Source organism: Homo sapiens, chromosome Y (genome assembly GCF_000001405.40).
Source record: "Homo sapiens chromosome Y, GRCh38.p14 Primary Assembly".
NCBI classification, from domain to species: Eukaryota; Metazoa; Chordata; class Mammalia; order Primates; family Hominidae; genus Homo; species Homo sapiens.
The window spans coordinates 13,018,603-13,595,318 of NC_000024.10; the positions used below are offsets into that span (position 1 = coordinate 13,018,603).

Sequence of the window (576,716 nt, forward strand, 5' to 3'; positions counted from 1 at the left end):
CTCAAAGGTTTTGGTAAGTTGTCTCTATTTTCATTAATTTCATATAATTTTTTTCATTTCAGCCTTAATTTTATTGTTTACCTAAGAGTTATTTATGAACAACTTGTTTAAATTTTATGTTTCTGTATAGTTTATAAAAATATGCTTTTTATCAAATTACTGTAAATTATAGATAGATTAAAAGAAACGAATTCTTATATTGGGAAAACAAAGTATTTCAGCAAAGGATCAATAATGTTTCAAATAATAATAACACTATCTTCATCAATTATTTCATATCATGGAATATCATTACCTTTTGTTTGGCTTGATCTTAATAAGTAGTTTTATAAACCCACCAGTTTTTTAAAATTAAAATTCTATAAATTTTGTGTATTCATCTCAATTTCAATTTTAATTTTAGACTAAAGAGTATATTTGCAAGTTTGTTACATGGGTATATTGTGTGATATTGAGGTTTGGGGTTCAAATGATGCTGTCATCCAGATAATGACTAGAATACCCAAAAGGCAGACTGGCCCTTTTACTATTTTCTCTCTTCCCCTTGTACCAGTCCCCAGTGTCTTTTTACCCATCTTTATGTCCATGCATACTCAATGTGTACCTCCAATTTATCAGTGAGAACTTGTAGGACTTAGTTTTCTGTTCCTGTGTTAATTCACTTGGGATTATGGCCTCCAGCACCAACCATGTTGCTGAAAGGACAAGATTTCATTTGTTTTATGACTGTGTGGTATTCCCTGGTAGGAATGTAACACAGTTTATTTATTTATTTAATTTTCAAATTTACTCTTGATGGGCACCTGGGTAGATTTCATGTCTTTGCCATTGTGACTAGAGCAGCAAAGAAAATACTTATGTATGTGTCTTTTTGGTAGAATGCTTTATTTTCCTTACGGTATACACCTAATAATGGGATGGCTGGGTCACATGGTAGATCTGTTTTAAGTTCTTTGAGAGATCTTTAAACTGCTTTTCACTGTGACTGGAGTAACTTCATGTGTATTCCCACCAACAGTGTATAAGCATTCCCTTTTCTCCACATCCTCATCAGCATCTGTTGTTTATTATCTTAAACATTCTGACTGATGTGAGTTGGTATGTCATTGTGGTTTTGATTTGATTTGCATTTCATTCTTTCATATGTTTGGTGGCAACCGTATGTCTTCTCTCGAGATGTGTCTGTTCATATCCTTTGCCCATTTTTTAAATGGAGTTATTTGGTTTTTTGCTTGTTAATTTGTTTAAGATCCCTATAGATTCTAGACATTAGGTCCTTGTCAGATGCATAGTTTGTGAATATCTTCTTTCATTCTGCAGGTTTTTTGCTATGGTCTCCCTCCTTCCCTTCCTCCCTCCCTCCCTCCCTCCTTCTCCTCCACCTCTCTCTCTCTCTTTCCTTCTTTTTTTTGAGATGGAGATTGCCCAGGCTGGAGTGCAGTGATACAATCTCAACTCACTGCAACCTCCACCTCCCAGGTTCAGGCAATTCTCATGCCTCAGCCTCCCGAGCAGCTGAGATTACAGTTCTCAGTCACCATATCAGCACATTTTTTTTTTTTTTGTATTTTTAGCAGAGTTTTACCACTTTAGCCATGCTGGTCTTGAACTCCTGACCTCAGGTGATCCACCCCCTCCCTTGGCCTCCCAGAGTGCTGGGATTACAGGCATGAGCCACGGTGCCCAACCAATAGTTTCTTTTGGTGTGCAGAAGCTCTTTAGTTTAATTAGTTTTCACTTGCTTATTTTGGTTTCTGTTTCAATTTCTTTTGGGGATTTAACAAAAATTATTTGCCAAGGGTGATATTAAGAAGATTTCCTAGGTTGTCTTCCAGAATTTGTATAGTTCAAGTTCTTACACTTGAATCTTTTTCCATTTAGAGTTACTTTTCTATATGGTGAAAGGTAAGGATCCAGCTTCAATCTTCTGCATATGGCCAGCCAGTTACCCTGGCAATATTTATTGAATAGGGAATCTTTTCTCTCTTGTTTATTTTGATGGGCCTTATCAAACATCAGGTGGTTGTAGGTGTGCAACTTTGTTTCTGAGTTTTCTAATTTGTTCCCTTCATCTATGTGTACATTTTTGTAATACTACCAAGTTTTTTGGTTACTGTGGCTTTATAGTATAATTCAAAGTCAGGTAGTGTAATGTCTCTAGCTTTGTTCTTTTTGCTTAGGATTGCTTTGGCTATTTGGGCTCTTTTTTGCTTCCATATGAATTTTAGAATAGTTTTCTGTCATTCTATGAGGAATAACACTGGTAATTTATTTAAAAATAGCTTTGAATCTGTAAATTGCTTTGAGCAGTATGGTCATTTTTATGATATTGAGTCTTCCAATCCATGAGCATAAGATGTATTTTCCTATGTCTGTGTCATCTCTGATTTCTTTCAGTGATGTTTTACAGTTTCCTTGTAGCCATCTTTCACTTCCCTCATTAGCTGTATTTCTAGGTATTTCATTTTCTTTGTGGCTGTTGCAATGGGGATTCTGTTCTCAGTTTCATTCTAAGACTGGATATTGTTGGTGTTACAAATGGTATTGATTTTTTCACATTGACTTTGTATCCTGAAACTTTACTAAAATCATTTATAAGTTCTAGGAAGTCTTTGGCAGAGTCTTCAGGATTTCCGAGGTATATAATCATATTGCCCGTGAAGAGGGATAGTTTGACTTTGTTTCTTATTTGGATGTCTTTATTCTTTCTCTTGCCTGATTGCTCTGGCTAGGATTATCAGTACTTTGTTGAATAGGAGTTGTGAGAGACGGCATCCTTGTCTTGTGCCAGTTCTCAAGGGGAATGGTTCCGGCTTCTGTCCATTCAGTATGATGTTGGCTGTTTGCTTTTTATAAATGGCTCTTATAATTCTGAGGTATGTTCCTTTATTATTCCTTATAATATATATTATAATCAATAGTATAATATTATTTATTATTATTGTACTTTTGAGTGTTTGTATAAAGAATGGAGGTTGGATTTTACTGAAAGCTGTGTCTATTGTATGGTTTTTGTTTTTTATTCTGTTTATGTGGTAAATCACATTTATTGATTTGTATATGTTGAGCCACTCTTATATGCCAGAAAGCAAGCCTACTTGATTATGACAAATTAACATTTTGATGTGCTGCTAAATTTGATTTGCTAGTATTTTGTTGAGAATTTTTGGCACCTATGTTCTTCAGGGATATTGGCCTGAAATTTTCTTTCTTTGTCATGTCTCTGCTAGATTTTGGCTACCAGGGTGATGTTGGTTTCATAGAATGAGTTGGGTAGAGTCCTTTCTCCTTGAGTTTTTAGAATAGTTGGAGTAGGATTGGTACCAGTTCTTTATATATCTGGTAGAATTTGGCTGTGAATTCATGTGGTTTTACATTTACATTTTTTGTTTTACATTTTTTGGTTGGTAGGTTCTTTATTACAGATTCAACTTCAGGGTTCCTTTCTGTCTGATTCAATGTTGCGAGATTGTGTGTCTCCATAAATTTATCCATTTGCTCTAGATTTTCCAATTTGTGAAGCTTAGTTTGTCAGAATATGAAATTTTTTATTAGAGTTTCTTTTCTATAAGTACACTAAAAATAGACACCCCTCCCCCTCAATCTCTTTGGCTTACAGGGTTTCTGCTGAGAAGCCTGCATAGCATTTCCTCTGTAGGTGACCTACCCTTTCTCTCTAGCTGCCTTTAAGATTTTTTTCTTTTGTATTTACCCTGTGGAATCTGATGATGATGTGCCTTGGGGATGGAAGTCCTGTATTGTACTTGACTAGGGCTCTCTATATTTCTCGTATTTGCATGTCAACTTCTGATTAGGCAAATTTTTGTGGACTATATATGAGGAAATTTTGTGGAAAATATCAAGTATATTTTCCAAGTTGCTTATTTTCTCTTATTTCTCAGGAATGCTGATGAGTCACAGATTTTGTCTCTTTACATAATTTGATATTTCTGAGAGGTTTTGTTCATTTCTGTTAATTCCATTTTCTTTATTTTTGTCTGGCTGAGTTTATTCCAAGAACTTATCTCTGAGCTTTGAGATTCTTACCTCAGCTTGGCCTATTCTCTTGTAATACTTCCAATTGTATTATGAAATTCTTGTAGTGAATTTCAATAGGTTTTAGAATTTCAGTATGAAACTTTATTAAAATGGTTATTTTGTGTGTCAGTCCTTGAACGATTTTAGTGGATGGCTTGGCTTTCTTGAACTGAGTTTCAACTTTCTCCTTGATCTCATTGAGCTTCTTTGCCATCTAGACTCTGAATTCTGTGTTTGTCATTTCAGAAAATTCAGACTGATAAGGAACCATTACTGGGGACCTAGTGGATGTGTTTGCAAGTTAGGGGACTGTCTAGCTTTTTGAATTGCTAGACTTCTCATGCTGATTCTTTCTCATTTAAGAGGGACTGTAGTCCTTCAATTGTGGTATAATTTGAGAACAGTTAGTTGGGTTCATTTCTGGAAGTTTTCAGAGGGCTAACACTCTATACATGGTCCTTGCTTTGAATTCTTGCTTTTGGTTTCACTGAGGGGAAAATTAGTAGTGGTTTTTTGGTTGTTTGGGCTGAGATCATGTAGGAGATGATGCTTGAGAGCAGCAATGGGCAGTAGATGGGCTCTTGCTCAAGCACGTGGGTTCCATAGGTATCCTGATATTTGCAGCTGTGCAGCTCCCACTTCAGCCCACTAACCTGTGTGATGCAGTCCTCTCAGTTTTCTGAATGTGGGCTCCTCCCCTAGTCAAGGGGGAGAGAGGTGACTGCCTCACCACATCTGCTCATTTACCTTAGCAAAATGACCCTCAATCACTGTCCCTGTGCCCACAATTTTGTTTGTTGTTGTTGTTGTTAGGTCTTCCAGGCTGCAGTGCTCTCTTGAGGGGAGGTCTGGTAGGGAAATAGGCTACATGTTTAACGGACCAACCCTGTGGAGGGATGCATACCTAGGTCCCACTTCAGCCCATGAACCTGTGTGATGCAGCCCTCTCAGTTTGCTGAATGTGGTCTCCTCCCCTAATCAAGTGCCAAGCACAGATCCAAGCTCAACATTCCTAAGTCACAGGCAGCAGTCCCGGATGTGAGGTCTTGTGGGTGGCTCCCTCCTCTAGACACTCAAGATTTGGTTCTGGTTGTGGTGGGGGATCAGAAGAGCTCCCAGGCTGTGTAGTCAGGTGAAGCAAAGCGCCTAGGGTGGACACGGGAGGCTGCACTGTGTACATATTCTTATGGGGCAGCTAGGCAGGAACCCTGAGAGAGGCTAGAAGGCTGGAAGGCCTGCAGGACAGACATGCCCCAGTCCCATGGGGAAGCAGGCCCTGCTTTCTCCCCAGTGGTTAGTTGGGGCCAGAGCTTCTCAGAGTGAGATGGGCTGCCTTGGAGCAGGTGGCACCTGTGCATAGGCTTTGCTTGAGCTGATTCAAGCTCAAAGGTTCCTGGTTCTGGCCTGGCAGTGGCTCATGCCTATAATGCCTGCACTTTGGGAGGCCAAAGCAGGTGGATAAATTTGAGGTCAGGAGTTCAAGACCAGCCTGGTCAACATGGCAAAACCCTGTTTCTATAAAAATACAAAAATTAGCCAGGGGTGGTGGCAGGCACCTATAATCCCAGCTACTTGTGAGGCTGAGGCAGGAGAATTGCTTGAATCTGGGAGGGGGAGGTTGCAGTGAGCCAAGGTCACACCACTGCTCCCCAGCCTGCGCAACAGAGCAAGACTCCACCTCAAAAACAAAAAAAGTTCTTTTTTCTGTGTTTGCCGCAGCTCCATCTCTGTGTAATCTCCAGGGAGATCTCCCTGATAGCTCACACATCCATGGCGGTGTGAGATCCCCTACAGCTGGTATCCCAGGTGTCTGCATGAAGAGTGAGCTGTCCCTTTGTGCCCCAGTCACCCCTTTCCCAACCACCATTCAGGGTCAAAATCAGCCATAGCATTCAGATAGTTCATGCAGAGTCCCTAGCTTTCTTCATCTGCAGCCTAGGCATCTGCATTTTTCTTCATCTGCATTTGGTGTCTTCTCTCAGAAGCTGTGTTCAAATTATGCTGATGTAGTCAAAATCATGGTGTCACTCTGTGGAAGTGGTACTTGCTAGCTGCATCTAGTGAGCCATCTTGGAGATAAACCTCTGTTTGGGTCTTTAAATCTAAATTATTTTGTAGACAACACATACTTGCATTCCTGTTTTGTTATGTTTTGTCTTGTATTTTTAACCATTCATGAATTTCTGTGTTTTGATTAGATAATTTAATTCATTTACATTTAAAAAATCAATCATAAGGAAGAACTTATTTCTACCAATTTGCTACTTATATTTTTATGCTCTACACCTTTTTGTTCCTTCTTTTCTACATTACTGCCTTTGTGTTTAGGTGATTTTTGGTAATAAGCAGTTGCCATTTTTTTCTAATTTTCTTTTGTGTATATGTTATAACTATTTTGTTCGTAGTTGCCATAAGAATTATTTATAACACTATACTTTGAATTTATAGCAAGTTTGTTTTAATAGCATACAAAAATTCTGCTCCTATAACTATCATCAGTACCTAAATTCTATCCGGTATTGATGTCACAAAATTGCTTCCTACTGAATTGAGTGTCCAAAGTGGATGTTTTTGCATTAATGTTGAAATAATGTTGACAACAAAACAGGGAGTCAAAGACCAAAGTTAAATAGTACTATCTTTTACATTTCATTTACTTTGGCCATAAGGCTTCATTTTTTCTTTTACTTACTCTCTAGTGCTCTTTCATTTCAACCTGAAGTACTATTTTTAGTGGAAAGTAGAAAAAAGTCTAGTGGTAATAACTTCCATGGAAAGTCTAGTGGTAATAAACTCCCTCAGCTTTTATTTATCTGAGGATAGCTTGATAACTTAATTTCTTCCTTATTTAGAAGACAGTTTTGCTGGATTTAGAATTCAAAGTTGACAGATTGTTTTTCTTTCAATATTTTGATTATTAACCTATTTCCTTCTTGCCTCCAAGTTTTCTGATAAAATATCTGCTCGCATTCTTAATAAAGATGCTTTGTATGTGGCAAGTCATTTTTCTCTCTGACTTCAAACTCGCTTAGTCTTTGACAAGTTTGATTATAAAGTGTGTAGATGTAGGTTTCTTTGAGTTCATTCTACTTGGAAGTCATTGAACTTTTTGAATGTTTATATTCATGTATTTTCTCAAAATTTCAGTTTTCAGCCATTATTTCTTCAAATAATCCCCCCACTCCCTCCTTCCCTCTTTTCCTTCTTTCCTTCCTTCCTCTGGAACTCCAGAGTGTCTATGTTGGTCTGCCTGATGGGGTCCCATATGTGCCTTAGGCTCTATTTACTTTTCTTCAATATTTTTCTTTAATACATTTTTTTCCATCATCAACTTTTCTGATACTTTCTTCTGTGTGCTCAAATCTGCTTTTGAACCCCTCTAGTAAATTTTTTACCTCTGTAGTGAAAATACAGTTCAGTTCAGAATTTCTTTTTGGTTCCTTTCTATGTTTTTTTTTCTTTTTTTTTTTTTTTGTGAGACACAGTTTCACTCTTTCACCCAGGCTAGAGTGAAGTAGCATGATCTTGGCTCGCTGTAACCTATTCCACCCAGGTTCAAGTGATTCTCCTCCCTCAGTCTCCCCAGTAGCTGGGATTACAGGCACCTGCCACCATGCTCGGCTAATTTTTGTATTTTTAGTAGAGAATGGGTTTCACCATATTGGTCAGACTGGTCTCAAACTCCTGACCTCAGGTGATCCCCCAACCTTGGCCTCCCAAAGTGCTAGGATTTACAGGCATGAGCCACTGCGCCCAGCCTGTTTTCTATTTTTAATTTATATTTATATTTTGTTCACACATCATTTTCTTGAATTTGTCCATGTGTTTCTTTTACTCTTTAACCATCTTTTAAACAGTTGGTTTAATACCTTTGTCTAATAAGTCTGCCATCTGATCTTTCTCAGAGTTTTTTCTGTTTATATTTTCCTTTAAATGAGCCACACTTTTTTGTTTCTTGGTAGGCCTTATGTTGTTTGTTGAAAGCTGGATATTTGAATCTTAAAATGTACGTGCCCTGAAAATCAGATTGTTTGCCCATTGTATTTATTTTATTGTTGCAAGGTGTCTGTGTGTCAGGGATTGGCTTTCACAGAAGTATAAACACGAAGTCTTCTCATGTCTATTCTAAGTTGTGCCTTACCTTGGGCAGCAAAGCTGCTGACTTTCTAAATTCTTCTACATTTGTAGTAGCTAGATTTTGGGAGTTCTAGCCTTTCAATCCTAGTCTGAATGCTAACAGGATGAAAAGGAAAAGTAAGCAGACTAAAGATGGCTTTAGCTCTTACATCCCCTAGAATACTCTTCAGTCAGGGCATACTGCAAAAATGGTGAATTGACTTTGTGCCTTTACCTCTTTTATTAGACGCAGCAATCAGCCATTTCTGATATCTGGATAATAAGGTCCTTGTTTCCCTCCTTGACTTCTGCATGTCACATGCAAGCTGCTCCAGGAACATGGGTAGGGCTGCTTGTCATGGTAATTAGGGTTGGAGTTGAGTCATGTGGTCATGCTATATTCATCTAAGAGCTAAGAGCTGAATTACTGGAAATCAACTGAAATTTAACAATAAAGTTTGACCTTGGAAGTGACAAATTACCAGATAGACTCCAGAGTTCTGCGATAGTTACATCAAACAGGTTCTGCCAGTAGAATTGTTATTTTGGGGAGGAGATTGGTTTCTAGCACTTTCTACTGTGCTGTCTTCCCTTACCCCCCTCCCTCAATAAAGTTTTAAAACATTAAAATTTCCTGTTTCAATTTCTACTTAGGATAGAGTAAGCACATTTTATTCTCCCTTTGTCTGACTATGATAATATCCTGGACATTATGTAGCTACTAGAAAATTCAAAAAGGAGGGCAATAGTGGACAGGCTGGGGAGAAAATTAAAGTCTTTTGGGTTCTTGAAACATTTTGTTTTGTGTTGTCTTTAGGTACTATATATCTCATGTAATTTCTGGGGAGAACTGAAATCTGAAACCAAGGGAAGGCACAGACAGGGGAAACTTCTAGAAGAAACTTTGGAAACCAGAGACTGGAGGGAAGAGCTAAAAGAGTAAGTGATTTAACCTATATATAAAATTCTGAGCTGTATGTAATGTTCCTTTTTAGCCAGTGGACAGGCATAAAAGAAGAAAAAACAAGGCTGGGTCAAAAAAGAAATTTTTGGAAGTTTCCGTATCCTACACTAGTCCAAAGCCTAAAAAGCAAAATCTACCTACTGCCATCAGCTACTCTAATGGTTACTACAGGAGAAAGGTTGGTTACCTCTCTGTGAGCTATGCATTAGCAGCAACAGTGATTCCAGGGCAAATATCTGTGCTTCTCACCATCTACATTAGGCAACTGGCAACAGCTGGGCAAAACTCTTCTGCATCCCCATCAGCAGCATTTGTCCCAGTAAAGTAGAGATCTGTTGACCTTATATTGCAAACCAGGTGAGCCTCAGCAATTCAATTACAGCTTCTTTCTCCAAACTGGTAGTAGTAGGCACTGAGTTGGATATATGTTGAGTCTCTTCACTCTGGCAATTACTGGCAATCAGGTGACAACTCTCAGAGATCTGTTACATTTTCCCTCATCTTATTAGGCAAGTTCCACTAGTGAAGTGGTTGCTGTACCATCCTCAGATACACTGAAAATATCTAAAGACAGAAGATCTACAGACTCTTTCCACCCTATACCAATTACGTGACATTGGCACTTAGTTTGCCAGAACCCAAGAAAGGGAAACACTGAGAACCACAGACTGGAGGGAGGAGCTAAGAGGGTAAATGAATTTACCTGCATATTAAATTCTGAGCTGTACATATGTAACACCATATTAAGAGAAATAAACATTCCCATGAAGATTTTAATAAGACTAGAATCCCAAAACATATTTTAAATGTTCAAAATACAATCTAAAAATACACAATAAAAATTATGCAGAAAATGTCATAAAATCAACTCATGACAATCAAGAGTATTTTGAGCATTTCAGAGTAAATGACAACAACACCAGTATATTTGGTGGAAGAAGCTCCATGGTATAAGGAGATAACACAAAAAACCAATACATTTGAAAATAAGAATTGTCCAAACTGAACAACCAAAAAATTAGAAAAAAAAATAGGCACCAAGAAACATTTAGAATAATATAAATATATCATTTCTGTTTTTTTACATTTGCTGAGGAGGACTTTACTTCCAACTATGTGGTCAGTTTTGGAATAAGTGTGATGTGGTGCTGAGAAGAATGTATATTCTGTTGATTTGGGGTGGAGAGTTCTGTAGATGTCTATTAGGTCTGCTTGGTGCAGAGCTGAATTCAATTCCTGGATATCCTTGTTAACTTTCTTTTTTTTTTTCTTTTTTTTTTTGAGACGGAGTCTCGCTCTGTCGCCCAGGCTGGAGTGCAGTGGCGGGATCTCGGCTCACTGCAAGCTCCGCCTCCCGGGTTCATGCCATTCTCCTGCCTCAGCCTCCCAAGTAGCTGGGACTACAGGCGCCCGCCACTACGCCCGGCTAATTTTTTGTATTTTTTTTTAGTAGAGACGGGGTTTCACCGTTTTAGCCGGGATGGTCTCGATCTCCTGACCTCGTGATCCGCCCGCCTCGGCCTCCCAAAGTGCTGGGATTACAGGCGTGAGCCACCGCGCCCGGCCTCCTTGTTAACTTTCTGTCTCATGGATCTGTCTGATATTGACAGTGGGGTGTGAAAGTCTCCCATTATTATTGTGTGGGAGTCTAAGTGTCTTTGTAGGTCTTTAAGGACTTGCCTTATGAATCTTGCTGCTCCTGTATTGGGTGCATATATATTTAGGATAGTTAGCTCTTCTTGTTTAATTGATCCCTTTACCATTATGTAATGGCCTTCTTTGTTTCTTCTGATCTTTGTTGGTTTAAAGTCTGTTCTGTCAGAGACTAGGATTGCAATCCCTGCTTTTTTGTTTTGTTTTGTTTTCCATTTGCTTGGTAGATCTTCCTCCATCCCTTTATTTTGAGCCTATGTGTATCTCTGCACATGAGATGGGTCTCCTGAATAAAGCACACTGATGGGTCTTGACTGTTTACAATTTGCCAGTCTGTGTATTTTAATTGGATCACTTAGCCCACTTACATTTAATGTTAATATTTTTATGTATGAATTTGATCATGTCATTATTATGTTAGCTGGTTATTTTGCTTATTAGTTGATGCAGTTTCTTCTTAGCATTGATGGTCTTTACAATTTGGCATGTTTTTGCAGTGGCTGATACTGCTTGTTCCTTTCCATGTTTAGTGCTTCCTTCAGGAGCTCTTGTAAGGCAGATCTGATGGTGACAAAATCTCTTACCATTTGCTTCTCTGTAAATGATTTTATTTCTCCTTCACTTGTGAAGCTTAGTTTGGCTGGATATGAAATTCTGGGTTGAAAATTCTTTTCTTTAAGAATGTTGAATATTGGTCCCCATTCTCTTCTGGCTTGTAGAGTTTCTGCCGAGAGATCCACTGTTAGTCTGATGGGCTTCCATTTGTGGGTAACTTGACCTTTCTCTCTGTCTTCCCTTAGTATTTTTTCCTTCATTTCAACTTTGGTGAATCTGACAATTATGTGTCTTGGAGTTGCTCTTCTGAAGGAGTATCTTTGGATAGGAAGAATCAATATCATGAAAATGGCCATACTGCCCAAGGTAATTTATAGATTCAATGCCACTCCCATCAAGCTACCAATGACTTTCTTCACAGAATTGGAAAAAAACTACCTTAAAGTTCACATGGAACCAAAAAAGAGCCCACATTGCCAAGACTATCCCAATCCAAAAGAATAAAGTTGGAGGCATCACGCTACCTGACTTCAAACTATACTACAAAGCTACAGTAACCAAAACAGCATGGTACTGGTACCAAAACAGAGATATAGACCAATGGAACAGAACAGAGCCCTTAGAAATAACACCAAATGTCTACAGCCATCTGATCTTTGACAAACCTGACAAAAACAAGAAACGGGGAAAGGATTTCCTATTAGTAAATGGTGCTGGGAAAACTGGCTAGCCATATGTAGAAAGCTGAAACTGGATCCCTTCCTTACACCTTATACAAAAATTAATTCATGATGGATTAAAGACTTAAATGTTAGACCTAAAACCATAAAAACCCTAGAAGAAAACCTAGGCATTCCCATTCAGGACATAGGCATGGGCAAGGACTTCATGTCTAAAACACAAAAAGCAATGGCAACAAAAGCCAAAATTAGCAAATGGGATCTAATTAAACTAAAGAGCTTCTGCACAGCAAAAGAAACTACCATCAAAGTGAACAGGCAATGTACAGAATGAGAGAAAAATTTTGCAACCTACCCATTTGACAAAAGGCTAATATCCAGAATCTACAAAGAATTTAAACAAATTTACAAGAAAAAAATCAAACAACCCCATCAAAAAGTGGGCAAAGGATATGAACAGACACTTCTCAAAAGAAGACATTTATGCAGCCAATAGACACATGAAAAAATGCTTATCATCACTGGTCATCAGAGCAATGCAAATCAAAACCACAATGAGATACCATCTCATGCCAGTTAGAATGGTGATCATTAAAAAGTCAGGAAACAAAAGGTGCTGGAGAGGATGGGAAGAAATAGGAACACTTTTACAGTGTTGGTGGGATTGTAAACTAGTTCAACCATTGTGGAAGACAGTGTGGCTATTCCTCAAGGATCTAGAACTAGAAATATCATTTGACCCAGCCATCCCATTAATGGGTATATACCCAAAGGATTATAAATCATACTGCTATAAAGACACACGCACACGTATGTTTATTGCAGCACTATTCACAATAGCAAAGACTTGGAACCAACCCAAATGTCCATCAAGGATAGACTGGATTAAGATACTGTGGCACATATACATTGTGGAATTCTAAGCAGCCATAAAAAAGGATGAGTTCATGTCCTTTGTAGGGACATGGATGAAGCTGGAAACCATCATTTTCAGCAAACTATCTCAAGGACAGAAAACCAAACACCTCATGTTCTCACTCATAGGTGGGAATTGAACAATGAGAACACTTGGACACTGGGTGGGGAACACCACACACTGGGGCCTGTTGTGGGGTGGGGAGAGGGGGGAGGGATAGCATTAAAAGATATACCTAATGTAAATGATGAGTTGATGGGTGCAGCACACCAACATGGCACATGTATACATATGTAACAAACCTGCATGTTGTGCACATGTACCCTAGAACTTACAGTATAATAATAGAAAAAGAATAACATAAAAATATCTATCATCCATCCAAAATATCTAATATTCCAAAAAGAAAAATTGGTTTAGAATAATATCTTAGAAAATAATGGCTTAATATTTTGAAAACTTGAATGAAATACCAAACTTACATATTAAAAAACCTCAGCAAACACCAGACTAACTCCAAAACTCCCACATTTAGACATATTGTAATATAACTACATGAAACAAAAGATAAATAATATTTGAAAGGAAAAGAGAAAATTACATATAGAGTAACAAAGGTGGAAACAACTTTGACTCTTTCATCATAAATCAGCTGGAAGACACTTGAACAACATTTAAAAATTACCAAAAGAAAAAAATTACCAAGCACAGCTCTATCTTTATTGAACATACCTTTCAGTATCAAAGACGAAATAAAGACTTGGATACAGAAAAAAAGAGAATTCATAACCACAACATAGTTTTAAAAACATATATTTAGAGAAACAAGCAGCAAGGGTAGTGAAAATAAAGAGAAACCAGGAATGCCAGAAATAAAGAGGAGGAAAATAATTTAAAAATCTGTGTAAAATAGGCTACTTTTGTCTCTTAAGCTGATCTTACCTATTAAATTTTTGAAATGTGAAAAAAATGAAAAAATTATTATAATATTGTTAATAAGATTTCCTTGTTTGAAAATGTAACAATTAAGTGAGCACATACTAAAGGAATGTGGCAATAAAACATATAGGGTTGTGAGGTTTCTATATTTTAATTGAAATGGTAAGCATTATTTCTAAGTAAATTGTATAAAGTTTGTTATGTATGTTGTATACCCAGAGGATCCACCTTAAAAAGTGTAAATTTTAATGCATGTTAAAAGTATTATACACAATTACCAGTGATCTTGTTCCTGGAATGAAAGAATGTCAATGTACAAACATCAGTTGAATGTACCACATTACTCAAATGAAGATAAAATACCACATGGCCATTGAAGTTGGTGAAGAAAAAGCATTTGACAACCTGTAATACTCTTTCATCATAAAAACACTCAACAGACTAGAAACAGAAAAATTTTCCTCACACAATAAAGACTATATACAAAAACCCACAGCTGCTAGTAGTCAATACAGGAAAACTAAATACTTTTCCTCCAAGATCAGAAAGAGAACAAGGATGTCAAGTTCTAATACTTCCACACAGTACTGGAAGAACTCTTCAGAGCAATCAAGCAGGAAAAAGAAACTAAAAGCATCCAAATTGAAAAGAAAAAAGTAAAATAGGCCCAGGAATGGTGGCTCACTCCTATAATCCCAAAACACTGGGAAGCTGAGGAGGGAGTATTAGTTGAGGCCAGGAGTTTCAGACCAAGCTGGGCAATACAGTGAAACATCATCTCTACAACAATTTTTATTTTAAAAAGAAAATTAGCCAGATGTAATGGTGTATGCCTGTAGTCCAAGCAATATGGGAGGCTGAGGTGGGAGGATAGCTTAAGTCCAGCAGTTCAAGTTTGCAGTGGCCTATAGTCAAACTGCTATACTCCAGATTGGATGACAGAGCAAGAGGCTGTCTGTTAAAAAAAAAAAAAAATCTGTGTTTGCAGACAGGATGATCTTATATGTAGAAAGTCTGAAAAGTACACACACACACATACACACACACACACACACACACACATCCTCTTGAAATTAATAAAGTCAGAAAGTTGTATTATACAAAATCAAAGAAACACAAATCAGTTGCATTTTATGGACTATTATTTAACAAACTGAAAAAACTTAAGTAAACAATTCTACTTACAGTAGCACTAAAAAGATTAAACACTTGGTGATAAATGTAGCAAATAATATAAAACAATTGTATTATTAAAACTACAAAACATTGATGTCTGGCTGGGTGACATGGCTCATGCTTGTATTTCCAGCACTTTGGGAGGTCCAGGTGAGCAAATCATCTGAGGTTAGTAATTCCAGACTAGCCTGGCCAAACCTGGTGAAACCCCAACTCTACTAAAAATACAAAAATTAGCCAGGCTTGGTGGTGGGTGCCTGTACTCCCAGGTACTCAGAAGGTTGAGGCAGGAGAATCGCTTGAACCCAGGAGGCGAACATTGCGGTGAGCTGAGATTGAGCCACTGCACTCCAGCCTGGGTGACAGAGTGAGACTCTGTCTCAAACAACAACAAAACAACAACAACAACAACAAAAACCCCCATACTAAAATGTACAACGAGTCTTCAGGCAAAACAGTCTTACACAAGAAGAACAAAGTTAGCCATCTCACACTTCTTCATTTCAATTTTTATTACAAAGCAATCAAATAGAATTTCACTGATACGAGAACAGACAAATAGAACAATAAAATACAATAGAGAGACCAGGAATAAACCTTCACACTTGGTGCAATGAACTTTGCCAAAGTTGGGAGAAAGCAAAGTCTTCAACAGTGCTTAGAAACAATAGCTATTCAGGCTAACTAGAGTAAACAGTGTAGAGAAGACCTTAAATGACCTGATGGAGCTGAAAACCACAGCATGAGAACTTTGTGATGCATGCACAAGCTTCAATAGCCAATTCAATCAAGTGGAAAAAAGGATATCAGTGATTGAAGATCAAATTAATGAAATAAAGTGAGAAGACAAGATTAGAGAAAAAAGAGTAAAAAGAAATGAACAAGTCCTCCAAGAAATATGGGACTATGTGAAAAGACCAAATCTGCGTTTGATTGGTGTACTTGGAAGTGATGGGGAGAATGGAACTAAGTTGGAAAACACTCTTCAGGATATTATCCAGGAGAACTTCCCCAGCCTAGCAAGGCAGGCCAATATTCAAATTCAGGAAATGCAGAGAACACCATAAAAATATTCCGCAAGAAGAGCAACCCCAGGAAACATAATTGTTAGATTCACCAAGGTTGAAAGGAAGGAAAAAATGTTAAGGGCAGCCAGAGAGAAAGGCTGGGTTACCCACAAAGGGAAGCCCATCAGACTAACAGTGGCTTTCTTGGCAGAAACCCTGCAGACCAGAAGAGAGTGGGGACCAATGTTCAACATTCTTAAAGAAAAGAATTTTCAACCCAGAATTTCATATCCAGCCAAACTAAGCTTCACAAGTGAAGGAGAAATAAAATCATTTACAGACAAGCAAATGGTAAGAGATTTTGTCACCATCAGATCTGCCTTACAAGAGCTCCTGAAGGAAGCACTAAACATGGAAAGGAACAAGCGGTATCAGCCACTGCAAAAACATGCCAAATTGTAAAGACCATCAATGCTAGGTAGAAACTGCATCAACTAACAAGCAAAATAACCAGCTAACATAATAATGACATGATCACATTCATACATAACAATATTAATGTTAAATGTAAATGGGCTAAATGCTCCAATTAAAATACACAGACTGGCAAATTGGGTAAAGAGTCAAGTCCCATCAGTGTGCTGTATTCAGGAGACCCATCTCATGTGCAGAGATACACATAGGCTCAAAATAAAGGGATGGAGGAAGATCTACCAAACAAATGGACAACAAAACAAAACAAAAAAGCAGGGGTTGCAGTCCTAGTCTCTGACAGAACAGACTTTAAACCAACAAAGATGAAAAGAGACAAAGAAGGCCATTACATAATGGTAAAGGGATCAATTAAACAAAAAGAGCTAACTATCCTAAATATATATGCACCCAATACAGGAGCACCCAGATTCATAAGGCAAGTCCTTAGAGACCTACAAAGAGACTTAGACTCCCACACAATAATAATCGGAGATTTTAATATCCCACTGTCAATATTAGACAGATCAACGAGACAGAAGGTTAACAAGGATATTCAGGGCTTGAACTCAGCTCTGCACCAAGCCGACCTAATAGACATCTACAGAACTCTCCACCCCAAATCAACAGAATATACATTCTTCTCAGCACCACATCAGACTTATTCCAAAATTGACCACATAATTAGAAGTATAGCACTCCTCAGCAAATGTAAAAGAACAGAAATAACAAGAAACCGTTTCTCAGACCATGGTGCAATCAAACTAGAACTCAGGATGAAGAAACTCACTCAAAACTGCACAATTACATGGAAACTGAACAACCTGCTCCTGAATGACCACTGGGTACATAACAAAATGAAGGCAGAATAAAGATGTTCTTTAAAACCAGTGAGAACAAAGACACAACATATCAGAATCTCTGGGACACATTTAAAGCAGTGTGCAGTGGGAAATTTATACACTAAATTCCCACAAGAGAAAGCAGGAAAGATCTAAATTCAACACTCTAACATCACAATTAAAAGAATTAGAGAAGCAAGAGGAAACAAATTCAAAAGCTAGCAGAAGACAACAAATAACTAAGATCAGAGCAGAAGTGAAAGAGATAGAGACACAAAAAACTCTTAAAAAAATCATTGAATCCAGGAGCTGGTTTTTTGAAAAGATCAACAAAATAGACCACTAGCAAGATTAATAAAGAAGAAAAGAGAGAAGAATCAAATAGATGCAATATAAAATGATAAAGGGGATATCACCACTGATCCCACAGAAATACAAACTACAATCAGAGAATACTATAAACACATCTACACAAATAAACTAGAAAATCCAGAAGAAATGGATAAATTCCTTGACACATACACCTCCCAAGACTAAACCAGGAAGAAGTTGAATCCCTGAGTAGACCAATAACAGACTCTGAATTGAGGCAATAATTCATATCTACCAACCAAAAAAGTCCAGGACCAGATAGATTCACAGCCAAATTCTACCAGAAGTACAAAGAGGAGCTGGTACCATTCCTTCTGAAACTATTCCAATCAATAGAAAAAGAGGGAATCCTCCCTAACTCATTTTATGAGGCCAGCATCTTCCCGGTACCAAAGCCTGGCAGACACACAACAACAACAAAAAAAGAGAATTTTAGACCAATATCCTTGATGAACATCAATGTGAAAATCCTCAAGAAAATACTGGCAAACCAAATCCAGCAGCATCAAAAAGCTTATCCACCAAGATCAAATGGGCTTCATCCCTGGCATGCAAGGCTGGTTCAACATACACAAATCAATAAACGTAATCCATTACATAAACAGAATCAAAGACAAAAACCACATGATTATCTCAATAGATACAGAAAAGGCCTTTAACCAAATTCAACAGCCTTTATGATAAAAACTCTCAATAAACTAGGTATTGATGGAATGTATCTCAAAATAATAAGAGCTATTTATGACAAACCCATAGCCAATATCATAATGAATGGGCAAAAACTGGAAGCATTCCCTTTAAAACTGGCACAAGACAGGGATGCCCTCTCACTACTCCTATTCAACATAGTGTTGGAAGTTCTGGCCAGGGCAATCAGACAGGAAAAGAAATAAAGGCTATTCAATTAGGAAGAGAGGAAATCAAATTGTCCCTGTTTGCAGATGACATGATTGTATATTTAGAAAACCCCATCATCTCAGCCCAAAATCTCCTTAAGCTGAGAAGCAACTTCAGCAAAGTCTCAGGATACAATATCAATGTGCAAAAATCACAAGCATTTTTATACACCAATAATAGACAAACAGAGACTGAAAATCATTAGTGAACTCCCATTCACAATTGCTTCAAAGAGAATAAAATACCTAGGAATCCAACTTACAAGGGATGTGAAGGAACTCTTCAAGGAGAACTACAAACCACTGCTCAATGAAATAAAAGAGGACACAAACAAACGGAAGAACATTCCATGCTCACAGATAGGAAGAATCAATATCATGAAAATGACCATACTGCCCAAGGTAATTTACTTATTCAATGCCATCCCCATCAAGCTACCAACGACTTTCTTCATAGAATTGGAAAAAACTACCTTAAAGTTCATATGGAACCAAAAAAGAGCCCGCATAGCCAAGGCAATCCTAAGCAAAAAGAACAAAGCTGGAGGCATCACGCTACCTGACTTCACACTATACTACAAGGCTACAGTAACCAAAACAGCATGGTACTGGTACCAAAACAGAGATAGACCAATGGAACAGAACAGAGTCCTCAGAAATAATACCACACATCTATAACCATCTGATCTTTGACAAACCTGACAAAAACAAGCAAATGGGAAAGGACTCTCTAAATAATAATGTTGCTGGGAAAACCGGCTAGCCATATGTAGAAAGCTGAAACTAGATCCCTTCTTTACACCTTATGCAAAAATTAACTCAAGATTGGATTAAAGACTTATGTATAATACCTAAAACCATAAAAACCCCAGAAGAAAACTTGGGGAATACCATTCAGGACCATGGGCTAACACTTCATGACTAAAACACAAAAGGCAATGGCAACAAAAGCCAAAATTAACAAATGGGATCTGATTAAACTAAAGAGCTTCTGCACAGCAAAAGAAACTACCATCAGAGTGAACATGCAACATACAGAATGGGAGAAAATTTTTGCAATCTACCCATCTGACAAAGGGCTAATATCCAGAATCTACGAAAAACTTAAACAAATTTACAAGAAAAAAACAAACCCATCAAAAAGTGGGCAAAGGATACGAACAGACACTTCTCAAAAGAAGACATTTATGCAGCCAATAGACACATGAAAAAATGCTCATCATGCAAATCAAAACCACAATGAGATACCATCTCACGCCAGTTAGAATGGTGATCATTGAAAAGTCAGGAAACAATAGATGCTGGAGAGGATGTGGAGAAATAGGAATGCTTTTACACTGTTGGTGGGACTGTAAACTAGTTCAACCACTGTGGAAGGCAGTGTGGCGATTCTTCAGGGATCTAGAACTAGAAATATCATTTGACCCAGCGATCCCATTACTGGGTATATACCCAAAGGACTGTAAAATCATGCCTCTATAAAGACATGTGCACACGTATGTTTACTGTGGCACTATTCATGATAGCAAAGACTTGGAACCAACCCAAATGTCCATCAATGATCGACTGGATTAAGAAAATGTGGCACATATATACCATGGAATACTAAGCAGCCATAAAAAAGGATGAGTTCATGCACTTTGCAGGGACACAGATGAAGCTGGAAACCATCATTCTGAGCAAACTATCACAAGGACAGAAAACCAAACACCGCATGTTCTCACTTATAGGTGGGAATTGAACAATGAGAACACATGGACACAGGGCGGGGAACATCACACGCTGGGGTCTGTCGGGGATTGGGAGCTGGGGGAGGGAGAGCATTTGGAGAAATACCTAATGTAAATGACTAACTGATGGGTGCAGCAAACCAACATGGCATATGTATACCTATGTAACAAACCTGCACGTTGGGTACATGTACGCTAGAACTTAAAGTATAATTTAAAAACAAAAAAAAGAAACAATAGCTATTCAAAAGAATGATGTTGGGCCTTTGCCTTGTATAATACACAAAAGTTAACTGAAAGTGTATTCAGGAGCTAAGTGTAAAACATAAAACTATAAAACTTTTCCAAGAAAATACAGGAGAATAGTGGCTCATGCCTATCCCAGCACTTTGGGAGGTTGAGGCTGTCAGATAACGATGTCAGGAATTTGAGGTTAGCCTGACCAATATGGTGAAACCCCATCTCTACTAAAAATGCAAAAAATTAGCTGGGTGTGCTAATGCATGCCTGTAATACCAGCTACTTGGGAGGCTGAGGCAGGAGAATTGCTTGAACCTGGGAGGTGGAGGATGCAGTGAGCCAAGATCTCACCACTGCACTTCAGCCTAGGCTACAGAGTGAGACTCTGTCTCAAAAAAAAAAAAAAAAAAAAAAAGAAAACACAGGAGAAAATAAGTTATGACAGTTGATATGGCAATGAATTCTAGGATATAGGACCAAAGCATAGGCAACAACAAAATTAGATATGTTGAAATTTATCAAAATTAAAAACTAGTTTATTCAAAAAAACTATCAATTGGGTTAAAAAGACAACCCACAAATAAGATATTTGTAGATTTCATATCTGAAAATAGATTAGTATCAAATATACATGTAAAAAACTTCAACAACTCAAAAAAAGTTTTTAAGTGGCCAAAGGGTTTAATAGACATTTCTCCAAAAAGGCTATACCAATAGCCTATTCTATATCACAAACCATTAAATAAATGTAAATCAAATCCATAACGAAATACTACCTTTTGGGATAGCTGTTATCAAAAAACAAAAAAGAAAGACTGAAAGAAATGTAAGAAAAAAACAATATGGCAAATGTTAGTGAATGCAGAGAAATGTGAATCTTTGTGCATTGATGGTAAAATATAAGATGATGTAGCCACTGTGAAAAACAGTTTGGCAGTGCTTCAAAGAGGTATAGAATTACCATATAAACCAAAAAAATCCATTTCTAGGTATTTTCCCCTACAGAAGTAAATGCAATTCTTTAAACATTATATAGTCTATTTGTGTTGCTATAAAGGAATACCTGAGGCTAGGTAACTTATAAAGAAAACAGTTTTATTTGCCTCATGGTTCTACAGACTGTATAAGCATGGCCCCAGGATCTGCTTCTGGTGGAGAGTCTCAAGGAGCTTCCACTCACGGCAGAAGATGAAGGGGAGTCAGCACGTGCAGAGATCACATGACAGGAAGAAGCAAGAGGAAGTGAGAGGAGGTGCCAGTTTCTTCTAACAACCAACTCTTAAGAGAATTCTCATGGAAACTGGTAGAGCAATAACTCACTCATTACTCATACTAAGTCATTCATGAAGGATCCACCCCATGATCAAAACTCCTCCTATCAGGGCCTATCTCTAACTTTGGGGCTCAATTTCAACATGATAAATATCAGGGTCAAAAAATCACATCCAAATGATTGCACAGATACTTGTATACCAATGTTCAGAGCAGCACTCTTCAAAATAGTCAAAAGATTAAAACAACCCAAATGTTGTCAACAGAGGAACAAATAAACATGTGTTATATACATATGAATAGAATATTATTCGGCCTTAAAGGGAATTAAAATTTGGATACATGCTATGACATGGATAAACTGTGGGGGAAAACTATGTAAAGTGAAAGAAACCAAACACAAATGGGCAAACATTTGTGTAGTGGAGGCAAACCTCCACTCATATGAGTTACCTAGATGAACAGGCAAATTTATAGAGACAGAAATTAGAGGCTATGAATGCTGGGGCAGAGTAATGAAAATTGTTGTTTTGTAAGTACAGAGTTTCTGTTTGGGATGATTTTTTAATGTTCTGGAAATTCATAGTTGTAATGTTTGCACAATATTGTACCTGTTCTGATTGCCTATGAATTGGAGAATAAAAGTTGTTTAAATAAAAACAATTGCATTAGCACACTTCAAAATACATATTTTAAAACCATAGAATTATAGTTTCTGTTTGGGTATGTAAGATGCTTGAAAGTTGTTCCTTCATCCTAGCAAGTAAAAAGCAAAACAAACTAAAAAATCAATAGTTCTTCTTAGATCTATTGGAAAACCGAGGTCACAGAACAAATTAATGCTGCCCCAAAATTAGAAAGAGACAGGAGAATATAGAGAATCACTGTTTACGGGTTATACAAGAGCAGAAATCACCACAGGAATTAGTACTCCAAAAGGAAAACCTAAACTATTGTGGATTAATTGCTGGAAACTTAGTACGGACAAGTCTGAGAACTAAAAGCCCCAGGGACACATAGGGGAGACCCAGCAATAGGAGGACCACACAAATTGTATTTTACCTCCAGAAGCTCTGCTAGTTTCTCACAGCAAAATCAGAGAAAAATCTACATATACTCCTTGTAGTGGTAGGAGGGAGATGGGAATTTGGAAGAACATCAGAATATTCGGAAGGTTGTTTAAGATGGCTGATTAGAAGCAGCTAGTAACTGCCTGTCTGATGCAGAGGAACCAAAATAGCGAGTAAATAATAAGACTCCAACTTGATTATCTAAGAGAGCATGCTGGGATTTACCAGAGAAGCAATGCGACCCATGAAAAGTAGAGGAGAGCAGAGCCAGGCAGGGAGGCTCCCTAATGTGGTAAAGGGATAAGCAAGTGAGAGACCCCCAGGATTCCACACCTCCACCACAGACCTTTACAATCCTAGTCAAAGGAAAGCCTTATACATCCCCCTGAGCCTCCAGATTTAAAAACAATGCTACCTGGGGACTGTGCAGAGGCAACACTATAGCTGACATGAATCCCATGGGTTTTTGACCCATGAGCAGCCATTACACCACCAAGGAGGGAGGCAAGGCACTTTCACATATCTCAAGACACATCCTACAGCCATGGTATGCAGGAGCAGGAGAAATGCATGACAACTTCTCACCTCCACTGCTCTTACCAAATGTGTCTTGCCTGTTTCAGGCCTCCAGCACAAGTGACTTGTACCTGCCTAAATACTACAGCTATGGCTTTGTGTTTCTCTGAGAGTCCAACTCCTAAAGACTACAAATACATGCTTCACATTTGCTGCCTCCACCTCCTCTAACACTGTCATCCCCAGTATAGGGAGGGATTGGGGAGACTCAGCACTCTTGCATGCCCCCAACAGATTGAAGATTCAAAGGATCAGCAGGTAGACTGCACACTACCTAAATCCCTGCCTTTGCTGCTTTCTACCAAACAGGACTTGCCTAATTCAGTGACATGCCTCCAGCACAGCTGCCCCAACCCCACCTGAACACTGCAGCTGCAGCTTGGTCTTCCTCTGAGAGCTCAACTCCAAGAGGCCACTGATAACACTTTCATAATTATAGCTATTGCTGCATTTGTCCTTGCTGCCCCTGGAGCCAAGGAGAAAGTAGGGAGTCCTGGCACCTTCACTTGCTCCTAACAGCTAAATCAAACACTGCTTCTGCAGGAGGGAAGTGTGAATGTGCCATGCACCCCACAATTGCCAGTCTCCATTGCTCCACCTAAGGAGACCTCCCCTGCCGAGTGAAAGGGACACAGCACAGCCCTGCTCTTGCCTGAGAGAATAATTCAGGAAAATTTTCCTAATCGTGCTAGAGAAGTGTTAAATAAATATTCCAGATACAAGAAATTCAGAGACCACCTGTGACACAAGATGACTATTACCAGACTAGTCAAGGCAAATGCTAAAGAAAAAGTCTCAAAGGCAGCTAGAGAAAAAAGTTAAATCACCCATGAAGGAAAATTGATCAGATGAACAGTGGACTTCACAATAGAAAGCCTATAAAAGAGAACACATCGAGGGTCTAGAGTTAGATCCTTAAAGAAAAGTAGCCAACCAAAATTTCCTGCCAAACTGGGCTTCCTAAATGAAAGAGAAATAAAACATTTTCCAGATAAGCAAGTGTTAAGAGAATATGTCACCATTAGACTGGTCCTACAGGAAATGCTCAAAGGAGTTGAAAACATGGAAACAAAAGAATAGTAGTTGCCATCAGAAAAGGACATATAAGTACAAAACACACAGATTTTATAAGCAATTACACAACTAAAACTCCAAAACAACTAGCTAACAACACTATGAGAGGAACAAAACCTCATATATCAATATTAATTTTGAATATAAGTGGCTATATGCTCCACTTAAAAGATACTGAGTGGCAAATTGGCTAATAATGCACCTACTTGCTAAAGACACATGTGGACACATCATAAAAAAGATACATCACACATATGAAAAACAAAAGCAAGCAGAAGTAGCCATTCTCACATGAGATAAAACAGACTAAATAAATAGCAGTAAAAAAAAAGACAAAAAAAATTGATTGTACAATGATAGATGGTTCAGTACAAGAAGATTTACCCATCCTAAATGTATATGCATTCAATAGCAGAACAACCAGATTTATAAAACAAATACTACTAGACCTAGGAAAACAGATGGATAGCAATATAATAACTGTGGGGACTTAAACATCAAACTGATATTACTAGATAGATCAAGAAGGCAGAAAATCAACACAGAAACTCTGGACTTAAACTGGAATATAGACCAAATGGATTAGACAGACATTTATAGAACATTCTACCCTACAGCCACAGAATATACATTTTTCTTGTCTGCACATGAGACATTCTCAAAAACAATGATGTGCTTGGCTAAAACATATCTCAATACATTCAAAAAATTCAACATCTTATCAAGTATCATCTCAGACTGGTGGAATAAACATAGAAATTAATACCAAGAGGAAGTCTCACATTTACACAAGTTCATGAAAACTAAAAAGTTGCTCCTGAAAGAGTCTTCTATAAACAAGAAAATTAAGACAGATACTTTTAAAATTGTTTTAAAAAAGAAAGTAGATACCATACGAAAAGCTCTAGGATAAAGTAAAACCAATGCCAAGAGGAAAGTTTACAGCATTAAATTCCTACATAAAATAGTTTTAAAATTTCAAGTTAACAACCTAACATCATACCTGAAGGAAGTAGAAAAATAAGAACAAACCAAACCTAAAGCTACCAGAAGAAAACAAATAACAAGTATTAGAATAGAACTAAATGAAGTTGAGACCAAAAAGCCAATACAAAGGATCAATGAAATGTTTGTTTTTTGAAAGAATAAACATAATTGACAGACCAATAGCTAGACTAACCACAAAAAAGACAGATGATTAAAATAAGTACAATCTGAAGTGATAAAGATAACATTATAACTGGCACTACAGAAGTATGAAAGATAATCAGACACTATAATAAACACCACTATGTGCACAAATTAGAAAACCTAGAAGAAATGATAAATTCTTGGAACATACAACCTCCCAAGATTCAATCAGGAAAAAATAGAAACTCTGACTAGACCAATAATATGCAAAGAAATCAAATTAGTAATTTTAGAAAATATCCTAGCAAAAAAAGTTCAAAACCAGACAGATTTACAGCCAAATTTTACCACATATACAAAGAAGAGCTGGTACCAATGCTACTGAAGCTATTCCCAAAAACTAAAGGGAAGGTATTCTCTCTAATTAATTTTGTGAGTAAGTATTCCAAAGTTACCAAAATAGGTAAGGACAAAAAAAAACTGACAGGTCAAAACTCTGAAGCAAAAATCCTAGAAAAAATACTAGCAAATTGAATCCAACAGCACATCAATAAAATAATTTATCAAAATCAAGTAGGCTTTATTCCAGGGATTCAAGGATACTTCAACATTCACAAATCAATAAATGTATTCAAGGATAGTTCAACATTCACAAATTAATCAATGTGATTCATCATATAAATAAATCAAACATTATATGATCATCTCAATAGAAAAAGCTTTTGATAAAATCTAACATCCCTTCATGAATAAAAACTCTCAACAAACTAGGAATATAAGGAACATATCTCAAAATAATAAAAACCATATATGACAAACCCACAGCCAACTTCATAGTGAATGGAGAATAGTTAAAGTCATTCCCCATAGCAACTGGAAGTAGACAAAGATGTCTACTTTCACGACTCCTATTCAACACAGTACTGCAAGTCCCAGCGAGAGCAATCAGGCAATATAAAGAAATAAAAAGCATCCAAATTGGAAAACAGAAAGTTAGATTATCTCTGTTTACTGATGATATGGTTGTATACCTACAAAACTTTTAAAACTCCTCTGCAAGACTCTTAGACTTGCCAATAGACTTTAGAAAAGTTTCAGGATATAAAATCAATGTACAAATAGCAGTGGCATTTCGGTACAGCAATAATGTTCAAGTTGAGAACAAAATTAAAAACTCATACATTTACAATGGTCAGACAAAAAAATAAAATAGCTAGGAATATATTTAATGAAAAAGGTGAAAGATCTCTACAAGGAGAACTATAAAATACTGATGAAATAAATCATAGATGAGATAATTGGAAAACATCCCATGTTAATGGATTGAAAAAGTCAATGCTATGAAAATGACCACATTCCGTCTGTAATCCCAGCACTTTGGGAAGCCGAGGCGGGCGGATCACGAGCTCAGGAGATCGAGACCATCCTGGCTAACACGGTGAAACCCTGTTTCTACTAAAAATACAAAAAAATCAGCCGAGCATGGTGGCGGGCGCCTGTAGTCCCAGCTACTCGGGAGGCTGAGGTAGGAGAATGGCGTGAACCCGGGAGGCGGAGCTTTCAGTGAGCCGAGATCACGCCACTGCCACTGCACTCCAGCCTCGGCGACAGAGCGAGACTCCGTCTCAAAAAAAAAAAAAAAAAAAAGACCATATTCCCCAAAGCAATTTACATATTTAATGCAATTGCTATTAAGTTACCAATACCATTGTTCAAGCAATTAGAAAAAAAATCCTAAAGTACGTATGAAATTAACAAAAAACCCCAGCTCCAATAGCCAAAGCATTCCTAAGCAAAAATAACAAGTCAGAAGCATCACAATGACTGATTCAAAATTATATTACAAGGCCATAGTAAAAAAAGCCTGCATAATATTGCCGCAAAAATAGACATAAAGATTAAGGGAAGAGAATAGGGAAGCACAAATAGAACCACAAAGCTACAGTCAACTGATCTTTGATAAAGCTGACAAAAATAACAGGGAAAAGACAACCTATTCAATAAATGGTACTGAGAAAACTGGCTAGCTATGTGCATAAGAATAAAACTAGACTCTTACCACATGCAAAAATTAATTCAAAATGGATTGAAAATCTAAATGTAAAACCTTATACTACAAAAAACCTTGGAGAAAACCTAGGAAAACCTCTTCTGGACATCAGCCTAGGCAAAGAAATTTTGAAAGATCCCAGAAGCAAATGGCTCAAAAGCAAAAATACACAAATGGGACTTCTTTAAACTAATGTGCTCCTGCATGGCAACAGATACAACTAACAGAATAAACAGACAACTACAGAACAAGAGAAAATATTTCCAAATTATGCCTCTCCAACAAACAGCTAATATCCAGAATCTACAAGTAACTCAACTCAGCAAGAAAAAAAAAAAAAAACCTTGTTAATAAATGGGCAAAGGACATAAACAGACATTTCTCACTAGAAGAAATATAAGCAGCCAACAAACATATGAAAAAAATCTTCAATATTACTAATCATTACAAAAATTAAAACCACACTGAGATATCATCTTACACACCAGAATGGCTATTATTAATAGGTCAAAAAAAAAAAAGATACTGTTGGTGTAAATGTAGAAAAAAAGGATCAGATACATTTTTGATGGGAATAAAAATTAGTTCAATGTCTGTGGAAAATAATATGAAAATAGCTCAAAGGACTACAAATAGAACTACCATTTGACCCAGGAATTCCACTACTGGGTATCTACCCAAAGGAAAAGAAATAATTATATTAAAAAGACATCTGCCCTCCTATGTCTATTGCAGCACTATTCACAATAGCAAAGTCATGGAACACACCTAAGTGTCTACCAATGCTTCACTTGAAGAAAACATGGTATATATACATAGAATATATGCAACCATAAAAAAGAATAAAATCATGCTTTTTGCAGCAACATAGATGGAACTGGAAGCTAATGTTCTAGGTGAACTAAGAAGCCAAGTTAAATGTCACATGTTCTCACTCATAAGTGGGAGCTAAACAACAGGTCCACATTGACATGAAGATGGAGATAATGGACACTGGGGACTTCATAAGATGAAAAACTGGGAAGTGGCTGAAGGTTTGAAAATTACCTATTGAGTACAATGTTCACTTTTTGGGTGATGGATACACTAGAAGCTCAATCCCTACCATTATGCAGTAAATGTACAAAAAGTCCCATGAAACAAACAAGCATATTTATCCTCTGAATCTAAAATAAAAAAATTTAAAAGAACATTTGGATCTTATCCTCAAGAAAACTTGTTTCACTAAACCTTAACCTTTCAGATCTTATAAATGACCTGGGGAAAGGGAAATACACAATTCTAGTCCCCTTTAGGCATTTTTTTTCTTGGGGACTGAGAAGCACTAGCAAAAGTCACAGCCCGGGGGCACGGGGTACTAATTGTAAGATTATAGAATACTTACCATTTTTTACACCTTACCATTTCAGTAAAGACATATTTTACCCACTATTTCATGTCTGCCTTTCAGCAATAAATTAACATATTAAAAGGCAAAATAATAGTAATAATAATTTGAAAAGACAGAGAAAGCATGAGAATAAGACTCAAATATAACAGAGATGTTGGAATATAACATTAATCAGACTTGTTTACAAATTTAAAACAAGTCTGATTAATATGCTAATAGTTCTGATGGAAAAAGTAGACAATATGCAAGAATGGATAAACAAAGTAAATAGAGATGGAGATTCTAAGAATAAAAAAAATGCTAGGGACAAAAGAGACTAACAGAAATGCAAAATGCCTTTAATGGGCTCATTAGACTGAAAACAAGCTTGAGAGAAAAAATTCTAAGCCTGGATATATGTCAGTAGTGATTGCAAAAACAAGAAAATAAAGGAAAAAACACCTTAAAAATGAAATATTACACTCAACAATAATTTATTGTACACTTAAAAATAAGTTAAAAGGTGTAATTGAATTGTTTATAACACAAAGAAGGGATAATTGCTTGAAGTAATGAATACCCCATTTACCCTTATGTGACTATTCATCATATGCCTGTATCAAAATATCTCATACACCCAATAAATATATATTTATGCTCATATACACACATATTTACATAATCTACTATGGATCACAAAAGTTAAATATAAAATAAATTTTTAAAATAAAAATAAATTGTAAAAGTGAAACGTAATATCAATGAACTGAGACAACTATGAAAAATATAACACGTTTATATACTAGAATATACCATGATGGAAGGAAAAGAAAAAGAAACAAGAAAGTATGTGAAGCAATGAAACTGAGGATTTTCAAAAATTAATGTAGGATACCACACCACAGACCCAGGAGATCAGAGAAAATCAGAGAATAAATGCCAAAAACAAAACTAAACTATATCTCAACATATTATGTTCAGACTTCTAAAATTTTAATTTAATTTTTAAAATTTTTTAAGAAGATAAAATTCTTAAAGAAACTGGGGGCAGAGGAACACCTTTCCTGTGGAGAAGCAAAGTAAGAATTACGTGACTTCTCAGAAACCATGCAAGCAAGAAGAGTGGAGTAAATTATTTAAAGAGCTGAAGGGTCAACAAATCAGAATCCTATATTCTGCAAAAATTATCTTTCAAAGTAGAAGAGAAATAAAAACTATCTGAGACAAAGAATAACTAAGAATATTTTGTACCATAAACCTATAAGAAATATTAAAAGAAGTTCTTTGGAAAGAAGAATAACATGCATGAAAGTCTCACATAAAGAAAAGAAAAGCAGGAAAAGAAGAATAAAGAATAAGGACTGGTGCCATACTTTAAGAACATGGAATGCTGTGAGCTAAGGGCTTATTTTTTTAACATTTATTCACATATTTTTAGATATTGTACCCATGACTCTATAATTTTGTCCTCCCACTTCTCTGATATAAAAAATTTGTTAAACTGTCAATTAAACAAAAAGTTTTAGGTCCTACTAAGGCTTCTAGCTATTGCCCTTGAAATCAGCCTTAAGTGCTGCTATACATGTTCCTTGCCACCTCCCTGAGTTTTCTTGAAAAAGCTCCAGGTGCAGATGAACTGAAAAAAAAAAAAAAAAAAAAAAGTAGGTTAAACGGGAAAAATCAGCAAAAGAAACTACTTTGCATAACACTTATATTTCCTATATAATATTAAGATATGGTATAAAGGGCAACAATTATAATTCTTAAGTTCTTTTATTTTTAAAGAACAAAATATGCTTGTAATAATCAGAGTAAAACTAAACTAAAATATATGTAAAAAAAGAAATATTAAAAGAAGTTCTTTGGAAAGAAGAATAATGTACATGAAAGTCTCACATCTACATAAAGAAGAGCAGGAAGAGAAGAATAAATTCTTTTAAATTCTGTCTTTGTAAGTAGAAGTAGGCTTTCAACTGCCATCTGGAATGGACTTTGTTTTGTCTAAAGAAATGTCAGTGCCTGCTATAGTTTACATGTTTGACCCTCTGCAAACTCATATGGAAATTTGATCCCCAGGGTAGTGGTGCTGGGAAGTGAAGCCTAGTGGGAGGTACTTGGGTTCAGATCCTTCATATACAGATTAATACCCTCTCTGTGTGCAGGGGATGAAAGTCCTCCCTTCTCCATTGGTTCTTCAGATAGTTGTTAAAAAAAATAGCCTGACACCTCTCTCCACTCTTCTTTGCTTCCTCTTTCACTATATGACCTGTGTACACACCAGCTCCCATTTACCTTCTGCCATGAGTGGAAGCAGCCTGAAGCCCTCAGCAGAAGTAGATGCTTGTGCCATGATACCTATACAGAGTAGAAGAAATCTCTTTTTCCTTACAAATTTTCCAGCTTCAGGTATTTCTTTATAACAACACACAATGCACTAATACAATGTTCTTTTCTGAGGTCGTTGCCTTGCACGACAATGTTAATTCTCCTTAGAAACTACCTCCACCACCTTTCTTTACTTCAAGATCTATAACTGAAATCAAGGTCTAGCACAGTCCTAAAGGTGAGGTACACTACACTTCAAAAGAACTACTTGGGTTTAAGTTATGCAAACAAAATCCCAGAAAATATGTGTAAGAATGAATATTTAGGTTGGGAAATAATGATGGAAGGAATATAAAGTTAGATGAAACTAAAATTTTTCATTTGTACCAAATAAGAGGTGATACTTTATTCAATGTTATAAGTAGGAAGGGTTTTTTAAGTCTTTAAAAGTTTTTGTTGTCCAGCTAAAACATAGGCCACAAAGGTGGCCTACTATCAGCAACTTTGAAATGCTGCATTTGCCTTGGTTTAGTGTAAAGGGAGTGAAAGTATTAGTGACATTGAAATGTTAGAGAAAAATTGACATTTAATATTATTCACTCTGAATAGACATTTCTCCAAATAAAATATACAAATAACACAAATAATCATATGAAAAGTGCTCAACATTACTAATATAATAACATAACCAGGGAAATGTAAGTCAAAACTAAAATGAAATACTACTTGACACCCAGGAAGATGGTTACTATAACAACAACAAAACAAAAACAGAGTAACAAGTGTTCACAAGGATATGAAGAAACTGGGTTGCTTGAAATCTGTTGGTGGAAATGCAAAACAGTACAATCACTATCATACTGCAGAAAACAATATGAGAGTTCCTCAGAAAATTAAACAACAGAATTACCATTAGATCATGCAGTTCTATTTCTATTTCTGGATATATAGCCATAAGAATTGAAAGCAAGATCTAAAGGAGGTATTTATTTGTATACTCGTGTTTATAGCAGTATTATTTATAATTACTAAATGTAGAAGCAGCCCCATTGCCTACTGAGGGATGAATAAATAAGCAAAATATAATAAATACATACAATGGAATATTATCCATTCTTTAAAATGAAGGAAATGCTGACATATGCTATAACAGGGATAAACTCTTTGAGACATTGTGCTAAGTGAAATCAGCCAATCACAAAAATATAAATAGTTATGAGGTTATTAGCACAGTCAAAATCATTGATACAGAAAGCAAAATGATGATTGTCAGGGACTATGGTGAGGTAGGAAAGAGGAGTTAGTGTTTAATGTGTATATAATTTTTTTTTTTTTTTGAGACAGAGTCTGGCTCTGTTGCCCAGGCTGGAGTGCAGTGGAGTGATCTCGACTCACTGCAAGCTCCGCCTCCCGGGTTCACACCATTCTCCTGCCTCAGCCTCCCGAGTAGCTGGGACTACAGGCGCCCGCCACCACGCCCGGCTAATTTTTTTGGATTTTTAGTAAAGACGGAGTTTCACCGTGTTAGCCAGGATGGTCTCGATCTCCTGACCTCGTGATGCACCCGCCTCGGCTTCCCAAAGTGCTGGGATTACAGGCGTGAGCCACCGCGCCCAGCCTAATGTGTATATAATTTTAATTATACAAAATGAAAAAAATGGAGCTATACAGGGGTGATGACTGTACATTACAAAGGTATATAATACCAATGAATTGCACACTGAATATCTAAAATCGCCATTTTTAATGTATACTTTACCACAATAAAACAAAATTGGAAGGAAAACAATGTCTACCCTGTACTGGGAGCATCTAGAAGATGTAACTTTCATCACGATCAAAAAAATGTAAGTTTGTGAAGGAGCCATAGCATCTTTAAAACTTCTGTGATTCATTTTCTTTTTAAGCCAGAACTCGAAGTGGCAACTATTGCCAGTGAATTGGGAAAATTACACACAAAAGGAATAAGTAGATCTTCAGGTGGTAAGAACCATGTGGTGAACCTCAAACAGCAGAGGCAAGGTCAGTATCATTGCCGTAATAGACAGCAGAGTCAAAGCCGCAAGCAGAATATTCTTACTTGAGCAGACTTACGTCACTGCCTACTTAATCATGATATTCCTTGAAATGAAGTAGATAGAAAGACTACTAAATTATAGTTGCTCTGTATAAAAAGAAAATTTCAAATGAACAAACTTTAATCTGAACTTCAGAAACAGAGGTTCACAGCCTCTCAGTCAATTTCTAGATTGACAAAGTTTATGCAGCAAGAATGTAGAAGAGGCTGGGTCCTCATAATGAAGACCTTGGTACATGACAAAATTTCTACTTTTAATCTTTCTTCCAGACTTCCCCAAAGGAATCTATAGCATTTTACAGGATAAGCTGTGTGCATTGTAGAAAAGAAATAAACGGGGATTACCGAACTTTTAGGGATTACTGAACTTTTAGGAATTACTGAACATTGGCTCTGAAATGACGCTAATTCCAGGGGAACCAAAATCTCCCTAAGATTGACAAGTCAGAATAGAGGATTATAAAGTCCATACAATCAACAGATTTTAGGTCAGTTTTTTCTCAGTAGGTCCATGGATCCCTGAATTCATGTTGTGATTATTTCCCCAGTTCCAATATATATATATATATATATATATTATAATACACATACACAGAACAAACTAAGGCAGAACATTACTTTGGTTTCTTGACTGGTGTAGTGAGGACTATGATGGATAAAAAGGCCAAGTGGAAGCCACTAGAACTGCCTGTATCTGGAAAACTTGTAAACAAAAAGAAGCACTAAATTACTGGGGGAACTACAAAGATTGCCATCACTATGAATGACCTAAAGATGCAGGTATGATGATGGCATGGTGATTCCTACCACATCTCCATTGAGGTCTCATATTTGACTCTCCTATTTGGCCTTTGAAGAATAAAAGCAGACTTGGCTTCAGGTGGATATTGGAGAATGACAATGGATTATCATAAACTTAAGTACCGGGTTATTCCAGTTACAGCTGTTGTACCAGATACGGTTTGATTGTTTGAACAAATTAATACCTCCCCTGAAACCCAGTATGCAGCCATCAATCTGCATCTTTTTCTTTATCCTTGTTTATAGAGGCCACCAGAAGCAATTGTCTTTCAGCCTGCAAGGTCAATGATAACATCCCCACCGTCCTAACCAACCGTCCAGTCCTATGTCATAGTTTAGTCTGCAAATATCTTGGTTACGTTTTTCTTCCACTAGGTATCACATTGATTCATTACATGGATGACGTTATGCTAATTGGACCTAGAAGTAGCAACTACTCTAGACTTGCAAGAAATTTGTGTGTTAGCAGATGGGAAATAAATCTGTCAAAAATTCAAGGCTTTTCTATTTCATGTAAATTTCTAGGGTTCCAGTGGTATAAAAAGTTCCTTCTATGGTGAAGTTGTTAAGTTATTGAATCTTGCCCATCTCAAAACTAAAAGACAGCAAAAGGCCTAGTGGGCCTCTTTGAATTTTGAAGGCAACATACTCATCACTTGATTGAGCTACTATGGCTCTTCTACTGAGTGACCTGTAAAGTTGGCAGTTGACTAACATCCAGAAAAGTAAACATTTCTACAAGTCCAGGCTGCTATGCAAGCTGCTCTGACAAAATAGTAGCATAAATGCTTACTCATGGGCCACCAAGTTACCATGCAATCAGAGCTGCCTGTCATACACTTGGTGTTATTGACTAAACCAAACCATATATTTGGGCATACACAAAAGCACTCTATTATTAAGTGGAAGTGCTATACACAAATCTGGGACCAAGCAGGTTATAAAGGTACAAGTATATTACATGAAGAAGCTGCCCAAATTCTTATGATCCTCATTCCTACCACACTGCCTTCTCTCTCTCAGCATATATTTATGGCCCTATGGGGATTTCCTCATACTCAGCTGACAAAAGAAGAGAAGACTTGGGCTTGTTTTATAAGTGGCTCTCCCATTATGCAGGCACAACCTTAAAGTAGGCAACTGTGGTACTACTGGGACATCTCTGAAGGACAGTGGTGAAGGAAAATACTTTAAGTGGAAAAATCTTTGAGTGGTGCAACTGGATGTTCATTTTTCTTGGAAAGATAAATGGTGAGATGTAAAATTATATGCTTATTCATGGGCTGTGGCCAGTGGTTTGGCAACTTGGAATTAACATAACTGCAAAATTGGTAACAAGGGGTTCTCAGGAAGATACATGTGGACAGACCTCTCCAGATAGCAAAATATGTGAAGATATTTGGGTTCCATGTGAATACTCACCAAAGGCTAACCTCAAAACAGGAGGATTTTAATAATAAACTGGATAGGATAATCCATTCTGTGGATACTGGTCAGCCTCTTTCTTCAGACAGCACACCTATCATTGCCTAATTCATTCATGAAAAAAAAGTGGTCATGAATGAAAGGGTTGGAAGGGTTGAAGATTTTGCATGGTCTTCTGAATATGGACTTCAGCCTACAAGCCTGGCTACAGACACTGCTGGATGTCCAAATTAAAACAGCAAACGTGAACACTGAGTTGGTCTCATACAGTACATTTCTCCCACGTAATCAGCCAGATTCTTATGGGAAGGGGGCTGCTTCCATCATGAAAGGTGAAACATTTTTCTTTACTAGAATAAATACATACCGTGGATATAGATCCACCTCTGTTTACACAATGCTTCTGTCAAAATTACCATCTGTGGACTTACAAGATGCTTTGCAAATTTAGTGGTATTCCACACAGTATTGTTTCTGATTAAGGAACTCCTTTCACAGCAAATGAAGTTCAGTAACAGATCTAGGATCCTAGAATTTTCTGGTCTTACCTTGTATCTCATTACTCCAAAGCAGCTGGATTGACAAAATGAGAAATGGCTTTTTGAAGACGTATACAGTGACAGCTAAGTGGCAATACCTAGCAGAACTGGGACGTGGTTTTCCAGGAGGCTGTATATGCTCCAAATCAGCATCCAGTGTATGGTGCTATTGCTCACAGAGCTAGGACTCACGGACCCAGAAATCAAGGGGTGCAAATGGTAGTAACACGAGTTACTATTATCCTTATATGACCCATTAGGAAAATACATTCTCCCTGTACCTGAACATTATTCTTTTCTGGCTTTCAGGCCTCAGTTTTAAAATTAGAAATGCTGGTCAGCAAGATGTTAGAATAGAAGGTCCTCAAAGTGTGCCACCCCCAGAAATAAACATGAAGTGGCCACCCTTGGACAAAAGTATCTAATATAAGCCTACTGATCCACATAGTAGGATGCAAAATTCCTGTGGAGCCCAAGACCAAGGAGGGATGCTCCCTGATGTAGGTCCACCACCAATGGTTCTGGTTGTGAACAAGAAGCAGCCCTATTTCTTTGTGAACTCAGCCAAACGCCACCCATTTCTTGTCCTCTGCCAAGGGACCCAGGAGAAGTCAAATTGATCTGTGCCCCTGGTAACAGGACTACCAACCTCAGACCTGATTGCATTTCCTGAAGCATCTCTGTGACCCATTTCCTCCCTGCTCTGCCACAGTCTGCAGCCAGTACTTCTCACAAAGGGATCAGTAAGGAACCCAACAGGAATGTGCTCAGGGAAACAAAAAAGCCATATCCAACTCCTAAATGTGCTCTTGATAACAGTCTTGCCAACTGCAGATCTGACTGTGAACCCAACAACATACTTAAAAATGGCACCAGCCTCATTTGACCGTAATACCAGAGGCAATCCCGTCGGTCTTCAGTGCTAGCAAGAGAAGACCTTTATTTTTTTTTCTTTTTCAACTTTTAAGTATTGTGGTACACGTGGAGGCTGTGCAGGTTATGTAGGTAAATGTGTGCCATGGTGGTTTGCTGCACAGATCATCCCATCACACAGATATTAAACCCAATGTCCATTAGCTGTTCTTCCTGATTCTCTTCTTCCCCCTCAACTGTTGACAGGCCCCAGTGTGTGTTGTTCCTCCCCATGTATCCCTGTGTTCTCATCATTCAGCTCCTATTTATAATTGAGAACATGCAGTATTTGGTTTTCTCTCCCTGTGTTAGTTTGCTGAGGATAATGGCTTCCAGCTCCGTCCATGTCTCTGCAGATGACATGATCTCATTCTTTTCTATGACTGCATAGTATTCCATGGTGTATATGGAACACATTTTCTTTATCCAGTCTATCATTGATGGGCATTTAGGTTGATATCATGTCTTTGCTATTTTAAATAGTGCTGCAAATGAACATAACATGTGTATGGACCTTTATAATAGAATGATTTCTATTCCTTTGGGTATATACTCAGTAACGGGATTGTTGGGTCAAATGGTATCTGTGCCTCTAGGTCTTTGAGGAATTGAACACTGTCTTCCACAATGGTTGAACTAATGTACATTCCCACCAACAGTGTAAAAGTGTCCCTTCTCCTCAACCTCATGAGCATCTGTTATTTTTAAATTTTTAATTATAGCCATTCTGACTTGTGTGAGATGGCATCTCATTGTGGTTTTGATTTGCATTTCTCTAACAATCAGTGATGTTGAGCTTTTTTCCATGTTTGTTGGCCACATGTATGTCTTCTTTTGAGAAGTGTTTGTTCATATTCTTTTCCCACTTTTGATGGGATTTTTTTTGTTTTTTTTCTTGTAAATTTGGTTTCAGTTCCTTGTATACTCTGGATGTTACACCTTTGTCAGATAGATAGATTGCAAAAATTTTCTCCCATTTTGTAGGTTGTCAGTTTAGTCTGATATTTTCTTTTGCTATGCAGAAGCTCTTCAGTTTGATTAGATCCCATTTGACAATGTTTGCTTTTGTTGCAGTTACTTTTGGCATTTTTGTCATGAAATCTTTGCCCATGCCTATGTCCTGAATTATATTGCCTAGATTTTCTACTAAGGTTTTTATAGTTTTGGGGTTTACATTTAAGTCTTTAATCCATCTTGACTTAATTTTTGTATATGGTATAAAGAAGGGGACCGGGCGTGGTGGCTCATATGTCTGTGATTCCAGTACTTTGGGAGGCAGAGGTGGGTGGATCACGAGGTCAGCAGTTCGAGACCAGCCTGGCCAACATGATAAAACCCCGTCTCTACTAAAAATACAAAAATTAGCTGGGCATGGTGGTGGGTGACTGTAACCTGAGCTACTCGGGAGGCAGAGGCAGGAGAATCACTTGAAACCAGAAGGCAGAGGTTGCAGTAAGTGGAATGTGCCACTGCATTCGAACCTGGGCAGCAAGAGTGAAACTCCAGCTCACACACACAGACACACACGCACACACACACACACACACACATACATACACATACACACACAAAGAAGAAGGGGTCCAGTTTCAATTTTCTGCATATGAGTAGCCAGCATTCCTATTTTATTAAACAGGGAGTCCTTTCCCTATTGCTTGTTGTTGTCAAGATTGTTGAAGATCAGAAGATTGTTGGTATGCAGTCTTATTTTTCAGTTCCTGATTCTGTTTTGTTGGTCTATGTGTCTGTTCTTGTATCAGTACCATGCTGTTTTGGTTACCGTAGCCTCATAGTATAGTTTGAAGTCAGGTAGCATGATGCCTCCAGCTTTGTTCCTTTGCTTAGGATTGTCTTGGCTATTGAGGCTCTTTTTTGGTTCTATGTGAATTTTAAAATAGTATTTTCTTATTCTGTGAAGAATGTCTGTGGTAGTTTAATGGGAATAACATTGAATCTCTAAATTACTTGGGGCTATATGGTAATTTTTACAATATTGATCCTTCATATTCATGAACATGGAATGTTTCTCCATTTGTTTTTATCCTCTCTGATTTCTTTGAACAGTGGTTTATACTTCTCCTTGAAGAGGTCCTTCATTTCCCTTGTTAGCTGTATTCCTAGGTATTTTGTTCTTTTTGTAGCAATTGGGAATGGCAATTCATTCATGATTTGTCTCTGGGTTGCATGTTGTTGGTGTATAAGAATACTAGTGATTTTTGCAATTCATTTTGTATCCTGACACTTTGCTGAAGTTGCTACTGCACGTAAGAAGTTTTTGGGCTGAGACAGTGGGGTTTCCTAAATATAGAATTATGTCACTGGCAAACAAAGATAATTTGACTTCCTCTGCTCTTATTTGAATACCCTTTATTTCTTTCTCTTGCCTGATTGTGCCGACTTCCAATTCTATGTTGAATAGAGTGGTAAGAAAGGCCATCCTTGTCTTGTGCCTTGATTTGTGCCTTTTCAAGGGGAATGCTTCCAGCTTTTGCCCATTCAGCATGAAATTGGCTGTGGGCTTGCCATATATGAGTCTTATTATTTTGAGGTATGATCCTTCAATACCTAGTTTATTGAGTGTTTTTAAAATAAAGGTATGTTGAATATTATCAAAGGCCTTTTCTGCATCTATTGAGATAATCATGTGGTTTTTGGCTTTAGTTCTGTCTACATGATGAATTACATTTATTGTTTTGCATATGTTGAACCAACATTCTGGAAATGAAGCTAGTTTGACTGTGGTAGACAATCTTTTGATGTGCTGCTGGATTCAATTTGCCATTATTTTATTGAGATTTTTTGCACCAGTGTTCATCATGAATAATGGTCTGAAGTTTTCTTTTATCTCTGCCAGGTTTTGGTATCAGGATGATGCTGGCCTTATACAGTGAGTTAGGGAGGAGTCCCTCCTTTTTAAGTTTTTGGAATAGTTTCAGTAGAAATGACACCAGCTCTTCTTTATACATCTAATAAAATTCAGCTGTGAATCTATCTGGCCCTGTTTTTTATGTTGTTTATAAGCTATTTATTACTGCCTCAATTTCAGAACTTGTTATTATCTTTTCAGAGATTCAGTTTCTTCCTGGTTTAGTCTTGGGAAGGCTTAAGTTTCCAGGAATTTATTCTTTTCTTATAGATTTTTGTTTTTAGTTTATGTGCATAGAGGTGTTAATAGCATTCTCTGATGGTTGGTTTGTATTTCTGTGGGGTCAGTGGTGATATCCCTTTTTATCATATCTGATTGTGTTTATTTGATTATTCTCTCATGTTTACTAGTCTAGCTAGAAGTCTATCTATGTTATTAATTTTTTCAAAACACCAGCTCCTGGAATAATTTATTTTTTGAAGGGTTTTTTATGTCTCTATCTTCTTCAGTTCTGCTCTGATTTTGGTTATTTGTCTTCTAGCTTTGGGATGTGTTTGCTCTTGGTCCTCTATTTCTTTTAGTTTAGATGTTTGGTTGTTAACTTGAAATCCTTCTAGCTTTTCTTTTCTTTTTTTTTTTTTTTTTTTGAGAGAGAGTTTCATTCTTGTCGTCCAGGCTGGAGTGCAGTGGCACGATCTCAACTCACTGCAACCTCTGCCTCCCAGGTTCAAGCGATTCTCCTGCCTCACCTCCCAGGTAGCTGGTATTACAGGCCCCCACAACCACACTCAGCTAATTTTTGTATTTTTAGTAGAGATGGGGTTTCGCCTTGTTGGCTAGGCTGGTCTTGAACTCCTGACTTCAGGTGATCCACCTGCCTTGGCCTCCGAAAGTGCTGGGATTACAGGTGTGAGCCACTGCACCTGGCCCCTTCTAGCTTTTTGATGTGAGCATTTAGTGCTATAAAATTTTCTCAACACTGTTTTAGCTGCATCCCAGAGATTCTGGTATATTGTCTCTTTGTTCTCATTAGTTTCAAATAATTTATTGATTTCTGCTTTAATTTCATTGTTTACCCAACAGTCACTCAGGAACAGGTCATTCAGTTTCTATGTAGTTGTGTGGTTTTGAGTGAATTTCTCAATCTTGAATTCTACTTTGACTGCACTGCAGTCTGACAGACTGTTTGTTATAATTTCAGCTCTTTTGCATTTGCTGAGGAGTGTTTTACTTCAGATTATTTGATCAATTTTAGAGTAAATGCCATACAGCAATGAGAAGAATATATATTCTGTTGAATTTGGGTAGACAGTTCTGCAGATATCTGTCAGGTTTATTTGATCCAGAGCTGAGTTCAGATCCTGAATATCTGCAAATTATCTGTCTCAAGGATCTGTGTAATATTGTTAATGAGGTGTCAAAGTCTCCCATTATTATCGTGTGGGAGCCTAAGTCTCCTTGGATATCTCTAAGCACTTGCTTTATGACTCTGTGTGCTCTTGTATTGAGTGCACATATATTTAGGATACAGTTATCTCTTCTTGTTGAGTTGAACATTTTACCATTATGTAATGCCCTTCTTTGTCTTTTTTGGTCTTTGCTGGTTTAAAGTCTGTTTTGTCAGAAACTAGGATTGCAACTCTTGCTTCTTTCTGTTTTCCATTTGCTTGGTAAATTTTCCTCCATCCCTTTATTTTGAGCCTATGCATGTCTTTGCATGTGAAATGGGTCTCTTGAAGACAGCATACAGATGGGTCCTGGCTCTTTTTTCTGCTTGCCATTATCTTTTAATTGTGGCATTTGGCCTATGTAAACTTGAGGTTAGTATTGTTATGTGTGAATTTGATTCTGTCATCATTATGCTAGTTGGTTATTTTGCAGATTTGTTTATGTAGTTGCTTTATAGTGTCACTGGTGTGTGTAATTCGGTGTGTTTTTGTAGTGGCTGGTAGCAGTTTTTCCTTTTCATATTTAGTGCTTCTCCTATAGGAGCTCTTGCACATTAGGCCTGGTGTTGATGAATTCCCTTGGCATTTGCTTGTCTGAAAAGAATCTTATTAGAATCTCCTTCACTTATGAAGCTTAGTTAGGCCAGATATAAGATTTTCAGCTGGAAATTCTTTTTCCTAAGAATGTTGAATATTGGTTCCCTATCTCTTCTGGCTTATAGAGTATCTGCTGAGAGATCTGCTGTTGGTCTTATGGGTTTCCCTTTGTATGTGACCTGGACTTTCTCTCTGGCAAAACAAAAATTAAATGAAAAAGTTTCTGCACAGCAATAATAAATGAATAATATGCAGACAACTTTTAGCATGGGAGAAAATATTACCAAATTATGATCTGAGAGCAGACTAATATCCAGAATATACGGGGAACTCAAATAAGTCAACAATAACAAAACAAATAATCAGATTTAAAAGTGAGATAAAGACATGAAAAATATTTTTCAAAAGAAGATATACTAACTGCCCACAGACATGTGAAGAAATGCTCAATATCACTAATCAGAAATAAATGCAAATTAAGCCCATAATAAGGTATCATCTTACATTAGTCAGGATTACTATTATTAAAAATACAAAAAATAAAGGATGATCGTGTGGAGACAAGGGAACTGATACATTGATTGTGGGAAGGTGAATTACCATAACCTCTTTTTGGAAAATAATATGGAGATTTCTGAAAAAATAAAAATAGAATAACCATTTGATCCAGAAATGCCACTACTGTGTGGCCAAAGGAAAAGAAAACATTATATCAAAAAGATACCTGCACTCATATATTTATCACAACACTGTTAACAATAGCAAACATATGGTATCAACGTATTTGTCCATCAGTGGATGATTAAAATATGAAGATGTGGTATATGTGCACAATGGAATACTATGCAGTGATAAAAAAAAAAAGAGAAATCAGGCTGAGTGCAGTAATCCCAGCATTTGGGGAGGCCAAGGCAGGTGGATCACCTGAGGTCAGGAGTTTGTGACCAGCCTAACATTTTGAAACTCCGTCTCTACTAAATACAAAAAAATTAGCTGACTGTGGTGGCACGTGCCTGTAATCCGAGCTACTTGGGAGGCTGAGACAGGAGAATTGCTTGTACCCAGGAGGCAGAGGTTTTAGTAAGCCAACATTATGCCATTGCACTACAGCCCAGACAACAATAGTGAAATTCCATCTCAAAAAAAAAAAAACACACCCAAAAAACAAACAAATGAAATCATGTCTTTTCCAGCAAGCAACATGAATGAATCTGGAGATCATTTTCTGAAGTGAAACAAATATCTCTGGTATATGTGAGAGCTAACTAACATATACACATGAGTATAGAGAATAAAAAGATAGACAACAAAGACTCAGAAAAGTAAGGGGATGAAGAGAGAGCATGATGAAAAATTACCTAATAAGTACAATGTATATATTTAGATTATGAATACCATAGAAGCTCTGACTATCCATACAATCCATGTGTGTAATAAAATTGCATATCTAAGTCATGCAATTATAACTTGTATAAATTTATACAAAATTAAAAGATAATAAGTGTAAACATGCTTTCTTTTTTAAAACAAAAATTTCAGTTTCTCACTCTTAATAATGAATAAAATATCAAGGCAGGAAATCAGTAAGGAAGGAGCAGACTTGAATATTATGGAGCTGGCAGATATAGAACACTCCATCAAACAGCAGAGTTGAACATTAATAAACCTGGCAAATACAGAACGTTCCATCAAACAGCAGAGAACGCATAGACTTCTCTAGTTTGTACAAAACATTCTCAAGAACAGAGCATATTAGCGCACTAAACATGTCTTCACAATTTTAAGAAGACGGAGATCATATCAAGTCTCCTTTCAAATAACAATATTATGAAACTCTAACTCAGTATGAGATAACATAAGCTTAAACAAAAAAAGAATAAAAAATATTTAAAAGTAATAAAAAATGTAAAAAAAAATTGACACAAACAAAAATGGAAATACAACCTACCAAAACTGTGGGATTCAGCAAAGGCAGTTTCAGGAGGGAAATCTGAAATAAGAACTATCTAAATATTTTGAAAAATAACCTCCAAAAAAAAAGAAAAAACAACAGCCAACTTTCACTCAACTAACTAGAAAAAGAAGACCAAAGTTAGCATAAGGAAAGAGCAGAAAAAATTAAATAGGGAATAAGATTAATAGAAAAATTTGATAAAATACAGAATTAGTTTTTGAAAAGATAAACAAAATTGAGAACCTGTGGCTGAATTATGAATAAAGAGGGAAGACTCAGATAAAATCAGAAGTGAGAAAGGAGACATCACAACTGATACCACATAAATACAGAGGATTACAAAAGACTGCTATGAACAGTTACATACCAAGAAATTGGATAAACTTGAAGAGACAGATAAGTTCCCAGAAATATACAGCCTAGGAAAACTAAATCACGAAGAAACAGAAAATCTGTATAGAACAATAATTAGTAAAGAGGTCAGATCAGGACTCAAAAACTTTCCAATAGAAAAGAGGACTTAGTGGCTTTGGTGGTAAATTTTAGTAAAGATATAAATAATAATTAATGCAAATCCTCAAACTCTAGTTTTTCTCAATTCGTTTAAGTAGGCCTGCATTACCTGATACAAAAAGCAGGCAAGGACATCACAAGAAAAGAACATTGTAGGCCAATAACCCTGACAAACAGATGCAAAAACCTTTGACAACATTCTAGCAAAGTAAATTCAAAAGCAGAGTAAAAGGACTATACATAATAATGCTGTATAATTTAACCCTGAGATACAAGGATAGTTTTAATATGTGTAAATCAATAAATGTGATATACCATAGCAACAGAATGAAGGACAAAAACTGTGTAATCATCTCAACAGATATAGAAAAGCATTTGGTAAAATTCAACATCCTTTCATGCTAAAAACTCTGACTGAATTATGTATAGAAGAAATGTACCTCAATGTAATGAAGTAAAAAGGCCATAGATAAATTATATTCATGGTGAAAACATGAAAGCTTTTTCTTATAGATCAGAAAAAAACAAAGACATTTCTCTCACCAGTTCCATTCATCATAGTTTTAGAAGATATATTCAGAGCAATTAGGCAAGAAAAAAAAAGAACATTCAAATTAGAAAAGAAGTAAAATTACAGATGACATAATTATTTACATAGAAAACCCTAAAGACTTTGCCCAAAAATTGTTAGAACTAAAAAGTAAATTCAATAAAGTTAGAGGTTACAACATGAACAATAAAAATTAATTGTGTTTCTGTATATTATCAGCAAATTATCTAGAAGAGAAATTAAGAAAACAATCCCATTTAGAGGAACATGAAAAAGAATAAACTACTTAGAAATAAATTTATCAAAGAAAGTGAGAGATTTGTACAATGAAAACTAAAAATATTGATGAGTAAATTTTATAACAAATTTTAGGCCAGGTGCAATGACTGATGCCTGTATTCCCAACGCTTTGGGAGGCTGATGTGGCCAGATCACCTGAGGTCAAGAGTTCAAGACCAGCCTGGCCAATGTGGTGAAACTATGGCAGCACAGGTCTGTAATCCCAGCTACTCAGCAGGCTGAGGCAGGAGAATGGTGTGAACCCAGGAGGCAGAGTTTGCAGTGAGCCGAGATTGCGCCACTGCACTCCAACCTGGGCTACAGGGCAAGACTCCGTCTCAAAAAAAAAAAAAAAACATTCCAGTGAAAAATTCCAGGACCAGACAAATTCACACCTGAATTCTATCAGACACTCAAAGAAGTGGTACCAATCTTATTGACACTATTCTGCAAAACACAGAAAAAGGGAATCTTCTCTAAATCATTCTATGAAGCCAGTATCACCCTAAAACCAAAACCAGGGAAGGACTTAAACAGTTCCTGATGAACATAGACGCAAAAATCCTCAACAAAACTCAAGCAAACCAAATCCAACAACATATCAAAAAGATAACCCACCAGGATCAAATGGGTTTCATACAAGGGATGCAGGGATGGTTTAACATACATAAGTCAATAAATGTGATGCACCACATAAACAGATTTAAAAGCAAAAATCACATGATTGTCTCAATAGATGCAGAAAAAGCATTTGACAAAATCCAGCATCGCTTAATGGTTAAAATTCTCCACAAAGTCAGCATAGAAGGGACATATTTAAGGTAATAAAAGTTAACTACGAGAAACCCACAGCCATCATTATACTGAACAGGGAAAAGTTGAAATCATTCCCCCGGAGAACTGAAACCAGACAAAGATGGCCACTCTCACCACTTCTATTTAACACGTACTAGATGTTCTAAACAGTGCAATCAGAAAAGAGAAAGAAGTAAAGGGCATCCAAATTGGTAAACAGGAAGTCAAACTCTTGCTGTTTTCCTGATGATATGATCATATACCTAGAAAACCCTGAAGACACATCGAAAAAGCTCCTAGAACTGGTAATGAATTCACAAAAGTTTCACATTACAAAATTAATGTAAATAAATCAGTAGCTCTGCTATACACCAAGAGCAAGCAAGCCAAGAATCAAATCAAGACCTCAATCCCTTTTACTACAGCAGCAAAAAATAAAATAAAATACTTAAGAATATACCTAACCCAGGACATGAAACACCTCAGCAAGGAAAACTGCAAAACACTGCTTAAAAAAAAATTCATAGATGACACAAACAAGTGGGAACATATCTGATGTTTATGGATGAGTAGGGTCAATATTGTGAAAATTACCATACTGCCAAAGCAATCTACAAATCCAATGTAATTCCCATCAAAACATCACCATCATTCTCATGGAACTAGAAAAAATTCTAAAATTAATATGGAACCAAAAAAATAGCCTACATAGCTAAAGCAAAACTAAACAATAACAAATCTGAAGCATCACATTACTTTACTTCAACCAATACTGTAAGGCCATACTCACCAAAACAGCACGGTACTGGTATAAAAATAGGCACATAGACCAACAGAACAGGTTAGAGAACCCAGCAATAAAGCCAAATACTTATAGCCAACTGATATTTGACAAAGCCAAGAAAAACATAGAGTGGGGAAAGGACACCCTATTGAAAAAAGCTTGCGGGAATAGTTGGTAAGCCACATGTAGAAGAATGAAACTGGATTCTTATCTCTACCTTATACAAAAATCAACTTGTGATGAATCAAAGACTTAAATCTAAGTCCTAAAACCATAAAGACTCTGGAAGACAACATCGAACAACCTTCTAGACATTGGCTTAGGCAAAGACTTTATGACCAAGAACACAAAAGCAAATGAAATAACAACAAAAATGTAAATACATAGGGCTTAATTAAACTAAAAACATTCTGCACCACAAAAAGAATAATCAGCAGACAACCCACAGAATAGGAGAAAATTTTCATAACCTATGTATTCAACAATGGACTAATATATATAATCTACAAAGAACTCAAAGAAATCCCATGAAAAAGTGGGCTAAGACATGAACAGATAATTCTCAAAAGAAGATATACAGGTGGCCAAGAAGTATATGGGGAAATGCTCAAGCATTTTATCAATTTATATTGTCCCTGATATCAATTTATCAGGGAAATGCAAATCAAAACCACCATTCGATACCACCTCACTTCTGTAAGAATGGCCATAATCAAAAAATCAAAAAATAATAGATGTTAGTGTGGATGCGGTGAAAAGGAACACATTTACACTGTTGGTGGGAATGTAAACTAGCACAGCCACTACAGAAAACAGTGTGGAGATTCCTTAAAGAAGTAAAAGTAGATCTATTGTTTGATTCAGCAATCCCACTGCTAGCTGTCTACCCAGAGGAAAGGGTGTTATTACATAAAAAAGATACTTGCACATGCATGTTTATAGCAGCAAAATTTGCAATGTAAAAATATGGAACCAGCCCAAGTGCCTGTCAATCAATGAGCAGATAAGTAAAATGCAGTATATACACAGCATGGAATATGACTCAGCCATAAAAAGAAATGAAATAATGGTATTTGCAGCAACCTGGATAAAATTGGAGACTATTATTCTAAGTGAAGTAACTCAGGAATAGGAAACCAAGCATTTATGTTCTCACTTATATGTGGGAACTAAGTGATAAGGACACAAAGGCATAAGAATGAGACATTGGGCTAGCTGTCATAGTTCATGCCTGTAATCCCAGCAATTAGGGAGGATGAGGCAGGTGGATCATCTGAGGCCAAGAGTTCGAGGCCAGCTTGGCCATCATGGTGAAACTCTATCTCTACTAAAAAAATAAAAAAATAGCCAAGTGTGGTGGCAAGTGCCTATAATCCCAGCTGCTCAGGAGGCTGAGCCAAGAGTATCACTTGAGCCCAGGAGGTGGAGGTTGCAGTGAGCTGATATCGAGCCACTGCACTCCAGCCTGGGCAACAGAGTGAGACTCCATCTCAAAAAAAAAAAAAAAAAAAAAAAAAGGATCTTGTCATTGGCTTAAGGACCATCCTACTCCACAATGACATTATTCTGAGATCCTTGTCTTAATTGTATCTGTAAAGATCTTTATTCTAAATATAGTTACATTCTGTAATTTGAGCATTAAAATAAAAGCACAATGGGGTTCCCTTAAAGCACTAACCTGCTCTTTAACAAAAAATTATAAAGGGTTAAAAAGATCCTATAAAAATCTTACCTTATGCTCAAACATTAAAATTGGGTAAATGTGTCTACAAGATTTTATTAATAATTGAGTTTAACATTAATAGCACACTAATATAAAGGTAAAATTTGGCTTATTTGGTGTAAGGTCATACAGGAAGCATTGTCAAATATAAAATGGTGTTTGGCTTTCTTTGAGCTACATTTATATAAATACATTATTGATATGTGTCCCAAAGTTATGGGAGACTCCTGTAATTCTGATATATCTTAATGTTTGTTATCAGTAATAATTATAATGTATGTTAAAATTATTGTGTGCCACAGAGGTATCAGATTTCTTTGTCAGTTGTGACTTCAACTATGGCTGCCCTAAAATTTTTGTTTTAATTTAATTAATTAATTTATTTCTAAATGAATCCATGATACAGCACAGGATGATTTTATAGAATCTAGAATATTTTACCAAAAATTCTTAAAAGTGGTCTGGGCCAGGCGCGGTGGCTCAGGCCTGTAATCCCAGCACTTTGGGAGGCCAAGGTGGGTGGATCGCAAGTTCAGGAGATCTAGACCATCTTGGCTAACACAGTGAAACCCCGTCTCTACTAAAAATACAAAAAATTAGCCGGGCACAGTGGCGTGCACCTGTAGTCCCACCTACTCAGGAGGCTGAGGCAGGAGAATGGCATGAACCCAGGAGGTGGAGCTTGCAGTGAGCCGAGATAGTGCCACTGCAGTCCGGCCTGGGTGAAAGAGCGAGACTCCGTCTCAAAAAAAAAAAAAAAGTGGTCTCTATTGTTGTGAATATAATAAGTGAGCATGTATTTTATATTCTAGTACCTTTTATGAATATAAATAAAATTAGCTACTACTACTAATAATAATTGTTATTATTATTGCTATGTTAAAATTATTATATAACACAAAGGTAACAGATATCCTTGTCAATGTAACTTTATGGCTACCCTAAAATTTTTTGTCACCCACAAACAATTGTTGTCTTGTTTTTTGTCCTCTAGAGACTGAAGTAATCTTTTTGACTTTTTGAGTATTTTTAAGTTATGGCAATATAGTAACTGATCTGTGGTAAGTAAAGAATGTCATTTCTGACAGGCCAGGAACCCCAAGTTATCTTGAAACCTGAAGAGGAAAGCACACCCAGCTCATAGGTATTTAATGGTATAATTCCATGGCTGGACTCAGCTTTAAAAAGTCTTATTTCAGATTTCTTTCGTGGAACAAAGTTCCATCATTGCCAATTTAAAAGGCCTATGTAACAAATAATTTGTCTTGCTTTACACTGCATGCAAATAATTAAACCAAGTGTAATAAAGCAAACCAGTCCCACCATGATTTGTCTTTTAATAATGGTTACTAAGAGAAAATAACACATGGGCTTTTCCAAACATGTACCTCTGCCTCTCATTAGGCAAGGAATGTTGTTTCTATCTCAACCAATCAGGCCTAATAAGAAACACTGCTAAATAACTTAAAGAAAGGGCCAGAAAGCTAAGGAAATACCAAAATGACCAAATAGATTCTTGGTTTGGGAATGAAATCATAGCATCGGTCATCCCATTTCCGGGCCCTCTCCTGATGATATGCCTATGACTAATGTTCTTACCCTGCCTAATTAACCTTTTACAAAGATTTTTGATGAAGAGGATCATGTCCATTTCACAGACAACTACCCAAAACATCTACAGATGATGTTACTCCTACAGTCAACTGAGACCAGAAAACTCTCCGTGCCCTGTCAGCAGGAAGTAGCCAGAAAGAACATGTGGCTCCTCGTCCTTTTTATAACTATAAGGTTTAGATTGACAGAGCAGGAGCATAGCCATCTTGGACAAGCACCAACATTTTAAAGCTCCCCTTGATCAAAAACTGCCTAAATCCAACCCACAGGGCCTCAGCCTAATGGTTAACATAAGCATGACCATAAACCAATAATGGTATCTCTGACCAAAAACATTCCAACCCTAAGAAAACCACCCCCCAGCCAGAGACAGTCTGGCCCCAAGATAACATTTCCTCTGGCCACAGAGATGTCAGCCCCTAGATAACCTCTACTCTGACCAGAGACATTCCAAGCCCTCAATAAAGTTCTCCTCCACACAGAAACATTCCAAGCCTCTGATAAACTCTCTCACCCTAAAACCCTAAAATACTCTTAGCCTGTAAGAGGGAGTGCTCCTGATTGAAATTGGCCAGACGCCCCCCTCAGGTTTATTCTCCAAAATAAACCTGTCTTTGACTGTTGAGCCACTTTTAATGTTTCTTTCCTCTTTCTTTAATTCTTAAAATTACAGGCCATGTGCAGTGGCTCACACTTGTAATCCCAGCACTTTGGGAGGCCAAGGTGAGTGGATCACTAGGTCAGGAATTCGAGACCATCCTGGCTAACACAGTGAAACCTCGTCTCTACTAAAAATACAAAAAAATTAGCCGGGCATGGTGGCAGATGCCTCCATGTAGTAGTCGCAGCTACTCAGGAGGCTGAGGAAGGAGAATGGTGTGAACCTGGGAGGCAGAGCTTGCAGTGAGCCAAAATTGCACCACTGCACTCCAGCCTGGGTGACAGAGCAAGACTCTGTCTCAAAAAAAAAAAATTACAATATTTTTATCTGTAAGTTATGAAAAATAAGCTTTTTACATTTTTGAATAACACATTTCCATAGTCAAAAATTCAAAAACAAAAATAACATGTAATAAAAATTTTATGCCCACACTTCCCCAATGTCTGCCATGTTGCTGTATATGTTTTACATTTTCTTTTTGCAAAACCAGGAATATAGTAATATATATGTCATTTCTCCGTCCCCATTTTTACATAATATTGTATTCAACATTCTTGTCCTTAATTTTCCCTGTAACAATATATCTTGGATATCTCTTCATATCAATACATAGGCAACATTTTGATCTTTACTTATTGAATGCATTCTGTAATTTCCAAATATTTACAGATAAATGTATCAATTGATTTATTCTTCAATTGTGCTATAGTCAGAAATTATAATTAATATTTCTAAGTCTGTTGAGATTCACTCTGTATTAAAAATTACTTTGTAAAGTAGTATGTGATCAGTATCTGTAAATGTTTAATATGCACATAAAAACATATAATCTTATTTGTTTTATTTATATATATTCTCTAAAAGTTAGATACAGGAGATTTATATATATTTATAATACCATAATGATGTGTTTCAATCTTTTTACTATTTACCACTTTTTATTAATAGTTTCATTAATAAACTATTAATAATGGGATGGTAGTTATAAAATATGTACATTTTATTTTCTCTTGCAATTCTCTAAATTATTTTGTGTGTTTTGAGTTAGACGATTACTTGCATCTAGACTTAGAATGTTGTTTTTATCCTAGTAAATTGTTTATTGGTATATAAGAAACAGTATATTTTCCCAAGTAAATTCAACAAGTATTGATTGAGTATTTCATATATGCCAGACTTGCAGACCCTGGGATAAAGCAGTAAACAAGATAGAAAAGAAATGCTAGCTGGGTGTGGTGGCTTATGCCTATAATCCCAGCACTCTAGGAGGCTAAAGTGGAAGGATCACAAGGTCATGAGATCGAGACCATCCTGGCCAACTCTACTAAATATACAAAAATTAGCTGGGTGTGGTGGCACATGCCTGTAATTCAGCTACTCAGGAGGCTGAGGCAGGACAATCACTTGAACCAGGGAGGTGGAGGTTGCAGTGAGCCGAGATCATGCCACTGCACTCCAGCCTGGTGACAAAGTGAGACTCTATCTCAAACAACAAAACAAAACATAAAAAGAAAGAAAAGAAAGGTGCATTTACAAAGCTAAATTCTATCTGCTTATTGCTTTCAAGTGTATTCAGATAATATTAATTTACTGTCTAAATGTTAGATACAGGAAATTATATCTATATTTATAATATCAAAATGATGTTGTTTAATCCACTTTTTGATATTTGTAAGATATATCTTTATCTCAATATTTCAGCCTTCTTGTTTTAAATGTTACTCTTAGGAATAAAATATAACTCAACTTGATTTTAACCAACCAGAGAGTCTCTCTTTTAACCTATGAGCTTAGCCACTTACATTAATTACAATTCCTGGTATGCTTTAGAATTATTTCCAGCAGGTTGCTATGGCTGTTCAAATATTTTGTCAAGTTGTTTTATTATTATTTTTTGCCCTGCCTTTTAATTTATTGAACCAATCTTCTTTCTTTCTTTTTCCCTTGCTAGTGATTTGGAAGTTGTAAATTCTATTTCTAACAGTTAAATGGATATCCTTAAAAGTTTAGTAGCAACACAGGAGGTCCATTCCAAGATGGCCAAATAGGAACAGCTCAAGTCAGCAGCTCCTAGTGTGATTGATGCAGAAAATGGGTGATTTCTGCATTTCCAACTCGGGTACCTGGTTCATCTCACTGATACTAGTCAGAAAATGGGTGCAGCCCATGGAGGGTGAGATGAAGCAGGGTGGGGGCATCACCTCACCCAGGAAGTGCAAAGGATCATGGGATTTCCCTTTCCTAGCCAAGGGAAGCCATGACAGACTGTACCAGGAAAATCAGGACACTGCCACCCAAACACTGTGCTTTCCCAATGGTCTTAGCAAATGGCACACCAGGAGATTATATCCTGTACCTGGCTTAGTGAGTCCCATACCCACGAAGCCTTGCTCACTGCTAGCACTGCAGTCCGAGATCAAACTGCCATGTGGCCGCCTGGCTTGGGGAGGGGCGTCCACCATTGCTAAGGCTTGAGTAGGTAAACAAAGTGGCTGGGAAGCTCAAAGTGGGGGGAGCCCACAGCAGCTCACTGAGGCCTGACTGCCTGTATAGACTCCACCTCTCGGGGCAGGGCATAGCTGAACAAAAAGTAGCAGAAACTTCTGCGACTTAAACATCTCTGACAGCTCTGAAGAGAGCAGTGGTTCTCCTAGCATGGTATTTGAGCTCTGAGAACAGACAGGTTGCCTCCTCAAGTGGGTCACTGACCCCCATGTAGCCTAATTGGGAGAAAAAAGAGTAAAAAGAACAAAGCCTCCAAGAAATATGGGACTATGTGAAAAGCCCAAATCTATGCTTGACTGGTATACCTGAAAGTGATGGGGAGAATGGAACCTCCCAGTAGGGGCTGACAGACACCTCATAGAGGTGGGTGCCCCTCTAAGACAAAGCTTCCAGAGGAAGAATCAGGCAGCAATATTTGCTGTTCTGTAATATTTGCGTTCTGCACCTCTGCTGGTGATACCCAGGCAAACAGGCTCTGGAGTGGACCTCCAGCAAACTCCAACAGACCTGCAGCTGAGGGACCTGACTGTTAGAAGGAAAACTAACAAACAGAAAGGAATAGCATCAACATCAATAAAAAGGACATCCACACCAAAACCCCATCTGTAGGTCACTGTCATCAAAGACCAAAGGTAGATAAAACCACAAAGATGGGGAGAAACCAGAGTAGAAAAGCTGAAAATTCTAAAAACCAGAGCACCTCTTCTCCTCCAAAGGATCGCAGCTCCTTGCCAGCAATGGAACAAAGCTGAATGGAGAATAACTTTGACAAGTTGACAGAAGTAGGCTTCAGAAAGTCAGTAATAACAAACTTCTCTGAGCTAAAGGAGGATGTTTGAACCCATAGCAAAGAAGCCAAAGATGTTGAGAAAAGATTAGACTAATAGGTAACTAGAATAAACAGCATAGAGAAGACCTTAAATGACCTGAGTGAGCTGAAACCATGGCACGAGAACTACATGACCCATGCAGAAGCTTCAGTAGCTGGTTTGATCAAGTGGAAGAAAGGGTATCAGTGATTGAAGATCAAATGAATGAAATGAAGCAAGAAGAGAAGTTTAGAGAAAAAAGAGTAAAAAGAACAAAGCCTCCAAGAAATATGGGACTATTTGAAAAGCCCAAATCTATGCTTGACTGGTATACCTGAAAGTGATGGGGAGAATGGAACCAAGCTGGAAAACACTATTCAGTATATTATCCAGGAAAATTTCCCCAACCTAGCAAGACAGGCCAACATTCAAATTCAGGAAATAACAGAGAACATCACAAAGATATCCCTTGAGAAGGGCAAGCCCAAAACACATAATTGTCAGATTCACCAAGGTTGAAATGAAGGAAAAAATGTTAAGGGCAGCCAGAGAGAAAGGTCTGGTTACCCACAAAGGGAAGGCCTTCAGAATAACAGTGGATCTCTCAGCAGAAACTCTACAAGCCAGAAGAGAGTGCAGGCTAATATTCAACATTCTTAAAGAAAAGAATTTTCAACCCAGAATACCATATCCAGCCAAACTAAGCTTCATACATGAAGGAGAAATAAAATTGTTTACAGACAAGCATATGCTGACAGATTTTGTCACCACCAGGCCTGCCTTACAAGAGCTCCTGAAGGAAGCACTAAACATGGAAAGAAACAACTGGTAACTGCCAATGCAAAAACATGCCAAATTGTAAAGACCATCAATGCTAGGAAGAAACTTTATCAACTAATGGGCAAAATAACCAGCTAACATCATGACGACAGGATCAAATTCACACATAACAACATTAACCTTTAATGTAAATGGGCTAAATGCCCCAATTAAAAGACACAGACTGGCAAATTGGATAAAGAGTCAAGACCCATCAGTGTGCTGTATTCAGGAGACCCATCTCATGTGCAGAGATACACATAGGCTCAAAATAAAGAGATGCAGGAAGACCTACCAAGCAAATAGAAAGCCAAAAAGAAAAAAAAAAGCAGGGGTTATAATCCTAGTATCTGAAAAAACAGACTTTAAACCAACAAAGATCAAAAGAGACAAAGAAAGCCATTACATAATGGTAAAGGGATCAATTCAACAAGAAGAGATAACTATCCTAAATATATAAGCACCCAAAAAGAGAACCCAGATTCATAAGGCAAGTCCTTGGAGACCTACAGAGAGACTTAGACTCCCACACAATAATAATGGGAGACTTTAATACCCCACTGTTATTATGAGACAGATAAACGAGAAGAGAAGAAGAAGGTTAACAAGGATATCCAGGACTTGAACTCAGCTCTGCTCCAAGCAGACCTAATAGACATCTACATAACTCTCCACCCCAAATCAACAGATTATACATTCTTCTCAGCAACACATCACATTTATTTCAATACTGACCACATAGTTGGAAGTAAAGCACCCATCAGCGAATGTAAAAGAACAGAAATCACAACAAACTGTCTCTCAGACCACAGTGCAATCAAACTAGAACTCACGATTAAGAAACTCACTCAAAACCTCACAACTACATGGAAACTGAACAACCTGCTCCTGAATGACTACTGGGTACATAACAAAATGAAGACAGAAATAAAGAGGTTCTTCGAAACCAAAAAAAAAAAAAAGACACAACGTACCAGAATCTCTGCAATGCATCTAAAGCAGTGTGTAGAGGGAAATTTATACCACTAAATGCCCAAAAGAGAAAGCAGAAAAGATCTAAAATCAACACCCTAACGACACAATTAAAAGAACTAGAGAAGCAAGAGCAAATGAATTCAAAAGCTAACAGAAGGCGAGAAATAACTAAGATCAAAGCAGAGCTCAATGATACAGAGACACAAAAAACCTTCAAAAGATCGATGAATCCAGGAGCTGTTTTTTTTAAAAGATCAACAAAATAAATAGATTGCTAGCAAGAATAATAAAGAAGACAAGAGAGAAGAATCAAATAGATGCAATAAAAAATGATAAAGGGGATATCACCACTGATCCCATATCACCACTGATCCCACAGAAATACAAACTACCATCAGAGAATACTATAAACACATCTACGCAAATAAACTAGAAAATCTAGAAGAAATGGATAAATTCCTCGACACATACACCCTCCCAAGACTAAACCAGGAAGAAGTTGAATCCCTGAATAGACCAATAACAGGCTCTGAAATTGAAGCAATAATTAATAGCTGACCAACCAAAAAAAGTCCAGGACCAGATGGAATCACAGCTGAATTCAACCAGCAGTATAAAGAGGAGCTGATGTCATTACTTCTGAAACTATTCCAATCAATAGAAAGAGAGGGAATCCTCCCTAACTCATTTTATGAGGCCAGCATCATCCTGACACCAAAGTCTGGCAGAAACGCAACAAAAAAAGAGAATTTTGGACCAATGTCCCTGATGAACATTGATGCAAAAATCCTCAATAAAATACTGGCAAACCAAATCCAGCAGCACATCCAAAAGCTTATCCACCAAGATCAACTTGGCTTCATCCCTGGGATACAAGGCTGGTTCAACATACACAAATCAATAAACATAATCCATCATGTAAACAGAACCAAAGACAAAAACCACATGATTATCTCAATAGATGCAAAAAAGGCCTTCAACAAAGTTCAACAGCCATTTATACTAAAAAACTCTCAATAAACTAGATATTGATGGGACATATCTCAAAATAATAACTACTTATGACAAACCCATAGCCAATATCATACTGAATGATAAAACCTGGAAACATTCCCTTTGAAAAGTGGCACAAGACAGGGATGCCCTCTCACCACTCCTATTCAACGTAGTGTTGGAAGTTCTGGCCAGGGCAATCAGGCAAGAGAAAGAAATAAAAGGTATTCAGTTAGGAAAAGAAGTCAAATTGTTCCTGTTTGCAGGTGACATGATTGTATATTTAGAAAACCCCATTGTCTCAGCCCCAAATCTCCTTAAGCTGATAAGCAACTTCAGCAAAGTCTCAGGATACAAAATCAATGTACAAAAATCACAAGCATTCCTATACACCAACAACAGACAAACAGAGAGCCAAATCATGAGTGAACTCCCATTGACAATTGCTACAAGGAGAATAAAATACCTAGAAATCCAACTTACAAGGGACTTGAAGGCCCTCTTCTAGGAGAACTACAAACCACTGCTCAAGGAAATAAAAGAGGATACAAACAAATGGAAGAACATTCCATGCTCATGGGTAGGAAGAATCAATATTGTGAAAATGGCCATACTGCCCAAGGTAATTTATAGATTCAATGCCATCCTCATTAAGCTACCAATGACTTTCTTCACAGAATTGGAAAAAACTACCTTAAAGTTCATATGGAGCCAAAAAAGAGCCTGCATTGCCAACACAATCCTAAGCAAAAACAACAAAGCTGGAGGCATCACGCTACCTGACTTCAAACTGTACTACAAGGATATGGTAACCAAAATAGCATGGTACTGGTACCAAAACTGAGATATAGACCAATGGAACAGAACAGAGGATTCAGAAATACCACCACACATCTATAACCATCTGATCTTTGACAAACCTGACAAAAACAAGCAATGGGGAAAGGATTCCCTATTTAATAAATGGTGCTGGGAAAACTGGCTAGCCATATGTAGAAAGCTGAAACTGGATCCCGTCCTCATATCTTATAAAAAATTAATCCAAGATAGATTAAAGACTTAAATGTTAGACCTAAAACCATAAAAACTCTAGAAGAAAGCCTAGACAATACCGTTCAGGACATAGGCATGGGCAAGGACTTCATGACTAAAACACCAAAAGCAATGGCAACAAAAGCCAAAATAAGGCAAATGAGACCTAATTAAACTAAAGATCTTCTGCACAGCAAAGAAACTACCATCAGAGTGAACAGGCAACTTACAGAATGGGAGAAAATTTTTGCAATCTAACCATCTGACAAAGGGCTAATATCCAGAATCTACAAAGAATTTAAACAAATTTACAAGAAAAATCAAACAACCCCATCAAAAAGTGGGCAAAGGATATGAACACACACTTTTCAAAAGAAGACTGTTACGCAGCCAAGAGACACATGAAAAAATGCTCATCATCACTGGTCATCAGAGAATGCAAATCAAAACCACAATGAGATACCATCTCACACCAGTTAGAATGGCGATCATTAAAAAGTCAGGAAACAACAGGTGCTGGAGAGGATGTGGAGAAACAGGAACACTTTTACAGTGTTGGTGGGAGTGTAAACTAGTTCAACCATTATGGAAGACAGTGTGGCAATTCCTCAAGGACCTAGAACTAGAAATACCATTTGACCCAGCAGTCCCATTACTGGGTATATACTCAAATGATTATAAATCATGGTACTATAAAGACACATGCACACACATGTTTACTGCGGCCCTATTCACAATAGCAAAGACTTGGAACCAACCCAAATGTCCATCAATGGTAGACTGGATTAAGAAAATGTGGCACATATATACCATGGAATACTATGCAGCCCTAAAAAAGGATGAGTTCATGTCCTTTGCAGGGTCATGGATGAAGCTGGAAACCATAATTCTCAACAAACTACTCCAAGGACAGAAAACTAAACACCGCATGTTCTCTCACTCATAGGTAGGAATTGAACAATGAGAACATTTGGACACAGGGTGGGGAACATCACACACTGGGGCTTGTTGTGGGGTAGGGCGATGGGGGAGGGATAGCATTAGGAGAAATACCTAATGTAAATGATGAGTTAATGGGTGCAGCAAACCAACATGGCACATGTATATATATGCAGCAAACCTGCACATTGTGCACATGTACCCTAGAATGTAAAGTATAATAATAATAATAAAAAGTTTAGTAACAACACAAAACTTAGCAAAGTGTAAAACAAATAAATATCTCTACATTATAACCAAATTATGAGAGACTTAGGATGTTCTAACTTCAGTACCTTCTCTTACTTTTTATGTTGCTGTTACTTAATATTTTGTACACTTTACTTAATATGTTTCAACTTCATTATAACTATCAGTATACTTTTCTTTGTGAAACAAGTTTTTTATTGGTTTTAGTAATTTTTTTTTTTTTTTGAGACAGAGTCTCAGTCTTGTTGCCCAGGCTGGAGTGCGGTATCACAGTCTTGACTCACTGCAACCTCTGCCTCCCTGGTTCAAGGGGTTCTCCTGCCTCAGCCTCCCAAGAAGCTGTGATTACAGGCATGTGCCACCATGCCTGGCTAATTTTTATATTTTTAGTAGAGACAGGTTTTACCATTTTGGCCAGGCTGGTCTTGAACTCCTGACCTCAAGTGATCTGCCCATCTCAGCCTCCCAAACTGTTGGGATTACAGGTGTAAGCCACCATGCTCAGCCGATTTTGGTAATTGTTTATTATTGTAAATTATATATAACATAAATTTTTACCATTTTAACCATTTTTAAGTGTTAAATTCAGTGGCATTGTTTATACATGGTATAGTACAAACACTCCATTTTCTTGAACTTTTTCATCATCTCAAACTCTGTACCTATAAACCAGTAGCTCCTCATAACTCTGCCCAATCCCCTGGTAAACTCTATGCCTGTCACTCTGAATTTGCCTATTCTGTATACATATGTTACATACATAGAATCATACAATATTTTGTGTCTGGGTTACTTCTCTTAGCAAAATTTTTTCTAGGTTGACACACTTTGAAATATGTATCAGAATTTCATTTTTTAAGGTTGAATTATATCTTACTGCATGTATAGACCACATTTTGTTGTTTATCCATTCATCTGTTGTTGAACATTTTGATTGTCTTCACCTTCTATCTTGAATAATGCTGCTCAGTGTACAAGAATGTGTTTGAGTTCTTGCTTTTAATTATTTGGGGTTTATATCTACAAGTGTAAGAGCTGGATTATGTGGTCATTTTATGTTTAACTTATTGAAAAACCTTCAAACTGAACAAGTTGGTTCCTGCAGTCTTTTACGTTCCCATCAGCAATGTGTGTGATCCAATTATTCCACATTCTGGTCAACACTTGTTACTTCCTGTTTTGTTTAGTTTTTATTATAGTCATTTAAATATGTGATGATTGTGGCTTTGATTTGCATTTTCTTGATAAATGATGTTGAGCACATTTTCACATGCTTATTGGGCATTTATATGTCTTCTTTGAAAAAGTGTCTATTCAAGTTTTTTGCCCTTTTTAAAAATTGGATTGTTGTTTAATTGTAGCAGTTCTTTATATATGGTAGGTATTAATTTGTTACCAGATATAAAACTTGTAAATGTTTTCTTTCATTTACAGACTATCTTTTCACTCTCTTGATAGTGTTCTTTGTTGCAATATCAATTTTGATAAAGTCCAATTTAGCTATTCATTTTTGTTTGATGCCTCTCTTTTTGGTGTCATATCCAAGAAGGCACTGACAAATTGATGGTCATGAAGATTTTACCTGATGTTTTATTCTAAAAGTTTTTTAAAAATAGTTTTAATTCCTACATTTAAACTTTTGAAACATTTGAGTTAATTTATATTATTATGTTTTTACATAACAAAATTTATTTAGATTTGTATATACATTAATTTTGTCTTCTTACCTTTCCCTTTGCATCTCAAATGTTGCTGGGCTTAACTTTCTCCGTTATTAAGTATTTTACAAGTTCTCTCAGTAAATTTTGATTAGTGTTAAATTTTTTTCAAGCTATGAAGTATCTTTTTTTTTCCCAAAGCCTCAATTTAGAATGAAAGCTTAACAATATATAGACATATGCTCATTCCTTATTTTCTCTCAACTCCTTGAAGATATTTGAATATCTTCTACTTTTAAACGATTAATATTGAGAAATCTCTTGTTAAGTATAATGGTATTGCTTTGCGGATAAACTGACTTTTTTAACCCAGCTGGAGTTATCCCGTTTCTCTTTGCTGACTGCAATTTCAGTATAATAGGGGAATTGTGAAAAGCTTTTTTCCTAAATCTGAGAAAAATATTCTTTATTCATTCTGCCAAATTCTGAGAAATTATCCTTTCAAATGCAACCTCTCTCCAATTCTATTTTCCTTTTCTATTAAATATAACTACTGTTAATGTATATCATATTTTCTACCTTTCATTCTCTTACTATGCTTTCATAATTTCATTTTTTCTTTCTGAGCTGCATACTTGTAAATACTACATATGTATTATTTCTAAATTAACCTTTTATTTTAAAATAGTTTTAAATTTACAAATAAAGTTACAAAATAGTACTTTTTATTGAATATTTAGTCTCTTTAATTATTAACAATTATCATAATTTGTGATCCACTGTAGTCCCCAGCACCCATGACACACCTACTGAGGGCTCTTGTAACCTCTGACTGGGCCCCTAGCCATGCAGGCTACTGCCGGCCAAGAGAGCAGATACCCTTTGGAATAACATAATTTCCACATATCTCATGTCCCCACAAAACACTGAATCAAGTCAATGAGCCTGAATTAGCCAGACCTGTTTGTGAAATAAATAACAAATATTGTTAAATAAATAAATAAAAATAAAATATCATCATGAAACCTGAAGTTACATAGACCTCTTTCTATAATTTTCCATTTTAATTTTACATTAATAATTCTTGTGATTTATTTTTGCAAAAGGCATAGAGTCTACTATTATTCTCAAACTTATTTTTTAGTTAATTAACCTTTTCTTAATTCAAACCTTATTTATAATTTCTCCATATAATTTCTTAAATTTAATGACTATAATTTTCTTTTGGTAAAATTTTCATTAGTATAAAAAAACTCACTATTTTTAAAAGTCATACCTTATTTCTTTTCCATGTTTAAAATTTTTACATTGTATAAATGTTTTTACATTAAATCTACTTCTATTGGAATGTAGAAATGTTTCCAAATTTACTGCTGTGAAATTTTCTTCAGAAATTTCTATTATTTAAAATTCTAACAGGCACAATATTTGGAGTTTCAGCAGTGAGTAAGACAAAGAACAAGATAGGCGAGACAGTGAAGTAGGATTGAAACCTGAAAGTCACCAAGGACAAGAGAAAAAGGTTCTAGGCAAGAGGGTTGTGAGGTGGAAATATGCACAGATGACTGACTAAAGGCATTACAAGCATACATTATCCACTTAAGAGAACAAAAATCATGTGTAGATAATCAAACTTTAAATACATTATCCAAGACAGTATACATGAATTTAACAGAAAAACAATAGAAAAAACCAGAAACTAGGAAGGGGAGGAAAGAGGCAGCCTGCTTGGCTTGAACTGGCTGAGACCTGGGAGTGACTTCCTAATGTGGAGGGAGGGTGAGCTAGAACGGTGTTTTTGTTTGTTTTGAGACGAAGTCTCGCTCTTTTCCCCCAGGCTGTAGTGCTAGGCTCACTGCAACCTCCACCTCCCGGGTTCAAGCGATTCTCCTGCCTCAGCCTGGGATTACAGGCGCCTGCCACCATGCCCGGCTATTTTTTTTGTTTTTGAGACGGAGTCTCGCTCCCTCGCCCGGGCTGGAGTGCAGTGGTGTGATCTCGGCTCACTGCAAGCTCCGCCTCCCGGGTTCACGCCTTCACGCCATTCTTCTGCCTCAGACTCTGGAGTAGCTGGGACTACAGGCACCCGCCACCATATCCGGCTAATTTTTTGTATCTTTTTTCTTTCTTTTTCTTTTTTAGTAGAAACGGGGTTTCACCGTGTTACCGAGGATGGTCTCGATTTCCTGACTTCGTGATCCGCCCGCCTCGGCCTCTCGAATTGCTGGGATTACAGGTGAGCCACCGTGTCATGCCAGTTTTGTATTTTTAGTAGAGATGGGGTTTTGCCATGTTGGCCAGGCTAGTCTGGAACTCCTGACCTCAGGTGATCCGCCCGCCGCGGCCTGCCAGAGTGCTGGGTTTACAGGCGTGAGCCACCACGTTTTGTGGTTCATTTTACCACTGAGAAATTATACAATTCAGGCTACTGGAGAGCACCTTGACCCTCTCAAACCCTGAATATAATTTGGGGAGTGGCAAGAAGACTGTGAAAAGAAACTGTCCCGGGAAGGGAGCTCACCCTGGATCCCCCGACCCTTTCTGAGACCTAAGCAGCTACAGCAAGGTGCCATTTTTTATCTGTCATTTTAACAGACTGTGCATTGTACTATGCTGGACCTACACGTTAGGGAAACTCAGGTTGTTGCTTTTGGCACTTGATCATGGGGAGGGAGTTTTCTCCCACAACCAAGACTAGAAAGCGAGTGTGCTGTGGGCTACCAGTGACAGTACTGAGACACAGAATTGCCCCACATATGGGGTCCTGCCCCACATTCCCTGTGGCAGGACCTCAATAGTAAGGTGGCTGTCTCCCACACAAGCATTAAAACCTGCCCTACCCCTTCCATTCATGGCTACAGAGGCTTGGGGCTGGGCAGGAACTTCCATGGTTTGGGGCTGATGTAGGATAGGCTCAAATTGCCGAATCTGACCCTGATGGGTCAGTGAGGTCAGCTGTGACAGATGGGTCTGAGGGGTAAGACACTCTAGGACTGGAGGATTTGAATGATGTGAGTCCCTCCCCTGCTGGGCAAGGCTGTGGCCTCTGAGGCTGTCTCACATTCCCCGTAGCAGGACCTCAGTGGGGAGGTGGCTGCCTCCTACACAAGCATTACACCAGAGGCCTGCCCCACCCTTCCCATCATGGCTAGTAAATACACTCCACATTGGAGCACCTGAGCAAAAAACCCACTCACCCCAGCTCCACCAGGCTTTGCTGACTCCTCTCAGACAGAAGGCATTGTCCAGGGTCCTGGGTGTTGCACCCAGTCCACCAGCTGGGTCACCAAAGTACTCCTCCTAGAGGTCTGACTTTGGGCCTAAACACACTTCTATTATCACCTCAGCAGGCTCCTACCTGCAAGTGCCACCTACTGACCCACACAGCCCATTGCAACCACTGCCAACACAAATGCAGAGTGCTTAGGGCCCAGAAGAGCATCTAACCAGTGCTAGTCCTATTAACAATACCCTGCCAGCCACCCTAGGGGTCAATAGCCCATTCACTTGCCCTGTCCTCTGCTTCTGGCATCCACAGAAGCCACCCAGAGACCCAAGAATTGGTGCAGGCATACACCCTCCTGGGGCACAAGGTTAGAGATTAGCAAACCACTGAGACTACCAAAACCTAAATACAGTTTTTCTGGCATTCCAGTGCCCAGAAAAATATCACCACAGACTTAACTAATAACTGCACCTGACACATCACACAAACCACAGATTAAAATAATGCAATTTATAGTCAAAGAAACCATGCAAAGTGTGTGTACCCAGCACAAAGCCAAAGGACCCTACCCAACCAACATAATAGAAACATCTTTAGGGAAAATTCTCTATGCAAAAGAATAAATTCAAAAATTGGAAGTAGTGACTGTTACTCTTGATGCACACTTGTCAATATAAAAACATTAGAAACTTCAAAAAGCAAAGAAAGTCCAGGCATGGTGGCTTATACCTGTGATCTCAACACTTTGGGATACCAAGGCAGGGTAACTTGAGCTCAGGAGTTTGACAGCAGCCAGACTGAAAGTTTAAAATGAGAAAATTGTATGTCATGTAAACAAAAACCAAAAGCAAGCAGGAACAGCTGTACTTAGAACAAAGAGACACTGACCAGTGTCATTCACCAGTTTTTGTGAAGCAAAGTGACCTCCACATTCCCTGAGCATCTTCTTCACTTCTGCCTCAACAACTCCTTGACCACAGACATGTCGCTGTGTTTCCATACTCACAGTAGTGGCTGTGGTGGCTTCCATAAACACAGAGGAGATGGTGTCATGACAGCCTGAATGATTTCTGCTCCTTCTCATCCAGCATGGGTCTCAATTACAACTATAGCCTTACGGTTCCAGCTCAGGCTAGGACAGCTCCAAGCTTCCAATCTCACGACCACTTTGCATCAACAGTAGCAGCCACCACCACTGCAGAACTCTTCCAAGCCTGTTATTGTTCAGGGTCTGCTTCTAGAGTACTACCATGCTGTCAGCCTCTGGCTCACCTGCTAACCACTTCCCTGACCTCCAGGGATCCATCAGGGCCAGGGTAAGGCCCAACCCCAACCCTGCCAGCCACCATCACTTTAACCCCCCTAGGGCACTTTTACCTGCTTCATCAAGCAGCAGGGTCCCAACCAGTACCCTTTAGGCCAGAGGTCTACCTCCTCTGCTGGTAGGGGGCACAGTTGTGGGGCCTTGGCAGTGCCTGATGGTGCCAAAGGTGGCAAAACACCTGTCAGGCCAAAATCAGATGGTGGCCTGGGTCTAAGTGTTACTGGTGGAGGGTGTCCGAGTTCTTGGCATTTAGAACAAAGAACCGGTGAAAACACAAAAAGAAAGTACAGAAAGAATCGAGCAACAAAAGCAGATATTTATTGAAAACAAAAGTACAGTTCACAGGGTGAGAGTGGGCACAGGCATAGGGGCTCAAGAACCCCATTACAAAATTTTCTGTGGTTTAAGTACCCTCTACAGGTTTCTATTGCTTACTTGGTATACACCCTATGTAAATGAAAATGATGAAATAAAGTTACAAAGTCATCTACTCATTGTACGCCCTATGTAAATGGTAGAGTATATTTCCTGTGATAGCAAAAGTGTTTCCATTTGATTTAGTTCTAGGAAGTCAGTGTGAATTGGTTTGATGTTTCCTGCCTCTAGACCCTGTTTTTCTGCCTCATTTCTTCCTGAGAGATGTGATCCCCATAAATCATTACGGGAGGCAGTGAGACCAATGGTCTTTTTTTTTTTTTTTTGTAACTACTTCATGCTGGCTTGGGGTATAGTCCTTACCTACTGGGCATCATGGAACTCTTGCCCTGCTCTGTCTAGTGGAGGCAGGGTAGCTCCCTGATAGGCAGGGGTGTTGTCTTGACCTGGAACTGGCTGAAACCCTTGTTGCATGACCTTCTGAAGTTTAATGGTCTCCAGGTGAGAGGAAATGAACTTGGTTAAAAGATTTAATGGAAGCTTTAGGGGTGGATATCTGTACTATTAAAAATGGTTGTTATAGAGATTTGCAGGAGAAAAACAAAACCTGGTCTGTGGTTTGTCCTAGGATCTATGTGTTTCCTTAAAGCCTTAGCATGAGTGATTCCATTTTAGTTTTGTTTGGTCTGTTGAATTCTAGTGCATAAGTTCAATCCAAAACAATAGCTTTCCATAACTTTGTTTTTAAAAAATCCTCATTTGGTCAGGTTCTCACTTAGGTGAGAGTGTGGCCAAAACTCCACTCTCAGTTACCATCATTTTGGGTTACTGGTCTCAGCACATCATTCATAAGTTACATTATCCTCAGGGTTGCATATTTCTTTCAGCTCTTGTCATTCCACTTGAAAAGTGACCATTTGACATTCTAGAGATGGCTGCCAGAAAGCACTTAAAACCTTTGAGAGAATACAGCACACTAGGGATACTATTATTTTGACTATTGGGAGGATAATACCAAGAGTTTGGAGGATGCTCTTTACCCAGAGTCCTCATAAACCAAACCCCTAAAATTGAATAGATCAAAGAATGCACTGGATAGAGTCTATTTATTAACTAAGCAATCTCTTTATCAGTCCCCTACCACTGAATCTCTATAATCTTCATTTGGTGTATTTCTCCATAGGCCACAAGTGTCAGCAACTGCACAGATACTTCTCTGTTCAGCCAATTCTATCATAACTTTCACAAGAGAATTTAGTCTGTTGTGTATCTATAGTCTTTACAGTAAAATCTGCTATAGAGCCTATTATGAGGGATACATTCCTTTTTTTTTTAACTCTAAACTATGGAAAAAGGACTTACCAAATCATGCCCTTCTAGAAGAGTGAAGTCTTCCTTGCAATGTTTTTTTCTTTAACCCATGATGTGGTTTAAGATGAGTGAACCAATGTTCTGTTTCTGATTTTGAGGCAATGTATGTACCACTAAAGCTTTTCACTTACATTAGGCCTTCATATTTTATCGAAGTGTGTTATCCATATACAAGGCTGACTGCAAACTCCTTCACAAATGAAAGTATACCTTGTAAGTGCACATATCAGACCACTTTTCCACTTCTATTGTTCATGGAGGCATAAGCAAGAAAAAATATTAAAAGATAAGAGTCTCATGACAGTAGAAGTCTTAATCTGTGAACTTAGGAAAAGCTGTTCACATCAAGGATGCCATCTTCTTGGGAAAAACTTCCCTGGTTAGTTTTACCTTAACAGTTCATATGAGAGTACTGTTTCAAGAGTGTGGAGGGGTCCTTCTCTGTTGTGAGATGATGAATCCAAAGTTCAAGTTTCCAAAGCTTTACTGCAATGTGGATGGCAAGGACAATCTTTGTCTGATGTTCTCAGAAGATTCAATCTTAGGGTTCTGTGTTGTGAAAAGGTTGTCCTCAGTGAACCATAAAATGCTTTCTTCACCTGGTGAAAATACACTAAATAATAACTTAGTGTAATAATGTCAGCCCTTTTGCATGGGACAGCTTTTATACAACAAGAAAACATGCATTGAAAATAACATTTGAGGCTGGGTGTGATGGCTCATGCCTGTAATCCCAGCACTTTGGGAGGCCGAGGCAGATGAATCACTTTAGGTCAGGAGTTCGAGACTAGCCTGGCCAACATGGTGAAACACCATCTCTACTGAAAATACAAGAATTAACCAGCTATGGTGGCATGTGCCTACAATCCCAGCTATGTGGGAGGCCGAGGCAGAAGAATTGCTGGAACCCAGGAGACGGAGGTTTCAGTGAACTCAGATTGCACCATTGCACTCCAGCCTGGGTGAAAAGACTGAGACTCTGTCCCCTGCAAAAAAGAAAACATTTGAATTAAATCCCTTTATAAAATTTTTAAATGGCCCATCAGGTGACCAAATGTACCTGAAGCTTTGATTGTTTTCCAGGAATATGGAACCAAACATTGGTTATAAACTGTTTTAGTAATATAAAAGTCATCACATGAATATACTCAATTTGGATCATTTTATATTTTCCATCATGAGTCATGGTATACATATCTTTTAATAGTAAAAACTTTAAAAACTCAGGAAGGACAAAGTGGCCTCTCTGGTTCTCCATAAGTCCATGCTTACTTAACTTTAGACTTATATCCTCTTGAATACCAGCTGCTTCTTCAAATTAGGTGCATAGCATTGATAATTGGAGTTAGTATAGGTAATTTGACTTAGACCATGGAGTCCATTGAAATTGTACATCTAAACAATTTCAGTAGCAGCTGGCTTAACATGGAAACTTGATAAGATATTTTCTTGGTATTTAATTAATTGTTTTGTTCTACTTGGGTTAGAACAAGGAAATTTGGTTATTTCTTTTGTCTACAATAAGTTAACATAATAATCATAATTGTAATTGATAGCATATACTCAGACATATTAGAATTTTAGGAATCTCATATAATTTTGGAACATCTATTAATATTATTCACTATAATATAATCTAAAGCTGACTAATTTTTTTTTTATTTTGGCAATGCTTGCCATGTAACTAAACATGTCAAAGAATAAAAGACAATTTTAAAGCTGAAATTTTATTTTGGGAAGTCTATTAAATATGCTAAAGGTTTAAAAAATTTACATTCTCATGACTTCTTATAATCTTTTACCAAAAACACATTCTATTGTTCTTACATACCTTGCATGTAAAACTGTTTCTAGTAGTCTGAATTACATGTTATAAGGGTGACTTTTAGCAATTTTAATTTTAATGTCAACCCTCGTAAATTATATTGATTATGTCCTAGGTGCTAAGGCTATTTCTAGCGTAGCTGGGTGTGTGGCCAACTCCATATGACCCTAGGCCTTACCTAGCTGTACAGCAGGCAAGTTAAACAATTTTCAAAACAACATAATTTAGACTACATGTTTACATTTCGAAGACATTTATATTTTACCAGTAAACTTTAAAACTGTTTTTTATTTTCCAAGGATATCTCAAGTCACATGATCTAAATAAAAGGCATGTTACACTTAACAGAGCAGGAGCATCACCACCTTGGACAAGCTCCTAATTCTAAAGTTCACTTTAATAAAAAACCACCTAAATCCAAAGGGCATCAGTCTAATGGCTAAGGTCAGCATAACCATAAACCACAAATAATATCTCCAACCAGAAACATTCCAAACTCTTCTCTGACCAGAGACATGCTAGACCCAAGATAAGCCTCCTCCAGCTGGGAAGATGCCAGCCTCGATTTAACCCCCTCCGGGCCGGTAAGATGTCTGCCCCAAGATAACCTCCCCTCCTCCCAGAGAGATTCCAACCCTGCCATAAACTTCTCCACACACATAAACATTCCAAGCTTCTAAGTTCCCTCACCCTGAAACCAATATACACCCTTAGTCTGTAAGAGAAAGGGCTCCTGACTGAAATTGGCCAGGGGTGCGTCTCAGGTTTTAACTAAAGAAAACCTGTCTTTAACTGACAGACATGTTTCATGTTGCTTTCCTCTTTCTGTAGCTCTTACAACACTTTTTACTTTCTTGACAAAATATTTGATTTAAGCTTATTATTATTAAAACAATTAATTAAAGCTCCTTTATATTACACACACAACACATATAAACACACATACAGACAGAAGATAAAGGACTAATTCCCTAAGCAAGACCCTAAACCTGGGCCACCACTCTGAAAACAGAAAGCATGGCCACATGATTACAAGGTCAAGCTCCCAGGACATGACTGACCAGTCTGCTGGGCCATCTTGAATAGTGGACCTACAGGGTCCTAGGCACACATTTTATTCTAAGGTACCCCTTTTTATGATAGACCAATATGGAAAGACAGACACACAAAGCACATCAGATTCACTACAGCTTAAGACCAGCCTTGGGATTTTTTTGTATTAATTAAAACTTTACAGAGGAGATAAGCGGTGACTTTTAGTATTTATTTAACGAGTTTTCACAGAGAGAGAGGGCCAGAGTCTGACTGGTAAGAAATTCTTACCCTTTTCCCAGCATGCCACGTTTCTGGGTTATCTCCCTAACAGCCCTACCAACTCTGCTTAACTGTAAACACCTTGCCATGAATTAAGAATATTCACAAATAGTTTATAAATTTTGGAGAAATCAGGCAGAGAAAGAAATATGACTAAAATTCTACTTATGAGTGTATTCTTAACACACTTAAAGTATCAGGAAGCCTAAAATCCAAAAATGTTAGTTTAAAGTTGAAAAGCTTGTGTGCTCCATTAATTTCTGAGGGCCTGAAAAAAGTAGCCTAGGAATTCTAGATAAATGGAACAAATGATGACTTGCTAGAAATGCATAGGAAACAAAATAACCATTCACAAAACCAAATAAAAGCCTTCTACTAGAAACTTTTTTAAAAAATTATGGGTTTATATATGCATCCCCAAGCAAAGCCAGAGGAGAATAAACAGCGAACAAATGAAAATTAGAAGCTAAACAAATAAACAGGAAATCAACCCTAACTTTTTCTAACTCAATTTACCCTAAAGGATACAGTGTTACCCAGGGCCCCAAAAAACCCACATAATGAGTATTTTATTCCTGATTCACAATTCAATATCCTTAAGTTTACCAATATCATAATACATTCTGTGCAATCAAGAAGTTCACTTTGGGCCAGACGTGGTGGCTTGTGCCTGTAATCACTGGACTGTGGGAAGCTAGAGCAGGCAAATCCTTTGAGGTCAGGAGTTCAAGATCAGACTAGCCAACATGGTGAAAACCCATCTCTACTAAAAATACTACAGGTAGCCAGGCATGGTGGCACACACCTGCAATCCTGGCTACTCAGCAGGCTGAAGCAGGAGAATCACTTGAACCTGGGAGGCAGAGGTTGCAGTGAGCTGAGATCAAGCCACTGCACTCCAGCCTAGGCAACAGAGAAAGACTCCATTTCAAAACAAAAAAGTTTACTTTAGGCACATGACCAATAAGTATTCCAGTACCAGCACAACCCATGCAAAACAGTGAACAGTATGAAGCATTGCAAGCACAGATGTAAAATTTGGCTCCACACTAAATTTGGCTTCATGCTTAACTACATTAAAAAAAAGAATTGCCAAACTGTAGATATGATACTTCTTATTTTGCTTTAATCAGGATTGAGAGCTTTATGAAAATGTTATTAGCTAAATGTCTCCAATTCTGTATCAGGTCCTAAAGAATATTTTATTATCTAAACTTTTTCCATATCTTTCTCCTCTACTTAGTGGTTCCTTACTACATTGTTTCATAAATAACATTTTAAAATCTGTAATTTGAACTAATATTTAGATAACTTCTGAGTTAGACAAAATTATTATTTTTCTCACTAATAACATAATGCTTGTTGGCACATTTTGTATACAGAATTATGTGTTAACTAGAATTTTTTTTTTCTTTCCTTTTCTTTTTGAGACAGTTTTCCTCTTGTCACCCAGGCTGGAGTGCAGTGGTGCAATCTCAGCTCACTGCAACCTCTGCCTCCTAGTTTCAAGCAATTCTCTAGCCTCAGCCTCCTGAGTAGCTGGGATTACAAGTGCCTGCCACCACACCTGGCCAAATTTTGTATTTTTAGTAGAGATGGGGTTTTGCCATGTTGGCCAGGCTGGTCTCAAACTCCTGACCTCAGGTGATCCATCCACCTTGGCCTCCCAAAGTGCTGCGATTACAGGTGTGAGCCACCGTGCCCGGCTGTGTTAACTAGAATTCTTATCCTTACTAACCTAAAGCTTTAGTGAAACCTTAAAAAGCAAGAAATCCTGAACTATCAGATATGGACATTTATAGATCAGAATAATTCCACAATTTTTAGAAACATATTTCCCCCTATCATAACCTGTTCTTAGTCAGAAATTACCCAGATATTGAGTGAACATCAAAAATAATTTGAAGATTTTAATTTACACAAAAAGTTTACCTAAAACATTATCCTTCATTACACTCACTTCTTTCACTTTTAATGGTTTATCTAGATTACTCTGTAAACTGAGATATTAGTATCATTTAAAGTTAGTTATTTCCTTGTTAACCATATTTTTAGTAGTCTGTGAATATCAGGTGCTCACCTAAACCTAAATAAGAGCCTCAAAGTTAAAAACCTAGGTATTTTTGCCAATAACGCAAAAAGTTTAGCCAACATTTAATTGCTCAAAAAAGGGTGGGGACACACGCAAACAAAGATCATTTTATTTTGGCTGGCTTTACAGTTTTATAACCTTCTACAACAAACACTGACATCTCAAAATTATCTAGCAAAGACAAACATAAAATCCAGACAAAAATGTATGCAGCCAATTCTGAAGGCATTTGTGTTTTTATTTTACCAACAACTTTAAAGCCAGCTTGTTTAGGAAAGTTATATCGAGTCATGTGAACTTGAAAATTGCTTACACTTATTTACTTAATTTCTTGGCACTCTTTCACTTAGGCCAATTTGGTAGACACAACATATAACAATAAGTGTACATACAAATAAACACATCTAGATATGGATACACATACACAAATGAAGATCTAATTGCTTAAAATCCTAGCCATGAGATAACAGTATGTGGAATACAGTAAGAAATTCTTCTTCAAAGGTCCAGCTTGTTTAAGTTTCCTCATCCTTTGTTCCCTGCTTTCAAGGCCATACTTCTTTACTTTTTGTGTCCCCCCGCCCTGGTAAACAACTTTCCCACCAGTCCTTATCTATAGAGCCTACATTCCACATCTGCTACCCACTCTGTGAGTTAGCCCTCCCCATCAGGAAACGGCTACTCCCAGCCAAAACTGACTTTCCCACCTTCCCACCGGTATAACTGCATTCCTGCACTTTTCAAGTTAGCCAACCAGGTTCAGGTTAAATTGTGCAATCCAACTTCAGCCAATGGAAGCAGGACACAGTAAAAGGGACGAGCTGCGTTAGAGGTGATAAAACAACAACAACAACAACAACAACAACAACAACAACCCTGCTTTCCTTTTTGTGTGTGCTCTCCTGGCGACCAGACCTACGAGGGGCACCCTCCTGCAGGAGTAAATTTGCCTTGCTGTGCAAATTTATATTCAAGTGCTATTCTTTTTTATTTTGTGGCACCGAAAAATCTGCTTCTAACACAATACAAGGTCACCAGTTTGTTTGCCCCAATAGATAATCCAATGAACGCTGTGAAACAAATTATCAGGTAAAGCTGTTTTTATGGCTGTTTGATATTTAAAGGCCAAACTTCCCCAGACCTCAAAAACACTGGGCAAAACAGCATCAAAGGAGAGCCTCAGTTGTTAACCAGGCCCCCTGCTTAGAACAGCAGCACACAATCCTGGATACATGTAATGCCATCCCTTTTTCCCATTCAACAGTGAACTACAGATTCCAAAGAATATAGTGGCCAAACAGTATTGTAACTGCAAGAGAAAATTCTAAGGAGGGCTTTGTACTAGACCTCAGAACCTCTGCCAAGGGCTTCTCTTTGGGCGGGTTGAGGTCCAGAGGATGCCCAGGACATCTCCCTGTGGGGTCCAGTCTTAGATTATAAGACGTCTCTGACCTTAGGTGGGCAATAGTGCTGCTTTGCCTGCATTCACTTCAGAGGTGATGGTCTACTATGAGCTTTCCTTTGATACCTGGGTGTAATCCCCAACTTTTGGCATCTTTATAAGGTAACAGTCCAAGGAGTTCAGCTTGCCCACTGCCTAGACAGAGTCAATTTATCAAGTCAGGGGAAATTGCAGTGGAGAAAAAGTAATTTACTCAGAACTGGCTGTGCAGGAGACCAGAGTCTTATTATTCAAATCAGTGTCCTCAGACATTTGGGAATCAGTGTTTTTAAAGATACTTTGGCAGGTAAGAGCTTGGGAAGAGGGGACTGCTGATTGGTCAGGTTGAAGATTTCCATCTTCTAGAGGGACGAAGTGAGTTTTTCTTGCTGTCTTCTATTCCTGGGTGGAATGACAGAACTGGTTGGGCCAGATTACCAGTCTGGGTGGTGTCAGCTGATGCATTAAGTACAGGGTCTGCAAAATATCTCAAGCACTGATCTTAGGTTTTACAATAGTGATGTTATCCCCAGTAGCAATGTGGGGAGGTTCAAATTCTTAGAGCCCGAGGCTGCATGACCTCAAAGCTGTAATTTCTAATCTTGTAGCTATTTTTTTTCAGTCCTGCAAAAGCAAATTGGTTCCTAGAACAGGAAGAGGTTTTTTTGCAGGGGAAATGGGCAGTTATCAATTTCATTTCAGAGTTCAAGCATCAACTGAATTCCTTGCCAAAGTTAGTGCAGCCTATGCCCAGGAATAAACAAAGACAGCTTAAATGTTACAAGCAAGACGGAGTCAGTTAGGTCTGATTTTTTTTTGACTGTCATGATTTCCTCAGTTATAATTTTGCAAAGGCAGTTTCAATAATTTGATAAGACCACACTTTCCCATGCTTCTGGTTCCATTAGAGTGATAGCCATATAATAATAGAAATTGTATTAATAGAAATAATAGAAACTGTAACATAGAAAGTGGAGGCTGGGTAGGCTTCTTTTGTCCTTAGCCAGTTGAGTACGGAAGGGAAGAATTTAGCATTAGAAAAGGTTTAAATCACCTGAAACACATGCAAATTTGCTCTGAGCTGTGTCACATGTAGCAATCAGGCACCACAACCAGAAAAGATAGAAAATAGTCGTTTAGAGTGGCCTGAGCAGAAACCTGCAGTTGCCACGTCTTTAGCTGCTGCCCACCAAGGGTTCCAGTTGAAAAAAAAAAAGAGAGAGTGAGAGACAGATTCCCTTGTATTGACCACAAAGGAAAAGGAGAAAAATAAATGCCAAACTCTGGGCTTAACTTCTGGCTGGCTTGCCAAAATATGCTACGAATGGAGTGTGTCCAAGTTCTTGGCATTTTGAGCAAAGAAGTGGTGAAAATGCACAAATAAAGCAAGGAAAAGATCAACAAAAGCAGAGAGTTATTAAAAACAAAAGTACATGGCTGGGCATGGTGGCTCACACCTGTAGTCCCAGTACTTTGGGAGGCTGAGGTGGGTGGGCAACCTGAGGTCAGGAGTTCAGGACCAGCCTGGACAACATGGCGAAACTCCATCTCTACTAAAAAATACAAAAATTAGCCGGGCATGGTGGCAGGTGCCTGTAATCCCAGCTATTCGGGAGGCTGAGACAGGAGAATAACTTGAACCTGGGAGGTGGAGGTCACAGTGAGCTGAGATCATACCGCTCTACTCCAGCCTGGGCGAGAAGAGCAAAACTCCATCTTAAAAAAAAAAAAAAGTACACTTCACAGCGTGGGAGTGGACCCAAGCATAGGGGTTCAAGAGGCCAATTACAAAATTTTCTGGGGCTTAAATGCCCTCTTGAGGTTTCCATTGGTTACTTGGTGTATGCCCTATGGAAATGAACAGATGAGGTAAAGTTACGAAGTCATTTACTCAGTGTATACCCTATGTAAATGAAGAGGATATTTCCTGTGATAGCTGAACTGTTGCCATTTGATTAGTTATAGGAAGTCAGTGTGACTTGGTTTGATGTTTCCTGCCTCCAGACCCTATTCTCTTGCCTCACAAGCACTCCTGGTGGCCACCACAAGCCACCACATTAAAGTTGTGGGGAGCCCTTAGAAGCCACCAGCACCACCTGCCCTACCACCAGCAGTATGAGTAAAGGCCCCTGCCTGGCAGGCTCTGTGGCCACAATAAGACCTCAGTTTAGAAGAAGTTTAAAGCCAATTTCTATCTCCTAAAGCATGGAGAGAAAAGTTACATACAGTGCTTTTGGTTGTTTGTTAAACATTGGAGGTGGTCAACTTCAAGTCTGCTTAGCCACATATGTTGCTGTACTTTTTTGTTGTTGTTCACCATAAATATTATGTTTCCAAAGAACTATTGGAAGAAACTTTTAACCAGCTTGGTGCTATTGAAAGGACCATTTAATAATGGATGAACATGGAATATCTATAGGAAAAAGCATTGTTGAATTTATTCTAGATTAGTAGTAGCAAGAAAGGCATTTGAATGATGCAGTAAAGATGTTTTCTTACTGACAACTCCTCATCTAGTCATTGTGAAACCACTCGAACAACTAAATGGTGATGACAGTATTCTTGAAAAAATTTCACAGAAGGGTCCAGTGTATCAAAAGAGAGATAAATCGCTCCTCATTTTGCCCTATATGACATTTAATTCTGAATATTCTTAGTGATGGAAGTCCTTGGATGAAACAAAACAGCAAAGGAATCATGTTGAAAAAACATGAATCATGTAAAATACTAATTTGGAAAGTGAAATAGGAGATGCACTCAAGGAACATCAAGGAAATCTTTTGCACCAAGATCTGATAAGGCAGGAGGAAGAATTATGATGCATGCAAAAACTTCACAATCAAGGAATGCAGAAACATAAAGAAATGCAATTGAGGCAAGAGGAGAAACGACAGAGGAGGAAAAGATGATGATTCATTGATATGGGATGGAAGAACAGATGAGGCACCAAATTACAGGAAAATTACAGTCAGATGGGCTACATGGATCCAAGAGAAAGAGATATGAGAATGGGTGGCACAGGAGATCCCTATGGTTCAGGAGGCCAGAAATGTCCACCTCTAGATGATAATGATGGCATAGGTTATGACACTAATTTTAGAATTCCATTAGAAACCACGAGTGGATCCATGAAGGAAAGTGTCATGTGTATGGAGTGATTTGGGCAAGAAGACACAGGACTTGTGGGGGGAAGGGTCCTAGATGAATGGAGCCCAGAATTCCACAGGGATATTGTAGAGGGAGAGAAGAGTATAAAGTCTCAAAGAACACCAATTTGATATGTAATATCTAGAGTTTCATTCCAATTACTTACTGTCTTTTCTTGTTTAGATACCAATCATTTACATTATTGCATTTTAGTAAGAAAACTACCTTTTTATGGATGTTAGCAGGTTATTGATTTAATACTTTTAAATGTTTTGTGCAGATAAAATTATGTAATATAGTGTTAGAAATAAAATAAAGATTTTCCCTTTTTATTTCACCTCCTCATTTTTTTTCAACAGTATAATGCCCAAGTAATGTCAGTGTACCTCGTGGTACCATGTTTTTGTTGGTTTGTTTTGTTTTCCTGAAATGGAGTCTCACTCTGCTGCCCAGGCTGGAGTGCAATGGCATCATCTCTGGTCACTGCAACCTCTGCCTCCCAGAGGTTGCCTCAAGTAATTCTCCTGCCTTAGCCTACCAAGTAGCTGGGATTACAGGCACCCACCACCACACCTGGCTAATTTTTGTACTTTTAGTAGAGATGGTGTTTCACCATGTTTGCCTGGCTAGTTTTAAACTCCTGACCTTAAATGATCCCCCTGCCTCAGTCTCCTGAAGTGCTGGGATTACTGGTGTGAGCCACTGTGCCCAGCCTGTGCTACCATTTTTGTACTTTGCTTCAAATAAATACCTAAATAGTTATAATGTTGATCTTCAACTTTGCCATTCATGCATATATGTATATTAGACTAGGTATCCCACTTTGAAACATGAAAGTGTCAAGGCCTTTGAATGGCATTTGCCATTTCTGGAAAATGTATCTGGAGGCTAAATACTGCTTTCTACAAATAACTGCCCCCCTTGTTTTAGAAAGAAGGAATCAGCCGGGCGCAGTTGCTAACACCTGTAATCCCAGCACTTTGGGAGGCCGAGGTGTGCAGATCACGAGGTCAGGAGTTTGAGACCAGCCTGGCCAACATAGCAAAGCCGCATCTCTACTAAAAATACAAAAAATTAGCCAGGCATGGTGGGCGCCTGTAATCCCCACTACTCAGGAGACTGAGGCAGGAGAATCGTTTAAACCTGGGAGGCGGATGTTGCAGTGAGCCGAGATCACGCCACTGCTCTCCAGCCTGGGCCACACTAGCCCAGGAGATAGTATGAGACTCTGTCTCAAAAAAAAAAAAAAAAAAAAAAAGGGAAGAAGAAATGCAATTGAAGTAGATTTCCTTATTTATTTGGCATTATAGGAAACAAACCAGTGCTATGTATATTTAAATGGTCATGTAAGTGAAGCTGAAATGTAAATCTTGATTCAAGAAAATATATTAAGATTGTGTAATGGGTGTAGGACAATTGGTAGGGGGTGAAAATGGGTTTGGTTAATGTGAGGTCTCTGAGCCCAAGCTAAGCCATCATATCCCCTGTGACCTGCATGTACACATCCAGATGGCTGGTTCCTGCCTTAACTGATGACATTCCACCACAAAAGAAGTGAAAATGGCCTGTTCCTGCCTTAACTGATGATATTACCTTCTGAAATTCCTTCTCTGGGCTCATCCTGGCTCAAAAGCTTCCCAGCTGAGCACCGTGTGACCCCCACCCCTGCCAGCCAGAGAACAACCCCTGCTTTTCCTTTACCTACCCAAATCTTATAAAATGGCCCCACCCCTATCTCCTTCCACTGACTCTCTTTTCCGACTCAGCCCGCCTGTACCCAGGTGAAATAAACAGCCTTGTTGCTCACACAAAGACTGTTTGGTGGTCTCTTCACACAGACATGAGTGAAAGTTAAATGGATCTTTTATGGCCCTATGATCTACACTTTCCTTGGAAGCTTTTGAAAAGTGTAAAAAAAAATTTTTTTTTTTTTTTTGCATTTCCCCATTTAAAACAGCAAGAAATCCCAATCCCTTCTAATGGCTTGTATTGAACTTTTATATTTGAATTAAAGATTGTTAAACACCAAAAAAGCAGATGTTTTTTGTTAAAGACAGTAAGAAAAAGTTAAAGACAGTAAGAAAAGACAAAGAAAGTCATTATTTAATGATAAAGGGATCAACTTAGCAAGAGACTAAAACAATTCTAAATGTATAGGCACCCTACACTGATGCACCCAGATACATAAAATAAGTATTACTAAACAGAAAGAGAGATATATCCCAATACAATAATAGTGGGGATGTCAACACTCAACTCACAGCATTAAACAGATCATTTAGATTTTAAAAAATCAACTGTGAAAGGAAGATAAATCTTGGAGCCCCAAAATTACTAAGCTAAAGGGGAAAGTCAAACTGGAAACTGCTTAGGGCAAACCTGCCTCCCATTCTATTCAAAGTTATCGCTCTTCTCACTGAGATAGATGCATATCTGATTGCCTCCTTTGGAAAGGCTTATCAGAAACTCAAAAGAATGCAACCATTTGTCTTTCACCTACCTGTGACCTGGAAGCCCCCTCCCTGCTTGAGTTGTCCCACCTTTCTCAGTGGAAACAATGTGTATCTGACATATTGACAAGTCTTATGTCTCTATAAAGTGTACAAAATCAAGCTGTCCCCTGACCACCTTGGGCACATGTCAGGACCTCCTGGCACACATCCTTGACCTTGGCAAAATAAACTTTTTAAATTAACAGAGACCTAGTTCAGATATTTTGGGTTCACACAGTAAAGAAAGACTGGACTTAAATTAGACTTTACACGAAATGAACCTAAAAAGCATTTACAGTATATCTACCCAAGAACTGCAGGTAATTCATTTTGATACGGCTCCAATGAGTGGAGAAACACCAGGGTTCTTCATCTTGAGTAGAATTGGATAAAACTACACAAACACACATGGAATGGTTTTAAGGAGCAGAGAGTTTAATAGGCAAGGAAGAAGGAAGAAGCTCCCCCATACAGAGACAGAGGGAGAGGGATTCCAAGTCATGAGAGGAAACTGTGAGTGTGACAGAAACCAGCCACTTTTATGAGGAGGCTGGAGGAGGTAGTGTCTAATTTGCATAGGGGTGACGGGATTGGTTTGACCAGGCATGTCATTCACATAGCCCGTGAAAAATCTGGCCCTCTCACCCTAGCTTTTTAATTGCAAATGCAGGATGCCATGATGTTCTACACATGTGGGGATATGTTGGGGAGGCCATGTTGCCAGGCACATGTTAGGGCAAGGGCAAGAAGAAGGCAGTGGGAATCACCATGTTTGGGTGTGTAAGAGTTAAAGAAAGAGGAAAGAAACATGAAACACAGCTTGGCAGTCAAAGACAGGTTTTCTTTAGTTAAAACCTAAGAGGCGCCCCTGGCCAATTTCGGTCAGGAGCCCTTTCTCTTACAGACTAAGGGTATATATTGGTTTTAGGGTGGGGGGAGCTTAGAAGCTTGGAATGTTTATGTGTGTGGAGAAGTTTATGGTGGGGTTGGAATCTCTCTGGGAGGAGGGGAGGTTATCTTGGGGCAGACATCTTACCAGCCCAGAAGGGGTTATCTCGAGGCTGGCATCTTCCTGGATGGAGAAGGCTTATCTTGGGGCTAACATGTCTCTGGACAAGGAGGAGTCTGAAATGTTTCTCGTTGGAGATGTTATTTGTGGTTTATGGTCATGCCAACCTTAGCCATTAAGCTGATGCCCTTTGGATTTAGGTGGTTTTTATTAAAGTGAACTTTAGAATTAGGGGCTTGTCCAAGATGGCAGTGCTCCTGCTCTGTCAATCCAGACCTTATCATTGAAAAAAGGAGGAGAGATGGTGTTTTCATTCTGGTTACTTCCTGCTGACAAGGGGATGAACGGTTTTCTGGTCTTGGGTTGACTGCAGAAGCAATGCTGTCTGTAGATGGTTTTGGGTAGTTGTTTGTGAAAAGGCCATGATCCTGTGAGTTAAAAATCTTTGAAAAAGGTAAATTAGGTAGGGTAAGAACATTAGTCCCAAGCATATTGTTAGAAGAGGGGCCAGGAACATGCTACAATTTTGTTCCCAAACCAAGAATTTATTTGGTTGTTTTGATATTCTTTTAGCTTTTTAGCCCTTTCCTTAAGTTTTTCAGCAGTAATTTTTACTAGGCCTGATTGGTTGATACAGAAACAACATACCTTACCTAATGAGAGGCAGAGGTGTGTGTTTAGAAAGGCCTGTGTGTTATTTTCTGTTAGTAACCATTATTCCTGCTATAAGGATAATAATTAAGCAAAATGCTACGGTAATTGAGATTTTTTGTCTGATATGCCACCCTGAGGGTGCCACAATATATATTCTATGGCAAATAGTAAATTAAACATCTTTTCATAAGAAAAATCTTCAACAAACTAGGTATAGAAGAAATATCTCAAAATAATAGAGGCTATTTATATGACAAACCCACAGCAAACATCACACTAGATCTACAGAAGCTGAAAACATTACTTCTAAGAATTAGAAGTGGACAATATTATCCACCTTCACCACTCCTACTCAACATAGTATGGAAATTCCAGCCAGAACAATCAAGCAAGAGAAAGAGATAAAATGCTTCCAAGTTGGAAAAGAAGTCCTTTTCCTCTTTGCTCATTATATGATCTTATATCTAGAAATAACTACAGGTTCACCTAAAAAAAATCAGTAGCATTTCTTTAAATTAAAAATGATCTAGCTGAGAAGGAAATCAAGAGGGAAATCCCATATTCAATAGGAACAAAAAAAAACCCTAGGGAAATATATTTAACTAAGAAGATTAATTAATTAATTTTAACGAAGAAAAACTTAAAAAAAGATTGATAAAACAAATTGAGGATGACACAAATAAACTATCCAATGCTCATGGATAGAAAAAATTAATATTTTTAAAATAACCATACTGCCTGAAGCAATTTATAGGTTCAATGCAATTATATTAACATACAACTGTCATTTTTCACAGAATTAGCAAAAATAATTCTAAAATGTAGATGGAACAAAAAAGGAGCCAGAGTAGCTAAAAGAATCATGAGCAATAGAAACAAAGCTGGAAGCATCACATTACCTGATGTCAAAATATTATATTATAAGGATCAACAAAATTGATAGACCACTAACAAGACTAATAAAGAAAAAAAGAGAGAAGAATCAAATAGACACAATAAAAAATGATAAAGGGGATATCACCACCGATCCCACAGAAATACAAACTACCATCAGAGAATACTACAAACACCTCTATGCAAGTAAACTAGAAAACCTAGAAGAAATGGATAAATTCCTCGACACATACACTCTCCCAAGACTAAACCAGGAAGAAGTTGAATCTCTGAATAGACCAATAACAGGATCTGAAATTGTGGCAATAATCAATAGCTTACCAACCAAAAAGAGTCCAGAACCAGATGGATTCACAGCCAAATTCTACCAGAGGTACAAGGAGGAATTGGTACCATTCCTTCTGAAACTATTCCAATCAATAGAAAAACAGGGAATCCTCCCTAACTCATTTTATGAGGCCAGCATCATCCTGATACCAAAGCCTGGCAGAGACACAACCAAAAAAGAGAATTTTAGACCAATATCCTTGATGAACATTGATGCAAAAATCCTCAATAAAATACTGGCAAACCGAATACAGCAGCACATCATAAAGCTTATCTACCATGATCAAGTGGGCCTCATCCCTGGGATGCAAGGCTGGTTCAATATACACAAATCAATAAATGTAATCCAGCATATAAACAGAACCAAAGACAAAAACCACATGATTATCTCAATAGATGCAGAAAAGGCCTTTGACAAAATTCAACAGCCCTTCATGCTAAAAACTCTCAATAAATTAGGTATTGATGGGACGTATTTCAAAATAATAAGAGCTATCTATGACAAACCCACAGCCAATATCATACTGAATGGGAAAAAACTGGAAGCATTCCCTTTGAAAACTGGCACAAGATAGGGATGCCCTCTCTCACCACTCCTATTCAACATAGTGTTGGAAGTTCTGGCCAGGGCAATTAGGCAGGAGAAGGAAATAAAGGGTATTCGATTAGGAAAAGAGGAAGTCAAATTGTCCCTCTTTGCAGATGACATGATTGTATATCTAGAAAACCCCATTGTCTCAGCCCAAAATCTCCTTAAGCTGATAAGCAACTTCAGCAAAGTCTCAGGATACAAAATCAATGTATAAAAATCACTAGCATTCTTATACACCAACAACAGACAAACAGAGAGCCAAATCATGAGTGAACTCCCATTCACAAATTGCTTCAAAGAGAATAAAATACCTAGGAATCCAACTTACAAGGGATGTGAAGGACCTCCTCGAGGAGAACTACAAACCACTGCTCAAGGAAATAAAAGAGGATACAAACAAATGGAAGAACATTCCATGCTCATGGGTAGGAAGAATCAATATCATGAAAATGGCCGTAGTGCCCAAGGTAATTTACAGATTCAATGCCATCCCCATCAAGCTACCAATGACTTTCTTCACAGAATTGGAAAAAACTACTTTAAAGTTCATATGGAACCAAAAAAGAGCCCACATCGCCAAGTCCGTCCTAAGCCAAAAGAACAAAGCTGGAGGCATCACACTACCTGACTTCAAACTATACTACAAGGCTACAGTAACAAAAACAGCATGGTACTGGTACCAAAACAGAGATACAGATCAATGGAACAGAACAGAGCCCTCAGAAATAACACCACATATCTACAACAATCTGATCTTTGACAAACCTGAGAAAAACAAGCAATGGGGAAAGGATTCCCTATTTAATAAATGGTGCTGGGAAAACTGGCTAGCCATATGTAGAAAGCTGAAACTGGATCCATTCCTTACACCTTATACAAAAATCAATTCAAGATGGATTAAAGACTTAAATGTTAGACCTAAAACCATAAAAACCCTAGAAGAAAACCTAGGCATTACCATTCAGGACATAGGCATGGGCAAGGACTACATGTCTAAAACACCAAAAGCAATGGCAACAAAAGCCGAAATTGACAAATGGGATCTAATTAAACTAAAGAGCTTCTGCACAGCAAAAGAAGCTACCATCAGAGTGAACAGGCAACCTACAAAATGGGAGAAAATTTTCGCAACCTACTCCTCTGTCAAAAGGCTAATATCCAGAATCTACATTGAACTCAAATTTACAAGAAAAAAACAAACAACCCCATCAAAAAGTGGGCGAAGGACATGAACAGACACTTCTCAAAAGAAGACATTTTTGAAGCCAAAAAACACATGAAAAAATGCTCACCATCACTGGCCATCAGAGAAATGCAAATCAAAACCACAGTGAGATACCATCTCACACCAGTTAGAATGGCGAACATTAAAATGTCAGGAAACAACAGGTGCTGGAGAGGATGTGGAGAAATAGGAACACTTTTACACTGTTGGTGGGACTGTAAACTAGTTCAACCATTGTGGAAGTCAGTGTGGCGATTCCTCAGGGATCTAGAACTAGAAATACCATTTGACCCAGCCATCCCACTACTGGGTATATACGTAAAGGATTATAAATCATGCTGCTATAAAGACACATGCACACGTATGGTTATTGCGGCTCTATTCACAATAGCAAAGACTTGGAACCAACCCAAATGTCCAACAATGATAGACTGGATTAAGAAAATGTGGCACATATACATCATGGAATACTATGCAGCCATAAAAAATGATGAGTTCATGTCCTTTGTAGGGACACGGATGAAATTGGAAATCATCATTCTCAGTAAACTATCGCAAGAACAAAAAACCAAACACCGCATATTCTCACTCATAGGTGGGAATTGAACAATAAGAACACACGGACACAGGAAGGGGAACATCACACTCTGGGGACTGTTGTGGGGTGGGGGGAGGGGGGAGGGATAGCATTGGGAGATATACCTAATGCTAGATGATGAGTTAGTGGGTGCAGTGCACCAGCATGGCACATGTATACATATGTAACTAACCTGCACATTGTGCACATGTACCCTAAAACTTAAAGTATAATAATAATAAAAAAATTATATTATAATGTTATCATAACAAAAAGCATGGTAGTCACATAAAAATAGACATATAGATCAAAGAAGCAAAATACTGAACCCCAATGTAATGCCACAGATTTACTGCTGTAGGGGTGTGTTGCCCCTCCACACCTGTGGGTGTTTCTCGTAAGGTGGGACGAGAGACTTAGGAAAGAAAAAGACACAGAGACAAAGTACAGAGAAAGAAATAAGGGGACCCAGGGAACCAGCGTTCAGCATATGGAGGATCCCCCCAGCCTTTGAGTTCCCTTAGTATTTATTCATCATTCGTGGGTGTTTCTTGAAGAGGGGGATGTGTCAGGGTCACAAGACCATTGTGGGGAGAGGGTCAGCAGACAAACACGGGAACAAAGGTCTTTGCATCATAGACAATGTAAAGGATTAAGTGCTGTGCTTTTAGATATGCATACACATAAACATCTCAATGCTTTACAAAGCAGATTGCTGCCCGCATGTCCCACCTCCAGCCCTAAGGCGATTTTTCCCTATCTCAGTAGATGGAACATACAATCGGGTTTTATACCGAGACATTCCATTGCCCAGGGACGGGCAGGAGACAGATGCCTTCCTCTTGTCTCAACTGCAAGAGGCATGCCTTCCGCTTATACTAATCCTCCTCAGCACAGACCCTTTACGGGTGTCGGGCTGGGGGACGGTCAAGTCTTTCCCTTCCCACGAGGCCATATTTCAGACTATCACATGGGGAGAAACCTTGGACAATACCTGGCTTTCCTAGGCAGAGGTCCCTGCGGCCTTCCGCAGTTTTTGTGTCCCTGGGTACTTGAGATTAGGGAGTGGTGATGACTCTTAAGGAGCGTGCTGCCTTCAAGCATCTGTTTAACAAAGCACATCTTGCACCGCCCTTAATCCATTTAACTCTGAGTTGACACAGCACATGTTTCAGAGAGCACGGGGTTGGGGGTAACGTTATAGATTAACAGAATCTCAAGGCAGAAGAATTTTTCTTAGTACAGAACAAAATGGAGTCTCCTATGTCTACTTCTTTCTACACAGACACAGTAACAATCTGATCTCTCTTGCTTTTCTCCACAACTGCCTGCTGATATTTGACAAAAGTGGATAATAACACACATGAGCAGTGTAAGGTCAGCTGAGAGAAAGGAAAACTAGACCCAAAGTCAGGCTAGAGAGTTTTTATTGACCTGCCAGTTGCCCCTCTTAACAGTCAAGGAAAGCAGCCCCAAACTTACAGAATGAGGGGTTTATACTGGGGAGCGGAGTTTGAGGAAGTTCTTTGATATGGCCGCATCCCAGGGTTGTTTGCTGGTTAATTTTGCCACATATCACCTTGTGATATTTATTACAGGAGGGTATAGGTAAAGTTTGTTTATGCTTCCCATGACCTCCCCCTTTGTGGTCTGGATGTTTTGTAATTAGGGTTTGATTATCGCAGCAAGGTCTAATAAGTGAAGTCTGCTGGCTTCATTATGGTGCCCAGATAAGGGCTTAGAAATGTAAAGAGGCTTGGGGGAAGGGTGGGCAGCACAGAGAAGTGTTGCAGAGCATTAGTGGAGGGGTGGGCAGCACAGAAAGTTTTGTGAGGAGTGTTGGCAGTACCAAGAAGCTTTCTGGGGCAATTTGTCCTCAACAGGTAGAGGGCACCCTTTTCAATAAATGATGCTCAGAAAAGTGAATAGCCACATGCAGAAGAATGAAACTGGATCCATATCTCACACCATATGCAAAAATCGTACAAGACTAAAATAAAAGACCAAAGATAATAAAATAGTAGAAGAAAACTTATAAAAAACTCTTCTGGACATCAGTTGAGGTAAATAACACAGGATTAAATCTTCAAAAGTAGAAATAACAGAAACAAAATAGACAAATAAGATTTAATTAAAAGCTAAAAAGCTGCACAGCAAAATAATCAATAGAATGAAGAGACAGCCTATTGAATGGGACAAAATATTTGCAAACTATTCCTCTGACAGGGGACTAATATCTAGCACAAAAGAAACTGAAACATTTCAACAAGAACAAGCAGCAACAGAAAACAAATAATGACTTTAAAAAGTTGGCAAAGAACATGAATTGACTTTTCAAAAAAATCATAAAATGCTCAATGGGTATATAAAAATGTGCAACATAACTAATTATCAGGTAAATGAAAATCAAAACTAAAATGAGATATCATCTCATTTTAGTCATAAATATTAATATTAATAGAATGTGATTACTAAAAAGACAAAAAATAATAGATGCTGATGAAGATGTGCAGAAGAGGGAACTTTAATACACAGGAGGAAATATAAATTAGGATAGTCTCTATTGAAAGTGGAATGAAGGTTTTGTAAAGAACTAAAATTAGAACTGCCATTCAATGCAGCAGTTCCAAGACTGGATATCTCCATAAAGGAATGAAATTGATATATCAAAAAAGATACCTGCACTTGTAAATTTATTACAGCACTCATTATAGTAGCAAAACTATGGGATGAATCTGAGTGTTTATCAATGAATTAACGGATTTTTAAAAATTGGCATAGATACACAATAGAATAGTATTCAGCCATAGACAAGAACAAAATCACGTCTTTTTCAGCAACAAGGATAAAACTGGAGGTCATTGTTGTAGGTTAAGTGAAATAGGTCAGTCACAGAAAGACAAATATCTCATGTTCTCATTCACAAGTTATTCTTAGAGAAAGTTGTTCACATAGACATAAAGAGTAAAATGATACATTATGTAGACTCAGAAGTGTGAAGATATGAGATGAAAAGGATGATGATAAATTGGTTAATGTGTAAAATGTACATTATTTAGGCAATGGATACCCTAAAGGACTTAGAACCAACCCAAATGCCCATCAATGACAGACTGGATAAAGAAAATGTGGAATACTATGCAGCCATAAAAAAGAATGAGTTCATGACCTTTGCAGAGACATGCATGGAGCTGAAAACCATCATTCTTAGCAAACTAACACGGGAACAGAAAGGTAAACATCTTATGTTCTCACTAATAAGTGGGAGTTGAACAATGAGAACACAAGCACACAGGGAGGGGAGCATCACACACTGGGGCTTATTGGAGTATGGGGCAAAAGGGAAGGGAGAGCATTAGGACAAATGCCTAATGCATGCGGGGCTTAAAACCTAGATGATGCAGCTGGGCACGGTGGCTCACACCTGTAATCCCAGCAGTTTGGGAGGCCAAGGCAGACAGATGACCAGGTCAGGATATTGAGACCAGCCTGGCCAACATGTTGAAACCCTGTCTCTACTAAAAATACAAAAAAATTAGCTGGGCATGGTGGAGCACCCCTATAGTCCCAGCTGCTTGGGAGGCTGAGGCAGGAGAATCGCTTGAACCCGGGAGGCAGAGGTTGCAGTAAGCCGAGATCACGCCACTGCATTCCAGCCTGGGTGACAGAGCGAGACTCTGTCTCAAAACAAACAGACAAACAAAAACCTAGATGACAGGTTGATGGGTTCTGCAAACTACCATGGCACCTATGTAACAAACCTGCGTGTTCTGCACATGTATCCCAGAATTTAAAGTAAAATAAATTTTTTTAAAAGCCTCAACTTTAACATTCTGCAATCTATGCATGTAACAAAATTCCACATGTAGCCCATAAATAGTAAACAAAAATAAAACAAAATTCTACACCATTCCATTTAATTTTACTATTTGCTGGATTTCTTGAATTCTTTCCTTGTAAACAATAGACTTTTGCATTGTGAATTCATTTTCAGTGAAAATTTAACTCTAGGAAACCTGTGTGTATCTCACTGCAATATATCTTTAATTTTTTATAGTTATTCCACTCATCACATAGTTAAGAGTAAGTTTTGAATTTTTTAATTAGAAATTCAAATATTATGTAGGAAGAGTAAATAGAAAACCAAACCTTGTGATAACAAACTTAGGCAGCAACTTTTCATGGAAGAGAGATTTTTCCCATCCAAAATTGAAGTTGTAATAAAATTTCTTATCAGCTCCTTGTCTAAAGTCTTTCTTCTCTTCATTGTTATCTACTGAATATGTTTGCTAAGGACAGAACTTTTAAGGACCTAAATTATCCAGGAATTTTTGTTGCAGTTCTTCACCTTTTTTTTTCAATATCCTGATGTTGTCTATTATTAAAATATGAGCCTGCTTAGTCTTTCAGGTAACAACTCTCACTCTTTCTCTCTTTATGTAGCAGAGCCTAGTATGCAGTTAAATTATGATGTTCAATATCCTTCTTTTTTATTCACCAGAATTGCCCTCATATTATTGTGAGCCAAATCAACTGGGGAAAGGGACATTATAAAAGTTATATGCAGTATTTCTATTCTTTTTTTATAAATTAGTAGAAAAAAAAAGAAAATGAAAGCTGTAAAAAGCACTGATGGCCTTTAGTATCTTTTCTTAATAAAAAATATTTGCAAATGTCAGCAAATAAAATGTCTAATTTTATATTATTCAAGCTATTAAAGGCAGCTTTTAAAAATTGATATATAATATTTTTATATATTTATGTGGTACATATCATATTTTGTCATATGCATAGAAGGTGTAAGAATCCAGTCTCTATATCTGGGGTGTCTATCACCTCAAGGACTTGCATGTCAGAAATACCCCAAGTCCTCTCATCTAGTTATTTTGAAATATGCAGTTCTTTGTTTTTAACAAAGTTACATTACTCTGCCATTAAACATTAGAGCTTATTTCTCCTATCTTACTGTATATTTGTATCCATTAGCCAACGACCTTTTTATCCCTCCACATTTTACCCATCCTATATACAATGGAAATGTGTATATATACACACAATGATATATACATATATATAATTCAAGATCATATTTTCTTTTTTCATTCATACACCAGTAAACACTTAGGATGATTCCATATTTTGCTGTTTGAATAGTGCTGCAATAAACATGAGAGTGCATGTATCCCTTCAATATACTGAATTAGTTTACTTGGGGCATATACCCAAAGTAGGATTGTTCAATCATATGACAGTTCTATCTTTTGTTTTTTGTGATTTTTTTTTGAGAAATCACTATACTGTTTCCAATGTGGTTTGTAGTAATTTACATTTTCACCAGCAGTGTTTGAGTCCCCTTTTCTCAATATCCTTGCCAGTAATTGTTATTTTTCAACTTTTTAATAATAATCATTTTAACTGGGGTAAGATGATATCATATTTTTGTTTTGATTTTTATTTCTCTGATGATTAGTGATGTTGACAATTTGAAAAGTATACCTTTTGGCCATTTGCATGTCTTGAGACAATTCTGTTGACATACTATGCCCACTATTTTTTTGAGACAGGATCTTGCTGTATTGCTCAGGCTAGAGTGCAGTGATATTCTAGCTCACAGCAACCTCCACCTCCCAGGTCCAAGAGATTTTTGTGCCTCAGCCTCTTGAGTAGCTGGGATCACAGTCATGTGCCACTACAAACAGTTAATTTTTTTTTTTTTTTTTTGAGATGGAGTCTTGCTCTGTCGCCCAGGCTGGAGTGCAGTGGCACTATCTCACCTCACTGCAACCTCAGCCTCCTGGGTTCATGCCATTCTCCTACCTCGGCCTGCCAAGTAGCTGGGACTGTAAGCGCTTGCCACCATGCCCAGCTAATTTTTTTGTGTTTTTAGTAGAGACGGGGTTTCACCATGTTAGCCAGGATTGTCTTGATCTCTTGACCTCACGATCCACCTGCCTCAGACTCCCAAAGTGCTGGGATTACAGGCATGAGCCACCATGCCTGGCCAAGTTTTGTATTTTTAGTAGAGAAGGGGTTTTGTCATATTGGCCTGCCTGGTCTCAAACTTCTGGCCTCATGTGATCTGCCTGCCTTGGGCTCCCAAAGTGTGGGGATTACAAATGTGAGCCACTATACCTGGCATGTGTTCATTATTTAATGTAAAAAAATTTTTTTTTGAGACAGAGTCTTACTTTGTTGCCCAGGCTGGAGTGCAGTGGTGAGATCTTGGCTCACTGCAACCTCTGCCCTCCGGGTTCAAGCAATTCTTCCTGCCTCAGCCTCCTGGGTAGCTGGAATTACAGGTGACTGCTACTATGCCCAGCTAATTTTTTGTATTTTTTTTTAGTAGAGACACAGTTTCACCATGTTGACCAGGCTGGTCTCTAACTCCTGACGTTGTGATTTTCGTGCTTTGGACTCCCAAAGTGCTGGAATTACAAGCATGAGCCACCATGCCTGGCCAATATAAATCTTTTTAACTGCTGAATTGTTTGAGTTTCATATATATTCTGAATACTAGTCCCTTGTTGATGAACAGCTTACAAATATTTTCTTTCATTCAATAGATTGTTTCTTCACTCTGTTGTTTCCTTTCCTGTACAGAAGTTTTTTAGTTTAATACTATCCAATTTGTCTATTTTTGGTTTTGTTTCCCATGCTTTTTGATGTTTTAGCCATAAAATATTTGCCGAGGTCAATGTCCTGAAGTATTTTTCCTATGTTTTCTTTTAGTAGTTTTATAGTATGAGTCTTACATTTAAGTCTGTTATCTACCTTTAGTTGATTTTTGTACATGGTAAAGATAGCCATGCAGTTTTATTCTTCTTTATGTGGATATCCAGTTTTTCCAGCACCATTTATTGAAGAGGTGTTCTTTCTCCAATGCATGTTCTTGGATTCTTTGTTAAAAAACACTCTTGGCAGTAAATACACAGATCTACATTTGGGTTCTGAATTCTCTTTCATTGGTCTGTCTGTTTTTACACAATACAATTCCATTTAGGTCAATGTATCCTTGTAATACATTTTGAAGTCAGGTACTGTGATGCCGTTAGTTTTGTTTGTTTTGCTCAGAGTTGCTTTGGCTCTTTGGTCTCTATCAGTTTCATACAAATTTTAGTATTTTTTTTTCTATTTCTATTGAAAATAACATTGATATTTTGATACAGACTGCATTGAATCTGTAGATGGCTTCTAGTAGTATGGTCATTTTAATGATGTCAATTCTTTTGATCAATGACATGCAATGTTTTTCCCTTTGTGTCCTCTTCAATTTCTTTCATCAGTGTTTTATAAGTTTCTTTCTAGAGGTCATTCACTTCTAGACTTCTAGAGGCCCTGTCTTTAAGGTGGTCACCGAAGTTGGGGTTTGTTTCTTTTAGTAGCTACTGTAAATAGGATTTTCTTCTTAATGTTTTTCTCAGCTGGATCATTATTAGGATACAGAAATGCTACTGATTTCTCTCTGTTGACTTTGTATCCTGCAACTTTATTGAATTTATATATAAGATCTAAGAGTTTTTTGGTTAGGTATTTAGGTTTTAATAGTTACAAAAAAATCATCTGCATTGAAGGACAATATATTTCTATTGGAACAGGAATTAAAAGAAATTAAAGAATGCGTAAGCAAAAACTCAGTTGTATATAAGAAAACCCAATTTCCCCTGAGGAAGAGAAAGAGCTGGAGTCCTTTCAAATTAACTGCCTGTTTTTCTCTCTGTGGCTAGTGAGCCTTCTCTCTCCCTTTCCAGGCATTGTGAAGACCCTGCTTCTCTAGCTGAGCAGCTGCAAGGTCACTAGACAGATAATCTCAAGTCACAAAACATGTTTTTCCTTGAAAAGTAAGAAATGATGAATGCATGTCTTCACTGAGTAACTGTCTTTGTTTCTCGCTTTTGTAATATGATTCTTGCTGCACAGATCTCCTCCTGCCCCACAAAATGTTTAAAGGTAGCTTGACTCTTTGTTCAGGGCTCAGTCCTTTGGATGTTAATCTGACTGGGTCAGTGCACCTAAATAATTTAATAATTCCTCCTCAACCACTTGGTCTCTCTGATTCCTTAATCATCCAGCAGCATTTCTAGTGGCTCAGATGGGGATTGGAGATGACAGATTTACTGTCTCCTTTGCCTGCAGGACTAGAGCCCTGGGGCCAGGGTAGACCCAGCATCCACGGTGCACCACAGGGGAGCTTCATCTGGATGGAGACCAGCTCTCCCTGCATCCTGGTGCTCTGCCTGGCAGTGCAGTGGAACCAGGGATGGAGCTGCAGGATGATACCAGAACTTCAGGAACTGCGGTAAGGAGAAAGGGCCCAAGGCAGGAAAGCCCATCCCATAGGGACGAAGGGGAGCTTGATAACCTCCCAGGGACCGACCACTAATCCAACCCAGAGTGGCTGGGGGTGGCAGGAGTGGTCTGCCAATTTGGATGAACCTCATGTCCCCCTAACAAGTAAAAGTGGTTCACTGGTGGAGAAAATGGGCTGATAGAGCGGCAAGTCCAGTAAGGAAGAGCTTGCTGGCAGAGTGGCAAGAATGGCTTCATCCCAACTGAGAGTGTGTGGGTGTTTGTGGGTGTGTGTGGACCTACCCAGGACATGAGAGAGGATTGTTTTATCTGATGAGGAGTCCTGGGGTAGGACTGGTGTGTATGTGTGTGAATGTGGGAGCCTAACTAGACTACCCAGAACATGGGAGAGGCCTGTTTCATCTAATGAGAAGTCCTGGGGCAGAGAAAGTGTATGAAAGTGTGTGAAAGAGACAGTCTCAGGAGAGGCCAATGCAGGGAGTGATGTGTGGAGGCACAGATCGTTTAGCATGGGTTGTGTGCTCCGAGGTGAGTGTGGGGGAAATCAGACCTAGGACATTGCTTATGGCTGATAGGACCAGGTCCATGGCTGCAGCAGGCTGTGAGAGGGAAAGGCATGTTCCTGGCTAAGCAATGTCTGAAACTCCCATAATAAGACCCAGTCTGGTAGACCTGAGAGTGAAAGTGCATCACAAGGGAAGAAATGGGAGGAAAAGCATTGAAACCAACTCCTTTGGAGTGCATGATAAAGAATTTTAAAACAGGATTTAGAGGTCATTATGGGATGAAACTGTCCTTAACAGTATATCAAAAGTTAAGGACATACTGTGAGATAGATTGGCCTGCTTTTAATGTGGGGTGGTCCCCTGAAGGTACAATAGACTGGAAATTAATTGGCCATGCGTTTAAGGTGGTCGCTGGAGTTGGAGGACAACCAGAATAATCAGACCAGTTTCCCTATAAAGACTCTTGGCTCATTGTGTCACAACCTCACCCCAAGTGGCTACAGCCCTGCCTAGAGGGATACTGCAAGGTATTAGTGGCTTGGGCAGACCAACCAAAGGAAGCAGAGGAACCTAAAGCCCCTAGAGTCTCTCACAAAAAGGAATCCTCAAAGCCTCACCTGAAACCATTCTTCAGGCTCCATCTGAGGAAAGGGAATGTCCACCCCCTATATGTGCCCGTCTACCTGTCTTTGGCCAGAATAAGGCAGGAGGCAGAGTCAGGAGCATCCACAGAGTCAGGCTGAGAGGAAAGTGAGGCCCAGTCTCCCCTCACCCCAGAGGAACAAAAGCCTCCCTTAGAAAAAAACCAGGAAGATGGACAGAGCAAGGCAGCTGGGTGCCTCCGCTCAGGCTGACCACAGGCTTTGCAGATGCCACTTCGAGAGAACAGGACACAAGTTTATGATGACCAAGGGCAGATACAAGGAGGCTCTAGGCTTTATGTTTATCAGCCTTTCTCCACTACTGATCTCTTAAATTGGAAACAGCATGCCCCCTTGTATGCAGAAAAGCCTCAGGCTGTCATTGATTTGGTGAATTCTATTATTATAACACAAAACCCAACCTGGCCAGATTGTCAACTACTTTTGCTAACTTTAATACAGAGGAGCATAGGAGAGTTAATCAGGCAGCTCTCAGCTGGTTAGAAGGGGAAGCCCCAGAGGCCACCCGTAACCCATGCCAGTTCTCCGTGGAGCGATACCCAAATGAGGACCCTAACTGGGACCCAAATGAGGCTGGGGACATGGAACAGCTGCATTATATAGAAGGGCACTCCTGAACAGGATAAAAGCAGGAGGAAGGAAGGCATTGAATATCCATAACATATCAGAAGTGGGCCAAAAGCCTGATGAAAGCCGCAGTGCATTCTATGAAAGGCTTTGTGAGGCATAGAGGCTGTACACTCCAATTATTCCAGAGGCTCCTGAAAACCAAAATATGATAAATATGACCTTTGTCAGGCAAGCTCAGGGAGACATAATATGAAAGCTTCAGAAGTTGGAAGGCTTTTCAGGGAAAAATATTAGTAAACTCCTGGAAATAGCAAACAAAGTATTAAAAAACTGGGAAGAAGAGGCAGAGAAAAAGGAAGAAAGAAAAACGAGAAATAGAAACAAAGAGACAGCTCAATTTCTGCTGCACTAGCAGAAAGTAACCCTGGACTTGTTAGAGGGTGAGGCCGAGGCAGAGGCCAAGGAACAGGGCAGACAAGACCCAGAGATGAAAGCCAGTCCCAGTTGGACAGGAATCAATGTGAAAGGTGCAGGCAAATGGGCCACTGGAAAGATGAGTGCCCTGAAAAGGAAAAGGATGATGATGGTCAGTGGTCTAACACCCAAGTGCGGTGTTAGGTTGCTAGCAGTGGTACTTCCAAGGCAGATCCCGATCTGATCGGCTTGGCAGGGGCTGAGAATTTAGAGGACTCAGACAGACCAGGCTCCATCCTTTTAGGCCTTGTGGAGCCTATGGTCTCTATGGAAGTAGGGGGCCGATTAATGAATGGATTTTTTGGTCAATACTGGTGCTGATTTCTCTGTGGTAACTCACCCAATTAGCGCCCCCCTCAAAGAACTGTGCTACTATCGTAGGGGCCACAGAGGCCAAAGAAAAGAGACCTTTTCGCAATTCCAGGAGATACATTACTGGGGGAAAAGAAGTGCAGCATGAGTTTCTATATATGCCAAGTTGTCCAGTGCCCTTGTTAGGGAGAGACTTACTCCAGAAACTGCAGGCACAAATTTCCTTTACACCTGAAGGGAATACGACACCGGAATTTGGAAAGTCTAAGGCAATGGTATTGATTCTAACTGTCCCAGAGGCTGAGGAATGGCAGCTCTCTGAACTGTGTGCCAGAAAGATACCGGAGCTGGACCTACACAGTATGTAGGGAATGCTTTTCAAGGTTCCAGGTGTATGGGCTGAGGACAATCCTCCTGGACTTGCTGTAAACAGACACCCAGTGGTAATAGAGCTTAACACTCATGCTGCCCTGGTATGAGTCTGTCAATACCCACTACCCAAAGAGGTAATTGAAGGCATAACACAACATCTAAATCGGCTCTATGAACAAGGGATTACAGTAAAATGCAAGTCCTCTTGGAATACTCCTCTGCAGCCTGTGCACAAGCCAAATGGTGAATACAGGCCAGTGCAGGACTTCTGGTGGGCAAAGAAGGCTACTGTCACTATCTATGCCATAGTACCCAACCCATACACCATGTTAGGACAGATTCCTGCTGAGGCCATGTGGTTCATGTGTCTAGACTTAAAGGATGTTTTCTTTGCTTGAGACTTGCTCCCCAAAGTCAGCCTATATTTGCCTTCCAGTGGGGGCAATTGTAATATACCTGGACAAGACTGCCACAAGGATTTAAGAATTCTCCCATTATCTTTGAGGACGCTTTGGCTACCAACCTTGAAGCTTTTGCACCATTTAGTGACAATTCTGTGGTATTACAATACATTCATGATTTGCTATTCGCTGCCCCCAGGAGGGAGGAATATCTCCGAGGAATAGAGAGGCTTCTTCACCTGCTGGGTGAAGCTGGTTACAGTGTCCAAGGACAAGGCAAAATTCTGTTTTCTGGAGGTTGGATATCTAGGATTCATGGTATCCCAAAGCCTGCACAGGCTTGGAAGTGCATGCAAGGAGGCTTTATGTGCATTGCCCACCTCAGTTACAAGGCAGCAGGTCAGGGAATTTCTGGGTGCAGTGGGATTGTGCCGAATCTGGATTCCAAACTTCTCCCTTATAGCAAGGCCCTTATTTGAGGCTAGCAAAGGAAAGGAAAGAGAGCCCCTCCTATGGGAAAAAGAAGAGGAAAAGGCCTTCAAGGATATAAAGGAAGCTCTCATCCAGGCCCCAGCACTAGGGTTGCCAGATGTTAAAAAACCCTTCTTTTTGTAGGTGGATGAATGAAAGAGAATGGTATTTGGAGTCTTAACTCAGTTGTTAGGCTCTTGGCATCAGCCAGTAGCATACTTTTATCCAAGAGACTGGACTTGGTGGCCTTAGGTTGGCCCCATTGCCTCAGGGCACTGGCAGCTACCGCGATCCTTATAGAAGATGCCAACAAGCTAGCCCTAGGTCAGAAGATAATATTCTGGGTGCCACACACTGTAGTCACCTTAATGGAGCAAAGAGGACGCCATTGGCTCTCCCACTCTAGAATGCTAAAGTATCAAGGGCTTCTGTGTGAGAATCTGTGGGTAACACTACAGACTAAATACCTTGAACCCAGCTACCCTGCTGCCTGTGGAGGAACCTGATTGGAAGCATGGTGGGTTGCCTCAATGCTGGCAGGACCTTCCCCACTGTTGTATAAATATGGTGGATGAAGTGTTCTTGAGCTGGGAAGATCTCAGAGATACCCCCTTGGAAAGCCCAGATGTTGAATACTTCACTGATGGTAGCAGTTTCATAACAGATGGGGTGTGATATGCAGGGTATGCAGTAGTAACACAACACTCAGTAGTTGAGGCTCAAGCCTTACCTTCTGGGACTTCTGCTCCGAAGGCTGAATTAATAGCATTAACCAGAGCACTGTTATTGGCGAAGAGGAAGAAAGTAAATATATATACTGACTCAAGATATGCTTTTGCAACCCTGCATGCCCATGGGGCAATATAAAAAGACAGAGGACTATTGACTACTGAAGGAAAAGATATAAAAAATAAAGAAGAAATTTGGCAATTATTAGAAGACATATTGGCTCCAGAGAATGTGGCTGTCATTCATTGCAAAGAACACCAAACCGGGAAAAGCTATGAGGCACAGGGCAACAGAAAGGCAGACCGAGGGGCTCAGCAGGCAGCAATGAGCAAGGTTTTACCTGAAGAAAGAACTCCAGCAATGCCTCTCCTTATAGAGCCCCCTTTACTTGAGGTACCCAATTACTCTTTAAGTGAACAAGCTTGTTTTCATCAGGAAACAGGAAATATATATTAAAGATAGTTGGTGGCTGTTCTCTGACAGGAGGCTAGCCATCCCAGAAACAGTAGCCCCACGGTTTGTGAAGCAGATCCATCAAGGAACACACATTGGAAGGACAGCCCTACAGACTTTGATAGGTCAGCATTTCTATGTGCCATGGCTGTCTGCCATCACCCGTGCTGTTTGTGAACAATGTCTATCCTGTGTACGGAATAATCCAAAATAAGGACATACTCAACCCCAGGAATACAGGAAATGGGAGCTGTGCCTTGTGAGAACCTGCCTGTAGACTTTACTGAATTACCTCAAGCAGGAGGTTACTGGTATATGCTAGTGTTTGTTTGCACCTTCTCGGGGTGGGTTGAGGCCTTACCCACCAGGACTGAAAAGGCATGAGAGGTGACAAAGGTGCTACTGAAAGACATCATATTAAGATTTGGGTTGCCCTTAACCTTAGGATCAGACAATGGTCCTGCATTTGTGGCAGAAGTAGTACAACAGCTGACTCAGCTTTTAAAGACCAAATGGAAACTGGACACAGCCTATTGACCACAGAGTTCAGGGAAGATAGAACAGATGAACTGGACACTCAAACAGCTACTAAAAAAGTTTTGCCAGGAAACTCACTTACAATGGGATCAGGTCTTGCCCATGGTCCTCCTCCAGGTCAGGTGGACACCTACAAAACAAACTACCTAGTTTTGTAGTATTTGTCCCATGAAATATTGTTTGGAAGGGCACCCCCAATCATTAATCAAATTAGAGGGGATTTAAAGGAGTTAGGAGAGTTAACCCTTAAGAGACAGATGCAGGCTTTAGGAGTGGCAATGCAGGATGTGCAAAGCTGGGGAAGAGAAAGGATACCTATAAGTCTAACAGACCAAGTGCATCCACATAAGCCGGGGGACTCTGTGTTAAAAGGTGGAATCCAACAACCTTGGGGCCCTTAAGGGATGGGCCCCATGTTGTAATCATGTCTACTCCCACTGCTCTTAAAGTTGCAGGTGTCACACCTTGGATTCACCATAGCTGGCTGAAAGCAGCGGCAGCAGTGACTCCGATGACAACCAGTGGATTAGCCAACAAGACCCAGATCACCCCACCTGAATGGTCCTACAATGAAATCCAACCACTGGTAAGAAGGATGACTGCCCTACTCTGCCCACACCAGAGCTTGGTCAGTCTACACATGGCTGAAGCTTGAGGATCCTGCAAGCTCTGCTCTAGTCACATACCAGAAGCTGACTAGTCAATGCACAGCTGAAGCTAAGAGGACAATCTCAGGATGAATAAATGTGGATATAATTCATAACCCTAGTTATAATTCTGTTAATACTGATTGTTCTATTGTTATGTTACCACTGCAAATGCTGCTAATGTCTATGCCCAGAGGGAGTTTGCCATGCCCATGTGTAGTGTAAGCATGTTTCTATTACATACACTGATGTTACCATTTCTGCCTCTACTAAAAGGGGAGGAATCTCTAGAAAGATGCCCACACTGTGTACATACTACCTGGGTAAGGAATACCACAGTTAAAACTCTACTGTACCATACCTACAGTACAGGAACCAAGTTAGGAACCTGCGCATACAACCAGAACACCTCTTCAGTCTGTGACCCAGGAAATAATCAGCTATATGCATGTTATGACCTGAAGTGCTTACTGTATGAATTCTGGTTTGAGGTATATATTAAATCAGAGAGAGAAAAAGAAAAAGAGCTTACAACTTGAACCAAAGAAGCCCCTACCTCTTATAAAGGGCATTTTTCCTTGTACTTTGATGCCTGACATGCCACATATGTTCATAATCCTAAAAAACCAAAAGCAGTCTGCAATGGTTTAACACAAGAGAGGCTTAGCAGGAGCAGCCCTAAACATCTGTACTGAGAACCACAAATTGGATGCCCAGACTGTAACATTCCTTGGTCTATGCTACCACAGCTCCAACATTTATATTCAGGAAGGACTGCTCTGCTAAGTAGTATGTGAACCAAACCAAATTGTAAGACAAGGACATGCAATCCTTTAAATTTTACTACTTAAAGCCAGAGCTACCTTTTTGGTCTGCAGGACAGACAGCACTATTACGAGTTGATGGACAAGGAGCAGGACTTGGAGCTCCAGTACTAATTGTCAAAAAGAATAGAAGGACTCAAGTGTGTCCAACCCTGCAATTCCGGGTCCATAAGTCATTCTGTAAGCATTTTTTTTCCTTTTTTTTTTTTTATTATTACACTTTAAGTTTTAGAGTACATGTGCACAACGTGCAGGTTTGTTACATATGTATACATGTGCCATGTTGCTGTGCTGCACCCATTAACTCGTCGTTTAGCAGTAGGTATATCTCCTAATGCTATCCCTCCCCCCTCCCCCCTTCCCCCACCCCACAACAGTCCCTGGTGTGTGATGTTCCCCTTCCTGTGTCCATCTGTTCTCTTTGTTCAATTCCCACCTATGAGTGAGAGCATGCAGTGTTTGGTTTTTTGTCCTTGCAATAGACTGCTGAGAATGATGGTTTCCAGCTTCATCCATATCCCTACAAAGGACATGAACTCATCCTTTTTTATGGCTGCATAGTATTCCATGGTGTATATTTGCCACATTTTCTTAATCCAGTCTATCATTGTTGGACATTTGGGTTGGTTCCAAGTCTTTGCTATTGTGAATAGTGCTGCAATAAACATTCGTGTGCACATCTCTTTATAGCAGCATGATTTATAATCCTTTCGGTATATACCCAGTAATGGGATGGCTGGGTCAAATGGTATTTCCAGTTCTAGATCCCTGAGGACTCGCCACACTGACTTCCACAATGGTTGAACTAGTTTACAGTCCCACCAACAGTGTAAAAGTGTTCCTATTTCTCCACATCCTCTCCAGCACCTGTTGTTTCCGACATTTTATTGTTCGCGATTCTAACTGGTGTGAGATGGTATCTCATTGTGGTTTTGATTTGCATTTCTCTGATGGCCAGTGATGGTGAGCATTTTTTCATGTGTGTTTTGGCTGCATAAATGTCTTCTTTTGAGAAGTGTTTGTTCATATCCTTCACCCACTTTTTGTTGGAGTTGTTTGTTTTTTCTTGTAAATTTGTTTGAGTTCATTGTAGATTCTGGATATTAGCCCTTTGTCAGATAAGTAGGTTGCAAAAATTTTCTCCCATTCTGTAAGTTGCCTGTTCACTCTGATGGTGGCTTCTTTTGCTGTGCAGAAGCTCTTTAGTTTAATTAGATCTCATTTGTCAATTTTGGCTTTTGTTGCCATTGCTTTTGGTGTTTTTGACATGAAGTCCTTGCCCATGCCTATGTCCTGAATGGTATTGCCTAGGTTTTCTTCTAGAATTTCTTCACAGAATTGGAAAAAACTACTTTAAAGTTCATATGGGAGCAAAAAAGAGCCCACATTGCCAAGTCAATCCTAAGCCAAAAGAACAAAGCTGGAGGCATCACGCTACCTGACTTCAAACTATACTACAAGGCTACAGTAACAAAAACAGCATGGTACTGGTACCAACACAGAGATATAGACCAATGGAACAGAGCAGAGCCCTCAAAAATAATGCCGCATATCTACAACTATCTGATCTTTGACAAACCTGACAAAAACAAGCATTCCCTATTTAATAAATGGTGCTGGGAAAACTGGCTAGCCATATGTAGAAAGCTGAAACTGGATCCCTTCCTTACACCTTATACAAAAATTAATTTGAGATGGATTAAAGACTTACATGTTAGATCTGTAAGCATTTTGATCAGTCAGTGCCTGAGCTTCCCCTATCAACCAAAAACTTATTTGCTCAACTAGCTGAAAACATAGCTGGCAGCTTAGGAATTTCCTCATGCTATGTAAGTGAAGGAACTCATATGGGGGACCAGCGGCAATGGGAGGCAAAGGAATTAATGCCACAACATAAATTCACTTTGCCTAATCCTGCCAGTGAACCAACAGCCTCAGCTAGTGTTTGGTTGTTAAAAACCTCCATAATTGGAAAGTACTGTATCGCCTGTTGGGGAAAGGCTTTCACAGAGGCAATGGGAAAAACAATAAGCCTAGGGCAACAGTATTATGATGAGAGTAAAAACAAAACTCTACGGAGAAACTCCCAGAACGACTCCTAGTTACCAGATCCAAATGCTTTCTCTTGATTCTCTACCCTAAGCCACTCTTGGCATCAGCTAAAGACTCCAAATGCTTGGAAAGCACCCTCTGGCCTATATTGGGTCTGTGGAGCATGGGCATATCGGCAACTGCTGGCTAAATGGACAGGGGCATGTGTGTTAGAAACAATCAAGCCATCCCTCTTTTTAATTCCTCTAAAGCAAGGGGAACTCTTAGGGTATCCAGTTTATGATGAAAATAAAAGAACTAGAAAAAGCATAATGACAAAAATAGACACAAATGTCAAAAAGGATGCAGACATAGGAGACTGGAAGGATAATGAATGGCCTCCTGAAAGAATCATTAAATAGTATGGGCCCGCTATCTGAGCGCAAGTTGGGTCATGGGAATACCGCACCCCAATCTATATGCTCAACCGCATCATAAGGTTGCAGGCAGTCCTTGAAATAATAACCAATGAAATGTCAAGGAAACTAGATTTATTGATAACACAAGCAACACAAATGAGAAATGCTACATATCAGAATAGATTGGCTTTAGATTACCTCTTAGCCTCAGAAGGAGGAGTATGTGGAAAATTTAATTTAACCAGTTGTTGCCTAGAAATGGATGATAATGGCCAAGCTCTAATGGAAACCACAGCTAGAATGTCCAAGTTGGCCCATGTTCCAGTTCAGACTTGGTCTGGATGGTCCCTGGATTCCTTGTTTGGAGGATGGTTCTCAATGTTTGGGGGATTCAAAACCCTCATTGGTGGGTTTTTGTTTATTCTTGGCATCTGCCTCATCCTCCCTTGCCTTTTACCCCTGTATATTAGGAGTATTTGTCAACTATAGAGGCAGTAGTAACCCGAAACACTACCATGCTATTGACGGCATTAACCAAATATCAGCCACTGCCAATAAAAGAAACAGCTCAGCTCCGGGAAGAGATGGCAAATAGTGGTGCTTTCTATTAACATCTTTGTTTTAAAAAGCACCAAATGGGGGAAATGGAAGAGGAATTGAAAGAAATTAAAGAACGTGTAAGCAAAAACTCAGTCGTATATAAGAAAACCCAGTTCCCCCTGAGGAAGAGAAAGAGCTGGAGTCCTTTAAAATTAACTGCCTGTTTTTCTGTGGCTAGTGAGCCTTATCTCTCCCTTTCCCAGGTATTGTGAAGACCCTGTTTCTCTAGCTGTGCAGCTGCAAGGTCACTAGGCAGATAATCTCAAGTCGTAAAACATGTTGTTTCTTGAAAAGTAAGAACTGATGTAATGCATATCTCAATTGAATAACTGTCTTTGTTTCTCTCTTCTGTAATATGCTTCACCCTGCACAGATCTCCTCCAACCCCACAAAATGCCTAAAAGGTAGCTTGACTCTGTTCACAGCTCAGTTCTTTGGGTGTTAATCTGACTGGGTCGGTGCACCTAAATAATTAAATAATTCCTCCTCAACCCCTAGGTCTCTCTGATTCCTTAATTATCCTGCTGCATTTCCTCATCCAACATGGACATATTTCATTTCTATCTCTTGCCTGGTTGTTTTGATTAGGAGAACCAGTTCTGTGTTGAATAGGAGTGGTGAAAGTCAGCATTTTGTCTTGCTTCATTTCTTAAAAGAGAATTTCACTGTTCCCCATTCATTATACTGTTAGCAGGTTTATCTTTATGGTGTTTATTACATTTAGATATGACACATCCATGCCTAGTTTACTGAGTTTTATTATAAAGGCTGTTAAATTTATCAACTGCTTCTTATTGTACCTATTCAGATGATCATATAGGTCCATTCCTCTTTCTTTTTATGTTAAGTACCATATTATTAATTTGTATATGTTATACAATTCTTACATCTTTAGAGTAAATCCCACTTGATAGTGATGTATTATCTTTCTGGAGTGCAGTTGGAGTCAGTTACAAGTATTTTGTTGAGGAGTTTTGCATTTATGTTCCTCAGGGATATTGCCTATAGATGATTTTTTATTTTTTGTTGTCTTTTGTTGGTATTTGATGTTAGGATAATCATGGCCTCATAGAATGAGTTAGGAAGGGAGAATTTGCTCCCTTTCAATTATTAAAAATGGTTTGAGGAGAGTTCTTGTTACTTCTTCTTTGAATGTTTGGTAGCATGCAGTAGTGAAGCCAGGCCTGTCCTAGACTCTTTTTTGTTGGAATACTTTTATTCATGATTCAAAATCATTTGTTGTTATTTGTCTGTTTAGGTTTTCTATTTCTTCATAATTCAATCTTAGTAGATTGCATGAGTCTAGGAATTCATCTATTTCTTCCAGGTTTTCTAGTTTCTTAGTATGTGGTTGTCCATAAAAGTCTCTGATAATCTTTTGTATGTCTGCAGTGTCAGTTATAATGTTTGTTTGTTTTCATTTCTGATTTTGTTTTGATCTTCTGTCTTTTGTTGTTGTTAGTCTGGCTGGCAGTTTAGGAGAAATGGGGTTTTACCATGTTGGCCAGGCTGGTCTCAAACTCCTGATCTCAGGAGATCCTCTCGCCTCAGCATCCCCAAATGCTGGGATTACAGGTGGGAACCACCATGCCCAGTCCCTTTTTCTTTATTTTTCTTTTTTTTTTTTTAGATGGATTCTTGCTCTGCCACCCAGGCCGGAATGCAGTTGTGCAATCTTGGCTCACTGCAACCTCTGCCTCCCAGGTTCAAATGATTCCCCTGCCTCAGCCTCTCGAGTAGCTGGCATTACAGGCATGCACCACCACACCCAGCTAATTTTTTGTATTTTTTTTTTTTTCAGTAGAGATGGGGTTTCACCATGTTGGCCAGGCTGGTCTTGAACTCCTGACCTCAGGTGATCCACCTGCCTTGGCCTCCCAAAGTGTTGGGATTACAGTCATGAGCCACTGAACTCAGCCTCTTTTTCTTTATTTTTTAAAAATCAATTTCTTATTTAAATGAAACATTGTGTTATTCCTTTAGTCTCTATTTTGTTTAATTCTGCTCGATTTTCATGAATTATTTTCTTCTACCAATTTTGAGTTTGATTTCTTATTGCTTTTCTAGTGCTACTGGTGCAGTGTTATATAGATTATTTGAAGTCTCTCAAGTGTTTTGATATGAGTTTATTACTATAAACCTCCCTGTTAGCACTCTTTTTGCTATATACCTTAGGTTTGATTGTTTAGTTTAGATATTTTTGTATTTCAAGGAATTTTAAAGTTTCATCCATAATTTCTTCCTTGACCCAAGGTTCACTCCAGAGCATCTTGTTTAATATTTAAGTATTTGTACAGTTTCTAATATTTGTTTTTAAGTTTATTTCTAGTTTTATTCCATAGTAGTCTGAGAAGAAATTTGATAGTTTTGGTTTTTAAAAATCTGTTGAACTTTTTTTTTTTTGAGATGGAGTCTCACTCTGTTGCCAGGCTGGAGTGCAGTGGCACGATCTCGGCTCACTGCAACCTCCGCCTCCCAGGTTCAAGCGATTCTCTTGCCTCAGCCTCCCAAGTAGCTGGGACTACAGGCACATGCCACCATGCCCAGCTAATTTTTGTATTTTTAGTAGAGACAGGGTTTCACTGCATTTGCCAGGGTTGTCTCAATCTCTTGACCTTGTGATCCATCCACCTTGGCCTCCCAAAGTGCTGTGATACAGATGTGAGCCATGCCCAACCTTGTTGAATCATTTTTTGTGCCCTGGTAGATGGTCTATCCTGGCAAATAGTCCATGTGCTGATTAGAAGAACGTATATTCTGTGCCTGCTGGATGAAGTGTTTCGTAGGCATCTGTTAGGTCCATTTTGTAATGCATAGGAATTTTTTTTTTTTATGGAGTCTTTCTCAGTCACCCAGGATGGAGTGCAATGGCATGGTCTCTGCTCACTGCAATCTCTGCATCTCGGGTTCAAGTGATTCTCCTCCCTCAGCCTCCCAAGTAGCTGGGATTATGGTTAAGTAAAGCTCAGTTTAAATCCAATGTATCTTTGTTAATATTCTATCATCTAGATTATCTATCTAATGATGAGAGTGAGGGGTTGAAGTCTTCAATTACTATTGTATATGAGTCTCTCTTTTCCTTTAATAGTATTCACTTTATATTTCTGGCAGTTATAATGTTGGTCGCATATATATTTAGAATTGGCATATCCTCTTGCTGAATTGATCCCTTTATCATTATATAAAGACCTTATTGGACTCTTTTTACTTTTTTGAACGCATTTCTTTTATGTAAATATAGCTACTTTTATAGTAGCTACATTTACAATTGGTTAATAATACTTTTTGGCACCCTGCCACCATACCTCAGGGCTGGTTATTCTTGATTTCTGTTTGCCTGGAATATTTTTTTCCATCCATTTACTTTTACTCTGTATTTGTCCTAATGCATGATATGAGTTCTTGCAGGCACAGTGTAGTTCAGCCATTCATGAAAATCCATTTAGCCAGTATATATATTTCAAGTGGACAATTTAATCTATTTACATTCAAGGTTATTTGCTGAGATCAGCTCGATCATGGAGACCCCATCCCAGCCGCACTAGAGGAATTGAAGACACAGACACAGAAATAGAAGAATCAGGAGGCTAACAGCCTTCAGAGCTGAGAGCCACAAACGGAGTTTGACCCATATATTTATTGACAGCAAGACAATGGTAAGCATTGTTTCTACAGGTTATAGATTAGGTAAAAGCATTTCTTATGGGAAACAAAGCATTCTTAGCAAAGAGGAGAGAAACAGGCTCTGGCTGATTATCTGCAGCAAAAACATGTTAAGGCATAGGCCACTCCTGCTATTGTTTGAGGTTTGAGCAGTTTTCCATTCCAGGTGGGCCAAGTGTTCCTTGCCCTACTCCAGTTAGCCAGCAACTTCTAGCAGTGTGTGTTATAGCATCATGAGCATCTTGAACCTGGGAGGTGGAGGTTGCAGTGAGCCGAGATCGTGCCACTGCACTCCATGATGCTATAACATGTAGTCACATTGCTGCAGAAATCCTGTTTATGGCCAATTTCTTTAAGGCCCATTTATGACAAGCTTATGGCCTGTTCCCAGCAGTTATTAATATCTGAGGGCTAATTTCTATAATTTTATGAATTGAATTCTGGTGGTTTTGTTTAGCCCTTTGCTTTTCTTTCTCTTTGTTTATCATTGCAGTTTGGTGATTTTCTGTAGTAGTTACATTTGTAGTCATTCTCTTCATTATTTGTGTGTTTGCATTACCAGTGGGTTTTATAGTAGTGCGTGATTTCATCATGATAGACACTGTTGTTTCACTTCTAGATATATAATTCCCTTAAGCCTTTCTTATAGGGCAATTGGTGATAAATTTTTTCAGCTCTTGCTTATCTGGGAAATAATTTATTTCTCCTTCATTTATGAAGGATACCTTTACTGAACATATTATCCTTGAGTAGCAGTTTTTTTCTTTTAGCACTTTAAATATATCATCACATTCTCTCCTGGCCTGTAAAGTATCTACTGAAAAAAAATTCTTAGTCTGATGAGGATTTCTAAGTGGCCAGAAACTTTTCTTCTGCTGTTTCTAGAATTCTCTTTATTTTTAAATGTTGACAGTTTGAATACAATGTACCATGGAGAATACTTTTTGAACTGTGTGCACTTGGGGATCTCTTTCTGTATCTGGACATTTAAATTGCATGCTAGGCTAGAAAATTTTCCCCTAGTCTTTCATCATATAGGTTCCCTAACCATCCTCCCCCGTGTGTGCTGTTGCTGGAGAGGTGTTGTGATTACTTGGAGGAGAAGCAGCATTCTGGCTTTTGGAATTTTCAGCATTGTTGCACTGGTTTTTCCTCATCTTTGTGGATTTATGTACCTTTGACCAATGAGGCTGATGACCTTTGGATGGGGTTTTTGTCAGGGGGGAGTCTTTTTGTTGATGTTGTTGCTTTCTGTGTGTTAGTTTTTCTTCTAACACGCCCCTGTTTTGCAGGTTTGTTTCAGTATGCTGGGCGTCCACTCTAAACCCTGTTCTTCTATCACCAGTGGAAGATGCAGAACAGCAAAGACTGCTGCCTGTTCCTTTTTCAGGAAGCTTCATCCCAGGGGGGCACTGATTTGATACCACTGGGAGCTCTCCTGTATGAGGTACCTGTTGACCCCTGTTACATGGTCTCTCCCAGTCAGGAGGCATGGGGTTAGGAGCCCGCTTAAGGAGGCAGTCTGTCCCTTAGCAGAGCTAATGCTCTGTGCTGGGAGAAACCCCCTTATCAGCATCAGCCACTCTCTTCAGAGCTGGAAGGTGGGAGAGATTAAGTCTTCCAAACCTGAGACTGCTGCTGCCCCTCCCCTGACATGCTCTGTCCCAAGGATCTGAGAGTCTTCTCTGTAAGCCCCTGACTGGAGCTGCTGGATTTTCTGCAGAGATAGGCTGCCCAGTGAGGAGAAATCTAGAGAACCAGTCTGGCCGCAGCCACTTAGCTGCACTGTGGTGAATTCTGCCCACTTCCCTTAGCACTGTTACGGGAAAACCGCCTACTAAAGCCACAGTAATGGAGGTCACCTCTCCCCCCACCAAACTCAATCATCCCAGGCAGACTCCAGACTGCTGAGCTGGCAGTGAGAATTTCAAGCCAGGGTCCTGGTAGTGTAGGCTGACAAGGGAATCTCCTGATACGCAGATTGCAAAAACCCATGGGAAAAGCATAGTAGCCCAGGTGGGTAGCATAGTCCCTTACCACTTCCCTTGGCTGGGGGAGGGAGGTCCCCAGCTCCTTGCACTTCCCAGGTGAAGCACACCACACCCTGCTTCTTCTTGCTGTCTGTGCTGTACCCACTGCCTAGCCAGTCCCAGTGAGATGAACAGGGTACCTCAGCTGGAAATGTAGAAGTCACCTGCCTTCTGCATTGCTCTCACTGGGAGCTACAGACTGGGGCTGTTTCTATTCAGCCAACTTGAACCCTCCCCTTCATTGTGGTTTCTGATTTGCATTTCTCTAGTGATCAGTGATGTTGAGGGTTTTTTTCATATATTTGTTGGCTACATGTATGCCTTCTTTTGAAAAGTGTCTGTTCATGTCTTTTGCTCAATTGTTAATAGGATTACTTTTCCTTACACATATTTTGAGTTCCTTATAGACACTGGATATGGAAATTAGGCCTTTGTCAGATGCAGAGACTGCAAAAATTTTCTCCCATTCTATGGTTGTCTGTTTACTCTGTTGGTAGTTTATTTTGCTTTGCAGAAGCTCTTAAGTTTAATTAGATCCCACTTGTCAACTTTTGCTTTGGTTTTTTCATTTTCTGAAGGAGAAAAAAACTCAGTTTGCAGGTGGGAAAGTTATGTGATCCATGTCAAACTGAATGTGGGACAGGCACCCACTGAGAAAAAACACCTGTTATGGAAAAGTCCAAGGCAATAGAGCATATCATGGATATAACAATAAAAATATGTACTTTTCCACTTATGACTACAAGCATTAGTCATTAGGTGATACATTTCACTTTATTCTTAAACTAGTGGTAATATAATTGTTAATCAAGCCACTAAAATGGGTTTTTATATTAACTTCCAAGACAAAAAGTTTTTTCTTAGTCAGAATTCCACTTCTCCAGCCAATATAAAACTCCTTGGCTAGTGAGAAAATTCTATTCATTTTACCTATTAAAAGCATAAAAATTTAGTCCCAAATTTTGTCTTTCCATGTGCACTCAAGAAACAATCTCCCTCTTCACCATCCCTTGTCTCCCCACCTTGCAAAGTCTGCAGACTCTGACTCTATTTCACTGTCACAACTACTTATTTTTTTCCACATTCCCCAAATCCGTATTTCCTCTTCAGGCTTCTTTTCAGTGTGTGGTCACTTCAGGTTGCTAGTTCAAATTAGTATAGACTGTGTACCTTAAACAGCAGAAATTTTCTCATAGTTCTGGAGGCTGAAGTCTAAGATCAAAAGTGCCAGCAGACCCAATGTCCGGATATCAAATGACCAGGTGTCCAGAACCAAATGGTGAATGCCCATTTCTCAGTTTGCAGACAGCCCTCTTTTTACTGTATTCCTCTATGGCAGAGAAGACAAAAAAAAAAAAAAAGTAAGAAAGAAGAAGCTCTCAAATCTTTTATAATGGCACTAGTGTCATTCAGGAGGGATCTGTCTTTATTACCTAGTTAAATTCCCGAAGACCCCAGCTCCTAATTCCATTACATTGTGGTTTAGGATCTCAACATCTAAATTTGGGGAAACTAAAACATTTAGTGCATAGTACAAGATAAAGGCAGGATGGGGGATTTCTGCAAGAAGAGATGGGGCTTGGGAACAGTAAAACTTCCTCAGTGGACAAGTCTGTTTTACAACAAGAAAAGCTGGAAGAACTCCTGTTTTCAACCAAGAGACAAAAGTTTTTAGCTGCTGCTTCTCATCTCTCTGTTTCCCCTTCTCACCATAATATTTCCGTCTCATCTTATTTCTGAGAGTTGTCCAGTGACATAAATAATAACGGAAGGGAAAACCAACCTTTCTTTTCCACAATAATATCCTTTCTATTTAAACTCTTCAGCGTAGCCTCTTTAACCCTCTGCATTTCCCATCATATGGGATCCAAATCAGTTTCTTCCTCCTTAGTCCTGTGTTCCCCCATTTCCTAATAAGACAATTTCAAGAAATCTTTGGAATAACTTATGAATTGAAGAAACACAGGTATTTCTAGGCATGGTCAGTGCTCCAACACTTCTGTATGAAAAAAGAGCTGGTCAATACCTAAAGAGAAATCATGTTAAATACAGAGAGATTACAAGGGCATTTCTAATATATGTCTCTCTGTAAATAAGATCTAGCACTATTACAGCAGCAATAAAATTTTGAAGTAAACTGCTCTTACAAAATAAAGCAGAAACCAAAAACTGAAGTTAGCACTCCCTGAAGGCAATCCCTCCCCCAAAATACTAAAATGCTTGGCAAAAACTCTTAGAATCAGCCTTATCAGAACTCCAAAAATAGTCAAAAGTGTACCAAAACCAAAAACCTTAACAAAACCAAACCAAAACAAACCAAAAATCAAAAATCTTAGTAAATAAAAAAGCCACTACAGCACATTCGCGTTGCATTGTATTTTAACTTAACCTAGTTCCACCTCTTTCCCTAGCATGCCAGAAAACTTGAAGATGACAGCCCACATACATGGTGCATGTAGTCAGTTTCATAAGCAGCAAAATTAATCTTGCTCCAAGGAAATGAATGGTTTTTGTTTGACTTTAATGGAAATTATTTTATGGACTTTCACAAGGTATGTTCCTTTGCTTTACCTAGCTTGGAGTTCATGTGGTCCTCAAGAAAAGCCAAATGAATAAGCCACTATTGTTGGCAGTAAAACGGCAACAAGAAACTACAATGTTGAGGACCACAGTAGACACCATGATAGCCTAAAAGGACATAGAGTAAAATTTTAGGAGAAAATAGGGTCTTTGAAAGACTGCTACCTATCAGGGACACCTACAAAGCCACACACATGCTTGGGAAACAACTGTAAAGACAATAAGGCAAAAGCTTTAGTGTTTTTTGTGTCTTTACACTCAGGCAAAAAAGAAGGCTAAGACAATGTTGTAAATTGGTCATGCGAAGCGTTGAAGAAGTGTCTCAACATACAGTCAATCAACAAAGACATAGAGAAACATTTCCTTTTTCTCCTCTTCCTCTTTTCTTTCTTATTTGTACATGTAATAATGTTCAAAATATCCACTTTTCTTTTTTTTTTCTTTTTTTTCTTTTATTATTATACTTTAAGTTTTAGGGTACATGTGCAGATTGCACAGGTTAGTTACATAGGTATACATGTGCCATTCTGGTGCGCTGCACCCACTAACTCGTCATCTAGCATTAGGTATATCTCCCAGTGCTATCCCTCCCCGCTCCCCCCACCCCACAGCAGTCCCCAGATTGTGATGTTACCCTTCCTGTGTCCATGTGATCTCATTGTTCAATTCCCACCTATGAGTGAGAATATGCGGTGTTTGGTTTTTTGTTCTTGCAATAGGTTACTGAGAATGATGATTTCCAATTTCATCCATGTCCCTACAAGGGACATGAACTCATCATTTTTTATGGCTGCATAGTATTCCATGATGTATATGTGCCACATTTTCTTAATCCAGTCTATCATTGTTGGACATTTGGGTTGGTTCCAAGTCTTTGCTATTGTGGATAGTGCCGCAATAAACATACTTGTGCATGTGTCTTTATAGCAGCATGATTTATAGTCCTTTGGGTATATACCCAGTAATGGGATGGCTGGGTCAAATGGTATTTCTAGTTCTAGATCCCTGAGGAATCGCCACACTGACTTCCACAATGGTTGAACTAGTTTACAGTCCCACCAACAGTGTAAAAGTGTTCCTATTTCTCCACATCCTCTCCAGCACCTGTTGTTTCCTGACTTTTTAATGATTGCCATTCTAACTGGTGTGAGATGGTATCTCATTGTGGTTTTGATTTGCATTTCTCTGATGGCCAGTGATGATGAACATTTTTTCATGTGTTTTTTGTCTGCATAAATATCTTCTTTTGAGAAGTGTCTGTTCATGTCCTTTGCCCACTTTTTGATGGGGTTGTTTGTTTTTTTCTTGTAAATTTGTTTGAGTTCATTGTAGATTCTGGATATTAGCCCTTTGTCAGATGAGTAGGTTGCGAAAATTTTCTCCCATTTTGTAGGTTGCCTGTTCACTCTGATGGTAGTTTCTTTTGCTGTACAGAAGCTCTTTAGTTTAATTAGATCCCATTTGTCAATTTTGTCTTCTGTTGCCATTGCTTTTGGTGTTTTAGACATGAAGTCCTTGCCCATGCCTATGTCCTGAATGGTATTGCTTAGGTTTTCTTCTAGGGTTTTTATGATTTTAGGTCTAACGTTTAAGTCTTTAATCCATCTTGAATTGATTTTTGTATAAGGTGTAAGGAATGGATCCAGTTTCAGCTTTCTACATATGGCTAGCCAGTTTTCCCAGCACCATTTATTAAATAGGGAATCCTTTCCCCATTGCTTGTTTTTCTCAGGTTTGTCAAAGATCAGATAGTTGTAGGTATGTGGCGTTATTTCTGAGGGCTCTGTTGTGTTCCATTGATCTATATCTCTGTTTTGGTACCAGTACCATGCTCTTTTGGTTACTGTAGCCTTGTAGTATAGTTTGAAGTCAGGTAGTGTGATGCCTCCAGCTTTGTTCTTTTGGCTTAGGATTGACTTGGCGATGTGGGCTCTTTTTTGGTTCCATATGAACTTTAAAGTAGTTTTTTCCAATTCTGTGAAGAAAGTCATTGGTAGCTTGATGGGGATGGCATTGAATCTGTAAATTACCTTGGGCACTACGGCCATTTTCACGATATTGATTCTTCCTACCCATGAGCATGGAATGTTTTTCCATTTGTTTGTATCCTCTTTTATTTCCTTGAGCAGTGGTTTGTAGTTCTCCTTGAAGAGGTCCTTCACATCCCTTGTAAGTTGGATTCCTAGGTATTTTATTCTCTTTGAAGCAATTGTGAATGGGAGTTCACTCATGATTTGGCTCTCTGTCTGTTGTTGGTGTATAGGAATGCTTGTGATTTTTGTACATTGATTTTGTATCCTGAGACTTTGCTGAAGTTGCTTATCAGCTTAAGGAGATTTTGGGCTGAGACAATGGGGTTTTCTAGATATACAATCATGTCGTCTGCAAAGAGGGACAATTTGACTTCCTCTTTTCCTAATTGAATACCCTTTATTTCCTTCTCCTGCCTAATTGCCCTGGCCAGAACTTCCAACACTATGTTGAATAGGAGTGGTGAGAGAGGGCATCCCTATCTTGTGCCAGTTTTCAAAGGGAATGCTTCCAGTTTTTTCCCATTCAGTAATGCTATTGGCTGTGGGTTTGTCATAGATAGCTCTTATTATTTTGAAATATGTCCCACCAATACCTAATTTATTGAGAGTTTTTAGCATGAAGTGTTGTTGAATTTTGTCAAAGGCCTTTTCTGCATCTATTGAGATAATCATGTGGTTTTTGTCTTTGGCTCGGTTTATATGCTGGATTACATTTATTGATTTGTGTATATTGAACCAGCCTTGCATGCCAGGGATGAAGCCCACTTGATCATGGTGGGTAAGCTTTTTGATGTGCTGCTGGATTCATTTTGCCAGTATTTTATTGAGGATTTTTGCATCAATGTTCATCAAGGATATTGGTCTAAAATTCTCTTTTTTGGTTGTGTCTCTGCCAGGCTTTGGTATCAGGATGATGCTGGCCTCATAAAATGAGTTAGGGAGGATTCCCTGTTTTTCTATTGATTGGAATAGTTTCAGAAGGAATGGTACCAGTTCCTCCTTGTACCTCTGGTAGAATTCGGCTGTGAATCCATCTGGTCCTGGACTCTTTTTGGTTGGTAAGCTATTGATTATTGCCACAATTTCAGATCCTGTTATTGGTCTATTCAGAGATTCAACTTCTTCCTGTTTTAGTCTTGGGAGAGTGTATGTGTCGAGGAATTTATCCATTTCTTCTAGATTTCCTAGTTTATTTGCGTAGAGGTGTTTGTAGCATTCTCTGATGGTAGTTTGTGTTTCTGTGGGATCGGTGGTGATATCCCCTTTATCATTTTTTATTGCATCTATTTGATTCCTCTCTCTTTTTTCTTTATTAGTCTTGCTAGCAGTCTATCAATTTTGTTGATCCTTTCAATAAACCAGCTCCTGGATTCATTAATTTCTTGAAGGGTTTTTTGTGTCTCTATTTTCTTCAGTTCTGCTCTGATTTTAGTTATTTCTTGCCTTCTGCTAGCTTTTGAATGTGTTTGCTCTTGCTTTCTAGTTCTTTTAATTGTGATGTTAGGGTGTCAATTTTGGATCTTTCCTGCTTTCTCTTGTGGGCATTTAGTGCTATAAATTTCCCTCTACACACTACTTTGAATGCGTCCCAGAGATTCTTGTATGTTGTGTCTTTGTTCTCGTTGGTTTCAAAGAACATCTTTATTTCTGCCTTCATTTCGTTATGTACCCAGTAGTCATTCAGGAGCAGGTTGTTCAGTTTCCATGTAGTTGAGCGGTTTTGAGTGAGATTCTTAATCCTGAATTCTAGTTTGATTGCACTGTGGTCTGAGAGATAGTTTGTTATAATTTGTGTTCTTTTACATTTGCTGAGGAGAGCTTTACTTCCAACTATGTGGTCAATTTTGGAATAGGTGTGGTGTGGTGCTGAAAAAAATGTATATTCTGTTGATTTGGGGTGGGGAGTTCTGTAAATGTCTATTAGGTCTGCTTGGTGCAGAGCTGAGTTCAATTCCTGGGTATCCTTGTTGACTTTCTGTCTCGTTGATCTGTCTAATGTTGACAGTGGGGTGTTAAAGTCTCCCATTATTAATGTGTGGGAGTCTAAGTCTCTTTGTAGGTCACTCAGGACTTGCTTTATGAATCTGGGTGCTCCTATATTGGGTGCATATATATTTAGGATAGTTAGCTCTTCTTGTTGAATTGATCCCTTTACCATTATGTAATGGCCTTCTTTGTCTCTTTTGGTCTTTGTTGTTTTAAAGTCTGTTTTATCAGAGACTAGGATTGCAACCCCTGCCTTTTTTTGTTTTCCATTTGCTTGGTAGATCTTCCTCCATCCTTTTATTTTGAGCCTATGTGTGTCTCTGCACATGAGATGGGTTTCCTGAATACAGCACACTGATGGGTCTTGACTCTTTATCCAATTTGTCAGTCTGTGTCTTTTAATTGGAGCATTTAGTCCATTTACATTTAAAGTTAATATTGTTATGTGTGAATTTGATCCTGTCATTATGATGTTAGCTGGTTATTTTGCTCATTAGTTGATGCAGTTTCTTCCTAGTCTTGATGGTCTTTACATTTTGGCATGATTTTGCAGCGGCTGGTACTGGTTGTTCATTGCCATGTTTAGCGCTTCCTTCAGGAGCTCTTTTAGGACAAGCCTGGTGGTGACAAAATCTCTCAGCATTTGCTTGTCTGTAAAGTATTTTATTTCTCCTTCACTTATGAAGCTTAGTTTGGCTGGATATGAAATTCTGGGTTGAAAATACTTTTCTTTAAGAATGTTGAATATTGACCCCCACTCTCTTCTGGCTTGTAGGGTTTCTGCCGAGAGATCCGCTGTTAGTCTGATGGGCTTCCCTTTGAGGGTAACCCGACCTTTCTCTCTGGCTGCCCTTAACATTTTTTCCTTCATTTCAACTTTGGTGAATCTGACAATTATGTGTCTTGGAGTTGCTCTTCTCGTGGAGTATCTTTGTGGCGTTCTCTGTATTTCCTGAATCTGAACGTTGGCCTGCCTTGTTAGATTGGGGAAGTTCTCCTGGATAATATCCTGCAGAGTGTTTTCCAACTTGGTTCCATTCTCCCCATCACTTTCAGGTACACCAATCAGACGTAGATTTGGTCTTTTCACAGAGTCCCATATTTCTTGGAGGCTTTGCTCATTTCTTTTTATTCTTTTTTCTCTAAACTTCCCTTCTCTCTTCATTTCATTCATTTCATCTTCGATTGCTGATACCCTTTCTTCCAGTTGATCGCATCAGCTCCTGAGGCTTCTGCATTCTTCATGTAGTTCTCGAGTCTTGGTTTTCAGCTCCATCAGCTCCTTTAAGCACTTCTCTGTATTGGTTATTCTAGTTATACATTCTTCTAAATTTTTTTCAAAGTTTTCAGCTTCTTTGCCTTTGGTTTGAATGTCCTCCCGTAGCTCAGAGTAATTTGATCATCTGAAGCCTCCTTCTCTCAGCTCGTCAAAGTCGTTCTCCGTCCAGCTTTGTTTCATTGCCGGTGAGGAACTGCGTTCCTTTGGAAGAGGAGAGTCACTGCGTTTTAGAGTTTCCAGCTTTTCTGTTCTGTTTTTTCCCCATCTTTGTGGTTTTATCTACTTTTGGTCTTTGATGATGGTGATGTACAGATGGGTTTTTGGTGTGGATGTCCTTTCAGTTTGTTAGTTTTCCTTCTAACAGACAGGACCCTCAGCTGCAGGTCTGTTGGAGTACGCTGCCGTGTGAGGTGTCAGTGTGCCCCTGCTGGGGGGTGCCTCCCAGTTAGGCTGCTCGGGGGTCAGGGGTCAGGGACCCACTTGAGGAGGCAGTCTGCCCGTTCTCAGATCTCCAGCTGCGTACTGGGAGAACCACTGCTCTCTTCAAAGCTGTCTGACAGGGACATTTAAGTCTGCAGAGGTTACTGCTGTCTTTTTGTTTGTCTGTGCCCCGCCCCCAGAGGTGGAGCCTACAGAGGCACGCAAGCCTCCTTGAGCTGTGGTGGGCTCCACCCAGTTGGAGCTTCCCGGCTGCTTTGTTTACCTAATCAAGCCTGGGCAATGGCGGGCGCCCCTCCCCCAGCCTCGCTGCCGCCTTGCAGTTTGATCTCAGACTGCTGTGCTAGCAATCAGCGAGACTCCGTGGGCGTAGGACCCTCCGAGCCAGGTGCGGGTTATAATCTCGTGCTGCACCGTTTTTTAAGCCCATCGGAAAAGCGCAGTATTTGGGTGGGAGTGACCCGATTTTCCAGGTGCCATCCGTCACCCCTTTCTTTGACTAGGAAAGGGAACTCCCTGACCCCTTGTGCTTCCCAAGTGAGGCAATGCCTCGCCGTGCTTCGGCTGGTGCATGGTGCGCGCACCCACTGACCTGCGCCCACTCTCTGGCACTCCCTAGTGAGATGAACCTGGTACCTCAGATGGAAATGCAGAAATCACCCTCTTCTGCTTCGCTCACGCTGGGAGCTGTAGACCGGAGCTGTTCCTATTTGGCCATCTTGGCTTCTTCCAAAATATCCACTTTTCAACAAAACAGATGAAGAATGCAAAGAGACAAGAAAGCACACTCATTCACAGGAAAAAAAGTTAACAAAAACTATTTTTGGGGAACCAAAATGTTGGGTTTAGACAAACTTTAAATCAACTGTTCTATATGCTTAAACAACTAATAGAAATTGAAGACAAAGAACTAAAGATAATCAAGAAAAATATATAAGAATAGAAATGTAGGTAAGACGTAATTATTTTAAAAGATTACAAATAGTAATTTTAGAGTTGAAAATACATTATGTGAAATAAAAAATCCACTAGGGAGGTTCAGAAGCATATTGAAGCTAAGAAAAAAAAAAAAGAGTCTGGGCATGGTGGCTCATGCCGCTAATCCTAGCACTTTGGGAGGCTGAGAAAGGCACATCATGATGTCAAGAGTTTGAGACCATCCTGGCCAACATGGTGAAACCGTGTCTCTACTACAATACAAAAAATTCGCCAGTTGTGGTGGTGCACCCCTGTAGTCCCAGCTACTCAGTAGGCTGAGGCAGGGGAATTGCTTGAACCCAGGAGGTGGAGGTTGGAGTGAGCTGAGATCATGCCACTGCACTTCAGCCTGGCAACAGAGCAAGACTCTGCCTCAAGAAAAAAGAAAAAGAAAAAAAAATAAGAATAAGTGATCTTGCAGATAAGTACATTGTAATCCTCTAGTCTGAGTAGAAAAGAAAAAGATTAAAAAAAAAAAATCATACTCTTAGAGACTTGTGGGACATGACCAAATGACTACTATATGCCTTTTGTGAGTCCAAAGTTGGAAATAAGATGAAAAGACAGATAATATTTGAAGAAATAACAGGTAAAATCTCCCAAATTTGATAAAATACATGAATCTAAAAACTTAAGAAGATTCATGAACTCTAAGCAGAATCAACTAATAAAAGAGATTCACACTGAGACACAATATAATCAAACTGGAAAAAGACAAAAAACGGAGAACTTTGAAAGCAGCTAGAGAGAAGCAAAGTGTGAAAATGGGATCCTTGATAACATTAAAAGCCCATTAAACACCATAAATCCAGGCCTTAGAATGGCATATTCAAAGCACTAAAAGAAACCACATTAACCATGAATTTTATTGCAGCAACAATTCTCAATGAAAAATAAAGGTGAAACTAAGTCATTTCCAGACAAACAAATTGATTATTTTGCTATCTGCCCTATAGCAATAAAATAAAAAGGCACAGGACAGAAAATTGATACTACATGAAGAAATAAAAACACTGGCAAAGGCAAATATACAGCTAAATACAAAAGCCATTATTATTAAAATTTTGGTTGTGTAACTCCTTTTTCTATACAATTTTAAAGAAAAATGCATAAAACAATAGTTTTCAATCTATCTCAAGGGACACACAACTTACAAAGATATAATCTGTGACACTACAATATAAAGGTGGTGAGATGTGCCTGCAGCTTCCTAATCTAGAGTTTTTATATACTATTAAATTTAAATTGGTATTAATCCAATAGGTTTTGATAAAGTTAAAGGTTAAAATGATCATTTTAATCCCCAGGCTAACAGTTAAGAAAACGATTTTAAAAATACCGAATAGTAAATAAAAGGGAATTCAAAATGACATTACAGACAACCAGTTAAACAAAATAGAAGAGAGTTGTGGTAGAATTGAGGAACAAAGGAGATACGACACATAGAAACAAGTAGCAAAATGGCAGAAGTAACTCTTTCCTTATTTAAATTATGTTAAATGTAAATAGATTAAACTCACCAATTTGAAGACAGATTGGCAGAGTACGATCAGTAAAATAGAAGATTACGAAGCTACAGACCCAGCTTTTCTCAGAGAGTCACCCAGATAACAATACTATATGGACCAGAACATCTTTGTGAGAACGCTAAAGACATGCTGACAAAAAAACAGCCCCCAGGCCAACATAAAACCCAGATGGGATACTAGCAAGTAGTTAGAAAATTTGAAGCATTTTCATACCTGTCTATGTCCCTTCCCCTAGGAAAACCACAGTTGTTTTGCAGTGAGTAGGTATATGCGAATCTATGCCTAAAGGCCAATGGAGCTGAGAGGCCAAGGAAAGAGGCTGACAGGGTAAGTCATGGTGGCTCATACCTGTAATCCCAGCACTTTGGGAGGCAGAGGTTGGAGGATCACTTGACATCAAAAGTTCAAGCCCAGCCTGGCCCACATGGTGAAACCCCATCTCTGCTAAAAATACCAAAATTAGCTGGGCATGTTGGTACGTGCCTATAATCTCAGCTACTCAGGAGGCTGAGGCAGGAGAATCATTTGAATTTGGGAGATGGAATTTGCAGTGAGCTGAGATCACACCACTGTGGTTTTCCTAGGGGAAGGGACATAGTTGTCCACTGTACTCCAGCCTGGGCAACAGAGAGAAACTATCTCAAAATAAAAAAAAAAAAAAAGAAAGTAAGAGGCTGATAAATCGTTTCTCAGAAAAAAAAACTACCTAACAGAGACAAACAGAAGTGATATATCGGCAGCTGCAAGATGGTGAGTCCCTGCACCAACTCCCAGAAAGTGTTCTTTATAAAAGGAAGCATTTTGGGTGAAGATGTGCAAATAGGTGAAGATGTGCATCTGGTCATGCCTAAGACTTTCTTGGAAAACTTGTGGCCATTGGGGAGTTTATATAAGCATCTTTATGAGGGCTTAGCAATGCTACAGGGATTGTTTAAAGACCTTGCTGCAGGTGTAAAGTATTGATCATGATGTCAGTTTTGCTTCAAAATGACATTACTCTTGCCATATAACAAGTTGTTCTCCTGTAATAGCATATCCAGGAGAAAACCTCCCTAAACTAAGAATTGTTATTTGGCAGAGGAAACGGCATTTTGCATTCAGTGTTTTGATTTGTCTGAGATTTTCTGTGATACTAGTTTCACCTAAACACTATCAGGACTGGCAGCATAACTTGAAAGCTGATGAAAAACGTGGAGACTACAGCCATTTAGAGACACAGTCCTGCATGCAAAACCTAGAGGAATCAACATCTCAGGAAAAATCTGGGATGTTCCAAAGCCTCTGGGCTGATTGGTCAAGGTCTTCCTTTGATCTAAGCCAGTATGTTAAGACTAGAACAGATGTGTCCCTTTTTTTCCTTCAACAGTTCAAATTGCAGCAAAAGTTTACATACCATTGAAAGAAACAGATAATTGTGGCCAAATTATAGAAATTAAAATGAAATTCAAGTGACCAAACCTAAAGAAATGAAGATCTATAAGCAGTCAGACAAAAACTTAAAATAACTGCCATGAGAATTCCTGAAAACTAAACAAAATCAGGAAATAAAATATGAACAAAAAGATAAATTCAACAAAGTAGAAATCATTTAAAAAGCTACAACATCTAGGCTGGGCATGGTGGCTCACGCCTGTAATCCCAGCACTTTGGTAGGCTGAGGTGTGTGGATCACCTGAGGTAAGGAGTTTGAGACCAGCCTGACCAACATGGTGAAACCCTGTCTCTACTAAAAATATGAAAATTAGCCTGTCCTGGTAGCACATGCCTGTAATCCCAGCTACTTTGGAGGCTGAGGCAAAAGAATTGCTTGAACCCAGGGGGCGGAGTTTGCAGTGAGCCGAGATCATGCCATTGCACTCCAGACTGGGCAACAAGAGTGAAACTCCATCTCAGAAACAAAACAAAACCAAACAAAAACAAACCTACAACATCTAGACAGAATTTTTTTTAAACAGAAAAATTCTGTATATGGATTAAATAGCATTTGAAATAATCAAGTCAGAGATTCAAAAAGTAAAAAGAGTAAAGAAAAATAAAGAGGCCAAGGAATTTATCATATATTATCAAACAGAGCAATATAAGCATTATGGGAATCCCAAAAGAAAGCAAGAAAGAAACAGAAAACATATGTGAAGAAATAATATACCAACATTTCCTAATTCTGAGGAGAGAAAAAGATATACAAATTCAAGAAGCTCAAACATTTTTGAAAGAGAAAAAACTCAAGAGAACCACACCAAGATATATTATATCACATTGACTAAAGTCAGAAAAAATGTTGAAAGCAGAAAGACAAAAGTGACTCACTGGCCAGGCACAGTGGCTCAAGCCTGTAATCTCAGCACTTTGCGAGGCTGAGGCGAGTGGATCACCTGAGGTCAGGAGTTCAAGACCAGCCTGACTAACATGGAGAAACCCTGTCTCTACTAAAAATATAAAATTAGCTGGGCGTGGTGGCGCATGCCTGTAATCCCACCTACTCAGGAGCCTGAGGCAGGAGAATCACTTGAAACTGGGAAGTGGATGTTGAGGTGGGCTGAGATCACACCATTGTACTCCAGCCTGGACAACAAGAGCAAAAAACTCTGTCTCAAAAAAAAAAAAAAAAAAACTAAATAAAATAAAAAAACTAAAAAAAAAAGAAAGTGACTCATCACACACAAAGAAGCTTCAATAAGATTATGAAGGGATTTCTCAACAGAAACCTCACAAGGCAAAAAAAAGAGTGGGAGAAAATATGCAAAACACTGAAAGAAAAAACTGTCGGTGGTATCTGACAAAACTTTTCTTCAGAAATGAAGACTTTCCAAAATGAGTAAATGCTGAGGATGTACATTATCATCAGACCTACTGTATAAGAAATGCTAAAAGCAGTCTTTCACGTTGAAATGAAGACGGTGGACAGAAACATGATGTCATAGAGAAATATAAAATTATCCAGTAAAGATAAATACATGAACAAACATAGTAAACTGTATTATTTAATTTTGGTGCATAGAACATGAAGACAAAACTTAAAAAACACAAATCTATGTTAATAAGTAACAATATATAAACATGTAATGTATGACATAAATGAGGTGAAACTAAAAGAGTAGACTTTTACTAAGTTTAGAATGTATAATTTTAATACAGTTCATGTAATTACAATGATAATCACACAGAATGTATATATACACAAAAAGATATGAGCAGAAATTCAAAACGTGTTACTAAAAATGAAATGAAACAGAAAGACAAGACAAGACAGAGAAAAGTAAGAAATACTTGGGAACAGTGAGTGTTTCCCTATATTCTGAGTACTTTTGGAGGCCAAGGTGGGCAAATCACATGAGCCCAGAAGTTTGAGACCAGCCTGGATAATGTGACTTTTTTAAATTTACAAACTAAAAAGAAAAACAGAAAATAGTAATTAGCTGTGTGTGGTAGCACACACCTGTAGTCCCAGCTATTCCAGAGGTTGAGATGGGAGTATCACCTGAGCCAGGGAGGTTGATGCTGCAGTAAGCTGTGATCACACCACGGCGCTCCAGCCTGGGTATTAGAGTGAGACCCTATCTCAAAAAGAAAAGTAAATGAAATATACTTTTCAATCAAGAGATGTAGATTGCCTAAATGCATTAAAAAGTCCAAATAAATCCTGTCTACAATAAATTCACTTTAGATCTAAGGACATAGACTGAAAGTGACAGGACAGAAAAATGTATTCCATAATATGGAAAAATATATTCCAGTATAATAAAAACAGCACAGACATGGCTGTCATAATGAAAAAAAAATTGAGTTAAAAGCTGTTAGACAATGTTATTATATAAGAATAAAAAGGTTATTTTAGTAAAAATATAAAAAGAATATAATTATTTGCACTAACACCAACCTGTTCCTAAATATGTTCCTAACTGTTCCAGACAGTTCCTAAATATGTAAATCAAATATTGACAGGACTGAAGTGAAAAATAGACAGCAACACAATAATAGACGTGTTTGACATCTCAGTTTAAATAATAGAATGACATAGATGATCAACAGAAATATAGAGGAGTTGAACAACATTATAGACAAATTGGAACAAATAGACATAAATAGAATACTTTATCCAGAATACACATTCTTCTCAAGCTCCACAAAAACGATCTCGAGAATGGACCACATGTTAGGCCACAAAACCAGTCTTAACAAATATAAGATGAATGAAATCATACAAAGTGTCTTCTTCAATAACAATCAAATGAAAGAAAATCAACAGAAGGAAAAAAATCCATAAATATGTGAAAACCATACTGCATACTTTTAGACAATGAGTCAAGTAAGTCACAAGGGGTATTAAAAAACACTTGGAGATAAATTCAAGGAAAATATAACATACCAAAACTTATGGGATACAGCTAAAGCCATGCAGTGACAGAAATTTATGGATGTAAATACGCACATTCAAAAAGAAAAAAAAAGACTTAAATCAACAACCTAATTTCACACTGAAGGGAACTAGGAAAAAAACAGATGAAAGTGAAAGTTAGCAAAAGGAAGGGAAAAAGAAACAGATTAAAGCAGAGATAAATTAAATAGATAATTTTAAAAAACAATAGAAATGTCAGTGATACTACGAAATGGTTTTCTTAAAAAAAACCCAACAAAATTAACATACCTTTTGGTACATTTGCTATGAAAAGAGAAATGAATCAAATAATTAAAATCAGGAATGAAAGAGAAAATATCACAGAAATAAAATTGTAAAAATACTATAAATAACTGTATAAAAACAAACTGGGTAATAGATAAAAATGAAGGACTGGTTAAAAATTCCTAGAAACACACCACCTACCAAGACTCATTCACTAATAGAAAATCTTGACAGACCAGTAACTTATTAATAAGATGAAATTAATAATGAAAAACCTTCCAACAATGAAAAGCCCAGGACCAGTGGCTTCACACCAAAGCCAAAAATACCAGAAGCAAAGAAAATCACAGATTAATATTCTTGATGAATACTGGTGTGAAAATGATTAATAAAATACTAGAAAACTGACACACTGAAATAATTATACACCATGAACAAGTGGGATTTATTTCTGGGATACAAGAATAGTTCGACACATGAAAATTATTAGTGTAATATATCACTTTAGTACAATAAAAGTTAAAAATGCAATCATCTCAATCAATGCAGAACAGCATTTGACAAAATTTAACACTCTGTCATGATGAAAAACACTCAAAACTAGGAAACACAGGAAAACAACCTCAACATAATAAAAGCCATATATGAAAAGCAGACTAGGAAAACAGGAAACTATGAAACATAGGGAAACAACCTCAACATAATAAAAGCCATATATGAAAAGCAGACAGCTAGTGACATCTGCAAGTTGGTAGAATAATGAGTACCAGCCCTTGACTCCCACAGACACACCAGTTGGACAATATATGAATCAAAATACCTTTATAAGCAGTCCCTAATCAAGTGAACAATGTGCAGTACCCCAGAAAGACTCCTCTCCTAGTTCTGCACTGCCAAAAGAGATTCCACTGGCCCATGACTTCTCCTGTGTGGGTGGGTGTGTGTGTGTGTGTGTGTGTGTGTGTGTGTGTGTGTGTGTGTGTGACGGGAGAGGGGTTGAAGGGGAGTGCAGTATGTATCCTAAACCCTGACTTTTTAGTGCACTGCCCAAGGGATTTGTTTCTGCATCACCTCACCTGGAACACTGAGGAAAATGGCATAGTTCAGATGCCTAGGGGCAGATAAGAAAAAAGAAAATGGGTGGGCAGCTTTCAATAGTTGCACAGCTTGTTGAGATTGGGAAAAGGTGGCACACTATGTGAGACATTCCTCATCCCCCAGTAGGAAAAGAAGAGTGGAGTGTTCATTCAACATCTTGGTCTTTCGGTGCACCCAAAGGATTGGGTGGCTTTCTCTACCCAACATGGTTCTGCAAGATTGGGAGATGGTACATAATTCTGAGACTTCTTCAAGAACAAGGGACAAGTGTGGAATGTGAATCTAACATCCTGATCTTTTGTGCACTGTCCTAGGGATAAGTGGGGAAAGGTATTTCTCGCTTTTCACTGCAGACTATAGAGCACTGCATATTCACTGCAGACTATTGAGCAGTGTAAGTTTAAGAGAAGGCATAGAATTCTGATATCGCTCCCCAGGAATGAGGGAGAAAAACCAGCTGTGTACATACATAGAAACAATTTGAGAGGGTCCTAGAATCTTTAGCCAGTCTGATTGGTAAAGATGTTTCTCTGCCAAATTCATCTGTAAATACCGGGAAAGATAGTTTATTTTCTTCAAATGCACAAACACCAGTGCAAAACTACAAGAAATACAATGAATGAGGGATATATGGCACAAGCAAAGAAATAAAGTGATCTCCATTAACTGAAAGATCTATGAATGGCCTAACAAAAATTCAAAATAATCATCAATTATTGTAAATTCAAAAGTCAGTAAGCTTCAAGTGAATATGGCTGGGCAACTAAATGAAATAAGAAAAATGATGCATTAACAAAATCACAATGTCAACAAACAAATAGAAACCATAAAAAGAACAAGATATTTTTCAGCTGAAAAATACAATAACTCAACTATAAAACTGAACATAGAGATTCAACAGCAGAGGAGACCAAACAAAAAAATCAGCATACTTGAAGACAGATGTTTATAAATTATCCAGCCAGAGGAATAAAAAACAAAGAGTGAGGAAAGACTAAGGGACTGCAGGGACAACATCAAATGAATCAATATAGAAGTTCTAAGAGTTTTAGAAGAGAAAGAGAAGGGGACAGAAAGCTTAAAGAAATAATGGCAAAACTTTCCAGGAACTGGAGAGGTAAATAGAGATCCTGATTCATGAAGTGCAAGGGATCCCAAGGATGAGGAATCCAGAGAAGTCTATGCTGAGACACAGTACAATCAAACTGTCAAAGGACCAATAGAGAATGTTAAAAGTAGCAAGGAAAAGGGACATATTCTTTTTGTAAAGTCATGAACAGATTTCTTCAAACAAGTTTTGCAAGCCAGAAAGAAGCAGGATAATAAATGCAAAAAAAAAAAAAAGGATATAAATTGCCAACAAAACCCTATTCTGAGGAAAATTGTCCTTCAAAAATAAAAGAGAAAGATTTTCCAAAATAAACAAACACAGAAACAAAGACAAAAATAAAGGGAATTCATTACCACTAGATGTGCTTTACAAGAAATCCTACTACTAGTTTTTTTAAATTAAAATGAAAGGATGATCTAAACGGTAAAACAAACAAATAAAAAACCCCACAAAGACATGAATGTATAAAAGTAACTGCTAAGGTTGAAACATAAACAAATACAGAATAAATAATACTATAATGGTAGTATGTAAATCACTTTTAATTTTAAAGTTAAAGATGACATTTTTTAATTGTTAATTTTAATTTTTGTAGATACATGGTAGATGTATATATTATGGAGTACATGAAATATTTTGATACGGGCATGCAATGCATAATTATATCATGGAAAATGGGGTATGCGTTCCCTCAAACATTTATCCTTGGTGTTACAAACAATCCAGTTATATTCATTTAGTTATTCTTAAAGGCATAATTAGATTATTATTGACTATAATCACTCTGTTGTGTTATCAAATAATAGGTCTTGTTCATTCTTTCTATTTTTGTTTTCTTTTGTTTTGTTTGGGTACTCATTAACTATCCCCAGCTCTCTTCCACACCACTCCAAATTACCCTTTCCAGCCTCTGATAACCATTCTTTTACTCTCTAGCTCCATAAGCTGAGATAACAGTACCTTAAAATATAACTACAAAAATTTAATGGATATAATTGTGACAAAAATATTACCATGGAAGGAGAAATGTGTAGAATTTGGATGTGATTGATTGAAGTCAGCTTAAAATAGAATGTTATAAGATGCTACATGTCAACCCCATTTTTACTGCAAGAAAAAACCCTCTTTAAACATGAATGGACTAAACTTCCCAATCAAATGAGGTACAGTGGCTAAAACAAACAAAAAACTCAATTATTAGGTGTCTACAAGACACGCACTTTAGAGTAATAGACACACATAAAGTAATGGGATAAAGAAATAAATATATTTCATTCAAATGGTAAGAAAAAGAGAGTAGTACTTTCAAGCACTACTTGAAAGTTTATAGCAACAAAATATACTGTAAAAAGAAAAAAATGGCCAGGCACAGTGGCTCACACTTGTAATCCCATCATTTTGGGAGGCTAAGGTGGGTGGGTTACTTGAGGTCAGGAATTTGAGACCAGCCTGGCCGACATGGGAAACCCTGTCTTTACTAAAAATGCAAAAATTAGCAGGGCATGGTAACATAGTCCTGTAATCCCAGCCACTCAGGAAGCTGAGCCAGGAGAATTGCTTGACCCTGGGAGGCCAAGGTTGTAGACAGCAGAGACTGTATCACTGCACTCAAGTCTGGGTAACAGAGTGAGACTCTGTCTTAAAAAAATGGAAAGAAAAACTCTCCCTAACTTTATACTTGGACTATTAAGGGAGGCAAGGGGAGAGAAAACCATGTCCAAAGTTAGCAGAAGATGGAAATAATAAAAATTAGAGGAAATATAAATAGAAGTTAGAAAATAAAATAATACAGAAAGTACATGAAACTATGCTTTTTTAAAACAATATTGATAAATCTTAGCTAGACTAAGAAAAAAGAGAGAAGACTCAAATACAATTAGAGATAAAGGCAGATATTATAACTTCTCATGTCACTGATGCCACAAACATAAAATCGTAATAGATTACCTATGAAAAATAACTATTGGGTACCAGGCTTAATACCTGGATGACAAAATAATCTTTATAACAAACCCCCATGATACAAGTTTACCTCTGTAACAAACCTGCACATGTTCCCTTGAACTAAAAAGTTAAAAAAAAATTAACATTTTTAAAAACAGAAATAAGACAAGTGTGGTGGCTCACACCTGTAATCCCAACAATTTGGGAGGCTAAGGCGGGTAGATTGCTTGAGCCCAGAAGTTTAAGACCAGGCTGGGCAATATGGTGAATCCCTATCTCTTTAAAAAATCCAAAAAAAAAAAAAAATTACCTGGCATGGTAATACTGTAGTCTCAGCTACTCAGAAGGTTGAGACATGAGGATCTCTCAAACCTGGGGAGCAGATGTGGCAGTGAGCCAAGATTGTACCACTGCACTCCAGCCTGGGTGACAGAGAGAAACTCTGTCTCAAAAAACAAACAAACAAACAAAAAACAGAAAGAAAACAAAATCCTAAAATTCATATGGAACCATGAGAGACCACAGATGGCCAAAATGATGTTGAGTATAAAGAAAAAAACACTTGAAGAAGCACACTTGTATTTTCAAAATATATTACAAAACTACAGTAATTAAAATGGTATAATACTGGCACAAAGACAGATATATACCAATGGAATAAACTATAGGCCAGAAATAAATACACATATATACAGTCAACTAACATTTGAATATTGCTGCCCAAAATACTCAGTGGGGGAAAAATGACCTCCTCAAATAATGTTGGGAAACTGTATATCCATAGGGAAAATAATAAAACTGAACTCACACCACACACACACCATCAAACTCAAATGAGTTAAAGACTGCTTAAATGTAAGACCTAAAACTATAAAACTAGTAGAGAAAGCATAGGAGAAAAGCTTGATGGGCTTAGGCTTCGTAATTAGTTCTTTAGCACCAATAATAATACAGGAGTTATTAAGAAATTCTTTTTGAGATGGAGTCTTGCACTGTCACCCAGGCTGGAGTGTAGTGGCACGATCTCAGCTCACTGCAACCTCCACCTCCCAGGTTCAAGAGATTCTGCCGCCTCAGCCTCCTGAGTGCTGAGATTACAGGCAACCGCCACCACACCTGGCTAATTTTTTTGTATTTTTAGTAGAGACAGGGCTTTACTATGTTGGCCAGGCTGGTCTCAATCTCCTGACCTCATGATCTGCTCACCTTGGCCTCCCAAAGTGCTGGGATTACAGGCGTGAGCCACCGTGCCAGGCCAATAAATTCTTTTTAGACAGCTAGAAAGGATAAAAGAGTTATTGGTGAAATTTTCCTTTAATAAAAAGCAGCTTGATAGATATACAAACTAGAAAATTACATATTTAAATGCCAGGAGTTGTACCTGGAAGCCAGGTACATTCAATATGGCATTTTTCACTCTCTTTTCCTTGTCACCATGTGTACAAGTGTCATGACAGTCACCAGGTGGAAGATGCATTTACATAATAAAAGATTAGGGTGAGAGGCCAGTCTTTTCTCAGGCTGTGTAAATGGCACACCTGGTCAAACCAACCCCCTGGGTCCTATGTAAATCAATCACCACCTCCTCAAGTCTCTGTACAAAATTGATTGTGTTCTACCCCAAACTGGAGACCTTCTCTTGGGCCACCCGTTCTCTCAGCGTAAAGAAGCTTTTGCTCTGTTTCCTCTTTCTTGTCTTTTTTTTTTTTTTTTTTTTTTTTTGAGATGGAGTCTTGGTCTGTTGCCTAGGCTGGAGTGCAATGGCACAATCTCAGCTCACTGCAACCTCCATCTCCTGATTCAAGTGATTCTCCTGCCTCAGCCCCCCAAGTAGCCAGGACTATAAGCATGTGACACCACCCTGTCTAATTTTTTAATTTTTGGTAGAGACAAAGTTTTGCTTTGTTGGCAAGGATGGTCTCGAACTCCTGATCTCAAGTGATCCACCCACTTCAGCCTTCCAAATTTCTTGTATTACGGGCATGAGCCACCATGCCCAGCTCTTTTTTGTCTATTAAGTTATCCATTCCTAAACCACTCCTCTTGTGTGTCTGTCTCCTGAATTATTTCTCTGCATGAGACAAAGAAGCAGGGCACATACCCCAGAAAACAAAGCCATTTCATTTGGGGGCTTGATCCCAATCCAGGATTGGGATCAGAACAGAAAATAGAAACATTGGAGTGGTCAGTATAGAGTGAACTTTAAACTGTCCTTTAATCTCAAGGCTCTCTTCAAACTGGTTTCCTTTCACAGAGGTACTAATCATTGTGCAAGGCTGGGAGAAGTCTGGAGCCACTGATGATTTCTGAACAGGGCACACCCTGGCATTATTCAAAGGCTTCTGGACAAGCCAGCCTCTGACAGCCCATCCAGGTGTTGGTAATGGATCTCCAGCTATCCTGTCAAAAAATGTTCCTAAATTTTACTTCCTTTCTACCAGTGTTCACAATTTCTCCTATTCTGTCTGTGTGTGCAATGTGCGGGAAGTTTTACTTTCACTTTTCTTTGCATTTTAAAGTTCTCACTGAGAGTTTATAAAGATTTTTATTAAACTTGTTTCCAAGTGTTTATGTTTTTGTTGCTATTGTAATTTAAATTATCTTTTTCATTTGATTTTCTAATTGTTTGCTGTTATAATGGTAAATAAAAATGTAACTTTTCTAGAGTCAGTTTGCATCAGTTAAGTCTACTTATTACTTCCATTAGTTATCTTAAAGTTTCCTTAAGATTTTCTTTGCAAATAGTCACGTTATTTATGAATATATATGGCGTTATTTCTTCCTTTATTTTATGCATATTACTTCTTTCTTGTGAAGACTAGAATTTCCAGTACAATGTCAAATATATGTGGTTAGAGTTTCCTATTTGAAAGAGAAAGCATTCAATATTTCACCAATTAAGAATGATAGATTTCTGTAAGTTTCCCAAAGATGCCTTTCATGAGCTTGCAGAAATAACCCTAAAGAGCTTTTGTAATAAATAACTATTGAATTTTTTCAAGTGCTTTTTCTGTATCTACTTAAATTATCTTTTTTTTCTTATTTTGTTAGTATGGTAAATTACATTAATTGATGCCAAATGTTAAATCAACCTTGCATTCTTAAGATAAATCCCACTTTGTCCAAACCCATAGAGCATGCACAGCCAAGAGTGAACACTGATATAAACTATGGGCTTGAGTGATAATATTATATCAATATTGGCTCATCAACTGTATCAAGTTTACAACAAAAATGCAAGATGTTAATAATAGAAAAAAAACTGTGAGGGAAGGAGGTGGAGGTATGTGAGAACCCTCTGCATTCCACTCCCTTTTTTCTGTAAACCTAAAATTGCTCTTAATAAAAAAAAAATTAAAAAGCGAGGCTGGGTGAGGTGTCTCACACCTGTAATTACACTTTGCAAGGAGGATATCTTGAGCCTAGGAGGTGAAGACCGGCTTGGGCAATGTGGCAAGACCACATCTCCACAAAAAAAAAAAAAAAAAAAAAAAAAAAAAATTGCCATTTCACTCTAGTCTGGGCAACAGAGTCAGAACTTTGTCTCTAAAAAATGAATAAGTAAGAAAAAAATAAAAAACAGTATGTCTTGAGCTTGAAATACATGAAAAACAGTTTAACCAATATTCAAATAATTTAGGTCAGAGAAGCTACCTAAAATATGTACCCCAAATGGCAAAATAAGGAAGTCAGATGAGATATTAGAAACTTAAAATTATATAAGATTTCTCATAAATAAGCATTGTCTTCTATTCTTACATAATTACACAATAAATCTTGAACTGGTTAAAACAAAAGAGATAAAAATATAAAATATATATTTCAGATGAGGTCTGATGTATTTATTAATAAAAATTAATGGTCATTAACAAAATGGGATAGAAAAACTAAATCTAAATCAGTTATTCAATATAAAAATTAATTGAAATTAACTTAATATACTGAAATGCCTATTTAAACACTGGCAGATATAGAGCAGAAATATAGAGCAGATCTGATAGCTTTTACTATTGAATAACTCCTAGGTAACAACTGCCAAAAAATAATCCTCGTACCTTGGTTCAGTGACATTTACTCCGTTATGCTCACCTTTTTAAGTACATAGGGATTGTTTCAATGCTGACAATCTTGGTTCTTTTGTAGATTCAACTTCCCATTTATGTACATTCTTGAACATTCTATGTTTATAAATTCTAAATATTTTCATAAGCATTATCTTTTAGGATTATATAAATGTAGTCTATATAATACAGTTTTTCACATCTCATTAAAAACCCTCTGCAAATAATTTTAAGTGCTAACAATGTGGGTGCTCTTAACATTTAAAATTTGGGGAAATTTCATTATTGCCACATTAAAATCAATATGGTAAATTTAAATTTTTTTCTTAACAAGCTAATGAATATCTATCTCTACTAGAAATTTTCAAAGAATTCATAGTTATGATATTTCTGACATTTCACTACTCACCTTTTTTAGATGGGTTGGGTGGTACAACTGGGCCATGTTTTATGTTGTCATAAAAATTATTCATGGCTTTTGGATCAAAGTTGCCTATAAAAAAAGGAACTAGGAATTTATGATTCTTTCTCTCAAATTTCATTCTTTCACTATTATTTGATTTTTCAAGGAGTAACTATGAAAATTAAAATTGGAAGAAAGATAATCATTTTCTAGAATTTAAAATCTCATTATCATCTCTACATCACAAAACTGTCACATCAGTGTTTGTCTATAATTTATCATGTAATGGACTATTTCTCCAATTGCAAAGCTAGTCTCCCTCGGCAGGATTAAGCATGAGGGACATTTTAGAAAGCAAACGAAGAGGAGAAATGGAAGGATGACTGAACAATTTTCCTCTGTACTTGCCCATAAGAGCTATGACAAAAAAAGATATAAGTATAAAATAACTGCTTATGGATTCTTATGTTCAAGGAAAGAGAAGCTTAAATATTATATACAGATTTATCAATGACCAAAGAGAATATTGTGCTTATTTCACAACAATAAAACAATCCTAAGAACTTAATGTTGCCTCAAATATTTCACTTTTAAAAAAGTTCACTCCGGCCGGGTGTGGTGGCTCACACCCGTAATTCCAGCACTTTGGGAGGCTGGAGCAGGTGGATCATGAGGTCATATTGAGACCATCCTGAGCAACATGGAGAAAGCCATCTCTACTAAATGCAAAAATTAGCGGGATTTGGTGGTGCACGACTGTAATCCCAGCTACTCAGGAGGCTAAGGCGGGAGAATCTCTTGAACCTGGAAGGCGGAGGTTGCAGTGAGCCGAGATTGTGCTACTGCACTCTGTCAACAGAGCCAGACTCCTCAAACAAACAAACAAACGAACAAACAAAGTTCACTCCCAGAACAAGTGTCTATACTTCAGCTATATCTCTTGCCTTGGCTTCTCCAACATTAGTTTTGATTCAAGCAATGGTTTGGAGCCCATCTTCACTTCCGCAAACCAGCAGACTGTCCTGCACAATTCCAATTAAGATTTATAACTATGCCATAGTTATTTACAGATAATGATGTATGGTAGAGATAATTCAAGTATAGTAAATCTCTTAATTTGTAAATTTTTTTCCCAGAAAAAGTTTTCCTCCCTAAAATCAACAAAAAAATCTACTTTTTATCAAATCAAGCATTAATCTAATCTAAATGTCAAAGAAAAAGAGTATTCTTTTTCTAAATTAAATTATAGATTGGAAACTCATTATTAAAAGTTTTCCAGAGATTGGGGGGGGGGGGGAAGAAATTAGTTAATTCTGCTGTATTTAGATCTGTTATCAAGGGAATTAGAAATACTAAAATATAAAAAAAGGGCTTATTATAAGGATATTACTCAATGTAGACCAAAAACATCTCTTATTAAAATTAAATAGTGGTTTCTTTTGTGGGGACATTTGAACGTTTATTTTATTTTAAGATAGCTTTCTGAAAATAATTTATACATAGCTTTCCAAGTCTCTACTCGATCCAGGAAGTCCAGCTACCTTCACCTCTCACTGGGATTACAGGGATGAGCCACTGCACCTGGCCTGAACATCAGCTAAGTATATTTTCCAAATAAGTTGAACATTACTTAAACTGGTGATCAGTTAAGATCATCTGTACTATAGTGTACCTCCATAAAAAATTAAAAATACTTTACACAGGATGTAGTTAAATATTTTCACATCACATATTTGCCCATATTAAAAAATGACATAAGAATGATTTTAAAACTGAGACATCATAATTTTGGATCTCTACTCATAGATTTTTTTTTTTTTTGAGATGGAGTCTCACTCTGTCGCCCAGGCTGGAGTACAGTGGGGACATCTCGGCTCACTGCAACCTCTGCCTCCCAGGATAAAGCAATTTTTCTGCCTCAGCCTCCCGAGTAGCTGGGACCACAGGCATGTGCCACCATGCCTGGCTAATTTTTGTACTTTTAGTAGAGAGTTTCACCATATTGACCAGGCAGGTCTTGAACTCTTGACCTTGTAATCTGCCCACCCCAGCCTCCAAAGTGCTGGGATTACAGGCAAGAGTATTCATAGATATTTTTAAGAAGCACATAAACATGGTTTGGAATTAAAAGTCATCAACTTGTAAAATATTCACAACTGACCAAAAAAGGAAAAATGCAGAATAACAGTATAGAATAGCCTAAAAGAGCTTAACAGTGAAATTGTCAAACTAAAACTATTACTGATGCCTCAAATATGACCTATAACTATGGAGTAGAAATTTCTTTACTAGGACCATAACCTTTCTTATATAACATTTTTCTTAATCTCTGAAACCAAAGTAACAATTTAAATACCGAATTATTTCTTATGTTACCAAATAGTGAAGTCTATACTTCTAGACTGAAGGAGGTTAACTTCTTTCAGTGTGCAGTCAACATTTATCTAGAGCTGTCTGTTCATGCGTCTCAATCTTGTTATTTTCTCAGGCTAGTATTTGTGGGAAAGTCAGTATCAAGCCCAACATTTAAGAACTCCATTTTATGTTAATATTTATGACAGTTCATTATGAAATATATGGCCACAGTTGCTAAGAAACAACATGTATAATTCTACATGTGATTTATAAGGGGCAGTCAGGTAAAGTGGTGACACATATTTGCAGTAAACAATACTTAGAAAAAAAGAAGGAAAAAGGATGGCCACATATAAATATGCAACATATTCCTCGTGTAAAGCAGACACTGTTTTAACATTAAAAAATATTACTTCTTTAATCACACAGCACTGAGACTATTTCACTTAAATACTTATATGTCAAGGGAAATTATAGAAACCAACATTTTAAAGAGTCAAAGCCAATAATTTTAGGTTTGCCAATACTGGTGGAAATAATACAGCAGCTGTGGCAGGCAGTGGGTTTACCAGAATTCCTTTGTTTTCTCACAACACTCTTTCAAGGTAGGTACTGGTATCTCCTTCAACTTGAAGATGAGGAAACTGAGACACACAGTGATGAAATAATATTCCCAAAGTCATAAATCCAGTAATTGGTAGGGCCAGGATTTATATTGAAAACTACATATATTCTTTTTTGTCTTTATTTTCTAGATTTTTAAAAATAAGCTATTAATGTAGAACATATACTCCACTTTATTTTCTTCAGCCTTATCTTTCCACCCACTCTACTACTCATTAGGACTTTCAAGTATAAACATAGGGTAGTAAAATGTGAAGTAACTTTTTAGTTCACTTAAATGAAGTGAATGTGGTTTTTTTTCACATTCGTAATTTCTTTATGCATACAATTAAAAACTCAGAGATCTGAACCCAAAGGTATGGCTATTAAAGCTTTTAACAGAGCCCACTTTCATTAGACTGTCTGGAGTTACCTCAATTGTAAAGGAGATCTCAACTATATATACATTAAGTAACAATAATGCAGTAACTCAGGCTGTTGGGAAGTATTAGCAAATTTAGGGACTGCCCAATAAATCAGCAGATATCAAAACAACATAAGTGATATAAGAGACCAAATATAATAGCAAGGTAATACCCTAAAATTCTAAAGATAAATATCATTTAGAAATGTTTTCTTCTTTATTTATTACTCAAGGAAAACCCTAAGTAATTAACATATAAACATATATAGCCATTAACATATAAAATGTTTGAGTCTGGCTACCAGGTAATACAGAAAAAATTTGAAGCGTATACCTGCGCTTTAACAAAAGATATAAAGCACTTATATAGCTAATGTTCTCTTCCATGCAATATGCAAGAAAAAGTGTTCTTTTCTTTTTAGGATTATATCAGTAAAGTCGAGTAGCTGAAGAACCTGTTTCCTTAGAACTCATTAAATTAACTGTTTATAATATTATATATGTTTTCATAGCTTCTGGTTAAATAAAACTGCCTCTCAAAATAAACTACCCATTATCAAAAGTATTCATGGAGGAGGGGTTTCAAGATTTACTGTGTAATTTACGGTTACTTGGATTTCTCTCTTACAGCAGCTAATATAATGCTTGGTTTAGTGGTAGATTGAGACAGATGATGATTATTACACATCTTTCATGTAATTTTTAAAAAAGATTATTCACAGCTATGCTGTAAATTTCTGCAACCACATATATAGCTAGACACATACATATATTCCAAATAAATTAGGTAAATGTATTTGTAACCAACTTTTAAAATACTGCTTGTTAAGAAAGTAAGGTTTGAAAACTTAATACTCTATGATTAGCACAAAAAAGTCAGTTCTCTATTCTACAAGAACAAGATAAAGATCAGGCTACCCAGCATTTACTGAGAAATTACTTGATAAAAATATTACTATATGTGAGATATAAATTCTCTTGAAAAATGGAAAAAATAAACATAGGTAAATTGGACATAGTCAGTGAGTGCCAAAGCAATTTTAACTCCAAAACCTATGTAGGCATTCTTTCCACAGTATCATAGCAGCACTGGCAGGCATTGGATTTACCAGAATTATATGAACCAAAAGGGAATTCTGATTAAATGCTTTATTTCCTGATTAATTCCCTCATAATACATTCCTGTATTATTCCTGTATGTTCCTAAAGTTAAAAGGAAAACAAATTTAGATTTGCCTCAGATTCACATGGGTAAGATTTTTCCAGTATTTTGTAACCTGCACTTTTCCTGAATCTTTACAAAGTTAGGCATTGAGCTAAATGTCTTGTATGTTAGGTTACATAATACTAACAAAACTCTCATGAGATTAATACTGTACCATGCACATTTCATAGAATAAAACAAGTATAAAATTACCTTATTCAAGGACATGTCAGTGACATGTAAATTGTAGACGTAGGATTAAATTTTTCATCTGACTCTAAAACCCAGTATCTAAAACTGCCCCCAAGCTATGCACTCCCTATACCCCTTCACTTTACTTTGGGCCTGGAAGTGGAAAAACCTGGGAATCACATTCAAATCTCTCATATTCCAAATATTGTTATCCACATAAATTAACAAATTTTGAAGCTGAATGGTATGAGAGTTCATTATATTATCCTAGAAATTTTATGTATCTTTGAAATTCTCTGTAATAAAAAGTTAAAAATCAGTTAGTTGTGACGTGAATTTTAGCTCAATGAAATAAATAAATTATGGCTCAGCATGGTAGTGTCCTCAAAAAACTCTCATTTTCTTTTCTATTGTCTGAAGAAATCTCATAAGTAAAAGCTCTGATACAAATCCTATTTTCAGGCCACACATGCTGGCTCACACCTAAATAGTCCCAGAGCTTTTGGAGGATCATGTGAAGCCAGGAGTTGAAGACCAGCCAAAGTAACAGAATGACACCACATTTTTACAAAAATAGATAAATAAAAAATAAATAAAAATAAAAACATATGGTAGTCCTAGCTACTTAGGAGGCTGAGGTAGAAGGACTGCTTAAGCCTAGGAGTTCAAGGCTGCAGCATGATATGATTACACCACTATACTCTGGTCTGGTCAACAGAGAGAGATCCTATCTCTAAGACATATAAATAAAATATGAATATAAATATATATATAAAATATAAAAATATAAGTACTGTTTTCATAGTTTTGAAGCACTAACCCATTGTGCATCAGATAGCTTCCTACTACCAACAAAAAGTTCAGTAGGGTCATATTTGGCAGAAATTTTCATATAGTAAGTGCTTGCCATTAACAAAAAAATTTCATAGGATTATTTTAAAATAAGTGAGTTCTGGGCTAAGAAAATTCGTTTATACAGGTACATAATGGACTGAAAGTATTCAGTGTACACAGGTGGATTACCAAACTGGTTATATACTTCAATGTCTTCCCTAATGAAACAACTGAATTAAGATTTCAAATGGAGAAAAAAAGAAGAGTTGATTTACATTAACACTGCCTTTCATTTATATTTAAAGATGTCTTTCAGTCAGGTATGGTGGCTCAGGCCTGCAATCCCAGCACTTTGGGAGGCTGAGGCAAGCAGTTCACTTGAACCCAGGAGTTTGAGATCAGCCTCGCCAACATGGTGAAACCCCAACTCTACTAAAAATACAAAAATTTGCTGGGCATGGTGGCACATCCCTTCAATCCCAGCTACTCAGGTGGCTGAAGCACAAGAATCACTTCAACCTAGGAGGCTGAGGTTGCAGTGAGCTGAGATTGCACCACTTCACACTAGCCTGGGTGACAGAGAAAGGCTGTCTCAAAAACCAAACAAACAAAAAGATACCTTTCATTTGAAGACAGTTCTAATTTTACAACTGTTAATGATATCAACGTTTTAAATTTAGTTACTATTAGAAATGGTGTTTTTATATTGTTGAAGATGCCTGTACTCAAATCTGTTTCTAAAAAACTTCTGATTCTCTACTGGCAATACAATAAAGTCCTAAAACCTCAAATTAGGCATATTAATCTTTGTTAAGACATTGAAAAATCTTACTTTTGAGCCAGGGAATCATATTCACTGCTTTCTGAAATTCAGTATGTTTTGATTTCAAGTCACTAGCTCACACCTTTTTCCCTACCAAAAATGCCTTCGCCTTTTCTTCTTCCTATTGCAATACTGTCTACAGTTGAGGGCAGTGGTTCCTAACCTCTTCCTCTTGCCCAATGCCTTTCATTTAATAGCCTTAGGAAAATCAGATGAAAGTTACAAACCCATGTCACATTCAAACACAAAATTTTGCGTGTAATTTCACAGAATTCATAGGTCCCCTCTGAAGCCATGAATCTCAGTTCAAATTTTCTAAATGAAGACTTAACTGCATATTGCAGACATACCACAAAAGGCCTGATGTATATGCCCATTTCTCTAAAGTTATGAAGACCACGAGAGGAGAGAGATAAGGACAGAAATGGAGAGAGGGCATGTATAAGCAGACAGATTACTTTGAGGAAGGTCCCTGAAAAAAAGTAGAGGTTAAGGTGAGATGTGAAGAAAGAATAAACAGGATTTATACATGCAGGGATGTAGGCTTAGGGCATTATGCCAAGGGAATAATATAAGAGAGTGAAAAAATGATTGGATGATAAACATTCATCTAGCTGATATGATAGTTTATCAACATAAATGAGTATACATAGCTCTTACCATATTGTATTATAATTATCTGTTGATGCATCTATTTTTCCTACTAGCAGATATGCTATAAGCACTTAGCACAGTACCTCATTCAAAAACTGTATGCAAAAATCTTAGTTGAGTAAATGTTGAAAGGTGAAATAGTAGGTTCAATCACAGAAATCTTGTGATGTAAAGATTTTAAGAAGTATTTACAAAATTACGAGTTGCTTAAGAACTTAAACTTCGGCCAGGTGCAGTGGCTCATGCCTGTAATCTCAGCACTTTGGGAGGCTGAGGTGGGTGGATCATGAGGACAGGATATCGAGACCATCCTGGCTAACACAATGAAACCCCATCTCCACTAAAAAAAAAAAAATACAAAAAATTAGCCGGGCGTGGTGGTGGGCACCTGTAGTCCCACCTACTTGGGAGGCTGAGGCAGGAGAATGGCGTGAACCCAGGAGGTGGAGCTTGCAGTCAGCTGAGATCACGCCACTGCACTCCAGCCTGGGCAACAGAGCGAGACTCTGTTGAAAAAAAAAAAAAAAAAAACCTTAAAATTCATGAGTATCAACCAACACATAAAATATATATCCCCCTAATATTTTCATTAGACTAATTCCTCTTAGAAATCTTAACAATACTCTAAAATTCAGTTTTTAAAATTACTTACATTAAATAAAATTCAGAAGCATTAAAAATAGTTTATGGCTAATACATCTTTCAAATTCATACTGGTCTCTTTCTAACTCCAAGCTGGACGCTGTGGCTCATGCTTGTAATGTCAACACTTTGGGAACAGAGGCAGATAGATCACTTGAGGTCAGGAGTAGGAGAGCAGTCTGGTGAATATGGTTAAACTGTCTCTATTAAAAATAAAAATAATTAGTCAGGCATGGTGGAGCACCCCTGTAATCCCAGCTACTTCAGAGGCTGAGGTGAGAGAATCACTTGAACCCAGGAGGCAGAGGTTGCAGTGAGCTAAGATCATGCCACTGTACTCCAGCCTGGGCAACAGAGCAAGACCCCACCTCAAAAAAAAATTACCTAGAAGAAATAAATTCAAGGAGAAAAACAAATAACATCTCCAATCTCTATCTTGGTTTCAGTCTTCATTTTTATTTTGAATGAAAGAAATTTATAAAAATAATATGTTGTATTTTATTATATGTGTCAGTATATGAAGACACTAATGAGCCTAGAATCACTCTTTTGCAAAATAGGCCATTGAATTATTCTAACAAAAGGCATTGTTTTCAAACACTATGCAGGAAGTAAATACTAAAAAATGAAATTGCCTAGACAGTTAATATCCTCATGTCCCTTCTAATACATTCTGACAAATCACTTACCATTGGGATCACAGTAGTGCAGCTGACCCTTATTAGCCATCTGTGCATCACGTCATGTTCCATATCATTAACTTCAGCCTTTAATAGCTCTAGCTCCCCTTTCTCAAGTTGCAGCTGCTTTGCTAACCTCTCCATCCTTGCTCGTTGATGTAACAGCAAGGCTATATATATATATATATATATAAGCATTAAAGATAGGGCCATTGCAGAGAATAACACTGAAAAATCTACCTGGAAATTTATGTATAAAATAATCATAAGAAATCCTATCATCTAACTTTAATTGGCATTTCCTCACATTTCTTTCAAGTTTTATTCCACTTATATGGGATAGAACTAGACAGACCAAAATGTAACTGCTGCATCTATACATCCATGTAGTTATGTGATATTTTCAATCAGATTCTTTCAAACTGTAAGTGTGTGTGTTTTAAAAAGGCCCAATATCACACATAGTAGCATGTTCATTCTAATTCCAATTCTATGTTATAATTATCATTACCCCTTTCAGTACTTTTTCACTCCAAAGTTTAAATTCTTTCACTTTGATGAAGATTAGCATCCCTCTAAAAATCTATTTTCCCCTCTCTGAAGTCTGTACTTTTGACGATATACATTTTACTTATTGACATCTTTCTCTCATTATCCTCAGAAGTATTTTAGGTCTTCTCATGCCGGTTTTTCATAAGAAAAATGTACAGGACTTTGTATGTAAGTAAATTTGTAGATGACTCTGAAGGACTTGCCTTATCCTTATAAATTACATTGTTCAACATTTAATAAATATTAAACTTAATAGTGAATATAAATTACTTTATTTTGAATAAGAATTTAACTTTTCACCTCAAAGATTGAATTTCATAAAACAATTAAAATTCACCTTGTACATAGGCATAGTCATCTGATCCAGAACTAGAACGCTGATATTTATGACTTACCTTTTTTCCTCCAGGACCTGGAGTCACTAAAATTGGCTGAACGGGTTCTGGCGCTGCCAACTATTCATCTTGGTCCATGAAATTTAAAAGATTTTCAGTTGTTGCTCCACCTACAGTAATTTTTAAAACTGCAGATAGATGTGGTATTATCTGAGGAGACTGTGATAGGGCACATGAAGGTCCACTTCGTTGTGTATATGTAATATGCATGGGATTCACATTCATTGAAGGCTTTGATTGACTATACATTCCCCTTGAAGAACTTCAAGGTGTTACAGTGCCTGCATAGAGAGAACGCCAATTACATGGGGAAAGTTGATTACTGATGGGTGAAGGACAGCTATTAATTACTGTTCCAGGTCTTTGAGAAGGTTAAACCATAATTTCTGTCTTTTTCATGAATCCTCTGTGCAAGCTAGATGTTGTGTATTGGATATATGCTACTGAATGATTTCACTGTTTCTGACAGCCAGGAGGTCCTGATTAGGTGGCACAAAGATGTGACTACTTGGGTGGCCCAACTGGGAAGGCTGTACTTGATGATGAGGAAAGCTGAAGGGTGAAGAACATTGAGACCTAGGTGGTGACTGGTAAGCTGACTGAGAAATCTGCTGTTTGGGAGAATACTGAGATGTCTGGTAGTTCTGTTGATGTGGATAAACAGGTAAAGGATGCTGGCTATAATGAGGCAGTGGCCCTGTAGTGAGGACTACCATGGCATACTGTAACAGGTGTGCCTCACACAAATAGAAGCAGGAGAACCATTGTATTGCTTGGAATTTGTAAACCTCTTGGTACCGTCTGTTAAGAAGCAAGGTTTTGAGATACTGTAATGGTAACAGGATTTGTACTATACTGAGGAATGTGCACAAATGAAGGAGGAGGTGGTGATGGTAGTGCACACCCTTGCATAGCAGACAGATTCATTTCCATTTGCATGGAAAATGACTGTTGAGGTGGCTGTGAAGAAGGAATACCTGCATTGCTGTGCTGTTCAATCATAAAAATTAAATTATAGTTGCAAGTGGCAGTCACAACAGCTGGAAATGAGTGTGGTTCTTGAACTAAATATATAAGCTGTTTTACTTACTCTTTGGTGTAGATCAATATGCCCATCACTTGAGCTATGTACCAGCGTTTGTCCACTATTAAGTTGAGCTCCATCTCCTGGGTGATAACTACGAGAAGACTGAATACCCAAGTTAATACACAAATGGTGATTTCTATTCATCTTGTTATCTGGACTATGGTATTCCAAATATAAATATTTGTTACTCTCCTGGGAAAGGGCTTGGCAACAGGCATCAAGATTATTACTGGTCTGGGCGGGAAAAATGATGAAAGTTAACACTAAAAAAACTGAAAATAGTGAAAATCACTCTTTGACTGACAGAAAAATTCAGTCATCTTAGAGTAAATAAAAATACTGGTTTAATCATAAAAAACTTCAAACTCAGTTATCCTGTAAAAGATATCAAAGTATTCACACACTTTACAAACACTTAGCTTACATTAGTTTACTTGTATAGTAGATTTATATTACATTACACTACTGCTAGAGAAATGTTACAAACTCTGGAAAAACTGCTAATAAATAGTCACTCAACAACTTTTCTGATTCCAGGTGTAAGACTAATTTTATATTTGTTACATCTCTATAAACAGAAATACTGAAGTAATCTTAGATTCACCACAATTGCTACATTATATAAATAACATCCTTTATTAATATTTAAACTAATAAACATAAAAATTACCATGCTTTAGTTTTCAAAAACCCTAAAGGAAAAAAGATTACAATGAAATCCCAAGTAAAAACATTCAAAATTCTAAAGCAATCTTCACTTTTTAAAACTACATTTACCCCACTACCTAAATTCAGTTGTCTTCATATTTACAACAGATTTAAGCTAAGCAAAACAATCAACGACAAAAATAAAATCAATATTTTTGTCAACTCTGCCACAATTAGAGCAATTTAGCAGTAAAACTTATCTCTATTATTTTAACATAACTCATTCATCTGGAGTTTTGAATTTTTCTTTCCCATTGATAAATGGCTTGGTATTCTTTCAAAATCATTTACTAACTTGAATTGTTTTAGATTATCCATTTAGAACAATTCATCATGTTGGATATAAAAATGCTCTAGAAATAAATGCTTAGTGCGGCAAAGTGAAACCAGAACCCAGGCAAAAGTTTTCTCATCAAGGCAATTTACTTCTGCAGAAGGGTGCCACTCACATCAATCAAGATAGCAAGAGCACAGGGAACAAAGGAGAACGGGGTTTTTTTTTATCTCTGATGCATGGTCCTTACCTCTGTGTCACTTCCCCATGGCCTGGGGTCGGACTGCACAATCTGAGCTGACCCACTTTGACCCAATCTGACCAATCTGACCAAGCTGACCCAATCTGAGCTGCAAATATTTTTCTAAATATGGAAGGAAAGAGGGACATTGGGAACAATGGTGAAGAGTGTGAGATGTGCAGTTTTGGGGAAACAATGGATGCAGGTAACCAAGGGAACAAATGTGAGTTACTGATTAGAGCTGACAGGAAGTGGGTAGGCTTTTTAAAGTAACTAGGAGGCATGTAGAACACAAAAGTTAGGTTTGGGAACAAAGAAAAAGGCACTTAGCAGTCTAAACCTTTGAAGAGAAACTCAGAAATTCGTTGTATCTTACAATCATAGCAAGGCAAAATATTTCATGATTTGTGTGTGTGTTTCATGATTAAGGGAGTGGGTGTGAGGGCTCCCTCTGTTGCCCAAGCTAGAGTGCAATGGTACAACATAGCTCCCTGCAGGCTCAAACTCCTGGGCTCAAGTGATCCTCGTAACTGAGCCTTCTGAGTTGCTAGGATTACAGGTGTGGGCATTAGGCCTGGCTCCAAAATATTAGAAATTTTGTGCAACAAAAGTCACAAGGAAAACTTCTCCATTCAAGAATTTAAGAACTCTTATAAAATGTTTTCTACTAAAATGAGAAATCTGAACTATTTTATTAATCTTAGAATGTTTACTTCTCATCATTTATTTGCATGATTTTCAAATGACACAAGAGAAAACTATCATATTTCTTAAATTGCAACAACTACTTTTTTCTAGGATGAAACATTTTGATGCCCTAAGGGATCACCTACTCTATTTCACATTTACACATGCAGAAAGACATATGTAGAAATATACATAGTTTGGCTACAGGCACTTAATTAACTGGATAGTTTCCTGACTCCCAGTATCCTTTCCATTATAATACAGTAATTGTCAAAGACAATGTTAGGTCAAAAGTAAAGTACTATACTGGGGGAAGTAAAAGAAGGGTAAGTCATATAAACCTTTGCAAAATATATTCTCTGAAAGCTCAAGAGCTGATTTGGTGGCTGGGTGTAGTGGCTCATGTCTGTAATTCCAGAACTTTGGGAGGCTGAGGCGGGTGGATCCCGAGGTCAGGAGATTGAGACCATCCTGGCCAACATGGTGAAACCACATCTCTACTAAAAATATAAAAATTAGCTGGGCATAGTGCCACGTGCTGATGCATGCCTGTATTCCCAGCTACTCAAGAGGCTGAGGTAGGAGAATTGCTTGAACCTTGGTGTCACGTGCATCTGTATGAAGAGACCACTGAACAGACTTTGTGTGAGCAATAAAGCTTTTTAATCACTTGGGTGCAGGCAGACTGAGGCTAAAAAAGGAGTCAGCAAAGGGAGATGGGGTAGGGCAGTCTTATAGGGTAGGTAGTGGAAAATTACAGTCAAAGGGGTTTTTCCTCTTGCGGTCAGGGGCAGAGGCTACAAGGTGCTCATTGGGGAGCTTCTGATACTCATTGTCCAGGATAAGGTCAATTGATCAGTTAGAGTGGGGCAGGAACAAATCACAATGGTGGAATGTCATCAGTTAAGGCAGTAACTGGCCATTTTCACTTCTTTTGTGGTTCTTCAGTTCTTCAGGCCATCAGGATGTATACGCACAGGCTTGGGCTCAGAGGCCTGACAGTGGGAGGTGGAGGTTGCAGTGAGCTGAGATTGCACCACTGCACTCCAGCCCGGCAATAGAGTGAGATTCTGCCTCCCAGAAAAAAAAAAAAAAAAAAGAATTTGTCAGAACTTCAAAACAATATATATTTTTCCTATAATGCTTCTGTCACTGAGTACTTTTAAAATACTTTCTAAATAACAGGGAAAAGTATTAGTTGAAGTTTAAGAAGAATATAATCATAATTCAAAGATCTGTTTTTTTCTTAATCCTTTTGAAAACCATACTAATAAAAGAAGAAAAATTAGACATTAAAAAGAAAATTTAGCTTCAAAGGATTCAAGTTAATTCTCAACAAAAAATTGTCACTGTAAGAAATCCAAAGGAAAACACATCTAATTAGGAAACTACTAAAATATGAGTTTCATTTAAAACCTAAGTCAATTCTGGAAGCATTATTAAGTAATATACTTATTAATAAGCATGTATTTTAATTTTTGTCAATGAATTGATGATCTAAATAATAATATTGCAAAAAAGAGACAAAATTTACATCTGTCAGCCTATTCAATATGTATCTGTAAAGTAATAAATTATTTTTTCCCAGAAAGAAAATTTGAAAATATATTTTCAAGATATTTAAATACCATCTGTATGAAAGTGTTGTAAAAGAAAAACAAATCGCAGTAAATCCAGTAAGTCTACAATAAACTGCTAAACTTAAAAAGACTGCATCCTTTTTTTAAAATGGATAATCAATTTATTAAAAAAAGTAAAAAACAAAAAAATTATTTAGGTTGGTAAAGAGTTGAAGGTTATTATGAAAAATAACAGTCTTCAAAATAATTCTAGATTAGAAAACAAAAGCTCAGAAAGGCATTAAGACTTATATATTAAATGTAAGCTATTGAATCTTATATATTTTTTGGAAATAGAGAAACTTCCCCAAGCAAATAGGTGCTAAGTCTCCAAGTTAATACACTCTGTTAATCCCAGGGAGGGGAAAAGATTAACAACTTAGGACACTATTTGAATGCAATAAATTATCATGATATGTTTACAGAGTTATATTTAAAATCCCATTCCTTTAGTTTGGTTAAGTGAGATGAAAACTCTGGGCCGTGAAAAAGTTGTTGACCACAATGGTCTAAATAATAATAAAAACTCAAAAGTATTTCATGCCCTAGGACAGGAGGAAAGTGATTGCAAGGAGAGTAGGTTAAATGAGAAACCCCACTTATGCTTAGTTTCACTCCACCATGATCCTTTGTTCTTTCAGAGACCAAACCATGTACAAAGTAATGGCTGAGATTCAGATTGGGGATTTAAAAAAAGGCATATTAACACAAAAACTGTAAGTCCAAGGTCTAGACCTAGTATAAAGGCTTGCAAAATAGTGAAAGGTTTATGTTAGATCCTGAGTTGCTCATACTACAGTAAGGTTAAGTTTTAAGATGACAACTGTCTGTGTGTAAGGAAAATAAGTAGGTAAAAGTTCAAATCACAAGATTTTTTAAAAAAATCCTTGAAAAAGAGATTGTTGTCTCTTTTAGTGAGAGCACAAATTCTGTTCCACAGATTAACTATTTGAGTGAATGAAAATAAGCAAAGAGAAAGCAGGCTTAGGGTCATATATTAAAAAGTATTTATCTTTCCCATAACAGTGTGGAGGAATATATCTTGGGCCCCTTCAAGCTGGGAACCGCTCAGGGCAAATCTGCCTCCCATTCTATTCAAAGTTATCTCTCTGCTCAGAGAGACAGATGCATTTCTGATTGCCTCCTTTGGAAAGACTTAACAGAAACTCAAAAGATGTGTAGCCATCTATCTGTCTCACATCTACCTGTGACCTGCAAGCTCCCAATGGTGGGAGGGAGGGGAAGTACATGGAAGCGGGGGAAGGGGCAGGGGGCTTGCTTTGCGTTATCTCTGCCTTTCTGGACAGAACTAATGTTTATATTATATTATATTATATTATATTATATTATTTTATATTATATTATATTATATTATATTATATTATATTATATTATATTATATTATTTTATATTATATTATATTATATTATATTATATTATATTAATGCCTTATGTCTCCCTAAAATGTATAAAACCAAGCCATGCTGTGACCACCCTGGCACATGTCTTCAGGACTTCCTGAAGTTGTAGCACAGGCATGTCCTCAACCTCAGCAAAATAAAATTTCTAAATTAACTGAGACCTATCTCGAATTTTGGGGGTTCACATTTTTAGTACACAAAGGGATTGTGAGTGGAGATGCCCCTGATCTTTGACAAATCTCCTATTGGTGCTTGGAACCAGCTTGAGCTAACTTTATGGCTGAAACAAATAGGACAATTTGGTGAGGTCTGATTCCAGAGAGTCCCTGAGCTCCCAAAATCTGATGAAGATTTTGCTGTACAACTCCACTTTTGTTTTTTTTTTTTTGTTTTTTTTTGGAGTTTTACTTGCTTCCAACACAAGGAAGGTGTTTTTTTTCCTGCTTCTATGATGATGGAAGGCAGGTGATTCCTTTATGGAGTTTGAGCTCCATTCCAAAAAGAAAGATGAGTTTGGATTTTTTTCCTGCTTCTAGGATGGTAGAGAGCCGTCTACAGCCTGAGACCCATCACTAGGTAAAAAAACCAGTTTGGGATTCTGTCTTGCAAATTATTTTTAAGCAACTCAAGTTAGCATTATTAGATATGAGTTCTAAATTTCTTTTCAAAGTATAGCAGGACCAGTCACAGACAAAACCTCTCAGACACCAGTTTTATGAAGGAAGGGGCTTTAATCAGCTGGGAGCATCAGTAGACTCGCATCTCAAGGTCTGAGCTCTCTGAAGTAAAGATTCCTCTCTCATTTAAGGGCTTACATCCCTAAGGGGTCCACATGAAAGGGTCTGCAAGTAGGGGCTATGTGACTGAGGGCTACGTGCATCAGTGATGGGGGCTAGCAAAACAGAACAGAACAGAAAGTTTCACAATGCTTCCTCATACAATGTCTGGAATCTATAGATAACACAGTGGTTAGGTCAGGAGTTAATCTTTAACTACCATGCCTGGTTTTTGGTGCCAAGCCCTCTGTCTATTGATCCCACTTCTGCTTCTTTTTAACTTTTTGCTTCCTTTTTGAAACAGGAGACAATGGGACAGGTGGTCTCCTTCCTTATTTTCCCCCTTTGAGTATCTCACTTATTAGTGGGAATTCTGACTTTCATCTTCACTATCTAGGTCTTTCTGTGAGACAGATCAATAGTGATTCATGTAATACACTTGTGCTGAAGTATTTTGGTGAACTAAAATAGTGAAAAATCTTCTCATTATTTGAAGGAGCAAAGGCAGCAAGCAGGGGAGCAACAAGTAGGTTCCTATTATTAAAGCATCCATATGTCAGTATGTTTAATTCTTTGCCTTCTACTTTAAAACTTAACTTCCTCATAAAGCAACCTTTTTTGATTACCTGCTCCCCCCTGACTCATTTCAATCACCTCCTCCACACTGACTCATTTCGATTTACCTGCTCCACCCTGACTCATTCCAATTACCTACTCCACCCTGACTCATTCTGATTACATACTCCACCCTGACTTATCCTGATTACCTGCTGCATCCTGACTGCTTCTGATTACCTACTCCACCCTGACTCATTCTGATTACCTGTTCTGTCATAACCATTTTTCCTGCCAAACCACTCACCCTGTCACTTTCTTTAAATTAGCCAATTGGAATTAGTTTAGCCTGTGCTGTCTAATCCTAGCCAATAGGGGAACAACATAGCAGCAGGGCCACATGCATCAGGGATAAGAACCCCTTCCCTTCCCTTGTCCAAGTGTGCACTCACCACTGCTCCATCTGAAGGGTGCACCGTTCTATAGAAATAACTTGCCTTGCTGAGAATTTTTTAAAAAATTATATTCGAGTGCTATTTCTTTGCAGCATTGAAGCTTTATAAATAACAGCAATAATAACAAGCTGGTGTGAATTTCTCCTTACACTTAGAGCACTCAGAAGTCATATAATTTATCGATGGTTTAGCAGCATTTTGTCCTAGCTGAAATACGGTAATGAGAATTTAAAAGTTTTTGTTGTTGTTGTTGTTATTGTTGTTAAAGGAGCTCAGTGGTTAAAGGTTAGCTTAATTAAAAGGCTAACATGCAAATTCTGTTTGTGCATGTATGCCTGTGTGCAAGTTTGTATTTAAGAGGCCTTCAGTTTTTGGTTATTTCTGTTTTTCTCTCCTAAATCTTTGTCTTTTTTTTAGCAAAAATTTTTTTCTTCTCAATTGACTGAATTCTGTTTTTCACCTGATTTTTTCACTAAAATAGTATTGCAGCAAAGGCTACTCTTGGCTTTTTAAGAAATAATGTAATTTAGACACTCAGAAATGTCTTTGTTTAAAAAAAATTAAGTGCACTTTGAAAGTGTCTCCCTCTAAAACAACTTTTTCTGTGTACCTTATGATTTGAAATTTGCAACTTGATTTTCACCTGAGTTGTTTCTTTTAATATGCAAATTTAAAGCTATTCAGCTAACAACTGCCTAGAGTTGTTAAGACAGGTTATAAAGCATCTGAAAATCTAAGGTAAAAAAAAAAGTGGGTGTGGGGTCTTTATGAATCTCTAAAAGGTACTTCCACAAGCATGTCTAATATGTCTATTTATTCATATGGTATACATAATGTTTCACTACTAAAAATATATAAAAGAGCTCTAATTAATTAGCTTAAAGAAAAATAAAGGTGCTTAAATCAGATACTAAAAATGAAAAGGCTAGTCAAATGCTTTTCAATTTTATGTAACTAAGGTAAAATCTTTAATAACAAAGCTGGCCTTAAAATTCTTGGTAAAGTAATATTAGAAATTGCTGAGACCAGCTTGGAGACCCCAATACAGTGGTGCTAGAGGAATTAAAGACACACACACAGAAATATAGTGTGTGAAGTGGGAAATCAGGGGTCTCACAGCCTTCAGAGCTGAGAGCCCCAAACAGAGATTTACCCACATATTTATTGACAGCAAGCCAGTGATAAGCATTGTTTCTATAGGTTATAGATTAACTAAAAGTATTCCTCACAGGAAACAGAGGGATGGGCTGAAACAAAGGGATGGACTTCGGCTAGTTATCTGCAGTAGAAACATGTCCTTAAGGCACGGGTCGCTCATGCTATTGTTTGTGGCTTAGGAATGCCTTTAAGTGGTTTTCTGTCCCATTTGGGCCAGGCGTTCCTTGCCCTCATTCCAGAAAACCCACGACCTTCAGCGTGGGTGTTATGGCCATCATGAACATGTCACAGTGCTGAGAGATTTTGTTTATGGCCAGATTTAGGGCCAGTTTATAACCAGATTTGGGGGCCTATCCCCACCATGTCCCCCTTCTTGTTTTTTCAAAGTGACAAAAGCAAAGGCAGCTTTGTCATGGTGAGTTACTTCTTGCAAGAGTTGGGATCCGCATCTGCAGACCATACAAAGAACACAGATTAAAAACACAATCATCATTGAAACCACAGAGCTTCCAAGTGATTTTATCAATTTTAATGGGTTACTAGCTGTTAATCTGTCTGCAGCTCTAGTTCCTGGCATTAAGGTCAGGTGTGCCTGGGATGCCTTAAATATTTGTTCTTTTAATTTTGCCATATCCAAAGACAAGTTTGTACAGTGTCCTTCTGGATGGTTTTTTATTCTTTCCCAAATTTTTATCTTATTAAGAGTCATTAATAGTTTCCACAAATCCTTATGTTTAGCTCTTACTGTGGGCCACATCATTGAGATTGAGGTGCCACTATACTGCCATGCTTCCAGATAATAGAAACTCTTGCCATATTTCTTACTATTTCTACCATCTGACCATTTTGTTTAGACTAGCTGAACATAGTGTGGCCATGGCATGCAGACTGAGAGGTGCAATTCAAGCTAAACATCCCCTCAGTGGATCAATCAATGATGATTCCATAGGAATTGTTGTGCAGCACCTCTGCCTGTTCTGCAGTGCAATCTTCCTAAACAAGTATGTTCATTATTTCTGGCAAGATCCAATTGTGTTTACAAATAAGTTTTTGGGGGCAGTATGCCTCAATTATAGGAGCAGATTTATTATGGTAAATACTGAGATTAGAAAGCATGTGTAACTGTGTCAGAGTGATTACATCCAGGCATTATTGCCAGCCAAGATTGATAAATATGCCCAATAATATACTTGTTCTCTGTGTCAGCACTTGTTGAAGGGATACTCATGACAGTGGTGATCACCGCTATCATAGCTACCATTAAATTACTCATTGTGACTGGTTGTCCTGCTTTCCTCAGATTTTCTTCTGCCATCTGTGACAGCTTCTTGATCTGTCCCCAGGTAGGTGGCTGTGTTCGATGGGTGTTGCTCATGACAGTTGGGATCCTCCGCAATGTCAGTCTCAACATGGCTGCAACTGGAGGGTCCTTGGGATCCTCCTGGAATCTCTTCTTCAGCATCTGGCTCATGATAAGGTTTCAGGTGTCTTGATGGTACCATCAAAATCGGCTGTTGATTCAGTCCTGGAGAAGCACAAGCAGAAACTCTACCCCAACTTATTATTTTACCTATTTCGCAACTTTTTGTTATTGGATCTCTCCACCAAACGAGTTGTTCTGCTTCTGTCTTTGCAGCTGGTTTCTGTAGATACTGTTCAGCTGTTGATAGCATCTGGCCTTTAGGCAGGCTCAAACAATTTATGGTCAATAATGCTAGATTCAATTGCATATGCAGTGTCTCGTAGTATCTGTTTTCCTCCTTTTGCTTTTGAAACTGCTGTTTCAGGGGGAGATTCATTCTTTCTACTGTGGCTTGTCCTTGAGAATTATATGGGATGCCAGTAAAGTGGCTAATATTTCATACAGAGAAAAATGTAGCCAGAAGTTGGCTAGTATAGCCTGGGGCATTATCTGTTTTGATAGAAGCTGGAATGCCCATCACCACAAAACACTGCAAAAGGTGACATTTAACACTGGCAGAAGACTCTCCTGATTGGCATGTAGCCCAGACAAAGTGAGAAAAGGTATCCACACATACATGTACATAAGCTAGTCTCCCAAATGAGGGAAGATGTGTGACATCCCTTTGCCAAAGAGAGTTAGGTTCCAATACTTGATAATTAACTCCTCCCATAAAAGATAAGCAATGCACCATTTGGCAAGTTGGGCATTGCTGAATAATGGCTTCAGCTTCTTCCCAGGTAATGCTGTATCTGCATTTGAGACCAGAGGCAATAACATGGGTTAAACTGTGAAAGTGTCGGCATTAGATATTGCAGTAGCAACTAGGCGATCAAGCCATTTGATTCCTTGCAGTCAAAGGTCCTGGAAGAGGTGTTTGAGCCCTAATATGAGTGAGTAAAAAGGGTGCATTCTACTCCTAACTGCTTTAATTGGGTAGAAAATCACCAGTTGTTCATCTGTATGAAATCATAACTGAGCATTTTCAATTAATTGTGTGGAGTGAACCACATATGAAGAATCAGAAATCACATTAATAGGCATATAAAAAGCAGTCAATACCTCAACTACAGCTACAAGCTCTGCTTTTTGAACTGAGGTATAGGGTGTCTGAAAAACTTTTCCTTTTGAAGCAGAATAAGATTAGACCCATCTATAAAAACATTTTCAGCACCTTCAATTAGTTTAAATTTAGTTATTTTAGGGAGAATCCAATTAGTTAATATCAAAAATTGAAATAATTTTGTTTTAGGAAAATGATTATCGAGAACACCCACAAAGTCAGCTAAATGGGTTTGCCAAGTAAGACTATTTATGAAAGCTTACTGTATTTGTGCCTTCGTGAGAGGGATAATAATTTTTCCAGGATCATATCCATGTAATTTAACATTCTGAGTTCTCCTATTTCTTATCATAGTAGCAATTTGATCCAAATAAGGAGTTAGAGTCTGTGAATTAGTATGTGGAAGAAAAAGCCATTCTACAAAGTCCACTCTAGGACAATAACACCAGTAGGTGAATGCTGAGTTGGAAAAAATCAGCAAATCTAGAGTCTTCTCTGGATGTATTCATGTGAGCTTTATAGACTTGCTTTTGAATCAGCTGTAAGTCTGCCTCAGCCCCCTTTGTTAATTGCAGAGGGCTAGTTAGACTAGGATCTCCTCTAAGGGGAGAAAATAGATTACTCATGGCATAGATAGCAATGCCTAGAGCAGGATATATCCAATTAATGTCCCCTAGTAATTTTTGAAAGTCACTTAATGTTTTCAACTGATACCTACATATGGTTAATTTTTGTGGCACTATTGTAGTGTCATTTACTAAGGTCCCCAAGTAGGAGTAAGGAGTAGTAGTCTGCATTTTGTCAGCAGCTATAATTAAACCAGCACAATAAATCAAATTTTGCAAGTGCTTATAACATTGGAGTAATATTTCTCGAGTGGGGGCAGCACAAAGTATGTTGTCCATAAAATGAATAAATCTAACACTGAAAATTTTTATGAGTAGGTTCAATTGCTTGCCCTACATACATCTGGCAAATTGTTGGGGTGTTTAACATGCCTTGTGGCAACATTTTCTACTGAAAATGCTTAGCAGGCTGCAGGTTGTTTACCGCAGGAATTGTAAATGCCAACCGTTCACAGTCTTCAGTAAAGAAACAGTCTTTTAAATCCATGACTATTAAAGACCAAGTTTTTGGAATCATAGCAAGAGAAGGCAGTCCTAGCTGCAATGTACCCAAAGGTTGTATAGCTGAATTAATGGCTGTTAAGTCAGTGAACATTCTCCATTTACCTGATTTTTTCTCAATTACAAAAACTGGAGAATTCCAAGGGGGAAATGTTGGAGTTATGTGTCCTTTTTCTTATTGTTGATTAACAAAGTCCTCTAAAGCTTCCAGTTTCTCTTTACTTAGTGGCCATTGTTCTATCCAAATTGGCTTATATGTTAACCATTTTAAAAGTATAGATTTTGAAGGCTTAATAATGGATCCCATCAAAAATGATATCCTAAACCTCGGTGGGAGATTTGTCTTTTTGCTTGAAGCAGTTCCTTCAAACCTTGCAAGTTTTTCTCCTAGTCCCATACAAGGGACATACCGCATTTCATGCATCATATGTTGACTTTGAGGGCTATACATCTGCTCTGGAATTAGAACTTGTTCTCCCCATTGTTGTAATAAATCTCTTCCCCATAAATTTATAGGTACAGAAGTTACAGTTGGTTGCATAGTCCCACGTTGTCCACTGGACCCTTCACAGTGCAAAATATAACTACTTTGATATACTTCAGGGGTGTTACTCTCTCTAACTATGTTAAATTGAGTGCATTGAATTGGCCACGTGCATGGCCAGTGCTGTAGAGAATGATTGAAATGTCCACTCCTGTATCTACCAAATCTTTAAATTTCTTTTCCCTGAATAGCTATTTCACAGGTAGAACATTTATGAGTAATTCGATTCACCCAATAAGCTGCTTTGCATTGTTTATTTGTTCTTCCACATCCTCTCTTTCATTTAGTTTCACTTTCCCCCATTTCCATATATGGCACAATCAGGAACTGTGCTATACGCTCTCCTGGCTCTGCTTTCAAGGGAACAGAAATTGATATAACAATTTGATTTTCCCCATTGGAATCTGAATCAATGACTCCTGTTTGTACTTGCACTTCTTTTAAATTTAAACTAGACCTGCCTAGAACTAATCCTATTGTCCCTGCTGGCGAGGGTCCACAGACCCCTCTTGGAACTTTTTGCAGGTGTTCCCCAGGAAGAAGACTTACAGCTTTTGTGTAGCATAAATCTACTGTGGCACTACTGGCTGTGGCAGGAGACAGACATTGTACAGGAGTGAAGGAATGGCCTGAGCTGGAAATGCCCTGGTTTGGAATGGGACTGAGGACTAGCCCCTCATGGCATTTCTCCAACTTAAAAAGAAAATGCTCAAATGTAGCTATAATATTTCCCTGTTGATCTGGGGGATGTATTCTAACAGGGAACTATGAAGCCTCTAAATCATCCTTTCTTCTAGCTTGCTGAATTCCTGCCTGAATGGAACTGAGAGCAGTTGCTCAAGGTTCTGCTCAAATAGTCACTGGGGCAACAACTTTTTGCCCAGTGCCCTCCAGAAAGAAAGATCTGGAGGGTCAGGCCACTCTGTTTCTTCAAAATAATGAGGGAATGGAGAAGGGTAGGGATGAACCTCTCCTTCCTTTGCTGCTTTAGCTTTAGCTGGCAAACAAACCTGCTCTGTCACCTCTTCTGTTACTTTGTTATATAATCCTTCCTCCTCTTCATTAGTGTGAAAAGGTTCCAAGGTGGAATGAACCAGAGCCCACACTTGTCCCATTGTCACCCTGATGCTTCTGAGCTCCCCTTCTAACTCATCACGGGGATTGCTTAAGTGTACTTGCATGACCTCCAGCTTAGTTCCACATTCTCCAACCATTGCTCTGGTGACCCTTTGACCTGGGCTTGAGCCCCACATATGGGCGCCACTTGCCAAGACCAGCTCGGTCAGGGAGATCCTAACCCAAGGGTGCTAGAGGAATTAAAGACACACACAGAAATATAGTGTGTGGAGTGGGAAATCAGGGATCTCACAGCCTTCAGAGCTGAAAGCCCCAAACAGAGATTTACCCACATATTTATTGACAGCATGCCAGTGATAAGCATTGTTTCTATAGATTATAGATTAACTAAAAGCATTCCTCATGGGAAACAAAGGGATGGGCCAAAACAAAGGGATGGGCTCTAGCTAGTTATCTGCAGCAGGAATATGTCCTTAAGGCACAGATCACTCATGCTATTGTTTGTGGCTTAGGAACACCTTTAAGTGGTTTTCCACCCTGGGTGGGCCAAGTGTTCCTTGCTCTTATTGCAGTAAACCCACAATCTTCAGCATGGGTGTTATGGCCATCACAAACATTTCACAGTGCTGCAGAGATTTTGTTTATGGCCAGTTTTGGGGCCAGTTTATGGCCAGATTTGGGGGCTTGGTCCCAACAAGAAATGTCTTATGAATTGCCAACATACATTTTTGTTTGCATTTATTAATCAAGCAATTTCATATTTATCCCTGCTGAATAGTATAAGTTGTCAAAGTTTGGCATAGGGGTTACAAAACTATAAATGCAGCCCAAATCAGAATGATCTTTGGTTATGTAATTTAAAAAAAATTATGTATTCATTTATTTTTGAGACAGAGTCTTGCTCTGTTGCCCAGGCTGGAGTGCAGTGGCATGACCTAGGCTCACTGCAACCTTTGCCTCCTGGGTTCAAGCAATTCTCCTGCCTCAGCCTCCTGAATAGCTGGGATTACAGATGTGCACCACTACACTAAGCTAATTTTTGTATTTTTAGTAGAAAGGGGGGTTTCACCCTGTTGGCCAGGCTGGTCTTGAACTCCTGACCTCAAGCAATCTGCCCGCCTCGGCCTCCCAAAGTACTGGAATTACAAGTGGGAGCCACTGTGCCCAGCCTGCTTCTGTATTTTTTAGTACATAAGACATTGATATGGGTTTAATGAAAATAGCTGCATCTTGAATTTAGTAAGATTACCATAACTTCTAATCCTGCAGCTATAGACAGTCCAGTCCACAGACAATAAGGAGATTTGTTTTGCAAACAGACTGTTATCATATTTTTTTCTTCTCCCAAAGTTAGTTCAGCCTATGCCCAGGAATGAAAAGGACAGCTCAGAGGTAAAGAGCAAGATAGAGTCAATTAGGGCAAATCTTTTTTCACTGTTTCAGTTATAATTTTGCAATGGTGGTTTCATAACTTTAAATTCATGACTATCACAGTTTTCATAAATAATCTAGGTAAACAATTAAAATAGGTAAATGTAATGGGATAAATACTTGTAGACAAACTGGTCATAATTTAGACTATAAAATTAAATTAAATTAAATAATAAATATTTCATTATTTGGGTATTTTCCAATATATATTGTAGGAAGATATTCTTACTAAAAAAAAAAGTGAGAGAGAAGTATATTCTTTTTTTAAAAATTGGTGAAAATTTTTTGTCTAATTTGAACTTTATTTAAAGGTTATATATAAAACAAGGTAACAAAAAAGCCAGGAAATTTTAAAAGATGTAAAGAAAGTGATAAAGGCTGGTGCCTGTGAGCACTTTGGGAGGCCGAGGCAGGTGGATCACTTGAGGTCAGGAGTTCAAAACCAGCCTGGCCAACATGGTGAAACCCCATCTCTATAATAAAAATAATTTTAAAAAGTAGCTGGGCATGGTAGCTGGTGTCTATATTCCCAGCTACTCGGGAGGCTGAGGCAGGAGAATCACTTGAACCTTAGAGACAGAGGTTGTGGTGAGCTGAGGTTGTACCATTGCACTCCAGCCTGGGTGACAAGAATGAAACTGTGTCTCAAAAAAATACAAATACAAATACAAATAAAAAGTTATAAAAATAAGGAGGGGTTTTTTTTAGGTTAAAAGGTTACAGAAAAATATAAGAAAAAATATTGTATGATAAATGTAGCCCTAAAGTAAAATAACTAGTTGTTTAAAAAGGGGGGATATTCAGGCCAAACCAGAAGTCATAAATGGTTGGTTTAGTCACTATAAGAAGATTTATATGTTAAAAAACCCAAAAACTTTTATGTAATCAAGTTGTCATATTATTACTAAGTTTTGGTTTGCTTAGGACAAAAAACTGTGGCATAATTTTTCTTAAAATTCAGGTCATTACATCCATGTATCTTTCTGTATGTGCAAAGCCCTTGTAATATTGAGTTACAGGACTTTAACACTAAGGTCTAAAAAGGACACTAAGTCCTGCTGAATCTTAAACACTGACAGCAATTAAAGCGTCATCTCAGGCCCTATAGAAGATACCAATCAAAATAAACTATATTCCTCAGACACAGGAAAAAGAAAAAGAAACAAAAGCTATTCAATTCCTCAAGGCTCAGGGAATGTCACAAAAGGGTTGGGCATGTAAGATGGTAAGGGCTGATTTTGAAAGATAAGTTCACTTTCTCTATAAGTTAATTATCAGGGTCAAATGTACACTGATGCAAAACAAGTACATGAACCCCTGTGTCAGATTAACAAGGTTTTCTTGAAGCATTAACCAAGAATTTAATATAGGTTATACAGGTAACAAAAGGTTTATGGAAGTTATATTTAATAATGGAGATTAAATTTTATAGATTGTTTACAAAATTTTGAACAACATATGTAATTGGCTTCATGTTGTTTTTATTAGAGCTTCTTGTTTAGAAAATTACTTCCCATCCTCAAAGAATAAAGGTTTTCACTTTTTAAAAAATTCTTAAACTATCACTTTTGTTAAATAAATGACTTTACAATGACCTGTAATCCTAATTTGTAATATCAAGTGTTTTAAACATTTTATATTTGACAAACATTCCAAAAATCAAAGCATAAATTATGTCTTTTTCTAACCTAATTACATGCTTTAAGATGTTAGTTATCCTAAAGATCAAAAATGACATAATTTGCCTTATTTTATATAACAATTATACAGGAAGCATTTGTCATATATGAAATGGTGTTTAGTTTTCTTTGGGCTGTATTTGCACAAGTGATTTACTGGTATGTGTTCCAAAATTATGGGAAAATCCTGTAAGTCTGATAAAACAGTGTATATTATCAGTAAAACAATCATTATGCTAAAATTGTGTGCCACAGAGGTAACAGATTTCCTTGTTAATTGTGTATTTTAACTATGGCTGTCTTAAAATTTTTTAAAATCCATGGACAATTGTCTTGTTTTCATCCTCTTTAGAAGGTGATTTTATTTTCAGCCATAAAACTCCAACAGATGCTTTTAAATGCAGGTTCCTGGTAACTTTGGAGACTATGACATCAGAACAAAGGAAAAACATTCAGAACTCATGGACAGCTAAAATATTCATGAGTATCAAGCAGAAGAGGAATTAACTGCATGGACTGAACTAATCTTGTTGATTTTTTGCTTAAAATGATGCTGATCCTTTGTTTTCTTTTTCAGATCTTAAAACTTTTCTTTTGAGCTACTAACAGATTTTAACAATTTAGTATAGTCCCATGAACAAAATTTGGAGCACACTTGGTTTCTTTCTACATGATTTTCTCCAGAATTTGGAAACTATTTTTTAGTATTCTTATCTTATGGCAATACAATTATTTGCATAACTGTAACAAGAATCTGTTTTCATTTGTAACAGGACACAATTGGAAACACTGGTAATTTTTTTTTTTTTTTTTGAGATGCAGTCTTTTTTTTTTTTTTTTTATTATACTTTAAGTTTTAGGGTACATGTGCACATTGTGCAGGTTAGTTACATATGTATACATGTGCCATGCTGGTGCGCTGCACCCACTAACGTGTCATCTATCATTAGGTATATCTCCCAATGCTATCCCTCCCCCCTCTCCCAACGCCACAACAGTCCCCAGAGTGTGATATTCCCCTTCCTGTGTCCATGTGATCTCATTGTTCAATTCCCACCTATGAGTGAGAATATGCGGTGTTTGGTTTTTTGTTCTTGCGATAGTTTACTGAGAATGATGGTTTCCAATTTCATCCATGTCCCTAAAAAGGACATGAACTCATCATTTTTTATGGCTGCATAGTATTCCATGGTGTATATGTGCCACATTTTCTTAATCCAGACTATCATTGTTGGACATTTGGGTTGGTTCCAAGTCTTTGCTATTGTGAATAATGCCGCAATAAACATACGTGTGCATGTGTCTTTATAGCAGCATGATTTATAGTCATTTGGGTATATACCCAGTAATGGGATGGCTGGGTCAAATGGTATTTCTAGTTCTAGATCCCTGAGGAATCGCCACAATGACTTCCACAATGGTTGAACTAGTTTACAGTCCCACCAACAGTGTAAAAGTGTTCCTATTTCTCCACAACCTCTCCAGCACCTGTTGTTTCCTGACTTTGTAATGATTGCCATTCTAACTGGTGTGAGATGATATCTCATAGTGGTTTTGATTTGCATTTCTCTGATGGCCAGTGATGATGAGCATTTTTTCATGTGTTTTTTGGCTGCATAAATGTCTTCTTTTGAGAAGTGTCTGTTCATGTCCTTCGCCCACTTTTTGATGGGGTTGTTTGTTTTTTTCTTGTAAATTTGTTTGAGTTCATTGTAGATTCTGGATATTAGCCCTTTGTCAGATGAGTAGGTTGCAAAAATTTTCTCCCATGTTGTAGGTTGCCTGTTCACTCTGATGGTAGTTTCTTTCGCTGTGCAGAGCTCTTTAGTTTAATTAGATCCCATTTGTCAACTTTGGCTTTTGTTGCCATTGCTTTTGGTGTTTTGGACATGAAGTCCTTGCCCACGCCTATGTCCTGAATGGTAATGCCTAGGTTTTCTTCTAGGGTTTTTATGGTTTTAGGTCTAACGTTTAAATCTTTAATCCATCTTGAATTGATTTTTGTATAAGGGGTAAGGAAGGGATCCAGTTTCAGCTTTCTACATATGGCTAGCCAGTTTTCCCAGCACCATTTATTTAATAGGGAATCCTTTCCCCATTGCTTGTTTTTCTCAGGTTTGTCAAAGATCAGATAGTTGTAGATAAGCGGCATTATTTCTGAGGGCTCTGTTCTGTTCCATCGATCTATATCTCTGTTTTGGTACCTGTACCATGCTGTTTTGGTTACTGTAGCCTTGTAGTATAGTTTGAAGTCAGGTAGTGTGATGCCTCCAGCTTTGTTCTTTTGGCTTAGGATTGTCTTGGCGATGTGGACTCTTTTTTTGTTCCATATGAACTTTAAAGTAGTTTTTTCCAATTCTGTGAAGAAAGTCATTGGTAGCTTGATGGGGATGGCATTGAATCTGTAAATTACCTTGGGCAGTATGGCCATTTTCACGATATTGATTCTTCCTACCCATGAGCATGGAATGTTCTTCCATTTGTTTGTGTCCTCTTTTATTTCCTTGAGCAGTGGTTTGTAGTTCTCCTTGAAGAGGTCCTTCACATCCCTTGTAAGTTGGATTCCTAGGTATTTTATTCTCTTTGAAGCAATTGTGAATGGGAGTTCACTCATGATTTGGCTCTCTGTTTGTGTGTTGTTGGTGTATAAGAATGCTTGTGATTTTTGTACATTGATTTTGTATCCTGAGACTTTGCTGAAGTTGCTTATCAGCTTAAGGAGATTTTGGGCTGAGACGATGGGGTTTTCTAGATAAACAATCATGTCGTTTGCAAACAGGGACAATTTGACTTCCTCTTTTCCTAATTGAATACCCTTTATTTCCTTCTCCTGCCTTATTGCCCTGGCCAGAACTTCCAACACTATGTTGAATAGGAGCGGTGAGAGAGGGCATCCCTGTCTTGTGCCAGTTTTCAAAGGGAATGCTTCTAGTTTTTGCCCATTCAGTATGATATTGGCTGTGGGTTTGTCATAGATAGCTCTTATTATTTTGAAATACGTCCCATCAATACCTAATTTATTGAGAGTTTTTAGCATGAAGGGTTGTTGAATTTTGTCAAAGGCTTTTTCTGCATCTATTGAGATAATCATGTAGTTTTTGTCTTTGGCTCTGTTTATATGCTGGATTACATTTATTGATTTGCTTATATTGAACCAGCCTTGCATCCCAGGGATGAAGCCCACTTGATCATGGTGGATAAGCTTTTTGATGTGCTGCTGGATTCGGTTTGCCAGTATTTTATTGAGGATTTTTGCATCAATGTTCATCAAGGATATTGGTCTAAAATTCTCTTTTTTGGTTGTGTCTCTGCCCAGCTTTGGTATCAGAATGATGCTGGCCTCATAAAATGAGTTAGGGAGGATTCCCTCTTTTTCTATTGATTGGAATAGTTTCAGAAGGAATGGTACCAGTTCCTCCTTGTACCTCTGGTAGAATTCGGCTTTGAATGCATCTGGTCCTGGACTCTTTTTGCTTGGTAAACTATTGATTATTGCCACAATTTCAGAGCCTGTTATTGGTCTATTCAGAGATTCAGCTTCTTCCTGGTTTACTCTTGGGAGAGTGTATGTGTCGAGGAATGTATCCATTTCTTCTAGATTTTCTAGTTTATTTGCGTAGAGGTGTTTGTAGTATTCTCTGATGGTAGTTTGTATTTCTGTGGGATCGGTGGTGATATCCCCTTTATCATTTTTTATTGGGTCTATTTGATTCTTCTCTCTTTTTTTCTTTATTAGTCTTGCTAGTGGTCTATCAATTTTGTTGATCCTTTCAAAAAACCAGCTCCTGGATTCATTGATTTTTTGAAGGATTTTTTGTGTCTCTATTTCCTTCAGTTCTGCTCTGATTTTAGTTATTTCTTGCCTTCTGCTAGCTTTTGAATGTGTTTGCTCTTGCTTTTCTAGTTCTTTTAATTGTGATGTTAGGGTGTCAATTTTGGATCTTTCCTGCTTTCTCTTGTAGGAATTTAGTGCTATAAATTTCCCTCTACACACTGCTTTGAATGCGTCCCAGAGATTCTGGTATGTGGTGTCTTTGTTCTCGTTGGTTTCAAAGAACATCTTTATTTCTGCCTTCATTTCGTTATGTACCCAGTAGTCATTCAGGAGCAGATTGTTCAGTTTCCATGTAGTTGAGCGGCTTTGAGTGAGATTCTTAATCCTGAGTTCTAGTTTGATTGCACTGTGGTCTGAGAGATAGTTTGTTATAATTTCTGTTATTTTACATTTGCTGAGGAGAGCTTTACTTCCAACTATGTGGTCAATTTTGGAATAGGTGTGGTGTGGTGCTGAAAAAAATGTATATTCTGTTGAATTGGGGTGGAGAGTTCTGTAGATGTCTATTAGGTCCTCTTGGTGCAGAGCTGAGTTCAATTCCTGGGTATCCTTGGTGACTTTCTGTCTCATTGATCTGTCTAATGTTGACAGTGGGGTGTTAAAGTCTCCCATTATTAATGTGTGGGAGTCTAAGTCTCTTTGTAGGTCACGCAGGACTTGCTTTATGAATCTGGGTGCTCCTGTATTGGGTGCATAAATATTTAGGATAGTTAGCTCCTCTTGTTGAATTGATCCCTTTACCATTATGTAATGGCCTTCTTTGTCTCTTTTGATCTTTGTTGGTTTAAAGTCTGTTTTATCAGAGACTAAGATTGCAACCTCTGCCTTTTTTTGTTTTCCATTGGCTTGGTAGATCTTTCTCCATCCTTTTATTTTGAGCCTATGTGTGTCTCGGCACGTGAGATGGGTTTCCTGAATACAGCACACTGATGGGTCTTGACTCTTTATCCAACTTGCCAGTCTGTGTCTTTTAATTGCAGAATTTAGTCCATTTATATTTAAAGTTAATATTGTTATGTGTGAATTTGAACCTGTCATTATGATGTTAGCTGGTAATTTTGCTCGTTAGTTGATGCAGTTTCTTCCTAGTCTCGATGGTCTTTACATTTTGGCATGGTTTTGCAGCGGCTGGTACCGGTTGTTCCTTTCCATGTTTAGCGCTTCCTTCAGGAGCTCTTTTATGGCAGGCCTGGTGGTGACAAAATCTCTCAGCATTTGCTTGTCTATAAAGTATTTTATTTCTCCTTCACTTATGAAGCTTAGTCTGGCTGGATATGAAATTCTGGGTTGAAAATTCTTTTCTTTAAGAATGTTGAATATTGGCCCCCACTCTCTTCTGGCTTGTAGGGTTTCTGCCGAGAGATCCGCTGTTAGTCTGGTGGGCTTCCCTTTGAGGGTAACCCGACCTTTCTCTCTGGCTGCCCTTAACATTTTTTCCTTCATTTCAACCTTGGTGAATCTGACAATTAAGTGTCTTGGAGTTGCTCTTCTCGAGGAGTATCTTTGTGGCGTTCTCTGTATTTCCTGAATCTGAACGTTGGCCTGCCTTGCTAGATTGGGGAAGTTCTCCTGGATAATATCCTGCAGAGTGTTTTCCAACTTGGTTCCATTCTCCTCATCACTTTCAGGTACACCAATCAGACGTAGATTTGGTCTTTTCACAGAGTCCCATATTTCTTGGAGGCTTTGCTCATTTCTTTTTATTCTTTTTTCTCTAAACTTCCCTTCTCGCTTCATTTCATTCATTTCATCTTCCACTGCTGATACCCTTTCTTCCAGTTGATCGCATCGGCTCCTGAGGCTTCTGCATTCTTCACGTAGTTCTCGAGCCTTGGTTTTCAGCTCCATCAGCTCCTTTAAGCACTTCTCTGTATTGGTTATTCTAGTTATACATTCTTCTAAATTTTTTTCAAAGTTTTCAACTTCTTTGCCTTTGGTTTGAATGTCCTCCCGTAGCTCAGAGTAATTTGATCGTCTGAAGCATTCTTCTCTCAGCTCGTCAAAATCATTCTCCATCCAGCTTTGTTCCGTTGCTGGTGAGGAACTGCGTTCCTTTGGAGGAGGAGAGGCGCTCTGCGTTTTAGAGTTTCCAGTTTTTCTGTTCTGTTTTTTCCCCATCTTTGTGGTTTTACCTACTTTTGGTCTTTGATGATGGTGATGTACAGATGGGTTTTCGGTGTAGATGTCCTTTCTGGTTGTTAGTTTTCCTTCTAACAGACAGGACCCTCAGCTGCAGGTCTGTTGGAATACCCTGCCATGTGAGGTGTCAGTGTGCCCCTGCTGGGGGGTGCCTCCCAGTTAGGCTGCTCGGGGTCAGGGGTCAGGGACCCAATTGAGGAGGCAGTCTGCCCGTTCTCAGATCTCCAGCTGCGTGCTGGGAGAACCACTGCTCTCTTCAAAGCTGTCAGACAGGGACACTTAAGTCTGCAGAGGTTACTGCTGTCTTTTCGTTTGTCTGTGCCCTGCCCCCAGAGGTGGAGCCTACAGAGGCAGGCAGGCCTCCTTGAGCTGTGGTGGGCTCCACCCGGTTCGAGCTTCCCGGCTGCTTTGTTTACCTAAGCAAGCCTGGGCAATGGTGGGCGCCCCTCCCCCAGCCTCATTGCCGCCTTGCAGTTTGGTCTCAGACTGCTGTGCTAGCAATCAGCGAGACTCCGTGGGCGTAGGACCCTCTGAGCCAGTTGTGGGATATAGTCTCCTGGTGTGCCATTTTTTAAGCTGGTCTGAAAAGCGCAATATTCGGGTGGGAGTGACCCGATTTTCCAGGTGCGTCCGTCACCCCTTTCTTTGACTCGGAAAGGGAACTCCCTGACCCTTGTGCTTCTCAGGTGAGGCAATGCCTCGCCCTGCTTCGGCTCGCGCACGGTGCGCGCACACACTGGCCTGCACCCACTGTCTGGCAGGCACTCCCTAGTGAGATGAACCCGGTACCTCAGATGGAAATGCAGAAATCACTCGTCTTCTGCGTCGCTCACGCTGGGAGCTGTAGACCGGAGCTGTTCCTATTCGGCCATCTTGGCTCCTCCTGAGATGCAGTCTTGCTCTGTTGCCCAGACTGCAGCAGTCCAATCTTGGCTGACTGCAACCTCCACCTCCCAGGTTCAAGCAATTATGTGCCTCAGCCTCCCAAGTAACCAGGAGTACAGGTGCCCACTACCATGCCTGGCTAATTTTTAGTAGAGATGGGGTTTCACTATGTTGGCCGGGCTGGTCTTGAACTCCTGACCTCGTGATCCACCCACCTCGTCCTTCCAAAGTACTGGGATTACAGGCGTGAGCCACTGCACCAGGCTATTTTTTTTTTTTTTTTTTTTTTTTTTTGAGAGAGAGAGTTTTGCTCTTGTCACCCAGGCTGAAGTGCAATGGCACAATCTCAGCTCACCACAACCTCCACCTCTGGGGTTCAAGCAATTCTCCTGCCTCAGCCTCCTGAGTAGCTGAGATTACAGGCATGCATGACAATAGTTGGCTAATTTTGTACTTTTAGTATAGACGGGGTTTCTCCTTGTTGGTCAGGCTGGTCTTGAACTCCTGACCTCAGTTGATCTGTCTGCCTCAGCCTTCCAAAGTGTTGGGATTACAATTTTACCAAGGCTTTGACTGGAATGGTGTGCTTTCCTTTAAGGAATCAAACTTGACTTATGGAGCCAATAAAACCCTTGGAAAACTGGCCTCATATTCTCCTGGACTGGTCTCACAGTAGATGTACAGGTTTCTGACCTGTGGCAGGTAAAGAGTGTCACTTTCTCCGAGGCACAAAAACGCAAAGTTTATCTTGGAACCTCACAAGGAGAGGAAATTCAACCAACTCATAGATATTTGATGGCACATATTCATGGCTCGACTCAGCTTTTAAAAAGTCCTATCTGAGATTCCTCCTATGGAACAAAGTTCCATCAAAGTCCATTTAAAGGCCTATGTAAAAAAAATTATTATTGAAGAATGCTCACAGTAGCTTCCAAGATGGCCGAACAGGAACAGCTCTGGTCTTCAGCTCCCAGCGAGATCGACACAGAAGATGGTTGATTTCTGCATTTACAATGGAGGTACCTGGTTCATCTCACTGGGACTGGTTAGACAGTGGGTGCAGCCCATGGAGGGTGAGCTGAAGCAGGGCAGAATGTTACCTTACCTGGGAAGTGCAAGGGGTAGGGGGATTTCCCTTTCCTAGCCAAGGGAAGATGTGACAGACTGTACCTGGAAAAACTGTACACTCTCACCCAAATACTGCACTTTTCAATTGTCTTAGCAACTGGCAAACAAGGAAAGTCCCTCCTGTGCCGTCTTGGTGGGTCCCATGCCCACGGAACTGTGCTCACTGCTAGTGCAGCAGACTAAGATCGACCCATGAGGCTGCAGCCTTGTGGGGGAGGGGCGTCTGCCATTGCTGAGGCTTGTGGGTAAACTAAGCAACTGGGAAGCTCAAACTGGGTAAGCGCACCACAGCTCAGCAAGGCCTACTGCCTATATAGACTCCACCTCTGTGGGCAGGGCATAGCTGAACAAAAGGCAGCAGACAATTTTGGCAGACTTAAATGTCCCTGTCTGACAGCTCTGAAGAGAGCAGTGGTTTTCCCAGCAGTGCATCTGAGCTCTGAGAATGCAGACTGCCTCCTCAAATGGGTCCCTGATCCCCAGGTAGCCTCACTGGGAGATACCTCCCAGTAGGGGCCAACAGACACCTCATACAGGAAGTTGCCCTTCTGGGATGAAGCTTCCAGAGGAAGGATCAGGCAGCAATATTTGCTGTTCTGCAATATTTGCAATTCTGCAGCCTCCACTGGTGATACCCAGCAAAACAGTGTCTGGAGTGGGCCTCCAGCAAACTCCAAGAGACCTGCAGCTGAGGGTCCTCACTGTTAGAAGGAAAACTAATGAACAGAAAGGAATAGCATCAACATCAACAAAAACGACAGCCACACCAAAACCCCAACTGTAGGTCACCAACATCAAAGACCAAATGTAGATAAAATCACAAAGATGGGGAGAAACCAGAGCAGAAAAGCTGAAAATTCCAAAAAGCAGAGAACCTCCTCTCCTCCAAAGGGCTGCAGCTCCTTGCCAGCAATAAAACAAAACTGGATAGAGAATGACTTTGATGAGTTGACAGAAGTAGGCTTCAGAAAGTCAGTAATAACAAACTTCTCTGTGCTAAAACAGCATGTTCTACCCCATTGCAAGGAAGCTAAAAACCTTGAAAAAAAGTTAGACAAATGGCAAACTGAATAAACAGTGTAAAGAAGACCTTAAATGACCTGACAGAGCTAAAAACCATTGCAAGAGAACTTCCTGATGCATGCATGAGCGTCAATAGCCACTCTGATCAAGTGGAAGAAAGGATATCAGTGATTGAGATCAGCTTAATGAAATAAAGTGAGAAGACAAGATTGGGGAAAAAAGAGAAAAAACAAACAAAAAAAGCCTCCAAGAAATATGGGACTATATGAAAATATCAAATTTACATTTGATTGGTGTACCTGAAAGTCATGGGAAGAATGGAATGAAGTTAAAAAACACTCTTCAGGATATTATCAAGTAGAGCTTCCCCAACCTAGCAAGGCAGGCCTACATTCAAATTCAGGAAATACAGAGAACACCATAAAGATACTCCTCAAAAGAGCAACCCCAAGACACATAATTGTCAGATTCACCAAGGGGGAAATGAAGGAAAACATGTTAAGGGAAGCCAGAGAGAAAGGTCGAATTACCTGCAAAGGGAAGCCCATCAGACTAACAGCAGATCTCTTGGCAGAAACCCTACAGGCCCGAAGACAGTGGGGGCCAATATTCAACATTCTTAAAATAATTTTCAACACAGAATTTCATATCCAGCCAAACTAAGCTTCATAAATAAAGGAGAAATAAAATCCTTTACAGACAAGGAAATGCTGAGAGATTTTTCTCACCACCAGGCTTGCCTTACAAGAGGTCCTGAAAGAAGGACTAAACATGGAAAGAAACAAACTGTACCAGCCACTGCAAAAACATGCCAAACTATAAAGACCATCAATGCTATGAAGAAACTACATCAATTAATGGGCAAAATAAACAGCTAACATCATAATGACAGGATCAATTTCACACATAACAATACTAACCTTAAATGTAAGTTGGCAAAGGCCCCAATTAAAAGACACAGACAGGCAAATTGGATAAAAAGTCAAGACCCATCAGTGTGCTGTATTCAGGAGACCCATCTCACGTGCAGAGACACAAATAGGCACAAAATAAAGGGATGCAGGAAGATCTATCAAGAAAATGGAAAGCAAAAAGAAGCAGGGGTTGGAATCCTAGTCTCTGATAAAACAGACTTTAAACCAACAGGATCAAAAGAGACAAAGAAAGCCATTACAAAATGGTAAAGGGATCAATTTAACAAGAAGAGCTAACTATTCTAAATACATATACACCCAATACAGGAGCACCCAGATTCATAAGGCAAGTCCTTAGAGACCTACAAAGAGACTTAGACTCCCATATAGTAATAGTGGGAGACTTTAACACCCCACTGTCAACATTAGACAGATCAAGACAGAAGGTTAACAAGGATATGCAGGATTTGAACTCAGCTCTGAACCAAGCGGACCTAATAGACATCTGCAGATCTCTACACCCCAAATCATCAGAATATACATTCTTCTCAGGACCACACTGCACTTATTCTAAAACTGATCAGATAGTTGGAAGTAAAACACACCTCAGCAAATGTAAAAGAACAGAAATCACAACAAACTGTCTCTCAGACCACAGTGCAATCAAATTAGAACTCAGGATGAAGAAACTCACTCAAAACCATACAACTACATGAAAACTGAACAACCTGCTCCTGAATGACTACTGGGTAAATAACAAAATGAAGACAGAAATAAAGATGTTCTTTGAAACCAATGAGAACAAAGACACAATGTACCAGAATCTCTGGGACTCATTTAAAGCAGTGTGTAGAGGGAAATTTATGGTACTAAATGCCCACAAGGGACAGCAAGAAAGATCTAAAATTGACACCCTAACATCACAATTAAAAGAACTAGAGAAGCAAGAGCAAACCAATTGAAAACCTAGCAGAAGGCAAGAAATAACCTAAGATAAGAGCAGAACTGAAAGAGACAGAGACACACACACAAAAAAAACCCTTCAAAAAATCAATGAATCCAGGAGCTGGTTTTTTGAAAGATTTACAAAATAGATAGACTGCTCGCAAGACTAATAAAGAAGAAAAGAGAGAAGAATCAAATAGACACTATAAAAAATGATAAAGGGGATATCACCACCAATCCCACAGAAATACAAACTACCATCAGAGAATATTGTAAACAGCTCTACCCAAATAAACTAGAAAATCTGGAAGAAATAGATACATTCCTGGACACATACCCTCCCAAGACTAAATCAGGAAGAACTTGAATCTCTGAATAGTCCAATAACAGGTTCTGAAATTGAAGCAGGTATTAATAACCTACAACCAAAAAAATCCAGGACCAGATGGACTCACATCAGAACTCTACCAGAGGTACAAAGAGGAGCTGGTACCATTCCTACTGAAACTATTCCAGTTGATAGAAAGAGAGGGAATCCTCCCTAACTCATTTGTTTTTCTTATTATACTTTCAGTTCTAGGGTCCATGTACACAATGTGTAGGTTTGTTACATAGGTATACATGTGCTATGCTGGTTTGCTGCACCCATCAACTTGTCATTTACATTAGTTATTTCTCCTAATGCTATCCCTCTCCCAGCCCCCCACCACTCAACAGGCCCTGGTTTGTGATGTTTCCTGCCCTGTGTCCCAGTGTTCTCATTGTTCATTTCCCACCTATGAGTGAGAACATGCAGTGTTTGGTTTTCTGTCCTTGTGACAGTTTGTTGAGAATGATGGTTTCCAGCTTCATCCATGTCCTTGCAAAAGACATGAACTCATCCTTTTATGACTGCATAGTATTCCATGGTGTATATGTGCCACATTTTCTTAATCCAGTCTGTCATTGATGGACATTTGGGTTGGTTCCAAATCCTTGCTATTGTGAATAGTGCCACAATAAACATACATGTGCATGTGTCTTTATAGCAGCATGATTTATAATCCTTTTGGTATATACCCAGTAAGGGGATTGCTGGGTCAAATGGTATTTCTAGTTCTAGATCCTCGAGGAATTGCCACAGTCTCTTCCATAGTGGTTGAACTAATTTACACTCCCACCAACAGTGTAAAAGCATTCCTATTTCTCCACATCCTCTCCAGCATCTGTTATTTCCTGACATCTTAATGATCACCATTCTAACTGGCATGAGATGGTATTTCATTTGGGTATTGATTTACATTTCTCTGATGACCAGTGATGATGAGCACTTTTTCATGTGTCTTTTGGCTGCATAAATGCCTTCTTTTGAGAAGTGTCTCTTCATTTCCTTTGCCCACTTTTTGATGGGTTGTTTGTTTTTATTCTTGTAAATTTATTTCAGTACTTTGTAGATTCTGGATATTAGTCCTTTGTCAGCTGGATAGATTGCAAAAATTTTCTCCCATTCTGTAGGTTGCCTGTGCACTCTGATAGTAGTTTCTTTTGCTGTGCAGAAGCTCTTTAGTTTAATTAGATTCCATTTGTCTATTTTGGCTTTTGTTGCCATGGCTTTTGGTGTTTTAGCCATGAAGTCTTTGCCTATGTCTATGTCCTGAATGGTATTGCCTAGGTTTTCTTCTAGGGTTTTTATGGTTTTAGGTCTTACATTTCAGTGTTTAATCCTGGCCTGTTTTTTTTTTTTTCTTTTTTCAATTTTTATTTTCTACAGTTTGGGCTGAATTCTAATTTTTTTCTCCTTGGCTGCAAGTCTTCAAAATAATGTTTTCAAATTTTTTCTTTTTTTCCCCCCATTTTCCTAATGGGGACCCACTGAAAACTAAGCTGTGCTTTGTTAAAGTCCTGCCAACTGCAATTATACAACTTAAACTTATTTCTACTGGTCTTCCTCCTTTTTGTCCTGCCTTCCTGCACATCTCGGCCAAAGTATTTATTTTGTAAAATGCAAATCTGATCAAGTCCTCTTCATTCTCTACATTGCAATTGTCAGATCCAAATGTGATGCTATACATCAGTGTGCCATGCCTCCTCCTCTAGGGGCAGTGGCACATTGTCAATTATCTCCTGAGCTACTTTTCTGTCTCCACTGTCCCCTGCTTCATTAATAAATTCTACCAAATATTTAAGGAAAAAATAACATAAATCTTAACACAAACACTGAAGGGAATAAAAGGATAACATTCCCTCAATTCATTTTATATACTTTGATTTTTAAAATTTTCATAAAATTTGTAAAGGGTAGTTTCACAAAATAAAACCAGACCTCAATCTCATTCAACACATGTCTAAAATTCCTAAACAATTTAAAAAGATAATGCAATATTGATCAATTTTGACACAATTTGAAAATTAGTGTAATTTCATTAAGAAACATTTTAATCTGATTGTATATATAAAAGGAAAACCATTTAATACATCTAATATTAATTCATAATAAAAGTTCTGCAAGCTAGAAACAATTAGTAAAACCAGCCCGGTGTGGTGACTCACTCCTGTAATCCCAGCACTTTGGGAGGCTAAGGAGGATGGATCACCTGAGGTCAGGAGTTCAAGATCAGCTTGGCCAAGACGGCGAAACCCTGTCTATACAAAAATACAAAAATTAGCTGGGCATGATGGGGGTTTCCTGTAATCTCAGCTATTCAGGATGTTGAGGTGGAAGACTAGCTTGAACCCAGGAGGTGGAGGTTGCAGTGAGGTGAGATTGTGCTATTGCACTCCAGCCTGGGTGACAGAGCAAGACTCTGCGTCAAACAAACAAACAAATAAACCTGGAAGCCAAAGGTGAAGAAAAAGTCTTGCAAGCATCAAAACAAATGTTTTTCAACATACCAAGGAGTCCCAGTAAGACTATCAGCAGAAACATCTCCTTGGTTTAGATTATTCCTAAGTATTGTATCCTTTTAGAAGCAATTGTAAATAGATTATCTTCCTAATTTCCTTTTCACATTGGTCATCACTAGTGTATAACAACTGATTTTTGTATGTTCATTGTATATCCTACATCTTGCTGAAATAATCATTTATTGCTTTTTATGGAATCTTCATGGTTTTGTACATAAGTATCAGGTCAGTCTGCAAACAAAGCTATTTCTAGTTTTTTCCTTTCCAATTGGGATTTTTTTTTCTTTTCTGTTGTAGTTAGAATTTGTAAAACCTTATTGAATGGTAATGGCCATTCAGTAACTCAATAAAAATCTCTTTTATCTTATTCCTGATGTTACAGAAAAAGCTTTCAGCCTTTCACCATTAAGTATGTAAGCCATATGTGGACTTTTCACATGCATTTTACTGCATCAATGCAGTTTCTTTCTTAGTCTGCTGAATATCTTAATAATTAAAGGATGTTGAATTATCAAGAGTCCTGCATCATGTGGTTTTTGTCCCTCATTCTGTTTGCATATTGACTGATAAAAATCAATAAATGTTGATTTGATTGATTGTTGAGCCATCCTTGTGTTCCAGGTGTAAATGCTGAACCATCCTTGTGTTCCAGGTGTAAGTTATTTTTGAACATGTTGTATAATTCCTTTCACGGGCTGTTGAATTCAATCTGCTAGTATTCTTTTTTGAAGAATTTTGCATCAATATTCTTAAAGGATACTGGTCTATTGTTGTCTTGTGTGTCTGTATTTGATTTTGGTACAGTAATGCTCGCCTTACAGAAGTTAGGGAATGTTCCTACGTCTTCAATTCTTTGCAACAGTTTGGGGAGGATTGCTGTTAATTCTTTTAAATGTTTTACAGAACTCTCCAGTGTTGGGGTTTCTTTTCAGAAGAATTTTGGTTACTACCTCAATCTCATTTACAAGTTTTAGGTCTGTTTGGATTTTTATTTCTTCATATCTGCAGTAGGTTGTGTGTTTCCAATAATTTACCCATTTCTTTTAGTTTATCCATTTGTTGGTGTATTCTTATTTATATTAGAGTCTTCCAAATCTTTTTATTTCTGTAACATCAATTGCAATGTCCCCTTTTTCATTTCTAATTTTAGTTGAGTCTTTTTTGGTTCTTATTGTAGCAAAAGCTTCTTCCATTTTTCTACTGTTCAAGAACAAACTGTTGGTTTTTTAATTTTTACCATTTTGTTTACCTCTTTTCTAATGTTTACTTTCTTCCTTCTGCTAACAGGAGGTTTAGTCTGTTCCTTTCCCAGCTATTGAAGTGTTGTTAGTTTTCTTATTAAAGATCCTCTTTTTGCATACAAGTAGTGATCTCTAAAAACTTTCCTGTTACTACTGGATTCAGTGCATCCTAAAAGTTTTGGTATACTGCATTTTTGTTTTCATTTCTCTCAAGACATTTTCTACATTCTCTCATGATTTTTCAACCCATTGGTTAAGTTTTCCAGTTTTACTTCTGCTGATTCCTAGCTTTGTACATTGTGGCTGGAAAAGATTTTGTATGATTTTAGTCTTCTAAAATTTGTCAAGACTTGTTTCATGGCACACCATGTGATCTATGAGGTAGAATGTTCCATGTGAGTATGAGAAGAATGTGGCTGACAGCAGTGGCTCACACCTGTAATCTTAGCACTTTGGGAGGATGAAGTGGGCAGACTGCTTTAGCCTAGGAGTTTGAGATTAGCCTGAGCAACAAGAGGAGACCCTGCCTGCACAAAAAATTAAAAATTAGCCATGTGTGCTGCATGCCTGTAGTCCCAGCTACTTGGGAGGCTGAAGCGGGAGGATCACTATAATCCTGGAATTCAGGACTGATCTCATTACTGCACTCCAGCCTAGGCAACACAGCGAGAGCCTATCCCCGCCCCATGCAAAATAATAATAATAATAATAATAATAATAATAATAATAATAATAATAATAGAGAGAGAGAGAGAGAGAGAGGAATGTATATTCTGGTAAACTGTTCTGTGTAAGTTAAGGCCAAATGCTCAGTAGTGTTTCCAAGTCCAGTGTTTCCTAATTGATCTGGCTGGCTTTTCCAACCATTCATTATTTCCTAAGTGATCTGTCTGGTTGTTTCATTCATTCATTATTTAAACCAAGGTACTAAAGTCCTCTACTATTCTTGTGTTGCTATTTCTCCCTTCAATGTCATGATTTTTGCTTCATACATTTAAGAGCCGTGCTATTAGGTACATATATAATTGTGTATCTTGTTGATGAATTGGCCCATTTATCATTATATATTGTCCTTCATTATCTCTTATGAAAGTTTTCCTCTTAAGTCTGTTTTGTCTGACAAGAGTATACCCACCTCTGGTCCTTTCAGTCTCCCATTTGCATGGAATATCTTCTAATCTTTCACTTTTACTCTATGTAAAAACTCTATTTTGTGATTCTCTTATAGACAGAATATTGCTGGGTATTTTTTGAAAACATTAAGCCAATCTGTATCTTTTAATTAGAGCATTCAATCAAATTCCATTTAAAGTAATTACTTTTAGTATAGGACTTACTGCTATTTTTGCATTGGTTCCTGTAAATCTTGTAGCTTTGTATATCCACACTCTCTTATTGCTTTCATTTGTGTTTCACTGTTTTTTAATATAGTAATGTTTTTATTCCCTACTCAAATCTCTTTGTGCATAATCTGTGTACATTTTCTTTGTGATTAACATTGTAATTAAATAAAACATCTTAAAATTACAACAATCTACTTTAAGATAACTTAAATCATACATAGAAACCCTACTAGGGACATCTCTGTACTCTGATGACATAAATGAACTCCTTAATACTACATATCCATTAACATAATCAGCAATTACTTTTTTAAAAAAAAAGTTATGCCAAGAGATTTGTGCACCTACATTACAGTACTGAAGACTCTATTTGTTCCTATATTTAAAGTTAAAAAGGAGTTTGTTTTCAGATGGTTTCATGTTGCTGTTTGCAATTCTTTCACTTAAACTTGAAAGGCTCTCTTTACCATTTCTTGTGCACTAGTGTAGAATTCAATTTTTTTTTTGTCTGGGAAAGTCTTAACTTCTCCCTTATTTTTGAAGAACAGTTTTCCAAATACAATATTCTTCTTATCCAGGAGGTTTTAAAAAAAAATGTTGCTTTAAATTTTCTCTATTTGTGACTTCTGTCACTTTACTTTTGTGTTTTAGTAGGTCTGTTTACATTTATCCCAATTGGAATTCTCAGAGCTTCTTGATTATGTTATAACCATTTCTGTCCTCAGAACTGAAAACTTTTCAGTCACTATCCAAAAAGTCTAACATTCTTTTCTATTTTATTTTCTGTTGTGACTCTCATAATACATGTGTTCCATTTGTTGGTGTCTCATAGCCCCTAATTTTTTTGTTCTCTTTTCTTCATTTTTATTTTTCATTTTGCCTCTCTAATTTAACAATTTCAAATATCTTCTCTTTCAGTTCAGTAATTTTTTTCTTTATTCTGATTGATACACTGTTGTTCCACTAAACCGACTTTCCTTCCTTCCTTCCTTCCTTCTTTCTCTTTCTTTCTTCTCTCTCCTTCCTTCCTTCTCCCCTCCCCTCCCCTCCCCTCCCCTCTCCTCTCCTCTCCTCTCCTTTCCTTTCCTTTTTCTTTCTCTCTTTTTTTTGACAGGGTATCGGACTTTATCACCACAAACTTGAATGTAGTGGTGCAATCATAGCTCAATGCAACCTTGACTTCCTGGGCTGAGGGATCTTTCCTCTTCAGAGCAGCTGGGCACATGTCACCACATGTGATAGTGTTTTTGTAGAGATGTGGTCTTCCTTGTTTTCTAGACTGCTCTCAAACTCTTGGTTAGCTTCAGCAATCCTCCTGCCTCAGCCTTGCCAAGTGCTGGGATTATTTGCATAAAGCTGCCAAAGAACCAGCCTTGCAAATTATTTAACTCAGTTTTTGTAGTATTCCATTCCAGAATTTCTGTTCGAGTCATCTTAGTTTCTAACGTTTTATTCATATTTTCATTCCTTTGTTGTTACTTTCATTTCTGAACAAAATACCAACATATCAAATTCAACAGCACATTAAAAGAGTCACACACCATAATCAAATGAAATTTATTCCTGTTAGGGAAGAATTATTAACCATATAGGAACAAATCAATGTACTATCCTACATTAATAGAATGAGGGGAAAAAAACATGAATATCTCAGTTGTTGCAGAATAGTACTTGATAAAATTTAGCATATTAGGTTAGGCACAGTGGTTCACATCTGTAACCCAAGCAATTTAGAAAGCAGAGGTGGGAGGAATGCTTGAGGACAAGAGTTCAAAACCATCTTGGGCAACATAGTGAGACCCTGTTTCTACCAAAAAAGAAAAAATTAAAATTTAGCCAGTTATGGTGGCTTCAGCCTGTAGTCCTATCTTTTTGGAAGGCTAAGGCAGGAAGATTTCTTAAGCCCAGGAGTTTGAGGCTGCAGTAAGCTAGGATCAAACCACTACCTTCCAGCAACAAAGGGTAACAAAGTAAAACTGTTTCTAAATAAATAAATAAATGAATAAATTTAACACATTTTTTGATTAAAATATAGTTAGGAATACAAGAAAGCCATCTCAATATCATCAAGACCATAAATGAAAAGCCCACAATTAGGTAATATTAAATGGTGAAAGACTTAAAAACCTTCCTTCTAGAATCAAAACAAAGAAAAAACACTCTTGCCATCCTATTCATACCACACTGAAGTCCTAACCAGAGCAGTCAGTCAAGAGAAGGAAGGTAGGGGAGAGGGGGTAAGGGGAAGAGCAGGGTCATACAAATTGAAAACGAAGAAAAGTTATCACAGTGCATTGATGACATGCTCTTATAGGTAGAAAGCCCTTAGGATTTTACACACACACACACACACACACACACACACACACACACACACAAACTCTTAGAGAAAAGAACCAAGTTTAACAAAGTTGCAGGATACAAAATTAACACAAAGAAAACTGTGTGTTTCTATTTATTAACAATGAACAATCAAAAATGGAAACCTAGAGAAAATTTCATTTACAATATGTATAACCTTAACCATTAAAAAGATAAAAGACTCATTCACAGAAAAGTATAAGTTGTTGAAAAATATTAAAAGACATAAATTCATGGAAAGACATCTTTTATTCACGACCTGAAGAGCTAATATTCCTAATATATCATACCCAAAAAGATCGAGATTCAATACAATGCCTATCAGAATCCCTCCACAAAAAATCTTAAAGTTCAAATGGAATGTTAATGAACTCTAAACAGCCAAAACAATCTTTTAAAAAAGAACAAATTTAGACAACTCTTCATTTGAAATAACTTCCTTATCTCAAAACTTACTGCAAAGCTACAGTAATCAGAAGTGATAGTGGCATAAAGACAGACATATAGACCATTGTTAACCAACAGAGTACAGAGATAACCACAGCATACGCAGTCACATGATCCTCTAAAAGGGTGCCAAGACCATCCAATGTTAAAAACAGTCTTAACAACAACATAGTGTTGGGGAAACTGGATACCCACATGGAAACAAATGTAGCTGGAACCTTATCCTACATTATACACAAAATCAACTCTCACAAAGGATTTAAGGCTCAAATATAAGACCTACAACTATAAAATAACCAAAAGAAAACATGGAGGATAGACATTAGGACATTGCATTTGGTAATAACTACTTGACTATATGCCAAAGCCACAGGAAAGAAAAGCAAAAACAGACAAATGGGACATCATACTTAATTTCTGAGAATCAAAGACAACAATCAGCAAAAAAAAAAAAAAAAAAAAAAAAAAAAAAAAAAAAAAAAAATCCCAAAACAAATAATGTAAAAATGTGCAAAAAACTTGAAGAAACATTGCTTAAAACTGAATGTACAAATGGCCAACAATTGTAAAAAAAAAGATGTTCAAAATTACCATTACAGAAATAGAAATCAAAACTAAATTGGGATATCAGCACCCAAATATTAGGATGGCCACTATAATACCAAAAGAATTAAAAAAAAAAGGAATTACAAGATTTGGTGAGGATGTGGAGAAATTAAAACCTTTGTACAGTGTTGGTCACACCATATGATGTTGCAATTACAATAGAAAATGGAATATAAGTACCATTTGATCCAGCAATGCCAATTCAGGGTATGTAACAAAAACAAATGAAAGCAGGATTTTAGAGCCATGTTTATAGCCATACTATTCACAATAGTCAAGAGGCAAAAGAAACATTAATATTCACTGACAGGTAAATAAATACAACAAGACATGATGTATATATACAATAGAATATTATTCAGCCTTATATAATATTCACTCTGTCACATGCAACAGTAAGGATGGATTTTTGAGGACATAAAAGTGAAATAGGCTGGGTGTGGTGGCTCATGCCTGTATTCCCAGCACTTTGGGAGGCTGAGGCAGGTGGATCATGAGGTCAGGAGATCGAGACCATACTGGCTAACATGGTGAAACACCGTTTCTACTAAAAATACAAAAATTAGCTGGGTTGGTGGCACATGCTTGTAATCCCAGCTACTCGGGAGGCTGAGGCAGGAGAATTGAGCCACTGCACTCCAGCCTGAGACAGAGTGAGACTCCATCTCCAAAATAAATAAATAAAAAAATAAAGTGAAATAAGCCAGTCATTAAACAAACAAAATAACTCTGATTCTTATATGAGATAACTAAAGTAGTCAAACTTATAAAAGCAGAAAGAATGGTGCTTACTGGGGCTACAGCTGTGGAGAAATTTGGGTACAGTTTCAGCATTGCAGGATGAAAAAGCTCTTGACATCTGTTGCACAACAATGTGGGTATACTTAACACTACTGTAGTATACACTTTAAAAATGGCTAAAATAGTTGTAAAACAAAAAAGTCCACGGAGTGCGATGGCTCATGCCTGTAATCCCAGCACTTTGCGAGGCTGAGGCAGGCGGATCACCTGAGGTCAGGAGTTCTAGACCAGCCTGGCCAACATGGTGAAACCCCATCTCTACAAAAATACAAAACTTAGCTAGGCATGATGAGAGGTGCCTGTAATCCCAGCTACTCAGGAGGCTGAGGTGGGAGAATTGCTTGAATCCAGGAGGCAGAGGTTGCAGTGAGCTGAGATTGTACCATTGCACTCCAGCTGGGTGACTAAGCAGGGTTCTGTTTAAAAAACAACAACAACAGTAACAACAAAAAAGACAAACAAAAACCAAGTCCAGTGACATGTAACTATTTATTTTTTGGCATAACTTCGAGAGATGAAAAGAGCTGAGTGACGCTGCTATAACCGAACTCCTACAATTCTCATCTTTCATATTTTGGTGAACAGCATTTCTCAGAACTTATGTTCATAAAGATCTCAAATGGTAAGATTTGAGACTAAACCTTATTTAAATCTAACAAGGGGTAATACTCACCATCCAAGTATATATGAATCCAGGAAAAGCACCATTGATTTCATTTAAGATATGTTTCCAGTAAAAATTAGTTAAATTTTCATCAAAATTTAGAATATTCATTCAAATTATTTTTTGAGACATAGAATATGCGATAGATTTCCAGAGAATAAAGGGCATAAATTCCTGTGCTCCGAGAACATAAAGTCAAGACAAAGGACTCTAGTAGTAGTAGTATATCATACTTCAGAAAGAAAAAACTGCAACTTAGTTGCCAGTGAAAACCTCTAAGAGTGACAGAAAAGAATCTAAAGAGGTGAGGGAGTAATTTACATTGATATTCAGTGTATACCAGGTAAAGAGGAACTAAGACTGGAGAGCCCTAAAGCAGAATATCTAGCATGTTGGAGGAAGAGAAAGCCAACCAATGTGGCCTGATATACATGAACAACAGACAAGGAAATAGTTATGGTAATAAAGGTCAAGTGAAGGTAGATTAGATAAAGTCTTATCAGCTTTTGTGAGAACTTTCATAGAATGTGATGAGAAACCATTAAAGTATATCTAGGTGAGGTAAAAGAAGACTGAGTTTTTTTATTTTAAGTTTTTAAAGTTTTTATAATTTTTAAGAATTATCATCCCAACTGCTTCTATGATTATGTGACAAAACTGCCAACAACAAAAAGCAAAAATAAAAGCTGTTATAGGTTCTTTTCATAATCCAGAATATGGATGATAAATGGCTTGTACCTGGATGGAGACGGCAATAAGTAATCATATTCTATATTTGTATTTACATTTATAGCCACATAATTTGCTGGTACACTGAATATGATTTACTAGAAACCAAAGGGTGTCAAGAAAGACTAAAGATTTTTGGCTTGAACAACTTATGAATGGAGATTGTCTAGTGTGATACAGAGAAAGATATATTGAGGTTTGTTTTATTCACACTTTTTAATTGTAAATATTTTTTCTTGAGTCAGGGTCTTGCTCTATTGCACAGACTGTAGTGCAGTGGCACAAACACATTTCATTGCAGCCTCGACCTTCTGGGCTTAAGAAGATTGAGGTTCTCAGCTTCCCGAGTAGCTGACGCTATGGGTGTGTGCCACCACACCAGCTAATTTTTTTATTTTTTTCTTCTTTTAGAGATGAGGTCTTGCCATGTTGCCTAGGTATGTCTCAAATGCTTGGGCTCAAGCAATACTCCTGCCTCAGCCTCCCAAAGAGCTAAGATTACAGGCACTACACTCAGCTTTACAGTATACTTAGAATAAGAAATTCATTACTTTCTATAAGGAAAAGTTAGCACACCACAGTTTATGATCACAGGAAAAAAATTTATTTCAACTTACATAACTATTTTTGTTACAGATCAGTATAAGACTATCAATAAAAGTTTCAACCATAAAAATAAAATATATTCTGATAAAATTCTATGGTAACATGAAAAATAAATATTAGTCGAAGCAGAAAAAGAAACAATATAAAACATTCAACTTTGTCAAAGGACAGTTTGCCATTTTTTAAAATGAACAATGGTTGACAACAAATTAGTGTTATTTAGATTCCTTTGAATATATTTAAATATAATAAAAACACTTTATTTAAAGAATTAATACTTAGAAATGCCAGAGATTATACCTTTGGTATTTATATTCATGACAATTTTTAAACATTATCTTAATATACAAAGATATTAGGAGTGGCACAATTACTAATAAACACCCAGGACATATCTTTTGATAAATATGTGTATACCTTATGGTAAACATATATCTCAGGAGTGAAATTAACAGGTCTTGATACAATTGATTTAAAACTATTTGCTAAATTTCACAGTGGTTATACAAATCTTCACTTTCACCAGCAGTATCTGAGAGTTTTTACTGTTGCCTATCTTTGCCAATATTTAATACTTTTGTTTGTTTCATATTAGTCATTTTCCTAAATATGCAGTATTCACTCTGATTTTTAGTTGTACTTCCTGTATGAATAATGAGGAACAGCCTCTTTTTTTTTTTCCACTTAGCTATTTACATGTGAACACACTCTTTACTGATAGACTGCTTAGTTGGTTTTTCTTTTTCTTTCTTGATTTCTCTGGGTATTTTTTTGTTTTCTTGGTCTTCCATATATAGCTTAGATACAGTACACAAGTTCTATGTCAGATTTCTGTATTTTGAGTATTTTTTCCAATGTGCACCTTGTCTTTTCACTCTCTTAAAAGTATATTTTGGCCAGGCATGGTGGCTCACATCTATAATCCTAGCTCTCACTATAGGAAGCCAAGGTAGGGAGATCACTTGAGCTCAAGAGATAAAGACCAGCCTGGGCAACATGGCAAAACCCTGTCTCTGCAAACAAACATTAACCAGGTGTGGTGGCACACACCTTCAGTCCCAGCTACTTGAGAGGTTGGGGCAGAAGAATCGCTGGAGCCCAGAAAGCAGAGGTTGCAGTGAGACATGATTGCGCCACTGCATTCCAGTATGGGTGACAAAGTGAGATCCTGTCTCAAAGAAAAAGAGAGTATATTTTGATGAAGAGAAATTGTTAATCTTAATAGAGTTCTAACTATCAACCTTTTCTTATGAAGTTACTACTTTTTGTGTCTAAAAAACTTTTGTCTATTATAATCCAAGGTCATAAAGATGTTTCCTTAAATTGATAATTAAATAAAATATCCATCACAACAGAATGATAATATACTGAGGTACAATGGAACCATATAACCTATAAACAATATTAAGCAAAGGAAGTCAGAAACAACAAAGTATATATTGTAAGCACAACATATTATTTTGATATAAAGTGCAAAAAGAGACACACTTTTGATATGAAAAAATCACAAAATTATCACTTTGGAGGGTGGAGGAAGAGTAGGAAGTGGGGGAGGGGGGAGATAAAAAAGGGTTTTTAAGTAACTGTTCTTAAAACAGTTACAGTTTAGTAACTTGCTCAAGTTGATGTTCAGTTTCATCATGTGGATACTTATGCATAGTAGAAAGAGAACCTGCTTTAGAGACAGATACATATGAGTTTGAATTCTAGTTTTGCAACTTACTACTTCTATGACCTTACAAAGAATACTGGATAGAAATGAAGTTATCTGTATCAGTGGTTTAACACTGCCTACAACATAAAGTAGTTTTGAAGATTAAATGTGAACATACTCAACCTATCAAGCAAAGTCCTTGAACATCCTTAACACTATTTCCCCAATATAAACCATAAGCAGCATGGTATTTATAATTAAGACGAAACTGTGTTAAACAAACTTGTAAAAGAAAATTCAATTTAATTAGGGTATTAGTTATCCATAACTAACATATTACCCCAAAACTTAGCTGCTTTAAACAGCATACACGTAGTATGTCAAGTTTAAGTAGGTCAGAAATCTGGAGTCTTGCTGGGTTCTCTCTCAGCTGTCTGTTACAAGGTTATAATTGAGGTTTTAGCAGGGGTTGTTGCCGTCTCAAGGTTCAAATGAAAGAGGATTCAGTTTCAAGCTCAATCAAGTAGTTTTAGAGGGACTCAGTTCCTTGAAGATTATTGAACTGAGGGCCTCAGCTCCTCACTAACTGTGCATTTCTGAGAAAGATATTATACAAAGGCTGACTACCAGGAGGCAGAGGGTCACTGGGAGAAATTTTACAAGATGTCTACTACAATAAGCATAGATCATTCCACTGTTAAATGTAGAAATGAAAATCATGTATTTGAGAGTTACCTCCACTGAAGTAAAACTACCATATGATTAAGCATATCATTACTTTAAGAAAAACTGTAATACTTCATAACAATTAAAAATTATGTATATGTGGCCGGGCGCAGTGGCTCACACCTGTAATCCCAGCACTTTGGGAGGCTGAGGCAGGTGGATCACAAGGTTAGGAGTTCAAGACCAACCTGGTCAAGATGGTGAAACCCCGTCTCTACTAAAACTACAAAAATTAGCCAGGCATATGGCGGGTGCTTTTAATCCCAAATACTAGGGAGGGTGAGGCAGAGAATTGCTTGCACTTGGGAGGCGGACGTTGCAGTGAGCCGAGATCATGTCAGAGCACTCCAGCCTGGGCAGCAAAGCGAGATTTGGTCTCAAAAAAAAAAAAAAAAAAATTATGTATACGCATATAGTGCATTCTTCCAGAGTCCATAAAAAGACACCAAACTGGTGATGCGTTTACTAATTTCAACACTTTCAAAAATTAAAGTTTACTCTCAAAGCCAGAGATGAAAATGTCTTCCCTCCTGCGAGTATTTCTGTGGTCTTGGTAAAGCAAAAAAATCCATTTATCTGTAAAATTTAAAGGGCAAAGTTTTAACTTATTTTTTCTATCATTTTTATTATTTTACAAACAATAAGAACAAGCATCACAGTCTACAACTGAATAACATCATTTCAAAACTTATCAAGTCATAGGCACTGAAATTACCTTTAAGTACAGGCAAAACCGCTTTCCATCTTATGATACCAAAAGTGTCAATTTTTGATATCATGCTCAATTTAGTTTGCACTCCACCTTCCTCCCACCTCCAAAATGTACTCCTTTGTTGCAGCTTATGAGGTGGCACGCAGCAGTAAAATACAAATCCAATCTAATTTGTTGTTGGGCCTCAGAGACCTGTTTGTGTGGATTTTTTTTAAGTATAGGCAGTGTTTTCTTACTTAAAACATAACAATCATTTGCAAACCTCTTTTATTATGATTATTACTTTAATTACTAACCTTTTCTACTTCTCTAGAAATATTTAAACAGCTCCAACCTTGCTGCTGCCAGGCCTCTTCCCTAAACAGCTTGCTGGGGACTGAAGGCTGTTTACAGTGGTCCACTTTTCACAATATCCTGGGTCCAGCGAGAAGGGGCATCACTCCTATTCCAAGAGTGAAGGAAAGCCCATGCCCCAGCCTGTCCACAGCCACTCTTCTTCCCATTTGCCTCCGTGCCAAGCCTAGGCACGTCAAGGAACTACGGAGTTCCAGGTGTCTGCCACAGTACCAGGCTAAACCGAGGACCCTCATGCCTGCATTTATGCACACACCCACCGCATGGGAGTTGGGTCATCGTGACGATTCCAGTGCTTCTCCCGACGGCCTCCACCGGAGAAGTGTCAGGCCTCCTCCTGGACACCTACCTAGCGACCTCTGCCCTCTACCACCTTCACCAGCTAAGCATCCGGGACAATGCCGCTTCTGCACACAAACAGCCCTCCTTCAGTGATAGATGCAAGACCTGGATGTGCCTGCAAGCTTCCAAGTTCTCCTCCCAGTTCCCTCCCCTTTCCTTCCAGTTCTCCTCTCCTTCCCAGTTTCCTCCTCTTTCCTGTGCCTTCGCTTAGTATGTACTTCCCATCGAGGCCCGCCTTGTATTTCCTGGATCTGGTCTCCAGGAGAGCTTGGTAACAAGTAAACCCACAAGCATCATAGCTCCAGTCTGGCACCACAACATGCCAGGCACAAAGATGGCGCTGCCCAGGCGGTTAAAGGAGATCTTGTGACGCCTCTTCACAGAAACCAGAGGGCAGGCTTACACAAGAAACATGGTAAATTAGGGTAACATCGCTTTCAGTTCAAAAGCTCCCATATATTGGAAATGGCAATATTACTTTTGGGGGAACTTACTGCGACTGCGTGTGCAGCGTGCCTAACCATGCTCAAAAAGGTCTTTCAAGTAAGTTTGACTGGGATGGCGAAAGAAGGGCGTGACCAGAGGAGGGAGCATAGAGGAGAGGTCATAGGAGTTGGGCAAACATTTCCTACAGCTTATTCGTGTTGCCAATGATTGTTTGCAGTGTGCCTCAGCTGCCCCTTCATGTCAATTCATGTTATTTGTTGAGCTTCCTGTGTGCATAGGTTTGGACCCTCCAGTTTCCCATGTTAGTCACTCATTTCCTCTTATGAAGGTACTGCAGAAGCTTACCAATTCTCATGTTAATACTTGCTTTGTTTCACTCATTTCCATGTGAAGAGACCACCAAAAGGCTTTGTGTGAGCAACAAGGCTATTTCACCTGGGTGCAGGTGGGCTGAGTCTGAAAAAAGAGTCAGAAAAGGGAGATGGGGGTGGGGCTGTTTTATAAGATTTGGGTGGGTAGTGGAAAATTACAGTCAAAGGGGGTTGTTCTCTAGCAGGCAGGGGTGGGGGTCAAAAGGTGGGGAGCTTTTGAGCTGGGATGAGCCAGGAGAAGGAATTTGACAAGGTCATGTCATCAGTTAAGGCAGGGACTGGCCATTTTCACTTCTTTTGTGGTGGAATGTCATCAGTTAAGGCAAGAACAGTCCATTTTCACTTCTTCTGTGATTCTTCAGTTACTTCAGGCCATCTGGATGTATACATGCAGGTCACAGGGGATATGATGGCTTAGCTTGGGCTCAGAGGTCTGACACTTTGTTTTCTTGTTTTATTTTTCCTCGGCCATTCATTAATTTCTTGAACATACTGGAAATCTCGTTAGTGCCATCCAATGAGGGTACATACAGATGTACAATGACATCAGGGAGCAACTCGCTTGAAATCAAGGCCAGTTCATGAGCAGAAGACATGCATTTGTAGCACAAGTCTTGAGCTTCAATGACTTGGACTAATTGCTCTGCTGTGGCAGTCCTGAATTTCTTATTTTATTTTTTTTCTTTTTTGAAATGGACTCTTGCTCTGTTGCCCAGGCTGGAATGCAATGGTCTGATCTCAGCTCCCTGCAACCTCTGCCACCACCATTCAAGTGATTCTCCTCCCTCAGCTTCCTGAGTGGCTGAAATTATAGGCTCGCACCACCACGCCTGGCTAATTTTAGTAGAAACAGAGTTTCACCATGTTGGGCCAGGCTGGTCTCAAACTCCTGACCTCAGGTGATCTGCCCACCTTGGCCTTACAATGTGTTGGGATTACAGGCATGAGCCACCATGCCCAGTCTCTTAATAATTCTTTGACAAGTAGCCCTCCATTTTTATTTTGCACTGGACCTTACAAATTATGTAGCCATTTGTGCCTGGGATAAGACAGTTGCCAAAAACCATGATTGAAATCACAGTAAGTTCTGTGACAGAAATGAGTACAGTAAGGAGTTACAGATATGGCAGGAGACTGACTAGAAATAATAGGAATTTTTGAGGGGAGTCACACATGAAGACAAGTTAATCCACAGAACTGATAATGGTTAAATCAAGAGATACAGACCACCCTAGTTATTTTGGCTCAAATAATTTAACATAAATAATGGATAATTACATAACTGAAAAAGCAAAAAAAACCACTGCAGTTTATCATAGAGGTAACAGCAAGAGAAGAATGAACTAGAGCTCTGGGAGCAAAGAAGAGGTTGAAATTACTGTAATTTAGACATTTATAAGGAGGTCCTTGTGAAGCTAAAATGCACACATCCGAGAAGTGATCAACAACTGGCAGATTCTGATGTCTTTGGAGGGAGAAGACAGACCTCAAAAGGCGATGCTGCCATGTGCAAGAAATACTGTACTTTAACTGCTCATATTGGAAGGTCCTACGGTTGTTCCTCTGTGAACTACATATTCTTCATAAGCCTGGAAAGAAAAAACGTGGAGCAGTGGTAAACAGCTTACATCCTGACACAAAGCATTCCAGTGTGGAGAGCTGGACATTTTGGAAACAACATGGTTGAAAGGGCATTCACTCCTGTTAAACATCCCACAGAGTGAGGATATATCATTGCTAAAATAGTGTTAGAAAACCTGCTGTGGGTTCAGAGTTTTGTACTAAAAAAAGTTTCCCAGCCAATTTACAAATTTATATGTAAGAAAGAAATGTTTACGGGCATCAACCACAATGTCATAACAAGGAATTACAAAACTTCACCCCTCCTCAAAAACAATAGAAAAAATGGTAGTGAAAGAAAAACTTTCAGATTTAACATTTTCAGAACTGTAGACACTAACCAAAAGCTTGTTAGGAACACAATCAGTGCTTACTGAAGAAAAACAGCCAAATCTTGGTAAGAATAGTAAGCAGTGTGGCATTTAACACACCCATTGCAACCCAACTCAAGCAATAGCCTTGAAAATAATAGTCTGCATTCTAGGTAGGAGTACCAAATGGAAGAGAATGAAAGAATTATGATTTGGAAAGAGTTATCCTCAGTTGAACTGTCTGATGGCTCCCTGGAGGAGTGGCTGAAAAAGTTTGCCTTTATCATACCTAACTTAGAACTCACACAGTAGTATAAAAGCCACTATGTAGGGTTGTTGCCTGGAAATATTTAGAGGCAACTGTTTTGGTTGCACCTACCTAAGTGTCTTAAAATACACTTTGGATTTGTTTTAATGAGGTTAAAACAAACATGGAGACACAAATGACTACCATATAAAAAGAAATTTGCACACTCACAGATCTCTAGAAATAAGAGACACTGCATACCATGGAAGGGCACATGGGGAAGCACCATGGTCAGTGAATTGTTAAGCACAGCAATGGAGAAATGTTGACAAGAGACTTTATTGTTGTTTTCACAAGAAGGAATGAATCAGGGTAAAGAGTTTAATTTTAATAATTTTGATAATTTCAGTGAGTTCTAGGGACAGGGGCTATGTCTAGTTTCCTGTTCCCTAGCCCTGGAGTGATTAACAGAGTCTGAATTTATTGACTTATATATAGAGGGACACTCCTGCGAATGGTCTTTTATTATCACTAAAAATTGCCTAATCTTGGGAGACTCAGTCTCTCCAGCATCAGCAAGACCCCAAGATGTCACAGCATCAGAACAAAATGGCATGCTTTATACACAGGAATTGATAAGAAGTGCTGCAAGCAATAGGTTAACCAAAGTTGTGGGGAAAAAAGACTAAAGAGATGACCTATGTTTAAAAAAGGCTTTGTAAAATATCTACATATTACCAGAAATGTAGAAGAACATGTGCAGGTACCTACTCAGAAAAGGGCTTCAAGGGAAATATCCTCTCATCTATGCCTGATATTAAGGCTCTTCACGAGAATGAAGTAGAGGCTAAGGCAGACTAACTTCATGGTTAAATACGAAAGGCATTCTTAAGATCGCACACTGAGACTGGGTGTGGCAGCTCATGCCTATAATCCCAGCACTTTGGGAGGCCAAGACCAGCATATCAGTTGAGGCCAGGAGTTTGAGACCAGCCTGGCCTACATAGTGGAACCTCATCTCTACTAAAAATAGAAAAGAAAGAAGAAGAAGAAGAAGAAGAAGAAGAGGAAGAAGAGGAAGAAGAAGAAGGGGGAGAAGAAGGGGGAGAAGAAGGGGGAGAAGAAGGGGGAGAAGAAGGGGGAGAAGAAGAAGAAGAAGAGGAAGAGGAAGAGGAAGAGGAAGAAGAAGAAGAAGAAGAAGAAGAAGAAGAAGAAGAAGAAGAAGAAGAAGAAGAAGAAGAAGAAGAGAGCCAGGAAAGGAGCCAGGTGTGGTGGCATGCACCTGTAGTCCCAGCTGAGCAGGAGTAGGAGGTTGCAGTGAGCCAAGATCACACCACTGTACTTCAGCATGGGCAAAAAAGTGAGACTCCATCACAACAACAACAACAACAAAACAACAACACAAAAAACAAAAAAAAAAACAACAACACCACAGTAGAAAGAACAGAATGGAAAAGAAGAAGAAGAAAAAAGATCACACACTGAGATATTTGGATCTCACACCCTAAAGGAGGAGATTAACTTGATTTCCAGAGCTTCTCATGTTATGTGTCCCATTTTCAACAGAAGTATAGGAGGCATGCAAAGAAGCAGAATATATTACTAAAACACAAGGAGAAAAGCACACAGAAACAACTGTTCCAATGAAGCCCAGGTGATGGACTTACTAGACAAGTATTTTTGTAAAGATTTCTGGATTTTATTCCTTATGTTGTATCTTATTTGAATTTTTTCAGCTGACAAATAACTTTGAATTCTTTTATCATATGCAACATATTTCGAAGTATATATATATATTGCGGAATGATTACATCTAGCTAATTAACAGGCATGAGCCACTGCGCCCTGCTGGGTGTTTTTTTTTTTTTTTTTTTTTTTTTAAGATAAAGTTTTGCCATGTTACCCAAATTGGTCTTGAGCTCAAGCAATCCTCCTACCTCAGCCTCCTTAGTAACTGGGACTATAGGCATGCACCACCACACCTTAATTTTTGTGTTTTTAAAGTTTTCAAAAGTTCTTCCTGTTATTGATTTCTAGTTTTATACCACTGAGGTCCAAACAGTACAATTACCTGATTGAATATATCATTTCAATCTTCTTAAATATATGATTTCAGTCTTCTGCATATGTTGTTTTGGAGGCTAAAAGATGGTCTATCCTGGAGAAAGTTTCATGCAGTTGTGAAAAATGTATATTCTGCAACTATTGGATAGAATATTGTGTAAATGTGTTCAGTCAGTAATAAAATATCTGATAAGCGAGAGGCTATTGTCTTTGCAGGTCTTTAAACTAAATCAGTAATAAAATGTCTCTCATCAAAGAAAAGCCCAGGACCTGGTTTAACTGTAGAATCCCACCAAGCATTTAAAAAGAACTAATTAGACACGAAAAATAAATTTCAAGGTATCTATTGCAAAGCATATTGACTTTGTTTGGTCTAGAGTACAGTTCAAAGCCAGCATGTTTTTGTTAATTTTTTATCTGGATGATCTGTTCCTTGCTGAAAGTGGTATGTTGAAATCTCGCATTACTGTATTTGCTGTATTTCAGTATTTAGTGTATTTCAGTCTGTCTCTCACTTTTTTCTCTTTCACTGATATTTGCTTTATATATTTAGATGCTCTTATAGTGGGTGCATATATATTTATAATTGTCATCTCCTCTGCCTGTATTACCCTTTATTGTTATATAATAACCTTGTCTCTTTATAATATTTTTTAGTTAAGCATATTTTACTGAGTTATATAGTAAGTTATATACATATAGTTACTCCTGTTCTTTTTTTGTTTTCCACTTGCAAGGAACTTTTTTCCCATTCCTTTACTTGTAGTCTATATATGTTCTTACATATGAAGTAAGTCTCATAGACACTATGTAATCTGAATTTTTAAAAATCCACTTAGCCACTCTGCATCTTTTTTTTGAGATGGAGTCTCGCTTTGTTGCCCAGGCTGGAGTGCAGTAGCATGATCTTGGCTCACTCACTGCAACCTCTGCCTCCCGGGTTCAAGGGATTCTCCTGCCTCAGCATCCCAAGTAGCTGGGACTACAGGCACGTGCCACCACGCCTGGCTAATTTTTTGTATTTTTAATAGAGACAGGGTTTCACCATGTTAGCCAGGATGGTCTTGATCTCCTGACCTTGTGATCTGCCCACCTCGGCCTCCTAAAGTGCTGAGATTACAGGCATGAGCCACTGTGCCCAGCTGCCACTCTGCATCTTTTTATAGGAGAATTCAATCAAGTGACCTTCAAGGTTTGTATTATTATTATTATTTATTATTTTGAGATGGAGTCCCACTCTGTCATCCAGGCTGGAGTGCAGTTGTGCCATCTCGGTGAAACAGTGAGAAGTGGAGGTTCACTAGTCTGGTTGTCTAAAGTGTTATCAAACTCGTCATCTCAGGACCAAGAAAATTAAGGAGTGTGGACACAAAGGGTGAGGCTGCAGCATAAGTTTAATACGTGAAAGAAGACAACTCTCCAGATCCAAGAGCATTCCTTGGTGGGTTGCCAGGTTATAGCTGAATACAAAAGCTTTTATAAGAATCCACTCTTTGCAGCTGTTTAAGTAGCTTTCTTATCTGTAAAACTGTCTGCAACTTTCTGCACAATTCCCTCTGTATCTCTCCAGCTGTGGGATGTCTCCAGGTAAGGACAAAGCTCGGCTCTTTGTTTCTGTAACTGTGGGCTTGTTTTAAGCAGTCCCCTCTCTCCTTTCCCTGTGTAAGATCCCACTAAGCCCACTGTCTACGTGTCTGAAGAGAGGGAAACTTTTTCCTGGGAGCTCCCTAATCATACAAAGAACAAAGAGCTTCTATGATGTATGTTGACCTTGCCAGTCTGACTGCTTATCTATAAGTGCAGATGTTACCCAGAGTTTCTCAAACTGCTCTACATTTGCTTGTAACTGTGATTTTCAGGCAGGCAGCTTCTGCAGTCTGAGTTTTTTCCCCAGGTTGCTTTTTGTTAGAAGAAAAAAATATATATATATATTTTTTGAGACAAAGTTTCCATCTTGTCACCCAGGCTGGTGTGCAATGGCACAATCTCGGCTCACTGCAACTTCCACCTCCCAAGTTCCAGCGGTTTTCCTGCCTCAGCCTCTCAAGTAGCTGGAATTATAGTTGCCTGCCACCGCACCCAGCTAATTTTTGTACTTTTTTTAAGTAGAGATGAGGTTTCACCAAAAAAAAAAAAAAAAAAGAAAAAAAGAAAAAGAAAAAGAAAAAGAGACGGGGTTTCACCATGTTGACCAGGCTGATCTCAAATTCCTGACTTCAGGGAATCCGCCACCTCAGCCTCCCAAAGTGCTGGGATTACAGGCGTTAGCTACTATGCCTGGCCGAGAAATGATTTATTGAGCTTCCTTTTATTAGAAAAGTTCTTGCCAAAGACTGTCTGCTCTAACCATCTACCTAGGTGGTCTCTTTTTACCTCGTCTCTCATCAGCTCACTGCATCCTCCGCCTCCTGGATTCAAGCAATTCTCCTGCTTCAGCCTTCCAAATAGCTGGGATTCAGGCGTGTATCACCGCGCCTGACTATTTGTTTATTTATTTATTTTAGATGGAGTCTCGCGCTGTCACCTAGGCTGGAGTACAGCGGCGCGATCTCGGCTCAGTGCAACCTCCGCCTCCCAGGTTCAAGTGATTCTCCTGTCTCAGCCTCTCGAGTAGCTGGGACTACAGGCATGTGCCACCATGCCCAGCTAATTTTTAAAATTTTTTTAATAGAGACGAGGTTTCACCATATTGGCCAGGCTGATCTCAAACTCCTGACGTCATGATCCGCCCGCCTCGGTTCCCAAAGTGCTGGGATTACAGGCATGAGCCACCGCGCCTGGCTTTTTTTTTTTTTTTTTTTTTTTTTGTATTTTTATAAGAGACGGAGTTTTACCAGGTTGGCCAGACTGGTCTTTAACTACTGACCTCGGGTAATTTGCTTGCTTCCACCACCCAAAGTGCTGGGATTATAGGTGTGGTCCACTGCACCTGGGTTCAAGTTAATTATTGAGAGTTGAGAACTTATGCTATTTTGTTAATTGTTTTCTGTTGTTTTGTAGGTCCTTTTTTCTTTCTTCCTCTCTTACTGTCTTCCTTTGTGATTAAATAATGTTCGCTAGTATTATTATTTAATTTCTTCATAGTTATTTTTAGTGTATCTATTATAGATTTTGGCTTTGAGGTTACCATGAGGCTTAGAAAAAGAGTCTGATATTGTTGTAAAAGGTTTTTAAAACTAGTAACGTGGTGGGGCACGGTGGCTCACGCCTGGAATCCCAGCACTTCATGAGGCTGAGGGGGGCAGGTCACCTGAGGTCAGGGGTTTGAGAGACTAGCCTGGCCAACATGGGGAAACCCCATCTCTACTAAAAATACAAAATTATCCGGGTGTGGTGGTGCATGCCTGTAATCCCAGCTACTCAGGATGCTGAGGCAAGAGAATCACTTGAACTTGGGAGGTGGAGGTTGTGATGAGCCAAGACTGCACCATTGCATTCCAGCCTGGGCAACAAGAGCAAAACTCCATCTTAAATAAATAAATAAATAAATAAATAAAACTAGTAACAACCTAACTTTGATTACCAGAAAAAAAAAGTTCTACACTTTAACTCCACCCACATTTTGAATTATGATGCAAAAATTTACTTTTTTTTTTTGGAGACAGTGTCTCACATCTGTCACCTGTGGTGCAGTTGTGTGATCATGGCTCACTGCAGCCTTCAACTTCCCTGGCTGTGATTTTCCCATCTCAGACTCCCAAATTAACCACCATGCCTGGCTAAATTTTTTAGATTTTTAGTAAACACAGATTTCACCATGTGGCTCAGGATGGTCTCGAATCCTTGGATTCAAGGAATCTGCCCATCTTGGCCTCCCAAAATGTTGTGATTACAAGCACATGCCACCATGCCCGGCCTACATCTGTTTATTGTGCACAGCACCATTAGGCGATTAGAATATTCTGAGTTTGACTACATTTATTTTAATCAGAGTTTTAAATCTTTAGATGTTTTTGTGTTTCTTATTTGTACTCTTCCTTTCAGATTAAAGAACTCCATTAGCATATCTTGTATAACAGGTCTAATGATGATAAACTTTCTAAACTTTTGTTTGTCTGGGAAAACATGTATCTCTCTTCATTTCTGAAAGAAAGCTTTGCTTCTTGGTTGGCACTTGTTTTCTTCAGCACTTTAAATACATTAATTATCTCACTCCCTGTGGGCCCATAATATTTCTAGATGTATTAGAAGTTCCTTATGCTTTTTTCTTGCTGCTTTTAGGATCCTCTCTTTTTTGTTGACTTTTGGCAGTTTGATTGCAATATGTTTTATACTAACTTTGTTTGGATTGAATCTGAATGATGATGTTTTTATCCTGCACCTAAATATTTTTATCATTCTTCAGGTTTGACAAGTATTCTTCTATTATATTTTAAAATAAGCCATCTACCCATTTGTCTTCATATATCTCTCTTGAAATCCTGTGACCTAAACATTTGTTCTTTTGATGTTTACTGTACATCCCATAACCTAGTTTTGTTGCTTTTATTAAATCAATAAATAATAAATTTGCCTGAAGTTATTTATATTTATATATAATATTTATTTATATACATATTTATGCAATATATATAAAATATATATATAAAGCAGGAGAATCACTTTTCACTCTATTTTCTAATAGCTGGTCTTTGAACTCACTGATTATTACTTCTGCTAGATCAATTCTTCTGCTGATGCTCTCTGTTGCAATTTTTATTTTATTTGCCATATTTCCAATTCCAAGATTTTCATTTTATTTGTTTATAAACTGTCTGTTAAATTTCTCTGCTAAATTTCAAAATTATTTATCTGTTTTATTGAAGTTTACTGTTCTGCCTTAAAACATGTGTCTTCGCTGAGATCATGCCACTGCATTCCAGCCTGGGCGACAGAGTGAGAATTCATCTCAAAAAAACAAATAGAAAAAAGCAACACAGTTCTTCCTGGTCTGAATTCTTTGTTAGGCTAATCATATATATTTAGCAACTGCATTTTATTTTGTCCATTTGGTGCATGTCATGTCTCTGTTATTTTATTTTTTTTAGACAGAGTCTCACTATATGGCCCAGGCTGGAGCGCAGTGGTGCAATCTCAGCTCACTGCAACCTCCGCCTCCTGGGTTCAAGTGATTTTCCTGCCTCAGCCTCCCAAGCAGCTGGGACTGCAGATATATGCCACCACACCTGGCTAATTTTTTTGTATTTTTAGTAGAGACAGGGTTTCACCATGTTGGTCAGGCTGGTCTCGAACTCCTGACCTCAAATGATCTGCCCACCTCAGCCTCCCAAAGTGCTCGGATTATAGGCATGAACCACCACATCCTGCTTCTCTGATTATTTTTGATTCATGTGGTTGTGCATCAATGTCTGTTTGTTGAGGAAGTGGGTATTTATTCCAGTCTTAAAACTATAGTTTTGTCTGTGACCATCTTTTTCCTAGCAGGCCTGTCCATATATTCTGAACACACTATCTGTTGTGTCCCTAAGTTCTTGACTGTAGGGGTTCAATCAGGTTGGTGGGAAAAATATTAAAGATAGTAATAGCCCTAAACCTTCGTGGAAGGCTGAAAAGTTTGCAGAGCTTTAGTAACTGTTATGGCTGAAGCGAACCTGATCCTTACCTTAAGTAAATAGCTTAAAGTGAGTACAAAGGAATGTGGGGAGTTTATCTAACTAGCTTGTTTACTCATGTCGTCTTAAGACTAACCTTTGATCATTCATGGGTGCATGATTGCTCTCTCTGGGGTAGGGGTGACTAGGTCAATTATCCTCTAGTGGTGTTTACTCATGAACTTTGTCAATTAATCTTTACTGAATAAATGCAAGTCTCATTGATTGATCGAGGCCACACTGCAACTAAGTGGTCCAGATGCTCAGCTGAACAGGCAAAGCAGGATAACTATGTGTCAGTGTACTTTACTCATACATCATTAGGTCAGGGTCTGCAGAACAGACCCCCACACTTGATGACTGCTGCCATCACAGCACTAAGTGAACCTCAAGTCCATGACAACCATGCTTAATGCAAACCAAGTTACAATTCTATGACCTCTGATGCTGGCTTAGCACCTGATTAGAATCAGTCGACAATCAGAGCTTATTGATTACGTGGGTAGCTGGGTAAGAAGTCAACCCTGTAAGACCTGTGGATCATGTTTCCTCAAGTGTGATGCTGTTGGTCAATCTCTTTGGTGCAGCATCTCCATTGGCCACAATACAGACCAACCATCATTAGGTGTGTCCAATCTTTTAGCTGCCTTGGACCACACTGAAAGAACAATTGTCTTGGGACACACATAAAACACATGAACGCTAATGATAGCTGATTAACTAAAAATAAAATAATTTTAAAAAGTTCTGTGCATAAATCTCATAATGTTTTAAGAAAGGTTACAGATTTGTGTTGGGCCATTCAGAGCCACATGCAGCCTGTGGGCCATGGGTTGGACAAGCTTGATCAAAATTCATATACTGGTAGCAGCAAGCTGACTTTACTCCCCATCCCCCAAAGAAAACCAAGAAGAAATATATACCAGCCAGATTATCACCAGCATTATCTTAGAACTCAAATATAAAGATGAAACAGTTTGCCAGACCACAGACAAGTAAAAAAATTTCAAGCAGATGGTAAAAGAATTGGCCTTCCATATGTATAAGGCGCCTCCCCAAATCTGCCTGGCACCACTTAAGCATACAGAAAATTTCTTCATGACTCATATTTTGCAGTCTTTACTGCAAAAATTGAGATTGAAGTGGATAACCATCTTGGGTTCTCTGGCAGGAGACCTCTTCCTACCTCAACCCATAGAAAGCATCAGAAGTGTATGAAGGGAGACATTCCTTGAGGAAAGCCAGAGAAAAGGGGAGAAGGTGGGACTACCATCCACAGGCCTGCTGTAACTCTGCTGTCAGAAGGATCACGCTATAAGATATTTGTTGCCCAGGTCCCCTGGGCACAAACACTGAGCCAGCCTTCTGACACTAATGAAATATCCTTTTAGGCGTCTCCTAATTTGTTATGGGTGACAGTCTGATTGTTTACTAGAAACATGGCATGACAGGACTTAATGTACCATCTGGCCAAAAAGGAATCAGTTAACATTGAGGGGGAAAAGAAAGATGACCAACAGGTAAATTACAAAGAATCTCTAAGCAAACATATCTAAGATTGGATTAAATAACTACTCCTTCCCGGCAATAACATAGATGTATATCAATAAGAAATGACAGCAAAAAGGAACCATGACCTTCCCATACAAAGCAAGAAAGCAACGACTACACCTAATGGGACAGGATATGTGAACTCTTTGACCAAGAATTCAAAATATTATCTTTTATGACTATAAAGTTGATGGGAGAAAGAAAGAGAAAAAAAATTAATTCAAAATAACAGTTTTAAGGGAATGTAGTCCAAGATAACACAGAAAAATAACAACAATTAGAGAAAGTTAATAAAAAGATGGAAATAATTTAAAAGTCAAACAGAAATCTTGAAACTAAGAAATACATTTGTTGTACTGAAAAACTTACTAGAGGATATTAACAGCATAAAGCAAGCTGAGCAAAGAATCAGTGAGCTTAAAAACAGGCTACCTGAAAATACACAAAGAAGAAAAAATGAAAAGAAATGAAGATCCCTTAAAAGACAGAAAATTAGCTCAAAATGAATTCTAAGAATTATTATGGTTCAACAGGGAATTGAGAAGGAGGTAGAGGTAGAAAACTTATTCAGATAATAACAGAAAAGTTTTCAAAATGTGACAAAGATAAATATTCAGGTACAGGAAGGTCAGAGATCACCAAACCAATTCAATCAAAATAAGACTATCCCCATGCAAATAATAATCAAATTCTCAAAGGTCAAGGACAGCGAATCCCTCAAGAAGTAAGACAACAGAAGCAAATAACATAAAAGGGAATTTTGGTTGGGCACAGTGGCTCATGCCTGTAATCCCAGCACTTTGGGAGGTCAAGGCAGGTGGCTCACTAGAGGCCAGGAGTTCAAGACCAGCCTGGCCAACATAGTGAAACCCCATTTCTACTAAAAAGTATGAAAGTTAGTTGGGTGTGTTGACATACGCCTGTAATCTTAGCTGCTCAGGAGGCTGAGGCATGAGTATCACATCAGCCTGGGAGGTGGATATTTCAGTGAAGTGAGATTGTGCCACTGCACTCCAGCCTGGGCAACAGAGTGAAACTCTGTCCCAGAAAAGAAAAGGAATTTCAGTTCATCTGGCAACAGATTTCTCAATGGAAACCATGGGCCAGGAAGGAATGTTTTTAAAGTGATGAAAGACAAAAAATGCAATTAAAGAATACTGTATTCAGCAAAACTGTAATTTAAATTTGAAAGAAAAAGTCTTCCCCAGATCAAGAAGAAAAAAAACAAGAGAGAATTTAGCACCACCAGAATGTGATAATTCACCCATATCAGGCTCATCTTACAAGAAATGCTAAAGGGAGTGCTTCAATCTGAAAGAAAAAAAACACTAACTTGCAACAAGAAAATATTTGCAGATATAAAACCCACTGTTAAAATTATTATAACACAAACCAATACCAAATACTCTAAATAATACTATCATTCCAGTGGACAATCCACTCACAACTCTATAAAGACCAGAAGACAACTATATCAAAATCTACTCATAACTATAAAGGTCAGAAGACAAATATATCAAAATCAAATAATAATAGCTACAGCAACCTGTTAAGATATAGGCAATATAAAAATATGAGAAAACACTTTTAAGTTAGGAGAAATGCAGTTAAATTGAAGAGGTTGTTTTTCATCTTTGGGGTATTTTTAACGTCTTGCTTGTTATCAGTGATAAGTTGTCTTAAGCCTCATTGTAAATACTATGCATAAACCTAGAAGGGATTTACCAAAATTAAAAGCAATGAATTAAGACATAATATCAGAGCAATTTATTTAACCACAAAAAAAAAGGAAGGGAAGAGAGAGGAGCTACAAAACAAGAAAAATACATGACAAAATGGCAGTAGTGAAGTTTTTACTTATCTATTATAATACTTAAAGCAAATGGACTCAATTGTTTAATTATAATGCCTAGAGTGGGCTGGGTATGGTGACTCACACCTGTAATCACAACACTTTGGGAGGCTGAGGAAGGCAGATTACTTAAGCCCAGGTGTTGGAGACTAGGTGGGACAAAATGATGTAATGCTGTCACTACAAAAAATACAAAAATTAGCCAGGTGTGGAAGTTGTGCCTGTAGTCCCAGCTACTCAGTATGCTCGGGTGGGATGACTGCTTGAGCCCAGGAGATTGAGGCTGCAGTATGTGGACATTATGCCACTGCACTTCTGCATGTGTGACAGAGCAAGACCCTGTCTCAAAAAAATAAAAAATAAATTAAATAAAATAAAAAAGCATAGATTGGCTGAATAAAGATATAGGGCCCAGTGATATGCTGCCTACAATAAACCTACATCACCTACAAAGACACATACAGACTGAATGTGATAGGCTGGAAAATTATATTCCGTGGAACTGGAAACTGAAAAGGAGGAGGAACACCTATAGTTATATAGATAAAGTAGACCACAAATCAAAGGCTGTGCAAAGAGACAAAGAATGTGACTATATAATAATTAAGGGGTCAATTCAGAAGAGACTATAACAATTTTAAGGGTCTTTGCAACCAACATTGAGATCCCAAGGGTATAAAGCAAACAGTAATAAATTTAAAGGGAGAGGTAGATTCCAATACAACAATATTAGAGGGCTATAATGTCCCCACTCTCAGGAATGAGCAGATGATTCTGACAGGAAATCAAAAAATAAATATTGGAGTAAAACTACACATTAGACCAAATAGGCATAATTGACATTTACAATTCACCCAACAGTAGCTAAATGTATGTTCTTTCCATTAGGAAACAAAGCATTCTCCAGAATAGACCACATCATAGGCTGCAAAACAAGTCTCAACAAATTCATATAAGTAGGACTCATAGCAAGTACTTTTGCTGACAACATTGAAATAAAACTAGAAACAATTCAACAGTAATAATCAAGCTGAGCCCTAAATCAATGTCAGTCCCATTTATAATAGCTATAACCACAACAAAAAATGCCTGTAAGTACGTTATTCAAGGATTGAAAGATCTCTGCAAGGAGAACTACAAAACCTAGAGGAAAAGAATTCATAGATGACACAAACAAATGGAAAAGCATCTCATGTTAATGGATTTAAAGAATCGACATTGTTAAAATGACCATATTGCCAAAACAATCGATAGATTCAATGAAATTTCCACTAACATACCAAGGTCATCTTTCACAGGTACAGAGAAAACAATTCTAAAATTCACATGCACCAAACAACAAAACAAAACAAAACAAAAAAGACAGTCAAATGGCTAACACAGTTCTAAGTAAAAAGAACTAAACTGGAGGCAGCATATTACCAAATATCAAATTATGCTACAAGGTTTCTGGATGCAGTGGATCACACCTGTAATCCCAGCACTTTGGAAGGCTGAGGTGGGCAGATCACTTGAGCTCAGGAGTTCAAGACCAACCTGGGCAAAAAGTGAGGCCCCATCTCTAGAAAAAAAAAATACAAAAATGAGCTGGGCATGGTGGTGCATGCCTGTGGTCCCAGCCACTTGGGAGGCTGAGGTGGGAGGATGGCTTGAGCCTGGGAGGCAAAGTTTGCAGTGAGCTGAGAATGCACCAGTGCACTCTAACCTGGGTAACAGAGCTAGACCTTATCTCAAAAAATACATATATATGTATAATATATAATATATATTATATATATTTTGAGCTTATTACATCATTTTGCCCCACCTAGTCTCCAATATATTATATATATATTTACATACAGACATATAAAATCTACATATAATATATAGACATATACACACATATATTTATATACACACATATATGTGTGTGTATATATGTGTGTGTGTACACACACACACACACACATATACTACAAGGCTGTAGCAACTGAAACAGCATGACACCATTATAAAAAATAGACATATGGATCAATGGAACAAAACTGAGGACCCAGAAATAAAATCACGTATATACAGCTACTAATATTCAAGTCGACAAATATATGCAATGGGGAAAGGACACCCTATTCAATAAATGGTGCTAAGAAAACAGAATAGCCAAGTGCAGAAGAATGAACCTAGACCCACATCTCTCACTACATACAAAACCTAACTCAAAATGGATTAAAACTTAAATATATCAATTTTCTGCATATGGCTAGCCAGTTCTCCCAGCACCATTTAGTAACAGAGAACCCTTTCCCCGTTGCTTGTTTTTGTCAGGTTTGTCAAAGATCAGATGGTTGTAGATGTGCAGTCTTATTTCCGAAATCTTTATTCTGTTCCATTGGAGTATGTGTCTGTTTTTGTACCAGTACCATGCTGTTTTGGTTACTATATCCTTGTAGTGTAGTTGGAACTTGGGTAGCATGATGTCTCCAGCTTTTTTATTTCTGCTTAGGACTGTCTTAGCTATACAGCCTCTTTTTGGCTTCCATATGATTTTAAAATATGTTTTCCAATTATCTGAAGAATGTCAATGGTAGTTTAATGGGAGTAGCATTGAATCTATACATTACTTTGAGAAGTATGGTTATTTTCACAATACTCATTTTTCTTATCCTCAAGCGTGGAATGTTTCTCCATTTGTTTGTGTCCTCTGTGATTTCCTTGAATAGTCGTTGGTAGTTCTCCTTGAAGAGGACCTTTAATTCTCTTGTTAGCTGTATTCCTTGATATTTTATTGTTTGTAGCAATTGTGATATGGGAGTTCATTCATTATTTGGCTCTCAGCTTGCCTGCTGTTGGTGTAAAGGAATGCTTGTGACTTTTTTGCACATTGATTTCATATCCTGAGATGTTGCTGAAGTTGCTTATCAGCTTCAAAAGATTTTGGGCTGAGATGAAGGGGTTTTCTAGATATAGGATCATGTCATCTCCTGGAAACTACAGATGCTGGCAAGGCTGCAGAGAAATAGGAATACTTTTACATTGTTGGTAGGAATGTAAATTAGTCCAACCATTGTGGAAGACAGTGAGGCAATTCCTAAAAGACCTAGAAACAGAAATACCTTTTGACATAGCAATCCCATTACTGGATATATACCCAAAGAAATATAAGTCATTCTATTCTTAAGATACATGCATTTGCATGTTCATTGTAGCACTATTCACAATAGCAAAAAGATGGAATCAACAGAAATGCCCATCAATAATAGATTGGATGAAGAAAATGTAGTATATATATACCATAGAATACTATGCAACCATAAATAGGAATTATGTCATGTCCTTTGCAGGGACATGGATGGAGCTGGACACCATTATCCTCAGCAAAGTAACAAAGGAACAGAAAGCCAAAGTCTGCATGTTCTCACTTATAAGTGGGAGGTGAACAATGTGAACACATAGACAAAGGGAGGGTAATACATTGGGGTCTGTTGGTGGATGGATGTGAGGGAAGGAGAGCATCAGGAAAAATAGCTAGTGCACGCTAGGCTAAATACCTAGGTGATGGGTTGACAGGTGCAGCAAATCACCATGGCACATGATTATATATGTAACAAACCTGCACATCATGCACATGAATACAGAACTTAAATGTAAAGCTAAAAACTATTTTAAAAGTGTATTTTCTTTGTGTTCTCTCTGTCACCCAGGCTGGAGTACAGTGGTGCAATCTTGGCTCACTCCAACCTCCACCTCCTGAGTTCAAGCAATTCTTGTGCCTCAGTCTCCAGAGTAGCTGGGATGACGGGCGTGCACCACCATGCCCAGCTAATTTTTGTATTTTTAGTAGAGATGGGGTCTCACCATGCTGGCCAGTCTGCTCTCAAACTCCTGACTTCACTTGATCCACCCACCTCAGCCTCCCAAAGTGCTGGGATTACAGGGTTGAGCCATTGCAACTGGCCTATTAAAATCTTGAAGACAACTCAGAAGCTTTGGCCCAGGCAAATGATGTATGACTAAGACCTCAAAAGCAAGTTCAACAAAAACAAAATAAACAAATGAGAATTAAACTAAAAATTTCTGCACAGTAAACGCAATAATGCAGTGAACAGTTTACACCATGGGAGAAAATATTTGAAAACAATGGACTAATATCCATAAACCACAAGGAACTCAAACTATTCAACAATAAAAAAATGTAACCTCGCTAAAAATTGGGAAAAGAAGATGAACAGCTAGTGTTTAAAAGAAAACATACAAATGGCCAGGAAGCATGTGAAAATGCTGAACCTCATGAAGCATCAGGGAAATAAAAATTAAAATCACAACAAGATACTATCTTCCACCAGTCAGAATCAGTATTATTAAAAAGTCAAAGAATAACAAATGTTGGTGAGAATTTGGAGAAAAGAGAATGCTTATATACTCTTGGTGGGAATGTATATTTTTACAACCTCTATGGAAAACCATATGGCAATATCTCAAAGATCTAAAAATAAAACTAAAATTTGATCCAGTCATCTTATTACTGAATATCCACCCAAAGGAATATAAATAATTATATCAAAAAGATACTGCACTTGTATGCTTATCACAGCACCATTCACAGTAGCAAAGATGTGAAACCAAACTAAGTGTTCATCAATGGATGACTGAATAAAAAAATCTACAAATATACCATGGAAAAATGCCGAGCCATAAAAAAAGAATGAAATATCTTTTTGCAGCAGGGCAGATGGAACTGGAGGCTAAGTGAAATAACTGAGAAACAGAAAGTCAAATACTACATTTTTACGTATAAGTGGGCGCTAAATAATGTGTACACATGGACATAGAGTGTGTAATGATTGGCATAGGAGAATCAGAAAGGTGGGCAAGTGGGAGGGAAGTAAGGGATGAGAAGTTACCTACTGTATACAATGTACACTATTGAGGTGATGGGTACACTAAAAGCCCAAACGTTATTATATCTAATATGTTTATGTAACAAAACTGCACTTGTATGCCCTAAACCTATAAAAAATTTAAAATAAGAAAAATTATAAACCCAAATAGACTAAAGTACATATGAAAATATAAGAGGCAGCTAAAATACTTGGGTTAAAAGTAGATGAATACTTCTTGTGCAACAAGGGATCCATTTGGAAAATGACAAAATTACCTTCATGTCTTAGACTGAACATAAGAATAAACTCCAAACAAACTTGCAATTAAAATATAAAAAGTAAAACAGGGTCGGGCACAGTGGCTCATGCCTGTAATCCCAGCACTTTGGGAGGCTGAGGTGGGCGGCTCACCTGAGGTCAAGAGTTCGAAACCAGCCTGGCAATGTAGAGACCCCATCTCTAATAAAAATACAAAAATTAGCTGAGCATGGTGCCATGCAGCTGTAATCCCAGCTACTAAGGAGGCTGAGGCAGGAGAATTGCTTGAACCTGGGAGGTGGAGGTTGCAGTGAGCCGGGATTGCATCACTGCCCTCTGGTCTAGGTGTCAGAGTGAGGCTCCATCTCAAAAAAAAAAAAAAAAAAAAAAAAAAAAAAGTAAAACATAAAAATGTTAGAGAAAACAGATTAATGTCCATTAATCTTTTTGTCAAAATGTTTTTTTACAAACCTAGTTAGAACAAGTCAAAATCCAGAAGAAATAAAACTAAGAATTGATAAATTTGACTACCTTAAACAGTAAGTTTGTACAGGAAAACAGCACCATACACAAATCAAGAAACCACTGACAAAATGGGAAATAACATTCATAACATGTATCACAGTAAAAGCACTAGGATATCTAATTTGTAAAGAACTCACATGTTAAGGGGCTAAGGACAAAAACCTGGCAGGAAAAAAAAGGGAAAGTTAGGCAAACAGAAAATTAATTACGTAAGATATCAAAACAGTCACTGAACAAATTTAAAAAAATCGAGGCTGGGTGCGGCGGCTCATGCCTGTAATCCCAGCACTTTGGGAGGCCAAAGCGGGTGGATCATGAGGTCAGGAGTTCAAGACCAGCCTGGCCAAGATGGTGAAACCCTGTCTCTATTAAAAATACAAAAATTAGCTGGATGTGGTGGCAGGTGCCAGTAATCCCAGCTACTCGGGAGGCTGAGGCAAAAAAATTTCCTAATCCAGGAGGTGGAGGTTGCAGAGAGCTGAGATCATGCCATTGCACTCCAGCCTGGGTGACAGAGTGAGACTCCATCTCAAAAAAAAAAAAAAAAAAAATTCAAAAACATGACTTATAGAATGCAAATTAGAGCCAGGTGTGTAACACCTGTAACACCAGCATGTTGGGAGGTGGAGGTGGGAGAATTGCTTGTGACCAGGAATTTGAGCCAGCCTGTGCAATGTTGTAAGACCCTATCTCTACAAAATAATATTTAAAAACTAACCAGCATAGCACATGTCTTTAGTTCAAGCTCCTCAGGAGGTTGAGGCAGAATGGTTTGAGTTCAGGAGTTTGAGCCTAGCAGTGAATTATCACAGTGCCACAGCACTCGATCATGAGTGACAGAATGAGACTGTCTCTGTAAACATTTTTAAAAATAAAAAATGACATACAAATTTAACATATTTTACCTATTTGACTTACAAAATTAAAATATATGGAAGCATAGTCTCTGGTAAGGCTCTTGGCAAACAGAAACTTTCCTATGTTGTTAGTGAAAATAGAAATGCATATTGGTAAAACAGTGCTGGAGAAAAAACTGGGACTAAAATTTGCCCTCTGATCCAATAATTGTGCTGCTGAAAGTTTGTGGTAAACATATATCTCAATGATAAGGAAATACATAATGACAAAGATATACAGTACAGCAGTATTTGTATAATTGTATATTAAAACTACTCAAATGTTCATTTACAAGAGAGTAGTTGGATGAATTATAATACTTCCACACAATGGAGTACTTTATATCCATAAACAATAGTGAGAAAGATCTCTACTAACCAATCTGAAGTAATTTGAAAAATATACTGTTAAATGAACAGGATGTATAGTATGCTACCTTTCATGTAAGGAGGAAGGGGATGAAAAAATGTACACGTATCTGTCACATATGTAGAAGAAATACAGAAAGTATAAACCAGAAACTAAGGGGATAAGTTAGTTTCAGTGGATGGATGAGAAAGGAAGAGAAAGAAATAAGGAATAGTCATTGGGTAGTAGATATGAGTAGGGAGTGACACTTCTCTGTCATTTCTCCTTTAATGTTATATAATGCCCTTGTTTTTGTTGTTGTTTTTACTGTTGTTGTTTTAACAAATCTGTTGTATCTGATACTCCTTTCTGCTTTTGCTTTCCATTTGAGTGATTTATATTTTCCCATTCCTTTACTATGAGTCTGTAGCTGCCTTTAGCTCTCAATATAGGTCTTTTGCAGGCAGGAGATTGTTGGGTCTTACTTTTTCAATCCAGTTTGACACTTTATCTTTTAAGTGGAGCACTTAGGCTATTTACATTCAAGGTTAATACAGATACATGAGGTTTTGTTCCTGTTACAGTGTTAGCTAGTTGTTTTGGAGTGTCAATAGGATCTGTTTTGGAGTGTTTAAAGGATCTGTGAACTTTGTACTTATATATTGTTTTTATGATGGTGAGTATCATTCTTTTGTTTTCATGTTTAGAACTTCTTTGATAATTCCTTGTAGGCCTTTTCTATTGGTGATGAACTCCTAAGCATTTGTTTGTCTGGGAAATACTTTATTTCTCTTCCATTTATGAAGCTTAGTTTGGCAGAATATAAAATTCTTGATGGGGTATTATATTTTTCATTAAGGAAGATAAAAATAGCCCCTTTTCATTCTGGCTTGTAGGGTTTCTGCTTAGCAGCCTGCTGTTAATCTGATGGGATTTCCTTTATAAAAGATTGAAATTTCTCTCTCGCCACCCTTAGGATTTTTTCCTTCACATTTATGTTGAACAGTCTCATGACTAAATGACTTGGTGAGGTTCTTCTTGGAATTTATCTTCCAGGAATTCTCTGGGCTTCTTGTAGTCAGATGCCTAAATCTCTCCCAAAGCCTGAGTTTTTCTGAATTATTCTTTTAATTAGGTTTTGCATACTTTTTACTTTTTCTTCTTCTCCTTCTATAATATCTAAGTCATAGGTTTGAATGCTTTACATAATCTTATTTTCTGAGGCTTTGTTCATTGTCAAAATTCTTTTTTCTTAACTTTTGTCTGACTAGGTTAATTTGAAAGACATGTCTTTGAGTTCTGAAATATGTTCTCCCACTTGGTCTAGCCTATTGTTAAATATTTCAGCTGTATTTAGTAATTCCTTTCATGAATACACCCTAAGTTATTTTCATGATTTGTGTCAGTTTTTAGCTTTCTCTTGGATCTCATTAAGCTTTATTTATTTATGTATTTATTTATTGAGACAGGGTCTCACTTTGTCGTCCAGGCTGGAGTGCAGTGGCACAATCTTGGCCCACTGCAACCTCTATCCTCTGGGTTCAAGCAATTCTCCAGCCTCAGCCTCCTGAGTAGCTAAGATTATAGGTGTGCACCACCATGCCTGGCTTCTCATTGAGCTTTAAAATCAGAATTTTGAATTATCTGGTATTTCAAAGATTTCATTTTGGTTAAAATTCACTGCTGGAGAGTTAGTGTGATTCTTTGCAAATGCTGTAACACTCTTTTCTAAGTACACTTTTGGAGTTTTTCTTTGTTTCTCATCAGGATAATTTTTTTCTTTTTCTTTTTTGTATTCACTCTTGTTTGGCCAGGAATCAACTGTCCCTCATCCCCATCCCACCCTGGTCACACACACCCCTTTGGGAGGTGTCTATAATGTATGATGTTGTCTTTGACTTTGGTTCTGTGCTTTCAGTGGGAAAGTCTATACAAGTTGCAAGAGTATTCACTGTTCAATGTTCAGTCCAGTAGGTGGCACAGATAATAACTGTTGCCAGTGTAGATGTGTGCATACTCGATGCCTGTTTACTCAGAGAAACTCTCTATTGCCTCAGGCAATTGGCTGATCTGTGAAATGCACAGTGATCTGAGCTCCCTGCTTAGCCCCACATATGGGTTTGGCTGGCACAACATGGGCAGGGCTGAACCAGAAAGGCCCGTCTACAAGTCCCCCAATGACAGGCAAAAGCATTAGTTCTGAGGGGAAGGGGTTCTGCTGTACAGCTCCTAGTGGCCAGAGGTGTGTCTAGGCATGGAGTTGTGAAACCTCTGCTGCCCCAAGTTCTGCCCCAAATTTAGGCTGAGGTCAGCCTAAATTTATAATCTAGGAGTGGGTGCTCCAAGTGCCTGAAGACATGTCTTGGTGTCAAGTGAAGAGAGCTCTTTTGCACTGAGATCTTTGCAATGGAGGGAAGTTTTGGCCCATGCTCCCAATTGAGGCAAGCAGAAGTGGGGTCGGCCTCCCTCTCATTCTTCAGAAGTGGTGAGGCATGCTTTGCCCACAAGCCAGGGGAGTAGGCTGAGACATCTAGCAGTAACACAAACAGACAGGTTCCAGGTCACAAAGCTTTCCCTGGCTGCAAGTCTCTGCCCAGGAGAAACCTCAGCTTTTGCCACTCTTCTCTTGCTTCAGTTCTACAGCGGTGTCTTCGTCTCAGCCTTGGATCTGGAAAAATGCCTAGAGCTTTTCCTGGTGCCTCTTTCTTCCTCTCTGCCTCTCAACCTCTCCACTGGTTAACTCCCAGGCTTGGAAGAAACAAGGTGTTCTCCCTTGGCCTGAGATCCACAGATCCATAATGGAATAATAAGTCACAGAAGGGGACTCTCTGTCCTCACTGGAGCTTCACTCACTTTTATCAGCTGAATGCTGTCATTGGGTTTGGTTACCAACCCTTTCCTCTGCAGAATCTGTGGTGTCCTTCAGTGTATTCTGTTCTGGTGAATTATCATTTTCTTTTCCTTTTTTTTTTTTTTTTTTTGAGACAAAGTCTCACTCTCTTGCCCAGGCTATACTGCAGTAGCTCAATCTTCGGCTCACTGAAACCTCCACCTCTTGGGTTCAAGCGATTCTCCTACCTCAACCTCCTGAGTAGCTGGGATTACAAGAATGTACCACCATACCCAGCTAATTTTTGTATTTTTTAAGTAGAGACAGGGTCTCACTGTGTTGGCCACGCTGGTCTTGAACTCCTGACCTCAGGTGATCTGCCCACCTTGGCCTCCCAAAGTGCTGGGATTACAGGTGTGAGCCACTGTGCCTGGCCCTCATTTTCTTTATCATATTAAAGCTTACAGAATTTATATTTACACATGATTTTTGCTATTTCCAAGTGGCTGAGGCACGTTAAAAGCCTCTAATCTGCCTTTTGGGAAAATATCTGTTTTTCAAATTTTAAGAAGAGTTTAAGAAGGGTTGATGTAAATTTTTCTTTAAATATTTGGTTACATTCATCCATGAAGCCATGTAGTCCTGGGCCTTTCTTATTGTGAGTTTTTGATTACTGATTCCTTATTGGAATTAACTGAAGGACACCACAGATCCTGCAGAGGAGAAAGTTGGTAAGCAAACGTAATGACAGTAATCTTTTTGTTACTCTGTTTTTTTATGTCAGCCAGGCTGGTTACTCACGCCTGTAATCCCAGCACAGTGGAAGGCTGAGGCAGGAGGATCACCTGAGCTCAGGAGTTCTAGGGCAGCTTGAACATGTCCAATCCCACCTCCATGAAAATTAGCCTGGCACGTGCCTAAGCAAGACTGTCTCCAGGAAAAAAAAAGTTTCTAAGTTTTTATCATTCAATCTTGGTACTTTATGTGTTTATATAAATTTATCAATTTCTTCTATGTTATTTAGTTTATTGGCAAATAATTGCTCACTGCAGTCCCCTTTGATCCCTTTCATATCTCAGCCATTCATTGTGATGTCTCCTCTCTTATTTCTTACTTGAGCCTTTTTTTTTCTTAGTGTGGCTAAGAATTAGTTTTATTTTTCAAAAAGTTAACAGTTTTATTGATTCTTTCTATTCTTCTATTCTCTGATTTCTGGGTAAACTTTGTTATTTCAATTTATTATTGCTTCACTGCTAAGTTTGAACTTTGTTTTCTTCTGAATTACTCAGTATGTTGTATTTTCATTTTCATTTGTTTTGAGCTTTTTTCCCCACTTTTCCTGTTATTGACTTTTTGTTTCTATAGTGATCAGAAAATATATCTCACTATGTTCTCAATCTTCCTAAATTTTAACTTGTCAAGTCTTTTTTTTTTTAAAGTTTTCTGTGTAAATGTTGAACCCATTTTTGAGGGGTATTAAAGTCTACTGCTATTATTATCATTCTGTGCATTTTTTCTTCTGATCTCTTATCACTTGCTTTATGTTTAGAAGTTCTACACATACACACACCCCCCCACACATATATACATATGTATAAAGAAATATTTATATATGTAGATGCGTCTATATATCTATATGTACAGACAAGGATATACACATAAATAAGGATGTGTAAATATATGTATGTAGATGCTAAATATAGATATATAGATACTTCTACATACATGAAGGTTTCTTTAGGCTGAACTTAAAAAACATCATGAACAATCCTCCCACCACCTCCTCCTGAGTAGGTGAAATTAAAGAAATGCACCACAACGCCTGCCTAATTTTTGTATTTTTTGGTAGAGATGGGGGTCTCACTGTTTCCCAGGCAGATCTTGAACTCCTGGACTCAAGTGATCCACCTGCCTGAACTTCCCAAAGTGTTGGGATTACAGGCATGAGCCATTGTGCCTGGCCTAATTTTTTAAAAAAAACATATCACCAAATGGACAAGTTATCCCACTGTCAGATAACGTTATCACATTGTCAGAAAATGAAGGAGAGGAAAAAGATAACGAAAGGAAAACAGAGCTCATCTGGGTAACAGGAAGTAGAAGATATTTGCTTATAAAAGGAGAAACCGGGCTGTGCACAGTGGCTCACGGCTGTAATCCCAGCACTTTGGGAGTCCGAGGCAGGAGAATCATGAGGTCAGGAGTTCAAGACCAGCCTGGCCAATATGGTGGAACCCCGTCTCTCCTAAAAATACAAAAATTAGCCAGGCATGGTGGCAGGCGCCTATAATCCCAGCTACTTGGGAGGCTGAGGCAGGAAAATTGCTTGAACCTGGGAGGCGGCGGTTGCAGTGAGCCAAGATAACCACTCCAGCCTGGGTAACAGAGCATGACTCTGTCTTTAAAAAAAAAAACAACCAAAAAACAAAAAACAGGAGAAATCAGATTCAGAGAAGTAAAATACCATATATCCTTAACATTGCTGTCCTTGCCTTCCCCAGGGTGTTGCTGAAAATGTCAGACTCAAATTTGGATAGCAGCAAGAATTTCTCTGAGGGGGAAGTAGATGATAAGGAAAGTATGATTTTGACATTGGTGCCAGTTAAAGATGATCCAACTATGGAACAAATGAAACCAAGTTGTTTCTTCAATTTCTGATGTCAAACTGGAGAAATTTAAGAAATACAATCAAGGTCATCTACTTCAAACAAATGAACAATTTACAGTGCCACAAAAAACTAGATGAAAAATACTAGCACTTCCCTTGCCATTTTGCCTCCCATTAATAAGGTGTGTTGGGACCCTTTGTGGGATTGCTGTCAACAACTCAGTTTGAGTACTAAAGGCAAGAAAACAGAAGTTAGTCTGAGGCTCCATAGGCATGCTTACCCTGAACAACAGCAAGATATGCTTGAAATGTCACAAGACCAGATTACAGCAACGTTCGAGGAAACGCAAGGCAGTAACCGAGAGAGCACGGCTTCAGAAAAGTTATGAGGTGAATGAGAGAGCAGAAGAGAATAATACAGTTGAAGTGGTAACTTAAGCGCAGGGAGCCATATTGGCGTCAAGTTTTGGCCAATAAAAGGTGGCCAACTGTTCAAATTGTGTTCAAATAAGGCAAATGCTGAGCTGTGACCAATCCAGCTGTTTCTGTACCTCACTTCTGTTTTCTGTAAGTCACTTTCTTTTTCTGTCCATAAATCTTCTTCCACCACGTAGCTGCATTTGAGCATCAGAGCCTACACTGGCTAGGAAGACTGCTCTAAACTTTATGAATTTATTAATTGTTCTTTGCTCAGTTAATTGTTTTAAACACATAGGTAGGTACTTGTATTGCTCTTTTGTTGTTTTCTATTTTATCGTTCTTTTGACCCTCTTCTCTGGCTGTCTCTGTACTTGTTGATTTTTGGTGTGTATGTTTAGTGACATAAAGTTAATTCTTTTCCCTTTTTTCTTTCTGCATTTCCTATTGGTATTTTCTTTGTGGTTACTCTAGAAGCTTACATAAAACATCTTATATCTTAAGCTGATAACTGAACTATAATTGCATCAACACTTTTACCTTTCCTCTGCTTTTATTACATTTTACATTTTTATATGGTGTTCGTTCATTATTATGATTTATGTTAGAACATTATTATATATGCCTATATATTTACCTTTATCAAGGAGTTGTTTCAGTGTTGCTGTTTAGCTTCATTGGTTTCAACCTAATTCCCTTTAGCATTCCTTGTAAGGTAATTTCAGTGATGATGAATACCACCAACTTTTGTCTGAAACCTCTTCATTTCTCTTTTATTTCAGGACAGTTTTGCTGCGTTTCACATTATTGGTTGGCATTTTTCTCCCAACACTTTAAATAAATAATTCCACTATCTTCTGGCCTGCAAGGTTTCAGCTGACAATTCTATTGATAGTTGTATGGAGATTTCCTGCATATGACAAATTGCATTTTTCTTGCTGCTTTCAAATTTCTATTTGGTTTGGACTTTTGACCATTTAATGATAATGTATCTTGGTGTAGACTTGTGGTTCACCTGATTTGGTATCTTTTGAGTATCATGAATCTTGGTCCATTTCTTTCCCCAGAATGAGGAGTTTTGAGCCATGATTCCTTCAAATAAACTATCTTTTTTCTTTCTCCTTCCACGTAAAATTCTCATAATGTGCTATGTTGACTGGCAACGTAAGTGGTGTTCATGAGTCAGACACTTTCCTTAGTCTCTTCATTCTTTACTCCTTTTGCTCTTGGGTGGCTAATTTCAAATTTTATGTTTTAAGAGTTCACATTTCTTTCTTCTGTGTGATTAATTCTGTTGCCCACTCTACTTAATTCTTAAAATTTCAGTTATCGTATTTTTCAGTTCCAGAATGTTTTTTTTTCCTCATAACCATCTTTGTGTCATTCTTTTTGTGTAACACTTTCCTGATTTAATTATCTGTGTGTGTTCTCTTGTATCTCACTCAACTTTTTTACAATGACTATTTTTAATTGTCAGGCAACACATAGATCTCCATTTCTTTATTGTTGGTTGCTAGAGGTATGTTTTATTCTTTTTATTGTGTCTTATTTTTTGACTCTTCATGTTCTGTACAGCTTTGTGTTTGTGTGCATGCATTTGAAGAAACAGTTCTCTGTCTCGTTTTTTTTGACTGGCTTTCATTAGGAAATATATTTTTAAGTCCTCCCAATGAGAAGTTCTGGATCTTTCTCCCTATTTGCCCTGGGCATTCTTGTTTTGTTAGCTGTTTTCAAAAACCTGTAATATCTTCCTCTTAAAAACAATTGTGATTGCATTATACCTATCTGATGTGTGAAGTGAGACAGAAATTGAACTTTTAGTTGGCACAAAGGAATGCTTTGGGGGTATACACTGCTCCTTTCCCTTTCTGGGTAAGAACCCTCAGGCATGCATCACTTTCTAATTTTACATACTTATGCTAGCTGTAAAAATATGCCTCTCTCCTTAGCAGCCCTGGGCATCCATACTGTGTCAATTCTTTCAGTGCTCTCTGGGAGATAAGACAGAAGCTAGAACCTCAAAAAGTGTACCGAAAGACCAAGGACACTGAATCTGCCACAAACTCTCTTTTCCTTCACCCATCTATTTTTGCTGTGAGCTGTCCTGAAACTTGGAAAACAAGCTAAACTAGGTAAAAGAATACTGTTCTTCCTATTCATTTCAGTGCAGCTGGTATCAGTTTGTGATTGTCCAGGGTACTGCAAATGCTTAAAGGACTCTGAGCTTCTCAAAAAGGAATTTTGATAGTTTTAAATCTGTTTATGTGAGGGAAACAACATCTGAAACTTCCTATATTACTGTCTGGCTGATTTGACAATAATTTAAAATAAGGTATGTAAATAGTTTAACAAGCAATTACAAATCTCTTGAAATGAGTAATAAATTTCAGCAAAAAAATGAGTAATAAAAACACCTAATTTAACTACAGAAATAAAAAATACAGGAATTAGAATAAAAGTGTATTGGCTCAATAGTAGAATGTATAATACAGAGGAAAAATTTCAGTGACAAAGACAGAACTTCCTGTTTATTCTAGCTGAACATGAAAGAGAAAATAAGCTGAAAAAAGTGAAGAGAGTTGTGGGACCTGTTGTTTCAGGAACCTTATGGTGTTGCTTTTCTGGCCAGAAACCTCTGTGGGTGGTGGTGCTTTTGCCCAAGTTTTGCTCAGGCCTGCTGGGCTTGCTCCACCCACTCAGCCTGGAAGGCTACACTTGGCTCACATTACTGGCATGGATCCCAGGCCTGCCAAGGGCCAGCCAGATGTGGAGCGGCAAGGGGTGTTTGACCAAGCCAGTGTGGCGACTGGCTACTGCACATAGTCAAGCATGCTGGCTGCTGCACAAGGATGGGCAGCTGTAGGTGCCGGCATAGGCACCAGCTCTCTGTGAGGGTGCAGTTGAAGCAGGCACACCACAAGCAACTTCCACAGCTGCAGTGACAACAGGAAGCTTGGAGACTCCCGAAACCACAAGGTCCTGAAGAGAGATTCACAACCCTGGCTCAAGGAGCTCCCAGGTCTGGACTCTCTGAAGGGCTACAGCTCTTCTCTCCTCTTCACTCACAAGGTAGTGAGCAATGGGCGTGTTAGCCCTGTTTGTTTTACAGCTTTCAGCCCCACCATCCAGCAGCTCCCAAGTTCTTCTCCTTTGGCAGGGAAGAATGAGGAACGTGGACAAATGGAAGGAGAACAAGACAAAGAGAAGCTTTATTGAGTGACAGAATAGCCCTGGATCAGGAAGCTCCTCTCTGGATGCAGGTCTTCTGGTCATCTCTGCAGCTCTCAGCAGAGATGAGGCCCTGGAGTGGGTAGCTCCTTTCTGCAGCTGGTCACCTGATGTCTGCTCAGCTCTGCCTGAACCCAGGGCTTTTATGGGCCGCAGAAGGGAGGAAGTGAATGCCGACTGGTCCATGGGTGGCCATGGGGAGGCCTGGAAAAGGCACCACAAGTTCACATTGGGGTTTGCAGGACTGGCAGGCCAGTTCCCACCCTTCAGGTCCTCCCTGGCCTGAAGGTGGGGCCTCACCAGGGGCCCACCCCCTTGCACTCAGGAACATGTCTGCCTCCTGCTGCCTTTCATGGCACCCAGGATGTATATATCAAGGAACACCTGCAGGTCAGTGCAAGCTGCCCTCAGCCCCCCATCAGCTTCCCTCTTATGCTCATCAGTGCCCAAAGTTCAGAGTGGGCCAAGAAGGTGGAAGGCTGGCATGTCAGTGCTGCCTTGAGCATGAGCACAGCTGGCCGGGCTGACACAATGCCAAGTCTTGGCCCCAACCTTGCTCTGAGATCAGAATAGGCACTTGGGAGCTGGGAGAGGCCAGGCAGCAGGAGCAGACACCTCCAAGCCTGTGGGGGAGGGATCCTTCCTGGGCCCCTGAGAGTGCAGAGATGTCTGGCTCTGCAGCTGTGGGAAGGCTCAAGAGCACAGGGAGGCCCAGGTCCACAGCCATGACTTGGGTGGCTGCAGCTGCACTGGGAAACTCCCACCCCATCAACTTGGAAGTGGGAGGGCGGCGCCCCCACTTGTCCTCAGCTCCCAGTGGCCCTGTGGAGTGTGCAGCTCAGGCAGTAAGTAACTCAAACATCAACATTAAGACATAAGTCAAACATCAACAAATTTAAAAGAACTGAAATAATACACAGTGTATTTTCTGAGCAAAGTCAAACCAAAGTGGAAATCGGTATTATACAAAAATAAAGCCTCCCCACTCCCCACCACTTGGGAATTAAACAGTTCTAAATACATTGATCTAAGAGAAAATCCTAAAGGAAATTTTTAAAATACATAAAACTGAATAAAAATTAAAATACAACATATCAAAATATGCAGGCTATTAGCTGTGAAAAGGGAGTTATTTCACTAAATGCGTGTATAGAAAGAGAGAATTATTATTATTTGAGACAAGGTCCCACTCTGTTGCCTAGGCTGGAGGGCAGTGGCACAATCACAGCTCACTGCAGGCTCAAGGAAGCCTACTGCCTCAATTTCCTGAGAAGCTGCAACTATAGGCATACAACATCATGCCTGTCTAATGTTTTAGTTTTTTATAGAGTTGAGGTCTCATTATATTGTCCAGGCCAGTCCTGAACTCCTGGGCTCAAGCAATCCTGCTGCCTTGGACTCACAAAGTACTGGGTTTACAGGCATGAGGTATTGTGCCTGGTTGAAAACAGTTTAAATTAACTGAAGTAACTATAAAAAGTAACTAAAGAATGAAGAGCAAAACAAACTCAAAAGGGGCTGTGGGTGAGAGGGGGAAGAAAAATCGATGAAATGTGGGGAAAAACAGTAGAATAAATAAAAGAAAATTTTGCTTTAAAAAAACTTGTGAGTGAAATCACAAAATATCAATAAGGAATAAAATACATTACTGCAGATACTATACTACTGAAATTATAATAAAAATACCATGGGGAATTCTGTAACTTAAAAGAAACAATTCTTCAAAACTCACAATCTGGCAAGTCAATCAAGATATAAGAGAAAATCTGAATAGTCTGTGACAACTAAAGACAATGAATTTTTACTTTAAAAGTCCAAAAAAGAAGACCCAGAATAGTATGGCATCACTAGATAATTCGGCCAAGTATTTTAGGAATTAACATCAAGTTTACACAATGTCTTCAGAAACTGGGCAGAACACTTCTCAATTCAAAATAAGGCCTTTCTTACACTGACACAAAACTATAAAAAGACAATATAAACACAGAAAACATCAAGAGTACTCAGGTACATAGGTATAATAATCAACGACATTTTCACAAGCTAAGCTCAGCAAATACAAAATTAAATACGCATGCAACACAAACAGTTGGGATAAGGTTCATCTACGTAAAGCTACTTCAACATTGAAAATCAGTTAATGTAATCTAATAAAAAGAAAAGTCATATGGTTGTTATCAACAGATGCAGAAAAATGAGAGCACTTGAAAGTTTCAACACTCAATGGTAAAACCTGCTAGGAAACTAAGAATAGGATATTCTTAATAAAGAGCATTTCCTTATAAAACTACAGCTAATATCATACTGCTAAGAAATTTTTTTAAAAAAAAGATTGGATACAATAGAAAGCAAGAGTGTCCATTTTCATCATTCTTATTTAACACAATACTGGAAATTCCAACTGCTGTGATAAAGTAAGAAAAATAAACACATGAACAACATATAGAAAGGGAGGAAATAACACTTCTTTCTTGCAGACTGTACACATGGAAAATGTAAAACAATTTACAAAAATCTTTTTTGAACTAATGAATGAGTTCTGCATGATCAGAGGATATTAAATAAACAGAAAAAAGTCAATCATCATTCTGTAGACTAAAGATGAACATGTGGAGATGGAAATTAAAAACCCAATACCACTTACATCTCTCAAAAAGAAATGAAGAAGCCTTCATGATGGCCGACTAGGGGCATTTGCTTTCTCCAATAAGAGAACCAAAGTGAGTAATCATGCATGAACTAGATCATCCAAGAGAGAGCACTGGAAAAGAGGTGATACCTAAAGCAAACAAGAATTAGGTGAGGCAGCCTGCTTGGCCAGGATGGGCTGGGTGCTGAGAGACTTTCCAACAAGGTCAGGGGTCAGTGATCTCCAGGGATCCATGTTCATACCAGGTATCTCTGTAATTCTAGCCACTGGAGAGCTAACCCCACTCAGTGGGCCCTGAAACTAACATAGGGAGCTGCAGAGAGATAGTAGGATGGTACTGCCTTTAAGCATATAGCCTGTGCAGCATCCCTCACATTCCTTGAGACCTAAGCAGTTACAGCAAGGCACACTCTTTGGAACATCATCCCAAACAGACCAGGGACCATCTTTGAAGCCCACAGGAATCAGGGCTGAGGTGCAAGGAATGCATGTGCTGCTGACTCTGGAATTTAGGTATAACCAACCATGGGCTACCTGGGACAAAGGTATGTCCGAGATGCAAAGAAAGTGCCATTCTAGAGCCATGCCCCCAACAGACTCCCTACTGTTCTGGAGCCCAGCAGTGCTGGGGCTGAGGTGCAACAGAAAAGACGGCTGCTGTCCCCAAGACGTAGTTGTGAGCACTACCAGAGCTGAGGCATGAGTAGCACATGTGCTCCCAACATGTGAGCCAAAGCTGCTATCACTGAAACCAGTATTGCCTGCCTAGTGGCAGGGCAATGGCATGAATGCTGCCACCATTCACCTAAGCATTCTGCCAGTGGCCTGAGAATCCCTCTAACCCCTGCTTTCCAGGCCCAGCACATGTACACACTATCAGTCCTCAGGAAAACCCAGCCTGAGCAGGTTTAATCCCCTACCTATGCCCGAGGAAAGTCTGGATCTTGGGTGTGACCCAGCTCAGTCCACCAATGTTGACCCCTGAACACTCCTTGTGGGGGACTCAGGCTGGGTCTTATCCACCTGGTTGCTATAACCACAGCTGATACCTATATGTGTGTATCAGATGTAGGCCTGGAGACTGGCCTCATGAGCTCACTGCAGCCTGATACACACTGCTTGAGGCATCCTTCCACTGTCACTGCCAGCGCCATCATCCATGCCACATCAGGTGTCCAGAGGCCCAAGAACCTACCTACATGCCAAGCTCACAGCTGCCACTATCAGCATCAGAATAAGTCACCTGGGGGCCCAAGCACTGGCCTCCTTGGACACACTAACACTGGTGCCACTGCAGGTCACACTGAAGCCCAAAGAGACAATTGTTGAGTGCACTGCTGCCACCACTAGGGCCTAAAGATGGGCCAGTCTGGCATCCCAGTCCCAGGTAAAACTGCACTACAGCCTCCAATACTAACTGCACCCGCAGAGCCAGTGAAAAAGTCTCAGATACCACTGATGCTCTTTACAATCAAAGAAATCATACAGAGACTATCCTACTGCATGAACCCAGAATCAAAGCCAAAGTGCCTTACCCAACCAATGCCACAGATTCATCCTCAGAAATATGTCCTTCTCTATGAAAGGGAATTAAGAAAATTGGAAGTGATTGATACACCAGTTATGCAGATATCAATGAAAAGACACATGAGAAAGCAAGTTAATATGACATTTCCAAAGGACATAATAATTCTCCAGGAATAGATCCAAATAAAAAATATATACACAAAACGGCAGAACAAGACGGTAGTAATTGTAAAGAAGCTCAGAAAGAAGAACATTTTAAAACACATGTTTAAAAAATCAAAATCAAAAACAAGTCAGTTCATGAATGAGAAGTATACCAAAAAGACACGTCATTAAAAAGAACTAAATCAATTCTGGAACTGAAGAATTCTTTGAATGAAGTACACACTAGGTTTGGAAGCAGCAAGAATTGGCTAGATCAAACAGAAGAAAAAAAAACCTCAGAACTTGAAAACAAGTCTTTTGGAATCAGCAAACCAGGCAAACATTTTTAAAAGAATGAAAAAGAATTACAAAATCTTTACAATATATAGGACACCACAAAGTGACCAAATAAATAAATTACTGGTATCTCGGCATATGAAAAGATAACAAAAGGTTCACAACCTGTTTAGCAAAATAATAAATGAAACTTCCCAAGTCTAGCAAGAGATTTACATATCCAGATACAGGAGATCCCACGATCCCCTCAGATGCGACACAAAAAAAATCTTCTCCATGGCACATTATAGTGAAACTGTCTAAAGTCAATTACAAAGAGAAAATTCTAAGAACATCAAGAGAAAAGTGTCTCGTTATCAATAAAAGAAATCCCAGTAGACGAACAGACTGCTCAGCAGAAACCTTGCAGGAAAGGTTAGAATAAGACGATATAACCAAAGTAATGAAAGAAAACACCTGTCAGCCCAGAATGCTATATCCAGTTCAATTTTCCTTCATAAATGCAGGAGAAATAAAGTCTTCCCCAGATAAGCAAACACTGAGGGAATTCATCACCACTAGATGAATCCTACCAGAATTGCTCAAGGGAGTTCTAAATCTGAAAATGAAAGAACAATATTTGTCATCATAAAAACACATCAAGGTATAAAACTCAATTATAAGAAAACATACAAATAGGAAAGGACTCAAATGGTACCACTACAGATAACTGCCAAATCACAATAGCAATAAGAGAAAAGGAAAGAAATAGGAATACACAAAATCAAAAAACAACAGTATGACAGGTACAGAACCTCACATACCAACATATCAATAACCTTAAATATAAGTGGACTAAATTCCACACTTTATAAAATATATAGACTCTATGGATTAAAAAATATCATCCACTTATATGCTCTCTACAGGAAACTCACTATACCTGAAAAGTCAGCACACAGACTGAAAGTAACGGAGGGAAAATAGCATATGCAAGCCAGAAGTAAGCAGGAGTAGCCATACTTTAAGCCACAGGCAGGTAAAAAAAAAAAAAGACAAAGAAGGTCATTACATACATTATATAATGATAAAGGAATCAATCCAGCAAGAAGAAATAACAGTTCCATATACATGCAACCAGTACTGGAACACCCAGGTTCATAAAGCAAATATTAATTGATCTAAGGAGAGATATTTCAATGCAAGAACAGTGGGCAACTTCAATCCCCACTTGCATTAGACCAGTCATCCAGACAGAAAATCAACAATAAAACACTGGACTTAAGAACAGACATTGGACTAAAAGTACCTAACAGAAACCTACAGAATGGTTTACCCCAAAATTGCAGAGAGCATACTCTTTTCTCATCAGCACATGAAAGATCCTCTAGGACAGACCATGCTGAGCCACAAAACACTTCTGAAAAAATTTTAGAGAGCCAAAATCACATCAAGTATATTCTAGGACCACAGTGGAATAGAACAAGAAATTAAGATTGAGCTCAGTGGCTCATGCCTGTAATCTCAATACTTTGGGAGTCCAAGGCAGGAGGACTGTGTAAGCTCCGGAGTTCGAGACCAGTATGAGCAACATAGCTAGACCTTGTCTCTATTAAAAATTTAAATCAGCTGGGCATGGTGACTTGTGCCTATAGTCACAGCTGCTCAGGGAGCTGAGGTGGGAGGATTGCTTGAGACCAGTGGTCAAGGCTGCAGTGAGCCATGAATAACCCACTGCAGTCCAGAGCAAGACACTGTCTCAAAAAAAAAAAAAAAAATTAACATTAAAAAATTAAAAAGGCTGGGCATGGTGGGTCACATCTGTAAAGCTGGCACTTTGGGAAGCTGAAGTGAGATAATCGCTTGAGCCCAGGAGTTCAAGACCAGCCTCATAAGTGAGACGCTAACTCAATTTAAAAAACTGAAAACAAAAAACCATAAAACCACACAATAGCAACAAGAAAACCCCCACAAAAAACTAGAAATTAATAGCAATAGGAACTGTGGAAACTATACATACATGGCAATTAAATAACATTCTCTTTAACAACAACCACTGGTCAATGAAGAAATAAAGATTAAAATGAAAAAAATTTAAATGAATGAAAATGGAAACAACACACCAAAATATATATATATAACAAAGGCAAGTAAAAAAGAGAAATGTGTAACAATAAGTGCTTACATCAAAATAGTACAAAGATCTCAACTATGCAATCGAATGATGCACTTATTAGAAAAACAAGAATCAACCAACCCAAAAATAGCAGAAGAAAAGAAATAAAGGTGACAGCAAAACTAACAGAAAAAGAGACTAAAAAAGAATACAAAGGATCAATCAACACAAAGTTCGTTCTTGAAAAGACAAAACTGATAAACCACTAGCTAAGCTAACCAAGGAAAGAAGCAAGAAGACCAAATAAAATTAGAAGTAAAAAAGGAAACATTACATCTGATACTAGAGAAATAGAAAAGATCATGAGACATTATTATGAACAAGTATAAACTAATTGCAAAAACTTAGAAGTAATGGATGGATTTCTGGAAACATATAAACTAGCTAGGATGAATCAAGAATAGCGGGGCATGGTGACTCATGCTTGTAAATCCCAGTACTTTGGGAGGCTGAGGCAGGTGGATCATGAGGTCAGGAGTTCAAGATCAGCCTGGCCAAGACGGTGAAACCCTGTTTCTACTAAACACACAAAAATTAGCTGGGCATCTGTAACCCAGCTACTAGGGAGACAGAGGAAGGGAACTGCTTGAACCTGCGAGGCGGAGGTTGCAGTGAGCTGAGATCGTGACACTGTACTCCAGCCTGGGTGACAGAGTGAGATTCCATGTCAAAACAAAAACAAAAACAAAAACAAAAAACAATCAAGAATAAATAAAAAAACGCTGAAGAATAAAAAGTAGTGATATTCATTCAATATTCACAAGTATCTCAACAAAGAAAAGCCCAAGACTAAATGGATTCACTGCTGAATTCTACCAATTATGTAACAAAGAATTAACAGCAATCTTCCTATTTCAAAACACTGAGTAGGAAGGAATTACACTTAACGCATTCTATAAGACCAGCTTTATCTGATACCAAAACCAGAAAACACACAACAAAAATCTATATACCATTAACCTTGAAAAATGTATCCCCTGCTCTTGGCTCAGAGGAATTAATGTCCTTAAATTGAACATACCGCCCCAAACCAGAAAACACACAACAAAAAAGAAAACTACACACTATTATCCCTGATAAATTGCATCGAATTGCATCCCATGCTCACGGATCCAAGGAATTAATGTCAATAAATTGAACATTCTGCTCAAAGCAATCTATAGATTCAATCCAATCCCCACTGAAATATCAATGTCATTTTTCACAGACATAGATAAAACAATCCTAAAATTCATGTGGAACTAGTAACAAAACTGGCTGAATAGCCAAAGCAATCCACAGCAAAAAGAGACATCATACTACCTGACATAAAAATATATTACAGGCTACAATAGCCAAAAGAGCATACTATTGATATAAAAAGACACATAGATCACTGGAAGCAAATTGGATAACCCAAGAATAAATCCAGATATTTATGGCCAAGTGACTTTTTTTTAAACAAAGATGAAAATACATTTGAAAAAGGACACTATCTTTAGTAAACAGTGGTGGGAGAAATTGTAGGTCCAAATGCAATAGAATGAAACTCGATCCCTTTACTTAATGAATTAAAAAAATCACTTCCAGGCTGGGCACAGAGTGCAATCCTAGCACTCTGGAAGGCTGAGGTGAGAAGATCACTTGAACAGCAGTTCGAGACCAGCTTGGCCAACATGATGAAACCCCGTCTCTACTAAAAATACAAAAATTAGCCAGGTGTGGTGGTAGATGCCAGTAGTTCCAGCAGCATGGGAAGCAGAGGAAGGAGAACTGCTTGAACCCAGGAGGTGGAGATTGCAGTGAGCCACGATCGTGCCACTGTACTCCAGCCTGGGTGACTGGAGCAAGACTCCATCTCAAAAAATACAAAATAAAATAAAATAAAAAATATAAAAAATAAATAAAATAAAATAAAATAATAAAATAAGGTAAAATAACCTCCAGATGGATCAGACTTAAAGACCTAAAAGTATACTACTACTAGAAGAAACACAGGGAAAACACTACAGAACACTGACCTAGGCTAAGATTTTATGGCTAAGAGCTCAAAAGCACAGCCAACAAAAACAAAAATAAACAAATGGTACTATATTAAACTAAAAAGCTTCTGCACAGCTAAGGAAACAATCACTGGAGTGAACAGACAACCCACAGAAGGGGAAAAAATATTTGCAAACCATTCGTCTGACAAGAGACAAATAATATCCAGAAAATACAAGCTCATACAACTCATTTATAAAAACAATCCCATTAGAAGGTAGGCAAATTACATGAATGGATAATTCTCAAAGACATACAGACTGCCAAAAGGCATTTAAAACTGCTCAACATGTCTAAGCATGAGGATATTCAAATCAAAACCATAATGAGATTAAAAAAAAATCACAAAAATTAAATAATGTCATTTGGAGAAAATGAATGGAAGTGGAGTTCATTAGTTTACTTTTTTCGAGACAGAATCTTGCCCTGTCTCCCAGGCTAGCGGCAGTGGCACAATCAAGGATCACTGCATCCTTGACCTTCCAGGCTCAAGAGATCCTTCAACTTCCGCCTCCCGGGTAGGTGGCAATACAGACACACGCCATTACACCCAGCTAATTTGTGTATTTTTTGCAGAGGTGGAATTTCACCAGGTTACCCAGGATGATCTCAAATTCCTGGGCTCAAGTAATCCACCTGTCTTGGCTCCCAAACTGCTGGGATTACAGGTATGAGCCACTGAGCCTGGCCCAAGTATATTATGTTAAGTGAAACAACCTAACTGTGGAAAGGTAAACATTGCGTGCTCTCATTCATATGTGGGGGCTAAAAAAAAGATTTTGTAAAGGTAGAGAGTAGAATGATAGTTACCAGAGGCTGAGAAGGATAGATGGCTGGGAGGGAGCTGATAAAGACAAGTAGGTTAATGGGTACAAACATACAGTTAGATAAAATGTATTATGTTTTATCATTCAACAGCAGTATAGATGAATGACTGTAGTTAATAACAATGTATATTTCAAGGGAGAAATAGAAAAGGACTTGAATTTTCCCCAACTCATAGATAAGGTAAGTCCTGAAAGTAATGGACACTCAAAATATTCCGATTTAATAATTACACATTCTATATATGTAACAACATATCACATGTACCCCCATATATATGGGAAATATTATCAACTTAAAAAATAAAATAATCTGTAGGTATAAGATCTGTAAAGGATCTGCATACTGATCATTATAAAAGCTAATGAAAAAAACCAACAAGGACTTAAATAGAGAGAAACACCATATGGACTGGGATACTCAACATATTAAAGATGCCAATTTTCTTAATTTTATTAACCTGTTACTTACATTGCAAGCATATTTATGTAGATATGTATTCTAGATATTAGAACACTGTTGTTTATATAGTTAGCACAACATATCAAAATCATAATAAGGTTTTCTGTAGCCCTAGACAAGCTTATTCTAAAATTTATATAGAAAGGCAAAGACTCTACAATAGGTAAAACAATATTTAAAAAGAATAAAGAATTGCTTTGTCCAATATTAAGACCTATTATATAACCACAGTAATGAAGATAGTGAAGCACTGGCACAAAGATGAACAGATATAAAAATGAAACAGTCTAGAAAACACAAAAATCAACCAACACAAATTCACTCTACTGATACCTTTGAGTTAGAAACAAATGGTCCTGGAGCTTAGACACAAAATGTAAAAACAAAACAATATTGCTGTATGCCTTACGATTTATAGAAAAAATTAACTCAAAATGGATTATGAATATAAACGTAAAATCTAAAAAATTAATCCACAGGGAAATATCTTTGAGTTCTAGGTATAAGTACCTTATTTCACTGAAGCTGCTCAGGTTAACATCACAGCAACCTTGCACTAACCCGAAGAGATCTCTTTTTCTATCTTTTCAGAATAATATAGACATGGTTTTCAAAATATTTACTCTTCCTGATCTTTTAGCTCGTTTTCCCTCCCCTTTATGTGATGCCACAAGGTGGACTTGTACTCTCCTCACTTGTAGATTCACTAACTTGCATTTCTAAATTTGAGATTCACATATCCATCTGTTCCTTTCTAAATCAATTAACATCACTTAGATGTCACTATAATCTTCTGCTCTGTCCTTTCTGGATTGTGTCTTGTTAGAAGGACACTTCTCCACCAGGAAGATAATGGGATCTGTGAACTTTATTCCTTAAAATGTTTCCAAAATTTGTGCCTTTACTTCCATTCCACAAAATGAAAATTCCAAGTACTAAGCATTTCTTCCCTGGACTTTTAGTCTTAGATATATTCCCCTGGGATATGTGTAAAGAACAAATGCAGCATTGAAACAAATGGGAGTGTGACAGAAGAAAGATTTTGCAAACTTATTGATTCTTTTATATAAAACCAGTCAATAGCTCTGTTACTAACTACAAGAACAGTCAGAAAGTCTTAACATGACTGAGGAGTTTTGCACCATCAGATCCCTTCTCCAGTTACCTGTTTACGCAGCTAATGTCTTAGTTATGACAAAGAACGTGAGGTCCCCAAACATTCATGTTATGAAGTGTGAATGTAGATGACTTAATACTTTTCTTTTTTTTGAGATGGAGTCTCCCTCTGTCACCCAGGCTGGAGTGCAGTGGTACGGTCTCAGCTCACTGCAAGCTCTGCCTCCCAGGTTCAAGTGATTTTCCTGCCTCAGCCTCCCAAGAAGCTGGCAGTACAGGCATGCGCCACCATGCCTGGCTAATTTTTGTACTTTTATGAGAAGGGATTTCGCTATGTTGGCCAGGCTGGTCTCAAACTCCTGACCACAGGTGACTTCGGCCTGCCTCAGCCTCCCAAAATGCTGGGGTTACAGGTGTGAGCCACAGTGTCCAGACAACTCTTGAACACAAACTGTAATAGTACTCTTTTTGTTATTTATTTCCATGTATGTCCCATATTAGATGGTAAAAGCCTTGTGCATATGGAGTGTAGAGGACAAGTTCACATCTTTTCCATATTTGTCTATTAGGAGAAGCTAATTAGAACATGTCTTAAATAAAAATATGTCATAGTAACTTAATGGCTAACAAAAAGGCTCAAATATTTAGGAGGAATAGACTCTTTACACTAAAATTATGTAATCACAATCTTAAGTTGATATATACTAGTATCTTGAACATCCTAGTTTGCAATTTATTACTTTGGAAAAGCAGCCAAGGTTTATATTAAAATACAGAAGCATGCTGGGTGCAGTGGCTCACACCTATAATCCTAGCACTTTGGGAGGTTGACACGGGTCAACCTGAGGTCATGAGTTTGAGACCAGCCTGCCTAACATGGCAAAACCCCTTCTCTACTAAAAAATACAAAAAATTAGCCCAGTGGGGTGGCCTGTAATCCCAGCTACTCGGGAGGCTGAGGCAGGAGAATCGCTTGAACCCAAGAGGCAGTGGTTGCAGTAAGCCGAGACTGTGCCACTGCACTCCAGCCTAGGCAACAAGAGTAAAACTCTGTCTCAGGAAAAAAAAAAAAAAAAAAAAAAAAAAAGCAGAAGCCGAGATTTCTGGTAACAACCAGATTAAGCAAGCCACATTATATATACATGGCAGAAATGCAAATCAATCTAAGAAAACTTCATGTTTAATTGCTGAGAAAAAGGATATGGCTGTTTTCCACATAGTTCTTGTTTTCTTTTGGGAAAAGTATCTGTTTTATGCAACTACTGGATTATTTTCTGAACAATGTGTGTGCTATAAATTTCTTTTATTGAAAGGCATGTAGGTAGGGTCAGCTTGAGCAACTTCACACCTCCAGCAGTAAAAAGGACAACAAAAAGAATCTTTTTTTTTTAAATCTCCAAAATGCAACTTACAAAGGTGATAAATTGATTACAGTAGATAACAGAACTTCATTTATCTAGATTAATTCCAAACTAGTGATATATTTGATTTTCAGTTTTGGTTTTCTGCCTATTTAAAGAGTGTAAGCTTCTGAAAAGTATTACTCTCAATGGATAATCCAAATATGCATTAGAAAACATGTAAAAGGGCTAGGTGCAGTGGCTCATGCCTGTAATCTCAGCATTTGGGGAGACTGAGGAAGGTGGATCATGAGGACAGGAGTTCGAGACCAGCCTGGCTAATATGGTGAAACCTTGTTTCTACTAAAAATACAAAAAAAATTAGCTGGGTGTGGTGATGCACACCTGTAGTCCCAGCTACTCGGGAGGCTGTGACAGAAGAGCTTGAACCCAGGAGCTTGAACCCAGGAGGCAGAGGTTGCAGTGAGCCAAGATCACTCCACTGCACTCCAGCCTGGGTGACAGACTGAGATTCCATCTCAAAAAACAAAAACAAAAACAAACAACAATAACAAAAGAAGTGTAAAAGATAAACAGGTAAAGTCATTTTCATGACTAGGTCAATTCTGTAAATTCAACATATAGTAATCCTAGCCATAAATCATCTTAAAGAGTTAAGACATAAGATGTTACGTTAGTAATACAAAACAACCGGTTAAGAAAAGTTCAGGTATAGCTCTGGTATTCTAGATGTTTCCTGATGGTTGATCTGTAGTTTTTGTTTGAGAGGGGTAAAAAAAAGTCCTGAATTTTAATCTCAATGATTTCTGAACAAGAAAATTTACAAGAAAATTACAAAAATATCAGCATTTAAAATATCTAGAAGTACTTATGATTTTTCTTCCTTAATTACAAATTGCATTTTTTTTTCTGAAATTAGGTATGTGATGATTACTGCTAACAGATTTCAACTACCTAACTTAATAAAATATCTTCATGAGTTTTCTAACAACTATTTCTAGGAAGCCAAAATATTCCAAACTTGTCTGAAGAAAGTACTGCAATAATGCAATGATCAAGACATTTCACCTGATAAGACTATAACTTCCCTTTTGATATTTAAATAGCTTCTATTAAAGCATTCTATGATTCTTCACTAAAGTTCTCTGGAAAGCTGTTACAAAGAAGAATGTGATTAAATAAAAATGCTTCAGAAAGGAGAGGTAGAAAAGACAAGTATTATTATCAAATGAGTTAATATTAAATTAGCAAATTTTTCATATGAAATACAAGTTTTAATAGAACTTATTACAATTTACTAGCGATATAGATTTTTTAATACTTTCCTCCCCTTCACCCCAAACCATGTTGTACAAGCAGGACAGTATAGCATTTCAAAGTCATCTAGCTTTAAAAAAATAAGTCACTTATTTGTTCTCTAAAAGAGGTTATCATTCTGAATCTCTTTTCCATAAGAAACTCTTAATTATAAACAACATTTATCAAATCTATATAATGTTTCCTTTAAAATATTTACTTCACTGACTATATGTTTTCTACTGTTATAAAATACAATTTTCCAGCAATTATTTATGGGCTATCACTATGGTGACTACAACTTAATAAATCACACTAAAAGACATTTACTTTAAAAACAGCAAACTTCCGTAATACTTTATAATAGGCACCTCAAAAACTACCATAGATGTAAAAAATAAAACTTTTAAAATCTATACAATTATATATCGAGGTTTCTGTATATATTATACATGTGTGTACACATACACACACATATAAAATACATATAATCATTAGGTTTGAAAATGAACAAAAAGTGGATTTTTTCAGAAAGTCTTTTTTAAACTCAAACATTGGGAAACCCTTTAAACATTTAACAATTTTAATAAAAATTTCTGTATAATACTAAGCAGTTTTATCTACACATATAAAATGTAATAGGAGTAGTGTTTAAAACTACAGAACTCCTTAGTATTTAATGGCAGTTACGTCTGGAAAAAAACAACATTCCATTCACAAATATTTTCAGGCAATAAATACGTATTTATAAATAGTGTAAATCTGTATCAAGTTTAGAAACAAAAATCACAAATCTGAAGTTTATTTCTTTGTCTATGTGCAATCCATTATCTTTGTATATGGGCTATTAATATTTAAAAAAATTATTTTGGAACCACAAATGTAATCATCATGGCCTCAAAACACACAAAAACATAAAGCAGTAAAAAACTTCCTCAGATAATAGTACACATTTTTTAAAAGCTGATCGAGGAGAGATTTAAATTTGCTATCTTATGAAGAAATGACCAGCTAGGAAAGTGTTTTTAACTAAGGAAAATTCTGCAGGGTTAAAATACAAATGAATATTAATTCATCAGCCCAGAAATAGAGAAACATAAAAAAGGCTATCTTCAAATCAGTATTCTGTGTCACTTTGACAGTTTGTCATACGTACACAAAACATATGATTAATATTATTTTTCTGAAGTACAGCTGGATCAGCATGTTAAGTCCTGAAGCAGAGGCAGCACTGTGTCCAGTTGCTTGACATACTATTCTTGGAAGGTTGCATAGACATAGCTTTTAGTCAACAGTTTTATGAAACAGCTACAAAACCAGTGGTGCAGAAATTTCCTGAAGAGCAGAAATAATCTCATTTAATATTCATGGAACTATATCAAGATGAGGATGATAATGAAAGAGCCTAGAAATAAAAGTTAAGATTTTGTTATATAAATCCTTAATAGTGTTTGCTAGCTTATGACTATAAAAGACAGCCTTTTTATGAAGTGAGTTTACAAGATACATGAAATCTCAACAGTTTCCTAAGAGAGATGCTCTTTTCTTTTTTTTCTTTTTGAGACAGAGTTTTGCTCTTGTTGCCCAGACTGGAGTGCAATGGCGCGATCTCGGCTCACCGCAACCCCTGCCTCTTGGATTCAAGCAATTCTCGTGCCTCAGCCTCCGAGTAGCTGGGATTATAAACATCCACCACCTTGCATGGCCAATTTTGTATTTTTAGTAGAGATGGGGTTTCTCCATGTTGGTTAGGCTGGTCTTGAACTCCTGACCTCAGGTGATCTGCCCGCCTTGGACTCCCAAAGTGCTGGGATTACAGGCATGAGACACTGTGCTCAGTTGAGATGCTCTTACTTTCTTCATTAGAATCAGTTAAGAGTGCGGCGCTATTACCTCCATTTTTCATCATTTAGTGAACAACGTTTGGAATACTGTTAAAAGTTAACCAATTTTTTAGATTGCTAAAAGAAAAGTTGTGTGGAAAAATAATTTTAAAGTAAATTAAAATTTCACTAGCAATTGGCTTATGAAAATGCCACAGCTAGATGACACTGAACATATTTTTCATGAGGCTTATATATCATATAATCTAGTCAAGCAAGCTCCATCAAGTAGTGCTATCAGGCAAACTCTTCTGGAATCTTTAAACCACAAAGTACATGAAAAAAACCCACACATTTCTTTCAGATAATTACTACAGAAGAATTAAGTAACCTACATGTACAAAGGTTTTATAAGTTATGTAAGTAACATAAAAACTAAAAAATATTCTAAAAACATACAGACATTTACAAATGTAATTAGTGTAACTATTCTTTGGGGGCATTCTCACTGAGAAGCAAAAATGGTAATAAACAGTTTCATATAGAAAAACTAACGTGAAATACGAGGATGGCTACTAATATTTTTCCTTACAAAGTATATACTGCACCAATGGAAAATTTAAGTTTCTTCTTAACACATTTTTATCAGTTAGCAAAGTCAAAGACCATTGCTTTAAACCCACCTAATTAAGTGTACTCACGTGTTAATGACTTACTAGTGTAAATTGATCATAAACTTGGATTAGGTCCTCCATTTTGTACTGTTCGAGCACCACAAAATTTTCCAAACTTTTGCTTGTTTTTCGTGCACAATCATGGCAATGTACTATGTAGGTTTTTTGAGTATTGCTTTCATTAGTGACAAAAAGCAGATTAAAAACCTCCACCTATATTAAATAAATAAATAAACAAAAAGTATTGGACAGTGATATCTGAATTTATTTCAGCACTTTAACCATGGGGATTCTACTTCACATGGAACTGGACAATGATTTTTGGTTAAATCCAAGTACTTAAAAAAACAAAACAAGACTATGGTTGTGAGTTTGAGACACTAGGTTTTGTTTTGTAGCACACCCAGAGAAAAGGATAATGTTAGATATTTAGAGATTGTCTTTAAAGAAATTAAATAGTCATTATGACCATTCACTAAAGTGTAATTCAAGGTTTGATAAAGGTCAGTGTATTTTTATTTTACCAAAATACCAGTGCACCATCAGATAAAAGTGACCATTATTTGCTTTTCACTTTTCTGTGAGAGTACTCATAGTTGTTCTGTGTCTGAAGGACTGCGTTCCCCAAATGACTGAGTCCACAGTCATTCATTTTTGATGTCTAGGGCACATTATTGTGGTTAATTTTCACTGAAGCTAAAACTACAATTAAAAAAACTTGGAATATGCATGTAATGTGATATTTTTCAAGATAATGAAACTGATAGGTGAATAACAAAAAGTGTTTTAAGCCTCATATTAAAAAAAGTACAAACAAAAGTGTATTCATGAACATTAATCTAACAAGAGAAAACATGTCTTTCAATTTCTTAGTCAAGCATCTTCAGACTTCTGCTTGATTTCTTCAGTTAAAAAAGCCAAATTGGCCGGGCGCGGTGGCTCACGCCTGTAATCCCAGCACTTTGGGAGGCCGAGGCGGGCGGATCACGAGGTCAGGAGATCGAGACCATCCCGGCTAAAACGGTGAAACCCCGTCTCTACTAAAAATACAAAAAATTAGCCGGGCGTAGTGGCGGGCGCCTGTAGTCCCAGCTACTTGGGAGGCTGAGGCAGGAGGATGGCGTGAACCCGGGAGGCGGAGCTTGCAGTGAGCCGAGATCCCGCCACTGCACTCCAGCCTGGGCGACAGAGCGAGACTCCGTCTCAAAAAAAAAAAAAAAAAAAAAGCCAAATCCTCATTATCTTAAGTCACTTTAAACAGCTGTTAAAATTCCTGAGTTCATGAAGCTCTCTATTACTATCAACAGGAGTAACAGTGCTCTAGCAAGCTAGGCAGCAAATTTAGGATTCTTCTACTTGTCATAATTCCCAGATTGGATCAACTGTGCTGGTAATTTTACAACTTAATAAACACTTTTGAACATCTCCCTTTTTTTTACATTCTTAAGGTTATGTTCTAGTCTAGGACTTTCATTAATACCTCCTAAGACCATTCTAATAGCGTCCACACTGACTTGTTTGCTTTCTATCTCCACTCTATCCAATTATCAGCTGTTGGGAGCAGGATCCCCAAAATCTGGCCATAAACTGGCCCCAAAACTGGCCATAAACAGAATCTCTGCAGCACTGTGACATGTTCATGATGGCCATTACGCCCATGCTGGACGACTGTGGGTTTACAGGAATGAGGGCAAGGAACACCTGGCCGGCCCAGGGTGGAAAACCACTTAAAGCCATTCTTAAGTCACAAACAATAGCATTAGCGATCTGTGCCTTAAGAACATGCTCCTGCTGCAGTTAACTAGCCCAACCTATTCCTTTAATTCAGCCCATCCCTTGATTTCCCATAAGGGATACTTTTAGTTAATTTTATATCTATACAAACAATGCTAATGACTGGCTTGCTGTTAATAAATATGTGGGTAAATCTCTGTTCGGGCTCTCAGCTGTGGAGGCTGTGAGACCCCTGATTTCCCACTTCACACCTCTATATTTCTGTGTGTGTCTTTAATCCCTCTATATAAGCTGGGTTAGGGCCTCCCCAACCAAGCTGGTCTCGGCAAGTGGTGCCCATTCGTGGGGGCTCGAATCCAGGTTGAAGGGACGATGGAGTGATGGTCGCAATGGAAAACTAGCTGGAGGACACCCGAGTACTCTTAAAGCAATCCCCGTGGTGAGTATGAAGGGGAGCTTGGAAGTATCAGGGTAACAACGAGACAAGTGTGGGGTGTGGTTCATTCCACCTTGGAACTTTTTCACACTGATCATGAGGAGGGAGAGTATAGTGAAATAACAGAAGAGGTTACAGAGCATGTTTATGTACCAGCTAAAGCTAAAGCGGCCAAGGAAGGTGAGGTTCATCCCTACCCTTCTGCACCCCCTATTATCTTGAAGAAAAAGACCCTCCAGATCTTTCTTTTCCAGAGGACACTGGGTGAAAAGTAGTTGCCCCAGTGACTGTTTGGGCAGCGCCTTGAGCAACCGCTCTTAGTTCTATTCAGGCGGGAATTCAGCAAGCTAGATGAGAGGGTGATATAGAGGCTTGGCAGTTCCCTGTTAGAATGCACCCCCTAGATCAACAGGGAAATATTATAGCTACATTTGAGCCTTTTCCTTTTAAATTACTCAAAGAATTTAAACAAGCTATAAATCAGTATGGACCAGGTTCTCCTTTTGTAATGGGACTACTGAAGAATGTTGCTGTTTTTAAAGAATGTTGCTGTTTTCAGTAGGATGAAAACTACTTACTTGTCTAACTCCTTACTCGAGCTTGTCTTACTCCTGCTTAGTTCTTACAATTTAAAACTTGGTGGGCAGATGAAGCTTCCATTCAGGCTGCTCACAATGCCCCGGCCCAACCTCAAATTAATGTAACTGCAGACCAGCTTTTGGGGGTTGGTGGCTGGGCTGGTTTAGATGCACAACTGGTCATGCGGGATGATGCCACAGAACAGCTTAGAGGAGTGTGCATTAGAGCTTGGGAAAAAATCACTTCAGGTGGGAAACAATACCCTGCCTTTAGTGCTATAAAACAGGGACCAAGAGAACCATATGTGGATTTTATAGCTTGGTTACAGGAGTCTCTTAAAAAGATGATTGCAGATTTGGCTGCTCAGTATATAGTGTTGCAGTAATCAGCTTTCGACAATGCTAATCCCAACTGCCAGGCTGCTCTGAGACCTATCAGAGGGAAAGCACATTTAGTTGATGATATCAAGGCCTGTGACAGTATCAGAGGTAATCTGCATAAAGCTACTTTGTTGGCACAGGCAATGGCAGGACTGAGAGTGGATAAAGGAAATACTCCATTTCCTGGAGCTTGTTTTAACTGTGGGAAGCACGGTCACACTAAAAAACAATGTAGAAAAAAATCAGCGAGTCAGGCTGCCAGACGGGAAAAAAGATAACTGCTGATCCTGAAATATGTCCAAAATGTAAAAAAGGAAAACATTGGGCTAATCATTGTCACTCTAAGTTTGATAAAGAAGGGAACCTGATTTCGGGAAACGCCATGAGAGGCCCATCCCAAGCCCTGTTCTAAACTGGGGCATTTCCAGCTCAGGCCATTCCCTTACCCCCATATAACGTCTGTCCCCCGCCACAGCTGGTAGTACTGCAGTAGATTTATGCTGCACAAAAGCTGTGAGCTTTCTGCCTCGGGAACCCCCTCAAAAGGTCAATAGGAGTCTGTGGACCCTTGCCAGTGGGGATAATAGGATTCCTTTTAGGAAGGTCTAGTTTAGGTTTAAAAGGGGTACAAATACATTAGTCATTGATTCAGATTACTAAGGGGAAATTCAAATTGTTATACCTACTTCTGTTCCCTGGAAAGCAGAGCCAGGAGAGCGTATAGCACAGCTCCTGATTGTGCCATATGTGGGAATGGGAAAAAGTGAAATTAAATGAACAGGAGGATTTGGAAGCACAAATAAACAAGGCAAAGCAGCTTATTTGGTGAATCAAATTACTGATAAACGTCCTACCTGTAAAGTAACTATTCAGGGAAGAGAATTTAAAGGTTTGGTAGATACAGGAGCGGACATTTCAATCATTTCTATACAGCACTGGCCATCCACGTGCCCAGTTCAAACCGCTCAATTTAACATAGTTGGACTTGGTAAAGTCCCTGTAGTATATCAAAGTAGTTATATTTTGCATTGTGAAGGGCCCGATGGACAACCTGGGGCTATTCAACCAATTATAACTTCTGTACCTATATATTTATGGGGAAGAGATTTATTACAACAATGGGGAGCACAAGTTCTAATTTCAGAACAATTATATAGCCCTCAAAGTCAACATACAATGCATAAAATGGGTTATGTCCCTGGTATGGGACTAGAAGAAAATTTGCAAGGTTTGAAAGAACCACTTCAAGTGGAAAGACAAAATTCTTGCCAAAGATTAGGAAATAATTTTTGATAGTGGCCATTGTTAAGCCTCTAGAACCTATACGTTTAAAATGGTTAACAGATAAGCCAATTTAGATAGAACAATGGCTGCTAAGTAAAGAGAAACTGGAGGCTTTAGAGAAATTAGTTACTGAACAATTAGAAAACAGGCACATAGCTCCAACATTTTCCCCTTCGAATTCTCCAGTTTTCCTAATTAAAAAAAGATCAGGTAAATGGAGAATGCTGACTTAAGAGCCATCAATTCAGTTATACAACCTGAGAGCATTACAGCCAGGATTGCCTTCTCCTGCTATAATTCCAAAAAATTGGCATTTAATAGTCACAGATTTAAAAGACTGTTTCTTTACTACCCCTTTAGCTGAGCAAGACTGAATGGTTTGCATTTACAATTTCTGCGGTAAACAACCTGCAGCCTAAGCGTTATCACTGGAAAGTGTTGTCACAAGGCATGTTAAACAGTCCAACAATTTGCCAGAAGTATGTAGGGCAAGCAATTGAACCTACTCGTAAAAAATTTTCAGTGTTATATTATGCACTATATGGATGATATCCTTTGTGCTGCCCCCACTCGAGAAATATTACTCCAATGTTATGATCACTTGCAAAATGTGATTTCTCATGCTGGCTTAATTAATAGCTCCTGACAAAATTCAGACTACTCCCTACTCCTACTTGGGGACCTTAGTAAATGACACTACCATTGTGCCACAGAAAGTAACCATATGTAGGGATCAATTTAAAACATTAAATTACTTTCAAAAATTACTAGAGGACATTAATTGGATACAACCTGCTCTAGGCATTGCTACCTATGCTATGAGTAATCTGTTTTCTATCCTTAGATGAAATCCTAGTCTCACTAGCCCTCAGCAATTAACAAAGGAGGCTGAGACAGAGTTACAAGTGACTGAGAAGCAAGTCAATAAAGCTCAAATAAATAGAATAGATCCAGAGAAGACTCTATATTTACAAATGTTTTCAACTCGGCATTCACCTACTGGTGTTATTGTCCAAGAACAGGACTTAGTAGAGTGGCTTTTTCTTCCACTTTTTCTTTCCATTTAGGAAAATGTCAATAATTTTCCTAAAACAAAGCTGTTTCAGTTTTTGAAATTAACTAATTGGATTCTCCCTAAAATAACTAAATTTAAACCAATTGAAGGTGCTGAGAATGTTTTCACAGATGGGTCTAGTAACGGTAAAGCTTCTTATTTTGGATTAAAAGGTAAAGTTTTCCAGACGCCCTATACTGCAGCTCAAAAAGTGGAGCTGGTAGCGGTAATTGAGGTATTGACTGCTTTTGATATGCCTGTTAGTATGATTTCTGATTCTACATACGTGGTTCATTCCACACAGTTAACTGAAAATGCTCAGTTACGACTTCATACAGATGAACAACTGATGACTTTATTTTCTCAACTGCAAACAGCAGTTAGAAGTAGAATGCACCCTTTTTACATCACTCACATTAGGGCTCATACGCCTCTTCCAGGACCTTTGAAGGGAATCAAATGGCTGATCACCTAGTTGCTAATGCAATATCTAATGCTAGACACTTTCACAATTTAACCCATGTTAATGCCTCTAGTCTCAAACACAGATACAGCATTACCTGGAAAGAAGCTAAAGCTATTATCCAGCGATGCCCAACTTGCCAAATGGTACATTCTTCATCTTTTACAGGAGGAGTTAATCCTTGAGGATTGGAACCTAACTCTCTTTCGCAAATGGATGTCACATGTTCCCTCGTTTGGGAAGCTAGCTTACGTACATGTATGCATGGACACCTTTTCTCACTTTGTCTGGGCTACATGCCAATCAGGAGAGTCTTCTGCCTGTGTTAAACGTCATCTTTTGCAGTGTTTTGCGGTGATGGGCATTCCAGCTTCTACTACAACAATAATGCCCCAGGTTATACTAGCCAAGCTCTAGCTACATTTTTCTCTATGTGGAATATTAAACGCATTACTGGTATCCCATACAATTCTCAAGGACAAGCCATAGTGGAAAGAATGAATCTCTCCCTAAAACAGCAGTTGCAAAAGCAGACTGAGGGAGACAGAGAATATGGAACCCCACAGATGCAACTGAATCTAGCATTATTAACTTTAAATTTTTTGAGCCTGCCCAAAGGCCAGATGTTATCAGCAGCTGAACAGCATCTACAGAAACCAGCTGTAAAGACAGAAGCAGAACAACTGATTTGGTGAAGAGATCTGATTACAAAAAGTTGGGAAATAGGTAAAATAATAACTTGGGGTAGAGGTTATGCTTGTGTTTCTCCAGGCCAAAATTACAGCCAATTCTGACACCATCAAGACACCTGAAACCTTATCATGAGCCAGATGCCGAGGAAGAGACTCCGGGAGGATCCTGAGGATCCCCCGGTTACAGCCATGTTGAGACTGACACTGAGGAGGACCCCAACTGTCATGAGCAACACCCGTCGAACACAGCCAACCCCCTGGGGACAGACCAAGAAGCTGTCATAGACGGCAGAAGAAAACCTGGGGAAAGCAGGACAACCAGTCACAATGAGTAATTTAATGGTAGCTATGATAGTGGTTATCATCACTGCTGTGAGTATTCCTTCAATAATGGCTGACACAGAGAACAATTATACTTACTGGGCATATTTATCAATCTTGGCTGGCAATAATGCCTGGATGCAATCACTCTATGACACAGTTACACACGCTTTCTGATCTCAGTATTTACCATAATAAATGTGCTCCTATAATTGAGGCATACTGCCCCCAAAAACTTATTTGTAAACACAATTGGATCTTGCCAGAAATAATGAACATACTTGTTTGGGAAGATTGCACTGCAGAACAGGCAGAGGTGCTGCACAACAATTCCTATGGAATCATCATTGATTGATCCACTGAGGGGATGTTTAGCTTGAATTGCACCTCTCAGTCTGTGTGCCATGGCCACACTATGTTCAGCTGGTCTGAACAAAACGGTCAGATGGTAGTGATGATAAGAAGTACACCAAAAGTTCCTATTATCTGGAACTATGGCAGTATAGTGGCACCTCAACCTCAAATGATATGGCTCATTGTAGGAGCTAAACATAAGGATTTGTAGAAACTATTAATAGCTCTTAATAAGATCAAAATTTGGGAAAGAATAAAAAAGCATCTAGAAAGACACTCTACAAACTTGTCTTTGGATATTGCAAAATTAAAGAACGAATATTTAAAACATCCCAGGCACACCTGACCTTAATGCCAGGAACTGGAGTGCTTAAAAGCTGCAGACAGATTAGCAGCTGGTAACCCATTAAAATGGATCAAAACACTGGGAAGCTTTGTGACTTCAATGATGATTATGCTTTTAATCTGTGTTGTTTGTCTTTGTCTAGTCTGCAGATGTGGATCCTGACTCCTGCGAGAAATAGCTCACTGTGACAAAGCTGCCCTTGCTTTTATTGATTTGCAAATCAAAGGAGGGGGACATGTTGGGAGCAGGCCCCCTAAACCTGGTCATAAACTGGCCCCAAAACTGGCCAGAAGCAGAATCTCTGCAGCATTGTGACATGTTCATGATGGCCACAACACCCACGCTGGAAGACTGTGGATTTACGGGAATGAGGGCAAGGAACGCCTGGCCCACCCAGGGTGGAAAACCGCTTAAAGGCATTCTTAAGCCACAAACAATAGCATTAGTGATCTGTGCCTTAAGGACATGCTCCTGCTGCAGTTAACTAGCCCAACCTATTCCTTTAATTCGGCCCATCCCTTCGTTTCCCATAAGAGATACTTTTAGTTAAGTTAATATCCATAGAAACAATGCTAATGACTGGCTTGCTGTTAATAAATACGTGGGTAAATCTCTGTTCGAGGCTTTCAGCTCTGAAGGCTGTGAGGCCCCTGATTTCCCACTTCACATCTCTGTATTTCTGTCTGTGTGTCTTTAATTCCTCTATGTAAGCTGGGTCAGGGTCTCCCCAGCCGAGCTAGACTCGGCAATCAACCACCGTTTTTTCTGAAACACATAACATAGTCCTCTGCTCAGAAACTTAAAAGTTTTCGTTTATGTCAGGATATATATCATATTCCTTAAAATGAATCAAGATGATTTGCAAACTACAGACACAGCCTACCCTGATGGACTTTAAGAATTTGCCATCTACTTTCCAGCCACATTGAAATAATTAATTACCCTTTACTGAATACACTACTCCTTTTCCCATCCAATGTTCATAAAGCCTAATGATGTTCTATAAATCTCCAATTATTGCTATTTTTGTCTGCTGCAATCAGAATATTCTTCAAGAACTCAAATGTTAAGTTTGTGTGCTTGCAAGGAGAAAAACAGCAGAAAAATAATTTTCCTCAGTGTTTCTGTAGTAGTTTGTATTTATATTTAACCTCATATTCATCAGTTAGATGTGCATTACAATGTGTTGTTTATAGTTTGCCTCTGCAAGCAGAATGTAAACTTCTCCAGGGCAAGCAACACATGCTTATTCTGCACATCTTGTAAGCCTTAGTCAGAAGAGAAAAGTCAATAATGATTTATGAAATGAACCAGAAAGGACTTCATCCTGATCTGCCTGAATATTGAATTAAATCCTGTTTGTAGGCATCTGTGTACTTGCTATAGACTCTTCCTAGTTTAAAGTGAGATGATTATCATTTGGATAAGGATTTACTAAATAAATTCTTTATTTAGTAGATCTCCTTTATTTAGGAGATACTTTTAATAGATCTAGTTAGTGAAATATTGTATCAGATGAGAACTTAGCCTAATAGTTTTAATAGTCAATTTCAATCAAAAGCATTACATAAAAGTATAGGTAAATTTAAAATAAAGCAACAACAATTCAAAACCTAGAGAATCCAAAACAAAACAACTATCAGTAGAAACAGTTACTCACCTCACAAATGCTACAGTAATGAGCTGGTTCATCATTTGTCCGCCCATGCCATATAACCTCTTTTCCTGCTGCAACAAGAGCTTCTCTCAATGTCTGATATTGCTTCAGAATTTTCAAAAGACAATACCTATTGTGGGAAAAAACTATTTGTGAGAGTAACTACTGAATATTTTACATAAAAGGTATACCAATTAGAAATAACTTTGTGAATCTGGGTTCTAAAGTCTATTCACATGGTAATTTTTCTTTTCCTCAAATTTTCAAATGTGCATGCTGGACGATGACAATATTAAAATATTTAAAGTTGAGAATAACTGACATTTGACTATAAAAATGCAATGATCATAATCTACAATAAACTCATCCCTAATTAAAGATATATTATTTATTTGGGCTCTAATTTGGACAAGTAAAATAACTTTTGTAAGAGTCAACTTCTTCATCTTTGAAATAAAAGTTCAGAATTACAGGTTGGAATTTTTATGATTATAGAAAGGCAAGAAGGTTGCCTATACCCTCACAAGCAGTTATATAATAGATTTTAAAACTTTGGCACCACAGCAGATAATTATCTATGAATATGGTCACTACAAGATACAAAGTTAGTTCCAATATAATAACAAAGAAAAAAAAGTATTACTTGCTGAATTTTAATTTGAAAATGGTATAGTAGAATCCTTCATTATTATTCACACTGACTTTTCTTATAATTTATACCTTTCCTACACATACTTGTGAGGATAACAATATATTGCAAACAATTACAAATACTGCTGATTTTCCTGTAATTTGCTGTCACTGCTCAAAACTGCCTGCTAAAGTTTCTGTGAATCTAAGTTTTTCAAAGCAGAGGTGGTATAGGTGATACTCTAAGGCACATTTCAACTCTAAACTTATCTTAGAAAGCATGATATGGGTTTAATAAAAATGCCATTAACACCTTTTGTAAACATATAACCTCCTGGAATCAGGAGAGTCTGAGCTAATTTGGAGCTTGTTGCTCTGTTACACTACAGATACGGACTTGAAATTATCAGTATATGGATTACATACCAAATATTTGGGGGGAAAATGATCATATTATCAGTATGTAAAATTATTTTCCACATCTGTTTATTATCTTTCTTTCCCATGAGTGTAAGCATCATGAGCATGAGGCTTTATCTGTTTTAGTTTTGTAAACTGTTGTGGGACTAAATAACAACAGTTAAATTTTACAATATACATTAAGTTTTATATAAATTTAAATTTACGTAAAATTTTACAATATACATTAATGGCAGTTTTAATTTCCTTCATTTATATTTTCTTGCCATTTGTTACTTGCCAGGTTAAACTATTACTTGTTATGTTTCTTTTCCTTACTTTTTAAATCAGAATTCCTCCTATAAGTAACCCTGGGGCAAAATCATTAGGGATATTACATACAAAATATGCTAACTTATTTTAAAACATAAGTACAGCAATATAAGCCTAATGTGGCACGACAAATTCCTTAAGTATCATATAAAATACATAATTTTCAGTTTGCCTTTAGCAATTATGCCTACTTAGAAACAATGCCATATTTCTGTCTATATTTGAATTTCACCAGGAAAGTCTTATTGTGAGTTTTTGTGTGTATGAAAGATGTGCCAGGGGAGACAAGTAAAAAATTCAGTTCCTGTCAAAAAGTAAGAATATAAACCACACTGGATCTGTGGCACCTACTGATGTCTTCCTGCCATCCCTCTTCTACATGATTTCACTTCTGGGTATAGGGATATTACTGCATATGTTTTCAAAATAGTGCTTCAAAACATGTCATATTTCACAAGAAAATAATGCCTCAAATTTTATGAATTTGTGTTTTTGCAAATTCAACCGTGTTTCCAAATGAGAAAATAAACTGCCACAAAGAGGCAGCAATCATGAAGGCTTAGTACCATACACAAGACATGGAATTGGTACTTTACATTAGATATGCCACACAATTCTCGTAACAGCTCAGTGCAAGAAGCATCCATACCCATTTTACTAAGTGGGAAATGTGGGAGTCAAAAAGGTAAAGTTTGCATGATGTTACAAGGCTATTTAATTAGGGATTAGGGATTTCCAAACTAAGTAATTTCAGGCTTCCTCTTACTATGTCTTCCATACTCTCTTCTGCTCACCATCTGTCAATTTTTGTACCTACTCACCCCACCACCCTGTGCCATTGTCATGAAGATAAAATCCTTGGGGCTAAAACAACATTACGTTCCCCCAAATAATGAGGGTTAGTTTTTTCTTTTTTTAGATGGAGTTTTTTTTTTTTTTTTTTTTGAGATGGAGTTTCGCTCTTGTTACCCAGGCTGGAGCGAAATGGCGTGATCTTGGCTCATGCAACCTCTGCCTCCTGGGCTCAAGCAACACTCCTGCCTCAGGCTCCCAAGTAGTTGCGATTACAGGTGCCCGCCACCATGCCCAGTGAATTTCTGTATTTTTAGTAAAAACGGGGTTGCACAATGTTGGCCAGGCTGGTCTCAAACTCCTGACCTCAGGTGATCTGCTTGCCTTGGTCTCCCAAAATGCTGGGATTACAGGCGTGAGCCACCATACGTGACCATAATGAAGCTTATTCTGTGCAATCAGTTTGGTTCTATTTGTTTCTCAACAGATGAACTTTCATTTCCAGTAATTCTCATTATTTTGACAATTACATCACAGTTTTTATTGTATTACTTTATACTCAGTTTTGAAATTTCATATAAAAACGAGGCAAAACACTACAAAGGAATAGCGCTTTGTTGCTAGAAGTAAACACTAAGAATGAATAGTATTTCTATAGACACTACAGAAACAAATAGCTGAATATTACTAATATAAAATAATAATATTGTCATTATATATTACAACAGCCATTCCAGAAGGAGACTCTCTGGAATGATGGTGGAGAATTATAAGACCCAAAAGTGAAATCTTAAAAGCTGACTGCTGTTATATTAACAATATTGAATAACTCAATTGTGATTGCTCCATGTTCTGATGTATTCTCCTTCAAAGAAATTTTTATTGCTTACCAATTCAGAAGGCAGCAGTAGGAAATGAATAAAGAACAACAACAATTTTGAGAGGTAGAGGCTTTTAAGGAGACCACATAAATGAGAATCTGATTCAATTAAAGGGCATGGAAGAATACATAGAAAGTAATAGTATTAAGGGAAAGAATATTTAAAAGATTCAAGATAAATTTCAAGACTTGTTTTAACATAAACTGTCTGCTTTGGCTAATCCTTGAAACAGATTTCATCTGAAGAGAACTGAATGGCTTATAAAGAGTCACAAAAATGTAGTGTTGACATTTCTTCCTTTTGCTCAATTTGAATAGATTTACCCTATAACAATTACAAATTCAATTTAAAAAATATAAAGGAAGGGAAATGAATAGGCATATTGTGGCCTTCTGTTAAGGCATAACACACCAGGAATACTGAGACGCCTAAAAGGCCACAGGATTTAGACAAAATCACTTTGTTAAAGTTATATATTTTACAATAATCTGCTCTGAAGAAAAGTGGGAAAAAAATAGAAGCTGGCTGGTTACATAGGTACACACATGCCATGGTGGTTGGCTGCACACATCAACCGGTCACCTACATTAGGTATTTATCCTAATGCTATTCCTCCCCTAACCCCCCACTCCCGACAGGCCCTGGTGTGTGATGTTCCCCTCCGTGTCCATGTGATCTCAATGTTCAACTCCCACTTAGGAGTGAGAACACGCAGTGTTTGGTTTTCTGTTCTTGTGTTAGTTTGCTGAGAATGATGGTTCCCAGCTTCATTCATGTAACTGTAAAGGGCATGAACTAATCCTTTTTTTTGGCTGCACAGTATTTCATGGTGTGTATGTGCCACGTTTTCTTTATCCAGACTATTATTGATGGGCATGTGGGTTGGTTCCAAGTCTTTGTTATTGTGAACAGTGCTGCAATAAATATATGTGCATGTGTTTTTACAATAGAATAATTTATAATCCTTTGGGTATGTACCCAGTAATGGAATTGTTGGGTCAAATAGTATTTATCATTCTAGATCCTTGAGGAACCACCACACTGTTTTCCACAATGGCTGAACTAATTTACACTCCCGCCAACAGTATAAAAACGTTTCTATTTCTCCACCTACTTGTGAGCATCGGTTGTTTCCTGACTTTTTAATGATCACCATTCTACGCGGTGTGAGATGGTATCTCACTGTGGTTTTGATTTGCATTTCTCTAATGATCAGTGATGATAAGCTTTTTTTCATGTCTGTTGGCCACATATCTTTTGAAAAGTCTCTGTTTATATCCTTAGCCCACTTTTTGAAGTTTTTTTTTCTTGTAAATTTGTAAAGTTCCTTGTAGATTCCAGATATTAGCCCTTTGTCAGATGGATAGATTGCAAAAATTTTTCTCCCATTCTGTAGGATGCCTATTGATTTTGCTGTGGAGAAAACTCTTTAGTTTAATTAGATCCCATTTGTCAATTTTGACTTTTGTTGACATTGCTTTTGGTGTTTTAGTCATAAAGTCTTTGCCCATGCCTATGTCCTGAATGGTATTGCCTAGGTTTTCTTCCAGGGTTTTTATGGTTTTTGGTCTTACGTTTAAGTCTTTAATCCATATGAGTTAATTTTGTATAAGGTGTAAAAAAGGGGTCCAGTTTCAGTTTTCTGCATATGGCTAGCCAGTTTTCCCAACACCATTTATTAAATAGGGCATACTTCCCTTATTGCTTGTTTTTGTCAGGTGTGTCAAGATCAGATGGTTGTAGATGTGAGGCGTTATTTCTGAGGCTTCTGTTCGGTTTCATTCATCTATGTATCTGTTTTGGTACCAGTACCATGCTGTTTTGGTTACTGTAGCCTTGTAGTATAGTTCAAAGTCAGGTAGTGTGATGTTTCCAGCTTTGTTCTTTTTGCTTAGGATTGCCTTGGCTATGTGGGCTATTTTTTGGTTCCGTATAAAATTTACAAGTAGTTTTTTCTAATTCTGTGAAGAAAGTCAGTGGTAGCTTGATGGGGATAGCACTGAAGCTATAAATTAATTTGGGCAGTATGGCCATTTTCTCAATGTTGATTCTTCCTATCCATGAGCATCGAATGTTTTTCCATTTGTTTGTGTCCTCTCTTATTCCGTTAAGCACTGGTTTTGTAGTTCTACTTGAAGAGGTCCTTCACATCCCTTGTAAGTTGTATTCCTAGGTATTAAATTCTCTTTGTAGCCGTTGTGAATGGGGAGTTCATTCATGATTTGGCTCTCTATTACTGGTGTACAGGAATGCCTGTATTTTTGCACATTGACTTTTCTTTCCTGAAACTTTGCTGAAGTTGCTTATCAGCTTTGGGAGATTTGGGGCTGAGATGATGGGGTTTTCTAAATATACAATCATGTCATCTGCAAACAGAGACAATTTGACTTCCTCTTTTCCAAACTGAATACCCTTTATTTCTTTCTCCTGCCTGATTGCCCTGGCCAGAACTTCCAACCCTATGTTGAATAGGAGTGGTGAGAGAGGGCATCCTTGTCTTGTGCTGGTTTTCAAAGGGAATGCTTCCAGTTTTTGGTCATTCAGTATGATATTGCTCATTCAGTTTATCATAAATAGCTCGATTATTTTGAGATACGTTCCATCAATACCTCGTTTACTGGGAGTTGTGAAGGGGTGTTGAATTTTGTTGAAGGCCTTTTCTGCATTTATTGAGATAATCATGTGTTTTTTGTCATTGGTTCTTTTATGTGATGGATTACGTTTATTGATTTGTGTATGTTGGCCGGGCGCGGTGGCTCACGCTTTCAGAAAGAATGGTACCAGCTCCTCTTTGTACCTCTGATAGAATTTGGCTGTGAATTTGTCTGGTGCTGAGTTTTTTTTGGTTGATAGGGTATTAATTACTGCCTCAATTTCAGAACTTGTTATTGGTCTATTCATGGATTCGATTTTCTTCCTGATTTAGTCTTGGGAGGGTGTATATGTCCAGGAATTTATTCCTTTTTTCTAGATTTTCTAGTTTATTTGCATAGAGGTGTTTATAGTATTCTCTGATTGTGGTTTGCATTTCTATGGGATCAGCGGTGATCTCCCCTTTATCATTATTTATTGCATCTATCTGATTCTTTTTCCTTATTAGTCTGGATAGTGGTCTATTTTATGGATCTTTTCAAAAAATCAGCTCCTGGATTCATTAATTTTTTGAAGAGTTTTTTGTGTTTCTATCTTCTTTAGTCCTGCTGTGAAGTTCCCGCCTTAGTTACTTCTTGTCTTCTGCTGGCTTTTGAATTTGTTTGCTCTTGCTTCTCTAGTTCTTTAATTGTGATGTTAGTGTGTTGAAGTTAGATTTTTCCTGCTTTCTCCTGTGGGTATTCAGTGCTAAAAATTTCCCTCTATACAACGCTTTAGCTGTGTCCCAGAGATTCTGGTATGTTGTGCCTTTGTTCTCATTGGTTTCAAAGAACTTCTTTATTTTTTTCCTTAATTTCGTTATTTACCCAGTAGTCATTCAGGAACAGGTTGTTCAGTTTCCATGTATTTGTGGGGTTTTGAGTGAGTTTCTAAAACCTGAGTTCTAATTTGATTGCACTGTGGTCTCAGAGACTGTTAAGATTTCCATTCTTTTTCATTTTCTGAGGTGTGTTTTACTTTCAATTATGTGGTCAGTTTCAAAGTAAGTGCAATGTGGTGCTGAGAAGAATGTATATTCTGTTGATTTGGGGTGGAGAGTTCCATAGATGTCTGTTAGGTCTGCTTGGTCCAGAGCTGAGTTCAAAGTCCGGAATATCCTTGTTAATTTTCTGTCTTGGTGATCTAATACTGACAGTGGGGTATTAAGGCCTTCCACTATTACTGTCACTACTATTATTGTGTGGGAATCTAAGTCTCTTTGTAGGTCTCTAAGAACTTACTTTATAAATCCAGGTGCTCTTGTATTGGCTGTATATATATGTAGGAAAGTTAGCTCTTCTGGTTGCATTGATCCCTTTACCAATATGTAATGCCCTTCTTTCTTTCTTTTGATCTTTGTTGGTTTAAAGTCTGTTTTATCAGAGACTAGGATTGCAACCCCTCCTTTTATCTGATTTCCATTTGTTTGCTAAATCTTCCTCCATCTCTCTCTTTTTTTTTGATCCTAAGTGTGTCTCAGCACAGGAGATGGGTTCTCCTGAATACAGCACACTGATAGGTCTTGACTGTCTATCCAATTTGCCAGTCTGTGTCTTTTTAATTGGGACATTTAGTCCACTATCATTTAAGGTTAATATTGTTATGTGTGAATTTGATCCTGTCATTATAATGCTAGCCCATTTAGTTAATGCAGTTTCTTCATAGTGTCGATGGTCTACAGAATTTGGTATGTTTTCGCAGTGGTTAGTTCCAGTTGTTCCTTTCTATATTTAGTGCTTCCTTCGGGAGCTCTTTTAAGGCAGGCCTGGTGGTGACAAAATCTCTCAGCATTTGCTTGTTTGTAAATGATTCTGTTTTCTCCCTTGCTTATGAAGCTTAGTTTGGCTGGATATGAAATTCTGTGGATATGAAATTCTGTGAAAACTACTTAAGAACGTTGAATATTGGCCCCCACTCTCTTTTGGCTCATAGGGTTTCTGCAGAGAGATCCAATGTTAGTCTGATGGGATTCTCTTTGTGGGTAACCTGACCATTCTCTGTGGCTGCCCTTAACATTTTTTCCTTCATTTCAACCTTGGTGAATCTGATGATTATGTGTCTTGGGGTTGCTCTCTCGAAGAGTATCTTTGTGGTGTTCTCTGGGTATTTCCTGAATTTGAATGTTGGGCTGTCTTGCTAGCTTGGAGAAGTTCTCCTGGATAATATCCTGGAGAGTGTTTTACAACTTGGTTCCACTCTCCCCCGTCACTTTCAGGTGTATCAATCAAATGTATGTTCGGTCTTTTCACATAGTCCCATATTTCTTGCAGACTTTGTTTATTCCTTTTCATTCTTTTTTCTCTAATCTTGCCTTCACATGTTATTTCATTAAGTTGTTTTCAATCTCTGATATGATTTCTTCCACTTGATCGATTCAGCTATTGATATTTGTGTAAGCTTCACGAAGTTCCCGTGCTGTGTTTTTCAGCTCCATCAGGTCACTTATGTTCTTCTTTAAACTGGTTGTTCTTGTTAGCAATTCGTCTAACCTTTTTTCAAGGTTCTTAGCTTCCTTGCTTTGGGTTAGAATATGCTCCTTTAGCTCACAGGAATTTGTTATTACCCACCTTCTGAAGCCTACTTCTGTCAGTTCATCAAACTCATGCTCTGTCCAGTTTTGTTCCCTTGCTGGTGAGGAGCTGTGATCCTTTGGAGGAGAAGAGGTGTTCTGGTTTTTGGAATTTTCAGCCTTTTTGGGCTGGTTTTTCCTCGTCTTCACTGATTTATCTAATTTTGATCTTTGATGTTGGTCACCTTCAGATGGGGTTTCTGTTTGGATGTTCTTTTTGTTGATGTTGATGCTATTCCTTTCTGCTTGTTAGTTTTCCTTCTAATATTCACCTCTGTTGCAGGTTTGCTGGAGTTTGCTGGAGGTCCACTCCAGACCTTGTTCACCTGGGTATCACCAGCGAAGGCTGCAGAACAGCAAAGACTGCTGCCTGCTCCTTCCTCTGGAAGCTTTGTCCCAGAGCGGCACTCATCAGATGCCAGCTGGAGCTCTGCTCTATGAAATGTCTGTCAATCCCTGCTGGGAGGTGTCTCCTAGTCAGGAGGCATGGGGTTCAGGGACCTACTTGGGGAGGCAGTCTATCCCTTAGCAGAGCTTGAGCACTGTGCTGGGAGATCTGCTGGTCTCTTCAGAGCCAACTGGCAGGGAACTGTTTAAGTGTGCCACCCCTTCCCCCAGGTGCTATGTCCCAGTGAGATGGGAGTTCTATCTATAAGCCCCTGATTGGTGTTGCTGCCTTTCTTTCAGAGATGCCCTGCCCAGAGAGGAGGAATCTAGAGAGGCAGTCTATAGCGGCTTTGTCGAGCTGCAGTGGATTCTGTCCATTCTGACCTTTCCAGAGGCTTTGTTTACGCTGTGAGGGGAAAACTGCCTACTCAAGCCTCAGTAATGGCAGACACCCCTCCCCACACCAAGCTCCAGTGTCCCAGGTTTACTTCAGACTGCTGTGCTGGCAGCGAGAATTTCAAGCCAGTGGATCTTAGCTTCCTGGGCTCCATGGGCTCTGCTAAGCTAGACGACTTGACTCCCTGGCTTCAGCCCCCTTTCCAGGGGATTGAACTGTTTTGTCTTGGTGGCCCTTCCAGGCTCCACTGTGGGCATGAAAAACAAAACAAAACAAAACAAAACAAAACAAAACAAAACAAAACAAAACAAAACAAAAAAAAACTGCAGCTAGCTCAGTGTCTGCCCAAATGGCCGCCCAGTTTTGTGCTTGAAACCCAGGGCCCTGGTGGTGTAGGCACCTGAGGGAATCCTCTGGGTCTGTGGGTTGAAGATTGAGAAAAGCATAGTATCTGAGCCAAGTGCATGATTCCTCATGGTACAGTCCCTCACGGCTTCCCTTGGCTCAGCAAGGGAGTTCCCTGACCCCTTCCCGGATGAGGCAACGCCCCACTCTGCTTTGGCTCCGCCTCTGTGGGCTGCACCCCCTTTCTAACCAGTCCCAGTGAGATGAGGAGGGTGTCTCAGTGAGAAATGCAGAAATCTGCCTTCTGCATTGATCTCACTAGGAGTTGTAGACCAGAGCTGTTCCTATTCGGCCATTTTGCCAGCCACCTCCTAGAGTCAAATCAATTTTATTTTTTAAGACTTTTTTTTAGTTGTTTGGATAAAAGAATATATGAAAAGGCGTGGAATAAAAATGGCTTCTGCATTGAAAGAAAAGAACAAATAAGGTTTTGCGGCAAAATAAGTAATCAAGGAAATGACTGTGTTCTTGGCATGCTGCTTCAACAGGGATGATCTTATAGCCAACACAATAAGCCTTAGCATTTGCATTGTCACTGGGCTCATTCAACCTAAGCTATCTTCAGTAGACTTTCCCCTCTAAAGAGCACGTACATTTTGATTTTACCTATCCTCATAATGACCATTTGCTCATTTTAATAGGAAAACGCACACCCGTGGGTAGGGATTTAAGATGCTAATGAGACATATGACATATGAACAAGTATCTTGAGGACCCAGAGGACCACCCACAACATGCTTACTAGGAACATCTTTCTGACCTCCTTACAAATAATCATGTAAGATTCCCATACAGGGAGTCTCCCTCAGGCCAGTTTCATACCTATAAGCAGCCCATCCTCTCTCAGGGTGTCATCTCTCTTTTTCTCAGGGTGTATTCTCTCTATTCTGTACCTAAATTTCAACATACTCTTTTTCTTTTGCAAAGAATTACTCTATGCCACACCCCTTTTGCTGTGTGTCTCTTGTTTACATTATTTTAATCTAAGAAGACAAAAACCAAGGTATCACAATAACCATCAACAGTTTCACTAAACATTTGATAACCCTGACAATTCTATTTGAAATACATTGTGCATTCTATTCTACATAGTGTACATGTCTGGGTGTGGTAGCTCACGCCTGTAATCCCAGCACTTTGGGAGGTGGAAGTGGGGGTATCCCTTGAGCTCAGGAGTTTGAGACTAACCTCGGCAACACAGAAAAACCCTTTGTTTACCAAAAATAAAAAAAATTAGCCGGTGTGGTGGCAGGCACTTGTGGTCCCAGTTACTTGGGAGTCTAAGGTGGTAGGATTGCTTGAGCCTGGGAGGTAGAGATGGCAGTGAACCAAGATTATGTCAGTGCACATAAGCCTGGGTGACAGTGAGACCTTGTCTCAAAAACAAACAAACAAAAAAACCTCTAATCTACATAGGGTACACAGTGTATTCTAACTTAATCAATAACCTATTTGTACAATGATAAGACACTTAAGATGATGAGGACTGTGGATAGCAAAGACAACAGGCTAGAGAAATGAAGGCTTCTAAAAAGAGATGCTTTAGAGTTGGATTTTATTCAGAGTAGAGGATAAAATATACTTGAAATAAAATACGCTTGTAATATTAGAATAAGGAAAAGTATTGATTAGAAATAAAAATATCAAAATAAAACAACTTTAAAATGTAACAATGAGGGGCTTTATTTTCCTGGGCAATTGATGCACACTACAGATTTATAAATAAATATGTTAGGAAATGAGGAAATTCAGGTATACAAAAAAGGAAGCTGAGATTTAAATACAAACAGTATGGCTCTAGTGTCTATGTATCCATTACTTTGTAGTAAACTAGTTTCTTTGGAGCAAATCCTGGGCCTGAGTTTCCTCACCTATAAAAAGAGAATAATGACACCTATTTTATAATAATACTATGAAGAGTAAGATAATAAGAATGAGAGTGTTAACATACATACAGTAAGCAGAATAACAACTACATCCACCTCCCTAACAAGGATGTCCACATCTTAATTCCCATAATCTGTGATTATGTGATGCAGCAAGGCAAAGGAAATTAAATTTGCAGATGAATTTAAGGTATCTCATCAGCTGACCTTGAAATCTGACAATTATCCTGTATTATCTGGCTAGGTCCAATATAATGGCAAGGGGCCATAAAAATAAAAGAGGGAAACAGAAGCATTAGTGTCAGAATGATGCAATGTGAGAAAGACATGATCAGACTCTGCAGGTTTCAAAGACAGAAGGGGTCCATAAATCAAGGAATGTAGACAGTCTCAAGAAGCTAGAAAAAGCAAGCCAACAGATTCTTCCTTACAATTGCTTCCTAGATCTCTAAGATAATAAATTTATGTGTTAGGTCAGGAAATCTGTAGTATTTTGTTAAAGTAGCAATATAAAACTATTATGATATGCAAAAGGTTTAAAAATTTGTACTCAATAAATGAGAAACATATTATCTGAACTCAGTATGAAAAATTCCTAAACACAGTTAAAATAATTACAATTATTAAAGTTTAGTTTTTGACTTTGAAAAAGTTGTGGCATAAGTGCCACCTGAAATTTTAGTAGTTCACACATTGAAAACATGTTTAGACCATTCTCTACTATCAGGCCCAAATAATTTCTGAAAAATCATGTAAGATATTGTTACTATTTATTACTTTTGCAGAAAAGGAAGCTAGAATTATAGAAGTTTAGTAACTGGCCATGAGACTCCAAGACAAAGAAGTGAAGAAACCAAGATTATATGCAGATCGGACTCCAGGGCTTGGATTTCTCACCACTGTTCTATTCTGTTCTCCTTTTAACACTTTTTTGTGACATTAAATAGAACATCTCCCAAGTCTACAAAGTTAAAGACAGACAAATAACAGTTGTTACATCATAAGAAGCATAACGAACGAAAGTACATTTACGTTTAAGACAGCAAATTTTAAAAGTGAAATATAAGTAATGCTTTAAATGATAGTCAAAGGATATGTAACAAACGAACTTTATGTTGATTTCTTTGGAATTGAACTGTTTAAATTTCCGAAAATTAATTAATTAATTAATTTATTGGCATAGTTTCACTCTGTCATTGAGGCTCAGTGCAGTGACTTGGCTCACTGCTGTGACCTATACCTTCTGGGCTCAAGTGATTCTCCCTTTTCAGCCTCCTGAGTAGCTGAGACCACAGGTGCACAGCACCACACCTGGGTAAGAAAAATTACTTTTTAACTACTAGTTTGTGTATTTTTAACTACTAGTTTGTGTTACTTTTTAACTACTAGTTTATGTATTGAATTCTACAATACATAATTATTTGGGGGATCACTAAGGATGGATTTTTAAAACTATGTATTCTAAAAAGAATGATTTCTACTTTAATTCCTGTCTGACATACTCCCCTGAATTAAAGATTTCCTAAAGTTCAACTTTTCAGAAGAAAATGTGATACTTACTATTGTTTTGGATGGATTTCCAAGTGGCCTCATATTTATCATGGTGCTTTAAATAGCAAAAAACAAACTAACCTATTGTTGCATAACCCAGAATTAATAATGTGGTTAACTGATAATAAGGTTAGTTAACCTCCCTCTAAAGTTTTTATTTTTTACTATGCTTCTCACAGCTAGTCTTATTTATTATTGTAGCAGATCACATCTGCCATTTAACTACACAAAGAAGGTCCTTTTAAATTACACTGAAAAATCTAACCAGTACCTGCAGCCTTATCACTTAATTCCTTTCAAGGATTCTGTTCAAAGAAATGCTTTTAATAGTAAAGCATAATGAATACACAAGTCTCATGAAAACGAAAAGTCACAGAGCTATATAAAGAATACACAGACCAAAACAATACATTTCAAGTATCTGAAACTATCAATAAGTTGCAAAAAGTGAGGATTTCCTTTCACTTTCGATAAAGTCATTTTAAAATTAAAATCAAGAGTAGAAATCTTTATTTTGATGAACACAGATAAAGGGCAGGAACAAATACCTTTTCACTAATTTTTTTAAGCTTTAAGGTAAATTTAGTAACATCTCATAATACAAAATGAAAATTATATACTATATGTAATAAACATTTTTATCACAGCAATATTATAGTTTTATTTGCCTGATTATATCACAGCAATATATTATATATAAAATTTTAAATATTTAAATATATTTTTATAAAAAATATTATGTACATAAAAATATATTTATATATGACACAGCAACATTGTATCACAGCAACTGTTGTGGATACAATCAGGAAAATACTACACTGCAACATTATTTCCACTACTTCAAAAAAAAAAAAAAGTCTAACCTGTATCAAATACAAGGAAATGAACCAGATAGATAAAAAAATAGGGAACATTCTAAAAACAACTGGCTTGTTTCTTTTAAATCTGTTTCTTAAAGAAAGAATGTATTAGAAAGGGTTCTTACATACTTAAAAAAGACTAAACAGATACAACAACCGAGTACTAAATTTAATGGGAACCTTAAGTAAACCTGAACTGAGAATAAGAATGGATTCTGAAAAGAAGCAAGATCTTTATCAGGTATTTTTCCTAATGCTATCCCTCCCCTAGCCCCCGACTCCTTGACAGGCCCTTCCCTGTGTCCATGTGTTCTTACTGATTAACTCCCACTTATGAGTGAGAACATGCAGTGTTTGGTATTCTGTTGTTGTGTTAGTTTGCTGAGAATGATGTAGATGACAGGTTCACGGGTGCAGCAAACCACCATGGCATGTGTATACCTATGTAACAAACCTGCATGTTCTGCAGATGTACCTCCAAACTTGAAGTATAATAATAAAAAAATAAATAGGCCAGGTGCAGTGGCTCCCAGCACTTTGGGAGGCTGAGGTGGGCAGATCACCTGAGGTTGGGAGTTCGAGACCAGCCTGACCAACATGGAGAAACCCCGTCTCTACTAAAAATACAAAAATTAGCTGCCAGGCATGGTGGTGGGCAACTGTAATCCCAGCTACGAGGGACGCTGAGGCAGGAGAATCACTTGAACCCAGGAATCGGAGGTGCGGTGAGCTGAGATCACGCCATTGCACTCCAGCTTGGGCAACAAGAGCAAAACTCTGTCTCAAAAAAATAAATAAATAAATAAATAAATAAATAAAAATAAAAAAAATAAGTGAAGAAGCAAGACTTTTAAAAAGGCCGTTTTTTAATAGGGTGTAAATTTTATCTAGATATAATATAATGTTTTTAATTTTCTTAGGTATAACAATGGTATGGTGGCTATGAAAGGAAATTACTGTATTAAAGATGCAGAGATGAATTATTTGGGGTCGCATACAATATATGTAATGTAATTTCACCTAGTTCACCTAAACATGTTTATGTGAGCATATTAATATAGAAAGCCTACAAATAAACACGGCAAAAACTTAACTGATAAAAGCAGGTGAATGTTCTATCAGCATGCAGCGTACTATCTCCCTAACTTTTCTGTAGGTTTGAAAAATTCCAAAATACAATATCTGGGGGAAAGTATTCATATGTATATTGGGAAAGTGTAGCTATTGGCAAATTTGATATATTTAAAAATGCATCTTAATATAGAAAAACTGTAGGAGTTGAATAAATTAAAACGAGGTTAGTCAATCTACTAATGTAGTACTTAATGCAGTCCTTCCATGGTGTTATGAAAATAGCTAAGAGTTCAGAAACGTCAGTATTCATCACCTTATCAACAACTATTTAGTACTCTAGCCTATATTTCAGACTCCTTAAGCAATAGATGTGTACATAAACCTGATCTTTTAACAGAAATTTTTACTTAAACATTCTTTGAAGATTTAAATTCTACATGTCTAAAAGCCAAGATGATAAGTACTACTCTCTACAACTAACTCATTTGTCTTCCTTATCCTTTAGCTTCAATCTCAGTGACAGGCATAAACGATGCCTGAGTGAAGCACGCCAAAGTCCAGCAATTCTGATTCCTCATTTTTCCTATTCTTTAACAGAAATACTCTTTCAGGTTCTGTTCCTCACTAAGATTTTCTAATGTTTTCTCTCTCTCAGGGCAATTACAAACTAGTACACGGAATGCCTCAGTTAGCTTCCTCCTTTAAATCTGAAGTTCTGCATTTCCAAAGCTTTTTCTAACATCAGTATCCAACTTCTCAAAGTTGTCACTGTCTTGAACTGAAGTCATGTGTCACAATTATTAAGAAGTGTTTTCATATTAGAAAGATATATTTTTAAATACTTTGTCTCTAACTAGGTACATGATATAAGGCTACAATAATTGAGATAAGGCTGGGTGCAGTGGCTCAAGCCTGTAATCCCAGCACTTTGGGAGGCTGAAGCAGACAGACCATTTGAAGTCAGGAGTTTTGAGCCCTGTCTTGATGACATGATGAAATCCTTTCTCTACATAAAAAAGAAAAAAATTGCTGGGCATGGTGGTATGTTCCTGTGGTCCTAGCTACTAAGTGGGGCTGAGGTGGAAGGATCACTCGAACCTGGGAGGTTCTGGCTACAGTGAACCCTAATCATACCACTGCACTGTAGCCTGGGTAACAGAGCAAGACCCTGTATCAAAAATGAATGAATGAATGAATAAATAAATAAGTAGAGAAAGGAAGAAAGATATAAAACTTCCCCAAACTGCAGAAGAAAAGCATATTCGAATTCATTATGCCCAAAAACCCCAAATAAACTAAGCATCAAAAGATCTTTGCCAGGACACATTATTTAATTGCTTAAAATCAAAGACAACGGCTGGGCGTGGTGGCTCACGCCTATAATCCCAGCACCTTGGGAAGCTGAGGCGGGCGGATCACGAGGTCAGGAGATCGAGACCATCCCGGCTAACACGGTGAAACCTCGTCTCTACTAAAAATACAAAAAATTAGCTGGGCGTGGTTGCAGCCCAGCTGCAACCTGTAGTCCCGGCTACTCTACTCGGGAGGCTGAGGCAGGAGAATGGCGTCAACCCGGAAGGCAGAGCTTGCAGTGAGCTGAGATCCCGTCACTGCACTCCAGCCTGGGCAACAGAGCGAGACTCGTCTCAAAAAACCCCCCCCAAAAAAAACAAAGACAAAGAGAGTTTTGAAAATAGCAAGAGAAGAACAAACCATCACATTTAAGGGAATCAGCAGAAACTTTACAAACCAGAGAAGACTGTGGTAATATTAAGAGTAAGAAAAAACAAAACAAAAACAAAAACAAAAACAAATCTGCCCTCAAAAAATAATATGCTCAGCAAAATTATCCTTTAAAATTAAAGGAGACGTAAAGTCTTTCTCAGACACACAAAACTGAGTGAGTTAGCAGTAGATCTGCCTTAACAGAAATGCTTAAAGAAGTTCTTCAAATTGAAACAAACACATGCTAAAAAGCAAAGCAAAAACACAGAAAAACATAACTCTGAATATAAGTTCATGAACACATAAAAATTAATGCAACACCGTACAAGTGGTGAACAAGGTTATTCTTAACCTTAATACAAGAGTTAGAAGATTAAAATGTGTTAATACAATGTTAAAAGAGGCAAACTAATTTTAAGAGCATAAAATGTGTGTTATCTGCGGGCAGTAAAAATGTTGTGTTTTGTACGTGATTCAAATTAAGTTGTTTTCAATTTAAAATAGAAGGGTTAACTACAATATACTTTAGAAGGGAACAAGAGGGCCATAAAGGACACTCCAGTTATCATCACCCCTGCAGGAACACCAAACTGATCAACTATTTACACACGAAAGCACCTTCATCAGAAGCAAAACTCAGGTAAGCAATCACCGTACCTAGTTTTGACACAATATTTTTTAAAAAGCACTGAAGGAGGTAGAAAAGACACTTTCGAATCACTGACATCACCCATCCCCAAACCCCGTCAGTGACTGTGTTGAGCAAAGAACGTGTGCATGGGGGAAAGAGAGCTGTGACTGCTGGACTTTGCATTGAAACTCTGTGCTGCCTTGGTTCAGTGAAAAGCAACATGAGGAAAAATTCTGCTGGTACCCACTGGGGGAGCATTTAGACCAGATCTAGCCAGAGAACTGTCCTTCCCAGCAGTCAGAACCTGAGTTCTAGCTAGTCCCATCACTACGGACTAATGTGCTCTTGGGTACTAAATGAACATAAAAGTCAGTATCTGCCACAAAGACTGTAGTTCTCAGGCAAGTCCTAGTGCTGTACCGGGCTCAGAGCCATTGGACTTGAGGTGCATGTGACCAAGTGAGAGACCAGTGAGGGAAGCCAAGGGAGTAACTGTGTCACCCTTCCCCAGTTCTAGGCAGCACTGCTTGCAGCTCTTGGAGAGACTCTTTCCTTTCATTTGGGGAGAAAAAGGTGAATAAAGAGGACTTTGTCATGCAACATGAATACCAGCTCTGCCAGAGTAGAACAGGGCGCCATCATGCAGAGTCCTGAGGCTCCCTTTCCAGGCCATACTTCCTGGATGACATTTCTAGACATACCCTGGGCCAGAAAAGAACTCACTCCTTTGAAGGAGAGGAGAAGACCCAGTTCTGGCAAGATTCAACATCTGCAGGCTACAGAGGCCTTGGGTCTTGAAGTATCAGCCATACCTTGACAGTATTTGTCACAATCCTTAGCTGAGACCTCGGGCCATGCTGGCTTCAGGTGTGACCCAGTATATTCTCAACAGGGGTGGCCATGAGGAAATATTCCTTCTGTTTGAGGAAAGGAGAGGGAAGAGGTAAACGGGACTTTGTCTTGCAGTTTGGGCACTAGTGTGGCCACAGTTGGGTAGAGCACAAAGCAGGTTCCTGGGGGCCCCCAATTTCAGGTGTTGGCACTTGGATGGCATTCTGGACCCACTCTAAGAAAAAAGGAGCCTGCTGGCCTAAAGAGAGAGATCCAAATCTGACTGCATTCAGCATAAGCTGACTGAAGAGCCCTTGGGCCTTCCGTGAACTTCGGTGGAGCCAGGCAGAACTTTCTGTGACTCTGGGAGTACAGAAACCATGTGGACAGACTACTTCTGCAAGAAGTAGAGGGAAGAGTGGGGCAGACTTTGTCTTGTAAGTTTGGGTACCAACTCATACTCAGTAGAAGAGAGCACCAGGTAGAATCCTAACATTCCAGACTCAAGGCCTTGTCTCTCAGGTGGCATTTCTAAACTCCCCCTTGGCTGGGGAGAAGCCTGATGTCTTCAAAGGAAGGACACATTCCTGGCTGCATTCACCATCTGCTAATTGATGTAGGTGGGGAAATAACAGAAGGAGCCAGGCAGTGGTCACCCTGGGGCTTTGGGTTAGAGCCAGTGCGCTGTGCTGGGTTTGGGTCTGAACCAGTGCAGTCCCTGTGGTGATGGCCACAAGGGTGCTTGTGTCACCTGTCCCTCAGCTCCAGGAGTCTCAGCATGGTGAAAGTCTAGAGTTAAAATGGTGAAAGTCTCTGCCTCCATTTGTTTGAAGAAAAGTAAGGGAAGAGAACAAGAGTGTATACCTGGTAATGCAGAGAATTCTACTGAATCATTCCCAAGACCATGAAGGCAGTAACTCTATGAGTTCATAAAAATCACAGTGTTACTGGGCTTGGGGTGCCCCTTAGGCAGATACGGCTGCAGCAACCAAAGATTTTTTTCTTTAGAGATGGAGTTTCACACTGTTGCCTGGGCTCGAGTGCAATGGCATGACCTTGACTCACTGCAACCTCTACCTCCCAGGTTCAACCGATTCTCCTGCCTCAGGATCCCCAGAGTAGCTGGGATTACAGATGCCCACGACCATGCCAGGTAATTTTTTTATTTTTAGCAGAGATGGGATTTCACTATGTTGGCCAGGTTGATCTCGAACTCCTGACCTCATGATCTACCTGCTTTGGACTTCCAAAGGGCTGGGATTACAAGCATGAGCCACCATATCCGGCCTGACCAAAGATTTAGATTACAACATCAAATCGCCTTTGAATACCTAGAAAACCTTCCTCTAAGAAAGACAGGTAGAAGCAGTCCCAGACATGAAGACTACAATAAATAACTCCTCAATGCCCAGACATTGACAAACATCCACATCTGCGACAATCCAGAGAAACATGATATATCCAAATTAAGTAAGGCACCAGGGGTCAGTCCCAGAGAGACAAGAGATCCATGACCTTTCAGACAAATAATTCAAAACAGCTGTTTTGAGGAACCACAACTGTATGTAACATAACAGAGAGAAGGAATTTTCTATTAGATAAATTTGACAAAGAGATTAAAAAGAGTCAAGTAGAAATTCTAGAGTTAAAAAAATGCAACTGACACACTGAAGAATGCATCAGAGATTTCTAATAGCAGAATTGATCAGAAGAATCAGTAAGCTTGAAAACAGGCTATTTGAAAATATACTATCGGGGAGACAAAATAAAAAAGATTAAAGCACACCTACAAGCTCTATAAAGAGTGTTAAAAAGGCAAATCTAAGAGTTATTGGCATTAAAGAGGAGATAGAGGCCAGGCATGGTGGCTCACAGCTGTAATGCCAGCACTTTGGGGGCTGAGGTGGGCAGATCACCTGAGGTCAGGACACCAGGCCTGGCCAACATAGTGAAACCCCATCTCTACTAAAAATACAAAAATTAGTTGGGCATGGTGGCATGTGCCTGGAGTCCCAGCTATGTGGGAGGCTGAGGCAGGGGACTCACTTGAACCCAGGAGGTGGAGGTTGCAGTGAGCTTGGATTGCGCTACTGCATTCCAGCCTATGCAACAAGAACAAAACTCTGTCTCAAAAAAAAAGGAGACAGAGAGCAACATCAGGGTAGAAAGTTTATTGAAAGGGAAAATGGAGAACTTCCCAAAGCAAGAGAAAGGTATCAATATTCAAGTACAACAACGTCACAGAATACCAAGCACATTTTTTGGTTTTTGAGATGGAGTGTCACTCTGTTGCCCAGGCTGGAGTGCAGTGGCACCGTGTTGGCTCACTGCAACCTCCGTCTCCTGGCTTCAAGCAATTATCCTACCTCAGCCTCCCAATTAGCCGGGATTACAGGCGCCCACCACCACGCCCAGCTAATTTTTGTATTTTTTTTAGTAGAAATGGGGTTTCACCATGTTGGCCAGGCTGTCTTGAACTCCTGAATTCAGGTGATCCGTCTGCCTTGGCCTCCCAAAGTGCTGGGATTACAGGCATGGGCCACTACACACAGCCAACCAAGCAGATTTAACCCCAATAAGATGATCTTAGGCCTTTAAGAATAAAATTACCAAAGATCAAAGACAAAGGAAAGACCTAAAAGCAGTGACAGGGGAAACAAGTAACATACTTAAAAAAAAAAAAAGCTCCAAAACGTTTGTCAGCAGACTTCCTGGTGAAATCCCTAAAAGCCAGGAGAGAGCAGCATGACATACTTAAAGTGCTTAAGGAGAAAAATTTCCAGAATAGTATATCCAGCAAAAATATCAAACACAAAGGAGAAATACTTCTGACAAACAAAAGATGAAGGATATCACCAATACCAGACTCGCTCTACAAGAAATGCTAACAGGAGTTCTTCAAGTACCAAATTTAACTACAAAAAGTTTTCAAGATACAGACAATATAGTAAGATATAAATAGAAACAACAGAAAGTTTAAAAGGGGGATGAAATTAAAGTGTGAATTCCTTTAGTTTTCTCTTTGCTTGTTTTTGCAATCAGTGTTAAGTTGTCATCAGTATCACCAGAGAAAATCACCTTCATAAAAAGGGAGACAGCAAGGAAAGAAAAAACACAGAATGATGAAACAAAAATACAGTTACAGGAGTAATTCCTTTTCCATAACATTGAATGTAAATGAACTAAGCTCTCCAATCAAAAGAAATAGAGTGGCTGAGTGCAGAATTAAAAAGATGCAACAACATACTGTCTACAAGAAACTGAAACTACAGAGACTGAAAAGAAAGGGATGAAAAGAGATATTCTATGCAAACAAAAATGAGCAAAGAACAGGAGTGGCTGTATTTATGCCACAAAACTGATTTCAAAATAAAACCTATTAAGAACAAAGAAAGTCATTATATAATGATAAAGGGGTCAATTCAATAAGAGGGTTTAACAATTGCAAACATATATGCACCCAACACTGTAGCACACAGATATACATATATGTATATATATGCAAATATTATGAGAACTAAAGGAAGATATAGATCCCAGTACAACAATGGCTAGAGACTTCAACACCCTGCTTTCAGCGTAGGGCAAGTCAGATCATTCAGACAGAAAATGAACCAAGCAGCATTGGACTTAGTATGCATTATAGACCAAATGGACCTGACATATATTTACAGAACATTTCATCTAATGGCTGCGGAATACACATTCTTCTCCTCAGCATATGCATCATTCTCAAGGCCAGACCACATGATAGGCCAAAAAACAAGTCTTAAAACATTAAAAACAAAATGAAACAATATGAAATATCTTCTCTGACCATAATGGAATAAAACTAGACATCAGTAACAAGCAGAACTTTTGAAAGTATAAAAGCAACTGGAAAATTTGTTGGGGAAAATTTTTCAACTGGAAAAACAATTATAATTTTCCAATTGTTTTTATAGTTTCAAACATTCTAGAATGGACAGAAGGCCAATAAAGAGATTAAGAATAAAATTTAAAAACTGCTTCAAACAAGTAACAATAAAAACACAACATAATGAGGGAAGAGAGAGAGACCCTCTCATATTGTTTTATACTCAGTACTTATTTAAAAAACAAAAAAAAACAAGGAAGTAAAATCAAAGACAGGCAGCCTGGCACCAGGCCTGAAACCAGGCCTGGGCCTGCCTGGCGTAAACCCAGTAGTTAAAAATCAACTCATAACTTAGAAACTGATGTTATTCATAGATTCCAGACATTGTATAGAAGAACACTGTGAAACTCCCTGCCTTGTTCTGTTTCTCTCTGACCACCGGTGCATGCAGCCCCTGTCATGTACCCCTTGCTTGCTCAAATCTATCATGACCCTTTCAAGTGAAATGCTTAGAGTTGTGAGCCCTTAAAAGGGACAGGAATTGCTCACTGGGGGAGCTCAGATTTTAAGGCAGTAGCTTGCTGATACTCCCAGCTGAATAAAGCCCTTCCTTCTACAACTCGGTATCTGAGAGGCTTTATCAGCGGCTCATCCTGCTACATTTCTTGGTTCCCTGACCGGGAAACATGATAACTGACAGACGGCCGAGGCAGCCCCTTAGGCCTGCCCTGCGGAGCATCCCTGCAGGGGACTCCGGCCAGCCTGAGTGACGCAATCCAAAGAGCGCTCCCGGGAAAGAAATTGCCTGGGTGGAACGCCTAGCCAAAGCAGCGCGTAGCAGGCCCCTGCAGAGGATCAGCACAGTGGCTGAACACCAGGAAGGAACTGGCACTTGGAGTCTGGACATCTGAAACTTGGTAAGACTAGTCTTTGGAACTTGCCACACTCCACCTGAGTGGAAGCGTGGCCTCATCACCCATGGTGTGCCTGTATTAGCACTTTTGTTCCGGTTTTGACTTGGCTTGACTTGGTAAGACCAGTCTTTGGAACCTGCCCCATTCCATCGGAGTGGAAGCATGGCCTGATCACCCATGGAGTGCCTGCATTGGCACTTTTGTTCTGGTTTTGACTTGAGTTAGATTGCATGATACTTTGGTTTTGGTTCTGATCTGGCTTGGATTTCTAGATACTCTGATTTTGGTTTTGATTTTGGTTTGGTGTAAACTGCAAAAGTGTGTGTGTGCCCTTTTTACCTGTTCTTTGTTTTGTGGTGTGCATGTGGTGTCAGCTTAGTGTTTTGTCTTGAAGAAGCATAGGCCAGGCACAAATAAGACCACCCCACTAGGAACTATGTTAAAAAAATTTTCAAGAAAGAATTTAAAGGAGATTACGGTGTTACTGTGACACTAGGAAAACTTAGAACTTTGTGTGAAATAGACTGGCCAGCATTAGAGGTGGGTTGGCCATCAGAAGGAAGCTTGGACAGGTAGGTCCCTTGTTTCAAAGGTATGACACAAGGTAACCTGTAAGCCAAGGCACCCAGACCAGTTTCCGTACATAGACAGTTACAGCTGGTTTTAGACCCACTTCCCCGGCCCCTAACAGTAGTTAAGAGAACAGCAGCATAAGCGGCTGGCAGAGGCAAGGAAAAACCAGCAGAGAGAAAACGAGGCCATCTATATCAATTCTAAGTTAATTTAGACTAAACAAGGTCTAGCAAAAGATAATTAAAATCTCAAACTTACAAGGTTTTCAGTAAAAGTGAAGTTTGCTAAAAGTTAACAGTATAACGTATCATGGTAACTTCTAATCTTGTGGCCTTAGACAGTCTAGTCCAAAGACATAAAGAAAGTTTGCTTTGAAAAAAAGGGGTGGAGGCAGAATTTATGTAAGAAGAGTGTTATATACTAAATTCTTGTCCCGAAATAAATTAACTGGCTGTTTAAAGAAAAAAAAAGTTTGTAATAAGTGAAAGTTGAGACATGTTGAAAAATTGTCTGTGAAAGTTGTGAAAGACAAAAAAGTTATAAAAAAATTTTTATGCAAAAAATGTTGTATAATTTAAAAGTAATAAGGCCTCCTGAGTACTACTGAAGAAACAGTTTATGTGCAAGGTGTATAAAAAAAGTAAAATATACCTTTAGTAAAAAGATTAAAAGGAGGCATAAGAATGTAGATTTTTACCTACATTAAAAGGTTAAAAAAATTATTGTTTTGAAAGTTTAAGCAAGTTTTAAAATGTTAATTATAAAAAAAATTCTGTGTGTAACCATATTAGCTAAAGTTAAAAAAGTATCATCCAGTTTCTCTGTGAACTACACATTAAAGTAAAAATGCAACAGGTTTCTCTTAAAGCATCAACCTGCTCTTTAACAAAAATTATAAAAGGTTAAAAAGAGTCTATAAAATCTTACCTTATGGTCAAACATAAAAAATTGGATAAATATGTCTACAAGGTTTTATTAAAATTAAGTTTAACATTAACACACTAATATAAAGGTAAAATTCAGCTTATCTGGTATAAAAGTCATACAAGAAGCATTATTAAATATAAAATGGTGTTTAGCTTTCTTTGGTCTAAAAACTAATAAAAATAGGTGCTAAAGGAAACATTCATTTTACTAGAGGATCATAGAAGTTAAAGACTTAAAATGAACTTTGGCAATTAAGACAGCATACCAAGATGCAAATGCCTAGCTGAAATAGATCAAATATTCCATCTGCACATTAAACAAAAGCAGTTGTTATGCTTGTGCACATGGTAGGCCAGAGGCCCTGATTGTCCCCCTTCCGCTAAGGTGGTCCTCCAGTCGACCAGGTGTGGGCTGCATGGTAGCTCTTTTACAGAATTCTACAGCCTGGAGTAATAAGTCATGCCAAGCTCTCTCTGCTATATCCCAGAATCCCTGCGGGTCTGCCCCTGAGGGCCATCCAGCTTCTGTCTCCCAACACTAAGTTCACTTCTTGTCTCTCATGGCAAGGAGGAGACTTAGCATTCCTTGGAGACCTGAAGGGATGCAGTGAGCTTAACAATTTTCAAGAGCTTATCAATCAGTCACCCCTTGTTCAACCCTCAGTGGATGTGTAGTGATATTGTGGTGGACCTTTACTGGGCACTCTGCTGAATAACTAGAGTGGCACTTGTGCATTAGTCCATTTAGCTATCCCTTTTACCCTGGCATTTAATCAACCAGAGGGAAAAAAAAATAAGACATCATAAAGCGAGAGAAGCCCCTTATAAGTCTTTCAACTCTCGCATCTATTTAGATGCAATTAGAGCCCTGCAAAAAATACCAGATCAATTTAAAGCTTGAAATCAAATAGTTACAGTATTTAAGTCAATATTTTAATAGATGACAGTCGATAAAAACGTAAATTAGATAAACTACATCTTTTACAACAAACAGCAACAAGCTTTTCACGAGTTAAAAAGAGGAACTCATGTCAGCCCCAGCCCTGAGGCTACCTGACCTGACAAAACTCTTTACACAGTATGTGTCAGAAAGAGAAAAAATGGCAGTTGGAGTTTTAACCCAGACTGTAGGGTCCTGGCCAAGGCCAGTGGCCTACCTCTCAAAACAACTAGATAGGGTTTCCAAAGGCTGGCCCCCATGTCCAAAGGCCCTGGTAGCAACGGTCCTGTTAGCATAAGAAGCAAATAAGCTAACTCTTAGGCAAAACCTAAAGTTCCCCCATGCTGTAGTGATTTTAATAAATACCAAAGGACACCATTAGCTAATGAATGCTAGACTAACTAGATACCAAAGCTTGCTCTGTGAAAATGCCCGCATAATCACTGAAGTTTGCAACACCCTAAACCCCGCCACCTTGCTCCTGGTATCAGAGAGCCCAGTTAAACATAACTGTGTAAAAGTATTGGACTCAGTTTATTCTAGAAGGCCCAACCTGCAAGACCATCCTTAAACATCAGTAGACTAGGAGCTGTACATGGATGAGAGCAGCTTCGCCAGTCCCTGCAAAGTGACTCTGAAAAAGACGACTAGCCCTGCTCCAGTCACACCCGGAAGCTGACTGGTCTACGCAGAGCCAAGGCATGAGGAAAACTGTCCTAGGACTTATTTTCCTTATAACATAGACCTGTGTAGTAAAAGCTTCCACTGCTTCTTCCCACACAGGCGACTGCCTTCAGTGCATACATCAGGCCACTGAGGTAAGAGAAAAGATTGCTACAGTCCTATTATTTTATGGTTATTATAAGTGTACCAGGACTCTAAAAGAAACTTGTTTATATAATGCTATTCTATCCAAGGTATGTAGCCCAGGGAATAACCAACCTAATGCATGTTATGACCCATTTTAAGCCTCCCATGATCACAGTTTTTAAAATAAAATTAAGGACTGGTCCTTTTCTAGGTGACACAAGTAAGGTAATAGCTAGGATAGAAAAAAGAAAGGTCCCCAAAAATGTAACCTTAAAATTTGACACTTGGGAGGTGCTTGTGTGCCTGGTGCGGGAGCTATGGGGCCCAGGGATTGTGTTTGAAGTAGTGCTTCTACCAACATGTCCCATGGTTCCAGCGCTGGTTTTGACCGCCACATTACCATTTTTTCACCCGAGGGTCGGCTCTACCAAGTAGAATATGCTTTTAAGGCTATTAACCAGGGTGGCCTTACATCAGTAGCTGTCAGAGGTTAAGACTGTGTAGTAATTGTCCCACAGAAGAAAGTACCTGACAAATTATTGGATTCCAGCACAGTGACTCCCTTATTCAAGATAACTGAAAACATTGGTTGTGTTATGACCGGAATGACAGCTGACAGCAGATCCCAGGTACAGAGGGCACGCTATGAGGCAGCTAACTGGAAATACAAGTATGGCTATGAAATTCCTGTGGACATGCTGTGTAAAAGAATTGCCGATATTTCTCAGGTCTACACACGGAATGCTGAAATGAGGCCTCTTGGTTGTTGTATGATTTTAATTGGTATAGATGAAGAGCAAGGCCCTCAGGTATGTAAGTGTGATCCTGCAGGTTACTATTGTGGGTGTAAAGCCACTGCAGTGGGAGTTAAACAAACTGAGTCAACCAGCTTCCTAGAAAAAAAAGTGAAGAAGAAATTTGACTGGACATTTGAACAGACTTTGGAAACTGCAATTACATGCCTGTCTACTGTTCTATCAATTGATTTCAAACCTTCAGAAATAGAAGTTGGAGTAGTGACAGTTGAAAATCCTAAATTCAGGATTCTTACAGAAGCAGAGATTGATGCTCATCTTGTTGCTCTAGCAGAGAGAGACTAAACATTGTTGTTAGTTTACCAGATCCGTGATGCCACTTACCTGTGTGTTTGGTAACAACAAACAAATATCATGGAGGTCCCTGGATTGAAAAAAGAGCCTCTCCCACTCCTCCTACCACCGAAGTGGTTAGGACTCTATATAAATAAAAACAAGGCTTTTGGAAAAAAAAAAAAAAATTTGACACTTGTGCTGCTACTGATAGTAAGCAGCATAGAATAAGATGCGGTGCTCTAAATCACACACACACAAAAAAAGTTACACAGTAAAAAATAAGTATATCTGTCAAGAATCATATTTATGTAAGATGTGTGTAATTACTAGTCTTGTGTCATCTAGACTTAGAAAAAAGATGAAAAAGATCCTTAGCTGCAAAAAAAGAGAAGGCAGCCCCTCCTGCATGAATAGAGGCTGCAACCCCTTGAAATTAATAATTACAAATCCCTTAAACCCAAGGTAGAAAAAAGGAGAACACATATCTCTAGGCATCAATAAGAAAAGACTAAGTCCTAGCATAAACATCCTAATAAAAGGAGAGGTTCAAAGATGCTCTCCAGAACCAGTATTTCAGACTTTCTATGATAAACTAAATGTGCCCGTACCAGAGACTCCAAGAAAAACCAGAAATTTGTTTTTGCAATTAGCCGAGCATGTAGCCCAGTCTCTAAATGTCACTTCATGTTATGTTTGTAGAAAAACTAATAAGAGATCAATGGCCATAAGAAACCCAAGAATTAGTGCCTACAGACCCAGTTCCTGATGAATTCCTGGCCCAAAAGAATCACCCTGATCATCTCTAAGTTCTAAAAGTCTTAATTATTAGACAATATTGCATAGCTAAAAACGAAAAGAATTCACTCATTCTGTAAGGTGACTTAGTTGTGTAAGGCAAAAACTGTATAATAGTACCGCAAAAAAAAAAAAAACCCACCAAAAACAGTTACATGGTGGAGTTCCAATTACACAGAAAAAGATCCATTCAGTAAATTTCCAAAGTTGCAGACTATTTAGGCCCACCCAGAATTCCACCGGGACTGGACGGCCCCCACCAGGTTATACTAGATATGCAGACACACAGCTTATGCTAAGCTGCCTGATCAGTGGACAGGTAGCTGTGTATTTGGCACCATTAAGCCATCTTTCTTCTCACTGCCCATAAAAACAGTGAACTTCTAGGCTTCCCAGTCTGCTTCCTGAGAAAAATGAAGCATAGCCATAGGTGATTAGAAAGATAATGAATGGCCCCCTGAATCATACAATACTATAGACCCGTCACTTAGCATAAGATGGCTCACGAGGATATCGAACCCCATCTACATGCTCAACCGAATCATAGGGTTACAAGCTGTTTTAGAAATTATTACTAATAAAACCGATCAAGTCTTGACTGTTCCTGCCCAGCAAGAGACTCTGATGAAAAATACTATCTATCAAAATAGACTAGCTCTTGACTACTTGCTAGCAGCTGAAGGAGAAGTTTGTAGAAAATTTAACCTTACTAATTGTTGTCTACACATAGATGATCAGAGGCAAGTAGTTGAGGATATAGTTAAAGAGATAACAAAACTGGCACATGTACCTGTGCAAGTGTGGCACAGACTCAATCCAGGAGCCATGTTTAGAAATTAGTTCCCAGCAATAAAAGGATTTAAACTCTAAGAGTAATAATAGTAATAAAAACCTGCTTACTGCTCCCTTGTTTGCTACCTGTACTTCTTTAAATATATAAAAGCTTCATCGCTACCTTAGTTCACCAAAATGCTTCAGCACAAGTGTACTATATAAATCACTATCAATCTATTGCACAAAAAGACATAAGTAGCAAAAATAAAAGTGAGAACTCCCACTAATAAAAAAGTGAGATTCTCAAAGGGGGGAAATGAGGGAAGAGAGAGACCCTCTCATATTGTTTTATACTCAGTACCTGTTTTAAAAAACAAAAAAGTAAAACCAAAGACAGGCAGCCTGGCGCCAGGCCCGAAACCAGGCCTGGGCCTGCCTGGCCTAAACCCCGTAGTTAAAAATCAGCTCATAACTTAGAACCAATGTTATTCATAGATTCCAGACATTGTATAGAAGAACACTGTGAAACTCCCTGCCTTGTTCTGTTTCTCTCTGTCCGTTGGTGCATGCAGCCCGTCATGTACCCCTTGCTTGCTCAAATCAACCACAACCCTTTCATGTGAAATCCTTACAGTTGTGAGCCCTTAAAAAGGACAGGAATTGCTCATGCAAGGAACTCGGATTTTAAGGCAGTAGCTTGCCAATACTCCCAGCTGAATAAAGCCCTTCCTTCTACAACTACGTCTCTGAGAAGTTTTGTCTGCGGCTCGTCCTGCTACCATAACAAATCCTACGGGAGATAAATCTAAAACTGTCTCTAGACAAAGAAAGGTCATCACCTAGTAACAAGTGGGTCCATTCAACTGGAAAGTGTAACTATCAGAAATATATCTGGCACCCCAACATCAGAGTACCTACACATATATAAAGAAAATATTGACAGATATGAAGGAGGATGTTTATGGCAATACAAAAATATAGTAGGGGAATTCAACACCTACTTTAGAATAATGTATAAAGCACCCAGACCCACCCACCTGGCAAAAAAAAATAAAAAAAAATAAATAAAAAAAACAATAGCTGACTTGAACCAGTACTAACAGGAAAGTTTATGACTATAAGTGCCTACAGCAAAAAAGAAAAACTTCCAATGAAACAACCTAAAAATGCATCTTAAACAAGTAGAAAAAAGGAGCAAATCAAACCAAAGTTAGAAGAAAAATAAAGATTAGAGTAGAAATAAATGAAGAAAACAAAATAAAAGATCAATGCAACAAAAAGTTCATTTTCTAAAAGGACAATATTGACCAACTCTTAGCTAGACTAACAACAACAAAAAAAAAGCAGGAGACTCAAATAAATACAATCAGAGAGGATAAAAGAGATATTACAACTGATAAATGTAGAATTACAAAGAATCCCTACAGGCTATTACTGGCAACTATATATACCAATAAATTAGAAAACCTGTAAGAAACAGACACATTACATATACAATTACAACTTGCCAAGACTGAACTAAAAGAAATACAAAATCTGAACAGACCAGTAATAAGTTAACAAGAATGAAGCCATAATAAAAAGTCTCACAGAAAAGCCCAGGACCTGATGGCTTCACTGTTAAAGTTTTTTGTTTTTGTTTTTTTTAGGTGGAGTCTCACCCTTGCTCAGACTGGAGTGAAGTGGCATGATCTTGGCTCACCGTAACCTCTGCCTCCTGGGTTCAAGCAATTCTCCTGCCTCAGCCTCTCAAGTAGCTGGCATGATAGGCATCTGCCACTATGCCTGGCTAACTTTTGTATTTTCAGTAGTGACAGGGTTTCACCATGTTGGCCAGGCTGGTGTTGAACTCCTGACCTCAGGCGATACACCTACCTCAGCCTCCCAAAGTGCTGGGATTACAGACGTGAGCCACCGTGGTTGGCCTCACTGCTGAAACTTACATAATTTTTTTTTTTTTTGAGACGGAGTCTCACTCTGTTGCCAGGCTGGAGTGCAGTGGTGCGACCTTGGCTCACTGCAACCTCCGACTCCCGGGTTCAAGCGATTTCTCCTGCCTCAGCCTCCTGAGTAGCTGGGATTACAGGCACGTGCCACCATACCTGGCCAATTTTTTTATTTTTAGTAGAGCCAGGATGCTCTCCATCTCCACCCGCCTCAGCTTCCCAAAGTGCTGGGACTGCAGGTGTGAGCCACCGCCCTCGGCTGAATTTTACCAAACATTTAAAGAACTAACACCAATCCTACTCAAACTGTTCTGAAAAAGAGGAGGAAGAGATACTTCTAAACCCATTGTATGAGGCCAGTATTACTCATATATCAAAACCAGACAAAGACAATTAAAAAGAGAAAGTACTGGGCAGTATAAACACAGGCCAAAATCCTTAACAAAATATAAGCAAACCAGGTTCAAAAACACATTAAAAAGACCATTCATCATACTATGCAGCCATAAAATGGAACAAGATAATGTCCTTGCATGGACATGGAATCCATTATCCCCTGCCAACCAATGCAGGAACAGAAAACCAAACACCACATGTTCTTACTTATAAGTGGGAGCTGAACAATGTGAACACAGGGAGGGGAACAACACACACTGGGGCTTTTTGGAGGGCGTGGAGAAGGGAGAGCATCAGGAAAAATAGCTAATGCATGCTAGGCTTAATACCAGGGTGACGGGTTGACAGTTGCAGCAGATCACCATGACACATGTTTACCTATGCAACAAACCTGCACATCCTGCACATGTACTCAAGAACTAACATAAAATAAAATAAAATAAAATAAAAACTATTCATCATGACCAAGTGGAATTTATCACAGGGATGCAAGGATAGTCCAATATATGCAAATCAATCAGTATATCATATCAACAGAATGAAGGACAAAACCATATGATCATTTCAAATAATTCTGAAGACACATTTGATAAAATTCAACATCCCTTCATGATAAAAACTAATGAAAAACTGGATATAGAAAGAACAGACCTTCGACATGATAAAAACCATATATTAATACAACAGACACAGCTAGTAGCACACTGAATAGGGAAAAACTGAAAGCCTTTCCTTTAAGAGCTGGAACACAACAAGGATGACCACTTTTACCACTAACAAAACTAAGAACCAGTCTTTTAAATCCATAAACAAAACTGACAAAGAAAAAAAGAGAGAAGACTCCAACAAAATTAGAAAAGAAGACATTATAAAAGATATTCAGAAACAGGCCGGGTGCGGTGGCTCACATCTGTAATTCCAGAACTTTGGGAGGCCAAGATGGGCTTCAAACACAAGGTCAGGAGTTCGAGACCACCCTGACCAACATGGTGAAACTTGTTCTACTAAAAATACAAAAATTAGCCAGGTGTGGTGGTGTGCGCCTGTAGTCCCAGCTACTCAGGAGGCCGAGGCAGGAGAATTGCTTGAACCTGGGAGGTGGAGGTTGCCATGAGCCAAGGTCACGCCCCTGCACTCCAGCCTGGGTGACAGAGGGAGACTCTGTCTTGAAAAAAAAAAAAACAAAAACAAAAACAAGAAAAGAAAAGGAAAAAGATATTCAGAAATATAAAGCATCAAAGGGATTATAATGAACAATAATATGGCAAAAACTAGATAATCCAGAAGATATGAACAAATTCTAAGAAACACGCTATACCTAGCAAATCTGCATCAAGAAGAAATAGGAATGCTGAACAGACCAGTAACAAATAAGGTGCTTTAATTAGTGATTAAAATTCCCCTAACAAAGAAAAGCCCAGAACCAGATGGCTTTGTGGGTGAATTCCAATAAACATTCAAAGAAAAATACCTATTTTCCAAAAAATAGAAGAAAGAAGACTTCTAAACTCATTTTATGAGGTCAACACCACCATAATATCAATGGCAGACAAAGATGTTACAAGAAAATAAGATGATAGGCCAACATTCCTATTGAACACTGGTAGAAAAATCCTCGGTAAAATACTAACAAATAGAATTGAGCAGCATATTAAAAGGATCATAAACCCTGAAAAAGTGAATTTATCCTCGGGAAATAATAATGGTGTGACATAGGCAAATAAATGTGATATACCATACTAACAGAAAAAAAGGTAAAACTACATGATTATCTAAACAGATCTAGAAAACGCATTTGACAAAGTTCAAACTCTATTGATATTTAAAACTTTCAACAAAATAGGTACAGAAGGAATGGATCTCATGGTTAATGCTGTATGGAAAAAGTACACAGCTAACATCATAATCACTGTGGGCAGAAATGAAAAGCTTTCCTCCTAAACCCTAAGTAAGAATGCTCATTCTTGGCATCTGTTTAGAATCTAATACTGTATGTTGTAGCCAGACAATTAGATAAGAAAAATAAATAAATGGCATTCAAAATTTTTTTTTTTGAGGCGGAGTCTCACTCTGTCCAGGTTGTAGTATAGTGGCATGATTTTGGTTCATTGCAATCTCTGCCTCCTGAGTTCAAGCAATTATCCTGCCTCAGCTTCCCAAGTAGAGTAGCTGAGACCAAAGGCATGCACCACCATTCCCAGCTAATTTTTGTATTTTTAGTAGAGACGGGGTTTAACCATGTTGGCCAGAATGGTCTTGATCTCTTGACCTCGTTATCTGCCCACCTTGGCCTCCCAAAGTGCTGGGATTGTAGGCGTGAGCCACCGCACCTGGCCATGGTGTTCAAATTTTAAGTGAAGAAGTATAATTACCTGTATTTGCAGATACCAATTCTCTATGTAGAAAACTGTAGAGACTCAACAAAGAAAACTGTTAGAATTAATAATTCAGAAAAGATTCAGGAAACAGAATTAGCATGTAAAAATCAACTGCACTTTATATAGAAAAATCAAACTACTAAAAAGAAAAAAAAATGAAGAAAACAATCCATTCATAGTAGCAACAAAAAGATATCTTGGTAATAAACGTAACCAAAGAAGTGAAACATTTGTACATTGAAAACTACAAAACACTGATACGGAAAATTAAAGGCACACATAAATGAAAAACATCTGTACTCATGGTTTGAAAGTATTAATATAAATACTGTTAAAATGTCCATATTACCCACAGTAATCCACAAATTCAATGTAATCTCAAGCAAAAGGCCAACTACATTGAATCTGTGGATTGCTGTGGGTAGTATGCAATTTTAGAAGAGAGAAAGTCTTCTAAAATTCACATGAAATCACAAAAGACTTCCAACAGCTAAAGTAATCTTGGGGAAGAAAAACAAAGCTAGAGGCATCAAGTGACCTGATTTCAAAACGTACCTCAAAGGTATAGCAATAAAAACAACAGGGTACTGGCATAAACACAGATATACAGACCAAAAGAAAAGAACAGAGACCTCAGAAATACATAACTATGAACAACTGCTCTCTGACAAGGGTACCAAGAATAAACATGGGGAAAGAAAAATGTCTTCAATAAACTGTAATGGAAAAACTGCATTGTTTGATACAGAATTATAAAACTCAACTGTCATCTCATATTATACACAAAAACCATCTCAAAATGGCTTAAAGGCCAAGACTCAAACTGAAAAAGTACTAGAAGAACACAGAGAAAAACACTGCTTACTTCAGGTTAAATGAAATAAATAAGACTCAGAAAGGCAAACACTTCATTATCTCACTTTATGCATGTACAATCTAAAAACATCAAACTCACAGAAGCACAATGTTGAACGATGACTGTAAGGAAAGAAATATGGAAAGATGCCGGTCAAGTGGTCCATGTTTCAGTTATGCAGAAAGAATAGGTTCAGGGTATGTAACATACAAGATGATGACTGTACCAGTCTGTATAGTATTGCTATAAAGAAATACCTGAGGCTGGGGGCCCTGGCTCACGCCTGTTATCCCAGCACTTTGGGAGGCCGAGGCAGGTGGATCGCCTGAGGTCAGGAACTCAAGACCAGCCTGGCCAACATAGTGAAACCATGTCTGTATTAAAAATACAAAAAAATCAGCCAGGCATGGTCGTGGGCCCCTGTAATCCCAGCTACTTGGGAGGCTGAGGCAGGAGAATCACTTGAACCCGGGAGGCAGAGGTTGCAGTGAGCCGAGATCCCGCCATTGCACCCCAGCCTGGGAAACGAGAGTGAAAACTGTCTTAAAAAAAAAAAAAAAAAAAAGAAATACCTGAGCTGACACTGGGTAATTTTTAAAGAAAAGAGGATTATCTGGCTCACAATAGTGCAAACTATAAAAGAAGAATGACACTGTTATCTGGTTCTGATGAGAGATTCAGATAGCTTCCACTAATGGCAGAAGGCCAGGAATGGGAGGAGAGAGCAGAGATCATATAGCAAGACAAGGAACAGAAGAGCAGAGGCAATGGGCTCTTTTTAGTAACAACTCTATCAGGAACTAACAGTGTGAGAACTCACTCACACCCGCAGCTACAGAGAAGCATTAATTTACTCATGAGAGATCCCTCCCCATAACCCAAACACTCCCCAGGAGACCCCCACTTCTAACACTGGGATCAAATGTTAGCATTGAATTTAGGGGAACAAACACTGAAACTATAGCATTATCTCTGTGCCCCCACTCAAATTTCATGTACTTTTCAAACCTAAAATACAATAATTACTTTCCATTAGTCCCGAAAAGTCTTAACTTGTTCCTGCACCAACTCGAAAGTCCAGTCTCACCTGAGATGCAAGGCAATTTCCTTATAGCTGTGAACTTGCAAAATAAAAAATGAGTTATTCACTTCCAAGATATAATTGAACAGACATTGGTTAACAATCCTTTTCTGAAAAGGATCAATAAGCCAAGAAGGGAGTAACAGCCCCTATGCAAGCCTGAAAACTAGCAGGGCACACATTGAGTCTTCAAGCTTCAAAGTAATTTTTCTTGACTCCATGTCCCATATATTGGACATACTGGTGTGAGCAGTAGGCTCCCAAAGCCTTAAGCTGCTCCACTCACGTGGCTTTGCTGCGCACAGGCCATATGACTGCTCTCATGGGTTAAAGTTGAATTTCTGCAGTTTTTCCAGTCTGGACTTGTGGGCTGCCACTGGCATTATCAACCTGATGTGTGTAGAACTGTGGCCCTGCTCCCACACCTCCATTGGGCAGTGTCCTACCAGAGGTCTCTCTGTGGAGTTTCTGTTCCTGTGGTAGGCTTCTGTGTGGCAGCATCCAGGTTTCTAATATATCCTCTGAAATCTAGGTAGAAGCTGCCAAGGTTCCATGGCTCTTGTACTGTAGGCAACACAGACTTAACACCTGTGGAAGTCATCAAGGCTTAAAGTTTAAGTTCTCTGCAGTGGTGCAGGATGGGTAGAACAGCATCCTGAGGTGGCTCAGGGCAGCAATGCCCTGGCTTGTCCCTCCCTACTTTCCACGCCTTTCTGTTCTCCCCAGTCTCCAGGATTGTGAGGAGAGGGGCAGACTTCAACATTTCTGAAATGCTTTTAGGGACTTTTTCCAATGGGCTTGAAGATTAGCACCTGGCTCCCTTTTAGTCATGCTAATCTCTCTACCAAGTGCTTGCTCTCAGCACCCTTGGACTCCTTTCCTGAAAATGCTCTTTCCTATTACATTTCCTTTCCAAATTTTACAATCTGCTTGCCTTTTAATTGTAATTTCCACCTTTAGTTCATTCATTTGCTGCTGGTTTAGATGGTAAGCTGTTAAAAGTAGCCACGTAACTTATTCAAAGTTTGCTGCCTAGAAATTTTTTCTGCCCCCTACCCTAGGTCATCACCGTTAAGTTCAGCTTCCCACCAAGCCCTAGGGCAATGGAAACACAGCCAGGTTCTCTGCTGCAGAGTAACAAGGGTGACTTTTGCTCCAGTTCCCAGTAAGTTCATCATTTCCATCTGAGATCTCATCAGCAAGTCTTTTACTTTCTCTATCAGCATTTTGGCGAGAAACAGTTTACCAATCCCCAAGAAGCTCCAAACTTTCCCTTGTCTTCTGGACTTGTGAGCCCTCATCAGAATCACCCATTCATTACAATACAAACTTTTCCTAGCCTGGTCCTTCAACTCTTTCAACCTCTGCCTATTACCCAGTTGCAAATCTGCTTCTGCATTTTCAGCTATATTTGGCAAAAAGTGGTATCCCATTTTTAAATAATGATTTTCTGTCTCAGTCCATTTAATGTTGCTATAAAGAAATGCCCAAGGCAGGGTAATAATATAAAGGAAAGAGGTTTATATGGCTCACAGTTCTGCAAGCTGTACAAGAAATATGGGACCAGCATCTGCTTCTGGTGAGGGCTTTGGAAGGGGAAGGGGAACTGGTACATACAGAGATCATATGGCAAGAGAAGCAAAGAGAGGTGCCAGTACTTTCATATTCATATATATGTTTATCAAATCATCAGGCTGTACATCTTAAATGTATACAATTTGCACTATAAACTATACCTTAATATAAACATAAAAAATAAGCAACAAAAATTATTTTAAAATAGTAAAACAAGTTGTCCTGGGAAATCAGTTTTATCAGAATTACGAGAAAATAGAGAGTTGTAAATTTACCAGTGTATATTCATGTACATCTTTATTCCTCTCTAAATTGTAATAAACACAAGTGACTATCTGTAAGGGAAGGCAATATTTTAATCTTATGAGATTTTATAACACTTATGAATATATAAGATTATTTACATCTTATTACATTTTGCCAAGACTTCTGGACTGCTGATATCATTTAATGTCAACAGAATTCTTTTGAAAAAAATACTGAATGGCTACCAATACCCCCAAAGAGAAACTGCAGCAGTTTCAGAAGGCACTTACTTAATCATTTCAAAAAGCTTTGGATCTGAGACTTTGATATTTCGTGCCATATTCCAGGAAAGATGCACCATGGGTACTGGTGACTTCACACTTTTCAATTTGTTCCATTCATACCGTTCCACTGCCAATTTATACTGGCAGGCTAGAAGGAAAAAAGCAACAGTCATAAAGTAACCCAAAGTAATAGAACACATGAAGATAACCATCATTTATCACCTCTCAGGTGACAACTGCAATACCAATTCTGAAAACCTTGAAACACCGTAAGACTATTATGTTTTGTGATAACTTTGGTTAAAAAAAAACCTAACGTAAAGAGCAGTCACAATATGCGAGACATTGTGCTAGGTTCTTTTAACATCTTATCTCATTTTATCCTTTCAAGGCCTTCATTTGGTAGAAGAAGAAAGTGGTTTGGTAGAAGGAAAAAGTGAAAGCCTGAGAGAAAAACAAAAACAAACAAACAAACAAAAAAATAAAACTTGCCCAAAGTCATAAAGTTAGCAATGTAGAGACATGGTCTATTTCAGGTCTTTCTAGCTCTTAAGGCCAGATTATTTATTTATGTATATTAAATACTATGACATTTTAGGGCTGCACATATGCTATATTACATAAACTGAAAATTCTAATGAACAACTACAATACTTTACTCAATAAAGGGCTTCCTTTACAAAAACAAAATCTAGCACTCTAAAATATAAAAAGTATATCTTACATTTCTGCAAAGAAAATCATTTATATTTTTAAAAAATCTGTGTTCTTGGGCTGGGCACAGTGGCTCACGCCTGTAATCTCAGCGCTTTGAAAGGCCCAGGTGGGCGGACCATGAGTTCAGGAGATCAAGACAATCCTGGCTAACACGGTGAAACCCTGTCTCCACTAAAAATACAAAAAATTAGTTGGGCGTGGTGGCAGATGTCTGTAGTCCCAGCTACTCAGGAGGCTGAGGCAGGAGAATGGCATGAACCCGGGAGGTGGAGCTTGCAGTGAGCCGAGATTGCACCACTGCACTCTAGCCTGGGCGACAGAGTGAGACTCCATCTCAAAAAAAAAAAAAAAAAAAAAAAAAAAAGTGTTCTTGGATTGCCATTTTTGAGCTGAATTTAATTTCTGTATTAAAAATTGGTATTTTTTTCCTACAAGAGATACTATTTCTATTTTCAGTGAGTTATTTTCTACTAGTAAAATAATACCTACTAGGTAATCCTTTAAAATATAAACCTTGTTGGTGTTATTATTCAGAATACCTGTAAGTGGACCAACATTCCAGGCAATGTTATTGCACCAGCCAACAGCTTGAACCCAATGCACAGTGCCTGCATTTATCCAGACCAAATCTCCAGGTCGCTGAATAAATCTATACACAGGGACATTTGCTTCATAAAGATCTTCAAGGTTGGGCCACCAAGAACTCATTAAAAAATTCAAATTATTTCTGAAAAAGAAAATAATGAAAATCAGGTTGAAAGGTGTTTTATTTCTGAAAAAGAAAATAATGAAAAATCAACTTGAAAATTAATCAAGTTAAAAAAAGATTTAACAAGAGTTAAAAAAAATGCTTCAAGTTTTTATTCCATTAATACTTTGTATCACAGGGCTAGGTGTGGTGGCTCACACATGTAATCCCAGCACTTTGGGAGGCTGTGGCAGGCAGATCACTTGAGGTCAGAAGTTCGAAACCAGCCTGGCCAATACAATGAAACCCTGTCTCTACTATACAAAAAAAAAAAAAAAAAAAAAAAAAAAAAAGCCAAACACTGTGGCACATGCCTGTAATCCCAGATACTCGTGAGGGTGAGGCACGAGAATTACTTCAACCTGGGAGGAGGAGGTTGCAGTGAGCCAAGATTGCACCATTGCACTCCTGCCTAGGCAACAGAGAGAGACTCTACCACAAACAAAACAAAAAACAAACAAATTAAAAAAGACTTTGCATCACAAAAGCATTGCAACATGAATTGCCTCTTTCATTTCCGGTTGGAGGCTTGGGCTAGGGTCCTGAGAAAAATTAATTGCAGGTGAATAGTGATAGACTTATCCAAAGATCAACTACTATCAGCTTAAACTTACTGTTCAAAAGTCTACAAATTAATATTTAAATTTCTAATTACAGTTAAACATACTGATTTTTAATTTTTTCAATAAGAAATATTTTGACTCATCTTTTTTTTTTAACTAAAAAAACCTCTTAATACTCTGAGATCTCTAAAAAGGAAAACTCTAGTTAGAAATCACATGAAGTCATTTAAAATCTTAATCATAATTACTGTGGCAGATATAAGAACCAGGACCTTCTCTCAATTCCTGAGTCAGGGGTGAGAAGGAGAGCAGAAATCATCCTCTACTGCTGTTCTGAATCCTAGGCAGGAAAGGGGAGTAAGGACAGAATGTCTATTTGCATAAGCTTTTAGGAATTAGTTGACTTAAGGCAGCTGAAAAAACTACCAGAAGAAGCCATATACACATATACAAACCACCACTGGCACCAATACAAACAGACAAAATTATGAAGTTTTAATATAAAAGTCTCATTTTTTTGTTACTCTCCTTCACCAGATTTTCCGTATTGTTGCCCAGGTGTGGTGGCTCACACCTGTAATACCAGCACTTTGGGAGGCCCAGGAGGGAGGATCAGTTGAGGTCAGGAGTTCAAGACCAGCCTAGCCAACATGGTGAAACCCTAGCTCTACTAAAAATACAAAAATTAGCCGGGGGCTTGGGGCAGGGGGCGGGGTGTGCGGTGCTGCATGCCTATAATCCCAGCTACTCAGGAGGGTGAGCAGGAGAATTTCTTGCACTTGGGAGTCGGACGTTGCAGTGAGCTGAGATCGTGCCACTGCACTCCAGCCTGGTGGGCAGAGCAAAACTCTGTATCAAAAAAAAAATTTTGTTTTTTTCAATATTGTGATGTACTGCACAGTAACTACATTGTTTTCTATTAAGAATTTAGTAAAATATTTCAAATTAAGTTTTCTCAAGAGGAAGAAATTCACATAGTAGAAAATGTTTCAGATTTAAGAACTGATTTTGCTTTGTTTCTATATTTTATCTTTAAAAAATGATAACAATCTGGAGTTGTCTATATGAAATCTTACTCCGTTTCATTTTATTCTCCTAAAATTGCTTTTGACTTTAGCAGAGGTTAGCAATTCAAGGAATAAAAAATTACAGTTTTCCATAACTTTTTTTTTTTTTTTATGTGGAGACAGAGTCTTGCCCTTTTGTTCAGGCCAGAGTGCAATGGTGCAATTTCAGCTCACTGCAACTTCTGCTTCCCGGTTCCAGCAATTCTTCTGCCTCAGCCTCCCAAATAGCTGGGACTACAGGTACACATGACCATGACCTGCTATTTTTGCATTTTTGTGGAGATAGGGTTTCACCATGTTGACCAGGCTGGTCTTGAACTCCTGACCTCAAATGATCAGCCCTCCTCGGCCTTCCAAAGTGCTGGGATTACAGGCATGAGCCACTGTGCCCAGCCCGTTTCCCATAAACTTTAAAAAGCTTGCCAGTAAATGGGAAGCAAAATGAAAAAAGAAAGGAAAAGGAAAAAATTATAAGCATAGCACAAGTCTTACCTTATCTTACTCGTATACTACCAATATAAAATTAGAGAAAATTTTGTATTAAAAAAAAAGCAGCAAAGCCAATAAAGGCAGACAGTATCTTTTTCAAAAGTTCAGAACAACAGTTAATTATATATAGGGTGATACTTTATACAAAATAAAATTACAAGGAAACTGCAAAGAGGACTGCAAAGTTTTTGAATCTTAGGATAAATGAATCATTTTAACTTCATATTTTTATTATTTCCAATCTTTAACTTTTTAGATATCACATTTTTTTCCCCAACAATCATTAACCTAAGGTCACTTCTCTGTTCAGAAAGGAAAAAAGCTAAATCCTGAAAATGCCAGTTCCCACTCAGGAAAAATGAACAAAAGTCATTATATTTAAATGTAATAAGAACTGCAATATACATCCTCACAGTTTTAAGAAAAAAATTCTTTATGTAGCACGATAGGGATTCCCCTGTATAGATTTCTTTTTCCCTTGTTTGCCCCTGCTGTTTCTGTGTATTTGGAGTTTCCTAGGTTCAGAACAAAGAGTTCAGATGAAAGTGTTACTGATAAGTTTTAAATGTTAAAAAATTCCATCTTTGCTATGCTGAGGAAACCTTTTGCATTAGACAACAAAGGCAATAAAAAGGGATTATTTCTTGCCAGTAGGTAAGAAAATTAACCTTATGTTTTTAATAAGATGAACTTTTTACCAAATAAAATGTAAAGACATTCCAAAAGGTTAAAGTAGAAATTACTTTGTGAAACATGCATATTAACTGATTAAAATGTAAACCTCATATATAATTCTCTAGGAATTCTATTTTTTTACAGTATGTTTTAGTATGTAATACAGTTCCAGTTATGTCTGTATTTTTCCACTAATATCTTTACCAACTCTAAAAAACAAATTCTGTGATTCCTTTGTTATTGATATTTTTAGCCCAAATTACAAAGATACACAAAATTGAGTTACTAGGCTCTAAGGGTGCCTTATTTTATAATTCCCCATAATTTCTAAAAACAATCGTAAGTAAAATTTTTCTTTAAGGCACACTTGTCAAATCTGGAAAAATGCATAAATTTTTTACATTAACATAAAAAACAATTTACTCTCTTATCAATTCACACCTATTACCACGGCAGAGACTAGTTCACGGCATCTTTCAGTTTGCTTCTTTGTTTTGAGACAGGGTCTCACTCTTGTCACCTACGACAGAATGCCATAGCATGATCATGGCTCACTGCAGCCTCAACCTCCGAGGCTCATCTCAGTATCCTGAGTATGAAGAACTATAAGTGCAGGCTAATTGTTGTGGTTTTGCCACGTTGCTTAGGCTGGTCTCAAACTCCTAGGCTCAAGACATCCATCTGCCTCAGCATCTCCAAGTGCTGAGATTGCAGGCATAAGACACTGTGCTTAGCATGACATCTTTTCATTAAGTATTTAGATAACATAAAAGATTTGAAATCAAATCATTTTAAAAAAATTCTGCTGAGCAGTAAGTAAAAACTGATAGTTTCATGAAGAAACTCAGCTTTGCACTTTGTCCTTTATGCCTATTTTCTCATAGTTACTTAAATGAAAGTTTAGTTCAGAAACCTACTTTTCACAGAAGTCATTCAGAACACCCCAATAATCTTCAGGTACAACAAACCATTCACAATCTCCTGGACCAATATTTATGTTAACAGAGCAGAAGTTGTTATTTTCTTGGTGACCTGAAAAGTAAAAGAAAATGTAAGTCACAATTGTAGCATAAATTAAATGGAGAAATGTGCCTTTAAATTACTGGATAGTTTTGAGGACTGAGCGAAAAATACATGCTTAGAACTTTGAACAGAACATAATATGCAATACATATTAGCTATAGTCATTAGTAGTTCCTTCTCTATAAACGACTTCTCAATTCTCGCAAATAGTAGCAGAAACCTTATTAAGAAAGGTATAGTGTTCAAAATGTAACCTGTCTCCTACCACTCTTGGCTCCTACCACATGTCAAATGTTAGCATATAATGTAAAGAATCATAACTCTTCCACAATGAGTAGGTGGATGGCACTGCCCATGGCAAGGGCTTTAAAAATACAAATTAGAAATACTAGGACACCACAGGCACCTACCCATGGTGAAAGAGTTAGAAACATTTACATTACATACCATATAGATAATCTTAGCTTATGATCTATCAGCAATCCCAATATTTTAGAACACATTAAAGATCATATCAGAATATGAAGTGTATTATAGCAGGCATCATTTATACTAATGTAATACTGGAATAAAATCTACCTATACAGAAATTCAGAACAATGTTTCTTTAAATTATATCTGGCAAACAAAAACATACTACATTTCCTCTAAGGAATTCCTTAACAGTTCCACAGGATACTGTTGAAGTACTAATGTTATACAAAGAAACAAAAAAACCCAAACACTTGAGAGACAAAATGACAAGGAGATAATCTATTAAAAGTTTGGTTATTCCCCTGCTAGATTTTAAAAGAAAAATGACATTTTTCATTTCATGCAATTTATTTCATTTTCACTGTGAAAATGTAAGGTGTTTCAATATCTATGTTCATTTGTATTGTATTATTCATTGGCAGACTTGTGAAAAATATCTTATCATATGCCAGTCTCATCAACCTGTTGAACATAAGTTCCATGAATTTTGTCAGAAACAGAGACTGAATATCCTCACTTGTCTAAAAAAAGCAGGTCAATGATTTAGATATGATGAAGCTGTATTGCTATTTTTAGAGCTCTGAGTTGAGGTGGAAATTTTTCTGAAGAAGTACCACCTTCTGCCACTGTTATTGACCACTTACTGGCCACGGAAATTTTGCTGCAGGCTTCAAAACATTTCTTGATAAGTTCAACCTAAAAATTACAAAGCAAAGAGAACTTACCTGTGAAACTTTTAGGATAATAAATCATTCTGAAGACAAAAGAAATTTTTTGAATTGCAAATAGTATCAAGCTGCTTTTATATGCTACTTCTTAAGCTACTAAAAACAAGTAAGAAGCTACATCTCCAGTACCATACACATTTGCAAATATGTACTTCTTTAGGTTCAAAATATAATTACAGCAGCATTTTCCAAATCTCAACAAAAGTGCAGGAAAATGTGCTTATTTCAAAAGCCATTTGTACTACTGTGAGGTTTTCCAACTAAAGGTGCAACTGACCTTCAATTGGAAAAAATTAATCTGCAATGTAATGAAACCCAAAAAGAAAATAACTCAAAAGGAAAAAAAATCTAACTCTATAAGTGCCTTTAAGACAATTAATATACTCAAGAAAATATGCTCAAAGTTTGACATCAGTACATGGCAGTATTGATCCACTTGAAAAGACATTTTTGAAGATCTCACTACCACAGAACAACTTTAACAGATGTACATTTGTAGTTAATCTTGATGACACAAGAACACAGTATTTGAGCCCCAATGAAGTGGAGTATTATTTCCTCCAAAATAATTCCATTCTTTTAACTAGTAAACAAAAAAAATGCATCCGTTATTTATTATGATTTTCATCAATAAAAATCCATAAAAAATAGTTTTTTTTTAATAGAATACCTACAAAATATCGCCAATTGAACCTCTCGGCTTGCATAGTTTAAAATATTTAGTATCTAGCCCTTTAAAGAAATGTTTGTAAATAAATGACGCATGAAAAAAAAAAAAGAAATGTTTGCTTAAAATTAGACAGTTTTTGGATTACATTTTCTAAAAAAAAAAAGCGCATCACGTTTTCAGTATTGTCAATGAAATTTTTATTATACATAACTTCAGTAAACTGGTTCATAATACATTGTTCTCACTGTAATTGTGGTGAAAACCTCTGAAAAACATTGTTAACCTGTTGTCATTCCTACAACTCAGAAACTTAGAGTCCCTTTCCCAGTTTACATTTTTCCGATTGTTTTTTCATATAAAAATGATGGAAAAACAATACCCTGAGCTCAATTTTAAGAGTAATATGAACATTTTCACCTATAATAAAGAATTTTAAAATCTTTTTGGCTTTAGAAGTATAAATGACAATGTGCTCTCTATGCCTGCTCCGCATGATAAACTCAATTTTTTCAATCATGTAAGATATGTTAGTCATTAAAATCACCTGGTGTCCGACTCCCTGGAACTTTCATATACAGTTGTACTGTATTCATGCCCAGAATGGTATGCCCAACATGGGTTAGAAGATTTCCTGCTGACACCACACGCGCAAAAGCAGGAAGTTTAGTCAGTTCATGTAACTGCAACTTCCACCTGCAATAAATTAACAGATTAAGAGTAAAAACTCGTAAGAATCACCACATCCTCAAAAACCCTGTGATTCAATCAGAAAAATACTTAAATCAATAAATATTTTACCTGTATAGTCAGTAGAACTAAAGCGTTTAACTTATTCCAAAAATAAGTCTTAAGACAAACACAGATTACTGAAAAAAAAAATCATAAATTGTATAACCTACTAAATAAAAGAAACAATTTACTTTCTATTTATAAAGTTGTATTAATAGAGAGGGTACTTTGGTTTTCTTAAGAAGAATAACATTCTAATTGTAAAACTTTGTCAAAATGATTTCAGAATTTTAGGGTTATTAGGTAAAACTAACATGTCAACATAAAAAAACAAGAAACAAAGAGAGAGAGATAATTAGGAATAGAAAAAAAACAGTTCTCTAGACAATTCCCAATTCTGCAATACCCTCATTGATTCAGTTCATGGAAATAGCACTAGGGCAGGGAGACTTACTTTTTGTTATCAGAGAGGTCAATGTTGGTCCCAAATTTTATGGTTTTAAAAGGTCCTTTCCTTCTCCTTCCAGAACTTAAAAAAAGAGAGAATATGAAATCCATGTATTTTAGACAGAAATGTTGAGTGGGTGCTAAAAGTTACTTACTTCTCTGAAGATGTGGATTCGTTATCTGAATGATCTTTGTGTTGTGTTCTTTTCTCATTTTCTTCCTTCAGGTTAAGAAAAAAATATTCATACTTAGTATCCTCTAACAGGCTATCACTTCTATTATACAAATTATACTCATCTACATGAGCAGTATTGACTATTTTTGAGAAATAAGTTTTTACAGGCACATTTCACAGAAAATATCTTCTATAATCACATTAAATTAAGTCACAGGAAAAGTCAAAGTCCAGTTCACGGTACTCAACATCCTCCATCATCTACAAAATTAATATGAAATTCAGGTATTATACTAATTTATAAGAAAAGCATGTATTCATTCATATTTTACTTTGGACCAAGGAATTTTCTAAATGGTAAATTAATTTCATTTAAAATGATATCAAGAGAATATGAGAGAGAACTAAAAATGAAAACAAGGACAACATACAAAAGCTTACTAATTATATATTAAAACAAAAAAAGATGTAAGAAAGCACTTAAGAAGACAGAATTCTTCCTTCTTTTTTTTTGAGCCGGAGCCTCACTCTGTTGCCTAGGCTGGAGTGCAGTGGCGTAATCTCAGCTCACTGCAACCTCTGCCTCCTGGGTTCGAGGAAGTTTCCTGCCTCAGTCTCCCTCCGATGCCTCAGCCTCCCTCCAATTCTCTTTTGTAATAAAGAAAAAGCGTTGTTTTGTTTTTCCCTGTAGACACTGTTTTATGAGAAAGAATCTGTAGATTCTTATACTTGGGCCAAAGACAAGATAATGAAGAAAAACCTGAAGCCAAAAGTACTGAGGGGTATAACTACTAATGTTAATTATAAGTGCCAAGTAGCAAAGCCATGGCACATATTCTAAACTGGCAGAAATACATTTGCATCCATATGAAAATATGTACAGAGTGAGCAATGTTAAGATCCTCTATCTCTGATTATAGTATCATATTTAGTTACCCTGGCTTTCTCTGTGGGTGAATCACATTAACAAAACTAAGGGCATATGGACGAAGTTCTTCACAGGCTAAATTTTCAATGCAAAGAGTTCTATATAAATAATAAAACATTTTCACATTTTTATTTAACATTTGTAATAAAAAATTAAATGCTGAACTTAAAATGTTTGTTATTCTCTCCAGAAATATTTCAAGAATATGCAATGAGAAAATGTTTCTGGGAGGACTGGAAATCCACATGTAAAAGAATGAAGTTGGACCTCTATCTCATAATGTACAGAAAAATTAACTCAAAATGAATGTGACCTAAATATAAGATATCACACAAAACTCATGCAAAAAAAAAAAATTAGTACATCTGTATAACTATGGGTTAGGCAATAGTTTCTTAGCAATGACAAAAACAAATGAAGTCCAAGAAATGCAAATAATTAAACTCTATCAAAATTAAAATTTTTGTACTTCAAAGGACACTAACAGAAAAAGTGAAAGGACTACTCACAGAAAAGAAAAAAGTATTGACACATTTAATACTTGAGAAGGAATTTTTAGCAAGAATAAGCATGCATATAATTTACGGTTCAATAATAAAAAGAAAAATAGCCAAATTAAAAAATGGGCAAAGGAAATAAACATGCATTTCACCAAAGAAAATATACCCATTAACAATATGTTAATGAAAAGATGCTTAACAAATAACCATTTGGGAAAAGACAAAATGAAATATTACTTCAAAACTAATAGTATGGTTAGAATCAAAAGGAGATGGTATATAAGCATCAGAGAAGATGGAGAAATGGGAAACTTATAAATTAAGAATAAAAATGTAGGCCAGGCACAGTGGCTCATGCTTGTAATCCCAGCACTTTGGGAGGCTGAGGTAGGTGGATCATATGAGGCCAGGAATTCAAGACAAGCATGGTCAACATGATGAAACCCTGTCTCTGCTAAAAATACAAAAAACAATTAGTCAGGCATGATGGTGTGTGCCTAAAATTCCAGATACTTGGGAGACTAAGGCAGGAGAATTGATTGAACCCAGGAGGCAGAGGCTGCAGTGAGGTGAGTTATCACCATTGCACTCCAACCTGATGACTCAGTGAGACTGTCTCAAAAAAAAAAAAAAAAAAGAAAATGTAAAATGATGTAGCCATTTGAAAATTAATCTGACAGTTCCTTAATAGAATAAACAATGAGGCCGGGTTCGGTGGCTTACACCTGTAATCCCAGCATTTTGGGAGGCCAAGCTGGATGAATTATTAGAGGTCAATAGTTTGAGACCAGCCTGGGCAACATGGTGAAATCTTTTCCCTACTAAGAACACAGGAATTAGCCACGCGTGGTGGTGCACACTTGTAGTCCCAGCTACTCAGGAAGCTGAGGGAGGAGAATTGCTTGAACTCAGGAAGTAGAGGTTACAGTGAGCCAAGATAGTACCACTGCACTCCAGCCTGGGCAACAAAGTGAGACTGTCAATAAAAAACAAACAAAAACCCCCCAGAGTAAACAATGAGTTATTACACCACATAATCTAGCATCTATACAAGGGAAATGAGGGTATATGTTCCCACACAAATACTGTTTATAAGTATTCATAATAGCATTACTCGGAATACCTACGAGGCAGAGCAGAAACAACCTAAATGTTCATAAACTGATGACAGAGTTCCTCCACCAAAAACGGTTTATACCCAGACAATGTAATATTGTCATTAAAAGAGAAGTGGTTTAGTGATACATGCTGCAAATGAATAGACCTTGAAAATCTTATGCTAAAAAATAAAAAAGAAACCAGTCAAAAAGACATGATATCATCCCATACACACACACACACTCAACACAGGCAAATCTACAGATATAAGCAGGCAGGTGGTTGCTTGAATTCTTGGAGTTGGGGGAAATGTGACTGTGGATGGTTATGGGCTTTCATTTGGGAATAAAAAAAATTTGTAAAATTTATTATGATAATGATTGCACACCTATGAGGTACGCTAAAAACCACTGAACTGTATACTTTATATGTGTAAACTGTATATTATGTAAATTATCTTGATGAAGCAGTATAAAAAGAAATAAAGGACAGGTGACATGAGCCCAAATGGTCAATGAAGAAGCCCCAAGCCCTCACACTTCCCTATGTAAAAAAATTTAAAACTACCTAATGTAGGGGCTGGGTGTGGTGGCTCACGCCTGTAATCCCAGCACCTTGGGAGGCCGAGGCGGACAGATCACGAGGTCAGGAGATCAACACCATCCTGGCTAACACGGTGAAACCCCGTCTCTACTAAAAATACAAAAAAGTTAGCCGGGTGTGGTGGCATGTGCCTGTGGTCCCAGTTATTTGGGAGGCTGAGGCAGGAGAATGGCGTGAACCCGGGAGGCGGAGCTTGTAGTGAGCTGAGATCACGCCACTGCACTGCAGCCTGGGTGACAAAGCGAGACTCTGTCTCAAAAAAAAAACCAAAAAAACAAAACAAAACTACCTAACATAACCTGATGGAATCTATGGAAAACAATCACAGATCTACAGCATCCAGGTAAACAACTTAGAAAAAGTCACACTCAAATCAGTGGGAAATACTATAGTGTTTTTTACTTGTGCTTGCCTCACTCCATCAAAGGCCTGGTACAGTGTTGCTACAAAAGAGGTGTCAATTTCGTTCCTAATTTGTTCCCTCAAAAGAGAGAACCTTATCTGTAACATTCTAATTCATCTAAGGACTGTCTAAAATACTGGTCTCTGTTTTGCCTAATACTAATGCTTCTCAAAAACTTTTTAAAAATTCAATTTACTGACTGGGCGCAGTGGCTCACACCTATAATCCCAGCACTTTGGGAGGCCGAGACGGGCAGATCACGAGGTCAGGAGATCGAGACCATCCTGGCTAACACAGTGAAACCCCATCTCTACTAAAAACACAAAAAATTAGCCAGGAGTGGTGGTGGGCACCTATAGTCCCAGCTACTCGGGAGGCTGAGGCAGAAGAATCGCTAGAACCTGGGAGGCGGAGCTTGCAGTGAGCCGAGATCATGCCGCTGCACTCCAGCTTGGGTGACAGAGTGAGACTCCATCTCACCAAAAAAAAAAAAAAAAAAAATTCCATTTATCATGCTCAGAGCCTAGATTTATCATGAGACCCTGGACAAAGACACTGTAAGAACACAACAATGTATCTTATAAATAGTAACGCAAAAATAATAACGAAATATTAGTAAGATGAATTCAGAAACACGTTATAGAAAGTTTGTATGTAATGAACTAGTGGGTTTTCCTCCTGAAATTCTTGAATGATTAACAACATATTAAAATCAGTCAATTTAACACACATTAATAAAATGAAGAAAAAACTCACATGATCATCTCAACTGATAAGAAATACAATTTCACAAAATTCAATATCCTTATATATGAGAAAAATATTCTACAAACTAGGCACAAATGGTAAGGTCTTCAACATAATAAAGGCCATATATGAAAAACACATAACTTTGAACCTAGGAAGGACTGACAGCTTTTCTTCTAAGATCAAGACCAAGATAAGGACTTACAGTTTGGAAAACTAAATACTGTTAACATGTCAATATTACCAAAAGTGACCCACAGATTCAATGTAACCTCTATCAAAATACCAACAACAATTTTTGCAGGATTAAAAAATTCATCTTGGCTGGGCACAGTGGCTCACGCCTGTAATCTCAGCACTTTGGGAAGCCAAGGTGGGCAGATCATGAGGTCAGGAGATCCAGACCACCCTGGCTAACACGGTGAAATCCCGTCTCTACTAAAAATACAAAAATATTAGGTGGATGTGGTGGCACAGGCGGTAATCCCAGCTACTCGGGAGGCTGAGGCAGGTGAATGGCATGAACCCAGGAGGCAGAGCTTGCAGTGAGCCGAGATCGCACCACTGTGCTCTAGCCTGGGCGACAGAGTGAGACTCCGTCCCCAAAAAAAAAAAAAATTAATCTTAAGGAAGTTCAATAGAAAAATGATCTTGAAAAACACTACTTGACTTAAAACCATACTATAAGGTTACATACAGTAACCAAAACAGTATGGTACTGCTGTTTTGACACATTGTCAGACCAACTGAGCAGAACAGAAAACACAGAAATAAAGCCATAGACCTACAACTGTTAATCTTCAACAACACCGATAAAAATGAGCAATGCGGCCGGGCGCGGTGGCTCACGCCTGTAATCCCAGCACTTTGGGAGACCGAGGCGGGCGGATCACGAGGTCAGGAGATCGAGACCATCCTGGCTAACACGGTGAAACCCCGTCTCTACTGAAAATACAAAAAATTAGCCGGGCGTGGTAGCGGGCGCCTGTAGTCCCAGCTACTCGGGAGGCTGAGGCAGGAGAATGGCGTGAACCCGGGAGGCGGAGCTTGCAGTGAGCCGAGATCGCGCCACTGCACTCCAGCCTGGGCGACAGAGCAAGACTCTGTCTCAAAAAAAAAAAAAAAAGAGCAATGCAGAAAGGACTCCCTATTCAACTAACAGTGCTGGGTGGAATAACTTGCTAGCCACACACAGAGAATGAAACTGGATCCTTACCTTTCACCACATATAAAAATTAACTCAAGATGGACTAAATATTTAAATGTACGATGTCAAACTATAAAAAAAGAAAACCTAGAAAATACCCTTCTCAACGCTGGTTTTGCAAAACAATTTTTAACTATGTCCCTAAATGCAACTGCAACAAAAATGAAAATTGATAAGTGGGACCCAATTCAGGTATGGAGCTTCAGCACAGCAAAATAAACAAACAAAAACTATCAACAGAGTAAACAGACAAGCTACAAAATGGGATAAATTATTGGTGAACTATGCATCTGACCAAGGTCTAATATCCAGAATCTACAAAGAACTTAACAAATCAACAAGCAAAAAACAAATGACCGCACTAAAAAATGGACAAAGGTTATGAAAAGGGTATGTCTACTAAAAAGAGGACATTACAGGGCCGGGCGCGGTGGCTCACGCCTGTAATCCCAGCACTTTGGGAGGCCGAGGCGGGCGGATCACGAGGTCAGGAGATCGAGACCATCCTAGCTAACACAGTGAAACCCCGTCTCTACTAAAAAATACAAAAAATTAGCCGGGCGTGGTGGCGGGCGCCTGTAGTCCCAGCTACGCGGGAGGCTGAGGCAGGAGAATGGCGTGAACCCGGGAGGCGGAGCTTGCAGTGAGCCGAGATCGCGCCACTGCACTCCAGCCTGGGCGACAGAGCGAGACTCCGTCTCAAAAAAAAAAAGAGGACATATAATTTGTTTTCTGCTAGGAGAAAAAAAAAAAAAACATACAAGTGGCAGCCAAAAAATGGGAAAAATGTGGCTGGGCATGGTGGCTCATGTAATTGCAGCACTTTGGGAGGCTGAGGCGGGCGGGTCATCTGGGGTTGGGAGTTTGAGACCACCCTGACCAATGTGGAGAAACCCTGTCTCTACTAAAAATACAAAATTAGCGGGGTGTGGTGGCACATGCCTGTAATACCAGCTACTCGGGAAGCTGAGGCAGAAGAATCGCTTGAACCTGGGAGGGGGTTGCAGTGAGCTGGAGATCGTGCAATTGCACTCCAGTCTGGGCAACAAGAATGAAAGTCCGTCTCAGAAAAAAAAAAGGAAAGTGTTCAATCATCACTAATTATCAAAGAATTGCAAATCAAAATCGCAATGAGATACTATCTCACATTAGTCAGAATGACTACTATTAAAAATAGCCAAAAACAAAAACAAAAACAAAAAAACCCAACACATGCTGGCGAGGATGTGAAGAAAATGGAAGGCTTATACGCTGTTCATGGGTATATAAATTAGTTTAGCCACTGTGGAAAGCAGTTTGGAGAATTCTCAAAGAACCTAAAATAGAGCTACCATTTGACCCAGCAATCTCATTACTGGGTATCTACCCAGTGGAAAACAGAGCATTCTACAAAAATAGACATGCACTCTTTTGTTCATCATCATTGCGCTATTCACAATAGCAAATGTGGCAAGCCAGGTCTCATTAACAGCTGAACAGGCAGGCCTCCATCACAACTGTTTCAGCACTGACTGAGTGGTTAATTTAAATGTTAAAAGCTGAAAGAGTCAGTGCCCTCACATAAAGGCTGGAATGTAACAAAAGTCCATCAAGAGTTTTGCCCAGGCCTTTTCTGGGCCTTGTAGATAACAAGATAACAAATTCTTAACAGAATCTGTTTAGGATTAAATGAGTTTTGATTGGGGATCTGAAGAAACTCCCCAGACCTACACAAACAAGTTTTATTGGTGGTCTAAAGAAACTCCCTAAACCTCCACGATTTAGCAGGAAACAGGATAAAGGTCTTCAGCACCTGGACACATCTAGATTAAGTAAATTTACTGAGGCTCCAGAGGAAGGTCTTCAAAACTGAGACCCCTCGGTTATAAATTAGAAGCTGTTGATCACTTATGAGTTTAGATGAATGCACACTACACATTGACATATAACTTAGAAAGTATAAGCTCTAGAATACTTTGTAATTTTCCTGGCTTTTTCCCTGTACCCGGTTACTTCAGAAATAAATGCTCTTCTTTCCCAGTTTATCTGCATCTCATTACTGGCCCATGAGAATAAGCAGCCCAATCATCGGTTTCGTCTGGGAACACAAAGACATAAAATCAACTTAGGTGCTCATCAGTGTTGGATTGGATAAAGAAAATGTGGTGTATACAGACAATGGAACACTATGGAGTCAAAAAAAGAACAAAATGATGTCCTTTGCAGCAACATGGATGTAGCTGGTGGCCATAATTCTAAGTGAATTTACTCAGAAACAGAAGACCAAGTGTTGCAGTTTCTCCCTTATAAGTGGGAGCTAAACACTGAGTACATATGGACATAAATGTGAGCTAGATGTGAGAGGAAAGGAGGTGGGGCATGAGCTAAAAACTACTTATTGTGGGGTACTATGTTCACCTCCTGGGAGTATTAAACCCAAGTGACAAATCTGCACATAAACCCTCTGTCTTTAAAATAGAAGATGTATTTTACAAATAAAGAAAGGGCCAGGCGCAGGTGGATCACGAAGTCAGGAGATTGAGACCATACTGGCTAACACAGTTAAACCCCGTCTCTACTAAAAATACAAAAAATTAGCTGGAAGTGGTGGCGGGCACCTGTAGTCCCAGCTACTCAGGAGGCTGAGGCAGGAGAATGGCCTGAACCCAGGAGGTGGAGCTTGCAGTGAGCCGAGATTGTGCCACTGCACTCCAGCCGGGGTGACAGAGCAAGACTCTATCTCAAGAAAGAAAATGAACAAAAACGAACACTTCTTAATTTCAAAATTTAATACAATACTATAGCAATCAAAATAGTGTAGTAGTAACATAAAGACAGACATACGGACCAATAAAAGAGAACACAGAATCAAGACAAAAACTCTTGTGTGATTTTTGACGAGACTGCCAAGACCATTGAGCAGGAGAAAGGTCAGTCTTCTGAACAAATGGGATTGGAAAAACGAGATATTTACATGCAAAAAACCAAAGTTGGTTCTTTATCTTGGATCACATACAAAATTAACTTGAAATAGATCAGAGACTCAAACGTAAGAGTTAAAACTATAAAATTGTGAGAACAAGAGAAAATGCTGTGACATGGTATTCGGCCATGATTTCTTAAACTTCAAAAGAATGTGTCAACAAAGTAAGTAAATAAACTGGACTTCACAAAAATTAAAAATTTATCAAATGACACTATTACCAAAACAGCAAAATTACAATAAACAAAATTGGAGAAAATACTTGTAAAACATTGTAAATCATTGCAAATACTTGTAAATTCTCTTGGGCAACGCCAGTGGGAATTAACATGGTGCGGGCACTGAGCAGAACAATATAGTCGTCCTTTAAAAAGTTCAGCAAGTAATTACCACACAATCCAGCGGCTGTAGAGACTAGAACACGTAATTTACATCAATTTTCAGAGCAGCTGTACTCAACACAGTAACTCAAATGTGCATAGATAAACAAAATGTGGTACATACTTAATGGAGTTACTATTCAGTCATAAAAAATAGTAAAATTATACTGCTAAAAACACAGATGAACCTGCCCAAGAAAGCCAGATATGAAAGGACAAATACTTTATGATCCCACTTACATGAGCAACCCAGAATTTGTGAAACGTATTTTGAAAGAATGTGAAAAAGAGATGACAGGGCGCAGTGGCTCACACCTGTAATCCCAGCACTCTGGGGGACCAAGGCAGGGAGATCACCTGAGGTCGAAAGTTTGAGACCAACTTGACCAACGTGGAGAAACCCCGTCTTTACTAAAAATACAAAATTAGCTGGGTGTGGTGGCGCATGCCTGTAATCCCAGCTACTGGGGAGGCTGAGGCAGGAGAATAGCTTGAAGCCAGGAGGCAGAGGTTGCAGTGAGCTGAGATCACACCATTGCACTCCAGCCTGGGCAACAAGAGCAAAACTCCATCTCAAAAACAAATAACAACAAAAAAACAAAACAGAGATTATTAAGGGGTTGGGGAGGAAACTGTAAAAGGAAACTATCTTATTACTAAGCTAAAGGGAAAAGTCCAGCTGGGAACTGCTTAGGACAATTCTGCCTCCCATTCTATTCAAAGCCACCCCACTGCTCACCGAGATAAATGTATATCTGACTGCCTCCTTTGGAGAGGCTAATCAGGAACTCAAAAGAATACAACCATTTTTTCTCTTACCTACCTATGGCCTGAAGACCACCTCCCCAGAAATGAGTTGTCCCTCATTTCCACACCTAACCAATGGTTCATCTTACATATATTGATGTTTCATGTCTCCCTAAAATGTACAAAACCCAACTACCCTCATCACCTTGGGCATATGTCGACAGGACCTCCTGAGGCTGTGTTATGGGTGTGTGTCCTCAATCTTGGCAAAATAAAACCTTCTAAATTAAATTAACTGAGACCTCTCTTGAGATTTTTGGGGTTCATACTGAGGTAACCAAAGAGGGATTTTGAGTGGAGGTGCCTCTGACCTTTCACGAATCTCCTACTGGTGCTTGGTACCAGCTTAAGCTATCTTTATGCACTATACCAACACGACAATTCGCTGAGGCATGGAAGAAGCCCCTCCAGAGAATCCCTGATCTCCCAAAATTTGTTCGAGATCCGAAGTTTATTTTGCTGTACAACTTATTTTATTTTATTTTGAGTTTTACTTGCTTCTAACACAAGGAAGGCATGCCTTTCCTGCTTCCATGATGATGGAAGGCAGGTAACTCCTTTATGGAGTTTGTATTCTCTTCCAACAGGGAAGATGAGTTGTTCTTCGTTTTCTTTTCTTTTTTTTTTAACCCGCTTCTAGGATGGTATAGAGCAATTATCAGCCTGAGACCCACCCATAGGTAAGTAACTGAACTGTGGTTTGCTTTGGCTAAAGATTAACAACCAGCTGGTCTTAATTTCTCCTTACCATCAGAGCACTCAGTAATCATATAAACTGTGTGATCATTTGTTTTGCTTAACTGTTTTGTTGTTGTTTGTTTCTGTTTTTGTTGTTTTTTCGGTCTTTTTCCCACTGGATTTGATCAACTCTATATGACTTGATCAAATCCAAAGGAAGTTCCAAATTGTGGGGAAAAAAAGCCTCTGAAGTGACTAAATTCCCACGGGACAGACAGAGAGAAAAAAAAAGATGGCGCGGTAGAGGAAGAAAAACGGCTAGCAAAAGGAAAAAGAAAAAGAGGAGAAACTCTTTTGATTTTGGCTACTATAGGGCTTTGTTGATGTAAAAGTCCACCTTTTTGCAAGCCAGGCCAAAAGGACAGAGCAATGGCTGTATTTCTGAAATAGCAGCAGTTTGCCCTATTTGAAATATCGTAATGAGATTTTAAAAGATTTTTTTTTAGATGGAAGTTTGCTCCATCACCCAGGCTGGATTGCAGTGGCACAGTCTCGGCTCACTGCAACCTGCGCCTCCTGGTATCAAGTGATTCTCCTGCCTCAGCCTCCTGAGTAGCTGACATTACAGGCACATGATACCATGCCCGGCAAATTTTCGTATTTTCAGTAGAGATGGGGTTTTGCCATGTTGGTCAGGTTGGTCTTCAAATCCTGACCTCAGGTGATCTGCCTGCCCTGTCCTCCCAAAGTGCTGGGATTACAGGCATGAGCCAACACACCCGGCTGCTTGTGTGCTCTTTAATAAAGAAGACACTGGTATTAGTTTAATAAAAATAGTTACATCTTGAATTTAGTAAGACTGCCATAACTTCTAATCTTTTGGCTTCAAGCAGTCCACAGGTAGTAGGGCTTACTTTAGAAAAGAGATGTTACTGTTTTTGTTTCAAAGTTAAACTATAAACTAACTTCCTCCAAAGTTAGTTTGGCCTACACCCCAGGAATGAACAAGGACAGTGTGGAGATTAGAAGCAAGATGGTGTCAATTAGGCGAAATCTTTTTCACTGTCTCCATTATAATTTTGCAATGGTGGTCTCATAACTTTAAATAATTACAGTTGTGGTTTTTATAAATAATCTAGCTAAACAATTAAAGTAACTGTAATAGGATAAATACTTGCAGACAAATTTGTCAAAATTTAGAATCTAAAGTTAAATTAAATAACATGTTTTATTATTTGCTTATTTTCCAATAAAAATATATTTGTAGGAAAATATCCATTCTAGAAAAAAGGGTGTCTTTTTAAAAAGGTGAACAATTTTTTATCTGATTCAAAGCTTAGGTTATGTATAAAACAAAGTAAGCCGGGCACGATGGCTCACACCTGTAATCCCAGCACTTTGAGAGGCCGGGCAGGTGGATCACCTGAGGTCAGGAGTTCAAGACTAGCCTGGCCAACATGGTGAAAACCCGTCTGTACTAAAAATATAAAAATTATCAGGGCATGATAGTGTATGCCTGTAATCCCAGCTACTTGGGAAGCTGAGGCAGAAGAATTGCTTGAACCTGGAAGACAAAGGCTGCAGTGAGCCAAGATCGTGCCATTGCACTCCAGCCTGGATAGCAGAGTGAAACTGTCTCAAATAATAATAATAATAATAATAATAGTAATAATAGTAATAATAATAATAATAATAATAATAATAATGTAAAAGGAACCAGCAAATAAAAGAGGTAAAAAGAAATTTTATAAAAATAAAGAGATTTTGTTTTGGTAAGAAAGCTTAAAGAGAAATAATTTCATATGAGAAAGAATCTTGTATGGTAAATTTAGTCCTAAGTAAAACAACTGGTTGTTTAAGAAAGAGGGATGTTCAGGATAAACCAGAGAGTGAAGTATATCACGACCCATCTGCATAAGTCACAATAAGAGGATTTATTAAAACAAACAAACAAACAAAAAAAACCCAACTTTCATATGATCAAGTTGTCTATGATTAAACGGAAATTACAATGGTCTTTCTAGAGATTGGGTTTGATATAAAAAAACAAAAAACACTTATACATTAAAGGATTGGTTTGTAAAACAATGAAATTTTCATAAGGGGTTGACTTACTCTTAATAAATTATAAGAGATTTTTAACTCAAAGTTCAACTTCTATTGCATCTTGCTTGTTTTGGTTTTCTATCCCCTTTTAAAAGGCAAAATTAGGCTAGGCGCAGTAGCTTACACCTATAATCACAGCACTTTGGGAGGCTGAGGCGGGCGGATCACGAGGTTAAGAGATCAAGACCATCCTGCCACCATGTGAAGCCCCATCTCAGGTAAAAATATAAAAATTAGCTGGGTGTGATGGTGCATGCCTGTAGTCTCAGCTACTCGACTGGCTGAGGCAGAAAAATTGAACCTGGGAGGTAGAGATTGCAGTGAGCTGAGATCATGCCATCACACTGCAGCCTGGGGACAGAGTGAAACTCCATCTCAACCACCACCACCAACACCAACAACAAAGGCACATAATAGTAATACTCCCCTTCAATTCATTTTCAGCTCAGACAAGTTTGTTTTTCTTCTGAAATTTTCTTCTGAGGGTTCTGTTTGTTGTGGTCTGATGCTAACAATGTATTCTTAAAGATCTAAAGAAAATGTTTTTTTCCAACAGAATATTCTGTGACAGGAACAGAGGTCGTTTCTTTTGCCTTTTGGTAACTGGCCTAACAGAGTTTACATTTTATCAAAATAATTCCTATGCCATTATTATTAAGTTTGGTTTGCTTAGGAAAAACTGAGATTAGAAACAAGTTTCTTTAAATTAAGGTTATATGTCCTTGTATCTTGCTGTATGTGCTTTTAAAGTCTTTGTGATGTTGAGTTATAGAGCTTTGACTCCTGGTCTAAAAACAGAGTCCTGCTGAGGCTTAAACACTGAAGCCTCATCTTCAAGCTGGTAAAAGATGCCAACCAAAATAAACTGCATTCCTGAGAAACAGGTCCAGAAATTAAAGCTATTCAACTCCTGAAGGCCCAAGGACTATTGCAAAAGAGGTATGTGAGATTTTAAGGGACAATTTTGAAAGATAAGAGAAACTCAGTTCCTGTATAAATTAACCATTAATGTCAAAGACACACTGATACAAGACTAGCATATGTGCCCTATGTCAGATTAACAAGGATTTCTTGAAGCATTAACCATCTCCTTAAGAAAGATTATAAAGGAGTATGGAATTTATAACAAGATCAAAATGAAAATTATACAGATTGTTTATAAAATTTTGGATAACAAATTTAATTGGTTTCATGCTGTTTTTATAAGGGCTCATTGTTTGTAAAGTTAAGTATCCTCAATCAAATAATGAAGGTTTCACCTTTTTTTTAAAAAAATTATTGAGTTATCACTCTGGTTAAATTAATGATTTATTTTACAATGACCTCTGATCCTATTTTGTAATATCAAGTACTTTAAATCTTTAATATCTGACAAATTTTCCAATATCAAATGATAACTTCTGTCTTTTTCTGACCTAATTAGTCCTTTAAAATATTAATAGGTTTCCTAACATCCAAAAACGACATATTTGGCTTATTTGGCGTAAGAATTCTATAGGAAGCATTGTCAAATATAAAATGGTGCTTGGCTTTCTTGGGGCTGCATTTGTTATGGTGTTCCAAAATTATGGGAAACTCCTATAATTCTGTTATGTGTAAATGTACATTATTAGTAACACTTATAATAGTTATGTTAAATTATTGTGTGCCACAGAGATAACACATTTTCTTGTCAATTGTGTCTTTGACTATGACTGCTCTAAAACTTTTAGTCATCCACAGACAATTGTTGTCTTTATTTGGTCCTCTTTAGAAGGTTGTTTTATAATCAGCTATAAACTCTAACAGGTGCTCTTGAATGCAAGTTTCTGATAACTTGGAGACTGTGACATGAGAATACAGAAAAAACTTTCAGGATTCATGGAGAGCTGAAATGTTTGTGAATATCAAGCAGAACAGGAATTACCTGCATGGACTAAACTAATAGAATTCGAAGTAATCTTTTAAACTCTTTGCTTAAAATGTTGCTGATCCTTTGTTTCTCAGAGTCAAGAAAACTTTCAAGTTAACAATTGAGTACTCTTATGAAGAAAATTTGCAGCAAATTTGTTTCTGATTTCTCCAAAATTTGAAAACTATTTGAAAGTATTCTTAACAATTATGGCAATACAATTATTTGCATAAGTGAAATAAAAATGTTTTCATTGTTAAGAGGACACAATGGAAGAAACTGGTTATTTTACCAAGGCTTTGACTGAAATGGTGTGCTTTCCTTAAAGGAGTCAAATGTGACTTATGGAGTCAATAAAATTCCCTTGGGAAATCTGGCCTCATACCTTTTTCTGCATGGTCCCTGTAGAGAGTTACTGTCCTGTGGTAAGTAAAGAATGTCACTTTCTGACAGGCCTAGGAGCCCCAATATTATCTTGGAAAATCAAGAGTAGAGGAATTCAACCAACTCATAGGTATTAATAGCACAAATGCAAGGCTGGGCTCAGCTTTAAAAAAGTCTTAGCTGAGACTACTTCTATGAAACAAAGTTCCGTCAAAGCCAATTAAAAAAAGAAGCCTATTGGAAAAATAACTATTCTTGTGGCACTTTATACAAATAATATCGCCAAATAGAATAAAGAAAATAGATCCTACCATGATTTGTCTTTAATGGGAAATTGGAGAAAGAAAAAATGTTTCAAAAACGATAGTAAACCTGTTGCTAGAGTCTAGTATTGCCAAATTTTTAAATAGGAATAAACCATCCTAGCCATGAAAGATCAGACAAAACCTGACACCAGAGACTCATTTTCTTCTGAAATGCTTTCTCCAAAATATTTTTTGTTTTTAATGAGGGAAATGTGAAAGGAAAATATCTTGGGTACGTGAAATCACTATGCTAAAGGGAAAGGTCAAGCTGGGTACTGTTTAGGGCAAACCTGCCTCCATTCTATTTAAAGTCACCCCTCTATTTACTGAGCCAAATGTACACCTGATTGCCTCCTTTGGAGAGGCTAATCATAAACTCAAAAGAATACAACCATTTGTCTCTTACCTACCTGTGGCCTGGAAGACCCCTCACTACTTTGAGTTGTCCCACCTTTCTGGACTGAACCAATGTTCATCTTATATATGTTGATTAATGTCTTATGTCTCCCTAAAATGTAAAATCAAACTGTGCTCTGACCACCTTGGGGAAATGTCGTCAGGACTTCTGGAGGCTGTGTCACATGAACACATCCTCAACCTTGGCAAAATAAACTTTCTAAATTATCTGAGACCTGTCTCAGATTTTCATGGTTCATTAACTAATGATGAGTTATTGTTTCATGGGGTCAGAGTTTCAGTTTCAGATGATAAAAAGGTGCTCCAGATGCATAGTGGTTTTGGCTGCACAATAACATGAATAACCAATGCCACGGAATTTAACAAAAATTGTTAAATCATTACTTTTCTGTTTACCATATAATAAAAAATCCTAAAAATATACTATTTTCACAGCAGAATCAGATTCCTGTGATATCAATGTGATGAAAACATAAAATGAGGTCAGAATTTTAAACATTTTCTGGAGGTCAATGATATTAACAAATTATAAATTTGAAACTTTCAACAACATATTTTTCAGCCATAAAACTTTCATTAAGTTTTAAGGAACAGCTTTATAAAAAAGTTAGTTTTCTACATTCTTTCATCTGATATAGTAAAATGCAGTTCGATTTTATAATTTCATTTATTTTCTTTTTTTGAGATGAAGTCTCACTCTGTCAACCAGGCTGGAGTGCAGTGGCACAATCTCAGTTCACTGCAACCTCTGCCTCCTGGTTTCAAGTGATTCTCCTCCCTCAGACTTAAGAGCAGCTTGGAATACAGGCACCCGCCACCACACAGGGCTAATTTTTGTATTTTTGTAGAGATGGGTTTTACCATGTTGGCTAGGCCGGTCTTGAACTCCTGACCCCAAGTGATCCGCCTGCCTCAGCCTCCCAAATTGGTGGTTTTACAGGCATGAGCCATTGCACCTGGCCAAATTTGTAATTTAAAGGGGCCATATTAAGAACAAACAATTCAAACAAATATTTGAGAAATATAATTGTGGTTGCATATGCTTAACTATTTTCTTAATTTTTTTGAAAAAATTCAAAAACTCTTATTTCTAACAATTCTGTTTCTCCTCATTTACTATTAGGTGTTTTACTAACCACTGTCCTGTTTAAGATACTGTTTTTCAATTTTCCATGTATTTTTGACACATTTCTGTAAATTTCTTCTACAATTGTTTTAGAGATGACAAGTAATAGAGGAAGACTGCTAATGCTTCCAAAGAAAAATTATCCAGATAAAGTAAAATATGAACATCTCTTCATGGCTGAGTAAATACCTGAGCTGACCAGATAATTTTCTTCATATTAAGTATCATTCTGCAAACAGTAAGTAGGCTTAGTTTATCATTAAAATAAAAAATTCCAAAAATAAGGTAGATGTAAAGTAGGAACTTTATTTCTCCATTAGCAATGTGTGTTTTACATACTGTAATTTTGCTTACATTTTTAAAAGTTTACCGGGCATGGTGGCTCACACCTGTAATCCCAGCACTTTGGGATGCTGAGGCAAGCAGACCACCTGAGGTCAGGAGTTCAAGACAAGCCTGGCCAACATGGTGAAACCCTGTCTCTACAAAAATACAAAAATTAGTTGGGCATGATGGCAGGTGCCTGTAATTCCAGCTATTCGGGAGGCTGAGGTGGGAGAATCGCTTGAACCCAGGAGGCGGAGGCTGCAGTGAGCTGAGATCACACCATTGCATTCCAGCCTGGGTGAGAGAGAATGAGACTCTGTCTCAAAAACAATAAAAAATAATAAAATAAAATAAAAGTTTAATAATCTATGAGCACTTTAAAAACATACTATTAACAGTATGCACTAGACAATAATTATGAAAGTAATATGCACTATTAAAAAATAGCAACAATTAAAAAAGGAAGAAAGAAAAACTTACTCTCAATGATTCCTGGAAGGAGGAAGCCTGGTATTGTGCGTATTTGGCAATTGTAGTATGAGATCTATTGCTTTCACAACGCCAGATTTTCTTTGTTCCAGTGGGATCCCAGTTTTCATCTGCTGGTTGCAGCAACTGTGTCCTCACTTCTACCATATGTTCATTGTTAGCTTCTACCAAAGTTTTGGTAGAGAAAAGTCCAAGATCTTTAAAAATAATAAGTTTTGTTAATCAGTAAAGTTGTATTCAGTTCAATTAAAATGTCAAAGTATTTTTAAAAACTTTATCAGTTTCCCTTAAGAGGGCTCCAACCATTTGGTATCAGAGTTACACAGCAGGTCCTTGAAGCTCTGGCTATATAACCATCATGTCAGGGTGTAGAGGGTGGCAACATTTATAAACATAATCTAATTTTACTTATATTTAATACTCAGAACTTCTTCAACTATGTAACCTAAATATTGTATGTTGGATAATGATACCAAATATAAATCTAAAATAAAAATCCACCACAATATTATGTTTCAAAAACAATAGTAAACCTGTTGCTAGAGTCTAGTATTGCTGAGTATTTTTCATAATAGGGATAAACCATCCTAGCATGAAAGATCAGACAAAACCTGACACCGGAGACTCATTTTCTTCAAGTGCTTTCTCCAAAAGTTTTTTTTTTTTTAAAAAGGGGAAATGTGAAAGGAAAATATCTTGGGTACCTGAAATCACTATCCTAAAGGGAAAGGTCAAACTGGGTACTGCTTAGGGCAAACCTGCCTCCATTCTATTCAAAGTCACTCCTCTGTTTACTGAGCTAAATGTATATCTGTTATTATCCGTATATATCTGTATATGATATCTATATTATCACTTGCATCAGTGCTAAAGATGCTTGCTCATGCACAAGAGGTATAAAATTGAGTGAGAAAGAAAGATAACACACATTAAAATAAAGACTCAGAATGTTGGGGGAAAAAATCAGTGAGTTTCTGTCAGTGTTATAAAAGTTTAAAGATAGTAAAATATATATTCAATCTTGGTTTTAAGCTTACCTAATTTAAGAGCTCCAGCAAGGCCACGTATTACTGTAACAGGGTTTTTTGGATTTGTACAAAATTGATGTAATGGAGGAAAGAAAGCATCACGTTTATTTTCCAACTGTAAAAGCAAAATATTTTGTTAGGTCTCAGATAAATGACAAAATATACCTCAGATTTGTGCCTTTAATAAAATGATTAAATACAATACTTCAAATTTGTGAGTTTTTTTCCATCAATCTGGCTATTAAAAATCTGCAGTGCATCCTAACCTTTGATATTATGTTGCTACATATTACAGTATTGTATCATTTGTCTTGTCAGGAAAGTGTGGAGGTAATAGCTAAAAAAAACCCTCTCTTTTAAAAATTACATTTTAAATTTGATTCACTTTAAAACTGTTACCTATCTCTTATACCACAGTGATTTATAAAATTCTTTTAAATTAGTTGAGTTGTTCGAAAGTATTTCCCAAGCATATTTTTTGAGTTATCTTCTATTGCTTCTTAAATGAGACAACAGGTAGAAGAGACATTTAAAGTTTAAAATCAAACTGTTTTATAAACTATTAACAAAACTTTTAGAGAATAAAAACCACAACAGGCAAACCTTAAATTTGTATTTATTGCCTCAAAGTTTCAACTGAAACGCTTATTTTTAGTCTCTCTTCCATGACTCTTCTAATACCATCGTCAATAAATTTCAACTAGGTAAAAAATTAATATTGAACATCTGTCCAAAGAAAGGCCAGTATCTCCAAAATCCTCTCGTACAGATCTGTTTCGAGATCATTCTAATTACTGTATCTTCATATTTTAGGTTAAGATTCTTTAACTTGTGAAGGAGAATGAAAAAGTTGGGTGACACAAACTCTTCAGAAGGAAAAATACATAAAAATTATTTTGATGAAAGCCACAGCAGCTTTATCAAATGCTTACGTTGCTAAATAGTAAAAAAAGCCACTTAAATTCCAATGGAAATTTTATACCCACATGTATTTATGTAAAACTTTTAAATAACATGTATTCATAATCACTTTTATATCCTCAACCAGTTTTTATGAAGCTAGAAAAAAATTCCTTTATTAAAGAAATGTAACATTCAACAGGTATACATAACTAGCAGTGTCAGAATTCAGATTTAGAACCATGTTTACTAAAAGCTTACCCTGGAACAATTATCTTTTGCTACTCTCATATAATCCCAGTCAATATTTGAGAAGGCCTTAATTTTTCTAGACAAAATCTGTTTGCATATCTGGTGGTCAAGAACCTTTTCTGTCAAAGGCCAGATAATAAATATTTTTGGCTTTATGGGCAACCTAGTCTCTTTAGCAAACTCTGTCAATGTACTGCAAATGCAATCATAAAGACAGTAACTAAATAAATAAGCATAGTTATGTTCCAATAGAATTTTATTTTCAAAAGCAGGTTGGTGGGCAGCACTTCGAGTAAGAGCATTCATTTGTTAAGTGCCCTGAAATATAAACATGTTCTTCTGAAATATTAAACCTTTGAGAGTAAAGTCTATGCTCCCTAAGGCAATCTGGCTTGATTTAAAGAATACATCGATTTTCTACAAGACACATTAGTTCAGACTCTCGATTTATTTATAAGTTACTCAATGCGGACTCACGTAAATACTAGGTGTGGGTGGATTCAACTTGTCCTTTGGCAAGGGTGGGTATGGTGAAGTTGGTGGTCTTGGAGGTGGACATTTATCTAACAAAATGCAGCTATTAGACAAGCCATTTTTACCTGGATTCCTTTAAAAAGAAGCAGAAGAAATGTATCAGTTACATATTTATTTTAAAACTAGAAAAAAAAGAAAATCTGAATTAAAAGTCAGGCATAAGGCATTCACTAAAATACAAACAGTGTAAGATATTCAGATCCATTAAACAAAAAATTGAGGACTATTAAATTTCAGCAGATGTGTTATAAAAGCTAAACAAAATATACTACACAGAGTGCATGAGCTAAACAAAATACACTACAGAGTACATAAAGTGTTGACAAAATTCCTCGTTATTCATTTTCCAATTTGCTTTCTCATATCAAACATTAATATAAACTCAAATTTCTCTCCAACATGTGCCACCGTTAAATGTTCTCCATAAAATGATAAAACAGTTGATCAAGAAGTGATTTACGTATCCTTAATATCATAGTATATCTCCTTTCTGACACTGCATCTTAGTAATTATTTCTAGAATACCATTGTGACAACTTTCAAATCCAGAAAGCTCATTAGTTTCATCCTCAAGACTTGTTTTCTGTGGAATTAGCAAATAATGAGATTCCATTTACTAAACTTTCACATCTTATAATTTTAAGTGAAGTGTGTAGTTGCTCTGTGTTGTCACACTGTTCATAATCATTACTTAACAGTATTTGGATTTTTCCTTTAATGAAAGGTATAGTATTTGTTAAATTATTAATATAAATTCTTAAAATATGGTAAAATTACTTCCATAATCCAATTCTTCTTTTAGTATGCAAATAAGAAGTATATTCCTAAACCTTAATATTTTAACAAATTCAGAAAATTGGCAAGCCTTTCAAATTATTCAAGCTGTCTCACCTAATTATTAAAATTCTAAAATAATCAATGCATTAAAATATCAAAGGAATGAGCTCTTAAAAATGTTAATATTTCAGACAAAAATCTGAAAACTCTGTTTTGGAAAGTAAAAAATACATTACATCAGTAACCGCATTTATTTCAGAATCAATTATGTTTTTATTTCAATATATAGAATAATAAAAGCTGAAGCAAAAGCTTGTTTTGCTTTATTTTCCTACACAGAAAAAAACTTTCAAGTCATGCCTCTGTGGTTGGACTAATAAAAATGAAACTTTGAAATGCAACATATACACTTTTAAGATGTCATAGTAAACAGCTGTTAGGGTGTATAACCTTTTTAAACAACTAAAAAGGTCTTATGCATTTTTAAGTTATGAATTAGGTTAGAAATTTGACTTCTCTATTTTTTAAATAAAAAATGTGCAAATATCTATTAAACATTTACATTTAACTACCTATTACATTCTAAAGTAGTATCTAGATTTCAGTCTCTCTCCACAAAGCATAATGACCCATAGGTTTAGTTATAAATGATACATGTTAAGCTTTAAAACTTAAATACGGAACTGAACCTAATTCATAAACTCCTTAGAATTTCTGTTTTAAACACATAGAATATACTTTGTGAAGAGACAATTCAAGTATTCTCACTATACCAGTACTTAATTGTACTAAATTTGGTGAAGTATTTAATTGTACTAGAAATTTCTTTATGTTAATTTCTTGTAGTATCAAAAATTATTTGAACAACCACCTCCGTAAAAAAAGAGACTATGCAGGGTGCGGTGGCTCACGCCCGTAATCCCAGCACTTTGGGAGGCAGAGGTGGGCGGATGACCTGAGGTTGGGAGTTTGGGACCAGCCTGACCACGATGTAGAAACCCCATCTCTACTAAAAATACAAAATTAGGTGGGTGTGGTGGCGGTGGCCTGCAATCCCAGCTACATGGGAGGCTGAGGCGGGAAAATCACTTGAACCTGGGAGGCAGAGGTTGCAGTGAGCCGAGACAGTGCCATTGCACTCCAGCCTGGCTGACAAGAACGAAACTCTGTCTGAAAAACAAAACAAAACAAAAACAACAACAACAACAACAAAACAATAAGACTAAGAAATTGGGATTTACTGTAGAATTCTGTTGTTGTAATTTCTACAGTCTATAAAAGAAAAAACAGTGGATATATAGGAAGCTAAAGCAATGGAAAATATAGATACCTAAATGTGAAAAAAGAAAGAAAAAGATGAGGCATGAGCAGAAGAGTCATGATTCAATCACTAACACATGATATCACTTAATTTATTTGAATTCAGTTTTCTCCCCAGAATGGATGCTATTATCAACTGACTGAATTGGTGTGCACATAGAAACTATCATTTCTCATTCTGGCTTTTTCTCTACAACTCAGAATAATTTTATTCCCAACTTTAGAATCCATCCTTTTATTCTCTTTCTTTCTGTGATTGTTTTCTTTTTCTTTCTTAATTTCTCTCTTATTTTCTTTTTGGTATGTTACCTTCACTAGCAAATTGGAAGCTACATTTATTGGAATAGTGTTTCAGCCACAGATACTTACAATATTTTAAAGATACACTATTTACAGCTTTTAAAAATAAAATTATCCATTTCTGGTAAGGTAAAGTCCTTTTACCTTGTCTAACCCAAAAATAACTCTTTAAGAACGCATTTTATTATAAAGTGATTGTTTATATACACCTCAAAATGAGATAGATTAAAATCTATAGTCCATTAAGAAATATAAAACATATCAATTTATTTAATTATTATTTTGCAAAAAAATTATCATCACTACTCCATTACTGCTCCCCAAGGTTGTCGCAATCATAAATTATATACAAGCAAGAAATTTTGATTTCATCTTAGACGCTGATCAGTTAATATACATTTAATGGCTGACACACGATGGTTTCTAATAAAATAATCTAAATGCCTGAGAGTCTAATCAATGCTTAGATACAGTCATAGAGAAAAAACACGTGACATCTTAAGATCTCACAGTATGAGGAAAAGAGTTATATAATCGTGAAGCAAAAATTGTTTTCAAATTTGAAGTTTAAAAACTTTTTAATAAAATGACCAAAGTAGATTAAAAATAATGTTTAGATTGTCTAGTTATAGGTTATTTATTTTCTGTTAATTTGCATCTAATTTCAGAAAGCTCTTTTATGAATCTAATAAAACCAATATATTATTGTTAAAATTTCGAGGTTTAGGTACTAAAAATATAGAAGTAATACAGTATGTGTTTTAGGCATGCGAAATGACTTTCACTTACATTTTATACTCTTCTATACAGAACATTTATAAGAGTTAAGATAACTTATTAAGATTTAATTTTATTGTGTTTAAAGTCTATGTTAGGTTTGTCTTTGAGGCAGTCCAAACTCTGTAAAACTGACTGTGATAATGATTGCACACATCTGGTAATCTGCTAAAACCAAATGAACTGTAAACACTACATGACCAAACCGTATAGTATGTGAATTATATCTCAATAAAGCTGTTTTTTTAAAAAGGTGGATTAGGCTCTTTGAGGTAATCGATGTGTTGGCTTAATATCAAAGAAAGTGTTCCTGATTCTTTTTTGAGGGAAGGGAATGAAAACCAATTTTTAAACAAACATGTGAACCCCCATTGCTTAAAACAGTAGCACAATATAGCAAGTCTTACCAGACTGCCTGCATTCTCCGTGCATTTCCTGTCTCTCCTGAAACTATGTAACTTCTAGACTCTGACAAAATGTTTTCTAAAATGTAAGCAAAGACTAGCCTTAATAATCAGTAAGGCCTATTCCTACTCTTAACATTCTACAGCTCTAACTAAAAAGGAAACAAACAATAGGATATTCCAGGCTTTGCTGTTCCCTATGTGAGGACTTCCCTTATTGTCTTTCAATTCCCAGAATGAGGTTTATCACAGAGAAACTGATGATCCTAATAACCAATAAAGGTTTGTAACACTAGAAAAAGACATAATCTCGCAGATAAAGCAGTTCACAGAAAAATGTTTTCCATATCTAATACAGTGATAAGATAAAACCAGTGTTTCCACAATGGCCAAATAGGAACAGCTCCAGTCGGCAGCTCCCAGCGAGACCAACACAGAAAGAGGGTGATTTCTGCATTTCCAACTGAGGTACCCAGTTTATCTCACTGGGACTGGTAAGACAGTGGGTGCAGCCCACAGAGGGCAAACAGAAGCAGGGTGGGGGCACCACCCCACTCAGGAAGTGCAAAGAGCCCAGGGACCTCCCTCCCTCAGCCAAGGGAAGCTATGAGGGACTGTGCTATCTGGCCCAGATATTATAATTTTACCAGTTTTTGCAATCCGCAGATGAGGAGATTCCCTCGTGTGCTTATACCACAAGGGTCCTGGGTTTCAAGCACAAAACTGAGCGGCTGTTTGGGCAGACACGGAGCTAGTTGCAGGAGTTTTCTTTGCACCCCACTGGTGCCCAAAACCCAAGAGAAACAGAACCATTCACTCCACTGGAAAAGGAGCTGAAGCCAGGCAGCCAAGTGGTCTCACTCAGCAATGCCCAGCAAACTAAGATCTACTGGCTTGAAATTCTCACTGCCAGCACAGCAGTCTTAAGTCAACCTGGGAATGACTAAGCTTGGTACAGGGAGAGGCATCTGCTTTCCTGGGGCTTCAGCAGGCAGTTTTCCCTTTGGCAGTGCTAAGGAGGCCAGGCGGTTTGGATTGGGTGGAATTCATCACAGCGCAGCCAAGAGGCTGGGGCCAGACTGCCTCTCAAGATTCCTCCTCACTGGGTAGGGCATCTCTGAAAGAGAGGCAGCTGCCCCACTCAGGGGCTTTCAGATAAAACTCTCATCTCCCTGGGACAGAACACCTGGGGGAAGGGGTGGCTGTGGGCACAGCTTCAACGGGCTTAAACTTTTGTGTCTGACAGCTCTGAAGAGAGCAGTTGATCCTGATAAAAAGGATTCTCTCAGCACAAGGCTTAAGCACTGCTATAGGACAAACTGCCTCCTCAGGTGAGGCCCTGACACCTATGCCTCCTGACTGGGAGAGACCTCACACAGGACTGATCCAGCTGGGATCAAGCCAGTGCCCCTCTGGGACAAAGGCAGCAATCTTTGCTGTTCTGCAGCCTGCACCTGATACCCAGGCAAAAAGGGTCTGGAGTGAATCTCCAGAACACTGCAGAAGATGGGCCTGTTAGAAGAAAAAACAACGTCATCAATAAAAAGGACCTTCACACAAAAGCCCCACCCAAAGGTCATCAGCCTCAAAGATCAAAGGCAGATAAATCCACGAAGATGAGGAAAAACCAGTGCAAAAAATGCTGAAAATTCTAAAAACCAGCATGCCTGTTCTATCCAAAGGATCACAACTCTTCTCCAGCAAGGGCACAGAACTGGACAGAAAATGAGACTGACAATTTGACAGAAGTAGGTTTTAGAAGGTGGTTAATAACAAACTCATCTGAGCTAAAGGAGTTAAAGAACCTTGATAAAAGATTACAGGAAATGCTAACTAGAATAACCAGTTTTTAGAGAGGAACATAAATGACCTGATGGAGCTGAAAAACACAGCATGAGAACTTTGTGAAACATACAGAAGAATCAACAGCTGAACTGATCAATTGAAAGAAAGATATCAGAGATTGAAGATCAACTTACTGAAATAGGAGTGAAGACATTATTAGATAAAAAAGAATAAAAAGGAATGAACAAAGCCTCAAAAAAAACAGGACTATGTGAAAAGACCAAACCTATGATTGACTGATGTACCTGGAATTGATGGAAAGAATGGAACCAAGTTGGAAAAAGCACTTCAGGATAATTTTGAAGAAATGGATAAATTCCTGGAGACATACAGTCTCTCAAGACTAAACCAGCAGAATTCCAATCTCTGAATGGAACAATAACAAATTCTGAAATTGAGGCTGTGATAAATAGCCTACCAATCAAAAAAGGCCAAGGGCCAGGATTCACAGCCAAATTCTACCAGACGTACAAAAAGGAGCTGGTACTATTCCTTCTGAAACTATTTCACACAATAAAAAAATAGGGACTCCTCCCTAACTCACTTTATGAGGCCAGCATCATCCTGATACCAAAACCTGGCAGAGATACAAGAAAAAAACAAAACAAATCCGGCCAATATCCCTGATGAACATTGATGAAGAAATCTTCAATACAGGCAAACCAAATCCAGCAGCACATCAAAAAGCTTATCCACCACAATCAAGTTGGCTTCATTCCTGGGATGAAAGCCTGGTTCAACATAACACAAATCAATAAACGTAATCCATCACATAAACAGAATCTATGATAAAACCCACATGATTATTTCAAGATATGCAAAAAAGGCTTTAATAAAATTCAACATCCCTTCATCCTAAAAATTCTCAATAAACTAGGTATTGATGGAACATGTCTCAATAAGAGCTATTTATGGCAAACCCATAGCCAATATCATATGGAATGTGCAAAAGCTAGAAGCACTCCCTTTGAAAACCACTACAAGACAAGGATGCCCTCTCTCACCATACCTATTCAACATAGTATTCAAAGTTGTGGCCAGGGGAATCAGGCAAGAGAAGGAAATAAAGGGTATTCATATAGGAAGAGAGGAAGTCAAATTGTCTCTGTTTGCAGATGACATGATTGTATATTTAGAAAACCCCATCATCTCAGCCCCAAAACTGCTTATAAGCTGATATGCAACTTCAGCAAAGTCTCAGGATACAAAATCAATGTGCAAAAATCACAAGCATTCCTATACACCAGTCATAGACAAAAAGAGCCAAACCATGCATGAACTCGCATTCACAATTGCTACAGAGAATTAAATACCTATGAATACAACTTATGAGCACCACTTCAAGGAGAACTACAAACCAGTGGTCCAGGAAACAAGAGAGGACACAAACAAATGGAAAAACAGTCCATGCTCATGGATAGGAAGAACCAATATAGTGAAAATGACGTGCCCAAAGTAATTTATAGATTCAATGCTGTACCCATAAAGCTACCATTGACTTTCTTCACCAAATTAGATAAAACCACTTTAAATTTCATATGGAATTAAAAAAAGAGCTCATATAACTAAGACAATCCTAAGCAAAAAGAACAAACCTGGGGGCATCGCACTACCTGACTTCAAACTATACTACCAGGCTACAGTAATGAAAGCACAGTACCGGTACCAAAACAGATATATAGACCAATGAAACAAAACAGAGGCCTCAGAAAAAACACCACGCATCTACAACCATCTGATCTTTGACACCCTGTCAAAAACAAGCAATGGGGAAGGTATTCCCTATTTAATAAATGGTGTTGGAAAAACTGGCTAGCCATATGGAGCAAACAGAAACTGTACCCCTTCCTTACACCTTATACAAAAATTAACTCAAGATGGATTAAAACTTAAATGTAAAACCTAAAACCATAAAAACCCTAGAAGAAAAACTAGGCAATACCTTTCAGGACACAGGCATGGGCAAAGACTTCATGACTAAAACATCAAAAGCAAATGCAACAAAAGCCAAAATTGACAAATGGGATCTAATTAAACTAAACAGCTTTTGCATAGCTGTTGGGGAAAGGCTTATGGAGTGCCTGTATAAACTGGCCATAAAAATATGGGACAATAAGTTGTGGAAAGCCATAAAAGGGCTCTGAGGAGGAAAGCTTTCTTATCACCATTATGTTCCCATGCTCTAAGCAAGACCTGCTCTCTTACCTAGAAACAGTGTGTTAAAGGAGAAAGACACTCCTTTGAAGCACTGGAATGTGGCTGGACATGCAGCCTCCTAGTTCAGCCTGCTCCCACCAGCCGCTCTTCAGTAAGTTAAAGATATGCTGATTGAGCACAAAAGAGATTCACTTAAACTGCCACTGCTATAAGATTATGTGTATGACGCACTGCCTCCCTTTCACCGTTTCGCCCTGAACGTCTGCTTCTTAGATCTAAGTGATTGTACTCAACAGTGTGGAGACCAGAGCTCTAAGCCTTTGCAGCCTCCACATTTTGCACTGGCCCCCTGGCTCCCACCTTTATGAACTCTTGTCTCTTCTCATTTCTTTGTCACCATTGAACTTCAGGTACCCACGGGTGGTGATGAGGCTGGACCCCAACACGCAGCAAAAGAAACTATCATCGGACCGAACAGGCAACCTACAGAATGAGAGAAAATTTCTGCCATCTTTCCATCTGACCAAGGTCTAACATCCAGAGACTACAAGGAACGTAAACTCATTTACAAGAAAGAACAGCCTCATCAAAATGTGGACAAAAGGTATGAACACTTCTCACAACGAACTTAAAACAAATTTGTAAGAAAAAACCAAAAAGCTCCATCAAAATTGGGCAAAGGGTATGAACAGAAACTTCTCTAAAGAAGATATTCATGCTGCCAACAAACATGAAAAGCAGCTCATCATCACTGGTCATTAGAGAAACGCACATCAAAACCACAATGAGATACCATATCACAACAGTAGGAATGATGATCATTAAGAAGTCAGGAACAACAGATGCTGGCGAGGCTGTGGAGAAATAGTATGCTTTTACACTGTTAGTGGGAATGTAAACTAGTTCAACCATTGTGGAAGACAGTGTGGCGATTCCTCAAGGATCTAGAACCAGAAATACCATTTGACCAAGCCATTCTATTACTAGGTATATACCCAAAGGATTATAAGTCATTCTACTATAAAGACACATGCACATATTATTGCAGGGCTATTTACAATAGCAAAGACTTGGAAGCAACTCAAATGCCCATCAGTGATAGACTGGATAAAGAAAATGTGGCACATATACACCATGGAATACTATGCAGCCATAAAAAGCATGAGTTCATGTCCTTTGTGGAGACACGGATGAAGCCTGAAGCCATCATTCTCAGCAAACTAACACAGGAACAGAAAACAAACACCGCATTGTTTACACTCCTAAGTGGGAGTTGAACAATGAGAACACATGCATATAGGGAGGGTAACATTACACACCAGGGCCTGTCAAAGGCTGGGGGCAAGGGGAGGCAGAGCATTAGGACAAATACCTAATGCATGCAGGACTTAAAACCTAGATTACAGGTTGATATGTGAGGCAAACCACCATGGCACATGTGTACCTATGTAACAAACCTGCACATTCTGCACATGTATACTAGAACTTAAAGAAAAAAAAAACAACCCACAACTTTCAACATAATAAATTTCCTTATGACAAATTTAAACATATAAAACAACAAAAAAAATTGTTGTTTTATATGAGTGACTCTATAAATCTTTTGAGCATGTTACATTTCTTAACATATCACATCACATTTTATTTGTCTCATCTGGCCAGTAGTTGACCATTTTCATTTTGTGAAGAATTTTCCCACACTAACCTGCATGCTTTCAGAACTTCTGTTGAACTGGGGCATATAGACACTGACATTGATGGTAAGATCTGAGAAGTAGATCTGTGGCTAGCTAAAGGCAGGTCTACTTTTGTAGAGCTCTGTGACTTCCCCAGCCCCTCTCCATTGACTGTGTGTAATCCACTGTGAGGACTGTTAAGGCTGGTAACACTGTTTATGCTTCTCTGCTCAGTGGATTTAGGAGAAGGTGTTGCTGTGGAAATGGCTGAAGAGGGTGAAGAGGCAACAGAATGATCAGTCTTTGTATGAACAGCTGGGTGAATATTATTCACTTTGTCACAGGTTCCAGTACCCACATTGCCATTGGCTTTTCCAATCAACAAAGCAGAGAGCTGAGGATTGTCTGCAATTAATAAATTTGGTGAATCTCCATGGTTAGGACTGGAAACAGCATCTGCTATCAACTGATGAACATGATTAGAAAGTCCCTTGACATCAGCACAGCCATTAGATGTGTCTCCAGTATGCCTGCTTGTTTCAGGCACCAAGGATCTATTTTTTGAAGGCTTGCTCTCTTTGGTAAACATAATGCCTTGTTGTCCACCTGAGGTAGCAGTATGACAGGAGAGGTGACTGTCAGCATCCCCCTGTGGTACTGAATTACTAGGCAGAGTGAGATGTTCATTCGCCTTCTTAATACCAGTGCTAGTTGCCTGGTGATACTGGGCTGACCCAGTGGAAAACAGAGGTTGTTCTTCATTAGGTCCTGACAAACATGAACTCTGACTTTTATGAAGCCCCTAAAAAAAAAAAATTGAAATTTAATATCATGGGAGCTGAAATGCATATACAGAAAACTCTTGAGGATTAAAATGTTAAACACAAAGCCACCATAAATAAACTAAATTTTGTGTAACATAATTGAAGCCAAATCTCAAAATCATTTAAAAGTTCCCGTAATCAACAGATTAAAGTGGTTAGTATTTTTAGAGAAAATGATCTAACCTGCCAGCTTAATTTCATTTACTAATATGTGAACAATTTTCTTCACATTAGGCTTTTTAAAGTTTAAATTGTTTAATTCTGACATACATTTTTAGCTGAATAAAAGTGTATCTCAAAATTTAGATGTGGAAAAACATGTATGGTTATTATACTTAATACATGAAGTATATTTATTACAGGGAATATCATTCACAATAAGCCACAGACTATGCAAAAAAAGTCTCAATAAAACTAAAAGAACTGAAATCATAGAAAGTATGTTTTCTGAAAAAGAATTACATCAAATATCAAAAAGATAAAGTCCTATAAATACCCAAATGTGTGAAAACTAAACAGAAATCTAAATTTCCTATGGGCCAAGTTAAGAAATGACAAAATAAATTAGAGAATTCTTTGAACTTGATAAAAATAAAAGCATACCATATCAAAATTTAGTTTAATGCAATACATAGAAGGTTTTATAGCTTCAAGCACTTAGGTTATCAAAGAATAAAGGTCTAAGATCAAAAAGATAAAATACCAATTTAAGATGTTGTGAAGAGAGTATCAAACCAAAAATAAATACAAGGGAATAAATAACACAGGTAAGAAGGAAAAAAAATTACTGAAATAGAAAACACAAAACCAATGGAAAAAATTTGTTAAAAAACATATACAACTGGTCTTTGAAAGGATGGACATCACTTAAAAAAATCCTTCAGCTAAATATATCATAACAGTATATATAAACTTGGCAAAGTAGAAAGAAAAGAGATTATACCACCAGAGATCCTACAAACAACATTTTAGGAAGAAATTATACTAATCTTAACAAAAATCTTTTCAGGATATACAGCAGGACAGACCTTCACTAAGTCATTTCAGAAAGCCAGTTATACTCTAACACCAGTGAAAGCCAGTAAAATATATCACTGAAAAAAACATCTCCCTTGAATATAGACAACAGGATCCTTAAGAACACATTAGCATGTCAAACCCAGCAATATATAATAATTATGCACCAAGACAAACGAGGATTTATCTCAGAAAGCCAGTAGGTTTGCATGTGAAAATCAAGCAATGTAATACCATGCTATTAGAATAGAGACAAATAACAAAAAGGTGGAGTTACATTTACCTATTTTTAAAACTTACTATAAAATTATAGTGACCAAGGCTGTGTAGAATTGGTGTAAGAAAAACTATATACAGGAGTAGGACAAAAGAGTCTATAAATACATCCACACATAGATTATGAACTAATTGTTGACACAGTTGCCAAGATGGGAAGAATAAGACTTTTATACAAATGATGCTGGAATAATCAAATATCCTTACGCAAAATGGATATTCTCACACAATGTACAAAAATTAACTCAAAATGACTTAATTAAATGTATGAGACAGAGCCATAAAAATTCTATTATAAAATATAATATACCAAATAGATTATAAAGGGTAATCTCTATAAAGTCAGTTAATTATGTTAATCCTTTTTTTTTTTTTTTTTTTTTGAGATACAGTGTTGCTTTGCTGCTCAGGCTGGAGTGCAGCGGTGTGATCTTGGCTCACTGCAACCTCCACCTGCCAGGTACAAGTGACCCTTGTGCCTCAGCCTCCCAAGTAGCTGGGACTACAGGCACGTGCCAACTGGCCTGGCTAATTATTTTCTTCTTTTTTTTTTTTTTTAGTAGAAACGGGGTTTCATGGCTGGGCGTGGTGGCTCATGCCTGTAATCTCAGCCACTTTGGGTGGCTGAGGCAGGCAGATCACCTGAGGTCAGGAGTTTGAGACCAGCCTGGCTAACATGGCGAAAACCTGTCTCTAATAAAAATACAAAAATTAGCTGGGCAAGGTGGTGTGTGCCTGTAGTCCCAGCTACTTGGGAGTCTGAGGCTGGAGAACTGCTTGAACCCAGGAGACAGAGGTTGCAGTGAGACAAGATCACGCCACTCCAATCCACTCCAGCCTGGGTGACGGAGCAAGACTCTGTTTCAAAAATGGAAAAAAAAAAAAAAGAACGGGGTTTCATCATGTTGGCCAGGCTTGTCTCAAACTCCTAACCTCAAGTAATCCACCTGCCTTGGCCTCCCAAAGTGCTGTGATTAAAGACATGAGCCACTGCGCCTGGCCACAAATGTTAATCCTATCTACAGAGCACCTTCACAGAACATTGAGTGAAGAAGGAATCAACTATAACCTAATAGTAGTAGTAATGGAAACTTTAAAATCCTCTTGAAGTTGCTGCAAAGTGTGACCCCCACCTCACGCTCAAGTTAAAAGAGAACATTTAAAGCCTGTCTTCTCTTTGTGATCAGTGGACCTTATCTATACTCCCCAACTCCACATTCCTCAAAGTTTATTACAGGCCCAGCAAGTTCCTGCTTACTTCCCTAGCACGGCTGCAGGGTCTTGTGGCTGCAGGGTCACAAGACCAGTAAGTTTAGGCTGCAAGATATGTTTTTCTCAAGATGTAAGAAATGTTGTAATGCTTGATTAACAGCGTTAGCTTCTCACTTCTGTAACTTGCTTCCCGCATCACACAGTTCCTGCCTTTAGATGTTTAAAGGTAGGAAAAACCCTTTGTTTGGGGCTCAGGCTTTTTGGACATATGTCTGGCTGAGCCAGTGATAACCTTAATAGACTGTCTCGAACCTTTTTTGGTCTCTCCAGTCTTTGATTGTCCTGAAACAGTTCTGGGGGCTTTGTCTGGGATTGGAGATGGCAGATTTTCTATCTCCTTTGCCAGTGGGCTAGAGCCCTGGGGTCCTTAGCACCACCAGGAGAGTTTCAGCCCAGAAGGAGAATGGCCCTCCCATATTCCAGAGACTTCCCCTGACAGCACAAATGGAACAGGTAGAAAGTGTTGCAGGACAGTCACGGAAGCAGTGCACAGACATCTAAACCGTGCTAAGGATTGGGCCATAAGGCAAGACCTGTCCCATAAGGATGGAAAGGCAGCCGGATTACCTCCCAGGGCGTGATGACTAGTCTGACCCAAGGGGGCTGGGAACATCAGGAGAGGCTCCACTGACCCAGATGAAACTCACGCCCTAACTGATACCAGATGTGGGTGGAGCTCACAAGTTGGTCAGAAAGGAAAACTGTTTCAGGAATGCGGGAGGTGTGTGAAAGTGTGTGAAAGAGACGGTCTCGGGAGAGACCAACACAGGGCGTGATGTGGTGAAGCACAGATCTGTTAGCAGGGACTGTGTGCTCTGAGGCAAGTGTGAGAAAAACCAGACCTAGGACACTGCATATGGCCCATAGGACCAGTTCCACGGCTGCAGTGAGCTGTGACAGGAATTAAGGTACGCTCCTGGCTAAGCAGTGTCCAAACCTCCCATAATAGGATCTGGACTGGTGGATGCAAAAGTGAAAGCGTGCTGTGAGTGGGGAAGTGGGAGGAAAAATGTCAAAGCCTACTCCACTGGAGTGCATGCTGAAAAACTTTAAAAAAGGTTTTAATGGTGATTATAGGGTTAAACTAACTCCACAGAAACAGAGAACCCTTTGTGAGATAGATTGGCCGTCTTTTAATGTAGGGTGGCCAGCCAAAGGGACAACAGACAGGGAAATAATTGGCTGAGTGTTCTGGGTAGTCATGGGGCTGGAGAACAGCCTGGGTACCCGGATCAGTTTTCGTATATCAACTCCTGGCTAAGTGTAATTCAAAGTCACACTAAGTGGCTGCAGGCCTGCTTTGGGACCTATTGTAAGACTCTAATGGCCCGGACAAAACCAGGAACCACAGGAAGAGACCGCAAGGCATCAGAAAAAGAAAAGGAGTCACAGGAAAAGCAGAAAAAACCTGTCCTACAGGCCCCAAATGAAAAGTTAGAAAGTCCACCCCCCCATGCACCAATTTATCCATCCCTGGCAAAGAGGGCTTAGACAGGAAGGATGCTGCCCTGGCCGCCTCCGGAGATTCAGACTCAGAAGAAAGCACTCCTCAGACAACACCACACAGAGAGGAACCACAGTCCTTGCCTGAAAAGCCAAGGGAGAAACTCCAGGGGGATGAGGTAGGCCACCTTAGGTCAGGTCATGCCCAAGCAATGCAGACACCCCTTCAAGAAACACGGGGACAAATTTATTTAACTGCACAGAATGAAGTCCAAGGGGGCGAACAGCTCTTCGTTTATCAGCCCTTCTCTACTACTGATCTCTTAAATTGGAGACAACCTACTCCTTCCTATACAAAGAAGCCTCAGGCTCTTATAGATCTAATGCAGTCTATTTTCCTAACTTACAATCCTACCTGGGATGATTGCAAACTTCTTCTGTCATTATTTAATACAGAAGAGCGCCGTAGTTATACAAGCCGCTCTCCAGTGGCTGGAGAACAATGCGACCGCAGGCACAGGAGATATCAGGCTGTATGCATAAGCACTCCCGATAGAGGCTGACCCAGACTGAGACCCTAACCAGGCTCAAGGGCTACAAAGTTTGCAACGGTATTGAAAGACACTCCTAAATGGAATAAAGGCTGAAGGGGAAAAGGCCACCAATATCAAAAAGGTCTCAGAGGTCCTCCAGAGCCAGATGAAAGTCCCAGTGAATTTTATGAGAGGCTCTGCAAGGCTCAGCAACTTTACACGCCATTTGACCCAGAGGCTTCAGGTAATCAGTGTATGGTTAATGCAGCATTTTTAAGTCAGGCACGAGGAGACGTAAAGCAAAAGCTTCAGAAGTTAGGTTTTGAAGGCATGAATATTATCCAGCTTATCCAAGTGGCTACTAAGGTGTTTCTAAATCAGGATGAGGAGGCCAAGAGAAAAGCTAGATGCAGAGCTAAGGAAAAGGTAGACTTGATGGCGGTGGTCTTAGTTGGAGGAGAAACTAATTTTGTGAGAGGACATGGCTGTGGTGGAGGACAAGCAAGGCAAAACCAGGAAGCTAAGCCAGGACAAGAGGGCTGACCTACGCTTGAGAGAGATCAATGTGCGAGAGGCAAGCAGATGGTACACTGGAGAATGAATACCCAGAAAGAGAAAAGTATAAAGGCAACAATCAGGGACAAAATGGCTGGCCAGAACCCCCTGCTGACGGTCAAGGGGTTCACAAGTCAGACACGGATTTAATTAGACTGGCAGGAATCAATGATTATTATGAGAACTGAGACAGACCACGCTCCATTTCATTAGGCCCTGAGGAACCTACGGTCTCAATGGAGGTAGGGGGCAGGAAAATGCACTTTGTAGTCGATACTGGTGTGGAGCATTCGGTAGGAACTCAAGCAGTTGGACCACTGTCTAAAAATTATGTCAATATAAATGGGGCTGCAGGAGTAACAGAAAAGAGGCCTTACTTCAAATCTAAAAGATGTGTGACTGGAGGACAGGAAGTCCAAAATGAATTTTTATATTTGCCAAATAGTCTGGTGCCCTTGTTAGGAAGAGACTTGCTCCAGAAATTGCAAGCACAAATCTCCTTTACCCGAGAAGGGGACATGACTTTAAACCTAGGTCAAAGAAAAGCCATGATAATGACCCTTACCATCCCCACAACAGAGGAATGGAGACTACGAGAGATGCAAAATTTGTAAAGATGCATTTTGCAAGTGGGAAAATGAGGCAATGTATAAGGAATTATTTATCAGGCTGCCAGGGGTGTGGGCAGAAGACAATCCCCAGAGCTAGCCATAAATCAGGACCCCACAGTGGTGGAACTGCTGCGGGACACCAGTGCGAATCGGTCAGCATCCCATCCTAGCAAAGCCACCCATGGGATTACAAAGGATACAGTTCAGCTCCTTAAATCTGGATAATAGAAAGATGTGCCTCTTCTTGAAACACTCCATTACTACTGGTGTTAAAGCCCTCTGGAGATTACCAGACGGTACGGGATTTGCAGGCCATATATAAACTTGCAGCTACATCACATGCCATTGTGCCCAACCCATACACACTGCTTGGGCGAATTCCTGCTGACACTGCTTGGTTTATGTGCTCAGATATAAAGGATGAATTCTTCTGCATCTGACTAGCTCCTGAAAGCCAGGGCATCTTTGCCTTTGAGTGGGGCTCATCACAGTATACTTGGACCAAACTCCCCCAAGGATTTAAAAACTCCCCAACCATTTTTGAGGACACACTTGTCTCAGACCTGAAGGCTTTCATGCCACGAAGTGGCCGCTGTGTCCTGTTGCAGTACATAGATGATTTATGCACCTACAAAAGAGTGCTTTCAAGGTACAGAAAAGCCTCCTTGATGTTCTGTGGGAGGCTGGCTATAAGGTCTCTAAGGAAAAGGCACAAATCTGTGGCCAAAGAGCAAGGTATCTTGGCTTTAACCTCTCTCAAGGGCAGCTTGAGTGTGGACGTGGGCGAAAAGAGACTGTTTGTAGCATTCCTTGACCTGACGCTAGACAAGTGTGGAAGTTTAAACGGGCAGCTGGTTTCTGTCGCATTTGGATTCCATGTTACTTGCTCTTAGCAAAACCACTGTATGAGGCTACCAAAGTGGCGGAAAACAACCCCTCCTGTGGGGAAAAGAGCAGGACATGGCCTTCAAGGAAATCAAGAAGGCTTTGATCCACGCCCTGGCATTAGGACTGCCAGACATGACAAAGCCTTTTTACGTGTATATCTATGAAAGAAAAGGAATATCTATAAGAGTCTTGGTACAAACACTAGGGTCATGGTATTGGCCCGTGGCATGTTTGTCCCAGCGACTAGACTTGGTGGCTATGGGATGGCCTCCCTGTTTCAAGGCAGTGGCAGCCACTGCCCTGTTAGCAGAAGATGCTAACAAGCTCACATTTGGACAGAGGTTGATAATTCAGGTGCCCCATACGATCGTCACCCTGATGGGGCAGAGGGGGCATGGCTGGCTTTCTAACCCTAGGATGTTAAGATATCAAGAACTTTTGTGTGGAAACCCCTACATAATCCTGGTGACTCTGAATACTCTAGATCCACGCACACTGCTGCCAAAAGAGTGGGCAGAGCACAGAAAGCCCCCGTTGTGTTGCCCAGGTTATCACTGTTGTGTGGAAATGGTAGATGAGGTTTTCTCAAGCCAAAAAGACTTAAAGGACCAGCACTTAAAAAATCCAGATGTGGAATACTTTACTGATATGATACTTCAGATATGAAGCAGCTTCAGATATGAAGCAGATATGATACTTCAGATATGAAGTAGCTTCATATCTGAAGGTGTCAGAAGGGCTAGATATACGGTGAGGCATTGAATCTAGTGGCTGAAGCCTGCCCTCTGCTGGTCGGAACTTCAGCCCAAAGAGTTGAGCTAACAGCCCTCACTAGAGCATCGCTCGTGGCCAAAGGAAAGTCAGTAAACATCTATACTGACCCAAGGTGTGCTTTTGCCATTTTGCATTCCCATGGAGCCATATGTAAGGAAAGAGGATTATTAACTACTGAAGGAAAGGAAGTCAAAAATAAAAGGGAAATAGAGTTGCTCTTAGAAGCTGCTCTGAAAGAGCTCCAAAAGAAGTAGCAGTCATCCATTGCAAAGGGCATCAAATGGCAGGAGGTGATGAGGCTAGAGGAAACAGGAAGGCAGACAGAGAAGCCAAAAGAGTTGCAATGATGGAGGTAACTAAGAAGGAAGGGCAAACCCTTACCATGCCCTTACTAGAGCTTCCCCTTACAGAACCCGCTAACTACTCCTCTAATGAAAAGACCTGGTTTGAGCAGGAGAGTGGAAGTTAACAGAAAGGTTGGTGAAAGTTCTCAGATGGGAGGCTTGTCATCCCAGAAGCAATAGCCACCCAGTTCATAAAGCAGTTTCATCAAGGAACACATATGGGAAAAACCGCATTAGAGACTCTTGTTGGATGGCATTTCTATGTTCTGCGCCTAACTGCCATCACTTGAGCCATTTGTGAGCAATGTTGAACTTGTACCCAAAATAATCCATGGCAGGGGCCAACATGGCCCCCAGGGATTCAAGAAACTGGACTACACCCTGTGAAAACCTGCCTGTGGACTTTATCGAGCTGCCTCAAGTTGGAGGCTGCCGGTACATGCTAGTGTTTGTCTGCACTTTCTCAAGGTGGGTCAAGGCATTTCCCACCAGGACAGAGAAAGCTCGGGAAGTAACCAGGATCTTACTAAAGGGGATTATTCCTAGATTTGGACTGCCTCTAACTTTAGAATCAGACAATGGCCCAGCATTTGTAGCAGATAGTACAACAACTAACAGATGTTAAAAATCAAATGGAATCTGCATACAACTTATTGCCCACCGAGTTCTGTAAAAGTTGAAAGAATGAAGGAGACACTCAAACAGCTGTTAAAGGTTTTGCCAGGAAACTTATCTAAGGTGAAATCAGGAGCTGCCCATGGTCCTTCTGTGAGTCAGAGGCACCCTACTAAATTAACTGGGTATTCACCCTATGAGATGGTGTTTGGCTCACCACCCACAATCATAACTCAGATAAAAGGGGATTTAAAAGAAATTGGGGAATTAACCTTAAGAAGGCAAATGCAAGCCTTAGGTGAGGCCATGCAGGAAATACAAAGGTGGGTAAGAGAAAGAATACCTGTTAGTCTCATAGATGCAGTACATCCCTTCCAACCTGGAAACTCTGTCTGGGTCAAACAATGGAACCCAACCACGTTAGGGCCTTTATGGGATGGTCCCCATATTGTGATCTTGTCTACCCCCACTGCTGTTGTTGCAGGTATCACACCTTGGGTTCATCACAGCCAGCTGAAACCAGCAGCGACCACAACTCAGGACCCGCGGCCAGTCAACAAAACCCAGACTACCCAAAACAGTTGATCCTGCGGCAAAACTATGCCACTGCTGACAAGGATAACTGCCCTGCTCTGACCATACCGGAGGCTGGTCAGTCCAAGCACAGCTGAACCTTAGGGAAACACTGAGCCCTGCTCTAGTCAGACAACTGGAAGCTGACTAGTCTATGCATGGCTGAAGCCTGAGGAAGTCAATAATAGATAAGTAAATGTGGACTGAATTTACAAGCATAATTAAATTCTTGTACTGATTATTTTACTGTCATGTTATCTTTGCAAATGCTGCCAAGCTTTTTGCCCAGAAGGGTGCCCATGCACAGTATAAGTTTAATCATATTGGTAATACTGAAGTCACTGACACTTTCACCTATGGTTATAAAAGGGGACCAAGATGACTGTCATCACTGTATGATAGAAGCCTGGTCCAGAAAAGGTATGACTAAAACTATGTTATACCAGACCTACTATGAGTGGACAGGGACTCATACAGGAACTTGTGTCTATAACCAGACTAGTTGGTCTGTGATCGTGGAAACAGGCAGCCCCAAGTATGTAATGACCCAGAGTTCGTGCCCTATGACTTTTGGTTTGAAGTCCAAACTGGCAAACCCCTAATGCCATCATATATAAACCCCACAGAAATCAGGGTCAGTAAACCTGTAAACAAAAAAGAAGTATTCCCTCACTCGCATAAAGGCCCTGTCTCCATACATTTTGATGCCTGCCAAGCTTCACATCTCAGTAAACTAAATACTATTGGGACCATCCGTAAAAATCTAGGACAAGAAAGAGTCAGCAGCAGAGCTACCAAGGCTGTAACAGGAAAATCCAAAAAGGAGTGCCCTGATTGTGATAATCAGTGGACCACACATGAATTTATCAGCACCTATACACAGGAAGGGTTGCTCTATTTGCCAGCCAAGAGGTGAAGATAGGGTGCACAACTGGAACTTGCAACCCACTCAATCTGACAATACTAAAGCCAAATATGCCTTTCTGGACTAAAGGGCCTAAAGGGCTACTAATCTTTGATCAGGAAAGAGCACTCCTAGGACTTCGTATTCCTCTGGTCATTACCAGGAAAACCCAAAGGACCCAAGTTCAAGTTAGCCCAATGCAACACTTTAGGTTTTATACATCTTTCAATGAACACTTTAATCCTGAAGTATCAAAAAATCAAATTCCTCCTATATCAGCTGAAAACCTGTTTGCCCAGCTAGCCGAAAGTACTGCTAACAATTTAAGAGTTACTGTATGTTATATATGTGGAGGTACCAATATGGGAGCCTAAGAATTGATGCCACAAGAAAATTTTACCTTACCTGAATTTGTTACAAATTCAATGCAAATCCAAGTGTTTGGCTGTTAAGGAACCCCATCACTGGAAAATACTGCATCACCCATTGGGACAAGGCCTTTCAGAACCAGGGAGGGGCAACGACTTGCCTAGGTCAACAATATCTTGCAAAATCCGAAAACAGAACACAATGGGAAGCTTTATAGACAATTCCTCTGTGTCAGACTTTAATCCCTTTTGCAGTTCCCAACACTATATCAATCATGTTACCACCGTAATAAGTGGATGCCTACTTATTCCTTGTCTCCTGCCACTTCTCATCAGAAGCATCCAATCCACCACAGAAGCCAACGGTACACAGACATACCATCACCTGAATAATGGCTCTGCAAAAGTACCAACCGGTATCCCAAGATAAGTATGTACCCACTCAAGAAGAAATAGCTAATTGTGGTGCACTTTACTAATCTACATTTGTGTGGGACACCAAAGGGGGGAAATGAAGAAGGAATTAATGAAATCAACTATAACCTATTAGTAGTAGTAGTAGAAATTTTAAAATCCTCTTAAAAGTTGCTGCAAAATGTGACCTCCCACCCCTCAACTTACACTCAAGTTAAAAGAGAATATTAACAGCCTGTCTTCTCTTTGTGATCAGTGGACCTTATCTATACTCCCCAACTCCACATTCCTCAAAGTTTATTACAGGCTCAGCAAGTTCCTGCTTACCTCCCTAGCACAGCTTCAGGGTCACAAGACTGGTAAGTTTAGGATGCAAGACATGTTTTTCTCAAGACTTAAGAAATGTCGTAATGCTTAACTGCCTTTGTTTCTCACTTCTGTAACTTCCTTCCCACCTCACGTAGTTCTCGCTTTTTAGATGTTTAAAAGTAGGAGGGCCGGGTACGGTGGCTCATGTCTGTAATCCCAGCACTTTGGGAGGCTGAGGCAGGTGGATCACAAGGTCAGGAGATCGAGACCATCCTGGCTAAGATGGTGAAACCCTGACTCTACTAGAAATATAAAAAAATCAGCTGGGCATGGTGGCAGGCGCCTGTAGTCCCAGCTACTTGGGAGGCTGAGGCAGGAGAATGGCAAGAACCCGGGAGGCGGAGTTCGCAGTGAGCCAAGATCGTGCCACTGCCCCACAGCAGCCTGGATGACAGAGCAAGACTCTGTCTCAAAAAAAAAAGTAGGAAAAGCCCTTTGTTCGGGACTCAGATTTTCTAGACATATGTCCAGCTGAGCCGGTGATCACCTTAATAAACCCTCCTGAACCTTTTTCGGTCTCTCCAGTCTTTGATTGTCCCGCAACATTTCCTGCAATAAAATAACTGAGCTTCCTACCCTACCAATTCTGACACATAAAATTAACCATTTCAAAATAAATTTTTAAGGCAAGTTTTAAGTTTAATCTTCAAATACTTTCAGGAAGGACAGTCTCTGTTTTAGACTGAATGGTAGCTTTTTGTTCCTTGTAGCCATTTGTATTGAGTACCCGGTTTGGCCACATCTAACTTTTTCAGGCTCAAGGGATAAAACAGAATAGAAACAGCCTAATTCCCTATTTTACCCAGCTGATTAAATAAAAAGTAAAGGAAATAATTTAGAATATATAATATTAGATTATGTTTTGATACGGACCTTACAGAAAAATTTATGAGAGAAGAGGGTAGAGAATGCTGGAGACAATAGCAAAGAGTTACATTATGAACAGAAAGATAATAAAAAGCTGATATCCTTGAGATTGTGATATTTGATGAAACTCCTGGAGGAGGATCTGAGAGAATAATGAAGATACAGTCGCCCTTTGTATCTATGGGTTCCCACATGGGTGAATTTATCCAACCATTAATCAAAACTATAAGGAAAAAATATATAATAATACAACAATACAAATAATACTTATTTTTAAAAGAGCATAACTTATTTTGAGGAGCTAACTTTTGTATGATAATCAGGACACAGCTATAAGAGAAATCAAGAGGAAATCAAAAGGAAAAGCTGGTAGATTGTACAAACTGCCTGTATCACACAAATTTCTTATTTTCCTCACTCAATTCCTACTGATCAAAAACAAAAGAAAACTGAAATGTTAGTCCAGCATTGTTCAACCTTCATTTTAGAAGGTTTATTAACAGGATATATTCCCTAACTTTGAAAACACAATGTCCAGTGAAAGAATTAAGACACTAAAGGTCACATACTATAGTATTCCATGTGTATAAACTGTCTATAATATGTTAATCCATACACATAGAAAACAGATTGGTGGTAAGTTATCCAGGGTTAAGAGAAGGGAAGTGACTGGTTAACTTACTGCTGCCACCCACATTGAACACACAGGCAGACAGATTCACATCTTACCATAGTATCACAACTTACCAGAGCAAAAGGCAGTGAACAGAAACTGCTGCTGGAACCACTAAGAGAAAAACCTAAACTGTAACTGAAAAACTGATGGATGCTCAGTTTTTGAGAGTTAGAAGCTTCAGGGAGGCCAAGCCTTAGGGAATCTCCATATTTTTATAAGTTTTACCTCCAGAAGCCCTAATAGGATCTTACAGTAAAGACTAGAAAACACACCTCTACAACTTCTAACAGGAGAAGAGGCAAAGTAAACATTCTGAAATGTTTCCTGAGCATCCGTTCTTAAAAAGGCATGACTCAGGGAAATTACTGTATTATTTGGCCAGAGCCTAACACAGCTAGGGTTTTACTATAACCTAAACAACACGACAGACAGAAAATACTCAATGCCAAGCCTCTCTAGCCTTCCTGCTTGTTTAATGGGGAATAAAAAGCTGACCAGCACTTGTGAAGGAATCAGCCAAAAGGTAAAGTCTCATTAAAAGACAGGCAACTAATACAGAACACTTCCTTCCCACACACTTTATCACCTCATCACACTTTATCACATCAACAGAACACTTGCAAAATATGAGGGAATACAAGTGAAAGCATAATCCCACCCCCAAGTATCAATCCCTTATTCTGTAACCTGGCTGCTGCCTCCTTTGTCTGTGGTAAGGCAGCTGGCAGGTTTACTAAAAGCTTGCCTGAACTTGGGTCTTGCTCTCTCTCTTGTTTTTTCTCTCAGCTGACCTTACAGAAACCAACCACAGACCCAGAAAACTTAGGAGAATATCCAACAATATAAATAACAAAAAATACTACAATACACATCTATATGTAAACTGTAAAAAAGCAAAGGCAATGAAAAAATTCTGAGAAAAATTAAGGAACAAAAAAACACCCCAGCTTAACTATGGAGGAGCCAAGTTAAGAATTACATCTGACTTCTCTTGTGAACATATGCACTAAAGGAATGAATATTTCTGCCCACCCTTACCGCCCAATTCCTATTTTGAAACTGAATCACCAAGGTGAAATTATTAGGAGACTGGGCTTTTGGGAGGGGATAAGATCATAAGGTGTACAGCCCTCATGAGTGAGATTAGTGTCCTTACAAAAGAGGCCTGAGAGACACTCCTTGCCCATTTCACCATGTGAGGACACAGCAAGAAAGTAACATAGATGAACCATCTCACAAGACACCAAGTAGGCTAGCTCTTGATCTTGGACTTCTCAATCTCCAAAACTGTGAGAAATTTCTTTGTTATAAATCACCTAGTCCATAGTATTTTGTTATAGTGTTCTGAATGAACTAAGACTCCATGCAAAAGAGAGACTAGACAGAAATGTTTAAAGTATTGAAACAAAAACCCAAACTGGAATTTCAGCAAAATTACCATTCAAAAACCAGGAAAAAATTTTTCTCAGACAAACAAAAACTTGGAGAGACTTCTGTAACTAGAACACATGGCTAATAGGAGAAACCATGAGAGATGAGGAAAGGAATGGGAGCTTTTTTACTTTTTGTGTAATTTTTCCTATATACCGAACACAGCTCTAAAAATTAAAGTATATTAGTCAATAAAAATAAACAAAGTTTCAAGAAATTTATATCTGTATATAAAAAGAAATTTATATCTGTATATAAAACCTTAATAGCTCTACTGTGCCATCAGATAAAGCAGGTCCTTCAGTGAGGCCTCACTTTCATTCTACTAAGGGAGGAAACCACCCCTCATATTGTCTTATGCCCAATTTCTCCCTCCAAAGAAAGAAGAAGTAAAAACGCAGAAATGAAATCCACAGGCAGACAGCCCGCACCCTGGGCCTAATTAAAGATCGACCCCTGACCTAACTGGTTATGTTATCCATAGATTCCAGACATTGTATGGAAAAGCACTGTGAAAATCCCTGTCCTGTTCTGTTCCATTCTGATTACTGGTGCATACAGCCCCCTGTCATGTACCGCTGCTTGCTCAATCGATCACGACCCTCTCACATGGACCCTCTTAAAGTTGTGAGCCCTTAAAAGGGACAGGAATTGCTCACTTGGAGAGCTCGGTTGTTGGAGACATGAGTCTTGCCTAAGCTCTCAGCCGAATAAAGCCCTTCCTTCTTTAACTTGGGTGTCTGAGGGTTTTGTCTGTGGCTTGTCTTGCTACACTACCTCTTCATAAGCTATTCTCCAGCCACTCCTTAACCTGCCCTTTCTCCTTGCAAATTCCTTCAATTATCTGGGTCTCTAATGTGCTGGCCCTCCCAAGGCACTTGCTCATGTCACATTGTATTACAATTCATGGTAATTTAAATTCTGCTAGTCCTTTCCTTCCACTAGAATAAATATTGAACAGCTTGCATGGTAGCGGTGTTCTCCAGGGAATATGTGCAAATATTACTTGAAGATACTTTCTAAAACATGTCATTATGTCTTATTGAAATAGCAATGAGATTTGGTGTAACTGTAAAGTAATAATTGTTTTTTCCCTTTTCCTCTGATTTCCATACTACCTAATGTAATTTATCTGTACACTAGCTTTAACTACAACAGTCCCTCATATTCGTAGGGGATATATTCCTAGACCCTCACTGGATGCCTCAAACTGTCAATAGTCCTGAATTCTCAATATTTTTTTTTTGATCTGATAACTGAGGGACAGCAACTAAGTGAATAAAGGGTAGGTAACGTGTACAGTGTTGATATGCTGAACAAAGAGATGATTCACATCCTGGTCAAATGGAGTGGAACAGGACAAGATTTCATGACACTACTCAGAATGGCATGCAATTTAAAATGTATGTACTGTTTATTTCTGGAACTTTCCATTTAACAGTTGCCCCCAGGTAACTGAAACCACAAAGAAAGCAGTATCGTGAATTTATAATACTGTAAATAAACTTACATGCACAGACTAAATTACCACGTAGTCCAGACATACCTCATTTTATTGTGCTTTGCTTTACTGAACTTCAAAGACACTATGTTTACTACAAATTGAAGGTATGTGGCAACAGTGGATATCAAGCAAGCAAGTCCATCTGTACCACTTTTCCAACATAATGTGTTCACTTTGCATCTCTGTAACTCTCTCAATTGTTTGAAACTTTTTCATATTGTATCACTGATTTGTAATCAGGGATCTTTGATGTTACCATCGTCATTGTTTGAGGGCACCACAGATAGGGCAGCACACTTAATTAACAAATGTTCTGTGTTCTGACTGCTCCGCCATCCAGTCCTTCTATTTTTTTCCCTCTCTTCAGACCTCCATATTCCTGTCACAAAAATATTAAATTAGGCCACCTAATAAACCCTACAATGGCCTCCGAGCATTTGAATGAAAGGAAGCATTGCGTATCTCTCACCTGAGATTTGTGGATTAACTCATAACTTTGAAAGAAGTTCTACTAGGGATTTTTTTTTAATTTTTTGAAACAGGGTCTCACTCTGTCACTTAGGCTGGAGTGCAGTGGTGCAACCTCAGCTTACTGCAGCCTTGTCCTCCTGTGCTCAAGCAACCCTCTCACCTCAGCCTCCCAAGTGTCTGGGAATGCAGGCACATGACACCATGCCCTGCTAATTTTTGTAGTTTTCGTACAGATGGGGTCTTGGTATGTTTTCCAGGCTGGTCTCCAACTCCTGGGCTCAAGCAATCCTCCTGCCTTGGCCTCCCACAGTCTTGTAATTAAAGGCCTGAGCCACTGTACCAAGCCACATCTCTCCCTTTAAATCCAAAGCTAGAACAATTAAAGTTAGTGAGGAAGGCATGTCCAAAGCCAAGACAGTCATAAAACTAGCCCTCTTGTACCAGTTAGCTGAGTTGTGAAGGCCAAGGAAAGTAAAACTGTTACTCCCATGGACATACAAATGTTAAGAAAGCAAAACAACCTTATTGATGATATAAAGAAAGTTTTAGTGGTCTAGATAAAAGCTGTCTCATCACTGACAATATTCCCTCAAGCCAAAGCCTAATCCAGAAAAAGGGTGTAAACCCCTCCTTCAAATCTATGAAGGCTGACCGTGGTAAGGAAGCTGCAGAAGAAAAGTCTGAAGCCAGTAGAAGTTGGTTTATGAGGGAGAAGGAAAGAAGTCATCTCCATAATATAAGTAAGTGCAAGGTAAAGCAGCAAGTTATCCAGAAGACCTAGCTAGTATCATTGATGAAGGTGGCTACACTAAACAATAGATTTTCAATGAAGATTACAGTGGAAGAAGATGTGATTTAGGTCTTTTCTAACTAGAGAGAAGTTAACACCTGGTTTCAAGGCCTCAAAAGACAGGCTGACACCTTTGTTAGGAACTAATAAGGCTGGTGACTATAAGCTGAAGGCAATGCTCATTTATCATTCTGAAAATCCCACAGCCCTAAAGAGGTATGCTAAATCCACTCTGCCTGTGCTTTATAAATGGGATAACAAAGCCTGTGTGATAGCCCAACTGTTGACATCATGGTTTACTGAATACTTTTAAGTCTATATGGATAGCTACTACTCAGAAAAAGAGATTCCTTTCAATATACTATTCCTCATTAAATATACATTTGGTCATTCAAGAGCTCTGACAGATGTAAAAAGAGATTAAATTTGTCTTCATGCCTAACACAGTATCTATTCTGCGGCTCATGGATCAAGAAGTAATTTTGACTTTAAGTCTTATTATTTAAGAAATACATTTCATTTCATAAGTCTATATATAACTAACACAGACAGCAATTCCTCTAATAAAGCAAAGGAAAGGGAAAACTTTCTGAAAAGGATTCAGTCATTCAACATGTCATTAAGGACTTTCATGATTCATGGGAGGAGGTCAAAATGAATGTGGAAGAAGTTGATTCCAATCCTCATGGATGACTTTGAGGTGTTCAAGACTTCAGTTGAGGAAGGAACTACAGATGTAGAAATGGCAAGACAGTTTGACAGGTGGAGCCTGAAGAAGTGACTGAATTGCTGCAAGTGCACAACAAATTTTGAATGGATTAGAAGTTGTTGTTTCAGGGATGAGAAAAGAAAGTGGTTTTCTGAGAGGAAATCCACTCCTGGGGAAATGCTGTGAACACTAACTACTGTGATACAAACAAACGATTTGGAATATTACATAAATTTATTTGATAAAGGCAGTGGCAAAGTTCAAGAGGATTGACTCTAACTTTGAAAGAAGTTATATCATTGGGAAAACATCAAATAGCATGGCATCCTACAAAGAAATCTTTCAAGAAACAAAGAGTTTGTTGGGCACGGTGGCTCATGCCTGTAATCCCAGCACTTTCGGAGGCCGAGGTGGGCACTTCACTTGAGATCAGGAGTTTGAGACCAGCCTGACAAACATGGTGAAACCCCATCTCCACCAAAATTACAAAAATTAGCTAGGAGTGGTGGCATGCGTGTAGTCCCAGCTACTTTGGAGGCTGAGGCAGGAGAATCATTTGAACCTAGAAGGCAGAGGTTACAGTGAGCCAAGATAGCCCCATTGCACAGGCTGGGCAACAGAGTGAGACTCTGTCTCAAAAAAAAAGGGAGGCAGGGAAGGAGAGAGGGAGGAAAGGAAGAGAGGGAGCAAGGAAGGAAGGAAAGAGGGAAGGAAGGGAGGGAAGATCACAGTAGCAAATATCGTTGTTGTCTTAAGGGGTCACAGCCACTTCATCAGCAAACACCATCCTGATCAATGAGCAGTCATCACCATAGAGGCAAGACCGTCTACCGCCAAAAAAATTATGACTTGCTTAATGATCACAGGCTTTCTTTTTTTAAGCAATAAAATATTTTCAAAGTAAGATGTTGTTTGCTTACACAAATTATAATTGCAAACTGACATAATATAGTGTAAACATAACTTTTATATGCACTAAAAAATAAAACTAAATTAGTGTGATTGGCTTTATTATGATACTCACTTTATTGCAGTTGTCTTGTATGAAACCTGTAAGATGTCCAAGGTAGGCCTGTAATGATCCTGGTATCACTTAAAAGTTTTATACTCTTATCAATTACTTAAATTACTTTTTAAAGACAAAGCCATTCTTTAAATTTCTATCTTTTTAGAATGTACACAAACTAAATAAAGATAAACTACTATATAAGAGCCAAGAAAGCAGCTAGTCCTTTTTTTACCTGAGCGGAGTTAGATAGCTGTTTTCTCCATGGCTCTTCTGTGCTGCTGTTCAGGTCTGTATGATTATGAGGTAGAGTGTGTGTATTTTGCTGCAGGTAAGGCACATTTCCATTACTTTCACTTCCTGCTATACAATTACTGCCTAGCAAGATAGTGTCTGTACTTCCTAGAATTTTTGATGTGCCACAAGGAATACAGCCTGCAGAAAAAGCTCCACTGGACAAAAGTTTTTCAACACAAGCAGGGCGAACTCCAGGCTGAGAGACGCTAGATACTCTGGTCAGAGCACCATGTGGTTGTCGATTAGAGACAGAGTTTGTAGGCAGTGATGAATCAGTTATGGCCCCGTTATGAATTCCAGTAGTTCGTACCTGAGCAACTTCTTTGTGTCTCATCTTCAAAAACAAAAAAGAAAAACTGCTGTGTAACTTTGAAAATGTGTAGTTCATACATCTCTAATTTCATATAACATTTCATGTCTCTAAAAAAACATATAGACAATAGATCCACTTTAATATATAATTCCTATAAAAAGAAGAAAGGTGTTTCAGTATGTAAAGAAATCGGCCTTTATTAACAGCTCAAGGGCAAAATAAAGCTGCTAAAGATTATAAATAATGATTCAAAAACTTACAGGCCATTTTTCCTTCATGAAACAGAAGATTTCAAATTTCCATTCAGTTTACATTCTTGTCAAATCCTTCAAATCAATCATTTGGATCTAAGTTAATCTGAGTATATTTCCTTTTTAAAAAATTTGTCCATTACTAACACATATGTAAAACTCAGATATATACATCCCATGAAATATACACAGAAACTATAAATTAGCATTAATATCCTCTAAAATGATACTGTAGTAAAGAAATATTCTCAAACTGTTGGTAAATTTTAGAGAAAATAAAAATATTATACATACTTGCTGCATTAAGACAAACTGACTTTCTAACTGTTCCAGCTGATGCTTCTGTGCTGGATTTAAATTATCTCTATTTGCTCGCAGTTGTTCCAAGTGCTAGAAGAAAAGAGATTAATATAATCAAAGTTTAATCTAAAATTTAAGACAATATAAGGCAACTCCTCACTAAAAAGACTACACAGAACCTTTGCAGGATGAAAGACAGTGATTCCTAATGAACGTTAAGATAGTGATTCTTTTTTTTTGTTGTTGAGACAGAGTCTTGCTCTGTCGCCCAGGCTAGAGTGCAGTGGTGCAATCTCTGCTCACTGCAACCTCTGCCGCCTGGGATCACGCCATTCTCCTGCCTCAGCCTTCTGAGTAGCTGGGACTACAGGCATGTGCCACCATGCCCGGCTAATTTTTTGTATTTTTAGTGGAGACAGAGTTTCAACGTGTTAGCCAGGACGCTCTCGATCTCCTGACCTTGTGATCCGCCTGCCTTGGCCTCCCAAAGTGCTGGGATTACAGGTGTGAGCCACCACGCCCGGCCCCGATAGTGATTCTTAACCAATGTTACTCAAGCTCAAAATCCTTTAAGAAGTCTGAAAAAGTGGAAAGGCGTGGTGCCTCATACCTGTAATCCCAGCATTTAGGGAGGCCGAAGAGGGCAGATCACGAGGTCAGGAGATCGTGACCATCCTGGCCAACATGGTGAAACCCCAACTCTACTAAAAATACAAAAATTAGATGGGTGTAGTTGAGCATGCCTGTAATCCCAGCTACTGCGGAGGATGAGGCAAGAGAATCCCTTGAACTCAGGAGGCGGAGGCTGCAGTGAACCATGATCACATGTCACTGCACTCCAGCCTGGCGACAGAGTGTGACTCTGTCTCCAAAAAAAAAAAAAAAAAAAAAAAGTCTGAAAAAGGCAGTAAAATCTAAAATTCTGAGGAAAGCTGTTTTGTGTGGTTTTAGTTAAATGTATTATGGGGAAATAAAAATTCAAAGACAAAGCTATTTAGCTTAAAACACTTAATAATAAAAATGCTTAATGCAACATTATTTGTAACAGAATTACTGAAAAACATGTAAATGCCCAATAGTTGGGATCTGTTTAAATAACAGATTTGCCCCACCCATGCAATCATAAATCAAAGAATAGAGAAGCAATACACAGACACAGAAAGATCCTCAAGATACATCTTTAACAAAAAAACTAAGATCCTAAAATATTTGTAAAAGTGTACCTACAATTCTATTTTGAAAAGACAAACTTGGAGATCACACCTGGGCAACAAAAGTGAAACTCCATCTCAAAAAAACAAAAGACAAAACCAAACCAAAAAAAACAACAAGAGAGACTTGGCCAGGTGCAGTGGCTCACACCTGTAATCCGAGCACTTTGGGACACTGAGATAGGCACATCATTTGAGGTCAGGAGTTCAAGACCAGCCTGACCAACATGGTGAAACCCTGTCTCTACTAAAAATACAAAAAATTTAGCTGGGCATGGTGAAGCATGCCTATAGTACCAGGTATTCGGTAGGCTGAGGCAGGAGAACGGCCTGAACCCAGGAAGTGGAGACTGCAGTGAGCTGATATCATGCTACAACCTTCCAGCCTGGGCAACAAAGCAAGACTGTCTCAAAAAAAAAAAACAATACACAAACACATTTGTTTGTACATGCACAATTTACATCTCTAGAAAAAAACTGTTAACATTGCCTGTGCATGAAAAACTAAAAATAGGTGGCTAGAGGTAGAAACTGGAAGGTGCCTTCACCTTATGTCATTTAAGTTTCCTCTCCTCTCACAAAATGGATTCTGATTCCTATTATCCTGGAAAATGTGGGCTCGTTTTAATTATATTCATATTAATTTAGTTAATCATCATTCAATTAATACCTAAAAAACAACATTTACTGTTTCTACTGCTTTCGAATTGGGGGAAAGATCGTCAAAGAATTCATACCTGTAATTTCTGTGGTGTCAAACACAACGAATAAACTTGCTGTACTGGATGATGTGAAAGACTCTGGCCACCATTCCAGTTATCAGAACCATTCTAAGGAAAATTTAGTGTAAAAGATTAAGAATATTTGCTTAATTTCATACACTTAGAGTTATGACTAGTGAGAACCAAGTGACTAGGAATCGGAATAGGTATATATATGACATCCTTTTAAATCATTAAAAATTATTAAAAATGCATAATTAATTCATAAACTTACACATTTAGAAAAAAAGGACCATATTTAAATTACGTCTCAAAGAGGTAGAAAGGTGGTCTACTACTATTCAACATTCAGTTTATTTCATTGTCAGAAGTGATGGTAAAAACTGTGTTAAAATTGTAAAAGCAGGGAAATGAATAAAATGACGTGATGAACACAAACTTATCCCTACCTTCTATATTTAATGTGATGCAAAGATTATGGAATAGAAATACTGCTTCACTTTCTGATGTCCACAAGCTTAAAATACAGTCCAGGCACAATTTCAGAAGAGTTAGTTTCATTTTTGACTGGGATTTTCCATATCTCTAAAATGTATATATACCTTTGTTGGACTAGATGTTCTTTTCTTCTTGGCAGGACTGGACAGGCCTTCTACTTGGCTAGAAGTAATCATGTGTAGTGACAAGGATTGCTGTAAAATTGGTGTTTGACTGTGGTTTAATACATGTTCAGTATTTGGATCATGAGCTCTATAAGCCTAAGGATCACAGAAGTAAGATAAAAATATGGTTCTACATATTCCTAATTCACTCCTTCAAATTATAAAACTTCATATACTTTTCAACACTATGCGGACATCATTGATGGTAATTATTCAAAATTATAATCAAATGAATCATCAAGGGAGCAATGTGTGTCTTCTTCAGAAAAGTTTCATCTTTTAAACTTAATAAACAACTATAGAAATGTCACTTAAGAAATTACTTTCTAATTATGAGAATATACAAAGGTTTAAACTGGCACCCGTATTCCTTCCCATATCAGAGGGAATTTTATTTTTATTTTCTAAAACTCTTTAGAATTAAAAAATTTTTATTTTTTAATTAAAAAGATTTCTCTATTTTAAAGTCAATCCTTTGTTTAGTGAAATAAACTTGATTACTGAAGAGTGAAAAAAAAAAACCCTTAAAGCTGGGCACCTACAGAACATAACCCAACTTCTCACCTGCTGTGCTGTGTTCATGGCACCCTGCCTGGAGGTAAGCTCTGCGGGGATTGGTAGGCTCCATGCCTCCTCAATACTAGGAAGTAATTTAGTTTTATTCTGTAGACTACTTTGTGGAAGGTTACACAACTGAGCCTAGGAAAAATTATGTAAAAAGCAAATTTAACACAAGCCTACTTGAGTAAGAGCAAGTCCACTAAATCTTCCTCAGGGTTATAGGTATTTAAAAAAAAATTCTAAATTTGGGGATTTTAGGTAGATGTTAAATATAAAGAGGGCAACTAGAATATTCTTTGGAGAATCAGAACAAACACAAGCTCTATTTTTCAGTTCTCACAGATATCTTCTCATGAAATTTTAAGCAAGAGTGAAAAATGGCATTTGTTATTTTCTCTACAATGTTATGAAAAGTTAAAAATGCAGATAAGCACACTGAAAAAGTTCATGCATAGTAATGTAAAATGTAAATATGCATCAATAAAGTAAATGTGCAAAAGAACATAGTTTACATACTGCATTTCACTTAAAATTAAATGAAAAATAATACCACAAAATATTACAAAATATGGAAACAAGGCAACATCAAAACACAAATAGACAAACTTGCCAGCCACCCTTCTCCTGCCAATTATTATAGGAATATACGTGTCATTTAAAATATACTATTTAAAATTTTTACCTGTAGAAATTTAATTCTTGCAGCAAGCGTAGAGGTATTACTACAACGTTTGCTTCTAGCTGCATTTAGGTAGCATTTAATGGCATCTTGAGGTTGATTGCAGGATTCATAGAGAGTACCTAGGTCCATCCAGGCTGCGGCATGCCCATGGTCCAATTGTACAGCACAAATATATGCCTGTAAAGCATCCATAGGCTGATTTTGCTGCTGATACAACACACTGGAAAGAAAAAGAATGCTGTCAAAAACTACTGGTTACTTTCGTTCGTTTATTTTTCTGTTGTTTTCAGACAGTGTCTCACACTGTCTCCCAGGCTGGAGTGAAGTGGCATTTCCATGGCTCACCACACCCTTGACCTCCCCAGCTCAAGCAACCCTCCCACCTCAGACTCCTGCGTACCTGGGCCTATAGGACATGCCACCATGCCTGGCTATTTTTTTAAATTTTTTTCATGGAAATAGAGTGTTACCATATTGCTCAGGCTGGTCTTGAAACCCCAGACTCAAGAGATCAACCAGGCTCAGCTTCCCAAAGTGCTGGGATTATAGGCATGAACTACTATATCCAGCCAGTTAATTTTATATTACTATACAGTATATTAGATGTTTCAATCATCCAGTGTATCAAGCGAGCTTCTACTGCTTTTATATATATAGCCTTACCCTATTGAACACCATGTATCTGCACTTGCTTCTGATTTATCAATAGATTGCCTGTAAGATATAAAGGCATCCTGAACTTTCCCAATACTTGAATAACACCTAAAAGGAAAAAATATAAATAAATACAATTCCATTAATAATTTATTTGCCAAAAAGATGAACTGTATTCCAAAGAAGAAAAAATGGGCAAGCATATGAGTATGTGTGTAAATATGATTACTGATGTACTTTATGATTTTACATTGTCGATGTACATTATATGATTTATTTTAATCTCTATTGTAACTTGCTGTTAAATACTGTCTTGAAAGAGCTAGTACGTTATATTAATAAACTTTTCTGAAACTATTGAAGATTTCTTCAATACTATAATATTGAGGGTTAAACATAAAGCTCTCTATTTACACAAGTTTGAACGCAGGCTTCCTACATTATAAGAACAGAGTTAAATCTAAAGAGAAAAGTACCTTTGATAATGACTTTTATATTAGGATTTAATAGTCCCCTTCCACTTAGTAACACTCAGAACAATCATTCTTTGTTATCTGTGTGATTTGTTTAAAAAAGTAAATCTATTGTAAAAATGATCAACATGTAATTCTCTACATATAAAGTTTTTAACTTTATATTCTTTATGATGGAGGAATTCTATGTGTGTGCATATGTTACCAAGAAGCCATCTGTATAATTTCACTTTATTATGACATTAAATGATACAAAACAGCAAAAACCCTACAATATCTTTACTGGTACAGGTACTATAGGTTGATCACTCAATCTCTTCTAACTTATGTATCCCAAACAGCTGGGAACCACAGATTAAAACAGAAAACATGAGAAGAGGCATTTCGTATAGGTTTGAAAAATATGTGCAAATATTACTCAACCTACAAATGGAAATTTTTAAATCTAGGCTATCAACTTGAGATATGTATTTTAAAGGGCAAGTAATATGATTAAAATGAAAATAAACGTGTACCGACAAAACCATATTAGACACTGGTAAAGAACTATAGGGGAAATAACAGAAATGGCAAGACAGAAAAAGATGGGGAAAAATAATCAAACTTAAGGATTAATAAAGACTTGATGATGTGATTAGAGAGTAGGGGTTGGGGGGGCAATTGTTATAAGCCTGGTTCACTGGGAAAACAGCAGTTATCATTTAAAAATGAACAAAAGAAAACACACACACAAATCAGGAAAGTTGCTAAAGAACACCATGAAGAAGGTTTTTAAAAATGCTAATTTAGATGTGATGTGAGGACTTTGGTAATGTTCAGTAAAAACAACCAGATGTGGTACCGAATTATAAGCTAACTTAAAGTCAGAGATTTTAATTTGGAATTTACTCATATGAGAGAGTGATTTAAGAACACAGGATGCATGTAAGAGAGGTGTAGAAACATGTCTACAGAATGAGTCATTAATGGGCTGGGAAATACAAGAAATGCCAGTAACTGAAACAGAGATATTTAGAGGATGCATACAAACTGTTGTGGGGGAGGGGAGTTGTTGATAAGAAGATACTTAATGACAATGTAACAGCGACAGACACCAGAAAGAATGTGAATATGAATAGAAAAGAAAGAAATTTTCTTAAAACCAATTTCAGATTATCAGACAAATCTGGCTAATACTGGAAGAAATAAGCAGTATTTTCTCAGACCAACATTTTCCAATTCCATTTACAAAAAGTGCAAACTAGAAAGCCAATGCACTGAAACACAGGTCTGAGTCCAGTCACCAAAAACTTTCCCTTTAATGCAACATGTCTAGGCTCCTCTGTGGTAATCTAGAGTAATACAAAAAGCACAGGGTATATTTGAGTTGCAACTCTTTCTCTGATAATAATTACATGTCACCTTGAGGAAAACATTTTATTCCTCTGGACTTACTTCCTACATCTATAAAATGAAAGAGTGAACAAAGGTATTCCCCTAATCTCTTCCAAATTTAACATTACACACAGTTCTGTGACTCCAGGAGACTATTTTAAGTGAGGCAATAACCAGTGTCATTACAAATGTATTACTACATCCCCATTTCACTTTGATATGTACAATCCAATTGAAAAGCTAAATAAATATTCAACACAGCCCTAAATAATGACAAATTATCAGATGCCTATGTGTTTTACTAACACCCAATGTCCTTATGCAGAGCTTTAATAACTTTTAAAGTATAACTTTTAACACATCATTTTTTCAGCACAAATCACATTAGAAGCATTAAATCAGAAGGCAGTAGATGAGACTGAAAAAGGTAAAAGCAAAGAAAAAATTTTCCATGAAACCAAAGCAGGTTAATTACCTTCATCTGAGAAGTCAAGAAAGTTTTCTGTGAAAATTTTAGCTAAAAACATTAAAACCAAACCACACCCCAATGCCTTAAATTCATATGACTCAGGGAAAGCCCTTTGTCAATACTACTTTCCTTACAGAGCTATAAAAGTATATTATTGAAACTAATTTTACTTCCTTTTTTTTTTTTGACATAGAGTCTCACTCTGTTGCCCAGGCTGGAGTGCAATGGCAAGATCTCAGCTCACTGTAACCTCTGCCCCTGGGTTCAGGTGATTCTCCCGCCTCAGCCTCCCAAGCAGCTGGGACTACAGGCATGCACCACCACGCCCAGCTAATTTTTGTATTTTTAGTAGAGACAGTGTTTCACCATATTGGCCAGGCTGGTCTCCAACTACTGGCCTCATGATCCACCCGCCTCGGCCTCCCTAAGTGCTGGGATTACAGGTGTGAGCTACTGCACCTGGCCTTCATTTTGTTTTTTTGAGACAGGTCTCACTTTGTCACCCAGGCTGGTGTGTAGTGGCATGATCACACCTCACTGCAGCCAGCCTCCTTCCTCACAACCTCAGCCTTCCCAGTAGCTGAGACTATAGGCGGGCACCACCACACCCAGCTAATTTTGGTATTTTGGGTACAGACAGGGTTTCGCTATTTTGCCCAGGATGGTATTTGACTTCTGAATTCAAGCATTCCAGCCTCTTTGGCCTCCCAAAGTGCTAGGATTATAGACATGAGCCTGAAACTGTAATCTTAAGCATCTTTCATTACATTATCTTATAAAATGCTACAAGAAGTAAACAATAACAACTATCCTTTACAATAATGAGATATTCCAGTACTATAACAAAACATGCAACGAATCTTATTCTTGAAAAAAAAAGCAAAAAATGTCCTGGTTCACAGTCTTTCTATTTATAGTAAAAAGAACTGCTCAAATATAATAAAACTTAAGGCCACAGACCAATGTTTACACCTGCTCCGTTTGGTAATTAACCTCTTTTAATGTTACTGTATTAAGGCAAAAGCTAACAGTATATAACAGTGCCGGCTCTAAGCCTAAATCCTACTTAGTTCACTTGCTCTATTTAGTAACAAAACTATTGCATTGAGTAATAAAGCCAGGTTGCTCAAAACACTTTGTTGTGCAATGCAGATACAAAAAAGATTCAGCTTCTCCTGAACTTGAGTGGTGGGTCAAGTCAAAGTTTGGAACTCTCAAGTTTTGTATTACTAGCAACCCAAGGTCAAATATTTTATAAACCCTAGAGTTCTTCATTACAAAAACTTTACCACAAAGCATTAACTTCATTTTTATTATTTATCATTAACAGAAGACCAATATTTTTAATAAGGAATAATCCTAACAATAGTCTCCCTTTAATATAAATATGCTTTCCTTTCAAAAAAAAAAACATTGTACACAAAGTTAACAGAAAAACTAAATTTGAACATGTCTGCATGTCAAAGTTACACAAAATGAGCTACCCTATGTAAAAAAAAAAAAAACCAAAATTTACCACTGAAACAAATCAGAGCAATTAAATTAAGATATAACCTTGTTTTGAAAAGGTGCCTGACAGTTATAATTGAATCCTCTCAAGAGTTAAGAAAAATTGAGATGTCAAGTAGTTTATTTATTTTTTTAATTTTTGAGATGGAGTCTCTATCTCCTAGTTTGAAGTGTAGTGACATGATTTTGGCTCACTGCGGCCTCTGTCTCCTGTGTTCAAGAGATTCTCCTGCCTCAGTCTCCAGAGCAGCTGGTATTATAGTCGCCTGCTCACCACACCCACCTAATTTTTGTATTTTTAGTAGAGATGAGGTTTCATCAAATTATCCGCCCACCTTGGCCTCCCAAAGTGCTGGGATTACAGGCATGAACCACTATACCTGGCCTCAAGCAGTTTTAAATGGACTATCAATGATTCCACAGTTAACAGCAAAGCCAGGATTTAAAACCCAGGTTTCTGAGTCTTCAATCCATTGATCTTTGCAACACACTAAATTACAATCTAGTGATTTAAAAAAACATGTACATGTACAAATATGTATTCTATCAGACACATAAATATTATACCAGTAGGTATAATTCAGACAGTCAACATTCAAAGTAAGAAAAATATGGAGAAAAAATGTCTGGGTTACCAAAAATTTTTTATGTTCCTACCATAACGAACAATAATAACTTATGCATTTCCTCTAGAATTTCCACTAGCACTGTAATTTGAGAGCTATGATTAATAAAAATATTTCCATATTAATATAAAAAATCACCAGCCAAGATTATAAACAGCAAATTTCTACTGATGACTGACAGATAAAATTAAAACTTGGGGTTTTGCTGAATATTTTTTAAAACGCTAGATATCAAAGGAAATACAATTTAAATACTAAATTGAAAACTATTGGTGATTATTATGTGATGGTACCCTTTAAAACCCTTTTAAGACTCTTTAAAAGCTAGCAATAACTGTACTCAGATTAAGAAAATGTGATGGTGATATCACAACTCTACTAAACACAAAAATCATCCGAGCGTGGTGGCACACCCCTGTAGTCCTAGCTACTCAGGAGGCTGAGGCACAAGAATCACTTAAGCCCGGGAGGCAGAAGTTGCAGTGAGCCGAGATCATGCCACTGCATTCCAGCCTGGGCAACAGAGCAAGACTGTGTCTCAAAAAAAAAAAAAAAAAAGAAAAGAAAAACATGAAAACAAAATGTAGTAAGTAAAAGAAGAGTACCTCAATAAGAGCAACTAAATTCAAAGCTATCTATTTTTACCTCCTAGGAACTTTTTATTTTCTAAGCACATAATATAATTATATTTTAATGTGAAATAAAAAATATAATTATTTTAATTAGGGGGATATTTAAATTATATTTTAAACATTAATTATATTGTAATAAAAATGTAATTATATCTTAATTTTAATTAAATTACGATTATAACAGCAGTAAATAACCACAACAAAACTTCAAGTTTATATGGGAAAAGCAAAATAAAATGTAGGTTCGAAGAGCTATAGGAGTAGTATACAGTGGATACCACAGATTTTGTTTAATAATTAGATTAATAACTACAGCTACACAGACAACTGAAAGACTAATTGGGAACTAATTAATTAATTAATTTATTTATTTATTTTGAGACAGAGTCTTGCTCTGTCACCTAGGCTGGAGTGCAAGGGTGTGATCTCAGCTCACTGCAACCTCTGCCTCCGGGCTCACGCCATTCTCCTTTCTCAGCCTCCTGAATAGCTGGGACTATAGGCACCCACCAACACGCCCGGCTAATTGTTTGTATTTTTAGTAGAGATGGAGTTTTACCATGTTAGCCAGGATGGCCTCGATCTCCTGACCTTGTGATCCACCCGCCTCGGCCTCCCAAAGTGCTGGGATTATAGGCGTGAGCCACCCCGCCCAGCCGGGAGTTTATTTTTAAAATTTCACTTCTCAGATTACATTTTATAAAATCTACAAATGATTTTACATTACAAATAAACTCTAGATAGCACGAGTATTTCATCTCACCTTCCAAGAAAATACCACGATTGGCCAGAATTAGGATCTGCCTCCAAAGACTTTTGGAGATACTGAATAGCATAGCTTTCCTTTGTGGCTTTGTCTCCTACTAGATCCATATTATGATGCATCCAACCTATAATTAAGAAGTTATAAGCATTTACCCATCATTCTACTTCTTCAGTTTCAAGAAAATCATGCAGGAAACAGCAAATTACTTTTTCAGTAATTTATTCATGTAACTTAGATCACATTTTCCCAAAATTTAAAACTACCAAAGTTTAGAGAAGTTTATTTCACACAAAATGATACAATCAAAGCTAAAAAGGGATCTTAAAGCACACACAGATAACTAAATGATTTTAGGAACTGGATTGACATGGAGATGACAAATCAAATTCTCTTTTATAAATTTAGTTTGGAAAAAAATGCAAGTTATAAATTTTAAGTATAAAATTGATAAATTTACTGTCCTTTAAAGGTTACCATGCAGTGAGAGAAATTCAAAAACAACTTTCAACCCCATGCTTACATCCAAAGAATAAAAAAATGCTTATGTAATCAAAGATAATTCATTTACATTCCTTCTGCTGCTGTTGTTGAGACGGAGTCTCGCTCTATCGCCCAGGATGGAGTGGAGTGGCACAACCTCAGTTCACTACAATCTCTGCATCCTATGTTCAAGAGATTTTTCTGTCTCAGCCCCTCAAGTAGTTGGGATTACAGGAATGGGACACCATGCCTGGCTAATTTTTGCATTTTTATTAGTGACGGCATTTCACCATGTTGGGTAGGCTGGTCACAAACTCCTGGCCTCAAGTTATCTGAACACCTCCGCCTCTCAACAATGTACTGGGATTACAGGCAGGAGCCACCACACCCATTTATATTCTTTTTAATAGCTGCTTTCGGACTTTTACCTAAAATATAATCCTTTATAAAATCTCAAAATAATACAAAGTAACACTTTAAACAACTTACAAAAGGCCTCATACATTACTGACATTATTTATTTATAATAATAACATTATTAATGTCACAGCATTAGATAAACAATCACAACAAAACTTCTAGGCTATATGGAAAAAGCAAAATGAAAACTAGGTTCAAAGAGCCATAAGAGTGGTACACAGTGTGTGCCGCAGATTTTTGTTTAATAAATAGATTATGAACTACAGCTACATAAACAATTGAAATCTAATAGATAATATATGCTAAATGCTCAAGTCAAATCAAAAACAGTCTGTCAGCTGTGACTTAATTCAAGTGTATAAAATTAGCTTTCCAAAAGCATCTAAGCAAAACTCTGCCCAATTGCTTTTGAAATTGTGGATAAAACAGTGACAGAAAAAAAATTTATATTACCACCAACTTGAGTAAAAGTTAGGATTTTATTTGCTTAGACCAAAGCCAAAAAATAACTGTACTGAAGGACTACCAACAAACATTAACCCAAATAGCAAATACAATCAAGATAAATAAGCAACGAAATTAATTACTGGGGAGGGGACTTGCTATATTCTATATGATAACATATTATTTTATACTACTTTCAAACACTAGATTACCTTATCTTCAATATGAGAATGTAACAGATTTTTGACAAGAAAACCCACTAAGATGTTCTATAAATTTTAGGTGAAATGTTTCCATTGATCATGTATCAATACAACTATAAAGCAAGTTTAGTATCCACTTACCAGCTGTGTGATAATCTTAATCTAATTTACTTAAGTCAAACCTCATCCTGTCGTCAAGCAGTAGGGGAAGTCCAGAATCCAATACTAGCTGCAGTAAGCACTATCTTTTTTTTTTTTTTTTTTTTTGAGACGGAGTCTCGCTCTGTCGCCCAGGCTGGAGTGCGGTGGCGCGATTTCGGCTGACTGCAAGCTCCGCCTCCCAGGTTCACGCCAGTCTCCTGCCTCAGCCTCCCGAGTAGCTGGGACTACAGGTGCCCGCCACAATGCCTGGCTATTTTTTTTTTTTTTTTTTTTTACTAGAGATGGTGTTTCGCCGTGTTAGACAGGACAGTCTCCATTTCCTGACCTCGTGATCCGCCTGCCTTGGCTCCCAAAGTGCTGGGATTACAGGCGTGAGCCACTGCGCCCGGCCTTGTTTTTTTTCTTTGTTTGTTTGTTCTGAGACAGAGTCTCGTTCTGTTTCCCAGGCTGGAGTGCAGTGGCGCAATCTCGGCTGACTGCAGCCTCTGCCTCCTGGGTTTAGGTGATTCTCCTGCCTCAGCCCCCCATGTAGCTGGGATTACAAATGCACGCCACCACGCCTGGCTAATTTTTGTATTTTAGTAGAGAGGGGGTTTCACCATGTTGGTCAGGCTGGTCTCAAACTCCTGACCGTAAGTGATCTGACCATGCTGGACCCCGACAGTGCTGGGACCTGGCCAGCACTAAGGACTATCTTTATACAGATGGTGAGAAGGAGTGTGCTTGATACTATGTTTATCAACAATGAAAATACACTTAGAAAACATTTATACAGTAGTCCCCCATTACCTTCATTTTTGCTTTCTATGGTTTCAGTCTCCCAGTGCCAAAAAATATTTAATGGAAAAATCTCAGAAATAAAATATAAGTTTTAAATTGCATGCCACTCTGGGTAGCATGATGAAAACTCAAACTACTACAGCTACTCCTACTCTCTCTAGTGTATCCACACTGTCTATGCTACCCACACAGTAGTCACTTAGTAGTCATCTTAGCTACAAGATTAGAAAAACATAATAAAATACAGGGTTTGGAACTATCGGCAGCTTCCAGAGTATCATGGAACATATAACTCCGGTAAAACAGGGAACTACTGTAATAAAATTATTTATTTAAAATTTTACCTCAAAATAATACGTAATAATTAAATGTCACATTTAGTCTTAACCCATAGACTTCTAAATGAAAACAAATGTCTAAGCAGAGGGAAAAAAATTGAACCTCAAAAGGCAAATCTCTTCAAATTAATGTAATGTATAATAAAAGTTTTCATGTACCTAACTGTTGCAATACAGTTGCTTTTACTTGTGCAGGAAGGTTTTCTGTCTGCAAAAGTTGTTCATATGCCTCCTTTGCAGAATGATACTTCCTCTAAAGAGCAAAGGAAAAAGAATATTTAGAGAAAAATAAATATTAAAATAAAAATACTCTTGATTTTAACAATATATACATGGCCATACTTAACTTATAAGTAACAAATAATAAATCAATACGTAATGATGAATATTAAAAATTATAAATGTGATAATAAAAAATAAAGTAATATTACAATATTATTAAAATAGCTAGCAATGAAGATTTACATACTAATAATGTTTAAGAAGTTTCTAGTACCATAAAAAAGTAACAAAGTAAAAATTGCTAATATTTTAACTGAATATTTATTTTGCCCAGGCCAGCCATGTTTCAGATTACAGCAAAAAAACTAACATTAAATATAACAAGGTGTAACCAAATATTCCAACATTTAAAAAAAATCTGTATCTCAAATGCCACAAAAAAACTGCAACCTCTAACTTCATTTAAGTAACATTCATAAAGCTACAGGAGTATTCTATCAGAAAATGCAGTATTAGCCTAGAAATACTTTCAAAGAGAACAGTAATTTGTTAATAGATCAAGTACCACTATTCTTTACAAACTACTGCTCTTAGCAAAAAGTACAGAATCAAAACAGTGCTTAAAATTTAAATTCAAAATTTAAAATATACAGTTCTGGAAAATACTCTTTAGAAATATTTATAATTTTAAAGACATTACATTTTCCATAGATATAAAGTAACTGTTTGTAATATTTAAGGTTATAAGCAATTTTCTAAGTAAAACCATTTGCACAGCTCTACCTCACAAAGTACTAATACAACTAAAACCTATTATTGTTACAGTTATAAAGTTAAACTCAACTCCTCCAAACTAAAATAAAACCAATAAATATTGAATCTGAAATATACATAGCAAAACCATGCTAAACAATGCAGTAAGAAAGTGGCTTGTACTTATAATCTCAGCTGCCTAAGCAGCTTTAACATTTTAAAAATAAAATAACAAAATGATAGAGTGCCACTTCAAGAGCTACTAATGATTGTAACAAATTGGCAGAGCAATATAACTAAATCAATGCTGTGTAAACTGGGACTGAAAATAAATGTAACCAAAACTGACAGAGAAAACAGTGAGAGGTAAACAACACTATTTTTCTCTCTTTCTCTTTCTCTCACACACACATGCAAATAGCAAAACTGACCAAAACCAGGTGAAAGCAAAAGTCACAAGTAATGAAAAATGAAGTAAAATATAAGCACTTAAATTCATAAAAAACACATTTTCAAATAGGGCACTAGAGATCACTGGGGAGTATCAGAAGGAAAGAAAATACAGAGTAAAACATTCAAAATATTTTAACTGCAAAAAATTACAATTAAAAATGGCTAACCATCTCAATGCAAAAAAGCAGGGGCAGAGGGCATGACAAAATGTATCACTTTTTCATGATTAAACAGAAAAAATTGGCTTGGCGAGGTGGCATATGTCTGTCATCCCAGCACTTTGAAAGGCCGAGGTGGGTGGATCGCTTCAGCCCAGGAGTTCAAGACCAGTCTGACCAACATGGTGAGACCCCATCTCTACAAAAAAGTATAAAAATTAACCGGGCATAGTGTCACACACCTGTAATCTTGTAATCTCAGCTACTCAGGAGGGTTAGGAAGGAGAAGTGCTTGAACCTGGGAGGTGGAGGCTGCAGGGAGCCAAGATTGAGTCACTGCACTTCAGCCGAGCGACAGAATGAGAGCCTGTCTCCAAAACACAACAATACAAAAACCCAAACCTCAAAAATTATAAATGGAAGGGAGATTCTTCAATGTAAGAAAGGCCATATGTGATAAGCCCTCCAAAAATGTCAGTGAAAACACTGACAGCTCTTCCCGTAATATCAAGAACTACAAAGGAAACCAAAATCACATTTCTACTCAACTTAGTAATGAAAGTTCTAGCTAAGCAATTAGACAAGAAATAAAATGCATTCAAGTCAGAAAAGCAAGTAAGCTCATTTTCCTGAGATGATATGATCTATTAAAAAATTATTAAGCATACACAACCACACACACACACACACACACATGCACACACAGCAAAGTTGCCAGATTCAAAATCAACATTCAAAAATTAGTTGTACTTTAGTCCCTCCTTATCTGCAGTTTCACTTTCCATGGTTTCAGTTACCCACATGCAAATGAAGTCCAAAAATAGTAAATAAAAAAAATCCAGAAATAAAACAATTTGTAAGTTGTAAACCATGTGCTGTTCTTAGTAGCATTATCAAATCTCACAACATTCATGCCACTGGGAACTAAGTCATCACTTTTTCCAGCGTACCTGCATTATATATATGTACCCACCCTGTACATGCTTCTAAGTCTCTTACTTAGTTGCTATCTTGATTATCAGCTTGAAAACCGTGATCCATATATAGTGTCCAGTACTATTTGAGTTTTCAGGTAACCTAAGGAAAAGTCTTGAAATTGTCTCCCACAAGTAAAGCTGATGGAGAAGTTGTAGGGGTATGGGGATGAGAAGGATTACTGTACACTAACCATAGCAATTAACAATTTGAAAAGAAAATTAAGAAAACAATTCTATTAACAGGATTAAAAAGAAAAAAATTTTGAAGGAACAAGTGTACCAAAAGTGAAATATCTGTACACTGAAAACTACAAAAAATGCTAAAAGAAATTAAAGACACAAATGAATGACAGACATTCTGTGTTCATGAACTGAAATTCCTGATACTTTTGCAATGACAGCACTTTCCAAAGCAGTTTACGGATGTAAAACAATCCCTATGAAAACTGCATACTGATTTGCAGAAAATGAAAAACTCATCCTAAAATTCACATTGCAAAGGGCCAAAAACAGCCAAATAACTGTTGAAAAAATGAAGTGAAGAATTTGCACATTCAAAGTTCATACAGACTAAAACATGATAGTAAATGAAACAATACGGTATTGGTATAACAATAAAAGAGAGCCCAGAAATAAAATGCCCACACAGATGGCAAACTGATTTTCACCAGAGGTGCCAAAACATGTCAATGGAAAATAGTGTTCTAAACAAATGGTGCTTGAAAAATTCAATATCCACATTGAAAATAATGAAAATTGGTCCTTATTTTATACTACATATAAAAAATTAACTGAAAATGAATCAAAGCCCTAAATGTAAGGCTTGAATAGTAAAACTCTTAAAAAAAATTGCATGATGTCTTCACATCTTGGATTTCACAGTGATGTCTTAAACCTGACACTAAAAACATAGGTAACAAAAAGAAAAACTCGACTTCTCCAAAATTAAAACTTCTGTACATCAAAGGACACTATCAAAATAGTGAAAACAGCAAAGTGGGACAAAATATATGCAAATCATGTATTTGGCAATGGGATTAATATTCAGAATATATTTAGAACTCCTACAATTTGACAACCAAACCCCTCACAACCAATTCAAAAAAGGGCAAAGGATTTGAATAGACATTTCTCCAAGAAGCTATACATGTGGCCAATAAGCACATGAAAGGATGCTCAAAACCATTAGTTTAAGGGTACTCTAAATCAAACAATAATGAAATATCACTTCACAATCACCAGGATGAAGGCCGTGGAGAAATTTGAACCCTTGTGTATTGCCATTAAGAATGGTACAAATACTGTGCAAAACAGCTTGGTGGTTCCTTAAAATACTAAACAAAATTATATTTCTCAGCAATTCCACTAGATACATACCCAAATGAAAACAAAGACTCACATAAATACTTGTACACCGCTGTGTATAGCAGTATTATTCACAATTGCCAAAATATGGAAATAATTCAGCCGTTCATTTACAGATGAACTGCTAAGCAAAAATATAAATGTGAATGAGTATAACAAAATATTGTTCAGGCACAAAAAATAATGAAGTGAGAATGTGAATGAACCCTGAAGATTCAAAGCTAAGTAAAATAAGCAAGACACAAAAAGATAAATACTGTATGATCCATTTGTGTGATGTATCCCAACACAGACAAATTCAAAGACATAAAGCAAAGGATATCACGAGCTGAAGTCAGAAGAAAATGAAGACTTATTAAGTACAGATTTTGTATTACGAATGATAAAAAAAGTTATGGAAACAAACAGTGGCAATAGTTACACAATACTGTGAATGTACTTAATGCTACTAAAATGGCACACTTAAAAGCACATAAAATATGCCTTAGGAGGTTGAGGCAAGAGGATTTCCTTAGGCCAGGAGTTTGAGGCCTGCGTGTGCCACATAACAAGACCCCATCTTTACAAAAATGTTTTAAAAACCAGATGGGCATGGTGGCACGTGCCTATAGTCTTAAAGGTAAAAGAAGAAAAAAATAGTAAATGTCAAGGGATGTTTATTTCACTAGTTATAAAACAAACCAAAAAACAAAAAACAAGAAATACAGTCAGTATAGCATGCTGCTTTATGAAAAGGTTTATACATAAACCTATACATAGATTTGAGCCCAGGCTGGTCTCGAACTCCTGGCCTCAAGCAATCCTCTTGCTTCAGCCTCTGAAAGCACATTTTATTATTTTTAAGTGTACCATTTAAGTACATTCACAGTGTTGTGTAACCATCATCACTATTTTCAAAGCCTTTTCACCACTTGAAATACAAAATCTGTCACTTTACTAACTCCCCATTCTCTTCTGACTGCAGCCCCTGGTAACCTTTACTTTAGATCTTTAAATTTGTCTATTCTGTATATTTCATATAGGTAGATCACAGCATTTGTCCTTTTCTGCCTGGCTTTTTATTTTTATTTTTTGAGAGCTCATTGCAACCTCCACCTCCAGGGTTCAAGACAGTCTCCTGCCTCAGCCTCCTGAGTAGCTGGGATTACAGGGCACATGCCATTACCACCAGCTAATTTTTGTATTTTTAGTAGAGATGGGGTTTCACCATGTTGGCCAGGATGGTCTTGATCTCTTAACCTCATGATCCGCCCGCCTCGGCCTCCCAAAGTGCTGGGATTACAGGTGTGAGCCACCGTGCCCAGCCCAGCTTATTTCACTTAGTCTTTAAAACAAAACAAAACAAAATACATTCTTATATCCTCAATACCCTAAATTCTGAAAATTTTTAGAGAAATTAGTATATAAAAGTGTTCTCATTAGCAAAGCGGTTTGGGAACTATGACAGAAAACAGTAAAACTTTTGTTTTAGCTTTTTATATTTATTTTAAGCCACAAAAATATATCCACTGAAAATATTAAAATAAAGAATAACCATAAACATTTAAAAAACATCTTCATCCAAATGACATGGTGCCCCCACTCCATATCCCCAAGCAATTCTTGAGTTAGTAATACTTAAGACTCATCTTATGCACCAGTCCTAGAATCAGCCACTTCTCCAAGGAGCACTAGTTCCTTTTACTAGAGAATAGTATTAGTAACAAAGATCCGGGCAGTAGGTGTGCTTGCTAATAGTGTGGCATCACTGCTTCAGTTCATCTTGGCTGACAGAACAAGGATATACAGATATATATATAGCTATCTATATAAAAATACATTAATCCAAACATGAGTTCATACTGATATCACCAGATATAATCCATTTCCCATAGTTCATTCTACTATCCCCCAATGGGGTATTTGTAGACTCCTACCTCAACAGGGAATAAACTGCTCCCAAGAATACCATTCGTTTTCTTATTTGCAGAATTTCTTATTTTCCTATTTCATCTTCTCATTTCTTTTTCTCCTCCTCTATTTTTCTGTTATTTTCTATTTCTTATTTCACTGTCTTATTTGTAGAATGCCAGTATGTTATAGTTTTTGAATTTCTAAAATTTATCCCCATAACAACTTTCCCACTAACAGCACAATTCTTAGGCATAAGATTGTTTTATTTTGTTTAAACGTAGTTTCATTTCCAAAGATCAGTAGATTTCTCCCATTACTCTCTTCAAAGAGATGATGTGATACATTTATAACAAAATTTATTTGGATACAGTCTATGTTCCATTCTGGAATTTCCTGACCTCACATTATTTTTTTAAATTTTATATACATTAAAGGTTCATTCTTTAGGCTCTAAAGTCAGTTGCTTGTCTTAAATAAGTAAGCTAATGTATCCAAGATAATGTCATATATCCAACAATAGAGCAGCATGCAAAATGATTTGATTATTCTAACATAGCCTGGGGGCTTCATCTAATTATCACTCCTCTCTAAACTCCCTGAAAACACCTGATCTCATTACTATCCTTACAGTTTTTACAAAATGGCAAATAAATAGATTAACAAAGTATGGTGTCTTTTTGTAATGGCTTCTTTAACTTAACAATGTGTATTTAAGATTCAATTTTGTTGGTACGTGAATTCATAGTTCATTCCTTTGCAATATTTAGTAATATTAAATAGTATGTATTAGCACAGTTTTACACACTCACCTAGTGAAATGTATCTTGGTAGTTTCCATTATGCAGCAGTTAGGAATAAGCATTCATACACAGATTTTTGTTAGGAAAGAGACTTTCAAGTCAGTTTGGAAAACGTGCAGAAGGACTTGAGTAATACGTAAAGTCTGTATTTAGTATTATAAGAAACTGTCTTTCAAAATGACTGTTTCAATTTGCATTACCAAAAGCAATGGATTATTTATTTATGTTACTGTGTAACTTACCAGACATAATATTGTTAGGCTCTTAAAAATTTAGACTTTCTAACAGTTGTATGCTAATAGTACTAACTTATTTTTTGTTTTAACATGAATTTACCTAGTAACATCTTTTCATGTTATGTGCAATCTGAGTATCTTCTTCAATGTGTTTCTCTTCATATATTTTCACCATTTTAAATATTTTCTTATTATTACTACTGTTGGGTTTTACAAGTTTCTTGTATCATTCTACAAAGCCCTTTATTCAATATGTGATTTTTACATATTTTCTCCCAGTCTATGGCTCATCTTTTCAATCTTTTAACAGTGTTTCTGAGAGCAAAAGATTTTAATGCTAATTATCAAATATAAGTATTTTTTTCACAAGGATGGTACAAAGTGTTATATCTAAAAACTAATAATAAAGACAACTTCTTATATATTTGTATACTTGTGATCCATTTTGAATTCCATTTTGTGTACAGTGTGAGGTAGAGATCCACATTTTTTCTGCATAAATGTCCAACTGCTCATTATCATTTTTTGGAAGCACAATGCTATCATCACTGTATTATACACAGAGAACACTGTCAAAATCAGTTGACTAGACAAGCCCTGGAAGTCACTTGAGACACAACCAAAAGACAGCTTAGAAAACCAGAATTGGAAGTGTAAACTAGCTAGGCATTCTGGGTCTAGACCAATGTAGTAACAGTATTAGGACCTCCCACCTAAAAGAACAGCATGCCCAGGCTCATTCCCATCACTGAAAATACAAACAGTAGAGCACCCAAAAAAGTAAAAGAACCTAGTGGATCCCTTTTAATAAACGGCATATTCAAAAGTCCTTTTCTAAGTGTCCTTTCATCCCCGTGATGCTGAGACTACCTTCCCCAACACAAAGAGGCACCAGTCAACATGGCTGTGGAAAGCATCCTCTTCCCGTGAAACCAGCAACATTAGAGTGAGAGCCTGAAGGAACACTAAATAAACAAACAGAATAATGTAGAACCACCAATCTCTTACAAAGGAATTTTGTTTAGAACCACAGTCTGGAAGAGTAGAGACAGAATCTACATCACAAAAATGCTTCAATAATCACTTCAAATTCCCTTGAAACAAACGAAAATGACAAAGATCTCAGCAAAGAAATACAAGTTTAAAATGAAAGAAATTGAATTATAAAATTTAAAGATGCTAAAACAAAACTCACTGAACAGCTCAGTAGCACAGCAGAAATGAAAAGAGAACATAATCTTCTGTTACAATGAACCTGAGGGCTTGGCAACATAATTTACATTTGCACAACAACAAAAAAAATCAGATTAAATACATACATAAAACGAAGACCTATGGACCAATAATGAAATATCAAGCATTTACAACATAAGCATTCATAAATATGAAGCACATGTGACAAAAAGAGTAAATGATAAAATTATGGTTAAATGTCACAAATTGTCAACAGACATAAACCTATTCAAAAGGCTGAGCAGGCTGGATGTGGTGGCTCACGTCTGTAATCCCAGCACTTTGGGAGGCTGAGGTGGGTGGATCACATGAGGTCAGGAGTTTGAGACCAGCTGGCCAAGATGGTGAAACCCTGTCTCTGCTAAAAATACAAAAATCAGCCAGGCTTGGTGGCGGGCACCTGTAATCTCAGCTACTCAGGAGGCTGAGTCAGGAGAATTGCTAGAACCGGGGACGTGGAGGTTGCAGTGAGCCGAGACTGAGCCATTGTACTCCAGCCTGGGTGAGAAGAGGGTGACTCTATCTCAAAAAACAAAAAACAAAAAAGGCTGAACAAAGCTCCATGGGATAAATCCAAAAATATCTATGGCAAATATGAATTTCCCACCTGAAACCACAAACAAGAAAGGAAATCGTGTATTAGTCAACTGCTGAAAGAAAAGACTTTTCAACATAAATTATATCTGGTAAAAATGTATGTCAGGAACAAAGAAAAAGAAATACATTCTCAGATAAAGAAATTTGTTGGTAGCCAACCTACCACAAAAAGTATGATAAAAATCGAGTTCTTCAAAAAGAAATGATAAAAAGGAATCTTAGAGAATCTGAAAGAAAAAAAAAGAGCAGACATGTGTACTCAAAATAAGATTTCAACATATAAGTTTATAAAACCATGCATGGTTATTTTTAAAAAAGTATCTGGTATAACAGACTTATTTTTAAAGTGCGGAAGGTAAAAAGGCAAGGAAATAGATATAAGGGATGTCTACATTTCAACTGAAGTAGCAAAATGTCAACACTAGATGTCACATGTGCATATTGTAAATAACCAGAGAAACTAAAGAAAATTATATAGATATTTTCAAACATCCAACTGATATGTCAATATGAAATTTTAGAAGATAAATCACATAATCCCAAACAGGTCAATAATCTTCCTCAATGCAGTATGTAAAGACAACCATGGGTTTAAAAAAAAAAGAAAAAAACTCACTGTATGCCATTTACAAACAATAAGTTTCAAATTTAACACAGAATGAAAGTATGAGAATAGAAAAATGGCAAATAATATTTATAATATTTTTTTGGCCAGGTGCAGTGGCTCATGCCTATAATCCCAGCACTTTGAAAAGCCACGGCAGATGGAACACTTGAGTTCAGGAGTTTGAGACCAGCCTGGCCAACATGGCAAAACCCTGTCTCTACTAAAAGTACAAAAGTTAGCCAGGTATGGTGTCACACACCTGTAGTCCCAGCTGCTTGGGAGGCTGAGGCAGCAGAATCACTTGAATCTGGGAGGGAGAGGTTGCAGTGAGCCGAGATCACACCATTGCACTTCAGCCTGGGCAACAAAGCAGACTCTGTCTCAAAAAAAAATTTTTTTTTTCAAGCAAGTCTCATCTTTCAGCCTCCTGAGCAGCTGGGACTACAGGTGCGTGCCAGCAGGCCCAGTTAATTTTTTGTAGAGACAGGGTGTTTGGCCATGTTGGCTGGGCTAATCTTCAACTCCTGGCTTCAAGTAATCTGCCCACCTTGTGCTCCCAAATTGCTGGGATTACAAACGTGAGCCACGGGACCCCACCAGGCCTGGTCTTAATAATAATTTTTAAAGACAAAAATGTGGCTGGGTGTGGTGGCTCACACCTGTAATCCCCAGCACTTTGGGAGGCCGAGGCGGGGAGGATCAGCGTAAAATGAATTTACCAACCCCGTGCTGGGGTCTGACATCTTGCCTGGCAAATACAGACTCTGGAAACATAATTTAAACAGTCATTTAAAAACCAAATGTGGACTACAGTAATAAACAAAATCAAATTCTGAGGAGAGGGAAGAAACTGTCTTCTAGAACTGACATCTTAAAATATTTAAAATGTCAAACAAAACATAATGAACATGTAAAAAAGCAACAGAGTTGCTTCTTTCAAAAAATAAAGATTTCTGGTTTCCAATTTGGCATTTAAGAAGCTGGAAGTCATCACTCCATCCTAGCAAAGTAAAAATCCAAACAAGCTGAAAGATCAACAGCTCTTTTTAGATTCATCAGAGAAGTGGGGGTCACAGCACAAGTCAACAAACCCAAAATGGAGGAAAATGACAGACCAATGCAGGGAGTAAGGACTGGCCAGAGCAAACACCCCCGAGCACTATCCTCAGAAGGAACCAGTGCTGTCACAGGGAAATCTGAACTGTGAGTGACAAATTACAGGAGCTCAGCATGGACACATGTGAGAGATACAAATACCAGGGGGACCAGTTATCTGGGGCACACACATAAATTTCTGAGTTTTACCTCCAGTTTCTCACAGTGAATAATGAGGGAAAAAAAATTCTCCCAACCTAGCTATCCTGTCCTGTATCAACACGGGGAAAAAAATCTGAGAAGCACTATGAAGTTGACAGCTCAGAACAGACTCATTAAAGACTGAAATCTAAATCACAGACCTAAATACAAAGCTCCTCCTCCCCACCACAACTTACCACAACATTAAGGGGTGTGTGTGTGTGTGTGTGTGTGTGTGTGTATGTATGTGTATTTATATATATAGATGTGTGTATATAAATATATATATATACATCTAGTATATATATATATATACACACATCTATATATATATATATATAGATGTGTGTGTGTGTGTGTGTGTGTGTGTGTGTGTATATATATATATATATATATATATATATATATATATACACACACATCTAGTAACCAGGTGTGGATATCAAGAAAAAAAATAACCAAAAAGGCAAAAAAACACAGTTGGAAGAGATAGAGCAAGGATCAGAACCAAACTCAATTATGACACAGATGTTGCGAATATTAGACTAGGAATTTCAGTTAATTGTAATTAAGATCCTAAGAGATTTAACTGATAAAGCAGACAGCAGAAACAGGTAAAGACAGGAACTCCTAAGAACCAAAGAGAGATGCTAGAGATAGAAAATAATATAATAGAAAAGAAGAATACCTTTGAAGACTTACTGGTAAACTAGACAATACTGAGGAAAGAATCTCTCAGCTTGAGATTACCAACCGAAACTTCCTAAATTGAAAAATGAAGAAAAAATGTGAGAAAATGACAAAAAGTGTAAATTACCTATAACGGGAATTACAGAAAAAGAAACATAAAATATTTGAAACGAAAGTGAGAATATCCACAAATTAATCTCAGACACAAAACCACAGATGGCGAAAGCTCACAGAACACCAGGCAGAATAAATGCCGACACATTTATACATAGCATATCATTTTCAGACTATACAAAATCAAGATAAAGAAAAATACTGAAAGAAACTAGAAGGAAAAAAAATTAGACAGCAATGATAAATATTATCTATGTCTTCTCCTTAAAGCAAGAAGTGGAGTAAAATGTCTCTAATGTTTACAGGGGAAAAGAAAAAAAAAACACCAACCAGGGAGTTTATACCCTGATAAACTGTCCTTCCAAAATGAAGAACACAAAATGACCTACTCAGAAAAATAAAAAAGGAAAGCAGTTGATGCCAATATACCTGCTTTGTAAAGAATGCTAAAACAAATTATTAGAGAGAAGGAAAGCGACAATGGTCAGAAACTCAATATGCATAAAGAAAAGAAGAGCATCAAAAAAGGGGTAAGTGGAGGTAATATAAACACTTATAAAAATTCTTAGTTGATCTAACAAATTAACAGTTCATTTTAAAACAATATAAGTGAAATGAATGACAAGAATGATACAGGGAGAGGGAGGTAAAATTAGGATTATTTTATTATTCTAAAGTACTCTCACTACCAGTGAAGGGGTAATGAGCAATAGTGCTGCTTTATAGTGGACTTCTATTAGTGCACAATTAAGAGTTAAGTGACAGCCTGGGCGTGGTGGCTTACGCCTGTAATCCCAGTACTTTGAGAGACAGGGTGAGTGGATCACCTGAGCTGAGGAGTTTGAAACCATGATGAAACCCCGTCTCTACTAAAAATGCAAAAATTAGCAGGGCGTGGTGGCGCATGCCTGTAATCTTAGCTATTCAGGATGCTAAGGCAAGAGAATTGCCTGAACCCGGGAGGCGGAGGCTGCAGTGAGCAGAGATCACTCCATTGTACTCCAGCCTAGGCAACAAGAGTGAAACTCTGCTTTGGGTGGGGGAAAAAAAAGAGTAAGTGACAGTAAGACAGGAGTGAAAATGCAATCTTACATAATGCTCAGTTAAACCACAAAAAGTGGAAACAAGTCAGAGACAAAAATAGAAACAAAGAAAAAGGCAACAAACAAAACCAGCAGATACTAATCCAATTAAAGTCACATTCCACCTAACGACTTTTTCAGTAAATGACAGATTGTGTAAATTACAGTGGTCCCATACAGTTATAATGGACCTGAAAAATTCTTAACCCAGGTGGCATCAGAGCCATGTTAAAGTCTTAGTGCCGTGGAATACCTGTGTTTGTGGTGATGTCAGTGTAAATAAACTTACTGCACTGCCAGTTGCCTAGAAGTGCAGAATAGTATAACATATTCAGCAATGATAATAAATAACCATGTTACTGATTTATGTATTTACTATACTATTTATTGTTATTTTAGAGTATACTCTTCCTACTAATTAAAAAACCCACTTAAAATATTTTAAAAAATATTAAAAGTAGATGATATGAAAAGATAAAATATATGCTAATTGTAATTTTAAAAAAAGCAGGAAACACAGCAGACTTCAAGCCAAGCAACGTTTTCTGGGATAAAGAGCAGCATTACATAGTAACAAAGGAGTCCACTCTCCAAGAAGACATAACAATCCTTAACATTTATGCACCTAACAATGGATACATAAGGCAAAAAAAGGCAGACCACCAAGGAAACATAGAGGAATTCAGTAGCTGAGTAGGAGAATTTAATATCAATCAATAAAAACATAGAAACAGTGGATATCAAAATCAACAACACCATCAACCAACTGAATATATAGTCATCCCTTGATATTCATGGGGGATTGGTTCTAGTACCCCAGAAGATACCAAAATCCACACATACTAAAGCTCCACAAATTACCCTGTGTAACCAGGGTATGTAAGAGTCAACTCTCTGTATCCCTGGGTCTTCATCTCACAAACACTGCATTTTCAACCTCCATTTGTTTTTGGAAGTGTAGCCTGCAGCAGCAGGAGAATACACATTCTTCTTAAATTCAAATAAAACATTCACAAAGTCACAACACATTCTGCATCGTAAAATATACCTTAACAAATTTCAAAGAATAAGAAATTATACAACGTGTGGAGGGCAGCTTGAATCTACAAATCAGACTTAAACTAGAAGTCAATAAAATTAAAAGGACTAATCTTCAAAATAGTTCAAGATTAAATAGCACACTCCTATTAGCTTTAATCTAGGAATCGACAGATGTATAAACTAGAAGTCAATAAAAGTAAAAGGACTGGTTAATTTCCAAAATAGTTCAAGATTGAATAGCACACTCCTATTATAGCACGAGTAAAAAGATTTCTCAAGAAAATAAAACAACATTTTGAATTAAAGGAAAATAAAACTTATAAAAGTTTGTCGGATGGAGCAAAAGCAGTGCTTACAGTGGAATTTACAACACTGAATGCATATATCAAAAAAGAGGACATACTGGGCCGGGCGCAGTGGTTTATGCCTACAATCCCAGCACTTTCAGAGGCCAAGGCCGGACGATCAATTGAGGTCAGGAGTTTGAGACCAGCCTGGAAACTGTGTCTCTACTAAAAATGCAAAAATTAGCCAGGTGTGGTGGCAGGCACCTGTAATCCCAGGTACTTGGGAGGCTGAGGCAGGAGGATTGCTTCAGCCTGGGAGGTGGAGGTTGCAGTGAACTGAGATCATGCCAGTGCACTACAGCCTGGGTGACAGAGTGAGACTCTGTCAAAAAAAAAAAAAACAACCAAAAAACTGGCTGGGCGCAGTGGCTCATGCCTGTAATCCTCAGCACTTTGGGAGGCCAAGGCGGGTGGATTACGAGGTCAGGAGATCGAGAACATCCTGGCTGAAACAGTGAAACTGGGTCTCTACTAATACAAAAAATTAGCTGGGCATGGTGGCGGGTGCCTGTAGTACCTGCTACTTGGGAGGCTGATGTAGGAGAATGGCATGAACCCGAGAGGCAAAGCTTGCAGTGAGCTGAGATCATGCCACTGGCTGACAGAGCAAGACCCATCTCAAAAAAAAAAAAAAAAGGACTGAAAATCAGTCACTTATGCATACACCTTAAAAAATGTGAAGGAGCAAATTAGATATAAAAAAATTAAGCAATAAAAATTAGAACAGAATGCAATCAAACTGAAAACAGGAAATCAATAAAAAACAAGTCAATGAAACCAAACTAGTTCTGTGAAAAGATCCATACATCAATAATCCCCTACCTTTCAGGCTAATAAGAAAAGAAGACACAAATAACTCACTTCAGAAATGAAAGCGCAAATGTAGCTATTGATGCCAATGGACATTAAAAGATAATAAGAGAATGCAATAAAAAAAAGGCCAAAAAATCTAGAGGAAGTGAACCAACTTCTTGAGAGGCAATTTGCCAAAACTCACATAATCTGAATAAGTAGATATCAAGTAAAAAAAATTCAAGGCAATAATAAATAATCTTCTAAAAAAGAAGGCTCTAGGCCTACATCAGCTCACTGGTGAATTCTACCAACATTTAAGGGAAGAAACTACAATTCTCTACAATCTCTTTAAAGAGAAAGAAATAGAATACTTGCTAACTCATTTTACATGGCCAGTACTACTCTAAATCCAAAATCAGAAAGACATTTCAAGAAACAAAAACTACAAATCAAAATATCTTATAAATACGATACAAAAATGTTCAGCAAAATATTAGCAAATGAAATACAATAACCTGTTTTGCAATCCAACCAAGTGAGATTTATCCCTGATGTGCAGAGACAGTTTAATTGAAAATCAATTAATGTAATCCGTTAAATCAAAAGGCTTAGAAAAAAAATCACACGATGGCAGGCCAAGGGGATCACTGCAATCCCAGCACTATGGGAGGCTGAGGTGGGCAGATGGCTTGAGCTTAGGGGTTCAAGACCAGCCTGGGTAACATGGTGAAATCCTGACTCTACTAAAAATACAAAAATTAGCCAGGTGTGGTGGTGCATGCCTGTGCTCCCACCTACTCTGGAGGCTGAGGTGGGAGGATTGCTTGAGATTGGGAGGCAGAGGTTGCAGGGAGCTCAGATCGCACCTCTATACTCTAGCCTGGGCAACAGAGTGAGACCAAATCTCAAAAAATATTAATAGTTAAAAAACAAAAGGTTTACAAATTGGGAAGGAAGAAATAAAACTGCTCTCTCCATGGACAACATAAAATATGTAGACAATCTGAAGGAAGTGACAAAAAAACCCTCTTGAAATTAATAAGAGATTAACTCACAATTGCATGATCTAAGAGTAATACGAAGAAAGACAACTGTTTCTTTTTTTTGAGATGGAGTTTCACTCTTGCTACCCAGGCTGGAGTGGAATGGTGTAATCTTGGCTCACCGCAACCTCTGCCTCCCAGGTTCAAGTGATTCTCCGGCCTTGGCCTCCCGAGTAGTTGGGATAATAGGCAAGTGCCACCAACCTGGCTAATTTTTTTGTATTTTTAATAAAGACGGGGGTTTCTTCATGCTAGTCAGGCTCATGTCCAACTCCTGACCTCAGGTGATACCCGCCTTGGCCTCCCAAAATATTGAAATTACAGGCATGAGCCACTGTGCCCAGCCAACTGTTTCTTATATACCAGCAATGAACTAGTGGAATTTGGAATTAAAAACACAATACTCTTTACATAACATTCCCAAAATAAAGTAGGTATAAATCTAGGAAATATATACAAGATCTATATGAGGAAAATGACAACAATAAAAAAAAATGATGAAGATACCAAAGAAAAAATAGAGAAATATTCCTGGATGAGAAGACTCAATTCTAACAAGTTATTACACTTTGTAGATATAAACTGATATTAATGTTTACAGGAAGACATATATTTGTAGTACGTACTGCCTTAGAATATTGTACAATTTTCTTTTCTGTCTTGCTCTGTCTTCGAGACTGAAGGGCAGCGATCAAAGTTAACTATAATCTCCAACTCCTGGGCTCAAACAATGTGCCCACTTCAGCCTACTGAATATCTAGGAGAGAGGTGTGCACCCCTACACCTGGCTAATTTTTGTACTTTTTGCTATGTCGCCCAGTCTGGTCTTGAACTTTTGGCCTCAAAGAATTCTCTCATCCTAGCCCCCAAAGTGCTGAGACTACAGAAATGAACCACTGCATCTAGCTAAAAAAATTTTTTTCAAAACTTTTTGTAAAGACAGAGTCTTGCTATGTTACCCAAGCTGGTCTCATACTCCTGGCCTCAAGGGATCCTCTGACCTCAGCCTCTCAAAGCACTGGGATTACAGGTGTGAGCCACTAAGCCTGGCAATTCTTCTGTGTCTCAATCTCTGTTCACATAGAGCTCTCCAGAATAGATTTTTGTGAGCTATTTTAATTTCTCTAATAATGATTATTTCACCTTTGCCATTTCTTATGTTGTAGACACATGCAACTTCTTTTTCTTGAAGCAATTTTTGAAATGTTCTGTCTGCTTTTATTCACTGAGGGAAGAACATTAAGGCATACTTTCTAAAAGTTTCTTCATTATTAATTTCTGAAAGTCTATTTCATTTTTTTTTTTTTTTTTTTTTTTTTTGAGACAGAGTCTCGCTCTGTCGCCCAGGCTGGAGTGCAGTGGCGGGATCTCGGCTCACTGCAAGCTCCGCCTCCCGGGTTCACGCCATTCTCCTGCCTCAGCCTCCCAAGTAGCTGGGACTACAGGCGCCCGCCACTACGCCCGGCTAATTTTTTGTATTTTTAGTAGAGACGGGGTTTCACCGTTTTAGCCGGGATGGTCTCGATCTCCTGACCTCGTGATCCGCCCGCCTCGGCCTCCCAAAGTGCTGGGATTACAGGCGTGAGCCACCGCGCCCGGCCAAGTCTATTTCATTTATATCCCATTCCAAGTATTTTCTTATAATATCTTTATGTTCAGTTATACTTAAATTCATAGAATAAGACTATGTCTAACATAATATTCTTTTACATAAAAACTGGATCTGGCTTACCTCTGACAGAATTTTTGTGTCTGTCTATATGAATAAAATCTGTTTTTTTTGTACCAAAATTTAATACCAAAACTTTTGGTGCTAAAACTAATTCTAGTTTAGAATTAGTTTGGTGCTAAAACTAATTCTAAATTATGATTTACTTTAAGAAATAATGAAGGCTGGGAATGGTGGTTATTAATCCTGTAATCCCAGCACTTTGGGAGGCTGAGGTGGGCGGGCGGATCTATTTGAGGTTAGGAGTAGATCCTAACCAACGTCTGACCAACATGGCAAAACCCTGTATCTACAAAAATACAAAACTTAGCCGGGGATGGTGGCACATGCCTGTAATCCCATGTGCCTGCAATCCCAGCTGTTCTGGAGGGTGAGGCAGGAGAACTGCTTGAATATGGGAGGAGGAGGTTGCAGTGAGCTAAGACTGCGCCACTGCCCTCCAACCTGGGTGACAGAGCAAGACTCCGTCAAAATAAACTAACAAACATACATTTCATTCATGTTTAAAATGGCTTAAATGAAGAATTATTCACAGTAACATTATTTCTAATTTTCACAATTATTAATTAAACTGGTCAAAGTAGATCACTGACATACCATACAGCTCTACTTGTACTAATAGTAACTTACAAAACATAAGTTAAAAAAAAAACAACAAAAAAACTTCAGAGTCAGAGTATGCTCACAGGCTACATATAATTTGAATAAAGGAAAACAAAAACAAATTATACAAATACATGTGTGAATTTACCTAAACAAAAGAGTTTTGTACAATACTCAAATAACTATTAACACAGGTGGCTTTGGTAATAAATATAGTTAGAGGCAGAGGGAAGAAGAATTCACAGACCCTTTTTCTTTTCATTTTGTACAAACACATTCAAAATTATGCAGCATTATAGTAACAAAATGAATGTTAAAATATCACTAGTTTCTAAATCTGAAAGACTAGTCAGAAAAGGTTTTCCTTTTAAAATTTTTATATTAAATTTTAATTTCTGGCTGGGTGCAGTGGCTCATGCCTGCAATCCCAGCATTTTGAGAAGCTGAGGTGGGTGGATCACCTGAGGTCAAGAGTTTGAGGCCAGCCTGGCAAATGCGGTGAAATCCCTTCTCTACTAAAAATACAAAAATCAGCTGGGCATGGTGGCAGGCATCTATAATGCCAGCTACTAGGGAGGCTGAGGCAGGGGAATCACTCGACCCCGGGAGGCAGAGGTTGCAGTGAGCTGAGATCGCACCAATGCACTCCAGCCTGGGCAACAACAGTGAAACTCTGTCTTAACAACAATAAAAAATTTAATTTCTATGAATAAGACTGGAGCAGCAACTTGCCCACTCAAGTTTTCTACTTCTGGGTAAAATTTCATCATTTATGTTCTGCTAGGAAAAAGCTTCTAGATTTTCAAACTTGTTATATTTTTATACAATAGTTCTAAAATATCTTCTATTAACACATCTGTAACCCTGTAGCAAATTTCTCCAACACTACTTTTAACATTTTTCATTTTTTTCATCTGTGAGAAATATCCATTTGATCTTTTCAAGGATTCAACTTCTGGATTCATTTAGGTAATTTCTAAATACAAAACTAAAATAAAGTAGGCTTAAGGAGATTTACTATGTTAAAAACATGTACAAATAACACCAAAAGAAGTAACAATAGATGATGAAATGCTCCAGTTATCTTATCAAAATGAACAAAAAATATCCAAGAAGAAAACTAACATAGATGTTACTGCATGTTGCATGCAAATAGCATTTGTAGATACTTATGTTATACATGTGTCTTTAAACATTTCACAACATGCATTATAGTAAAGGTCAAATAACATTCCATTGTGTATATATTTAGATACACCCTCCCCTGTTTTCTTCATCCATTCATCTTTCAATGGCCATGTAGTTTGTTTCTTGGCTACTGCAAATAATACTACAATTAGTATGAAGTGCAGACAGATGCTGATGTTGTTTCCTTTGGATATATACGAAGTGAATGGCTGGATTATATGGTAGCTCTATTTTTAATTTTTTAAGTAACCTTCATCTGTTTTCCATAATGGCTGTACCAATTTATATCCCCCACCAGGACTGTATGGTTTGTTCTCTTTTCTCCACATCCTCAGTATCACTTTTAACTTTTTGATTAACATCCACTGATGTAGTTAGGCTTTGTGCCCCCACCCAAATCTCATCTTCAATTGTAATCTCCACAAATACCCACGTGTCAAGGGAGACCAGGTGCATGGGGGTGGTTTCCTCCATGCTGTTCTTGTGATAGTGAGTTCTCACAAGATCTAATGATTTTATTGGGCTCTTCCGTCTCTGCTTGACAATTCTCCTGCCGCCTTGTGAAGAAGTGCCTTGCTTTCCCTCACCTTCTGCCATGATTCTAAGTTTCCAGAGGCCTTCCAGCCATGTAGTACTGTGAGTCAATTAAACCTCTTTCTAAATTTCCCAGTCTTGGGTATGTCTTTATCAGCAGTATGAAAACTGACTAATAAAGCCATCCTAAGATATGAGGTGATATTTCATGATGGATTTGATTTGAAATTCCCTGATTAGTTCTACTAAGCAGTGTGTCATATACCTGTTGACCATTACTATACTTTCTTTGGAAAAATGTCTATCCAGGTCCTTTTGCCCACTTTTACTTGTAGGTTACTTTTTGGTTACTAAGTAATATGAGTTTTGGAGATATTTGGGGTATTAACCCTTATTGGAATTTATGGTTGGCAAGTACCATCTCCCAAACTCCCAGGATGCTTTTAACTTTGTTGATTGCTTTCTTTGCTGTATACAAGCTTTTCAGTTTGATGCAATCCACCTATTTTTGCTTTTATTACCTATGTCTTTAGTGCCACATCCAGAAAAATCACTGCTAAGATCAATGTCATGCAGCTTTCCCTGCTCTTTTCTTCTATTATGGTTTTAAGTCTTATGTTTATAAGTCCTCAATTCATTTTGAGTTGCTTTTTGTGTATGATGTAAGATAAAAATCTAATTCCATTTTTATATATGTGGATGTCCAGTTTTCCCCAAAAAAGACTATCCTTTTCCACTGTATTTTCTTGGATCCTTTGTCAAATACCAGCTGACCCTATCTATGTGGGGTTTTCTTCCAGGCTTTGTATAAAGTACCATTGTTCTATGTATTTTTTTACATACCAGTCACTATCTTACCATTTTCATTACTGTCGCTTTGTAACGTACTCTGAAATTAGGAAGTGTAATGGCCCAGCCTTGTTTATCTTGTCCAAGATTCCTTTAGTTCTTCAGGGTGTCTTTTGATTCCACACAAATTTTACAATAGTTTTTTGTATTTCTGTGCAAATGCCATTGGAATTGTGAGACATCACTTAGTGTAGTATGCACATTATGATAAATACTGATTCTTCTAATCCATGAACGTGGAGAGACCTTGCTATTTATTTCTGTCATCTTCAGCTTCCTTCACGGATGTTTAACATATTTCAGGCTACAGATCTTTCCATTTCTTTTGGGGATGATTCATTATTAACACATACAAATACTATGATATCTGTATGTTAATTTTGTATCCTGAAGCTTTAATAAATTTGTTTTTTTCTTTTTGGTTCTAATAATTTTTCCTGGAGGTGTTAATTAGGTTTTTTTTTCATCTATATGATCATGACTTCTGCAAACCAAGACTTCTTTTCCTTTTTCTTCCCAATAAGTATTTCTCTATCTCTTCATCATAACTAACTGCTCTGGCTAGGACTTCTAGTACTATGTGGAACAGGAGTACTAAAAGTGAGCATCCTTGTCTTGCTCCTGATTTTAGTGAAAAAGCTTTCCATTATCCCCAATAGAGTATGATGTTAACTACAGATCTGTGATATATGGCCTTAATTATATTGAGATACATTCCTTATGTAATACATTGAGAATTTTTATCATGAGACAACATTGAGTTTTTGTCAAATGCTTTTAATCCAGCCACTGAGATAATCATATAATCATCTGTCTTTTATGTTTATGTAGTATATCACACTGATTAGTTTGCAATGTTTGCATGATCATTACATCCTATGGATAATTCCCTCTTGATCATAGTATGTTAGCCTTTCAATGTGTAACTGAATTTTATTTTTTAGTACTTTTATCTCGTTAGTATTTTTGCTGGTATTTTGTTAAGAACTTACACTGATTTTAGCAATTAATGTAATCATCATAACAACACAGTAAGGGTAAACCTTATGTTTATCCAAAAAGCTACAAAGCCTATTTAACTGGCTACTGAAAGATTAAGAAAAAGAAAAGCTCAGCAAATTTAAGAAAATGTAATTATCAGGTGACAGAAGATACTAAAAGTATATGAGAAAACGTAGTTGACAGTCTTTCATTCACGGGTTAAAAATTAGGAAAACCAAAAGAACCTACATATGTACTCACACAATACTACATTTTATATTTCAGCCTACTTATGGAAGACAAATGCTTGTAACAGAATTTTTTAAATGAGGAGGACATTCCTATATTAACAAGGTATCACTGAGATAAAGAATTCCACTGAATATGTCCACTAACATGAAGTTACCATATGAAAGCACACTACCCATTTTTCCACTTCTGAGAAGACTCTACTCAGTTTACATTTCATGTCCCCACTCTATTTTACTGACCACTACTACACAAACAGGTATAGTCTAATTTTTAAAGATTCAAATATAAAAATTCTGTAACTTCAGTGATTACTCACTGAATAATTTTTTATATTTGTATCTTTAAAAATTACACTGTCATTTAAAATTCATACATTTCTTTCCTTTGATACAAATTGAGATTATTTTAATATCTTCAACTGTACAAACAATACTAATAGGTAGAATGCATTTAAAATTAGTTCCTCCGTATCACGTGATATGTGTCCGCACCCAAATCTCACCTTGAATTGTAGTTCCCATAATCCCCATGTACCATGGGAGGGACCCAGTGGGAGATATTAATAATTTAATAATGGGGGCAGTTACCCTCATGCTATTCTCATGATACTGAGTTCTCACAAGATCTGGTGGTTTTATACAGGACTTTTTCCCCACTGCTCACCATTTCTCCTTCCTGTCACCATGTAAAAGAAGGATGTGTTTGTTTCTCCTTCCACCATGACTGTAAGTTTCTTGAGGCCTCCCCAGCCATGCTGAATTCTGAGTCAATTAAACCTCTTTCCTTCATAAATTACCTAGTTTTGCGGATGTCTTTATTAGCAGCATGAGAATAGACTAACACATCAGGCATGTTTAATGTTAGAATCAAACACAGTTTCAAGATATTTTACTGTCAAGTATAATTTTCACCAGCTCTTCTCATTTATTGGGGTCATAAAAAATTATCTAACTGGGGCCAAGCACAGTGGCTCACACCTGTAATCCCAGCACTTTGTGAGGCTGAAGCGTGAGGATCACTTTGTCCCTGGTGTTTTGAGATCAGCTTTAAAAACACAGCAAGACCCTATCTGTAATAAAAATTAAAATAAACTGGCTTGGAATGCTAGCAGTCCTAGTTACTCCAGGGGCTGAAGAGGGAGGATGGCTTGAGCCCAGGAGTTCAAGGCTGCAGTAAACTAAAATTGTCCCCTTAATGCACTCCAGCTTGGGCAACAAGGGACACCTGGTCTCTTAAAAAATAAAATAATAAAATTACTTTTCCTATATCAAAAGACTAAGAAAATGTTTTTAAAAGAGCAACAACATAATACATGAAAAAAAGACATACCCAAAACGTGGAATGGCAGGTTATGAATTTTTATTCATGACACTCATGTAAAAAGATGGGCAATTCTTAACCCATTTATGCCTAGTGTTCCACTATTGGAACGCTAAGCATGCGGGGGTTACTTATATCCTATTGCTTAAGGTCATCGCCAAGGTACGACTGCAAAAATTCAAAAAATTGCAACCTCCAGCATAAATGGATTTAAATGCATTTTGTAAAACAAAATCAATCCCTAGGTTATAATATCCCAACCTGAAGGTATATCAACTTTGATTCAATGAATCTCTAAGGCCACCGTGTGTACCTTGTGGAGCACAGGGAGAAGTGAAGTAGAGAAACAAACAGATAATTCTTAAAAACTTCCCATGAAGCTTGTCACAGATGAGTTAAAGAACCAGCCAGTTAAATGTTCTATATCTTACTACATCTCATAGTAATATGAAAAATGGAAAATACCAGCATCTTTCCTGTCTTGGATAAAATTCTGCATCAAATCTACTTCTCTACATCACTATTTTCTACTTGTACTAGAAACATAAGGGTAGACCTAAAAAATTACATATGTGTGTAATAAGCTTCCCCCACCATGAAATTCTGTTTGTTTTTTTCTCCTTAAGACAGGGTCTCACTCTGCCGCAGAAGCTGGAGTGCAGTATCACACCACACTGCAGCCTCTGACTCTTCAAGCAGACTTTCAGTCTCAGCTCTGAAAGTAGCTGCAACTACAGGCACATGCCACTACACTTGGCTAACTACTAATTGTAGAGACCAGTCTCACTATGCCCAGGCTGGTCTCAAACTCCTGGGCTAAAGAGGTATTCCTGCATCAGCCTCTCAAAATGCTGCAATTAAGACATGAGCCACCATGCCCAACATGGTTATTAAATCTCTCTTTATTTCACAATTTAAATTCAAAATGTTCAGCTACTCATAATATGAAAAAATGCTACCCATTTTTTTAAGTCTACCAACTCCACCACAAACTGTAAATCTGTATGTTACAGTTTAAATATTATAATAAAATCTGCTATACAAAGCAAAATATTTTTTTAAAAAGCTGAAATAACTTTAAAAACAAACAGCCTTGAACTAATGGTAACTATCATTTGAAATGGTATGATGCTTAAAAGATACCTCAGTCTTAAAGAAAAACAGAAAACTTCAATAACAGTGACTTATTACAATCATTCATGAAAATTTTAAAAGAAAAGTAGACATTACATGCAGGGTTACATGAAAGCTTCTAAATAAAGGTATAGAGGCAAATTACATTAAGTCAAAGCACTGCATACATAGCAAGTATTGTATTTAGGAAATAAAATACACAGTTTAAGGTAGTTACACAAACTGCTATATATATATATATTAAGTACAAATCTCAAATGCCTTCATTTGTCTTTAACAATTTGTTCACTAAAAATTTCAAACACATTTAATGAGGAGTAGAATACAAAATACATGCAAGAGTATAATACCCACAACTCAAATCGTCTAATATATTTATTTCATTTAAAGCCTGATATTTTCAAGTACATTTCATTTCATCTAAAGCATAGGTGACTGTTTCATTCTTGTTCTTAAGTTAAAACACTTACCTGGGTTTCATACAAATGGGCAATATGAAATTGAACTGCAATGGATCATGGGAAAAGATCAGTTACAATACAGTCTAATGTAATAAAGTAACAAAAAGTAGGGATAATATAAAATGTCAGACATACGCAAATGCTAAAACTATGGAACATACATTTGACTACGGGTGCAACTTCTGTTTTAAACAGAATGCAAAATTAACAAACAAAATGCAATTAAACCTAACAAAGATCATGCCAAGAAAAACAATCAATATAAAAGATTAAGTAATATTGTAACAAATTTATTAATAACTCTAATAATCATTAAAATCTGCAATAGGTAAGTATATGTCATAAAAAGTTCTTAATCAGAGTATTAAGGAAACACAAGCATTTAAGTTTACATATCTTGACAAATGGTATTCAAAATTTTACGTTAAAAACATAATATTTACTCTGTAATCAAGGAATGTTTTTCAGTGTGTATGCTTTTTCTTTATAGTCAATCTTTTATTAACAACTTTTTTTAAGTTATAGATCAAATACTAGTAACAATTTGATGTTTCATTCTTCAGAAATAGATCACTGTGGTCAAGAACAAACACAAATGGTCAAACTACCTGAAGAGCAAGACTTCAAAATAATTTATTTGAAGATTCAAATAAGGCAGAATATTTGGCTTCTTTTTGCAGCCCTTCTTGATGCCCAATTCCCCATCATCAGAGCACACAACAAAATCACAACGGATAATTACAAGTCCAACTATTTGTATTTTATAGTTTTTATTCATCCATGATAAACACCTTTTCTTGTTTTGTTTTAGGATATATTTTTTAAAACTTTCAAAATTATAAACAGAATACTTATATTTTTAAAGAAAAGTCCCATAGCAATCATGAAATTCTGACATCCCTTTGTCTCTCCTCCCTTCCGAATCTTCCCTCCTTGCTTCTCCTCACTCATTTCTCTCAATGTCCTAAACATAAATTATACCTGGGAGGGTTGATACAATTACCAAATCCTAGCTAAACTCTTTCAGATTTTGGTTTAGTGAACCTCTGTAAATGTCTGGAAAGCAGCCCCTTTAATATGCTCCACAGCTTTCCAGTAAGTTCCCCCATATCTAACATTGGAGAATAATGCATTAGATAACCATAAATTCCTTTCCATAAGAGAAAAATTACTCCAAAATTTTGTAATTAACTAAAATCAAACAAACTTTCTGAAACTAAGTTATTGCTTTATAAAAATAGACAAATAGAAAAAGTTAAGTAATGAGCCATAAAGTAAAAGAAAAATCTTTTTGTGTGATTTCAAGATAATAACCTCTCCCTCAAAAAAACAAAAGCAACAAAAGAAAAAAGTCATATATATGTACACACACCCACAGGTTGAGAGGTTTTCTTCATCTTCCCTCCCCTTTTCAAACAGAGTTTTCCTTACCACATAACATCTAGTGAATCAAAATCTCACATCTCTGAATTGCTGGAAAGAAACTGGATGACAGATTAAGAAGGAAAAAGTACCAGTGCAGTGGCTTGTGACTGTAGTCCTAGTGCTTTGGGAGGCCCTGAGCCTAGGAGTTCAAGAACAGCCTGAACAACATGGCAAAACCCCATCTCCACAAAAAATACAAAAAATAAAAATAAAAATATTAGCCAGGCATTGCATGCGCCTTAAAGTTCCAGCTACTTGGGAGGCTAAAATAGGAGGATCACTTGAGCCTGGGAGATAAAGGCTTCAGTGAGCCATGGTTGCACCAAATGCACTCAGCCTGGTGAACAAAGTGAGACCCTGTCTCAAAAGATAAAACAAAATTAAAACACACACACACACACACACACACACACACACAGCAAAGAGAAAACCAAAAACTATGTCCCATATCCCCCATATCTGTACCCACCAAATACAGATAATAGAAAAGATTAGTGCTAACTGGCATCCTAATACTATCTGAACTTAAAATGCAAATTTAGGCTGGAGTCCCAGGCTCTGACCTCACCATCCCATAAAATACAACATCATCTTTTGTGGGATAAAAATCTCTACCTTTCATCCTTCTGTTTTTTTTTTTTTTTTTTTTTTTTTAAGACAGTGTCTTGCTTTGTCACCCTGGCATGTAGTGGCACAAACTCGCCTCACTGCAATGTCCGCCTCCCGGGTTCAGGCAATTCTCCTGCCTCAGCCTCCTGAGTAGCTGGGATTTCAATCAAGTGTGCACCACTGCACCTGACTAATTTTTGTATTTTTAGTAGAGATGGGGTTTTCACCATGTTGGCCAGGCTGGTCTCAAACTACTGACCTTAGGTGATCAACCCACCTCGGCCTCCCAAAGTGTTGGGATTACAGGTGTGAGCCACTGCTCCCAGCCCATGTTTCATTCTTATCTATACATTAAAAGGGAGTGTAATTATATAACTAGGTATACTCAGTATGGCAATATTCAATTATAGACTCAAATAGGTAAAAAATTGACATAAAAGGTCTTTAATATTCTAACATTTTTATCACAAAGGAAAATCACATAATTTAAAGTTTCATATTCTTTTTAAACATGTTTTTTTCCCAAAATATTAACTGTAGTCATTCATCTGAAAGAGTTCAAAAAACAGTATTTATTTTTTAAACTACACATTTTTAACTTATTCAGGTTTTGTTTAAAATTGGCTTTGAAAACTTTTGATTTTTGCAACATCACCAAGTACACAAAAAAGTTTCAAAAAATAGTCAAGCTTACGGTATGTGCAAATCCTAAAATATTAAAAGGTGAAGTAATTCATTAATATGAAAACATAGACACCATAAAGGGAGAAAAACTACTAAAGTAGGTAATCACTATTTGTTAGTGCTCTGTGACATACCAATCATTTCTACAGTTATCAAATAATAATACTGACTGTCTTTGAGCAAGAAAAATAGTACCCAAATCAACTCAACTCCAGTGATTTAAACTCTCTGAATCAGGCACATGCCTTCTCACTTCTCTTCTCAAGAATGAACAGAAACAAAGGTATCAGTAGAAAAAAAGGTATCATTAATATTCTTTACTCAAAAGTATTTCATTTAAAAATACTTACTTTCAGCATTGGACAAAGTACATGGATTACAGTCAATCAAGGCTAACTGAAAATGCTGCAAGAGAAAAGTAAAAATATTAATGCACTAAATTAAGAGTGCATAAAAGTACATTTTCTATTTTAGCCTTTCAATGTCTATCATAAAATAACAAAGCTATGCTATACACCAATGCACTACACTCGACCAAATAAAATTACTGTAATTCCAAATTTATTTTGAAAATGTAAGTGCTAATCAAGTTATTTCCCTGAGATAGTTAAGAATGGAGGCTGTATGGAAGAATTTACTATATTTATATTTTTGTTTTATTAAAAAACTTCAGATATTTGAGTCTTCCAGTAAACAAAATATTAAGGTATAAAATTAGACATGCACTTCATTATTTTAAAATCTGGAAAATACAATTATATTTTCAGAACATTATAGCTTATCTTGAGACTTGAACTTTAGAAAGTAACTTAGATAATATGAGAATTAACATAAAGAATAAAACATACCTGGTTTTAATGGTTCTTCAATGTCACTGTACTTCAGAACATTTAAAACCTGTATGTACAACCTACTTATACACATCAAGTAACCTATTTTCAAATTCACATGTGAAATGTAGTTGTTCTTTGCTGATAAATTTTTTTTTCATTTATTGACAAAAGAAGAAATTGGACCTCAAGCACTGAAAGCGGTGCTTTTAAACATATTTAAAACAGGGTGCTAAACATTTTAAATGTATGTAAATTGTGTGTATAAAATATATAATCATTCATGAAATATTAAAACACTTATATTTCTACTCTAAATATATCATATAAGCCTATGCAGAATGCAAACCAACTTCTAATTCACTGTCTACCGATAGAATAACTGTTAAAATCATACAGTAACATTTGATGTTTATCGTCTATGAACTACTTAACTAAAGATAATAGGTCCTAAAACTCTTTTAAATAAAAAATGCATACATCTCTTTCAAACATTCTACAAACTATTCCCATAAATATTCAATTTTCAGAGCCTCCACTACCTTTCAAAAATAATCAACCATGATACCAACAAAGAACAAGTTACTTTAAAAGTAAACTACAAAAAGATCATCATCTACAATGAAAGTATTAAAACTGTACTAAAAATACTAATATTTAATGTTTAAAATGACACTATACATAGAACATAAGTTCTTTGTAAAAATAAATTATATTCAACAACCTTTAAAAACTAAGTTTCAGGGGAAAAATCAATGTGGGAATCACTGAGAACCTAAATATGCCGAGTCAGGTTGAGAACTGCCAATTAACAAAGAACAAAATTAATGTTTGCTACATGATACTACAATCAAAGAATGATCACAAATAGCATCATGAGAGTGAACACTTTAGCTAGTAGACATAGGCTTGGCATCTGTGTTATAATATTTAAGTTGGGCTTTTCAGCAAATGGTGTTTGAAAAACTAAGTATCTGTATGAAAGTAAAGTTGGGCCTGTTACGTCATATGCAAAAGTTAGCTTAAAATGGATCAGAGACGTAAACTTAAGGGCTAAAACTATTAAAGTCTTAGAACAATAAGCAGGAAAAACCTTTAAGACATTGAATTTGGCAGTGATTTCTTGGACATGACGCCAGACGACACAGGTAACAAAAAAACAGATTTACTTAGCTTCACCAAAATTAAAAACTTTTGTACATGAATGAACCACAATCAAGATACTGCAAAGAAAAAAAACTTGTAAATTATAAACTTAACAAGGACTTAAAATATAGAATATAAAATATGTTACAAAAAGACCCAAAAATTTAAAATAGGCAAAGGACTTGAACAGTCATCTCCAATAATATGAATGGCCAATAAATACATGAAAAGATGCTCAAAATTATTAGCTATTAAGAGAAATACAACTCAAAACCACAATGTGGTATCACTTCACTCCCATTAGGACAGGTACTATGAAGCAAACAAACACAAATGAAAAAGATTTTTTTCTTTTTCTTTTTTTTCATTTATTGGCAAAGTGGTGAAGAAATTGGACCTCGAGCACTGAAAACAGGGACTCAATCTCTGTGTACACCAATGTTCAAGGTAGCATTACTACAGGAGCCAAAATGGAATAACACAAATGTTCACCACAGATTAAAGGATTAAGAAAATGTGGTTTAACTACAGAATAGAATATTATTCAGCCATATTCATCCCAAAGGAATGGGAAGCTTCTGCCAGGGAGTTTGAGGCTGCAGTGAGCTCAGATCACACCACTGTTCTCCAGCTTTGGTGACAGAGTGAGACCCTGTCTCAAAAAAATACAGAAAATAAAAAGGAATTCTGAAACACGTCACAACATTGATGAATACCTGAAATATGCCAAGTGAAATAAGCCAGATAAAGAACGACAAATATTGTACAAGTCCATTTATATAAGATATGCAGACTTCTACTGAGAGCCAGAAAGTAGAATAAAGGAACTCCCGGGTACTTGCAGGAAAAGAGAATGGCAAAGTATTGATTTATGGGTAAAAAATTTTTGTATGGGATAATGTAAAGTTCTGAAAACAAAGAGTGGTAATGGTTAAACTGCATTGTAATTAATGCCACTGAAATGTATACTAAAATGGCTACTTTATGTATATCTTCCCATAATAGCAACCAAATGAAGACAAAACCTAAAAATATCAAGGCTTCATTTAACTTATGAAGTTACTATTTAACTTCGTTTACTGCTTGAAACACATTCTGAAATTGGTAAATTACTCATAATACAAAAAGGCTTTTAATTATAAATACTTCATCAATCACTAATGAGAGACAATAACGCATGAAGGGGTTTAGAATATGTCACCCCAAAATAGGCGATTCTGACATAAAGATTATTTTGAGCCACAGGCAAATAAGAAACAGGTACAACAGAACTCCCTATCCTCCTTTCTACTTGAAAGGACAGGGTGATTCTTAATTTCTGAAGACAACTCTATATTCTTACAAGCCTAAAGGCAGCACAGAATTAATCTATATAACTTCTGCCAAATATTTACCTTTCCACAATTTGCTTCCCATGGCAACTTCAAGTCCTTCCCTTTGTCTTGTCATTTCTCTATAAATTTACTGTTCCTTTGGTTACATCTCACGGCAGCCCATATTGTACACTCCTGAGTTACTCACAGAAAGAAAATAAAACTTCAGGACCCTCTAAATTTATCATGCCAAGGGGGAAGTTAAACCCTAGAAACTGAATCACACAGAATGTGTGCAATTCTCTTTCTTACAGTTTCTTAGATAATAGCTCCTGCTCATTGATCTTGTTCAGTAAATAACTAGGAGACACCAGACATTCCCCATTCCAATCACTGATCTTTGGGATTAATTGTCCTTTTATTGGCCTAATTCAGACTGGATGGTGCCGAAGACCCCATGACAGTTACATCTTTAGTGTGAAATGTTGAGTATACCTTTCCTGAAACAAAAAGACTACCTCAACAAATCAGATTTTTGTTAACTCTGCAATAAGCCTTATATAGAAAGCTTTGTCTGTATAAGTGACTCCAAACTTCTACACTTTGGAAAACTAACTTCCTTTCTATGGAATCTGTGTTTGCAGGGACCTTAGCTTTGCAGTTGAATAAACTCTTCTTAAACATTATACTGACCTTTTTGAATACTTAGGTTGACATTCATCGCAAAGTTCTCCAGTGTATAATGTGTAATGCACACATTAATAAATTTGTTTATTTTTCTCTTGTTAGTTTTTCTGTCAGTCTAATATGCGGGGACCCAACTAACGAACCTAAAAATAAATGAAGGCTAAAGTTTTTCTTTTCATATAAGATCAAAACAATTGCAGACACTGGAAATAAAAAGCTAAAAAAAAAAAAACTGGACTGTATCAATGTCAATTTCCTAGATGTTAACCTTTGAGAAAAACTGATGGGTATAGGATCTTTGTTTGTATTACCTTTTATAATGATACATACATACTTTTGAAATAAAAAATAATAAAAGAAAACTGGGAAATAAAAAGCTTATTTCCTGAGGAAAAACCCAACATTTGAACACTGTGAACATTGCTTTTATTTTCCCTTAGTGCTATAGTTTGAATATTCCATTCAAAATTCATGTTGAAATTTAATTGGCACTGTGACATTAAGAGTAGAGATCTTTAAGAGGTGATTAGATCATAAGGGCTCTCTCTCATGAACAGATTAATGCTGTCATCAGAAGAGTGGGTTCCTTAGAAAAAGGGTGAGTTTCACCTGGTATCTTTCTATCTTGCTTGTAATGTGACGCCTTCCACCATGTTCTGACACAGCAAGAAGGCTCTCTTCAGACATGGTCCCAAGATCTAGGACTTCCTGGCCTCTAGAACTTCATGTCAAATAAATCTCTTTATAAATTACCCAGTCTCTAGTACTCTATTGCAGGGGCAGAAATGAACTAAGATATTTGGTTTGCAAACCGGAGTATGCTAACAGAGCAAGACAATACAGACTATTTTTTAAGTATATGAAGTATTGGAAGTACAGCATACTTACTCTCCTCAACACAAAAAGGGAAGCATAATAGCCACACTTCAGACTATACTATATTTTTAAGTAAAATCTGTCTTGAAACCATATTATTAAATATATGAGAACACAGGCCTTTCCTAAACAAGTCACTACAGGATAGAAACTGGCCTGAAAAGAAAATAACTTGACCAGGTGCAGTGGCTCACTCCTGTAATCCCAGCACTTTGGGAGGCCAAGGTGGGTGGATCACCTGAGGTCAGGAGTTCAGGACCAGCCTGACCAATATGGTGAAGCCCCGTCTCTACTAAAAATACAAAAATTAGCTGGGCATAGTGGCAGGCGCCTGTAGTCCCAGCTACTCGGGAGGCTGAGACAAGAGAATTGTTTGAACCCAGGAGGCAAGGGTTGCAGTGAGCTAACGCCACTGCACTCCAGCCAGGGTGACAAAACCAAGACTCCGTCTCAAAAAAAAAGGAAAAATAAAATAACTTGCAAGATTACAGCACTTCAGTACTATTTTAGTAAAACCTAAAGAAAAAAGAGAGGTATATAATTCAAATTACTCAGCCTACATTTAATTTGTCAGCATTCAAGATCTGCCAGGAGCAGTAAAAAACTTGGATGCTACGGTAAAATTACTGCTTTACTATTCCACACCCCCAAACAGCATAAAATGCCAAACATTTTTAAACAGCAAACATTTTGAAAATACATATTTCAAAACATGCATGAGAAAAGACTTTTAAAACTGATTACATATTTATAAAAAATAAAAGTTATGCACAACACCTCACATTACAGAAAGCTAAATTAAATACCACGAACCAAAAAAGTAAACATTAAGACAGTAAAGGAAATGAGACAAAATGATATAACCTCTCGTCTTCATTTTCAGTATCCAATCCTCAAACTAGAGTCACCCAATCCTCAAATTATGACTAAGCTTAAAAATGATCTTTCCAGAAACAAATTATCAATTAAACCATGTTTGTGAAGACATGAATACTCTATTGCTGCAAAATATAGTTCTGTATCTCTAGCTGTAGCAATTATCCCAAAAGAAATTCTGTATCTCTACCAAGATGCTCACAGTTAAGTCTCATCCAAATTTTGCTCTCATGAAGCCAAACTCCAGTCAAATTAAGATATTTCCCATTTCTTACAAGTGGAAGGGTCCCATACCCTGTCAGCCAAGGTAATCTAAACCACCTGTAATACTTCCTCTACTCCCTCATTGGTTTGTTGTCTGCCTCAGCAAACATCACCTCATCCTCTAAAAAGAATCTCAGGCTAGGATTCAAACCTGCATTACGAAGCCTTTTCTGGATTTCCCCAGGCAATAATTTCTGTTGCCTCGATAGCAGTTTGATCAAAATGTTTTTGTACTGGATATAAAGAAATATTAGAAATAACTCAATAAAATATGATACTAATTTTAAAATCAATTTTAATATAACCATTCTCTATTAAAACCAAATAAAAATATGTGTACTATTACAGCATTTTTTCCTTCACATTCTAGGAAAGCAATGTATCATATATGCATCTGCTGAATGTAACCTATGCTAATTAAAGAAGCATTTCTCAAGCCCAGCTACAATGCATCTAAATACAAAACATGGGCACTAAAAATGAAGTTATCAAGTAGTTATTTCAGACAATTCAGAATACAGTAGCCCATGTCCTCAAACTTGAGGAATACATTCCAAGACCTCTAATGGATGCCAGTAATCTTGGATAGTACTGAACCCTACAGATACAATGTTTTTTTCATTCTGGTAACCGAGACAGCTACTAAGTGACTAATGGGCAAGCTAATATATACAGCCTGGATATGATGGACAAAAGGATGATTTCATCATGCTATTCAGAAGAGTGCACAATTTAAAACTTTTTTTTTTTTTTGAGACAGAATCTCCTTCTGTCGCCAGACTGGAGTGCAGTGGTGGGATCTCAGCTCACTGGAACCGCCGAATCTCAGGTTCAAGGGATTCTCCTGCCTCAGCCTCCTGAGTAGCTGGGACTACAGGCACATGCCACCATGCCCAGCTAATTTTTGTATTTTCAGTAGAGATGGTGTTTCACTCTGTTGGCCAGAATGGTCTCAATCTCTTGACCTCGTGATCTGCCTGCCTCAGCCTCCCAAAGTGCTAGGATTACAGGCATGAGCCACTATGCCCAGTGACAATTTAAAACTTATGAATTGCTTGTTTCTGTTTATTTCTCTTTATTTTCCATTTAATATCTCTGGCCAAGGTTGCAGGTAATTGACCTCAGAAAACAACAATGTGGGTAAGGGGGGACTACTGTATACCTATATGCTTTACTAATCTTTAATAAATTCCTTGTAGAAAGCCAGGCACAATGGTACACACCTGTAGTCCCAACTGCTTGGGAGTCTGAGATGGAAGGATCACTTTGGGCCAGGAATTCCACGCGTTGTACTATGATTATGCCTGTGAATAGCCACTGCACTCAATCCTGGAAAACAGTGAGAGCCAGTCTCTTAAAGTATAATTTCCTTAAATAAAATATATTTCAAAATCTCTCATTCTTATTTATGATCAAAAAATGTTATTCATCAATGTAGACTTTGAGCTTGGTCAATACTGAGCAAATAAAGCCCTCAAATATCCTTTTCATTTGACAGGTAACTACATGCCTACTAAGGCCACGTATTATGCATATAACAATAAACAAACATAATCCCTCCACGAAAAAGCTCCAGCCAGAGAGAAATATTAAAGTAAATAATTATGCTCATCTAATCCATTCAGCAATGGCAAGAATTTCACATGAAAGTACAAGATGTCCAGCACAGATCTAACCACCTACAAATGGATGCCTCCTTGAGAAAATGTTATTAAGGTAGGACCTGCATGGATAAGTAAAAGTTACCATGAAAGAGTTCTAAAAAATGCATTGCAGAATAACAAGCATCTGTTAAGGGCCCAAAAAAACATGAAGGAGATAATATGAAATTGTATTGTCTTTTTCTATTCTGAACATAATCATAATAATGATAGAAAAGTATTGAGGTGTTTAGGATGAAAAGTGGCAATCTGAGTTCCATTTAAAAATAATCTTTCTTTTTTAACAGACATCACTGCTGCTCCTCAAATTTTTAGTTATCTTTCCAGACACATAAAAAGATTAACTCAGATCCCTTGAGTGTCAAGTGTGACTTGGTGAGCTAATAAATCAATTTTCTTAAAGGGAAAAAGATTAAACAGACATTTATCAAAAGAAGACATACAAGCAACAAACAGGTATATGAAAAAAAGTTCAACATCAATCACTGGGAAAAGCAAATGAAAATTACAGTGAGATATCACCCCATACATTTATTATCAAAAAGACAAAGTATCATGTTGATCCGGCTATAGAGAAAGGGAACCCTTAACAATACCAGTGGGAATGTAAATTGGTACAGTCATATGGAAAAAAGTGGCAGAATCTCCTCAAAACTCAAAATAAACTACAATATGATCCAGCAATTCAGCTACTGGGTATTTATCCTAAGTAAATGAAATCAGTAGCTAAAGGACATCTGTCAAGTTTATTGCAGTATTATTCACAATAGCCAAGATATGAGATCAACCTAAGTGTTCATCAATGATTGAATAAGGTAAGAAAATCCGATATATATGTGTACATATGTGTGTGTGTGTATATACATGTATATAATAAACATACTGTTCATCCATTTAAAAAAAAGAAAGTATCAGTAAGTTATTTCTTCTTTCAAATGCATGTAGTTACAATCCTGATGAGGGAAAAAAAAATGGTACTGTGTATATCATTTCGCTTAAAGCTGAAGTTTCCAAGAAACTATTTGATGATGTTAAATGAGATCTTAAACTGTACCGTCATTTACGGCCACACAGATGAACCTGGAGGACAGACATTAAGACAAATACTGCATGATCTCACTTATTTTAGAACATTGTTAAAAAACTTGATCTCATAGAAATATAGAGTAGAACAGTGGTCATCAGAGGCCAGCAAAGATTGGATGGACAGAATGAAGGAGAGAAATTAATCAAGGGGTACAAAATGACAGGTAGGTAAGAGGAATAATTTCTAGTTTTCTATATAGCATAGCAAGCAGACTACAATAAGCAATATTATATAGTGTGTATCTCAAAATAACTAGAAAAAAGATTCCAAATGTTCTTACCACAAAGAAATGTCTGAGGTGATGAATATGCTAAAACTATGATGTGATCGCTACCCAATGTACGTACACATGTGTCAGCAGCATCACACTGTATCCCATAACTATGTCCAATTATTACGTGTCAATTAAAAATAAAATTTAAAAAATAATTTTAATATTAAAAAAATTCTGTTAAATATGACACTCTTTATTTGTATGCAAGGCAGCTTAGTCATCCCAAAATGATCTGAGGAATAAGGCCTGAGTTGTTTGTTATATGCATTTATGATCTCTTACCACAGCAAATTTTAAGAGTTTAAAAAGTCCTCATTAATAACTCTATTTCATGACTTAATAATGTCAATCACAATCGTGTTCGATGAATTTTAATCCAGATTCTGCCCTTAAATAAACCTATTTTATATTAGCTTGCAGATAGGGACTGCTGGTCTGTGTGTCTTTATATAATTAAAAGCAATTTCAAAGACCACTTGATCTCTGATCTACATGTGTCTGCTGTCACATTTATCCATTCGATATTTGTTAAGAACCTATATGATAAGTCTTAATTTTTTAAGCTTATTTTTGTTATGTGATGCCCAGTACTTAGACAGTATCCTAAATATTGAAGAGCCAAGTAAAATTTTGTCAGATAATGTCATATACCTTATTTACTCACTATGTCTTAGAAGGTGGATATAGTTATTCTATGCCCACAGGTATCATAAGAACCAATTAGGCACCCCTAGGTAAGGTTACACATTTATTTAAAAGGCAAAATAAAATCAATTTATGTTTTTAAAAAATGCTTCAAGAGTAATAAAACATGACCTTTTTTTTTTGTCCTAGTTTTGAACATAGGAATGATGCCATAAATCTCATCTTCTTTACCCCTTTCACATCTGCCTCTTAAATCAGCATTTATTATTTTCCACTAGCAAATTTTAAGGGGACAATAAATACCTCAGTATGCTCACCAATTATCCTCATTTTCAAACACAAAGGATTTTAAAAATCCAAAAGCTTCTAATGTTGATGTGTGTTCAAATAAATCAGCATATGTAGACATAAGCAAATATTTAGTAAATTTCTATACAATCTTTTTTCCGGCTTTATTGAAGTATGTTTATGTATATATATATCCCTCAATAAACTCATAATACCTCAAAATACTGTATATTTATATATATATAACTTATATATAAAATTATATATAAAAATTTGTATATATACAAATTTTACATATAAGATATATATATATAAAATACTGTGATGTAAACATATATATATATTGTGACATGTCTACAATAATTAAGCTAGTTAACATATCACCTCACATTTATTTCCTGTATGTCCTCCACATGTAAGAAGTGGTAAGGGTGGGGGATATTGTGAGAATGCTTAAGATCTACTCTCTTTATGCAATCTTCATTAAATCAAGTAGTTGTACTGGTGTTAGCTACTGAAGAATATTGTGTTTCCCATATACATTTGTATATACTATTCCTACCTTCAAGAAACAGTTTTAACAGTTTACCAGTTTATGTAAGTTGCTAGGCATTATATAAAACTATCTGTCAAAATTAACCTTTTTTTCAAGTAATGATAATCCACTGCTGCAAATATATACAAAGTATAACAAAATATCAGTAATATCACCTATAGTGAGAGATAATAAAGTAAAATCTTAAAGGTTATCTGAAGAAGGAAAAAACAAAATGTGAAGTAGAAAAGTCGCTCTAAAATGGAATAATTCATATATACTTTTAATCTAGTTAATCAATTGACAACTGCTATTTCTACCATGTATTAAACACATGGAAATTTGATTAATTTCACTTTTTAAAGGATGGATTAAATTCTGTGACAGAAAAACAGAATTCACAAATACTAGATAATGGCCCCAGATTAGAGAAATTTTAGATGGCAGATGAGAAACAGAACTTAAAAGGGCTGATGAGCCAAGTAAAATTTTATTTGTCAGGTACTTCCATTTCCTTTACTTAGTCACTATGTCCTAGATGTGGGTATAATTATTCTATGTCCCCAGATTATATTAAGAATCAAATAGGCACTTTAGCCAAGGTTACACATTTAATTAGAAGTGTTAACATCAAATTTTAAAATCAAATCTGCTACTTCAATGCCAGTTTACACTATATTAAAGCTGAATTAAACTGTTTCAGTGACATTTGGCCATTTTCAGGAACAATTAATGAACTATAAAGCCCTGGAATGTATGCCATGTATAAACAAAAGAGAGACAGATCTACTGCGAAAACTACCTGTATTTTATTTAAATAATTTACCATTTAGAAATATCATATATACTCTTTCATGGAACTAAGGGAAGAAAATGAAGTAGAGAACTCATGAACTGTAATGAACTTAAATTCTGTTCTCCATCACAATATATCCATTCTGTAACCCTCTTGGAGAACTAAACCTTACTCAAGAATGAGACTGTGAATAATATTAGCCCTCTGATAGGAAATAACTTAATGAGCACATAGTGTATTTCTGGCAAATGATAGGCAAGGCAAACTTTGGAGGCTTTTCACAAAGTTACTACTCATTTTTGAAGACAGCAATGGAAATTTTGCCCTTTTCCATACTCTAAATCAAGATAAGAATGATAAATCATATATTTATTGAGCAGTTAGTTATTACCAATATTACTAAGCATCTAAGTCATTACTCTATAATGTCCCTATGAAAATATGAAAAAAAAAAGTCATTTTAATTACACCTGGTAAGTATCTTCTACTAAACATGGAAAAATCCAACAGAGAACAAAAGTGAATATGGATCTTTGATGAGATATCTGTGTATCTGAATCAACTAACCTTGAAGCCTGGACTTCCTATTATGAGTTAGTAATTTTTGAGTTGGAATTTATAAAAGTAAAGCCCAAAGTGTCTCTCTGAGTACACTTTGCCAGGAAAACACCTTGCTATTATACAAATATCATGATAGATTCCATCTTTAGCTATATAAATTACTAACCAACTAAAGAAAACTGGAAACTTTGAAAAGGGAGATATTCATTCTAACTCACACCTTTAATCATTTTAAATGCCAAGTACTTACAGCAATATACAGAAATATCTCTTCCTCAGTTAAACTATCGATGCCTATAACAATCTCAAAAATAGACAAGAAGTATTTTGATTATGAGGGAAAACTTAAGAAATAAAATTTCAGGATGAGATAAAAATCAAGTAAGATATTCACACTAAGAGAAGATTAATGTTGAAAACATCCCAAAACTTTTTAATGCTATACAAATGAAATAAACATCAAAAACTTGCTGAGTGTTTAAAAAAAATGAAAGATGGGCAAAAAAAAAGAAAACAGCATATATCTAAGACATTTTTTGCTAAAACCAACCTTACTCGAAGGGTTTGCTACCCTTTACATATGACTAAGCAAAGAAAAGCACATATAGGAATGAGTTATCTGTTAATATGGTCTGAGAAAATTTTACCATATTTATTTTCTGCTGTAAAACATCTTAGAGCCTTTTACAGACTTTATGTTTGTGTGTGTATACACATATAATGTGCAGAGAGGATTAAAATCTACAAAGTGGCATAGCTGTACTTATTTTCAATTTCAAATCCACAGGTATCTCAAATGGTAAGCAATTTGTAAATGTTACTCTGAATTTGAGAAAAACTGAAAATTTGAAAATTTCAGAAAGACTGAAAAATTCTATTCTATTTTTCCACATCAACTGCACTTAACCTTGGACTTAGGGACTCCTCAGCTCCACTTTTTTCTGAGTAGTGTGAAATCTAAGTTATTTATGTAGTTTACTTGCAATGATTTTAATGTTTTGGGTTGACTATGTTCCATCAGCATCATACTGTAAAAAACATAAATAGCACAAACAGTCTACATAATTGTAAACTTTAAAACAATTAAGGCATAATTGAGTTAAGAACCACATGCAGTAAGGCATTAATTCAGCAAGTCTGCGTTGGCCAGACAAGCACATTCAAAGAAAGGTATGAATCTTGACAAGCTCCTCACAGTAATCTCTGAAGTCCTTGGAATATCTAGTCTGACAAGAGTGTCTTTATTTATCTGGGGTTTTGGTTCATCCCAGATAGTTATGCTAACAATTGATTTATGGCAGAGGCCTGGGGCAATATGGTATCAGACCTCTCTCTGTAGGCACTGGAGACTAAGCTACTAAGGTAGCTTAGTAGGCAGGTCCTCCAGAGCTACAAGATCAAATCCGAGTAAAAACTCTGAAAAGCAACAGTCACTGAGTTCCTCTGGTGGACAATATTCTGTCTATGTTTTCCTAACTTGCTGCTGGGAAAATCAATTGCAGCTCACAGATGTACAACAAAAGAGGACAAATGAAATCTTGCAGCTGGTTCTCTCTCCTAGACTCTGCCCTTACATGTCTTTTCCTTTGATAATTTTAATGTGTATTCTTTCACTGTAATAAACTGTAACCATGTGTATAACTGTTATCTGGGTTAAGTCCCTCTAACAAATCACTGAACTTGAGGGAGGTTTGGGGAACCCCAAACAACACAGAGTTTTTAAAAAGCATTCCTTTAATATTTCTGTGTTAGTGAGTTCAAAGTAAATCCTATTGTTAAGTTACATAAATACCCTCCACCTGTAAAATTAAGATAATCTACAAAAGATCTGTATCTGGAAAAGGAGAAACATTCTTAATACGCATAAAATCACAAACCTTATTATTTTCTCCAGAAGCTATAATTCTTTCAAAAGACAATGCTTTTAACTTAAAGGGAAGACCTATTTTCATTAAAGTCTTGGAAAACAAAATAGCTTCACATAGCAAAAAAGTAAAAAAAATTTGAGAAATCAAATTTCCACAGAATTAAGATATTTAAACAATAATGTAATTTTTCCCAAAAATCTGCATATTACCCAAAAACTGCATATTTAGCAACTGGCAGTCCAAAAGCCTTAGAGTGAATATTATATTAAACAACTTTGCTATGACACATGTTTTGCTATAATAGGTGTAGATTTCTAATAAGACCTATACAAAGCAATAATCAATAGTTAAATCACTGGTATGACATCACTAACTGGCCTGTTCTCTCTCTCTTTGGTGGCAGACACACAAAATAATGTTGATGCTCAAAGGAAATCAAAACCTTCACCATCTCCTGATTATATAAAAACTTTTAAAATTAAACAAAACAAAAACTTTAAGGTGCCAAAATTATCTTGCAAGTCTTGGTGTTCATTTTATATCCTGAAACTCATTTCCAACCTTATTTTAACCCTTTAGGTCATATCCTCAATTTTCTAAGATTTTCATAGCACTAAATTCCAACGCTTCTCAGTGACATTAAAGTGTGCATGCGCACATGTGCATGCACGCACACACATATGAAATTGTGTATGTGGGAAAAATCTCAACCACCTACCTTTAAACTAGACTTGTAGTCTGTGTTCACTTTGAACATGAGCCCAAGTCGTAAATGAATTTCCTTGGCTCGACAAAAGCTGGGGTCAACATAAAGGACATCTTGAAATGCTTTAATTGCCCTGAAAAAAATAAAAACATAAGAAACTGTGATTTTTAATACTTACATATATCTCACTTGATAGTATAGGAAACATTCTGGTTATTTAATTTTATTGAAAGTACCAACTTTATAAAAAACAGTATGAATGAACGGAAAAGATTAGAAAGGGATAAGAAAGTGCATAATCCTTTTGTTCTCAATTCCGTCAACTATTCAAAAATATCTAAAGGTTCAAGAAAAAATTCAGTGGAAATTACTACAAATCTTTCTGAAACATTCAAGGAAGAACAGCAGGAAAATGTGAAAAGGTGAGAAAGTGAAGGTGTTAATTCTGCTTCTACTCAGCTTCATATAAGCCAACTTTTTAAAACTTTATTTCTGCCTTTCACTTTTGGTATACTCTTTTGTTGTAAATGACAAGGTCTCAATCTGTCACCCATGCTGGAGTGTAGCAGGACAATCACAGCTCACTGCAGCCTGGACCTCCTGGGTTCAAGCAATCCTCTTACTTCAGCCTTCTGAGTAGCTGGAACCACAGGTTCATGCCAATACTCCTAGCTAATTTTTTTCATTTTTTGTACAGAGAGGATCTCTCTTTGATGTCCTGGATGGTCATGAACTTCTGGGCTCAACGGATCCTCCTGCACCAGCCTCCCAAAGAGCTGAAATTACAGGCAAACACCTGGCCTGTTTGCCATTATCTACTACCATTCTAAGTATGTGTAATAACATGGATAGGGGATCAATTTTTATTTTTTCCACATAGATTTCCTATAGTCTAGCATAATTTGTGGAGCAGACTATTATAATTCCAGAGCAATATGGTGTTACCTTTGATATAAATCAAGTACTCATGTTCATGTGGGACTGTTTCTGGGTTCTCCAATCTAATTCAGTGTTGATTAGTCTATCAATCCACCTTTGTTCAAATGCTATCATACTGTCTTAATTACTGTTTCTTTTTTAAATGGGTCTCTCCAATAAAGAAAATCCACAGATAAGTAGAGGTTTTCTTTTTAACAGTGAGTGTATTTTGAATATTTTTACTGCTTGAATTATGTAAATGATAATTTCCTCAAAAATAAATACGAGGGCAAAAGTCTGCTTGAATCTAAATTATTCTCCAAATACTTTGAAAGTAACAATTTAGAATCTTAAGTGTTTCTAATACAAATGACATTTTCTATACAGTATAAAAAGATACAGATACCAGTAATATGACAAAATGGGATATAGGATGCTACACATGCCCCTAATAGGTTAGTCTGATAAGTAATTTCCTACTTCTAAAATTATGTATATTCCATATCCATTAATTCCAAGATTAAGCATTTTAAAAGGTAGGGGGTTTGGGGAATTATACAGACATCACTTAAAGACAACACATTATTTAATATATATTAAAGCAATCACTATTTTGTATCTATGCTAGCTTTATCTGTGTAGTGATTTTACGTTCTTATCTTCAATCTATGGGAGAACATGAGTTATCACAATTATATGAAAATTAATCAACATGATGCACACTAATCACATGATGCACATGTAAATCAACATGATGCACACAGTTTATTCCCCTAAACTGTATAGGAATACAGTTTCCTTGTCACTAGTTTTACACTGGATTTCACCTAAGTAAATTCTGGCTGACTAAAATGATTTTATCTATATGCCCAGAGAAATAATTATAAATACTGATTAAAATAACCATCTTTACATGGGGCAAAGCATAATAAATTATTCTACTAACTACAACTTATATCCTTACTTTTGAATACATGCCCCCTAAATTCTTTACCAGTGTTATCACTGCCTTGGGCAGACAGGGGCAGGTCCCCAGTGAAACCTGACATTCAAGCCAAAGAAAGCCTGAAGCCTGAAAACTGGGCTGCCAGTTACAGGTAGAGTCTGTGACCCAGAGTGAGAACTTCCTTGACAACTTTTAGCCAGCCAAAAGGTGCTTTTTCCAGGCCCACCTTGGACCAATCAGCATGCACTCACCCATTCTGAGCCCACACAAACCCCAGACTCAGCCATACTTTAGCACTATCCACCTTTGGGTAGGGGCTACCCACTTCAGGTCCCCTCTCAGCTGAGAGCTGTTCTGTTCCTCAGTAAAACTTTTCTGCCTTGCTCACCCTCTAGTTGTCCATGTTAGCTCATTCTTCTTGGACCTAGAACAAGAACCCAGTACCCACCAAAGGGCAGGGCATAAAGTGACTGCAACACTGTAGCCCTCCTGCCCTCTATCCACACCGGGTGGCTGCCCCATGTGACAGGAAGCAGCAGGGTGCCAGGCCAGCCCAGGAGCCGTCGGCTTAAGCCAGGTAATGGGACTGAACCAACTGGGAGGCACACAACCCCGTTCGCTGGAAGTGTGTGGACTTGGTGAGGGAGCGGTAATACCAATGAGGGAGTGGTAATACGAATGTGCTGTAACACTTCGTGGGGGCTCAGACACCAGGACTCCCCAAGCCAGAGCTGTAACAAACTGTAACACCCCCTTTGGGGCTTTGTGGTTTCTGGCATCTCCAAATATTTTCAGCGCCACAGCGTTCCCGTAGTCCAGTTGCCAGCACCCAAGGCGGAAGCCGCTGAAGGCACCGTTGGTCCAGCCACAGACTTGCGCAGAGCTCACCCATGTGCCAGCACCTGGAGTTGCCCAACCTGCCGGCACACCTGACTGTATGCCATGGCCAGACCCCATGCCCACTGGCTCACATAGGTCTTGCCACTCTGCACCTGGCTCCCCACTGGCGGGTGTGAAATCTGAGCGGGTACCATGAGCCAAGCACAGCCTGCAGGGCCAACTGGGCAGAGCCAGTCCAGCCATCAGGAACCAAACTTGAGCAGAGGCCCTGCCAGACAAACAGGTCTTGTGAAGCGGCACCCAAAGGATCCTTTGTCAGTACCCTTCCCAATGATAACAGAAAGTTTTTCTGTTCCAATGCAAAGTTTTTCTGCCTTTCGATTCCAATGCCAAAATATGCAGAAAATATGCATTTTTTGGTTTCAGTAGGAATTTTGTTTAAATTATTAGACTGGGGACCCAGACATCAGGTCTGCTTATACCACTAAATAAATGGTTAAATAACAGTGACCAAGAACTAACATATTTATGACGGATTATACAAGACGGTTAGTGAATTAAGTTTAAGATCTCTTAAAACAATGTATATTATTCATGAAAAAAATCATTATAGAATCTTAACGCTTAGTAGCAAACAATTATTTCCAGACTTGATGTAATTAAATGCCCAAAGGCAGAGAAGGAAGAAAAACAGAAGGCAGGAAAAGCTATCCAGGTTAAAGTTAAATATTCACCTGTGGGAAAACATGTCAAATAGCTGTCAGTGCATATTTAAGAATTTGTAATAAACATTACGGCAACCTACACATTGCAAATCTTGATCACACAGTAATTATCTTCCTTCGGACTGTCACAGCACTCGAATGGGGTAAAACATAAAATAGGAGCAGGGCAGTTTATAATCAAGTTACCAATTACTGGCCAAGATGAAAGAATGATGGGCTGAACTTGATTAGAAACTGCAGTAAAATAAGTGATACTACTGGAAATGTATGGTTACAGACATTAAAATCACCATTTACTGGAAACAAATGGTATAAGTCAACTTACCAATGAAATGCATTGTAGTAGAAGTAGACCAAACCAAGGCCATATAAAAACGCAGCATTCTGTTAATATAAAACACAAAACAACCTTTATAACAGATTTTATATCTATTACTATTACATATATTAATAAGAAGTCACGTAACGAGATGTTTTAAGTTCTGAATATTTTACCATATATTACAATATTCTTCTCTACTTTTTCTCAAGTTCTCTCCATTTTGAAAATTGGAATCAATTTGCCATTCAATGTTACAAAAAAGGTAGTTACCTTTTTTTTTTTAATGCACAGCATCACCCTCTACTAAATGTTAGTACAGATTGTTCATCCCTTATCCAAAATACTTGAGACTAGGTGTTCCAAATTTCCAACTTCTCTGGGTTTTAAGTACTTGCGTATACATAGATACCTTGGGGATGGAACCCAAGTTTAAACACAAAATTCATTTGTTTTATATATAGCTTATACACATAGCCTGAAGGTAACTGTGTACAAAACGTTTAATAATTTTGAGTATGAAACAAAGTTTTTGTATACTGAACCATCTGAAAGCAAAGGTGTCACAATTTCAGCCACGTAAGAGTGCAATCTGTGGTTGTTTGGCATCACCATCTATTCCTAATCAGGAATTTACATATGCCACTGAGAAGCAATCATTTTCTTACACTAATTCACACATAAGTGTTTAAAACAGTAAAAAATATGACACAAGATTATACAGAGAGAAACAGTGTCTGGGTAACTGAACAGCATGGTAGCATACAGTCATGGGCCTTGTTAATGACAGACAACATATATATACAACAGTGGTCCCACAGGACTATAATAATTGATTTTTACTGAGCTTTTCTATGTTTAGATATACAAACACCATTGTGTTATAATTAGTTATAGTATTCAGTACAGTAACATGCTACATAGGTTTGTAGCCTATGACCTAGAGGCTACACCATACAGCAAAGCTGTGTAATAAGCTGCATCATTTGGGTTTCTGTAAGTACACCATATGATGTTGACACAATGATGCAACTGCCTAAAAACAAATTTGTCAGATTGCATTCCTGTCATTGAGATGTATGAATGTACCTGTATCAGCTGATAAACTGCAACAACAAGAACAACAACAGAACAGCAGGTTTTCAGTCTCCACCTATGATGCTGTATTTTGATGAAAAATTTACTGTACACACTGCATTATTTATTTATTTATTATTATTTTTTTGATACGGGTTCTCACTCTGTCACCCAGGCTTGAGTGCTGTGGCATGACCTAAGCTCACTGCAACCTCTGCCTCCAGGGTTCAAGCAATTATCCTGCCTCAGTCTCCTGAGTACCTAGGACTACAAGCACCCACCACCACACCACATTCATATGGGATTACAGGCATAAGCCACCATGCATGGCATGAATGGCTTGTTAAATGTTTCTGCAGAATTATCTGCCTGATTCACAATGGCTTTTGCCTTGCATATCTCTTTCATTTTATAACCTGACATGATTTCTTGTTATGAATGCCTGCTGTCCTAGTCCTTCAATAAGTCCATCAGGCATTTTCATCACATTGTCTGTAGGCACCTTCCCTGCAGTCTTAAAAACATCACCTTCATTATCACTACTATCACAATCATCTTAATTCAACCAGACTATTCTGGCTATTTCACAATTGTTAAAAGAACAACTAGGGCCTAATTATTAATGTTAAAGTCTTGATATATAATTCTTCTAGCTTTATTTTGTGTATTTAAGGAAGAGCGATGTCATTTTTTTCTTACTTGACATAGAAAATCCTTCAAAATTACCACCTTGTTTATCGTCATCACTGAACACGGTCACAGAGCATAGCTGTGCCAGACATTAAGACAATATCTTTAGTCACTGCATTCCAAATACAGGCAATAGCATATACAGCATCATTCTTCATGCTAACTCCTTCTGAAGACCTGCCACACTCACATCTCTGTTCATTCATGCCAGCATGCTATTCATGAAGAATTTTTATATTTAGTCTTTATTGATATAAAGATACCCTGCTCACATGGTTGAATTAATGAAGTCACATTTGGAGAAAAGGACATGGCAAAAAGATTATTTCTGAGTAAAATTTCAGCTGAAGGATGAGCAGAGCAGATGTCAACCAGTCCAGCTTCCTGCAATGAGTACAAGCAGCTAGTACAAAATATTTACGAAACCAATCAGAAAAGATGTTGCTGGTAATCCATGCCTTTCTGTTAGTATAATAATGAACTGGTAAGAAATTCACTCCCTGAACACAGTACACAAGCTTTTGCCTACCACATAAGTTCAGATTTATGCATGCTTGTCACATTAGCACATGTCAGCACAGTTATTTTTAAACCTCTGCAACTAGCTTGTTGAATATTCAACCGTTCTCTTCAGTTTTCAGTTTACTGCGATAACAGCCACTTGTTTCATGAACACACTATTATTATGTGGCATGTATTCAATGCAACACTGACGGATCCCCTCTTTCAATACACAGTCAAAATCTACATTTTTAGCTTTACACAGTGTTTTCCTATTTCTCATTAACTTCAGTTCATCCTTTCCACACATAACTTCAATAGTTTATCCTTCTGTTTCTTCAAGTCACATTGGCGGTCATTCCAACGCTATATGCTCTTCTATAAATGTTTCACACATCACAGTTCAGTTTCTCTGTTTGACTTTATGTGCTATAAACATAAATACTTCCTCTTTTTCTTACCATTTTTACCCATAAGGTTATCTGTAGGACTTTTCTGATACAGTCTCTTTACATCACTAAGCAGACAACAAGCAAAAAACAGTGCATAGAGGTTTGGGCCCCATGTGGGGCATTGTGGAGATCCTGCCATTGGCACATCCAGGCTACACAAGTGTCATTTTATTACCCTTTGTGGCCTTGCTTATCTGGGTTTATCTGGCATGGATGGAAAAGGTATGTAACAGCTGAAGGGACCTGAGAGTGTCTTCTTCCCTTGGGGATGGTGAATAAACTATGTTCTATGCACCTGCACTTGGACTAGGACACATCACATGAGGCTGGCTGTGAAATTTTTAAGTTTTCAATTTATGGGGCGCATTTTAAATTTTAGATTTTTGAGTTAGAAATGCTCAAATATTAAACAGTTCTCTTCAGTTTTCAGTTCACTGTGAAAATCTCCACTTGTTTCATGATGAGCACCCAATTTTCTTTTTATAGTTTGAGTTCTAGGGTACATGCGCACAACATGCAGGTTTGTTACGTATGTATACATGTGCCACGTTGATGTGCTGCACCCATTAACTCGTCACTTACGTTAGATTTATCTCCTAATGCTATCCCTCCCCCCTCCCCCCACCCCACAACAGGCCCTGGTGTGTGATGTTCCCCTTCCTCTGTCCAAGTGTTCTCATTGTTCCCACCTATGAGTGAGAACATACGGTGTTTGGTTTTTTGTCCTTGCGATAGTTTGCTGAGAATGATGGTTTCCAGCTTCATCCATGGCCCTACAAAGGACATGAACTCATCCTTTTTTATGGCTGCACAGTATTCCATGGTGTATACGTGACACATTTTCTTAATCCAGTCTATCATTAATGGAGATTTGGGTTGGTTCCAAGTGTTTGCTATTGTGAATAGTGCCGCAATAAACATACATGTGCATGTGTCTTTATAGCTGCATGATTTATAATCCTTTGGGTATATACCCAGTAATCGGATCACTGGGTCAAATGGTATTTCTAGTTCTAGATCCCTGAGGAATTGCCACACTGACTTCCACAATGGTTGAACTAGTTTACAGTCCCACCAACAGTGTAAAAGTGTTCCTATTTCTCCACATCCTCTCTAGCACACGTTGTTTCCTGACTTTTTAATTATCGCCATTCTAACTGCTGGATGAGCACACAATTATTACGTGGTATGTATTCACTGCAACACTGACAGATCCCCCTCTTTCAATATACAATAGAAATCTACACGATTCTCAATATGTATTAAAAACAGTATTTTAAACTCAGAAAAGTCATCTAGCCATTACATTTTTAGGTTTTTAGACGTCACTAATTCTTTTTGCAGCATGAAACAGGGAGATGGATTCCTGCAGTAAATTATAATTTTAGGTTGCCTTGGCATCCATTTTGAATATAAGCAGAACTTTTTCATATTAGAAGCAGGACTTAGTTGCCCTTGACACAGTTTCTAATTTCTCCCTCTTCCAGTTCCTCAATATAGTTAATCTAGATATCTGCCTTAAGCAATTGCCTCCTGGTTACCACTTCCCTGTGGAAGAGCTAGACACAACCCACTTGATTTACCGCACTAACCCTTACAACCTACAAGGATGACAAAGATATGCCACCACCATCACCTCAGTCACACCCTGAACTCCTGTAACTTGCTCTAAACCCACCAATTAGAATCACCGAGGGAAACCTGCTTGGGTAATACCCTGAGTCCTAATAAAGGCTTTGGCCCATAGTTCCCTCACACTGTCTCCACTGGATTGAGCATCCCAGAGAGTTCCCCCTTTCCACATACCTGCAAGGCATGCTATCTCTTCTCTGTAATACACTACTTCTGTTATTTCATTTGTACTGTGGTGCACCACCCTCTGTCTCACCTGACTGTTAATCCAAACCAAACTCTCCTCCTGTCAAAACTCTCCTAGAGATGTCTGTCTTGGTAGGAATAAACTAGATCCTGGTTAAGTAAGAGCCACAAGGCTTCTGCCAGAACAGATGCTCCATGGCTTAAGATGGGGTTATGTCCCAGTAAACCATGATAAGTTGAAAGTGTGGCAATACATTTAATGCACCTAATCTACTGAGCATCATAGCTTAGCCAAGCCCACCTTAAGGATGATTAGGACATTTATTTATTTATTTTATTTCATTCTATTTTTTAAGACAAGGTCTTGCTCTGTCAACCAGCTGGAGTGTAGTGGCACAATCATGGCTTCCTGCAGCCTTGACTTCCCAGATTCAGGCTATCCTCCCACCTCAGCCTGCTGACTGACTGGGAACACAGGCAACAAGCCACCATGCCTGGCTAAGTAATTTTGGTAGAGACAGGGTTTCACCATATTGCTCAGACTAAGGCACATTTGCATTAGCCTATAGTCAGGCAAAATCACTGAAAACAAAGCTTATTTTATAATAAAGTGCTGAAAATCTCATTTAATTTACTGAATATTGTACTAAAAGTGAACAGCAGAATGGCTGTATGGGTAACTGAAGCTCACTGCTTCTGCTGAATACATACCACTTTCACACCTTCATAATATCAGAAACTAGGAGTAATCATTGCTAGTGAGGAACTGTCTTTATAGATGGGTTTCCTCTGACAGGGGCATCTGGTGAGAAGGACATCTGATCACAAGCACTGGGCCATCCACCAAAATATAGCAGAATCCTTTCAAAAGCACACTGTATACGTTCATGGCCACCTGTCCTGGATTCCTTTCATGGCAAGGCTACAATTTCTGGGCATTCTCTAGAGACCTCAAAACCAACTTAGATGTCAAGTACTCAAAGCTCACAAAGACCAGAACTAGAGAATGCCAAAGAGAATATGGGCAACATTAAATAGCTATGGCAATCCTAAGCAAAAAGACAAAGTTGGAGGCATCATGTTACCCAATTTCAAGCTATATTACAGGGATACATTACCCAAAACAGCATGGTACTGGTCCAAAAATAGATGTTTAGACCAATGGAACAGAATAGCGAGCCCAGAAATAAAGCCATACACCTATGGCCAACAAACCTTCAAAAAAGCTGTCAAAAACAAGGGGAAAAGACTCCCTAGTCAATAAATAGTGCAGGGATAACTGGCTAGCCATATGCAGAAGACTAAAACTGAACCCCTTCCTATTTATAGTTACAAAAGTCATAGATGATTAGACTCTAAATGTAACACACAAAACTATAAAAACCCTGAAAGACAGCTTAGGCAATACTTGGCTAGCCATATGCAGAAAGCTAAAACTGAACCCCTTCCAGCTTACAGTTACCAAAAGTCAAAGATGATTAAAGACTTTAAATGTAACGCACAAAACTATAAAAACCCTGAAAGACAGCTTAGGCAACACCATCCCGGACATAGGAATGGGCAAAAATTTCATGATAAATACACCAAAAGTAATCGCAACAAAAGCAAAATGTGACAAGGGGGATCAAATTAAAGGTAAGAGCGTCTGCAGAGCAAAACAGAGTAAGCAAACCAAGCATAGTAAATTGACAATCTACAGAATGGAATAAACTATTTTCAAAGTATGCATCTGACAAAGGTCTCCATAAGGAACTTAAATTTACAAGACAAAAACAACCCCATTAGAAAGTGGGCAAAGGACATAAAGTAACATTTTTCAAAAGACATATATGCAGCCAACAAGCATAGAGAAAAAAAAGTTCAGTATCACTGATTATTAGAGAAAAGCAAATCAAAATCACAATGAGATACCACCTCACACCAATCAGAATGGCTACTATTAAAAAGTCAAAAAATAGCAGGTGCTGGCAAAGTTGCTGAGAAAAGAGAATACTTACACACCCTTGGTGGGAGTGTAAATAAATTAGTTCAACCATTGTGGAAAGCAGTATAACAATTCCTCAAAGAGCTAAACCCATGCAGAACTACCATTTGATTCAGCAATCCCATTATTGGGTATATACCCCCAGAGTATATTCTCACTATATTATATAAGTAGTATAAATGATGATTTATAGTATTAATCATTGTACCACAAAGACAAATGCATATGAATGTTCACTGCAGCACTATGCACAATAGCAAACACATGGCATGTGAATGTTCACTGCAGCACTATGCACAACAACAAACACATGGAATCAACCTAAATGCCCAGCAATTAAAGAGTAAATAAAGAAAATGTGGTACATATACACCATGGAACATTAAGCAGCCATAAAAAGGAATAAGATCACGTCTCTTGCAGGAACATGGATGGAGCTGGAAGCTATTATCCTTACCAAACTAAAACAGGAACAGAAAATCAAATACTGCAAGAGACACTGGGATCTACTTGAGAGTGGAGGGTAGGAGGAGGGAGAGGAGCAGAAAAGATAACTATTGGGTACCAGGCTTAATACCTGGCTGATAAAATGATCTGAAGAACAAGCCCTAGTGACATGAGTTTACCTATGTAACAAAGTTTCACATGTGCCCCCAAATCTAAAAGTTTTAAAAAGAGAGAAAGAGCAACATATCAACTGTGTCTACTATAATTTTTTTTAATAGAAATGCTATTATATTCTACCTAGGAAACAACAGTAGTTCAATAAGTGTCACTATTTCAACTCTTGATCGATTAATTCATAACATAAAAAGATGTTGGTGTGAGGAATATAAAATATAAACAAACAGGAAATATGCATGCTCATAAACAAATGAAAATTATTATAACAACATATTTGTCACAAAATGTCAACCATTTAAATTAGACTTTTGCTTGCCAAAATGTTATATGCCTAGAACATTTTCTATTTCTTCCTAATTCATCTTCCAAACTTCTTATTCAAGTATAACTAAAGTATTTTCAAACATCCACTGAGATTTATTACAATTTGCTTAATATTTTTCTTAAAAACAGCTCATACTATATACCTTATTTTACAAAAAACTTCAACCCTCGCCATGAGAAATAGAAACTGAGCATAAGTAGAAGACAGTATGAAAACACAATAAAATGAACACATCAAAATCCAACTAGCTTCATTTGCCTAGAAGTGATTTCAAGAAATAATAAAAACAAAGTTCAATAAAGAAGGACACTAAAAGACAGGTACTAAAAGACTTCTTGGTTTTCCCAAAAAAACTGAAAGGGGAAAAAAGAATCATTAAAGAGAAGTTGAATAATGTATATCAATTAAGAAAGATAGTATCTCTGAATGAAAAGTAAAAACAACTGATATAAACTCCGTAATGGCAATATCAATGACACAAGATAAAGCAGGTAAAACCATGGAGACTGCTTGGATGAAGAACTAGATCTGTGAGTGTAAGGAAACCAACATAACTAATCAAGAGATCTTGAGACAGAATTCTAAAAAGTAGAGAGCTACAAAGGCAGCTTCAGAGATCTGAAGTGGTTTAAACTCTTCTTAAGAAAATTACCAATATCAGGGAAAAAGCTATTGAAAGAACCAGAGAGAACAATGTCTACAAAACCAAGATCCATAACTACTATCATCAAACAGACTGGAAAAATATGCACATAGAGAGCAGTGAATTAAAGATCTCACCTAAGTGTTTGGGAATTACCAGTATGAGGACTGAGTACTCTTCAGGACCCATCTCAAAATTCTTAAGATAAAACCAGAAGCAGGACTGCATACAGACATTGGGACTCAAAGAATGACAATATGGCAAGTGCCCGTTTTTCCTTGTTGCCTTCTATATGTTACAGACAGGGTATTGCTGAAGGCTCCAACCCAGGCCACTAAAAAAATCCTATTACTCCTAGCCAAAACACCAGGAAAAGAATGGCATAGAAACTGAAAACTTATCCACAACACTGCCAGAAACCACAGGGTAAAAAAAGTACAGTTGCATTCTCCTACACTCCACCACGCACAGACATAATACGGCTGCAATAGGGCTAAAAAGGAAACTGATATTCTTATCCCAATTACCACTAGGAAGCAGACTGCATACCACAATTTCCCAGCAGAGCAGTGTCAGCAGAACAAGCCAAAAGCTTATCTTCCATCCTTTGCTGGCAAAGGGAACTGGTACTCCGGATTCTTCTGGAGTATCAACAAAGAGATGAGTAAATCTTTCATTCTCTACAAAGTAGAAGCAGATTATGGCACAAAGATTCCACTACAGGGTATTTTAGGCAAGGCCGAACCAAAAGCTGACGTACTACCCCTTTGTCATTTGAACCAGGCAGTGCTCCAATTTTTCTAACCAGATGGTGTCAGTAAATAATGAAATTGGAGTTAATTGTATATCTCCATCTAGTGAAAGTAGGCAGTACTCCATTTCACCCAGCAGGATATTATAAAGAGGGCCCTGTGGAGAGATAAGCTTTATTTATGTGGGAGAAAAGAACAGGGGCACTGAAGTTATTTGGAAGTTTGCAACCTCTTTTTTTATACCTGTTAGCAAGGCCCAACAGGAAGTTGTGTCACTACATACTACTAGCATCAACCAGGCAGAATTGGGCAGACCATAGTTGGCATTCTGATTGCCCCAACCTTCCCTTCCATCAGAAGAGCCCAGAAGGGAACTCACCTCAGTTACTACATCCTCATGCTCTAAAAGATAACAATGTCCAGCTTTCACCTAACCCTAAAGAGAGTATCAACAAACTCCACTAGAAACTTCACTATGCACATTCACCCACTTACACAAGAAGGCCTGCTTTAAAAATATAGAGAGAGAATGGCTGGATGTGGTGGCTCATGCCTGTAACTCCATCACTTTGGAGGGCCGAGGTGGACAGATCACGAGGTCGGGAGTTTGAGACCAGCCTGGCCAACGCAGTTAAACCCCGTATCTACTAAATATACAAAAATTAACTGGGCATGGAGGGGCACGTCTATAGTCCCAGCTACTCGGGAGGCTGAGGCACAAGAATTGCTTGAACCCAGGAGGTGGAGGTTGCAGTGAGCTGAGATTGTGCCACTGCACTCCAGCCTGGGTGACAGAGCAAAACTCCATCTCAAAACAAAACAAGACAAAACAAAACAAAAACCACCAGAGGCTGGGCATGGTGGCTCATGTAGGTAATCCCATCACTTTGGAGGCGGGCGGACCAAGAGGTCAGGAGGTCAAGACCATCCTGGCTAACACAGTGAAATCCTGTCTCTACTAAAAATACAAAAATTAGCTGGATGTGGTGGTGGATGCCTGTAGTACCAGCTGCTCAGGAGGCTGAGGCAGGAGAATCGCTTGAACCCGGGGGGCAGAGCTTGCAGTTAGCGGAGACTGCACCACTGCACTCCTGCCTGGGCGACAGAGAGAGATCCCGTCTCCAAAATAAAAAAACAGAGAGAGACAAGAGGACTGCCTAGGCCCAGGAGTTCAAGAGCAGCCTAGGCAATGTACTAAGACCTTGTCTCTAAAAACATAGGAAAAGCTAACAAAAAGAAAACTATGTTCCAGACATCAAAGTGAAAAACAAATTCATGAAATTATAGACTATCAAAAGTAATATTATTCCAATGTACTTAAAGAAAACCCAGTATTCAGTGGATGAAAAGACAAAAAACAAACAGGGAGAAAGTAGTCACAAACCACATATCCCACGAAGTACTAGTAAATAGAATCAATAAAGAACTCTCAAAACTCAGCAGTTTCAAAACAATTCATTAGAATTTAGGCAAAACACAGACACATATACACATTATCAAAAAATGCACTAAAGAGGCAAATAAGCACATGAAAAGATGTTTAATATCATTAGTCACAAATAAAATGCTAATTAAAACCACATTCTGCAACTGGCAAGGAAAATCATTGTTTTAGACTGTGCTCTCCTCTCTCCCAAGCAAGCATAAATACTCTCAGAAAACTTCCCCAGAACCACAGTTTCGAAGGTGAGAGGAGGAAAGTGGATGTAAACATTCTACATCCTCTACCATCTCAGAATCTTCACAGAAAACACACTTTGGTCCTATCCCACAAGAACTACTAGGAATGCCAGAAAGCCTGACCCACCTGGAGTGAACTGGGGACAGACAACAGATTGTGGACCACACTGACTGGTGAAAGAATCCTGGTGAATACTTTGAACTACAAACAGAAGGAGAAACACATTAAAGAGACCAGTTGGCACCAAGGTACTACAAGGGGCACAATATGCAGTAAGGTCCAAATTTCTGTTGAGATTTTCCACAGGGCCTCGATATCCAAAGCAGTCTTTCCCTCGTCTGGAAATGAGCAAAAGGTCAGCATTAAGTTCCAGTAACTATTTAAGTCTTCCCCAGAAGGGGAACATAACAGAGTAGCAATTTAGTTTTGCAGCAGCATTTAATATTTTGTGTTCACTGTAAGTTCCCCAAACTAGGAACCACCTACCTACAGGGCAATGAGTTTGTTCCTGTCCAATGTTTTAGTTCTGGTGGTCACTATGAGTCTTCTCCAAAATGGGAAAAGAAAACAGTCCAGTGTTTATTTGCAATACTAAGTAGTAAAGGTCTAAACCACCAAAGAACACTTGCAAAAACTGGAAGAGGAGGCTATTTCCTCAAAGGTGCAGCATCTACATAAAGTCACAATGATTGCAGAAACTGAAGGAAACAGATACAACCAAAAGAAACCAACAATGCTCCAGCAATGTACCCAAAAGAAGTGAAGATCTATAAGATGTCAGATGGAGAATTCAGAATAACCCTCCTGAGGTTCAGATAATCACAAGAAAACAGAGAAAGAAAAGTAAATGAAACCTGGACAACAAGCCAGGAAAAAAAAATAAGAAAATTGACACGAATAAATAAAAAAACAAACCAAACAGAAATACTAAAAATAAAGAATGCAATAACTGAACAGAAAAAAAAATCAGACACTTTCAAAAGCAGACTTTGAAAAATGAAGGAAGAATTACCAAGCATCAAGAAAGACCATGTGAAATTACACAAAGGTGCAAAAATAGAGGGCTTACAAGAATTATGGGTAATTATCACATAAAAAAAGCCTCCACATAATAAACATTCCTGAAAGAGACAGGCCTAGGATGTGTATTTAGGAAAATAATTTCATAATGCTAGAGAAACATGGCACCACCAAGTAAAGAAGCTCAGCAGTAACCAAATAAATTCGATCCAAAAACAAAATACACAAGGCACATCAATATCGAATTATCAAAACTCAAAACAAAGCAAAATAATACTCGAAGTGAAGGGAAAAAAGAAATATCGCATTCAATAGAGCCCCAATATAACTTTAAGCAAATTTCCCAGCAGAAATCCTGCAGGTTTCTGCAGTAGAGTGAGATGCTATACTCAAAGAGCTTTGAAAACAACTGCCAACCACAAATACTGTATTCAAAAGGTATCTTTCAAACACGAAAGAAAGAAAAGTCTATCCCAGAAAAACAAAAGCTGAGGAAATTCAAATACCAAAACTGTCTTAAATGCTTAAAAAAAAAAAGTCTTCAACTTGAAAGAAAAGGAGAGTAATGTGTAAAAGAAAATATCTGAAGGTATTCAGCTCATTGGCTTAAAAAAAGGACAAATTCAGAAAAGTCGAACACTGTAATTGCGGTAAATAAACCATTTATCTCAGTATGGACACTAAAATGGAATCAAAACTATTGAAAACAATGACAGCTACAACAAGTGAAGTGGCGATATTAAAAGATTAAACTGTAATGTCCAAGATTCAAAATGTGGAGGGCAGGAATATTAAACTGTAGTTTTTGTAACTTGCCATTTCTTTGCAATCACATAAACTGTTAAAATTACCAAATTTTTTCTGTAAACCTCCTGGCAATCACACAGCAAAAAGCTGTACATGGACACTACAATCAATACTGCAAAATCAAAACATTCTACTAGAGAAAAATCACTTAATTACAAAGGAAGACAGTAAGAGAGAAAAACACAAACGATCTACAAAACAACCAGGGAACAAATAATAAAATTGCCTCAAGTTAACCTTTGCCTATCAATAAGAATGCTGACTGTTAAGTTTTTTAAATTATCTAATTAAAAGACATAGTGGCTGAACAGATTTTTTAAAACACTGAACAATATGCTGTCTACAAGAAACTCACTTCACCTATAAAGATACTCACAGACTGAAACAAAAATATAAAAAGACACTCCACAAAAATGGAAAACAAGGAGGCAAGAGTAGCTTTACTTATATTAGGTAAAACACACTTAAAGTCAAGAGTGGGAAAGAAATGTAAAAAAGGACATTACACAATGACAAGGGTAACAATAAAGCAAGAGAATATAACAATTACGAATATATATGCACCCCAAACTGGAGCACTCAGATTTATGCAACAAGTATTAACAGACCTAAAGAGAAAGATCGACTGCCACACAATCATGATTTTCAGCAATGGATAGATCATTCAAACAGAAAATAAAGAAACATCACAGGTAAACTGCTCTCTAAACCAAACAGACCTTCTGTAACAGTATATAAGCCTTTCCTTTTTTAACATGTACTTACCAGCATATTTTGCTTTTTGACTTTTTGATAATGGCCCTTCTGACTTGGGAAGATGGTATCTTATTGTGGTTTTGATGTGCATTTACCTGATGATTAGTGATGCTGAACATTTTTTCATGTTTCTTGGCTGCTTACATGTCTTTTTGGAAAATGCCTGTTCATACCCTTTGCCCAAATTTTTATGGGGTTGTATTTTACTTATTGCAATATTTAAGTTCCTTGTAGATCTCGGGTATTAGCTCATTGTCTGATGCATCGTTTGCAAGTATGTTTTCTCATTCTGTCGGTTGTCTGTTTACTAATTATTTCCTTCGATGTGCAGAAGCTTTGGATTCTAGTTAAGTCCTGTTTCTCTACGTTTGGTTTTGGTGCATTTGCACTTGCTCATAAATTATTTGTCAGTACAATCTTCAGAAGAGTTTGTCCTAAGTTTTCTTCTATAATTTTTATAGATACAAGTCTTAGGTTTAGGTCTTTACTTATGTTAATTTTGGTACATGGTGAAAGGTATGGGTACAATTTCACTCCTCTGTATGTGGCTATCCAATTTTCCCAACACTATTTATTGAATAGGGTGTCATCTTCACAAAGCATACTTTTGTTGACCTTGTCTAATAACAGCTGGTTTGTAGGTATGTAGTTTTATTCTCGGATTCTTGATTCTGTTCCAGCAACCTAATGTGTCTATTTTTATATAAATACCATGATATTTTGGTTACTGTAGGCTTAAGGTGTAATTTGAAGTCAGGTAATACGATACCTCCAGCTTTGTTCTTTTTGCTTAGAATTGCTTTGGCTATTTAGGCTTGTTTGATTTCATAATGAATTTTAAGACTGTTTCTCATTCTGTGAAAAAATAACATGGATAATCTGATAGGGATTGTGTTGAATCTGAAGCCTACTTTGGGCAGTTAGTCATTTTAACAATATTTATTCTTCTAATGCAGGATCATGGGATGTTCTTCCACTTGTTTGTGTCATCTTCTTTCACCAGCATTTCATAGTTCTCCTTACAGAGATCTTTCACCTCGTTGGTTAAATATATTCCTATATATTTTTTTGTAGCTATTGCAAATGGCAATGCCTTCTTGATTTGATCCTTGGCTAGATCACTACTGTTACACAGAAATGCTACTGAATTTTGTTTATTAATTCTGTATCCTGCAACTTTATTGAATGCATTTATCAAATCTAAGAGTTTTTAATTTTCAGAATTTTCTGTACATAAGAGCGTATCACCAGCAAATCAGGATAATTTCACTTCCTCTTTTCCAATTTGTATATCTTTATTTCTTTTTCTCTTGCATGACTGCTCTGGCACAGACTTCCAGAACTATTTTAAATAACAGTAGTGAAAGTTGGATCTTTGGTTTGGCCAAACTCCTGGGGAAATGCTTTCAATTCTTTCTCAATAAGTAGGATGTTGGCTGCGAGTCTGTCATATTCAGCCTTTATTGTGGGTTGAGGTATGTTCCTTCATGTCTAGTTATTAAGGATTTTTAAAATAAAGGGATGCTGAATTTCATTGAGGGCTTTTTCTACATTTACTGAGAAAATCAAGTTTTTGTCCTTGATTCTGCTTGCACGTGATATATCATACTTACTGACTTGTGTATGGTAAACCATCCTTGGTTCCCTAGGGTAAATCCCACCTGATCACCATTTATAATTGTTAGATATGAGTTCTAAATTTCTCTTCAAAGAGTCAATATGTCTGTATGTTCAATTCTTTGCCTTCTACTTTTAAACTTAACTTCCTCATAAAGCAACCTTTGTGGATCACCTGCTCCACCCTCATTCTGATTACTGCTCCACCCTGACTCATTCTGATTGCCTGCACCACCCTAACTCATTCCGATTTCCTGCTCCACCCTAACTAATTCCGATTACCTGATCTGCCCTGACTCATTCTCCACCCTGACTCATTTGATTTCCTGCTCTGCCATAACCATTTTTCCCGCCAAATCATTTACCCTGTCACTCTCTTTAAATTAGCCAATAGGAATTAGTTTTGCCTGTGAGGTCTAACCCTAGCCCATAGGGCAGCAGGGGCCATGTGTGTCAGGAATAAGTCCCTTATTCAGGTGTGCACTCACAACTGCTCCATCTGTGAGGGCACACCCTTCTATAAAAGTAAATTGCCTTGCTGAGAAGAAAAAAAGAAAATTTTATATTCAAGTGCTATTTCTTTTGTGGCACTGAAACTTAACTTATAACATTATCATTTTAATACATTAATAGATTCATTTTGCTAGTCTTTTGTAGAGGATTTTTGCATTTATGTTCATCAGGAATACTGACCTGTAGTTTCTTCTTGTGCCATTGCCTGGTTTAAAATCAGAGTGATATTGGCCTCACAGAATGAGTTACAAAGAATTCCCTCCTCCTCATTTTTTTGCAATAGTTTCTGAAAGATTAGTACTAGTTATTTTTTGTATGTTTGTCAGATTTTGGCTGTGAATCCATATGATCCTAGGCTTTTTTTGTCAAAAGATTTTGCTATTATTGATTCAATCTTGCTACTCCTTACTGTCTGTTCAGAAGTTCTATTTCTTCCTGGTTAAATCTTGGGAGGTTGTGTACCTTGAGGGATTTATCCATTTCCTCCAGGTTTTCTAGTTTGTGAGTACACATTCATTCATAACAATCTCTGATGACCTTCTGACCTTTTTTATTTCTGTGTTATCAATTGTGATCTCTTTTATCATCTCTGATTGTGCTTATTTGGATCCTCTCTATTCTTTCCTTCATTAGTCTAGCTAGTGGTTTTTATCAATTTTGTTTATAAGGCTGGAGTGCAATGTGGCTCATGCCTGTAATACTGGTCCTTTGGGAGGCCCAGGTGGGCAGATCAATTGTCCTCTAGACCAGCCCAGACAACATGGTGAAACTCCATCTCTAACAAAAATACAAAAAAAAAAAAAAAATTAACTGGGCATGGTGGCATGTGCCTGGGGTTTCAGCTATGCAGGAGGCTGAGGTGGAAGGATGGCTTGAGCCTGGGAGAGAGGTGGAGGTTGCAGTGAGCAGAGTTTGTGCCACTATGCTCCAACCGGGTTGACAGAGGGATTTTTTTTGGTTTATATTTTTGAACAGCCTAAAAACATGGCTATTTTGAAAAAATGGTGTTGACAAACCTTTAACTAGACTAAAAGAAAAGGAAAAAAGACCAATACAAATAAAATAAGAGAGGAAAAAAAAGAGATTATAACTGAAACCACAGAAATTCAAGGGATCATTCACAGGCTTCTATGAACTGTGTACCAACAACATGGAAAACCTGTAGAAAATAATTAAGTTTTTGGACATATATAATCTACCAAGATTAAATCATAAAGAGAGAGAAATCCCAAACAGATCCATAAATTGTAGCAAGATTGAAGCAGTAATAAAAAGTCTCCCATTAAAGAAAAGCCAGGACCTGATGATTGCACTACAGGATTCTACCAAATATTTTGAGAAGAATTAACATCACTTCTACTCAAGCTACTTCAAAAAAATTAAAGATGAGAGAATTTCTCCAAACTCATTCAATGAGGCTAACATCCTGCTATCAAAATCAGAACACAAACACACAGATGCGTGCACACACAAATTTCCCTGATGAACACATCCAAAACTCCTTAAAAAATACTAGCAAACTGAGTTCTGCAATACTACAAAAAGATCATTCAACATGATCTTTTTCGTCATCATAATCTCCCCAAAAGAGGACTCATCTACTGCATGCAGCAATGGTTCAAACAAAAAAAAAAGTAATAAATGTGATTGACGCATCACATTAAAAGAGTCAAGAACAAACACCATGTAACTGCTTTAACAGATACCAAACGGAGAAATTCAAAGATTTTGTCCTCAAAGATCTGGAAAAAGTCAAGGATGCCCACTTTTATTCAACATAGTGCAGAAAAGTCATAGCCAGAGAAATTATGGAAAGAGAAATAAAACCCATTCAAATGATTAAAAAATAATCAAATTATCCTTATTCACAGAAGACGTGAACGTACAGAAAAACCTAAACGCTCCCCCCAAAATACTGTAGAAATTCATAAACAAATGCAGTTATGTTGCACAAAATGAAATCAACATGTAAAAATTACCATTTACATACAGCAATAGCAAATAACCTGAAAAAGATCAAGGAAGCAATTCCATTTACAACAGCTCCAAAAATAAAATACCTAGAAATAAATATTACTGAACTCAAAGATTTCCACAATGAAAACTAAAGGCATTGATGAAGGAAACTGAAAAAGATACACAAAATTAAAAAAATTTCCACATTCACCCAAAATAATCTACAGACTCAATGTAGTGCCTATCAAAATACCAATGACGGTCTTCACAAAAATAGAAAACAAAATTCTAAAATTTGTATACAACCACAAAGATCATGAAGTGTCAGATCAGTCTGGCTCTGCCCAGCATTATCCCCCCTCCCATTTCTGAAAATGAAGATGTCAAGGGACCTAGGAATTGTATAACACAATTCACTATTTGAGGAATCCAAGTATTCCCCCTGGGGCACAGTTTAGGTATAAACACACTTCCACTACTAACTATCTCCAGCAGTTGCCTACCTATAAGCTCCACCTACAGGCCTGAAGTCCAGGTCACACAGCCAGCTGCAATCACTGACAACACAAGTGCACAAACACAGGAAGCAGAACATACTACCGATGCTAGTATCACTGCACACACTACACTGACCACCTAGGGGCTCAGAAACTCATTTACCCACCCAATCCACTGCTACCACACTGGCATCTAAGAAGTCCACCCAGAGGCCCACCACGTGGTCCACCTGGAATTGCCAATACAGATGCTGGCAAACAATGTCGTAGGCAAAAGGATGTTAACAACAAGCACACCACTGAGACCAGTGAAACCTGACTACAGGCCTAACTGGCACTGCAGTTTCCAGCAAATTTCTCCACAGCCTCCATTAGTAACCACATCCTAGTATACCAAGGAAACCACAGGTACCATTAAGGGTATATACTGCCAAATAAATCAGAGACTTCACTGCTGCCCTTACCCAGACACAAAGCCAAAGGGCTCTACCCAATCAACATCACAAACCCACCTTCAGGATAAAGTCCCCACACAACAAAAGTAAATTCAATAGGCAAAAGCAACTGTTATACAGATATCAACCTAAAGACACAGGAAACATGAAAAAGCAAAGAAATATGACACTACTAAAAGAAAACTATAGATTTGAGGCAAAAAGACATTCAAGATCCTAAAGAAAGAATCTGAATGTTGTTTTCAAGGAAACTCAATGAGACGCAAGAGAAAATTCAAAACCAATATAAAGCACCCAGAAAAACAATTCAGGATGTGAATGAGGAATTGATAATCAAGGAAAAAGATTTAAAGAAAGCAAAACAAAACAAAAAATTCTGGAATTGAAAATTTCATTAAAGGAAATATTAAATACATTCAAAAGTTCCAACACTAGACTAAACCAGGCAGAAAAAAAAAATCTCAGTACTTCAGATGGGTCTTTGAAATAATCAATCAATCAATCAATAAAATAAAAAGAATGAACAAAGCCTTTGAGACATTTCGGACAACAAAAAGTGACAAAATTTATGGACCACTGCTATCTACGAGCAGAGACATCAAAGGGTTTAGCAAACCTATTACAAAATAGTAGATGAAAACGTCCCATGTCTAACAAGAGATTTAGACTTCTAGATACAGACGGCTCAACAATCCACACACAAACAGATAAAACACAAACAGTTCTTTGCAATGACACATTATAATCAAACTCAAAAGGCAAAGTGAAAATGAAACTAAAAACAGGAAGAGAATATCACCTGGTCATGTGTAAATAAATCTACATCAAACAAATAGCATGCTTCTGAGTAGAAACTTCACAAGATAGAAGAGAATGGGTATATTCCAAGTACTGAAGGGAAAAAATCTGAGAAGAAAAATATACCCAGCAAGACTTATCTACATAAATGAAACAAAATCTTCCCTCAAAAAGGAGACGCTGAGAACATTCATCACTAATTGCCTAGCCTAACATATGCTTAAAGTAGCCAGAGGCTTGGAAAAGAAAGAATAACATTTACCATCATGAAAACACAAGAAAGTATAAAACTAACTGGTTGAAGCAATCAAACAAAAAGGAAGTGTGATGAATCAAAGGGAATCATTACAGAATTCCACACTGGCAAACAGACAATAGAAAGAAAATTTCACAGAACTAGAAAACAATTTACAATATGATAGGAACAAAACCTCACATATCAATAATAACCTAAAATATAGACAGATAAAGTATTCTACTTGAAAAATACAGATTGACTTAAGAAACTGTATTTTACTTTACTTTTTCAGACAGTCTCACTCTGTAATCCAGGCTGGAATGCAGTGATGTGACTTCAGCTCACTGCCACCCCCACCTCTCAGGTTAAAACAATTCTCCGGCCTCAGCCTCCCAAGTAGCTGGGACTCAGGCACGCACCACCATACTCAGCTAATTTTTGCATTTTTAGTAGAGATGAGTTTTCATCATGTTGGCCAGGCTGGTCTCAAACTCCTGGCCTCAAGTGATCTACCCTCCTTGCCCTCCCAACGTAGGCCAGTGCGCCTGGCCTAAGACTGGTTGAAGAGATTTTAAAACATGATCCAACTAACTGCTGCTTACAAGAAATTTACCTTACATGGAAAGGTTCATATAAACATAGGTATGGCATGGAAAATGATATTCAATAAAACCAGAAACCAAAAGTGAGCAAGAGTAGGTATCATTGTATCAGATAAAAGAGACAAGTCAAAAGGATAAAACACACATTAAAAGACATTTTATAATGATAACAGAATCAATTTAGCCAGAGGATATAACAATTTTAAATATATGCACCCATCACTCCAGCACTCAGATTCATAAAACAAATATTACTAGACCCAAAGGGACATATATCTCAATACATTAAGAGTAGGGGAGGGATATCAACGCCTCACTCACAGCATTAAACAAATCATTTAGAGAAATCAACAAAAAGATTGGACTTAAACTGGACTTCAGGCCAAATGAACATAAAAAATTACAGAACATTCTATCCAACAACTGTAGAACATACATTCTTTTCATCTGCACATGGAACATTCTCCAAGACAGACCACATATCAGGATACAAAGAAGTTCTAATACATATTTAAACAATGAAACTATATGAAATAACATCTCAGACCATACTGGAATACAACTAGAAATCAATACAAGAGAAATGCTGGAAACTATACAACTACATATAAAACAGCATGGACCTGAATCTGTGGAAGGAAAATAAAATAAAATAAATAATAATAAAGTTGAAAATAATAAACATAACATAGATAATAGTTAACATTAAGTGTGGTTATTTAGAAGTTATACATAGGCTAAGAAATTTAAGCAGCCCCTCCCAGCATTGCTAACAGGTTGCAGCTGCGAGCTTATCTCAACCTTCCAAGCTTATTGCCTGCCTCCAGACCCCCCGCACATTCCTGTCGTTCCTGTTTTCCCTTACCCCAGCTCTGTCCAGCTTCGAGCCTGACTGGTCAAGATAACTAAATTGTAAGCTTTCTCAGAATTGTCACAGGTTAAATAATTTACTGTCTTTGTCTGAAACCGGTATCCTGCCTTGTTTTCCCGCCTCAAACAACATGTAAGCAAGCCTGCATTCTTTGTCAGGGTCGGCAGCCATTTTGGGCGTGAGCCTACTGGCTCAGGTGCCTCAATTAAAGTTGTTTTTGGTCTCCAAAGGTCTCTTTGTCTTCTTTGGCTGAGTTTTACTGCGACATTTTGGAGAGTTCGACAAGAGGAGAGAGAGGACAAGCTACTGTCTCCTTTGACTGTGGGACTTGGGCCCCGGGGTCGGGGGAGACCCAGTTCTTAGGCGCGCCGACCGAAGAGTTTTCCAAAAAAGGGCTGGGTTCTCCCACATCCCAAGGCCCTGCCCCTGATAGCGCAGGAAGGAGACCGCAAGACAACTTTCAGCGCAGTGAAAAGGAATCACGGTAAGAAAAGAGGGCCCTACAGAGTAAGAAAGGGTGCCTTACAGGGACAGACACAAATCGTGCCCTACCAGGCGGGTGGGGCACTGATCACCACTCAAGGGTTGTCTATTAGCCTAACCCAGAAGGTGAATGGGGGCGGTGAGGAAAGGACCTCACCACTCATGTGACATTCAGCCCTGAAGCCGGCAGCAGGGTAGAGCCTGCTGAGCCGGAGGGAGCAAAGAGAAAGTGAAACCGTGAAGTCACCAGTGTGAGTGAACTGTCCCAACTGGGAGTGTGTGGGTACGTGTGAACCCACCCAGGACACGAGACAGACTCGTTTCATCTGATGAGGAGTCCTGGGGACAGGAGTTGTGTACGAATGTGTGTGAATGTGGGAGCCTAACTAGGCTCATCAGCTGTGAAGCGTGGGGGCCGCAAGTCTGTTAGAGTGGACTGTATGCTGTGAGTGAAATGTTGGACCCAGGACGACTAGAGGCGAACTTCCTTTGGGGCTACCGCATACAGCTGAGGGAGGTGGCCCCACAGTCTAGGTATTGTGGCAGAGAGTAACAAACTCTCCAAAGTCAAGCGGGGTCTGGCGTCTGAAACACCCCCACGAGGGAGACAGTCTAATCGGTCCGAAATGAAAGTGAGGGTCATTGCGTCGTGCGGGAAGAAATGGGAGGAAAAGAACCTAAGGAATTAACCCCCACTCCTTTGGAGTGCATGCTAAAGAATTTCAAGGAGGGATTTTCTGGGGAATATGGAGTAAAGCTGACCCCCGCCAAAGGTTAAGAACTCTTTGTGTAATAGAATAGCCTAGTTTGGGCATTGGTTGGCCGCCAGAGGGCACCCTTGTTTGGAAAATCACCAGCAGGGTGTTTCAAATAATAACAGGGGCAACAGATCAGCATGGACACCCAGATCAATTTCCATATATTGATTCCTGGTTAAATATAATCCAAAATTGCCCTAAATGGCTAGGAATCTGCATGGCTGAATATTGTAAGACCCTAGTCGCCCGAACTGGTCCAAAAGGGATCAAAAAGACAGTATCATGCAAGCCTTTAGAGAAGGAAACTAGGAAGCAAAAGAGACACACACACACACACACACACACACACACACACACATCTTACAGGCTCCTTTGGAGAAGCTAGAGAATCCTTCTCCATATGCCCTTCTCTACCCATCCTTAGCAAGGCTCAGATAAGAGGAAGGGCAATTGTCTCCTGAAGAAACAAGCTCAGAAAGTAGCGGGGCATCTCCACAGCAGGAAGAAGCTGCATCCTTGCCACCTAAGACTAGGAGGGAAAAACAGGATGAAGAGGCAGGGCAGGGCGTCTTAGGTCCAGTGGTTCCCGAGCTCTGCAAATGCCGCTCAGAGAGACGTGGGCACAAATCTACCTTGATGATCAAGGGTACAAGGTGGAGAACAAACTTACTCTTATCTCCCCTTCTCCACTACTGACCTTTTAAACTGGAAACATCATAACCCATCATACACAGAAAAGCCACAAGCAATAATTGATACGAGAATAATCTTTTCGACTCATAGTCCTACCTGGCCAGACTATCAGCAATTATTAGTAGTTTATTTAGCACAGAAGGAAGGCACAGAGTGGTGCAAGCAGCCCTCCAATGGCTAGAAAACAATGCCCCTGAATGCATAAATGATTCCAGGCAGTATGCGGAAGCTCAGTTCCCTGACACTGATCCAAATTGGGTCCCAAACAACCCTGATCATTTAGAATGCCTACAGAGGTATGTGGATGCACTCCTAAATGGGGTAAAGTCAGAGGGAAGAAAAGCAATGAACATAGGAAAAGTTTCAGAAGTCCTCCAAAAGCCCGATCAGAGTCCCAGCCAGTTCTAAGAGCAGCTGTGTGAAACCTACTGGCTCTACATCTGACCCACAGGCAGCTGATAACCAGAAAATGGTAAATACTGCCTTCGTTAGCCAGTCACAAAGTGACATCAAAAAAAAAGCTCCAAAAATTAGAAGGATTGCCAAAGAGGCATGGAGGAACTCCTCAGTGTCTTAATGAATGCTGGATATAAAATTTCAGAAAAAAAAAAAAAAGGTTTGCATCTGTTGTCCTAAAGTTAAATATTTAGGTTTTATAATAAGCAAAGGACAAAAGAAGCTTGGTAGTGAGCGGAAAGAGGCCATGTGTACACTCCCTACAGGTACCACAGGGCGCCAAATCAGAATTCTTAGGTGCAGCAGGGTTCTGCCGCATTTGGATCCCAAGTTTCTCACTTTTAGCTGAGGCTCTATATAAAGCTACAAAGGGGGTTAAGAAAGAGTCCCTCTTCTGGGAGACGGATCAAGCAAAAGCATTAAAAAAAATCAAAAAGGCCTTAACATAGGCTCCCAGATCAGACTAAACCTTTCTTCTTCTACGTGGATGAAAGAACAGGGACAGTAGTAGGAATTTTAACACAAATGCTAGGATCATGGCATAGACCTGTGGCCTATTTATCTAAACAACTAGACACAGTGGCATTAGGCTGGACACACTGCTTTAAAGCAGTTAACGGCAACTACCTTGCTGGCCCAGGAGGCTGGCAAATTAACACTAGGACAGAAGTTAACTTTCAGGTGCCACACACCGTAATAACCCTGTTAGACCAGAGGGGGAATCACTGGTTGTCTATCCAAGAATTGCTAAATATCAAAGACTGTTACTTGAAAATCCTAATATAACTGTAGAAATAGGGAATACCCTAAATCCAGCTACCTTGCTGCCTACAGAAGAATCAAAAGAATTCCCATCACATTGTTGTAAGGATGTAGTAGATAAAGTGTTTTCAAGCAGGAAAGACTTAAAAGATCAGCCTTTTGAAAACTCAGACCTAGACTATTTAACAGATGTAGCAGCTTCATTTCAGACGGAGTTTACAGAGCCAGGTATGCAGTAGTGATAAATGATTTTAAGTCAGGTGAGGGAACAGTAGTAGAAGCACAGTCACTGCCAACTAGATCCTCTGCTCAAAAGGCTGAGCTGATTGCTTTAACAAGAGCCTTATTACCAGCAAAAGGGAGGATAGTTAATATCTATATTGATTCTAAATATGCTTTTGCTACCCTCTATGCTCATGGAGACATCTATAAAGACAGAAGACTTCTAACAGCTGCAGGAAAAGAAGTCAAAAATAAAAAGGAGATCCCGCAACTCTTAGATGCTGTTTGGGCACCTAAAAAGGTGGCCATTATACATTGCAAAGGTCATCAAACAGATGGGTCCTATAAATCCATAGGAAATAGGCAGACAGACAAGCAAGGCAGGCAGCTATGGCAACCGCACCACAGGAAGAAGCTTTAATGTAAGTTACCTCTTTTCCCAAAACCATTACCTTTAGAATACAACTAGGCTCAACCCCATGAGAACCCGATGGTAGATTTTACTTAGTTACCCCATGTAAGAGGACTAAAGTATTTATTGGTCTTTGTATGCACCTATCCTGGGTGAGTAGCTTTCCCCACCCAATCTGAAAAGGCCCAAGAAGTAACGTGGGCATTACTAGCACATATTATCCCCAGGTTTGGGGTGCCTTTGACTATCGGGTCAGATAATGACCCAACATTTGTCGCTGAAGTTGTTCAAAACTTATCCCAATTATTAAAACAAGATGGAAGCTGCACACTGCGCACCATCCCCAGAGTTCAGGACAAGTTGAAAGGATGAACCGGACAATAAAGCAACTGTTTAAAAAGTTCTGTCAAGAAACCCACCTAAAGTGGGATCTGGCTCTGTCCATGGTTCTCCTTTGAATCACATGCACCCCAAACAAGCAAACTGGATACTCACCCTATGAAATTCTGTTTGGAAGGCCTCCCCATCTTATTTTCCAAATTAAAGGAGATCTCAAAGAAGTACGGGAACTAACACTGAGAAAGCAAATGCAAGCTTTAGGTACAGCCGTGAGAGAAGTTGCAAAGCTGGGTGCAAGAAGACTGCCAGTAGGCCTAACTAGCCCAGTTCACCCATACCAACAAACCCAGGGACTCTGGCTGGGTCAAAAACTGGTACCTATCCACATTAAGGCACATATGGAATGAGCCCTTTGTAGTAATCTTATCTACCCCCACTGCTGTTAAGGTTGCTGAAGTGCTTCCCTGGATCCATCATAGTGGGTTAGCCAGCTGCTGCCTAGGATGTGTGGACCAGCCAGCCAGACCCCGACCAACCCACCAAGCTAACTCTAAGATGAGGTGCCAACAGAGACCAAACCCAGACCAGCCGACCTCAGACCCAACTGTTAATGAAAAATCGCCAAGCCCTGCTGTAGTCACACAATAAGAAGCTGACTACTCTACACATGACCAAAGCTTGAGGAGTGTTCAATAGATAAGTGGATATGGATAAGTAAGATATGGACTGATATTTCATAAGTAGATAAGTAAATAAGTAGATAAGTAAAGTAGTAAATAAGTAGATGAGTAAAGTAGATATGGACTGATATTTTAATACCTATTGCTCTTCTAGTAATATTTGCTGTACTATTGTTATACTGCCATTGTTGCCAACCCTTGCTTTCAGGAAGAAACATACCCTGCCTGTGCCTAGTGTGAAGATGTTACTCTCTGTTTTGCTTATATTAACTAATATGTCAAACTTACAAAGGGGGCGGAAATACAATTGAGTTTTCTCTGTGCACCCACACTACTTGGGCAAGGAACACACAGGTTAAAACCTTTATATATCAAACCCTTTATAAGCAAACAGGAGCTTCTCTAGGAATTTGTGTACATAACCAGACTACTTATTCAATGTGTGATCTTGGTGATAATCAGCCCTGTGTCTGCTATGACCCCAAACTTCTACCTGGAACTTGGTTCGACATTAGTGAAAGGTCTGAAAAAGGAACTCTTTAAAATTCAACCTGGATACCCTCCACCAATAAACACTGTGTGTATCTGTATTTAGATGCCTGCCAGATTACAAGAACACTCCTTAAAACTGGCTGCTACATTCCTGACTCCAAAAGAAAGTTGACTGTAACCAGTCATATCCCATACTGGATTAGTGATACTCCACAGTCTCAAGACATACATTTCTCCAGAAACCTCTCCATAGATTGGTATAACTATGACAATTGTGTAAGAGGAAATTCCTGTAGCCTCACTGAATTTCTTATTTCAAATCAGATTCACCTAATTGGGCAATAGGCACTGAAGTCCCAGAGGGATACAGTGATGAAGCCACAGAATAGGAGGCAGATCCTAAGCTAAAGAGATGAGGCATTAAATATTCCAGGGTGCAGGCTACCGACAGCACCATATATTTTTATATTATACCATTATATATTTTATATTATTTTATTTTATATTATCAAAAAGACTCAAGCTCACAAACCTCAGCAATGATTTAAAATTTTCAAGTCATTCAGTGAAGAAATTAACCAAGTAGTTTCTGAGCCATCGTTTACCACTAAAAATCTGTCTGTGCAATTAGCTAAGAATATAGCAGGAAATCTAGGAGTTACCTCATGGTAACTGACATGGAGGATAGATGGCATTGGGAGGCAAAAGAATTGCTTCCCCAGGACAACTACACTTTAATTTTCTCTGCCACAAATGCTCCAGAATTAATCCCTACTGGCTCTAGCACTTGGCTTTTAAAGGCTTCTATTACAGGAAGACACTGCATACCTCGTTGGGGGACTACCTATACACACCCAGCAGGCAAATTAGCTTGTTTAGGGCAACAATACTACAATGAAACTACAGGAAAAACTCCATGGCAAAGAGAAAATAAAAAGGGTAAAAACAGTTCAAGGCCATCTCATTTCATCCCATTTTCTAGGTTCCCTTCTTTAAATCACTCTTGGTATCAACTAGAAACACCAAACACATGGTAAGTGCCTGTAGGCCTCTACTGGATCTGTGGTCAGCAAGCCTACAGGCGGTTGCCAGAAAAACGGACAGGAGCTTGTGTATTAGGTGTTACTAAAACATCGTTCTTCCTGTTACCTTTAAAGCAAGGAGAAACTTTAGGGTATCCTATTTATGATGAGCCTAGAAGTAAAAACAAAGGAGCAGTAAAAGATATAGAAATAGGGGATTGGAAAGATACAGATTGCAGAGAGAATAATGAATTATTATGGCCCAGCCACCTGGGTGCAAGATAGATCATGGGGATACTGTACTCCCATCTACATGATTAATCACATCATTAGGTTACAAGCAGTATTAAAAATTATAACTAAAGAAACAACTAAAGCTTTAGATTTATTAGATGTACTATCTACACAGAATGAGAAATGCGGTTTATCAAAACAGACTGGCATTAGATTATCTGCTGGATTCAAAAGGGGTCTGTAGTAAATTTAACCTGATTAACTGTTATTTAGAAATTGATGACAACAGGTAGGCAGTTATGAAATCACTGCCAAACTGAGAAAGTTAGCTCTCGTTCCAGTACAAACCTGGAAAGGTTGGACCCCAGACTCTCTTGGTGGATGGTTTTCATCTTCTGGAGGATTCAAGACTCTCCTTGTAAGTGTAATACTTCCATTAGGCAGCTGTCTAATACTCCCTTGTTTATTGCCTCTCCTGTTTAGGAAGATACAGTCCACTACACCACCCCCCAAATAATGGCACTAAGTATCAGCCATTACCCAAAGAAATCTCATCTCATGAGAAGGTAGAGAATTATGAAACTAACATAGGTTTTCTCCAAAGTAGTTTCCTTTCCCATGCCTCACCCTCTTTACGTTCTACACGGATTATAAAACACACATGTATAGGTATGGGATAGAAGAGCTAGGCTTTAAACATCATTTATAAAAATAACTTGCTGAAGTTTAATCTGACTTCTACTTAGGCACAGGCAAATGATGCCACAGAAAATACTAAGTTCAGCTCCTGGCTGACTTACTCGTGCTTCTCTCTAGAGAAGACACCAAAAATCATGCCCCCCAGGTAGGTGGCTGGTTAGTCAATGATGGGGAAGATTCCCTGAAAGATAGGAACAATCTAAGAAGACAGGCACAGCCACAGGGAGGACAGCAAAGGCTGAGAAAAATTAAGCCAGAGAGCCAGTGTGCTCCCACAAAGAAGAAAAGTGACGCTAAGAGCAGATACACCGGCAAAGTAACTCCCCATGCAAACAGATGAATTGCCTTTTGACAGGCCTTTGACTCTGTCCTACCATCCTAGCTGCATGTGCATCATCAGGAACAGGTAAAAGCTTTCTAATAATAGTTTCTTTTAAAAGAAAGCTTTTAAAGGGGGGAATGTGGAAAGAAAATAAAATAAAATAAACAATAAAGTTGAAAATAATAAACATAACGTAGGTAATAGTTAACATTAAGTACAGGTTACACATAGGCTAAGAAATTTAAGTAGCCCTTCCCGGCATTGCTAACAAGTTGCAGCTGCGGGCTTATCTCAACCTTCCAAGCTTATCGCCTGCCTCCAGACCCCCGCATATTTCTGTCATTCCTGTTTTCCCTTACCCCAGCTCTGTCCAGCTTCGAGGTTGACTGGTCAAGATAACTAAATTGTAAGCTTTCTCAGAATTGTCACAGGTTAAATAATTTACTGTCTTTGTCTGAAATGGGTATCCTGCCTTGTTTTCCCACCTCAAATGACATATAAGCAAGCCTGCATTCTTTGTCAGGGTTGGCAGCCATTTTGGGTGTGAGCCTGCTGTTGGCCCGGGTGCCCAAATTAAATAAAGTTCTCTTTGGTCTCCAAAGGTCTCTTTGTCTTTCTTGGCTGGAGTTTTACTGTGACATATGATCACTGGGTCAACAAAGATATTAACATGAAAGTAAATTTTTTGAAACAGAAAAAAATGAAACACACTATACCAAAAGCAGTGAGAAGTGAGACACAACAAAAGCAGTGTTAACAGGAAAATTTACAGCACTAAATGCTCACCTTCAAAACATAAATAGTACAAATTACGAATCTAATGATGCACCTCAAGAAACTAGAAAAGCAAGATCACACTCAAACCCAAAACTGGCAGAAGAAAAGACCAGAGCAGCATTAAATGGAATATAGACTAGAAAAACTAATTACATTAAATGGAATATAAACTAGAAAAATGCACGACTAAAATTGTATATGTGGGTGTGTATGAGCTCTTAAAAAACTAATTTTCTTGGCCAGGAGCGGTGGCTCAGATCTATAATCCCAGCACTTTGGGAGGCCAAGGTGGGTGGACCACTTGAGGTCAGGAGTTTGAGACCAGCTTGGCCAACAAAGAATCAACAAAACAAAAAGTAAGGGAGAGACCAGAATAAATAAAATAAGAAATGAAAAAGGGAACCTTATAATTGATATCACAGAAATACAAAACATCATCAGAGACTATTATAAACTACATACTCAAGAACTTGAAAAGCTAGAGAAAGGATAAATTCCTGTGAACATACAACCTACCAAGATAGAATCAGGAACAGGCATCATCAGAGACTATTATGAACAACTATATACTCAAAAACTTGAAAACCTAGAGAAAGGATAAATTCCTGCAAACATACAAACTGCCAAGATAGAATCAGGAACAGTCAGAAAACCTGAAAAGACAAATAAAAGTAGTGAAATCAGTCAGTAATTACAACGTCTCCCAACAAAGAAAAACACAGGACCAGATGGATTCACAGCCAATGTCTGGGAAGTTTGAAGCTGAGGAAGGTGAATGGATGATGAGAAATGAGTTAATGGGTGAAATGTACATTATTTGGGTGATGGATAACATGTTAAATGCCCTAACTTGAATGCTGTGCAATCTATGCATGCAACAAAATTGCAAATGAACCCCATAAATTTGTACAAATAAAAAAAAGCATTAGTACTAATCCTTCACAAACTCTTTCCAAAAATTAGTCCACTTTCACTAAGGGACAGAACAATTAGGCAAAAGAGTAATGAAGGATACATTAAGACAACATTTTGAACCAACTATACTTAACAAAAATCTATGTCACTTCACCAACAATAGCAGGATATACATTCTTCTCAAGCACACAAAAACAGCTCTTGGACCAGGAGCGGTGGCTCACACCTGTAATCCCAGCACTTTGGGAGGCCAAGGCATGCAGATTACGAGGTCAGGAGATCAAGACAATCTTGGCCAACAGGGTACAACCCTGTCTCTACTAAAATACAAACAATTAGCTGGATGTGGTGGTGCACACCTGTATTCCCAGCTACTTGGAAGGCTGAGGCTGGAGAAGCCCTTGAACTCAGGAGGCAGAGACTGCAGTGAGCCAAGATCCACCTCTGCTTTCCAGCCTGGCAACAGAGCAAGACTCTGCCTCAAAAAAAAAAAAAAAAAAGAAAAAAACCAGCTTTTGAACAGTCCCTATGATAAGCCATAAAACAAGGCTTAACAGTAAAGTTTTTAAAATAATATATATATATATATATATATATATATATATATATATTCATAAAAAGTATCTCTTGTGACCATGACAGAATATACTAAGTAATAAAACATGGAAAATTCACAAATTGTGGAAATTAAACACACATTTGTGAATTTGTGTGTCTCAATTTCCAGTGAGTCAAACAAATCAGTAAATACGTCATAAGAATTAAAGCTAAAATACATCTTCACAAAACTCATAGAAAGCAGCTACAACAATGCTCAGAGGGCAAATTACAGGTATAAATTCCATTGCTAAAAAGAAATAAATCCTACGAGTAAACTACTCTAAAAAAAAAAACAGCAAACTAAATGCAAAGCATGTTAAAAAAAAAACATAGATGAGTAAAAATTTAATAAAGTATATTATCATCTGCAAACACAGATAGTTTGACTTCCTCTCTTCCTATTAGGATGCTCTTTATGTCCTTCTCTCCCCTGACTGGTCTGGCTAGAACTTCCAGTACTGTGTTATCAGTGGTGGTAACAGCAGGGCATCCTTCTTCTGGTTTTTTTCAAGGGAAATGGTTTTAGCTTTTGCCCATTTGATGTGATGCTGGCTACGAGTTTATCACAATGGCTGTTACTATTTTGAGGTAGATTCTGTCAATGACTCATTTGTTAAGGGTTTTTAACATGAAGGAATTTTGAATCTTATCAAAAATCATTTCTGTTATCTATTAGAAAGGAATTGTGGTATAAATATACACCATGGTATATACTATGCAGCCATAAAAAGGAATGAGATTATGTCCTCTGCAGAAACATGGATGGAGCAGGAGGCCATTATTCTAAGTGAACTAATGCAGCAACAGAAAACCAAATACATATTACTAACTTGTAAGTGGGAGCTAAACATTGAGTACATATGGCCACAAAGAAAAAAACAACAGACACCTGAGCCTACTTGAGGGTGGATGGTGGGAGAAGGATCAAAAAACTACCTATCAGGTACTATGCATATTACTTGGGTGACAAAATAATCTCTACACCAAACCCCTATGACACTCAGCTTACCTATATAACAAACCTGCACATGTACCTGAGCCTGAAAGTTAAAAAATAAAAAAAACCCTAGAAATTAGTGTAAATTTGTTATTTCAACTGTAACAAAAGTACAATACTTATACACTGACAACTAAAAAACATTTGATACAAATGTTAAAAGTTCCAAATAAATAACAAGAGGGCTGGGTATAGTGGCTCACTCCTATAACCTAGTTTGGAAGGTCAAGGAGGGTGGATTGCTTGAGCCCAGAAGTTCAAGAACAGCCTGGGTAACAGTGTGAGATAGATAGATAGATAGATAGATAGATAGATAGATAGATAGATAGATAGATAGATAGATAGATAGATAGACAGACAGACAGACAGACAGGATGTCATTTGTTTATATCATTTAATTATAAGTGTTCATGGGCTGTACCATATAATACTGTTAAGATGACACTACTCTTAAATTTGAACTGCATATCATAATCCCTGGTGGCTTTTGGCGCAAACACAAAACTGATCCTGTGGAAAATACAAGGTACCTAGAGGAGCCAAAATAACTTTGCAAAAAAGGAACCAAGGTGAAAAAAATCATACTAACCAGTCTCAAAACTTACTACAAAGTTACACTAATTAAAATATGGTAGCACTACAACGACAGACATATATCTAAACTAGAACTTGAGTCCAGAAAAAACTAAAAAAAAATTTTTTTTTTAAATTATTGCACTTTAAGTTCTGGGATACATGTGCAGAAGGTGCAGGTCTCTTACACAGGTATACATGTGCCATGGTGGATTGCTGCACCCATCAACCCATCATCTACATTAGGTATTTCTCCTAATGGTATCCTTCACCTACCCAACCCCTGCCAATTCCCTGACAGACCCCAGTATGTGATGTTCCCCTCCCTGTGTCCATTTGTTCTCGTTGTTCAACTACCATTTATGAGTGAGAACATGTGGTGTTTGGTTTTCTCTTCTTGTGTTAGCTTGCCGAGAATGATGAAAACCTTTAACATTTATGGTAAGTCTGAGGAACTGTCAGAGCCAAAAGGAGCCTAAAAGAAAGACATGAGAAGTAATAATGCTATATTCAGGATGGGATCCAAAACAAAAAAAAATTAGGTAAAAACTCCAGAAATCTGAATAAAGAATGAACTTTACTTAATGCTAATTCATCAATATTGCATAATAAACTTTAACAACACATGTACCAGATTAATATAAGATGTTATCAATAGGGGATTATGTATAGACACACTGTGGTATCTTTGAAATAATCTTGCAAAGCTAGAACTGTCAATAAAAAATAAAGTTTACTTTGAAAAAATGAAGATAATGATTAAAAGTGATGAAAAACATCGACTAATATGTCTTAAAAAGCTTGGTTAAATTCTGAGCAGAAAAAGTACAAGGAGATCAGAAAATGGTGGAATAGAAAGTCCTCTGTTCACATACCCCATAGCAGCAATAACTTGGCAATGATTCACAAGCGAAAGTGGCTTTGTGGGAGCTTTGAATTACAGGTAGAAGACAGCAAAACTCTGAGACTAAGAACTGTTTTGCAAAAGCAGGCCCGTGCCCAGGTGGCAGTTTTGCCAACAAGGTCCCCAGCTATAGTCCTATCACCCTGTAGCCTCAGTCATAACAACACTGAATAGCAACGATCCAGACACTATACCAAGGGACACAGATGCCACACCATGCCTTGGGTAATGTACTGTAGTTTTATTTTCTTTTATTATATACCTACAAGTGGAATTGTTTGACAAGATAGTAACTTTGTGAAAAGCTGCTAGGTTGTTTTCTAGAGTGGTTGCATCATTTTACATTCCCATGTCAACATTTAAAGATCTGTTTCTCTATATCCTAGCCAACACTTGCTGTCTTTTAAAAAATTTTTATAATCCTAGAAAATATGAAGTGGTCTGCAGTTTCGATTCTCATTGTATTCATGACTAATGTTTGAACAGCTTTTTGTTTATTGGCCATTTGTAAATGTTTATTTTTGAACAAATGTCTATTCTGATTATTTTTCTTCTGTTATTTCTTGAGTTGCAAGAGTTTTAAAATATATATGTCTGGTTATTTGATCCTTACATGATTTGCAGATGTTTTCTTATTCTTTTGAGTTGTCTTTTCAGTTTTGATAGCATTCTTTGAAGCACCATAGATTTAAGTTTTGATGGATTCCATCAAAATTCGTCCAGAATACACAAATATATAGAAACAGAAATGAAATTAATGACTGCTTAGTGCCACGTTAATGGAGGGAAACAGAAGGGTACAGTGTTTTATTTTAATATCATGAAAATGTTTCAAAATTAATTGTGATGGTTGGACAACTCTATGAATACATTAACAATTACTGAATTGTACACTTTAAATGAGTGAATTCTAAGCTATATATGTATTATACGTCCATAATGTTTTACCAAAAAATAATAAATCAAAATAAATGCTTATCAATATATGTTTTGGAACTAAGTAGATTTCATTTTTAATTACATTTCTTTCCCACTCAAGTAATTCATGAAAGCCAGAAATAATTTTATTTATATTAGGAATCAACACATGGCCTTTCAAAGTCTGTGACTAAAACAGGACTTTCCCTTTATCCACATTGTACTATCTATGGCTAATCCTCATAGCAGTTACAACTAACAGTAGTATCATACATCCTATGACAAGATAAATGTATTTTGAGTATGATCTGCCATAAAGGAAATAAAAACTGGCATTGAAAATTTGTACCAACCTTCCAGTAGTCAGCCTGTAAACTGTAATATCTCTGATATGCAGATAATGCTGGAAAAGAAAAAATAATTATTAGCCAAATCATATCCCATTTAAAAATCCACTGTAAGACATTAAATTGATATTTTAATATAAGCTGCCAAACATGCCCATCTGTTAACAAACAATAAAAATGAAATAACCTAAATTTTATGGCTTACTAATTTAATCAGGTATATAAAACCATGATCGAATCTCACCCATGTACTCAAACCAACATAGTATCTTAGCAATTACTTGAATCAATTTGACCTCCTTCAGGGACCAAAAGTAATGGCAATCTTCTAGAGGTATTCCCTACTATGATAAAGTTTTCTAATTTTTCTTAACATGCAATTCACTTTCTAGAAAGATAAAAATTCAGTCACCTAAGGCACAAAATAACTTTGTGATGCTTCCCTTTGCACAATCAGTAGACTACTATTATCTATAGTTTAATTCCAAGTTAGGATGCCTTATGCCCTAAAACCTATCTAAAAGCAAAAAGAGTACTCAAATCATATAAAGTAGTTGTTCCTGACAGCCTAAAAAAAGGCACATAAAATAAAACCACAAAATAAAAACATAAAAAAGAAGTCGTATAAGCACATTAGAATTAGTGGAAACATTAATAATGACAAAACTAGGAAAACTCATCACTTTATCCAATCAACTCAGAATCTCTGAAAAACAGCTAAGCAATGATTATATTCCTGGGGATAGGCTTTCAGGATAAATTATAGCACTGAATATCACCCAAAGTCAAAAATAAATTGAAAAAAATGAAAAAAAATTAACTGAAAATAGCAGAATGCCAAAAGTGGCAGATTGAACATATTGTTATATGCGGAGGATTCTGTCTTGAACAATCATTTTTAGAAATTTCAGAGATTTTTACAATAAAAATGTAAACGTTAGCTGAAATGCTTCCACTGAATTTAGCTACAAAAAGTTAAGGTGTGGGGGTAAGCCTATTGAGGAAATCTTGCTTTTTTCAAACAATCATAAAAATGACAAGACAGAATTTTAAAAGAACCAAATTTAATGCTCAACAGACAGTAGCATATATAAGAATCATCTCACGATATAGGCTACATTTCTATAACTAAAATATTTACTTTCAAAACGAAAAAGTGTAAAGGAGTGACATCCAAAAAAGTAGCCTGAAAAGATCCATAGACACTTTCTCAAGAAAAGCAGACTTAAAGTCTCTCTATAGCTGTCTTAAGGGTACTATTCAAATGGAGAAAATTTTACTAAGAAAATAAACTAAGTTCTCAGCAAAAAACAGTGAAAATCTATCGTATTGTAGCCTGAACTAATTCTTTCTGACACCATTCCTACTGTACCCCAGCTCAGTAAGATAGGACCACTAGACCCACCAAAATGAAGTGTTCTTTCTTGCACAAGCTCCTGTTTTAGGGCTAGGCTAACACCTCAACAGATGTAGGCTACCAACATTTCCCCTACTCAGCTCAGTATTGCAGAAACTATATTAAAAACAAGCATGGCCAGGCGCAGTTGCTCACGCCTGTAATCCCAACACTTCAGGGGGCTGAGGCAGGTGGATCACGAGGTCAGAAGATGGAGACCATCCTGACTAACACAGTGAAACCCCATCTCTACTAAAAATGCAAAAACTTAGCCGGGCGTGGTGGCACGTGCCTGTACTCCCAGCTACTCGGGACGCTGAGGCAGGAGAATCACTTGAACCTGGGAGGCGGACACTGCAGTGAGCCAAGTTCGTGCCACTGCACTTCAGCCTGGATGACAAAGCGAGACTCTGTCTGAAAAAAAAAAAAAAAAAGGGCAAATGACAAGACGAGAGGCTGCTTTGCTCTCCCATGCCCAGAATGGCTAACTGAAAACTCTAATCCAGTTGCAACAGACCACGAAAGTACTGATGCCCAACAGCCCTTGACCCAAATAACTCTGGGTAGACTCCATGTAAGAGAGGCAAGCAGACTAAAGACTATAGCTCCTGCCCAGTACCTGCTCCTAAAACACAGGGATCATTTCAAGAATAGTGGCCATTATCTCAGGCTCCAGCCCTTGAAGAGCAAAGGTTCAACTCTAGTGGAAAAAATAGTCTTAAGATCATGGAATGCAGTAATTGCTCTTCTAGTGTGAATTTATACAGAAAGCATTTGGGGTTGTTCAAACCCATAGAAAACATGTAGATTTTTACAGTTAAGTGTCTAGTAGCTCCAAAATAGCAAGTATCTAAACTGCAGACTGGCTAGAAGTTTTACAGAGAGAAACGGAGAGAAAGAATCTCCTGGGTTAGTAAAGTCCTGGAAGATAGACCTCAAAAAGCGTTGCGCAAATGAGTAATGCAGGATACCCTTCAGCATAAACACTACAAGTAACAACTGTCAGAAAAAAAAAGAACGGAAAAAGGAACAGAAAGCCTGAGGAATACCATAGTGGTAAATTCCCACCAATTTACAGGTTATGTTTTTCCCTTTCATCCTACATTTGAAACTGAAGAAGCCACCATTCCAGAAGCATCAAAAAGAATGAAGGAGGGCAGGGTGGTACTAATCTCCCTAATCAAAGGAAAATGGCAATCCAGCAGGACAGAAAACTTAGAACGGGATCTGTGTACTGTAAACAGTACAGAAAAAAGTTCCCTCAAACCACCTACTCTACACAAAGGCCAAGTAGAAAGCACAGACATCTATCATATATCAGGCTACCTATTGCATTAATGTGAGAGGAAGCCAAGTAGGGAGCAAGAAAAGAATTTATCTGATGGCTGGTAGTGAGGCTTACATGTCCTCTGATGAAGGTAGCCTAGATTTCACACTCACGTGGCAGAAACAAGCTGTCTGCACGTTAGTGGAGTGAGAGCACCCCAGTGGAAGTCAGGATTTTAACCACTGGCCAGTAATAAGGAAGACTGGAATAATAATGGAAACCATGTGGGAAGCCAAAATTCTCATTTCAGTTCAACATTAGCAAAAAGCCTAACTCAGTAATCTGAACTTTAACATTCACCTAGCAGTAAGAGACAGCAATACCGTTTACTGTAGATTAACGTAAGATCCACCAGCCAGGTGCAGTGGCTCATACCTGTAATCCCAGTACTTTTGGGGGCCGAGGTGGGTGGATCACTTAAGGTCAGGGGTTCCAGACCAGCCTGGCCTATTAGCATAGGGAAACTCCATCTCTACTAAAACTACAAAAATTAGTGAGGTATGGTGGCACATACCTGTAGTTTCAGCTACTTGAGAGGCTGAGGCATGAGAATCACTTGAACCCATGAGGCGGACGCTGCAGTGAGCTGAGATAGCACTACTGCTGGGCAACAGAGTGAGACTCTGTCTGACAGCGTTAACATAAAAACTTCCAAGATCCAGTCAAAAATCATTCACCATATCAAAAAAAAGAAGTATACCACAATGAATGAAAAAGATGGGAGAAATGTTTGAATATATGATAAAAATTTTTAAACTGGAATAAAAGTGCTTCAAAGAACAATGAAAAAAGGAAAAATTGAAAGTCACAGTAAAGAAACAGAAGCTATAAAAGGCAAACCAATGTAAACTTTAGAACTTATAAATGAAATACTCAAAATAAAGAGCTCAGCTCATAGCCTTGGTGGCACAATGCACACAGAAACATCATTAAACTAGAATACAGAAAGATAAAAAACTATTCAATCCAAACTAACAAGAAAAAATAAACTAAGGCAAGAGAAAGAATGGAGGCTCAGGGATTAGTAGGTTATTAACCAGAGATCTAAGTGTCATCACACTCCACAAGGAATGAAGAAAGAACCAGACGTAAATGTACTTAAAAGATAGGTATGAAATTTATCCAAATGTGAGTGAAAAAGAGATGTGGATGCTAGCCACAACAAAGCCCCTACATCCTTCAAGGGTCCTCAGACTAACGGGACTTCCTGGAGATCAAGCAAAGGCATTGCTCCAGAGAGAGAGGTCACTTTCGGACCAGTGCACTGCTAGAGCACTAAGCAATGGCAAGTAGCTAAAACAATTGTGAAGAGCAATAAACTCCGATGACTCACACTTCCCAGTATCAAAACTTCCTACAAAGCTATTATAATCAAAACAGTACAGCTAACATAAGGATAGAAATAGAGACCAATGGTAGAATAGAGCTGAGAACCTGAAAATAATCTTTACATATATGATCAATTGATTTTTTCACAGAATGCCTAGTTCACTCTTGAAAGGGCAGTTCAATTTTCTCATGCAAAAGAATGAGGCTGGTCCCCCAACTCACATAATATACTAAATGTAATTAATTCTTTATTAAATATAAGAAGTAAAACCAAAGAAATCTGAAAGAAAATATAAAGATTCTTCATGTTCATGAACACAGCAACAGAGAGGACACCAAAAGCATGAGCAACTAAAGATGAACTGAACTTGATCTAAATTAGAAACTTCTGTGCAAAGCACATTGTTAATAAAATGAAACAAAAACCTATACGATGGGGGAAAATATTTGCAAATCATATGTTTAATCAAACTTTATTTTCGAGAATATACAAAAAACTCCTAAAACTCAGTAACAAAAAGACAAGTAGCTCAACTAAAAAAATACATAAAGAATCCGAACAGATATTTCTCCAAAGATACATAAATGGCCTATGAACACCTGAAAAGATACTCAACATTGTTAGTCATTAGGGAAATAATGCAAATCAAAACCTCTATGAGACTATCACTTCACACTGTAATAGTTACAATGGGAGGTGTGGGGAAATAGTAAAAAACAAGTGTTGGCAAAAAACTGGAAGTCTCCTCCTTCAATGGCAAGATAGTAATAATGGGTACAGCATCTGTGGAAAACAGGTTTTCTTAAAAAAAATTACTGCTTTTTCAGTAATAAAAATAGCAATTTCACTCCCAGCTAACTTGTCAGAAGAATTGAACGCCGGGTGCAGTGGCTCATGCCTGTAATCCCAACACTTTGGGAGGCCGAGGCGGCTGGATCACCTGAGGTCAGGAGTTCGAGACCAGCCTGGCCAACATGGCGAAACCCTGTCTCTACCAAAAAAAAAAAAAAAATAGAAAAATAAAATAAAAAAAGGCAAAAATTGGCTGGGTGTGCTGGCACGTGCCCATAATCCCAGCTACTCAGGAGGCTGAGGCAAGAGAATTGCTTGAACCTGGGAGGCAAAGGCTGCTGTGAGCCAAGATCACGTCACTGCACTCCAGCCTAGGTAACAACTACAACAACAACAAAAAACAACTAAAAGTGGGACTCAAACAGATGTCTGTATACTAATTTTCATAGCATATTCCCAACAGCCAAAAGATAGGAAAAAAAACCAAAGCATTCATCCAAGATGAACAGTAAACTGTGGCATACACATACAATAAAATATTATTCAGTAATAAAAAGGAACATAGTAGTAATACATGCTGCAATATAAATGAACCCTGAAAACATTTTGCTGAGTAAAAACAGCTGACATATACAATATGATATCATTTATATATCAATAACAGGCAATCCACAGAGACAGAAGATAGGCTAGTGACTGCAAGGACCTAACTGAAGAAAGGAAGAAAGAGGAGTGACCACTAAAATAACATTTCAATGAAAGAAATATACACATTGTAAACTCGTTGAAGAAAATAAACAGGCAGGGCATGGTGGTTAACGCCTACAATCCTAGCACTTACGGAGGCCAAGGTGGGCAGATCACCTGAGACCAGGAGTTCGAGACTGGCCTAGACAACATGGCAAAACCCTGTCTCTACTAAAAATACAAAATTAGCCAGGCATGGTGGTAGGTGCCTATAATCTCAGCTACTCAAGAGGCTGAGGCAGGACAATCACCCGAACCCAAGTGGCCGAGGTTGCAGTGAGTCAGATCACACCACTTCATTCCAGCCTGGGCGTCAAAAGCAACACTGTCTCAGGAAAAAAAAAAAAAAAAAAAAAAGCCTTAAAAACAAATGAAATTCTAATACATATTATATGAATGACTAAATTAAACACATGCCAGGTAAAAGAATCCAGACACAAAAGGAACAATAATGCATTATTCCACTTATAACTTACCAAGGGAAGATACGTTCATACAGATCAAGGTGTAATGCAGGCAAACAAGGGCTGAGTGTGGTGAATAGGAATTTATAGCTGAATGGCTACAGAGTTTTGTTGGTATGATTAAAGAAAAGTTTTCGAAGAGTGGTGATGGCTATGAGGTACTTACTGCTAAAGAAATTTAACACTTAAAAGTTATTTAAATGGCAAATTGTGTTATATATATTTTAACACAAAACTTTAAAAAAAATGAAAAATGATTTTTTCTGGAATAAGTAAAGATCTCTCCCTGGAAGAGATGGGAAAATTCAAAGATCAGAAAGACTATCCATAATCACAGACTATCATGTGCTAAAGCATATGAACAATAAAATTTTAGAGTAAGGGTAAGAATAACAGATTTTCTAAATTATCACCAAAACACTTCCAACACGAAGGACATGAGATGCTGATTCACAAGGACACATAACAGATTAAAATAGGCCTATTCTAAAACATATCAATTTGAAACTCTGGAAAAATAGTTCTATATTCCCAGTTTTTAGAAAATTAGTATTTTCCTAAGTCTTCAACATCCCCACAGCCTGTGACCATCTAACCCAAATGACCAGGTCCATCAATAGGATAAGGATAGTCCCTGCCAAGTTGACCTTCTTGCCTTTCCCTGATTATGATCTAGAAAAATCCAAAGACATCAGTAAAATTCTCTCTAGACTTTTGCTTGAGTATTCTGTCCTGACCCCTAATAGAGGAGTTCCACTTTCTCTCAGCTCCTGATGTGCTGGGTGAGGCCATTCTCTGGGAGTTCCACCTAGATGACCCCTTGTGTGGGGTGTCAGGCCTCCTTCTTCTAGAACCTGTGAGTATAACAAATCCTTTAATCTCATTTGCCTCATCAAGTATAATCTCCACAGCCATATTGGAATGAGCCTTAGTGACCCCAAAAAGACCACTTACTCCTCTATTTACAACATAAGGACAAAGACTTCCAGGGGTAGGGCACTAAGCAACAGGTCACATGAAAAAAATTGTTATTAAGGAGCTTCAGACTCCATACCAGCAATTCTAGGACCAAGAAAATGGAAAACTACTTCCAAAATTATATTTTTAAAAAACTATTTCCATCCTAGATTTAAATATTTATACTATTAATTTACAGTTGCAAGGGTAAAAGAAAGATATTTCACACAAACATATATGTGAAGTCTCAAAACAACATTATATCTCATGAATCTTTCCTTAAGAAGCTACTAAAGAATGTGCTCATCTAGAAAATACTATACACTGGCTGGGCATGGAGGCTCACACCTATAATCCCAGCACTCTGAGAACAAGGCAGGTATGGATTACTCAAGTTCAAGAGTTCAAAGCCAGCCTCAGGTAATGAAACTGTTTCTTGAAAAAAAACACAAAAATTAGCCAGCCATGGTGACTTGCACCTGTAGTTCCAGCTACCTGGGCAGCTGAAGTGGAAAAATGGCTTCAGCCACAAAGATGGAGGTTGCAGTGAGTCAACACTGAGCCAGTGCACCCCCACCTGGACGACAGAGCAAGAATCTGTCTCTAAAAATAATGAAAAACAATTATATACCAACAAAAAAGATACGTGATAAAGAAAACAGCAGTACCAGAACAAAGAAAAAAGGTTCAAAAATGGCATCTATGTCCCAGATAGAATTTAGGAATACCATGACTCAGGACATATGCATACTGATGTCTACCAACATCTGCTGTTCCTGTATTTCTTTATCTGAAAAATGTCCAGTTAAACTTGGTTTTGATTATTATATGTGCAAACCTATTTTTTTAAACCACCTCTACTATCCTTTTCACACACTATAAACTAGATGACTAGAAGGCCATCTCACTCCCCTTAGAAGTGTTCTAACATGACCATCATTTGAATTGTCCACTCTCTCCCTCATCTTATTTCCTCACAAATTTCTAGTACCTGGAACATATAAGAGCCTAGTCAGAAACACTAATTGTAAGAAGTATGTTGTCCTAAAGTCTGTTTCTAAAAATCAGTTTTATTTATGCTGGGGTATTCAGTTTTTCAAAACTAAACAATATCCAATTATTTATAAGTTGTTGAAGAAAACAACAAAATTTCAAGGAATCTATAAAATCTACTCCTAGAACTAGCATGAATTTAGTAAGCTCTTATGATACAAAGTCAATTTTAAAACTCAACTATTATTTCTTATATAGTACTAACAATAAACAACTATATATAAAAATTTAGCACCAAAATTTTAAATATTTAGATCTTAGTATAAGAATATATTTAATAAGACATGCAGGATCTGTATGTTGAAACTGTCAAAACAAGAAATTAAAGCACAAAACAATTGAAAAGTTATTTCATTTACATGAATTAAAAGAATTACTATAGATAAGATGAACATCCTTCCTAAAATAATTAATAAACTCAACAAAATCCAAATGAACCCCCAAGAACTGGCTTGTCTATACCTGTAAAAAAGTACTCCCTTGAGTGCAGGCTATTGATAGTGACTTTCTTCCAGACAATATGATATGCAAAGAAGCAAAAACAGTAACTTCACAGTGGAGAAACCTAACAAACATGCCTCAGCCAGTGAATAACATTAACATTGCTAAGTCATGTTGACAGTATATGTCTCTGATATGATGTGATAAAAATGCACTTTATTTTTGTAATTTTCCCCCTAAAAAAATGATAATCCTAATTTAATCATGAGAAATACAACACATGATCCCTGTTCAGGGACATGCTACAAAATACCTGACCAATACTCCTGAGTACTATTAACATCATCAAAAATAAGGAAAGCCTGAGAAAGTGGCAACAGACAAGATCATAAGGAGACATGACAACTAAATGAAATGAGCTATCCTAGTCGGAACTCTGAAAGAGAAAAAGGACAATAGGGAAAAACTCTTAAGAAGAATTTGAATAGAGACTTTAGTTAATGTATCAATACTGCTTCATAATACTGTGACAGATCTATCATCCTAGTGGAAGAGGCTAAGAGGGAAACGGAGTATACATAGAAACTCTCTAATAACTTGTAAAATGTAGTATACACTTGACCATGTCTATAAAAAGTAAAAACATTATTGGACATTTAGGTTGGTTCCAGGTCTTTGCTATTGTGAATAGTGCCGATATAAACATATGTGTGCATGTGTCTTTATAGCAGCATGATTTATAATCCTTTGGGTATATACCCAGTAATGGGATGGCTGGGTCAAATGGTATTTCTAGTTCTAGATCCCTGAGGAATCGCCACACTGACTTCCACAATGGTTGAACTAGTTTACAGTCCCACCAACAGTGTAAAAGTGTTCCTATTTCTCCCCATCCTCTCCAGCACCTGTTGTTTCCTGACTTTTTAATGATCGCCATTCTAACTGGTGTGAGATGGTATCTCATTGTGGTTTTGATTTGCATTTCTCTGATGGCCAGTGATGATGAGCATTTTTTCATGCATTTTTTGGCTGCATAAATGTCTTCTTTTGAGAAGTGTCTGTTCACGTCCTTTGCCCACTTTTTGATGGGGTTGTTTGTTTTTTTCTTGTAAATTTGTTTGAGTTCATTGTAGATTCTGGATATTAGCCCTTTGTCAGATGAGTAGTTTGCAAAAATTTTCTCCCATTCTGTAGGTGGCCTGTTCATTCTGATGGTAGTTTCTTTTGCTGTGCAGAAGCTCTTTAGTTCAAATGTCCAACAAGGATAGACTGGATTAAGAAAATGTGGCACATACGCACCATGGAATACTATGCAGCCATAAAAAATGATGAGTTCATGTCCTTTGTAGGGACATGGATGAAGCTGGAAACCATCATTCTCAGCAAACTATCGCAAGGACAAAAAACCAAACATCGCATATTCTCACTCATAGGTGGGAATTGAACCATGAGAACACATGGACACAGGAAGGGGAACATCACACTCTGGGGACTGTTGTGGGGTGGGGGTAGGGATAGCATTAGGAGATATACCTAATGCTAAATGACGAGTTAAGTGATGCAGCACATCAACATGGCACACGTATACATATGTAACAAACCTGCATGTTGTGCACATGTACCCTAAAACTTAAAGTATAATAATAATAAAATTTAAAAAAAAGTAAAAACGTTACAATCATTCTGTCAACCATTGTCCTAGATAAAGGCATTAGGAGAGTACTAGGTCAGCCTCCATTTGCAACCTATAAAGTTTAAAATTCATATTCAGAATTTATGAGGAATTTATTTACCTCTTATACATGTACACCTAATGTACTTAAGCTTACCTGTTATATTTTCAGCCATTTAAGCAAGTTCTCAAGAATCAGTCTATTACATCAGTCCCTGGGATCTTATCATTTAAAAAATCTTAACATTTTATGTCTTCTAAATAGGTTATTAAAATTAATAACTATTACCAATCTCCTTCATTATAGTTTCTCTGTCGAATTTACCTTATCCAAAGCATTGTCCTTATTTTTAATAGGTAAGTCAAGTACTGACCTATGGATAAAATTCCTAATCCTACTATAACCAGACTTTTCTGAAGTCTTAAACACAGGATGGGGCAAGAGTGTGAGGATCATTTATTTTGATTTCTTTATACTACACCATGTCTGTTTCATAATAATTGCAGTAATCGTCTGACTGATTTTTCTCTTGGTAAACCAAAATTCACGCACTCTTTATTATGTGCTTCTTGGGTCCTCAGTGGCTGAAGTTGTCCTTGTTCATCCCACTATGAAACCTTTTAATATTATTATAGGCAAGATCATTGTTTTCCTTTACCACTTACAAAAATGGTTTAACAACCATTTCAACATCAACCCCTTGATGAATGCCCAAAACTTAAGTTTTATCAATCCCTGAACCCAATTTTAGTCTTAAACAGCCTTCTAATTATTTTTAATATTTGTTTTGTATTTAAATCTATTCATTTTAGTCTGTTATCAGCTTAAATCCCTAATTTCTTGTATTTAAATCTATTCATTTTAGTCTGTTATAAGCTTAAATCCCTAATTTCCTTAAAAGTATTCCTAAGTACCTGAAATTCACTGTTTCATTAAAGCCAGAGAACATAAAACTCATTTGTTAATCACAGATTAAATACACAAACATACTTCTTAAAAGTATTAAAATGACTGCCAAGAACCAACAATATATTTATATAAAGAAAAAAATTCAAGAGCAAATAATGAAAGTTAACTATTAAAAAAACACTTCAGAGTTCTATAACCCCTACCATATTTTTATCTTTAACATAATAGAAATACAAGGAGAAAAAGAAGTGGAAAAGGTGCCATGTCATTTTTTCTTTAACCTCATGACCTTGCTTCACTTCTTTTAAATAAAAAAATGGGGTCGGGCACATTGGCTCACACCTGTAATCCCAACACTTCGGGAGGTCAGGATGGCAGACTGCTTGATCTCGGAAGTTCAAGACCAGTGTGGGCAATATGGCAAAACCCCATCTCCACAAAGAATACAAAAAATATCCTGGCATGGTGGCGCACGCCTGTAGCCCCAGCTACTCAGATGGCTGATGTGGGAGGACTGCTTGAGCTGGGGAAGCGGAGATAGCAGTTAGCCATTATTGTGCCACCACACTCCAGACTGGACGACAGAGCCAAACCTTGTCTCAAGAAGAAAAAAAAATGAGGGTGAGGGGTGTAAAGAGATGTTGGTCAAAGGAAACAAAATTTTAGTAAGATAGCATAAGTTCAAGGGATCTACTATAAAACATAGTAACTATATTCATATTATATATCTTGAAAATTGCAGAGAGTAAATTTTAAATGTTCTTAACACCAAAATAAATAGAAATTTGTGAAGTAATGCAAATGTTAGTTTCTACAATGTACACATATTTCAAAACGAGATGTTGTACACGAGAAAGATACATAATTTTTATGTCATTTTACAAATAATTTTTTAAAGGGGAAATACAAACTTTACAAAAGGTCCTGACTACTGTATACATACTAGAACAAAAAAATTTATGACAACTTCTCCCATTTTTATGAGTTTTAAGGATTTGTAAGAATTTTCTTAGAAATGAAAACAGAAGCAATTGTCAAAGAACAAAAAAGAAGGAAGGAAAGGAAGAAAGAGAAGGAAGGAGAGAAAGGAAAGAGAAGGAAAAGAAGGGAAATGAGGGAAGGAGGGTGGAAAGGAGGGAGGGAGCGAAAGAAGGAGGGGAAAGGACAGGGTGGGGGGCGCGGGAAGGAGAGTGGAAGAGAAATTAGTAATATAAACTACAATCCAATGGTACAAATAATACTAAGCAGTGATAGGAATTCAAGAACATAGTTACTCTCATACATACTGATATGCAAATATAAATCAATAAAGCCTTTCAAGAGGACAATCTAGCATTAAGCATTCAAAAGTTCATTTAAAAACAAGAGTATTTGTGTGTGTGTATTCCTCGCTTCCATGATGCCGGTAATGGATATATAACAGCAATTATTGGCACATAAAAATTTTCACTAGGCTTGTCAACAGTGATTATTTTAAAAGCATAAAAAGAAACAAAGAGACTAAAATGCTCAGTAAGAAAATGTTTTCTAGTTTTAAGAAGAGTCTCACTCTGTTGCCCAAGCTGGAGTGCAATGGCACCATCTCAGCTCACCTCCGCCTCCTGGGTTCAAGAGATTCTCCTGTCTCAATGGGTTCAAGAGATTCTCGTCTCAGTCCCAGAGAAGCTGGGATTACAGGTGTGCGCCACCGCACCCTGCTAGTTTTTGTTATTTTTAGTAGAGACGAGGTTTACCATATTGGCCAGGCTGGTCTCAAACTCCCGACCTCAGGTGATCTGCCTAACTTGGCCTCCCGAAGTCCTGGAATTACAGGCATGAGCCACCATGCCCAGCCGAGAAAATGTTTAACTTAAGTAATGGAATAAGGGGTTACAAATGTTTTAAAATTGTATATGCAGGCTATAAATTTCAGGTATTTTGGCACGATATTATTAGTATACTCTATTGACTTTAAGTTACAAACTGGTATGCAGAGTAAAAAACACATTTTAAATTCTGAAATGTTTATATTGACACAATAGTCTATTAGGAGTTTTATCAAAAGTTTTAACAGTTGTCTCTTGGTGGCAAATGTATTACTGAAGCCTTCGTAGAATTTTTCTTAAATACTGTGAGTCACCAAGCTCAATGCAGTAAATACAGATGTAAACAAAACACAAAGCAATAATTTATCTTTTTAGTTATCTGAACACTGGTTTTTTTGATGTTTCTTTTATTGAGATGAAATCCACATAACATACAATTAGCAATTTTAGAGTGTACAATTCAGTGGCATTTAGTATATTCTCAATGTTGTGCAGCCACCACCACTCTCTATTTTCAAGTTTTTTTGTTACTCCAGAAGTACACACTATAATTCTCTGGCAATCATTAATCTACTCTGTCTCTAAGGATTTACCTATTCTGAATATTTTATATAAAATAAGTCAAAAAACACGGGATTCTGTGTCTGGCTCCTTTCACTTAGCATAATGTCTTTAAGGGACATGCAGGTTGTAGCAGGTATCAGTACTCCATTCCTTTTTATGGCTGAGTAATATTCCGTTGTCTGTATATACTACAGCTTGTTTACATAGTCATGGACATTTGAGTTGTTTCCACCTTTTGGCTACTTGAATCAAGTTGCTATGGGCATTCATGAACAAGTGTTTGTTTGAGTGGTTTGTTTTGTTTCAATTATTTAGGGGTGTATACCTCAGAGTAGCATTTCTGGTTCATTGGTAATTCTGTGAAGTTTTTGAGGATATATACATATATATATATATATGTACATATTTTTATTATACTTTAAGTTCTGGGGTACATGTGCACAATGTGCAGGTTTGTTACATATGTATACATGTGCTATGTTGGTGTGCTGCACCCATTAACTCGTCATTTACATTAGGTATATCTCCTAATGCTATTCCTCCCCCCTCCCCCCAACCCCACAACAGGCCCTGGTGTGTAATGTTCCCTTTCCTGTGTCCAAGTGTTCTCATTGTTTAATTCCCACCTATGAGTGAGAACGCCCAGTGTTTGTTTTTTTGTCCCTCCAATAGTTTGCTGAAATGATAGTTTCCAGCTTCATCCATGTCCCTACAAAGGACATGAACTCATCCTTTTTTATGGCTGCATAGTATTCCACGGTGTATATGTGCCACATTTTCTTAATCCAGTCTATCATTGATGGGCATTTGGGTTGGTTCCAAGTCTTTGCTATTGTGAATAGTGCCTCAATAATCTTACATATGCATGTGTCTTTACAACAGCATGATTTATAATCCTTTGGGCATATACTCAGTAATGGGATGGCTGGGTCAAATCCTATTTCTAGTTCCAGATCCTTGAGGAATCATCACACTGTCTTCCACAATGGTTGAACTAGTTTACAGTTCCACCAACAGTGTATAAGTTTTCCTATTTCTCCATATCCTCTCCAGCACCTGTTGACATTACTAAAATAACATTCTCATCAAGGTCATCAGGGTCTCAGAACTGGCTACATACAACCTCCAAGAAAGTTTCGTTCTTTCTGTTTTTGCAATGTGTTCTGCCACAAATTCATCAGTTCTCAAAGCTAACAGAACTTTTACTAGTTGCCCAATGCATCAATTCCATAGTTCTGAGAGCATGGGCATGAATGTCTGAAAACCTGAGGTATGATCACTAATATGCTATTCTCTGAACTTCTCAATTGCATTTTCCTCCTTGAATAAATCAGACTAAATTAGTGACACCACAAATTGTGATCATTGAGAAATCTCTAAAGGTTTTTCAGAAGCCGAGTAGGAAGCTATCTATGACTTTTTAAAACTCTGACTGAATTCTAAATATATTTAATTGGACATTACATGAAGACGTTGTGTATTTAACTTCTGAATGCAGGGAAGATAAATACAAAATCACCTGATGGATATGCAAAAATTTATCAGCTTTACAAAGACATATAATACCATTCTATGAGCACAAGTTTATTGCAATATTTTGTCCTTTACTGTCAACAAAAGAACACAGCCACATGATATAGGAAAAATCTATATTCTTTACAAATTTTCCATGAATCTCTAGCTAAAAGATCATATGACATATATGCAACGATTTATCAGCTTTCAGAGCTTTAATTGATATTCATTACTTGTGGGTTCTGTTATTTGACTCACGAAAATTTATATATACACAAAATCAATACTTAATGATGGTTTCAAAGATATTCACAGACCTGCTCAGGGCAGCAATAAATTCGACCCACTGGATACACACTCCCAGCTAATGTTAGAAGCGGTGGGCCTTTCTCTGACTTCATGTGTCAAGTATTCTAAACAAACAGGCTTTTCCTGCTGTATGCAGTGTCACATTTTTCTGATTTTTGCTCTTTTGTTAGTAATTTCGCTGTTTAAAATCACTATCCAGCTGGGTGCAGTGGCTCACACCTGTAATCCCAGCACTCTGAGAGGCCAAAGCAGGCGTATCACTTGAGGTCAGAAGTTTAAGACCAGCTTGGCCAACATGGTGAGACCCCATCTCTATTAAAAATATAAAAATTAGCTGGGTGTGGTGGCACATACCTGTAATCCCAGCTCCTAGGGAGGCTGAGGCACAAGAATCCCTTGAACCCAAGAATCGCTTGAACCCAGGAGACATAGGTTGCAGTAAGCCAAGATCGCACCACTGCACACCAGCCTCGTTGACAGAGTGAGATTGTGTTTCAAAAAATAAAGCTGAGTGCAGTGGCTCACACCTGTAATCCCAGCACTTGGGAGGCCAAGGCGGGTGGATCATGAGGTCAGGAGATCAAGACCATCCTGGCTAACACGGTGAAACCCCATCTCTACTAAAAATACAAAAAAATTGCCAGGCGTGGTGGCGGGCACCTGCAGTCCCAGCTACTTGGGAGGCTGAGGCAGGAGGCTGAGGCTGAGACAGATGAACCCGGGAGGTGGAGGTGGCAGTGAGCCGAGATCACGTCACAGCACTCCAGCCTGGGTGACAGTGAGACCCTGTCTCAAAAAAGTAAATAAATACATAAAATAAATACATAAAAAATAATAAAATACAATATAAAATAACAAAATAAAATGAAACATTAAGAAGTATACAAAATCACTAACCGATGTATAGTGCTGAAGAGCTGTCTGATGTCCCTAAGTACAAAAAGAACGTCATGTGCCAATGTGCCTAAATACAAAAAGAATGTGATGTGCCTCACAGAAAAATATATTTCATTCAGGCATGAGTTATAATGCTTCTGGCTTTGAGTTCAATGATAATGAATCAACAATTTAGATTTTAGTAGGGATTTTTAAACAGAAATACACATAAAATATAGTTATGTATTGATCAGCTAACAACAATGTTGTGATCAAAGGCTAATAGGAACTTTATCCTGTATTTCCCTTTAGGAACAATAGTTCAGTATTTGCTAATTCAGTTTTCACAATGATTTATAACATTAATCTAAATGACAAGAATCTATATCCATTGTTAAGCAAATTCATTGTTTTATACAGACACACACACACACATATACTGAGTCTGAGTCTAGTAAGACAGAGAGCCTATCTCAGGCTGCTAATCTGGATAACAGAAGCCTAGTATTCATTGCAAGCTTTGGCCTAAGGCTCATGAAAGCTGCCCAAAGCATATGGAGTCTCATCTGCCCATGTCCACTTGCACCATAGCTGAGGAACCCTGAAAAGCAGCCCTAAGTTTAACACCCTGGCATTATAAGCCTTAATGAGCTAAACAGTTGAAAGAACACACCACCAGCTCTTTAGTGCACCCTGTTTCTGGTGTGGAAGGCAGTTGGGAAAAAAGGAGGCTGTTTGCTGAGTCCCTCATCATCTTAGGATGTTGTATTCCCAGTACATTCTACAGTCATTCTTGTGAACTACAAGTGAGAAAGAATGAAAACTGGGTTGGTCCAAGGCCATGCTGACTACCATACTCCATGAAACATACACTATGGTCACTAGTTTATATAAATATTCTACTTTATACTGAAAACAAACAGTATTTCCACATTACAGATTAAGAAACTGTATATTTAAGAAATTCCCTTCTCTAGGCAACAGAAAAAAGCTATAATCAAGAATCAGGAAGGGAGAGCACTGGGAAGAATAGCTAATGGATGCTGGGCTTAATACCAAGGTGATGGGTGGATCTGTGCAGCAAACAACCATGGTACATGTCTACTTATATAACAAACCTGCACATCCTGCACATGTACCCCAGAACTTAAAATAAAAGTTGAAGGAAAAAAACACCGAATTCCTTTTTTAAAAAAACAGATTTTTATATTTTCAAACTATACCAACACTTCAAATTAAAGAAACACCATCTTCAATTTAAACAGCAACACAAATAGGCTCATCCATAAATGAAATAAAACTATTATTTTTGGAGAAGCATAACTCAAAGACCTATTAGTGGGAAGCACCCATTTTATGTTCTTATACTCTATGTACCAGGACAGAGTATTATAATTTCACCCAAGAAAGTGAAAGGCAAACAAAAGAAGAAAAAGAAACATAAAGTTTGACATACATTATTAGTCATTCTTGGAGTAATAGTAAATGTACAGGAACCAAAAACACAGAGCCAAAATTTTTAACAAAAGTGGCTGTCAGTACAACAGGTAACAAATTACTTACCTGAAAGAAGAATAGAAGAGAGAAAGTTATGAATGGCTGGAATCTCAGTTAGCTTGTAATTGGAAAACTTTCAACTCAACACCAAATATAAAATATAAATGAATGTCTCTGTATTCATTTTATTTTCTTCTCTACTATTACAAGTGATCAAGTTAACCTCTACGTCTAAAAAGACTAATTCTTTTTATCTTTGAGACAGAGTGTTGCCCTGTTGCACACACTGGAGTGCAGCGGCACAATCTCAGCTCACTGCCACCTCTGCCTCCAGGGTTCAGGCAATTCTCCTGCCCCAGCCTATAGAGTAGTTGGGATTACAGGCGCATGCCACCATGCCCAGCTAATTTTTTGTATCTTTAGTAGAGACAGGGTTTCACCATTTTGGGAGGCTGGTCTTGAACTCCTGACCTCATGATCCACCTGCTTTGGCCTCCCAAAGTGCTGGGATTATAGGCGTGAGCCACTGCGCCTCACCAAAAGACTAATTCTTTTCATGCCAATATTGACCTGAGAGAACATTTAATCAAGAACTTAAATGTCAGCGTTATTCTTCTCTGACCTTAATGTATTTTGCCCAATGTCTGACCCACCATGTGCCCAAAGCACAACAAAACACAACAAAATAACCTTCAAAACAATTTCCTTGGAGTCTTTATTCACTCCACAGACAAAAATTATACAAGGTCTCTTCTCTTCTTTTTAAATAGAAAATGTGACTAAATTCTCAATCTTAAAGCTTTAAGAAATTTAAAAATACACGCCAGGAGCAATGGCTCATGCCTGTAATCCCAAAACTTTGGGAGGTCAAGGCAGGCAGATCACCTGAGGTCAGGAGTTCAAGACCAGCCTGGTCAACATGTTAAAACCCCATCTCTACTAAAAATACAAAAATTAGCTGGGAGTGGTGGCAGGCGCCTGTAATCCCAGCTACTCAGGGGAGACTGAGGCATGAGAATCACTTGAACAGGTAGGCAGAGGTTGCAATGAGTCAAGTTAGAGTTTGTGCCACTGCATTCCTGGAGACACACCAAGACTCTGTCTCAAAAAAGAAAAAAAAAAAAAAGAAATTAAAAATACATATTAAGTGACTGCTACATAGCAAAGTCAGACAGTCCCTATTTAAATCTACTTCTCAATTCAGGGTCTTTGTTTATTAGCTCTCAAGTTTGCATATTAAACACACAAAAAAAATCTTAAATGTGTACTAGAAAAACCTATGTATTTTTCTTCTCCAATTGTTTCCTTTGAAATATTACACTTTAGGCCAGGCATGGTGGCTCACACCTGTAATACGAGCACTTTGAGAGGCAGACACGGGTGGATCACTTGAGGTCAGGAGTTGGAGACCGGCCTGGCCAACATGGTGAAAACCCATCTCTATTAAAAATACAAAAATTAGCCAGTGTGGTGGCGCATGCTTGTAATTCCAGCTACTTGGCAGGCTGAGGCATGAGAATCGCTTGAACCCAGGAGGCAGAGGTTGCAGTGAGCCGACATTGTGACACTGCACTCTAGCCTGGGCAACAAAACAAGACTGTCTCAAAAAAAAAAGAAAAAGAAATATTGCATTTTAACCAAATTTTTATCTAAAAGTTTATAAATAAACATTACCAGTAAAAGTCACCTGCTAAAATAAAGCCCATTTAACAAGTGCTAAGAATTTCAGGCCGGGTGCGGTGGCTCACGCCTGTAATCCCAGCACTTTGGGAGGCTGAGGCGGGCGGATCAAGAGGTCACGAGATTGAGAACATCCTGGCTAACACTGTGAAACCCGGTATCTACTAAAAATATATAAAAAAAAATTAGCCAGGCGTGGTGGCAGGCACTTGTAGTCCCAGCTACTCAGGAGGCTGAGGCAGGAGAATGGCATGAACCTGTGAGGCGGAGCTTGCAGTGAGCCGAGATGGCGCCAGTGCACTCCAGCGTGGGTGACAGTGAGACTCCATCTCAAAAAAAAAAAGAATCCCATTTATCATTCATTGACTTCCTCTGCTACTATTCCCCAACCTACTACATTATTAGGAGGAAGAAGTTAGAGAAACTTAAATAAATCTGTTACTATAAACCATTTTTAAATGGCAAAGTTCCAGCTGAAACATTAATACCCCATAGAGCATGCTACGTCAAATTAAAAGTACATTTCATTAGTAAACACTGGCTTAACCTAACAAAAAATGAGGTACATCAGATACTCTACTGCTAAAGCACACAAGTAGTATACCCCCACCAACTCTTCCCTCTAATCCTAAAATAGTCAACTGTTCTTTCTACTACCCATATTTGCTGGAAAATATATCTACCTACTCTCTACAATATGTTTACTTATATCCAAAAGTTATAAAATATTCTTTGGTATGAGAATATTGGTGTGAAGGAAAAATGTTCTAATTTCCTAAATAAATAATGCTCTTGGTCAGTGGCTTGGTACTATGAAAAGTACACAATTTTTACAGTTATCTTAAGTAAACTTATCTCCACCTATTGCTTTTTTTTTTTTTTTTGAGACGGAGCCTTGCTCTGTTGCCTAGGCTGGAATGCAGTGGCGCAATCTCGGCTCACTGCAACCTCCGCCTCCCAGGTCCAAGCGATTCTCCTGCTCCAGTCTCACTAGTTGGGATTATAGGCACACGTCACCACACCCAGCTAATTTTTGTAATTTTAGTAGAGACGAGGTTTTTCCATGTTGGCCAGGATGGTCTTGAACTCCTAACCTCAGGTGATCTGCCCACCTTGGCCTCCCAAAGTGCTAGGATTACAGGCATGAGCCACCAGGCCCACCCCTCCACCTATTTCTGAGAAGAAAAATCATTTGACTGAATGAAAAAAATCTGCTGTATAGAAGGCTCAAACTCAAGAGATGTATTCCTTTATTCCTTTAGAGTAACACACTGCTACAGATTCCTTTAGAATAACACACTGTATTCTAACCTGTATTCCTTCAGAATAACACACTGCTACAGATCAGACTTGCAATATTTTCTAACTATAATGAAAAATTTTAAAGAAAATCGAGAAATCAAATGAGGAAATACTGTTTTCCTGATCTTTCCAAAATGTCCACGTTTGTATAATATAGACAAAGATGACAAACGTATTGTCTTTCTACTGTTAACATTTTTAAAAACTTGATTTTCACAAGGGCAAGCAAAATAGCAATACAAGTGTAGGATATTATACGTTTTACTCAATAATCTAATTGACGGCATATTTACATGAAATCACATAAAATTTTCACATCTCTATTTAGTCTAAATTCTTTCTCATTGATTACTATGTTTTTAAGTTTATCAGAAGAAAGGAAAAATCAGAAGTATCCCTGAAGAAGGAAAAAACGTTACAACTATGGGGCAAATGTAAGTCAAGCAAGAAATTTAGAAAGAGAATAACAATACCTTTTGAATAATCTTCCAACAAGAGGTTGAAGTGACCTAATTGGCAAAAGAAGTCAGACTCCACTTTTCCTTCAGCTTTTAAGATTAAAGATTCGTAGCAGCGAACAGCCTAGAAATAAAAATTATAAACATTAAGAAAAAGGCATGTCCTTCCTGGAAGAATACATACATCTGCACGAGATTCTTAAAGAAATCAAAGCAACCATAAATGTATGTCATTTCTTCCATAGGCATAGGATTAAATTCGGCATTTCAGAGAGGAAATAACTTCTCTTTAAGAATTTACTAATGAAGAAATTAGATCCCAAGGATTCTTGGTGAATTTTGAAGTCTTCAGCAGTATACCCATATTAAAAGGAGATGACAGAAGCCAAAGTAATGATGGGCTGACAGGACGACTAGATCAGTTTCATTAAAAAGGGCTAACTTGAAGATATATCTTTTGACACCAGCTGTTTAGAGGATCTGAAGTGACCTTGCTGGACAGTGGAAGTAATCACAACATGGAACTCCTTGAATAAAAATTTACTGACTTTAAAAATAATAATAATAATTATAATAGTAATTCACTAATGAAGCCAACAGTCATGATCTAAGTACTTTTCCATCTTGAAAAGATCATATGCTCAATAAAATAAACTAGGAGCTCATTAATAACTTTATATAAAAGTTACATATCTAAATTCTTATTATAATCCTTATTTCTACAACAAAACTACTCTCAAATTAAGCATTGGAGGAACATTACTGACTCTGGTAGCCATTAGCCACATGAAATTTTTAAACATTTGGAATGTGGAGAGCACAAACTGAGATGTGCTGTGTTTCAAAGATTTCACACAAACTTTGGTGGGGGAGTGGTTACGGGTTCCGATCAAATCTTTGAACTTTCAGGAGTATGCAGAAGGGAAAAACTGAATGAAAACATTACTAAAACATCAGAAAGAACAGTCTTCTGGAATTTTGCTGCAAATAGAGTTGTTACTAACCACAGATCTTGAAAAACTTAACTTCTTCTAACTACAGTCTTAACATGCAAACAGCTTGTTATTTGCAAAGGAAAAGATGCTCAGTATTTTCAAGAATAAATGAATTACTTGTAATGCAGAACAAAATGAATAAATCTGAAAGTAAGCTGAAGGAAAGGAGCAAGGCTAAAGCATAGTATATTTTTCACAATCCCACTTACATAATATTCTAGAAATGTAAACCATCTTTAGTGTCAGAAAGCAGATCAGTGATTACTTATAATTCCTGCCTCCTCTTTCTGAATTACTAAACCACTGCCTGAGTTTACTTGTACTAAGCCCCTACTGTGACAGACCCAATACGAAGTACTTTACATAAATGTTCTTCCTTACACAAAATGCAGTATCCGGAAAACAGGACTTCAAGTAATGGCAGCATGAAAACGATAGTGAATGCACTCTACAAAAAAGAAGGGGTAATCGCAGCAACTTTGGGAGGCCGAAGGCAGGTGGATCACAAGGTCAAGAGATATAGATCATCCTGGTCAACATGGTGAAACCCCGTGCCTACTAAAAATACAAAAATTAGCTGGACATGGTGGTGCGCATCTGTAGTCCCAGCTACCGGAGAGGCTGAGGCAGGACAATCACTTGAAGCCAGGAGGCAGAGGTTACAGTGAGCCAAGACTGTGCCACTGCACTCCAGCCTGACCAACAGAGTGAGACCCCGGCTCAAAAAAAAAAAAAGAGGAGGACGAAAGGGAATAAAGGCAAAACATAGGAAATTTTATTTTTTAACATTGTGCTAACATTCACAGCAGCAAAGAGTTTCACAGTTTAGTCCACAAGTACCCTCCACTCTATGCAAATTTTCTTAAAATACATATCTAAAATGTCTAATTCTCCACCAAACATTACTAGACCTGAAAACAAACAGGTAAGTGTAACCCTATTATAATAAGTCACTTTTTTCAATCAACAAAAACTTACCCAAATAAATTTATATATTGTATTCAGCAGGAACTTCAAAGTAGTTATTACAAATATACTTAATGAATTAAACAGTGGGCAAATACAGGTGATTGAGGTTGCAGTAAGCTGTCATCATGCCACTGCACTCTACCCTGGGTGACACAGCAAGACTTGAAAAAAAAGAAAAAGTGGGCAAAGGACAAGAACAGATCAAAAGAAGACACATAATAGTCAAAAAGCACATTTAAAAAATGTTCAACATCACTAATCACCAGAGAACTGCAAATCAAAACCACAATGAGATATCATCTTAACACTAGACAGAATGTCTATCATTAAAAAGATAAAAAAAAAAAAGAGATATTGGCAGGGATACAGACAAAAGGAATCTCTTATACACTTTCATAGAGTATTAGCACACTCTGAAAAACAGTATGGAGATTTCTCAAACTACTAAAAACAAAACTACCATTCAATCCAACAATCCCATTACACGGTATATACCCAAAGAATAAGAAATCATTATATCAAAATGATAACTGCATTTGTATGTTTACTGCAGCTCTCCTCACAATAGCAAAGATAGGTAATTACTCCAATGTCCACCAATGGATAACTGGATAAAGAAAAAGCGGCATATATAAAATTAAATACTATTTGGCAATTAAAAGAATGAAAATATGTCTTATGCAACAACAAGATGGAACTGAAGGTGATTATCTTAAGTGAAACAACTCAGAAACTGAAAACCAACACTAAATATTTAATACATCAATATAAAAGATCAAATCCAAAAAAAGAAAACATTGAACAAAAACAGAGCTTCAGAAACATTTTGAGATCATGCCAGGTGTTACAATCTTAATATAACTGGAATCCAAATGAAAAAATGGGAGAATAAAATAACTATCCTCCAGGCTGGGCACGGAGGCTCACGCCTGTAATCCCAGCACTTTGGGAGGCTGAGGTGGGTGAATCACAAGGTCAGGAGTTCAAGACCAGCCCGCCCAACATGGTGAAAACCCGTCTCAACTAAAAACATAAAAAATTAGTTGGGCGTAGTGGTGGGTGGCTGTTATCCCAGCTACTAGGGAGTCTGAGGCAAGAGAATAGGGTGGCTGTTATCCCAGCTACTTGGGAGGCTGAGGCAAGAGAATCGCTTGAACTTGGGAGGTGGAGGTTGCAGTGGGCCAATATCACGCCACTGCACTCCAACCCAGGCAACAGTGCAAGACTCTGTCTCGAGAAAAAAAAAATAATGAAAGAACTATCATCAAAAATTCTATACTTCATTATACTATACTTCTATTAAAAAGGAGAATCATATTCCCAGATAAACAAAGGCAAAGAACTAACTGACGATAGACATACTTTACCAGAAAGAAGTATTGTTTCACGCAGGAAAAAATTAAAATAGCAGGCAGTAATGTGAATTCCCAAGGCAATAACATGGTTGTGGGATGAGCAAGGAGTGCTGGGCCAACTGCTAAGTTTGTACCTAAGGGATACACCCCCTGAAAACTGCTAATCTGTTTTTGTATCTCTCTGGATTTGCAATTTTCGAGAAAGTAAGACTTCCTTGAAAAACAAACCTGAGGGCGTTCATCACCACTACACCTACCTTGTAAGAAATGCTGAAGTAGTCCCACAGGTTAAAGAAAAATGATGTTAATCAGCACACAAAACCATTTGAAAATACAAAATAAAGGTAAACATATAGACAAATATAGTAACCTATAATATTATAATGCAGATGAAAAAATAATGAATAAATCTGGTATCTAATTTTTTAAGGCATAAAAAAATTCTAAAAAATACATTAATGGATCCCTAAAGGACAGATATAAAGAGCAGTTTTTATATGCAACTGAAATTTAGTTCTTGTCAGTTGACAAAAGATGATTACTGGCCGGGTGTGGTGGCTCATGCCTGTAATCCCAGCACTTTAGGAGGCCAAGGCAGGCAGATCACCTAGGTCAGGAGTTGGAGACCAGCCTGGGCAACATGGTAAAAGCCTGTCTCTACTAAAAAAATACAAAAACAGCTATGTGTGGTGGCAGGTACGTGAAATCTCAGCTACTTGGGAGGCTGAGGCAGCTTGAACCTGGGACGTGGAGGTTGCAGTGGGCTGACATAGCACCACTGAACTTCAGCATGGGCAACAGAAGGAAACTGCATCTCAAAAAGAAAAAAAAACAAAGATAGTTTTATAACTTTATGAAGCTTTATGTTACTGCCATGGTAACTACAAAGAAAACATATAGGACATATGTACAAAGTGAAATGAAAAGAGAATTAAAATTTGTCACTACAAAAAAATCCAATGAAACACAAAGGAAGGCAGAAAGAGAGGAAAAGAGAAATAAAAAGGGTACAACATAGAAAACAAGGTAAACTTTTAGACAATTATAGTAACCTATATTTTAAGGCATAAAAATGAAATGAAACAAAGAAAATGGAAGTAGTAAGTCCTTTCTTGTCAGTAAAGAGAAACAGGTAATGCACCAATCATAATACACAGAGGGAATAACTGGATTTAAAAAAACAAGATACAACTACACATTGCCTAAAAGACATTCACTTTAGACCTAAGGACACGCACAGGCCAAAAGTGTAAAAATGAGAAAAGATCTGTATTCTATTCTCTGAAGAGGGCAAGAGTGTCCATCCTGGGACTATAGGTGCAGATCACCATGTCTAGCTAATTTCTTAGTTTTTTGTAGAGATGGAGTTTTGCCATGTTGCCCAGGCTAGTCTTGAACTTCTGGACTCAACTGATGCATCAGCCTCCATCTCCGAAACGGCTGGGATTACAGGCAAGAGTCACCACGCCAGGCCAAGTAAAGCTTATAACAAAATGAGATCAGCGAGTAAAAGAATAGCAAAGTACATTACTTTAAACATCTGCTAAAGCTAAAGTCTGATTTTAAATCTGAATTCTAAATAAAATTACAAGATGCACTGCTGTGGTATGAATCAAATAATCTCCAAGTAACAACTCTGTCCTATTAAGAAACAGCAATGCAAACTTTTATTTTCATAAGCTAACCTTTACTGTGAACTTTTAAAGCCCTTCACACATTTATTCTACACTCATGTTCCGGTGTTAGTCATCCTACCACTTAAAGGACTATTTGTTCAATCTAAACTGAGAGAGGTCTTACTTCAATACGACCTTCATAAAAGTTTTCCATTCATGGCACTCTCAAGTTTGTTCTGCTCTGAGTTGCAGCAGCAATTTATAAGCCAATCATGTGAAGATTCAAAGCAAGTTCATAAAATATGCCAGTCATTTTATGACAGCCATTGACTAATTTACAAAATATGTAGGTTTAGGTCTTAATTTGTTGAATGAAACAATCTTATATTCTTTAAAATACAAATTAGCTCTCTAGACAGCTCATTAAAATGGGATCATTCGTTAGCATCACAGTAAGTTGCAGTGCAAAAATAACCTTCAAAACTAAAAATCAATCTATGTCAGAACAGATGTATAATACTGTGGTTGGAAAGCACTAAAATTTAATTTTGGCTTACAGCATTATGCCTATAAATAAATTTTGCCACCTGAGTCACAGACAAAACAGGCAAAACAATCTTATTTGGCAATTTAAATAATATCAAATGTTCCCTAGTTATTTCAATTTGACTCTTTTAAAAGCTAGCTAGTTAGTAATAAAAGTAGGCTGGATGCAGTGGCTCACTCCTGTAATCCCAGCACTTTGGGAGGCTGAGGAGAGCAGATCACCTGAGGTCAGGAGTTCCAGACCAGCCTGGCCAACATGATGAAACCCTGTCTCTACTACAAATACAAAAAATTAGCCAAGCATGGTGGTGGATACCTGTAATCCCAGCTACTTGGGAGGCTGAGGCAGGAGAATCACTTGAACCCAGAACACAGAGGTTGCAGTGAGGTGAGACCGCACTATTCCACTCCAGCCAGGGCAACAAGAGTGAAACTCCATCTCGGGGGAAAAAAAAGTAAAGTAAACCAATACCAGAAAAGTGCCCATTTATTATCACATAGTTTGGAACTGTGCCTAGATATCAAAATATTTTCTATAATTGCTTCAGATATGTATGTCCAACGTTGTACCCAAATTTTCTATTAGCATTCTTACATAATGCCTACTTAATACTTTGTCCAGTAATACGTAAACAATAACAACTCTAATTGTTTGGAAGACAACATCCAAACTGTTCCTGATACACCAAATTAAAGACCTAATTCTAAATAACAAAACATGACATTATTTCTATAGTTGCTTTTTTAACTCAAAACACTATTTTTACAACTGGAAATGAAGTTCTACAGGTTACAGGTTAGCAAACAAAACGCATATAACGCAAGATCTTAAATATCACCTTTCAAATATTACAGTATAAAAAACCACTCAAAGCATTTTAATAGGCGTTTCTCCTGTTAATGCCTCTAGCATTATATTGAAGGCATACTGTAATAGTAATATTCTATTTGACAGAGTGAAACTCTATCATAATACAAACAAAATCAACCTAAAACGTTTTCCAACATGAAATAAAAGTTACTATTGCTAAAATCTGTTTTTCACTTAATTGAACTGCGTATTATTTAAATACGAGCAAGTTATTAAGCTTCAACCAAAAAGTTTTTGCTGAAAAGTATTTACACTAATTCAGATGACAATCTTATAAAAATTAATAAAAATCTTATAAAACATAAGTTACAGAATTTTAAGGAAATCTATTGTTACAACCATCCTAATGGTTTGATATGCGGGTTCACGTATGAGGTCAAAAAAAAAAAAAATCAGAGAAACTAGTCGTTGGGATAGAGCATCCTCAATGTCCAGAAAACTTGACAGGGAAAAAAGCATATTTATAACAATATTTTAAACCTTTAGAAGCTTGTAAAACAATACTGACATTAGTAAAATCTATAAATAAAACTTTCATAGAAAACATAAATACGAATAAAAACTGAAATATCAGTGAAATAGATCATTCTAAGAACTTTTTTAAAAAACAGTGATATATGCAAAGCTCTGTGAGAAAGGGAAAAAATACTTTATTATACATACTGTAGAATAATTTGTCTTGGAGAACAGGTACTATGGTTTGAATATGTCCCCCAAAGTTCATGCATTGAAAACATAATCCTCAATGCAACAGTGTTGTGAAATGATGTCTTTAAGATTTGACAACATCATAAGCAGGCTGCTCTCATGGATGGGTTAATGTCATAGTGAGGATAGGTTCATTACAGAGAGTTAGGCATCCCCCATCTCTTGCACTGTGATATACTTTCTTGCCCTTCCACCTTCTCCAAAGAATGATGCAGCACTAAAGCCCTCATGAAACGCAGCCCCTTGATCCTGGACTTCCCAGCCTTCAGAATCCTGAGCCAAATGAAGTGAAATTGAGTTAATATTTTTTTCATTTCAAAAAAGTCACTGCAGTTTAATATACGGCATTACTCAGTGTTTTATGAAGCTACAGTTCTCCCCAAACATAATGAAACCACTTTCTCATATTTAAAATGTTACTGTAATCAAAATTGGAAAGGATCAATATGTGAAAAAAAAATTCCTTAAAATTTAAACCCCATATTGTCTATCTGAAAAGTTCATTCCAAACTAAAATGTTAACCACAACCCACTGAGAATTTATCCTAACTCCAGCATATGAAGATTTAAAGTTCTCAACCAGTATTTTCCCACATTATCCCAGAAAACATCAAATTACTTTTATTTCATTATCATAACTATTTTAAACATTAAGGCAGATCGAGTCACTGTTGCTTAAATCGTATCATTGATACTATAACATGTTTTTCATAAAGCTATTTTCACTTGCATAATCAAAGTTTAACTCATGTTTCATTTATCAGTCAAATAAAGTGGATTTACTAACTATATATATACACATTATACATACATATATATATTACATTTTAGTTTTCTGATCAGTATTTGCCCCCAAAACAAACATACAAAGGAGATTATAGGTAAAAGAACTCAGCGTCTGTACTGAATTAAACTACAAAGTAAAACGTCTTGGTAAGTAAAATGTTCATCCTGAGAAAATAATTAGTATTTCCTTGTCAAATACAATAATAAACTGAAATTCTTAACTACTGGCTTCAGCATCTAAAAGATGGCGCGATTGTTGTACCGTTCTTATTTCACGGGACCAATTGACAACATACAAATACTTTAACAAGATTTTGGTGAGAGGGTAAAAAACGATACACACAGGAATATTCCAGGGCCAAGTTACGCAACAATTCACGTGGGAGTAACTAAACATGCTGCAATTAATAAGCACATATAGGTTTAAAAATGCTGCTGTCAATGTTGGAGATAACGCAAGAATTCTACTTTTAAATAATAATAATTTTTAATAAGCAACATGAAGCTACGTCAGCGCTCTTTACGGTCTATTCCTTGCTAAGGTTTCCGGGTTAATACCTCCACCCTCTTCCCAAGCTTCCCCCTTTATTGCTCCTCCCCCTTTTTACCCGCCATCTTGGCTGATAGGAGCAGCCATTAACTAAACGACAGTGCCAACTTTTCACACAAACAACAAATTCTTCCCACTGTGAGCATGACACCTAAGAAACAAGGTTCCTGAATGGAAAAAGCACACACATTCATGAAATCACATTTGCAGCACTGTGCATCCTAAAAAAGTCAACAAATCACTAAACTTCAGGCTAAACATACACGCATCAGTTTATAGGTCAAATATCTACTGCAAACTCTTCACCGCTGTAACTTACTTGCTACTTACACTTAGGACACCAGGGATATTTTTTTTAAAAAGGCAAAAAAATGTTTAAAATTAGACACCAAGAGCCAAATACCAAAAGGCGAGGGGAAGAAGCAGGAAGTTATGAATTTTGAAAACTGTACACATTCACTATTTGTGACGCTAAAATTCAGGAACAAAAGGCCCTAAAGTAACAGGCATGTGGTGTAGACCCGGTTTAGCCCGGTCCCAAAGCGTCCGATTTTTTTTTTCCTCAGAGTAGAAGGGAGTCTGGAGCAAGGGGCGAAGTATTCCAGAGTACGGGGACAGCAAAGGCAAGAAACACTTTTCCGACCCCTTGGCCATGGAGCAGAGCCAAAATAAATACTGGCTGGGCGGTAAGGAACGCGGGGCCTTGGTAGAGCAAAGTGCGGACCAAAGACTTTGCGTCTGGTTGCTTTTACCTTGCCTAGTAGGGTCTTCGTTCTGGCGCCATCTTCATGAAGCCTCACGAACCCGAAGAGACGGCTGTAGAGAGAGAGACACAGAGCTTGTTAATGGTCTGAGAAAGCCAGTGACTTGCTCCTTCCCGAGTCCAAGAGCGACAGCGACAGATTGGTGAGTGCCAAGCTGAGGATGACCCCGTCATCAACGTGGGCAAGCTGCGTCCAGGCCTTCCCGGAGAGTATCGCCAGCCAACCAGGCGGGTGATGGAGGTGCGTACCTGTCCATGCCACCAAGCGCCTCCCTTTCCTCGACTGTCAGGCTAACAGACTCCTCTTCACTCTCGCGGCTCGCTTTTCCTTCCGCCATTTTCTTTGCCTCATCACCGAAGGCAACAGCGGCGGTAGTGAGCGACACTGCGCAGGATTTCATGGAAACAACAAATTTCCAAGTCCCACGACGATACCCAACCTTAATCGAGTAGTTGAAAAGACGCCTTCAATCGCTGCTTGAGACTGTGACGCCAATTTTATCGCCTCCTCAGCGGCTGCAAGGAAAAAAGCTGAGGCAAAGACTTAAGCTACCGAAGCACGGGCAGCGGAACTCGGCTACCTGGATCACATCTGGGAAACTACAGGGAAGGCAGAAGCTCGCAGTGCTGGAGAGCACAGCAGAATTTCTTAAAATCACAAACTTTGCCAGCACCAGCACAAAGTTGTAATTGTGTCACGGGCGAACCCCACGCAGCCGCCGCGACCTCCCCGCTCCCAACCACTTAGTTGTAGCCAATCTAGGCGACTGATTCGTCTCACGTGATCTTTGTTGACTTACGTCAGGCATTGCTCCACTGTACTCCTAGGCTGCTGGGACCCCGCCCAGCCAGTTCGCCAAGGACCTAGGAACATGACAGAGGCTGACTGATTCTGACCGCTGGTTGGTTGATGGTCACGTCTATGGAGAAAAGGGTAGTCTCTGGGATGGAACAACCTGTAGGTTGTGCTAGTTAAATGCATTAAGATAGAAAATGGAGTGTCTGTGCTGGGTGTTTTTGCAGTTGCGATACGCTTGAAGGGGAAGAGAGCGATGGGAAGGGCGGCATCGGGCATCACCCACGGGGCGCAAATGCGAAAAGAGGACACCATGGACTTTAGGAGAGTCCGTAATGAGGCTCCCACTGTCACAAGCCTTGCGAATGCGAGACCTTGCGGGGCATGGCAGGGAAGCTGCGCAGGCCCTAAACCTTCACCCTCAAGACTTTTGGCCCTAAGGCCTTGTCACCTCCATAGGCTGGTTCTTTGCCCATTTCCTCTCCACTGACCAAGTCTAAAGAGAAGGCATAATATCTTATGACCTCAGTCGGTAAGCCAGGCCCTAGGGAATCAACGTGGCAACTGCATTTATCAGTTCATGATATTATCTAAACAACAAACGATGAGCAAAAAAAAAAAAAAAAAAAAAAGTTACTCCACAAACCCAAAATGTTTATTTCTATTGTGATAATGATAATTCCGTGAGGTCTCAGTAAGAGTAGGAGCTTCTGTGGACAGGAATTATAAGAACAATAATTAAGACCTTCATCACACTTTCAAGATGCAGTAACCCTTAGAAAAGAAAAAAACACCACTTTTTTCTTACTTTCTCAATTGTAACCAAAATTATAAATAATAGGTAAAAGAATTTATTTCTGAACCCCAAATATCTGAGAGAGGTCTTAGTCAATTTAAAAAGTTTATTTTGCAAGACTTACCCATGATACATTTGCCCAAGGTGGTCAGGGCACAGCTTGCTTTTGTACGTTTTAGGGAAACATGATTGGTTCGGTCAGGTAAGAGGGACAGCTCGAAGCGGGGGCTTCCATGTTAGAAATAGATAAGAGACAGGTCGGGCGCTGTGGTTTACGCCAGTAATCCCAGCACTTTGGGAGGCCGAGGCGGGCAGATGACCTAACGTTGGGAGTTTCAGACCAGCGTCACCAACATGGAAAAACCCCGTCTCTACTAAAAATACAAAATTAACAGAGCATGGTGGCGCATGCCTGTAATCTCAGCTACTCTGAAGACTGAGGCAGGCGAATCGCTTGAACCCAAGAGGCGGAGGTTGCGGTGAGCCGAGATGGCACCATTGCATTCCAGCCTGGGCAACAAGAGCAAAACTCCGTCTCAAAAAAAAAAAAAAAAAAAAAAATGTAGATAAGAGACAAGAGTTTGCATGCTTTTGAGTCCTTGATCAGCCTCCTACTGAATACAGAATTTAGTCCGGCTAGTAACTCTGTATTTTTACATAAATAAATAATAAGGCAGAGGAAGCAATCAGATATGCAGTTGTCTCTTGTGCGCCTCACAGGGATAACTTTGAGTTGGGTCTGTCCTTTGTCCACAAGGAATTTCCTTGTGGGCACGTTGTGAGGAACGTATGTAGCTTCTTATCTTTGTACGTATCTTATTTAGGAATAAAATGGGAGGCAAGTTTAGTGACATAGTTCCCAGCTTGACTTTTCCGTTACTTAGTGATTTTGGGATCCCAAGATTAATTTTTTTTTCTCATATTATATGGCATATGTATGTTGAGGAATTGTGTATATTTTTCTATGTAAAGAATCTATAAAAAGTCTCATATATATTAAACGCCTCTGTTGATTACTGTTTTCAAAAGACAAATTGCATAATATTCCATGTATCAAATAGTTTACTGGTTATACCTCCAGATATTAGATATTACAAAAATGTTAATTATTAATGGCATTAGGGGAAATGTTCCTTTATAAGTGAAGAAATGGTATCTTTTTTTAAGTAATAGATTTGCCTCCTCCAAAAATAGGTATTATATATTTAAACTTTGATGTTTAAATGAGAGGACAGTTTAGAACTTCCAGACAAAAAACTATAACACTAGTGAGAGTTTTGGAAATCCCAGCTGATTTTGCTCAGTAACACGTGTTTTCATTGTTATTTTGAAACTAACAACTAACTCTGATTTTATAGATTATAGTCTATCATGTTCTTTACTCATTCCATTTCAGTTGAATCGCTACACCACAGAATATTTTCAGTAGCTGTACTATTGAAAATGTTATATTAATTGTCATAAGTATATTAGTAAGTATATTAATTGTCATAGTGGTGGCCATCACACCAAGAGGTTTTTGATAATATGCATACATTTGCACAAGCAGACATTCAAATAATGTAGAATATGGCCTTTTCCAGGAATAAGGCCTACCTGTCTCACTTGAGGCAGGTAATTATTACAAAGTGATAGAGCAACATAGAGGTGGGACAGAAATTGCAGTAAAGAATGAATTTGAATTCTGGCTCTGTACAGGCTGTACCTTGGAAAAATTAGCTAATCTCTAACCCAACATTATATATCGAATGTAAATACAAAGCTGCATCCATCCTCATACCTTCATGTACATTTGGCAGATTATAAATCAGACAGTATATAACATTAAGGCCTTACATTCTATGTAACTTTTTGGATCTTACCTGGTTTATAAAATGTAACTACAAAAGATACAAAAATATGTATACTGATAAAAGGCTTATTATTTGTACCCTTTGTAGTGTATAATTTGTCACATGTATGTGAAATGGGTATAAAGCATTCAGATTTAGGTTATTCCCTGAAGAGACTAGACTAATGACTTTATATTATTTTTAAAAAAAAATTTAGTATAACAACACATGGAAGGTAGGGTGGTATAGCAAAAGAAGAAGTAACAAAAATGAGCATTAATTATCGGAAAATTAGAGGATATAACCATTTAACCTGATATATGTGAATGCATGTAGCTTATTTTTTAAATTTATTTATTTATTATACTTTAAGTTCTGGGATACATGTGCAGAACGTGCAGGTTTGTTACACAGGTATATATGTGCCATGGTAGTTTCCTGCACCAATCAACCTGTCATCTAGATTTTAAGCTCTTCATTCATTAGGTATTTGTTCTAATGTTCTCCTTCCCCTTGAACCCCACCCCCGATAGGGCCCAAGTGTGTGATGTTCCCCTCCCTGTGTCCGTCTGTTCTCATTGTTCAATTCCCAATTATGAGTGAGAATATGTGGTGTTTGGTTTTCTATTCCTGTGTTAGTTTGCTGAGAATCATGGCTTCTGGCTTCATTCATGTCCCTGCAAAGGATATTAACTCATTCTTTTTTTATGGCTGCATAGAATTCTATGTTATGTATATGCTGGATTTTGTTTATCCAGTCTATCATTGATAGGCATTTGGGTTGGTTCCAAGTCTTTGCTATTGTAAATAGTGCTGCAGTACACATACATGGGCATGTGTCTTTATAGTAGAATAATTTATAATCCTTTGGGTGTATACCCAGTAATAGGATTGCTGGGTCAGATAGTATTTTTGGTTCGAGATACCTGAGGAGTTGCCACACTGTCTTCTACAATGGTTGAAATAATTTACACTTCCACCAACAGCATAAAAGCATTCCTGTTTCTCCATGTACTTGCAAGTATCTGTTGTTTCCTGACTTTTTTTTTGAGATGGAGTCTCTGTTGCCCAGAGTGCAGTGGCGTGATCTCAGCTCACTGCAAGCCCCGCCTCCCGGGTTCATGCCTTTCTCCTGCCTCAGCCTCCCAAGTAGCTGGGACTACAGGTGCCCACCACTGCACCCGGCTAACTTTTTGTATTTTTTAGTAGAGACGGGGTTTCACCGTGTTAGCAAGGATGGTCTCACTCTCCTGACCTTGTGATCCGCCCGCCTCGGCCTCCCAAAGTGCTGGGATTACAGGTGTCAGCCACTGCACCTGGTCTGTTTCCTGACTTTTTAATGATTGATCACCATTATAACTGGCATGAGATGGCATCTCTTGTGGTTTTGATTTCCATTTCTTTAATGAACAGTGAAGTTGAGCTTTTTGTCATAGGTATATTGGCCACATAAATGTCTTCTTTTGAGAAGTGTCTGTTCATATCCTTCACCCATTTTTTGATGGGGCTGTTTGGTTTTTTCTTGTAAATTTGTTTAAGTTCCTCATAGATTCTGGATATTAGTCCTTTGTCAGATGGATAGATTGCAATATTTTTCTCCCATTCTGTACGTTGCCTGCTCAGTCTGACGATAGTTTCGTTTACAGTGCAGAGGCTTTTTAGTTTAATTAAATCCCATTTGTCAATTTTGGCTTTTGTTGCCATTGCTTTTAGTCATGAAGCCTTTGCCCATGTCTGTGTCCTAAATGATATTGCCTAGGTTTGCTTCTAGGGTGTTTATGGTTTTTAGGCCTTATGTTTAAGTCTTTAATCCATCTTGAGTTAATTTTTGTATAAGGCATAAGGAAGGGATCCAGCTTCAGTTTTCTGCATATGGCTAGCCAGTTTTCCTTCTTGAGTTAATTTTTGTATAAGGCATAAGGAAGGGGTCCAGCTTCAGTTTTCTGCATATGGCTAGCCAGTTTTCCCAGCACCATTAATAAATAGAAAATCCTTTCCCCGTTGTTTCTTTCTGTCATGTTTGTCAAAGATCTGATGGTTGTAGTTGTGTGATGTTATTTCTGAGGCCTCTGATCTGTTCCATTGGTCTATATATCTGTTTTGGTACCAGTACCATGCTGTTTTTGTTACTGTAGCCTTGTAGTATAGTTTGAAGTCAGACAGCATGATGCTTCCAGCTTTGTTCTTTTTGCTTAGGATTCTCTTGGCTATGTGGGCTCTTTTTAGTTCCATATTAAATTTGAAGTAGTTTTTTCTAGTTCTGTGAAGAAAGTCAGTGGTAGCTTGATGGGAATAGCATTGAATTTATAAATTACTTTGAGCATTACAGTTATTTTCATGATATTCATTCTTTCTATCCATTAGAATGGAATGTTTTTCCATTTCTTTGTGTCCTTTCTTATTTCCTTGAGCAGTGGTTTGTATTTCTCCTTGAAGAGGCCCCTTCACATCTCTGTAAGTTGTATTGCTAGGTATTTTATTTTCTTTGTAGCAATTCTGAATGGGAGTTCACAGATGATTTGATTCTCTGTTTGTCCATTATTGGTGTATAGAAATGCTTGTGACTTTTGCGCATTGATTTTGTATCCTGAGACTTTGCCGAAGTTGCTTATGAGCTTAAGCGGTTTTTGGACTGAGACGATGGGGTTTTCAAAATATATAATCATGTCATCTACAAACAAAGACAATTTGACCTTCTCTCTTCCTATTTCAGTATGCTTTATTTCTTTCTCTTGCCTGATTTCCCTGGCCAGAACTTCCAATACTATGTGGAATAGGAATGGTGAAAGAGGGCAATCTTGTCTTGTGGTGATTTTCAAAGGGAATGCTTCCAGCTTTTTCCTATTCAGTATTTTATTGGCTATGGGTTTGTCATAAACAGATCTTATTATTTTGAAATATGTTCCCTCAATACCTAGTTTATTGAGTGTTTTTAGCATGAAGTGGTGTTGAATTTTATCAAAAGCCTTTTCGGCATCTATTGAGATAATCATGTGGTTTTCGTCATTGGTTCTGTTTATGTGATGGATTGCTTTTGCTGATTTGCGTATGTTGAGCCAGCCATGCATCCTAGGGATGAAGCTAACTTGATAGTGGCGGATAAGCTTTTTGATGTGCTGCTGGACTCAGTTTGCAGTATTTTATTGAGGATTTTCGCATCGATGTTCATCAGGCATATTGGCCTGAAATTTTCTTTTTTTGTTGTGCCTGTGCCAGGTTTTGGTATCAGTATGATGCTTGCCTCATAAAATGAGTTGGGGAGGACTCCTTCTTTTTCTGTTGTTTGGAATCGTTTCAGAAGGAATGGTACCAGCTCCTCTTTGTAGCACTAGTAGAATTGGGCTGTGAATCCATCTGGTCCCGTGCTTTTTTTTGGTTAGTAGGCTATTAAATAATTACTGCCTCAATATTAGAGCTAGTTATTGGTCTATTCAGGGATTCGACTTCTTCCTGGTTTAGTCTTGGGAGGGTTTATTTGTCCTGGACAAATAAACCCTTCTTCTAGGGTTTCCAGTTTATTTACATAGAGGTGTTTATAGTATTCTCTGGTGGTAGTTTGTATTTCTGTGGGAACAGTGGTGATATCCCCTTATCCTATTTTATTGTGTCTATATGATTCTTCTCTGTTTTCTTCTTTATTAGTCTGTCTAGCATTTTATCTATTTGGTTAATCTTTTTAAAAAAACAGATCCTGGATTCATTGATTTTTTGAAGGGTTTTTTTTGTGTGTCTGTCTCCTTCAGTTCTGTTCTTATCTTAGTTATTTCTTATTTTCTACTTGCTTTTGAATTTGTTTGCTCTAGTTTCTCTAGTTCTTTAAATTGTGATGTTAGGGTGTCGATTTTAAATCTTTCCCACTGTCTGATGTGGGCATTTAGTGCTGTAAATTTCCCTCTAAACATTGGTTTAGCTGTGTCCCAGAGATTCTGGTACATTGTGTCTTTGTTGTCATTGGTTTTAAAGAACTTATTTATTTCTGCCTTAATTTCTTTATTTACCCATTAGTTATTCAGGAGCAGGTTTTTCAGTTTCCATGTAGTTGAGTGGTTTTGTTGAGTTTCTTAATCCTGCGTTCTAATTTGATTCACTGTGGTGTAAGATACTGTTATGATTTCAGTTCTTTTGCATTTGCTGAGGAATGTTTTACTTCCAATTCTGTGGTTGATTCTAGAGTAAGTTTCATGTGGTACTGGAAGAATGAATATTCTGTTGATTTGGGGTGGAGAGTTCTGCAGATATCTATTAGGTCCACTTGATGCAGAGCTCAGTTCAATTCTTAAATATCCTTGTTAATTTTCTTTCTTATGGAACTGTCTAATACTGAGAGTGGAGTGTTAAATTCTCCCACTATTATTGTGTAGAAGTCTAAGTCTCTTTATAGGTCTCTTAAGAACTTGTTTTATGAATCTGAGTGCTCCTGTATTGGTGCATATATATTTAGTATAGTTAGTGCTTCCTGTTGAACAGATCCCTTTACCACAATGTAATGCTATTCTTTTGTCTTTTTTTATCTTTGTTGGTTTAAAATCTGTTTTATCAGAGACTAGGATTGCAACCTCTGCTTTTTCTTGCTTTCCGTTTTCTTGGTGAATTTTCTTCCATCCCTTTATTTTGAGGCTATGAGTGTCTTTGCACATCAGATGGGTCTCCTGAATACAGCACAGGGATGAGTCTTGACGCTTTGTCCAATTTGCCAGTCCGTGTCTTTCAATTGGGCCATTTAGCCCAATTTATAGTTAAGGTTAATATTATTATGTATAAATCTGAGCCTGTCATCATGATACTAGCTGGTTATTTTGCACACTAGTTGATGCAGTTTCCTCATAGTGTCATTGGTCTATATATTTTGGTGTGTTTTTGCAGTGGCTGCTGCCAGTTTTTCCTTTCCATATTTAATGCTACCTTCAGCATCTCTTGCAAGGCAGGCTTCGTGGTGACAAAAATCCCCTAGCATTTGCTTGTCTGTAAAGGATTTTATTTCTCCTTCATTTATGCAGGTTGGTTTGGCTGGATATGAAATTCTGGGTTGAAAATTCCTTTTTTTAAGAAAGTTGAATATTGGCAACACTCTTCTAGCTTGTAGGGTTTCTGTTGAGAGATCTGCTGTTAGTCTAATTGGCTTCCCTCTGTAAGTGACCTGACCTTTCTCTCTGACTACCCTTAACATTTTTTTTTTTAATTTCAACCTTAGAGAATCTGATGATTATGTATCTTGGGGTTGATCTTCTCATGGAGTATCTTGGTGGTGTTCTCTGTATTTCCTGAGTTTGAATGTTGGCCTGTCTTGCTAGGTTGGGGAAGTTTTCTGGATAATATCCTGAGGTGTGTTTCCTAACTTGGCTCCATTCTCCCTGTCTCTTTCTGGTACTGCAATCACTTATAGGTTTGGTCTTTTTACATAGTCCCATATTTCTTAGAGGTTTTATTTGTTCCTTTTCATTCTTTTTTGTCTAATCTTGTCTGCATGCCTTATTTAAGCAAGATGGTCTTCACTCCGATATCCTTTCTTCCGTTTGATCAATTCAGCTATTGATACTTGTGTATGCTTAATGCAGTTCTTGTGCTGTGTTTTTCAGCTCTATCATGTCATATATGTTCCTCTCTAAACTGGTTATTCTACTTAGCAGCTCCTGTAACCTTATATCAAGGTTCTTGGCTTCTTTGCACTGGTTTAGACCATGCTCCTTTGGCTCAGTGGAGTTTGTTATTACCCACCTTCTGAAGCCTACTTCTGTCAATTCCATCCATCTCATCCTCTATTTGTTTCTTTGCCTATGGTAGCTATTTGTTTATAAATTTCTCATTTATATTTATAACTATTTTTGTCTATACTCTTCTATGTCACTGAGCTTCATATCATAATTTTGAATTCTTTATCTGGGTTTTAATAAGGTTCTTTTTCATTGGAATCTGTTGCTGAGGTATTACTGTGTCCCTTTACAAAGGTTACCTTTCCTTGTTTATTTATGTTTCTTGTGTCTTTATGCTGCTCTCTGAGTATCTGGTGTAATAGTTGCCTTTTCTAATTTTTAAAATATGCTTTCACTAGGGAGATTTTTTTCTAAATATATATCTATGGTTTTGGTTGGGTATGGCACTTTGGCTTTCATTCTAGATGTGGGTAGTAGTGGAGTCTCCATATGATTTCTTTAGGTGTAAACAATGTCAGTGCTATCTTTGATTTCCTCTGTTGCTCAGGGTGTGGCCGTTAGTGGAGGCTGTCTTGAAGTTTTGCTGTGAATGAGGATGCCAGATAGGCCTGTGCTTGAGCCCAAGAGTGGCATATCCTGGCAGCAGTGTTAGTGGGCCCAGCTTGTTCAGGTGCTGATAGTGGTAGCAGTGGCCAGGTGGGTGGGTGGATTCTAGACCACTGGGAAGTACATGTGGTATTGAGGTGGAAATTAGAGAAAGAAGAAATAAAAACCAAAAGAGAAAAACAAGTTCCTGTGTTAGCCTGTCTCATCCCAAAAATCAGTAACAGACACAGCCCAGGCCCGGGCAAGGTCCTGAAAACACCAAGAAGTCAAGACCCAAAAGGAATGTGCTCTGGAGACCCTCCCAGCACTCCCCAACATAAGAAAAAGAAAAATAAAATTCCTCTTTTAGCCCTTTACCCACTTTCCATAAATATTTTGCAAGTTTTGTAAGGTCCTGTTTCTCCTTTGATGCAGCTGCAATACCACAAGCTATGCTAGAGATTATGAGATCTGTCACTGTTTGATTAACTGTCTTTATTTCTGCTTCTGTAACCCTTTGTTCTGAGCTCAGTTTTTTTGGATGCAAATCCACTGAGCCAGTGTACATCTTAATAAAAATCCTCCTGTAAAACCCATTTGGTCCATCTGGTCCTCTGATTCCTGCAACAGTATGAGTAACGGCAGTAACAGTAGTAGCATAACTCTCTGACTCCCAAATAGTCCACACTTGTGTTGGCAATGGTTGTAACAGGGTGGATGAGCCAGACCCCAAGACTGTATATAGCACATGCAACTGGCTATTCACTGTGGTGGTAGGGGCAGATTGGCTGGGCTTGACCCCAGGATCCTGGGAGAAGTGCCCAGGTGCCTGTGGTGGTTGACTGGGTTGGGAAATCCCCAGTACCCAGGAGAGCATGGTTGGGTATTTGAGGGGCAGAATAGAGGTCAGATGGGCCTGTTCAGGTCCCTCAGTGGTTCATGCAGGTGCTGGGTGTTGTAGGCAGGATCAGGGTGATCCCTGTGTCTTTGGTGGGATGCTCCAATTCCCAGTGGAAATGCTGCAGCCCTCCTCCTGGGAAGTATAGGATTGCTTCCAATGGCAGCAGACATATGCTGGCAATTGGAAATTATACACATTTCTTGTGGTTTGGCTCCATCGGTACCATCCCACAGTAGGCACAGACTGAGAAGGAGTTTGTCCTCAGGGCACTTGTAAATGTGTGGCAGCTTCATTTCAGAGGCAGTGGGAGCAGTGGGAGTAACTGGGAAGAGCAAAGGGCATGAGTCAGGGGTAAGGTCACTGTCAATGGCTTGTGCTTCAGCTCTGGAGGCAGCAGCCAACTGAGGCTATATCTGTGTATGGCAGATGTCCAGGAGGATCCAGGGATATGGAGACCCTGGGGCGTTTGGGCCCCGAGGCAGGGTACAATCTGGTCAGGGCTGGCCTCTCAATATGGCACCTTGCTGTGCTTAGGACTCATGGGTGTGTGGGACCTAGTGTAAGCTCCGTCTCTGAACCAGTGCCATGGTGTGGTCTCCAGGAGCCTGTGTTAATATTAAGGCCTGTGGGGATTGATGGCTTCTCCCATAGCTAGAATTGCAGAAGTCCATGGTGAGAATATGGACCACTGGGAGTCTTTAATTTACCCTTTTCCTGAATTGAGGTGCCTCTCCAGGATCCCAGCCAATCCCAGCCAAGCAGGCTGCCTAATTTCCCTCTCATTCCTTGCTTTATGTGTTGCTTAATACTTCTGTGTTGAATTTCAGTGTTCTTTCTTATGTGATCTATTTGAAGAGATTATTTGCTATTTTGGTTCTTTGCCATGGAGATGAGTAGCAGTTCTCCCTGGTCAGACATTTTAAAGCTCCTTCCCCTCTTTCTATTGTTTTAAGGCAGAATATTTCTTAGGTTATTTAAGCATGTCTCATTACAAAAAGTGGAAAAATTCTTTTAACACTCTTTGTTAGGGTGGGAAAAAGTACAAAGGGCATGAATGGGGGCCAGGTCACTGACAATGGCTTATGCTTCAGCCCTGGAGGCAGGGCTATGTCTTTGGGTAGTGGATGTCAATGAGGATCCAGGGATGAGGAGATGTTGGGGTTTTTGGCCCCCAGGCAGGGTGCAATCTGGTCAGGGCTGGGCTCTCAACATGGAACCCTGCTATGCTTAAGACTCATGGGTATTTTGGACTCAATGTGTGTAAAAAATACTACAAACATTACTATATACTTCATACATAGAAAAATCTAAAGGTTAATTTATAATCATTTATTTAAAATTTTTAATATTGAGATATTCTGGTTCAGGTTCAAAGTTTCCCATTAGTTCACCAAATGACCCTATGTGGGTCTGTGTTCATATGTACATGACCATGATTTTCAAATTGTTCTCTAACAAGATAATCCTGTTTTAAATTAGCTGTTTTGTGGACTGCTCCCTATGTCTTTTATATAACAGATTTAGAATTGCTCTATATTGAACTTCTTTTACACTATACCCTGTCCTCACTTCGAGGAGCTCTGAAGTATGGTGGAGCTCAGGGCACCAAAGAATACCATTAGCTAATCATTAAGACTTCATTTCTAAGTTTTGATTTCTAAGATTATTGATGTTTTCCAGAGTCAATAATATCTCTTGCCTTTTTTCAATTGTCTAATTATTTCTACCATTGATTAGAAGATTTAGGATAGGAAATAGGCTTGAGGACCAATATTAATAATATTAAAAGAGTATTCTCAATAATTGCCAGTTAGGTAAGTTTACTTTGATCCTCTCCTGTGTAGAGGTCTGGATCTGTGTAAGGTAAAGCATTCTACTATAGTAAGAGAATGCAAATATTTGGACATTTGTTCCCAACTTATACATAAGATAGGAAATTCTAAAGTCATATGATAATAATGCTATTAATTCATGATTTTTTAAAAAGGAGAGGCCTCTTTTGGTGCATTTAATTTATAGATTATTGAACTGCCTATTGTTGGATATTTACGTAGAACAAACAAGCTTTAATGTACATGTAGCAAATAGAGATGGCTACCTAAACTCAGGTTTGTGAATATGATTTTTATATTAATTGGATCATAAGGTAATTGAACAAATTAAAATTGTGCTATGTTCTCAATTTTTGACAAAGATATGATTGCAAGATTAAAGCTTTTTGAGACAATAATACTAAAGACTCATGTAACTAATACTTTTTGTAATCCAAATACATGGGCTTTTTTACTTACTGTTCTGAAGTTGACAGTAGCATTAATAGACCACCATGTTGTTCTAAACTCTTTTAAAACCATGTAAGGAGTAAAACAAATGGCTGGGTGCAGTGGCTCATGTCTGTAATCCCCGCACTTTGGGAAGCTGAGGCAGGTGGATCACGTGAGGTCAGGAGTTACAGACCAGCCTGAACAACATGGTGAAACCCTACTAAAAATACAAAAATTGGCCTGACATGGTGGCATGCACCTGTAGTTCCAGCTACCTGGGAGTCTGAGGCAGGAGAATCGCTCAAACCCAGGAGGTGGAGGTTGAAGTGAGACAAGATCATACCGTTGTATTCCAGCCTGGGTGACAAGAGTGAAACACCATCTCAAAAAAAAAAAAAAAAAAAAGATTAAAACAAATGAAAAGGATATAACAGCTACCTTATAAATATCTGTCAGCCAACTAGCCAATATTTATTGAGCTTGGTGCCAGCCCTGAGGTCAGTGAAAGAAACCTCTGTTTACAACAGTAGCAAGGCTGGGTCTAGTGGCTCATGCCTGTAATCCCAACACATTGTGAGGCTGAAGCAGGAGAATCACTTGAGCCCAGGAGTTGGAGACAGGCCTAAGAAACACAGGGAGACCTCCTCTCTACAAAAAATAAAGTTAGCCCGGCTTAGTGGTGTGTACTTGTAGTCCTACTTACCTGGGAGGCTAAGGTAAGAGGACCACTTGAGCTTAGGAGTTTGAGGCTGCAGTTAGCCATGATCTCAAAATATAAATAAATAATTTTTTAAATTACAAAATAAATAAAACAGCAACAACTACCACACTACTGTTATTTTTATTATTTGCCTGAAACTGGCTGGAAGGTAGTAAAATGAAAGTTCAGAGCCCTTAGTAGCTCATTTTAAACTTTGATTTTTTTGGTGCGCCATTCTATACTCTACATGGTCTTGCCTAAATTTCCAACCTTATGGTTCCTTTCATTTGTTCTTTAGAGATAGGATCTTGCTCTGTTGCCCAGATTCACATAATCATAGCTAAATGCAGCCTCTACCTTTTGATCTGAAGTGATTCTCCCCATGTCAGCCTTCCAAGTAGCTGGGACTACAGGCGTGCACCACCAAGCCTGGTTAATTTTTTATTTTTTGTAGAGGTGGGGTCTTGCTATGTTGCCTAGGCTGGTTTCAATCTGCTAGGCTCAAGCAATCCCAAGTGATCTGCTTGCCTTGGCCACTATGCCTGGCTATTTTTTTTTTTTTAAAGAGACAATGCAATCAATCACCATTTACTACAGCCTCGACCTCCTGGGCTCAAGGGGTTGTCCTCCCTCAGCCTTCCCACTAGCTGGGACTACAGGTAGGGACCACCATAACTGGCTAATTTTTTAACTATTTATAGAAAGAAGATCCCCACACATTGCCCAGACTTGTCTTGAACTCCTGGGATCAAGCAGTCCTCCCATCTCTGCTTCCTAAAGTGCTGGGATTACAGATGAGTGCCACTATGCCCAGCCCCAATTAGATAATCTTTATTGTAGCAGTACAAGCCGCAGACAAAACCTCTCAGACACGGAGTTGTAGAATGAAGGGCTTTATTCAGCTAGGAGCATCAGCAAGCTACTGCCTTAAAATCTGAACTCCCTAAATGCACAATTTCTGTCCTTTTTAAGGGCTCACAACACTAAAGATTTCACATGAAAGAGTTGTGATTGATTTGAGCAAGCAGGCGATATGTGACAGGGGCTGCATGCACCAGTGGTCAGAGAGAAACAGAACAGGGCAGGGAGTTTCACAGTGTTGTTTTATACAGTGTCTGGAATCTATGAGTAACATCGGTTTCTAAGTTATGAGTTGATTTTTAACTACTGGGCTTAGGCCAGGCAGGCCCAGGCCTGATTTCAGGCCTGGCACTGGGCTACCTGTCTTTGGTTTTACTTCCTTCTTGTTTTTTCTTAAAACAGTTACTGAATAGAAAACAATATAAAACAATATGAGAGATTCTCTCTTCCCTCATTTTGATTCCGGTAAATGAGAAGAGCTGGTAAAAATTAGACGTAACAGTAAACTGTCTTAAAACTATTTTGGATAACATAAACAACATAGATCTATGAGAAAGTCTAGATAAATCATGATTTTGCTAGGTGACCTTTGACCTTTTAAGATTTGAGATTTGTATAAATTACAACCTAATATTAAAAATAAGCTACATGGGAGACAGCTGGCAAGATAGCCTAATAGGAACAGCTCCTGTCTGCATCTCACAGCAAGAGCAACGCAGAAGCAGGTAATTTCTGCATTTCCAACTGAGGTACCCTGTTCATCTCATTTTGACTGATTAGACAGTGAGTGCAGCCAATGGAGGGAGAGCACAAGCAGGGTGGGGAGTCACCTCATCCAGGAATTGCAAAGAGCAGGGGAACTCCCTCCTCTCGACCCCCACACAATAATAGTGGAGACTTTAACACCCCACTGTCAATATTAGACAGGTGGACGAGACAGAAAATTTATCAGGATATTCAGGACTTGAACTCAGCTCTGGACCAAGCGAAACCGATAGAAATCTACAGAACTCTCCACCCCAAATCAACAGAATATACATTCTTCTCAGCACCACAAAGCACTTATTCTAAAATTGATCACTTAAAAGGAAGTAAAACACTCCTCAGCAAATGCAAAAGAATGGAAATAATAACAGTCTCTCAGACCACAGAGTAATCAAATTAGAACTCAGGATTAAGAAACTCAACAAACTGCTCAACTACATGGAAACTGAACAACCTGCTCCTGAATGACTACTGGGTAAATAATAAAATTAAGGTAGAAATAAGTTCTTTGAGACCAATGAGAACAAAGACACACTTACCAGAATCTCTGGGACACAGCTAAAACAGCGTTAAGAGGGAAATCTGTAGTACTAAATGCCCACATCAGAAAGTGGGAAAGATCTAAAATTGACACCCTAACTAACATCACAACTTAAAGAACTGGAGAAACAAGAGCAAACAAATTCAAAAGCAAGCAAAAGACAAGAAAAACTAAGATCAGAGCAACCCATATTTAAAAAACCCCATTGTCTCAGTCCAAAAACTGCTTAAGCTCACAAGCAACTTTGGCAAATTCATAGGATGGTGGTCAGAAAGAGAAGATAATCTACTACTTGAACTTCATGACTGTGAGAGGAAACTCACAGTCATGAACTGATAACCCACAAAGGTGAACTTAAACTCATGTCTGTTCCTTTTGTCTCTGATGATATGGGAATGCTGTCAAACATAGGACCATTTGTCACAGGACTAATCACACAAACACCTGGCTCAGCAATCAGAGAAAACTGAAGAAACATACTGGAGGAGCAGGAACATTGTCAGTGCCAGATACTGCTTTATGCCAACAACATTAATCAGCAGATCAGCAATAGTGTGTGACCTACAAAATAGTTGATCCCTCTCACATCAGGCTTCCAACTCTCAATGGATTCTTCCCTTGTAATCTATGCTAACTGGAAAAAATACAAGAAAAAACTACTAGTATTTGTTGTCAAACGTAGCCAAATTCATATGCGATAGTCCACCCTATTTGTAAATTGGTACACATGTAAAATATCTTTAACTTACTCTCTTTAACTCCAAATAAAGAAGGCATTATACCTTTTCCTAACTGTTTCCACAAAAGAGTATATAAGTCCTCTTTGTTATCTATCTTTTCCTTTGATATGTTTAACTCAGCTAAACTAACAACAAATAGAGAGGTATAAAGTTAGCTATTACTAATATGTTATGCAAGATAATAAGGAGTGGAAAGATGACGTGGCAATGTCAGGAAATTACCCTATATGTTATAAAAAGGGGAGGAACCCTTAGTTCTAGGAATCTCTTTTTCATTTTTTTTATTTTTTTTTATTTTTTTTGAGATGGAGTTTCGCTCTTGTTTCCCAGGCTGGAGTGCAATGGCATGATCTCGGCTCACCTCAGCCTCTGCCTCCTGGGTTCAAATGATTCTTCTGCCTCAGCCTCCTGAGTAGCTGGGATTACAGGCATGCGCCACCACCTGGGCTAATTTTGTATTTTTAGTAGAGATGGGGTTTCTCCATGTTGGTCAGGTTGGTCTTGAACTCCCAACCTCAGGTAATCCGCCTACCTCGGCCTCCCAAAGTGCTGGGATTACAGGCGTGAGCCACTGCACCCAACCCAGTTCTAGGAATTACTTACCACTTTTCCAGAAAACTCATGAATAATCCACCTCTTGTTTAGCATATAATCTGGAAATAACTATAAGTATACTAAATCAGGCAGCCCATGCCACTGCTCTGCCTATGGAGTAGCCATTATTTTATTTCCATACTTTCCTAATAGACTTGCTTTCACTTAACTCTATGTACTTGCCCTGAATTCTTTCTTGCGTGAGGTCCAAAAATCCTCTCTTGGGGGTCTAAATAAAGACCCCTTTCTGGTAAAAGTTGTAAGGATTGTTGGTTTGCTTTTTCAGTTTTGAGTTTTGTTGGGGTGGGGGATTATGGAATCATGCTGTGTTGCCCAGGCTGACTTTGAACTACTGGGCTCAAAATATCCTCCTAATTCAGCCTTCTGAGTAGCTGGGATTACAGGTGTGAGCCACCATCCCTGCTAATTTTTAAGTTTTTATGTTGATCTTCATTAATATTATCCCAAATACAGAAAATCTGTGGAGAAGACTGGATTAATTATTATTTACTTTAGAGCAAATAACAACTGCATGCTTCTCTGAATTACAATTTGAGTTACATGCTCTAATTTATTATTTTGGGGTAATGCTATGAGAGCGAGGCATAGATACCAAGGAAAATGAATCTGGATGCTTATATTTATATCATTCTCTTCCCTTCCTGAAAGAAGAGTGAAAGACATTCCTCTTTGTATAGAATTCTTATGTCATTTTTAACTTTTTTGAATGTGGAGAGATCTCATCACAAGAAATTTAAGCTCATTTTGTCAAGCTTTACAATACAAGCCTGTGTACATGGTTATGGATCTCATCTCTCTTTGGAATGTTACTTAACTTCTGAAGTTAGGTACATATTAATATATCTGGAATTTTTTAAACTCAAAATCTTAACTTTTATTATTGATTTTTTCCCAATAAGATTAAGGCTGATATTGCCACATTTGACAGATAAAGAAGCTGAGACCCCAAAATGGTTAGATTCAGGACATCACATAGTGAGAAAGCTGAGAGTGCTTTCTTAGGTCTCTTGTCCTCTTCTTATAAAGCCACCAGTTGTCATGCCTGTAATTCCAGCACTTTGGGAGGCTAAGGCAGGAGAATCGTTTGAACTCAGGAGATGGAGGTTGCAGTGAGCTGAGATCCTGCCATTGCACTCCAGTCTGGGCGACAGGGCGAGACTCCATCTCAATAAAATGAAAATAAAATAAAACCACGAGTTGCAAACCCATGATCTACCAACCCACTAATCTACTAATCCATAAACAGATTAATGCATTCATGAGGAGAGAGTCCTTATGACCTCATCAGCTCTTAAAGACTCCACCTCTCAGTACCTATGCTAGGGATAAAGTATAAACATGAGTTTTCAAGAGGACAAATATTTAACCATGGCATTTTATTCTTGGTCCTCCCCACTTGCATGTGAGAAGTAATGTCTTCTCACACACAAATATTTATTCCATTGCCATGGTCTCAACACCTTAACTTGTTCCAGCATCAATTCAAAAGCCCAAAGTTCCTAGTCTCAAATGTGAAATCTAAATAATGTATTTACTTCCAAGATGCAGTAGTGGTAAAGGCATAAGGTAGGTATTTCTATTCCAAAAGAAAGAAGTAACGGGTTCCAAGCAAATCTGAAACCCAACCCAGCAGACATTAAATTTTAAGCTGGAGAAATAACTTTTGACTCCATTTGCTGCCTTGTGGACACCCTGGTATAAGGAATAAATCCCAAAGGTTGTAGGAAGCCCCACTTCTATGGAGGCTTTGCTGGGTGCAGCTCATGTGGCTACTCAGAGGGTTAGAGTTCAGTGCCCGAAGCTTTCCCAGGCAGGTGTTACATGCTGCAAATGACTCCACAGTTCTGGGGTCCCTATAGTAGTCCCGCTGTTGCCTTAGTGCAGACCCTATAGTGGACTAACTTGCATGGCTCCACTAGGTATCACCCTGGTGGAGACTCTCTAGATACTCTGACCCCACATTTCTTGTTGGCCTTACTCTGGTAGAGGATCTCTGGATGCTACACCTTTGTGACAAGTCTTTTTCTGGTCCCCCTACACTTTCGACAACATCCTTTAAAATATCAGTGGAAACATTCTTTAAAAGATTGCTGGAACATACCACCATTCCTTTTGTACGCTGGGCCTGCATAATTGATACCATATGAATGCTACCAAGTATTTTCAGCTTGTCCATATTGGAGTGGCAAGTTGGGTTACACTTTGGACAACTTGAATGACAGCTGTGGTGGCAAAAAGGCACAGTGTTGGAATGCAAGGAGCGGAGATCTGAGGAGGACCCTGTGGTGTTCTGTGGAGGGTACTGTAGGTCTGCATCCTCAAATCATTCTGCTATTCTGGCCTTTTGACCTGTGGTGGGAAGTGCAGCTGGGAAGATCTCTGAAATCTTTTCAGGGACTATTTCCATTTTCTTGATTATTTCTCCTCTCTGTACTAATTGCCATAATAAAGGCTTACAGAGCTACTCCCTTGGTTATCTCTCAAACATGTTTTTTTTTACACAATATTTGGCTAGGCTGAGGTTTTCAAATCTTTTCACTCTGTTTTCCTCTTAACTGTAATTCTGCTTTTATCTTCTTCTTTCTCTTTTTCTGGCTATTGAATCTCAGCATAAACAGCCAAAAGCAACCATACAGCTTCTAAATATTTTGTTGAGAACTTTCTTCTGCCAGATACCCATTTTCATCACTCTCAAGTTTGGCCTTCCACAAAGACTGTGGACTTGGACATAGGTTAGTCAAGTTTTTTGCCAATTTATTACAGTTTCCAATACTTTATTCCCCCGTTCCATCTACCTTTTCAGAATGACCTTTACTGTTGATATTTTTATCAGCATTCTAGTCAAGATCTCTTAATCTCTAAAGAGTTTCAATCTCTTCCTACTTTTCTTGTCTCCTAAGGTTTAACCAGAATCAAGCCCTAATCCTCCAAATTCTTCCCGCCTCTGCTCATTATCTAGTTTTAAATCCGTTTCCACATTTTCAGGCATTTGTTTTCATCAAGCCTCCCCTTCTGATGTTAATTTTCTGCCTTAATCTGTTTTCTAATGCTAGTAACATCATACTTGACATGGGGTAATTTATTTTTCAAGAATATATATATATATATTTTTTGCAGGTATGGATAGGCCACATCTAGTGAGGGCCTTCTTGCTGGTGGGAACTCTGCAGAATCTGGAAGCAATGTAGGGTGTCATATGTTGAGGGGGCTGAGTGTCTAGCTCATGTATCTCTTTACTTCTCATATAAAATTACCAATCCCACACCTGTGATAACCCAACCTATTCATGAGGGCAGAACCATTCTGGCCTAGTTCCCTCTTAGAGGTCCCATTTGTTAATACTGCCACATTAAGTGTTAAATTCAACCTGAGTTTTGGGAGGGACAAATATTTAAATTATAGAAATTCTAAACTACTTTATGTTAACAAATCTAGGAATTTAGATTAAGCGGACAAATTTTTGAAAGTTATAAACTAATAAGTTCACTTATAAGAAATGGATAATCTAAATGGTAGAGTTAACTTTTTTTTGAAAGGAAAATAATACTAATTCAAATATTTGCAAACAAACAATAAATAAGAGGAAGTACTTTGCTGGGCATGGCCACACCTGTAACTCCAGCACTTTGCAAGGCTGAGGCAGGTGGATCACCTGAGGTCAGGAGTTTGAGACCAGCCTGGCCAACATGATGAAACCCAGTCTCTACTGAAAATACAAAAAAAATTACCTGAATGTGGTGGCAGGTGCCTGTAACCCCAGTCACTTGGGAGGCTGAGGCAGGAGAATCGCTTGAACCCAGGAGGCAGAGGTTGCAGTGAGCTGAGACTGTGACATTGTGCTCCAGCCTGGACAACATGAGCGAAACTCCATAACAAAACAAAACAAAACAAAGACGACAACAACAACAAAAGGAATTACTTTTCAACTCATTCTGTGTAACTAGCATTATTCATATATATATATATACACACATATATATACACACACATATATATACACATATATATACACACACACACACACATATATATATATACATACATATATATATATAAAACCAGATAAGCCAGGTGGAGTGGCTCACTCCTGTAATCCCAGCACTTTGGCAGGCCAAGGTGGGTAGATCACCTTAGGTCAGAAGTTCAAGACCAGCCTACCCAACATGGCAAAACCCCATCTGTACTAAAAATACAAAAAATTAGTCAGGCGTGGTGGCAGGTGGCTATAATCCCAGCTACTTGGGAGTCTAAGGAAGGATTATCGCTTGAACCCAGGAGGCAGAGGTTGCAGTTACCCGAGGTTGCACCATTGCACTCCTTCCTGGGCAACAAGAGTGAAACTCCATCTCAAAAACACACGCCAAAAAACCGCCAAAAAAACCCACACAAAAAAAATACAAAAACAGATACAACACATAAAGCATTACAAGGAAAGAAAATTAGATAATTACGGAAAATATCTTCAATCAATGTGATGCCTATGTCCTAAAAAATTTAGTAAACCAAATGTAGAGATTAAAAATATATTATACTGTTATACTATTGCCAAGGGTATTATTACAGGAATACAGAAATAGAAAAAGAACTAGTGTTAGTTATCTAGATGGGTATATTAAAACATTTGACAAAACCCAACATCCATTCTAATACACAATGACAATTTCTCAAACAGATTTTAAGAAGCCATATACAAATATCTGAAACCAGTCTTATGCTTAATGGTGAAAGGCTGAATACTCTGCCCAAAATTATCAGGAACAAGACACGGATGCCTACTGTTACTACTGCTATTCAACATCAAACTAGATATTCCAGCTAGTATAATAAAAAGTGAGTAAAAAACATCCAGACTCCAACAGGAAAATTAAAACTATTCACTGTTTCACCAAAAAAAGACATAAATGACTAACAGGCATATAAAAACATTCTAAGTATCACTAATCATTACAGAACTGCAAATTAGGACTGCAGTGAGATATCACATCACACCAATTTGGCAATTATAAAAAAAGATAAATATTGATGAAGATATGGAGGAAAAAAACACTTGCACACTGTTGGTAGAAATGTAAATTAACATATACATCTTGTTTCCACAAGATGGCACATTGGAGGCAGGGTTTGTTTGCCTCTCCTACTTTTAAGAAAAGAATGTGTGTAGAGATTCACACTGTGAACTTTTTTTCACATAGGAACTTAAAAACTGAAAGAATCCACAGATCCTCTGAAAGACATGGCAGGCTGCAGCCTACTCTGAGACAGATGAAAAACTAAATCCCCAGAGAGTTAGAGCGGGAGAGACTGCCTCCAGAATACTCATTTCCATTGGAGAATCTGAAAATCCAGGCCACAGGAGAAGGCCTTAACCCTACCCGGAGCTGGAACTCATTCAGGGAGCAGCAATAAAAATATAGTTAGAAATAGCAGTGGGAAGTGCCTTGCAGACATTCCCAGTATCCAGTGTAGACTCAGGGAAGGCATTCTTGAATATATCTCACAGGGGACCTCAGAGAAGTCAGCTAAGTAGCTTAGAGATGGATTGCAGGGTGAAAGAAACTTTCAACAGAATTTCATAATATAATCTTGACTGGTGACAAATTTCCTTTGCTGGAACCCAGACGGTGATTGGGAAGTGCCCTGTGGACACAAATGCAGAAGCTGGACACCTGGTCTTGCAGGCAGACAGAGAGGAGCATGGCCTGTATGCTGCAGCTGCTGTCTCTGCAAGGAAAGCTAATGGCCTGGAGCAGGCCTCATTTCTGTGTGTAGGCTGCCTGGATCTATATCTGGTGCTACTGGCACTGTGGGAATGAGAGTGGCCTTGCCAAATGCATGGGAGCTGGGTGAAGTTTGCTGCCACTTGCTTCTCTCCACTGCCATTGGCAAATCTGTTCAGCAGAGGCAGTTATGCACCTACCTGGAACATTACACCAGCAGCCTGAGAACCACTCCCTTATTCTCACAGGGACTGAGGCTTGTCCCACTTAAGGAGACACAGAACACAGACCTACGTAACCCTGCCTCCACCTCACTGTACCTCTTTACCCATGCTAGTAGCTTTACAAAGAACAAAAAACATACACTTTTGGCAGCTTTCTAGCCCTACCCATTGTCTCAGAAACTGGATTACTTCCCCTAGGCAACTTAGGGCAAGCTCAAGTCCCATGGCTTCTACTGCAGTAGATGCTCTTTTGCAAATACCACCTAGCTGGAGGCCAACCAACAGTCTATTACAGGATCTCCAAGTAGAACAACACTGCATCCAAAAAGAAAAAAATAGGTGTGTGAGCTCAGCTATCACCACCTTCTACAATGCCCTGGCTAACCAGTGGTCCTGAGTCTGCCCACATGACCGTTCACTACAGTTATAACCAGCATTTGAGAAAGCCAACAGAGTAAGCCTATCTACAACCAACGAGTCAGAGTCTGCTTCACTCCCCTGACACTCCATCAAAACTGGTGCTGGGAGACTTGAAGATAGGCCAAACCACTAAATCCCTTGAAGACATTCCCAGCACCACTATAGTGCCTAGTGCCTATACTATTTCTCTTCTGAGTAATAATAATCACTGTAGCCTGGCTTTCAGGAATTCCTACTTTTAGGGTCAGGAGGAGAGCTCCACATCAAGGGAACACCCCATGAGACAAAAGAATCTGGATGGCAGGACTTGATTCTCAGATCTTTCTGCTGATGGAAGTTTCTTACAGCAGAGACACCATTTCAGGTCTCGGAATAGAATGGAAACTCTGCTCCTCTACCCCAACAGGCAGACAGCCTTCATGCTTGTGAAGGGTCTTAGAGAAGGAGTCTTTGTTCCCCTCTTGTCCATCACTGCAGACGCAGCTGGGGATTCTCCCATGAGAAGTCAGCAGGGCTGCACTTAGAGGCAGCCATGTAGGAACAATACAGATTAATGCATGCCCACAGGAGAAGCACTCTCCAGATTCAAGCTTCCACAAGATGCAGAGTCACAATTCCTCTCTATCTGGAACATCAACATCCCTACAAATAAAAAGAGGTTATTTTCTGGTGTGAATAGCCAGAACACTGGGACAGAGGTGAAGCTGAGAGGTGAATAAGTTTCCTGCTTGTATAGTGAGGGAGCTGAAGTAACTTCTACCCTTCAGCTTGATAAAACTTAGTGCAACTAATTGGGAGCTCCCACAACCACCTTCATCAAGTCTGGGACCTCTGCACAGCATGCAGTATTCTGTCTCCCAACCTGCTTTAGCTACAATTGGTTCCTACCAAGGTGTACCTCCCTTTCTGGCCTGAAGCCTGAATCACCAAGTCAGTAAAGAAAATAATAGAGAAAAATTGAATCACTAAAAAAGTACATACAACAGGGGAATGAGATAAGCTTCAAGAAACACTTGCCATTCCAGCTTCATAGAAGACAGCAAACTGGCCCACACACTGAATAAGTACATAAATACTACAACCACAATCTGAGGAAGCCAGCACACAAAGACACTCTATAATCAAGAAACTTAAACGGAATCTTTACCCCTGAAATTGTCAAATTAGGCTATAACAAACTATAAACATTAGAGTTATATCCTTGAAATGGAAAAAAAGAAGTTAAAAAAATCAAATTAAAAATAAATTCAGGAACAATGTGAAGAAATAATCTACTCAAATGAGAAGAAAACAGAAAAGGAATTCTAGTAATATAACAAAACAGGGTTTCACAACACCCCCAAAATATCACACTAGCTCCTCAACGATGGATTCAAGCCAAGAAGACATCTTTGAAATATCAGATAAAGAATTCAGACAGTTGATTATTTAGCTACTCAAGAAGACATCAGAGACAGGTAAAAACAAAAAGAAAATTTAAAACCAAGTCAGGATGTGAAAAAATTTTTTCCAGCAATATTTACCATTAAAACCTATCAAAATTTCTGGAAATAAAAGGCACTTAGGGAAAGAAAAATGCAGTGGAAAGTTTCAGGAATAGACTACAACCCATACAAGAAAGAATTTCAGAGCTCAAAGACAAGGCTTTCAAATTAACTTAATCAGATAAAAACTAAAGGAAAAAGAATCAAAAGAAGTGAACAAAGTTTTCAAGAAATATGGTTAATGTAAAATGGGCAAACCTAAGAATAATTGGTGTTCCTGAGGGAGAAGAGAAGGGTAAAAGTTTGGAAAACTTATTCAAGGAACTAATTATTACATGGCTTTGCTAGAGATTTAGATATTCAAATATAAGAAGCCCAAAAAACTGCTGGGAGATCCATTGCAAAAAGATCATTACCAAGGCATGTAGTCATCAGGCTATATAAAGTCAACATGAAGAAAAGAATTCTAAGTGCTGTGAGACAAAAGCATCAAGTTACCTATAAATAAAAAGCTATCAGACTAACAGCAGACTTTAGAGCAGAAATACAAGTTAGAAAGGATTGGGGTTCTATTTTTAATCTCTTTTTTTCTTTTTTTGAGGTGGAGTCTCAGTCAGTCACCCAGGCTGGAATGCAGTGGTGCGATCTCGGCGCACTGCAAGCCTAGCCTACTGGGTTCATGCCATTCTCCTACCTCAGCCTCCCGAGTAGCTGGGACTACAGGCGCCCGCCACCATGCCTGGCTAATTTTTTTGTATTTTTAGTAGAGACAGGGTTTCACCATGTTAGACAGGATGGTCTCGATCTCCTGACCTCATGGTCCACCCGTCTCGGTCTCCCAGAGTGCTGGGATTACAGGCCTAAGCCACCACGCCCAGACTCTATTTTTAACCTTGTTAAACAGAGTAATCATCAACCAAGAATTTTATGTCCAGCAAAACCAAGTTTCATAAATGAAGCAGAAATAAAGCCTTTTTCAGACAAATGCTGAGGAAATTTGCCATTACCAAGCCAGGACTACAAGAAATGCAAAAAAAAAAACCAACCAACCAAACAAAAAAAACAGTTCTAAATCTTGAAACAAAAGCTTGACATGCATCAAAATATGACCCCTGAAAGCGTAAAACTCACACTCCCTATAAAAATAATAGTGAAAAAAACAAGGTTCTAGGTAATAATTAATGACTAAACTGATGCATAAAAGAGTTCCTCACATCTCAGCATTAATGTTGAATGTAAATGGCTTAAATGCTATGCTTAAAAGATACAGAATGGCAGAATGTATTAAACCACCAACCATATATCTGCTGTTTTCAGCAGGCTCACATAACTAATAAGGATTTATGTAAACTCCAAATAAGGGAGTGGAAACTAGCATTCCATACAAATGGAAAATAAATGTGACCAGAGTGTTTATTCTTACATCAAACAAACCACACTTTAAAGTAACAACAGTTAAAAAGGACAAAGGACATTAGTAATGGTAAAAGGATTAGTCTATCAAGAAGATATTATACTCCTAACACTGGAGTTCCCAGATTCATAAAACAATTTCTACTAGACGTAAGAAATAAGATAGCAACACAATAATAGTGGGGGATTTCATACTCCACTGTCAGCACTACACAGGTCATCAAGATAGGAAATCAATCTAGAAAAAATAGAATGAAATTATATCCTAGAGGAAATTGACTTAGCAGATATTTACAGAACATTCTTCACAACAACTGCAAAATATATATTCTTCTCATCATCACATGGAACATTCTCCAAGATAGATGATATGATGGGCCACAAAACAAGTCTCAATAAATTTAAGAAAATCAAAATCTATATTAAGTATTTTCTCAGACTGTAGTGGGATAAAACTGAAACAACTTCAGAGGGAACCCTCAAAACTATAGAAATACATGGAAATTAAATAACCTGCTTCTGAATAATTTTGGGGTTAACAATAAAACCAAGATGAAAATTTACAGAATTTTTTGAAATGAATGATAACATTGACTAAATTTATTGACACCTCCAGGACAGAGTAAAAGTAATGACAACAGAAAAGTTCAGAGTGTTAAATGATGACATCAGAAAGTCTTAAAGAGTACAAAGTGACAGTCTCAAGGAACTAGAAAAACAAGGAAAAATCAAACCTATGTCAGCAGATCGAAATAAATAACATTTAGAGCAAAACTAAATGAAATTGCAACAAAAAATACAAAATATAAATGAGACAAAATGCTGGTTCTTTGAAAACATAAATAAAATTGATAGACCATTAGTGAGATTAACCAAGAAAAGAAGAGAGAGAATTCAAATAGTTTAATTAGAAATGAAATGAGAGATAGTACAATGAACACCATAGAAGTAAAAAAGATCATTCAATGCTATGAATACCTTTACTTACACAAACTAGAAAACCTAGAGGACATGTATGAATTCCTGGAAACATACAACCCTCCTGGATTAAATCAGAAAGAAATAGAAACCTTGAATAGACTAATAACAAGCAGTGACATTGAGTCAGTAATTTAAAAAATTGCCAACAAAAAAGTCCAGGGTCAGCTGGATTCACAGATGAATTATATTAGACACATTCCAAGAAGAATTCACACCAATCCTACTGAAATTATTACAAAAGACAGATAAAGATGGAATCCTCCCTAAACTATTAAAAAAAAGTATCATCCTAATACCAACATCACGAAAGGACAAAACAGCAACAAATAAGATAAAATTTAGAAACCACTACAGACAAATATCCTGGATGAACAAAGTTGAAAAAATCTTCAATAAAATACTAATGCAACAGAATGCTGAAAAGATAATACAGCATGCAAGAGAACATTAAAAGATAATACCAAATGCCACAGAACATTGATAAGATAATACATCATGATCAATTGGGTTTCATCCCAGGGATGCAGGGATGGTTTAACATATGCAAGTAAATAAAGGTGATACATCACACAAACAGAATTAAAAACAAAAACTACATGATCATCTAAATAGATGCAAAAAATTATTTTATAAAATCCAGCATCCTTTCATGATTTAAAACTGTCAACATAATAGGCATAGAAGGGACTTGCATCAAGGTAAGAAAAGCCATATGTGACAAGCCCACAGCCAACATTATACTGAATAGATAAAAGTTGAAAGAATCCCGGCTGAGAACTGGAGCAAGACAAGGATGCCTACTTTCATCACTTCTATTCAACATATTACTGGAAGTTCTAGCCAGAATAATCAGGCAAGAGAAAGAAATAGAGGACATCCAAATCGGTGAAGAGGACCTAAGACTTGCTGTTCACCAATAATATAATTGTATACCTAGAAAACCCTAAGGAGTCATCCAGAAAGCTCATAAATCTGATAAACTAATTCAGTAAAGTGTCAGGATACAAAATCAATGTATACAAATTAGTCGCACTCCTATACACCAACAATGACCAAGTTGAGAATCAAATTAAGAACTCAGTCCCCTTTACAACAACTGCAGAAAAAAAAACCTAGGAATATACTTAATCAAGGAGGTGAAAGATTTCTACAAAGAAAACTACAAAACACTGCTAAAAGAAATCACAGATGACACAAACACAGGGAAACACATCCCATGCTTGCGGATGGGAAGAATCAATTTGTAAACATGAACATAGTGCCTAAAGCAATCTATACATTCTATTTAATTTCCATCAAAATGCCATTACCATTTTTCACAGAACTGGAAAAAAATCATAAAATTCATATGGAATCAAAAAAGAGCCTGTATAGGCAAAACAATACTAAGCAAAAAGAGTAGATCTGGAGGCATCACATTACCAGACTTCAAATTATGTTACAAGGTTCTGGTAGCCAAAACAGCAAGATACTGGTATAAAAATATGCACTTTGATTAATTGAACAGACTAGAGAACCCAGAAATAAAGCCAGATACTTACAGACAACTGATCTTTGACTAAACATACAAAAATATATAAATTGGGAACAGGACACCCCATTCAATAAATAGTGCTGGGAAAATGGGAAGCCACATGTAGAAACAATGAAACTGTTTCTCCATCTCTCACCTTATACAAAAACTCACTCAAGATGAACCAAAAACTTAAACTTTGGCCTGAAGCCATAAGAATTCTATAATATAAAACTGAAAAATCTCTTCTGGACATTGGCTTAGGCAAGGAATTCGTGACTAAGACTCCCAAAGCAAAGGCAACAAATACACAAATGAATACATGAGACCTAATTAAACTAAAAAGCTTCTGCAGAGCAAAAGAAATAATCAGCAAAGTAAATAGACAACCCACAGAATAGGAGAAAATATTCACAAACTATACTTCTGACAAAGGACTAATATCTAGAATCTACAAGGAACTCAAACAAATCAGTAAGAAGAAAACAATCCTATAATAAAGTGGGCAAAGGACATGCATAAACATTACTCAAAAGAAGATATACAGAAGAACTATAAACATATGAAAAATGCTCTATATCACTAGTTATTGGGGAAATGCAAATCCAAACCACAGTGAGATACCATTGTACTGCAATAATGGCCATAGTTTAAATTTTTTTTTTAAAAAATAGAAGTTGGTATGAATATAGTGAAAAAGGGCACACACACTTTTACACTGCTGGTGGGAATCTAAATTAGCAAACTACTGCAACCACTATGGAAAATAGTATGGCAATTCCTTAAAGATCTAAAAGTAGATCTGTCATTTGATTTAGCAGTCCCACTACTGAGTATCTCCTCAAAGAAAAACATCATTACATGAAAAAGGCACATGTAGGTACATATTTATTGCAGCACAATTTGCAACTGTAAATGTATGGAAGCATCCTAAGCACCCATTGACCAATGAGAGGTTAAATAAAATGTGTATATGCACTCTGAAATACTATTCAGTCATAAAGAGAAATGAAATGATGTCTTTTGCAGCAATTTGGATAGAGGTGGAGGCCACTATTATAAGTGAAGTAATTCAGGAATGGAAGGCCAAATACCTATGTTCTCTCTTATAGGTAGGAGCTACGCTTTGAGGATCTGAAAACATACAGAGCAATATGGTGAACTTTGGGGACTCAGCAAGGAGTTTGGCAGGGAGTGAGGAATAAAAGACTACACACTGGGCACAGTGTATACTGCTTTGGTGACAGGGGCACTAAAATCTCAGACTTCACTACTATATAATTCATCCGTGCAACCAAAAACCATTTGTACCCCAAAAACTATTGGAAAAAAAATTAATTAAAAAAAAAAGAAAAGAAAATGCTGACACCTGAACTACAGAACAGAAGGCAACTGGCCTGATTCTTGGGTTACTTTGTGAGAGTTTTGCCATATGGACATTAGATCTCCTTTTGTCAATATCCTGTTAAAAGAGGTCCTGCAATTGCTGGCAATTATAGTCTTACAATTTAATATTTGTTTGTTTCTGGGGTTATTTTGCTGTTCCATTGTATTCAGTCATCACGGTGAAATTTACAGCACTGCTTTTCTATCAGCATCACTATGTATTCTGGTCCTCTTTTCTTTAATGACATTTTTCTTAGGCTGTATGACTATATGATCCTAATAAACTTAACTGAACTATGCTGGGGTAAGTGTTGGTTGAATTGCAATCTTCTTTTCATACTCTCTGCCTTTTGAATTAACTTTGTAAAGCTCAAAGAAAAATATGAAACACCCCAAGCCCTAAATGGATTGGTACAGAGATCCAATTACCTGGTTTTTAAAAACCCAACATATTTATTATGGAAAATAGTAGCAAGAAATCTCGCTACTATTTTCCATAACTAAAATTTTTCAAACTAAAAATGAAACTGTCATATGACTTCTGTAAACCCAGTACTAAGTCTATATTCAAAGGAAGTAAAATCAGTATTTGCAGAGATATCTGTACTTTTATGCTCACTGCCATATTATTCACAATGGCCAAGGTATGGAATCATCCTAAGTGTCCATCTGTGGGTAAATGATTAAAGAAAATGTGGTATGTTTATGCACACCGAGTGAATTTGAACCTGGAAGACATTAACAGTGAGATAAGCCAAGCACAGAAAAAAAGAAAAAAGAAAAACTCATTATCTTCCTCATAAGTGGAATCTAAAATAATTGATCTCATAGAAGTTGAGAATAGGTCCAAGAGCAGTGGCTCACACTTGTAATCCCAGCTCTTTGGGACACCGAGGCAGGCAGATCACCTGAGGTCAGGATTTTGAGAGCAGCCTGATCAACCTGGTGAAACCCCAACTCTGCTAAACATATAAAATTAGGCCGGGCGCAGTGGCTCATGCCTGTAATCTCAGCACTTTGGGAGGCTGAGGTGGGCGGATCACGAGTAAGGAGTTCAAGCCCAGCTTGGCCAATATAGTGAAACCCTGTCTTTACCATCTCTACTAAAAAATACAAAAATCAGCTGGGTGTGGTGGCGGGTGCCTGTAATCCCAGCTACTCGGGAGGCTGAGACAGGAGAATCATTTGAGCCCAGGAGGTGGAGGTTGCAGTGAGCCGAGATCATGCCATTGCACTCCAGCCTGGGGGACAGGATGAGCCTCCATCTCAAAAAAAAAAAAAAAAGATTACAAAATACAAAATTAGCCAGGCATGGTGGCTTGCACCTGTAATGCCAGCTACTCGAGAGGCTGAGGCAGATGAATTACTTGAACCCAGGAGGTGGAGGTTGCAATGAACTGAGATCATGCCACTGCACTCCAGCCTGGGCGACAGAGTGAGACTCATCTCAAAAAAAAATATATATATGGATATAGTGGTTGCCAAGGACTGGCAGATGGAGCAGGAGGTTGTGGGAGATGTTGGTTAAAGGACACAAAATTTAAGATACAAGAAGTAAGTTAAAGAGATTTATTGTACAACATGATGACTATAATTCATAACATAGTCTTGAAAAATGTTGAGAGATTTCAAATGTTATGGCCAAAAATTATTAATTTGTGAGGTAGTTCATGTTAACTAGCTAGATTTAACCATTCTATAATGTGTATACATATATATATACTTCAAAACATCATATTATATACATAATAAACATATGTAATTTTATCCATGAATTAAAAAATGCGTAAAGGATTATCCTCTCTTCCCATATACATAACTATATTATTAATAAAATTAAATGTAAATTTTTTTTTTTGAGACACAGTCTCATTTGTCGCCCTGGCTGGAGTGCAGTGGTGCCATATCAACTCACTGCAACTTCCGTCTCCTGAGTTCAAGCGATTCTCCTGACTCAGCCTCCTGAGTAGCTGGGACTACAGGCATGTGCCACCATGACCAGCTAATTTTTTATATTTTTTGGTAGAGATGAGGTTTCACCATGTTAGCCAGGATGGTCTTGATCTCCTGACCTTGTGATCCACCCACCTCTGTCTCCCAAAGTGCTGGGATTACAGGCATGAGCCACTGCACTCTGCCAAATGTAAATTTTTATATTTTGTGATATAACATTTTATACTGCATGATAGAGGTATATGTACAAAAATTCAACATATCGATGTATGCAGAAAAAGCATTTGACATGAGGCAACCCTTATTCAGAATGAAAATATTAAGCAAACTAGGAACTAACAATTTTTTTCAACTTTATAAAGAACACCCATAAAAACTTACAGCTAACATCATAATGGTAAAAAACAAAATGCTTTTCCCCTAAAATTGAGTACAAGACAAAGATCTCCCCTTTAACTACTTCTGTCAACATTGTACCAGAACTCTGAGCTAATGCAATAAGACATGACAAGGAAATAAAAATATGAAAATTGGGAGGAAGGGAATAAAACTCTCATTGTGTACAGATGCAAAGTCTATAAAAATGAATTGTCAAAAATACTTCTGAAACTAAGCAGTAATTACAGGAAGGATGCAGGATACAGTTAATATATTAAAATCATTGCTTCCATGTACAAGAATGAAAATTGGAAAATTAAATTAAATATCACTGAGTGGAACTAGACATCAGCAAGAAGGTGGAATAAGATTTCCAAGCACTAACTTCTCTGCAGGACATCAATTTTAATGACTATCTACGTACATTTTCATATATGTACACCTTCAAAGGTGCATAAGAAACCAGGTGAGAGATGATAGCACCTGGGTATAGCACAGAAGTAAAAACAGATGCATTAAAGAGGGTAGAAAGAAAGCTTTACCATCCCCTACGAGTTAGCAGAGTGTGGAGAGAGATGCTCATTGCTTAGGGAATGGAGAGGAAAATGTGCACTGAAATTTGCCTCAGACTCCAACACTAGGCCTACCCTTAGTAAAACCCAGTGCAAGACAGGCCCCAACATCCCCAGGCTCCAGGCTGGTACCTGGAGACCTGAATGCTGGGATCTTCAAGCCTGCTTCCCTTGCCAAGCAGAATTCCACAGCCCTAGGCTCCCAGGACTGCTTGTTCTACTTCCAGACCACCTTAGTGCCAGGTTTACCATAGACACCCCAGGCTCTTGAGCATTCCCAGCACCACAATGACACCCATGGCTGCAGGCCTCAAGCCCACCGCAACACCAGCTGGGCCTTAACAACCCCAGTCATTACATGAAAACCCAAGAACCAAGCTTCCAAACCAGCCCATGTTGATATAAGCTCCAGGGCCTCCCAGGACATGGCAAGTTTGTGTGGCCTTAGTCCCTTACCTACGGGGTGACCCTCCAAGCTCATCCAGGTACCAGGTGGGACCTGATAGCCCCTCCTTCCATAAATGTGTCCCAGCCCCAGCCTAGCCCCATTAGACTGAAGTTCTGGGCCTTTATCAATCCTAAACCATCTCCAGCAGCTTAAGTTCTGGAATGCCCTTAGCCCCAGTGTGGCTTCCACAGCCCTAGTAATCAGGTCAATACCCACAGACCCAGACTCCAGACTGACCCAAACCCAGGCTCTGGGCCCATACCAGGTTTCTGACCAGCTCTGAGCCAGGTTGGCCTGCGCAGCCCAACCTCCAAGACTTCTAATGTCTACCTAGTTCCCATGGCTGCACCCTCTAGCCTTGCCTCTGCAGACCCACACTCCAGCAGACTTATTGTTCATGTGCTTTCAAATAGACCTCAGCTCTGGACCAGCCCCCAGGTTTCAGGCTGGACCCTCGGCCCCAGAATCCAAGTCAGCCCTCACAGATCTGTCCTCTAGATTAGGACCCACACATTCAGTCTCCAGCTTTGCCCAGGGGACTCAAGGTTTATGTTCATTCCCATGGCTCCAGGAACCAAGTAAGTACAGGCAATCTCAATTTCCAAGCTAGCCCCAATATCCCTAGGCTGCACAGGTGCCACAATGCCAGGCCAGACTCAGGTTCAGGCCAGTCTCCAGAGGACTCAGGATGCAGACCTGATCTTACAGACCCAGCGACAAGGCCTGATCCAGCAAATCCCAGTGTTAAGCTGTGTCTCACAGGCTGAGGCTCCAAAATTAGCCCTGTCAATCCTTCAGAAATGAAGGGGAGAAAAAGGCTACCAAACAAAAGGTGAGGGAGCTCGTCACCACCAGACAATGAGAAATGCCAGGAAAAACTTCAAGCTGAAAATTTAAAACAAAACTATTAACAAAAAAAATGTGAAAATATAAAACTTACTGGACACTCGAATATCATAACAGTTTAAATATTTGGTATAAAGATGAAAAGACAAAACTATTTAAAATAATAATAGCTACAATAATTTGTTAGGGAACACTCAATGTAAAAAGATGCAAAATACTCACCAGAAGCAAAATGTTAGGGGTGGAGTAAAAATGTTCATTTTCTTAATGCCTTCAAAGTTAAGTTGCTGTCAGCTTAAAATGGACTGTTTTAACCATGTTTTAGGAAAGTCTCATGATAACTACGAAACAAGAAGTACAGTACATGCACAAAAGATAAAAAGTAAGGAATAAAATGGTACTACCTGAGGAAACCCAATCACCAAAGGGTTTGAGAGAGGAGGAAAGCAATAAAGGGTCTATAGAATAATTTAAAAAAAACCCTAAATGACAGTAGTAAATTCTTATTTATTAATAATTTCCTTGCACATAGATAGACTAAAATCTCCAGTCAATAAACATACAATGAAATACAAATAAACAATGACATAACTATACACTGCCTATGACAGACTCACTTCCCCTTTAATGACAATATCAATCTAAATAACACACACAGAGAGATGCTAAATCATACAGTGCTATAGCAACCTATGGACATATTCAAAGAGTTAAGGGAAAAAGGAATTTTTAAGGGAAAATACTAAGATTACATAATACATTTTATTTATTTATTTATTTATTTATTTATTTTATTATACTTTAAGTTCTAGGGTATGTGTGCACAACGTGCAGGTTTGTTACATATGTATACATGTGCCATGTTGCTGTGCTGCATCCATTAACTTGTCATTTACATTAGATGTATCTCCTAATGCTATCCTTCCCCTCTCTGCCCACCCCATGACAGGCCCCATTGTATGATCTTCCCCACCCTGTGTCCAAGTGTTCTTATTGTTCACTTCCCACCTGTGAGTGAGAACATGCGGTGTTTGGTTTTCTGTCCTTGCGATAGTTTGCTCAGAATGATGGTTTTCAGATTCATCCATGTCCCTGCAAAGGACATGAACTCATCCTTTTTTGATGGCTTCATAGCATTTCATGGTGTATATGTGCCACATTTTCTTAATCCAGTCTATCATTGTTGGACATTTGGGTTGGTTCCAAGTCTTTGCTATTGTGAATAGTGTCTCAATAAACTTACGTGTGCATGTGTCTTTATAGCAGCGTGATTTACAATCCTTTGGGTATATACCCAGTAATGGGATGGCTGGGTCAAATGGTATTTCTAGTTCTAGATCCCTGAGGAATCGCCACACTGTCTTCCACAATGGTTGAACTAGTTTACAGTCCCACCAACAGTGTAAAAGTGTTCCTATTTCTCCCCATCCTCTCCAGCACCTGTTGTTTCCTGACTTTTTAATGATCACCATTCTAATTGGTGTGAGATGGTATCTCATGGTGGTTTTGATTTGCATTTCTCTGATGGCCAGTGATGATGACCATTTTTTCATGTGTCTGTTGCCTGCATAAATGTCTTCTTTTGAGAAGTGTCCGTTCCTGTCCTTTGCCCACTTTTTGATGGGGTTGTTTCACTTTTTTCTTGTAAATTTGTTTAAGTTCTTTGTAGATTCTGGATATTAGCCCTTTGCCAGATGGGCAGATTGTAAAAATTTTCTCCCATTCTGTAGCTTGCCTGTTCACTCTGATGGTGTGCACTCTTTTGCTGTGCAGTAGCTCTTTAGTTTAATTAGATCCATTTGTCAATTTTGGCTTTTGTTACCATTGCTTTTGGTGGTTTAGTCATGAAGTCCTTGCCCATGCCTGTGTCCTGAATGGTATTGCCTAGGTTTTCTTCTAGGGTTTTTATACTTTTAGGTCTAACATTTAAGTCTTTAATCCATCTTAAATTAATCTTTGCATAAGGTGTAAGGAAAGGATCCAGTTTCAGCTTTCTATATGTGGCTAGCCAGTTTCCCCAGCACTATTTATTAAATAGGGAATCCTTTCCCCATTTCTTGTTTTTGTCAGGTTTGTCAAAGATCAGATGGTTGTAGATGTGTGGTATTATTTCTGAGAGCTCTGTTGTGTTCCATTGGTCTATATCTCTGTTTTGGTACCAGTACCATGCTGTTTTAGTTACTGTAGCCTTGTACTATAGTTTGAAGTCAGGTAGCATGATGCCTCCAGCTTTGTTGTTTTTGCTTAGGATTGTCTTGGCAATGCGGGCCCTTTTTTGGTTCCATATGAACTTTAAAGTAGTTTTTTCCAGTTTTATGAAGAAAGTCTTTGGTAGCTTGATGGGGATGGCATTGAATTTATAAATTACCTTAGGCAGTATGGCCATTTTCACGATATTGATTCTTCCTATCCATGAGCATGGAATGTTCTTCCATTTGTTTGTGTCCTCTTTTATTTCTTGAGCAGTGGTTTGTAGTTCTCCTTGAAGAGGTCCTTCACATCCCTTGCAAGATGGATTACTATGTATTTTATTCTCTTTGAAGTGATTGTGAATGGGAGTTCACTCATGATTTGGCTCTCTGTTTGACTGTTATTAATGTATAGGAATGCTTGCAATTTGCAATTTTTGCACATTGATTTTGCATCCTGAGACTTTGCTGAACTTGCTTAGCAGCTTAAGGAGATTTTGGGCTGAGATGATGGGGTTTTCTAAATAAACTGTCATGTCATCTGCAAAGAGGGACAATTTGACTTCCTCTTTTCCTAATTGAATACCCTTTATTTCTTTCTCCTGCCTGATTGCCCTGGCCAGAACTTCCGACACTATGTTGAATAGGAGTGGTGAGAGAGAGCATCCCTGTCTTGTGCCAGTTTTCAAAGGGAATGCTTCTAGTTTTTGCCCATTCAGTATGATATTGGCTGTGGTTTGTAATAAATAACTCTTATTATTTTGAGATATGTCCCATTAATACCTAGTTTATTGAGAGTTTTTAGTATGAAGTGCTGTTGAATTTTGTCGAAGGCCTTTTCTGCATCTATTGAGATAATCATGTGGTTTTTACCTTTCTTTCTGTTTATATGATGGATTATGTTTATCGATTTGTGTATGTTGAACCAGCCTTACATCCCAGGGATGAAGCCAACTTAAGCATGGTGGATAAGCTTTTTGATGTGCTACTGGATTCAGTTTGCCACTATTTTATTGAGGATTTTTGCATCGATGCTCATCAGGGATATTGGTCTAAAATTCTCTTCTTTTGTTGTGTCTCTGTCAGGATTTGGTATCAGGATGATGCTGGCCTCATAAAATGAGTTTTTTTGATTGGAGTAGTTTCAGAAGGAATGGTACCAGCTCTTCTTTGTACCTCTGGTAGAATTCGGCTGTGAATCCATCTGGTCCTGGACTTTTTTTGGTTGGTAAGCTATTAATTATTGCTTCAATTTCAGAGCCTGTTATTGGTCTATTCAGAGATTCAACTTCTTTCTGGTTTAGTCTTGGGAGGATGTATGTGTCGAGGAGTTTATCCATTTCCTCTAGATTTTCTAGTTTATTTGCGTAGATGTGTTTATAGTATTCTCTGATGGTAGTTTGTATTTCTGTGGGATCGGTGGTGATATCCCCTTTATCATTTTTTATTGCATCTATTTGATTCTTCTCTCTTTTCTTCTTTATTAGTCTTGCTAGCAGTCTATCATTTTGTTGATCTTTTCAAAAAACCAGCTCCTGGATTTATTAATTTTTTGAAGAGTTTTTTGTGTCTCTAGTTCCTTCATTTCTGCTCTGATCTTAGTTATTTCTTGCCTTCTCCTAACTTTTGAATGTGTTTGCTCATGCTTTTCTAGTTCTTTTCATTGTCATATTAGGGTGTCAATTTTAGATCTTTCCTGCTTTCTCTTGTGGGCCTTTAGTGCTACAAATTTCCCTCTACACACTGCTTTGAATGTGTCCCAGAGATTCTGGTATGTTGTGTCTTTGTTCTCATTGGTTTCAAAGAACATCTTTATTTCTGCCTTCATTTTATTATTTACCCAGTAGTCATTCAGGAGCAGGTTGTTCAGTTTCCATGCAGTTGAGCAGTTTTGAGTGAGTTTCTTAATCCTGAGTTCTACTGGATTGCACTGTGGTCTTAGAGACAGTTTGTTATAATTTGTGTTCTTTTACATTTGCTGAGGAGAGCTTTACTTCCAAGTATGTGGTCAATTTTGGAATAAGTGAAATGTGCTGCTAAGAAGAATGTATGTTCTCTTGATTTGGGTTGGAGAGTTCTGTAGACGTCTATTAGGTCTGCTTGGTGCGGAGCTGAGTTCAAGTCTTGGATATCCTTGTTAATTTTCTGTCTCACTGATCTGTGTAATGTTGACAGTGGGGTGTTAAAGTCTCCCATTATTATATTACCATTATGTAATAGCCTTCTTTGTCTCTTTTGATCTTTGTTGGTTTAAAGTCTGTTTTATCAGAGAGTAGGATTGCAACCCCTGCTTTTTTGTTTTCCATTTGTTTGGTAGATCTTCCTCCACCCCTTTATTTTGAGCCTATGTGTATCTCTGCACATGAGATGGTTCTCCTGAATATAGCACACTGATGTGTCTTGACTGTTTATCCAATTTGCCAGTCTGTGTCTTCTAATTGGAGCATTTAGCCCATTTCCATTTAAGGTTAATGTTGTTTTGTGTGAATTTGATCCTGTTATTATGATGTTAGCTGGTTATTTTGCTCATTAGTTGATGCAATTTCTTCATAGCATCAATGGTCTTTACAATTTGGCATGTTTTTGCCGTGGTTGCTACTGGTTGTTTCTTTCTGTGTTTAGTACTTCCTTCAGGTGCTCTTGTAAGGCAGGCCTGGTGGTGACAAAATCTCTCAGCATTTGCTTGTCTGTAAAGGATTTTATTTCTCCCTCACTTATGAAACTTAGTTTGGCCGGATATGAAATTCTGGGTTGAAAATTCTTTTCTTTAAGAATTTTGAATATTCACCCCCACTCTCTTCTGGCTTGTAGAGTTCCTGCTGACAGATGCGCTGTTAGTCTGATGGGTTTGCCTTTGTGGGTAACCCGAACTTTTTCTCTGGTTGCCCTTAACCCTTTTTTCTTCATTTCAACTTTGGTGAATCTGATAATTTTGTGTCTTGGAGTTGCCCTTCTCGAGGAGTATCTTTGTGCCATTCTCTGTATTTCCTGAATTTGAATGTTGGCCTGACTTGCTAGGTTGGGGAAGTTCCCCTTGATTATATCCTGCAGAGTGTTTTCCAACTTGGTTCCATTCTCCCCATCACTTTCAGGTACACCAATCAAACATAGATTTGCTCTTTTCACATAGTCCCTTATTTCTTGGAGGCTTTGTTTTTTTCTTTTTACTCTTTTTTCTCTAAACTTCTATTCTCATTTCATTTCATTCATTTGATCTTCAATCACTGATACCCTTTCTTCCTCTTGATCGAATCTGCTACTGAAGTTTGTGCATGCATCACATAGTTCTCTTGGCATGGTTTTCAGCTCCATCAGGTCATTTAACATCTTCTCTACACTGTTTATTCTGCTTAGCCATTTGTCTAATCTTTTTTCAAGGTTTTTAGCATCTTTGCAATGGGTTCAAACATCCTCCTTTAGCTTGGAGAAGTTTGTTATTACTGATCATCTGAAGCCTACTTCCATCAACTCATCAAAGTCATTCTCCATTCAGCTTTGTTCCATTGCTGGCGAGGAGCTGTATTCCTTTAGAGGAGAAGAAGTGCTCCGATATTTAGAATTTTCAGCTTTTCTGCTCTGGTTTCTTCCCATCTTTGTAGTTTTATCTACCTTTGGTGTTCGATGATGGTGACATACAGATGGGGTTTTGGTGTGGAAGTCCTTTCTGTTTGTTAGTTTTCCTTCTAATAGTCAGATCCATCAGCTGCAGGTCTGTTGGAGTTTGCTGGATGTCCACTTCAGACCCTGTTTGCCTGCGTATCACCAGCAGAGGCTACAGAACAGGAAATATTGCAGAACAGCAAATGTTGCTGCCTGATCCTTCCTCTGGAAGCTTCATCTCAAAGGGGCACCCAGCTGTATGAGGTATCAGTCAGCCCCTACTGGAAGGTGTCTCCCAGTTAGGCTACTTGGGGGTCAGGGACCCACTTGAAGAGGCAGTCTGTCCATTCTTAGATCTCAAACTCCATCCCAGGAGAACCACTACTCTCTTCAAAGCTGTCAGACAGGGATGTTTAAGTCTGCAGAAGTTTCTGCTATCTTTTGTTCAGCTATGCCCTGCCCCCAGAGGTGGAGTCTACAGAGGCAAGCAGGTCTTGTTGAGCTGCTGTGGGCTCCACCCAGTTTGAGCTTCATGTCTGCTTTGTTTACCTACTCAAGCCTCAGCAATGGTGGACACCCCTCCCCCAGCCTCACCTCTGCCTTGCAGTTAGATCTCAGACAGCTGTGCTAGCAGTGAGTGAGGCTCCATGGGTGTAGGATCTGCTGAGCCAGGTGTGGGATATAATCTCCTGATATGCCATTTGCTAAGACCACTGGGAAAGCACAGTATTAGGTTGGGAGTGTCCCAATTTTCCAGGTACCATCTGTCATGGGTTCCCTTGGCTAGGAAAGGGAATTTCCTAACCCTTTGTGCTTCCCGAGTGAGGCATTGCCCTGCCTGCTTCAGCTCACACTCCATGGGCTACATTCACTGTCCAACAAGCCCCATTGAGATGAACCTGGTACCTCAGTTGGAAATGCAGAAATCACCCATCTTCCACGTCGCTCAGGCTGGGAGCTGTAGACTGGAGCTGTTCCTATTGCACCATCTTGGAACCCACCTACATAATTTATTTTTAAACAATTATCTTTGGCCACAAGGAACAGTAACAATGGTGGCATCAGTCCAAGATTGGAAAGGCAATTAACTGGGCAAATGTCCTCACATAAGTATTTTTTTTTCTGTAAAGTTATTATAGCTTTTGTGCAAGGTTGTAGTTTCAGTAGTGTTTTGTCATAGTTCTGGTTATCAGGTGTTTGTGCTAAGAATACTTCCTTCAGGCCCTGTCTGACTCCAATTTTCCACGGTTTGACAAAAGTAACTATTTTGATTCTAACAGCTTTCACAAGACACATACACTGAAAGTAATGGGATGGAAAAGATATTGCCTAAAAATGAAAACAGAACAGAAGACATTACCACATATTTTTAGAAAAAAGTAGATATTTAGTCAAAAACTGTGAAAAAAGACAAAGAAGGTCATTAAACAGTTACAGGATCAACTAATCAAGAGATTATGACACTTGTAAATATGTACCCAGCATTAAAGCACCTACATATATAAAGAAAATATTAATAGATCTGAAATGAGATATAGATGCAAAGATAGTAGGGGACATCAATACCCCACTTTCAGCAACAGACAGATTATCCAGAGAGAAAATCATAAGGAAATATTGAACTTAAACTAAACTTTAGACTAAAAGGACTAATAAAAACAGTTGGAACACTTCATGTAATAGAAGTAGAATGTACACTCTTCTCAAGCGCACATGGAAGATTTTCTAAGATAGATAATATATTAGGCCACAAAACAAGAGTTAACAAATTTAGTATTGACATTATGTCAAGTAACTTTTTTGACCAAAATTGTATGAAACTAGAAATTAAAAATAGAAAATTTTAGAAATTTTGCAAATATGTAGAAATTAAGCAACATGCTTCTGAAAATAAATAATAATCGTTGAAGAAATAAAAACTAAACAATGTAAATGACAAAAAAACTGAGTTGTTTTTTGAAAAACCAACAAAATTGAAAAACCTTTTACCTAGACTATCTCATGAAAAAAGAGAGAAGGGGGGATGAGGTTTAAGATGGCTGACTAGAAGCAGCAAGTGGGCAACACTTTCATAAAGACGAAATAAAGTAGCAAGTAAATAGTAGCTCTTCAAGTGGATATCTAAGATACCCCATCGGGATTCACCAACGTGGCAAAAGGACTCACAGAGAACAGAGCAAACCCAGGTAGCGGCCCACCCAGAACTGATGTGGAACTGGGAGAACCTCTCACACAATGAAAGGGTGAATGACTGAGGGTCCCCAGGGGATCCACACTTCCCATATGGACCTTCAAATCCTAGGTATGGGTAATCTTCCCTGTCCCCCAGGTCTCTAAGACCAACATAGAGAGGTGCCTAGAGTTTTTGCAGAGCATCACTCAAGCCCATGAGGAGCTTTGCCAGTCATGGAGCCCTGTGAACCCTAGCACCAGCTGCCATAACCACAATAGATACTGCAGTCACAGTGCCAAGGTTGGCTTGGGCTTTCAGCATAATGAACACACTGCCACCTGAATTCTGCAGGTGGACATAACTCTACATTCTCCTAGGAATCACCTGAACTGCAGACCATATGATATCTTCTACCCCTGTCCTGCTGCTCCTAGCTAGGCAAGGCTCATTGGTTTAGGCTTCTAGTACAGTGACCTTGCCCCTTCCTGCACACTGGAGTGGATCACAGCTCTGTGTTCTTCAGGGACAAACCTCTTAGAGGTAATAGACAATGCTTGACATTGCATGCCCCCAACAGTGAAGTTCAGGATTGTTCAGGTGGGAAGTATGAGCATGTCATCCACCCAACAGCTTACAGTCTTCATTGCCCCAGCTAAGAAATTCTGATCTCTCCAGTGAAAGGCTCATAGCATAGCCATTCTCTGCCTGCCTAAGTGTATTACCTGTGGCCCAGAGACCTTCTGAAATCCCAACCCCTACTGCCTTGTGATAGTCCCTCCACCACCTAAGCATTTGATTTGCCCTTGCCTGAAATTGACCCAGGGACCAGTCCATATCCCTGAGTTCACCCCCATACCACAGCCAGCATTTAATTCTTTACTGGCCTAACCCTGATTCAGCCTCCTCAGGAATTATACACATTTTTCACCGTGCCATCTAGGCATCTGGGTATTGAAGAATTAACTACCCAGTTTCAACTCTGTTATTACCCGACCATTTCTCTCAGGACTTGATGTTGTGCTGACCCAATCAGCCAACAACACCATGACCAACACCCATTCTTATGGGCTTAAAGGTCGAGCCCAACATTTACAAGCCCCACCTTTACAATTACACTCCCCGTCACCCATCCAAACAATGCTGAACTTTACTGTTGGTCATAAACAAAGGTGTCAAGCATTGTCCACTACCTTCATGAGTTTTGTCCCAGAGAAATGCAGGACTATTATCCACTGCAGTGCTCGGGTAGAGGTAGGGCCATTCTGCGCAGTATTGCTACATCAGAGAACAGGCAAGCCTTAAGGTTCTCAGTATTGGGTTGAGTGACAAGGATATGCCCTAATCCACTCCCATGAAGAGTTAAAAGTCATTCCTCATGGTTTCAACTACATTGCAGTTCAGAGACAGACTACAGTGTGCATCTGAACTAGAAGTTATGAGCCCTGGAACAAAACAGTGATCAGGAAAGAGATTGCATTCTCGCCTATCTAGGATGGGAAAGCCAGAGAAGCCCCAAGAATCCACCTGTTTATCGACCTATGGAGGCCTCAGCATACTTCACCAGGAGCTTCTTCCAATCACCCTCGTCAGGGCTGATTCCTACAGTAACCATTGGGATATGTATGGAAAAGTCAGAAGCCCCATTTCTGCCCAGATGTGTACTGCCACGTGTATAGAATAAGAAGCTTGGGAAATGGGTTTTCAACTCTTCAGTCCTTCATCTTAAATAATAAAAAATACCTCATAAAAAGCAAAAATCAGTTCCATGCCCATTTGCTTGTGCAGCACCTGGCTTTTACCTGCAAAGTAAAACTGTACAGCTCAATGGAAAACCTGCCAACAGAAGTTTTTAGGACTATGGAAGAAAGACCAAAAGACATTTTCCAACACAGTGCTCTCCAGATGAGAAAAAGCCAGTGTAAGAATTCTGTCACCATGTAAAATCTGAATCTGAATGTTGTGACACCACCAAAGGCTTACCATTGTTCTCCAGCAATTGTCACTAACTAAAATCTGCCATTGAGATGACAGATGCATAATTGAAACCACGGATTGCAGGGAAACTCGACATGATCCAAAGTAAGGTTGAAAATCAGCACTAAAAAACCTCCAAAGAAATCCAGGAAATAAAGGAAGAAATAATCATCTTAAAGGAAATCAATCAAAGCTACTGAACATAAAAAACTCACTTAAAGGATTTCAAAATACAACAGAAAGCTTTAACTGTAGACTCTACAAAGCAGAAGAAAGAATTTCAGAGCCTGAAGGCCGGTACTAAGTCAGTCAGACACAAATAAAGAAAATAGAGTTTTAAAAATGCAATGAAGTCTCTAGGAAATGTAGGATTCTGTGAAGTGACTAAATTTCTGAATTATTGGCATTCCTGAAAGAGAAAGAAAAAGGTCAACAAGGAGGAGCCAAGATGGCCAAATAGGAACAGCTCCTATCTACAGCTCCCAGCCTGAGCGACGCAGAAGATGGGTGATTCCTGCATTTCCATCTGAGGTATCAGGTTCATCTCACTAGGGAGTGCCAGACAGTGGGCACAGGTCAGTGAGTGCACGCTCCGTGCGTGAGCAGAAGCAGGGTGAGGCATTGCCTTACTCCGGAAGTGCAAGGGGTCAGGGAGTACCCTTTCCTAGTCAAAGAAAGGGGTGACGGACGGCACCTGGAAAATCGGGTCACTGCCACCCAAATACTGCGCTTTTCCGACGGGCTTAAAAACCAGCACACCACGAGATTATATCCCGCACCTGGCTTGGAGGGTCCTACCCCATGGAGTCTCACTGATTGCTAGCACAGCAGTCTGAGATCAAACGGCAAGGTGGCAGTGAGGCTGGGGGAGGGGAGCCCGCCATTGCCCAGGCTTGCTTAGGTAAACAAAGCAGCTGGGAAACTCGAACTGGGTGGAGCCCACCACAGCTCAAGGAGGCCTGCGTGTCTCTGTAGGCTCCACCTCTGGGGGCAGGGCACAGACAAACAAAAAGACAGCAGTAAACTCTGCAGACTTAAATGTCCCTGTCAGACAGCTTTGAAGACAGCAGTGGTTCTCCCAGTACGCAGCTGGAGATCTGAGAATGGGCAGACTGCCTCCTCAAGTGGGTCCCTGACCCCTGACCCCTGAGCAGCCTAATTGGGAGGCACCCCCCAGAAGGGGAACACTGATACCTCACACTGCAGGGTACTCCAACAGACCTGCAGCTGAGGGTCCTGTCTGTTAGAAGGAAAACTAACAAACAGAAAGGACATCCACACCAAAAACCCATCTGTACATCACTATCATCAAAGACCAAAAGTGGATAAAACCACAAAGATGGGGAAAAAACAGAACAAAAAAACTGGAAACTCTAAAAAGCACAGCACCTCTCCTCCTCCAAAGGAATGCAGCTCCTCACCAGCAATGGAACAAAGCTGGATGGAGAATGACTTTGACGAGCTGAGAGAAGAAGGCTTCAGACGATCAAATTACTCTGAGCTATGGGAGGACATTCAAACCAAAGGCAAAGAAGTTGAAAACATTGAAAAAAATTTAGAAGAATGTATAACTAGAATAATCAATACAGAGAAGTGCTTAAAGGAGCTGATGGAGCTGAAAACCAAGGCTCAAGAACTACATGAAGAATGCAGAAGCCTCAGGAGCCGATGCGATCAACTGGAAGAAAGGGTATCAGCAATGGAAGATGAAATGAATGAAATGAAGTGAGAAGGAAAGTTTAGAGAAAAAAGAATAAAAAGAAACAAGCAAAGCCTCCAAGAAATATGGGACTATGTGAAAAGACCAAATCTACGCCTGATTGGTGTACCTGAAAGTGATGTGGAGAATGGAACCAAGTTGGAAAACACTCTGCAGGATATTATCCAGGAGAACTTCCCCAATCTAGCAAGGCAGGCCAACGTTCAGATTCAGGAAATACAGAGAACACCACAAAGATACTCCTCGAGAAGAGCAACTCCAAGACACTTAATTGTCAGATTCACCAAAGTTGAAATGAAGGAAAAAATGTTAAGGGCAGCCAGAGAGAAAGGTCGGGTTACCCTCAAAGGGAAGCCCATCAGACTGACAGCGGATCTCTCGGCAGAAACCCTACAAGCCAGAAGAGAGTGGGGGCCAATATTCAACATTTTTAAAGAAAAGAATTTTCAACCCAGAATTTCATATCCAGCCAAACTAAGCTTCATAAGTGAAGGAGAAATTAAATACTTTACAGACAAGCAAATGCTGAGAGATTTTGTCACCACCAGGCCTGCCCTAAAAGAGCTCCTGAAGGAAGCGCTAAACATGGAAACGAACAACCAGTACCAGCTGCTGCAAAATCATGCCAAAATGTAAAGACCATCAAGACTAGGAAGAAACTGCATCAACTAACGAGCAAAAGAACCAGCTAACATCATAATGACGGGATCAAATTCACACATAACAATATTAACTTTAAATGTAAATGGACTAAATGCTCCAATTAAAAGACACAGACTGACAATTGGATAAAGAGTCAAGACCCATCAGTGTGCTGTATTCAGGAAACCCATCTGACATGCAGAGAGAACCATAGGCTCAAAATAAAAGGATGGAGGAAGATCTACCAAGCAAACGGAAAACAAAAAAAGGCAGGGGTTACAATCCTAGTCTCTGATAAAACAGACTTTAAACCAACAAAGATCAAAAGAGACAAAGAAGGCCATTACATAATGGTAAAGGGATCAATTCAACAGGAAGAGCTAACTATCCTAAATATATATGCACCCAATACAGGAGCACCCAGATTCATAAAGCAAGTCCTGAGTGACCTACAAAGAGACTTAGACTCCCACACATTAATAATGGGAGACTTTAACACCCCACTGTCAACATTAGACAGATCAACGAGACAGAAAGTCAACAAGGATACCCAGAAATTGAACTCAGCTCGGCACCAAGCAGACCTAATAGACATCTACAGAACTCTCCACCCCAAATCAACAGAATATACATTTTTTTCAGCACCACACCACACCTATTCCAAAATTGACCACATACTTGGAAGTAAAGCTCTCCTTAGCAAATGTAAAAGAACACAAATTATAACAAGCTATCTCTCAGACCACAGTGCAATCAAACTAGAACTTAGGATTAAGAATCTCACTCAAAGCCGCTCAACTACATGGAAACTGAACAACCTGCTCCTGAATGACTACTGGGTACATAACGAAATGAAGGCAGAAATAAAGATGTTCTTTGAAACCAATGAGAACAAAGACACAACATACCATAATCTCTGGGACGCATTCAAAGTAGTGTGTAGAGGGAAATTTATAGCACTAAATGCCCACAAGAGAAAGCAGGAAAGATCCAAAATTGACACCCCAACATCACAATTAAAAGAACTAGAAAGCAAGAGCAAACACATTCAAAAGCTAGCAGAAGGCAAGAAATAACTAAATCAGAGCAGAAATGAAGGAACTAGAGACACAAAAAACCCTTCAAAAAATTAATGAATCCAGGAGCTGGTTTTTTGAAAGGATCAACAGAATTGATAGACTGCTAGCAAGACTAATATAGAAAAAAAGAGAGAAGAATCAAATAGATGCAATAAAAAATGATAAAGGGGATATCACCACCAATCCCACAGAAATACAAACTACCATCAGAGAATACTACAAACACCACTACACAAATAAACTAGAAAATCTAGAAGAAATGGATAAATTCTTCGACACATACACTCTCCCAAGACTAAACCAGGAAGAAGTTGCATCTCTGAATAGACCAATAACAGGAGCTGAAATTGTGGCAATAATCAATAGTTTACCAACCAAAAAGAGTCCAGGACCAGATGGATTCACAGCCGAATTCTACCAGAGGTACAAGGAGGAACTGGTACCATTCCTTCTGAAACTATTCCAATAAATAGAAAAAGAGGGAATCCTCCCTAACTCATTTTATGAGGCCAGCATCATTCTGATACCAAAGCCGGGCAGAGACACAACCAAAAAAGAGAATTTTAGACCAACATCCTTGATGAACATTGATGCAAAAATCCTCAATAAAATACTGGCAAAACGAATCCAGCAGCACATCAAAAACTTATCCACCATGATCAAGTGGGCTTCATCCCTGGGATGCAAGGCTGGTTCAATATACGCAAATCAATAAATGTAATCCAGCATATAAACAGAGCCAAAGACAAAAACCACATGATTATCTCAATAGATGCAGAAAAGGCCTTTGACAAAATTCAACAACACTTCATGCTAAAAACTCTCAACAAATTAGGTATTGATGGGACATATCTCAAAATAATAAGAGCTATCTATGACAAACCCACAGCCAATATCATACTGAATGGGCAAAAACTGGAAGCATTCCCTTTGAAAACTGGCACAAGACAGGGATGCCCTCTCTCACCACTCCTATTCAACATAGTTTTGGAAATTCTGGCCAGGGCAATTAGGCAGGAGAAGGAAATAAAGGGTATTCAATTAGGAAAAGAGGAAGTCAAATTGTCCCTGTTTGCAGATGACATGATTGTATATCTAGAAAACCCCATTGTCTCAGCCCCAAATCTCCTTAAGCTGATAAGCAACTTCAGCAAAGTCTCAGGATACAAAATCAATGTACAAAAATCACAAGCATTCCTATACAACAACAACAGACAAACAGAGAGCCAAATCATGAGTGAACTCCCATTCACAATTGCTTCAAAGAGAATAAAATACTAGGAATCCAACTTACAAGGGATGTGAAGGACCTCTTCAAGGAGAACTACAAACTGCTGCTCAATGAAATAAAAGAGGATACAAACAAATGGAAGAACATTCCATGCTCATGGGTAGGAAGAATCAATATCGTGAAAATGGCCATACTGCCCAAGGTAATTTACAGATTCAATGCCATCCCCATCAAGCTACCAATGCCTTTCTTCACAGAATTGGAAAAAACTACCTTAAAGTTCATATGGAACCAAAAAAGAGCCTGCATCACCAAGTCAATCCTAAGCCAAAAGAACAAAGCTGGAGGCATCACACTACCTGACTTCACACTATACTACAAGGCTACAGTAACCAAAAGAGCATGGTACTGGTACCAAAACAGAGATATAGATCAATGGAACAGAACAGAGCCCTCAGAAATAACGCCACATATCTACAACTATCTGATCTTTGATGAACCTGAGAAAAACAAGCCGTGGGGAAAGGATTCCCTATTTAATAAATGGTTCTGGGAGAACTGGTTAGCCATATGTAGAAAGCTGAAACTGGATCCCTTCCTTACACCTTATACAAAAATCAATTCAAGATGGATTAAAGACTTAAACATTAGACCTAAAACCATAAAAACCATAGAAGAAAACCTAGGCATTACCATTCAGGACATAGGCATGGGCAAGGACTTCATGTTTAAAACACCAAAAGCAATGGCAACAAAAAACAAAATTGACAAATGGGATCTAATTAAACTAAAGAGCTTCTGCACAGCAAAAGAAACTACCATCAGAGTGAACAGGCAACCTACGAAATGGGAGAAAATTTTCGCAACCTACTCATCTGACAAAGGGCTAATATCCAGAATCTACAATGAACTCAAACAAATTTACAAGAAAAAAACAAACAACCCCATCAAAAAGTGGGCAAAGGACATGAACAGACACTTCTCAAAAGAAGACATTTATGCAGCCAAAAAACACATGAAAAAATGTTCATCATCACTGGCCATCAGAGAAATGCAAATCAAAACCACAATGAGATACCATCTCACACCAGTTAGAATGGCGATCATTAAAAAGTCAGGAAACAACAGGTGCTGGAGAGGATGTGGAGAAATAGGAACACTTTTACACTGTTGGTGGGACTGTAAACTAGTTCAACCATTGTGGAAGACAGTGTGGCGATTCCTCAGGGATCTAGAACTAGAAATACCATTTGACCCAGCCATCCAATTACTGGGTATATACCCAAAGGATTATAAATCATGCTGCTATAAAGAGACATGCACACGTATGTTTATTGTGACATTATTCACAATAGCAAAGACTTGGAACCAACCCAAATGTCCAACAATGATAGACTGGATTAAGAAAATGTGGCACATATACACCATGGAATACTATGCAGCCATAAAAAAGGATGAGTTCATGTCCTTTGTAGGGACATGGATGAAATTGGAAATCATCATTCTCAATAAACTATCGCAAGAACAAAAAACCAAACACAAAAAACCAAACACCGCATATTCTCACCCATAGGTGGGAATTGAACAATGAGATCACATGGACACAGGAAGGGGAACATCACACTCTGGGGACTGTTGTGGTGTGGGCGGAGGGGGGAGGGATAACATTGGGAGATATACCTAATGCTAGATTACGAGTTAATGGGTGCAGCGCACCAGCACGGCACATGTATACATATGTAACTAACCTGCACAATGTGCACATGTACCCTAAAACTTAAAGTATAATAGTAAAAAAAAGAAAAAAAAAAAGAAATTAATCCACGTTTCCTATAATAAAATATTGGTTAAACAATTTAAAAAAAAAGAAAAAAGGTCAACAATTTGGAAAACATATGTGAGTAAAATTTTTCTTAACCTTCCCAGAAAGATAGATAATCCAGATACAAGTAATCCAGAGAATGTCTGTCAGACACTATACCAAATGAATACCACTAGGGCATATAGTAGGTGGTCTAAGATCAATGCTACAGAAAAAAAATCTTGAAGCCATATATAGAAAAACCTAATATCATATAAAAATGGAACCCTATCAAGCTATCAGTTCACTTCTCAATAGAAAAACTACAAGCCGGAAGAAATAGGGGGGGGCCTATTTTCAGAATTCTTAAAGCAAAGAAACTTCAGCCAATAGTCTCACACCCTGCCACTAAGCTCTATAAGTGATGGAGAAATAAAATGTTTTTCAGACAAGCAATTGCTAAGAAAATTTATTATCACTAAACAGCCTTACAAGAATTCCTTAAGGGATTTCTAGACATAGAGACAAATAAATAATATCTGCTAGCACAAGCCAACAAGAAGATACATATTCTAATACAATGCAAACTACAAAACAACCAGCCAACTTCAGTATAGGATCAATATCTCAACATTAACCTTGAAAGTAAATTCAATATTCATAATATTACAATATGACTGTATATTGAAAATATTTTTTGAGAAGAAATTCAAGGTGGCTACAGAAATTTGCATAAATAGCTAAATGTTATCAGTATTCATTTCAATATTATATCAATAAATATATTTTTTATTTTAATATTGTCATTTAAAAAAATTATACTTTAAGGTCTGGGGTACATGTGCAGAATGCGCAGGTTTGTTACAGAGGTATACACGTGCCATGGTGGACCCATCAACCTATCATCTACATTAGATATTTCTCCTAATGCTATCCCTGCCCTTGCCGCGCATCCCCCAACAGGCCTCAGTGAGTGATGTTCCCCTCCCTGTGTCTATGTGTTCATATGGTTCAACTCCCACTTATGAGTGAGAACATGTGGGATATGGTTTTCTGTTCTTGTTGGTTTGCTGAGAATGATGGTTTCCAGCATCATCTGTGTCCCAGCAAAGGACGTGAACTCATCCTTTTTTCCTGGCTGCGTAGTCTTCCATGGTATATGTGTACCACATTTTCTTTATCTAGTCTATCGTTGATGGGCGTTTGGGTTGGTTCCATGACTTTGTTATTGTGAACAGTGCTGCAGTAAACATGCATGTGCATGTGTCTTTATAGTAGAATGATTTATAATCCTTTGGGTATATACCCAGTAATGGAATTGCTGGGTCAAATAATATTTCTAGTTCTAGATCCCTGAGGAATTGCCACACTGTCTTCCACAATGGTTGAACTAATTTATACTCCCAACAAGGGTGTAAAAGCATTTCTATTTCTCCACATCCTCTCCAGCATCTGTTGTTTCCTCACTTTTTAATGAGTGCCATTCTAACTGGTATCTCACAATGAGATAGTATCTCATTGTGGTTTTGATTTGCATTTCTCTAATGACCAGTAATGATGAGCTTTTTTTCATATATTTGTTGGCTGCATAAATGTCTTATTTTGAGAAGTGTCTGTTCATAGGGTTTGCCCACTTTTTGAGGGGGTTGTTTTTTTCTTATAAATCTGTTTAAGTTCTTTGTAGATTTGGATATTAGCCCTTTGTCAGATGGATAGATTGCAAAATTTTTCTCCCATTCTGCAGGTTGCATGTTCACTCTGATAATAGTTTCTCTTGCTGTGCAGAAGCTCTTTAGTTCAATCAGATCCCATTTGTCTATTTTGGCTTTTGTTGCCATTGTTTGGGTGTTTTAGTCATGATGTCTTTGCCCATGCCAATATTGTGAATGGTGTTGCCTAGGTTTTCTTTTAGGGTTTTTACAGTTTTAGGCCTTACGCTTAAGTCATTAATCCATCTTTAGTTAATTTTTGAATAAAGTGTAAGGCAGGGATTCAGTTTCAGCTTTCTGCATGTGGCTAGCCAGTTTTCCCAACACCATTTTTAAATAGGAAATCCTTTCCCTGTTGCTTGATTTCATCAGGTTTGTTAAGGATCAGATGGTTTTATATGTGTGGCTTTATATCTGAGGCCTCTGTTCTGTTCCATCAGTCTATATATCTGTTTTAGTACCCATACCATGGTGTTTTTGTTATTGTAACTTTGTAGTATAGTTTGAAGTCAGGTAGTGTGATGCCTCCAGCTTTGTTCTTTCTGCTTAGTATTGTCTTGGCTATGCAGGCTCTTTATTGATTCCATATGCAATTTAGAGTAGATTTTTTCCAATTCTGCAAAGAAAACCAATGGTAGCTTGATTGAGATATGAAATTTATAAATTACCTTGGGCAGTATGGCCATTTTCACGATATTGATTCTTCTTACCCATGAGCATGAAATGTTTTTCCATTTCTTTCTGTCCTCTCTTATTTCCTTGCGCAGTGGTTTGTAGTTCACCTTGAAGAGGTCCTTCACATCCCTTGTAAGTTGTATTCCCAGGTTATATATTCTTTTTGTGGCAATTGTGAATGGGAGTTCACTCATGATTTGACTCTCTGTTTTTCTGTTATTGGTGTATAGGAATGCTTGTGATTTTTGCACATGGATTTTGTATGAACTTGCTTATCAGCTTAAGGATATTTTGTGCTGAGACATTGGGGTTTTCTAAATATACAATCATGTCATCTCTAAGCAGAGACAATTTGACTTCCTCTTTTCCTACTTGAATACCCTTTATTTCTTTCTCTTGCCTGATTGCCCTGGCCAGGGCTTCCAATACTATGTTAAATAGGAGTGGTGAGAGAGGGCATCCTTGTCTTGTGCCAGTTTTCAAAGGGAATGTTTCCAGGTTTTGCCCATTCAATATGATATTGGCTGTGGGTTTGTCATAAATAACTCTTATTCTTTTGAGGTACATTCCCTCAAGGCTTAGTTTATTGAGAGTTTTTAGTGTCAAGGGCTGTTGAATTTTGTGAAAGTCCTTTCTGCATCCATTGAGATAATCATGTGGTTTATGTCATTGGTTCTGTTTATGTGATGGATTATGTTTATTGATTTACATGTGTTGAACCAGCCTTGCATCCCAGGGATGAAGCTGACTTGATTGTGATGGATAAGCTTTTTGATGTGCTGCTAGATTCACTTTGCCAGTATTTTATTGAGGATTTTCACATCAATGTTCTTCAGGGATATTTGCCTGAAATTTTCTGTTTTTTATTGTGTTTCTGCCAGGTTTTGGTATCAGGATGATGCTGGCCTCATAAAATGAGGTAGGTAGGATTTCCTCACTTTCTATTTTTTGGAATAGATTCAGAAGGAATGGTACCAGCTCCTCTTTGTTCCTCTAGCAGAATTCAGCTGTGAATCTGTCTGCTCCTGGGCTTGTTTTGGTTGGCAGGCTATTAATTTCTGCCTCAATTTCAGAGCCTGTTATTGGTCTATTCAGGGATTTGACTTCTTTCTGGTTTAGTCTAGGCAGGGTGTATGTGTACATGAATTTATCCATTTCTTCTAGATTTTCTAGTTTATTTGCACAGAGATGTTTATAGTATTCTCTGGTGGTAGTTTGTATTTCTGTGGGATTGGAGCTGATATCCCCTTTATCATTTTTTATTGTATCTATTTGATTCTTCTTCTCTTTTTTTCTTTATTAGTCTGGGTAGTGGTCTTTCTATTTTGTTAAAGTTTATAAAAAGCAGCTCCTGGATTCATCCATTTTTTGAAGGGTTTTTTGTCTCTGTCTCCTTCTGTTCTGCTCTGATCTTAGTTATTTCTTGTCTTCTGCTTGCTTTTGAATTTGTTTGCTCTTGCTTCTCTAGTTCTTTTAACTGTGATATTAGGGTGTTGATTTTAGATCTTTTCTGCTTTCTCTAGCGGGCATTTAGTGCTATAAAATTTCCCTCTTAACACTTCTTTAGCTGTGTCCCAGAGATTCTGGTACATTGTGTCTTTGTTCTCATTGGTTTTAAAGAACATCTTTATTTCTGCCTCCATTTCATTATTTAATCAGTAGTCATTCAGGAGCAGGTTCAGCTTCCATGTAGTGGTGGAGTTTTGAGAGAGTTTCTTGATCCTGAGTTCTAATTTGATTGCACTGTGGTCTGAGAAATTGTTTGTTGTAATTTCCATTATTTTGCATTTGCTGAGGAGTGTTTTACTTTCAGTTATGTGGTCAATTTTAGAATAACTGGGATGTGGTGCTGAGAACAATATATATTCTGTTGATTTGGGGTGGAGAGTTCTATAGATATCTAGTGGGTCCACTAGGTCTAGAGCTGAGTTCAAATCCTGAATATCCTTGTTAATTTTCTGTCTCGTTGATCTTTCTAATGTTGCCAGTGGGGTGTTACAGTCTCCCACTATTATTGTGTGGGAGTCTAAGTCTGTTTGTAGGTCTGTAAGAACTTGCTTCATGAATCTGGGTACTCCTGTATTTTGTGCATATATATTTAGGATAGTTAGCTCTTCTTGTTGCATTGATCTTTTTACCATTATATAGTGCACTTCTTTGTCTCTTTTGACCTTTATTGGTTTAAAGTCTGTTTTATCAGAGACTAGAATTGCAACCACTCCATTTTTTTTTTTTTTGCTTGCCATTTGCTTGCTAAATCTTCCTCCATCCCTTTAGCCTATGTGTCTTTGCATGTGAGTTGGGTCTCCTGAATACAGTACACCAATGGGTCTTGACTCTTCATCCAATTTGCCAGTCTGTGTCTTTTAATTGTGTCATTTAGCCCATTTACATTTAAGGTTAATATTGTTATGTGAGAACTTGATCCTGTCTTTATGACGTTAGCTGGTTATTTTGCTCATTAGTTTATGCAGTTTCTTCATAGTGTCAATCGCCTTGGCAATTTGGTATGTTTTTGCAGTGGCTGGTACAAGTTGTTCCTTTCCATGTTTAGTGCTTCCTTCAGGAGCTCTTGTAGGGCAGGGCTGGTGGTGACAAAATCTCTCAGCATTTTCTCATCTGTAAGGGATTTTATTTCTCCTTTGCTTATGAAGATTAGTTTGGTTGGATATGAAATTCTGGGTTGAAAATTCTTTTCTGTAAGAATGTTGAATATCGGTCCCCACTCTCTTCTGGCTCATAAGGTTCTCTGCTGAGAAATTCGCTGTTAGTCTGATGGGGTTCCCTTTGTGGGTAACCTGACCTTTCTCTCTGGTTACCTTTAACATTTTTTCCCTCGATTTCAACCTTGGTGAATCTGATGATTATATGTCTTGAGGTTGCTCTTCTGGAGGAGTATCTTTGTGGTGTTGTCTGTATTTCCTGAATTTCAATGTTGGCCTGTCTTGGTAGGTTGGGGAACTTCTCCTGGATAATATCCTAAAAAGTATTTTCCAGCTTGGTTCTATTTTTCCTGTCACTTTCAGGTACACCAATCAAATGTAGATGTAGTCTTTTCACATAGTCCTATACTTCTTGGAGGCTTTCCTCATATCTTTCCACTCTTTTTTCTCTAATCTTGTTTTCCTATTGCATTTCATTTGGTTGATCTTCAATCTCATATATCCTTTCTTCCACTTAATCGACTCAGCTATGATACTTGTGTATGCTTCATGAAGTTCTTGTGCTGTGTTTTTCAGCTCCATCAGGTTATTTGTATTCTTCTCTAAACCAGTTATTCTAGTTAGCAATTCATGTAACCTTTTTTTCAAGGTTCTTAGCTTCCTTGCACTGGGTTAGGACATGCTCCTTTAGCTCAGAGGCGTCTGTTATTACCCACCTTCTGAAGCCTACTTCTGTCAATTCATCAAAGTCATTCTCCACCCCATTTTGGACCTTGCTGGTGAGGAGTTGTGACCCTTTGTAGGAGAATAGGCATTCTGAATTTTCAGCGTTTTAGTGCTGGTTTCTCTCCATCTTCATGGATTTATCTACCTTTTGTCTTTAAAGTTGCTTACCTTCAGATGGGGTTTCTCAGTGGATGTCCTTTTTGTTGATGTTGCTACTATTCCTTTCTGTCTGTTAGTTTTCCTTCTAACAGTCAGGCCCCTCTGCTGTAGGTCTGCTAGAGTTTGCTGGAGGTCTGCCCCAGAACCTGTTTGCCTGGGTGTCACTGGCAGAGGCTGCAGAACAGCAAATATTGCTGCTTGCTTCTTCCTCTTGAAGCTTTGTCCCGGAAGGGCACCCACGAGATGCCAGCCAGAGCTCTCCTATATGAGGTGTCTGTCACCACCTACTAGGAGGTGTCACCTTGTCAGGATAAATGGGCATCATGGACCCACTTGAGGAGGCAATCTATCCCTTATAGGAGCTCGAATGGCTGTGCTGCTAGATCTGGTGCTCTCTTCAGAGCTCTTAGGTAGGGTCATTTAAGTCTGCTGAAGCTGCGCTTAAAACCAACCCTTCCCCAAGGTGCTCTGTCCCAGGGAAGAGAAGGGCGGTGGGGGTTATATCTATAAGTCCCTAATGTGGCTGCTGCCTTTTTTTCACATGATGTCCTGCACAGAGAGGAGACAGTCTGGCCACTGTGGCCTTGCTGAATTGGGGTGGGTTCCACCCAGTTTGAAATTCCTGGTGACTTTGTTTACACTGTGAGGGTGAAACTGCCTACTTAAGCCTCATAGATGGATGATGCCCCTCCCCACACAATGTTCAAGCTTGGACTGCTGTTGTGCTGGCAGCAAGGATTTCAATCCAGTGGATCTTAGGCTGTTGGGCTCCATTGGGGTGGGACCTGCCGAGCTAGACTACTTGGCTCCCTGGCTTCAGCCCCCCTTGCAGGGGAGTGAAAGGTTCTGTCTTGCTGGCATTCCAGGCACTGATGGGGTATGAAAAAAAAAACTCCAGAACTAGCTTGATATCTCCCCAAATTGTCACCCAGTTTTGTGCTGGAAACCCAGGGACCTGGTGATATAGGCACTGAAAGGAATCTTCTGGTCTGCAGGTTCTGAAGACTATGGGGAAAGTGCAGTATCTGGGCCAGAGTGCATGGTACAGTCCCTAATGGCTTCCCTTGGCTGGGAGAGGGAGTTCCCTGATCCCTTGTGCTTCCTGGGTGAGGTGACTTCCCACCCTGCTTTGGCTCTCCCTGCTTGGGCTGCACCCACTGTCCAACCAGTCCTAGTGAGATGAACCAAGTACCTCAGCTGGAAATGCAGAAATTACCCACCTTCTGCATTGATCTCACTGGGAGCTGCAGACTGGAGATGTTTCTATTCGGTCATCTTGCCAGCAACCGCCTATTATATCAAGACTGACCTGGAATGTAAATTATCTTAATGTCACAGTTAAAAGGCACAAAGTGCCTAGTTGGATTAATAACACAAGACCTATTCACCTGCTATCTTCAAAAGAGCCATCTCACATGTAAAATACCTATACACTAAAGGTAAAGGAATGGAGAGAGATCTATCATGCAAATGGAAAACAAAAGGCAGGGGTCACTCATCTTACAAGAGATAAAATAGACTTTAAGCCAACAACAGTAAAAAAGGACAAAGATGGGCACTAAATAATAATAAAGGGCTCAATCCAACAAGATGCCTTACTCATCCTAAATGTACACTGACACAATATTGGAGCACCCAAATTTATTTAAAAAGTATGTCCTAACGTACAAAAGACTTAGGCACACAATGATAATGGGGGACTTCAACAGCCCACCAAAGTCTTAGACAGATCCTCAAGGTAGAAAACTAACAAATCTTAACCTTAAATAAAACACTTGTACATGATAGACATCTACAGGACACCTCCGCCATAAACAACAAGATATACATTCTTTTCATTTGCAAATGAAACGTACTTAAAATTGGCCACACACTTGGCAATAAAGGAGGGCTCACTTCATTAAAAAAATAAAAATTATACCTGTATTAGTCTGTTCTCATGCTACTAATAAAGACATACCTGAGACTAAATAATTTATAAAGGAAAGATGTTTAATTGACTCACAGTTCTGCATGGCTGGGGAGGCCTCAGGAAACTTGTAATCAAGGCAGAAGAGGAAGCAAGCATTTTCTTCTTTACATGACAGCAGGAAGATAAGCATGAGAGCTGAGTGAAGGGGGAAGCCCCTGGTAAAACCATCAGATCTCATAAGAACTTAGTCACTATCACAAGAGTAGCATGGGGGAAACTGCCCCCATGATTCAATTACCTTCATCATGTCCCTCCCACCACATATGGGGATTATGGGAACTACGATTCAAGATGAGATTTGGGTAGGGACACAGCCAAACCATAACTATGCCAAACATAGTTTTGACAATAGTAAAAATAGGAGTCAATAGCATGAAGACCCTTCAAAACCATATAATTACATGGATATTAAACAACGTTCTACTGAAGGGCTTTTGGATTAAAAAATGCAGAAATCAAATAATTCTTTGAAATAAAACAGAAACACAGAATACTAAAATCACTGGAATTCAGTTGAAGCAGTGTTAAGAGGACACTTGTCTACATTGAGTTTGGAGGAGGAATCAGGCAAGATGGCTGACTAGATGCAACCACGTGAAATGGCTGCCTGATACCGGAACCTCTGGTGTGAGGTAACTGAATCACAGGGGGCAGTTTCCCCTATGCTATTCTTATGATAATGAGTTCTCATAAGATCTGACAGTTTTATTTGGTGGCTTCCCCATTTGCTCAGCTCTCATACTTCTTTTGTTGCTGCCATGTGAAGAAGGACGTGTTTGCTTCCCCTTCTGCAATGATTGTAAGATTACTGAGGCTTCCTCAACCATGCTGAACTGTGAGTCAATTAAACCTTTTTCTTTTATAAATTATCCAAGCTGAGGTATGTCTTTATTAGCATTCAAGCACTCAACATTCAAATTCAGGAAACTCAGGTTCACTCCTAAAAGATCTTCAGAGGGAAGGCACCGAGAGGGGACAGAGGGAAGACACAAAACCTAGTCTGAAAGGGAAAGAACCTGGAAACCCTGTATGGGGCTACCAGTATCCTGAAAGGAAGAGACCTCTTGACCACTACAGATACTTGAGTTGGCATGGTGAACCGCTTACAGAAGTGGCAGGAACAGTATTCTTCCCCATGCAGAGCCCAGAGGGTTTTCAGCAGAAACATCTGTAGTGAAGCCCAGCCACAGATGACCATTCCCTCAGGCTCAACTTGTTCCCACAGGAGACTTTAGCCCTGGGGGAACTGTCAGGGCTGACCTCTGCAGGGAGCTCATGTCTATCAGATAGGGCTGGGTCTGATTTAACCTCCTTGATTTGATGGCCTCTCAGGCCCACAGCCTGGGAATGACTGCTTGCAGTGCAGCCCCAGGTGTCCTGGGGACCCATACCATAACTCCTGTGCTAGTGGACCATGCCTGACCAGTGGAGAGCTCCAGTGGGGGCAGCCTTCATTGTCAAGCACCAACCCACTGTGTCCCTTCCCCAACTGTAGCTTCCCCCAAACCCATGGCAACTCGCCACATCACTTTGCTAGCACATGTGTATGTGGGTAGGTTTTGCCTTCCCTGCTCATCCAATATGCATGTGTGAAATTCTCCATGCCATGCATCTGCTGCCCTGGCCCCACCATACCAGCATAGCAGTTGGAACCCTGGTAGGCTCAAAGCTTGCCAGTCCCCTTACCTGTGCCCTGCTCCTGTGTTAAGACTGCCACCATAGTGAACTGGGCAGAAGAATAGTGTACAATTTCCTACCCTGAGCAGCTGCAGGCCTGTACTTGCCAGTGTGCCACCCCCATACTAACACCACCAAAAGTGTGACTGTGTACAGTCATCAATGATGGCTGCCTCACCTTTAGCCATGCCATCTCCCATACTGCTGTGAACACCTGCACAGAGGCAGGGAACTTGGCACCTGTTAGCATCCTGCCATAGCTGAAAAGTATGCACATTACCATTCTGCCACTATGCCTGCTGCTGGCATGTGCAAACAAGGATGGGTCCTGCTGCCATTGCCCTGAAAAGTGCTTTGGCTGACATCACCCATTGGAGTGTAGTAACCAGTGGTCCAAGAGAACCTGAGCCTTCTAACCTACAACAAAGAACAGTGAATTTCTAAACTCAAGGAATCAGAGAATAAGTTTAGGGCAATACAAGCCACCCAGAATAGATCATGCAGCCCAAAAGTTGGGAGCTGAACCTTGGCTCCCTAAAAACCTTCAGAAAAGAAGCCAGTCAAGTGAACCCACCTTATACCACAGTAAAAACCTCAAGTCATCAAACAGGATGAAAGGAAAAAAACTCCATACAAAAGAGAGCAATTGCAAAGATTGAAGGAACATCAGTCCACAAAGATGATAAGGAATCAGCACAAGCACTCCAACAACAGAAAAAGCCAGAGTGCCTGCCTTCCTCCAAATGACTTCACTAGCTTTCTAACAAGGGTTTTGAACTGAGTTGAGTTGGCTGAAATGACATAATTCAGAATATGGATAAGGATGATGATTATTAATGTGCAGGAGAACATTGAAATGCAGTCCAAGAAAGCTAAGAGTTACAATAAAACAATACAGGAGCTGACAGACAAAATGACCAGTGTAGAGAAGACTGTAACCAACCTGAGGGGGCTGAAAAACACAAGAATTTCATAATAAACTCAAAAGTATTAATAGCTGAACAGACCAAGCTGAGAAAAGAATCTCAGAGCTTGAAGACTGGCTTTCTGAAATAGGACAAACAGAAATAGAGAAAAAAGAATGAAAAGAATAAAGAAAACCTCCAAGAAATATGGGATTAGGTAAACAGACCAAATTTATGACTCCTTCATATCTCTGAAAGAGATGGAATGGAAGAATGGAAGTAACTTAGATCTGCTTTCTTAGGCTGGAGTGCAGTGGCATAATCTCGGCTCACTGCAACCTCTGCCTCCCAGGTTCAAGAGATTCTCCTGCCTCAGCCTCCTGAGTAGCTGGGATTACAGGCACTCACCACAACACTCAGCTAATTTTTGTATTTTTAGTAGAGACGGGGTTTCACCATGTTGGTGAAGCTGGTCTCAATCTCCTGACCTTGTGATCCACCCACCTCAGCTTCCCAGGGTGCTGGGATTATAGGCATGAGCCACTGTGCCCAGCCCTCAACAATGTTTTTAAAAAAAGAAATTTTAACAAACAATTTCATATTCAGCCAAACTAAGTTCCATAAGAGAAGGAGAAATAAGCTCCTTTTTAGACAAGAAAATTCTGAAGAAATTTATTACCACCAGGCCTGTCTTACACAAGAGATCCTGAAAAAACACTAAATGTGGGAAGAAAATATTATTGCCAGCCACTACTAAAGCACACTTCAGTACATAGACCAGTGACACTATGAAGAAACCACACAAATAAGTATGCAGAATAACAAGCTAAATCTCTCAGCATTTCCTTGTCTGTAAAAGATTTTATTTCCCCTTCACTTATGAAGCTTAGTTTGGCTTTACTAACCTTGAATGTAAACAGGATAAATGCCCAAATTAAAAGGCACAAGATGGCAATCAGGGTTAAAAAACCCTGAGACCCAATGATATGCTGTCTTCTTTTTATTATTATTATTATTATTATTATACTTTAATTTTAGGGTACATGTGCACAATGTGCAGGTTAGTTACATATGTATACATGTGCCATGCTGGTGCGCTGCACCCACTAACTCGTCATCCAGCATTAGGTATATCTCCCAGTGCTATCCCTCCCCCACTTCCCACCCCATAACAGTCCCCAGAGTGTGATGTTCCCCTTCTTGTGTCCATGTGTTCTCATTGTGCAATTCCCACCTATGAGTGAGAATATGCGGTGTTTGGTTTTTTGTTCTTGAGATAGTTTACTGAGAATGATGATTTCCAATTTCATCCATGTCCCTACAAAGGACATGAACTCATCATTTTTTATGGCTGCATAGTATTCCATGGTGTATATGTGCCACATTTTCTTAATCCAGTCTATCATTGTTGGACATTTGGGTTGGTTCCAAGTCTTTGATGTGCTGTCTTCAAAAGATTCAGCTCACATGCAATTATATCCATAAACTCAAAATAAAGGAATGGCCAAAAATCTACCAAGTAAACAGAAGACAGAAAGAATCAGAGGTTGTCATTTTAAGTTCACACATAAAGGACTTTAAACCAAAAAGATAAGAAATGACAAAGGGCATTACGTAAAGCTAAAGAGTACAATTTAACAAGAAGACTTAGCTATTTTAAACACATATGTATGCACCCAACATAGGCTTCATAAAACAATTTCTTAGACTTTCAAAGAATCTTAGACTCCCACACACTAATGACAGAATTTAAGATATCAGTATTGACAATATTTGGATGCATCATCGAGGCAAAAAACGTACAAAAATATTTAGGACCTAAACTCAGCACTGGATCAAATAGACCTGAGGGTCATTTACAGAAGTCTTTGCCCCCAAAACAACAGAATATACATTCTTATCATTGTCACAGGGCTGATTCTCTAAAATTGACCATGTAGTCAGACATTAAACCCTCCTCAGCAACAGTAAAACAGATGAAATTATAACAACCGCTCTCTCAGACACCAGCGCAATAAAATTGGGAATCAAGACTAATAAATTTACTGAAAACCATACAATTACATGGAAATTGAATAACCTGCTTCTGAATGCTTCCAGGTAAATAATGACATTAAGGCATAAATCAAGAACCTCCTTGAAACAAATGAGAACAAAGATACAACATACCAGAATCTCTTGGACACAGACAGCTAAGGCAGTGTTAAGAGGCAAATTTATAGCATTAAACACCCACATAAAAAAGAAATATCTCAATCTAGCAATATAACATTTCAACTAAAATAACAAGAGAAGCAAGAGCAAACTAACCCCACAGTTAGCACAAGAAAGGAAATACCCTAAATTTGATCTGAACTGAGGTAATTAACATATTAACAACCATTCAAAAGATCAATGAATCCAGGAGTTGGTTTTTGGAAATTAATAATATAGATAGACTGCTAACTAGACTAATAAAAAAGAGAGCAGATCCAAATAAATACAGAAATGATAAAGGGGATAGTACCATAACCTCACAGAAACACAAAAAACATCAGAAAATAATATGAATGTCTTTATGCCCCTGAACTAAAAAAAAACCTAGAAGAAATTGATAACTTCCTGGGCACATACACCCTCCCAAGATTGAACCAGGAAGAAATCAAATTCTCGAACAGACCAACAACCAATTTCAGAACAGAACTCTGAAACTGAATCAGTAATAAGGAGCCACAACCTAACAAAGCTCAGGGCCAGAAGGATTCACACCTGAATGATGAACAAAGAAGAGCTGGTATCATTGCGACAGAAACTATTCCAAAAAATGGAGGAGGAGGAGGAACGCCTTTCTAAGTCAATCTATGAGGCCAGCATTATCTTGATACCAAAATCTGGCAGACACATAACAACAGCAACAAAAAAGTTCAAGCCAATATCATGGATGACTATCGATGCAAAAATCCTCAACAAAATTCTGGCAAACTGAATCCAGTGGCACATCAAAAAGCTTATTTATACTATCAAGTAGCCTTTATCTCTGAGATGCAAGGGTGGTTCAACATAGCAAATCAATAAATGTGATTTATCCTTTAATAAAACTAAAGACAAAACCACATTATAATTTCAATAGATGCAAAAAATAATTTCAACAAAATTTAACACCTTTCATAGTAAAAACTCTTGATAAACTAAGCATTGAAGGAATATACCTTAAAATAGCAAGGGCCATTTGTGACAAACTCACAGCCAACATTGTATTGAATAGGAAAAAGCTGGAAGCATTCCTCTTGAAAGCTGGCACAAGACAAGGATTTCCTCTCTCAGCACACATATTCAACATAGTACTGGAAGTCCTGAGCAGATCAATCAGGTAGTAGAAAGAAATAAAGGAAATCCAAATAGAAAGAAAGGAAGGCAAACTCTCCCTCTTTGCAGATAACATTATTCTGTTGTAGTTTCACCAGTGCACAAAGTTGTAACAGTCTCTCATTGTCTGAGATATAGCAAGAGTTCTTTGTCTGAGATGACTAAGGAGTGCGGACACTAGGGTTAGGTCAGAGCAAAAGTTTAAAAAGCAAAAGAAGGAAGTTCTCCGCTAGCAGAGGGTTGGGGGTGCCAAATAGGGTCCCTCTATGAGGCTGGGGTCCAGGGTTTTCATGGACTGGGAAGGGGAAGGAATATGCTTAGTCTGTGTGCTGTCTTGGAGAACTCCTGACTCAGCTTTGCCTGGGGTCTCGGCCTGGGGCCTTGGCCCTGGACCAATCAGGAAGCCTAGCCCAGGGGCCAATTAGGGGCTGAAGTGGTAATTCATAGAGGCAGCTAGGCCTGGGACCTATTGGCAGCTGAAGTAAAAGCTTGACCTAGGACCTTGACCCAGGACCAATCAGGAGATGAACTGATGATTCATAGATGCTGGGCTCACAATCTAAAAAGGAAAGGAAAGGAAACTGCCCACCAGAACCCAACAGAGAACAGTGTGTTCATGCTCATAAAAGCAGAAGAGACTTTTTTCCTGGAAGCCCACTGATGATAGAAAGGATAATGGCATTTCTCTGTCAGGACTTGTTCTCTTAAACAGGGAAACAAGTAAGCTGGAGATTCCTGTAAGTTTTTATGTGAGTAACCTGGAGCTCCCTTATCTGTACAGCTGTGGGCATGTCTCCAGGCACAACTCCTTGTGCTAGTTTTCTTATCAGTACATGCAGCTTGATTTATTTTTCCAGCCTGCTTTTTGGGGCTGAGGCACTGATCAGTGGGTCAGGGAATCTCCGGGGACCCCTCCCTTGCTGTCTACTTAAAAGAAGCTAGATAAATCATCTCAATTCTACATCTAGAAAACCTCATAGTCTTGGCCCAAAAGCTCCCTCAGCTGATAAATAACTTCAGCAAAATCTAAGCATAGAAAATCAATGCACAAAAATTACTAGCATTTGTATATATCAAAAATTGTCAAGCCAAGAGTAAAACCAGGGACATAAATCCCATTCACTATTGCCACAAAAAGAATAAAATATATAGAAATACACTTAACCAGAGAGGTCAAAAATCACCACAAGAACTAAAAAGTACTGGTCAAAAAAGTCAGAGATAAAGCAAACAAATGGGAATACATTCCATGCTCATGGATAGGAAGAATCAACATCATAAAATGGTCATACTGCCCAAAGCAATTTATAGATGGAATGCTATTCCTATTAAACTACCAATTAAATTTTTCACAGGACTAAAAAAAACTATTTTAAAATTAATATGGAAACACAAATTATCCCAGATAGCCAGGGGAATTCTATACAAAAAGAGCAAAGGTGGAGGCATCATGTTACCTGACTTCAAAGTATACTTCAGGCCTACAGTTAACAAAACAGCATGGTGCTGGTATAAAAGTAGACATTTAGATCAATGGAAAGGAATAGAGAGCCTAGAAATAAGACCTCATATTTGCCATCTAATCTTTGATAGAGCTGACAAAAAGAAGCAATGGGAAAAGAACTCTCTATTCAATAAATCATTCTGGGATAACCACCTAGCCATATTCAGTAGATTGAAATGGGACCCCTTTCTTACACCACAAACAAAAATTAACTGAAGATCAATTAAAGGCTTATGTAAAACTTAAAGGAATAGAAATTCTGAAAGACAACCTACGCAATAGCATTCTGGAGATAGGAATGGGCAAAGATTTCATGACAAAGATTCCAAAAACAATTGCAACAAAAGCAACATTTGACAAGCAGAATCTATTTAAACTAAAGAGCTTCTGTGCAATATAAGGAACAATCAACAGGGTAAGCAGACAAACTATAGAATGGGATAAATAATTTGGTTCATTAATGGTAACAAATATGTCACATCTTAGGCTGGGCATGGTGACTCATGCCTGTAATCCCAGCATTTTGGGAGGCTGAGTTGGGCAGGTCATCTTAGGTCAGGGGGTTGAGATCAGCCTGGCCAACATGGTGAAACCCCGTCTCTACTAAAAACAGAAAAATTAGCCAGGTGTGGTGATGGGTCCTGTAATCTCAGCTACTTGAGAGGCTGAGGTATGAGAATTGTTTGAACCCAGAAGGCAGAGGTTTCAGTGAGCTGAGATCACACCACTGTACTCCAGCCTGGGGGATGGAGTGAGAATCTGTCCCCAAAATTATATATATATATGTATATATATATACACACACACACACACACGTATATATATATACACGTATATATATATATACGTATATATATATACACATATATATATACACGTATATATATATACACGTATATATATACACACATATATATATACACGTATATTATATATATATACGTGTATATATATATACACGTATATTATATATATATACACACATATATACACACACACACACACACACACAAACACACCCACATCTTTTCAAGATGTTAATAACAGAAAAACTGAAGATGAGTAGATTAAATTTGAAATGTAGTGTAAGTTTAGGTCCCAATTTTGTTGTTGGTAAATAGCAAGTTGTCCCAGGAGTATGAAGAGACTATTCTTTCTCTGTATAATGATGTTGAAACCTTTGTCAAAAAGCAACTGACATTATATGTCTGGATTATTTTTTGGAGTCTCAATCCTATCACAATTTTCTTTACACTTATACTACACTGTCTTGAATTGTGTAATTTTATAATACATTTTGAAATCCAGTATGAGTCCTGCAACTATGCCCTTCTTTCTCTCAATTGTTTTGCATTTTCATGGTCACTTGCTTTTTCATATTAAATTTATGATTAACTTCTTCATTTTGGCAAAAATTGCCAGTGGGATTTTGGTAGGTTTACATTAAATTTGCAAAGTTTTTTTTGGAAATACTGACATTTTAACAATATTAAGTCTTTCAATCCATGAACATAATATATTTCCATTTATTAAGGTCTTCTTTTATTTATTTAGCAATGTTTTGTAGTAATTAGTGCAAAATAGTATAATACTCTCCTATTTAAAGGTATTCCTAAGGATTTTATCCTTCAGGTGTTATTATAAAAATGATTTTAAGACTTTTTTTGAGATTGCTCATTGACAATAAGTTTCTTTTTGTTGTCAATCCTATACCCAGTAAACTGCTGGATTCATTTGTTATCTTTATTAGTTTTTATTTTGTAATTCTAGAATTTTCTATGTATAGGATGACATCATCAACCAATAAAGATAGCTTTGCTTCTTCCTATCCAATTTAGATTTTTATCAATTTAAATTTTATATTCTATTATTTAAAATTTTATTTAATCTTTTTTTTCTTGCCTAACTATTCTGACTAGAACATTTTGTACAATGTTGAGTATCAGTGGTGAAAGCAGGCAACCTTGTATTGAACTCAGTGGGTATATTTTCAGCCTTTCACCATTAAATATGACATTAACTGTAGGTTTTTAAACAAATACTCTTTAATTTTCTAAGGAAGTTTTTTTCTCTTTGTAGCTTACTGAGTGTTTTCATCATATAAGTGTTCGCTTCTGTCAAATGCTGTTTTAAGTCTAGTTTAATGCCCATAGAGACACATTGAAAATTGTAGTTAACATGGACAGGATGATGAGAATAATTCCAAACAAAACTTGTGAGCAGAGTATTACAGGTCACTTCTGAATGATATCATTTAATTTAATTGCAAGCTTTTTCAGCATGTACTTTCTTCCTGCCATAGTTACCATTAGCATCACAGCAGAGTCTCTAAGTGAGAAAAGCATAAATTTTGTACTCTATATGCCAAACCTATTCTATAATAAATGTGTAGCAAGAGAAAAAAAATTCCATTGAGTCTGAAGATGATTTAATATTTTAGTGTAACCCAAACTGATTTTCCTGACTCATAAAGCAAGAATATATTATCAAAACCATTATATAACACAAAGTTATTAAGACCAGAAAATGTATCTGCCAGCTGAGCAAGGTGTCTCACAAACCTAATCCCAACATGTTGGGAGGTTGAGGCTGAAGGACCGCTTGAGACCAGGAGTTTGAGGCCACCCTGGCCAATACAGTGAGACCCAATCTCATATTAAAAAAAAAAAAAAATCTACATATCTGCCTTTGGAGCACTCATCTGTACTTTTTCTTTCCTCTGGCTTATTTTTAATCAGTCTAGCAACATAGTCCTTCCAAAATCTAAAATTAATATAGAGTTATATAGGCCTGAACAGTGTTAAATCAGTGTTCTTTCTAATCAGGTACTACATTTTAAACATTACTGAATATTTAATCAACTCTACTTTTAAGAACTTTGCTCACATGTAGCAATAATGTCTAGGTTGAATAAAGCCCCCCACCCCCCGCCCTTTTCTTTTTGAGATTGAGTCTCACTCTGTCACCAGGTTGGAGTGCAGTGACATGATCTCGGCTTAATGCAAACTCTGCCTTCTGGGATCAAGTGATTCTCCTACCTCAGCCTCCCAAGTAGCTAGGATTACAGGAGTGCACCATGATGCCTGGCTAATTTTCATATTTTCAGTGGAGATGGGGTTTCACCATGTTGGCCAGGATGGTCTCGATCTCCTGACCTCGTGATCTGCCTGTATCAGCCTCCCAAACTGTTGGGGTTACAGGCATGAGCCACTGTGCCCAGCCCGAATAAACTCTTAATTGCAAATTTCAAATGCCTCAAGTCTTAAATCTATGGGGTTATAATCATATCATTTACCTCTGATTTTTTAAACATCTAAACATCTAAAAACTAAAATGCAGCCATGAATAAGTGATGAACCAACATAATTGCTTACAATTACTAAAAGTATTGCCCTGATATTTTTACATAAAAATATTTTTTTGTACAGATAAACTCATTGAAAATGGATATTGCTGCAAATTCTTTCATTCTTTCTTGATGGTTATTTTAAGGATGTTGGCACATTGAAATTTAGCTGACTCTAATGTAAGAACTTTGTTTGGTGTTTCTTGGGTGGGTACAATGTAATCACAAAAGTCTTAAAAAACGAAAAGGTGGCTGGGTGCAGTGGCTCGTGCATGTAATCCCAGCACTTTGGGAGGCCAATGAGGGTGGATCCCAAGGTCAAAAATTCAAGACCAGCCTGACCAACATGGTGAAACCCAGTCCCTACTAAAAATACAAAAATTAGCTGGCCATGGTGGTGCACACCTGTAACACAAGCTATTCAGGAAGCTGAGGCAGGAGAATCGCTTGAACCCAGGAGGTGGAGGTTGTAGTGAGCCGAGATCATGCCACTGCACTGCAGCCTGTGCTACAGACCAAGACATTGCCTCAGGAAAAAAGAAAAGAAAAAGTAAGGAAGAGTAGAATCAGTGTCAGAAAGATGTGATGATGGAAGTAGAAACAAGAGAGAGTCAAGGAAGAACTCAATCCATTACTGATGGTTAAAAAAAAGGAAAAGGTACTTTAAATATGTGAATAAAGATCTTGACACAAAATTTATCATGAATTATCCAAGTGGGTGCAATGTAATCACAAACATTCTTATAAAAGAGAACCAGCAGGATCAGAGTGTGAGACAGAAAACAGTATGTACAGAATCAGAGGCCAGAGGCCAGAGAGGAGAGAATATATTACATGGTTGTTTTTGAAGAAAAAGGAGCCATAAGCCACATACTGGCAGATATCTAAAAGCTAAAGTCACAGAAATAAATTCTTACCTAAAGCTTCCAGAGGTAGCCAAAATCTTGATTTTTTTCCTCTTTAAAAATAATTCTGCTTTTCTGGCATTCAGAACAGTAAGATAATTTTGGATGGTTTTAAGAAACTGTTATTTTGTTATAGCAATGATAGAAAACTAATATAAACCATTGTGTATAAGTACCACATTTTCTTTACCCATTCATCTGTCAATGGATGCATAGATTGCTTCCAAATTTTGGCTATTGCGAACAGTAATACATCAAACATAAGAATGTTTCAATATCCTGGTTTCCTTTCTTTTGGGTATATACCCAGAAGTGGGATTGCTGGGTTAATAAGGTAGCTCTCTTTTAATTTTCTGAGGAACTTCTAAACTATGCTCCATAGTGATTGTACTAATTTACATTCCCACCAACGGTGTACATAGATACACTTTTCTTCACGTCCTCACCATTATTTTTTATTGCCTATCTTTTGGCTGTAGTCCCTTTTAACTGGGATGAAATAATATCTCATTGTAGTTTTGATTTATATTTCTGTGATAATCAGTAATGTTAACCACTTTTGCTGTTTGGCATTTGTATGTCTTATTTTAAGAAATGTCTATTCAAATCTTTTTTGCCAATTTTAATCAGATTATTAGTTTTTTTCCTATAATGTTTGCACTCCTTATGTACTCTGTTTATTAATTTCTTGTCAATTGGGTAGTTTGCAGATATTTTCTCTCATTCTGTGGGTTGTCTCTTCTCTTTGTTGATTGTGTCCTTTGTTGTGCAGAAAGCTTTGTAACTTGATATGATCCCGTTTGTTCATTTTGCTTGGGTTTCCTGTTCTTTTGGGATATTACTCAAGAAATTTTGCCCAGAACAACGTCCTGGAGAGTTTCCCCAATGTTTCACTTTAGTAGTTTTCTAGTTGGAGATCCTATATTAGTCTTTAATCCATTTTGATTTAATTTTTGTATATGATAAGAAATAGGGGTATAATTTTATTATTCTGAATATAGATATCCACTTTTCCCAGCACCATTTATTGAAGAAACTGCTTTTCCCAATATGTATGATACCTTTTTTGAAAATAAGCTCACTGTAGGTGTATGGTTTCTGAGTTCTTTATACTGTTACATTGGTTTATGTGTCTATTTTTATTTCTGTGTCATGCTGTTTTGGTTATCATAGCTCTGCAGTATATTTTTGAAGTCAGGTAATATAAATTCCTCCAGTTTTGTTCTTTTTGCTCAGAATCGCTTTGGCTATTTTGGATCTTTTGTGGTTTTATATGAATTTGAGACTTTTTTTCTATTTCTGTGAAGAATGTCATTGGTATTTTGATAATTGCATTGAATCTGTAGACTGTTTTGGGTAGTATGACTATTTTTAACAATATTGGTTATTTCAATTCATGAACATTAAATATTTTTCCATTTTTTGATGTCTGCTTCAACTTCTTTCATTAGTGTTTTGTAGTCTTAATTGTAAAGATCTTTTCACTTCTTTGTGTTTTTTATTTCAATATTATTTATTCTTCCTTTGATCTTTATTTTTCTCTTTGAATCTTAGGTTCAGTTTGCTCTTGCTTTTCTAGTTCCTTAAGATGCATTGTTAGGTTATTTCTTTGGAGTTTTTCTTTTTTTGGTGTAGGCACTTATAGCTATAAGTTCCCCTACTAGTACTAAAAGGAGTTAGTTAGCTTGCCTTAGGTAGATAAAAAGGAAAGGATCCTGGAGAGCCCCAGGCCAATAGGTAGGTGCCTTATCCCCATGCAACATAAAAAGTAGCCTAAAAAATTCAAGCTGCAGGCACTGATAAGAGAACTAGCACAGGGTGTTGTGCCTGCAGACATGCCTACAGCTGCACAGATAGAATAGCCTCCAGCTCATTTGGATAAAAAATATCTTGCGCAAATTTCCAGCTCACTCAGATAAGGATGTATAGAAATGCCTTTATCCTTTGTATAGTCAGCAGGCCCAGAAAAATGTTTCTTTTTCTTTTGTGGGCATGGGCACTGTGGGATCCAGTAGGTTCCAGTGGGTGATTTACTTCCCTTTATTAGGACTCTAAGTCCAACTTCTATGAATTATCACCTCAACCCTGATTGGGCCAATGTCCTAGGCCAAGCTTTCACTTAAGCTTTTGATATGTCCTGGTCCAAACTAAGCAGAATATATGAAGCATCATTTCAGCTCCTGACTGGTCACAGGCCTGGGTCAAGCTGAGTTACTTGTTTGCCAAGACAGCCAGCAGAGTAAGAACCATCCTTCTCTTTCCCAGTTTGTAAAAACACTGAGGCTGGACACAGTGGCTCACACCTGTAATCCCAGTGCTGTGGGAGGCTGAGGTGGGTGGATTACAAGGTCAGGAGATGGAGCCTGTCCTGGCCAACATGGCGAAACTCCGTCTCTACTAAAAATACAAAAATTAGTCAGGCGTGGTGTTGTGTGCCTGTAGTCCCAGCTACTCAGGAGGCCGAGGCAGGAGAATTGCTTGAACCCGGGAGGCGGAGGTTGCAGTGAGCCAAGATCACACCACCACTGCACTCCAGCATGGGCAACAGAGTGACACTCTGTCTCAAAACAACAGCAACAACAGCAAAAACAACAAAACCCTGGACCCCAGCCTCATAGCGGGTACTACTGTTTAAGATCCCCTCTGTGCTGGCAGAGAGCTTTCCTCTTTTGCTTATTAAACTTTTACTGTAACTTCTTCTTTGTTTCCACACTCCTTAATCATCTTTGGAGGCAGGAAAAACAACTCCCAAGTTATGTCAGACAATGGAAGACCGTTACATCTTGGTGCATTGGCCGGGAAGAAAATAATTCATCATAAGGGCAAGAGTGAACCTTTAACTCTTTGCTTTCATTTCTCAAACTTATTGTCTACTCCAATCTAGTTTCTTTTTGAGGGACAAAGTGGCTAAGTTGTCTGGACTTCCTGGGTCAAGAGGGACTTCCCCAAGGGGCTTTTTCCTAAGCCAAAATGAATCATAGCTGCAAACTAAGGGATTGAAACTTCAACCAATCAAAGAGGACTTTCCCCTAAGCCAAAATGAGTAATAGCTGCAAACTAAGGGATTGAAACATCAACCAATCATATAGGGAGTTTAAGCTGTAGCTGCAGCCTGATGTTTTTAATCAATCAGGACCACCAATCTACAACCAGATGGAAAGTAAGCTAATCCTATAGGACAGAAAAAGGAAAAGGGAGGAGTCATAAGTGGATATAAGCATAGGACACCGAAGTCAGAGACAGCAACCCTTCCAGGTCCACTTCCACCATGTGGAAGCTTTACTTTTGCTTTACTTTCACTTTTGCTTTAGTAAGTCTTGCCGTTGCACACTCTTTGGATCCATGCGTTTCTCTAATCAAGCTATAACACTCGCTGCTGAGTCCATGCTTCATTCCTTGAAGCCCATGAGACCATGAACCCTTCGATGGAGAAAAACCTTTGATGGGAAGAAGACATCTCGTCTCACTTTCACGGAGGGCCTAAGCCATTGTGTGGGATTGGAAGGAGGTCTTAGGGCTACTTAAGATTTCTGGCTGGGACTACACCCCAGAGTTATCTGAAGGCCCTTAGACTAACTCCATTGCATGACAGCTCAACAGGGCCAGCCCCAGGACTTATTCCTATCACATTTTCCTTCTTTTCTCTCACAGCTATCATGTCTCCTATTCGTTCTTTGAATACAATGTTGTGGGTATTTTTGCAACCTAGAGACATAGTCTTGCTGGGTAGTTAGTAGGTGTTTTAGAAATGAGGAATGTAATTCAAAGAGTTGTTGTTTTGTGATTTCCTAGAAACAGGGGGAATTCAGTATTTCAATCTAAGTTTTCACCTAGTAATGCCCCTTCTATCCCTCAATGATGGACATTCATAGCACTGAATGGGAGAATATTTCACCCTGAGTGAATATCCTCCTCCACTTTTAAGTTGTTTTTTTACTTCATTAAGAGTTCAGCATTGTCCAGTGAATTTAATCAGTTCTTTTATGAAACAAATTAATTTTCTTATGCTGGAAGCCATGTTATATGGACAGCCTATCAAATCCAAACCTTTCTTTCTAAATTTTGCCTGAAAATAATTTAGAGTTAGAGATTTTACCTAACATTTCTTTTTTAATTTTTATTTTATTTTATTTTATTTTAATTTAGCCAGAGTCTGTCTGTGTCACCCAGGCTGGAGTGGAGTGGTGTGATCTCAGCTTACTGCAACCTCTGCCTCCCAGGGTCAAGCAATTCTCCTGCTTCAGCCTCCCGAGTAGCTGGGATTACAGGTGCCCACCACCATGCTCGACTAATTTTTTGTATTTTTAGTAGAGACATGTTTTCACCATTTTAGTGAGGATGATCTCTATCTCCTGACCTTGTGACCTGCCTGCCTCATCCTCCCAAAGTGCTGGGATTACAGGTGTGAGCCACTGCGCCTGGACTTTACCTAACATTTCTAACCCTACGGTGCCACATAGTTGAAAGGGATTTTTCTCCATGGGGAGTCTTATCAGCTGTCAGTCCCAAACCTCTACTCTCCCAATTCTTTTCCCTTTTACATTCTTCTATCAATGATCAGGCCCCATGTCTTATGTAGTGACAGAAAAACTCCACTTTCAACAGCCAGGAGAAAGCCATCCTGATAATACAGATCTTAGCTTCAATACTGTCCCCAACAAAGGGGGGCAAACATTCAATTTTTACACTCTTTTGAGGCATCTGCTTTGCATTCAACTACATTGGAATTTAAACAGAAAAGGAATTTTATGTTTGAAAATTAATCAGTTCCATTCTGTGGGATTTTGACTTTTTTCCTGAGGCCATAGCAAATGAAGCCAGAGATAGTGTTAGGACACTCCCTCCATTAAGAAGTCTTGCCCAGCTCCAACTACTACATAATCTCTCCCAAGCCTTTGGGGTACCTTGAGAGCCTTCTGTGTTAAGTGGATCTAGGAATCCAGCAGGACAGAAGGATAGGGTTTTGAGCAGGTAAGTGTGACTAAAACCCACCAACTAGCTTTTCTGGGGTCATAGATGAAAGGTCATGCTTGTATCCATGGACAGCACCTCTGGTGGTCCATGGGACCCAGAGAAGAGGAGGTAAGAGGAGAAGTGGGATGTGCTTTCTCTCACTCAACCCTGGGTCACACAAAAAGAGGAAGGGGACTGAGGGATGTGTTGTCTCCCTCTCTTTCTAGATGGGTAACATAAAAAACCATATGCAGTTTGTACTCCCCTTCAGTGCATTTCAAATCACTGGACCTCATTTGACCCTGAGACTCTGAAGAGAAAATGGTTTATATTTTATTGTGCAAGGGCCTGACCTTGTTATTATGTTGGGGATAAACAAACTTGACCTTCTGAGGGAAGTCTTGATTTCTGTACTATTCAACAACCAGATCTTTTCTGTAGGCAGAAGGGCAAGTGGCCCCTGGTTTCCTATGTGGGAAACCACATAGTTTTAGTTTTTAGTTTTGTGGGAAAATCCACATTTTTATAAGCATTGTACAGTTGACACTGTCTTCTTGGCAGGCCTGTCAGGCACGCCCACAAAGGATGATTACCCAAAGTCAGAGAGACAAACCACTGGGGAACCCTCAAATGCAACTACTGGGTGCCCTACCTGCCCCAGTTATTTGGGGATCCCAGTAGCCAAATCATTAACTCCTCTTGTTGTGCCATTCAAGAAATTCCCAACTTTGCTCTTGTCCCTGCAGAAAATGCCCAATAGGCATGGTGCCACTAGGGTTAAAGTTCCCTTCTTATTGCAGGACCTTAGGCAAATAAAGGGGGACCTAGTCAAGTTCTCCAATGACACTGATAAATATATAGGGGTTTTCCGAAATTCAACCCAAGTGTTTAATCTTATGTGAAGAGATGTTATGCAACTTTTAAGCCAAACCCTAACTGTTAAAAAAACGGGCAGAGATATTCAGAGAGAAACAGTATCCCTCCTATAGCCTGTCAAAAGAAAGCCAATCAAAAGGGGAAAGAGGGTAAAAAAGAGCCATGGTCCCCATTTCCAATAGGAAGAGAAACATACCCCTTTAAATACCCTAATTGAAGCCCAGTAATTCCATAGATAAGTAGAAAAGAAAACAATTTTTATGTGCATTTTAAAAGGCTTACAAAGAACTAAAACCAAACCTCTCAATTATTCTAAACTGTGCTTGTTGAAGCTGAAACCAGATGAAAATTCCCCTCACTCTTTGGAAAGGCTGAGAAAAGCTTTAGTGAAACACATGTCCCTGTCTCCCAATTCAATTAAAGAAAAAAAAAAAGTTAATTACTCAGGCAGTCCCTGATGTCAAAAGGAAGTTGCTGAAACAGGTTCTGTCTAAAGATCTTTCCAGTTTTTCTCACTCTCAAGTTTAAGCTTTGAAGCATGTAAATAATATTCTCCTCTCTGCCCCAACTGAGGAGGTCTCAAGAAGTCAACAAGGCTCTGCTCAATGTTTTAGCTGAAATAGAGTACAGGTTCTCAAAATCTAAAGCTCAGCTCTGTAAAACAAACATAAAGTACCTAGATTTAGTCTTATCAGGAGGGATGAAAACACCAGATGAAGAAAAGATTAAGCCCATTTCTTTTAACAGTTAATGGGATTCTTGGGCATTACTGAATTTTGCAGACTGTGGGTACCTGGTGCAATGAAATAGCTGATCCTTTATACTACCTCATAAAACAAACTCATTCTCTAATATGGGAACCTAAAACACAAAAACTCAGCTAGAACTCACTCTCTAACAGCAGCTAGAACTCACTTTCTAACATGGGAACCTAAAACACGAAAACCGTAAACCAGCTAAAGCTAGCCTTACTTAAAACACCAGCCCTCAGTCTTTCCATAGGGAAGGTATTTAATCATTATGTAACAGAAAGGAAGAAAATAGCCTTTGGAGTTTTGGCTAAGGCTTGAGGTCCAGCTCTACAGCCAGGATTAACCATGGGGAACAAGTGAACTGTTTGCACCCCGTACAGTAGTAGGACTGCTGTTCTCTAAGGGAGGTCTCTGATTAACAATCACCTCCTCAAATATCAAGCTCTGCTGCTAGAGGGATCTGAAGTCCAGTAAAACAAACTGCTTTTGCCTAAACCCAGCCACCTTCTCCCAGAGGGAAGTGGAGAGCCTGAACATAATTGTGAACAGGTAGTAGTATAAACCAGTAAAAGAAATGATAAAAATCAGTTTATCTTCTATGTAAAATTTTAATTAATAAAAAATGATTTTCTTAAAGTGTACTCAGCTTAATTAAAAGGGGATATCTAAGCTATAGTTATATTTAAAAGGCTTTTACAGTTTTCTCTTCAAATATCTTGTTTCTGGAAGAGGTTTTTTTCCCTCAGTCAACAGAATTACTTTTCTCCTCTGTGTCTTGCCACTCTAGTAAATGCATGAAAGACCCTGTAATGACTTCTGGTGGCCTGGGACTCTTCAGGAAAACAGACAAGGCACCACATATCCCACTTTGGGAGAAATCTCTGTTTTCCTCATGGAGCCCCTGTAATTAGGGGTGAATAGGACCCTCTCAAAATCTGTGTTGGTCTTCCATCTATGCTTGTTTATTAGGCCTTGGAAATTGTATTCCTAGCCCTGTTCTTAAAGGGCCTCACCAGGAGGCCAATAATCCAACTGGGAAATTAGCAAATGAAAGATATAACTATAGGGTCTTCCTCTGTGTGTCTGTGTGGTTATACATGCGTTACGTGTGTGATGTCTATTTAAAAAAGGAGCTCTAATTAATTGACTTAAAGAAGAATAAGCACTTGGATGAGATATTTTTAAGAAAAAAGTAAAGGCTGTAGTGCCTATTGGTTCATGTGACTTTATTCTTTAAGAAATACAAACAGCCTTGTAGCATATTGATAAAATCCAGATGTCTTTGAGATGTAAATAGGTGGTCTAAATTATGCCGGTAAGTTACTAGGTTTGCTAAATATTTTAAGGTTTTAAATTGCTTCTTTGGCCTTTAAGAACTGTTCAACTTTTCTGCTTCACAACGAGTAAGGCCTAGGGACATATGGAAGTGTCCATGCCCGTAACTATGCTGGAAAATTTCAAACTTTAACTGTACCTAGCACATAATTAAAACAACTTACCAGGTTTCACATTCAAGTTAGTAATTGCTGAGTTACCATTATGACATGTAATTGAAACTATTAAAAATAGACTTATGGCTGGGTGCAGTGGCTCATGTCTGTAATCCCAGCACTTTGAGAGGCTGAGGCAGGTGGATCATGAGGTCAGGAGATCGAGACCATCCTGGCTAACACGGTGAAATCCCGTATCTACTAAAAATACAAAAAGATTAGCCAGGCGTGGTGGCATGTGCCTGTAGTCCTAGCTACTTGGGAGGCTGAGGCAGGAGAATGGCATGAACCCAGGAGGCAGAGCTTGCAGTGAGCCAAGATCGCGCCACTTCACTCCAACCTGTGCGACAGAGTGAGACTCCATCTCCCCACAAAAAAAAAAAAAAAAAAGGCTTACATGCAAGGTATTAAAAATAGTAAAGTATGTTTTCAGTAAAAGATTATAAAAAGACATGAAAATGTATATTTTGTCTAAACATAAAGGATTGGCTTAAATAAAATAAAACAAGTTTTAAGCAATTGTGAAAAGATTATAAAAATCAATCTTGAAATGAAATTTTGTTCATGAAAATATTAACTAAATTCAAAAGGTTATTATATAGTTTTTAAAATCAAGCATTAAAATAAAAGCACAGCAAGGTTTTCTTAAAATGCTAATCTACTCTTTAGCAAAATTTGTAGAGGGTTATAAAAGGTTTGTGAAAATCTCACCTCATGGTCAAATTGGTTAAAATTAAATAGAATTGGCTATAAGATTTCATTAAAATTAGCATTAACATTAATGATAAACAAATGCAAGGGTGAATTTTGGCTTTCTCTTAAACATAATTTTTATGTAATAATAAAGGCTAATGAAAGGTTTTGCATTTTCAAGTTCTCAAGTCTTTTTTTGGGCAAAACAAATGACTTATGGTAATCTGAAATTTTATTTCATGATATCAAGTATTTTAAAACTCCAGAATGTTCAACAGAATTCCCAAAATAAAATTTAAGTTTCAATGATGTCGTTCCTGGTGCCTGGCTTTTGGGTATTGCAAACAGCCTCTGAAGCATCTAGAAAAAAGGTAAACAGGATTATTTAACATGTTTATAAATATGAGATTGCTAAAATTAGGTCTAATCTTCAGGTTATATTTTACTGAATAATATTAACATATATTCCAAAACTGCATGGAATTTCCAAGGTTTTAATGTGTGGATATATGCTATCAATTACAATTAAGATTATTATGTTGGGTTATGGCAAACCACAGAAATAACCAAATTTTCTTGTCAATTGAGTTTCTGACTGTAACTATCCTGAACATTTTGTCACTTACAGACAAGTGTCTCCTTTTAATTCTCTTCAAAAGATAGTTTATAATCAAACTGTTGGACATTATTAGCAGGTTCTCTCAAATGCAAGTTTCTCAGAAAAACATACAAAACTCATGAAAAGCTAAAATGTTTATAAATATCAAGCAAAACAATACTTAATGAGGTGGACTAAACTAATCAAAAATGAAAGCAATGTTTTTTGATTTTTGCTTGGAACATTGCTGATCCTTTTTTTTTTTGCGTTTTTTTTTTTTTAATTATACTTTAAGTTTTAGGGTACATGTGCACATTGTGCAGGTTAGTTACATATGTATACATGTGCCGTGCTGGTGCGCTGCACCCACTAACTCGTCATCTACCATTAGGTATATCTCCCAGTGTTATCCCTCTCCCCTCCCCCGACCCCACAACAGTCCCCAGAGTGTGATATTCCCCTTCCTGTGTCCATGTGATCTCATTGTTCAATTCCCACCTATGAGTGAGAATATGCGGTGTTTGGTTTTTTGTTCTTGTGATAGTTTACTGAGAATGATGATTTCCAGTTTCATCCATGTCCCTACAAAGGACGTGAACTCATCATTTTTTATGGCTGCATAGTATTCCATGGTGTATATGTTCCACATTTTCTTAATCCAGTCTATCATTGTTGGACATTTGGGTTGGTTCCAAGTCTTTGCTATTGTGAATAATGCCGCAATAAACATACGTGCGCATGTGTCTTTATAGCAGCATGATTTATAGTCCTTTGGGTATATACCCAGTAATGGGATGGCTGGGTCAAATGGTATTTCTAGTTCTAGATCCCTGAGGAATTGGCACACTGACTTCCACAATGGTTGAACTAGTTTACAGTCCCACCAACAGTGTAAAAGTGTTCCTGTTTCTCCACATTCTCTCCAGCACCTGTTGTTTCCTGACTTTGTAATGATTGCCATTTTAACTGGAGTGAGATGGTATCTCATAGTGGTTTTGATTTGCATTTCTCTGATGGCCAGTGATGATGAGCATTTTTTCATGTGTTTTTTGGCTGCATAAATGTCTTCTTTTGAGAAGTGTCTGTTCATGTCCTTCGCCCACTTTTTGATGGGGTTGTTTGTTTTTTTCTTGTAAATTTGAGTTCATTGTAGATTCTGGATATTAGCCCTTTGTCAGATGAGTAGGTTGCGAAAGTTTTCTCCCATTTTGTAGGTTGCCTGTTCACTCTGATGGTAGTTTCTTTTGCTGTGCAGAAGCTCTTTATTTTAATTAGATCCCATTTGTCAATTTTGTCTTTTGTTGCCATTGCTTTTGGTGTTTTGGACATGAAGTCCTTCCCCATGCCTATGTCCTGAATGGTAATTCCTAGGTTTTCTTTTAGGGTATTTATGGTTTTAGGTCTAACATTTAAATCTTTAATCCATCTTGAATTGATTTTTGTATAAGGTGTAAGGAAGGGATCCAGTTTCAGCTTTCTACATATGGCTAGCCAGTTTTCCCAGCACCATTTATTAAATAGGGAATCCTTTCTCCATTGCTTGTTTTTCTCAGGTTTGTCAAAGATCAGATAGTTGTAGGTATGTGGCGTTAATTCTGAGGGCTCTGTTCTGTTCCATTGATCTATATCTCTGTTTTGGTACCAGTACCATGCTGTTTTGGTTACTGTAGCCTTGTAGGATAGTTTGAAGTCAGGTAGTGTGATGCCTCCAGCTTTGCTCTTTTGGCTTAGGATTGACTTGGCGATGTGGGCTCTTTTTTGGTTCCATATGAACTTTAAAGTAGTTTTTTCCAATTCTGTGAAGAAAGGCATTGGCAGCTTGATGGGGATGGCATTGAATCTGTAAATTACCTTGGGCAGTATGGCCATTTTCACGATATTGATTCTTCCTACCCATGAGCATGGAATGTTCTTCCATTTGTTTGTATCCTCTTTTATTTCTTTGAGCAGCAGTTTGTAGTTCTCCTTGAAGAGGTCCTTCACATCCCTTGTAGGTTGGATTCCTAGGTATTTTATTCTCTTTGAAGCAATTGTGAATGGGAGTTCACTCATGATTTGGCTCTCTGTTTGTGTGTTGTTGGTGTATAAGAATGCTTGTGATTTTTGTACATTGATTTTGTATCCTGAGACTTTGCTGAAGTTGCTTATCAGCTTAAGGAGATTTTGGGCTGAGACAATGGGGTTTTCTAGATATACAATCATGTTGTCTGCAAAGAGGGACAATTTGACTTCCTCTTTTCCTAATTGAATACCCTTTATTTCCTTCTCCTGCCTAATTGTCCTGGCCAGAACTTCCAACACTATGTTGAATAGGAGTGGTGAGAGAGGGCATCCCTGTCTTGTGCCAGTTTTCAAAGGGAATGCTTCTAGTTTTTGCCCATTCAGTATGATACTGGCTGTGGGTTTGTCATAGATAGCTCTTATCATTTTAAAATACGTCCCATCAATACCTAATTTATTGAGAGTTTTTAGCATGAAGAGTTGTTGAATTTTGTCAAAGGCTTTTTCTGCATCTATTGAGATAATCATGTGGTTTTTGTCTTTGGCTCTGTTTATATGCTGAATTACATTTATTGATTTGCGTATATTGAACCAGCCTTGCATCCCAGGGATGAAGCCCACTTGATCATGGTGGATAAGCTTTTTGATGTGCTGCTGGATTCGGTTTGCCAGTATTTTATTGCCGATTTTTACATCAATGTTCATCAAGGATATTGGTCTAAAATTCTGTTTTTTGGTTGTGTCTCTGCCCGGCTTTGGTATCAGAATGATGCTGGCCTCATAAAATGAGTTAGGGAGGATTCCCTCTTTTTCTATTGATTGGAATAGTTTCAGAAGGAATGGTACCAGTTCCTCCTTGTACCTCTGGTAGAATTCGGCTGTGAATCCATCTGGTCCTGGACTCTTTTTGGTTGGTAAACTATTGATTATTGCCACAATTTCAGCTCCTGTTATTGGTCTATTCAGAGATGCAACTTCTTCCTGGTTTAGTCTTGGGAGAGTGTATGTGTCGAGGAATTTATCCATTTCTTCTAGATTTTCCAGTTTATTTGCGTAGAGGTGTTTGTAGTATTCTCTGATGGTAGTTTGTATTTCTGTGGGATCAGTGGTGATATCCCCTTTATCATTTTTTATTGCATCTATTTGATTCTTCTCTCTTTTTTTCTTTATTAGTCTTGCTAGCGGTCTATCAATTTTGTTGATCCTTTCAAAAAACCAGCTCTTGGATTCATTGATTTTTTTGAATGGTTTTTTGTGTCTCTATTTCCTTCAGTTCTGCTCTGATTTTAGTTATTTCTTGCCTTCTGCTAGCTTTTGAATGTGTTTGCTCTTGCTTTTCTAGTTCTTTTAATTGTGATGTTAGGGTGTCAATTTTGGATCTTTCCTGCTTTCTCTTGTGGGCATTTAGTGCTATAAATTTCCCTCTACACACTGCTTTGAATACGTCCCAGAGATTCTGGTATGTCGTGTCTTTGTTCTCGTTGGTTTCAAAGAACATCTTTATTTCTGCCTTCATTTCGTTATGTACCCAGTAGTCATTCAGGAGCAGGTTGTTCAGTTTCCATGTAGTTGAGCGGCTTTGAGTGAGATTCTTAATCCTAAGTTCTAGTTTGATTGCACTGTGGTCTGAGAGATAGCTTGTTATAATTTGTGTTCTTTTACATTTGCTGAGGAGAGCTTTACTTCCAAGTATGTGGTCAATTTTCGAATAGGTGTGGTGTGGTGCTGAAAAAAATGTATATTCTGTTGATTTGGAGTGGAGAGTTCTGTAGATGTCTATTAGGTCTGCTTGGTGCAGAGCTGAGTTCAATTTCTGGGTATCCTTTTTGACTTTCTGTCTCGTTGATCTGTCTAATGTTGACAGTGGGGTGTTAAAGTCTCCCATTATTAATGTGTGGGAGTCTAAGTCTCTTTGTAGGTCACTCAGGACTTGCTTTATGAATCTGGGTGCTCCTGTATTGGGTGCATATATATTTAGGATAGTTAGCTCTTCCTGTTGAATTGATCCCTTTACCATTATGTAATGGCCTTCTTTGTCTCTTTGATCTTTGTTGGTTTAAAGTCTGTTTTATCAGAGACTAGGATTGCAACCCCTGCCTTTTTTTGTTTTCCATTTGCTTGGTAGATCTTCCTCCATCCTTTTATTTTGAGCCTATGTGTGTCTCTGCACGTGAGATGGGTTTCCTGAATACAGCACACTGATGGGTCTTGACTCTTTATCCAATTTTTCAGTCTGTGTCTTTTAATTGGAGCATTTAGTCCATTTACATTTAAAGTTAATATTGTTATGTGTGAATTTGATCCTGTCATTATGATGTTAGCTGGTGATTTTGCTCGTTAGTTGATGCAGTTTCTTCCTAGTCTTGATGGTCTTTACATTTTGGCATGATTTTGCAGTGGCTGGTACTGGTTGTTCGTTTCCATGTTTAGCGCTTCCTTCAGGAGCTCTTTTAGGGCAGGCCTGTTAGTGACAAAATCTCTCAGCATTTGCTTGTCTGTAAAGTATTTAATTTCTCCTTCACTTATGAAGCTTAGTTTGGCTGGATATGAAATTCTGGGTTGAAAATTCTTTTCTTTAAGAATGTTGAATATTGGCCCCCACTCTCTTCTGGCTTGGAGGGTTTCTGCCGAGAGATCCGCTGTTAGTCTGATGGGCTTCCCTTTGAGGGTAACCCGACCTTTCTCTCTGGCTGCCCTTAACATTTTTTCCTTCATTTCAACTTTGGTGAATCTGACAATTATGTGTCTTGGAGTTGCTCTTCTCGAGGAGTATCTTTGTGGCATTCTCTGTATTTCCTGAATCTGAACGTTGGCCTGCCTTGCTAGATTGGGGAAGTTCTCCTGGATAATATCCTGCAGAGTGTTTTCCAACTTGGTTCCATTCTCCCCATCACTTTCAGGTACACCAATCAGACGTAGATTTGGTCTTTTCACATAGTCCCATATTTCTTGGAGGCTTTGCTCATTTCTTTTTATTCTTTTTTCTCTAAACTTCCCTTCTCACTTCATTTCATTCATTTCATCTTCCATTGCTGATACCCTTTCTTCCAGTTGATCGCATCGGCTCCTGAGGCTTCTGCATTCTTCACGTAGTTCTCGAGCCTTGGTTTTCAGCTCCATCAGCTCCTTTAAGCACTTCTCTGTATTGGTTATTCTAGTTATACATTCTTCTAAATTTTTTTCAAAGTTTTCAACTTCTTTGCCTTTGGTTTGAATGTCCTCCCATAGCTCAGAGTAATTTGATCGTCTGAAGCCTTCTCTCAGCTCGTCAAAGTCATTCTCCATCCAGCTTCGTTCCGTTGCTGGTGAGGAACTGCGTTCCTTTGGAGGAGGAGAGTTGCTCTGTGTTTTAGAGTTTCCAGTTTTTCTGTTCTGTTTTTTCCCCATCTTTGTGGTTTTATCTACTTTTGGTCTTTGATGATGGTGATGTACAGATGGGTTTTCGGTGTGGATGTCCTTTCTGTTTGTTAGTTTTCCTTCTAATAGACAGGACCCTCAGCTGCAGGTCTGTTGGAATACCTTGCATTGTGAGGTGTCAATGTGCCCCTGCTGTGGGGTGCCTCCCAGTTAGGCTGCTCGGGGTCAGGGGTCAGGGACCCACTTGAGAGGCAGTCTGCGGGTTCTCAGATCTCCAGCTGCGGGCTGGGAGAACCACTGCTCTCTTCAAAGCTGTCAGACAGGGACATTTAAGTCTGCAGAGGTTACTGCTGTCTTTTTGTTTTTCTGTGCCCTGCCCCCAGAGGTGGAGCCTACAGTGGCAGGCAGGCCTCCTTGAACTGTGGTGGGCTCCACCCAGTTCGAGCTTCTGGGCTGCTTTGTTTGCCTAAGCAAGCCTGGGCAATGGCGGGCTCCCCTCCCCCAGCCTCGCTGCCGCCTTGCAGTTTGATCTCAGACTGCTGTGCTAGCAATCAGCGAGACTCCGTGGGTGTAGGACCCTCCGAGCCAGGTGCGGGATATAGTGTCGTGGTGCGCCGTTTTTTAAGCCGGTCTGAAAAGAACAATATTCGGGTGGGAGTGACCCGATTTTCCAGGTGGGTCCATCACCCCTTTCTTTGACTCGGAAAGGGAACTCCCTGACCCCTTGCGCTTCCCAGGTGAGGCAATGCCTCGCCCTGCTTCGGCTCCCGAACGGTGCTTGCACCCACTGGCCTGCGCCCACTGTCTGGCACTCCCTAGTGAGATGAACCCGGTACCTCAGATGGAAATGCAGAAATCACCCGTCTTCTGCGTCGCTCACGCTGGGAGCTGTAGACCGGAGCTGTTCCTATTCGGCCATCTTGGCTCCTCCTGCTGATCCTTTTTTGTTTTTCAGACTCAAGGAAAATTCCTTAAAAGCTTTTGGCCAGGCACGGTGGCTCATGACTGTAATCCCAGCACTTTGGGAGGCTGAGGTGAGTGGATCACAAGGTCAGGAATTCAAGACCAGCCTGACCAACGTGGTGAAACCCGCATCTCCACTAAAAATACAAACATTAGCTGAGCATGGTGGCACATGCCTGTAATCCCAGACATTCAGGAGGCTGAGGCAGGAGAATTGCTTGAACCCGGGAGGTGGTGATTGCAGTGAGCTGAGATTGAGTCACTGTGATCCAGCCTGGGTGACAGAGTGAGACTCTGCCTCAAAAAAAAAAAAAAAACACACACACACACACAAAAACACCTTCTTTCAACAACTGAGCAAGGTATACTCCTATGAACAAAATTTCGAACATGTTTATTTCTCTCTGCCTAGTTCTTCTAAAATTCAAAAACTAGTTATGACTGTTTTTTTACTTACAACAGTATAGTTGTTTGCATCAGTGCAACAGGAATTTATTTTCTTTTGCAACAAGACACAATTGAAAAAACTGGTTGTTTTACCAAGGCCTTGACTAGATGGGTGTGTTTCCCTTTAAGGAATCAAGCTTGGCTTGCAGAGCGGATAAAAGCCGCTTGGGAAAACTGACCTCATATTTTGTCTACACAGTCTCTGTACAGGATTCCTGACCTGTGGTGAGTAAAGAATGTCACTTTCTAACAGGCCTAGGAAACCAATGCTCCTGGAACTGCAAAAAAAAAAAAAAAAAAAAAGTTTACCCAACGCTCACAGGTATTTGAAAATACAAACCCAAGGCTAGCCTTGTTTTAAGGAGTTCTGCCTGAGATTCCTTGTGGAACAGAGTTCCATCAATGCCAGTCAAAAAGGACTACATAAAGGTGATTATTCTTGCTGCACTTTATGCAAATAATTATGCCAAGTATAATACTAAAGTCTATTTTGCAAATAGCCGTGTCCTATCATAAGTTGCTTTTAACAAAAATGAGAACTGAAGAGAAAGAAATTATGTTTTAAAACTTATCATACATTTATCATTAACTTCTAGTTTCATTAGTTATTTTTAAGTATTTGTCTACATTTTAAAATAATTGTGCTTATTCCTATGAGCCAACCAGGAATCTCCAGCTATAGCTCAGAGGTGACAGAAGGATGGGGAATGTAAAACTCTAGATCAATATTCTGGCTCTGAGCAATTGTTTTGCAGCTCCTTCTGGGTAATGGGAACAAATATGATGCCCATAGCCCAGAAATTTCCTTGAAAGAAAAAAAATCAAGAAAGCTAACCAAAGCCAAGCCCTATGCACCCAAATCTTAGCAAGCCCAACTCTAGCCACTAGTTACGGGGACATGTAAGCAGCCTTAACATTTTTAAGCTGCTTTTACCCCCCTTGTCTCATTTTAATACATGTCCTCTAATAACCAAAATTGTTTCTTTTCATCTAGAGGCTATCAAACTCCAAACAGTGATGCAAATGGAACCATGCATGAATGCACCTTTCCATGAATGAATAACATGTAAGCCAACCTTGGGAGGAATCCTAGCTGCTGTTCCTAACACAATGCACCTCTCTAGCAAAAAGTAGCCAGAAAAATCAATGCTCTAGTTAGATAACAAGGGAAGAGTCACGGAGAGTCCCAGGCTAATGGGTCAGTGCCTCATCCCCACATAACATAAAAAGCAGCCTGGGAAATAATTCAAGCTGCAGGCACCAATAAGGAAACTTGCACAGGGTGTTGTGCCTGCAGACAGGTCCATTACTGCACAGATTGAAAAACCTCCAAACCCATTTGGATATAATTGTGCACAAACCTCCAGCTCACTCAGAGAAGGGAATGCCTTTATCTTTTGTATAGTCAGCAGGCTCCCAGGAAAATGTTTCTTCTTCTTTTGTGGTCATGGGCACAGTGGACTCTGGTAGGTCCCAGTGGGCACCCTACTTTTATTTATTAGAACTATAAGTTTGGCTTCTATGAATCATCATCTCAGCCTCTGATTTGTCCTGAGCCAAGGTCCCAGGCCAAGCTTTCACATCAACTTCTGATAGGTCTTAGGCCAAGCTAAGCAGCAATTATGAAACATCATTTCACCTCCTCATTGGTCCCAGGCCAAGGTCCTAGGCCAAGCTGAGTTGCACATTTGCTAAAACAGCCTGCAGAGTAAGCGTACTCCTTCTCCTTCCCAGTCCATGAAAACCATGGACCCCACCTCATAGGGGATACTCCCATTCAGGACCCCCTTTTTGTGCTGGCAGAGAGCTTTCCTCTTTCACTCGTTAATCATTCACTCTAACCTCACCTGTGTTTCCATACTCCTTAATCATCTTGGAGATAGGACACAAAACTCCAGACATTATCTTAGACAATGTTGTGTTTCCATTATCATGGTTCAATAAATTTTTTTATTTCCTTCTTAATTTCTTGATTGACCAGCTGGTCATTCAGGAGCATAATGTCTAATATTCATGGGTTATATAGTTTCAAAAATTCCTCTTTTTGTTGATTTCTAGCCTGGTTTATTGTGGCCAGATAAGACACTTGATATTATTTTAGCTCTGGAATATTTTAAGAATTGTTTTGTGACCTAATATATGTTCTGTCCTTGAGAATGATTCGTCTGCTTCTGGGAAGAATGTGTATTCTGCAGGCACTGGATGAAATGTTTTGTAAATATCTATTAGCCGCATTTGGCCTATAGTGCAGATTAAGTCCAATATTTCTTTGTTGAGTTTCTCTCTCAGAGATCTGCACAATGCTGAAAGTGGGGTGTTAAAGTGTCCAGTTATTGTTGTATTGAAGTCTATTGCTCTCTTTAACTCTAATAATATTTGCTTTAATTATCTGGGTGCTCTAGTGTTGGGTGAATATGTATACTTGCAATTGTTATATCCTGTTTCTGGATTGACTCCTTTATCATTATACTTTGTCTGTTTTTACAGTTTTTGTCTTAAAATCTCTTTGTCTTATATAAATATAGTTATAGTGATCTGTTTCAGTTGTAATGAAATATCTTATTCCATCCTTTTGTTTTCAGTCTATGTGTATCTTTAGAGGTTAGTTAAGTTTTTAATGGCATCAAGATAATATGCATTGAATACAAACTGTATTTTTCCTGAAATAATACAAGCCAGATGCAGCTCCTAGTTACTCACACACTTTCAACTTACATTTTTTCTTCTTTTTAAAATTTCATTTTAATTTTCAATTCAGTGGTTTGTTATAGAATATATTTTATGAAGATGAGGTTTGGGCTTCTATTGGTCCCATCTCCCATATAGTAAATACGGTACCCAATATAAACTTTTTCAGCCTTTGTCCCCCTTTCTAACTTACTCTTTTTGGAGCCCACAGTGTTTATTGTTTTCATTTTTATATCCATGTGTACATGAGATTTAGTTCCCGTTTATAATGAGAACATGCAACATTTGGTTTTCTGTGTTAAATGACTTAGGGTAATGGTGTCTAGCTGCATGCATGTGGCTACAGAAAACATTAAGTCTTTTTTTGTGGCTGCGTAGTATTTTATGTTGTATAAGTACCATATTTTCTTTATCCAAACCACCACTTAAGGACACCTATGTTGATTTAATGTCTTTGCTATTGTAAATAGTGCTGTGATATGAATGCATGTGCATTTTTGGTACAACCATATTTTTAGGCATATATAAGCAATAATAAGGTTGTTGGGTTACATGGGAGTTCTGTTTTTAGCTCTTTGAGAAATCTCCAAAGTAATTTCCACAGTTGTTGAGCTAATTTACATTCTCAGCAATAATGTGCAAGTATTACCTTTTCCACATGGCATCACCAATATCTTTTATTTTTTTGACATTTTAATCATGGCTATTCTGACTTATGGGTAATGATATCTCATTGTTATTTTGATTTACATTTCTCTGATAATTAGCAACATGAAGCATTTTTCCCATACTTTGTTGGCCATTTGTAAGTCTTCTTTGGAGAGTGTCTGTTCATGCCCTTTGCCCGTGTTTTAATGGAGTGATTTGTTTTTTCCTTGTTGCACTGTTTAATTTCCTAATTTATTTTGGGTATTAGTCCCTTATAAGATAAATGGTTTGCAAAAATTTTTCTCCTACTTTGTAGTTTGTCTGTTTACTGTGTTTACAGTTTTTTTGCTGTGTTGAAGTTCTTTAATTAGGTCTCACTTGTCAATTTTTCTTTTTGTTTCAATTGCTTTTAATTATTTGTTCATAAAGTATTTGCTAAGACCAACATCCAGAATGGCATTTTGCTGGTTTTCTTATAGAATGTAGTTTGAGGGTTTAAATTTAACTCTTTAATTCATCTTGACTTAAAGATATGGTATATGAGGATAAATAGGAGTCCAGTTTTATTATTCTGTATATGGTTAGCCAGTTTTCCCACACTATTTATTAAACAGTCATTTCTTTATTGTTTATTCTTGTTCACTTTTTCAAAGATCAGTTGGTGGTAGCTATGCTGTATTTTTTCTAAGTTCTCTATTCTGTTCTATTGGCCCATTTTTCTGTCTTCATAACAATAACATGCTGTTCTGGATAATGAATCATTGTAGTATAGTTGAAAATCTGGTAATGTAATGCCTCTGGCTTTGTGCTCTTTGGTTAGGATTGCTTTGAGCTTCTAGTTGTTTCCACATGCATTTTAGAATTTTATTTAATTATGTGAAAACTGAACTTGGTAGTTTGATAGAAATACTATATCCATATATTGCTGTGGGCATTATGGATATTTTTAAAAGGTTGATTCTTTAAACTATAATTATACAATGTATTTTTTGTTTGTATTTTCTATAATTTATTCTATCAGTGCTTGGTAGTTCTCTTTATAGAGATCTTTCACCTATTTGGTTAACTGTATTTCCAGATATTTTACTTTTTGTGAATATTGTAAATGGGATTGCATTTTAAGTTTATGGGCACATGTGAAGGTATTTTATATATGTAAACTCATACCAGTGGGGTTGCTGTGCAGAGTATTTATTGTGTTAAGCCTACTGCCTATTAATAATTTTTCCTGATCCTCTTCCTCCCTGACATGCCATCCTCAGGTAGGCCCCAGTGTCTGTTGTTCTTAAAGAGTTTCTGCACAGCAAAAGAAACTATCATCTGACCAAATGGGTGGCCTTCAGAATGGGAGAAAATGCTTGCAAACTATGCATCTGACAAAGGTCTAATATTCAACACCTTTAAGAAATGTAAACAAATTAATAAGAAAAAATGAACAACCCTATTAAAAAAGGGTGAAAGACATGAGCTTTTCAGAAGACATACATGTGGACAACAAGCATATTATAGAAGCTCAATATCAGTAATCATTAGAGAATTTCAAATCAAAACTGCAATAAGATACATTCTTACACTGAAAAAAATGGCTATTATTAAAAATTCGGAGGGGAGGAGCCAACATGACTGAATAGGAACAGCTCCAGTCTACAGCTCTCCACGTGAGTGATGCAGAAGACGGGTGATTTCTGCATTTCCAACTGAGGTACCAGGTTCATCTCACTGGGGAGTGTAGCGCACCCTGTGAGAGCTGACGCAGGGCGAGGCATCACCTCATCTGGGAAATGCAAGGGGTCAGGGAATTCCCTTTCCTAGTCAAAGAAAGGGGTGAGAGACAGCACCTGGAAAATTGGGTCACTCCCACCCTAATACTGCACTTTTTCCAACAGCCTTAAAAAATGGCACACCAGGAGATTATATCCTGCACATGGCTTGGAGGGTCCTATGCCCACAGAATCTCACTCTTTGCTAGCACAGCAGTCTGAGATCAGATTGCAAGGCAGCAGTGAGGCTGGGGGAGGGGCGCCAGCCATTGCTGAGTTAGTTGTTTGATTAGGTAAACAAAGTGGCTGGGAAGCTCCAACTGGGTGGAGCTTCAGGAACTTGGAAGAGTTCCTGAAGGAAGCACTAAATATGGAAAGGAAAAATTTTTACCAGCCACTACAAAAACACACTGAAGCACACAGACAAATGACACTATGAAAAAACTACATCATCACGGCTGCAAAATTAACCAGCTAACATCATGAAGCCAGGATCAAATTCACATGTAACAATATTAACCTTAAATGTAAATAGGCTGAATGCCCCAATTAAAATGCACAGACTGACAAGCTAGATAAAAAGATAAGACCCGGGCTGGGCGCGGTGGCTCACGCCTGTAATCCCAGCACTTTGGGAGGCCGAGGTGGGTGGATCATGAGGTCAGGAGATCGAGACCATCCTGGCTAACAAGGTGAAACCCCGTCTCCACTAAAAATACAAAAAATTAGCCGGGCGCGGTGGCGGGCGCCTGTAGTCCCAGCTACTCGGGAGGCTGAGGCAGGAGAATGGCGTGAACCCGGGAAGCGGAGCTTGCAGTGAGCCGAGATTGCGCCACTGCAGTCCGCAGTCTGGCCTGGGCGACAGAGCGAGACTCCGTCTCAAAAAAAAAAAAAAAAAAAAAAAATAAGACCCATTAGTGTGCCATATTCAAGAGACACATCTCATGTGTAAAGACACACACAGATTCAAAATAAAGGCATGGAGGAAAATTTTCCAAGCAAATGGAAAGTAGAAAAAGCAGGGATTGCAATGCTAGTTTCTGACAAACACAACTTAAACCAACAAAGGTCAAAAAAGACAAAGAAGAGCATTACATAAAGTTAAAGGTTTCATTCAACAAGAAAAACTAACTATCCTGAGTACACATGCAGCAAATACAGGAGCACCCAGATTCACAAAATGAGTTATTAAGACCTACAAAGAGACTTAGACATCTCCCAAGAAATAATAGTGGGAGACTGTAGTAGCCCGCTGTCAATATTACACCTTTCAGACAGAAAATTAACAAAGATATTCAGATGTGTACACGCCCCTGGACAAAGTGTAACTTACAGACATCTACAGAACTCTCAATCCCCAATAAACAGAATATGCATTTTTCTCACCACCACATGGTACTTACTCTAAAATTGATCACTCTAAAATTGATCTACTCTAAAATTGTAGTGTCATAATTGAAAGTAAATCTCTAGCAAATGCAAATGAACTAAAATCATAGCAAACAGTCTCTGAGACCACAGCACAATCAAATTAGAACTCAAGATTAAGAAACTCACTCAAAACCAATAACCACATGGAAATTGAACAACCTGCTCCTGAATAACTTCTGGGTAAATAATGAAATTAAGACGGAAATCCAGAAGTTCTTTACAACCAATGAGAACAAAAAGACAACATACCAAAATTTCTGGGACACTGCTAAAGCAGCGTTAAGAGGGAAATTTATACCACTAAATGCCCACGTCAAAAAGCTACAAGAATCTCAAGTTAACAACCTAATATCATTACTAAAAGAACTAGAAAACCAAAAGCAAACAATTCCCACAGCTAGCAGAAGACAAGAAACTAAGATCAGAGTGGAACTGAAGGAGATAGAGACATGAAAAACCCTTCAAAAAATCAACAAATCCAGAAGCTAGTTTTCTGAAAAAAAAAAATAAAATAAAATAAAATAGACCACTAATTAGACTAATAATGAAGAAAAGACAAAAGACTCAAATAAACACAACCAGAAATGATAAGAATACCACAACTGACCAGACAGAAATACAAACAACCATCAGAGAATACTACAAACATCTCTGTGTAAATAAACCTGAAAATCTAGAAGTAGATAAATTCTTCAACATATCCAATCTCCCAAGTCTGAAGCAGGAAGAAGTTAAATGCCCAAATTCACAATAATAAGTTCTAAAATTGAGGCAGAATAAGTAGCCTAGCAACCAAGAAGAAGCCCAGTACCAGACAGATTTACATATGAATTCTATGAGACACACAAAGAGGAGATGGTACCATTTCTTCTAAAGCTATTCCAAATAATTGAAAAGAAAAGACTCCTCCATAACTCATTTTATAAGGCCAGCCTTATCATGATACCAAAACCTGGCAGAGAGACAGCAAAAACAACAACAACAACAACAACAACAACAACAACAACAACAAAAACTCAGCTCAATATCCCTAATGAGCACTGATGCAAAAATCCTGAATAAAATACTGGCAATCCAACCCAGCAGTACATCAAAAATTTTATCCACCACAATCAAGTTGGCTTCACCCCCAGGATGCAAGGCTAGTTCAATATACACAAATCAATAATTTTAATTTATTACGTAAACAGAAACAAAGGCAAGAATCACATGATTATCTCAATAGACACAGAAAAGGCCTTTGATAAAATTCAACACTTATTGGGAGTGTAAATTAGTACAACCATTGTGAAAGACAGTGTGGCAATTCCTCAATGATCTAAAACTATTGTGGCAATTCCTCAATGATCTAAAACTATTTGACCAGCAATCCCATTACTGGGTATATACCAAAAGTATTATAAAGCATGCTGCTATAAAGACACATGCACTCATATTTATTGCAGCACTATTTACAATAGCAAAGACTTGGAACCATCCCAAATGCCCATCAATGATAGACTTGATAAAGAAAATGTGGTACATGTACACCACGGAATACTACGCAGCCATAAAAAGGATGAGTTTATGTCCTTTGCAGGGACATGGAAGAACTTGGAAACCATCTTTCTGAGCAAACTAACACAGGAACAGGAAACCAAACACCACATGTTTTCACTCATAAGTAGGAGCTGAACAATGAGAACACATGGACACAGGAAGGGGAACATCACACACCAGGGCCTGTTGGGGGATGGGGGATCTAGGGGAGGCATAACATTAGCAGAAATACCTAATGTAGATTATGGGTTGATAGGTGTAGCAAACCACCATGGCACATGTATACCTATGTAACAAACTGCAGGTTCTGCACGTGTATCCCAGAACTTAAAGTATAATTTTAGAAAGTCAATATTGACATATGGGATCTAATTAAACTAAAGTGCTTCTGCACAGCAAAAGAAACTATGTTCAGAGCAAACAGACAATCTAAAGAATGAGATAATATTTTTGCAATCTATCCATCTGACAAAGCCCTAATATCTAGAATCTACAAGGAACTTAAACAAATTTACAAGAAAAAAGTGAACATGGACATTTCTCAAAAGAAGACATACATGTGACCAACAAACATATGACAAAAAGCTCAACATCACTGATTATCAGAGAAATGCAAATCAAAACCACAATGAGATAACACCTCATGTCAGTGATGATGGTGATTGTTAAAAAATCAAGAAACAACAGATGCTGGTGATGTTGTGGAGAAATAGAAACTTTTTTACACTGTTTCTAGGAATGTGAATTACCTCAATTATTGTGGAAGACAATGTGATGATTCCTCAAACACCAAGAACCGGAAATAACATTAGACCCAGCAATTCCATTACTGGGTATATACCCAAAGGAATATTAAGCATTCTGTTATAAAGATACATGCATGCGTACATTCACTGTGGCACTGTTCACAATAGCAAAGACATGGAATCAATCCACATGCCCATCAATGATAGACTGGATAAAGAAAATGTGGTAAACATATGCCATGGAATACTATGGTATTACATGGAAAGGAATGAGATCATATCCTTTGTAGGGACATGCATGAAGCTAGAAGTTGTTATACTCAACAAACTAATGCAGAAACAGAAAACCAAACACTGCATGTTCTCACTTGTGAGTGGGAGCTGAACAATGAGAACACAAGGACACAGGGAGAGGAACAACACACATAGGGAGATGGTAAGGGAGTTGTGGAAGGAGGGAGAGCATCAGGAAAAACAGCTAATGCATGCTGGGCCTAATACTTAGGTTATGGGTTGATATGTGCAGCAGACCACGGTGGCCCATATTTACTTATGTAACCAACTTGCATGTCCTGCACAGGTATCCCAGAACTTAGAATAAAATAAAATTAAAATATTAGTTTTTATACCTAGAAATAAGGAAAAATGAAAAAATTTTGACATTAAAAAATGACTTAAACATAAGACCTGCAATCATTAAAATTCTAGAAGACAACCTGTGAAAAACTCTTCTGGACATTGGCTTAGGCAAAGAAATTAGAACTATGACCCTCAAAAGAAACTGTGACAAAAACAAAGATGAACAAAAGGGTCCTAATTAAATCAAATAGCTTCTGGACAGCAAAAGAAATAATTAATAGAGTAAACAGACCACCTACAGAATGAGAGAAAATATTTGTAAACTATACATTTAACAAAGGGCCAATATACAGAATCTACATGGAACACAAACAGATCAGCAAGAAGAAAAATTCCATTAAAAAGTGGGCAAATCATATGCTGAAAACTAGAACTAGACCCTTTCCTTACACCTTATACAAAAATTAAATCAAGATGATTAAAGACTTAAATCTAAAACACAAAACCATAAAAACCCTAGAAGAAAACCTAGGCAATATCATACAGGACATAGACATGGGCAAGGACTTCATGATGAAAAAGCCAAAAACAATTGCAACAAAAGCCAAAACTGGACACATGGGATCTAATTAACCTAATGAGCTTCTGCACAGCAAAAGAAACTATGAACAGACAACCTACAGAATGAGAGAAAATTTTTTGCAATCTACCCATTTAACAAAGGTCTAACATCCATAATCTACAAAAAACTTATAAAAATAAAAAAAACACACAAAAAAATGAAAAAACCATCAAAGAGTGGGGAAAGGATATGAACAGACACGTCCCAAAAGAAGACATTTATGTGGCCAAGAAACACGTGAGAAAAAGCTCAACATCACTTATCATTAAAGAAATGCAAATCAAAACCATCATGAGATACCATCTCACACTAGTCAGGATAGCAATTATTAAAAAGTCCAGAAACAATAGATGCTGGAGAGGCTGTGGAGAAATAGGAATGCTTTTACACTGTTGCTGGGAATATAAATTAGTTCAGCCATTGTGGAAGACAGTGTGGTGATTCCTCAAGGATCTAGAACAAGAATTCCATTTGACCCAGCAATCCCATTACTAGGTATATGCCCAAAGGAATACAAAACATTCTACTGCGTATGTAACAAAAACCTGCACATTGTGCACATGTACCCTAAAACTTAAAGTATAATAATAATCTTTAAAAAACACATGCACATATATGTTTATTACAGGAATATTTACAATAGCAAAAACGTGGAACCAACCCAAATGCCCGTCAATGATAGACTGGATAAAGAAAATCTGGTACATAAACAACATGGAATACTATGGTGTCTCATAAAAATGAATGAGATCATGTCCTTTGCAGGGACATGGATGAAGCTGGAAGTCATCCTCCCCAGCAAACTAACACAGGAACAGAAAACCAAACACTGCATGTTCTCACTCATAAGTGGCAATCAAACAATGAGAATACATGGACACAGGCAGGGTAGCAACACAGTCTGGGACCAGTCAGGGGTTAGGGGGTGAGAGGAGGAAGAACACTAAGACAAATAGCTAACCCATTTGGGGCTTAAAACATAGATGATAGATTGATAGATACAGTAAACCACCATGGCACACATATACCTATGTAACTAGCCTGCATGTTCTGCACTTATAGCCTGGAAATTAATTTAAATTAAATTAAATTTAAAAAGTTTAAGTGAGCGAATCATCAATAACAGACTGAATAAAGAAAATGTGGTACATAACACACCATGTAATACTATGCAGTCATAGAAAGGAATTAAAAAATGTTTAAGTGGACAAATCATCAATGATAGGCTGAATAAAGAAAATGTGGTATATATATACCCTGGAATACTATGCAGCCATAGGAAGGAATGAGATCATGTTATCTGCAAGAACATGGATGGAACAGGAAGCCATTATCCTCAGCAAACTCACACAGAAGCAGAAAACCAAACAGCACATATTCTATAATTGGGACAATGAGAACACATGGACACAGGGAGATAAACAACACATGTTGAGGCCTGTCAGGGAGCGGAGAGGCAGGAGGAGGGAGAGTATCAGGAAACATAGCTAATGCATGCTGGGATTAACACCTAGCTGATGGGTAATTTTGTGCAGCAAACCACCATGGCACATGTATACCTATGTAAGCAACCTGCACATCCTGCACATGTATTCTGGAACTTAAAATAAAACAAAATTTTAAAAATTTTAAAGTGGTTAAATGACATAAATATAATGGAAATATACAAATAGTCAAGAAACACATGAATAAATTATTAACATCACTAATTATGCAATTTAAAACCACAATGAGAAGATCAAAATTAAAACCACAATTACATATCACCTTACCCCAGCCAGAATGGCAATCATTAAAAAGTCAAAAAACAATAGATGTTGATGCAGATATGATGAAAAGGGGACACTTATACATAGTGTTGAGAATCTAAATTAGTACAAGCTTTATGGAAAACTATAGAGATTTCTCAAAGAAAGAAAAGTAGATCTACCATTTGATCCAAGAATCCCACTACTGCAGGGGTCCTCAAAACCCAAGCCACGGACCAGTACCAGTCCCTGGCATGTTAGGAACTGGGCTGCATAGTAGGAGGTGAGTGGCAGTTGACTGAGTGAATCATCATCTCCCCATTGCTTGGATTACACCTGAGCTCTGCCTCAGTGGTGGCATTACATTTCTGTAGGAGAGCAAACCCTGTTGTGAACTACACACACAATAGATCTGTCGCACACTCCTAATGAGAATCTAATGCCTGATGATCCTTCAGTGTCTCCCATGAACCCCAGAAGACACAGTCTAGATGCCAGAAAACACACTTGGGGCTCCCACTGATTTTTACTAACATACTGTAAATATATTTACAATAATTTATTATTGTAAATATATTATTGTAAATATATTATAAATATATTTACAAAAATAAATAATTCTACATTATTCCATTATATATCACAGCATGATAATATAAATAAAGTGCACAATAAATGTAATGCACCCCACCACAGATCTTGGAAAAATTTTCTTCCATAAAACTGGTCTGTGGTGTCAAAAATGTTAGGGACTGCTGCACTGTCTACCCCAAGAAAAAGAAATCATTATATTAAAAAGACACCAACACACATATGTTTAACACAGCACAATTCACAATTGCAAAGATGTGGAATCAACCTAAATGCCTTTTAATTGATAAGTGGATAAAGAAAAAATATGGCAGATGTAGATATATACCACAGAAGAGTACTCAGTGATAATAATGTTTTGCAGCCACTTGGATGGAACTAGAGGCCATTATCCTAAAAGAAGTAAACCAGGATTGGAAAACCAAATACTGTATATTCTCACTTATAAGTGGGAGCTAAGCTATGGGTATGTGAAAGGCTACAGTATGGTATAATGCACATTGGAAACTCAGAATAGGGAAGGCTGGAATGAGGGTGAGGGATGAAAAATTATTTATTGAGTACAATGTATACTATTTGTTTGACAGGTATACCAAAAGCCCAAACTTTACCACTATACAATTTATCTATTTACTCACAACTCTTGCTTACCCAATACTATCAAAATAAAATTTAAAATAAAATAAATAAGATTAAAATGCTGTCAATAAAAAGAAAAGACTCAATGGAAAAAACTCACCTCCCATGAAAAAGTAATACTGCCAGCAGACTGCCTTTGAACTCAAACTGCAACTCAACCCTAGTTCTCTAGCTTTCAAGCTTGCCCTGTAGATTTTGGACTTGCTAGTTCCCAAAATTGCATGAAAGAATTTTTTAAAATTATCTATCTATCATTTGTTATCTATCAATCAATGTATATATCATATATCTACTTTCCCATACATCATACTGATTCTATTTCTATAAGTAGAATTCTCACTAATACATATTTTGATAAGAAAAGTGGATTGCAAGAAAATCTTTAGTGTATTTCCTGTATCAGTTCTGGATTTTCTGGAATTAATTCTCTAATATGATAAGATTTAACGTAAATAATGACTCAAATGACTCAATAGTCATTGGCATGGGATATCCATGTCATATGTGAACATGAGACGTAAAAAACATCATCACTGGCTACTTGTAATCAAATACTTACATGAGGTGATGTTCTGGGTGATAATGTGTGTGACTCCTCTTGTTATTTTAGTGAAATTAACAAGTATGGTGAGGCCAGCTTGTGTCTCCGAATTTCACTATACAAAACGAGCAGGGGAAGTTTGAGCTCAGAAGTTCAAACTCCTAGAAAATATGACAGCTTTTCTGTCAGACGTAAAATAAACCCTAAGTACTGTACTACCAGAGCTGAAATTGCTAAAGACTAAACCCAGAATCTCATCATGTGCATCGCTGAATTACAACACAAATTAAATTATCAATTTAGGAGAATATAAACGGTTAGGTAGAGAAGACTTATCTGAAAAAAATGGGATACTAAAAACTGGAATTGACAGATTGAACTCCTAAATTCAGATGAGACTTCGCCAGTGGAAGCAGCCACTACACCTCCATATAAAGAAATTAATCCTGCTTTGCTTGAGAAAACTTTAATGGCCTTTCCAATTAGTTGCCTTGAAAGATACCACTGATCTCTTAATCAAACCCCATCACCTATTTTTCATTCTAACTCTATAGATAGACTCAATCCCTAGTAGATCCTTAAAGGTGAGGTGCAAAATATAACCCATGAGGATGCAAACCACACTCCAAAGAACTATTTGATTCTTTTTTTCAGTTTTTACAAACAGAAATCTGAGGATATGTATGGGAATGGATATTAAGCACGTGGGATAATGGTTAGATCCAACACCACGTTGCATAAAGCTGAGGTTATTGATATAAGCTAACAAAGCAGACATTTTGCATGCATTGTTGCAGTATCAGCAGTTAAAAAGAGCTCTAACCATTGTTTGGTTGGTTGGCTAAAACATGTGGCAAAAGACGGCTCAAAGTAAATTAAGTTGAAATGCCATAGCTGCCTTTCTGTATTGTACAGGAAGCAATTCAAAAATAGAAGATTGAAATAATGTGGCACAAATGGCAGAGCAGTTTTTCCAGATCTTTCTCTTGTTTGTAGGGACTTATTAAAGAGCCTTCTCCTCTTCTCAATTACTCACTCTTTTTTTGGTTACTTTGTAACTGGGACTGGGACAGAGTAACTCACTCAAATGAAAAATATGTTGCCCCCAAAAGAAATTTATTAGGCATTCTCTTTCTTTTAGGGGAATAAGAGGATCTAAATATAGCAACTTATCCTTCACTTGGCTAGAAACTTCACTGAGATACACTAGTTGCCAAGAAATTTCACTGAGGTACATGTCCCCTGGAATTTTGTTAGATGTATTTTTCATCTCTCTACAAGCAAATCTTTGACAAAGAAATCTATAATAGTTTCTATTTCTTCCTCACTAGGTCCAATTAGCATAATGTCATAAATATAACAAGCCATGGTTACATCTTGTGGAAAGGAAAGACAATACGATCTCTGAGAACTAAGTCATACGATATGGATTGGATGTTGCTATACCACTAAAGAGTAAAAACGTATTACAAACTTACCAGCTGAAAGCAAGCTGTTTCTGATAGTCTTTACTAACAAATACAGAGAAAAAGCATTTTCCAGATCAATACCTTCAAAAGGTATTGAGGATGTATTAATTTGCTCAAGCAATGAAACCACAGTTTATGAACTAATTGTAGTACAGTAACATTATCCAAACTTAAAATAATAATTTATATTCTTTTGCACAGAGTACATTTGACAGAGATGTAGTGGAAGTCATCATTCCTGCATCCTTCAATTTACAGTTGGTGGCACTAATTCTGCAGTCCCTCCAAGAATGCAGTAGAGCTTTAGGTTCACTATTCTTCTAGGTAGAGGGAATTCTATTGCATTGTGATTTGCCTTCCCAATCATAATTACCCTCACCCCAGGTCAAGGAGCCAATGTGCCGACTCTGCTAAGTTCTGAGTGTTATTATAGTTGTGCATGCAGAACTGGGGAGATAACCACAGGACAGGCTCAGGGACACACTGTTCTTCTGAAGAACAGATTTTAATTTGCTACTTGGCCTTGGTGGAAACTGAGTGCTTAATCACAGACCACAAAATTACTATGTGAACTGAGCTGCTCATCATGAGCTCGGTGTTATCTGACCCAGAAAGACACAAAGTTTAGTAGGCACAGTAGCACTCTAGCATCATCATCAAATGGAAGTGGTATATGTGTAATCGGGCCCAAGCAAGCCTTGAAGGCACAAGTAAATCACACAAAGAAGTAGCCCAAATGTCCATAGTCCCCACTGTTTCTACACTGGCTTTTCTCTTTCAGCCTGTGCCTATGGCTTCATAGTGAATTCCTTACAATCAGTAACAGAAACAGATCACTTGGGTTTGATTTACAAATGTTTTTATATAATATGCAGATACCATGCAGCCCTCCAGCCCCTTTCTGGGACATCCCTGAAAGACAGTGGTGAAGAGGTATTCAGTGGACAAAACTTTGGGTACACTGCACCTGGTTGTTCATTTCATTTGGAAGAACAAGTGATATATGATTATATAATAACTGATATTCTATGGCCAGTTCTTTGGATGGTTGGCTGTGTTGCTGGGAAAATACGTTACTGAAGAATTTGGATAAGGATAGAACTCTCTGAAAATACAAGAAATGTAAATATATTTCTGCCCCATATGATGCTCACCAAAGATTGTTCTAAGCAGATAAAATGTTAATATTCAGGTGAATAGAATGTTCCATTCTGTGAATACCAGTCAGTCTTTTTTCCCAGCCATCCCTGTCATTGTTAAATGGGCTCATGAAAAAACTGGCTATGGTGGCAGAAATTGACATTATGCATAGGCTCAGCAATATATATTTCCACCCACCATGGCCAATCTAGCCACTTTTGAATGTAGAGTGTGTCATCAGCAAAAATTAATACTGTGTCCCCAGTATGGTATTTTTTTAGGGTGGTCAGTTAGCTGCCTCATGGCAAGTCAATTACATTGGCATGCTTCCATCATGGAGAAATCAATGGGGTTTTTTGTTACTAAATAGATCCTTATTCTATATAAAGGTTTGGCTTCCCTGCACAAACTTTTTGGCCAAAATACCATATGTGGACATACAGATGACTTATCTACTGTCATGGTATTTCACACAGTCTTTTTACTAATCAACAAAGCCAATCAATAACAAAGTAAATGAATAGGCCTCTGCTCATGGAAGTTACTGGCTAGGGAACACACACAATAATTTCCTACAAGTGCTCATAGGTCCTAAAAAGCATGACTCTCCATTACCTCTTGTAGTACATTTCGTATTTCTTTCTACCTTGTTGACTCAATTGTAGGTTCATCAATGCTTTCCCATATGAGAGACACAATTGGCTCATCAATACTTTCCCATATGAGAGACATGATCCTTACTACTGATTTTCACTAGCCATTCACTTTTCCTATATGCTGTTCCCCAATCTAGACTCATAGATTACCACCTTACGTATTCCATATATTTCTCATATATCACTGCTAAGATCCAAGACCCTCCATGGCCACCACAGTTCAGGACTCCCAAGTGTACCCTCTTCAATGATTTGTTGAAAACTTACTAAACTCAGAAAAGCCATTATATTCATCATTATGATGCATTATAGTTAAATAATATAGGTCTAATCAGCAAAGAGGCTTGTAGGGCGAGGTTCAGGAGACACCAGAGACAAGCTTCTCCTTTTTGTAGTGTTTGGGAATTTCAAGTGATGTTCATTAACCAGCCTCCCCAGGAGCTACATTTAGCCTTCAGTTTGATTGCATCAAAGATAAGTGTTCGGTGCCATTCAATACTCAAACAGCTTATGCAAGCAGCACTCTTAACCAAAGAGATAACAGAAGCAGACCAATGACATAGGCAGAGACAGCCAGGGGTTCAGAATACTGTCTGACTAGGAGAAATTTCCACTTGGGTAACATTCTGAAAATTTGGGAGACTCTCCCCTTTTCTTATAGTTAAATTCAGTCCAGGTCCATTAACCAGTATTTTTTTCATAAAGGGAGTTTAAACTATTTTTTAAGTGGTAAGCATTGTTTTAAGGTTTATGAAAGTTGCATATATGCTTAGGAAGTCTTTTCTCCTGAAAATCCCTGGGCCACATTCTATCATACTGCTAAGTGGCACATAGTGTTGATACTATGAGATGCTTGTGTGGCCTTTATTTCTCTCAATAATCTTGTAATCACAATATGTCTCTTATAGTACACTGTGCTTTTCCAGTGGGGTAAAGCCAACAGCTCTTATTCCTCCAGCAACATGCATAGGACTTTCCAGTCAAAATCGTATTCCAATCTAGGGTTTTGTTAGGGGCCAGTAAAATTGGTATTGCTCACCACATATATGACTGCCCTTAAACTCCAGGCTGTCATTGTGAGGCTTATTTCTCACCATAAACTACATTGTTAGCATATTACATTACAAAATATGTTTTATAGACTATTAAAAAAGTTTCAAGATTACTTCTCAGGAACTGGGAGCAGGGGCCAAGTGTTTAATATACAGGATGTGAACAACACAGACTTGTTTAATTTATCTTTTACTCACTTACATAAATTACAACCTACCCCATAGCTCTTTTACAATTGACATATATGTGTTATTTTAAATTCTTTAATTTCAAATAAGTTAAATTAATTCTTGATTCTATAATTCTTAAAATATATTTTATTTATATTTTATATTATTCTATAATAAACATTATACTTATTTTTATTATTCTTAAATTATCTGTTTCCCATAAATTGTAAACTTCATTAGATATTTTTGTTATATTTATTACCACATTACTAGAAGACTGCCCTGCTCCATAAATGTTGATCAATAAAGTTAATGATTCATATAATACACTTGAAATAACAGAAAAGTGTTTTTTGTAGAATATTTTCTTAAGTGTTGATGTTTTAGAGAAATGAGTTTATTTGTTTTATTTAGGTTTTCTACATTTAAAAGCCTTATCTGCCTTACTTTTATGATTTTTTACACCTGTTTGATAACCAAAAATGTACTGTGCCTAATAAAAATATATGTACTCTTTAACTACTTAGCAATATATATGCATAAATACAACTTCTTAGCTTTGCAACTCTGGTCTGGCCTTTACAAATAATTTCTGAATTAGGGACTACTATGAGGTAAGAAGAAAGGTTCAGAATGAAGACATATATTTCACCTCCTAGAAAATCACACAGAAAAACTATTCGTAATAAAAAAGACACAAAAGCAACACAGGTGCCCATTTACAGTGGATTAAATTTTTAAAAACATAGTATATATAAACCATAGAAAATTATGCATCCATAAAAAGGAATGAAATGGTGACTTTTGCACAACATGGATGCAGTTGCAGGCCATTATCTTAAGAAAATTAATACATAAGCAAAAACCAAATACCACATGTTCTTACTTATAAGTAGGAGCTAAATATTGGGTACGCATGGACATAAATATGAAAAAGATGGACACTGGGGACTATAGAAGTGTCAAGAAAGGAGAGAGGAAGGTATGGACTGAAAAGGTACCTATTGGGTACTATTCTCAGTACCTCGGTGACAGAATCATTTGTGCCACAAACTTCACCATCACACAATATACCACTGTAACAAACCTGCACATGTACCTCCCAAACTTAAAAAAAACTGAAATTTTAAAACAATTTTAAAAATAAAGTTGTATCATGCCTGTAATCCCAGCACTTTGGGAGGCCAAGGTGGGTGGATCACGAGGTCAGAAGATCAAGACCATCCTGGCTAACATGGTAAAACCCCATCTCTACTAAAAATACAAAAATTAGCTGGGCATGGTGGCAGGTGCCTGTAGTCCCAGCTACTGGGGAGGCTGAGGCAGGCGAATGGCATGAACCCAGGAGGTGGAGCTTGCAGTGAGCCAAGGTCATACCACTGCACTCCAGCCTGGGCAACAGAGCAAGACTCCATCTCAATAAATAAATAAATAAATAAATAAATAAATAAATAATAAAGTTATATAATATGCCTAACTATATTATTGGTGCCTTCACCGAGAAAAGTGGTAAGCATTGTTTTAAGGTTTATGAAAGTTGCATATATGCTTAGGAAGTCTTTTCTCCTGAAAATCCCTGGGCCACATTCTATCATACAAGTGAAAAACAAATGCAAGTGTTAATGGATGTTGTCAATCCTGTATAACAAAAACTGATAATTCATTATGTCCCTCGAGTAAATTTAATTTTACTGTAATTAAAAACAATAATAAACTTGACAGCTTATAAGAAAATAAAAGACACTGAAAGTTGAAGTATAATTTACTGTCATGGGTTTACCTTTTTGTTTGAGTATGTAGTTCCAACGAAAATATACCTTTGTCTCCAAGAGTATACATTTGAAATAAATTCCAAATTTTAATTAGCAACAGAAATTTGATGAATGACTTGGTTATCTTCATTTAATTTAGACATGTCCAAAGTAAAAGGTGCAGGATAGCAAGCTGGATTTAAAAAACTAAGACCCAATAGTATGCTATCTTCAAAAGATCCATCTCACAAGCAATTACACCCAAAGACTCAATATGTAGGAATGGAGAAACTGTACCAAGCAAATGAAACACAGAACAAAGCAGGAGTTGCAGTTCTAATTTCAGAAAATACAGAGTTTAAAACAAAAAGGATTTCAAAATTACATAGAAGGGCATTACATACTGGTAAAGGCTTCAATTCAGCAAGAAGACCTAATTATCCCAAATATGTATGCACCCAGCATGAGGACTCAGAATCATAAAACACGTTCTTAGAGATCTTTGAAGAGTCTTAGACTATTACACAATAATAATGGGGGACTTCCACACTCCATTGACACTCCTGCTCCTGAATGTGTTTTGGATAAATTATGAAATTGAGGCAGAAATCAAGAAGTTTTCTGAAACAAATGAGAACAAAAATACAACATAGTGAAATCTCTGGAATACAGCTAAGGCAGTGTTAGTAGGGAAGTGTATAGTACTAAACATCAAAAAGAGAGAAAGATCACAAATTAACAACCTAACATTGCAACTGAAAGAAACAGAGAACCAAGAGCAAACCAAGCTCAACACTAGCAGAAGACAAGAAATCACCATAATCAGAGTTGAAGTGAAGGAGTTTGACACATGAGAAGACATTTAAAAAGATCAACAAAATTCAGTAGTTGGTATTTTGAAAAAAAATTAATAAAATGGTTAGACTACTAGCTAGACTAATATAGAAGAAAAGAGAAATGATCCAAAACACATAATTGGAAACAACAAAGGGGATATTACTACTGACCCCATAGAAATAAAAATATCCATCAGAAACTACCATAAACACCTCTGTGCGCACAAACTAGAACATCTAGAAGAAATGAGTAAATTCCCGGACACACATATCCTCCCAAGACTGAATCAATAAGTGAAATCTCTGAGCAGACTAATAATAAGTTCTGAAATTGAATCAGTAGTAAATATCCTGCCAAACGGAGAAAGCCCAGGGCCAGAGGGATTCACAGCTGAATTCTACTGGAAGTACAAAGAATAGCTGTTATTATTTCTACTGAAACTATTTCCCAATTCATTCTATGAAGCAAGCATCATGCTGACATCAAAACCTGGCAGAGACACACACACACACACACACACACACACACACACACACACACACACACAAAACAACTTCAGCCTGATATCCTTGATAAACATTGATACAAAAATCTTCAACAAAATACTACCAAACCAAACCCAGTAGTACATGCAAAAGCTAATTCACCATGATTAAGTAAACTTTAATCCATCAATGCAAAATTGGTTCAACATATGCCAGTGGATATGGTGATTCATGACATAAACAGAACTAAAGACAAATACCACATGATTATCTCAACAGATGCAAAAAAGGCTTTTGGTAAAATTCAAAATATCTTTTTGTTAAAAACTCTCAATAAACTAGGTATTGAAGGAACATACCTCAAAATAATAAGAGTCATATATGACAAGCCCACAGCCAACATCATACTGAATGGGCAAAAGGTGGAAACATTCCTCTTGAAAACCAGTACAAGACAAGGATACCCTCTCACCACTCCTATTCAACATACTATTGGAAGTCCTGGCCAAAGGAATCAGACAAGAGAAAGAAATAAAAAGCACCCAAATGGGAAGAGAGGGATTCAAACTCTCTCTATTTCCAGATGAAAGAATTCTCTATCTAGAAAAGCACATATTCTCAGTCCTAAAGCTCCTTAAGGTGATAAACAATTTCAGCATTTCAGCAAAGTTTGAGGATACAGAAATCAATGTAAAAAAATCACTAGCATTCCTATAAACAAACTTCAAGCCAAGAGCCAAATCAGGAACACAATCCCGTTTAGAATTGCCAGAAAAGGAATAAAATATCTACAAATTCAGCTAACCACTGAGGTGAAAGTTCTCTACAACTAGAATTATAAAACACTGTTCAAAGAAATCAGAGATGATACAAACAAATGGAAAAACATTCTATCCTCATGAATAGAAAATATTGTTAAAATGGCCATACAGCCCAAAATATTTTATAGATTCTGTTCTATTCCTATCAAACTGCTGATGATTTTCTTCACAAAACTAGGGAAAAAACTTTTAAAAATTCATTTGGAACCAAAAAAGAGCCCAAATAACCAAAGCAGTCTTAAGCAAAAAGAACAAAACTGGAGGCATCATGCTATCTAACTTCAAACTATACTACATGGCCACCATAATCAAAACAACATCGTACTGGTACAACAACAGACACATAGACCAATGAAACAGAACAGAGAGCCCAGAAATGAGGCTGCACACCTACAACCATCTGATCTTTGACAAAGCTGACAGAAACAAGCAGTAGAGAAAATACTTCCTATTCAATAAATGGTGCCTGTATAACAGGCTAGCCATATGCAGAAGATTGAAACTGGGTAGTTTCCTTACACCATACAAAAACCAAGTCAAGATTGATGAAAGAGTGAAATGTAAAACTACAAACTATAAAAACACTGGAAGACAACATGAGCAATACCATTCCAGACATATGAACTAGCAAAGGTTTTGTGACAAAGATGCCAAAACAATCACAACAAAGCAAAAATTGACAAATATGGGATCTAAGTTAACTTAAGAGCTTCCATAAAGTAAAAGAAACTATCAACACAGTAGAAAGCATACAGAATGGGAAATAATATTTGCAAACTATACATCTGAAAAAGGTCTAATATCCAGCATGTACAAGGAATGTATTTTAAAGAAAAAAAAACAAACAAGAAACAAACTGATGGGCAAAATTTGCCTATTAAAAAGTGGACAAAGGACATGAATAGACACTTTTTAAATGAAGACATGCATGCAGACAATAAGCATATGAAAAGAAGTTCAATATCACTGACCATTAGAGAAATGCAAATCAAAACCACAATGAGATACCATCTCACATGGTCTCAATGACTACTATTAAAAAGTGAAAAACAACAGATATGGGCACAGTTGAAGAGAAAACAGAATGTTTACACACTGTTGGTTGAAGTGTAAATTAGTTCAACCATTCTGGAAAGTAGTGTGGCAATTCCTCAAGAATTAAAAACAGCACTACCACTGGACTTAACAATTCTATTATTGTGTATGTATATACCCAAAGGAATATATATCTTTCTGTCATAAAGACACATGTACATGTATGTTCATTATAGCAATAGTCACAATAGCAAAGATACAGTACTAGCAAATGTCCATCAATGGTAGACTGGATAAAGAAAATATGGTATGTATATATATACACTACAGAATACTATGTAGCTCATAAAAAGGAACAAGGTCATGAATGAAACTGGAGGCTATTATTTTTAGCAAAATTATGTAGCAACATAAAACCAAATACCACATGTTCTCACTTATAAGTGGGTGCTAAATGATACAAACACATAGACACAAAGAGAGGAACAACAGACACTGGCACCTACTTGAGGGTGGAGGGTAGGAGAAGGGAGATGATGAGAAAAAATAACTATTGAGTACCAGGTTTATTAACTGGGTGATGAAATAATCTATACAACACACAACATGACACACATTAATGTATGTAACAAACTTGCACATGTACCCTTGAACCATAAATAAAAGTTAGAAAAAAAAGAAGAAATTTATTAAATGGCTTGGTTATGTTTGCCCCCAGTGGCCAAATGCTTTACAAAAGAGAATATAAAAGAATTCTGGTTTGAAATACAAACTGTTATGGCTTCTAATACTTGACAAACAGGTATTAAAACAGCAAAAAATAATAATCCGTAGCATTATAAAAATACTTGATATTTCAATGCAAAATAATATTCTGGTGTTGAATGTGTGACAGTGTCTGGAGATGCTGTGTTCTGTATTACCTGCTGATATGTCTGCCATTACATCAAGCTTATTATTCATGCACGTTTTTAGTTTTTTACATTTTTTTTTCAGATGGAGTCTTGCTCTGTCACCCAGGCTGAAGCGCTATGGTGTGATCTCGGCTCACTGCAGCTCACTGCAACCTGACCTTGTAATCTGCCTGCCTCAGCTTCCTAAAATGCTGGGATTACAGGCATGAGCCACCGCACCCGCTGCACTTTTTTACTTCAACTTAATGTTAATATGTCCTATTTTAGCATATTTGTCAACCTGCAGAATAGAAATGTGAATGTACAATACTTAGAGGTTATGGTGACCAAAAAATACATAAAATGGATACTTTTGCCTTTTACTTTTAATAAGTGTGATTCCTTATTACCTAAATTTTGGGTAATGAAGTTTTGAAGCCATCTATTTTTTTAAAGTACTGGCATAAAATTCTGCTTTTGATTATTTATTTCAATTCAAATATATTTTAATGCATAAAGATGATTACATTTTAATAAGAAACACAAACTAAAACCATCTTTCAAGTTTAAGCAATTTCTCTAAGAAACTTTAAAGAACTTACATTATTCAAAATTTATTTACAATATTAATGTCTAGTAAAAGAAAGATAATAGAAATACTCTTAAAATATTTGGAGTAATTTTTAAATAATACTTTGTTTTAATTAAAATTCTCCATTTAACATATACATTACCCTATGTATAGCATTTTCACCTTAGGAACTGTATTTAAAAGTAATCCATTCTGCCTGTAATCTCAGCAATTTGGGAGGCTGAGGAAGGCAGATCACCTGAGGTCAAGATCAGCCTGGCCAGCATTGCAAAATCCCATCTCTACTAAAAATATCTACAAAAATTAGCCAGGCATGGTGGCACATGACTGTAATCCCAGCTACTGGGGAGGTTGAGGCAGATGAGTCGCTTGAGCCCAGGAGGCAGATGTTGCAGTGAGCTGAGATTGTGCCACCACACTCCAGACTGGGCAAGAAAACAAGACTTCAGCTCAAAAAAGATATACAATGTATGTTCTTTTGTTTGCCAAGAATCTTCTTCATGGCAGTACATTCATCATAGCTGAAAAGTAAAAACTGCACATAATATGAATTACTATCAAGAAAGATACATTGTGGTACAATCATACAGTGTAATCCTATACAACAAAAAGAGTCCATGATTACACACAGTGACATAGTAGTATATCACAAATATAATATTAAGCAAAACAAGACAGACCAGAAAGAATACATACCTATATTAGGGTTCCCCAGGGAAACAGATCCAATAGCATATATACAGACAGAGATTTATTATGAATTGGCCCAAATTATTATGGAGGTTGAGAAGTCTCTTGCGTTACTTCTGGAAGCTGGAGAACCAGGAAAGCCAATAGTGTAAATTCTAGCCCAAGATCAGGAAGACTGATGTACCAGCTTTATGAGACAGGTAGGAAACAAAAAAGGTAAATTTCTCATTCCTTTACTCCTTTGTTTTATTCAGAACAAAAACCCTCAATGAATTGGATGATGTCCATCCACATTGGCAAGGGCTGCTTACTTCACTTAGCTCACCAATTCAAATGCTAATTTCATCTTAAAACATGACAGACACACTCAGAAAAATTATTAAATATAGACACCCCACGGCATGGTCAATTTGATACACAAAATTAATTATTACAATACTGACACTAGGTAAGTTACAAAATAAAAACAATACAAATACATGCAATCTGTACACATATTGTTAGAAGTCAAAATAGTAGTTACCCTTGGGATTTAGTAACTAGAAAGGAGAATGATTGATGCACATGCTGCTTACACTAATGTGTGAAGTTTATCCAAATTCATTGAACTACACACTTACAATTTCTGAACTTTTCTGTGTATATTATGTCCTTCAACAAAATGCTCTATAATTTTATGAAAATTCTTCTATTATGGGTTACAAGGGGTTATAAAAAGCTGAGGACTTATGTCCTTAATTGCTTTAGTAGTTCCTTCTGAGGTAGAAGATTAGCAGGACTTCCTTTTCTAGGACCAGTCATGACCCTGCTGGTCAAAACAGGTTGTAGCAAAGACAGTGGCCAAAACATGCTGGGACTAGGAATTACAATGCATTTCCATAAGACACTTTTACCAGCACCATGAAAATTTACAAATGCCATGTTAATGACCCAGAGGTGACATTTTATGGTTCCTGGTTCTCCTGGGTTAAGAGGAGTTCCACCGCCCACTCTTATTTACTATTATAATTCACTTTCCTGACATAATGCTTGCTGTACTTATGCCACAATTTTAGGGTTAGCCTGCATCATCCTGGTAAACAAGAAAGGATGAAGTCATGAAGAGACAAAGATGGAAAGGGATAAACAGGATGAACAAATCTTGCTTACTTAATGCAGATTGGAACAATGGACCTGTAACTTTATAGTTCTGTTAACATTGCAGAGTTGTGCTTTACCTAAAGCCACTCTTCAGAGCCATCAGCATATTTCCTGGTGATTTACAAGCTGAGGGAACCCAAAGGGAGCCTTCGTCTAGGCCCCAAATTAAAAACCAGTTGGCATCATTTGCCTTCCATGGATGGATTAGTTCTCTGTTTGTTCCCCCTTGATATTAAGTAAATCAGGAATAGTCAATGTGGCCTCTTGTTTTGTAGTCATTTCATTGTCTCCCGTTGTTTATGTGCTCTGGATGGGAGCGCGCCTGGCCTGATACATCCTTACGAACCCTTCTCTCAGGACTTTTCCTCTTTAGTCTCTAATAACCAGCCGTTTCACTCTACTGCTTTCAGTGCTGTAATGTATGCTTACATTTGTTTCCTTGTCATGTTTGGGCAGTGACAAATTGTGTCTATTCTATGTATGGTAGACCACTTTGCTTGAAATCTTTTTTTTGTTGTTGTTCTTTTAAAGAGCTCCCCCACTGTGCTGACTCTAGGTTGCTAGAGTCACACATTCCCACAAGCACTATGTGTTAGAGTCCCACTCTAGGTAGACAGAGTGGATTAGAGTCCCACTATCACTGTTACCTGACCCCATATGCTCCAGGGTTTTTAGCATTTGGCTAGGGGATCCTCACTGGTCAAAGCCCAGATGCTCTCAGTTCTTTGACATTCTTATAGAACTGTCAATCAGAGTCCCACCAATGAGGATCTTGGTCTCTGTCAGTACCTTACTTGTTTTCTTTGTCATCCTTTTGCCCAAAAACAAAGTGCTTTCTTTACTTTTTATGAAATCCAACCTACGAGAATCATGTTACTGTATATTCCCCTCTCATTCTATGCTTTCCTTATTAAAACAATTCATTTTTTGCATTTGCATTTTGCTGGTGTATGCAGTCATCATTCTGCTGCCCATTCAAATCTAGTAATTAACTTTCCTGACATCATGCTTACTGTACTTATGTGCTATGTACTACTGGCATTTTCCCTGCTGACCTTTCTTGAGGAAATGGGGAGATAATTTGAAAGAGAAAAATAACTGGGCTCTCTCCAGACTTAAAGGACCTTCTGTGTCTAGTAAAGATCTTTGCTAGACATAGGAACAATGGCAAGCATCCTGAAGCACTCACTGCTAGGATGCCTTTTAGGCAATAGGAACAAATTCAAATTAGATGGCCTAAAAATAAAATCATTTTGTACTGTAAACTATTTGGGTCCAATACAAATCAGGAGGGTAAAAATGATTATACTACTATTTTATAATTTGATTTATTGTTTTAAAAGGAAAGAAAATAGGGAAAGGTCCCTTATGTACAGGTGTTTATGGCCCTTACCTGGTTCCTGACTTCATGGACAATGTGTCAGGAAGACACAACTGCATAATGTGTCTTGCTCATGATACTTCCAGACATCAAGAATCCACACTAGATATCCTAGCTGATGTCCTCCCAGCTGCTACCAATTGGAAGCCCATTCCACCTCATCCTGTGCCCTAAAGCCTCATCAGTCCCCCAATTCTGAGGGGAATCTTACCAGTTCTCCAGCACAGGATTCCACCCCAAGGTCATCAAGACACCCCTTTCCCTTTTCCAACTAGCCTCAGCCTGTATCTCTCACTGCTTGAGGAAGTAAGCCCAAACAGCACTACCAAGAAAGGGGTCCCATATAAACACCTAAAACTGAATGTGTGTCCACTACATGAGGGAGATGGGGGAACAATCAGAGCACATGGGTTTTTCTTTCTTATTTTGCTTTATGCAAGAATAAATTTGATTGGTTTTCAGAGGATCTGGGGAGGTTTTCAGAGGAGTTTGTTAAGTTGGCCATGTCCTTTGACTTGATTTGGCATGACCTGCAAATATTATTGTCCACCTGCTATACCATAGACGAGAAGCAAGGGATTCAAAGTATTACCCATGAATAGGCAGATGGAGTGGCTGCTTATAACCAAGGTTTTGCCATTTATCATGTTGGGGGAGATGCAATTCCAGATCTGGACCCTGAATAGGATAACTGGATGGGTTCCTAAGATCTCAAATGCAGAAACTACATGATAACTTGTTTAATGAAAGGTATAAAAAAATGTGTGGTTACACCACTTACTTATGACAAGGGTTAGAGAAGTAACTCAAAGGAAGGTTAAAAATCCCACTCTGTTTCAGGGTCATTTGGTTGAGACACTCAGGAACTATAGTAATACAGACCCACACTTCCCAAAAGGGCAAGCTGTCATGGCTATGCATTTTATAACTCAATCTGCCCCTGATATTAGGAGGAAGCAACTAAGGGAAGAAATGATAACTCACACAACCATGAGCAAACTCTTCAACATGGCCCTTACATGGATATTATAACAATAGGGACAGGGTAGAAGAGCAGAGAAAATGTATAGAAATGGACAAAAAGCATAATTGTTAGTAGCTGCCTTTGGCCCCCACTGCCACCTCAGGGTTACCCATTGTATCAGTCAGGGTTCTCAAAAAGGACAGAACTAATAGGACATATGTATATGTTGAAGGGAGTTTATGAAAGAGAATTGGCTCACATAATTAGAAGGTGAAGTCCCACAATAGGCTATCTGCAAGCTGGGGTAAAGGGAAGTTGGTAGTGGCTCAGTATGAATGTAGAAGCCTCAAAACAAGGGAAGCCAAGAGTTCAGGCTTTAGTCTGTTGCCAAAGGACCTAAAGTCCCCAGCAAACCACTAGTGTAAATCCAATAATCTAAAACCCAAAGAACTTGGAGTCTGATATGAAAGGGCAGGAGGAGCAGACGGAAGGATCCAGCATGGGAAAAAGGAGTAAGCCAGAAGACTTGGCAAGCAAGATTATCCACATTCTCTCATCTGCTTTGTTCTAACTGTACAGGCAGGCAATTGTATGGAGCCCATCAAATTGAGGGTGACTTTTCTTCTCCCAGCCCACTGACTCAAATGTCAATTTCTGGCAACACCCTCAGAGACACTCTCGGAACCATTACTTTACCAGCTATCTTGGCATCTTTCAACCCAGTCAGGTTGACACCTAGTATTAACCATCACAAGTCTACCCTGTGTCAACTTGACAACCATGCACATTTCCTGAAATCATACTTAATCTCCAAATAAAGATCACAATAAGGTTGTAATTCCACCTAACATAATGCAACTATACATTGTACGACCAAAGTGCACTAATCATTAAACTAAATGCCATTATATAAAGTTAACAACACTTAAATACTGATA

The 576,716-nt window shown here is 38.0% G+C and overlaps 1 protein-coding gene, 1 long non-coding RNA gene, 1 other non-coding gene and 4 pseudogenes across 127 annotated transcripts, besides 11 other annotated features; 5 read left to right on the top strand and 2 right to left on the bottom strand.

The window, feature by feature from the left end:
• SFPQP1 (splicing factor proline and glutamine rich pseudogene 1) lies at positions 76,202 to 79,123 on the top strand (annotated as a pseudogene).
• Positions 92,723 to 107,039, top strand: LOC112268312 (uncharacterized). 3 transcript variants are annotated; one of them, XR_002958844.1, is made up of 4 exons: positions 92,723 to 92,811; positions 92,998 to 93,160; positions 99,108 to 99,244; positions 106,673 to 107,039. It is a non-coding gene; the product is annotated as an uncharacterized LOC112268312 (long non-coding RNA). The 3 variants fall into 3 exon arrangements; XR_002958842.1 differs by lacking the exon at positions 106,673 to 107,039 and having other exon boundaries at positions 99,108 to 100,352; XR_002958843.1 differs by lacking the exons at positions 92,723 to 92,811; positions 106,673 to 107,039 and adding an exon at positions 92,845 to 92,863 and having other exon boundaries at positions 99,108 to 100,352.
• Positions 92,939 to 100,320: a mobile genetic element, noted in NCBI's record as "direction; forward".
• Positions 92,939 to 103,712: a biological region, named in NCBI's record as "AZFa HERV15yq2 recombination region". NCBI's record gives its function as "recombination_partner: LOC106128902".
• Positions 94,401 to 96,963: a meiotic recombination region, noted in NCBI's record as "meiotic double-strand break mapped by DNA meiotic recombinase 1 chromatin immunoprecipitation followed by single-stranded DNA enrichment and sequencing in the germ cells of some male individuals with PRDM9 A/A, PRDM9 A/B and PRDM9 A/C genotypes". NCBI's record gives the evidence for it as "EXISTENCE:chromatin immunoprecipitation-seq evidence [ECO:0000229][PMID:25395542]".
• Positions 94,454 to 95,732: a non allelic homologous recombination region, noted in NCBI's record as "sub-region ID1' (identical sequence 1'), recombines with sub-region ID1 (identical sequence 1) within the AZFa HERV15yq1 recombination region". NCBI's record gives the evidence for it as "EXISTENCE:DNA dot blot assay evidence [ECO:0005522][PMID:1634226]" and "EXISTENCE:nucleotide sequencing assay evidence [ECO:0000219][PMID:11030762, PMID:11001932, PMID:12554687]".
• Positions 100,330 to 101,459: a mobile genetic element, noted in NCBI's record as "direction; reverse".
• Positions 101,452 to 101,859: a mobile genetic element, noted in NCBI's record as "direction; forward".
• Positions 101,849 to 103,538: a non allelic homologous recombination region, noted in NCBI's record as "sub-region ID2' (identical sequence 2'), recombines with sub-region ID2 (identical sequence 2) within the AZFa HERV15yq1 recombination region". NCBI's record gives the evidence for it as "EXISTENCE:DNA dot blot assay evidence [ECO:0005522][PMID:1634226]" and "EXISTENCE:nucleotide sequencing assay evidence [ECO:0000219][PMID:11030762, PMID:11001932, PMID:12554687]".
• Positions 101,860 to 103,224: a mobile genetic element, noted in NCBI's record as "direction; forward".
• Positions 102,285 to 103,712: a meiotic recombination region, noted in NCBI's record as "meiotic double-strand break mapped by DNA meiotic recombinase 1 chromatin immunoprecipitation followed by single-stranded DNA enrichment and sequencing in the germ cells of some male individuals with PRDM9 A/A and PRDM9 A/B genotypes". NCBI's record gives the evidence for it as "EXISTENCE:chromatin immunoprecipitation-seq evidence [ECO:0000229][PMID:25395542]".
• Positions 103,225 to 103,701: a mobile genetic element, noted in NCBI's record as "direction; forward".
• TAB3P1 (TGF-beta activated kinase 1/MAP3K7 binding protein 3 pseudogene 1) lies at positions 132,940 to 143,615 on the bottom strand (annotated as a pseudogene).
• Positions 212,253 to 212,870, top strand: DPPA2P1 (developmental pluripotency associated 2 pseudogene 1; annotated as a pseudogene).
• On the bottom strand, positions 215,293 to 462,068 carry UTY (ubiquitously transcribed tetratricopeptide repeat containing, Y-linked). 123 transcript variants are annotated; one of them, NR_047618.1, is made up of 32 exons: positions 460,912 to 462,068; positions 460,652 to 460,715; positions 451,519 to 451,627; positions 430,415 to 430,464; positions 396,133 to 396,191; positions 392,391 to 392,511; positions 378,316 to 378,370; positions 375,257 to 375,291; positions 350,654 to 350,747; positions 347,665 to 347,791; positions 341,828 to 341,926; positions 341,165 to 341,384; positions 340,486 to 340,620; positions 339,862 to 340,017; positions 339,275 to 339,367; positions 337,321 to 337,416; positions 336,773 to 336,796; positions 336,401 to 336,490; positions 316,961 to 317,733; positions 307,619 to 307,748; positions 305,999 to 306,104; positions 304,953 to 305,158; positions 287,584 to 287,648; positions 287,436 to 287,510; positions 286,797 to 286,945; positions 284,275 to 284,389; positions 281,375 to 281,466; positions 280,355 to 280,542; positions 279,105 to 279,246; positions 241,676 to 241,802; positions 232,415 to 232,585; positions 229,777 to 231,280 (listed from the first exon to the last, which is right to left on the bottom strand). NR_047618.1 is itself a non-coding variant. In XM_011531443.4 (31 exons), exons 1-31 carry the CDS (start codon positions 461,061 to 461,063, stop codon positions 215,784 to 215,786), a joined length of 4,731 nt encoding a protein of 1,576 aa, XP_011529745.1. In that variant the 5' UTR covers positions 461,064 to 462,068; the 3' UTR covers positions 215,293 to 215,783. The 123 variants fall into 123 exon arrangements, 67 of the variants coding, with proteins under 67 accessions (XP_011529745.1, XP_011529743.1, XP_011529750.1 ...); XM_011531443.4 differs by lacking the exons at positions 229,777 to 231,280; positions 281,375 to 281,466 and adding exons at positions 215,293 to 216,224; positions 336,184 to 336,231 and having other exon boundaries at positions 336,401 to 336,796; positions 339,862 to 339,951; XM_011531441.4 differs by lacking the exons at positions 229,777 to 231,280; positions 281,375 to 281,466 and adding exons at positions 215,293 to 216,224; positions 336,184 to 336,231 and having other exon boundaries at positions 336,401 to 336,796.
• Positions 267,959 to 268,944, top strand: PSMA6P1 (proteasome subunit alpha 6 pseudogene 1; annotated as a pseudogene).
• MIR12120 (microRNA 12120) lies at positions 460,575 to 460,664 on the top strand. The gene has a single exon (NR_162134.1). It is a non-coding gene; the product is annotated as a microRNA 12120 (primary transcript).
• Positions 546,449 to 546,949: an enhancer, noted in NCBI's record as "H3K27ac hESC enhancer chrY:15676931-15677431 (GRCh37/hg19 assembly coordinates)". NCBI's record gives its function as "activates a minimal SCP1, AML or CMV promoter by ChIP-STARR-seq in primed H9 embryonic stem cells {active_cell/tissue: H9 hESC(primed)}" and the evidence as "EXISTENCE:reporter gene assay evidence [ECO:0000049][PMID:30033119]".

What these genes read in the sequence shown, in the direction of transcription:
- UTY (XM_011531441.4), bottom strand. Translation starts at nt 461,063, where the DNA reads ATGAAATCCTGCGCAGTGTCGCTCACTACCGCCGCTGTTGCCTTCGGT. An exon ending in CGAAGACCCTACTAGGCAAG is followed by an intron (nt 451,628 to 460,651) that starts GTAAAAGCAACC and finishes TTTTATTTCTAG; the next exon opens with GCTGTTCGCTGCTACGAATC. An exon ending in TACAGGCTGACTACTGGAAG is followed by an intron (nt 396,192 to 430,414) that starts GTTGGTACAAAT and finishes TTATATTAACAG; the next exon opens with AATGCTGCGTTTTTATATGG.